Source organism: Tamandua tetradactyla, chromosome 12, assembly GCF_023851605.1.
Source record: "Tamandua tetradactyla isolate mTamTet1 chromosome 12, mTamTet1.pri, whole genome shotgun sequence".
In the NCBI taxonomy this organism is placed as follows: domain Eukaryota; kingdom Metazoa; phylum Chordata; class Mammalia; order Pilosa; family Myrmecophagidae; genus Tamandua; species Tamandua tetradactyla.
The window spans coordinates 32,745,833-33,291,977 of NC_135338.1; the positions used below are offsets into that span (position 1 = coordinate 32,745,833).

The window sequence follows — 546,145 nt, forward strand, 5'->3', positions numbered from 1 at the left end:
TGGCTTTTCTTAGGGGGCATACTTCCTTTCAAACCAGCACAGTGGGACAGAAATTCTAGAATGAGCTGAGACTCAGCATCAAGGGATTGAAAAAACCTTCTCAACCAAAAGGGGGAAGAGTGAAATGAGACAAAATAAAGTGTCAATGGCCGAGAGATTCCAAACAGAGTCGAGAGGTTATCCTGGGGGTTATTCTTACGTATTAAATAGATATCACCTTGTTAGTCAAGATGTAATGGAGAGGCTGGAGGGAACTGCCTGAAACTGTAGAACTGTGTTCCAGTAGCCATGTTTCTTGATGATGATTGTATAATGTTATAGCTTTCACAATGTGACTGTGTGGTTGTGAAAAGCTTGTGTCTGATGCTCCTTATATCTACCTTATCAACAGACGAGTAAAACATATGGAATAAAAATAAATAATAGGGGGAACAAACGTTAAAATTAAAAAAAAAATTTTTAATTCATTAAAGTGTGTGATATCTAGTGTTAACTCATTAACTTGGCTAGGCTATGGTATTCATTTTGTTTTTGTTTTCTTTTACAGTCAATGGAAACCCTTTAATAGTCTTAGCATTGAACAGTTTGGGGTAAGAACTGATCTCTCTGATAGTTCAAGAAGTCAGTCTTTTTGCAACAGTGTCTTGGAGAAGGTTTACCTTCTCCAATTCATCTTCATGTGGCTGGAACACACAGCCGATCTGAACTATATTTACTATATTTACCTTTCCTTTCTTTACGTATCTTCATGCTGAAAACTTGCTGGAATTTTTTCAGAGCAGGTAATTTAATTTGAACTGAAGCTCTCTCAGCCTCTTATGGAGAGTTTCAAGAGTACCATCTTCTCTTCTCCTGGATAACCCTGGTTCTAGCCATTGACAGACTGTCTAGCCATTGACAGACTATTAAGGCATGATAATAACACCGGCAGCATCCTAACCAAACATTTTTCTAAGCTGATGTTATTACTGTAAGCACTTGCTTGCAAAATGTCATCAGCTGATCAGGTGTCATGCACCGAGAAATGTTCTTGGAGGCCGTTGTTTGCAAAAGCACCTTCAAGCACTTCTTAAGGCTCCTAGAAAGTCAGCATGTTTAGCAAATTCTGGCTGAGAAAAAAGAAGTTATGACAGATGCTGTGTAAATGTCCTGAAGGGCTGGAGCACCTCCCAGATGGTACACATCCAGGGCAGAAACACGATTCTGGAAACACAAGGGCTCTATGATGAATAGTGTTCATCTTTCTAATCAAAGGTTTCCATGCGGGGTTCTTAGAATATATGTCCAATGCAGTGCTGTTTGGAAAGGCAGTTTATTAAAAGCCTTCTTTGGGATGAAACAGTTGGTGAGAGCAATGCGAACCTTATGGGAGAGGATAGAGGTGACAGCAGCTGTCCACAGCAATCATTGAAGGAATTCTCCATAAATCCATCACTTTCATCACTGCTAGAAACTCTTCCCATTCATCATCAGAGGGATCTTCCCAGCAGCAAATGTTGACAATAATTTCTAGAGCAGCCTGTTGAACTATCAGCAATGCAATGATCTATCTCAGGTCCTTGTCAATGGGTGAAGGTAAACCTGAAACAAAGTTTTCCTTCTGGAGGAATTTCTTCCATTTCATCATCTTCAACCAAAGCATGACCATTTTCATTCTCTAATATTTCCTCAGTCTCTGCAGCAGTTTTTAACCTTTGTGTTTTGGCCTCCTTCCTGTGAATAACCATTTATTTCATCAGCATTCTTCAGTACAGCATTTTTTAATTTCCACCTGATTTTAGATGGAATAATGCTTTTTCAGACTTCAAATTGGTGCCTGCCACCAATGTCTTTAATGAAATGTGTTCCATAGACTACGCAGAAGAGCACATTGCTAACTACAGAACTGAAACCATTCAGTAGCTTTGGATTTTCTTCAGACACTATCTGCAAGCAATGTGCATATATTCCACAGCACGTCCACAACCTCTATGTTTTCAATAGAATTTGTCTGATCTTTTTTTTTCCACCAGTGGAAACATCTCATTTGACTCCAGTCCCAGCATTACACTCTTAGCAGTGCAACCAAGGGAGTCATGATGCCCTTAGTCACTATGTCATGACAAACGTCAAAACTTTCACAAGCACCGAGATGTCTGAGCGTGACTGCCACTGTCTCCCTCATCATCCGGCTGGGGTGGAGAAGCAGCCGCCCAGCTGGTGTCCTCGTGCGCCAGGCCAGGGAGTACCAGCTGCTGCTGCACAAGCCAGGCCCAGCCCCACACAGGTTCACTATGCACTTGATGCTCAAGTGCTTGGTACCCAGGTTTTTGTGTACGTGTGTGCTGTATGGCAGGGTCACTTTTTATTATTTTTTTCATGTGAGTATCCATTATCGCAGCACCATTGGTTGAATTTTTATTTGTTTTGTTTGGTTTGCTTTTTTTGTTTGTATTTTTGGAAAGTGCATGGACCAAGAATCGAACCCGGGTCTCCCACATAGCAGGCAAAATTCTACCACTGAACTACCGTTGCCCCCCAGTGCCCAGTTTTTAAATCAGTAATCTAGGTGTTACCGTGAAGGTATTTTGTAGATGCAGTTAACATCCACAATTGGTTGACTTGAAGTAAAGAAGATTATTCAGGGTAATGGAGGAGGGCTTCAGCCAATCAGTTAAAGGCCTTAAGAGCAAAAATTGTGCCGGCCTGCCCTTCAAATTCTGGACTTGCTAGCCCCCACATTCCTGTGATCCAATTCCTTAAAATGAATCTCTTACTATATATTAATATAACATATCACACACACACACACATCCTATTGGTTCTATTTCTCTGGAGAAACCTGACTGATGCAGAGGGCTCAACAACAGATTTGAGGTGGTAAAAGAAAGAATCAGTGAACTTGAAGGTAGATTAATAGAAATGATATATCTGAACAAAAGAGAAAAAAGACTGAGAAAAATTAACAGAGTTTCAGAGACCTGTGTACAACCATAAACAAACCAAAACACATGTAATGGGAGAACCAGAAGGAGAAGAAAGAAAGGAGCAGAAAAAATATTTGAGGGAATAAGGGCCCCAAACTTCCTAAGTATGATTACAAAAACATTAATCTGCACATCCCAGAAGCTCCTTCTGGCACAATTCTCCTTACTTTTTTTCATTTGGTGAGAAGATCCTGCTGCATTTTTTATGTATAGTATGGGACAGGAAGCACTTAGGTTTCAAAACTGATTTATCCTTGTTGACTCCATAGACATGGAGAATTTCGAAATTTGAGTTTCTTTCCAACAATTGCTTCTTGCTCATTCAAATGATGCTTTGACTTAAATGGGGACTGAATCTCATTTATGGTCAGAGGAAAGCCTAGACGAAAAGACTAAAAGCACCTTTATGTGATTATTTAACAAATTTTGAAAGAAAAAAATATAAAGAAGGAGAAATCACTCATTATCCCACTACCCAAAACAATTTTTATTCTTAACATTATGGCATTTTTCTAGACTAGGTTCTTAAGCTGTCTGCAGAAAATATTTTAAAACTACATGTTAGTAAAAATGTATAAGAATGGAAATGTTTAATCTGGAGTTTACATTGGTGATAATTGTTTCTTGAATGCTATGATGAGATCCATGCTCAAATCATATATTGAACTAGAATGCTCTGCTCAAAGTTTATATTTAAAATTATGTAAAATGTACAATTGAGAAATTATCCTTAAGTGATATCTATGTCCAGATGAAAAGTTTTAAAATGGCACTTAATTCTAACAATGATTTAGCAAATTAGAGATTGTATTTTATTTCACCACGCGTTTTAGTTTGTTAAACTTCTGAAATGTGATAAACCAGAAATGGAACAGCTTTTAAAAAGAGGATTTATTAAGTTGCAAGTTAACTAAGGCATCCAGAGAAAGATACCCTGACTCGAGAAAGGGTTGATTATGTTTGGGGTTTCTCTGTCAGCTGGGAAGGCACATGGTGATGTCTGCTACCTTTCTCTCCCGGTTTCTCATTTCAAAAGGTTTCCTCGGGGGCATTTTCTTTCTGCATCTCCAAAGGTTTCTAGTCTGTGTCTGCTCTGAAGCTTTTTGCTTGTTTGTTTGTTTTTCTATGCTGTATGGTGGGGGTCACATTTCATTATTTTTCCATGTGAGTATTATTGCAGCACCATTTGCTGAATTTTTGTTTATTTGGTTTTTCATTTGCTTGTTTGCTTGTTTGTTTGGGAATTGCATGGGTCAGGAATCCAACCTGGGTCTTCCACATGTCGAGCGAGTATTTTACCGCTGAACTACCCTTGCACCCCATGAAGCTTTTTTTAACATGTGTGTTTCCCTCTTAAAAGACTCCAATGAGTGACCTACCTTGAATGGATGGAGACATCTCCATGGAAACCACCTAATCAAAAGGTCCCAACCACAATTGAGTGGGTCACATCTCCATGGAAATACTTAATCAATAAGATCCCAGTAAGCAATATTGAATCAGGATTAAAGAACATGGCTTTACTGGGTACATAACAGTTTCAAACTGGCACAGTATTCTTATTGCTACTAGGGTAACTTTGTTTCTTGTCACTTTCAATGGACAGAATTAGAAAATATATGATCATTTACATATGTATATGTATATACACATACACATACATACATACACATATATACACATATTCTAGAAATCTCAAGTTTTCCCTGATATCTACAATTCTAATTCTTCTGGCACAGTTCTCCTTGCTTTTTTTCATAGCCTATTCGTATATATGATCCTTCTTCCACAGTGAGAACCATGGTTTCAAATTCACTCACACTAAGAGAAGTGAAAATTAAACCACACTGAGATACCATTTCTTACTGGTTAAAATGAAAAAGCTTGACAATACACTTTTGTGGCAAGGCTGTAGGGGAACAAGCAATCAGATACACTGTTGCCAGGAATGAAAAATGGAACATCCTCTAAGAGGGGAATTTGGCAGTTACTAACAAAACTACATATGCACTTATACTTCAACCCAGAAACACTTCTGAAAATTAAAAAAATAGTGCAAATGCTCAAAATCATTCATTGCAACATTGTTTATAATTGCAAAATATTGGAACTACAAAATGTTCTTTTCTTTTCTTTTTTTGGTTAGCTCCTGACATTCAAAGAAAGCTGTCATAACACTAGCTGGATATAAGCCTAAGGAATTCACATTTCAGAGTCTAAATTATAGTGACAAGACATTAAAATATCAAAACGTTCAGGTTTCTACAAAAGATTATGAAACATACAAAGAAACAGGAAGTGAAGGTCTGGACAAAGGATTGAAGCATTAAAGACCATCAATGAGGGGAACGAGTCCAGGGGCATACCAGACAAAGACTTTTAAGAAATGGTCCTAAATATGCTACAAGAGCTAAAGAAAGACATGAACAAAGAACTAAAGGAAATCAGGGAAATTATAGATGAGCGCAAAGAGAATATCAATATACAGATGGAAATCATGAAAAGGAACCAAATAGAGTTGAAGATTACAGTTATAGAAATTACATATTCCCTAACAGAGAGGAACTGCAGAAGAAAGAATCAGAGAACTTGAAGATAAGACAATTAATGAAGAGGAAAGGATGAAGAAATGTGAGATGAGACTGAAGAACCTTTGGGACACCACCAAGTGTACCAACATATGCATTGTGAAAGTCCCAGAAGAATAAGAAAGAAAGGGACGGAAAGAATATACAAAGACATAATGGTTGCATGTGCCCCAAATTTAATGAGACGTGAATATACACACCCAATATGCACAACAAACTCTAACCAGGGTAAAGCCAAATAAACCATATCACAGGCATATTATAATCAAACTGTCAAACACCAAAGATAAAGAGAGAATTCTGAAAGCTGAAAGAGAGAAGCTGTGTTTCACCAAGGGAGCCTTGTTAGATGATGAAGTGCTGATTTCTCATCAGAAACCATGGAGACAAAAAGCAAATGTAGCACGCTAAATGCAAGGTGTTAATAACAGGTTGGTATGCGGTAATTCTATATTTTATGCATGCTTTTTCTGTAAACTTACAACTTTTGTAATTTAAAAAAAAAGCAGTGGGAGGATATACCGGAGTGCTGAAAGCAAAAACAAACAAACAAAAAATTGCCAATTTACAATTCTGTATTTGACAAACTGTCTTTCAAAAATGCGAGAGAGATTAGTGTAATGGCTAGATATATCCTAGAGTATATTAAGCAGATAATCAAAAAGTATTGGCAAAGTCCCTTGGGGGATGGGAAAAAAAAATAAAACTATTAGACCTTACCATCAGGGAATCCCCTGATACTGTGTCAAACTTTAGGGACACCCAAATCAATAGGCCATGCCCTCATCATGAGGCTTACTCTTGTGAAGTTATGGAGGTAATGGAGAAGCTTAGACTACCTATAGGCATGCCTAAGAGTTACTTCTGGAGGACCTTTTTTGTTGTTCAGATGTGGTTTCAGTCTCTCTAAGCCCAACTCTGCAAGTGAAATCATTGCCTTCCCTCCTACATGGGACATGACATCCAGGAGTGAAAGTCTACCTGGAGATGTGAGAGATGTCCCCCAGTGAATCCAGACCTGGCACCATGGAATCAACAATTCCATCCTGACCAAAAGGGGAAAAAGAAGTGTAATTAATAAAGTATCAGTGGCAGAGAGAGTTCAAATAGAGTCCAGAGGCTGTTCTGGAGGTTGCTCTTATGCAAGCTTCAGTTGGACCTTGCTACCTATCATAGCCTGCCAACCCCCAACCAGGACTATTCCAGCCAATCCTGAAGAACACCTAGGGCAATTTATAAGATTCCACAAGGGTTCCATGTATTAGAGTAACTTTCCAGAAGCCAACCTCCAGATGGGTCCCTGGTCCAGATAAGTCCTGAAACCTAGGCCAGCCTCTCCAGAACATCAGATAGTTCCATCTCCCTACCCCATATTAGTGACAGACCCTTCCAATATGAAAAACTTAGAATTACCACAGCCCAAATAACCCTAAAGAGTGGGATGGAAAGACCAAAGTGATGGTGGAGTTATACAGAGAAGATAGGATTCAACAAATGAATATGGATGTTGAATCATTAAGTTGATATCTCTTTTAGTCTCCAATATTTTAGAGCAGCTAGAAGTAAAAACCTAATTGTGAAATTGTAACCCAATTCAGAGTCAAACTCTGAAACGTGTCCTACAGCTAATTGTGGTGCTGTGCTTTAATATTTATAGCTTTTTTTGTGTATATGTTATTTTTCACAAAAAAGAAGGAAAAAAAGTCAATTGTGATGATAAAAATAAGTATTTAAGCCCTCTAGCCTCCTATATTCTGGAGCAGCTAGAAGGAAAAATATGAGAGGATCGTATGGTAGCCAATGACAAACTCTGGGATCTGTCCTGTAACTACTTGTTGAAGAGTGCTTTAAAAACTATTGCTTTTTTATTTCTTTGCTTTGTATATATGTTATAATATACAATTAAAAACGTTTAAAAAATGCAGGAGAAATCGAAACATTCTCAGAAAAACAAAAGCTGAGGAAGTTTGTTAGCACTAGACTGACCCTATGTGAGATGATAAAGAGAGTTCTGTGGGTTAAAAGTACAGGATAATAGACAATTGTTTGAAGCCACATGAAGAAAATAAGGATATCTGGTGAGGGTAATGAAAGGGGTAAATATAAATGCCAGTGCTTTTGTATTTTTGTAACTCCACCTTTTACTTCCGACAGGATCTAAAAGGCAAATGCATAAAAGGCAACAATAAATCAGTGGTTTTGGAATCATAATGTGTAAACATGTAATTTGTGACAAGAACTACATAAAGGTGGGCAGTTGGAGGGGTACAGGAATATAGTGTATACTATTGAAATTAAGTTGGTATCAGAGTAAACAAGATTCTTATAGATTTAGGATGTTTCATTTAGGCCCCATATAACTACAAAGAAAATAATGGAGAATATGCAAGCTCATGGAGATAGAAATTAGAGAACAAGTTGCCAGTGACTGGGGGCAGGGGGAATAGGGCCCTAATGCAAAATGGGTGTAGGGTTTCTGTTTGGGGTGATGGGGAAGTTTTAGTAATGGAAGGTGGTGAGAGCACCACAATACTGTGAATGTGATTTATCCTGTTGGATTGTTTGCTTGGCAGTGGTTGAGATGGAAAGATTATATTGTACATATAGTCCCACAATTAAAAAAAAATAAGAAAGTGCAACTAAAGAGATGATGACTATTTAAGAAAATATGTGATCCTGGACAGGTTCTAACATGGGAATAGAGAAGACGCATAAGGACATTATTGGGACATTGGAAAATATATAAGCTTTATACTAATGTTGAATTTCTTGAACTCAATAACTGCACTTAAGGTGGATATGTAAGTTAATATCCTCATTTTTAGGAAACGTACATGATAGTTATAAGGGTTCAATGATCATGATATATATAACCTACACGCAAGTGTTCAGAAAATGGGTTGATAAATAGAACAGATATAGATGAATTGATTGATTGATGGATCAATAGCCAGAATGATGTGTCTAATGTGGTAAAAATATTAAAATTGATGGATCTGGATATCTGGGGGGTAGGGTGTATTGGAGAGTAGGGTGTATACACTCCATACTCTCTGTATGGAGTGCATATTAGTTTGGTAACCACCCTGTAAGTCTGAAAGTATTTCAAAATTGAAAGAGTTTAAAATTGGAAACTAAAAAAACTGGCTGCGCCATTTTCCCCCCAGCATGCATGAGAGTTCCTGTTTCTTCCCAACCTCTCCAAAATTTGGTATTATAGTCGTTTTAGTTATCGCAATTCTGGTTATGGATAGCGGTACCTCATTGTGGTTTTAATTTGCATTTCCTTAATGACTGATAATGTTGGCATTGTTTCATATGCTAATTAGCTATTCCTTTATGTTCTTTGTTGAAATATATCTTTGCACCTTTAAACCTTTTTAAAATTAGGTTGATTGTTTTCATTTTATTGAGTTATAAATATTCTTTATAAGTTTTGAATACAATAAGCTTTTTACAGTTGTATGATTTGAAAATATTTTCTTCAAGTCTGTAGCTTATCTTTGTATTTTCTTGTAGTTTATTTTGTTCCTTTTGAGGAGCAAATGTTTTACATTTTGATAAATTCCAAATTATCATTTTTTTCTTTTATGGATTCTGCTTTTGTGTCATAGGTATGAAATATTTGCTTAACTCAACGTAAAAAATGTAAAAATATTTCTTTGATGCTTTTAGAAATTTTGTTTTATCTCTCAACTTTATGATCCATTTTGAGTTAATTTTTGTATTTGGTGTGACATGAGGGTGTAAGGTCTTTTCTTTTCTTTCTGTCTTTCTTTTTTGGTATACAGATAGCTGATTGCCCAAGTATATTTTGAGAAGATTATCCTTTCTCCCACTGATTTGCTTTGGCACCTTAGTCAAAAATCAGTCTGGGTTGATTTCAGAACTCTTCTGTTACATTCATATCTGTTTTTAAGCTAATATCATACTTCTTGATTACTGTAGCTTTATTGTTAGTACAGTATTTATATTATTTAAGAATACAGAGAATTCAATCTATCTATGCAGCAAATTATCCAGTAAGCTACTGTGGTAGGCAACCTCTAAACTGGTCTTCTGTGATTCCCTCCTCCTGGTTTATGCCTTTGAGGTAGGTTGTGTTAGTGACTTGCTTCTAACAAATAGAATATGGCAGAAATAATAGGATGTCACTTCCAAGACTAGGTTATAAAAAAGCTACAGCTTCTGTCTTGGTGCCCCTTCTCTTTCTTAATTGCTTGGGCAGGGGGACACCACAGCCATCTAGCACATACACTATCGCTTATCTGCTAGATCACATTGGTGTGAAGCAGCCCTGTGGAGAGGGCATGTGGTCAGGAACTGAGAGAAGCTTCCAGCCGACAACCCATAAGGAAGTGAGGCTCTCTGTTAGGCCAATGGTTCATGAGGAACAGAGGCCCATGTGAGAAAGATCGGGAGTAGATCCTTCGCCAGTTGAGTCTTCACAGGCGACTGCAGCCCTTGCTGACAGATCCACGGCAACTTCGTGAGAGACTTCAAACCAGAGGCACCCAGATAAACTGCTCCCAGATTCCTGGTCTCAGAGTTTGTTGGTTTAAGCCCGTAAGTGGATAATATGTATGCAGCAATATATAACACAACAGCTACTATTCAAAGGTTTCTTTTTTAAGGTTAACTTCACATGGCATGGCAAGAATTTTTAAACTGTTAAGAGCTTCTCAAGCTCCTTTTATTCCTATTGTACTTCCAAGGGCAGATTAATGTTAATAGGGAGCAGAAAATGTTGATTACATTTATAAATATCCACACAAGTTAATAATCTCATGAATGTTCTTTTAAAAAAATATATTTTGCGAGGGGTAAGGGGTATGGTATGTATAATCTTTTTTTTTCCTGTTATCGTTTTATTTCTTTTTCTGTTGTCTTTTTATTTCTTTTTCTAAATTGATGCAAATGTTCTAAGAAATGATGAATATGCAATTATGTGATGATATTAAGAATTACTGATTATATATGTAGAATGGAATGATATGTTAATATTTTTGTTTGTTTGTTGTTAATTTTTTAAATTAATAAATAAAAAAAGAAAAAATATTTTTATTGACAAATCTTCATACCCATACAGTCCATACATGGTGTACAATCAATGGCTCACAATATCATCACATAGCTGTGTATTCATCACCATGATCATTTTTAGAACATCTCATCATTCCAGAAAAAGAAATAAAAAGAAAAAATGCACACATACCATACCCTTTACCCACTGTCTCATTGACCACTAGTATTTCCATCTATCCAATTTATTTTTAAATTTATTTTTTATCCATTTTTTTTACTCATCTGTCCATACCCTGCATAAAAGGAGCCTCAGACACAAGGTTTTCACAATCACATAGTCATATGGCAAAAGGTATATCTTTATACAATCATCTTCAAGAATCAAGGCTACTGGAACACAGCTCTACAGTTTCAGGTACTTCCCTCCAGCCACTCTGATATACCATAAAATAAAAAGGGATATCTATATAATGTGTAAGAATAACTTCCAGGATAACCTCTCGACTCTGAGATCTTTCAGCCAATGAAACCTTATTTTGTATCATTTCTCTTTTCTCCTTTTTGGTCAAGAATTCTTTCTCAATCCCATGATGTCTGATCCCAGCTCATCACAGGAGTTCTGTCCCATGTTGCCAGGGAGATTTACACCCTGGGAGTCATGTCCCTTGTAGAGGGTGGGCAGTGAATTCACCTGCTGAATTGGCTTAGAGAAAGAGGCCACATCTGAGCAAAACAGAGGTTCTCTGGGGGTGACTCTTAGGCATAATATTAAGTAGGCTTAGCCTGTTCTTTGCAGGAATAAATTTCATAGGGCAAACTCCAAGATCAGTGGCTCAGCCTATTGATTTTGTTTTCCCCACTGCTTCTGAGAATATTAGAAATTCTCCAAGTAGGGGAGTTAAATATTGCCGCCTTTCTCCCCAGTCCCCCAAGGGAACTTTGCAGATGCTTGTTTATTTACTGCCAAATTACTCTGGGATATAACAGGGCATCATACTAACCTAGACAAACCAACAAAATCTCACACCCTATTAAAGATTCCATGTACTTATGGTGTTCAACTAAATTGACTTTACAAAATAAATTAGGTAATGTGCTACCCCAAATATAAATTTTGCACCAACGAAACATCTCTCCGTTTGGTCTCAGATAAAAGTTGAAGTTTTAAAATATGATATCATCCTTTACCCTGTATCCTGGTTTACCTTAGACCTTTACAGATTAGCTTCATTCATATTTCTACTTGAAGTCTGATCACTTTTTCAACTTTTTAAACAGTTCCTGTTTGGGGTACTGCTGACTTTCATAGTTTCAAAGCTCTAATTCTGTCTTCAGTGTCACATAAATATCCTAAGTTTCTGGGAATAATCAGGTTATAAACAAACAGCTCAGTATCTCAGAATTTAGAAATAACAGTTACAACTCCTGAATATGTGACTGCTGTAAGAGCTTACAATCTAGGACCCTTTCCAATAGGCCCAACCTGATAACCTGTGCTCTCAACTTCAGGTTACTGAGTTTTTATATTATAGTTAGTCCACATGAGTGAGGCACGATGGTATTTGTCTTTTCGTTTTTGACATTTCATTCAACATACAGTCCTTAAGGTTCATTCATGTAGTTGCATGCCTTACAACTTCATTCTTTCCTGCCAGCCTTTCAGTAGTCCGTTGTATGTATACACCACAGTTCCCCCTTCCATTCTTCAGTCATTGTTCCCTTAGTCCACCTGTATCCCTTGTGAATCCTGAACACTGCTGCCATAAACACCAGTGTGCAAATGTCCATTGGTGTCCCCACACTCAGTTCCTCCAGTATACACTGAGCAATGAGATTACAGGATCATATGGCAACCCCACCTTAGCCTTCACCGCACTGCGGTCCAAGGGGTTACACCTCTCAGTTTCCCTATAGACACTGAATAGGCACATCTTCTCCACATTTTCTCTAGCACTTGTTTCTCCCTGTTCTTTTTTTTTTTTTTGGGTGCATGGTCCGGGAATTGAACCCAGATCTCCCGCATGAAAGGCGGGCATTCTAACCACTGAACTACCTGTGCACCCTCTCTCTCTTCATTTTTAAACAGTTTTGTTCATACAATTCAACCTAAGTAAATAGACATACCTTCACCACCATAATCTATATGAAGCTATTTTCTTTTCTTCCACAAGGAATCTATATCCCTCCCCCATATCCCCTGCCTGAAGACATTTTGTTTTGGCATAATGCCCTTGTTACATTCAGTGGAAGCATATTACAGGTTACTGTAGACTATGGACCCTAGCTTGCATTGGTTGTACTTTTTCCTGGACACCATCCATTTTCAACACTTTGCAACATTGACATTCATTTGTCCTCCCTCATGGAAAAACATTTCTTTATTTGTACATTTAATCACCATCATTGTCCATTCTAGGCATTCCTAAATTATACTATTTCAATCCTTATCCTCTACTTTCCTTCTGGTCACATATGTGCCCACAGTCCTTCTCTTTCAATCATACTGACATTCAGCTTCATTCAGTGTACTTATATTACTGTGCAACAATCAAGTGGTATTGCAGTACCATTTCTGAACATTTATAATCAGTTCTGTTGCACAATCTGTATTCCTTCAGCAACAATTGCCCAATCTCTACCCTTTTTCTATCGCCTGATAACCTGTGTTCTTAACTTCAACTCTCAAAGTTCACGCATTAATTTTAGTTCATATCAGTGAGACCATACAGTATTTGTCCTTCTGTTTCTGGTTAATTGCATGCAGCATAATGTCCTCAAGGTTCACCCACGTTGTTACATGCTTCATGACTTCATTCTGTCTTAACAGCTGCATAATATTCCATTGTATGTATATACTGCAGCTTGTTTAGCCACTCTTCCATTGATGAACATTTGGGCTATTTCCATCTCTTAGCAATTGTAAACAATGCTGCTATAAACACTGGTGTGCAAATGTCCATTTGTGTCCTTGCCTTCAGTTCCTCTGAATATATAACTAGTAATGGGATTGCTCGATCATATGGCAATTCTATACTTAGCTTCCTGAGGAACAGCCAAACTTTCTTCCAGAGTTGTTGCACTATTTCACATTCCCACCAATAGTAGTTAAATGTGCCTTTTTCTCCACATTTTCTCCAGCACTTGTCATTTTCTGTTTTTTGGTAATGGCCACTCTAGTGAGTGTCAGAGGATATCTGATTGTGGTTTCGATTTACATTTCCCTAATAACCAGGGAAGTTGAGCATCTTTTCATGTGCCTTTTAACCATTTGTATTCCCTCTTCTGAGAAGTGTCTATTCAAGTCTTTTGCCCATTTTAAAAATTGAGTTGTTTGTCTTTTTATTATTGAGTTAAAGAACCTCTTTATATATTCTGGATACTAAACCCTTATCTGATATGTGGTTTCCAAACATTGTCTCCATTGTGTAGGCTGCCTTTTTACTTTCCTGACAAAGTGCTTTGATGCACAAAAATGTTTAATTTTGAGGAGATCCCATTTATCTATTTATTTTTTCAATGCTTATGCTTGGGTGTAAGGTCTAGGAAACTGCCTCCTATCACAAGATTTATAAGATATTTTCCTACATTCTCTTCTAAAAGATTTGTTGTCTCAGTTCTAACGTCTAGGTCTTTGATCCATTTTGAGTTAATTTTGTATAGGGTGTGAGATATGGATCCTCTCTCATTTTTTTGCACATGGGTATCCAGTTCTCCAAACACTATTTATTGAAGACGGTGGGTGCTCTGTCCTGAGTGGGTTGGCTTGCTTGACCGCCTGATTAGAGATCAATTGTCCATAGATGAGAGGGTCTATTTCTGAATAATCGATTTGATTCCATTGGTTAGTATATCTATCTTTATGCTGGTACCATGCTGTCTTGACCACTGTAGCTTCATAACATGCTTTAAAGTTAGGTCATGTGAGACTTCCCACTTCATTTTTCTTTCTCAAAATATTTTTAGCCATTCAGGACACCCTGGCTTTCCAAATAAATTTGGTTATTGGTTTTTCTATTTCTGCAAAATAAGTTCATGAATGTTCTTAATTTAATATTTCATCCAGTGGGATTCTTTGAAATGGTTTTATAACTCAGAAAGTTCTCTGTCAATAGCTGCAGGAGAGAGAGAAGATCTCATTAATCTCCTTTTGCTAATTTTGAAGAATTGCATTTTTTTTTTTATTAATTAAAAAAATTAACTAACACAACAATAGAAATCAATCCATTCTACATATGCAATCAGTAATTCTTAATATCATCACATAGGTGTATGGTCATCATTTCTCAGTACATATGCATCGATTTAGAGAAAGAAATAGCACGACAACAGAAAAAGAAATAAAGTGATAACACAGAGAGAAAACACAAATAAAAATAAAAAGTACAAAAATATATAAGAGAAAAAAAACAAAACAAACAAAAAAAAAACTATAGGTCAGATGCAGCTTCATTCAGCGTTCCAAGATAATTACATTACAATTAGGCAGTATTGTGCTGACCATTTTCTTTTTTTTAGACATCATACCATTCTACATATGTAATCAGTAATTCTTAACATCATCACATAGATGCATGATCATCGTTTCTTAGTACATTTGCATCGGTTTAGAAGAACTAGCAGTATAACAGAAAAAGATATAGAATGTTAATATAGAGAAAAAAAATAAAAGTAATAATAATAAGAACAAAACAAACAAAACAAAACAAAACAAAAACCTATAGCTCGGATGCAGCTTCGTTCAGTATTTTAACATGATTACTTTACAATTAGGTATTATTGTACTGTCCATTTTTGAGTTTTTGTATCTAGTCCTGTTGCACAGTCTGTATTCCATCAGCTCCGATTACCCATTATCTAACCCTGTTTCTAACTCCTGCTGAACTCTGTTACCAATGACATATTCCAAGTTTATTCTCGAGTGTCGATTCACATCATTGGGACCATACAGTATTTGTCTTTTAGCTTTTGGCTAGACTCACTCAGCATAATGTTTTCTAGGTCCATCCATGTTATTACATGCTTCATAAGTTTATCCTGTCTTAACGCTGCATAATATTCCATCGTATGTATATACCACAGTTTGTTTAGCCACTCGTCTGTTGATGGACATTTTGGCTGTTTCCATCTCTTTGCAATTGTAAATAACGCTGCTATAAACATTGGTGTGCAAATGTCCGTTTGTGTCTTTGCCCTTAATTCCTTTGAGTAGATTCCCAGCAATGGTATTGCTGGATCGTATGGCAATTCTATATTCAGCTTTTTGAGGAACCGCCAAACTGCTTTCCACAGTGGTTGCACCATTTGACATTCCCACCAACAGTGGATAAGTGTGCCTCTTTCTCCGCATCCTCTCCAGCACTTGTCATTTTCTGTTTTGTTGATAATGGCCATTCTGGTGGGTGTGAGATGATATCTCATTGTGGTTTTGATTTGCATTTCTCTAATGGCCAGGGACATTGAGCATCTCTTCATGTGTCTTTTGGCCATTTGTATTTCCTCCTCTGAGAGGTGTCTATTCAAGTCTTTTTCCCATTTTGTAATTGGGTTGGCTATCTTTTTGTTGTTGAGTTGAACAATCTCATTATAAATTCTGGATACTAGGCCTTTATCTGATATGTCGTTTCCAAATATTGATTCCCATTGTGTAGGCTGTCTTTCTACTTTCTTGATGAAGTTCTTTGATGCACAAAAGTGTTTAATTTTGAGGAGTTCCCATTTGTTTATTTCCTTCTTCAGTGCTCTTGCTTTAGGTGTAAGGTCCATAAAACCGCCTCCAATTGTAAGATTCATAAGATATCTCCCTACATTTTCCTCTAACTGTTCTATGGTCTTAGACCTAATGTTTAGATCTTTGATCCATTTTGAGTTAACTTTTGTGTAGGGTGTGAGATATGGGTCTTCTTTCATTCCTTTGCATATGGATATCCAGTTCTCTAGGCACCATTTATTGAAGAGACTGTTCTGTCCCAGGTGAGTTGGCTTGACTCCCTTATCAAAGATCAAATGACCATAGATGAGAGGGTCTATATCTGAGCACTCTATTCGATTCCATTGGTCGATATATCTATCTTTATGCCAATACCATGCTGTTTTGACCACTGTGGCTTCATAATATGCCTTAAAGTCTGGCAGCGCAAGACCTCCAGCTTCGTTTTTTTTCCTCAAGATGTTTTTAGCAATTCGGGGCACCCTGCCCTTCCAGATAAATTTGCTTATTGGTTTTTCTATTTCTGAAAAATAAGTTGTTGGGATTTTGATTGGTATTGCATTGAATCTGTAAATCAATTTAGGTAGGATTGACATCTTAACTATATTTAGTCTTCCAATCCATGAACACGGTATGCCCTTCCATCTGTTTAGGTCTTCTGTGATTTCTTTTAGCAGTTTTTTGTAGTTTTCTTTGTATAGGTCTTTTGTCTCTTTAGTTAAATTTATTCCTAGGTATTTTATTCTTTTAGTTGCAATTGTAAATGGGATTCGTTTCTTGATTTCCCCCTCCGCTTGTTCATTGCTAGTGTATAGAAATGCTACAGATTTTTGAATGTTGATCTTGTAACCTGCTACTTTGCTGTACTCATTTATTAGCTCTAGTAGTTTTGTTGTGGATTTTTCCGGGTTTTCGACGTATAGTATCATATCATCTGCAAACAGTGATAGTTTTACTTCTTCCTTTCCAATTTTGATGCCTTGTATTTCTTTTTCTTGTCTAATTGCTCTGGCTAGAACCTCCAACACAATGTTGAATAATAGTGGTGATAGTGGACATCCTTGTCTTGTTCCTGATCTTAGGGGGAACGTTTTCAATTTTTCCCCATTAAGGATGATATTAGCTGTGGGTTTTTCATATATTCCCTCTATCATTTTAAGGAAGTTCCCTTGTATTCCTATCCTTTGAAGTGTTTTCAACAGGAAAGGATGTTGAATCTTGTCAAATGCCTTCTCTGCATCAATTGAGATGATCATGTGATTTTTCTGCTTTAATTTGTTGATATGGTGTATTACATTAATTGATTTTCTTATGTTGAACCATCCTTGCATACCTGGGATGAATCCTACTTGGTCATGATGAATAATTCTTTTAATGTGTTGTTGGATACGATTTGCTAGAATTTTATTGAGGATTTTTGCATCAATATTCATTAGAGAGATCGGCCTGTAGTTTTCTTTTCTTGTAATATCTTTGCCTGGTTTTGGTATGAGGGTAATGTTGGCTTCATAGAATGAGTTAGGTAGTTTTCCCTCCACTTTGATTTTTTTGAAGAGTTTGAGGAGAGTTGGTACTAATTCTTTCTGGAATGTTTGATAGAATTCACATGTGAAGCCGTCTGGTCCTGGACTTTTCTTTTTAGGAAGCTTTTGAATGACTGCTTCGATTTCTTTACTTGTGATTGGTTTGTTGAGATCATCTATCTCTTCTTGAGTCAAAGTTGGTTGTTCATGTCTTTCCAGGAACCCGTCCATTTCCTCTAAATTGTTGTATTTATTAGCGTAAAGTTGTTCATAGTATCCTGTTATTACCTCCTTTATTTCTGTGAGGTCAGTAGTTATGTCTCCTCTTCCATTTCTGATCTTATTTATTTGCATCCTCTCTCTTCTTCTTTTTGTCAATCTTGCTAAGGGCCCATCAATCTTATTGATTTTCTCATAGAACCAACTTCTGGCCTTATTGATTTTCTCTATTGTTTTCATGTTTTCAATTTCATTTATTTGTGCTCTAATCTTTGTTATTTCTTTCCTTTTGCTTGCTTTGGGGTTAGCTTGCTGTTCTTTCTCCAGTTCTTCCAAATGGATAGTTAATTCCTGAATTTTTGCCTTTTCTTCTTTTCTGATATAGGCATTTAGAGCAATAAATTTCCCTCTTAGCACTGCCTTTGCTGCGTCCCATAAGTTTTGATATGTTGTGTTTTCATTTTCATTCGCCTCGAGGTATTTGCTAATTTCTCTAGCAATTTCTTCTTTGACCCACTCGTTGTTTAGGAGTGTGTTGTTGAGCCTCCACGTATTTGTGAATTTTCTGGCACTCTGCCTATTATTGATTTCCAACATCATTCCTTTATGGTCCGAGAAAGTGTTGTGTAAGATTTCAATCTTTTTAAATTTGTTAAGACTTGCTTTGTGACCCAGCATATGGTCTATTTTTGAGAATGATCCATGAGCACTTGAGAAAAAGGTGTATCCTGCTGTTGTGGAATGTAATGTCCTATAAATGTCTATTAAGTCTAGTTCATTTATAGTAATATTCAGATTCTCTATTTCTTTGTTGATCTTCTGTCTAGATGTTCTGTCCTTTGATGAGAGTGGTGAGTTGAAGTCTCCAACTATTATAGTATATGAGTCTATTTCCCTTTTCAGTGTTTGCAGTGTATTCCTCATGTATTTTGGGGCATTCTGGTTCGGTGCATAAATATTTATGATTGTTATGTCTTCTTGTTTAATTGTTCCTTTTATTAGTATATAGTGTCCTTCTTTGTCTCTTTTAACTGCTTTACATTTGAAGTCTACTTTGTTGGATATTAGTATAGCCACTCCTGCTCTTTTCTGGTTGTTATTTGCATGAAATATCTTTTCCCAACCTTTCACTTTCAACCTATGTTTATCTTTGGGTCTAAGATGTGTTTCCTGTAGACAGCATATAGAAGGATCCTGTTCTTTAATCCATTCTGCCAATCTATGTCTTTTGATTGGGGAATTCAGTCCATTGACATTTAGTGTTATTACTGTTTGGATAATATTTTCCTCTAACATTTTGCCTTTTGTATTATATATATCATATCTGATTTTCCTTCTTTCTACACTCTTTTCCATATCGCTCTCTTCTGTCTTTTTGTATCTGACTCTAATGCTCCCTTTAGTATTTCTTGCAGAGCTGGTCTCTTGGTCACGAATTCTTTCAGTGACTTTTTGTCTGAGAATGTTTTAATTTCTCCCTCATTTTTGAAGGATAATTTTGCTGGATATAGGAGTCTTGGTTGGCAGTTTTTCTCTTTTAGTATTTTAAATATATCATCCCACTGTCTTCTAGCTTCCATGGTTTCTGCTGAGAAATCTACACATAGTCTTATTGGGTTTCCCTTGTATGTGATGGATTGTTTTTCTCTTGCTGCTTTCAAGATCCTCTCTTTCTCCTTGACCTCTGACATTCTAACTAGTAAGTGTCTTGGAGAACGCCTATTTGGGTCTAATCTCTTTGGGGTGCGCTGCACTTCTTGGATCTGTAATTTTAGGTCTTTCATAAGAGTTGGGAAATTTTCAGTGAAAATTTCTTCCATTAGTTTTTCTCCTCCTTTTCCCTTCTCTTCTCCTTCTGGGACACCCACAACACGTATATTTGTGCGGTTCATATTGTCCTTGAGTTCCCTGATACCCTGTTCAAATTTCTCCATTCTTTTCCCTATAGTTTCTGTTTCTTTTTGGAATTCAGATGTTCCATCCTCCAAATCACTAATTCTATCTTCTGTCTCTTTAAATCTATCATTGTAACTATCCATTATTTTTTCTATGTTTGCTACTTTATCCTTCACTTCCATGAGTTCTGCGATTTGTTTTTTCAGTTTTTCTATTTCTTCTTTATGTTCAGCCCATGTCCTCTTCATGTCCTCCCTCAATTTATCGATTTCATTTTTGAAGAGGTTTTCCATTTCTGTTCGTATATTCAGGATTAGTTGTCTCAGCTCTTGTGTCTCATTTGAGCTATTGGTTTGTTCCTTTGACTGGGCCATATTCTCAATCTTTTGAGCGTGGACAGTTATCTTCTGCTGCTGGCGTCTGGGCATTTATTCAGATTTCTCTGGGTGTTGGACCCAACAAGGTTGTAAGATTTTTCTGTGAAATCTCTGGGATCTGTTTTTCTTATCTTGCCCAGTACGTGGCGCACGTGGCACACGTTTGTCTCAAGTGTTTGGAATGGGTCTCCCCCAGTCACCGATCTCCGTGGCCTGGGGATTTCGGATCCAAAACTCTCCGTTGGTTCAGGGGCCGCGCGTGGTGGGGGCGTCAGCTGCCGCGGCTTGAGGGGACCCTGTGGCTGGTTGCGGGCCGCAGCGGGCCTGGGGGATTCTCCACCGGACCAGGAAGCCTCCCGTGGGGGGGGGGGCTTCCGCGGCTTGGATAGCCCTCCTATCTGAGACTCGTATCCGCGGACTCGAAGCAGAGACTCGAAGCCGCCCGCAAAAGAGGGGTGCCACCTGCCTCGGCTTGGGAAACTTGCTTCTCCAATACTCTCAGCCGGCCCGGAAAGGGGGGAGGGAGTAGCTCGGACCACCGCAGCTGCCGCTGATCGGGAAATCGCACGACGCTCGGGGGTCTCACTGCAGCCGAGTCTCGCAGTCAGTCTAGCCAGCCCAGACTTTGGATAGCCCTCTGATCCGGGACTCGTAGCCGCGGACTTAAAGCCGAGACTCGAAGCCGCCCGCAGAAAAAGGGCGCCGCCTGCCTCGGCTTGGGGAACTTACTTCTCCGATACTCTCAGCCGGCCCGGGAAGGAGGGAGGGATTAGCTCGGACCGCTGCAGCTGCGGCCGCTCGGGGGTCTCGCTGCAGCCAAGTCTCGGAATCAGACTTGCCAGCCCAGACTTTGGATAGCCCTCTGATCCGAGACTTGTAGTCGCGGACTGGAAGCCGCCCGCAAAAGTGTGGCGCCGGCCGCCTTGGCTGGGAAGCTTGTCTCTCCGAGTCTCTCAGCCAGCCCCGGAAGGAGGGAGGGATTAGCTCGGACCGCTGCAACTGCGGCCGCTCGGGGGTCTCGCCGCAGCCAAGTCTCGCAATCAGACTTGCCAGCCCAGACTTTGGATAGCCCTCTGATCCGAGACTTGTAGTCGTGGACTGGAAGCCGCCCGCAAAAGTGTGGCGCCGGCCGCCTTGGCTGGGAAGCTTGTCTCTCCGAGTCTCTCAGCCAGCCCTGGAAGGAGGGAGGGATTAGCTCGGACCGCCGCAGCTGCGGCTGCTCGGGAAATCGCCCGCCGCTCGGGGATCTCACTCACCGCAGCTGAGTTTCGCAGTCAGACTAGCCAGCCCAGACTTGGTTACGCTGTGTGTCCATTCCCTGCTGTAGCCCCGGGAGCTGTTTTGTACTGTTTCTGTTCACCTATTAGTTGATTTGGAGTCGGAGGAACTAAGACGCATGTACCTTACTAAGACGCCATCTTGGATCTCCTCATTTTTAAGGCTAGGTTCTGGATTTCACTGGTTAGTATTATAAGGAAAAAGTAGGATTGCAGAGTTAAATTGTGTTGACAGAAATAAGAGGGTATGAATAGGCTGTTATTTAATCACAGTGAAATAAGAAGCCTGTACCATTAAAATTCCTGAACAGATCAGCCATGCCAACAGGAGATACAGGAGAGACAATTAAGCTACGCAGTTATGAGATTTATTATCTACAGTGACTTTAAATAAAAGCAATGGGTAAAACCTCACATATAACAGAGAACTAATTCTGGCTAATCCAATTCCAGAATTCCCTGTGGAGGTGGCTCCCCGTGGAGCTCCAAATCTCAAATGCTTCTTCCCCCTCCCTTCCATATGTGTTGATCCCAAGGACATTCACTAATAAATATCCTGCACACTAAACTCCTCTATAGGGTTTGCTTTCCAGAAAACCAACCCTGAAAGAAGCAGAAATATTATCTTTCCTAAATGCTGAATTTTCCCAGGAAAGCTTCTACTTGGGTGCTCTCTCTGAATATTCAGGATTCAGCTACAGTGTGTTTCAGCTGAGGAACTAACTTCATATAATAAAAAAAGCATTGGCTCTAACATACTGTATGATTCTATTTATCTGAAATGTGTAGTGTAGGCAAAACCATAGAGACAGAAAGTGGATTAGTGGTTGCCAGTGGCTGTGGGGAGAGAGGACTGGGGAGTGACTATTAATGGGTATGGAATTTGTTTGGGGGATGATGAAAATGTTCTGAAATTAGGTAGTGGTAATGGTTGAATGACCTAGTACATATACTAAAAACCAATGAATTGTATACTTTTAAAGGGTGAATTGCATCATATGTGGATTACATCTTGATTAAAAAAATGGTTCTACATATTTTTTTTTGTCATTTCATCTCAGCAATTTTACTTACATAGCAACAACATACAAGTTTCTCGTTATAAATGTCAGAGATGATCTCTACATTCAGAAGTTCCCTATTTTAAGGACCAACAAAGGAAGGTTAGCACTTTCTGTAAGTTTCTTGTCCTTCTTTGCACTAGCAAGTGCATTACCACAGCATGGCTTTAAAGCTGACATTTTTTAAGTTGGAATCTGTTGATATGATGGAGAAAAGTGCATTAGAAGATGTTTTCTCCCTTACAAATTCAAAAGGCCATGGCATTCCAGAATGGTAGCTTGATCTACTATCTGAAATAAGTAAATTATGGCTATAATTTCAAAACTGATGTTTAATGATGACAGAGTGATTTGTAAGTATGCTAACAGATAATTCTGATTGCATGTATTTTGTCGAGATGCTAAGTAACAGATTTAAAGTAGTTCCATTTTCATATCAGACCAATTCTAGTTTTTTTAATGTTTGAGATCAACACGGAGTCTGTTTCTTAGTAAATGGGTACCATAAAGTTAAGTAAAAGAACATATTCATATTTTACCTGTCAGTAGTCCTTTCATCAGTTCTGGTCATAACTTAAAATTTTAATATCTATAATATATGAAGTATTAAGGTGTTATCTGTTCAAAAGAGATGGATCTAGATGTTTTAAGATTTCTACCAGTATCTTAAAATCTATTGTTGATATCAAGACTCACCTGGGGAATTTTATATTCTAAACCTCCACCCCAACTCCTGAATGCAATTCATTAGTTGATAAGTCTTTAGTTTTTATGTGTGTCTTTATGTTTTTGTTTAAATTTTTTTAATGTGATTCATGTTTTTTAATGTAATTCATGCTTCCAGGTTTAAGTAAGAATCAGAGTATTTTAATATTGAATGCACTAGGGCAATGAGGAACCAGAAGTGGAAGGGCAATGATAGTTGTGCATTTTGCACACCCATCATTGTTAATGTCATAGACCTTCTGCATTCAGCTTTCTTACCAACACATCAGAGGTTGCAGAGAAGCTCAAAAGAGCTGTAAATAACAGAGACTATGTGAGTAACTTGCCAACCTACGTCTTTCAAAGCCTGATCAGTATATACAGTGCATGCATTATAGTCGTAAGAAATGTTGGTTTGGTGCTTTCTTCTCGAAGAACTATGGCAGAGACTTTAATATACTAACAAAGATTATACAAGTCATCTTATTCACAGGTAAACTGCTTGTAGTACTAAAACACTAACAGGTCTTTTCAAATTTCAAGTGAAACTGTCACAAGACAGACTTAGTGTATATTTGATATATACTGGAAAACTTTACAAACAGCTATTTATTATTTCGATTAAATGTGATTTATTCTGCAATACAGCATACACTTTTCAGTTTATTGCCTGAATAAACTGCTCTTTACATGAGCAGATTCATACCATTGCAATACACAGGAGTTCATAAATAAAATCTACCTAAGTAGGTAGTAACTAGCAAGTTGTGTGTCAACAGAGTCTCTCGTATTATGTAATTCTCTTTACGAAAGATGAGTCTCTCAGATTTCAGCAATAATTAAACTGGCTCTTTGTAATGCCTTTAGCATATCAGCTGCTTCTTTCCTACGCTGTGCCATATGCTTAGATTCAGTTGGAAGATCATCCAACATGGATGATTTATACAGTTGTCCTACCAACTCATTCTGAAGAGTATCTTTCACACGATTAACCAAAAAATGCATTACTGCCTTTGGCACACTGTCTTGAATATTCTTTCTGACAATCAGAAAATACAATTTGATGAATCGTTCACTAACTTCACGATTTTGCTGTTCACGGGCAGATAGTTTTCATGCAAAAGAAACTGGCACATCCAGGAGATTCACAGCATGGCCTTTTTGTGGACTGGCTGGCATAATTGAAATTGGTTTTGATTTTTCTTCAGCTAATAACTCTTCAGCTTTTGAAGTTTTCAACATTCCTCTCCAGTTGCCTGTTGTTGGTTCTTGGTTGGCATCTCCTACTCCACCACCTTCAGATGCAATATTTTTAGTTTCTCTTCTGGGGTCCTGAATTAACTTGTCTTGTGATACAGCTGAAGGTAATTCTCTTGCTAGCCTGTTTCTCCTTTGTTTCTATATTGTTGTTCATTAACCCACAAGCATCAGCGAAGTCGGGATGTTTTGTGTTGATATAAGCCAATTCAATTGCCACTAAGTTATGAACGCTTTCTTTTGTGACAGGCAACCTTTTATGAAGAAGACAAGTCAGTACTTCAACTATAGCATCATGAATTTTAGGAAACCACAACAATTACTGTGCACTGTAATTGCCACAGTGCTGAATAATCGTTTGCATTTCCTCATGAACTAATTCCACACAACAGAGGCTAGGCTTTTCCAGACGTCTGATTTGTTGCTTGACCAGTAATTCAAATGAAAGTTCAGGCACAAACAAAGCAGGACGGGGAACAATAGCATTTCTAATGGCAGTCAGAATGTCAATAGTGTTAAGGCCACCTAGTGGGTCAATAGATTCTAAAGTTCATCCAAAAGTCTCATGGAAAATATACCATATTTTAGCACCACTGCATAGCTCTGAAATTTCAATATATTTTGCAGTTACTTCAATAGCGGTATGGTATTCTGTGGCAAATTTGGTAATAACTGGAGTACAGTAGCACTTCCATCATCCACAGTTTCACCGTAGCTATTTAGAAGAGACTGATATTGAGCAGCTAGAACATTTATTCTTGTTTTCAACTCTGGTAAGCAATCTCTAATGCGATGCACCAGTAACCTGTTTAGAGTCCTAGCAAGATACTTCATTCCACTTCTATTGGCCAGAGATGGATATTTCTTTCACAAAAAAGCATATTCATCACAGATTGAATCTGTTACACTCTTTTTATTGTTAATACCTAACTGGCTCCTGTTAACTACTCCAATTATTCCAAGTTTGACTGGTGTAATTCTTCCCATAATACATCTGTGGCATCTGTTCCCGCATCCATGAGATCAAGCTTAGTATTACAAATAGAGTTCTGCGACCATCTGGATCTACCTCTCTTGAAATTGTAAGAGCCTCTGATGTTGCCATATCTGTATCAGCAGCACTGACGGGGAGGACAATGGAATTTGGATTACTGATGAGCTGAAGTATGAGCTCTCTGATTTGAAACTCAATATCCTTAGGTTGTTCCTCTACAGACACCTTGGTCATTCCTGTATACCCACAAGTGTCAGATCAACAACACTGGGTGAAAAAAATCTTAAAATGAATTGGTTCAGGACTTACTCCCTTATTGTTTCCTGAAATCCTGTCTGTTTTGTTTTCAATTTCTTGGCGAATTTCATCAAAATCTGTGTAAAGTTTATTTTTGGTGTGAAGAAATTTACCCCATGCTTCTGCTGGAACCCCATTTTCTTCTCCAGTTGTTTTTCATTTATCTTCTGGTGAAATATGAACCAGCTGCAGAATGAGAGGTCTCCGGGTGACAGTACCAGTACCTCTGGGAAGAGTCCCTCCCCACTAGGCTCTCCAGCACTGAGCTCTTTGCATTGCTCTGCGTTCCCACCAGTCACCTGAGGCAGGTGGATGCTGTCGGCAGGCGCCCACGGTGTTGAAGGCATCCTGGAGCTTGCTGATGACAGGAATTAGCGCCTCCATGACTTCGGAGAACACGGACCCCTTGCCCGTCTGGCCGCAGCGATGAATGAGGCCGGGGCCTAGAGTCTCTGCGCATGTTTTTGACAGTCTTAACAAATTGATCAATATGAAAGGTCTATCCATTCACTTATCTATGCAACCTTCTTCTGGGCCTGCTGTGATGGAAGATGCTAAGAGATTGAGAAATACAAAGTCAATGATACATGAACTTCATACAATGATACATGATCTTGAGTGTCTTACAGGCTAACAGGGTAGACGTAGGTATGGTTTTATATCTTGCGTTATTTCGTTTAGGATGTATGTTTAGGTTTGTATTTGTGTTATTATGAAGAATTGTCACTTCCATGGAAAGATGCTTGCTTGGTATCCAATTATCTATGATGTTGCACTAAGGGCTATAGGCAGATTTAATAGATTTGAATTCTTTCTCCTGAGTAATTTGCAATCTGACAAAGACCACCTCACAGGTAATCATGTGAGGTCATTTTAGTTACAAAAAAATGTGGTGGATAAATACACAAATAGATCAGATTAAATATTTGTATTTATTGTGTGGGGATAAAAAAATATGTACCATATTTTTGGATGAGGTAGAGATGAGAGAAATGGACACCTTTCTCTAATTAAGTCTGGGAAGGCTTCATGGAAAATGATTGTCTTAGAAATTGCTTGAATGATGAAAGGGAGGCAGTACACATGTCTGCAAAGGGCAAGAAAAGAGAATTCCAGATTTGTGGCAAATAGAGCAAAGGGTTAGGTCCTTGGACCTGTAAATCAGGTAGGAGAACTTGTCCCTTTACTTAATACTTAATCTGCCTATGTCTCAGTTTCCTCATATAAAATGGGAATGATGATAGGGTTGTTCTGGAAATTAAATCATATAAGGTATTATCTGACTCAAAATAAAATTACATAAATAATATTTATCCTTCTGATAAGAGAAAACTTAGAGACAGAGGTGAAACAAGATGAAAATGTACATATAAACACTCCACTCATTTGATAAAATTTGGGGAATGGCAACTCATTCTGGAAAGAGAAATCACACTTGTTATTAGGAATTCATAGGCCCTAGAATCAAGACAACCAAAACAAATTTAATATTGCAGTTATTAATATTATTTCATTTTAATATATTATTTAATATTTATATAATATTTATATATTTAATATATTATTTTATTATAATATAAAGTTATTGCATAGTAGTTGTTTTCTACTGTGAAAGACTATTTCTGTTAAAATCAATTTCCAGAGGGCCTTTAGTTTATGCTATTTTAGTCTAAGTATTTTCTTTTTCATCAGTGGGTTCAAGTTTTTATAACAAAAGGTTATTGAAGGTCTACTTCTACAAGACAGATAAAAGTCCTGCCTAGGGGGTTTGCGAATTAGTATAATCCTTCTAGTCCTTTCCTGAAGTTTTCCCAAAGAAGTAAAAATGTTCACAGGTAAAGCTCCAGGATGATTTCCACTCCCTGGCTCATCACCCCAGTAATAGTCTTTTTAGCACTATGATTTGTGCTGAACTGGAATTCTCTGATGTGAATATAATGGAAATAATAATTCTTAGACCTATCCAATTCAGAATGTTCTCTTTTAGGATTTCAAATTCTTTGGTATTCAAAACTGTCCTAAGAAGGAACCTTCTCAGCATAAAAGGAGGCTATTAATAGTTAATGAAATTGAGAAATGTGCCCACATTGGGTAAACCCTATTTGAGGAATTTGGAATTCTTTGAGAAAGAAAAGGCTCAGTCCCGTCGTAAAGACCCAGAAAAGGGCCCTGGGCAAACAGTCTGAAGAGAGACGATTTTAATCCCGGCACTGCCGTTAACCTGCTGGAAGAAGGGTAGTCTGCTCACTCAAACTCTCTGAATCTTAGTCCCTCCCTGTGATTTTTCTTAAGGCGGACCTCAGGGAGAAGTTCAGAGAAGAATAAAATTATCTCAGGGACTGCTGGAAGTAAACCCCACTGGGCAGGGGAGAATAATCCAAGCAGCTGGGCGGCCAAAGGGCCACAGTCCTGGTTAATATATGTACTTGACCCAGTTAAGAAACTATCTTTGATAGGCACACTGCCCGCCTTTCACGGAAACGTCCCAGGAAACACTTCTAAACCTGAACATCCCGCCTCCGGGGAGGGGTGGGAGAGAGGAGCAGAGGGCTACTCGTGCGCATGCGTACTGCGGTCAGCCAGCCTAGACCGTGGGGTGAGCCTGGGTAGTGAAAGGGTCCCCTCCAGGCCGGCAAACCACGCGAGATTTTCCTTCCTCCAGCCCCGCCGCGGTGAGTGACGCGCTAGGGGCCGCCGGCTGCGGGAGCTGAACTTGTGGGTTGCTGAGCAGGTACCGGCCGTCGGCGGGGCAAGGGAGGAACGTAGGAACTCGGGGAGCTACCCGGGACGTTGCCCTTGTAGCTTAGGACACTAGGGCAGGGAGTGCTCGACAATAGGCGGGTCTTTTAAACAAATAGACTTACTGCGAGTAAACAATCTAGATTTGGGTATATGCGTTTAAAGTGCCCTTGAAACATTTATTTTACACGTTTATGAAGTATCTACTATGTGCCAAGCATAAGGGGTGGACATAAATTTTTGAACAAAGCAGACACCAGTCCCTATTTTCCTTGGCGGTTATAATCTGAGAGCACTAATCTAAAACTGCTGTAGAGGCAGATTTTTCGTGATTTCCATAAATGCTTGATTGTGAGAGCTATAGAGAACAGTGAGGCCGCTGAGGAAGGAAAGAGCCCTGTAGGAATCCTTGCATATTAAGGCTTGGGCAGAGGAAGGAGGAAATCCAAAAGAGTCAGAGGACACATTTTATAACAAGGATATGATCAACAGAGTCATTTGTGGCAGAATAATTGAATTAGATAAAGATAGAAAAGTGCTTTATTAAGATGTGTCAGGCAGATCCTGTTATGGATGTGGTATGTGTTGTGCTTAGGGCATGGGTTCTGGTGTCATTCCTAGCTGTTGTGCGACTTTGGGTAAGTAATTCAGTCTCATTGGGCCTCCTTGTCTATAAAATGGGAGTGATGACCGTACCATCTTCATAGGATTGGTGGGGGGAGGGGTTAAATGAGGTAGTGAGTCTAAAGCAGCCCAGTTCCTGGAGTTTAGGAACATTCAAGAAACAGGCTGAGAGAAGGGACTTAGAGTCTAAGCTCTTATATCGTTCATTGGAACCAGCTCTTCCTAGTTTGGTGAACCTACTGTAAAAAGACATCTTGGAGACAGTGAGGGAATTTGAATATACATAGGCATTAGATATTAAGAAAATACCTGTGCTAGTAATTCTTTTAGGCATAGTGTTTATGTTTAAAATCATCAGAGATGCATAACTGGAGAATTCTGGGGTGAAATGGGTTGATGCTTGGGATTTGCTTTAAAGGGAAGCTTGGAGGAACAGTCTTTCAGCTGGACAGAACTGTGTCCAGAAAGAAAAGGAACCGCTTAGGGGGGCAATTAGCCATTTCTGTCAAAACCAGTAAGATTATAAATATATACATTCCCAAAAATAAGGAAGCGCATCGGATATATTTCCAAGTTCTTCATTCTACTTGACTGAATGTCACTAACATAAGACTTTTAGTTCCTAATTAGGTACACAGTAGAATGGGACATTGCTGTATGGATACACACACACACACACACACACACACACACACAGAGTTTGGGGTCATTCCCCAAAATCACTCTCACTTTTATTACAGTGAGAGGATACAGATTAAAAATCAGCCAAGGCTCGAGATACATGGGAAATCCAGTTGTTTCCTCTCAGTGGAGTAGTGGACAATGCTAACTCCTCTCAGCAACTATGTGTGACAATATGCAAAGAGTGTTGCTGATCAGAGAAGTTTAGTCCAGAATTTTTATTGGTGCTTGGCCCTGTGGTGCCTTTAGTTCCCAGTTCCTCTGGAGGTCAGGCTGATAGTGTGTGGCTGAAAGCCCCCACCAGGAAGCACATTGTCAGTTTAGACTATCGGGCCTGGCCCAAGACTCCCAGGTAAAGAAGACACTCTTAGCTGGTGTTTAGCCGTTACCTCCCAGGAGCTGAGGGCAAAGACCAGAACTCTCCTGGGTAAGGTTAATCCTTTACTATATGATGTAAAAACCCTGTTTGGGGGAGATTATGAGGAAATCATGGCATAAGTGAGAAGATGTGAGATCCGGAATGAGGAGATTTGTGTTTCAGTTGCAATTCTCCTTAACCTGCTCTGTGATTTTGTGCACAAACTATATTTCTGCCTCCTCTGTAAAATGAGGATAGTAATATATTTATGTATATAAATTTATTATAAGGAATAAATAATGGAGTCTGTGTGGAAGTGCTTTGTAGTATAAATACTACGTTAAGCAAGATTTGAAAAAAATAGCCCATGATTATTTAACATTTTGGGGGGCTAAACATAAATCTTATATCCATATAGGATGCTCAGGTGCTTTGTAAGATGCAGAGAAACATGAAGAGATTTAAGGGTGTTGGTAATTTGAAAAACAGTTGAAAAGTGGAGTTGTGCGTAAATTATATTAGGTAGTAATATAAGGTAAGGGATAATTAATATCAAATGGGTTTACAGACCGTTATCAAATGTATATTTTAACTGTGCTTCTGTATAAAATCTTTACATTTAGAAATGATGCTAGAAACTAAGTACCTTGCAATGTTGTAAAGAATAGGTAATTGATACAGTTGTTTTTCTTTGGGATTTTAAATGTTATTTGTTATACAGGACTGAAAACCATGAAGTATATAATCTGAGAAGAAAGAAGCGCTAAAGAAATATGTTCATAAAAAAGCTAATATTATTTATCTTAAAAATCAAACAAATTAATTAAACATATAGGATAGAAATTTTGTATAGTAGTTTAGAGATTGACTGTTTGGTTGGGTTTGAATCTTAGCCCAACTACATCAAGTAAATATGTAAGACCTCAGTTTTCTCATCTATAAAATAGTGTTTTTAATAATACATAATAGGTTTATTGGGAGAGTACATGAGAGAATATATATAAAGCACTCACAGCAGTGCTTGGCATAGTAACACTGTTTGTTGTTCTCATTTTTACTGATGGATAAAGTAAGCAAAGAAAGGTTAAGCAGTTTTCCCCAATTTAGATAGTGCCAGCACTGGAACTTCATTTTGCTTCTTTCATTAGGTCAAATTGTAAACCCAGAATAAACTGATGCTTTACTTATTTATTTGACCATTCTATATTATAGAATTTTCCATAAAGTAAGGATGTAAAAGATGCCTTTGATGTATTACTTTTGTAATCAGAAAAATTATTAAGAAATTACCATTTTGATAAATGAAAAAATTTTTTGAAAATCTGATTACATCACAGTTAACATGCTAGCATTTTCATTTTGCTGCTAGATGAATTGACCAGTTCAGGAGGAGTAAATAATTTCTTCTTTTAATTAAGCCGCATTATCACGATGATGTGAAGGTGGATGTGTTTGAATGTGCCAAGGAATATTTTATCCCACATAATCTTCAATGAACTTGTTTTTATTAGCCAAGAATTCTAAAAAGATTTAGTCTTCAGATATTTGTTTCAGGAGGCAAATTCTGAGAGGAGACCATCTTTTTGGGTCCTAAATGTGATTTTTCCTCTCCTCATTCAGAAACACAAATGTGCTTTTTATTTTTAAATTATTGACTGTTTCGGAAGTTTCTTGTGATACTGAAAAAATCAAAAGCTTCTTGTGATTTTTAAAAATTTTTTCCATGTCTAGAAACCTTGTGAGACCTCTGCTCTGAATGATGATTGTACAAAGAGTCGTATTGAATTCCCGACCTGGTATGTATTTGTTGTGATGAATGAACAGTTGTGGGCCTTTGGTAATTATTAATGCCAATGGAAGAATAAAAAGTAATATATAAAAAAAGAAATATGTCAATGAGGTGAATTAAGGTAGTAAGATATTAACACTAATAGGTTAGAAGAATCTCTTTAAACAATGTATTGTTCAGTTTTTCAAACTGATAACTTCTCAGTTTATTTGATGAAGTTTAATAGGTATTCTAGAATCATAACATTTAAAAGATTATACTACAAATATATGCGGCTTTTTCTTTGTATTAGATATTATTGATTCTTAAATTTTGATTTTCTGTTTCATAGAAATATTTATATCTGATAAATTTATGATTTCTGTTTGTGCTGGCACCTAACCTGAATCATAGAAACTTGGGTGTGGAAATCACTTGAGAGATTTGGACCCACTGCTGTACTCTAACCTTGGTTTTGCTGCTCACCTAGAACATGACCTGGGAAAGACTTAGGATTTCTGAATCTCAGTTTTAGTAAACGGGAGAGTCGGGTTGAGGTCTTTACACTCCATTCCCATTTTAGAAATGTGATGATTCTATGATTAGAAAGTTTGCTTATGTTAAACATAACTGAAGATGATTACACTTGTAGTGATGATGTTTTCTGCATTACAAATTTTTCTTTTCATACCTCAAATTTTCTAAGTTCCTAATTTTTAAGACTGTACTGTTTTGGGGGGTAGGGGGGAGGATTTCATTTAGTTTCTGTTTGTTTCTTAAAATGAGGAAGATAAGATTACCTAACTGTTGACTTTGGCTGATGTGTCTCTGTTACTTTGTAAAATTTAAATTTTCATAATAAGAAAAAAGGTGGTTATGATTTATGAGTCATTTCTACAGCTACAATAGAGTATAGATTTGTTCATGTCTACATTAAAAGGAAGTACGCTGAATCCTTGAGTGAACTTTTAAAGAATGATCAAGAATTTTACCAAAAGTGACTTGGTTTCAATTTTGCCTAATATTTTAGGAAAAAATGGTAATCCAGTGGCAGAAAATTTCCGCATGGAAGAGGTCGGTTTACCAGATAATGTTGCAGAAGGACAAGTAAGAGTTAGAACTCTTTATCTTTCTGTGGATCCTTACATGGTAAGAATCAGGTGACTTGGTGAAAATATAATTTCTATATTTCTCATGTTGTTGCATCTGAATTTGTGCATTCCTCATGATTAATAAATATTTGAGCAATTAAATCCTGATACCTGTAAATTACAGATTATTTTTGTTTTTATGCACTGGTGTTATTAAGGAATGTTGCAAATGGAATGTTTTCATAATTCCACGTGGTTAGTCAGGTTTTTCCAAATTCCTGATCACTTCCTAGTAGTAAGTAAGGTTTGAAGATGGTAAATTAAGATTAGGCATTTTCTCAGATCAATCCAGTTTGTAAGGCAGCTCTGTACAAGACCTCTAGTCTAATTGGACTCTTCTTTGAGAGCAATAGATTTGCTTATGCTACCTCTAGATAAAGGAGATTTATTGAAAGAGTTTTGCCTAGGTCTGTCAGGCACAGTGATGTAGGCTCTATGGGCAGGTTTTCCCTTTACTTTTCTCAGGGGTCATGTAGTCTGTTTTCTTTTCCTGTCTCTTTCTTCTATGCCATAGCCCTGTGAAGTGGGTGGCAGATTCTCTACTTTAGCTCCTGGTATCAATCCTTAGAATCAGATAGGGGATCTGGCCGAGTTCATCTGTTTTGTCAGACTATTTTGTAGATTATTGGCCAAGTGTATTAGTTTTCTATTGCTGCTATAACAAATTACCATAAATTTAGTGACTTAAATTTGGAAGTCAAAGACCAGAAATGTATCTCATAGAACTAAAATCAAGGTGTTGTCAGGGCTGCATTCCTTGTGGAGGCTCTAGATAAGAATCTGTTACTTTGCCTTTTCTAGCTTCTAGAGACGGCCAGCAAGCTTTGGCTCATTGCTCCTTCCTCATATCACTCCAACTTCTGCTTCCATTCCCGTGTCTCCTTCTCTGATCTTCCTGCCTCCCTCTTATAAGGAACTTTGTGATTACATTGGACCCTGTTATTCAGGATAATTTTCCCATCTCAACTTTGGTAACTTAATTACATCTCTAAAGTTCCATTTGCCGTGTAAGGTAACATATTCACAGGCTCCAGGGATTAAGAACCTTTGGGGAAATAGGGGTCAGGTGCCCCCATGGAGTCCAGTCCAGGTATGTATGTTGGATGAGGATTGGCCTTCAGACAGTAGGATGGGAGTTACAACCAGAGCCAGTCATCAAGTTATGAGGCATGTGACTGAACTGCCCATCTCTGAACAGTAAAAAGGGCCCCATTTTCCACAAAACTTAGGTTCTCGAGTAGACATGTGAGGCAAAAATCACAGGTGGTCAGCACGCTCTTGGAAGATTCCTTAAATTGTTCTTTAGTCACCAGGATCTGGCCTCTTGGAGGTTTGAAATCTCTGAATCATCTCCTATGTTTGTATAATATGATTTGCTAAAGCTTACTTTGCCCGGGTTTCTCTTACCTCTCATAATGGACTGCTCCTTACCTTTTAGCATTGCACTCCCAAATAAAGAAAGAACCATGTTGTAATTCTTATTCTTATTTTCCATTTGCTCTTTGGCTCCTCTACAGCCACATCTTGTATTTTACTTTATCATCTCTTGAAACCTTCCCTTCCTTTGAAGCTGATTCTCTTTTTCATTATTGAAGGCTTTTTTTTTTTTTCAAAATAGGAACAGTTTTATTATTTTTATTGCCATTATTTCATTGGAACACAAGTGAATAAAGTAAGGAATAGAAAAGTTTCCTTACAAAGGATGGCTTATTAGTCCTGGTTTTGATATTGTATTATAGCTATTTAAGATGCCATTATTGACATCTTTTAAAAATTATATATATGTATACAAAACAGTTTTATTGAGATCTAATACAATTTGCCATTCAGTAGTTTTTAGTGTATTCAGAGTTGTGCAACCATTACCACAATCAATTTAGAATGTTTTCATCACCCTCAAAAGAAACACCATCCCCCTAAATGGTCATTCCATGTTTCTCCCCAGATCACATCACCCTCAGCCCCATAAAACCACTCATCTACTTTCTATCTCCATGAATTTCTCTCTATTGGACATGTCATATAAATGGACTCATATAATATATGGCCTTTTTTTTTTTCTTTTTTGCAACAAATATTTACTGAATAACTATTACTCTTATGGCAGTGGAAGATGGGGTTACATCAGCCTGTTCTTTTTGAGAAGAATGAGTGGGAAGACAGGCTTTGCGGCCTTTTAAGCTATATCCTCCAGCACCTAACAACAATAAAAACAACCAAATCTATAATGGTTCTACCTCTGTAATTTATGCCCCTTGGCTTTTCTGGTCTAGTTATGAGGGCTGGAAGATTTGATAGCCTTCTAGGAGCAGGGACCTTAGATCTTTGCTCCACATACAACTATTGGAATAAACTTCTCAATGAGTGTAAGCAGTCTGTGCTTTAAAACTGTTAAAACAAAGGTATAACTAGGAATTGTATCTCATGTAGTCATTGTGGGCCCATTCATTCTGGTTTGCCTGGGTTAGTCTTAGTTTTTTATCCCAATTTGATTATTAATAGTGCCCCTGTTCACTTTTTTCCCATTCAAATCTATTTTTTATTTGTTGGAGAGGGATTGATATCAGTAGGCATGTGTTCTAGTTTGCTAGCTGCCGGAATGCAATATACCAGAAATGGAATGACTTTTAAAAAGGGAAGTTTAATAAGTTGCTAGTTTATAGTTCTAAGGCCGAGAAAATGCCCCCATTAAAGCAAGTCTATAGAAATGTCCAATCTAAGGAATCCAGAGAAAGATACCTTGGTTCAAGAAGGCCGATGAAGTTCAGGGTTTCTTTCTCAAGTGAGAAGGCACAAAGCGAACACAATCAGAGTTTCTCTCTCATCCGGAAAGGCATATGGTGAACACAGTCAGGGTTCCTCTCTCATCTGGAAGGGCACATGGCGAACATAGCATCATCTGCTAGCTGCTTCTCCTGACTTCCTGTTTAATGAAGCTCCCTGGGAGGCAATTTCCTTCTTCATCTCCAAAGGTGTCTGGCTGAGGACTCTGCTTCTCGTGGCTTGTTGTTCTGCTTTCTCAGAATCTCTCATTCTCCAAAATGTATCATCTTTTATAGGACTTCAGAAACTAATCAAGACCCACCCAAATAGGTGGAGGCACGCCTCTAGCTAATCCAGCTCAACAATCACTCTTGATTAAACCACATCTCCAGGGGATTACAGTTTCAAACATACAGTATTGAATAGGGATTATTCTACCTTTATGAAATGGGATTTTGATTAAAACATGGCTTTTCTAGGGGACATACATCCTTTCAAACCAGCACAGCATGCAAACCTGATTTGCTTTTTACAAATAAATGCAATTTTATTGATATATATTACATGTAATCATCCAAATTGTACAATTAGTGGTTCACAGTATCATCATAGAGCTGTGTGCATTCACTATATGTCCTTCTGTGTCTGGCTATTTTCACTTAGCCATAAAATTTTCAAGGTTCATCCATATTGTAGCATGTATCAATACTTCATTCCTTTATTTTAAATTTATTTTTATTTTTTTAATTAAAAAATTTAACTTAAAATTTGAATTTTTTTTTTTTTTTGGCATGGGCAGGCACTGGGTCTCCAGCATGGCAGGCGAGAATTGAGCCACTTCTCACTGCCCTATTTACTTAAATTTTAAATTCTTATGCTAACATATATATAAAACACAAAATTTCCCATTTTAACCACTTTCTTGTTTTTAACGAAAGTGATACTAATTACGTTCGCAATACTTTGCTACCATCACCACATTCTATTACCAAAACTTTTTCATCATCCCAACAGAAACTCTGTACCCATTAAGCAATAACTCTCCATTCTTTCCCACTACCTCAGCCCTTGATAACTTATCTACTTTCTGTCTCTGAGTGTTTGCTTATTCTAAGTATTTCATGTAAATGAAATCATACAATATTTGTTGTTTTGTGTCTAATTTATTTCAGTTAACAAATGTTTTCAAGTTTCATCTATGCTGTAGCACATATCAACATTCCTTTTATGGTTGAATAACTTTCCATTGCATGAATATACTGCATTTTACTTATCCATTCCTTAATTGGTAGACATTTGGGTTTCCATGTTTTGTCTATTATGAATAAAATTGTTTTGAATATTTGTGTACAAGTTTTTGGGTACACATATTTCATCTTTCTTGGGTATATATCCAAGAGTGGAATTACTGGTCATATGGTAACTCTGTTTAGCCTTTTGAAGAACTGCCAGATTGTTTTCCAAAGCACCTGCACCATTTAACATTTCTGCTAGCAGTTCATGAGGGTTCTGATTACTGTGAAGAAGATATCCTTTTTGGTTTTTTAAAACTTTTTTGTGTGTATGTCTGCTCTGTTTGACTTTTTAACACACTTTTAACCTTGAACCTTGGCTTTAATTTTGTTCACCCCTTGTTATTCTTCTATCTTTTGGATATAGCCATTGTAGTGAGTGTGAAGTGGTATTTCATTGTGGTTTTGATTTGCATTTCCCTCATGGTTAATAATGTTGAACATTTTTTCATGTTCTTATTGGCCATTTGTATATATTTTTTGGAGAAATGTTTATTCAGATCCTTTGTCCCCTTTTAAAATTGGATTATTTGTCTTTTTTATTATTGAGTTGCGAAAGTACTTTATATATTCTAGATGTAAGTCCTATATCAGATATATGATTCATAAAAATATTTTCCCATTTTGTGGGTTGTATTTTCACATTCTTTTTTTTTTTTTAATTTTTTTTATTAATTACAAAAAATTAACTAACACAACATTAGAAATCAATCCATTCTACATATGCAATCAGTAATTCTTAATATCATCACATAGGTGTATGGTCATCATTTCTCAGTACATATGCATCGATTTAGAGAAAGAAATAGCACGACAACAGAAAAAGAAATAAAGTGATAACACAGAGAGAAAACACAAATAAAAATAAAAAGTACAAAAATATATAAGAGAAAAAAAAAACTATAGCTCAGATGCAACTTCATTCAGCGTTCCAACATAATTACATTACAATTAGGCAGTATTGTGCTGACTATTTTTTTTTTTAGAAATCATACCATTCTACATATGCAATCAGTAATTCTTAACATCATCACATAGATGCATGATCATCGTTTCTTAGTACATTTGCATTGGTTTAGAAGAACTAGCAGTATAACAGAAAAAGATATAGAATGTTAATATAGAGAAAAAAAATAAAAGTAATAATAATAAGAACAAAACAAACAAAACAAAACAAAACAAAAACCTATAGCTTGGATGCAGCTTCATTCAGTATTTTAACATGATTACTTTACAATTAGGTATTATTGTGCTGTCCATTTTTGAGTTTTTGTATCTAGTCCTATTGCACAGTCTATATTCCATCAGCTCCAATTACCCATTATCTTACCCTGTTTCTAGCTCTTGCTGAACTCTGTTACCAATGACATATTCCAAGTTTATTCTCGAGTGTCGATTCACATCATTGGGACCATACAGTATTTGTCTTTTAGTTTTTGGCTAGACTCACTCAGCATAATGTTCTCTAGGTCCATCCATGTTATTACATGCTTCATAAGTTTATCCTGCCTTAAAGCTGCATAATATTCCATCGTATGTATATACCACAGTTTGTTTAGCCACTCGTCTGTTGATGGACACCTTGGCTGTTTCCATCTCTTTGCAATTGCAAATAACGCTGCTATAAACATTGGTGTGCAAATGTCTGTTTGAGTTTTTGCCCTTAATTCCTTTGAGTAGATTCCCAGCAATGGTATTGCTGGGTCGTATGGCAGTTCTATATTCAGCTTTTTGAGGAACCGCCAAACTGCATTCCACAGTGGTTGCACCATTTGACATTCCCACCAACAGTGGATAAGTGTGCCTCTTTCACCGCATCCTCTCCAGCACTTGTCATTTTCTGTTTTGTTGATAATGGCCATTCTGGTGGGTGTGAGATGATATCTCATTGTGGTTTTGATTTGCATTTCTCTAATGGCCAGGGACATTGAGCATCTCTTCATGTGCCTTTTGGCCATTTGTATTTCCTCTTCTGATAGGTGTCTGTTCAAGTCTTTTTCCCATTTTGTAATTGGGTTGGCTGTCTTTTTGTTGTTGAGATGAACAATCTCATTATAAATTCTGGATACTAGACCTTTATCTGATATGTCGTTTCCAAATATTGATTCCCATTGTGTAGGCTGTCTTTCTACTTTCTTGATGAAGTTCTTTGATGCACAAAAGTGTTTAATTTTGAGGAGCTCCCATTTATTTATTTCCTTCTTCAGTGCTCTTGCTTTAGGTGTAAGGTCCATAAAACTGCCTCCAATTGTAAGATTCATAAGGTATCTCCCTACATTTTCCTCTAACTGTTCTATGGTCTTAGACCTAATGTTTAGATCTTTGATCCATTTTGAGTTAACTTTTGTGTAGGGTGTGAGATATGGGTCTTCTTTCATTCTTTTGCATATGGATATCCAGTTCTCTAGGCACCATTTATTGAAGAGACTGTTCTGTCCCAGGTGAGTTGGCTTGACTGCCTTATCAAAGATCAAATGTCCATAGATGAGAGGGTCTATATCTGAGCACTCTATTCGATTCCATTGGTTGATATATCTATCTTTATGCCAATACCATGCTGTTTTGACCACTATTTTCACATTCTTGATAGTGTTCTTTGAAGCACAAAAGTGTTTAATTTTTTTTTTTTTTTTTTTTTTTTTAAAGGAAAGACAGAGAGAAGGAAGGAAGGATAGAAGGAAGGAAGGAAGGAAGAAAGGGAAACATTTTCTTGTTTTATTGTATTCTGTTTCTCCGTATTTGTTACATGGGCTGGGGCCGGGAATCGAACCGAGGTCCTCCGGCATAGCAGGCAAGCACTTTGCCCGCTGAGCCACCGCGGCCCGCCCAAAAGTGTTTAATTTTGATGACGTTCAATTATCTAGTTTTTCTTCTGTTGTTTGTACTTTTAGTATCATTCTAAGAAGGCTTTCCCTAATCCAAGGTCATGAAGATTTTTTCCTATATTTTTGCTAAAAGTTTTAGATCTTACATTTGGTTTATGACTCATTTTGAATTAATTTTTGTGTATGGTGTGAGGAGAGGGCTCAACTTCTTTCTTTTGCATGTGACTGTGCTGATCAAACACAGTTTACCCTTAGGTTCTTTTAACTTTTTATTTTGAAGTAAATATAGACTCATGGGAAGTTATAAAGCTAGTTTTCTCAGTCTTTCAGTGACATCTGTCACATCTGATTATGCTTATAGTAGAAAGCAATAACGACTTCATTCAAAATTTGTCCTGGGGGTAGCAAGAAATGAGGTAGCGGTTGGTCTAAACATTCTAAATGTGTCAGACAAATTTTCAAGTTGAAACAGACGGGTAAAATAGGACTGATTTCCCATAGACCTAGAGCTACTCTTCCTTTCAGTGGCAGCAAAGCAGTAACATGCAAGCCCAGGCAAGGCCACACCTTAACTAAAAATAACGTCCTCAAAATATCATGAGTTTGACCTACAGGAACGCAGATTAAAATTAAGAATATGTCTTTTTGGGGGTTACATAATTCAGCCTGCCACACCTAATATTTTGTATTCTTTTTGCTACAATAATGTGTATATTATTATTTATATTTCTTTAAATTCTTTACATTTTAAATACTTAATTGAAGTATGATCCACATATCATGCAAATCAGTCACTTAAAATGTACAATTCATTTGTTTTTAGTAATCAAAAAAATTGGGTAACCTTCCCACAATCTAATTTTAGAACAGAGTTAAAATTCCTTTTTAATTGTACTTCTTTACTTGTTAAAAAGGAGGTGGTTTTTTTTTTCAGTTTAAAAAAAACTTAAGATAAATTTAAAATTAAGATAAATTTTATTTGTTGGACTATTACTATTTAATATTACTTGTATTTTTTCTATTTATCACTAGATAAATTGGTAAGTTGTTTCAGTGTTATCAGACCAAATTATCCTAATCAGGGTTTTCTTTTTTTTAGCGTTGTAGAATGAATGAAGATACTGGCTCTGATTATTTAACACCGTGGCAGCTATCTAAAGTGGTTGATGGTGGGGGTATTGGAATAATAGAAGAAAGCAAACACACAAATTTGACTAAAGGAGATCTTGTGACTTCTTTCTATTGGCCCTGGCAAACCAAGGCTATTCTGGATGGAAATATCTTTGAAAAGGTGATGTATAAAATAGAGTATCTGGCTTCCCCCCTATATTCTTATTCTGCGCTTTTGGCATTCAGCTCTGTTCATTGTCAGGGAAAAAAATAAACACATAATGTTTTCTTTAAGATTCTGCAGACCTTTGTTTCTCTTCTACTGTTGACTATAATTGTATATGACAATTCTTAGATTACCAGTGAATGATATGATTTTCCATATTTTATTTGCTTTTGAAATTATATTGTGTAATATAAAGCCCAAGTTATAATAAACAAAAAAAAAAGTTTATGTTAAGAACCAAAAGGTCCCCTGCAGTTATATGCTTTAAAGTTTCCTGAGAATCGTTCCTGACTTAAGAAACCCATTTGTTTTGTGTGTCAAATTCCATCTCATGTCAGAAATCCTGAGTTAAGTTTCTACCATTAGGTTGACCCATGTGAAATTGCCAATATTTTGCTTTTTTTAACCTTTAAGAAATGGCAGCTTTATATAATTCAACTTAATAGATATGTCATCAAGAAAGTTATTTTATGTCTCTGAACCTCAGTTTCCTCATGTGCAAAATGAAAATAATAGCTATCTCAAAAATAGATGTGGAAATTGAATGACACAATAAATGTGAAAAAAGCTTTGTGAATTGCTAAAAGCTATATAAAATTTTAATATTTTTTTACTGCTAGTTCCTATAATCAGTTAAAAGTGATTATAAAGATACAATATTAAATGTGGGAGATGTTATATAACCATTTGTCAACTTAATGAATCTAGATATTTCTTAGCAGGAAGTGAAGAAGGAGCATTCTACCATTTCTAGTTTTTTTTTTTGTTGTTGTTATGAAACATGACCACATACAAACACAACATTCTTACCATGTGATCATTCCATTCTTGTTATATAATCAGTAACTCACAATATCATCACATAGTTGTATATTCGTCATCATGATCATTTCTTAGAACATTTGTATCAATTCAGAAAAAGAAATAAAAAAGAAAACAGAAAAAAATTCATACATACCATACTCCTTACCCCTCCCTTTCATTGATCACTAGCATTTCAATCTACTAAATTTATTTTAACAGTTGTTCCCCCTATTATTTATTTATTTTTAATCCATATGTTTTACTCGTCTGTCCATTTCTAATGTTGACTGTTCTTGTGCTGTACTGGGACAGAGTGAAAATGCTTTAGGAACAGGTAGTAGAAATAAAGAACAGGAATTCAGAAGGGATGGAGGAATGTTTGTTGAACACTAACTTATCTCACAATGTCTTATATACTGGCTTTACTAATTAACTTTTACATGTGTACCATATTTCTGTGTACTGTAGACCTTTCTGTGTATTGTAGAACTCTATTACCTTTATCCACTCAAGATGTAACATGATGTCTATTTAGCTTTTCAATCCATGAACACAGAAGACCTTCTATTTATTTAGTTTTTTTTATTTCATTTAGCAATGTTTTGCAGTCCTTTACATCCTTGGTTAAATTTATTCTGAGATATTTGATTCTTTTGGTAGCTATTATAAATGGATTTTTTTTCTCAATTTCCTCTTCAGATTATTCATTACTAGTATATAGAAACACTACTGATTTATGTGTGTTGATCTTGTACATTGCCACTTAACTGAATTCATTTAGTAGTTCTAGTAGCTTTATTATAGAAACCTTTCAGTCTTTCACCATTGAGTATGATGTTATTAGTGGATTTTTCTTATATGCACCTCATCATGTTGAGGAAGTTTCCTTGTATTCCTAGTTTTCCGAGAGTTTTAGCAAGCTGGGCTGCTGGATTTTGTCAGATGCTTTTTGTGTGTCACTTGTGATGATCCTGTGGTTTTTTTCTTTAACCCCATTAATTTGGTGTTGTCATTGCTCAAAGAGGGCTTGTTGCCCGATGAGCATGGACGTCAATGCCGTGACACCAGGATTTCAAGAAAAGAGTTTATTGCGAGCAGCTCAGCAAGGAGAGAGGAGATAAACCTCAGATCTCTTTCCCTGAGCAGGAGGGGCCTGGAAGTTTTATACTTAAACAGGAGGTGGGCTTAAGAGAGTAGCTAAGGGTAAGATGATATGGGTTAAGGGGTAGGCTAAAGTAGAACATGCATAGTTCCAGATTATGCAACTTCATGCATCATGTGTTCAAAAATGGTCACTTAGCATGATCAGTGGGTGTTATTTTTACTATTGTAATTAGGCAAAGGTGACTTTGGGTCAGGGCTTCTCCTGACTGCACATGCCCTAGTGGCTAGGACTGGCTAAAACTCGGTTTAGCAGGTGCTCCAAAGGAGGAGGAAACTAACTTTTTGTGCAGCGAAGCAAGCTTCTTCTCAGTAAACATGAAGAGGTGGGACCTCAAATAAAGGAAATGGAAATTTGTGCAAGCCAGTAAGCGAGGGGCTATTTCATTTCAGTGGAAAAGTGGGTTATTAGGTGGAGGTTTCAGTATATTACATTAATTGATTTCCTTATGTTGAACCACTTTTGCATATCTGGATAAATCTCACTTGATCTTGGTGTATATTTCTTGTATTGTGCTGCTGGATTCACTTTGCTAGTATTTTGTTGAGAATATTTCATCTATATTTGTAAGGTATATTAGTCTGTAATTTTCTTTTCTTCTGGTATATTTTCTCTGGATTTGGCATTAGTGTGATGTTGTCCTTATAGAACGCAATATTGAGTGTTCCCTCCTCTTCAATTTTTTTGGAAAAGTTTGAGCAGGATTGGTGTTAATTCTTGTTGGAATGTTTGGTAAAATTCCCCTATGAAGCCTTCTGATCCTGGGCTTTACTTTGTTCAGAGGTTTTTGATAAGTAATTCAATCTTTACTTGTTATTGGTCTATTGGGATTCTGTTTCTTCTTGAGTTAGGGGAGGTAATTGATGTTTGTGCCAGTTTGAAACTTATGTACCCCAGAAAAGCCTAATTCTTTAATCTTATTTAGTATTATTGGGTGGAATCTTTTTTATTAAGTTGTTTCCCTGGAGATATGACCAAACCAGTTGTGGGTGGGACATTTTGATTAGGTGGTTTCCATGGAGATGTATTTCCACCCATTCAAGGTGGGGTTGCTTACTGGAGTTCTTTAAGAGGGAACCATTTTGGAAAAAGCATTAAAGTCCATACAGCTAGAGACCTTTGGAGATGCAGAAAGAAGACACCCCCAGGAAAGTCTTATGAAGCAAGAAGCTGGTAGAGAAAGCTAGCAGACGTCACCATGTGCCTTCCCAGCTGATAGAGGTGTTCTGGACCTTTCGGCCTTTTTTGAGTCAAGGAATCTTCTTTCTGGATGCCTTAGTTTGGATATTTTTATAGCCATAGAACTGTAAACTTGCAACTTAATAAATTCCCTTTTTAAAAGCCATTCCATTTCTGGCATGTTGCATTCTGACAGCTTTAGCAAACCAATACAGTGTGTTTCTAGGAATTTGTCAGTTTTATCTTGGTTATCTAATTTGTTGCCATATAGTTGTTTATAGTATCTTCTTATAATGTTTTTTATTTATTTGGGGTCAATGGTAATATCCCCCCTTTTATTTCTACTTTCGGTTTTTTGTGTCCTCTTTCTTTCCTTTATCAGTCTAGCTAAAGGTTTGTTGATTTTGTTGGTCTTTTTGAAGAAAAAACTTTTGATTTTGTTGATTCTGTTGTGTTTAATTCTGTTTCATTTGTCTCTGCTGTAATCCTTGCTATTTTTTTCCTTTTGCTTGCTTTGGGTTTCGTTTATTCTTCTGTTTCTGCATCTGCCAGTGTGAGATTAGACCTAATTTGAGATCTTTCTTCTTTTTAATGTAGGCATTTAGAGCTATAAATTTCCCTCTCAGCACTGCCTTGGTTGCATCCCATAAGTTTTGGCATGTTGTATGTTTATTTTCAATTGCCTTAAGGTATTTCCTAATTTCACTTATATTTTCTTCTTTGACCCATTAATTGTTTTAGAATATATTGTTTTATTTCCACATATTTGTGAATTTTCCAATTCTGTATTGATTTATAGCTTCATTTCATTGTGGTCTGAGAAGATATATTGTATGGTTTCAGTGTTTTTTAAATTTATTGAGATTTGTTTTGTGACTTAACGTAATCTTTATTCTGGCGAATGAGCCATGTGTACTCTAGAAGAATATGTATTCTGCCACCATTGAGTGAAGTGTTCTATTTCCTTATTGAACTTCTGTTTACTTGTTTTATTCTTTATTGAGAATGGTGTATTGAAATCTTTTACTATTAACGTAGAACTGTCTATTCTTCCCATCAAATATGTCAATTTTGCTTCGTATATTTTGGTGTTCTCTTGTTGGATGCATATATATTTATATTTATAATTGTTATGTCTTCTTGTTTAATTGACCCCTTTATTGATATATAGTGACCTACTTTCTCCCTCATAGCAATTTTTACTTAACATCTTTTTTATCTGATATTAATTAATATAGCCACCTCAGCTCTCTTTTGCTTATTATTTGCATGGTATATTTTCCCCCATCCTTTTGCTTTCACCCTACATGTGTCTTTGAACTTAAAGTGACTCACTTGTAAACAGTATATAGTTGGGTCCTTTTTTATCCATTCTGACAATTTCTCCTTTTTGACTGGAGAATTTGATCCATTTATATTTAAAATAGCTACTTATAATGCAGGACTTCTCTCTGCCAGTACTGGCATTTATAATTATGCATATAGTTACCTTTACTGGAAGTTTTTATTTCTTTATGCCTCCTTGATAAACTGTCTAATATCCTTTCCTTTCAGTCAGAAGAACTCCCTTTGGCATTATTTATAGTGCAGGTATAGCAGTGACAAACTCCCTCAGCTTTTGTTTTTCTGGAAATACCTTAATCTTGTCCTCATTTTTCAAATACGTTCTTGCCAGATAAAAAATTTTGGTTAACAGTTGTTTTCCTTCAGCACTTTAAATATGATTTTCCCTTGCCTTCTTGTCTTTATGGTTTATGGTAAGAAAACAGCACTAATCTTATTGGGGCTCCTTTATAATAATTCATTGCTTTTCTTTTGCAGCTCTCAGAATTCTCTCCTTGTCCTTGGCATTTGACAGTTAGATTAGTCTGTCTGGGTGTTGTTCTTTTTTAGTTTACACTGTTTTGTGTTTTTTTTTGACATCTTGACTGTTTATATTCATGTCTTTCATTGCATTTGGGATGTTTTCTGCCATTATTTCTTTGAATATTCCTTCTGCTGCCTTCTTTCTGGGACTCAAATAATGTATATACTAGTATGCTTGATGGTGTCTCACAGGTTTCTTAAGCTTTGTTCAGTTTTTTTTTTCCCATTCTTTTTTCTTTCTGCTTATCAGACTGGATAATTTTAATGGTCTTTTCTCCTATCTGCTATTGAAACTCTCTAGAGAATTTTTCATTTTTCTGTCATCATGGTGTTCAAGCCCAATAATTCTGTTTGATTTCTTTAAAATTTTCTATCTTTTTATTGCAATTCCTATATCACAGTGACGAAAGTCTTATGTTCTTCATCAATGGTTTCTGGATTTTAATGTTGTTCCTTTGGATAGACCCTCATTTCTTGTTTGTTCGTCTTGTAATCTCATGATCCACACTGTACATTTTTAAAATGTTAACTCTGGGATTTAGTCTCTGGGCTGCCTGTTCCTTAAGCTGGTATCTAGCTAGTGGTATTGCAGAGATATCCTTGAATGTCAGGAGATAACAAAAACAAGGAAACCAATGTTAAAAATACCTTTCACAATCTTTGCGAATTGGCTCTGTGTTGGCTGGTGTTCTCCTTCAGAGTTTAGTCCCCCTGTCAAGATCAGCCCAGGGTACACAGAGTGGCTCAGTGGTAGAATGCTCACCTGCCATGCAGGAGACCGGGGTTTGATTCCTGGCCTGGGTACCCAAAAAGAAAGAAAAAAATATATGTATATATCAGCCAAAGGCAAAAGTACAGTGAAGTGCTGAGTCCTCTCTGTCTTTTCTGAATTTGTGTCTTAAACTGGTGTTGTCCTGGACGTGTGCTTGCTGGTGGTCTTAGGAATTCCTCTTTTTACAAGGAAATTCTATAACTCCTTGTGTAATAGACTTTCTCCCACTTCTGTGTGTCCTACTTTATGTCTTAAAGGCTTTATTCTTTTTTATTTTTTTTTAACTTTTTATTTTGAAATACTTTCAGACTTACAGGACAGTTACAAAAACAATACACATCCCTTCAAAGAATTCCAACACACCCTTGAGCCCCTCAGGTACTCAGATACCCCAGTTTTAACTTTTTGCCACATTTACCACATTGTTCTATCATCTGTTTATTTATCTGTCTATCTGTCTAGCTATTTATCAATCCATTTTCTGAACACTTACATGGAAGTTGTATACATCTTGCTCCTTAAACACTTAATACTGCCATGTACATTTCTTCAGAACAAGGATATTCATTGATGTAACTTAAATGCAGTTAAGTTAAAAAAAATTAACATTGATATAAAGCTTAACAGTCTATATTCTTGTTTTTCATATTTCCTAAAAATGTCCCTTTGGACATTTTCCCTTGTTAGACTCCATCCAGGATCATGTATTACATTTAATTGTCATTTTCTCTTTAGTTGCTTTTTTTTTTTTTTTAAACTGCTAACATATATACAACGCAAACTTTCACATCTTAACCACTCCAAAGCATACCTTTCAGTTGCGGTACCCTTACTACCATCCATTACTAAAACTTTCCCATATCCCCAAACAGAAACCCTTCACCCATTAGGCATTAACTCCCCCTGCTCCCTGCCTCTCACCCCTAGCAACATGTACTCTAATTTCCTAAACCTTAAAGTCTATTTTCTTTTGCTCCAGGCTCCTTTGTCTTAATTGTCTGCAAGCTGCTCAGCATGCAGGGCACATAGTGGGAGGTCCAACCAAAGTCTTTCAGGTTGCCACCGATAGATTGGCACTGACATGCAGACACCCCAGTAAGCGCATAGAGAATTACTCTGCACCCTCTGTTTCAGGGCCAGGGTCCCACAGTGGGAGGGGTTTGGGAGCGGCCAGTAAGGATGCCTTGAGCTAGCTGCATTTTCTTGATTAGGCACTCATCTAATTACTGCAAACCTTTGACTGTTTTCTGGAGTTCTGAGGAAAATGGTTCTCCCAGCTTTTGGTAGTTGTTGAAAGATTCTGTGGGGGAATATCCACCCTGAAGCATCTATGCTGCCACCTTGGTTGACCCCCTAGTATTATATTTAAAAGGTGTATATTTTATTTTAGGTAGACCCACAACTTGTGGATGGACATCTTTCATACTTTCTTGGAGCTATAGGTATGCCTGGTTTGACTTCCTTGATTGGAATACAGGAAAAAGGTCATATAACTGCTGGATCCAATCAGACAATGGTTGTCAGTGGGGCTGCTGGTGCTTGTGGATCCTTGGCTGGGCAGGTAAGGTTTCTGAGAATTATTTTATTTTCTAAAAAAATGTAGCCCTAATTCAATCTCTGGATACGTGCATGTAATTTAAAATAGAAAATTGAGGAAATGGAATATAGTATGATTATTTTACACTTTTCTGGTAGAAATGGTGTTGTCACCTACTTAGACTCTTTTAGTAACAATATGAAAAATGTAGGTTTTTGTTCGTCATTCTCTTTATTTTTTAAAAAAAATTTAATATTTAATAATGATTTTAATCAGTCCCACCAAATAAACATTTCTTGTGTTGCTTTGCAAATGAGGTTTCCCTATCATAGGTGCTTGCAGATGGTAATTTTCTTTTCCCCATTGAAAATCTTGGGAGGATGGTTTGATTGGTATATGATTTTAGAATCATTAATGAATTTTAATGACTGACAACATAAAGTAAGCAAAAATCGTATCGGAATGTGGTTTCTTGGTGAAGTTGCTCTCAAAATGTACATTACATATTATCCTAAAGATCACTTATAATAGGCAAATATATTTACGTTTTTTTTAAAATTTTTTTTATTAATCAAAAAAAAGAAAAGAAATTAACACAACATTTAGAAATCATTCCATTCTACACATGCACTCAGTAATTCTTAGTATCATCACATAGATGTATGATCATCATTTCTTAGTACATTTGCATCGATTTAGGAAAAGAACTAGCAAAACAGCAGAAAAAGATACAGAATGTTAATATAGAGAAGAGAATTAAAATAATAATACTAATAAAAAATATATATATATAAAAAAAGGAAAAAGAAAAAAACAAAAACAAAAGATACAAACAAACAAACAAACAAAAAACTATATTTCAGGTGCAGCTTCATTCAGTGTTCCAACATAGTTACATTACACTTAGGTATTATTGTGCTGTTCATTTTTGAGTTTTTGTGTCTAGTCCTGTTGCACAGTCTGTATCCCTTCAGCTCCAATTACCCATTATCTTACCCTGTTTCTAACTCCTGCTGGTCTCTGTTACCAATGATATATTCCAAGCTGATTCTCGAATGTCGGTTCACATCAGTGGGACCATACAGTATTTGTCCTTTAGTTTTGGGCTAGACTCACTCAGCATAATGTTCTCTAGGTCCATCCATGTTATTACATGCTTCATAAGTTTAGTCTGTCTTAAAGCTGCATAATATTCCATCGTAGGTATACGCCACAGTTTGTTTAGCCACTCGTCTGTTGATGGACATTTTGGCTGTTTCCATATTTACGTTTTGATGTCTATTTATGTGATTCCTTGTATATCCCAACCACTTTAATTGACATATTCAGAAGTTGTAGAAACCAGTAGCAGTAAAGAGAAATCCAAATTATGGCTCACAAGCCATGAAGATCCTTTCAGGTCATGATTAGCTTGGGAATGTCAATCAGTTCACTGTGGACCAGAGAGGCCAAGATTTTCTGAGAGCAAGCCCACCCTCGTGGTACCTCTTTCAGTAAGTATAAACACAAAAGAGCCAGGTATGCCACAGCTGGGAAGGGAAATAAAAAAAGAGAATATGATGTAAATTGTTGTTGAAAAGAAAGATTTTAGGGTAAGTTAAGAGTTGGTGCATATTCAGCACAAACTAGCCATAGTCCTTAATCTTATCAGTTCTCCTCAGGCTCACTGTAATATACCTCCAGTGGGGATATCCCAGTTGGATCTTTTTTTTTTTTAATTTTTTAAAAATGTTTTTATTGACATATCTTCACACACATACAGTCCATCCAAGGTATACAATCAGTGGGTCACAGTATCTTACATAGTTGTTCCTCATTCTGTTTTAACCAAAAATACACATGGTAAATATAGGATCATTGCTTTCATCAATATAAGGGAGAGAATCATAGATTAGCTGTCCAGAATTCCATAAATTAAAAAAAAAAAACTCATATTTTAAAGAAATAGCCTGAAATAATAAAGCAGTCAGTAGGTTATAGAAATGAAATAAGTATTTTGATAGAATTTTTAAAAGTGCATCGTTGAACAAATAATAGCCTTTATAATGTGAAACCAATGAAACAAAATATTTTGTCTTAGTTTTGTTTTAATTCCTGATAGGCCTTAAAAAATTGAATTGTGGGATACTGATGTTTTGAATCTAAATATTCCTTTTATGAAGTCAGGTTTAACTTGTGAAATTTTAACATTGAAACTAAGTCTAATTTTATTCAATTAAAATTTTTTTTCAAGCTGACATTGAATCTGCTCTCAGTTCTTTTGATTTCATATTACTTTGAACTAAAAGCAGTATAATCTAATAGAAATTATAATGAACACTCTCATGTACTTATATGTCTTATATGCTTTTACATTTTTACATTTAAATGTGATAGTATAAAGCTGTTTTATTTTTGAAAATTTGCCCCTTAGATTGGCCATTTGCTGGGCTGTTCCAGCGTGGTGGGAATTTGTGGAACCCAAGAGAAGTGTCTCCTTTTGACCTCAGAACTGGGCTTTGATGCAGCGATTAATTATAAAAAAGGGAATATAGCAGAACAACTGTGCAAGTTATGCCCAGCTGGAGTGGATGTTTACTTTGACAATGTTGGCGGTGACATCAGTGATACTGTGATAAGTCAGGTTGTTGATTTGCTTCTGTTATAAATTTGAATAGTATGTTTTATTTGTTGTTTTTACCTGATACTGAAAGGTACTTTCATCACCTTTTTTTTTTTAATTTTATTTTTTTAAATACAAAAAAAACCAAATAAATGCAAACATTCCTATTTTGATCATTCCATTCTACATATATAATCCGTAATTCACAATATCATCACATAGTTGCATATTCATCATCCTGATAATTTCTTAGAACATTTGCATCAATTCAGAAAAAGAAAATGAAAACAGAAAAAAAAATTATACATACCATACTCCTTACCCCTCCCTTTCATTGATCACTAGCATTTCAAACTAAATTTATTTTAACATTTGTTCCCCCTATTATTTATTTTTATTCTATATATTCTACTCATCTATTGACAAGGTAGATAAAAGGAGCATCAGACACAAGGTTTTCACAATTACACAGTCACATTGTGAAAGCTATATCATTATACAATCATCATCAAGAAACATGGCTACTGGAACACAACTCTACATTTTCAGGCAGTTCCCTCCAGCCTCTCCATTACATCTTGAATAACAAGGTGATATCTATTTAATGCGTGAGAATAACCTCCAGGATAACGTCTGGACTCTGTTTGGAATCTCTCAGCTATTGACACTTTGTCTCATTTCACTCTTCCCTCTTTTGGTCGAGAAGGTTTTCTCAATCCCCTGATGCTGAGTTTCATCTTATTCTTGGGTTTCTGTCCCACGTTGCCAGAAGGTCCACACCCCTGGGAGTCATGTCCCATGTAGACAGGGGGAGAGTGGTGAGTTTGCTTGTTGGGTTGGCTGGAAGAGAGGCCACATCTGAGCAACAAAAGAGGTTCTCTTGGGGCTGACGTTCAGGCCTAATTTTAAGTAGGCTTGACCTATCCTTTGTGGGGTTAAGTTTCATATGAACAAATCCAAAGACTGGGGGCTCAGCCTATAGCTTTGATTGTCCATTTCATTACCTTTCTACCTGTTACTGAAAGAAAAGAAAAAACTTCAGAAAATTGTAGTGTTAATTGTGACGCATAACATGATAATCAGTGATTAGGTGTTATCACTTCCATTTGCTTGCAGAATTGCACTGTGAGCATCAATTTCATTTCTTTACTAGCCATATTATCTTATACTTTTCATCTTAGTATATTTTTGTGAAAATTACTATTACATTATTCAAATAGTGAGGTTTTGTGTCCTAACTTGCCATCAGCCAACATACCTACATGGCCCCAAATTTTGGGTAAAGAATGAGTTTTCATAGATTGCAAGTATTTAAGTATTTTTATTGGCAGGGCTATGAAATATCAACATTAACTATTATCACTGTATAGTCCTTTATTATATGCATGATTATTTGAAGTTGAGTTTAAATTATTTAAATCCAGAGAAATGCTACTATTAAAAGTAGGAATAACAGAGGAAAAATCTGAGATGATGATATGGTAGCCCATGACAAACTCTGGGGTCTGTCCTGTAACTGCTTGTTGAAGAGTACTTTGAAAACTATTGCTTTTTTCTTTCTTTGCTTTGTGTGTGTGTGTGTGTGTGTATATATATATATAATACAATTAAAAAAGTTAACTAGCATTAAAAAAAAGTCAATGTAAAAAGCTTTTGATGATTAAAATGAGTGATCTTTCATCACAAGTGGCTATAATGCCAGTAGGAATTTGTTATGGGATGGTCTCTTAAGAAGGGTAACAATAAAAGAAGGAATTTGAATGCTTAAAAAAAAAAGCCAAACAGTAGGAATAACAGCAGTGACACCTGATGTAACTCTTTGCTCATTACCAGTCTCTCATTTACTTCTGTGTTCCTTGGGAGTGGTCTTTCTTATAATTAAAACTCTGAAATATTTATATTAAATCTTCAAATTTAATTGCCACTAAACAATTAAATACAGTAGTCAAGGAGACATTCATTGAGGCAGCCTTAAAATCACTAAACATGGGAAGGCATATGTCTTAGGGGATAATTACCATTTTTCTCTGAACAGATGAATCAGAACAGCCACATCATCCTGTGTGGTCAGATTTCTCAGTATAACAAGGATGTGCCTTATCCTCCTCCCCTGCCTCCTGCTGTGGAGGCAGTCCGGAAAGAAAGAAACATCACAAGGTGTGTTTTTCCTTTTGCCAGCATTATCACTTTCAAGTGGGTTTAAATATCATAAATGTATATAGAGATGTTATAGTGTATATATATATATAATATATATATATAGAAGTATATATAGGATTATATATAGTATTGCTCTTCATAGGCAATCATTCACTTTTATATAAAGCTTGAAAGTATACTCTTTTGTTTTTTTAAAAAACAGCTTTATTGAGGTATAATTTACATACCTAAAAAAGTATACATTTTAAAATGTTGTTTTATCATATATACTTTACAGATCCTTTAAATAATAAGAAAAGATTTTGGAGTCAGAAATCTAAAATCCATTTTGGAGTCAGAAATCTAAAATCTATTCCAGAGTTCCTGAAAAGTTATAATTCAACTTTATGAAATTTTCAAGCCAACATTACAAACAAGAGTATTAGCTAAGATCAGTAATGTAGGCAGTTAAATTATATTACAAGAAACAATTAAGTTACTGATGTTGCAATACACTGAAAGGGAAACCCTTTCAATGTTTCCTCCTAAAGCAACAAACTGCTTGGCTGTTGAAATTGCCTTCTTGTTTACAGATGTTTATATTACTGATAGGATTGTTAGATTTGCCAAGAAAGTTTTAATTACAATGTTTACTTGCGGATAAATCGTGAAAAAAAAAAAAGCATAATAATAATAATGTAGGCGAGACTGGTGGAGAAAAGGCACATTTTAAACCCAATTCAATATTCAGGTTTCAGTTAACTGGCATACTATTAGATAATGTAAACATTCTGTTAAAAATTCATTTGCTCTATCGTTCAGAACTCTTAGGGTTGCAATGATAGAAATTCAACTCACATTGTCTTTAGTACAAAAGAAATTTACTGACTCATGTATGAGAAGCCCAAGAGTAGTACCAGCTTAGATTTGACTAGGTCTGGGGTTCACCTTGTGTCTGGGTCTGGGGTTCAGGGCTGTTTACCCCACTTCTGGTCTCTGCTTTCCCCTGGGCTGGTTCGGCTCTCTAGCAGGCTGTCTTATTGTGGCAGCAAGAAGATGACTACTAGCTCTAGTTCTACATTTAAGCAGCAGTCCAGGCAAAAGGAGAGTGTTTCTCTCCTGGTGGTTTCTTTAAGTCTCAAAGCTTATTGGCTATTTATTGGCACTGACTAGCCTGGCTTAGGTCACTTGAGGGTGGGGAAAGGGTGTCCCTGCAAAAGAAAATCAGGATAGTTTTACCAAAAGGGTTGTAGATGCTGGACAGACAAAAACAATAGAAGTTCACTACATTTACTAGTGTACTTATATCTAAAACTACATCTGACCAGCAGTGTAATTAAGTCCTAATATTAAAGAATGAATAGGTATCAGAGTTCTGGAATAATTTGATCTTGCACTCTTTCACTCTCCCCCTATTTTCTGATCATTAACCTTTTTTTCTCCCACTACAGGGAAAGATTTATGGTTTTAAATTATAAGGATAAATTTGAACCTGGCATTCGACAGCTGAGTCAGTGGTTTAAAGAAGGAAAACTGAAGGTAGAACCTGCTTCTATTCTTTATCAATATCATTCTTCCTGCTACTTGATATATATATATTTTGTATTACTTGAATTTGTTATAGTAAACATATTAGTTTAATAAAACTTCCTTCAAAAGCAAAGCGTACTGAAAATTATAATACTTTGCTTCCCAGAAGTGTAACCTCTTGATTGAGACACCCTCTCTTATTTTTCCCTTTATTTAAAATGTTACTGAGCTTTACTTTACATAAATTATATTACAAAATCAAAGTTTTTCTCCCCCCAAATTGTATAATTTTAATAGTTATTCATTTGAAAAATATCAATGGAATGCTACTGTGTGTTAAAAGCTGTGCTTTCTTAAATTATATAAGCACATCCCAGTAATTCTACCTCTCAACCTCTACACTTCTTTTTCTGCCTTCCCTGGACATTTTGACATATCTTTTGATTATTGGTTGAAAACCATGAATTATTATTCTGGGATTCACAGACCCTGAGCTAGGATGTTATCTAAACTTGCAAATGATTGTATATAAAGTTGTATGTATATGTGCTTATGCATATTATTTTGTTGGAAAAGGGTATACAGCTTGTGATCTGCCAACTGAATAGTAGTATTTTATTTTTAAAAAATCAATTGGGGGTGGTGCGATGGTGACTCAGTGGCAGAATTCTCACCTGCCATGCCGGAGACCCAGGTTCAATTCCTAGTGCCTGCCCATGTAAAAAAAGAAAAAAAACAAAACTATATAATCAATTGGATAGGAAACTTTTCTGTACTGTCTCCATGAAATGAAGAATGTTTTTAGACAGGAAGTACTAACGAGTATTGCTACCTTTTGCCAAAATGGAAACTATTAAATAAAAATATTGAGATCTAAAGAAGAATAACAGGGTGGTATATGGGAACCCTGTTTTTATGCATGATTTTTCTGTAAACCCTTAATTTCTAAAAGAATAAAAAATAAATGATTACTGGATACTAAATTTAGCTATTTTGATTTACAGATTAAGGAGACTGTGATAAATGGCTTGGAAAACATGGGCGGTAAGATCAATGTAGATTTATTTATTATGTACATGTCACGTGCGCAGCATGAATATTCTATTTTTTTCTTTTACTGCTACCACTCTGGTGTCTTTTCTTTATGTAATCACTTATTTCTTTCCTGTCAAACTGTACTATAATTTCCTTAAATTTTTAAATAAAACTTCATGAAATTTCAATGTAATTGTAAAGAGGTATTGTTTTATATTTTAAGTTGTCAAAATTGGGTTTGTAAACAGCTTTTGAAAAAATGAATGCAAGAGTAGTGAGTCATTTAGCCTGTAGGTAACTTTTCAAAATAAATGGTTTTGAAGCATAAGCATATATTAAGCAAATGTTTTTAACAGTTTTTGTTGTGAAATATACATATAAACAATTTAAAAAAGAAAAAGCAATAATTTTCCAAGTACACTCCAACAAGCAGCTGCAGAACAGATTTCAGAGTTTGATATGGGTTACCATTTCACATTTTTTCTACTAGCTGCTCCAAAGCACTGGCGGCTAAAAGGAATATCAGTATAGTGATTCAGCAGCCATACTCATTTGTTAAAGCCTATCTTCTCTGTAATAACTTCTCCTTCTCCTTTGATCTTTGGGCTATGCCCTTTCTAACTTTTTCATGTTGAAAAGGGATGTCAATAATATAGGGTAGGGGGATAGAATTAGTTGATATTCTTGGAGAGGCTGGCCTTCCGGGTTTCAGGGCTTATCTAGCCTAGGAACCTTCTGGAGGTAACGGGTTTCAGGAAAGCAATCTTAGTGTGTGAAACTTTTATAGTCTCAGTTAGAGCCCTAGGTGTTCTTTAGGATTAATGGGCATGCTGTTGGTTGGGGGTTGGCAAACTGGCAATAGCAGTATCAAGCTGAAGCTTGCATAAAAATAGCCTCCAGAATAGCTTCTCAACTCTATTTGAACTTTCTTAGCCACTGATATCTTGTTCTGTTACTTTTCTCACTTTTGTTCCGAAAGGTATTATTGATCCCATGGTGTCAGGTACAGGCTCATCCCTGGGAGTCATGTCCCATGTTGTCAGGGAGACTTTCACCCCTGAATATCATGTCCCCTTGTAGGGGGCAGGGTAATGATTTTCCTTGTGGAGTTCGGCTAAGAGAGAGAGACCACATCTGAGCAACTAAAGAGGTTTCCTGGAAGCACCTCTTAGGTATAATTATTGATAGTCTTAGCTTCTCCACTACAGAAATAAGTTTCATAAGGGCAAACCTCAAAATCAAGGGCTTGACCTATTTTCTTGGCAGTCCCTAATGTTTGAGAGAGCACCAGGGATTTCCCAGATGGGAAGGTTTAATAGTTCATATTTTTTCTCCAGTCCTTCAAGGGATTCTACCAGTATTTTTTATGCTGTGTGGTGGGGGTTACATTTCATTCTTTTCCATGTGAATATCCCGTTATCACAGCACATTTGTTGATTTTTTTTTTTTTTTTATGGATTACATGGGCTGGGAATCAAACCTGGGTCTCCCACATGGCAGGGGTTCATGCTACCACTGAACTACTAATTCACCCTCTCTACCAATACCCACCATAATCTGGGATGTTTCCATTTTGGTCTCCATGTGTTTGGTTGCTTAAAGGAGCTATTCAGATAGGTAATTTATATTGTGTATGACAGAAAATGTAGGTTCTAGATGCAATAAAACTCTCTGCATTTGGTCTCATACAGTAGATGAAGTGCTAGAGTACATAAACTATCATCTTTTGCCCTGTATTCTGATTTATCTTAGTTCCAAACAGATTTGCTGTTTTATTTTTTTGTATGCTGTATGGCGGGGGTCACATTTCATTCTTTTTCCATGTGAGTATCTCCTTATTGCAGCATTTTAAAATTTTTGTTCAGTTTTTCGTTTGTTTGGGAAGTGTATGGGCCAGGAATTGAACCCAGGTCTCCTGTGTGGCAAGTGAGAATTCTACCACTGAACTACACTTGCACCCTGCCAGGTTTTTTTTTTTTTTTTTTTACATGGTCAGGCACTGGAATTGAACCCAGGTCTCCAGCATGGCACACAAGAACTCTTCCACTGAGTTACCATTGCCCCCCGGCTTTCTTTTTATCTGAACTGAAGCTTGGTCTCTTTTTTTGGTTACTTTAACTGTTATTATATGTAGCAGTACTGACTTTCAGAGCTGGAGAGCTCCAGCTCTGAATCATAGGTGTCACAGGGGTACTCAATATGGTAATATTACTTACAGACCCATTAGTGAACCTCCTTCACTTCTATCTATTCCTTTACATTGGAGTTCAACCACCTTAGCTAACCGTTCACCCATCTCAAGCTTCTGTGTATCTCTAGGTCCCCTATATTCTGTATTAAAGCCGCTCTGATTTTGCCTTAACCATTGTCATTAAAGTGGAACCACGTAATATCTAATCCTTTTGTGTCTGGCTTGTTTCACTCAGCATCATGTCCTAATGCTCATCTATCTTATCATGTGCTTCAGGATGTCATTTCATGTTACTGCTGCATAATATTCCATTGCGTGTATATACCACAATTTGTTAATCCACTTGTCTCTTGATGGACACTTGGATTGTTTCCATCTTCTGGCGATTGTGACTAATGCTGCTATGAACATTGGTTTGCAAATGTCTGTTTGTGTCATTGCTTTCCGCTCTTCTGGGTATATACCAAGTAGTGGTATTGCTGGGTCATAGGATAACATGATATTTAATTCCCTAAGGAACTGCCAAACTGTCTTCTGTAGCTGCTGTATCATTATATATTCCCACCAGCGTGCATAAATGTCCCAATTTCTCCACATCCCCTCCAGCATTTGTAGTTTCCTCTCTGTTTTGTAGCAACCATTCTTATACATGTGAGGTGGTATCTCATTGTAGTCTTGACCTGCATTTTCCTTATAGCTAATGAATATGAGCATCTCTTCATGTTCTTTTTAGCCATCTGTATTTGCTCTTCTGAAAAATTTCTATTCATATCTGTATTAGCTAGAATTCTTTTGAGAAACAGAATGAGCAGGAGATATCTGTAAATATAAAATTTATAAAAATGTCTCATGAAACCATGGGGATATAGAGTCCAAGATCTGTAGGGCAGGCCACAAGCTGGCAGCTCCAATGAAGGTCCTCAATGGACTCTCAGGAGAGGCTGGTTGGCTGAGGCAGAAAGAGTGATTGTCTCTTCTGAATCCTCCTTAAATGCCTTCTGTGATTAGACTGTCAGTCATTGCAGAGGACGCTCCCCTTAGCTGATTGTAATCAGCTGTGGATACAGCCAATATGGTCATGATTTAAGTCCATGAAATGTCCTCACAGCAACAGACAGGCCAGTGCTTGCCTGACCGGACAACCAGGTACCACCACCTGGTCAAGTTGACACATGAACCTGACCATGACAGTCCACGCCTTGTCAACTTGGCAGCAATACACATCACCTTAAACAATACTTAATCTCTAAATAGAAAACAATAATGGACACATTTTTTCCTCACCTAACAATACTCAACTGTACGGCATAAAACTGGAAACACGTTAAATCTCTCCAGAATAGGGTGCAAGTCCTTGGGTAATATTCACTCTTAAACTTGATATCTTACAACTTAAATATTGAAAATGAACAAAAAAAAAGCTTATGTCATATGATAAAGGGTTAAAATAAAGAGGAAAACAAAGATATTTGAATTATATATAAATATATAGATACTAGTTACAAAGCAAGGAAGAAATATTCATACCATTACGGTCCTTGTTTCTGTAACTGACCACATGGTCGTAGTTCATATTTATCACTATCTTCTTCCACTTCGCATTCCATGTTCCCTTTATCCTCAGCAAGCACCTCAGCTCGCTGTGGTTCTTTGCCTGGTGGGATGACTCAAACCTTCATTCCTGAAGTTTCAAAGCCACTGGTAGTCCTGCCTAGATTGGGTTGTTGCAGTTTCCATTGATTTTAATTACAGGGCATGGTAGTACTAAGAGAAGCCCTAGGGGATCTCTTATATTCCAGGAAAACTCTTTTTTACCTTCATTGTATAGCTGCAGTCCTATTTCCCCCTGATAGTCAGGGTCAATCACCCTAGCCAGTAAAGTAACCCACTAGGGGTATAAGTAGCCCAAAGTGACCAGGTGGTAGTCTTAGAGTCCAGTTTAATGGAATCATTATTGTTTCTCCTGGTGGAAGCACTCCCCTTTCTGGAACCTGTATACCAGCAGAGCTAAAAGTTGCAGGGACAGGAAACAAAAATTTTCCTAGTGGATCATTAGCAATAATAGTGATCAGTGCCTCTCCCATTTCCACCCCATTAATTCCTGAACCCATGAATCTTGGCTATGGGAGAAACAGGACCATACAGTGGATGCTAATTCAGAGCATACACAGCCTCCTGGAGAATATTGCCCCAGCCCTGCAAGATATTGCCACCTTGAGTTTTCAAAAGGCCATTCCACCATTCTATAACCCAGCTGCCTCTGAGTAGTAGGGAACATGGTAAGACCAGAGAATTCCATGAGCATGTGTCTATTCCTGCATTTCATTTCCTGTGATGTAGGTTCCTTGATCAGAAGCAATGCTGTGGAATACCATGACAATGGATAAGGCATTCTATAAGTCCATGGATGGTAGTTTTTGGCAGAAACATTACGTGCAGGGAAAGCAAACTCGTATCCAGAATGTGTCTGTTTCAGTTAGAACAAATCGCTGCCTCTTTCATGATGGAAGTGGTCGAATGTAATCAGTCTGCCACCATGTAGCCAGCAGATCACCTTGGGGAATGGTGCCACATCGGGGACTGAGTGTGGGTCTCTGCTGCTGGCAGATTGGGCACTTAGCATTAGCTGTAACCAGATCACCGTTGGTGAGTGGAAGTCCATATTGTTGGGTCCTTGCATAACCTCCATCTCTACCACTATGACCACTTTGTTCATGAGCCCATTGGGCAATGACAGGAGTTGTTGGGGAAACAGGCTGACTGGTATCCACAGAATGGGTCCTTATTCATTTGATTATTAAAAACCCTCCTCTGCTGAAGTCACCCTCTGGTGCGCATTCACATGGGACACAAATATCTTCATGTTTTTAGCCCACTCAGAAAGGTCTCTCCACATACGTTTTCCCCAGACCTCTTTGTCACCAATCTTCCAATCCTGCTCTTTCCAAGTCCCTGACCATCTAGTCAAACCATTAGCAACAGCCCGTGAGTCAGTATACAGACGCATTTCTGGCCGGTTGTCTTCCAGGCAAAATAAACAACCAGGTGTACTGCTTGAAGTTCCACCCACTGGGAAGATTTCCCCTCACCACTGTCCTTCAGGGACATCCCGGAAAGGGGCTGCAGGGCTGCAGTGCTGAACACTGACCACTTTTGGACAGCTGCAGCTGTCCACTTTTTACATACCATGCAGAACCATCTGTAAACCAGACCCGACTTTTCTCTTCCTCAGTCACCTCACTGTAAGGAACTCCCCAAGAGGTCATAACTCTGGTTTGGGAAAGAGAAGGTAATGTGGCAGAAGTGTAGACCATGGGCATTTGGGCCACTTCCTCATGTAACTTACTTGTGCCTTCAGGACCTGCTCTGGCCCTATCTTGTATACACTATTTCCATTTTATAATGGAGTAATGCTGTGCATGCCCAGCTTATGGTTTGGTGGGTCAGACAACAACCAGCTTATGATAGGCAACTCAGCTCTCATGGTAACTTGGTAGCCCATGGTCAAGTGTTCAGCCTCTACTAAGGCCCAGTAGCAGGCTACAAGCTATTTCTCAAAAGAAAAGTAGTTATCTGCAGCAGATTGTACGGTTTTCTCCAAAATCCTAAGGGTCTGTATTGTGATTCTCCTATAAGGACTTGCCAAAGGCTCCAGACAACATCTCTATTTGCCACTGACACTTCCTGCACCATTGGATCTGCTGGATCATATGGTCCAAGTGGCAGAGCAGCTTGTAGAGCAGGCTTCACCTGTCACAGGGCCTCCTGTTGTTTAGGTCCCTATTCTAAATTAGCTTCTTTTCTGGTCACTTGATAAATGGGTCAGAGTAGCACACCCAAATGAGGAATGTGTTGTTGCCAAAATCCAAAGAGGTCAACTAGGTATTGTGGCTTTTTTGGTCACAGGAGGGACCAGATGCAGCAACTTATCCTTCACCTTAGAAGGGATATCTCGACAGGCCCCACACCACTGGACACCTAGAAATTTCACTGAGGTGGAAGGCCCCTATATTTTTGTTAGATTTATCTCCCATCATCTAACATGCAAATGCCTTACTAATAAGTCTAGAGTAGTTGCTACTTCTTGCTCACTAGGTCCAATCAATACAGTATCATCAATACAATGGACCAGTGTGATGTCTTGTGGGAGGGAGAAATGATCAAGGTCTCTGCGGACAAGATTATGACATAGGGCTGGAGACTTGATATACCCCTGAGGTAGGACAGTGAAAGTACATTGCTGAACTTACCAGCTGAAAGCAAACTTCTGGTGGCCCTTACTAATAGCTATGGAGAAAAGAAGCATTTGCCAGATCAATAGCTGTATACCAGGTACCAGGGGATGTGTTGATTTGCTCAGACAGTAATACCATGTCTGGAACAGCAGCTGCAATTGAAGTCGCCACTTGGCTGAGTTTACAATAATCCACTGTCATCCTTTAAGACCCATCTGTTTTCTGCACAGGCCAAATAGGAAAGTTGAATAGGAATGTGGTGGGAATCATCACCCCTGATCCTTCAACTCCTTAGGAGTGGCACTAATCTCTGCAGTCCGTTCAGGAATCCAGTATTGCTTCTGATTTACTATTTTGCTAGGTAGGGGCAGTTCTAATAGCTTCCACTTGACCCTTCCAACCATAATAGCTCTCACTCCACTAGTCAGAGAGCCAATGTAAGGATTCTGCCAGTTGTTTAGTATGTCTATTCTGGAACTTGGGAAATAACTATAGAATGGGTCCAGGGGCCCTCTGTGAGATGGATCTGAGCTAAAACACCCATCTATCACCTGACCTCCATAAGCCCCTGGTCTGACTGGTGGACCACAGTGACCTTTTGGGTCCCCTGGAATTAATGTCACTTCTGAACCAGTGCCTAACAATCCCTGAAATATTTGATCATTTCCTTTTCCCAAATGCACTGTTACCCTAGTAAAAGGCCGTCGGTCTCCTTGGGGAAGGCTTGGAGGAAGATTAACAGTATAAATTTGTGGCAGTGTAACAGGGTCCTTCCCCAAAGGGACTTGGCCTTCCCCTCATTCAAGTGGCTCTGGGTCTGTAAACTGTCTCATGTCTGGAAATTGATTAAGGGGCCATGGCTCTCTGTTTTTGTAATTCAAGTTAGACTTCTGTTCACTTGACCTAGAACTCTTTTGCTTATACAGCTCAAACAAGAATTTAGTAGACTGCCCATCTGTTGTACTTCTAGGTACCCCATGATCTACTAGCCAACACCACAAGTCTCTGGGAGTCAGATTATTTTGACTCCTGCTTTGAGTCTGCTGTCCATTATGATAGCCACTTCCACCTTGTCTTTGGTGATTAAGTGCCGCCATCTGGCTTCTGCCAACTTGGGATCCAATCATCCCCATTGTGTTTAAGGATTACAGCTCAGCGACAGCAGTTCCCACAGTAGTATCTGACCTACAGAGAAGGGGTCTACAGACCTCTTCAGGGATAATGGCGCTAGTCTCACAAATTTATTTCTCACAGTTCTGGTAAAAGGTGCATCCTCTGGACATTCCTGGGGTGTATGAGTAAGCTTTCCATGATAATCCACTCTAACATCGCAGTCTCTCTAAGCTGTTGCATCCCCTCATCTACATTATACCAGGGCAGTATCTGGGATTTCAACCTAAGGTAATGTTGCCCACCTTTTGATCCATGTTTCAGCCAGACATACAAACTGTTAATTCCTTTTCTAACCCCTCGAGCTATAACATAGCATGCAGAATCTCTGCTTAGTGGGCCCATGTCAATAAATTCAGCCTGATCCAGCTTTATATAATTCTTTTAATTATCCAGCTTTATATTCTTTCCACCATTATCCCACACCCTTAAAATCCGTTCCCACACATATTCCCCTGATTTCTGTCTATATAAATTGAAAAAACTCATGTAGTTCTTTTGGAGTAGAGTGTACCTCTTCATGGGTGACACTTTTGGGGCCTGTTGGGACTTCAGTCTAGCTGTATGTCTGGAAGAAAAGAGGGGTGGTGGGGGTGGGTCATGAAAAGAATTACAAGTGTCTTCCAAGCCAATTACTTCAGGGCATTCCTTTGCAATTTCATCTGGTGAAACAGGATTAGTCACTCCAGGAAGAGGAGCAAGGGCTGTTTTCAACCATGGGGGGTAGTTTCCCTGAGGGTGAGACCCAGCAGGTTGACAGACTTTCCTAGGAAGCCTCTAAACTCTGTTTTTCCTATCCTGCCCAGTATGTGGCGCTTGTCTGCCTACGGGTCCCACCAGCATAAAGCAGACTCTCCCTGCAGGGGGTGTGGTCGAGACAGAGGAGAGGTTGTAGCCAGGCTGTAATTGCTTCAATTTTCCAGTCCTTGGTTTCTGAATTCCTTGAAGGACAGATTCCACCTGAGCTGGGCCCCACCCCTCTCCTGAGGGGAGGCACAGCCTCCAGGGAATTAACTCCTTTCACCTGACCAGCCTCTTTGTCTCTCGGATAAACTTAATTCCGCCCTTGCCTGGGGGCATTTAGAGCCTGAGAAACCTTGCAGTTGTATCTAATGAGCAGTTAAGCAGTAGAAACAGAAAAAAAAAAGTCCTTTTCAGAGCAGGACCCCCGTTCCTCAGGTGTGTTAATGAAGAGCTTAAGTTGGTACTTTGCTGTATGTATCTCCAGGTCCTATGTGCCCCCTTCTTCCTGTTTTTTTAGGGTCCAGACCTTTTCAAGTATTTTGTGCTGTCCAATCCAAAAAAAATCTGTTTTGTTTTGTTTTTTTCCGTCAGCCCTGCCCCCTCTGCGCCAGGGCAAAAACTAGTATCTTTAACTCTTATTTGAGGTTTATCTGAACTGTGGGCCTATTTTCAGCAGATTTTCATATTTATGTCTTTAATAAGGTTTGGAAAGTTTTTCTCAACTAAACTTCCCAGCCCTTTTCTCTTCTCTTTCTGGGACTTTATTTGCAAGCCTTTTTTGTTGTCCATCTTTTCTCTGAGATCCAGTTCCATTTTTTTCATCTTTATTGACGTGTTCTTTTGTGTGCTCTAGTTCAATTTTCTGTCTTTTACTTATTTTTCTTCTGCTTCCTCAATTCTGCTGTTGTTTGTCTTTAGTATATTTCTAATTTGGTCTACAGTATCTTTCATCTACGTTTTTCTATTTAATCTTTCAAATTCTTCTTTATGTTCCTCTAGTGTCTTAATATCCTTTATTTCTTTATAACTATCCTTGAGTAGTTCCATATTCTGTGTCCCTTCTGGTGTTTTTGTTTGGTCATTTAGCTGGCCCATTTCTGCCTGGGTCTTCATGTGCTTTGTGATTTTCTGTTGTGTTTGGGGCATTTTATTATCTTGTTAAAGTTGTTTTGCAAATTGGTTTTCTTCAGTTATCTGAAGTTTTGAATTTACTTGGGTTTGTGTTGAAGGTCCCCTTTTGCACTTGGCTTGTCAGTAATTCCCCATCACGCTAAGGCCTGGATCTCATGTAGGGGGTGCGGTTCTATGAGGTCTATTAAAAGCTAGGCAGGGGTGCATGGAGAGTTCAATGGCAGATGGCTTGACTCCTTGCCCATCACCTCAAAAAACAAAACAAAACAAAACAAAAACTCCTCAGTAATATTAAGCCCAGAAGCCAGGAGACACCCCAAGATGTATTGGGAATGAACACAGACTGGTGGCCACAGAAGAAAAGGAAAAAAAAAATATATATATATAATTAAAAAATACAAATAAAAAATTTTTAAATAAAATTATAAAATAAAAAACTAGGCGGAGAGGGAGTTTGCCAGACCACACTTACTGCTTCCTGCCAGAAGATGGTGATCTTGAGCCACCTCCTCCCCTCAGACATGCCTCTGCCCGTTTGTGGTGACCAGCTGGGTGAGATGGCATGTGTGGTGGAGGTCCGCTTCGAGCACGCTGCAATGGGATGGCTAGTCCCTTTGTGTTGACAGGGTAGCTGATGATTGCAGCACCTAGTGCCCAGGAGCCCCACTGCTCACAAGTGCCTGATGGGATGGCTATTCATGGCCTGGCTGAGCATCCAGTCCCGTGCCCACTGGGCACTGCTTTTCATGGTAGGCAGCTAGGTGTGCCTTTGGGCTTCCCACGGGTGCTCCCGGATGCACAGCCACATACGGAGTCCTTCCCAACTAGCTTCTGGGGCAATCTGGAGTGGAGGGACCGCCCACTCCCTTGGATTCGTGCTTCCCCTGCACACCGCTGCTGGCCCCCAGCAGCGTCGCAGCTGATCAGACTTACCCTATTTCCCTGTCCTGATCTCTCCATCTCTCTCGTCTAGGACCTCCCTATGAAATACTGATGACACTCTTTGATCACACACACTTCAGGATTGTAGTCCCCATCGTTTTTTTCTGTCCTCTCTCTTCTTGCCCAGCAGACCAGCGGTGAAACTCTGTTCCACAGTCTTCCAGGAAGTGTCTATATTAGGGAAATTAAATTTTTTTTCCCTAACCTACACAGACTTTGACATTCCCTTTCACTTGCTTCAAGTGAAAAGGATTAAATCAAACTGATTTTTCTTCCTTTTTTTCAGAAAAAAATTTAAATATATTTGGTTAAGATGTTTGCTAAACAAAGATTTTCACTCCTTTGTCTGGCATAACAGATGTGTGATATTACCTCTTAGTAAAACTTTATGATTGAATTTCTCATTTTTTTGTAGTTATTTAAAATTTTTCACTAACAATTTGTTTCCATACCTATTTGTGTCTAGTTGTCAGACTCTGTAAACATTTGTACTGATGCAGAAATCAGTTCAGCATTTCCAGTTTGGGTAAAAACAATTTTTTAAGCTATTAGCAGGGTTAGTTTGTGCTGTAATTTTGCTATTTTACTTGAGATTTTTCTTCTCTACATTTACCTTCTATACTTAATTTTAAAATCATTGATATCAAATGAATCATATTTATTTTGTTAGTCTGGCCTCCTGATAAATATGTAAGATACTGACATTGTTCATTTTAGGTAACTTGGTTTCTTTTCTTTCCAGCTGCATTCCAGTCCATGATGACAGGAGGCAATATTGGAAAGCAGATAGTTTGCATTTCAGAAGGAATCACTTTGTAATCTCTGTAAGAGTTGTCGTCTAGGCTAGAGGGAAGTGCCTGAAAATGTAGAGCTGTGTTCCAGTAGTCATGTTTCTTTAAGATGACTGTATAATGACACAGCTTTTGCAGTGTGACTGTGTGATTGTGAAAATTTTGTGTCTGATGCTCCTGTAATCTACAGTATGGACAGATCAGTAAAAACTATGGATTAAAAATAAATAATAGGGGGAACAAATGTTAAAATAAATTGGGTAGAGGGAAATACTAGTGGTCAACGAGAGGGAGGGGTGAGAGGTAGGGTGTGTATGAGTTTCTTCTTTTTTCTTTTTATTTCTTTTTCTGGAGTGATGCAGATGTTCTAAGAAATGATCATGGTGATGAATATACAACTATGTAATGATATTGTGAGCCATTTATTGAGCACTGAGTATGGAATGTTCATATGTTGGGAATGTTCCTGTTTGTAGGTTGTTTTATCAGTAAAAATTTAAAAAAATTAAAAAAGAATTATCATCAAGGAAATCACGCAGATTTCTTTCAATTTTGTACAGAGATTTTTCAGGATACCTTAAAAAATTTTAGCTTATGGATAGCTTTTTATTTAAATGATCATAGGTGATATTTCCACAGATACTTAACATTATAATTCTCTCTTAGATCTTAAGTATCATATATATATATTATACTTCCAACATATGGTTATTTATAGTAATAGGCTGAAGTCAACATTATTTTTCTTCTTTTTTGCTAAAACTAATATTGCATATATTTGTATCAAATATTTTGAAGATACTGGAGATTTGATACAAATGTTAATGGATCATATAAAATAGAACAAAAGCAATTAATTTTTATTAATTTAAAATAGTATGCTGCAGATATATCTTTATAGTTCAGGTCCTTTTTTTCATAATGCTAATATTAAAATTTAACATTTTTCTGCCAGTAAGTTCTAGAATTCATGTGAATAGCTGATTTTGTGGGAAAATGAACCTTGACAGTATTTGGTTTTCAAATAGTTTTGCTAGAAAAGATAATCCTTTGTGAGATTTTTATATATCTACCAGCAGTTGAATCATGTAATCTGTACTCAGTTAGGAAGTGGACAAAATGTGATTTATCCTCTGATTAATAAGTACATTTGGTCATGGACAGTTTCCTTTAAAATAAAAAAGATACAAACACAAAACCTTTATTGTTTCTCATTATTAAGTACATTGGAGATAGAGGTTCTGTCCATTGGGGGATTGGGGTCTTCTGACTGTCCCATGTACCTGGCACAGAGTGAGAGATCAGATCAGTCTGCCTGAAAAAAAAAACTGCATTAATGGAGAAAGGCCAAAGTTCCTATGGGTGAGATAAGAACTTTGATATAGGAGAAGGGTGAGAGAAGTTCTTGGACAAATCTACAGACTTGGAGTTTGAAACATTAAAACAATTTTCTATGGGTGTTCCATAGTCAAGTAAATGCTTCTTTGAGGTGTATATATATTTCCCCCTTTAAGTTTTCAAACAGGTCTGCTTACATGACCCCAGCTCTGTCACTTAATATAGCTGTATGATTTTGGGAAAGTGACTTAACTTCTCCAAACCTGTTTTTTCACCTCTTAAAAAAGAATGATCCCTGCTCTATTTATTTTATAGGAACTGTTATGTGAAACAAATGAGGCAATAGCTGTGGAAACAGTTTGTAAGACACAAAATATTTCACGCCTTCCCACCCAGTTTGGAACAATGTATTGCCTGCTAAGAATATCCTTGTGTTCCTTTTCTTTCTTAATTCCCTCATTGCTCTTTTACTCATTGGAACTGTACCATCCTCCAAGACTTGACCCAACTTTTGAAAAACTTCCCAGTTTGCTAGTCTTGCAAGCTCTCCTTTCACTGAATTAATTTTTTTGCAAGTGTTTCACAAATCTTTTCCCCCTTTGTGAAATGTCTTGTATAGTTTTTCATATATCTTTGCTTTCCTTCTGCAACTTGAATTAAGATCTCTGTGGCTCATTTATTCAGGAGGTATAACTGTTAATTCTAAATTCTGAGATACTGAGTTGTTTGTATATAACCTGGTCTTTCCCAGAAACTTCGGGTATTTATGTGACTGAGACTCAGAGTTAGAGCTCAGAAGTTATGAAAGTCAGCAGTACCCCATGCAGGAACTGTTGAAAAAGTTGAAACAGTGATCAGACATCGAGTAGAGATATGAATAAAGCTGATCTGGACAGGACTAATGTATATCTGAAAACTGGGTAAAGGATGATATCCATATTTTAAAGCTTCAACTTCTGTGTGAGACTAAAGGGAGGGATGTTTATCTGGTGCAAAATTTGTATTTTGGGTGGTGCATTTCCTAATTGTATTTTCAGTGTAGTTAATGCCATAAGCACATAGAATCTTGATTAGGGCGTGAGCTTTTGTTGATTTATCCAGGTTAGTATGATGCTCCAATAAATCCCAGAGTGATTTGGACAGTGAATAAAGAAGAATTTGCAAAGTCCCCTTGGGGGAATGGGGAGAAAAGGGGAAATATTCTACTCCAGTTGGAGACTATATGATATTCTAGAAAGCAGTGGGGATGACTAAATCAAAAGGGAGCCCTCGATCTTGGAGTGTGCCCCTATGAAACTTATTCCTGCAAAGGACAGGCTAAGCCTACATAAAATTAGTCCTAAGAGTCACTCCCAGGGAACCTCTTTCATTTTTCAGATGTGTCCCCTCTAAACTAACACTGCAAGTGAAATCACTGCCCTCCCCCTCTACACGCGACATGACTCCCACTGGTGTAAATCTCCCTGGCAGCATGGGACAGAAACACGGGATGAGATGGGACCAGCATCAGCAGATTGAGAAAGGCTTCTTGACCAAAAGGGGGAAGAGAGAAATGAGACAAAATAAAGTTTCAGTGGCTGAGAGATTTCAAACAGGGTTGAGAGATTATCCTGGAGGTTATTCTTATGCATTATATAGATATCCCCTTTTTAGTGTATGGTATATTGGAGTGGCTAGAGGGAAGTGCCTGAAACTGTAGAGCTGTGTTCCAGTAGTCTTTTTTCTTGAAGATGATTGTATAATGGCATACCTTTTACAGTGTGACTATGACTGTGAAAACCTTGTGACTGATGCTCCTTTTATCTACAGTATGGACAGATGAGTAAAAAATATGGATAGGAAATAAATAATAGGAAGAACAAAGGTTAAAATAAATTGGGTAGATGGAAATACTAGTGGTAATGAGGGAGGGTAAAGAGTTTTTTTTTCTTTTTCTGGAATGATGCAAATGTTCAAAAAAATGATCATGGTGATGAACACAACTATGTGATGATATTGTGAGCCACTGTTTGTACACCATGTATGGAATGTTTGTATGTTAAGAATGTATGTTGTTTTATCAATAAAAATATATTTTTTAATGTTAAAATAAAAAGATCTGTGTGGCTATGTCTGTCTTGTCTCACATGGCTACCTGGTTAAGTGCTTAGGTAATTAAAAAGAAGTCAACAACTGAGACAGCTTTAGAAAATGACAGGACTGACTAGACAAATGATTTTAAACATGAATGTTCAAGACCTACCGATGTACCTGTAAATATGAGTATTTGTTTTATTAGCTGTAATCAACCCATTAGAACAGTAAAATTGAGGCGGTTTTTCTGAGTGTTGTGCTAGTTAATGATCACCTGTTTACACACTGCGTGCAACATTTATAATTGAATATGCAGATTCAAATTGCACTGGTAATCTGTCACTCCGGTTAACTCCAGTGGTCTCTTTGCTTATTTGTTTTATTTTCTTTTCCTGGACCATTTCATATCCTGAGATGGCTTCATCTCTTGTCCATACCATATATTGATAACTCCTAATTCTACATCTCTATTTCTGACCTTTTACTTGAGCTCTGGACGTTTCCTTCTAAGTAAGTATCCCGTTGGCACCTTAATCTCTGTTTATCTAAAGTGGAATTATCTTCTTCTGAAACCTGCTTCTCTGTGCTTTTTAAATCGCCATAATTTATTTGTCTGCCACCAAGAAAATGCCTTTCTTAAAGAACTTTTCATTCCCACTGCCACTATCTTAATTGAATCCCTATTGATTTGGCACACAGCAAGCATCCAATAATTATTTCAAGAAGTCAATCAAACTTACAAAGCTCTAACAAGTGGTGGCATCCAGTCTGGTACTCAAGTGTTCACCCCCTAGAGAAGGCACCTGAGATCTCTTAACATCCTTTCTACAAATGGGTTTCAATTCATGCCCCGTCCCGTATGCAGTGCTGACCTTGATTCTGCAAGTTCCCTTCTCGGGCGGCGAAATTTTTAGGTTGAACTGGTGAACTGTTTTAGATTCACCAAGAGCTTTGATAAATGTTTAAGTAGTGATTTTTTTTTTCTCTCGTTTGCCTCGGATGTCACTGTAGTACCAACCTCTTAAATTGAGAGGAAATACTATCTCATCCCGCTACTGCGGGGATGGAGTGACGTCACGGCTAGTGCTAACTGACCTGTTTTTCCTTTTTCGGGGATCAAGGAGCCCCGAAGACTGTGAAATATGTGGGGCGCGGGCTGGGGTGGTCGCAACTGCTTCTATCCCGGAGTCGAATCCTGCGCGGGTTGCCCAAGCATAACCGAGCAAAAAGCCTTTCCTTGGCCGCAGGCGAGCAAGTGGGTGTGTGCGTGGGGGGGAGGGGGAAGGCGGTGGTTAAACTTCCTGTCCCGCGCTTGAGCTGCTTCCGGCGGGAGCCGGAAGACGCTGTGTGGACGGAATCTGGGACCGACTGAAGGCCGGCCGGCTGCTCTGGACTGGAAGGTAAGCTCCGGAGCGGACCTGACTGTACCCGCTCGATCAAGTGGTCCCCGAGACGGATTGAGCCAGTACCGGCTCCTGGGGAGTTCAGGCCGAGTTCGCCCCTGAGAGGACAGGGAAACCGCCCCCTTTGGGCACCCCTCCGAGATGAGGCCGGCTCGGAAGCGGCGGGTCTGAAGACCTAGGCTTCGGCCCTTCCGCTTTAGGGATTTTGAGAGCGATGTTTCAGCTCTTTTACATAGTTATGGGGGCAGAGTCACGGAAATAAGACCGTCCTGCGAAAGCCGGGGTCAGAGAGATCCCTGGGTGGGGCCTCCGGGACTGTACCGGCAGCTGGGGCCTGCCCACGGATCTCTGGGCCTTGTTTTAGGGTCGTTGCAACGTGGGTCGGAAAGGGACGCCAAGGGGATCCTGCCTTGAATGATTCAGCCCAGGGCTACCCTTTCCTTTCACACGTTCACTTACTTTCTGGGTCTTTAAGAGGGAAAAGGGGCTGTCTCGGAGGAGTTGGGCGTCCGATACTCCTTCGCCTGTCAGTTGAGGCGCGGGTTGTGGGCGGTGAGTTTATAGTGTGTGTTAGTTTCGCAGGTTGAATCTGTTCTCTGAAGTTTTTATGGAGAAGAGAAGGCAACTAATTTTGTAAAGACTCTTCCACTTGTTCATGAGACTCTGAAATGCAATTAGCACCATTTGGGGGTTAAATATTGTTAACTTGGGACTTAAACATTTGTACTTATTCACTTTGGCACAAAGATCAGCTCAGCATATTTGCAAAAATAAGAAACGTTTTGAAATAAAGTCAGGACATTTTGTTAGAAAATGAGAAATTCCACTTTATCATAGTGTGTGATAAACACAAACTCGAAGTCAGGAGACCTAGGTTCTAGTTTAAATTTTGCATCAACCGTCTACCTTTGGCAATTTACTTAATCTCTAGCTTTTGCCTCCCCCTCTCCCCACCGAATTGTTAATGAAGCTGTTTACCTACCCCTTCAGGTATACTTCCTGACTGCTTATTTTGTGCAAAGCACAGTGTTAGGTAATAGGAGAAGAATGAATATGTTCAATGAACCTATCCAGTGAGAAAAACATTCGTGTAGACAACTAACATCTAAGGCAGGATGAAATAATCATTGAAGAGGTTAAATGGTGAGTTGTGAGAACACCAGGAGAAGAACTAATTTATTTTGACTGGGAGGAGGAGATCAGAGAATCTTTATGTAGGAAGTGGCATTTGAGTTGGAATTTAAAAGCTGGAAAGGATTTCAGTGGATCAAAACCGGGTTGGGGGTGTTTATTACTGGTAGAAGAACTATCCAGAACGAAGACCTTGAACACTGAGACAGGTTGTTGGGTTCATTCATTAGCCAGATCGGTATGGGCTGGAGGGTTCATTGAGAAATATAGTGAAAGCTTTAGCTGGAAAGTTTGAGGACTTACTGTGGAATATTTGGAGTGCCAAATTTAAGATTAGTCTATTATTCTGAGTCCTTTGAGTAGGGGATTGATTAAGGGTTTTGAAGAGATAATTGGAGTGGCTGGATTGGAAAGGGAAAATTTAAAGGCAGGGTGACCGATTAGAAGCAGTATACTGCATAGAAAACCAACAAGAGTGTTGTGGGATCTGTATGGATCCACTGCCAATTTGGACTAAAAGGAACAGATGGAAAGAAAAATTACTTCAGAGGCACAACCATGGAAGCTAAGATTTGGAGCCAAGACACCTTGGGTCAGGGGAGCAGACCCCAACCATTCACTTGGATAGGGGAGTTTGTCCAAAGCAGAGAGTGGGCCTTCTGCCTCCATGTTCTGGAAACATTGTGCAGCCTCAGGCCTTGGAGAAGGTGGAGCACATTTCTTGGGGATTGGGGAGATGCTTGTTGCCGCCCCATTGTTCTGAGGGGGTTGAGTGGGTACCCTGGAAATGGTAGAGAGCCCACATAGCCAGAGACCTTTGAAAATGAAGAAAGAAAATGTCCCCAGGGAACCTGTTTGAAACGAGAAGCCATAGACCCCAGCAAATGCGTGTCATGTGCCTTCCCAGCTGACAGAGGTGTTCTGGACCCATGGCCTTTCTTGAATCAAGATATGCTTCCATGGATGCCTTAGTTTGGACATTTTTACAGACTTAGAACTGTAAACTTTCAGTTTAATAAATTCCCTTTTTGAAAGCCTATCCATTTCTGTGTATTTTGCATTCCAGCAGCTTTAACAAAGTAAAACAATAAGAGAGGTTTTGGTGAAGTGATAGGGGTTGAGTAGTGATTAGAGATGAGAACCTGGGGCTGGTAAATTTGGCTTTGAAAGATTACAGAGAAATGAGGAGGTAATTGGAGGAAAAATCAGAGTTCTGAGAATGGAATGCCCCAGAAAGTTCAGGAGAGAGAAGAGGGAAGGTCCAAGACAAATCCTACCTAGAATGAATTTTACCTTCATAATTCAATATTTCAAATTTGTTTCAGCTGTTACCACTTTATCATTAGAATTTATTGAACTCCCAAAATATGCTGGATATGGTGAAAAAATTGCATGTTTCATACCAAAATTTAAATTGCTCTTTTTTTAATTAAAAAAAATTTTTTTGAACATAATAACATACAAACATGAACATTATTACCGTATGATCATTCCATTCTTGGTATATAATCGGTAACTCAAAATATCATCACATAGTTGTATATTCATCACCACGATCACCTCTCAGAACATTTGCATCAATCCAGAAAAAGAATAAAAAGAAAAGAGAAAAAAAATTTGTACATATGCATACCCCCTACTCCTCACCAATCACCAACATTTCAATCTACTAAATTTTATTTTGTTCCCTCTATTATTTATTTTTAATCCATGTGCTTTACCCATCTATGGATAAGGTAGATAAAAGGAGCATCAGACACAAGGCTTTCACAATCACAGTTATATTGCAAAAGCTGTGTCATTATACAGTCATCTTCAAGAAACATGGCTAATAGAACACAACTCTACATTTTCTAAACTGCTCTCTTTTTAACTTTTTTTTAGTCTGTGTAATTTGCTACCATCAGTAGAATTTTTGTTTAGATTTTTTTTTTTAATATTACTGACTAGTTTTGTTCTATACCTGTGGTCAGTCAAAGGTAATGTTAGTAGGAGGGAGCTGAGAAGTGGATTAGCCCATGGCCAGGAGACTTGGTCCTCTTGGTAGAAGTCATGAGCTTTATTTTTTTTTTATTCATTAAAAAAATTTTTTTTAAATACCAAAAAAACACCAAACAAATGGAAACATTTGTAATTTTTAATCATTTCATTCTACATATATAATCAGTAGTTCACAATATCATCACATAGTTGCATAGTCATCATCATGATCATTTCTTAGAACATTTGCATCTATTCAGAAAAAGAAAGAAAAAGAAAACAGAAAAAAATCCATATCTACCGTACCCCCCACCCCTTCACCAGCATTTCACTCTAAATTTATTTTAACATTTGTTCCCCCTGTTATTCATCTTTATTCCATATGTTTTACTCGTCTGTTGATAAGGTAGATAAAAGAAGCGTCAGACACAAGGTTTTCACAATCACATAGTCACATTGTGAAAGCTATATCATTATACAATCATCTTCAAGAAACATGGCTACTGGAACACAGTTCCACATTTTCAGGCAGTTCCCTCCAGCCTCTCCACTACATCTTGACTAACAAGGTGATATCTGTTTAATGCTTAAGAATAACCTCCAGGATAACCTCTTGACTCTGTTTGGAATCTCTCAGCCATTGACACTTACTTTGTCTCATTTCACTCTTCCCCCTTCTTGGTTGAGAAGGTTTTCTCAATCCCCTGATGCTGAGTCTCAGCTCATTCTGGGAGTTTTCTCAATCTCTTGATGCTAAGTCTCAGCTCATTCTAGGATTTCTGTCCCACGTTGCCAGGAAGGTCCACACTCCTGGGGTCATGTCCCATGTAGACAGGGGGAGGGTGGTGAGTTTGCTTGCTGTGTTGGCTAGAGAGAGAGGCCACATCTGAGCAACATAAGAGGTTCTCTTGGGGGTGACTCTTAGGCCTAATTGTAAGTAGGCTTGACCTATCCTTTGTGGGGTTAAGCTTCATATGAACAAACCTCAAGATTGGGGGCTCAGCCTATAGCTTTGATTGTCCGCACTGCTTGTGAGAATATCAAGAATTCAACTTGGGGAAGTTGAATTTTCCGCCTTTCCATGAGCTTTATTTTAACCTTCAATAATGGTGACCAGTTTGGGGAGTGGGTACACAGCTTCTCAATTTCTCCTCTCTTTTTTCTCTATTCCCATCCAACCCCATCTCTTTCCAAAATGATTAAGGTTTAGGGCTGGCATTTTACAGGCTGGCATGGTGAGGTTCTGTTTCTTTTATGAGGCAAAGTAGTAACAGCTCTGGTTTCCCTTTGGGATACCTTCCCTTCTACATGCAGTCAGGACTGACCTGTACGAGCTCTGTTCTCCTTTGCTTGTTTGATTTCCTTGGGGTTGGTTTTCTTCTGAGTGTTTCAACTTGTAGACTGTGTTGGTGTAGGCCATTTCTCTTCTAGAAAAATGGTGTTGCCACTTATCTCTGTCTACTATGCGAGACTTCTACATGGGTTTTGGGGCCGAAGACTGTTTATAAGGATTACTTGGCTTTTCTTTGCTGGTCATTGTTGAGGGTGTAGTATTTCCCTCTGCAAATCTCACAGGGAGGTTTTGATTTGCAAAAACCCATGTAGATGGTTTAAGATGCAAGTAACCTTGCTTTCAGCAAGACTCTTATTAATGATGATTGCTGATTTTGTTTAAGGTATATTTATGACAGGTTTATAGCTACGGCTTTACTTTTTATGTTTGAGTCTGTAATTTAACATATGTATTTTAAACATTTTAAGTGCTAATTTGATAGTGTTTTTCAATTCTGTAGGACATAACCCATTAGTGAGTTCATGTCTCACTAAACTGAGACCTATTAAGGTCTTACAATTAAAATTTTTTTTTAGTTTTTAATTTTGAAATACTTTTCAAACTTATGGGATGGTTACAAAATTAGTACACATCCCATACAGAGAACTCCAACATATTCCTAGTCCTCCAGATACCCAATTCCCCAATTTTAGCATTTTGCTACATTTCCTGTACGATTCTGTCTATCCATCCATCTATCTACCTGCCTGTATCACTGTGTGTCCATCTGTCCATCCATCCACCCATCCATCAGTCTTATCTAGCAATCCATTTTCTGAACACTTGAGTGTAGGTTGTAGATATTGCATTCCTTGAAAACTTAATCCTTATGTACATTTACTAGGAACAAGGATATCCACTTGTAATCACCTTAAGTGCAGTTATCAAGTTCAGAAATTTAACTTTGTTATAAAGCTTATAGTCCATATTACAGTTTTTTCATGTCCCAGTAATATCCCTTTGAACTTTTTCTCCTCCCTTGCTAGATCCTGTCCAGTATCACATATTGCATTTAATTGTCAGTTGCTCTTTTTTCTTTATTAAAGAAGTTGTGGTTTATAGAGCTTTCATGCATAAAATACTCTTTCTTTTTAATTATAGGAATGTATTTACAACATAAACTTTACCATCTCAGCCTCTCCCAAGAATACCATTCCATGGGATTAATCACATTCACAGTATTGCAGTGTCTTCACAGTTTTCTATTACTAAAACTTAGCCCCCCAAACAAAACTTTATACCTTTTATGCTTTAATTCCCTATTCCCCTTGCTCCCTGACCATGGCAACCGGTACTCTAATTTCTGTCTCTAAGAGCTTGCATATTCTCTGATATTTTCTTTGTAGTTACCATAGAACTTCAAATTTAACATCCTCAGTCTATAATATTCTCATTTGCTTTGATACCAACTTAATTTCAATAGCATACACAAATTATTTTCCTATATACCACCATGTCCCTACCTTTAGGTAGCTTTTGTTACGTAGTTTTTGTTACAAATTGCTGCATAATAACCTTCAGATTGCCCTCTTGAAGTTTCTTAGGCACTGAAACTTTATTTTGTTTCATTTCTCTTTCCCCTTTTGGTCAAGAAGTCTTTCTCAATCCCATAGTGCCAGGGCCAGGCTCATCCTCGTGAGTCCTGTCCCATGTTGCCAGGGAGATTTATACCCCTGGGAGTAGTCCCATATAGGGGGCAGGGCAGTGACTTCACCTGAGGAATTGACTTAGAAAGCAATATCTGAGCAACAAAAGGCGTTCTCTGGGGATGACGCTTAGGCATAATTGTAAAGTAGGCTTAGCTTCTCCTTTTCGGTAATAAATTTCATAAGGGCAAGCCCCAAAATTGAGGGCCTGGGACATCAAATTGACAGTTCCTAAGTGATTGTGACAATAGCAGTTCTCCAGGTGGGAAAGTTTAATATTTCTACCTTTTCCGCCAGTCCCTCAAGGGGACTTTTGCAAATACATTTTTTTTTTTTACATGGGTAAGCACTGGGAATTGAACCCAGGTCTCTGGTTCGGCAGGCAGAAACTCTGCCTGCTGAGCCACCGTGGCCCGCTCTGCAAATACTTTTTAATCTGCCCAGATTACTATGGGATTTATCGGTCACCCTCATTTTTAAAAGACAATTTTGCCAGATATAAAACTCTTGATTGGCAGTTTTTTGCTTTCATTAGTTTCAATGTGTCCTCCCACTGCCTTCTTGCCTCTGGTTTCTGATAAGAAATCAGAATTTAATCTTATTGAGGCTTCCTTGTGTGTGACATGTTGCTTCTCTTTTGAGCTTTCAGAATTTTCACTGTATGTTTATCATTTGTCAATTTGATTATCTGTTTGGAGTTTGTTGAGCATCTTGGATGTGTTTATTTGTGTATTTCATTCCATTTGGGACATTTTCAGCCATAATTTCTTTAAAAAATTTTTTTTAATTTTTATGGAAATAAAAATGTGGCTTTACAGAATGATCATGTGTGAAATATAGGATACCCATATACCAACCCCCCACGAATATCTTGCATTGGTGTGGAACATTTGTTACAATTGATGATAGCACCTTTTTATAATTGTACTTTTTCTGAAAACAGTAGTAGCCAGCATTTCTTGAGAGATTCTGTATTTTAAGCACTGTGTGAAGCAATTTTCATGGATTACCTCATTTAAAACACCCAATACACAGGTCTGTGAAATATATCCCCTTATTATTTTTTTTTACTTAGTATAAGTTATAGGTTTACAGAAAAATCATATAAAAAGTACATCATTCTCATATATTCCCCCTGTTGTGGACACTTTGTATTAGCGTGATACTCTTGTTACCATTGATGGAAGAACTAAAATAGTACTATTAACTATAGTTCGTATATTCATTAGGTGTATTTTTTCCCCATATGCCGCCCTATTGTTAACACCCTGTGTTAGTGTAGTAACTTTGTTATAATTCATGAAAGAACATTGTTATCTTTGTACTAACAACTGTAGTCCTTTGTCTGCGATTGGGTTCACTGTGTTATACAGTCCTTTGTTTTTTATCTTTTAATTTTTATTCTAGTAACATATATGACCTAAAATTTCCTCCTTTCAACCACATTCACATATATAATTCAGTGATGTTAAGTACACTAACAATAATCTGCTACTATCATCTCTGTCCATTTCCAAAGCTTTACAATCAACTTAAATAGAAATTCTGTGCAAATAAAGCATCAACTCCATTTTCTCTGCCCCAGTCTATCCCCTGGTAAACTATATTCTGGATTCTAATTCTATGAGTTTGCTTATTATAATTAATCCATATCAGTAAGATCATATAATAAATGTCCTTTTACATATTCCTTATTTCACTCAGCATGATATCCTTCGTCTTTGTTATTGTATGCATCAGGACTTCATTCCCTTTTTAATGGCTGAATAATATTCCATTGTATGTATATATCATATTTTCTTTATTCATTTAATTGGTTGATGGATACTTGGGTTATTTCCATCATTTGTCAATTGTGAATAATGCCGCTATGAACAATCTTTTTTAGATTTATTGTGACCAGTTTTGTGACCCAACTGTGGCCTACCCTGGAGAGTTATCTGTGTATTTGAAAGGAATGAATATCCTGCTATTTTGGGGTACAATGTTCTGTATATACTTGTTAGGTGTAGTTTATTTATCATATTATTCAAGTTCTCTCTTTCCTTATTTATCTTCTGTCTAGATTCTGTCTACTGATGAGAGTGGTGTATTGAGGTCTCCAACAATTATTTCAATTATATATAAAAGACAAAAAGTAAATAATGGGGGGAATGGTTTGGGTGTTCTCTTTTACTTTTTTTTTTTGAGTATTCAAAAATAGACTGATGAATGCACAGCTATACGATGATACTTTGAACCACTGATTTTACACTTTGGATGAGTATGTGAATATGTATTTCAATAAAATTGCACCTCCCCTCAAAAAAGTGCGGGCGCTGTTAAGCCATTCTTATATAAACAAAAGCTGAAGGAGTGTGTCACCACCAGACCGGCCTTATAAGAAATGCTAGAGAGTTCTACAGGTTGAAAGGAAAAAAGACTGGACAATAGATCAAAGCTGCATGACAATATAAAGACCTCTGATGACTATTGCATTTTTGGTTTGTCATTTTACTCTTTACTTCCTATAGAATCTAAATGCAAATGCATAAAATCAATGATTTTAAACTCATAATGTATAAACATGCAATAATTGTTAATGTATGCAATTATTTCTCTCTTTAAGTTTTGCTAGTATTTACAGCATGTACTTTGGGGCACCATGGTTAGATGCATATGTATTTATGATTATTGTTTCTTCTTGGTAGATTGCCCCTTTTATTAATATTTTTTAATATTAATATTAAATTATTAATTAAAATATTAATATTTTCTTCTTTGTCTCTTCTAACAGCTTTTGACCTAAAGTCTGTTTTGTCTGATACTAGTATAGGTACCCCAGCTCTATTTTGGTTACTATTTGCATGAACTATCTTTTTCCATCCTTTCTCTTTCAACCTATTTGTGTCTTTGGGTATAAGGTGAGTCTGTTGTAAGCAATGTACTTTCTTACCTGTTCTGCCAATCTGTGTCTTTGACTGGGGAGTTTATTTCATTAGTATTCAGTGTTATCACTATAAAGGAAGTACTTACTTAAACCAGTTTTTCCTTTGATTTTTATGTCATATATATTTTTTGTCTTTTCCATTATTATAATGTTCTTTTTTGTATAGTTGATTTTGTGATGTATCTGGAAAAAGCTTTAGAGCTACCACGTTTTCTGCTCCTATGTCCCTCTGTTTTCACTTTTTATGCTGCCTTTGTCTCACTACCACTATATATTTTGCATGTCCATTATCAGGAAATTTGCCTTTTCTTTTTCAGTTATATTATGATTCTTACAGGAATTAAAGAGTAGAGTTGTATATTGAAGATACAGTACTATTTGGGTTTTGCATTTACTCTTTTAGTTACCCTTACTGATTGTGCCAGTTTGAATCAGTTTTGTACTCCCAGAAAAGCCAAGTTATTTAATCCTCAGTCAGTATTGCTGGGTGGGAGCTTTTTGATTGTTTGCATGGGAATGTGACCCACCCAGTTGTGGGTGTAACTTTTGATAAGATGATTTCCATGGAGGTGTGTCTTCATCCATTCAAGGTGGGGTTGCTTACTGGAGTCCTTTGAGAGGAAACCAATTTGGAAAAAGCTTTAGAGCTACTAAAACTGATAGAACCAACAGAAAAAATAGAGCCTCGGGGAAGCCATTGAAGAAACCTGCAGAGAAAACTAGCAGATGTTGCTAGGTGCCTTTCCAGTTGATAGAGAAACCCCGAATATCATTGACCTTCTTGGACCAAGATATCTGTTCTAGTTTGAAAGTTGCCAGAATGCACTATACAAGAAATGGAATGGCTTTTTAAAAAGAGAATTTGTTAAGTTGCAAGTTTATAGTTCTAAGACAATGAAAATGTCAAGGGAAACATACCTTAACTCCAAGGAAAGGGCTGATGAAATTCAGGGTTTCTCTCTTAGCTGGGACTGCACATGGTGCTGTCTGCTAGCTTCCTCTCCTCATTTCATAAGGCGTCTTCATTGGCTTCTCTGGGGCTCTGTCTGTTCTTTTGGTGCTTTCGGTTCTGGTGGCTCTCATGGGTCTAAGCTTTTTCCAAAATGGTTCCCTCTTAAAGGGTTCCACTAGCAACCCCACCTTGAATGGGTGGAGACACATCTCTATGAAAACCATCTAATCTTTACCACCGACAATTGGATGGGTCATATTTCCATGGAAACAATCAGAAATGTCCCACCCAGCAATATTGAATGAGAATTAAAGGACATGAGTTTTCTGGGGTACATAATAGCTTCGTACTAGCACAGAAGCTTTCCCTGGATGCCTGAATTTGGACATTTTCACAGCCTAAGAGCTGTAAACTTGCAACTTAAAAAAATCCCCCCCCTTTTAACTTTTTTTATATGTGAAATATAACGTATATAAAAAATATAAAAAATACGTTTCCAAATACTTTCTTTTTGTTTTTTTTTTTTTTGCATAGGCAGGCACCAGGAATTGAACCTGGGTCTCCGGCATGGCAGGTGAGAATTCTGCCACTGAGTCATGTTGCACCACCCTCCAAGTACATTTTAACAAGTAGTTATAGAATGGATTTTCAAGTTTGGTATGTGTTCCAGGTTTTTGCTTTTCCACAATTTTTTTTCTTCCAGCTGCTCTGAGACACTGGGGTCAACAGAAATATCAATATAATGATTCCACAGTCATACTCATTTGTAAATCCTATCTTCTCTGTTATACTACTCCTTCTCTTTAAATAATATATATACATAAAAACGATAAATTTCAAAGTACATCGCAACGATTAGCTGTAGAACAGATTTCAGACTTTGGTATGGATTACAATTATAATAAATTCCCTTTTGTAAATGCCATTCCAGTTCTGGTATATTGCATTCTGGCAGCCAGCAAACTAACACACTGATCGTCATTTCTTCACAGTACTTCAGGCTGCGCTCTCTCGTCTTTTCCTTTCAACCTGCAGAACTCCTTTTGGTAATTCTTGTAGGACATATCTTCTGTTTACAAACTCTCTCAGTTTCTGTTTGTCTTTTTTTTTTAAATATGGAATGCTTTGTGAATTTGCGTGTCATCCTTGCACAGTCTATTTATCTTTGAATACTTTAACCTCTTCCTTATTTTTGAAGGACAGTTTTGCCAGTTAAAGAATTTTTGACTTGCAGTTTTTCTCTTTCAGTGCCTTAAAATATATCATACCACTGCCTTCTAGCCTCCATGGTTTTTGATGAGAAATTGGTATTTAGTGTTAATTGAAAATCCTGTGTGTAATAGTTAGATTCAGTTATCAACTTGGCCAGGTGAGCATACCTAGTCTTGTTGCTGTGGACATAAGCCAATGGTACGTGAACCTCATCTGTTGCTAATTACATCTGCAGTTGGCTAGGAGGCGTGTCTGCTAGTCAAATGAGTGTCATTTGACTTAATTGGCTGGTGCTTAAATGAGAGAACGCAATGTAGTACAGCCTAAGCAGCTCAGCATTCCTCATCTCAGCACTTGCAGCTCAGCCCAGGCCTTTGGAGATGCAGAAAAAAGTCACCCCGGGGAAGGTTGTTGGAACCCAGGGGCCTGGAGAGAAGACCAGCAGAGACCATCTTGTGCCTTCCACGTAAGAAAGAACCTCAGTGGAAAATTAGCTGCCTTTCCTCTGAAGAACCAACAAAATAAATCCCCTTTTATTAAAAGCCAATCCATCTCTGGTGTGTTGCATTCTGGCAGCTAGCAAACTAGAACACTGTGTATGTGATGAACCACTTTTCTCTTGCTGCTTTCAGAATTTTCTTTGGTATTTGACATTCTGATTAATATGTAACTCAGGTCTGTTGGAATTTATTCTTTTTGGAGTTTGTTGTACTTTTTGGATGTTAATCTGGAGATTGCGTGCACTTCTTTTACCTAGGGTTTTCTTGGTGGATGAATTTGTTGACATTCAGTTCAGCTTTGTATGACCTCTAGCTTAAGTTTTGTTTAACAGAGGAAAATTTTTCAGTTCTTGTTTCCTTGTTTCTTGCCCTGCTTGTATGGTGCCCTCCCCCCCCCCCAACCCTTAGGAGGATCTACTTAGATATTATAGACCCCAGCCGGATTTTCCCAGACCAAACTGGCCTCTTATCAGGAGGAAAGAGTCACCTGCATCAGTTTTCCCTGAGGGTGAGACCCAGCAGGTTGAAATACTTCCCTGTGAAGTCTCTGGGTTCTGCTTTTCTTATCCTGCCCAGTATGTGGTGCTTGTCTCCCTGCAGGTCCCATCAGTGTAAGATATTGCAGTACCTTTAACTTTGGTGGACTCTCCCTGCTGGGGGTGTGGTGGAAACAGAGGAGAGGTTGTAGGCTGGTTTTAATGACTTCAAATTACCAAGCCCTGGTATCTGAATTCCTTGAGGGAGGGATTCCACCTGAGTTGGGCTTCACCCCTCCCCTGGGGAAGGCACAGGCTCCAGACAAGACTCCAAAAGAGCTCACTTCTGCCTATGCTTGGGGTAGTTGCAGCCTGAGAAGTTCTACCGCTATATCCAAAGGCAGTCAAGCCTTTGTAGAAACACAGCCACAAAAACCTCCATTTCCTTCTCTTTTTTTCACCTTTTTCCGTCAGCCCTGCCCCCTTGGCGCTGGGGCAAAAATGCGCACCCTCTGCTTTGACCAGGTTCACCTAAGCTGGGGGCCTATTTTTAGTAGTCAGAATTTGTTAATTAATTCCACAATTGGCGTTTGATTGTACTCAGTCCCTTCTGCTGGTAAAGTTCCTTTCCTTTCCCCTCTGGGAAGCAGCCTGTAAGGGAGGGGCGCTGGCCACCACAGCTTTGTGAACTCACGGTTCTCTTGGGGCTCGCAACTGGTCCAGACTGGGGTACTGTGTGTTTCTGGTCACTGACGTGGCCGCAGGAGCTGTTCTGTACTATTTCTGGATATTTAGTAGTTGTTCTGGAGGATGAACTAAAATGCGCACATTGTTAAGCCGCTATCTTGACCCGGAAGCCCCTATGAGACTTTTTTTTTAATCATCACTGTTGGCTTTTTTCTTTCTTTTTTTGTGAAAAATAGCATAAATACAAAAAAGCAATAAATTTCAAAGTACAGCACCACAATTAGTTGTCGAACATGTTTCAGAATTTGACATGGCCTGCCACTTTTAAATAGACCTTTTCTTGTCTTGTGCTCGCTCTGTTACTGTAATCCTTTGGCTGTGTTCTGAAATTTGAGAAAGGCGTTTCTGCCAGTTGTTGCTGGTGGTTCAAGGCTTCTGTAGGAAGTTGGACAGCTGGATGGTGCCCTAAAATATCTCAGTCTGCCATCTTGATTGAGGTGGTACCCTATCATTTAAAAAAAATAAAAGAAAAGGAAAAATCAGAGCACTTGCAATTAGTAAAGTTTAGTACTGCTTCATGAAAATGTGTTTCATTTATTTATGTGTGTGTGTATGCATGTGTGTGTTTGGGTTCATGTATTTTCTAGGCTATGAAATGAAATGTTTTTTACTGTAGGTTGTAGTTAAATAGTTTTGAAAATTTTTTTTTCTCTTTAGGAAACTTAAACTCAGTAGTGAACGATAGAATTCTTAACCTCTTGTAGTATGTTTAGTATTTGGCAGATTTACTTCTTCTTTGGCATTTATACAAAACTTTATTTCTGAAGAGTTCTATAATTATTTCTATTGACTAGCATAGAATAATAGCTAGGATAGAACCAATTCGTTTCTGTATCCCCTGCATTTCCAAGGACCAGGAAGCTGAGTAACTTGCCCAGTTGTCACCCGACAAGTCAGAGGCCGATTCCAGTTGTAGAGGGCTTGGGTTTTGTTTCTTTTCTTTCTTTTTTTTTTCCTTTTTTATATCTCAGCCTCTGTATTTAACTTGTTCAGCTACTTAGTGTTAATGCAGAATTTACAGAATGTTGTTTAGTGTACTACTGAAAATAATGCAGCTTATCACACTTCCATTTACAGGATTTCTTTCTTTGGGCAAAACCAGAGGGGAGTTATTTTCATGATGGCCCTGATCATAGAGATCACTGTTGTTCCAAATCTTTTTGCTATTATTATGAGAACTTCATTCCTTTTTACAATTGTATGAATGCCAGTTTTAATGAGGTGTTGTTTAATAACATTGTAGAGTTGCCTTGTTCATGTGAAGATAAGATTTGCATTGCAAAGTGAAAAGACAATCTATATTACATTATCATATAGCTAATAAGGAACTTGGATCTAGAATGTATAAAAAACTATTACAATTAAATAATAAAGAGACCAATAAATCAGTTAAAAAATGGGTAAAGTATCTGAATAGACATTTCTTCAAAGAAGATATACACATGACCAATAAGCACATGAAAAGTTGCTTAGTATCATTAGCCAAAGGAAAATACAAATTAAAGCAACAAATAGCTATCACTTCTTACCCACTAGAATGACTGTAATAAAAATGATGGACATAACAAGTGTTGGCAAGGATGTGGAGAAACTGGAACTCTCATGCACTAGTGAAAATATAAAATGGTGTAGCCACTTTGGAAAATAGTCTGACAGTTCCTCAAAAGGTTAGTTAGAAAGTTATCATATGACCCAGGAACTACAAACTCTTAGGTATATATGCAACAGAAATGTAAATGTATATCCACACAAAAACTTGAACATGAGTGTTTATAACGGCATATTTTATAATAGCCAAAACACAGAGTCAACCCAAGCCGTCTTATCACCTGATGAATGGATAATGAAATATGGTATAGCCATACAATGGGATATTATTCAGCCATAAAAAGGAATGAAGTTCTAACACATGCTATGGCATGAATGGACCTTGGAAACATTTGGCTATGTTAAAGAATCCAGACAAAAGCCAGGTATTGTATGAGTGTATTTATATGAAATACACAGAATAGACAGATTCATAGAGACAGAAAGTAGACTGGTGAGTATCTAGGGCTGGGGGTTTTGAAGAGAAATGGGGAGTAATATTTAATGGTATGTATAGTATTTCTTTCTGAGATGATGAAATTGTTGTAAAACTGATTGTGATGATGACTACCCAAGTTTGCAAATACACTAAAAGCCACTGAACTGTATGTACTCTTTAAATGACTGAGTTCAGCCTGCCTATTCTACTCCATCCTATTATTCTCTAGTTTGTTCATACAGCACACATACAAACCACAAGCTTGGACACTGACATCAAATGGTAGTACTCAGTTATAATATGGATACCTAGTTTTAGAAAACACGTAATTTTTTAAAGATTGTTGTTGAAATGAAAGCACTAAAATTAAAAGTTTGTTATAGATAGCCATAGACCCATACATAGATAACCATGGATAATCGTGAAAATAGTGATCTAGAGGTGGCTCTTAAACTACAGAGAGGTGGTAGCTCTCTTCCCTTCTATTGAATATTACAGCTTTGCAAAGAGATGTTTTGTCTTTTGCTCACTGCACATATTCATATACTTGATTTTTCCATTTTTCATTAGGTAAAAAGATAACAGAAACTTATCCCTGGAGCCAGCACCATTACTTTCCAAGAAGCCTAACAAAGATAAAGGACAGTGATAATTGTCTGGTTTCTTGGAGATTTTACAATCCTGTAATCTCAAAGTTGGAGGAACCTTAGGGATGACCTAAACAAATATTTGGTAATTTCTTGGCTTTTTAAATGAGCTGGAATTGGGGAAGAGAGATTCCTAAACCTTGAAGATTTAATACCAACCCAGAGAGATGTAATTACTATTCAAACCAGCTAGAAATTGGATTTGCTCTCTGGGTAGTATGGCCCAGAAGTCTCAGCCAGTTTTATTTCATTTATGGCTAGTGAATTAGGAATCAGATTTAGCAGAGTCAACCCAGAGTTGTATTTAGGGTTGGGAGAAAGGACTGTATTGCCAAAATGAATCTAATTTATCTTATTAAAAGAAAAAAAATTGGAGTGAAAGAATAACACAGTACAGAAAAGTATACAAATAAGTGTATAGCTTAATGAATTATCCTAAAATGTATGTAGCTTTGTACCCACTTTCCAGGTTCAGAAATAGGTGGATCTTATTTTACCTTTCTCTACATTTGAAATAAATTTATGTTTACAAATCATTTATTGGAAGTACTAGAAATAATATTGGTTCTGAACTTTGGAGACTTGTTGGGAATCCTGACTCTGCAGCTCAACAACTTGGGCCAGTCATATAACTGAGCTTAGGTTTCTTGCTCTGTAAAAAAGAGGAATATCAGCCACATAGAGCTGTTGTAGTTCTTGAATTTTAAAAAATGCATGTGAGAGGAAAATTTGGGGATTTATGGTTACTTAAAGTAAAAGAACACTTGCATATACATATTAAAAAATGTTTTATTGTCAGTTTTTTTAATTGTGAGAAAATAACATGCATACAAAAACAATACATTTCAATGTCATATGCAGCTTATAAATTTTTATTTCTTTATGATGAAAAGTGAGCTAAGCTAGCAAGAATGGAATAGAGAATCCAACAAGACAGTAAATATTTATTCAGATACTTCTAAATCCCCTTTATGTAGAATAGGTCTGTTTTATTCTAGCTTTCCACTCTAACTAGATAATAATTAAAAGCTCCTATCCTGGGTCCATTTACCTTGTATATAATAGTGCTCTGAATGTTCAAAATAAACTAGACTTAATGTACCAAAATCCTGAAAAAAACTATAAGAAAGTAAGAATTTAAACCATGGAAGGGAAATAGCTGCATCAGGGTCCTGGGACTACTACTTTTGAGAAACATTGTTCATAATTTGACTGCCTATTTTTATTTTACTGTGTGTGTGTGTGTGTGTATATATATTATATATATGTGTATATATTATATAATATATATATTATAAAAGCAATATGACCACCTTTTAGAGAATTTGGGAAAGAGAAGAGAAAATAAGTCACCCCAGACTATTACTTAGTACCATCACATGCACTGCTATCGTAAATTTTATTTTAAATTATTCCCATACATGTCTTAACTAGTTTTTTAATAGCCAGTATATAATTTTTATTTTACTTTTATAATTTAATATGTCATAAGTGTTTTTCTCTGTTGCATTGTTTTCTTAACCGTTTTTTTAAATTTATTTTATTTTAATTTTTTAAATACCAAAAAACACATAACAAATGCACGCATTCCAATTTTGATCATTCTGTTCTACATATACTATCAGTAATTCACAATATCATCACATAGTTGCATATTCAGCATCATGATCATTTCTTGGAACATCTACATCTATGCAGAAAAAGAAATAAAATGAAAACAGAAAAAAAATTTATACATACCATATCCCTTACCCCTCCCTTTCACTGACCACCAGCAGTTCAAACTAAATTTATTTTAATATTTGTTCATAACCGTTTTTTAAGTGAAGGTATTATAATTTAGTCAACCATTCACTACTCGTGGATATATATGTGTATTTATATTTTGCTTCCAGAATTATTTTTAATAGATGATAATATGAACATCTTTGGGCATGTAGCTTTGTTTTAGTTTGTAAAAGCTGCCAGAATGCAATATACCAGAAACAAATGGCTTTTAAAAAGGGGTATTAAATTGCAAGTTTATGGTTTTAAGACCATGAAAATGTCTAGACTAAGGCATCCAGGGAAAGATACCTTGATTGAAGAAAGACCAGTGTGTCCTGAAGGCACACTGCGTTTAGCTGGTAAGGCACATGGCGACATCTCTACCTTTCTTTCCTGGCTTCTTGTTTCATGAAGCTCCTTCTTCATCTTCAAAGGTCTCTGGCAGTGTGGAATCTGTTAGTTCTATTGGCTCTGTAGCTTTTTTTGGTTCACCTTTTTTTTTTTTTTGGGTGCATGGTCTGGGATTTGAACCCGGGTCTCCTGCATGGAGACCATTCTACCACTGAACCACCCGTGCACCCCTCAGTATGGTTCCCTTTTAAAGGGCTCTAGTAAGCCACCCTACGTTCAATGGGTGGAGACACGTCTCCATGGAAACCATCTAATCAGAAGTTACCATCTACAGTTGGGTGGGTCACATCTCCATGGAAACAAAAAAGATCCTATCCAGCAACATTAAATAAGGATTAAAGCATATAGCTTTTCTGGGGTACAAAACAGATTTAAATTGGCATGAACTTTTTCTGTACTTATGACCTTTTCTTAAAATAAATGATAAGTAAAAATTCTGCATCAAAAAGTAACATTTTAATTAAATTTTTTTAAATTAATTTTTTAAATTTTATTGATTAAAAAATAAGAAACAAAATAAAACATACATAATCAGTAATTTACAATATCATCACCTAGTTGCATATTCATCATTTCTTAGAACATTTGCATTAATTCAGAAAAAGAAACAAAAAGACAATAGAAAAAGAAATAAAACGAACACAGGAAAGAAAAAAAAAAAGATTATACCTATCATACCCCTTACCCCTTGCCTTCATTGATCACTAGCATTTCAAACTAAATTTATTTTAACATTTCTTCCCCCTATTATTTATTTTTATTCTATATGTTTTACTCATCTGTTGACAAGGTAGATAAAAGGAGCATCAGACACAAGGTTTTCACAATCACACAGTCACATTGTGAAAGCTATATCATTATATAATCATCTTCAAGAAACATGACTACTGGAATACAGTTCTACATTTTCAGGCAGTTCCCTCCAGCCTCTCCATTACATCTTGACTAACAAGGTGCTATCTATTTAATGCATAAGAATAACCTCCAGGATAACCTCTTGACTCTGTTTGGAATCTCTCAGGCATTGACACTTATTTTGTCTCATTTCACTCTTCCCCCTTTTGGTTGAGAAGGTTTTCTCAATACCTTGATGCTAGGTCTCAGCTCATTCTAAGGTTTTTCTCAATCCCTTGCTGCTAAGTCTCAGCTCATTCTAGGATTTCTGTCCCACCTTGCCAGGAAGGTCCATATCCCTGGGAGTCATGTCCCAGACATGACAGGGGGAGGGTGGTGAGTTTGCTTGTGTTGGCTGGAGAGAGAGGCCACATCTGAGCAACAGAAGAAGTTCTCTTGGGGGTGACTCTTAGACCTAATTTTAAGTCCGCTGGATCTATCCTTCGTAGGATTAAGTTTCATGTGAACAAACCCCAAGATTGGGAGCTCAGCCTATAGCTTTGGTTGTCCACACTGCTTGTGAGAATATCAAGAATTCAACTTGGGGAAGTTTTTAATGATTTTTTGATACCTGTTGGACTTGTTATATTTTAAAACAAATGTTTTGGGCTGAGTTCTTTATTTGTTTGCTTGCTTTGATTTTGGACATATAAAAAGTGCCTTTTTTATTTAGTTACATTTTCCAGTGCTCTTAATTCGTTCTCTTTCTCTCTTGTTTTTTTCTCTTCCTATTTTAGGCTAAATTGATTGTCCACCCAGCACAGTGTCTTAAAGGAACAGCATAGCATTTTCTAGAGAAATATGAGTATAACAGAAACGTGCCTATTACTCTGAATTAAATTTGAGCCTGTCCCCTGAACAGCTACAGAATTTGGAAACGGAATCAATGTTATCAGATGAGTTAGACTCCAAACCAGAGGTGAGCCTAGTCAGCTTGTTTCCTCTTCTTTTGGTCATTTTTATCCCAAACTTTATCCTTAGTTCAGTAATCAGCAAATTTTTTCTGTAATGGGTCATCGACAAAATATTTCAGGCTTTGCAAGTCATACAGTCTTTGTGGCAGCTACTCAGCTCTGCCCCAGTAGTATGAAAACAGCCATAGAATGCTGACTATGGCTGCGTTCCAATTTGCGAAAAAGATGGTGGGGTGGATTTGGCCCTCAAGCTGTAGTTTGTCAACTCCTGCCTTAATTTATTATTTTTCCATTACTAAGTACTTTCTCAAAGATTTGAAATTCCATTTTTATTTTATTTTTTTTATATATTTGGTGTTTTTTTCCCATATTTTAACATTTTATTGTGAAATATAAAATATACAAAAAAAGAGATACGTAAGTTTAAAATTATGTAAGATTTCACATAGGGAATTATAATGGCAAAATTTAATTTTATATGTAAATGATGGATGTATATATGTATGTCTATACATATAAATATTTATTAACACATATTATACTTTAAAAATTTTTATGTATACCTGAAATATTTCCTTTCTAAATGTGTTTGGGAGCTCTTTGGAGAACAGTCACACAGATATAAACATTATTTTTAGTGAAAAGTTCGTTAAGTTTGGAATCAGATTACTTAAATTTGAAGACTAACACTGTTGCCTACCAGTCATTAGACTTTAGACTGATAAATCACTTAAAATCTTCAACTTGATTCCTTCTCTGTGAAATAAATGTTCAGTCTTACTGGATTACTTGTGTGGATTAAATGAGCCAGTTCAGAGAAAAATGCTCCATAAAATATAATCAGTACAAACAGTTGAAAATTTTTTTAGTAACCACTGTTTAAAAATATAATTCTTTCTTCATTTCTCTGTGTGATGGTGACAGGGGTTAATTTAATTATGTAATTCAGCCTTTCTCTACAACAGAGGACTTGATAAAATAAATTTAAATATTGTGTTATAGTTAATTTAGTGTTTCTGTGTATATGGCTAAGGCTAGTGAAAAATCAAGACTTCAGTACATCACCTTTTTGGAAAATTTCAGAAGTTTAAATCCTTCCCAACAACCTGTACTTCTCAGTGTTGTCTTCTTTTTCCCCCAGCTCCTGGTACAGTTTGTTCAGAATACGTCAATCCCGTTGGGACAGGGGCTTGTGGAATCAGAAGCTAAAGATATTACTTGCTTGTCCCTCCTTCCAGTAACTGAGGCCTCAGAATGCAGCCGGCTAATGTTACCAGGTAAAAATTAAAATCACCAGAGATAGGATAAAGGAATCCTAAGAATTTAGCCTATTCTGTGGTTCTGGCCTAGTGGAACAATTGAGGTACAAGGTGAGTCAGGAGAGCTTGTAAAGGAGGTAAAAAAGAAAGACAAGGATAGTAGGAGGAATATCAGTACAGAGTAGAGGTATGGAATCCAAGGGAATAATTAACATGCCAAATGTTTCCAATGAGATAGGGACAAAAAGGAGACTATTGTTAACCTTTGTAGAAGCCCTTCAGTGGAGTGAAGGGGATAGTAAGGCAGGCTGCAGTGGAATGAGGTTAAATGCAAGGTGAATACAATTGAGGTAGTAACTGTACCTTCTAAAGACTCTCCTATGATGTGAAGGCAAAAAGGGTCATAAGCTAAAGGGAAGAATTTTTTTTTTTTTAAGATGAGAGATATTTGATGGTTGTTTTATGGTAAGAGGAAAGAGCCTCTTTAGAGATGCTACAGACAGAGATAGTGAGTAATTGGTGAGGAGGTTCCCAGAGAGGTAGGGGGAAACAGAATGCTGAGCACAGCTAGAAATGAGCTTTGCATGGCAAGAGGGAGATTCCTACCATGAGAAGCACCATTTATGAGAAACTACAACTCAAGGTTTTGTGGCAAGTTGTAAAGACAATAGATGTAAACTATCCCCTTAAGGGTCTTAATAAATAATGGAGAATTTTTCTTCTTTCTTAAAAGACTTCTTGAGAAGGACCTATTAATTTTTAATTAACATTCTAATGAACTGTTCATGAGAAGTTGTTTCTTTTTAGCTGAAACTCCTGTTAATAGTTCTGTTCTTAGTGAAAACAGAATAGCCAGTGATACAGTTGATTGTCTAGTCCACTGAGACATATCGTACCTTAAGGATTAGCAAGGAGAATATTATTTTTGGGTGCTAAAAATTCCTTATTTTCTGATCCTTGTTTTAAAATTTGGAATATTTATGTTAACTCGGGGGGGGTCAGTATTAACCTATTTGACAACTTATTTGTTACAAAGTCTTCTGGTTGCCATCCTTGAGTGATACTCTTTTTTCTTTAATTTTCCAAGTGACTTTAAAACCTTTTTCAGTTTTTAAAGATTTAAATATGATGGGTATATTCAATCAGTGTTAAAAAAGTTTCCCTATCTAGCTTTTAGTTTTCCCACATATTCCATCTCTCAGCTCTGATTTTACTACTGTTATGTTGGGAGTTGTGTTTTACAAACCTCTGTGTATTTTCAATGTGTGAAAAGTTCCAAATGCTGGTAAATTTTGATCTTCATTAAACTTTGAAATGCCAGTAATGTCCCTAGGCTTCCTCTTTTATTTCTATGATCTTATCCATTATCTCCTCAATATAGGAAAAAATATTACCTGCCTTTTATAAAGATGAATGAAATCCCTGAGAACATTGGATGCTTTAGTGCTACAGTGCAGTTGTCTATTATCTTGCAACAAAAACTTTTGGAAGTTTATCCCCTCCCTTAAAACAAGGTTCTTAAAAGAAAATCTTCTGAATTATTTCTTTACACACAGCCTAAACCCAGAACTATAATGAAATATATTGATGATTCTCTTAATATTTCAATTTTTTTTTTGTCTGAGAACACAACTGTCATATATCTTGTAAAAATTAAGGGGCAGGATCTTTCCACGAGGAAAATAATTTAAAGTTTAAATCCCATTCTTAGCTTAATATTCATTGTGTAGATAGACATTTTTCAAGGAGTGAGCATTGGTTAATGGCCTCAAAATGACAGAGTTCTAAAATGTCCAAATATGGATTGATTGGTTATTAATTATGGCTAAGTGTTCAGAGGAGTCTGCGAAATTACCTCACATTATGGCTGACTCTTTAGAACTTAAAGCCATCTCCCTGTACTTCTGTGAGGTAATTTTTATATTTGTAAAATGGAAATACTGTTTGTTCATATGAGGGTTTAGATACTAAGGAATGCTATAAAGATAATAGGTCCAATGCATCGAAAGTGATGGGCTCCTTGGAGATAGATGCTACATAAAGCTGTGGTATTTTCCCTTTACTAGATGATACTCCAAGTCATACTAATTCCTCCAAGGAGGTCCCTTCCTCGGCTGTGTTGAGAAGCCTTCAGGTGAATGTGGGTCCAGACGGAGAGGAGACGAGGGCTCAGACAGTACAGAAGTCCCCGGAGTTTTTGTCATCTTCAGAGTCGCCTAGCTTGTTGCAAGATCTACAACAAAGTGATAGCACTTCTTTTATTCTTCTTAATCTAACAAGAGCAGGTATACTTTATCCTTTCCTGAACTCTCCTCATGCTTAAAATAAAGTGAGGGTGGGCGGTGCTGGTATACTTTGCTTCATGTTAAAACAAGGGAGGGTCAATATTAGCCTATTTGTGACAACTTGTTTGTTATGAAGTCTTCTGGTTATTTTGGAGAATTAGTGTAGTCTGTTGACCAGTGTGTGGAGTAAGAAGCTCTAGGATGACTCAGAAATGTCATGTTTGGTGGGAGATTAGGTCAGTGGTGGTGCTTTTCACCTAGATATTGAGCATAGGGAGAACAGGGCCTGGGGAAGGATGAATAGTTGTATCTTGTGCTTGTTGATTTTGAGATTTCTGAGGGACATACATGAGGAGGTGTTCTTTAGAGAATTGGAAACAGGGATGCAGAGTTCTTAAGAGAGATCTGTTATGAAATAACTGGTTTTGGTGTTATCAGCATAGAGGAAGTATGTGAAACAATAAGCTGGGTTCTTTCACTCAGAAGTCTGGAGCATAAATGAAGGCAAGGGTGGGAACTTGAGAAAAAGCGTTTAAGAGGGAAGAAGAATGGGAAGAAACAGCTGGAGAGGGAGAAAGAGAATTGGGAGAGAATGGTGTGGAGAAAGCCAAGGGAAAAAAAGGTTGTAAGGAAGAAAAGGTACTAAGTGATGCAGGATGGCTAGTGAGACAAGGACTGGGAAGTGTTTGTTTGGTGACCTTAGGAAGAAGTTGTTATTGGGGAAGTAGAGGTGAAAGCCAGGGTTAAAGAGATGGGCAGTAGATGGGAGGCGAGAAATTGGATACAAAAATTAGAAGGTACTCTTGTTCAAGGAACTTGGCTTTGAAGAAAATAGGTAAGAAGGTGATAGCTAGAAAAGTACTTGGGAAAAGTCCTTTTTTTTTTTTTTTTTTTTTTTTTAAAGTAAAGATGGGAGAGACTTAAGCTAGGACAGATTTGAAGGCTGCATGAAAAGCTGGCCCATAGGAAGAAATAAGTTGCAAATGGGAAATAGGAGTTAACTGAAGGATACAGGAGGGAATAAGTGAAGGATAGAGTGGGGCTATGAGAGGTGGGGGTTGGCCTGGTTGCCAGGAAGAAAGTTTTATCTCTGAAACAGGAAGATATGAGGTAAAGACAAGCCTGGAAAGATGTTCTCATCCATGAAAACGGAAGCTTGAGAGGCAAAGATCTGGAACACCTGATTTAGAACATGAAGTGTTTCTAATCAGGGCAAATAAAAGGATTGCTTGATGGCTAACTTTCTGATATCTTCGTGTTTCTTCCAGGTCTGGGCTCTTCAGCTGAGCACTTAGTATTTGTACAGGATGAGGCAGAGGATTCAGGGAATGATTTTCTCTCCAGTGAGAGCACGGATAGTAGCATTCCATGGTTCCTTCGGGTTCAGGAGTTGGCTCATGACAGTTTAATTGCTGCTACTCGCGCACAGTTGGCAAAGAATGCAAAAACCAGCAGCAATGGTGAGATTCCTGTATTATTTTTCTTTCCAATATTCTCTGCAAAGAGATTTTTGAAAATTCTTTGGATTTAATTTTGAATTCTATATAAAACTATGTTATATTGGTGAGAACAGAGACTCTGTATTGTTTTTTAAATCTTCTTTTCTATAAAATAATTTGACCTTGCCAACTTTGTGTGCAGTTACCTAAACTAGCATCCTCAATTCTCAAATTTAAATAATGTAGAATCTCTTATAGGAAGAAAAACAACAAGCCGTTACAGATCCTTGGTGTTATCTTGAATTGTTTTTATTGTAATTGCTTAAACATGTAAAAACCTACAATTATGTATAGATTTCTTATACTTAGAACTCATACCATTATAAAATCAAAATGGTTTTATTGATTACAAAAACCAATGAAAATAAAATTAACATGGCAGATTATGTTTTGTTGAAACTAAATTACTGCTCATAGCAATTTAGCAATTGATTGTGATGGCTCAAGTGCTGCTGCATTTCAGTTCAGCATGCTGTACTACTTACTTTCTGTCACTTTTTTCTATCCATTAATTATCAAAGTGTGGTTCCTGGTTCATCAGTATGACCTGGGAACCTTTTAGAAAAGCAGATTTCTCAGCTCTTGCCTGAGATATACTGAATCAGAAATTCTGGAAGTGGAGCCTAGCAATCTTTTTGCAAGCCCCCACTGGTGGTTCTGATGCATGCTAAACCTTAAGAACCTCTTCTGTATTGAAATCACTTCTAAATCACTACAAAAAGTTTACTGATCCTTGTTATATGTGATGCCCTCACTGGAAATTGTATCCTAAGTGCAGAGTACCTGTTGGCATAACAGTAGGATCTTTAAAGTATTTAGTATTAACCAACATTTGCAATTGAAGTGTTGAATTTCTTTGTTTCTCTTTTTTTGAGGAGTGGGGGTGGTGGGGTGGAACCAGTTCCATCAGGTAATGTCCACATATTAAAACTATAATTGGTTGAAGTCATTTAAGCTAATGTCTTCCCCAAACAGGCTTTGTTTCAGAAACAAAGAAATCGAGGAAGCAGTTTTTTGAGTGATTTTATAAGGACTCAAACTCAAGGTCCCTCACTCTTTTCTGACATGTATGTTTCAAGGGAAAAATATATCTTATCTTTGATCATATATGGTTATCTGGAGTGGTAATGAGAGATTCCAAAAATTTTTTAGTCTTGCTCATTCCATATTTGCATCCCCACCTTTTTTTATTGTATCAGTCTTTTCATTTCATCTATGAAATTGAATACACAAAACCTCAACTGTCACTCATGTAAATCTCTGGATTGGCATGGGGATTCTATCAACCTTGCATTAGAAATTAATTAGCTGGGGTTCTGGGGTTGATGGGAAATTTCTTTTCATTGTCCCAAACAGAAACTGTATCCATTAAGTAATAACTCCCCATTGCTCTGACCCAACCTCTCATCACCTCTTATCTTTTTTTCTGTCTCTTTTAATTTGCCTATTCTAGGTTTTTTCTTATAAGTATACTCATAGAATGTTTACTCTTTTGTGTCCGGTTTATTTTATTTACCGTGATGTCTTCAAAATTCATTCATAATATTGCATGAATGACTACTTCATTTTTTTCTATATGGCTGTATAATATTCCATTATATGAATATGCCACGTTTATTTATCCATTCATCTGTTGATGGACACTAGGGTTGTTTCCACTATTGTAAATAACTTCTTTTTTTTTAATGTGATTAGAAATAATTTTTTAAAATCAGCTAAGTGTTTGCTTACTTAAATGTTTTAAAACTAAAGAGGGGTGGTACAAGAAATCAGAAGGTGATTCTTATCCTCCAGAATGATGGGAGGAAGCCCGATTGATTTTAGAAGATGGCTGTCTTGTTTAAAATACAAGAATGGCAGTCTGCTAAAGAAATCAACTATAAGCACACTACTAAGCCAGGAAGGTCACTCCACAAAATTGCATTCCTGTAGCACCCCACCCACCAATCTGTGCAATACAAAATTGGTTTAAGTCAACTTTTTGATATTTCTTATGTAAAGCCAAATTGTACATTTCTTACATTTGTCAGAGAAGCCTACTCTTATGGGGAAAAAAAAAGCATGATGGTTTTTGGTAGTTCTCTGGAGTAAGGGTGTGGGAATGTACAACACTCGTTTCGGTTGTTAAATGAAAAGATGGAAGTAGATATCTGATTAGTGATCATTAGGAATAAAACTATAGGGGCTTTATTGATTGAACCAGATAAAGAACATCTGAGTGGGTTTCTTTCTTGGTTTACAAACATGTGACTCTGTTACAGGGGAAAATGTCCACCTTGGTTCTGGTGATGGGCAGCCCAAAGACTCTGGATCCCTTCCTCAAGTAGAGAAGAAACTCAAGTGTACAGTTGAAGGCTGTGACCGAACATTTGTGTGGCCAGCTCACTTCAAGTACCACCTCAAAACTCATCGGTGAGCACACCAGAGATCCATACATGCAGCTTTAGAATTTTGATGCTTCCACAGGAATTTGTCCCCTGAGTTGACAAATGAAAGGAAAGCAAAAGCTCTAGCTCACTTCTGGCTAAGGTGTCTTTTGTTCTTTAATGGAAAGATTTGCATTGTCTCATTACCTCATTTTTGACAAATGTTTAATATTTGGCACCTAAATATCTTTGCGCAAGTGTTCTTAAATCTCACTATAAAACATACAGTCTCTTGGAGATGTTAAACATAATGCTAAACCTGGGCCCCACCTTAATCCTGTGAAATTAATATTTCAAGTAGTTGAACCTGATCATTTGTATTTTTAACACTCTTCAGATGATTCTGATATATCTAGGTTTGGGATATAATGTCTGCCTTGAGAATCAATAGGAGCTTTGACTTGTTCTCTCTAATAAAAAGTCTTTTCTCTTTTGTTGCTTATGTGATTATTTTTGCAGAAATGACCGCTCCTTCATCTGCCCTGCAGAAGGTTGTGGGAAAAGCTTCTATGTTCTGCAGAGACTGAAGGTGCACATGAGAACTCACAATGGAGAGAAGCCGTTTATGTGCCCTGAGTCTAGCTGTGGTAAGCAGTTCACTACAGCTGGAAACCTGAAGAACCACCTGCGCATTCATACAGGTGTGTATAATCTCAACATTTGGCCGAGAATCTGCTTGGCCCAGTGCTTGCTTGCCTATCCTTAGGAAGGGCTCTGAGGTTGGGTTGGAGATGAAGGTCTGGGTTTCTTGTTAGAACTCTGAAGATGGTATTTCTTTTTTCCAGTGCCTCATAGCATTTTTTGATTCATTCAGTATCATTTATTGAACTTTTTGCCAATTGGCAAGAAATAGATGATGTTGATTCCTGCTCCCAGGAGCCTAAAGTATACTAAGGGTTATAAGACTTTTTCACAGAACAGTGATATGATGTGATATGGGCAAAATCAGTCTGTTTTCAAATATGTATGAACATTATGCAGATGTTATTTTGACAGTAACGTTGTGTCACACAAACCTTACAGAGCCTATTATAATCACTAAAATAGGATAAGGTGGGGGATATAATGAGGGTGAGATATAATCTCTCATTTGAGATATAATCTCTCATTTGAGGAGTTTTCTTTCTTGCTAGAGTCTCACTCATGGAAAACAGAATGGGAGGTGATTTTATGGGATCAAACATAATATTAATATCAAAAGAGCAAAATATAGATTCCCTGACTCTTAGTCTTAAGAGTCTGAGACTGACCTTCCAAGCCACCTGGTCAGGCATGTGCTAGTCCCTTGCCAGAGCTTGATCGGGATATGTAACTACTCTTCACTTTATTGCCACTTTGTCTCATCTATGTTCATTCTTCCATTGCTAAAATAACAGCAGATATAAAGGGCATTTAAAAAGTAAAGCCCAAGCTGAAGCCACGTTTGTTTGAGGCATGTCCCTCTGATTCTTTCTAGATTGACAGAAGTCTCCAAAACCACTGGAAATGTTTTAGGGTCAAATAGTTCTGTTCTCAGCTTTTCCTGAGAGAATTAATTATACTTGCTCCAAGAAAGCAATTTGAATAAAGGAGCAAGAAAGCCATCTAGCAAAATAGATAATTAAGAAGTAGAGTTCACCAGGACTTACTGTTGAATTCAGTGGTCTAAAAACCTTGTGCTGCTCATCATCTTTTTAGCATTTGTTAACACTAACCATCCTAAAATGCTTTCTTTCATTAAAAGTATGACCTGGTTTTCTTCTTTCTCCCCCTCCTTTCTGATTCTTACCGGCTGTCTCCTCTCTTAGTCTCTTAATCGTTCACCAATTTCAGAATTTCAGCTTTCTCCCATTTCACTCAGTGTGCTTGCTTTCAGCAATCACAGGCCTCAATTTTATCACTTCTACCTGAATGCCTAACAGATCTGAGTCTTAATAATAATTAATATAATAATGAAAGTTAGCATTAAATGAGGTATTTTAATCAGGTATTGTCTCAAGCATGTATGCATTATCTTATTTAATTTTCAAGTCTACTTTATGTGTTAGATACTCTATTTGTTGATGAAGAAACAGATGAGAGAAGAAAGTGACTTACCCAACATTGCATTGCTAGGAAATGGCAGAGCTTGGATTAGAATTCTGATCTGACTCTTAAACTCCTCTAAGGATTTTATTTTCAAGTATAGATAATTCAGTTTATCTCAGATGTCAGAATTGACCTAAACTCTCTATTAGTTGCAGTGATAATAATTAAAGTTGCCTTTATGGCGCTGTTGCTGTGTGCCAAGCACTGTGCTGAATATTTAATTTGACTTATCTCATTTAATCCTTAAAATAATCATTTGAGATTGGTATTAGGTGAGAAACTGATTCTCAGAGAGGTTAAATAATTTGCTCATACTACTAAGTGGTGGTGGTGCCAGGATTTGAAATCAGGACTGACTTCAAAACCCATGCTTTTACCCATTATGATGCTGCATTGCCCCTTTTTTTTAGAAGAATCACTTTATTGAAGTATTGTTTGCAAATCATCAGATATAACCATTTCATAGGTATAATTTTAATAATTTTTTTCTTGAGTGATTTTTTAATTGAGATATTATCATCTAAAGTTTACGGTCAGTGGTTCACAGTATTATCATAAAGCTATGCTTTCATCATAACAATAGATTTTTGAACATTTTCATTACTCCAAAAGCAATAAAAATAAAAGTAAAAAAGAATACCCAAAACGTCCCATAACCCCCATATCCCCCATTGTGGGTTTTTTTTTGTCCCTTTTTTTCTTACTCATCTGTCTATACGCTGGATAAAGGGAGTGCCATTCATAGGGTTTTCACATTCACATGTTCATACCTTAAAAGCTCTATGGTTATTTAATCACCTTTAAGAATTAGGACTATTGGATTACAGTTCAACAGTTTGAGAAGTTTCCCTCTAGCTACTATAATACACCAAAAACTGAAAAGGGATATCTATATACGGCATAAGAATAACCTCCAGAAAAACCCCTTGTCTTTATTTGAAATCTCTCAGCCACTGAAACTTTATTTTGTTTGACTTATTTGGTCAAAAAGTCTTTCTCTTTCCCATAATGCCAAATTCATCCCCAGGACTCAGGTGCCATGATGCCAGGGAGATTTATACCCCTGGGAGTCATGTCCCACATAGGGGGAAGACAATGAATTCAGCTGTGGAGTGGGCTTAAAGAGGCCCCATCTGAGCAACAAAAGATGTTCTCTGTGGGTGACTCTTAGGTATAATTATAAGTAGGTTTAACTTCTCCATTGCAGGAGTAAGTTTCATAAGGGCAATCCTCAAGATTGAGGGCTGTCCTATCAAATTGGCAGTCTCTAGTGCTTGTGAGAATATCAGGTCTTCCCCATGTGGGGAAGTTTAATATTTCCACCTTTTTTGCATTGCCTTTTATATGTATGTATATATATATATATTTTTTTTTTGAGAAATCTTCTTATACATAGTCCATACATGGTATACAATCAGCAGCTCACAAAATCATCACAGTTTTGTATTCATCACCTTGACCATTTTAGAACATTTACGTCACTCCAGAAAAAGGAATAAAAAGAAAAAATTCATACATCCCATATCCCTTATCTCTCCTTCTCATTGACCCGTAGTATTTCAATCTACCCAGTTTTTAATGCTTTATCCCCCCCATTATTTATTTATTTATTATCCTTATTTTTTTACTCATCTGTCCATACCCTGGATAAAAGGAGCATCAGCTACAAGGTTTTTGCAATCATACGATCACATTGTAAAATCTTTTTCAAGAATCTAGGCTACTGGAACACAGTTCAGCAGTTTGAGGTACATTCCTCTAGTAACTTCAATACACTGAAAACTAAAAGGGATATCTATATGATAATGCATAAGAATAACCTCCAGGATAACCTCTCAACTCTGAGATTTCTCAGCCACTGACACTTAATTTTGTCTCTTTTGTGTCTTCCTCCTTTTGGTCAAGAAGGCTTTCTCAGTCCCATGATGTTGGGTCCCAGCTCATCCTGGGAGTTCTGCCCCACATTGCCAGAGAAATGTGTACCCCTGTGAGTCATGTCCTATGTAGCAAGGAGAACAGTGAGTTCACCTACTGAGTTGGCTTAGAGAGAGAGGCCACATCTGAGCAACAAAATAGGTTCTCTGGGGGTCAATCTCAGGCATAATTATAAGTAGGTTTAGCTTTTCCCTTGCAGGAGTAAGTTTCATAAGGGCAATCCCCAAGATTGAGGGCTGGTCCATCAAATTGGAAGTCTCCAGTGCTTGTGAGAATATCAGGTCCTCACCAGGTGGGGAAGTTTAATATTTCCAGCTCTTTTGCATTGCCTCTTGAACTTCCTCTTCTTTCTCTTGTGTCCCTTGCCTCAGGAAAGACACTATCATCTCAGCTTCCAAATGGTGAGACCATGTTGCCTAGGCCAGTTTGATGCAAAGGTTTATGCTATTAAACAGATGTGGAATCTTATTCTAAATACTCTTTTTCTGGGGTAATTTAGTCTATCTTGTTAAATGTTTGACTTCGTTTGTTAATAAGTAGGATTTTCTGTTTTCCTGAAATCTTTTCTCCCCTCTGTGTTAGTGTATTGTTCTGTCATTCAGCAACTTTTTGAGTATCTAGCATTCTGGAATAAGTGTAAAGTATACAGTATGCTTTAAAAAAACTTACAAACATTAAACTGCGTGGTACAGTCTGAAAGAGCAGTAAAATCTAGAGCATGGCTGTTCAGTGTATGGTCTGTGTACTGTGCTGGTCTGAAAACTTATAGATTTGCAGTGAGATAAGGAACTTGCATGCGAATTTTAGTCATCACATTGTTTCCTTCCTCAAGTCTTTTTTTTTTTTTAAGCCCCATATAAGTGGTGAAAGTACAGAAAATCTTGCTTTGAGAAAAATGTCAGCTGTGTACTTAGGAACATACTAGGTGATTTGTATTTTGGTGTAAGTTCCTTATTTCATTGTGATCTGATAATAGTTTGTGGATCAGCACTTTGAGTACCACTGAACTAAATAAAGTATCATCATGAAGTCTATATAAGGTACAGTTCCACTAGCCTGAATGATTAGTCTCTTTATTAATACTCTGTTTTGTTATTTTTATTCGCATGGAAATAGGAGTTTTCTTAGGAGACATGGCTACATTTTATGGAATGTAACTGCTTAGATAATGAGTAATGCCCTGCAACTAACTGGTATGGTTTCTGGTAATTAAGCTTTTTTGATAAATATATTTGTTTTAGAGTTACCAGTTCTGCCATTTTTTTTTTTCTTTTCTTTTTTTATTTTTTTATTAATGGAAAGAAAAAAAAAAGAAATTAACACAACATTTAGAAATCATACCATTCTACATATGCACTCAGTAATTCTTAACATCATCACATAGATGCATGATCATTGTTTCTTAGTACATTTGCATTGGTTTAGAGGAACTAGCAACACAACAGAAAAAGATATAAAATGTTAATATAAAGAAAAGAAATAAAAGTAGTAGTAATAGTAAAAAAACAACAACAACAAACAAACCAACAAGCAAACAAAAACAAAAAAAACCCTATAGCTCAGATGCAGCTTCATTCAGTATTTTAACATGATTACTTTACAATTAGGTATTATTGTGCTGTCCATTTTTGAGTTTTTGTATCTAGTCCTGTTGCACAGTCTGTATCCCTTCAGCTTCAATTACCCATTGTCTTACCCTGTTTCTAACTCCTGCTGAACTCTGTTACCAATGACATATTCCAAGTTTATTCTTGAATGTCCGTTCACATCAGTGGGACCATACAGTATTTGTCCTTTAGTTTTTGGCTGGATTCACTCAGCATAATATTCTCTAGGTCCATCCATGTTATTACATGGTTCATAAGTTTATCTTGTCTTAAAGCTGCATAATATTCCATCGTATGTATATACCACAGTTTGTTTAGCCACTCTTCTGTTGATGGAGATTTTGGCTGTTTCCATCTCTTTGCAATTGTAAATAACGCTGCTATAAACATTGGTGTGCAAATGTCCGTTTGTGTCTTTGCCCTTAAGTCCTTTGAGTAGGTACCTAGCAATGGTATTGCTGGGTCGTATGGCAATTCTATATTCAGCTTTTTGAGGAACCGCCAAACTGCCTTCCACAGTGGTTGCACCCTTTGACATTCCCACCAACAGTGAATAAGTGTGCCTCTTTCTCCGCATCCTCTCCAGCACTTGTCATTTTCTGTTTTGTTGATAATGGCCATTCTGGTGGGTGTGAGATGATATCTCATTGTGGTTTTGATTTGCATTTCTCTAATGGCCAGGGACATTGAGCATCTCTTCATGTGCCTCTTGGCCATCCGTATTTCTTCTTCTGGTAGGTGTCTGTTTAAGTCTTTTTCCCATTTTGTAATTGGGTTGGCTGTCTTTTTGTTGTTGAGTTGAATAATCTCTTTATAAATTCTGGATACTAGACCTTTATCTGATATGTCATTTCCAAATATTGTCTCCCATTGTGTAGGCTGTCTTTCTACTTTCTTGATGAAGTTCTCTGATGCACAAAAGTGTTTAATTTTGAGGAGCTCCCATTTATTTATTTCCTTCTTCAGTGTTCTTGCTTTAGGTTTAAGGTCCATAAAACCACCTCCAGTTGTAAGATCCATAAGATATCTCCCAACATTTTCCTCTAACTGTTTTATGGTCTTCGACCTAATGTTTAGATCTTTGATCCATTTTGAGTTAACTTTTGTATAGGGTGTGAGAGATGGGTCTTCTTTCATTCTTTTGCATATGGATATCCAGTTCTCTAGGCACCATTTATTGAAGAGACTGCTCTGTCCCAGGTGAGTTGGCTTGACTGCCTTATCAAAGATCAAATGACCATAGATGAGAGGGTCTATATCTGAGCACTCTATTCGATTCCATTGGTCGATATATCTATCTTTATGCCAATACCATGCTGTTTTGACCACTGTGGCTTCATAATATGCCTTAAAGTCAGGCAGCGCGAGACCTCCAGCTTCGTTTTTTTTCCTCAAGATGTTTTTAGCAATTCGGGGTACCCTGCCCTTCCAGATAAATTTGCTTATTGGTTTTTCTATTTCTGAAAAATAAGTTGTTGGGATTTTGATTGGTATTGCATTGAATCTGTAAATCAATTTAGGTAGGATTGACATCTTAACTATATTTAGTCTTCCAATCCATGAACACGGTATGCCCTTCCATCTGTTTAGGTCTTCTGTGATTTCTTTTAACAGTTTTTTGTAGTTTTCTTTATATAGGTTTTTTGTCTCTTTGGTTAAATTTATTCCTAGGTATTTTATTCTTTTAGTTGCGATTGTAAATGGGATTCGTTTCTTGATTTCCGCCTCAGCTTGTTCATTACTAGTGTATAGAAAAGCTACAGATTTTTGAATGTTGATCTTGTAGCCTGCTACTTTGCTGTACTCATTTATTAGCTCTAGTAGTTTTGTTGTGGATTTTTCTGGGTTTTCTACATATAGTATCATATCGTCTGCAAACAGTGATAGTTTTACTTCTTCCTTTCCAATTTTGATGCCTTGTATTTCTTTTTCTTGCCTAATTGCTCTGGCTAGAACTTCCAACACAATGTTGAATAATAGTGGTGATAGTGGACATCCTTGTCTTGTTCCTGATCTTAGGGGGAAAGTTTTCAATTTTTCCCCATTGAGGATGATATTAGCTGTGGGTTTTTCATATATTCCCTCTATCATTTTAAGGAAGTTCCCTTGTATTCCTATCTTTTGAAGTGTTTTCAGCAGGAAAGGATGTTGAATCTTGTCAAATGCCTTCTCTGCATCAATTGAGATGATCATGTGATTTTTCTGCTTTGATTTGTTGATATGGTGTATTACATTAATTGATTTTCTTATGTTGAACCATCCTTGCATACCTGGGATGAATCCTACTTGGTCATGATGTATAATTCTTTTAATGTGTTGTTGGATACGATTTGCTAGAATTTTATTGAGGATTTTTGCATCTGTATTCATTAGAGAGATTGGTCTGTAGTTTTCTTTTTTTGTAATATCTTTGCCTGGTTTTGGTATGAGGGTGATGTTGGCTTCATAGAATGAATTAGGTAGTTTTCCCTCCACTTCGATTATGTTGAAGAGTTTGAGGAGAGTAGGTACTAATTCTTTCTGGAATGTTTGATAGAATTCACATGTGAAGCCGTCTGGTCCTGGACTTTTCTTTTTAGGGAGCTTTTGAATAACTAATTCAATCTCTTTACTTGTGATTGGTTTGTTGAGGTCGTCTATTTCTTCTTGAGTCAAAGTTGGTTGTTCATGTCTTTCCAGGAACCTGTCCATTTCCTCTAAATTGTTGTATTTATTAGCGTAAAGTTGTTCATAGTATCCTGTTATTACCTCCTTTATTTCTGTGAGGTCAGTAGTTATGTCTCCTCTTTCATTTCTAATCTTATTTATTTGCATCCTCTCTCTTCTTCTTTTTGTCAATCTTGCTAAGGGCCCATCAATCTGTTGATTTTCTCATAGAACCAACTTCTGGTCTTATTGATTTTCTCTATTGTTTTCATGTTTTCAATTTCATTTATTTCTGCTCTAATCTTTCTTATTTCTTTCCTTTTGCTTGCTTTGGGATTAGTTTGCTGTTCTTTCTCCAGTTCTTCCAAGTGGACAGTTAATTCCTGCATTTTTGCCTTTTCTTCTTTTCTGATAAAGGCATTTAGGGCAATAAATTTCCCTCTTAGCACTGCCTTTGCTGCGTCCCATAAGTTTTGATATGTTGTGTCTTCATTTTCATTTGCCTCTAGGTATTTACTAATTTCTCTTGCAATTTCTTCTTTGACCCACTTGTTGTTTAAGAGTGTGTTGTTGAGCCTCCACGTATTTGTGAATTTTCTGGCACTCCGCCTATTATTGATTTCCAACTTCATTCCTTTATGATCTGAGAAAGTGTTGTGTATGATTTCAATATTTTTAAATTTGTTAAGACTTGCTTTGTGACCCAGCATATGGTCTATCTTTGAGAATGATCCATGAGCACTTGAAAAAAAGGTGTATCCTGCTGTTGTGGGATGTAATGTCCTATAAATGTCTGTTAAGTCAAGTTCATTTATAGTAATATTCAGGTTCTCTATTTCTTTATTGATCCTCTGTGTAGATGTTCTGTCCATTGATGAGAGTGGTGAATTGAAGTCTCCAACTATTATGGTATATGTGTCTATTTCCCTTTTCAGTGTTTGCAGTGTATTCCTCACGTATTTTGGGGCATTCTGGTTCGGTGCGTAAATATTTATGATTGTTATGTCTTCTTGTTTAATTGTTCCTTTTATTAGTATATAGTGTCCTTCTTTGTCTCTTTTAACTGTTTTACATTTGAAGTCTAATTTGTTGGATATTAGTATAGCCACTCCTGCTCTTTTCTGGTTGTTGTTTGCATGAAATATCTTTTCCCAACCTTTCACTTTCAACCTATATTTATCTTTGGGTCTAAGATGTGTTTCCTGTAGACAGCATATAGAAGGATCCTGTTTTTTAATCCATTCTGCCAGTCTATGTCTTTTAATTGGGGAATTCAGTCCATTGACATTTAGAGTTATTACTGTTTGGATAATATTTTCCTCTACCATTTTGCCTTTTGTATTATATATATCATATCTGACTTTCCTTCTTTCTACACTTTTCTCCATGTCTCTCTCTTCTGTCTTTTTGTATCTGACTCTAGTGCTTCCTTTAGTATTTCTTGCAGAGCTGGTCTCTTGGTCACAAATTCTCTTAGTGACTTTTTGTCTGAGAATGTTTTAATTTCTCCCTCATTTTGAAGGACAATTTTGCTGGATATAGGAGTCTTGGCTGGCAGTTTTTCTCTTTTAGTAACTTAAATATATCATCCCACTGTCTTCTAGCTTCCATGGTTTCTGCTGAGAAATCTACACATAGTCTTATTGGGTTTCCCTTGTATGTGACGGATTGTTTTTCTCTCGCTGCCTTCAAGATCCTCTCTTTCTCTTTGACCTCTGACATTCTAACTAGTAAGTGTCTTGGGGAACGCCTATTTGTGTCTAATCTCTTTGGGGTGCGCTGCACTTCTTGGATCTGTAATTTTAGGTCTTTCATAAGAGTTGGGAAATTTTCAGTGATAATTTCTTCCATTAGTTTTTCTCCTCCTTTTCCCTTCTCTTCTCCTTCTGGGATACCCACTACACGTATATTTGTACGTTTCACATTGTCCTTGAGTTCCCTGATACCTTGTTCAAATTTTTCCATTCTTTTCCGGATAGTTTCTGTTTCTTTTTCGAATTCAGATGTTTCATCCTCCAAATCACTAATTCTATCTTCTGTTTCTTTAAATCTGTCATTGTAGGTATCCATTGTTTTTTCCATCTTTTCTACTTTATCTTTCACTTCCATAAGTTCTGTGATTTGTTTTTTCAGTTTTTCTATTTCTTCTTTATGTTCAGCCCATGTCTTCTTCATGTCCTCCCTCAATTTATCGATTTCGTTTTTGAAGAGGTTTTCCATTTCTGTTCGTATATTCAGCATTAGTTGTTTCAGCTCCTGTATCTCATTTGAACTATTGGTTTCTTCGTTTGACTGGGCCATATGTTCAATTTTCTGAGCATGATCCGTTATCTTCTGCTGGCGTCTGGGCATTTAGTCAGATTTCCCCGGGTGTTCGACCCCACAGGTTGAAAGATTTTTCTGTGCAATCTCTTGGTTCTGTTTTTCTTATCCTGCCCAGTAGGTGGCGCTCGTGGCACACGTTTGTCTGTGGGTTCCACCAGTGAAAGTTGCTGTAGGTCCTTTAACTCTGGAAAATTCTCGCCGTAGGGGAGGTTCGGCAGCCGAAGCGTCTTGGAAGAATGCCAGCCGGCCTGGGGTTCTGAATGTGGGGAGGGTCGCCGGCCGTCGCAGCACAGGAGAGCGTCCGGCCAAATTAGCCAGTCGGCCCGGGGCACCAAGCGTGGCGGGAGGGCGCCAGCTGTCGCAGCCCGGGAGAGTGCACTGTTCCCAGCCGACGGGGGAGTCACGTGTTTGGAAGGGATCCCCCGGTCACTGTTCTCCGCAGTCTGGGGATTTCTGACCCAACTATCTCAGTTGTTCCGGGGGGCCTCGTGTGGTGGGGGCACCAGCCGCCGCGGCCTAAGGGGACCGCCTGTCCAGTTCTACCAGCTGGCCTGGGAAGGTGGAAGGGAGGGACTCTGGTCGCTTGCCGTCCCACCCAGGAAAGCCCGTGCCCCTTGGTGATCTCACCGGAGCTGGTTCTCCCAGATAGTCAGCCGTTCCAGGATGGGGTACGCTGTCCCTTTGATCTCCCTCGTGGCTCCGGGAGCTGCTCTGTATTATCTCCACTCCCCCAGTAGCTGTTCTGGAGGAGGAAAGGTGAGGGCGGCAAGGCTGTCGAGGCTGGTGGCGGAGGAGCACGGTGAAGGCGGGGGAAGAGGGCACCGTGGTGGTTGGAGAGCAGCCGGAGCAGGAGGGGGAGGAGGGGGGGGAAGGAGGTCGGGCGGCTCGGCTGCTGCGGGGCGTGGGCGCCGTGCGGCGGGCCGGCGGAGAAAGAGAGGGGGGAAGGAGGTCGGGCAGCTCGGCTGCTGCGGGGCGTGGGCGCCGCGCGGCGGGCCGGCGGAGAAAGAGAGGGGGGAAGGAGGTCGGGCAGCTCGGCTGCTGCGGGGCGTCTCTGCCATTTTTAAAGCAAAGATTGATACTGTTATCTCCATTTTACAAATAAAATGCTGATTTTCAGAGAATGACAAAGTTGTAAATTCCTTCTAACTGTAATTTGCATAGGAAGTCTTTTGTAACACTTTTGAAGTCAACTTTTAACTCATTACTGCAGTTATTTTCTAGTGTTTCTTACTAATAGTATCTCGAAATGTCTCTTTTAGCTCCTTCCTTCTGGGCCCAGCTCCTTGCTGTTACCATGCTAGCCTCACTTGCCATTTCTTGAACTTGATGTGGGTATTCTCAGCTCAAGGCTCTATTCATACTATTTCTTTGTGCCTAAAATTTCCTTGTCCCTCACTTTCATCCTCATCATCTTTTAAAACCAGTTCAAATTCAGCTGCTTAAAAAAAATTACCACATTTAGACTTCTTTCCTCTTTTTAATGCTTGACACTTTGTAGAGGTATTGATGTTAAAGTTATTTATGAATACATTTGTCTCCCCCACTGTGCTGTGTGACCCTTGGAGGATAGAGACTGTATCTTTGGATTTTTTTTCACTTTTTATTTTGTAGTAATTATAGGCTCATGGAAAGTTGCAAAATAGTACAGAGAGGACTATGTACCCTGCACCCAATTTAACCCAACAGCGTCCTCTTACCTAGCCATTGTACAATATCAAAACCAGAAATTTAATATTACTGTCATCTACACCACAGACTTTATTCAGTTTTAACCATGCAGCTTTGATTTAAAATATGTATATATTTATTTTTAGTTGTGGTATAGCATACGTGATATAAAAATCATTTTAAGTGGACAGTACTTTGACATTAAGTACATTGACTATACTGTAGGTATTGTATAACTTTTATGACTGTCTATTTCCAGACTGTTTTCATAATTCCAAATCAAAACTCATACTCATTTAAAAAACAAAACTCATATTAATTTTTAAAACTCCCCATTCTCCCTTACTCCCCCCCCCCCCCCCCCCGGTAACCACTATTCTGCTTTCTATCTGAATTCTATTTCATATAAGAGAAATCTTATAGTATTTGTCCTTTTGCATCTGGCTTATTTCATTCAGTGTAATGTCTTCATAGTTAATTCATGATGTAATAGGTACCAGCACAACATTTCTTTTTACATTGTATGATTTTATAACATTTTCTTTCTCCATTCATGGTTGATGAACAGTTGGGTTGCTTACATCTTTTGACTATTGTGAATAATGCTGTCATGAATAGTGGTATACAAATAACTGTCTGAGTCCCTGCTTTCAGTTCTTACACATATATACCTGAGAATGGAATTTGCTGGGTCATATGAAAATTCTGTGTTTAATTTTCTGAGGAACTACCAAACTGTTTTCCACAGTGGCTGTACCATTTTACATTTACACTAACAGTGTATGAGGGTTGCTATTTCTCTGCATCCTTGCCAACAGTTATTTTCCTTTTTTAAAAATAATAGCCATAAAGGGGTCCAAGATGGCAGCATAGTGAGATGTGGGATTTAATTCGCCCTCCAGAGCAGCTAATAAATGGCTAGAAACAGTACAGAACAACTGCTGGGACCACATCAGTGACCGGACACACAGCGTACACCTGTCTGGACGAGCTGCACCAGCTGTGATCCCACTCAGAACAGGGAGTCCCCCAAGTTGTAGAGGCTGGCACCTCTCCCACGCAGGCTGGTTTCCAGAGGGGAAAGGAAAGAGACTTTACTAACAGCAAGGGGCTGTTAAACAGCAAGCTCAACCAAATTCCAATTGTGGAATTAATTAACAAATTCTGACTACACTAAAAATAGGCCCCCATCTCAGCTGAACTTTGAGTAAAAGCTGGGGTTGCTGGGTTTTGCCCCAGTGCAGAGGGGGCAGGGCTGAGGGGAAAAAGGGAAAAAAAGAACAAAACAGAGGATCCTTTGGATCAGACTGCACAAAATACTTGAAAGAGTCTGGGCCCTGAAGGAAAGGAGGGGCACATAGGATCTAGAGATGCACAGAGCAACGTACCAACTTAAGCTCTTGATTGGCAAACCCAGGAAATGGGGGTCCTGCTCTGAAAAGTATTTTATTTTCTCTTTTGTGGCTGTTTCTACAGCTTAACTGCTCTTTAGATACAACTGCAAGGTTTTCTAGGCTCCAACTGCCCCAGGCAAGGGCGGAATTAAGCTTGTCTGAGAGCTTGTCTAGAGGCTGAGCCTTCCCCAGGAGAGAGGTGGGACCCAGCTCAGGTGTAATCTTTCCCTCAAGGAATTCAGACCCCAGGGTCTGGAAAACTGAAGTAATTAAAGCCAGCCTAGAAACTCTTCTCTGTCTCAACCGTGCCCCCATCAGGGAGAGTCTGCTGAAGTTAGAGGTACTGCATCACTTTATGCTGGTGGGGCCCGCAGGCAAACAAGCACCACATACTGGGCAGGATAGGAAAAACACAGAATTTAGAGGCTTCATAGAGAAGTCTTTCAACCTACTGGGTCTCACCTTCAGGGGAAACTGATGCAGGTGACTCTTTCCTCCTGAGAGGAGGTCAGTTTGATTTGGGAAAATATGACTGGGGTCTCTAATACCTAAGTAGACCCACATAAGGGGAAAAAAAAGAGGCATTATACAGGCAGGGCAAGAAACAAGAAAACAACTTAAAAATACTGATCTGTTAAACAAAACCTAAGCTAGAGGGCTAGAATAAGCTGTAATGAATGTCAAAGAACAGATAGACAACAAAGTCATCTAGCAAGAAAATCCTAAGTAAAAAAAAGTAAAAATCTCCAGAATAAATTAATTAAGGAAATTAAATGTCTAGATGCCAACAAAAAATAGTGAATCATACTAGAAAAATTGAAGATATGGCCCAGTCAAAGGAACAAACCAACAATTCAAATGACATACAGGAGTTGAAACATTTAATTCAAGATGTTCAAACAGACATGGAAAACCTTATCAAAGATCACCAAAGAATTGAGGAGGATATAAAGAAGACAAGAGGCAAACAAAAAGAAGAAATTGAAAGTCTGAAAAAACAAATCACAAAACTTATGGGAATGAAAGATACAGTAGAGGAGATGGAAAAAAAAACAATGGAAACTTACAATGTTAGATTTCAAGAGGCAGAAGATAGGATTAGTGAACTGGAGGATGAACCATCTGAAATCCAACAAGCAAAAGAAAATATAGGGAAAAAAATGGAAAAATATCAGCAGGGACTCAGGGAATTGAATGACAACATGAAGTGCATGAGTAGGTGTTGTGGGCGTCCCAGAAGAAGAGAAAGGAAAAGGAGGAGAAAAACTAATGGGGGAAATTATCACTGAAAATTTCCCAACGCTTATGAAAACTTAAAATTACAGATCCAAGAAGTGCAGCGTACCCCAAGCAGAATAGATCCAAATAGACGTACTTCAAGATACTTACCAATCAGAATGTCAGATGTCAAAAGGAAGAGAGAATCTTGAAAGCAGCAAGAGAAAAGCAATCTATTACATACAAAGGAAGCCCAGTAAGACTATGCGTAGATCTCTCAGCAGAAACCATGGAGGTGAGAAGACAGTGGTATGATGTATTTAAGATCCTAAACGAGAAAAACTGCCAACCAAGAATTCTATATCCAGCAAAATTGTCCATCAAAAATGAGGGGGAAATTAAAACGTATTCAGGTGAAAAGTCACTGAAAGAATTTGTGACCAAAAGACTGGTTCTGCAAGAAATCCTAAAGAGGGGACTAGGGACAGACAGGAAAAGACAGGAGAGAGAGGTATGAAGAAGAGTATAGAAACGAAGACCATGAATAAAAGTAAAAAGAGGAAAAATTAGATGTTACATTTAAATCCAAAAGGTGAAATGGTACAAGAGAGTACTGCCCTCACAGTAATAACACTAAATATTAATGGATGAAACTCCCCAATCAAAAAACAAGACCCATCTATATGCTGTCTACAGGAGACAGGTTTTAGACCCAAGGATAAATATAGGTTGAAAGTGAAACATTGGAAAAAGATATTTCATGCAAACAACAATCAAAGAACAGGAGTAGCTATACTAATATCCAATAAATTGAACTTCAACTGTAAAAAAATTGAAAGAGACAAAGAAAGATACTATATATTAATAAAAGGAACAATTTAACAAGAAGACACAACAATCATAAATATTTATGCACTGAGCAAGAGTGCCCCAAAATACATGAGGCAAACGCTGAAAAGAGAAATAGATGTATCTACTATAATAGTTGGAAACTTCAATTCCCCTCTCATCAATGGACAGAACATCTCGACAGAGGATCAGTAAAGAAACAGAATTTGAATAATACAGTGAATGAATTAGACTTAACAGACATTTATAGAACATTACACCTCACAACAGGAGATTGAGATCATACAAAATACTTTCTCAGATCGTAAAGGAATGAAGTTAGAAATCAGTAATAGGCATAGGGCCAGAAAATTCACAAATATATGGAGGCTGAACAACATATGCTTAAACAACCAATGGGTCAAGGAAGAAATTACAAGAGAAATCAGTAAATATCTCGAGGCAAATGAAAATGAAAACACAACATATCAAAATTTATGGAATGCAGCAAAGGTAGTGCTAAGAGGGAAATTCATTACCCTGAATGCCTATATCAAAAAGAAAGTAAAAAATGAGGAACTAACTGTGCGCTTGGAAGAACTAGAGAAAGAACAGCAAACCCAAAGCAAGCAAAAGGAAAGAAATAACAAAGATTACAGCAGAAATAAATGAAATTGATAGCGTGAAAACAATTGAGAAAAACAACAAAACCATAAAGTTGGTTCTATGAGAAAATCAATAAAATTGATGAACCCTTAGCAAGGTTGACAAAAGGAATTAGAGGATGCAAAAAAAAAATCAGAAATGGAAGAGGAGACATAACATTGACCCTGCAGAAATAAAGGAGGTAATGAGAAAATACTATGAACAACTTTATGCTAATAAACTAGACAATGTAGATGAAATGGACAACTTCTTAGAAAGGCATGAACAACCAACTTTGACTCAAGAAGAAATAGATGACTTCAACAAACCAATCACAAGTAAAGAAATTGAAGTAGTCATTAAGAAGCTCCCAAAAGAGAAAAGTCCAGGACCAGATGACTTCGCATGTGAATTCTACCAAACATTCGAGAAAGAATTAGTACCAATCCTGCTCCAACTCTTCAAAAAATTTGAAAGGGGAAGGCTACCTAACTCATTCAGTAAAGCCAGCATCATCCTCATACCAGAGCCAAAGATACTACAAGAAAAGAAAATTACAGACCAATCTCTGTAATGAATATAGATACAAAACCCCTCAACAGAATTCTTGCAAATTGAATTCAGCAGCACACTAAAAGAGATATACACCATGACCAAGTAGGATTCATCCCAGGTATGCAAGGATGGTTCAGCATAAGAAAATCAATTAATGTAATGCACTATATCAACAAATCAAAGCAGAAAAACCACATGATCATCTCGATTGATGCAGAAAAGGCATTTGACAAAATTCAACATCCTTTCTTGTTGAAAACACTTCAAAGGATAGGAATAGAAGGGAACTTCCTCAACATGATAAAGGGAATATATGGAAAAACCCACAGCTAGCATCATCCTCAATGGAGAAAAGCTGAAAACTTTCCCCCTAGGAATCGGAACAAGACAAGGATGTCCATTATCACAATTGTTATTCAAGATTGTGTTGAAAGTTCTAGCCAGAGCACTTAGACAAGAAAAAGAAATACAGGCATTAAAATTGGAAAGGAAGAAGTAAAACTCTCACTGTTTACAGAGGATATGATACTACATGTTGAAAACCTTGAAAACTCCACAGCAAAACTACTAGAGCTAATAAATGAGTACAGGAAAGGGCCAGGTTACAAAATCACCACTCAAAAATCTGTAGTGTTTCTATACACTAGTAATGAATGGTCTTAGGGGCAAACCAAGATAAAAAAATTCCATTTACAATTGCAACCAAAAGAATAAAATATTTAGGAATAAATTTAACTAAGGAGGAAGTAGTCAGGAAGCAAAAACACAGACAACTTCCGGAGAGGATGGCGGCTTGGTAGGGTGCGCGGGTCTTAGTTCCTCCTCCAGAACGGCTACTGGAGAACTGGAGGCAGTGCAGGGCAGCTCCCGGAGCCATGACGGAGGCCAGACGCACGGCGTGCCCCATTTTGGACCGGCTGGACCGACTGGGAGGCTCCGCTGCAGTGAGGTCCCCGGGGGGCGCGTGCTTCCCCGGGCCGGGGCGGCTGGTGGCCGGAGCCCCTCCCTCCCTCCTTCCCGGGCCGGCTGGGAGCTTTGGAGTGGGTTCCCCAGGCCGCGGCGGCCGGCGACCTTCCCCCACACGCCGCTTCCCAGGCCGGCTGGTAGCCTAGGACCAGCGGTCCCCCAAGCTGCGGTTTCCGGCGACCGCAGCCCCTTCCACACACGCGGCTTCCTGGGCTGGCTGGGAGCATCGGAACAGCGGTTCCCCAAGCCGCGACGGCTGGCGACCCTCCCCCACGCGTGGCTTCCCGGGCCAGGTGATAGCCTCGGAACAGCAGTCTCCCAAGCCGCGGTTTTCGGCGACCATAGCCCCTTCCACACACGTGGCATCCTGGGCCGGCTGGGAGCATCGGAACAGCGGTTCCCCAAGCCGCGGCGGCCGGCGACCCTCCCCCGCGCGCGGCTTCCCGGGCCGGCTGGTAGCCTCGGGGCAGCGGTCCCCCAGGCCGCAGTGGCCGGCGAGTGCAGCCCCTTCCACACGCGCGGCTTCCCCGGCCGGCTGGGAGCATCGGAACAGTGGTCCCCCAGGCCGTGGCGGCTGGCGACCCTACCCCACAGGCGACTTCCCGGAGGGAAATGAAGGAGTCTCCGACAGTGGTGGAGACTGAGCCCAACCTAACACCAATGGTGGGATTAAGGAACAACTTCTGACTACTAAGAATGGGCCCTCGGCTCAGGCGAAACTGATCAGGGCAGAAGTTGCCGATTGGGCTGGCTGAAGAGGAGGAAAGGGGGCGAAACAGAGCCTTCTGCGGCTGTTTCTGTGGGGGCTTCGTTGCTTCTGGGCTCAGCGCTGGGATTACATGGGTTGCAACTGCCCCGGATGCAGAAACAGACTGCTTTTAGGGCTCTCTACCACCTGAACCTTCCCCGCGGGAGGGGTGAAGCGCAGCTCGGGTGGAATCCCTCTCTCAAGGAATTCAGATCCCAGGACTTCACAGTTTGAAGCCATTAAAGCCAACCTGCAGCCTTTCCTTTGTCTCCACCTCACACCCAGCAGCGAGAGTCTTCCAAAGTTAAAGGGGCCGCAGCGTCTTTTGCTGGTGGGACCCGCGGATGGACGGGCACTGCGTACTGGGCAGGATAAGAAGGGCAGAGCCCAGGGACTTCACGGGAAGGTCTTTCAGCCTGCTGGGTACCACACTCAGGGAAATCTGATTGAATGCCCAGGCGCCAGCAAAAAATAACAAATCACACCAGGAAGGTTGAGGGTGTTGCCCAGTCGAAGGAACAAACCAATTGCTCAGGTGAGATGCAGGAGCAGAGACAACTAATTCTGAATATACAAACAGAAATGGAAAACCTCTTCAAAAACCAAATCGATAAATTGAGGGAGGACATGAAGAGGGCATGGGATCAACAAGGAGAAGAAATGGAAAGTCTGAAAAAACAAATCACAGAACTCGTGGGATTGAGGGACACAGTGGAGGAGATGAGAAGGGCAATGGAAACCTACAATGGTAGGGTTGGAGAGACGGAGGATAGAGTTGGTGAGCTGGAGGATGGAGCGTCTGAGGTCCGGGGAGAGGCAGAGGCTATAGGGAAAGGAGTGGAGGGGTTTGGGCGGGGGCTCAGGGAGTTGGATGCTGATGTGGGGCGCACGGGTGTGCATAATATGGGTGTCCCGGAGGGAGAGGGGAGGGGAGGGGAGGGGGAGGAGAGAGGCTGATGGAGGAAATTGTTGCTGAAGGTTTCCCAGCTCTTGTGAGGGACCTAGATCCGGGATGTGCAGCACACCCCAAAGAGAATAGACCCAAGTAGGCGTTCTCCAGGACACTTACTAGTTGGAATGTCAGGGGTCGATAGCGGCCAGAGAAGAGCAGGAGTAGCTATACTAGTATCCAGCAGGTTGGACTTAAAACAGTGAAAAGAGACAAAGAAGGATACTATCTACTAATAAAAGAAACAATTAAACAAGAAGACATAACAATCATAAATATCTATGCACCGAATCAAAATGCCCCAAAATACGTGAGGAATACACTGCAATCACTGAAAAGGGAAATAGACACATCTACCATAATAGTTGGAGACTTCAATTCGCCACTCTCATCAATGGACAGAACATCTAGACAGAGGATCAATAAAGAAACAGAGAACTTGAATATTACAATAAATGAGCTAGATTTAACAGACATTCATAGGACATTACACCCCACCACAGCAGGATACACCTTTTTCTCAAGTGCTCATGGATCATTCTCAAAGATAGACCATATGCTGGGTCACAAAGCAAGTCTCAACAAATTTAAAAAGATTGAAATCATACACAACACTTTCTTGGATCACAAAGGAATGAAGTTGGAAATCAATAATAGGCAGAGTCCCAGAAAATCCACAAATACATGGAGGCTCAACAACACAGTCTTAAACAACGAGTGGGTCAAGGAAGAAATTACAAGAGAAATTAGTAAATATCTCGAGGCAAATGAAAACGAAAACACAGCATATCAAAACCTATGGGACGCAGCAAAGGCAGTGCTAAGAGGGAAATTTATTGCCCTAAATGCCTATATCAGAAAAGAAGAAAAGGCAAAAATTCAGGAATTAACTGTCCACTTGGAAGAACTGGAGAAAGAACAGCAAACTGACCCCAAAGCAAGCAAAAGGAAAGAAATAACAAAGATTAGAGCAGAAATAAATGAAATTGAGAACATGAAAACAATAGAGAAAATCAGTAAGACCAGAAGTTGGTTCTTTGAGAAAATCAATAAGATTGATGGGCCCTTAGCAAGATTGACAAAAAGAAGAAGAGAGAGGATGCAAATAAATAAGATCAGAAATGGAAGAGGAGACATAACCACTGACCTCACAGAAATAAAGGAGGTAATAACAGGATACTATGAACAACTTTATGCTAATAAATACAACAATGTAGATGAAATGGACAACTTCCTAGAAAGGCATGAACAACCTACTTTGACTCAAGAAGACATAGATGACCTCAACAAACCAATCACAAGTAAAGAAATTGGATCAGTCATTCAAAAGCTTCCCAAAAAGAAAAGTCCAGGACCAGATGGCTTCACATGTGAATTCTACCAAACATTTCCGAAAGAATTAGTACCAATCCTGCTCAAACTCTTCAAAAAAATCGAAGTGAAGGGAAAGCTACCTAATTCATTCTATGAAGCCAACATCACCCTCATACCAAAACCAGGCAAAGATATTACAAAAAAAGAAAACTACAGACCAATCTCTCTAATGAATATAGATGCAAAAATCCTCAATAAAATTCTAGCAAATCGAATCCAGCAACACATTAAAAGAATTATACATCATGACCAAGTAGGATTCATCCCAGATATGCAAGGATGGTTCAACATAAGAAAATCAATTAATGTAATACACCATATCAACAAATCAAAGCAGAAAAATCACATGATCATCTCAATTGATGCAGAGAAGGCATTTGCCAAGATTCAGCATCCCTTCCTGTTGAAAACACTGCAAAGGATAGGAATACAAGGGAACTTCCTTAAAATGATAGAGGGAATATATGAAAAACCCACAGCTAATATCATCCTCAATGGGGAAAAATTGAAAACCTTCCCCCTAAGATCAGGAACAAGACAAGGATGTCCATTATCACCACTATTATTCAACAGCGTGTTGGAGGTTCTAGCCAGAGCAATTAGACAAGAAAAAGAAATACAAGGCATCAAAATTGGAAAGGAAGAAGTAAAACAATCACTGTTTGCAGACGATATGATAGTATACGTCGAAAACCCGGAAAAATCCACAACAAAACTACTAGAGCTAATAAATGAGTACAGCAAAGTAGCAGGTTACAAGATCAACATTCAAAAATCTGTAGTGTTTCTGTACACTAGCAATGAACAAGTTGAGGGGGAAATCAAGAAACGAATCCCATTTACAATTGCAACTAAAAGAATAAAGTACCTAGGAATAAATTTAAGTAAACAAAAGACCTATACAAAGAAAACTACAAAAAACTGTTAAAAGGAATCACAGAAGACCTAAATAGATGGAAGGACATACTGTGTTCATGGATTGGAAGACTAAATATAGTTAAGATGTCAATCCTACCTAAATTGATTTACAGATTCAATGCAATACCAATCAAAATCCCAACAACTTATTTTTTGGAAATACAAAAACCAATAAGCAAATTTATCTGGAAGGGCAGGGTGTCCCGAATTGCTAAAAGTATCTTGAGGAAAAAAAACGACGCTGGAGGTCTCACGCTGCCGGACTTTAAGGCATATTATGAAGCCACAGTGGTCAAAACAGCATGGTATTGACATAAAGATAGATATATCGACCAATGGAATCGAATAGAGTGCTCAGATATAGGCCCTCTCATCTATGGACATTTGATCTTTGATAAGGCAGTCAAGCAATTCACTGGGACAGAACAGTCTCTTCAATAAATGGTGCCTAGAGAACTGGATATCCATATGCAAAAGAATGAAAGAGGACCCGTATCTCACACCCTATACAAAAGTTAACTCAAAATGGATCAAAGATCTAAACATTAGGCCTAAGACTATAAAACAGTTAGAGGAAAATGTAGGGAGATATCTTATGAAACTTACAATTGGAGGCGGTTTTATGGACCTTAAATCTAAAGCAAGAGCACTGAAGAAAGAAATAAATGAATGGGAGCTCCTCAAAATTAAACACTTCTGTGCATCAAAGAACTTCATCAAGAAAGTAGAAAGACAGCATACACAATGGGAGACAATATTTGGAAACGACACATCAGATAAAGGTCTAGTATCCAGAATTTATAAAGAGATTGTTCAACTCAACAACAAAAAGACAGCCAACCCAATTACAAAATGGGAAAAAGACTTGAACAGACACCTCTCAGAAGAGGATATACAAATGGCCAAAAGGCACATGAAGAGATGCTCAATGTCCCTGGACATTAGAGAAATACAAATAAAAACCACAATGAGATATCATCTCACACCCACCAGAATGGCCATTATCAACAAAACAGAAAATGACAAGTGCTTGAGAGGATGTGGAGAAAGAGGCACACTTATCCACTGTTGGTGGGAATGTCAAATGGTGCAACCACTGTGGAAGGCAGTTTGGCGGTTTCTCAAAAAACTGAATATAGACTTGCAATACGACCCAGCAATACCATTGCTAGGTATCTACTCAAAGGACTTAAGGGCAAAGACACAAACGGACATTTGCACACCAATGTTTATAGCAGCATTATATACAATTACAAAGAGATGGAAACAGCCAAAATGTCCATCAACAGACGAGTGGCTAAACAAACTGTGGTATATACATACGATGGAATATTATGCAGCTTTAAGACAGAATAAACTTACGAAACATGTAATAACATGGATGGACCTAGAGAACATTATGCTGAGTGAGACTAGCCGAAAACTAAAGGACCAATACTGTATGGTCCCACTGATGTGAACTGACATTAGAGAATAAACTTGGAATGTGTCATTTGTAACAGAGACCATCAGGAGTTAGAAACAGGGTAAGATAATGGGTAATTGGAGCTGAAGGGATACAGACTGTGCAACAGTACTAGATACAAAAACTCAAAAATGGACAGCACAATACTACCTAATTGTAATGTAATCATGTTAAAACACTGAATGAAGCTGCATCTGAACTATAGTTTCTTTTTTGTTTGTTTGTTTTTATATATATTTTTAGTATTTTTATATATTTTTTTCTCTATTATCATTTTATTTCTTTTTCTGTTGTCTTACTATTTCTTTTTCAAAATCGATGCAAATGTACTAAGAAATGATGATCATACATCTATGTGATGATATTAAGAATTACTGATTGCATATGTAGAATGGAATGATTTCTAAATGTTGTGTTAGTTAATTTTTTTTTAATTAAAAAAAATTTAAAAATTTTTCTATAGGATGCAGAAGACCTATAGAAAGAAAACTACAAGAAATTGTTAAAAGAAATCACAGAAGACCTAAATAAATGAAAGGGCATACTGTGTTCATGGATTGGAAGACAAAATATAGTTAAGATGTCAGTTCTACCAAATTGATTTATAGATTCAATGTAATACTAATTAAAATACCTAAAGCTTACTTTTCAGAAATAGAAAAACCAATAACCAAATTTATCTGGAAGAGCAAGATGCCCTGAATAGCTAAAGATATCCTGAGAGCGAAAAATGAAGCTGGAGGTCTCACCCTCCCTGATTTTAAGGCGTGTTGTGTTCAGTGGTCAAAACAACATTGTACTGGCATAAAGATAGATATACTGACCAATGGAATTGAATAGAGTGTTGACATGTAGACCCTCTTATCTGTGGACAGTTGATCTTTGATAAGGCAGACAAGCCAACTCACCTGGGACAGAACAGTGTATTCAGTAAAAGGTGCTTGGAGAATTGGACATCCACGTGCAAAAGAATGAAAGAGGGTCCATAGCTCATACCCTATACAAAAATTAACTTAAAATGGATCAAAGACCTAAACATTAAATCTAAGACCATAAAACTTTTAGAAGAAAATGTAGGGAAATATCTTATAGATCTTATACTAGGAGGCGGTTTCCTAGATCTTACACCCAAAGCATGAGCATTGAAGAAAGAAATGGATAAATAGGAACTTCTCAAAATTAAACACTTTTGTGCATCAAAGAACTTCATCAAGAAAGTAAAAAGACAGCCTACACAATGGGAGACAATATTTGGAAACAATATATCAGATCAGGGTCTAGTATCCAGAATATATAAAGAAATTGCTCAACTCAAGAACAAAAAGACAAGCAACAATTACAAAATGGGCAAAAGACTTGAACAGACACTTCTCAGAAGAGGAAATAAATACAAATGGCTAAAAGGCACATGAAAAGATGCTCGACTTCCCTGGCTATTAGAGAAATGCAAATCAAAACCACAATGAGATATCATCTCATGCCCACGAGAATGGCCATTAGCAATAAAACAAAACAACAAGTGCTGGAGAGGATGTGGAGAAAGAGGCTCACTTATCCACTGTTGGTTGGAATGTGAAATGTTACAACCGCTGTGGAAGGCATTTTAGTCGTTCCTGAAGAAGCTAAGTATAGATTTACTATATGATCCGGCAATACCATTGCTAGGTATCTTTTCAGAAGACATGAGGGCAAGGACATAAATGGACATTTGCACACCAGTGTTTATAGCAGCATTATTTACAGTTGCCAAGAGATGGAAACACCCCAAATGTCCATCAGACGAGTGGCTAAACAAGCTGTGGTATATACATATGATGGAATATTATGCAGTTGTAACACAGAATAAAGTCATGAAGCATGTAACAACATGGATGGATCTTGAGGATATTATGCTGACTGAGATTAACCAGAAACAAAAGGAGAAGTGCTGTATGGTCTCACTGATATGAATTAACGTTAACGAATGAACATGGAGAATTTCATTTAAGAACAGAGGCCATCAGGAGATAGAAATAGGTTAGATTTGGGGTAATTGGAGCTGAAGGGATACATACTGTGTAACAGGACTGATTGTAAAAATTTATAAATGGATAGCAGAATACTATGTAATTGTAGCACAATAATGTTAGTACACTGAATGAAGCTGAAAGTGAGAATGATAGAGGGAGGAGGGCTGAGGGCACAAATGAAACCAGATGGAAAGATAAAACGATTGATTTGAACAGTGAATAGAAAAGTATTTGCAAAGTCCCCTTGGGGGATAGGCGAGCAAGAGGGAAAATTCAACTTCCCCATTTGGAGAATTCCTGATATTCCTGCAAGCAGTCGCAACAAGCAAATCAGTAGGCCGAACCCTTAACCTTGTGGTTTGTTTGTATGAAAGTTATCCCTGCAAAGGATAAAGCCTACTTGTGAAGCCTACTTAAAATTAGGCCTAAGAGTCATCCCCAGAGAACCTCTTTTAATGCTCAGATGTGGCCTGTGTCTTTCTCAGCCAATGTGGCAAGCAAACTCACCGCCCTCCCCCTCTTTACGTGAGACATGACTCCCAGGGCTGTAATCCTCCCTGGCAACGTGGGACAGAAGTCCTAGAATGAACTGGGACTCAGCAGCAAGGGACTGAGAAAACCTTCTCCACCAAAAGGGGGAAGAGAGAAATGAGACAAAATAAAGCATTGGTGGCTGAGAGTTTTCAAACAGAGTCGAGAGGTTATCCTGGAAGTTACTCTTATGCATATTAAATTGCGTAATTTAAAGATATCCCCTTTTTATTTTAAGGTGTATTAAAGAGGCTAGAGGGAAGTGTGTGAAACTGTAGAGTTGTGTTCCATTAGCCATGTATCTTTAAGATGATTGTATAATGATACAACTTTCACAGTGTGACTATGTGAGTGTAAAAACCTTGTGTCTGATGTTCCTTTTATCTACGATATTGACAGATGAGTAAAAAATAATGGATTAAAAATAAGTGAATAATACGGGGAATAAGTTTTAAAATAGAGTAGATTGAAATACTAGTGAGCAATGAAAGGGAGTGTAAGGAGTATAGAAAAAAATACGGGAAACAAAGGTTAAAATATATTGAGTAGATGGAAATACTAGTGGTCAGTGAGAGGGAGGGGTATGGGGTATGGTATGTATAAGTTTTTTCTTTTTATCTTTTTCTGGAGTGATGCAAATGAAAAAAAGAAAAAACTAACAATGCAAAAAAAATAACCATTATTTTGGGTGTGTGATGATACCTCTTTTTTTAGTTTTCATTTCTCTAATGGCTAATAATATTGAGCATATTTTCATATACTTCTTGGCCACTTGAATATATTCTTTGGAGGAATGTCTCTTTAAATCTTTGGCCCATTTTTGTTATTACGTTGTAAGGGTTCTTTATGTATTCTGGATATTAACCCTTATAAGTTACATGATTTCCAAATATTTTCTCCCATTCTTTAGGTTGTGCTTTCACTGTCTTGATAATATGTTTTGATGCACGTTTTTAATTTTGATGAAGTCCATTTTATCTATTTGTTCTTTTGTCACTTAGGCTTTTGGTGTAAAATCTAAAAACCCTTTGCCTACTACGAAGTCCTGAAGATATTTCCCTATGGATGGGGGTGGTAGCCACTGCATGGAATTTCACATACGTGAAATTCGTGTATATTTACCAGAGTTTATCAGCTTCTTCCCCTAGCTCTTCCCAGGATGGTGTACAGTGTTCCACTAGACTCCAGTGTTTGAAAATAATTGTTTCAGACAGTTCCTGCCAGTTGTGGAGGGACTGATTCCTTGAGCTTCCTACTATACCATGTTTTCCCAACTTTGATTTTTAAAATAACAAAAGTAATATATACCTACTGTAGTGCATGAAAAATAGATGAAAATAAATCATCCATAATATCACCACTTGGATATAACCACTTTTAACATATCACAGTAGACTTTTCTTTGTACCTTTGTGACTAAAAATCTGTTTTTATTTGTTTACTGTTGTTTATAAAATGGAATTCGATAATACATTGTTTTGTAACCTTTAAAAATATGTATTTTTATGTGGAGCTATGATCTGAATCTCAATAAGAACTGATGTAAAATAAGAATTCTTAGAGCATATACGCTGTTAATCTCAGAGGGATGACTGAGGAAAGTAGGTCACAGCAGCTGAAGAGGTCAACCCTTGAGCAAGGAGGGAGAGAAGAGGTATGAAGCTCTAAGGCTGGGCTGTCTACTAGGACGTCATTCAGGGTTGCAACTTGCTAGTCAGCCCCGTTGAAATTACATCGCATGAATTCAAGAAATCAGACTAAGTCATTGGACATAGTATAAAGTTGATAGATAAAGAAAGTACTGGTTAATTTAGCAGAGGCCTGAGTCTTTCTGTTTTTATTTCTTGTCTTTAGGAGAGAAGCCTTTCCTTTGTGAAGCTCAAGGGTGTGGCCGTTCCTTTGCTGAGTATTCTAGTCTACGAAAACATCTGGTGGTTCACTCAGGTACTAGAATGGGTGTCCTTTGCAGATTGCAAGAAAGGTGAAGAACCAAAAGGTTGTTGTGATGGTGGGGTTAATAAGGAAATCTTAAACAAAACTCTTCACATAAAGATAAAGCTTCCTCCTCATCATGACAGAATCAGAAATCAAGGGCTTTGATAATTACTTTCACAAGGTCTTAAAATCAGGAGAAAGACATCTAATTGTCCTTTTTATTTCAGCTATGCCATTGAACTGCTTTTTTATCCCAAACTTTTTCTGAGGAGATAGGAAATTTGCTTGGCATTGTGCTGGGTGCTTTATAAGTGACATCAAATATGGATCCTGTTCTTTAGGAATTGACATTTCCATTCCTCTGGGGGGATTTCAGGTCAGAAGAAAGGATTTATGTCAGTGACAGCAGCCCCTGTAAAATTACTACCCTCTGATAATGAGCCTTTTTCAGTCATCATTATCCATTTTGGCAGAAAATAAGCCTTTACAGCTTTAATGACAAATCTTCTCATTCCCTAACATGTAGTAGAGGAGAGAGGAATAAGATTTGGTGACTCATTTTCTGTTTTGGAGCCTTAGATTAATTCTCTGTAATTCTGTCAGCTTGCACACTTTATGCAAATGAGCTGGTCTTTCAAAATATCTGAGCATATTCCACTGCAGCCAGACCTTGTAAGCTCAATAGAAAAGCTGAAGTGATATCCTCCCTTCCCAGCGCCTTTCCCAAACAGAAGTCACATACAGACCAGGGAGAATCTGTGTCTTGTTAGAGAGAATGTTTATCATGGGACATAGTAAGTTATAGTGAAAGGAAGACTAGAAAGGTAGCTTAAGAAAGACCTAATGAAGGGGGCGGGCCGCGGTGGCTCAGCGGGCAAAGTGCTTGCCTGCTATGCCAGAGGACCTCGGTTCGATTCCCGGCCCCAGCCCATGTAACAAAAACGGAGAAACAGAATACAAGAAAATGTTTAAAGATGTTTCCCTTTCTTCCTTCCTTCCTTCCTTCTATCCTTCCTTCCTTCTCTCTGTCTTTCCTTTAAAAAAAAAAAAAAAAAAAAGACCTAATGAGGAGTTTTGTGTTATGTTTATATATTATGTTATCATAATAATTTTTTTTTTTAAAGATAGGAAAAAGGTCTAAAATGTCAGGATGGAGATCTTGTAGAGCTTACTGAAGGTACTGTCTATGAGAACTGGTTAAACTGGCAGTGATGCATAAGCTGGGTTTAAGTAGAAGGGGGAGGAGGAAGAGAAAGGGAGAGAGAGAAGAGGTTAGGGAAGTGTTGAGAGAGATGATGAGGGTTTGCAGGAGCCTGCAGAGTAGCTCATAAGCTTCTGAGGGTTAGAAAATTCTTGACAAGTGGTAGGTTTTCAGAATTAGTTAACTGACTGAAAGAACCAGTTTGAAGGATTGAGAAGCAGCAGTGTGTGAGGACCCACCTGAAAGTATGAGAGTAGATGTTATAACTTTTGGGTAGACTGTGCAGATTTCATGACTCCCCTCCAGTATTGCTGAAGAATCTAAAAACTGGATTGGAGAACATAGGCCGTGGAGGTTACTCAGAGTTAGGATTTACCAAAGCAGAAATGAATTCATTGTTCTAGAATGAACGCAGGTAATTGTCAAAATGGCTGTTTGTGGGTAGCGAAAGGAAGTCAGAGAAGGAGGAATGGAGAGAAGAGACCAGGTTATTTTGATGAGAATAGCAGTGTTATTCAGTGGGCCTGAGGGACTTGGAAAGGTATAATCAAAGATGTGAATTTCAGAGTTGAAGTCTTAGGGAAATGAAGTAGTTTTTTATGTGATGATAAGCTCTAAGCAGAGGTGGTAAAGCCTAAGGGCTAAATGTGAACTTCAGATGTGTTTAGCTTGGCCTGTGTAGTGTTTTTATTTTATTTTATTATGTAACATTTCAAAATTATACAAAAACGTTTTCTTACATAAAAAGACTGTTATCATACCTGTCAAAATTAGTGATAATTCCTTGGTTTCAGCTCATACCCAGTCCAGCCAACTTTGTCTTTTTCCAGTTGTTTCAAAATGTCTTTGGTTTGTTTAAAGCATGATCCAAGAAGGTTTAATATTGTACTTGGTTAACAAGTCTTCTTAAATCTAGCTCTATCTTACACTTTTTTTTCATGCCATAGGCTTGTTGCAGAACAGCCAGTTGGGTCATATAGAATGTCGCATATTGTTGCTTTCTTGATTTGCTTCCTGTATTTCCTATAAATGGAAGTAATCTCTAAAGTCTTACTTAAATTCAAGTTCAGAATTTTTGGCAAATTTGGATCACATCAGGAGGCAACACAGTGCTTGGTGTTCAAAATTGAACAGTGAGTTCAGGTGGTATATTAATTTGTTAAAGCTGCCAGAATACAAAAGGGAATGTATTAAGTTGCAAGTTTACGGTTCTAAGGCCATAAAATGCACAGACTAAGGCATCCTGAGAAAGGTGCCTTAACTCCACAGAAAGGGCTAGTGATGTTCGGGGTTTCTCTCTCATCTGAGAAGGCACATAGCAATGTCTGCTAGCTTTCTCTACCCATTTCTTCAAATGGGGTCTTGTGAAGATGTTTTCTTTCTGCGTCTCCAAGTGTCTTTAACTGTATGGGCTCTGAAGCTTTCTCCAAAATGGTTCCCTCTTAAAAAACTCTAGTAAGTGACCCACCTTGAATGGGTGGAGACACATCTCCATGGAAACCACTTAATCAGAAGGTCCCACCCACAATTGGATGAGTCCTATCTCCATGGAAACAACTTAATCAAAAGATCCCGCTCAGCAATATTGAATAAAGATTAAAGAAAATGACTTCTCTGGAGTACACAACAGCTTCAGACCAGCGCGAGTAATGATAACCTAATCCCTCTACTGTAAAGTGCTCTCTTGTTCACAGGGGCTATCTAATGATTTATATGGGAAAGGCAGGATAAATATATAATTCTTTTAATTCAAAGTTTCAGAATAAGGAACTGGTGCCCTTTTCATTTCCATATAATTTTAGAATTAGCTTGTCAGTTTTCTACCAAAAACATTATAGGGATTGCATTGATTGAATCTATAGGAGAAATTGCCATTGTAACACTTGAGTGTTACAATCTATGAACATGGAATATCTCTCCATTAATTTAGATCTCTAATTTCTTCTCTGAACAAAATTTTGTAGTTTTCAGTGTACAAGTCTTACACATCTTTTGTTAAATTTGTTGCTAAGTATTTTCTTTTTGATGCTATTGTGAATGAAATTGTTTTCTTAATCTCAGTTTTGTATTGTTCATTGTTGTTATATAAAAAATGCAGTTAAATTCTGTATATTGATCTTATCGCCTTGGTAAACTCATGACTTTGAATTGATTGAGGGCTCAGCCTACTAAATTGGTTGTCCCCGCTGCTGGTAAAATATCAAGTCTTGTCCAGGTGGGAAAGTTGAATATTTTCTCCTTTCTCCCCAGTTCCCCAAGGTGACTTTGCAAATACTGTTTTATTCTCTGCCTAAATTACTCTGGGATATATTGGGGCATTACACTAACCTGTACAAACCAAGAAGATCTCATGCCCTATTCAGTATCTGATCTCTGTGCTTTTGACATGAGTCATTAGTCTTCTATAGCTTCTTTGTTTTCTGGTATAAGAAGACATCCCAAGTTCATCTTACATATTTCCTACCCCATACTTGAAATCAGCCATTCCTCCAAGGAACCCTGGTTTCTTTTAGTGGATACCACAGTGTGTGTGCTATGTGTCCTCATTGCTGTTAGGTTGTTATTACTTCTAATCCTTTTAAATGACCATGGCTAGAGAAAGTATGGTGTATTTTTTTGTTTGTTTTTTTAGTTTTCCTCTGATACCAGAGGCTTGGTTTTATTGTGCAGCTTTCTTTTTCCTCAGTGACATGCCATAGGCTGTGGTGGCTGCACATGGTCACATAACAGGACAGGGCCACTGGGCAAGGAGCTAGAAAAAGTGTTTTTAAAAAGAAAACAGTCAGTTCATGCTGATATTTCCAATTAAACTTTTTTTAAAAACTTTTTTATTGTATAGTATAACATACATTCAAAGTAAAGAGATAAAAAAGGAATAGTTTTCAAAGCACGCTTCAACAAGTAGATAGAGGACAGATCCCAGAGTTTGTCATGGGCTACCATACGATCCTCTCAGATTTTTCCTTCTAGTTTCTCCAGAATATAGGAGGCTAGAAGGCATAAATATTTTTTTATCACCACAATAGACTATTTTTCTTTCTTTTTTGTGAAAAATAACATACAAAAAAAGCAATAAATTGCAAAGCTTAGCACCACAGTTAATTGTAGAACGTATTTCAGAGTTTGATATGGGTTACAGTTCCACACTTTTAAGTTTTTACTTCTGGGTGCTCTAAGATACTAGAGACTAAAAGAGATATCAGTTTAATGATTCAGCAATCATATTCATTTGTTAAATCCTATCTTCTCTGTATAACTCCACCATCACCTTTGATCTTTCTATCCCTCTCTTTAGGGGTGTTTGGGCTATGGCCATTCTAACTTTTTCTTGTTGGAAGCGGCTGTCAGTAATATGGGGTTGAGAGATGGAATTATCTGATGTTCTGGAGAGGCTGGGCCCTCTAGGTTTCAGGACTTATCTGGTCCAGGGACCCATCTGGAGGTTGTAGGTTTCTGGAAAGTTACTCTAGTGCATGGAACCCTTGTGGAATCTTATATATACCCTAGATATTCTTTAGGATTGGCAGGAATGGTCCTGGTTGGGGATTGGCAGGTTATGATAGGTAGCAAGGTCTAACTGAAGCTTGTGTAAGAGCAGCCTCAAGAGTAGCCTCTCAAATCTATTTGAGCTCTCTCTGCCATGGATACTTTATGAGTTACATTCTTTCCCCCCTTTTGGTGAGGATAGAATTGTTGATCCCATGGTGCCAGGGCCAGACTCATCCCTGGCAGTCATCTCCCATGTTGCCAGGGAGACTTTCACCCCTGGATGTCATGTCCCACGTATGGGGGAGGGCAGTGATTTCACTTGCAGAATTGGGCTTAGAGAGCATGAGGCCACATCCAAGCAACAAAAGAGGTCCTCAGAAGTAACTTTTAGACATACCTGTAGGTAGACTAAGCTTCTCCACTACCTATGTAAGCTTCACAAGAGTAAGCCTGAAGATCAAGAGCATGGCCTATTAATTTAGGTGCCCCTATAGTTTAACTTTAATGTTAGACAATTTTTAGTTTTTTTGTTTTTATACCTTAGACCTTTTCTCTTTACACTGAAAATCTGGGCTCCTAGCATTAATATAATTACTATTGTTTCAAAATAATAATGCCAATATTATTTACCAATAAGTAGTCTGCAGAATTAAGTTTAGGATTTTTTTTTGCACCTGTATTTATTCTGAGAATATATCTATTAAAGATATATAGTCAAAATACTATGTTTAAATACCCTTTAAATAATTGTGGGGTTTTTTTTTTTTGTATGATTATGTCACTATCCTGATACAGTGATAGGTTCCTTTGTTTCAGTTTCTTTTTCAAATGTTAACAAAATTTTTCTTTTTTTGATTTAATTTTATTCTTTTTAATATATAAAGTCAAAACTAGGTATATTCAAAGAAGCTGTGTTTCTGTTTCTGTCCCTTTGTACTTTTCTCTTCCCTGCCCTTGCAAGCAACTGGCTTAATTTCTTTTTAGTTTATTTTCCTTTGCTTCTTTTTGCAAATACAAACATGCAGATTAATTTTTCACTTTTCTTTTCTCTTTTTCCTATACATTGTCTTATTCAGATGTAATGCACATGCCATAATTTGCCCTTTTAAGAGTATACAATTCAGTGATTCGTAGTGTAGTCACAGAGTTGTGCACCTATTACCACTAATTCCAGAACATTTTCTTCACCTTAAGAAGAAAACCCATACCCATTAGCAGTCACTGTCCATTCCTCTCTGAGCCCAGCCCCTGGCAACCACTGATCTGCTTTCTGTCTCTATGGATTTGCTTATTCTATACACTACATATGACTAGGATCACGTAATATGTGACCTTTTGTGATTGCTTCTTTCAGTTAGCACAGGTTTTTCAAGGTTTATCCACATTGTAGCTGCATCCCTACTTCATTTATTTATTTATTTATTTATTTTGCATAGGCAGGCACCTGGAATCAAACCTGGTCTCTGCTATGGCAGGCGAGAACTCTGCCACTGCACCATTGCCTGCCCCTTCATTTATTTTTATGGCTGAAAAATAACTCCACTTTATGGACATACTAGTTTGCTTATCTGTTCATAAATTGATGAATATATAGGGTTGTTTCCACTTTTTCACTGTTATGAATAATGTTATGAACATTCATGTATATGCTTTTGGATGAATATGTTTTCATTTCTCTTGGGCATATACTGAGGAGTAGAATTACTGGGTCATCTGGAAGCTATGTTTCATTTTTTGGGGAACTGCCAAATGGTTTTCTGAAGTAGCTGTATCATTTTACATTCCTGCCAGCAATGTGTTTACACTTTTCCACTTCCTCACCAATGCTTGTTATTATTTGTCTTTTTTGTTATAGTCATCCTGGTAGGTGTGACTCCATTGCTTTCCTACATAAAAGTAACGAAATTCTATGCTTTTTTTTTCTTTTAACCTAACAATATATCTTGGAGTCATTCCATATCAGCATATAGAAATTTTCCTCATTCCTCTTTACGCTGCATGGTAGTCCACCATGTTTATATTGCAATTTTATTCAGTTAGTCTTCTGTGATGAATATTTGGGTTATTTTCTGTCTTTATTTTAAATAGTGCTGTAGTGAATAATCCTGTGGATAGATTATTTCAAATTTTGCCGCTGAACTTTACAAAAGATTCCTGGAAGTAGAATTCCCAGATCAAAGAGCAAATGGTGATTTTACTCAATACTATCAGATTGAGCTGTGATATTTTGTATTCCTTTCAGCAATGCTGATTGCGACACAGTGTTTCTGTTTACTGTGACTTGGGAACCAACATTTACAAATCAGGTTTTATACTTAAATATCCTCATTGCCATCTTTTTTGGTTTGCTGAAGCAGCTGGAATGCAATATCCCAGAAATGGACTGGTTTTTCAAATGAGGATTTGTTAGGTTACAGTTCTAAGACCATGCAAATTTCTAAATTAAGGCATCAAGAGGAAGATACCTTGTTTGGGGAAAGGGTACTGGCATCTGGGGTTCCTCTGTCACGTGGGAAGGCACATGGCATTGTCTCCTGAGCCTTCTCACCCAAAATGTTCCTGGGCTACAGTGGGACCTTGATTTTTTTCTCCTGAAGAATTTCTGTCTAAATTCTTTCTCTCCATGAGCTCTCTTAAAGGACTCCAGTAAAGAATTAAGACCCATCTTGAATTGAGTGCATCTCACCTCCATGGAAACAAACTGTCAAAAGGCGTGCCCGACATTTGGTGAAGCAAAATAAGCCAGAAACAAAACAGCAATTATTGTATGGTCTCATTTAGAAAATACTTCTAAGAAAACAGGGGACTAGAGTATAAGCTCTTAGAGCAGTCATATTTAGTCCTGAATGGTAATTGTTATTTCTGGATTTTGAGAGGTTGTTTTATATATCGATAACCTGGTATTTAGTGATAAGAATGTAGCCAATCAGGTTGGGATTAAGGTAATTCAGAACACAGGGGTAAGGAAGACATTGTCTATATTTTATAACCTCTTAGTAAGAAGCTATAAAAGGTTTTTTTTTTTTTTAGCATTTTTTTTTTTTTATTTTATTAGTTTTTGTTTGTTTGTTTGTTTTTTTTTACATGGGCTGGGGCCGGGAATCGAACCGGGGTCCTCCGGCATGGCAGGCAAGCACTCTTGCCCGCTGAGCCACCGCGGCCCGCCCTATAAAAGGTTTTTAACCATCTGAGTAATATGCCTAGATGACAAAGATTTTATGTCTTATCAGACCAGTGTACTTACTGATATGTATGTTGAACATCCTTCTTCCTTATTGTTTTAGACAGTGCCTCCTCACTTAACAAAAAATTGTCTTTCTAAAATCATGTTAACTCCTGTTTATTTACTGTCAAACTTTTATGTCACCTTGAGATTCCACCCACAATAGATCTGCCCCCACAAGAGTGGGTTAAAATAACAGTCTTTTCTAGAGTGCATAACAGAGTCAAACCAGCACACATCTCTAAAAAAAAAAAAAGGGCAACAACAAAAAACAGGATCTGGCATTGCTAGGCCTAAGTTTACATATGCAGCAGTTAGCAAGAACTGAGTAAAGCTTCCTCTTTATGGAGAAGGTACTTTAGGTTACTACATGGTCCATCTGGCCATTTCATTCCTTATGCTACCTATCAGGCATGCATTTTGACCTCTGCTCTAAGTGGTTGTCTGTATGGGTAGAATGGAGATTGAGAGTTTGGTGCTTGAGGACATAGAAGACACTTGAGATCATTGTGTTAGAAAAGCTACCAATATGAATGGTGAAGATCCTAAGAATGGTGATAGGTATTTTCTATACCTGTAAGAGGATATTGTGAACCCAGGGTTAGTTGGAATCCATGAGGAAGGTACTTGTCTTAGAGGTTCATGGAATTCTGTATCTGAAAAGGAAAGTACATTAATACTCTCTGTGCCTGGTATGATCCCATACCAAAGAGGTTGTTTTGTGAATGCAGCAGTGCAGTGGGTCTGGAAAGGACTGGAGACTGACAGCATTGAATTTGCTAAGCCCTCCCGGCATACTCTTCCTGCCTTCCCCCATGTGCTAAAGATTGAGATACCAGTCTTGTGTTAGTTTAACATTGTCTGGGCCTCTCCATCTAGGTCTAGAGTATGTTCTTTTGCTGTCAGGAATATACCTCGTCTTTTTGACTGCCCTGTCTTAACATGATCCCTGTTTCAGGAGAGAAGCCTCATCAGTGCCAAGTCTGTGGGAAGACCTTCTCTCAGAGTGGGAGCAGGAATGTGCACATGAGAAAGCATCACTTGCAGATAGGAGCAGCTGGGAGTCAAGAGCAGGAGCAGACTGGTGAGAAGAGTGGGCACAGTGAAGGGCTGTGTCTTCTAGGTTCAGAAAGCCAGTTAACTGGCCTGTGTGGTTTTTTGGAAATTTTCTGATTCTGTTTAGGATAGAGAGACTTGGCCTCATTTGGTGGTTCTCAAAAAAGGAGAATTACCTACAAGCTTTTAAACGTATATATTCCTGTGGTTTATTCCCCTCCCCCCAAACAAAACAAAATAGTCTGATAAGTGAGATTATTTGGAAGATCTCAGAATCTAGTTTTAAAAGTTCCCCCTAGTGAGTAGTTGATGTTAATTAATTGAGTGCTAATCTAGTAATCAGCATGTGTGTATCACTGTGATAAAGATTTCTATAAAACAAGGGTTTAAGCATCTTTTACTTCTCAATCATGATTTTCCCTAACCTAAATTTGATAGCTTTTTAATTTTTTCTTTTTCCATGTCCTGCCTTAATCAGTTATTTCATTCCAAATACTCCTTTGTGAGAATCCACCTATCCTGTTTCATATGCTAATTCTTCAGTTGCTGATCACAGGTAAAAATATTTGTTCCTAAGGCTCACTCCTTTCTCTCTAGTTTTATTCTTTTTTTCTCCAAAGTAGGTGGCACTCAAGATATAGAAGGTTGACTTCTAGTTCTATAGAGGGCCAGCTTCCTTGTGAAGGAAAATGAGGACCAGGCACAGCCTTAAAAGAGGTTGACTGCTGTATGTCTCTCACATCCTGTTCTTTGTGCAGCTGAGCCACTAATGGGCAGTAGTTTGCTTGAAGAGGCTTCAGTACCCAGTAAAAACCTGGTGTCTATGAATTCCCAGCCCAGCCTTGGTGGAGAAACCTTGAATCTACCAAATACCAATTCTGTCCTGGGAGTTGATGGTAAGACGTTCGACTCTCCTTTATTTGGGAATAGTAGACTGCAACTAGAGCCAAAGAGTGGGGTAGTTTCCAAAACAGTAGATTTAATTAATTTCATTTCTTCTGAGAGGCTTTGTTTGGTATGGTTGTGTGGCATTTGTGTTCTTTATTTTTGGGATGGATAAGGTGGATTGTTAAAAAAAATTGTCATTGAAATGATGTAATAAAAGAAAAAGGAATAAATGTAAAAAGATATCTATAATTTAGCATCCTTGACAAATTATTTTTTATCTTTCCTATTGCAGTTATGGAAGAACTTAACTCTTAAAAAAAACATTTTAACAGGATATGACCATGTTTTACAGAGGAGATATAAAGCATTTTCTTAAAACCTTTAAAAAGAAGCCATATCTGCTAGAAAAAAGAAAGGGCTCCCTAGGAAAGTTATTCCTCACTAATATAGAAATTTCACCAAAGTTACTAATCCAGGCTCTCTTTTCTGAAAAACTTAACAGGTGAGGTCAGCGTCTATTATTCAGTGCCTACTATGTGCTTGGCACCATGGGAAAGTCAAAAGTAGAGACAGGAACTTTAAAATCTGGTAGAGAAGACAAAAATTACATATGGGAAGCAACATTGAGTAAATAGTTACGAGCAAACATTAAATTAAATGATAAATTATATGGTATAGTATGGAAGATCAGTATGAACAAGAAAGGCCCTAGAAGAAACTTTGAATTTCTTCAAGAGATAAGGGCTACACCTGTGTACTGTTCACAGACTGTTTTCTTTGTTTTGTTTCCTACTAAGAACATATGTTAAGTCTGAGATCCTGGTTTTGTTACCTATCCTACTAAGTGACCATGTTTGTATAACTTCACCATGGAGCCTCTAAGGCCCAGAGTGTGCTGCCACAATGAACCTCCTCTCTTTCATTAGTGATAATTAGTGGATAACTAAAGCATGAACCGTGGAAATTGTCTGGAGCTAGTTTACTAGCCCTGAAGAAGAAAGTCTAAAGGGAGGAAGGGCCACAGAGTAGGAACTTTGGAGCCAGGCTTAACTTAGCTTTTTGTTCTGCTTATATTAAAATATTTATATCCTTAGTGAACACTTCAAGGGTTGGATCTGGTTCCCTGATCTGCCTGCCTGAGCAGCTTTTACCATGTTTCATGTGCAATTTTAATCTCAGTAACAATGCTCAAGCCATATTACTTAAAGTTGATATGTAAAAAACTGGTTAACTCTTCTGTCAAGATTTCTTGCATTTTCTACATCCCCTCCCCCCTTGCCACTTTTGCAATACTCTCCACACCACCAATAATGATTATCAGACAGGAATTAATTTGGAAGAAATAGAGGAATGTAGAATTCAGTTTTTGAGGAAGTAATTTTCAGAGTCCTTAATGAGAGGCTTGATAAAGTAGATAGATAAATCTTTGGATTTATTTTTCAATGAAACACTGTTCTGTTGTTTCACAGAGGTGCTTGCTGAAGGATCCCCTCGTCCCCTGTCTTCAGTGCCTGATGTGACACATCACTTGGTGACTATGCAGTCAGGGAGGCAGTCATACGAGGTTTCTGTCTTAACTGCAGTAAATCCACAGGAGGTAAAACTGTCTCTTGTTCTTACTTAAATTCTGTGGTTATCAATGTGGAAAGTAGTTGAAAATCTACTTTAGAGGCTCTGAAAAGAAAAAAATATATATACAACTGTCATTTCCTGGAAACTTTTATTAGAATATCTCACTTTAAGCTAAGCCTGAGTCCAGCTCTGAAAGGCTCTTGAGTGTTAAGGGTTTCCGCACTAGGAGATTTGGTCAGTCACAGCTGGGATTTTCATCCTTAAAGAGCTTATTTACACATTCCTTAATGAATGATATTTACTCCCATTGTTGTTGTTTGCTTCACTATGAGAAGAGGATGCTGCTTTTATTTTATAAGGAAAGTAACATCTAGGGACAAAGTGGTCCCTGGGCAAAAAAGGTAGTGACAAAATCATTTAAAATAATCATTGTTCAGTCTGCCAGATTCATATGTCTGGATGATAGTAGGCTGAACTAACTGGGCATATAGGAATTTGTTCACTTATTTGTTGATTGAGTAACCATCATCTAAACCAAAGAGAGGCTTTAGATTTATTCTAAACATCCGTAACAATTATGGTCTTGGCTCTGATCTAGAAAACAAACTGTAAAACAGTCAGATTTCTAGACTCTGAGGATATTGTAATGACCTTGTGACACACAGTGGTGTCATGCAAGTGGAATGAGTTCATCACAAGCTCATTTCATGTGCACAAGCTTTTGTCAAAATCTGTGGTAGCCCAGATCCCTTCAGCATTACAATAACTTTCAGTCTTCTCCCATCTTTGTCCCCTTTCCTTTCGTTATAAGCTTTATATTACAATAAGCTGTTACAGCATTCAAATAGCTCTGCATTCTATATTGAATATTCTCAGTTAATCTGTAATATTTCTGGGGTTATCCAGGACCACAGGGACAGACATGTTAATGCTTCTGCCAAGACCTTTCCCTGTATCTAGCACAGTGACCCATGGTCTAAGCCTTGCTTGTATTATATTGAAAGTTTTTACTATAGGTATCATTGGTTTTTCCCTAGGTTATCTTCTCATGGTTACAGTTTTGCACCTAATTATGTCTCATCTGTGGAGCCTTCCTCTTTCTCCTCTGCTTTTACCCTCTTTATTAACATTTTTGTTATGGAAGGTTTCAAAGAGAAGAGAGAGAGAATAGTATAATGAACCCAATGAATCACTCAACTTCAACAATTAACTTTCTACTGCTTGTTTCATCTCTTCACTCTGACTTTTTGTTGTTGTTGTTGCAGTTCTGTTGGTGCTGGAGTGTTTTAAAGCAAATCTCAGACATATTATTTTATCCGGAAGTATTTTACTCTCTGGTCTAACTGGGAAGGATTTTTTTCATAACTATACGCTCAAAAAATTAGTTTTTTTTTTTTTGCTTGGGCAGGCACTGGGAATCGACCTGGGTCTCTGGCATGGCAGGCGAGAACTCTGCCTGCTGAGCCACTGTGACCCACCCAAAATTAATTTTTTGATATCCTCTAACACTAGTTTTTCTTTCCTTGAAAATTTCTTTTTGTGATTGGTTTGAATCAGGGTTCAAACAAGGCTTATTCCTTGCAGTCATTTATATTTCTCTTAAATCTATCTTAATCTATAACAGTACTCTTCCTCTTTTTTTCAGGACAGTTGTCTATTTAAGGAATTGGGTTATTTGACCCATAATCTAGAATTTCCCATAATCTGGTTTTGATTGATTGACTCCTTTCTTGTTTAATATATATTTCTATCCACCAATTTCCTAAGAACAGAGTTTTTAGAGATTTGATTAGATTCATGTTTATTTATTTTTTCCCCCTTGCCAAGAATACTTTATAGAGGATATTCTTGTTTCCTATTATGTATCACCTGGAGGCCATGATATTTGGTTCTTCTCTGATTGATCTTAATATTGATCAACTTTATTTAAAAATTTTAGCAGCCTTTACTGATCATGGCCTATGTCTGTGTTTTTCATTTAGGGCTTTCAAAATGGTGATATCTTAATTGTCTCATTCCTTCTACTTTTATTAATTGTGATTCTTCTACAAAAGAAGCACTTGCTCCCGTCACCTATTGAGTTGTCCTGAAATACTGCACAGGAAAAGCACCTCCTTCTCTTTTCACCTAGCACAAATTATTCTGACAAGTCAATCCACAGCACTCAACCTTTTATTTTTTATATTTGAAACCTTGGAGTTTTTATTTCCTATACTGTTAAATAACTTTTTTACTGAAGTACTCCTAATTATCCTAAATATTAGATAATATCATTTAACAGATATTTATTATGTATCTTCTGTGTGTGAGGCACTCTGCTGGGTGCTTGTTTTACAGTAATAAGCAAAACACAATCTCTGCTACATGGAGCTTACAGTCAGATGATAGGATATCCACCTTTTATAACTCCTTAAGTATGTGAATGGTGCCCCTAGAGTTGTGCTCTATAGAGAGGTTAGAGTAACAGATCAATAAATGGCAATTTTCACACAGTAAAGTAAGTGCTTATCTTGGGGGAGGTCAGGGAATATGTTTTAGAGTTTATGTTGAGACCTGAGTAGCAATCATTTTTTTTATGAATTATTTTTTTATTGATTAAAAAAATTAACAAATGAAACATTAAGATATCATTCCATTCTACATATACAATCAGTAATTCTTAATATCATCACATAGTTGCATATTCATCATTTCTTAGGACATTTGTATTGATTTAGAAAAAGAAATAAAAAGACAACAGAAAAAGAAATAAAACGATAATAGAGAAAAAAAAGATTTACCATACCCCTTACCCCTCGCTTTCATTTACCACTAGCATTTCAAACTAAATTTATTTTAACATTTGTTCCCCCTATTATTTATTTTTTTTCCATATGTTCTACTCTTCTGTTGATATAGTAGCTAAAAGGAGCATCAGACACAAGGTTTTCACATTCACAGAGTCTCATTGTGAAAGCTACATCATTGTTCTATCATCATCAAGAAACATGGCTACTGGAACACAGCTCTACATTTTCAGGCAGTTCCCTCCAGCCTCTCCACTACAACAAGGTGATATCTACTTAATGCATAAGAATAACCTCCAGGATAACCTCTCGACTCTATTTGGAATCTCTCAGCCATTGACATTTAGTCCCATTTCACTCTTTCCCCTTTGGTCGAGAAGGTTCTCTCAGTCCCTTGATGCTGATTCTCAGCTCATTCCAGGATCTCTGTCCCACGTTGTCAGGAAGGTCCACACCCCTGGGAGTCATGTCCCACGCAGAGAAAGGGAGGGTGATGAGACTGCTTGTCATGTTGACTGGGGAGAGAGGCCACATCTGAGCAACAAAAGAGGCTCTCTTGGGGGTGACTCTTAGGCCTAAATTTTAAGTAGACTTGACCTATCCTTTATGGGGTTAAGTTTCATATGAACAAACTCCAAGACTGGGGGCTCTGCCTATAGCTTTGGTTGTCCACACTTCTTGTGAGAATATCAAGAAATTCAACTTGGGGAAGTTGAATTTCTCCCTGCTCTCACGATTCCCCAAAGGGGGCTTGCAAATACTTTTCCAGTCACTGATCAAATCACTCTGGGATTCATCAGGGCATTACTCTGGACAAACCAACAAAATCTCATGTCCTACCTGAGATTCCAAGAACTTATGACATTCAGTCAAACTGTCTACATTACATGAGTTATATTAGGAAATGCTCTAGTCAAAATATAAATTTTGTAACAAACATTTTTTGCTTTAGTCTCACACATAAGATGACATTTTAAAGTATTAATTATCATCTATTTTCAGCACACTGCAATAATGACATTTCTTTGTTCTTCCTCATGCCAAAATATTTTTAAAATTTGTACATTATACATTTCTCTATGATTATACACTCTAGGCATTCCTAGATTATACCATCTCGATCTTTAACATCTATCTTTCTTTCTGATTTCATTTATGTCCCCAACCCTCCTCCCTCTATCATTCTCACACGTAGCTTCATTCAGTGTTTTAACATAATTACATTACACTTAGGTAGTATTGTGCTGTCCATTTTTGAGTTTTTGTATCCAGTCCTGTTGCACAGTCTGTATCCCTTCAGCGCCAATTACCCATTATCTTACCCTATTTCTAACTCCTGATGGTCTCTGTTACCAATGACATATTCCAAGATTATTCTCTAATGTCGGTTCACATCAGTGGGACCATACAGTATTTGTCCTTTAGTTTTTGGCTAGTCTCACTCAGCATAATGTTCTCTAGGTCCATCCATGTTATTACATGCTTCATAAGTTTATTCTGTCTTAAAGCTGCATAATATTCCATCGTATGTATATACCACAGTTTGTTTAGCCACTCGTCTGTTGATGGACATTTTGGCTGTTTCCATCTCTTTGCAATTGTAAAAAATGCTACTGTAAATATTGGTGTGCAAATGTCTGTTTGTATCTTTGCCCTTAAGTCCTCTGAGTAGATACCTAGCAATGGTATTGCTGGGTCATATGGCAATTCTATATTCAGCTTTTTGAGGAACCGCCAAACTACCTTCCACAGTGGTTGCACCATTTGACATTCTCACCAACAGTGAATAAGTGTGCCTCTTTCTCCACATCCTCTCCAGCACTTGTCATTTTCTGTTTTGTTGATAATGGCCATTCTGGTGGGTGTGAGATGATATCTCATTGTGGTTTTGATTTGCATTTCTCTAATGGCCAGGGACGTTGAGCATCTCTTCATGTGCCTTTTGGCCATTTTTATTTCCTCTTCTGAGAAGTGTCTGTCCAAGTCTTTTTCCCATTTTGTTATTGGATTGGCTGTCTTTTTGTTGTTGAGTTGAACAATCTCTATATAAATTCTGGATACTAGACCTTTATCTGATATGTCATTTCCAAATATCGTCTCCCATTGTATAGGCTGTCTTTTTACTTTCTTGATGAAGTTCTTTGATGCACAAAAGTGTTTAATTTTGAGGAGTTCCCATTTATTTATTTCCTTCTTCAGTGCTCTTGCTTTAGGTGTAAGGTCCATAAAACCACCTCCAATTACAAGATTTATAAGATATCTCCCTACATTTTCCTCTTATTGTTTTATGGTCTTAGACCTAATGTTTAGATCTTTGATCCATTTTGAGTTAACTTTTGTATAGGGTGTGAGATATGGGTCTTCTTTCATTCTTTTGCATATGGATATCCAGTTCTCTAGGCACCATTTATTGAAGAGACTGTTCTGTCCCAGGTGAGTTGGCTTGACTGCCTTATCAAAGATCAAATGTCCATAGATGAGAGGGTCTATATCTGAGCACTCTATTCGATTCCGTTGGTCAATATATCTATCTTTATGCCAGTACCATACTGTTTTGACCACTGTGGCTTCATAATATGCCTTAAAATCAGGCAGCGTGAGACCTCCAGCTTCGTTTCGTATCCTCAAGATATTTTTAGCAATTTGGGGCACCCTGCCCTTCCAGATAAATTTGCTTATTGGTTTTTGTATTTCTGAGAAGTAAGTTGTTGGGATATTGATTGGTATTGCATTGAATCTGTACATCAATTTAGGTAGAATTGGCATCTTAACTATATTTAGTCTTCCAATCCATGAACATGGTATGTCCTTCCATCTATTTAGGTCTTCTGTGATTTTTTTTTTTTTAACAGTTTCTTGTAGTTTTCTTTCTATAGGTCTTTTGTCTCCATAGTTAAATTTATTCCTAAGTATTTTATTCTTTTAGTTGTGATTGTAAATGGAATTCATTTCTTGATTTCCCCCTCAGATTATTCATTACTAGTGTATAGAAACACTACAGATTTTTCAATGTTGATCTTGTAACCTGGCACTTTGTTGTACTCATTTATTATCTCTAGTAGTTTTGCTGTGGATTTTTTAGGGTTTTCGACATATGGTATCATATCATCTGCAAACAGTGATAGTTTTACTTCTTTGTTTCCAATTTTGATGCCTTGTATTTCTTTTTCTTGTCTAATTGCTCTGGCTAGAACCTATAACACGATGTTGAGTAACAGTGGTGATAGCGGACATCCTTGTCTTGTTCCTGATCTTAGGGGGAAAGTTTTCAATTGTTCCCATTGAGGATGGTATTAGCTGTGGGTTTTTCATATATCCCCTTTATCATTTTAAGGAAATTCCCTTGTATTCCTATCCTTTGAAGTGTTTTCAACAGGAAAGAATGTTGAATCTTGTCAAATGCCTTCTCTGCATCAATTTTGGCTAGTCTCACTCAGCACAATGTTCTCAAGGTCCATCCATGTTGTTACATACTTCAAAAGTTTATTCTGTCTTAAAGCTGCATAATATTCCATCGTATGTATATACCACAGTTTGTTTAGCCACTCGTCTGTTGATGGACATTTTGGCTGTTTCCATCTCCTTGCAATTGTAAATAATGCTGCTTTAAATATTCGTGTGCAAGTGTCTGTTTGTGTCTTTGCCCTTAAGTGCTCTGATCATGTGATTTTTCTGCTTTGATCTGTTGATATGGTGTATTACATTAATTGATTTTCTTATGTTGAACCATCCTTGCATACCTGGGATGAATCCTACTTGGTCATGATGTATAATTCTTTTAATGTGTTGCTGGATTCGATTTGCTAGAATTTTATTGAGGATTTTTGCATCTATATTCATTAGAGAGATTGGTCTGTAGTTTTCTTTTTTTGTAATATCTTTGCCTGGTTTGGTATAAGGGTGATGTTGGCTTTATAGAATGAATTGGGTAGCTTTCCCTCCACTTCAATTTTTTTGAAGAGTTTGAGCAGGGTTCGTACTAATTCTTTCTGGAATGTTTGGTAGAATTCACATGTGAAGCTTTTCTTTTTGAGAAGCTTTTTAATGACTGATCCAATTTCTTTACTTGTGATTGGTTTGTTGAGGTCATCTATTTCTTTTTGAGTCAAAGTTGGTTGCTCATGCCTTTGTAGGAAGTTGTCCACTTCATCTACATTGTTGTATTTATTAGCATAAAATTGTTCATAGTATCCTGTTATTACCTCCTTTATTTCTGTGAGGTCAGTGGTTATGTCTCCTCTTCCATTTCTGATCTTATTTATTTGCATCCTCTCTCTTCTTCTTTTTGTCAATCTTGCTAAGGGCCCATCAATCTTATTGATTTTCTTATAGAACCAACTTCTGGTTTTATTCATTTTTCTCTATTGTTTTCATGTTCTCAATTTCATTTATTTCTGCTCTAATCTTTGTTATTTCTTTCCTTTTGCTTGCTTTGGGGTTAGTTTGCTGTTCTTTCTCCAGTTCTTCCAAGTGGACAGTTAATTCCCGAATTTTTGCCCTTTCCTCTTTTTTGATATAGGCATTTAGGGCAATAAATTTCCCTCTTAGCACTGCCTTTGCTGCATCCCATAAGTTTTGATATGTTGTGTTTTCATTTTCATTTGCCTCGAGATATTTACTGATTTCTCTTGTAGTTTCTTCCTTGACCCACTGGTTGTTTAAGATTGTGTGGTTGAGCCTCCACGTATTTGTGAATTTTCTGGCGTCCTGCCTATTATTGATTTCCAACTTCTTTCCTTTATGAGCTGAGAAAGTGTTGTGTATGATTTCAATCTTTTTAAATTTGTTGAGAGTTGCTTTGTGACCCAGCATATGGTCTATCTTTGAGAATGATCCATGAGCACTTGAGAAAAAGGTGTATCATGCTGTTGGGTGTAATGTCCTATAAATGTCTGTTAAGTCTAGCTCATTTATTGTAATATTCAAATTCTTTGTTTCTTTATTGATCCTCTGTCTAGATGTTCTGTCCATTGATGAGAGTGGGGAATTGAAGTCTCCAACTATTATGGTAGATGTGTCTATTTCCCTTTTCAGTGTTTGCAGTGTTTGCCTCACGTATTTTGGGGCATTCTAGTTTGGTGCATAAATATTTATGATTGTTATGTCTTCTTGTTGAATTGTTCCTTTTATTAGTACATAGTATCCTTCTTTGTCTCTTTTAACTGTTTTACATTCAAAGTCTGATTTGTTGGATATTAGTATAGCTACTCCTGCTCTTTTCTGGTTGTTATTTGCATGAAATATCTTTTCCCAATCTTTCACTTTCAACCTATGTTTATCTTTGGGTCTAAGATGTGTTTCCTGTAGACAGCATATAGAAGGATCCTGTTTTTTAATTAATTCTGCCAGTCTATGTCTTTTGATTGCAGAGTTCAATCCATTAACATTTAGTGTTATTATTGTTTGGGTAGTACTTTCCTCTACCATTTTGCCTTTTGTATTTTATATGTCATATCTAATTTTCCTTCTTTCTACATTCTTCTCCATACCTCTCTCTTCTGTCTTTTTGTATTTGTCCCTAGTGCTCCCTTTAGTATCTCTTGCAGAGCTGGTCTCTTGGTCACAAATTCTTTCAATGATTTTTTGTCTGAAAATGTTTTAATTTCTCCCTCATTTTTGAAGGACAATTTTGCTGGGTATAGAATTCTTGGTTGGCAGTTTTTCTCTTTTAGTAATTTAAATATATCATCCCACTGTCTTCGCACCTCCATGGTTTCTGCTGAGAAATCTACACATAGTCTTACTGGGTTTCCCTTGTATGTAATGGATTGCTTTTCTCTTGCTGCTTTCAAGATCCTCTCTTTCTCTTTGACCTCTGACATTCTAACTAGTAAGTGTCTTCGAGAACATGTATTTGGATCTATTCTCTTTGGGGTGCGCTGCACTTCTTGGATCTGTAATTTTAGGACTTTCATAAGAGTTGGGAAATTTTCAGTGATAATTTCTTCCATTAGTTCTTTTCCTCTTTTTCCCTTCTCTTCTTCCAGGACACCCACAACACGTATATTTGTGCCCTTCATATTATCATTCAATTCCCTGAGTCCCTGCTCATATTTTTCCATTCTTTTCCCTATAATTTCTGTTTCTTTTTGTATTTCAGTTGTTCCATCCTCCAGTTCACTAATCCTAACCTGTCTCTTGAAATCTACCATTGTAGGTTTCCATTGTTTTTTTCATCTCTTCTACTGTATCTTTCATTCCCATAAGTTCTGTGATTTGTGTTTTCAGACTTTCCATTTCTGCTTTTTGTTCATTCCTTGCCTTCTTCATGTCCTCCCTCAATTCACTGATTTGGTTTTTTGATGAGGTGTTCCACTTCTGTTCTTATATTCTGAATTAATTGTTTCAGCTCCTGAATCTCATTTAAACTATTGGTTTGTTCCTTTGACTGGGCCATATCTTCAATTTTCCTGGTGTGATTTGTTATTTTTTGCTGGCATCTAGACATTTAATTACCTTAATTAGTTTATTCTGGATATTGCTTTCACTTATCTCACCTAGGGTTTTCTTGCTAGATGAGTTTGTTGTCTGTTCTTTGACCTTCAGTTCAGCTTTTTCTGGGCCTCTAGCTTCAGTTTTGTTTAACAGAGGGTAATTTTTCAGTTCTTGTTTTCTTGTTTCTTGTCCTGCTTTTAAGGTGCCTCTTCCTTCCCCACCCTTAGGAGAGTCTACATAAGTATTACAGACTCCAGTGGGGTTTTCCAGGACCAAACTGGCCTCCTATCAGTGGGAAGGAGTCACCTGCATCAGTTTTCCCTGAGGGTGAGACCCAGCAGGTTGAAAGACTTTCCTGTGAAGTCTCTGGGCTCTGTTTTTCTTACCTTGCCCAGTATGTGGTGCTTGTCTGCCTGCGGGTCCCACTAGCAAAAGATGTTGTGGCTCCTTTAACTTTGGAAGGCTCTCCCTGCTCTGGGTGTGGTGAAGACAGAGGAGAGATTGTACGCTGGTTTTAATGGCTTCAAATTGCCAAGCCCTGTATTCAGAATTCCTTGAGAGAGGGATTCCACCTGAATTGGGTTTCACCCCTCCCCTGGGGAAGGCTCAGGCAAGAGACAGCCCTGAAAGCAGTCTGTTTCTGCCTATGCCTGGGGCAGTTGCAGCTGGAGTAGTCCTGCTCCTGAATCCAGAGGCAGCCAAGCCTCCGTAGAAGCAGCCACAAAAGCCTGTGTTTCGTCCCCTTTCCTCTTTTTCAGTTAGCCGAATAAGCGACCTCTGCCTTGACCAGTTTCGCCTGAGCTTGGGTCCTATTTTTAGTAGTCAGAATTTGTTTATTAATGCCACAATTGGTGTTTGGTTGGACTCAGTCCCTGCCACTGTTAGAGTGTCTTTCCTTTCCCTTCGGAAAGCCGCCTGTGGGGGAGGGTCGCTGGGCACCGGCCACTAAGGCTTGGGGAACTCCTTGTTCTGGAGACTCGCGGCCAGTCCAGCTGGTCCAGACTAGGGTACGCTGTGTGTCCGGTCACTGTCGTGGCTCCGGGAGCTGTTCTGTACTGTTTCTGGTTATTTAGTAGTTGTTCTGGAGGACGAACTAAAATGCGCACATTGCTATTCCACCATCTTGGCCCCCCTCCCAGTTGAAGTAGCAATCATTTTGATGGAGAAGTGGAAGAGATTGAAAGAGAATAATAGACACAAGGGCAGCAATATGTACAAATGCAAATGGTGAGAGAGAGCAGGGCACATCTGTGGAAACACAAAGGGTTGAGTATTATGGGACATGGAATGGACACATGGGTATGGAATAGAGAAATGAGAGTCCCTTTCTTAAAGGGACTTTTATGATATGGTTTTCCTGTGGGCACTGGAGAGCCACTACATAATTTTAAATGGGTATGACATGGTCAGATTTGTGTATAGGGAAAGTCTAGTAATATGAATTTGTTCTTCTTGAACCTAGATACAAGGTTCTAGGAATTGACTCCGAGTGTCCATGTGTAGGTGATACCCACTCAACCTCAGGGAGATATAATAAATCAGGCTGCATGAAATATAAAAGAATATCAGCCTTGGGCAGGCCATGGTGGCTCAATGGCTGACTTCACCTGTTTGATTTCTGGTACCTGCCCATGTTAAAAAAAAAAAAAAAAAAATCAGCCTTTACTCCAGGACGCTAAGAGCCAAAGGCCCTAAGAACAAAGTTCTATAATGGAAGCCCAAAATATTTAATGGAAAAATATTAACAACACATAGGGGAAAGTGCTGCCTTTAGATGTTGTAGAAAATTCTCCACTTTCACTTTTTCCTCAGGGGTAAGGTACAAATATACTTTGTCTGAACCTCAATTCTTTTTTTTTTTTTCTTCACTATTGCCATTATTATCTTTCTCTTATCAGGCATTTCCAATGTTCATTCCTTCCTTTTCCTTCTCAAGACAGGTTCATCATATCTTCTGTTATCTTCTTTTTTTTAAGCTGTTGGGCCCTTGAGGTTTTAGCCTTAGTCCTCATCCTCAGCCAAGGTCTAGGCCCTAACTGGCTATTCTTCCAGTGAGTGAAAATATTGATTCCTTAGGGATTCTCAGATGCCAGAAAAAAAAAGAAGGCTATTCACAACCCTTAAGATAATTTTGCTCCATTATTGTTAGAATAACAGTGCTGAACAGTGTGTGAATATGGTGGAAAGGAGAAGTTTCAACTCATGTTTATCACCAGAAGGAAAGTTGGAAGTTATTAAAACATGGGAATGTATAACACAGTGAATCTTGTGGACAATGTCTATGATTAACTGTTCAAATATAAAGAAAGTTCTTTCATGAACTAGAATAAGTGTATGACACTATTACAAGGAGTTAATAAACAGGTATATCGGGAAAAATGTACCTATTGAAAACTATGGACTATACTTAACAGTAATTGTTTTGGTTTGCTAAAGCTTTTGGAATGCAGTGTACCAGAAATGGATTGGCTTTTACAATAGGGATTTATTAACGTATTAAACTTAGATTTATTAACAGTTCTTAGGCCATGAACTTGTCCCAATTAAGGCATCAACAAAATGATACTTGGACTCTGAAGACAGGCTCTTGGCATCTGGAACACCATTGTCACATGGGAAGGCACGTGGCAGGCGTCTGTTGGTCCTTGGCTCTCAGGTTTCATTGCTTTCTCTCTGAGCTTCTGTGAGTCCTCTCTTAGCATCTCCAGAGGCTTTTTTGTAAGCTCTCTCCAAACTTTGGCTGTTTCTGTTTGAGCTCTCTAGGCTTTTTCTTTTATCCTCTAAGGACTCCAGTAAAGGATTAAGACTTACCTTATATTGGGTCACATCTCAGTTGAAACAACTCGGTCAGAAGGTCCTACCCACAACAGGTCCACACCCACAAGAATGAATTTAAAGAACATGGCCTTTTCTGGAGTACATACAGTAAAACTTTAATACTCCTTCATCAACAGTAACAAATGTACTACTAGAAGTCAGTAATAGGAAGAGATAAGGGGTATGGGAGGATTGGGGTTTTCTTTTTTAATTTCTTTTCTGGAGTAATGGAAAAAATGTTCTAAAAATTGCTCATGGAGTTGTATGCTCAACTATGTGATGATACTGTGAGGCAGTGATTGTATATTTCATATGGTTTGTGGTAGTGCTTTTCTTTTCTTTTCTTTTTTTGGATACATAGGCCAGGAATCAAACCAGGGTCTCCTACATGGCAAGTGAGCACTCTACCATTGAATCACTTGTATACCCTACGTCAGATGGCTTGTGTGGTATGTGAATATATCTCAATAAAACTGCATTAAAAAAACACACACTAAAAAACCACGTGCTCTTTTCCAACTTCTGTTTTTGAGATCACCATGCATTGTAGATCACTATAAAATGCTCTAAAAATTAAAATAACTTACTGAATATTGATAAAACAGAAAATAACCAATTATCAGAAATTATCATGGAGAAAGATGTCACAGAGATGGAAGAAATGTACCAGGGTCCTGTCCCCCACAGAATTTTTCCACAATAAGCAAAACTAGCAGGACAGTCTTTTTCACAGCGTTGGAAAAAAGTTAAAGGGTTGTAGTAACTGAGTGCTGAATGAAAAAAGACAACTTAGAAAGGGTAGAAAAGCCTCTTGGCACCTTTGCTGGCATGGGGCCAGCCCTGGTCCCTGTTTCCTGGTCCCATCCTTGAGGGAGCAGAGTACCTTCATGTACATATTATGGTGAATTTATGTGTGGTGGCTGCCTGCAGGAATGAACCAGGACCTTCATCTCTGTCTTATGGAGGTCCAGAACTTTGTCTGAAATAGAAAACAATTAAAATGCAGTTGCCTGGGGCAAAAGATTATAAGCTTTAAGACATACAATAGAGCGTTCGGAAACTGGGAAAAAAGATAGTAAATTTACTGAGGTAAGAAGGCAGGGCATTCAAAATGTATCTGTAAATGGGGGAATTTCATAAGGCCAAATATTTATGCTTAGGAAAAGACACATGTTAAGAAAAGACCAGAGAGACCTTATGCTTTACCTTTGGGTGTTCTTTAGGCTCACTGTAAGAATGGATAAACTCTGAAGGAGAGAGTTCTTCAACAAAGCCAATCTGCAAAGACTGGAAAAGGGATTTTCTTTTGTTTTTGCTTGGTTGTTTATTTGGGGGTTTTGTTTATTTTTATTAGTTCCTGGCATTCAAGGAAATCTTTGTTATAACTATCTAGATACAAGCTTATGGAGCCCAAGCTTTGGTGACCAAACTACAGAGTTAACACATTAAAATGTGCAGTGAAAAATAAACAAATAATAGGGAGATAATAGGGTAACATATATTGGGTAGATGGAAATACTAGTGGTGAGTGAGAGGGACGGGTAAAGGGTATGATATGTTTGAGTTTTTTCTTTTTTCGTTTCTGTTTCTGGAGTGATGCAAATGTTCGAAAAAATGATCATGGTGATGAATATATGACTGTGATGTTAGTGTGAGCCACTGATTGTACACCATGTATGGAATGTTTGTGTGTTGTTTTATCAATAAAAATATTTATTAAGAATGTGCAGTGAGGAGAATTTAGGAGGAGGGGGCCAAGATGGCAGTTTAGCGAGGTGTGGGATTTAGTTCTTCCTCCAGAGCAGCTAATAAATAGCCAGGAACAGTACAGAACAACTGCTGGGGCCATGTCAGTGACTGGACACACAGTATACACCAGTCTGGACCAGCTGGACTGGCTGCAATCCCACCCAGAACCATGAGTTCCCCAAGCCGCAGCAGCTGGTTCGCCCATAGGCTGCCTCCCAGAGGGGAAAGGAAAGAGACTACCAGCAGCAGGGGCTGAGGGCAACCAAACTCCAATTGTGGAATTAACAAATTGTGACTACTAAAAATAGGCCCCTAGCTCAGCTGAACCTTGAGTAAAAGTGGATGCCACTGGCTTTTGCCCCATATGAGGGGGATGGGGGGAGGGGGGAGGGCAGGGCTGACAGTAAAAAAAAAACAAAAACCAGTTTTTTTTGGATTTGAAAAGGTCTGGGACCTGAAGGAAAGGAGGGGGCACATAGGACCTGGAGATACACAGAGCACATACCAATTTAAGCTCTTGATTGGCAAACCCAAGGAACAGGGTTCCTGCTCTGAAAAGGATTTTTCTTTTTTGTGGCTGTGTTTTTATGGCTGGACTGCTCTTTGGATACAGCTGCAAGGCTTCTCGGGCTCCATTTCCCTAGGCATAGGCAGAATTAAGCTTGTTTGAGTGTTTGTCTGGAACCTCTGCCTTCCCAAGGATAGGGGTGCAGCCCAGCTCAGGTGAAATCCCTCCCTCAAGGAGTTCAGACCCCAGGGTCTAGAAAAGTGAAGTGATTGAAACCAGACTACAACCTCTTCTCTGTCTCCACTATACCCCCAACAGGGCGAGTCTGCTGAAATTAAACATACCGCATCACCTTATGCTGGTGGGACATGCAGGCAGACAAGCGCCACATACTGGGAAGGACAGTAAAAACAGAGAGCCCAGAGGCTTCATGGGAAAGCCTTTCAATCTGCTGGGTCTCACCCTCAGGGAAAACTGACGCAGGTGACTTTTTCCTCCTGACAGGAGGCCAGTTTGGTCTGGGAAAATCTGGCTGGGGTCTATAATACTTAAGTAGACCCTCCTAAGGGTGGGGGGAGAAAGGCACCATACAGGCAGGGCAAGAAACAAGAAAACAAGAACTGAAAAATTCTGATCTGTTAAACAAAATCTAAGCTAGAGGTCCAGAATAAGCTGAACTGAATGTCAAAGAACAGATAGACAACAAAGTCATCTAGCAAGAAAATCCTAGGTTAAAAAAGGAAAACAATCTCCAGAATAAACTAATTAAGGAAATTAAATGCCTAGACACCAGCAAAAAATAATGAATCATACTAGGAAAATTGAAAATATGGTCCAGTCAAAGGAACAAACTAACAATTCAAATGAGATACAGGAGTTGAAACAATTAAGAATGTTCGAACAGACATGGAAAACCTCATCAAAAATCAAATCAGTGAATTGAGGGAGGATATAAAGAAGGCAAGAAATGAACAAGAAGAAGAAATCAAAAGTCTGAAAAAACAAAAAATAAAAAGTCTGAAAAACAAATCACAGAACTTAGGGGAATGAAAGGACAGTAGAACAGATGAAAAAAAACAACGGAAACGTACAATGTCAGATTTCAAGAGGCAGAAGATAGGATTAGTGAACTGGAAGATGGGACATCTGAAATCTGACAAGCAAAAGAAAATATAGGGAAAAGAATGAAAAAATATGATCAGGGACTTGGAATTAAATGACAACATGAAGTGCATGAATATACATGTTGTGGGTGTCCCAGAAGAAGAAGAGAAGGGATAAGGAGGAGAAAAACTAATGGAGGAAATTATCACTGAAAATTTCCTAACTCTTATGAAAGGCTTAAAATTACAGATCCAAGTGTAGCATACCCCAAACAGAATAGATCCAAATAGACATGCTCCAAGACACTTACTAGTCAGGATGTCAGATGTCAAGGAGAAAGACAGAATCTTGAGGCCTCAAGAGAAAAGCAATCCATTACATACAAGGGAAGCCCAATAAGACTATGCATAGATTTCTCAGCAGAAACCATGCAGATGAGAAGACAGTGGGATGATATACTTAAATTACTAAAAGAGAAAAACTGCCAACCAAGAATTCTATATCCCACAAAACTGTCCTTCAAAAATGAGGGAGAAATTAAAACATTTTCAGTCAAAAAATCACTGAGAGAATTTGTGACCAAGAGACCACCTTTGCAAGAACTACTAAAGGGAGCACTAGAGACAGATACAAAAGGACAGGAGAGAAAGAAGTGGAGAAGAGTGTAGAAAAGAAGACTATCAGTAAGGGTGAAAAGAAGGAAAATGAGAAAAGACATATAAAATCCAAACCGCAAAATGGTAGAAGAAAGTACTGCCTGTACAGTAATAACACTAAATGTTAATGGATTAAACTCCTGAATCAAAAGACATAGACTGGCAGAATGGATTAAAAAACAGGACCCTTCTATATGCTGTCTACAGGAAATGCATCTTAGACCTAAGGATAAACATAGGTTGAAAGTGAAAGGTTGGGAAAAGACATTTCATGCAAATAACAATCAGAAAAGAGCAGGAGTAGCTATACTAATATCTAACAAATTAGACTTCAAAAATGTGCAGTGAACAACAAAAAAAACTGCAAGATATACAAAGAAGCCGGAAACAATGGCCAAGTCAAAAGAACAAAATAAGGTGCACAAAATCATCAGTGAGGAAGCCCAGATTTTCGAAATACCAAAGAATTAAAAGAATTTTCTTAAATATGTTCAAAGTGCTAAAGTAAAACATGGAAAAAAAAATAAAGGATATAAAGAAAATGACACATGACCAAAATGAGAATTTCAATAAGAGAAATCATTAAAAAAAAAAAAAACCAACAGATACATTGGAGCTGAAGACCACAATAGCTGAAATTAAAGTTTCCCTTGAAGGGTTCAGCAGCAGACTGGAACTGGCAGAAAAAATAGTCAGTGAATTGAAGTTAGGACAACTGAAATTACCCTAAGGAGCAGAAAGAAAAAGGAATGAAAAAAGAGTGAACAGGGTGTATGATGTTGGGCTGGGACACTATCAAGTGCACCAATACACATATTAGGGGAGTCCCTAAAGCAGAAGAAAAAGAGAAAGGGGTAGAAAGGATATTCAAAGAAATAATGGCTGAAAACTTCCCAAATGTAACAAAAAAAACATCAAAGAATACTCATAGCTCAAAAAACTGAAAAACAGAGAGACCCACATATACTCAAAATGTCAAATGCCAGGGACAGAGAATCCTGAAGCTGCAAGAGGGAAGTAATATGTCATGTACAAGAGAGCCTCGTTAAGATTAAGTTCCAGCTTTTCATCAGTAATCATAAAAACAAGAAGACAGTGGGATGACCTGTTTAAAGTGGGGAAAGAAAATAATTGCCAGGCAAGAATTCTATATATAGTGACACTGTTTTAAAAATGAGGGAGAGATTAAGAGATTTCTAGATAAAAGCTGAGAAAGTTCTTCACTACTAGATCAGCCCTAGAAGACAAATAGAAACAAAGAAAAAAATAAAAAAGACACTACTAAAATCAGAAGGGAAAGGAGGAACATTACTCCAGATCTTACAGAAATAAAAGCTATATTATAAGAGGATACCATGAACAATTAATTGTACACCAACAAATTAGATAACTTAGATGAAATGAACAAATTCCTAGAAACAGACAAAAGACCTGCACTGACTCAAGAAGAAATAAAAAACCTCAGCAGACCAGTAACAAGTAAAGAGATTGAATCAGTAATCAAAAGCTTCCACAACAAAGAAAAATCTAGGATCAAATGGCTTCCTTGGTGAATTTTACCAAAGATTCCAAGAAGAATTAACACATTCCTGCTCAGAATCTTCCAAAATTGAGGAAGGGGAAACACTTCCTCATTCTATGAGGCCAGCATAACCCTAATGCCAAGCTTGATAAAAATATCACGAGAAGAAAATTAAAGGCTGCTATCCCTTATGAATATAAATGCAAAAATTCTCTTAGTACTAACAAACTGAATCCAACAGCACACTGAAAAGATTATATAGCATGAACAAATGGGATATATCCCAGGAATGCAAGGGTGACTCATCATAAGATCAGAAACGGTAGTTTACAGTTTCCCAGGGCCAGGAGTAGGGTATGGGGAATGAGGAGTTAATGCTTTTGAAGGGTTCAGAGTTTCTCTTTGCTTTAACTGAACAGTTTTGGTAATGGATGATGGTGATAGTACCACAACATTGTGAATATAATTAATTCTACTGAATTTTATACATAAAAGTGATTGCAATTGGGAACATTTTGCTGTATGTATGTTAACACTATAAAAATGAAAGAAACTACAAGTCAGCTCTGGTTCACATGGTTCACTTTGGATGGTTTCTTTTTCCCTCAGTATTGCTTGGTTTCCCAAGAATCAGAAGACTCATTGTGCAGGTCTAATTCAACCCCAGGGGTTTTGTATTCTCCTGCCAACAAATGTCATCCCTTTGAGTTCACATTCTTGGACTCAAGAACCAGTATAAGTGATTACCAACTAGCTTTGGCTACATCTTAGGATGTTTCCAAGTAAAACCAAAGCAGAAAATAGAAATCATGTATTCTTTAACATTTCTCATAAGGTACTACCGCTGAGTTTGAGTGCAAACATCTGTATCATTGCACAGATTAAAAACAGTATTTCTGCATCCTCATCATACAGTATCAAATGAAAAGCTTTGAAATTCAGTATCATTAAATTCTGCCATATAAATTACCTTAATCCAAATTAAGATCACTAAGAAATCACTCAAAAATTTTAACTGATTAGTTTTTATAATTCCAGTTTTATTTTTATATTTCACTGGATTTCTTTTTCTTTTCATAATAAAATGGAAATCAATTCCATCAGTTAATATACACAATTGCATTTCAACAGAAGCTTTGGGTGTAGAGTAGAATGTCATTGTTACCTGCCATCCTGCTTGAGTCCCTCAGCCTTATCTCCCTTCATCACAGGATGTTCTTTTAAGCTCTGGGAATCACTGGATTTCTTATGAATGGGTTCCTGCTCTCATGTAGTACTCATATTGGGAATAGTTTACCTTTCCTGTTTCCTTCTCTTACTTGTGCCTTCAACCTATGCCTTGGCTGAGAATGACTTAAACTTATCGTCCCACCATTTTTTATTTCACCTGAAATTTATAGATTCCTTTATCACTGGCTTGTAAGTAAGTGACTATTGTTTCTCCTCTTCCTCTTTTCCTCAGTCTGAGGAACCACTTCTTACTCTCTGGCCCTTGAGACTTACGTCAACAGTGCCTTCTACCAAAAAAAATTCAAGATTCTGTTATCTTGAAGATCTTTACAGTGACTGGAGTTGCTTTCACAAGACCATTCCCCATGTAGAAGGTGTACTTAGGGTTAACTGCATGGGTGTTATACTGCTTTCTCAGGCCACCTTATACTGGTCTGTGTCTCCCTGAAATATGGTTGATTTTAACCATTTGCCAGTGATTATACCAAAATGTTGCTGGGGTAATTCATTATTCAGGATTTTTAAGTTGTATGAATTATTTTCCCTATAATTCAATCATAACATGTTTTTTAAAAATCTTTCAGTTACTAAACCAAGGAGATTTAACTGAAGGACGGACATGATCGTGGTTGTTGACTCCTGGAAAAGCAGCTCTCTCTGACAGCAGAGCGCATATAGTGGAAACAGATTACATAAGGCTCAACATCTGCCAGATCCAAAATGAGACCCTGCTTTTGCCTCTGGTCATCATCCCTGGCATACAAGATGAATGTAGGAATGCTTTTCTTCAAACTACCATCTGATCCAGAGAAGGAACGAAACAGTGAATGTGGTAGGCTAGGTAACTACCTACCTGTCCTCCCACTGCAGAATTTGAGAATGAACTGTCCCAAAAGTGAATTTGGATTATATGTTGGCTGAAGATTTTCATTATGACTGTTGAAGGGAGGTTTTCCTTTGAAGAGTTTTCATCCCTGACTCAGCTGTTTTTTCACATGGATAAACCTAAGTCCTTCCACCAACCACAAAACTGTACCAGAAAGCTGAGTTTTCAAGATGCCTTGTTGCTTTGGAGAAGGGAGTGATGTCTGTTCTGTCATGACATTCTCCCTTTAGCAACCTGAACAATAAGAGACTCTTTGCCACTGGGCTGCAAAAATAAATTACTTGAATCCCCCTTGGCTCAGGCTGAGGTACTATCTTCTTCTATACATCTCTACTTGGTCACTTTGCTTTCTTTGTTTATAGAACATTTAGTAGCATGTTAAGAAGGTTTTCTTTTTCTAATTTAAAAATCACATGATTAATAGCTACATTTGCTTTCCCTTTAAATAAACAAAACAGCCCAGGTTTTGGCTCCTTGTATTGGACAAAATTGGTTTTCTTAGAAAGGAGAATATGAAAATAGCTCGTTCTTTCCCTTGTAGATAGGACACTGATTTACCCTCAGGAGTCCAGGAAAACACAACATGAATGTCTTCATCTCTAACTAGCAAACCCAGATGGTTAAAGTTGGAATATTACTCTGTCATCACCAGAAAAGAGACTCCTCCTGAGTCTAGAAAAATAGCAATGACATAGATACTTTTTATTTATTTATTTATTTATTTTTACATAGGCAGGCACCAGGAATTGAACCCGGATCCTCTGGCATGGCAGGCAAGCATTCTTGCCTGCTGAGCCACCGTGGCCCGCCCCATAGATACTTTTTAATTTTTCCAGAAAGGCTTTATAAAAATAAGAAAGTTGCTTCTGTTAGCCAGTCTTGCTATCATCCTGTCTTGTAGCTACTGGGAGAGACTGAATACCTATTATTGGTGAGAATAAAAGCATTCTTAAGATCACTTACTATTCAGAAATCATGACTGTTGGGAGAAATTTTAAATTCATTTAAAATGAACTTCATCTTGACACCCACACACCCCACCCATAAAGTGACACATTCTAAACTGATAAAAGAAAAAATGAACTGTTTTAAATAGAATTCTTGATTCATTAATGACATGCATAATCCTCCTATATTATATAGATGGCATTCATAGCAATTACATGTACTTTTAACAGGCAGCCTTTTATAGAGAGCAGTGTATAAAACTGTCTTTTATAGAGACAATTTTGCCCCTCCCCACCCCCATACCCCCCCTGCAGGGGACCTTTGGCAATGTTGGAAGACATTTTCAGTTGTCAGAACTAGGAAGTGCTACTGGCATCTCATGGGTGAAATTTAGGGAGGCGCTAAACATCCATCCAAATTATCCCATCCAAAATATCAGTAGTGCTGAGGTTGAGAAACCTTGTACTAAAGGTTGCAAATTTGTCCCCCATGGTCTAAATCTGATCTACAAATATATTCTCTTTTGTCCATACAATATTTCTAAAGGATTTTTTAATTAGTTGCCAGTATGTAAATTTCTGGCTTCTGTTGAAAGCATGATTGATCTGGCAATATGGGCCTGTATTACAGAAGGTTTATACTCTTCAATCTCCACTATCTCTGATCTTATAACCAACCTGCTTGACCCATTTATGTTTCCTGCCTAGCCCCTGTAGGCATCTGGGTTTGTGCCCCCTTTTCTGCACCAAGTGTGAGGCATAAAGCAAGAGTGCTTAATTCTGCACTTTATAATCTCTTTACCCTAAGGTTCTCCACTTTGACTTCCTAGAACCATTCCCTGTTATCTGCTGCTCTTTTCCCATTTTCCAAGGGTAAGCCTGACTCAAAAACCCAAGTTTTGTCTGCCTTGACTCAACCCCAAGTTAACTTGGGGTTAAGTTAAGGAGTAATTTAAAGTATACTTATTAAGTAAGTCATTTGAAAGTATCCGGTGATTCATAAAACAGCTCTTCTAGTTCTTTCTTGGGGCTTGTAGGCTGTCCTAGAGAGTCTTCTAAATCCTGTGGTGGCTCTCTAATGTTGAGTTTTGTAGTTTCATAGATGCTGTAGAATAAATTAAAAGCAGTATGAAATTTAAAATTTTAATTTAAAGAAAGCTTACGTCACTTAAGAATGGTTTCAAATAGCATTTTCATTATTTTATATGGGGTGCCAAGGGAACTTTCGGGGGAGGGGCGGAATTGGGATAGGAATTAGGAGGGGCTGTCAGGACTTAAAACAAGCTTGAGAGATTTGGAGATACTGTGCTTTTTGCCTTTTGAATTATATCAAAATGGTTATGGAGGAGGTGGAACTAATAAGTTACTTTGGAAGAGTGCTAGAAAAGCAGTTTTATCATTTTATAGGAATTCAGAATATATATGGATTTTCTTCGTAGGTGAAGTGGAAATACTTTTGACTCATGGCATTGGAACCGGAAAACGAAAATTTTTATGAAAAGATCTAAACCTCTAGTACATAATGGTTATATTTTATTTAGAACTGAAATGCTCTCCATATTCAAATGTATTACTTGGAGGTCTCTGGATTGGTATTATGGAAATTCAGGATTTTCGCCTCAGATAGGAATGGCTTTTCTAATGGTTTCTCCTAGTGGCATTATTAGGCATGGCAATTTAGAGAGAGGCAGAATAAGAGCATCCCAGGTTACCTGGGAGAATCATCAATTCCTGACTCCTTCCATTGGATGGCATAGATGCCTTGACACTTGTTCTTCACAAAGTCTTCATCCAGCCCAGCCTGCTTCAGGGTGTCTCTATACCGACGTTCTGCTTCTTTCCTGGCAAGGTCCTATGGAATGGGAATTAATTTGCTTTAGCTATCTTGTGAATTACTAGACAATTCTAAATTACTTGCTTAATTAGTATCCTTATAATATTGTACTTCCAACTGTGCAACCATTTGCTGGGCACAAATTTGAATGAAGATTACTTAGAGCCTGTTTTCAAACCTTAATGTACATACGAATCACCTGAAGATCTTAAATGCAGCCTGCAATTTTGCATTTCTAACAGTCTCCCAGGTTTTGCCAACTGTTGTCTGGGAATCACGCTCTTGAGAAACAGAGACTTAAAGCTGGGGGACACCAAGTGAGACCCTGATGAAAAAGATGAACTAAAAATGTTTTACAATTTAAAAGCAACCAAACCATCATCAGAAATACTAAAATATAACAGAAAATAAGCTGCACTAGTAACACTGTTAGGACAGAATAGATGGTCTGTGTGTGGACCAGAAAAAGAGTTTTTGTTTCATTGTGTTCTTGAAATTTAAGTGTTCAGAGCAAAATCATAGAGAGAGCACTTCGTATTTTTCCTGCAGAGGTGAAAGATCTGGTGAGATCTGCCAGTGATCTTGCTTTGTTTGAAACAAATTAATATAAAGAGGAAAGGTCAATGTGAGAGATTTTGAACAGTGTGAGTTGCTAAGTAAACACAAGACATCCAATTGTGTGAGGGGAGAGGGTTGGAGTAAACCCAGGAAATGCCTAGATAATGTACTCAGTAGCTATAAGATGGAATCTATGGCTAGCTAATAGGAATATGGTCACTAGAGAACCCCAACTTTTGTCTGAAGTTTTGGGGAGAAGGATCTGAAGCACCTGATGTAGCCCAAAGCTGCCTGGATGGTGGTCTTTCTAGGTTCAAGCAGCTCCAGAGCTCCTTAGGAAGATCTCAACTGAGTCCAACTTCTAGAGAACATCTTAAAATAATTTTAATCACCTGAAAGCCACTTAATCTGGAAAGGTTCTTCTGAGTGTCTGTGAGCATCCTAATCCTTAGAGACCTATAAATATGGCAGAGCTCTATAGGCTGGGGAAGCCTGAGGGCACCAACACTGCCAGAGGAAAGATGCCTTCTCAGTACTCAGCAACAAGACAGCAGAATCAGACAATTTCAGTCATGTTATTAAGTTAAAGATGTTCTTACTAACAGCCAAACTGTTGCTGGATCTCTGGGACCTAAACCCCACTCTGATTCACACCGAGAGCTAGACTATAGTGAAAACTCTGGGAAATGAAGTGTCCTTTTATCAATGCCTTTGGGCTCCAATCTTTAATGAAATCAATCTACACAATGCTTCCCACTGCACACTACATATTTTGGGGAAAGACAATAGTACTAAAAAGGGTCCAATGTAGAATCTCTCTGAGCCTGAATGAAATGTTGACAACCAGATTTAAAATCAATAATTTTTAAGATCCCTTTCATCTAAGGCAGAAGAAAATGAATGATGGTTAATTTTACCTTAGTGACTTGTTCAAAGAGATAGGGCCTTGTTTGTACTCTCTTCTTCATTTCCTCCAATTCTTTCTTATATTCTTTTGCTCTCTTACGGTCATTATTCCTGGGATTAACAAGATAGAAGGGATTCTGTTCTTTTCCAGTCCAAACTACCCTTCATTCCAGTTACGCACAGTATACTCCCACATATACTGTAAATGTGCCTGGCAAAATCCTTGATTCCATGCAATAATAGGAGCCTACCCTAATAACTTTTGCCATTTTCAAGGCCACTGATCTATTGGATTCCAAGACAGGCACCCCATTTTGACACATGGAGGACACTGACCGGTTCTCTTTCAGCTTTGCTTTAAACACCTCCTCCAGGCTTTTATGGGGATCCATGGCTTTTGCACGCAGGGTCACAGATTTAGACATGGCTTGACGCTTCTTTTTATGCATCTCCAACCACTGAGTACTCTCATCTGCTTTGCCTTTTTTTTCAAGTGAACTTCTAAACGGAAGGATGTGAAAAAGGAATAAAGATAGCCAGTTTGAACATATGTAAAGGAAGTTGGTGGTTTCTATAAATTGGGTGGGTAATTTACCATAGCTGACATTTCAGAAAGAATGAGATTCTGGGATTGAATGTAGTGGCAGATAAAGCCTTAGCACTGTAGACAGTGATTCATTTAATTAAACTAAAAACCATGTGAATTAAAATATTCTTACTTAAATAGCCACTCAGTAAGCCCTTTGCCAGGCTTCTTCCCTATCTAGAAACAAAATATTAATAGCTACCATGTACTGAGCTACCTACCCTGAACCAAGTGCATATAAGCACCTGTAAGTACTTATCTACTATCATCCATAACTGCCCTGATGAGGCAAGGACTGTACGCCCTTTTTTGATAGACGAGGAGAATGAGGATCAGAGAACAGTCACTTGCTCAAAGCTGACCAGTATGCCAGTGGAGATATCAGAATTAGAAACAAGATTTCTTGACTCCCAAGCCTCTGCCCTTGATCACTGTAGCATAAACAGTGGGCTGGAAGATGACTGGGTTAATGGTCCTCTGGGGAATACAAATCTGCTTTCAAAATAGAATTGGAAATGGGGCCTCCAACACAGACATTTAGGATCAACTTGTCACAGTTTGTCTAAATATCTTTTTACAAGGTACTATGGAGAGTTCTACCAAAACGAAAAAGCAAAATCAAGACTCTTCCATTGGATGTTTACATTCAAATGGATATATTAGGAAGGAAGACATGGAAGTTTAATCTGCAAAGTTCCCTATCCTGGAAAGCAGATGTGGACATCCTCTAAAGGTAGGTTAGCGGGTCCTAAATTTTATTGGGACCTCAGACACTAAGGCTTTTGCCCTGATTTAGTAGCTCTTACTATGAAATGTGAGGAAGGAAGAAGTATTCCTTGGATTCATTTCTAAAGTCCCTGTTGTGGGTCTTTAGAGCCAAGTGGGTCCAATGTACTCCTCTGTGAGCCGCACAGAAAGGCACTGAGACACAGATCCTCCCTGATGGGCCATCACGCTGTGACTTCTGCTCAGCAGCCTAGTGGAGAAACTGTTACTGTGCTGCTGGCTTGATAAAAACAGGATCGTGACAGAGGCTGGTAAGGGTGAAAAATAAGGAGGCTCCTGCTTCCCAACTGACCTTTTATAGCTCTGAGGATGAACTGCAGAGAATCTCAAATCTGTGCAATAGAAGTCTCTTCACCCTCTTTGTGGCAGGTTCAGCCACCTGCCATCATGCTTCTCTGAATTATTTCTCATTGCTACCTCCCTCTTTCATTTATGGGCCTTTACCTATGTTGTTTTCTCTGGCTGGGACTCTCTTCAGCCTTTGTCTGGCTAACTCCTCATTCTTCAGGTTTCACCTTAAATATCTATCATTCCAAGAGAATTCTCTGTTAGGTTGCCTGGTAACCCTCCCTCCCCCCGTCTCCTATATCCCCATCACAAAAAATATTGTGATTGCCTGTTTGCTTTTCTGTATTTCAGACTAGATGTGAAATTATAGGTTCCAAAAGGTTCTTCTGGCTTTAACATTGTGCCTGGCAAACAATTAGTGCTATATAAATATTTTCTGGATAATGGCTAGATGTTCTCTAGCACCAAGCATGGAGAGCCACATTATATTTCTGTCCTGAACAGGGAATTCCTTCCTTGAGGTCCCTGATGACAGGAGAGCAAGCCCAGCAGCAGGGTAGTTTCCAGCATTCAGGCCAAGGTCAGAGCATTATGAGTCTCTCATGTGACCTGGCCACTCACCTGATTACAGATTCCCTCTTCCTGGTGGCGTCTGTGATGTGCACAGGGAGGGTGTTGGCAGACAGAGAAGCAAGGCCACTCAGAGAACGACTCCTTGGCATGGGTGTGGCAGGTGGCTGTGGGGAATCCTAGAAAATATGATGGCTGGTATTGGTGAGACAGTATGTGTGACAGTTTCTATCTTACCTAGGATTCAGTTTCAGTGAAAGCCTAGTCACATTGAGAATCTTCATATTCTCCTGGGACTAAGGCAAGGGTAATGAGAACTCAAATTTAGAAACCAGGTCAAGGTTTGGATGTCAATCCTAAAGTTTTTAATCAAATAAGAAGAGGTTCCTTAGAATTGGCACAAGGGCCCAAGCAATTGATCCCAATTCCCTGCCTTCCAGAGCTGCTTGTACTTATTTCTGCAAAATCTCCTAAAGAGAGAGGAGATGAAGGGAAGTATTCTTGTGGTCTTACGTTTATAGGAATTGGGGCTCTGCTAACAACTGAATTAGTGTTTAAAAAAAAAAATTAAGATTAGAAAATGTCATGAGAAATGTGCCTTCCATTGTGAACTGCATAGGCCTATCCCCTGAATTTCAGGCCCTAAGCCCCATCTTCCCCGGCTATAACGATTCTCACCCTCCTCCCTCCAGGGGCACCATCATCACCCTGGTGCTGAGTATGGCGCAGGCTGGCAGTTCTCAGCTGGAAGGGCTTGTTACGAGTCGCCTCTCGGGTTTCCCTTCTCTTCGCAGCTTTTCTCTGGAAGGCCTTATAAAGGCCTTCATAGTCAGGGACAGCAGGATTCACCCGAGGCTGGAATCCAAAGTCAGTCTGCAGAAACCCAAGCTTTTCTTCCCGGGTTCGGGTGGCTGTTCGAGTCTGTGGGTCAGCCCGGCTCTGAACAGAGGCGATAGGGGAGGAGGCCATCTGGAGCATTTCCAGGGCCCTCATCTGGATGCGAATCTTCCTGAGGAGCTCAGCTTCTGTGGCGGAAAATTGAGTGGTGATAGGTGAGACGGGACCAAGTCAGAAACCTTATACCACAAGGTTTGGAGATCCTCCCCTCTTTTAAACACTGGTAATAATGGGTTGTAAGTCTATTGTCAACTTTAGGAATTTTGTGAGGCAGCTGACATCATGTAAGAAGCTTGAAATCAGCCACGATGGGAGTATTTATGGTACAGAAAATGGCAAACACTACAAATCAGGATTTTTTTGGCCTAGACAGCCAGTGGATAAACACAGACCAACGAACCCTGCTGGTAATAGCCCCAGAAGCAACTACCATTTACTCATACACTTGCTATGACTCCTTCTTCAGAGACTGGAACCAGAAGGAGGTGGGCCAGTCACATGCTCCTGTCATCTCAGAGCAAGGGCCCACCATCTACCCAACTGCCAAGCCTATACCCAAATTATCCCTGACTTCTCCCTCTCTCAGCTAATCAGTCACAAGTTCTGCAGTCTCTTTCACCTCTCTTTAGTCCATGTTCTTTTCATCTTCCCACTACTAATTTCATAATTTAACTGAACTATTAAAGTAGCCCAATAAATCAACATTCCTATAACTTTGCCCCCTCTGCCCCCTTTAATTATCCACACAGCAACCAACGTGACTGTTCTAAACTGCATATCTGATCATGAGCCACCTGCTTAAACCCCCAGGGGCTCCCTAATGTTCCTGGGATGAAGTCCAACCTCCCTAATATGACCGAAAAGGCCCCCTGGTCTGGCCTGTGCCTTTCCTCCCTCCCTCTTCTTCTCCCCACGGTCTCGTCTTTCTACCTCTTACCTTTCCATACCTTGAATATGCTCAGCTTTCTCTTATCTCCATGTTATGTCTCTGCCTGGTACACTCCACTCCTTCCTCTTCATTGAATTAATCATGCTTCATCCATCAGAGTTCATCTTAGTGCTAATTTTCTCTAGGGGACTTCTCTAATTGGCCTTACCCACTCACTACACCCTAAGTTAGGGCCCCATGTTATATGCTCTATAGGACCCCCATGCTTCTCTTTTGTCTAACAAATGACTCCTCACATTTGTAATTATTTGTTTACCATTTATCTTCCTCACATACCTATAGACTCTATGCCTAGTTATTCATCAAAGAACAGCATAGCACATATTAGTGAATAAGTAAATAAAGTCTTAGTCTCTTATTTCAGAGCTATATTTCTTGAAATGTGTAACTAAATAATCCCATGAATAATCTGAATGATTGACCCTTGACCCAACCTCACCAGAATGAGGAAGGGGCTGAGGAACTTTTCTCAGGGACAGTTGGCTGGTGGTGGCACTGGCCTTATGTTGTCCTTGGTTGCCTCATTGGTTCTCTCCTCTGGTACCTGGATTGGCTCAGAAGATTTCACATTCACTCACTAAGAGAGAAGTCAACAGGATGAATCTTGGGGGTGCTGTAGACTTCCTACTCCTCATTTCTTACCTAACCCTACCTGCATAGCCTGCACTGAGTCTCCGTCCAACACAGCCTCTAGTGAGTCCACCCAAACAACACGTCTCAAGCCAGGCTTACCCCTGTGCCCTGACTGAATCCCCACAGCACCTCTTGGTACTTTCAGGTCATGAGAGTGACTGGAAAGTCTGCCCTTACCCTGGAGTTTGTCCCCAAAGGCTGGCTCCAGAATGGACTTGGGGATATTCCTGGTGGCCTTCTGCCTGGGGACCTTGGCCTGAGCAGTAGAAGCCAAATCCCTCTGCTGAACAGCTTCCTTTCGCTGCTCTTCCTTCTCCATGAAGCTGAAGAGCTTCAGGGAAGACAGGAGCAGTTCCTTCCTCTTCTCGATCCCTGTCCGCCTACGGGCCTCATTGCGCTCCATGATCTCCTGGTAGAGGGGCAGGTAGACATGTGCAGGCACAGGCTGTGCTCGGAACTGCCGGTGGCACTCAGCCTCCTCCTGGCCCTGCCTCTGTGCCTGCTGCCTCTCACGCTCGAAGGAGGCAGGAGAGGTGAGCCACTGGGCCTTCTTCCGGGCTTCACGCAGCATCATATGGAATGGTTGAGGGACAGTGATGGATGATGCCCAGGAGCTGATGCTTCTGTGCTGGGAGTGTGGTCTGGAGATCAAAGGTGGGCTGGGCTGGGCCCTGGGACTGTCTGAGGTAAGGTTTCTCAGGGAGCTGCAGCGCCTTCTGGAACCAAATCTGGAAGGAGAAAACAGATCTGTGGGTAGAGAACAAGGCAGCCAGGAGACCTGTCTCCTCTGTGAGCCTCTTCCCTGTTCCTCCCCAGTCCTCCATTCCTGCTAGGTTGAGACCTGTTAGGTCACAGCCATACATCAAGCCCCACAGGCCTTTATGCCTGCAGCTTTCCCAACCAGCCTTGCTGTTTCCCATAGACTATCCTAACAATCCTAGTGGGAAGGCCTTTTTCAGAATTGGCCCAGGAATTGTGCCTTTGCACTCCACTATTTTCATATGAGAGAGAGAACAGTGCAGTGGTGCTGAGCAGGGCTTTAGAGTCAGACAGACCCAGGTTCAATTCTTGTTTCCAACAATTACCAGTTGTGTGACCTTCAGCAAGTCACATAATCTCTTGGAACCTCAATTTCCTTATCTGTAGAATGAGAAAAATAATATCTACTTATAGGGTTATATAGGAGAAAATAAATATTAAATGAGATAAGGTACACAGGCATATAGCAGTGCTTGGCCAAGGTAAATGTCCTGTAAATGGCAGCTAGTACTGTTTTCATTCTCAGGGAGGTGGTATGTTTAGAAAAGGCTTTCCTTTAAACAATTCCAATGCTTCAGGTGACTAAGAGTTACCCAAAGTGATTTACTATTGTTGGATAATAATTGCTTGGAAGCTGATCCTGAACTGGAACCTGGCTAAATAGCAACTTGCAAATGTGGCCTTTGCTTTATAGAGGAAGATGAGACCATGAGACATGATATGACTTGTCCAGAATTGTGGAATGGGGCAGCTGATAAACTGTAATGACTTACCTTGAAGACTGAGAGTTCTGGACCTTTGGTTTCTCCCTGCCCTTGTCTTGAAAGAAACTCTCCAGGTCCTCCTCATCTTCAGAGAGATTCTCATCAGTGACTGGGTCTGACTGATAAAGGGATTCCAGCAGACACCAGCTGCCTTTCTGTTTCAAAGTCTGCAGGGTCTGGCAAAAGCTCACAATTGAGTCGGAAGAACCAGAACGTATCTCCTCTTCTGGGCTGAGGAATTCATCAAGTTTGGCCGCCCTGGGCAAGAGCAGCCCATCCCCAGGCAGTTCCTCTTCTGCCTCTGTGTCTGAGGAGGATTGGAGAGGAAATACCTAAAATGAAATACAAACAGATTGTGGGTCAAACTAAAATTTCAAATCCATTCCAAATATAACTCTTAATCTCACTTTGAATAAGCCTTTATATATTAGGAACTAGGCAGGAACAAAGAAAAGTAGCATGTTCCTTGCTCTGAAGAAACTTCACAACCTGGTACATGGGGTGTGCTTTGTTGGAGGGCAAGAATGGGATATGAAGAGCTAAAGTTGGTTCCCTACTCCATGCAATACAGTAAGCATTTATAGAGTGCCTATATTGCACCAGGCATTCTGTTCCTGCACCTCAGAAATCCTACTCGTAACCTCAGTCACACTCTGGGCCCTGCCAGCTTGGGTTTTACCTACTTGTTGGCCATCTTCCTTCTCTAGTCTGCACTTCTCCTTTTCTCATATTCTAGCTAAGTTCTACTCCATTACTATGAATGGGTGATTAATAGGAGAGACAATGTCGTCTAGCTGAAAATGCAGTGTCCTAGAAAGTGGGACACCCACCTGGCTTTCAACTGTCTTTTAAATACTCCATTCATTCATTCATTTATTAAAAACAAAACAAAACACATCTATTGAATGCCTGATGTACACTGGGCATTTTGCCTAGAACAAGAAGAACAAGATCCCTACTCTTATGAAGTATGATGGAGACTATTTTAATCCCACGCCCCTCTGTGCTCACTAGCAAAGAAAAACAGAAAATAAACAAGATGATGATAAATTGAATGAAAACCAGAGAACACTGTGAGGTTCTAGAGAGTGATGGAGTGGCTCTGAAAACCTTTTTGGTTAAGAAAATTCATCAGGTAAAGACCATTAAGAATGTACTTATAATGAAAGATGTATCAATTTGTTGCAGCATTCCATGGGAAAAAAACATGGGAAATGGGGGTAGGGTGAAGTATTGTAGGGTTGACTTACATTGAATGATTCTGATGAGGGTTAGATGAAGCAGAGATCAATTCTGAATTGGGTGCTGTCATGAAGCGGGGACAGTTTAGTGAGTGATTGAGCAACTTTTATGCAAATGTAGGAAGAACAAAGCAGGGCTGGATAAGTAATTGATAAGTAAGCATAACTATTTAGAAGCAAGGTTATGTTAGTAACTTTACGGTTACCCTGTGGTCCTGAACACTTGTTTTCTGCTGATTCTGCTGTGAGCCTTATCTGTATCTGTTACAGTCTGAGTTTCACAGTCTTAGTCCTCAGCTAATTTTTACTTTTTCACTATGGAGGAATTTTGGATTGACACCTGATTGATGAGGAGTCAACCTTGCTAAAATCTGGGTAAAATGATTCTGGGCTCAAGGTACAGCAAGAGCAGGGTCCTGAAACAAGTACAAACTTGGCACTCACAGAGACAGAAAAGAGAACCAGTGTGGTGGAGAACCATGGCATGAGATGAAGTCTTTGGCAAGTGCAGGGCTAGGATGGGACTGTAGAGGATGAGTGGTTGCAGCAGGAAGACCAGTTGGGGGGCAGGCCACTACAGTCCTCCAGGTGACACTTGGTGATGATTTCACTAGATTTTCTAAGGTCCAGCTCTAATCCTGGAAAGAACACTAGATTCCAGTCAAAGATGATGTGTCAGTTGTTCTAGCCCTAGCTCTGCTCGTATGATCTTGGGCAAATTTCTCTCTTTTTCTTATAACTACTCTTATTTATAGTCATTTACCATGAAGTTCATACATTTCACTAATTTTAAGTGTACAGTTCAGTAGTTTTTAGTATAGTCACAGTTGTGCAGCCATCATAATCACCCCCAAAATAAACCCTGTACCTTTTAGCAGTCACCCCTCATTCCCACCAACTCCACTCCCAGCCCTAGGCATCCAACAATCTATGTCCGGTCTGTATGGATGTGGGGGCAAATTTCTAAATATTTGTGCCTCAGTTTTCTCATTCATAAAATGGAGTCAACGTCTCACAGGGTAGTTGGGAGGGATAAGCGAAAACTAAGTGCCATTGCTATGGTTTTGTGAACAGCCTGGTATGAAGCTCAAGGGGTTCAGGTTTGCGGGTCAGATCCTGCCTCCCGACCCGTAAACGCAGACCATTTTGACCCCGCGCCCCTGCTGTCCCAAGAAAACGTCTACCGTTTTCTCCCTTAGGAATTCCTTTCCGGGTCGTATTCCTGCTTCCTCTCCTTTTCGTTCCGACTCACCTGACGGCTCCACTCTGCGCCGCCGGGGTCTTCCTCAGGCCTCCCCACGGTCATCTTCTCAGCCTGACAGAGAAGGCAGTGGCTATGGCGTTGACAGCAGCCGCGCCAGCGGTCCGGCGGTAGCTAAGCGACCTCAGGCTCCGCCTCCTTCTATCTTTGGCTCCCTAGCTGATACCATAAGCCAGTTCCCTTTTCAAGCAACCACTAAATCCAGCCCCTACAGTCATGCGCTCAGAGCCGGGGGTGAAAGGCCAGTTGTTAAATAATACCACACTGGGAGAGAAGGATTGTTTCCTCTTTGGCCTGGTTCCACCGCGCGTTTTATTTCCGGTAGAGGCCAGTGCCGAAGCGTCATGTGATTGGAGAACTCTACTCCGGAAGCGCTACCTGAGGCGGGTCTGACCCGGCGCTTAGCACCGCCTAAGGAGGCACTATGGCCGCCCGGCTCGCTATGGGCCGGTTGGTGACTGCGGCCACAGCTACCCGCATAAGCCCACTGGTCTTATGCCGGAGGTGGTCCAGCGCTTCGGCAGACACCGTGTACGATGTGGTGGTATCGGGCGGGGGCCTGGTGGGCGCCGCCATGGCTTGTGCCTTGGGTAAGCGCGCGTCAAGCCGGTAGTGGGGAGTTGCTCGAGCGCCAAGGAGCGGTGATGACGGTAGGACTCACGGCACTCTTTCCAAAAGATTAGGAACCCCGGATCCCGTGGCCCGACCCCTTCCTAGAGGCTCCCCTGGATCCGGGGAGTGCGGTCGGTCCTTCCGGGTCAAAAGTGGGAAGGGTCTTAGGAGTCTTTGTACTCGTTGCGTCACAGGTTCGCCCAGTATTGCTTTGTTATGGGTACGGATGAAGGCTTTCAGACACTGTCGCATTTCGCTACTTTTTTTTTTTATTAGTTTTATTGAGATATAATTTGCATACGATAAAGTTCGTCCGATTAAGTGTTCAATAATGGTTATATACAAAGTTCTGCAGCCATCATCACCACAATACGTTTTAGAACATTGTCAAGACACCCCCCCAAAGAAGAAAAAACAACTCATCAACAGTCACTCTCTGTTTCCCCCCAGTTCTTCCCAGCCCTAGGCGACCACTCATTTACTTTCTGTAGCTACCTTTTCTGGACATTTCATATAGATAGACTCTACTATATGTGGTCTTTTGTGTTTGTCTTCTTTCAGTTGGCTAAAAGCTTTTAATGTTCATCCATGTAGTAGCTTGTATTTTATGTATTTTATGGCTGAATAACATTACATTGAAAGAATATACACGTAGTTTATCCATTCTGCAGTTGGTGGACATTTATGTTGTTTCCACTTTTGGCTATTAACAATGTTACTGTGAACATTCCTGTCTAATCTTTTGCCAGAGTATGTTTTTAGGACGCTTGGGTATTAATTAGCTTGAGTGGAATTGCTGGGTCACATGGTATTTTAGTTTGCTAATGTTGCCAGAATGCAATACACCAGAAATGGACTGGCTTTTATAAAGGAAATTTGTTTAGTTGCAATTTTATAGTTCCTAGCTATCTTTCATCTGGCTTCCTGTGTCATGTGGGAAGGCACATAGTGAAGTCTGTTAGCCTTCCCCTCCTGGCTTCTGGGTGCAAACAGCTTTCTCCCAGTGATTCCTTTTTGTATCTCTAAACACCTAGGTTTGCAGTGGCTCTGAGCTGAGTTGTGCTGGGCTATGCTAACCAGCGCAGAGCTCTCCTCTGACCTCCCCCTTTTAAGCCTCCAGCTCAGTAAGCATCACTCATTGTGGTAGGCACAACCCTTAGCCCACCACAGATGTAATCAGCCATAGATGAATTTCACATGCTGATGATTTAAGTCCCCAGCAACAGAACAACTAGGTACCATCACTTGGCCAAGTTGACACCTGAACCTAACGTGGTACCTGAATGCTTAATGTTTTGAAAAACTGCCAGACTTTTCCAAAGTGGCTGCACCATTTTACATTCCCTTTAGCGATACACTAGGATTCCTGTTTCTCCCATGCTGAACAGCACTTGTTTTCCACCTTTCTATTTATAGCCATCCTAGTGGGTGTGAAGTGGGATCTCCTTGTGTTTTATTTTTTAACTTTATTTTGAAATAATTTCAAACTTTCAGGACAATTGCAAAAATAATACAAACCCTATGGTGAGAACTCCAATATACCCCCATCAATTTTTACATTTTGCCAAGTCTACCACATCATTCTTTTTCTCTGTCTTCTAACATTTGAGAACAGGTTGCACTCATCATGCTCTTTGACCACATAATACATTCATTTCCTTTCAACAAGGATGTTCAGTTATGTAATCACCTTAGTGCACTTAACAAGCTCAAGAAATTTAACATTGATATAAAGCTTACAATCTATAGTCCAACTTTTTCTGTCCCAGTAATGTCCTTTTGAGCCTTTTCTCCTCTGTTCTTAGATCCCATCCATTATGTTATATTGCATTTTTGTTGTCATGATCTCTTTAGTGTCTTCCTTTTTTTTATAAATTGTGCAAACATACACGCAACATAAATCTTCCCAACCCAACCATACCATTCAGGGAAATGAATCTCATTTCACAGTTTTGCACTACCCACACCACCTTCCCCTTGACCACAAACCCTGCACTCGTTTTGCACTAACTCTCCATTGCCCCTGCCCCTGCCCCCTACCTCTGATAACCTGTATTCTAATTTCTGTCTTTATGAGTTTGCGTATTCTCTGATGTTTTCTTTGTGGTTACCATTAGACTTAAATTTAATATTCCAAGTCTATAAATGTCTCATTTGCTTTGATAACAACTTAACTTCAATAGCGTACATAAACCATGTTCCTATACTCCCCCACCCCCTTTATGAAGATCTTGTCCCAAATTGGTTATTTATATAAAAACCATTGATTTATTATTATATTTTATGTGTTTGCCTTTTAGATCCTATAGGAGATTACAAATCAGATATGCAATAGTAGTGGTATTTCTGTTAACCCCATGTCATTATCTTTACCAGAGATCTTTATTTATTTGTGCGGCTTTAGTTAGTTGTTAGTACTCTTTCCTTTTGACCAGCAGAACTTCTTTTAGTATTTCTTGTAAGATCGGCCTAATAGTGACACAGTCATTCATCTTCTGTTCATCTGGGGATGTCTTAATCCCTCTTTTTTTTTATTAGTAAAGTTGTAGGTTTATAAAAAAAAAATCATGCAGAAAATACAGAGTTCCCATACACCTTTCCCTCCCCCACTATTAACACCTAGCGTTAATATGGTACGTTTATTAAAACTGATGAAAGAATATTGAACTTGTACAATTAACTATAGTCCATGTTTTATAATAGGGTTCCTTGTTTGTGTTGTACAGTCCTATATTTTTGGTTTTTTAATTTTTATTTTAGTAACATATATACGACCTAAAATTTCTCTTTTTAACCAAATTCAAATAGATAATTCAGGGCTGTTAATTATATTTACAGTGTTGTGCTGCCATTACTACCATCTATTACCAAAACTTTTCCATTGCTCCAAATGGAAATGCTTTCTGGATTCAACACTTACAAAAATCCTGTAATTGTTTTCTAGAGTTTTGAGGAAGATGGCTCTGCCAATTTTTGCTAATTGTTCAAAGATTCTGTGGGGTAGTGATATACTGGAGCATCATAGGACCCCATCTTGTTTGGTAGTAAGCTAAATCTGAGTATACTTTATTGTGTGTTTGAAAATCTCATTCTTTTCACATTACTCTCCTGGCTTCTTTCATCTAGCAGACACAGAATAGTCTGTGGATTGAGAGATATGTAATTTGCTTCTTGGGATATTAGCTATTAAGAAAAGAAATGGTTCCTGCCCCCTAGGAATTTAGAATCTGGCAAAGTAGAAAGATCTGTAAATAACTAATAGAAAGGCAGAATGAAATGAAAGCTCCCAAAGAAGAGCAAGGAGCTGATTTATCTTGTTGTCTGTGCTATAAAATCAGTCATTTAATAACAGAGTCCCCAAATCCCATTTTCCCTTTATAGATGTTTTAAGACCAGATTTATTTGCACAATTAATGTGTATATTTTTTGGTTCTCTTTTCTTTTACAAACTATCCTATCTTTAAATTTTTTTTTTCTTTCTAAATGTCAGAGTTCTCGGTCAGACTTGAAAACACTTTCAAATAAGTCCTTGGCAACCTCCAAATTATTCTTGGTGACTTTAATATCCCTGTGGTCTATCTTTAATTTTGAGACCACAATGAGTTTTGCTTATTTACTTCATTTTTCTGTTGAACAGGATTTGTAATTTTCAGTGACTTAATACTCTGAAAATTAAAAGTATCTGTTGCCTGAGTACTACATCTTCCTTCTTTACTTTCTTATTCTTTTCTAGGGCATTGCATTTACTAGTTAAGGGTTTTGCCGTTATTTGCTTCTTTGCACATAGCATGTGGAAAACTTTTTTGGTCTGGAGAAGGCTTACGATTGTGGATAGGGTTATTTGCATAGCTGCGTATGCTTGGGATTCTGTGTAATTACTGCTATGTGACCTGTTAGAAATTTGTAGCATAAAAACTAAGGAATTAGTTAAATCTGTTGTTTCTCTTGGAAATTTTCCTAAAATGATATCATTTCTTTTTAAAGGATATGATACTCACTTTCAAGACAAGAAAATCCTCTTGCTAGAAGCAGGTCCAAAGAAAGTACTGGAGAAATTGCCGGAAACTTACAGCAACAGGGTCAGCTCCATTTCCCCTGGCTCTGCAACCCTTCTTAGTAGTGAGTAGAAGATCCTCTCTCATTCACACAGTCTCCTTTCTACCTTAGCTTTTCACCCGGTCCCAAGATACAGGACTCAAAATCGTTAGAGCATCAGGCAAGGAAAGAGCTCACTGAGGTGGGTGGGGAGTAGGGTGTGGGTTGGTAGTTTAGTATAATTGAAGATCAGGACCCCTGAAATTGATAATGTGCCAATTCCTAGTCTGGGGATGACATCCTTGGAACATGTGAATCTGTCACATTGACATCATTTGTGATGTTGGGTCAATATGGATTAGTGGAACTAAAACTATATGAACTAATTATGACCATTCACTTCTGGTAGCAGCACCTCTTTATTCCCAGAGTTAGCAAGCCTCTAGAGATCTCGAGAGCCTACATACCAAATGCTATCAGGTATAGATGGATGTGTGTACACGAAACCAGTTAACAAATTGTCTTCAATTCTCAGCCCAAATGTTAGCCCCTCAGACATCCTATCTATCAACATCTTATCTAAAATCAAACTTTGCCACTCTCGAGCCTCTTATCCTGGCTTTATTTTCTTTATAACATTCAATTCTGCATGACATTATATTATATGTGTTTTTTATTATCCATCCCTACATTTGGAAGGTGAGCTGCAGAAGAGCAGAGATTTTGTTTGGTTTACACATTTTATGCCCGGTACCTCGATTTGTATATAGCATGTAGTAGGTACCCAGTAAGTATTTCCTCAGTGAATGAATCTGTTCAGTGCAATGAAGAGTTAAAGGACAAAAAATAGTCTTATCCAGAGGGTTTGTAACTTAAGTAGGATGATGAAGAAAAAGATTAATAATATGGGTTTGGTTTTTCCATTTACATTTCCTGTAATGTAATTTTCATCATGTAGGCTAGATCTTTTTTTTTTTCATGCTTTTCAATCTGGGAAACAGAATATCTTCTAGCTTGAAACAGGATAGAGGCAGAGAGTATTTTTCTATTGTTGGAGAATACTGAAAACAACCTCTTACTTAATTTGATGGAGGGACAAGGGGGAGACCAGAAGGGACCTAGGTTCAGGAGAGACTACTGTGGTCTACAGGTTTGTTTTTTTGTTTTTTTTTTTTGCAGGTTTTGGTGCCTGGGACCACATCTGTAACATGAGGTTCAGAGCCTTTCGGCGAATGCAGGTGCCTCTTTTTATCTGTTGCTTTTTGGTATCTTTTGTTTGGTCTGTCTTGTGTTAACATATTGACATTCACATTCACCAGGTTTGCTGTGAAAGTTGGAGGAATCCAAGTTCACAGACTAAGGAAGGAAGAGAAGCATTCCCAGGAAGATTTTCCTCTTACCTTGTATTTCCTCCCAGAGGCGCTAACAAATTGTGATTCTGTTCTGTCACTTGGGAAAGCAATACCCAGTTTTTTATTGCAGTAACATTTCTTTTCTGTTTGTCATAATAGAAACTTTCCCTTTCTGTTTCCAGGTGTGGGACGCCTGCTCAGAGGCCCTGATAATGTTTGATAAAGATAATTTAGACGACATGGGCTATATAGTGGAGAATGATGTCATCATGCACGCACTCACTAAGCAGCTGGAGGCTGTGTCTGGTGAGGCACCCATCTCTGCCATTTTCCTTTCACTTTCTGGGAGGTGAAGTGCCTTAGAATTCTAGGACTTACTGGAAGAGAGGACTGAATGTCCACTATAGAGAAATCTTCAGAAGGTTATTCAGAGTTTTTCTTTTTTCTCTTACTTTTTTACAGCTTTATCAAGGTATAGTTTTTATACTGTAAATCACCCATTTTAACTGTGTAATTCAGTGATTTTTAGAATATTTACAGAGTTTTGCAGCCATTACCACAATTTTATTTTATTTTTCACAACATAATTTTAGAACATTTCCATCGTATCTCAAAGAAAGCTTGTACCCATTTACAGTCATTTCCCATTCCTGCCTCTTGTGCCTGGCAACCACTAATCACCTTTCTGTCTTTAGATTTGCCCCTTTTCTAGACCTTTCATGTAGTAGTGTCTGATTTCTAACTGAGCCAAGTATTTTTGAGATTCATTCATGTCACAGCATGCATTAGACTTCATTTTTATTGCTGAACAGTGTTCCATTGTGTGGATATACCACATTTTGTTTATCCATTCATCACTTGATGGATTTTTGGGTTGTTTGCACTTTTTATCTATTGTAAATGATAGTTATGAACATTGAAGTACAAGTTTTTATGTGAACATGTTTTCATTTCTCTTGGGTAGATACTTAGGAGTGGAATTACTGAGTCACATAATAATTCTCTGACTGTTCTGTAAAGAGGCTGTATCATTTCACTTTTCCACCAGCAGTGCACAAGGATTCCAATTTTTCCACATCCTTGTCATCCTTGTCAGTACTTATTAACTGACTTTTTGATTGTGGCCATCTAGTGAATATGAAGTGGCATCTCATTCTGGTTTTAATTTGCATTTCCCAGATGACTGATGATATTGAGCATCTTTTCATGTGCTTATTGGCCATTTGTATAGCTTCTTTGGAGAAATGTCCATTCATTTTTCCCATTTTAAAATTGGATTACTTGTCTTTTTATTTATGAGTTATAAATTATTGTAGTAGTTAGGTTTAGGTGTCAGTTTAGCCAGTTATTGGTGCCCAGATGTTCTATTGCTGTGGACTTAAATGATAAGCATGTGAATTTCATCAATGGATGATTATGTCTGAGGTTGGCTAAAGGGAGTGCCTACCACATTGAGTGAGGCTTAAAAGAAGTCAGAAGAGAGAGAAACAGCTCAGCACTGATACACGGAGCTCAGCCCAGCCCAACCCAGTGCACCTCAGAGCCAGCTCAGACCCAAACGTTTGGAGATGCAGAAGGGAATTGCCCCAGGGAAAGCCATTTGAATCCAGAAATTGGGAGAGAAGCGCAGCAGATGTTACCATGTGCCTTCCCATGTGACAGAGGAACTCAAATGAAAGTTCCTGCCTGTCCTCTGAAGAACTGTAAGTTTGCAACTAAATAAATCCCCTTTATAAAAGGCAGTCCATTTCTGGTATATTGCATTCAGGCAGCCTTAGCAAACTAAAACAGATTTTGGTGCCAGAAGAGGGGGGTGCTGCTGTACATTTGCATCCAAACATGTTGAAATGGCTTTTTAAATGGATAACAGGAAGATTCTGGAAAAATTGTGAGGAACTTGATCGAGAAAGCCTAGATTACTTTGAAAAGACTGTTGGTAAAAATATGGATTCTAAGGATACTTCTGTTGAAGTCATTGAGGAATGTGTTGTAGCAGATTGGAAAGAGGGTGACTTTTGTTTTGAAATTGCAGAAAGTTTGGCAAAATCGATTCCTGGTGTTGTATGGAATGGAGAATTTGAATCTTGGATACTTGGTTGGGGAAATTTCCAAGCCCAGTGTGGAGGATGCAGCCTGGTTTCTCCTTACAGGTGATAGTAAAATGTGACAAGAAAGGGATAAATTGAGGACAGAACTTCTGGGTGCAAAGAAACCAAAAATTGATGGAATGGAAAATTCTGGGCCTCCAGAAAGTCAGACCCCATAGAATAGTGCCCCAAGTGAGGATTTAACCAAACATGGAGCCAGTCAGCCATTATAGATCAAGCAAAGATTAAAATGGAGTTATCCAGAAAGGATCTGTGGAAGGTCCTATTGTCTGATGGCTTCAGTCCCTATTATGCTATCTGCCAATTTTTTGCAAGACCTGTATAAACAGAACTACTGCCAGTCTGAATGAAAAGGGACAGATTGAAGGAAGAACAGCCTCAGAGGCAGAATCATGGAAGCTAAGGTCTGACGCCAAGAAACTTATAACCAGGAGAATAGATCCACCTGTGTGTATAGAGGGATAAGTTTGCCCCAGAGGCAGAGGGTAGGCCTTCCACCTGGATGTTCATGAAGAGTTCTGGTGCCCCAGGCCTCAGAGTGGCTGGAGCATATTCACCAAAGGATTGGGGGGAATCTGGCTGCCATCCCATTGTTCTGAAAGGGTTGAGCATGTGCCCTGCAGATGGCAGAAAATCCGGTGCCATCCAGATGTTTGAGGAGGGTGGAGCTGAGAAAAAGGTGGTCTCCCAAATGTTCCCCAATGTTGCAGCCCTCATCCCTGTGTTTGGAGAAAACAGGGACAGTGCATAGGCCCTCAGAAAGGGCGGAACTGCCACTTTCTAAAGCCCCAAGGATGAATGGCTCAGACTTTGAAATCTAATGGTGTTTGCCCTGCAGGCTTTTGTGATTGTTTAGGTCCAGTGACCCCTGTTTTCCTTCCAGTTTCTCCCTGTGGCAATGGGATTGTTTATCCTATGACTGTTCCTTCTTTGTATATTGGAAGCAGATAACTTACTCTAAGTTCGCAGGTCCAAAGTCAGAGGACAGTTTTGTGGAGATAGACCATGCCTGGAGCTGATTTTGGATAAACTTTGTGCTATTTTTGAGTTGGTATTGTATTTGTATTATTACTGAAATGAGTTAAGGCTTTTTGAGGAAATGAATGTATTTTGTATATGGAAGGATTTAGTGCATTGTATGTAGGACAGATGAGCATTGTTCGGTGAAAAAAATGTCTGTTTAGAGATTAAGTATGGTTTAAGCTGATGGGTATGGTTGTTAAATTGACAAGGGGTGGACCTGTGATAATTAAGTCCAGGTGTCAACTTGGCCAGGTGATGGTGCCCAGTTCTGTTGCTCTGTACTTAAATCATTAGCATGTGAATTTCATCTGTGGTTAATTACATCTGCAGTTGGCTATAGGGGAGTGCCTTCTACAATGAGTGAGGCTTAAAAGAAGTCAGAAGAGAGAGAAACATCTCAGCGCGGCTCCACAGAGCTCAGCACAGCCCAACACAATGCAGCTCAGAGCTCAGAGGTGGCTCAGACCCAGAAGTTTGTAGATGCAGAAAGAAACTGCCCCGGGAAAAGCTGTTTGAACCCAGAAACTGGGGAGAAACCCAGAAACTGGGGAGAAACCTAGCACATGTCACTGTGTGCCTTCCCATGTGAACTCGGATAAAGAGAAACCTGCCTTTCCTCTGAAGAACTGTAAATTTGTAACTAAATCAGTCCCCTTTATAAAAGTCAGTCCATTTCTGGTGTATTGCATTCTGGCAGCCTTAGCAAATTAAAACAACAATCGTTATATGTTCTGGATATAAGTTCCTTATCAGATGTGATTTGCATATATCTAAGTTCTAGAGAGGGAAAGATTGGAAGCATATAAAAAATTGCTTTTTGATATGGGATAGTAGTTCATCCATGTAGCAAATTATGCAGCTATTAAATTAGGTCTAATATTTAGTCACCAGAAAGATGTCCAGTAATATATTGGCAAAAAAACAGTCGTAAGTTTCAACTTATGAGTTTGTGTGTAGGGTTGTACACACACCTTTACCTGTGGCTGTCTGAGTGGTAGGATAAAGGGTGATTTTTGTTTTCCCATTTAAACCTTTCTTTATTGGCCTAACTTTTACAATATTATTTTTATGATCCGAAAAATAAAATGATTTCCAGTGGGAAGAAAAATCTTTTAAAATCAAGAACTTGTGCGAACCCATGGCACTTCCACCCTATGTACTGTGAAAGCCTATCTGGGCTCATTTAGGCCTAACTTAAAACTAGAGGAGCAGGAGTATGAAGTCAGGAAGAAAGAGTGCCTGGTGTGAGCTGATAATTCAATGAGGGCTTAAATTCTTGTTGTTTTTTTTTTTCCTTGCCATTGATTCAACCGTATGGCTTCTGTCCTTTTATCAGTTCTCAGCCCGTACCATTCTACTTTTCTGATTTGGGAGTAAATGACAAGAGCCAGCTGCTTGGGCCCTTACTTCAGGTTTAGTTATGGGTCTTCCCTCAGCCTGCATGGGCTTCCTTTCTAATGTGTTGTTTTTCTCTTTTCTGACCTCTCCAGACCGAGTGACAGTTCTCTACAGGAGCAAAGCAGTTGACTATGCCTGGCCTTATCCATTTCCCATGGCAGATTCCAGCCCTTGGGTTCAGATTACCCTAGGTGATGGCAGTACCCTCCAGACAAAATTGTTGGTAGTTGAAGATTCTTATTTTTTATTAGAGATCTTACATGTCCACATCTTATCCTAGATTGTAGGGCCAGTAATTTTAGGTTTAAGCAATAGTATAAATTAATTTTAAGCAAGGCTTTTGCTTATAACTGCCAGTACCCACTCAAGACAACTCAATTTAAGGTGCTCTTATAAACCCTATATAGGAAACATTTTCATGGGCCATTTTAGGTCGGGAGGTAAATGTTAGCCAGGCCTCACAGGAATAGGAGCCAAGTGATGTTCTTTCCCTCTCTCAGGAATCCCTTGGTTACTTATCCGCGTGCATTTACTATTCTCTCTGCTCACTAGCCTCCCCTTTTACATGGCAGCCATTCCTTACCTTAAATCAGGACTATTTAGCTCCATTGCTGTCCTGGTACTGAAACGATGCTTATTGTTTTCTAGTTCAAATATCAAGAGAATCTGGCTGAGTTTAATGTATTTGGCTGGCACTTACTGTGCCAGCTGTCCAGCTTTGGCTCCGTTAGCTGAGGCTGAGGTCACAGATGTAGCACTATCCCTTTAGGGGTTGTGAGTGAAGCAGGCGTGATAAAAAGTTACCTGCAGCAGATGGGCTTGCTAATATTTGGCAGTAAAGAAAATTTTAGGAGGAAAGACAAACTTCTGGGGCAGTTTAATTTATGAAGATATTATAAGACTTAGCAGCCTCTTATCTCCTTGCAGATTGGTGCAGATGGTCACAACTCAGGAGTACGGCAGGCTGCTGGCATCCAGAATATTAGCTGGACCTATGATCAGTCTGCTGTTGTGGCTACTCTGCATTTATCAGAGGTGAGATCCTGGGTCTGCCACCCTATTCATGTTTAATAAGCACTAGGCACTTCTCACAGGAACCTTTCTCCTCTCTGTTATAGGCCACAGAGAACAATGTAGCTTGGCAGAGATTTCTCCCCTCTGGGCCCATTGCTTTGCTTCCGGTAAGAGGTCCTGACCTAGTATGCTTTCTGATCCAGCCTTCCTCTTTTAGGACTTCACTTCCTTAGCCTTTTTCTGATTTCAGGGGCATATTCCCAGGCTAGCTTTGTTTCCTCTCTTGTCTTCCTTTATGCTTGAGAGCCCCCAAGTGCAGAAGAATTTCAGCCCTTGGTATTAATGTTCTTCTTTTGACACAGCTGTCAGATACCTTGAGTTCCTTGGTTTGGTCCACATCCCATGAGCATGCATCAGAGCTGGTCAGCATGGATGAGGAAAATTTTGTGGATGCCATTAACTCTGCCTTTGTGAGTATCAATGCTTCTAGCTGATGATGTGTGCAAGGGTAGATACAGAAAAATGGTTTTAAATAAGGAGAAAGGAGTAACCAAATAGCTGCCCCTTTGAAACTAACAATCTGGATTATGTGGTGGCAGGCATTCAGGGAAATACAAAGCAATAGCAATTAATAGCATGCCTCCTTTTTTTGAGGGTTGTGAACTATTGTTATGCTACCCCGGGTCGTGGTTAGCATTAGCCTTTTTGTATTTGAAGCTGTAATACTCTAATAATTTTGAACAGATCTACGAGCTCCCAACTCCCTGAGCCTTTGAAGTCTGATGTGTTGGAAGTGTTGCCAGGGAGGTGCTGAGCACATTTCATCAGGGAGCTTAAGAGTAAGCTTTGTAAACAGACATATGTTCTAGGATTGGTTCTACTTGCTAATCTCTTGAAAAATAGTAATAATATTACCTACACTAAGAATTTGATAAAGACATTGAAATTGAGGGAATTCATGTAAAATGCACTGAACATATCTAATACATAGTGGGTATTCAATAAATGGTAATTATTCTGGAGTGGAATTAGAAAAGTTAATGCAGTAGCAATTACATAATATGGGAGCCAGTTTTTTTTTTTTGAGCTTAAATGCTGCATTTATCTAAATTCACTAATAGTAATAATTGTAACATTTATTGAGTATTTAATGTATGCCAGGTATATCAAAGTTTTACATGGATTGATTTATTTAACTCAGTCAACCTTTATGGCAGGTGCTATCAGTATCCTCATTTAGAGAGAATAGGTAACTTCTGAAGCAGCTGGTGGCAAAGCTTTGTTTTGAAATCAAGCTGGCACTAGAGCCTGTGCTTTTAACTACCTCACTGATGATTTCACACCAATTTACAGTGAAGAACTTAAGCTCCAGGTAGCAACAAGAATAAAAGTAACTGAAAAAAAAAAAGTAACTGAACACACTGAAGTGGATTCCAAGGTAAATGGTGAATGCTACCTCTGTGTGGGCCATTCAGCATGTTTTCCTGGCACAGGCTTAGGACCTTTGCAGTATATTCATTCAACAATTAGAAGTGCCTTTTCGTGGCAGGCTCTCGAGATAACAGACAAATGAGACGAAAGCCTGCTTTCAGGAAGCTTATGGTTGAGTGAAGAAGAAAGACAATTTTAGTGTGGTGGCAGAAATATACATAGGATGTTGTGGGACCACAGAGGAGGAAAACTTTCACACACACACACACCAGGGTTTGGGGAGTGGTTTCCAAAAAGAGAACATGTGAATCTCAGGTGTCATCCTGGTTGTATAGGATGAGGAGGACATTCAAAACAGATGGACTTCCCAGAAGCAGAAGAATGTTCTGTAAGGAGCTAAGTTGTTGCCAGCGCTTATTGTGGGCAGTGAAAGGTAAAGCTCAGGGGTATGCAGGGGCCAGTTCACAAGCAGTTTGGCTTGATCCGAAAACTGGAGAGTGATAAGCAGTAGTGTGTTGCATTTGAGGGCTTGTCATTTGTGGGTCAGATCAGTTTAAGCATGTTAGGTAGCACTGCCTTTGGTTTCTGTTATTAAGAGTTTTCTTGTTGTATTTTTAATTCCCTGCTAATCACTGATCAAATTTCACCTTGTTTTGTGGTGGATGTTTTTCAGTGGAGTGATGCTAACCATTCAGACTTCATTGACTCAGCCAGCACAATGTTGCAGTATACTGTTGCACTTCTGAAGCCCACTAAAGTTTCAGCTCGCCAGCTACCCCCAAGTGTAGCCAGGGTGGACACCAAGAGTCGGGTACTGTTTCCTCTTGGGTTGGGACATGCTGCCGAGTACGTCCGGCCTCGGATGGCACTCATTGGGTAAGATACTAATAGCAGGGCTGCTCCCTTCTCTCTGTGCTGCCGGAGGACACATCTGACTCTGCTTTATTATTAGGGATGCAGCCCACAGAGTCCATCCCCTTGCAGGACAAGGTGTCAACATGGGCTTTGGGGATATCTCAAGCTTGCTCCATCACCTCAGTACTGCAGCCTTCAATGGGAAAGATTTAGGTAAGAATTCTGGCACCTCAGAGAAGTATCCAGAGGTCAGATAGGAAAGATCTGGAGTCCAAAGTGGCTCTCCTAGTAGCAAGACAGAATAGACATAAAATGTATCTGGTTTACTAGGAGAGGGAAGAAATTTTATCATTAGATTAGGGATTTAACCTTTTATCTTTCTTCCAGGCTCCATGAGCCACCTCACAGGTTATGAAACAGATAGACAACGTCACAACACTGTTCTTCTGGCTGCTACAGACTTACTAAAAAGACTCTATTCCACCAGCGCTGCTCCACTTGTGCTACTAAGGACATGGGGCTTGCAGGCTACAAATGCGGTGTCGCCACTAAAAGTAAGAAGTCTCTGCTTTCAGGTTTTTGGGGTATATACCTATATATCTAGAAGTGATATTGCTGGGTCATATGGTAGTACTGTTAAATTTTGTTTTTTATAGCAATTGCACCATTTTCCAGTCCCACTAAAATTTACTGAGATTCTTCTTTCTTCACATCCTTGCCAACACTTACTATATTCATTTTTTTAAATAATAGCCATTCTAGTGAGTATGAGGGGTAGTACCTCGTGGTTTTGATTTACATTTCCCTAAAGGCTAACGATGTTGAGCATCTTTTCATGTGCTTACTGGCCATTTATATATCTTCACTGGAGAAATGTCTATTCAAATCCTTTCTCCATTTTTAAATTGGGTTATCTTTTTGCTCTTGATTTGCAGGATTTCTTTATATATTCTGGATATTAAACCCTTATCAGATAAATGATCTCCAAATATTTCCTCCCATTCTGTTCGTTGTCTTGGATATTTTATTTTAAGAGATTTTTTTTTTAACCTACCGTTTTTGGATCTCGCAGTTAATGTGGAGGTATCAGATGTTACAGTGCAAGAGTATCATCACTTCTGTCATTTTTCTCCAGGAACAGATTATGGCCTTTGCAAGCAAATGAATGTTCCTCTTCTGGAAGTTCTATTGATGAGAAAAGAACATCCTGTCCCAAGACTAACACATATATTATCAAGATTTAATTTAATAAGTTTGCTTTAAATTAGGATCCTTTGGTCTTTTTCTCCTCCTTTGCTGAACGACCCTGAGTGATAATTTGCTGTGAGGAAGTTGTATCAAACAAGCTAAGAAAAAAAACTCCAAAGGAAGACAACTATGATTTGGTTCAAAGAGCTTTTTATTATTAAAACAAAAAATCAGTTGAAGTTATGTCTCACTCATTTACACTTTAATAGTCCTTTCTAAAGAGAGGATTCATAATGTTCTTTTTTGAAAGAGGTAAGAATTAGAAATACTCAGTGTCTTTTTGTTATAATAGCAATTTAAACATTAGAATGCAAATTAAATATAAATTGTTTTTACCTTTGAACTTTTTTTTTTTTACACTGAACTTTTTAATGGTATGTATTACTTCCTTATCACAGGACCAGATTTCAGTTTTATTTATGGTTCCTCATTCCTCTTTGGGACACCATTGTCTGTTCACTATTAAAGCAATAAATAATTTCATTGCACACATTTGAAGACCTCAGAAACCAGGTCAAAAGGGTAAAGCTGATTAGCAGCAGAACTAATGTTTGGTAGCAGATGTTTTGCTGTGGGTTTTTGGAAGAGCTTACTTCACAGTACCAGATTTCCCTTGAAGAGATTTTTGGGTTTTGCATACTATGAAAGACATCTTGTCCAAAAGTGTGATTTGACGATGAAATGAGAAGAAAACAGTCAGTTTTTGAACCAAGCTAAACTATTTTGGGGAATATATTTAGAGAGCATAAGAAATCTATTACCCTGGGGGAGCTTTTTAGGCAAATGTGGAAAGTTTATAAAATACTAGATAGACTTTAAGAAAAAAGTACCAACATCACAAACCTTTCTGGAATCTCAGGAAAAATGTGCCTAAAGTAAAAGATGGCAGTTGCTGTGAAAAGCTATGTGACTACAAGCACAGCGCAGAACGGTCACTGTAGGGAAAAGGTCATCTTTCACACAAACACACATACACACATACTAAAAACAGAAAAATAAACGATGTGAGGAGAATGTGGACTCGCCAAAAGTATGCCAAAAAAAAAAAAATCAGGTAAGAGGAATAATTTTAAGGCACACCTTGTAAGGACTTCCATGACCCCCAGAGGATGTTTCTCATGATGCTGATGATAAGACACAAATTCACTATGTACCAGGCCCTGTCCTAAGTATTTTCTTTTTTTTTTTTTTCTTTTTTACATGGGCAGGCACCGGGAATCAAACCCAGGTCCTCTGACATGGCAGGCAAGCATTCTTGCCTGCTGAGCCACTGTGGCCCGCCCTGTCCTAAGTATTTTAAATACATAAACAACTTTACAGGGAAGAAACTAACCAGCAATACCAGAATCTATAGTACCCCTTAATAAGAGGCCCAAAGGGTATGCTGGATGGCAGAAAGAACATTATAGACAAATTGTTTTTTCTAAGAAAAATTCTAAATTGCTCTTAAAATGGATAAATTGCTTAATTCTCTGGATGTTCTAATCAAGATTAAAACATACATACATAGATTTCTGGAGTTAGAATACATCTACCCAAGAGATCTGGAAGGTAACAGGATGACCAAAGGAGCTTGTTGAACATGTATACTTGGAAAGATGACTTCAGATTTTAAGAAAAGCTTTTGGAAAGCTGACCTGTAGTGATCAAGACCAGGGGATCTCACCTGTCTGGACCTGTCAAGCTGGAGGAGTCTTTTGTGAATACAGTTTATCTCTTCGAGGAAACAAGTTTGTTTCTACTAAAGGAAACAATCTCCCTTTAATCATCTGGAACAATATTTAGAGTATATGGCTGCTTCTAGCAACCAACTTTTTTGACAAAGACGTTAAGGAGTCTAGAAGCATGTTGTATATTAAAGAAGAGACCTTAAAGCCCTTGGGAGGAGTTTTTCTTCAAAAAAGTGGAAGGCTGTTACGTGGAAGGAGAGATTAAAGTAGAATGAAGGTTGGTCCGAGGGTTGTGGGTTATTGTTAAACTATTTAAAGTAGAATGAAGACCAATGAGAAGATGGATTTCAGCTCAATATAAGGAGGAATTTTTAACATCAGTGCAGTCCCAAAATGAAATGAGCCATCTGAAAACAACATGCCTAAATAAGGTGGTTGATAGATAACCTGTTAGAAACGTTAAGGGCATTCTGAATTGGGTGGAAGATTAGGTTAGATCCTTGGGCTGTTTCCAACTCTAAAGATACTATTATTTCATTATGTATTACCATTCTGAAGATGGCAATAGGTTTAAAGGTGATACTGATAATAAAACATCAGTTTGAAAAGTTAAGGTCCTAAAGACCGGTATGAAAGCTAGAAGTTTGGGGAGACAAAAACTCTTCTGGATGGGAGCTAGAAGAGCCAAGGCAAAGGAGTCAGAGTATAAGAAGATAAAAGTCCAAAAGCATTACAGTAGGTAGAGAAGAAACATATGATGTTTATGGGGGGAAAGTATGAGATAATGACTTGGGGGAAATAATCCACAAAATCAGTATCTCTGAGCATTCAAACTCAATAAGAGATCATGTGAATCATTAAAAATCGTTTCCTGAAAATGCTGGTCCACTGTACTCATGTGGCTCTGAATTGAATGGCCAGACAAATCAAATGTTGGGTACCACTGAGAAGGGTATCAGAAACCCTGAAACTAGACAGATAATTCAGGACTGGGGTAGGAAGCAGTACTGTTGCATACAAGAGAACGAAAGCGGCTACAGCCGAACTCTGTAGACCCTGAGTAGCACAACCTCTGACCACAGACCAAAATGCTAGTGTATAATTGTGTTTCTTAGAAATACAAACATGACCAGTTTAGGAACAAAGAAAATACTATAAACATACTAGCCCAGGAGGTGGTACTGGCACCAAAAACACACATTCCGATAAGGTTGATGGATATGCTCATAAAACATAGGGTTGACTGATAGAAGGTTGAGTAAAAGGTAGGCTATACAAGGTAGCCACAGCATCCCAAAATATATCACTAGAGAACACATGACCTTACTTAAGATTGTGGTTCTGTGCAGTTATGAGTTGCTTAGAACTTGTGTCATGTCAGAAAGACTCTCTATCCTGCTAAGATTTAGGATGGTTCTCATCTGGCTGACTGGAGCTAGCTCAGAGCAGGATCATGCAAGAATTTTAGATAGGGTACTTCCCCCCCCCCTTCAATTACACACGGAAAGCAAAATCAGGTACTTTTTCTTTTTATTTTAGGAGGGATGTGTAGAGTAAGGGTGAGGAATGGCAGTGTATGGAGAGGAGAAAAATACTGGTTCTGATAGGTCATGGGACTGCAATCAGCTTAATTTAGCACATTAGAGAGGAAAATTAAAATCTTCACAGAATGAGGCACTGAAAAGTTTAAAATGAGATTTTTCTTTGGTTCCCAAGGATCTGTCCCTGGGCTCTGACTCTGAGGTCAAGTTCCAAAGCCATTCTTTTTGGCTCACAGGGCAATCTGTGACACAGAGAATCAGATTTAGACTGGTGCCAGCTGTGCACTCAGAATGGTTAGCTGGTAACAATCACATTAGATGTGTAAAATTAATAAAACCCAAATCTCTAGGCTCAAGGATGAAACCAATCTACAAAAGCCCTTTTGTCCTGCTGGAGCCAGCTGCTAGTCTTCAAGTCCAGGCTCCCCCCACCCTAGTTCAGAACCTGACTGAAGTCTTCTCTCCTTCTCCCTTTAAAAAGATCGTTGGTGACTGCAGGCCTCAGAGGAAATGCTTGGCCTCAGTGAGCGATGCCCAGAGACTGCAACAGGTGAAAGGTGGCCCCTAAGGCCCAGCCGGTCTCTATGTTGTTCACTTTCTTTGTGAGCTGTTGGGGACAGAGAAAAAAAGTCTTCAGATTTTCACCTAACTTTAAACTCTTTGTGAGCACAACTCTTAGCACAGCACTTAGACAGATTATGTCCCCAAAGAGCATCAACATGCCCAAACCAAGGTAGAATTGAAAGTTGCCGGTGTTTGAAGGCTTCCCATTACCCCTTATCTGTAACAATTTCCCTCCTACTATGGCCTCCCCTACACCTGCCATTCTGATCCCTGGATGCTTTTGCCCAGGAAGTAGCCCCACCTAGGCCTTCTAGATAGACCTCAGGCTTCAGAACTTTTTCTCTAAACTTGAACAAAATATAGCATTTCCTGCTTTATTTTCTGTATCACCAATTTTGATAGGCAATTTAGAATGAGATGGGCTGTGGTAGAAAGGGCATAATCAGGAATTGGGAAAAGATTAAGGGGCAGGAAAGAACATCCTAAATTTTTCAATTCATACTATGGAATGAATCATTATCTTAAGCACTAATGATGACAAGAAAATGTGTTTAAGGCATTCTTGGTCAGGTTATACCTCAATTAGCTCAATGGCCTTGGATAATACTTTTAGTCACAATTTCTTCAACTGTATAACAAGGGGATTAATGATATGTGTTTATCGAATTGTTTTCTTTAGAATCCTAGGGGATTCTTGGAAGTGCTTCAGAGGAGAAAGAGAGGTCAAATGGTGAAGGAGTTCCATAATCCCACCCAAGAATAGCTCCACTTGATCAATTTTACATTACTAGCATTCTGCATAAGCTTTTGTTGAATAAAGGTGCCACCACCACCAACAAAAAAAAAAGTGTGAAAATCAGTAGATTGGTTTGTCTTTTCTTCCAGTGCTAACTTCCTATGATACAATAGTTCTGTGTTGGCCTGATATAGCTAGTCTAACTGCTATGTTGAAAACTGGGGAGAACAGCATTTGAATTTTAACTGGCTCTAATATTGGGTTGCCCTGGGGTTACTGAATGTCAAGTATAGAGTACAGGCAACTTGAGGTTCAGTCTGAGTTCAGCTTGAGTCAAACTGTAAGTGCCCTTACACCAAAATGCTCTTCCTTTGTCCCCAGGATGGGGCCAGCAGCCTAGGGCTATAGATGCCAAGGTAAAGTGATGTCTGGGCTAGGGTACTGTCCACCCTTGAGGCTCCATTTCAATTCTGGCCCCAATGAAATTAGAGGCACTAAAAGGATGCCACACTGGAGACAGCAGAAAAACTGTCCTTAAATTATTTGGTTATTGCTGATGCATAATTAAAGGCAATTGTTAACTTAAGTATGTATTCAGAGGCTTGGGATGATCTCTTGTCCACGGATTTGTCCCCGACTGATCGGTAATGATTCCACAAATAGTAACACCAACATCAACAACTGTGCCAAGCACTGTGATTTTCATGCATCATCTCAATAGTCCTAACAGCCCTATCAAATAGGTACTACAAGTGTCCCTGTGTTTTGAATGAGGAACCTAAAAGTTAGACAGGTGTCAGAGCTAGGAGATTTGCATAGTCACAACTTGAACCCAGAGCTGATAGACAACAGTGGCCATGTTTTAAATACTATACTATCCAGACTTTGCTAGCAAATGATGCTTCTGTGTTAAGAAATGCTGATATTTTTTTGGCAGATATAACACATTAAATTCAAATACTTTCAGAGTTTTGAAATCTGTATAACACAAGAAATGGGTCAATACAAACTCTTCTAGACCTGGGGAAACAAGGAAGGGTAGTGGCATAAGGGAAAGTGGAGGCTTGAGAAACAAACTAAATATAGCTATTTGATACCCAAGCTCACAAAGTTGCCTTGTATCATAACTATATTTTTGTTGCATCTCCTTTAATAGACTGTAAGCTTTTTGAGGACAAAGATTATACCTTTGTAACTGTAATGTGCAATTATTCAATTATGATATATGACAAGAAAACAAATGGGATAAACTCAAAAGGTGTGTTTCATATGGATAAATAAGTTAATATAAAGTAGAGCCTACATGTGCTGAAATAGATGGGGAGAGACAGGATAGAGAGGCACCTAAGAAAAAAGAGGCACTAAATATATAAGGCACAGGTACATATTTATGATACACTAAGTATGCATGAGATATTTAATATTCATGAAGCCATTAATCAGCCACTTACAGGTGACATCCTTTGGTCCCTCATGTCCTGTACCAGATAAAATCCATGTAATGGATTAATGGGCAAGTTGCAACTACAGGCCAGATGTACCTGCCCTTCTGCCTCTCCAACAGAAAAGGTTTGGGTGATGACACCCCCAAGGGGATTCTGATGAAACTTGTTTTAGTACTAGTAACCACACTTTCAGTTGGCAGAACCTTGAATGTGTGGGACTGTCAACTTATTTGCACCCTAAGTGTGTTCATCTGCCCCATCTCTTTCTCCTGACTCTCATCTGAGTTTTAAATTGACTTAATAAACTATGTGATCTGGGCAATTTAATTTGAGCCTTTCTGTTCTGTGACCCCTAGGGCGGCTTGCCCAGTAATGTACTTAGAGGTTACACTTGCATCAAAGTAATTTCTCACATTCATGATGCCTAGCACAGTGCCCTATTCACAGTACCTCATAATTCCACCTATAGCCATTCTGATTACTACACAAGTATCCTGATGCCTTTGTCCCCATCCCCACAAAAGAAGACTTAGGGACTCCTGTGCCCTCTCTCTCTTACCTGTAAGATGGTACTGTCTGCAAAGCCAAAGCCATCCTTTAACAAAGCTGTGATGTAACTGAGATCCATGCATAGGAAAGGGCTCCCTGAGGTGAAGTTTTCTAAGTTATCACACACTGAAAGAAGAGAGAATGGTGGAATTCAAGTTTGCAACTGAGAAGTGTATAATTCTCTCTAGATTTTAACTTAGAATAGTAAATCAGAATTCTCTTTGGTTGATGCTTCGGCTTCTTGGATGCTAGAACCTCACACTGATTCTGTAAGACCACAGTTTCTTAAGAACTTGCACATTTCTGATGTTAAATCTTGTCTACTATATATATATATAGACATGTGTGTGTGTGTGTATCAATAAAATTGTACTGACAAAGTTTACATGGATCCCAATTTATTTGTTAGATTTCTATAAACTACTGTGGGTATTTCATTACAAGTCCCGTATCTATTATCAATGCTGAGCCCCAGAAGACAGGAAATACCTGTTGGCACTACTTTGAGGCCATAGGACCATTTGTATTTCAGACTGACTCTCAAGGAAGCCTCTGTGGCTAATCCCCGTGTGTTCTGGTATTCAGTGTTAATACTGATAATGCTGTTTAAAAAGAAAAGAAGGAAGAAATGTAGAAAAAAAGATTTTCACTATTTTCCCAAAGCGTTTGTGTTCCCCATATTCTTGACCAGAGTTCTACTACTTTTAAACCCTGGCAAAGACCGGGAGACTCAGGATGACAACCAGCTTTCTGAGAGGCTTCTAGAGCTGACCAAGCCACTTTAGGTTGCTTAGAAACTGGAGTTGGCAGGCACAGCCTTACAGACTCGCCTTCAAGGGCTTCTGTGGATGCTTACCTTCCCTGGCTTTTCTTTCAAAATCTTCAACTTTTAAAACACCACCCTTTTCATAGTCTGAAATGAAACAGAATAGTGGCTGATGTCAAAAAGTCTTAAATTCATCAAATATAGTGATATTTATAATAATGAAAACTGGAAATGAACAGTTTTCAACTTTAGAGAATGGAATAAGCAAACATGGTATCTTTAGAAGCAGTTGGCTGTTTCTAGAAGGTGAGATTACTGGGAAGGGGAGTTTCATTTCACTTGTCAGTACTTTCTAAATTCAACAAACATCACTGGATTTTCAGTTTTATTGTGGCAGAGAAAAGATATTGCCACATCTCTCTGAAATTACCTCAAAATAATATGGAAAATGAGAAACTGAAACACATACTCTTATCTTTAATGAAACCAGAAGACAACTGTAATCTTGAATTGCAATATCTGAGGAGGGGCTAGCAAATACAGTGAAGACGGGACAAGGGTGTGGGAGGAAGTTGGGTGAGGCTGCTGCTGCAGCTCTCGAAAACAAAGCCAGCAGATGGAAGACATGAATGGATGTAGAGGTCCTGAAGGTTAGTGCCAAGCATAACTCACTGGAGCAATGGGGCTGGTGTACAGGATCTGTGGGTGTGAAGCAGGACCTGTTTGTCATCTGGAGTGACAAAGGCAGTGGGGCAGACCAGGAAGCAGCAAAGTGGTGGTCAGACTGAACTATGAACAACCCTGCTGCTTCCATGGCTGTCATCAGGAAAAGTAAAGGCCTAATAGTGTATGCGCACTAGCACACGGCCCCAGCGGGTGGAGCATGGCTGTGAACCAGGACCAGCCTGCTGGCCCAGAACACTGTTCAACCCTATCCCCACATGACATTCCTGTGCGCAGCTGGTTCCCAAAAGAACTCACATCACTGCATAATGAGCAATGATAAAAATAATAAATGTAGCCAGGATATACACAAAGATTACAAAAGTAAAAATGTAGTCAAGGAACTAGGGGGGAAATCCTCACAAAAAACATATTAGAAAAGTATTTTCAAGGCACAGATATTCCCAAGATCTTAATGAAAGAATTGCCTCTTTTGAAAGAGATAAAACACAGAGAGAAATGTTAACCACTGGTAAACCTAGGAGAAGGGATATATGTGTCTACTGTTCTATTCTTTAATTTTCATGCAAACAAAAAGTTGATGAAAAATTCAATTACAAAACTTTTAATTGTTTCTTTAAAACAACAGTTTCTGGAGCCTCTTGAAGGCACTGGCAGATTCTAAGAAATGGCAAGTAAAATAAAGCCACCACAGCAATAAAAGCCACAAAAACAGCAAAAAGAAAATAATAAAACAACCAAAAGGACAAAAGACCTGGGGCAGGGACATAGATGCCAGAATTAATCAAAGTGAGCCAAATTATAAGGAAACAAATTTAAAAATGATTAAAAGAGAATCTAAAATAGAAAGGAAATATACTCAAAGATATAATTCATAAAAACTTTCTAGAAATAAAAGACTAAAACCACCTTCAGACTGAACGTGAACATTGCGATGAGCCAGAGCAAAAACACTGATACAAAGACGGCGGCTTAACAACATGTGCATTTTAGAACAACTACTAAATAACCAGAAACAGTACAGAACAGCTCCCGGAGCTACAATAGTGACCAGACACACAGCATACCCCAGTCTGGACCAGCTGCGAGCACCCCCCAGAACCGTGAGTTCCCAAAGCTGCAGTGGCCAGCGCCCCTCCCCTACAGGCCGCTCCCCAGAGGGGAAAAGAAAGGACTTTACCAGCAGCAGGGACTGGGCACAATTAAATGCCAATTGTGGAACTAATTAACAAATTCTGACTACTAAAATTAGGCCCCCAGCTTAGGTGAACCTGATCAAAGCGGAGGTGCTCATTTTTGCCCTGGGGCCAAGGGGGCAGGACTGACAGAAAAAGCGGGGGGGGGGGGGGGGGGGGGGGGAGAAGGAGACAGAGGTTTTTGTGGCTGTGTATCTACAAAGGCTTGACTGCCTCTGGATACAGCGGCAGGACTTTTCAGGCTGCATCTGCCCCAGGCATAGGCAGAAGTGAGCTCTTTTGGGGCTTATTTGGAGTCTGTTCCTTCTCCAGGAGAGGGGTGAAGCCCCACCCAGGTGGAATCCCTCCATCAAGGAATTCAGACATCAGGGCTTGGTAATTTGAAGCCATTAAAACCAGCCTACAACCTCTCCTCTGTCTCCACCACGCCCCCAGCAGGGAGAGTCTGCCAAAGTTAAAGGTACTGCATCATCTTATGCTGGTAGGACCTGCAGTCAGACAAGCGCCACATACTGGGCAGGATAAGAAAAACAGAGCCCAGAGACTTCACAGGAAAGTCTTTCAACCTGCTGGGTCTCACCCTCAGGAAAAACTGACACAGGTGACTCTTTCCTCCTAAAAGGAGGCCAATTTGGTCTGGGAAAATCTGGCTGGGGTCTATAATATCTAAGTAGACCCTCCTAAGTGTGTGTGGGGGGAAAGGCACCACACAAGCAGGGGAAGAAACAAGAAAACAAGAACTGAAATATTCTCCTCTGTTAAACAAAACTTAAGCTAAAGGCCCAGATAAAGCTGAACGGAATGTCAAAGAACAGATAGACAACAAATTCATCCAGCAAGAAAACCCTAGGTAAAAGAAGTGAAAGCAATCACCAGGATAAACTAATTAAGGTAATTAAATGCCTAGACACCAGCAAAAAATAACAAATCACACCAGGAAAATTGAAGATATGGCCCAGTCAAAGGAACAAACCAACAATTCAAATGACATACAGGAGCTGAAACAATTAATTCAGAATGTACGAACAGACATGGAAAACCTCATCAAAAACCAAATCAATGAATTGAGGGAGGATATAAAGAAGGCAAGGAAAGAACAAAAAGAAAAAACTGAAAGTCTGAAAAAACAAATCACAGAACTTATGGGAATAAAAGACACAGTAGAAGAGATGAAAAAAACAATGGAAACCTATAATGGTAAATTTCGAGAGACAGAACATAGGATTTCTGAACTGGAGGACAGAACATCTGAAATCCGACAAGAAACAGAAACTATAGGAAAAAAATGGAAAAATATGAGCAGGGACTCAGGGAATTGAAAGACAATATGAAGTGCATGAATATACATGTTGTGGGTGTCCCAGAAGGAGAAGAGAAGGGAAAAGGAGGAGAAAAACTAATGGAGGAAATTATCACTGAAAATTTCCCAACTCTTATGAAAGACTTAAAATTACAGATCCAAGAAGTGCAGCGTACCCCAAAGAGAATAGATCCAAATAGACATACTCCAAGACACTTACTAGTCAGAATGTCAGAGGTCAAAGAGAAAGAGAGGATCTTGAAAGCAGCAAGAGAAAAGCAAGCCATCACATACAAGGGAAGCCCAATAAGACTATGCGTACATTTCTCAGCAGAAACCATGGAGGCGAGAAGACAGTGGAATAATATATTTAAATTATTAAAAGAGAAAAACTGCCAAACAAGAATTCTATATCCAGCAAAATTGTCCTTCAAAAATGAGGGAGAAATTAAAACATTTTCAGACAAAAAATCACTGAGAGAATTTGTGACCAAGAGACCAGCTCTGCAAGAAATACTAAAGGGAACACTAGAGACAGATACGAAGACAGAAGAGAGAGGTGTGGAGAAGAGTGTAGAAAGGAAGACTATGAGTAAAGGTAAAAAGAAGGAAAATTAGATATGACATATAAAATCCAGAAGGCAAAATAGTAGAATAAAGTACTACCCATGCCGTAATAACACTGAATGTTAATGGATTAAACTCTCCAATCAAAAGACATAGTCTGGCAGAATGGATTAAAAAACAGGACCCATCTATATGCTGTCTCGACTCAAAGGACACGAGGCCAAGGACACAAATGGACATTTACACACCAATGTTTATAGCAGCATTATTAACAATTACCAAGAGATGGAACCAGCCAAAATGTCCATCAACAGACAGTTGGCTAAACAAACTGTGACATTTACATAAGATGGAATATTATGCAGCTGTAAGACAGAATAAAGTTATGAAGTATGTAACAACATGAATGGACCTTAAGGACATTATGCTGAGTGTGATTAGCCAGAAACAAAAGGACAAATACTGTATGGTCTCACTGATATGAACTGACATTAGTGAATAAACTTGGAATATTTCGTGGGTAACAGAGACCATCAGGAGATAGAAATAGGGTAAGATGTTGGGTAATTGGAGCTGAAGGGATACAGATTGTGCAACAGGACTGAATATAAAAACTCAGAAATTGACAGCACAATATTACCTACCTGTAATACAATTATGTTAAAACACTAAATGAAGCTGCATGTGAGAATGATAGAGGGAGGAGGGCTGGGGCATAAATGAAATCACAAAGAAAGATAGACGATAAAGACTGAGATGGTGTAATCTAGGAATGCCTAGAGTGTATAATGATAGTGACTAAATGTACAAATTTAAAAAATGTTTTTGCATGAGGAAGAACAAAAGAATGTCATTACTGCAGTGTGCTGAAAATAGATGGTACTTAATATTTTAAAATTAAAAAAAAACAACAACACTGATATAAAATGTTTGACAGAGCCTAAATAAAGCTATTGAGAGTCAATGATAAAGAAAAAGACCAAGTCACCCATAAAGGAAAATAAATCAGAGCACAGTCAAGGTGGCCTCAGTCCTCTCCTCAGCAATACTCAATAGAAGACAGTGAACAATGGTGACAAAGTCCTCAGGAAAAGAGTTTTTACACTGAGTGAAATGTTCGTCAAGTAATATGGCCACAAACATTTTCAAACAAACTTTGTAAAAACAATTCCCAGGAACTTTCTTGAGAAAGTCCTAGAGGACATGACTCCCACGGATGAGCCTGGCTCTGGCACCATGGGATTGAGAACGCCTTCCTGACCAAAAGGGGGAAAAGAAATGTAACAGAATAAGGTATCAATGACTAAGAGAGCTCAAATAGAGTTGAGAGGCAATTCCTGAGGCTATTCTTAGAAAAGTCTTAGCTAGATATTGTTATTTTCCATGGTTTGCCAACCCCCAAACAAAATCATTCCTGTTAACCCTAAAAACATCTAGGGTTCCAACTGAGATTCTACTAAAGTTTCACATGCTAAGATTACTTTCCAGATACCTACAACATCCAGATGGCTCCTAGGCCAGATAAGTCTGAAACCCAGAGGGGCCAGCTTCTCCAGAACATCAATTAGTTCCATCCCTCTATCCCATATTACCAACACCCCTTTCCAACACGAAAATATTAGAAAGGGCACAGCCCAAATACCCCTAAAGACTGGGAAAAGTATCAAAGGAGAAGGAGGAGTTATAATAGAGAAGACAGAATTTAACAAATGAGTATGGCTGCTGAATCATTATATTGATACTTCTTTTAGTTTCTAGTGTCTTGGAGAAACTGGAAGGAAAAACCTAAAATTGTGGAACAGTAACCCATACCAAACTCTGAAATCTGTTCTGTAACTACTTGTTACAATGTACGTTGAAATGTATTGCTTTTTTTGTATACATGATATATTTCATAATAAAAACTGTTTAGAAAAAAAGAAGAAATAAATTCCTAGAGCCAACCAAGAAATGAATGAGAAAGTATGGCATCTGAACTGGCAGTAAGCATTTAAATGCAGTACTAAGACTAAAATAACTATGGGAATTGCGGCTTAGATCAGAATATAAGTATTATAAATTATTACACTGCAAAACCAATAAATCTAACTGATACAAAGATTAAAATAAGAGAAAAGTGGGCAGCATCTTTAGTAGGACCAAAAGATCTCATTTAAATATGATAATTTAAGTAGCAGAGGTGTAAGACTATTTAAATGCATAAAGGCAAATAATAAAAAAAAAACTAATAATAATAATATAACCAAGCAAAACTTTGGAATTTGGAGAGGTGAGAAGTGAACATATATTACTTTCATTACTGCTTTTACTGGGGACTATAGCTAAAAAAAAAAGAAAATTATAGTTGTAAAAATATCCATTAGAAAAACTAAAAGCAGAATTCAAGGCTTCTCTATCAGAAAGAATATATGCAAATGCAAAAAAATGCAACATGGATCATTAAAAGTATTTTAAAATCATGGAAGATTTTTTAAAAGGCATTTAAAACAGAAACAATAAAGAAATCAGAATTTCAAACATCTATCATCAATAAAGGATAAATAGTGTATATTTACCTATTAAAAGAAATGGATGGAAGAGGTAAAATGACAGAGTAGGAAGCTCCAGGAATCAGTCCCTCTACCAAAACAATTATTAAACTGGCAGGAACTATCTGAATCAACTATTTTGAGACTCTGGATCCTAGTGGAACACTATGCAGCATCTTAGGAAGAGCCAGAGGAGGAGGCTGGTAAATTGTGGGAAATACCAATGAATTTCACCCTCCATGCAGTGGCTACCATCCCCCATCCATAAGAAATATCTTCAGGACCTTGTAGACCATAGATTTTTCTGTTTGTTTGTTTGCTTGTTTTTTGTTTTTTGCATAGGCAGGCACCAGGAATTGATCCTGGATCTCTGGCATGGCAGGCAAGAATTCTGCCACTGAACCACCATTGCACTGCCCTTTTTTTTTTTAAAAAATACCAAAAACATGCATGAAAAAAGAAATAAATAAAAAGGACTTTGTTAAAATTTAAAATGTACATCAAAGGATATCATCAAGACAGTGAAAGGACAATCTATGGAACTGGAGAAAATATTTGGAAACCATATAGCTGATAAGGATTTACTATCCAGAATATGTAAAGAACTTCTACAACTCAATAGCAAGAAAGCAAACAACCCAATTTTAAAAAATGGGCCTAGATGGGAGAAAAAAATATAGAACCATTAAATTTTACTACTGAGGAAACCCCAGATACTGTGTCAGACATTAGGGATACCCAAATCAATAGGCCAAGCCTTTGATTTTGAGGCTTGCCCTAGTGAAGATTATGTATGTAGCAAAGAAGCTTGGCCTACCTACAGGTATGCCTAAGAGTTAATTCTGGAGGACCTCTTTTGTTGCTTGGATGTGGTCTCTCTCTCTCTAAGCCCAACTCTGCAAGTGAAAACATTACCTCTCCCGTATGTGGGAACTGACTCCCAGGATGAGTCTGGCCTTGGCACCATGGGATCAACAATGCCATCCTGACTCAAAGTAGGGAAAGCAGTGTAACAAATAAGGTATCAGTGGCTGAGAGAGTTCAAATAAAGTCGAGAGGCTAGTCTGGAGATCACTCTTTCACAAGCTTCAGGATATTGCTACCTACCATAATTTGCCAAACTCCAACCAAAACCATTCCTGCCAATCCTAAAGAATACCTAGGGCATTATATAAGGTTCTACAAATGTTCAATCTACTAGGATAACTTTCCAGAAACCTACAACCTCCAGAAAGATCCCTGGACCAGATCCTGAAATGCAGAGGGGCCTGCCCTTCTAGAACACCAACTAGTTCCACCCCCCTATTCCCTATTATACATAGCCTCTTCCAACGTGAAAAAGTTAGAATAGCCCAAATACCCCTAAAGAGTGGGGAAAAGATCAAAGGTGATGGTGGAGTTATACAGAGAAGACATTTAACAAATGAGTATGTGTGTTAAATCATTATATTGATATTTCTTTTAGTCTCCAGTACCTTAGAGCAGCTAGAAGTAAAAACCTAAAATTGTGGAACTGTAACCCATACCAAATTCTGAAATCTGTTCATAAACTCTGAAGTCTGTTCTACAACTAATTGTTGTGATGTACTTTGAAATTTATTTATTTTTTGTATATGTTATTTTTCACAAAAAAAAGAGGAGATAACAGAGAAGATAGGTTTTAACAAATGAGCATGACTGCTGAATGATTATATATTTCTTCTGGTCTCCTGTGTCTTGGAGCAGCTAGAAAAGAAAATGAAAACTAATGGAACTGTAACCCATACCAAACTTTAAAATCTGTTCTATAACTACTTTTTAAAATGTACTTGGAAATTTATTGCTTTTTTGTATATATTTTATATTTCATAATAAAAAAATTCTTTTTAATGGGCACAGGATTCGAATAGACATTTCTCCAAAAATAGATATTCAGATACAATAAGTATATGATAACATACTCAATATCATTAGCCATTAGAAAAATGAAAACTAAAACAATGAGATACTGTTTCACACCCACTACAATGGCTATTATTAAAAATAAAACTGAAAATAAAAAGCTTTGGCAAGGATGCAGATAAATAGGAACCTCCAAATACTGTTGGTGGGAATGTAAAATGATTCAGCTACTGTGAAAAAGTTTGTCTGCTCTTCAGAAAGTTAAGCCCAGAAGTACCATATGTTCTATTTTGCTAGCTGCTGGAATGCAATATACCAGAAATGGAATGGCTTTTTAAAAAGCAGAATTTAATAAGTTATGAGTTTACAGTTCTAAGGCCATGAAAATGTTCCAATTAAAGCAAGTCGATAGAAATGTCCAATCTAAGGCATCCAGGGAAAGATACTTTGATTCAAGAAGGCTGATGAAGTTCAGGGTAGCTCTATGAAGTGGAAAGGCACATGGAGAACACAGTCAGGGTTTCTCTCTCATTTGGAAAGGCACATGGTGAATACAGCATCCTCTGCTAGCTTCCTCTCCAGGCCTCTTGCTTCATGAAGCCCCCGCCCCAGGGGCATTCTCCTTCATCTCCAAAGGTCCCTGGCTGGTGGACTCTGCTTCATGGCTCTGTCATTCTATGGTTGTTCTCTGCTCTCTCAGAATCTCCAAGGCCGCTGGCTGGTGGCTCTGCTAGGCTCTGCTGTGGCTTTCTCATCATTCTTAAAAGGCTTTTTCTCCAAAAAATGTCTCCTCTCTTATAGGATCCCAGTAAACTAATCAAGACTCACACAGAATGGGTGGAGACACATCTCCATCTAATCAAGTTTAATACTCACAACTGATTGAGCAACATCTCCATGAAGATAACCCAATCAAGTTTCCAACCTATAGTACTGAATAGGGATTAGAAGAAACTGTTGCTCCAACAAGAATGATTAGGATTAAAACGTGGCTTTTCAAGGATACATAAATCCTTTCAAACCGCACACCATATGACCCAGCAATTCCACTCTGAGGTATATACCTATGAAAACTGGAAGCAGAGACTTGGACAGATATTTGTACACCAGTGTTCTTTATGGCATAATTTATAACAGCTAAAGATGGATCCAGCTCAAATGTTCATCAGCAGATAGATGGAGAAACAAAATGTGGTATATCCATACAATGGAATATTATTCAACGGTTAAAAAGAAGTGAAGTGCTGGTACATGCTGCAACATGGATGAACCTTGAAGACATCATGTTGAATAACATAGCCAGACACAAAAGGACAAATATTGTATGATTTCTGATAGACCATATGCTGGGTCACAAAGCAAGTCTCAACAAATTTAAAAAGATTGAAATCATACACAACACTTTCTCGGATCATAAAGGAATGAAGTTGGAAATCAATAATAGGCGGAATGCCAGAAAATTCACAAATACGTGGAGGCTCAACAACACACTCTTAAACAACCAGTGGGTCAAAGAAGAAATTGCAAGAGAAATTAGTAAATACCTAGAGGCAAATGAAAATGAAAACACAGCATATCAAAACTTATGGGATGCAGCAAAGGCAGTGCTAAGAGGGAAATTTATTGCCCTAAATGCCCATATCAGAAAAGAAGAAAAGGCAAAAATGCAGGAATTAACTGTTCACTTGGAAGAACTGGAGAAAGAACAGCAAACTAATCCCAAAGCAAGCAAAAGGAAAGAAATAACAAAGATCAGAGCAGAAATAAATGAAATTGAAAACATGAAAACAATAGAGAAAATCAATAAGACCAGAGGTTGGTTCTATGAGAAAATCAATAAGATTGATGGGCCCTTATCAAGATTGACAAAAAGAAGAAGAGAGAGGATGCAAATAAATAAGATCAGAAATGGAAGAAGAGACATAACTACTGACCTCACAGAAATAAAGGAGGTAATAACAGGATACTATGAACAACTTTACGCTAATAAATACAACAATTTAGATGAAATGGACGGGTTCCTGGAAAGACATGAACAACCAACTTTGACTCAAGAAGACATAGATGACCTCAACAAACCAATCACAAGTAAAGAAATTGAATTAGTCATTCAAAAGCTTCCTAAAAAGAAAAGTCCAGGACCAGATGGCTTCACATGTGAATTCTAACAAACGTTCCAGAAAGAATTAGTACCAATTCTCTTCAAACTCTTCAAAAAAATCGAAGTGGAGGGAAAACTACCTAATTCATTCTATGAAGCCAACATCACCCTCATACCAAAACCAGGCAAAGATATTACAAAAAAAGAAAACTACAGACCAATCTCTCTAATGAATATAGATGCAAAAATCCACAATAAAATTCTAGCAAATCGTATCCAACAACACATTAAAAGAATTATACATCATGACCAAGTAGGATTCATCCCAGGTATGCAAGGATGGTTCAACATAAGAAAATCAATTAATGTAATACACCATATCAACAAATCAAAGCAGAAAAATCACATGATCATCTCAATTGATGCAGAGAAGGCATTTGACAAGATTCAACATCCTTTCCTGTTGAAAACACTTCAAAAGATAGGAATACAAGGGAACTTCCTTAAAATGATAGAGGGAATATATGAAAAACCCACAGCTAATATCATCCTCAATGGGGAAAAAATGAAAACTTTCCCCCTAAGATCAGGAACAAGACAAGGATGTCCACTATCACCACTATTATTCAACATTGTGTTGGAGGTTCTAGCCAGAGCAATTAGACAAGAAAAAGAAATACAAGGCATCAAAATTGGAAAGGAAGAAGTAAAACTATCACTGTTTGCAGACGATATGATACTATACGTCGAAAACCCGGAAGAATCCACAACAAAACTACTAGAGCTAATAAATGAGTACAGCAAAGTAGCAGGTTACAAGATAAACATTCAAAAATCTGTAGCATTTCTATACACTAGTAATGAACAAGCTGAGGGGGAAATCAAGAAACGAATCCCATTTACAATTGCAACTAAAAGAATAAAATACCTAGGAATAAATTTAACTAAAGAGACAAAAAACCTATATAAAGAAAACTACGAAAAACTGTTAAAAGAAATCACAGAAGACCTAAATAGATGGAAGGGCATACCATGTTCATGGATTGGAAGACTAAATATAGTTAAGATGTCAATCCTACCTAAATTGATTTACAGATTCAATGCAATACCAATCAAAATCCCTACAACTTATTTTTCAGAAATAGAAAAACCAATAAGCAAATTTATCTGGAAGGGCAGGGTGCCCCGAATTGCTAAAAACATCTTGAGGAAAAAAAATGAAGCTGGAGGTCTAGCGATGCCGGACTTTAAGGCATATTATGAAGCCACAGTGGTCAAAACAGCATGGTATTGGCATAAAGATAGATATATCGACCAATGGAATCGAATAGAGTGCTCAGATATAGACTCTCTCATCTATGGACATTTGATCTTTGATAAGGCAGTCAAGCCAACTCACCTGGGACAGAACAGTCTCTTCAATAAATGGTGCCTAGAGAACTGGATATCCATATGCAAAAGAATGAAAGAAGACCCATCTCTCACACCCTATACAAAAGTTAACTCAAAATGGATCAAAGATCTAAACATTAGGTCTAAGACCATAAAACAGTTAGAGGAAAATGTTGGGAGATATCTTATGGATCTTACAACTGGAGGCGGTTTTATGGACCTTAAACCTAAAGCAAGAACACTGAAGAAGGAAATAAATAAATGGGAGCTCCTCAAAATTAAACACTTTTGTGCATCAAAGAACTTCATCAAGAAAGTAGAAAGACAGCCTACACAATGGGAGACAATATTTGGAAATGATATATCAGATAAAGGTCTAGTATCCAGAATTTATAAAGAGATTGTTCATCTCAACAACAAAAAGACAGCCAACCCAATTACAAAATGGGAAAAAGACTTGAACAGACACTTCTCAGAAGAGGAAATACAAATGGCCAAAAGGCACATGAAGAGATGCTCAATGTCCCTGGCCATTAGAGAAATGCAAATCAAAACCACAATGAGATATCATCTCACACCCACCAGAATGGCCATTATCAACAAAACAGAAAATGACAAGTGCTGGAGAGGATGCGGAGAAAGAGGCACACTTATCCACTGTTGGTGGGAATGTCAAATGGTGCAACCACTGTGGAAGGCAGTTTGGCGGTTCCTCAAAAAGCTGAATATAGAATTGCCATACGACCCAGCAATACCATTGCTGGGAATATACTCAAAGAACTTAAGGGCAAAGACACAAACGGACATTTGCACACCAATGTTTATAGCAGCGTTATTTACAATTGCAAAGAGATGGAAACAGCCGAAATCTCCATCAACAGAAGAGTGGCTAAACAAACTGTGGTATATACATATGATGGAATACTATGCAGCTTTAAGACAGGATAAACTTATGAAGCATGTAATAACATGGATGGACCTAGAGAACATTATGCTGAGTGAGTCTAGCCAAAAACTAAAGGACAAATACTGTATGGTCCCACTGATGTGAACAGACATTCGAGAATAAATTTGGAATATGCCATTGGTAACAGAGTCCAGCAGGAGGTAGAAACAGGGTAAGATAATGGGCAATTGGAGTTGAAGGGATACAGACTGTGCAACAGGACTAGATACAAAAACTCAAAAATGGACAGCACAATAATACCTAATTGTAAAGTAATCATGTTAAAACACTGAATGAAGCTGCATCTGAGCTATAGGTTTTTGTTTTGTTTTGTTTTGTTTTGTTTTGACTTTACTATTATTACTTTTATTTTTGTCTCTATATTAACATTCTATATCTTTTTCGGTTATGTTGCTAGTTCTTCTAAACCGATGCAAATGTACTAAGAAATGATGATCATGCATCTATGTGATGATGTTAAGAATTACTGATTGCATATGTAGAATGGTATGATTTCTAAATGTTGGGTTAATTTCTTTTTTTCCGTTAATTAAAAAAAAAAAAAAAGAGAAGGGGTAATTGGAGCTGAAGGGATACAGACTGTACAACGGGACTGGATATAAAAACTCAGAAATGGACAGCACAATACTACCCAATTGTAATGCAATTATGTTAAAACACTGAATGAAGCTGCATGTGAGGTATAGGTTTTTTTTTTTTTCTTTCTATTAATGTTTTAATTCTTATTCTGTTGTCTTTTTATTTCTTTTTCTAAATCGATGCAAATGTACTAAGAAATGATGAATATGCAACTATGTGATGTTATTAAGAATTACTGATTGTACATGTAGAATGGAATGATTTCTAATTGTTTTGTTAATTCTTTTTTTAATTAATAAAAAAAGAAAAAAAATATTGTATGGTTTCTCTTATATGAAATACTAAGAATAAGCAATTCATAGAGACAGAAAACAGAATAGTATTTTCCACAGGGACAGAGGCAGGGGGTGGGTGAGATGATGAAAATAGTCCTGTAATGGTGGTGAAAGTTACACAGTATTGCCAACATACTCAATGTCGAGAACTGTCCACTTAAAATGATTAAAGTGATTTTATATTCTGTATATTTTACCACAATTAAAAATAAATGAACTAATTTTAAAAAGGATTTTTTGATTGGCACACAAAGCAATCCTAAACTAAGGTATACACAAGAAAAATATATAAACAAAATAACTGAGAGAAGCTGAAAATAAAAGGCAAGGCGAGGCAAATGAAAACAAAAAGAAAGATTGAGCCACAATCTTGATATGGATGCAGTTACTTTCAGGGCAGTAAGAATTACACAAAACAAAGAGATGTTTTTCAATGAAGAGCAATACAATCCACGATAGAGATCTAATAGCCTTTCCACTAGACCAAACACTAAATGATATCGCATAAAACCTAAAAAGCAAATTCTACAGGAAATAAAGAAGAAACAAAACATATTAGTAATGGGATCAACAATTCCATCCCGACCAAAAGGGGGAAAAGAAGTGTAACTAATAAACTATCAGTGGCAGAGAGAGTGCACATAGAGTTGAGAGGCTACTCTGGAGGTGGCTCTTACACAAGCTTCAGTTAGACCTTGCTACCTGTCATAACCTGCCAACCCCCAACCAGGACCATTCTAGCCAATCCTAAAGAACACCTACGACGATATATAAGATTCCACAAGGGTTCCAGGCACTAGGGTAACTTTCCAGAAACCTACAACCTCCAGATGGGTCCCTGGACCAGATAAGTCCTGAAACCTAGAGGGCCCAGCCTCTCCAGAACATCAGATAATTCCATCTCCCTACCCTTTATTAGTGATATATCCTTCCAATGTGAAAAAGTTAGAATGGCCATAGCCCAAACACCCCTAAAGAGAGGGATAGAAAGATCAAAGTTGATGGTGGAATTATACAGAGAAGACAGGATTTAACAAATGAATATGATTGCTGAATCATTAAATTTATAATCTCTTTTAGTCGCCAGTATCTTAGAGCAGATAGAAGTAAAAACCTAAAATTGTGGAACTGTAACCCATGTCAAATTCTGAAATATATTCCTCAACTAATTGTGTGCTCTGCTTTGAAATTTATTGCGTTTTTTGTATATATGTTATTTTTCACAAAAAAAGAAAGAAAGAAAGTCGATTGTGGTGATAAATATTTAAGCCTTCTAGCCTCCTATATTCTGGAGCAGCTAGAAGGAAAATTCTGAGAGGATCATATGGTAGCCCATAACAAACTCTGGGATCTATCCTGTAACCACTTGTTGAAGAGTGCTTTGAAAACTATTGCTTTTTTTTGTATATATGTCATTTTTCACAAAAAAAGAAAGAAAAAAGTCGATTGTGGTGATAAAAAATATTTAAGCCTTCTAGCCTCCTATATTCTGGAGCAACTAGAAGGAAAAATCTGGGAGGATTGTATGGTAGCCCATGACAAACTCTGGGATCTATCCAGTACTTGTTGAAGAGTACTTTGAAAACTATTGCTTTTTTATTTCTTTGTTTTGTATATATGTAATACTGTACAATAAGAAAGTTAAAAAAAACATATTATTAAACAGGAAATTAATTATCTCTCAGACCATGAGAGATAGTGTATATACCTCTTATATCTAAACACAAGAATTATTTTTGTGATAAGATAAAAAATTATTATAAAGGGCAGTAGGAAACTTTTTAGGGTGATGAATATGTTCAGTATCTTGATGGCTTCAAGGTGTGTACATACGTAAAAACTCAGCATATTGTACATTTGAAATATGTGCACTTTACTGAATGTCAATTGTACCTTAATAAAGATGTAAAAGGAAGGCTACACGTATGGTAGTTTAGGTGATCTTCTAGCTCGGAAAGATCCTAAAAATCATATTCATTTGAGTGACTAGCACTGAACAAGAGTAGGGCAATCAGTCCCAACAAAGCATTCCAAATATTTCTTCTCCCTTTACCTTCCTCATCCCAGCCCTGCCTGGATTCCTCTTTGGACTGAAATCTGGAGTGAACTTACCAATCATGTTTGTGTCAACAGCTCGGTCATAATAGTAAGAGAAAGCATAGAAGGAGCTTCTCCGGACCTCATCTGGCTGGTGAAGTTTTCCTTGTACCACCCTCAGCACTTCAGCATAGCAGGGCTCAAAGCCCATCTCCCCTGCCAAGACAAAGATGCACAACGGTTAGTGAGAAAAATGATATAGGAAGGGACCACTCTCTGAGGCAGACTGGAGACAATGAATAAATAGCAGGAGGATCAAGGAAAGCAGAAGGGGACTGAGGCTTAGGACAAATGACAGAAACAAAGATGACCAAAATTCTACAGCCTCACTGCTCTGGGGGAAAGGTACCTGTTTCTTCGTGGCAGCTCCCCTCCCTAACCTGTATTCATCAAAAATACCCATAGTCAAGCTTAAACTGCTGCTAATCTAGCATTATGTTTCATGGTACTTATGAGAAAGTATACAGAGGGCTCACCTGGTTACTTCACTGGGAAGTCAAGTTTCTTCCTTGATTTCAAGGACAATGCCTTTTATAATGTAATTTATTATAATAATGTAACTTATAATTTAAATAAGTAAACAATAATTGAACCTAAAGTAGGATTTCACCATCCTTAGGGCAGAGACCCTTGATATATTAGGCCCAGGGTAAGGACAGGTTTCTAATGGAGCCACAATACTTGGCCAGAGACAAACAACTGCTTTGTTTGCTGTCACGTCACATTATTCCTTGGAGACATATCAAAATCTATTTAGGGCTTCTGGTCTAGTGGATTTATACCTTCTCTCAGAAGTGTATGATAGAACTAAAGAAGACAACCAAGGGTCATCTGAAATTGTGATTGGCTCTCTAGTAATCCTGGGACAAAGTGAGAGATCACAACTCAAGCATAAGTTTTCCTAAGACCACTACAAAGATGTTTGATGTCAAGGCTTGGGCTGAGTATGATATGGAATGGGCTGCAAAAGACCCACATCACCTTCCTATGACAGTGATTTGGGCCCTGACTCCGCTGTTCCTAGCAAGTGCTATACTGTCTTGGAAACTGGCCAAGATGATTGAGGCCAGGGAAAAGGAGCAGAAGAAGCAAAACTTCAAAAAATATTCTAAAAGCCAAATGACTGAAAGGACTGAAGAAAAAGAACACACTCTGAAACCAGAGGAAAATCATTTGGAAAATTATGCAGCTTTGGAAGGACTCACTAAGGTTTCTTCTGTGGATTTAATGACAGTATTATACAGTAAATAGAGTCTAACCATATGGAAGAATGATGCTCATTATGACCTCAGTACTGACTTTTAGGCTTGGATATAGAAGTATCTGTGACAGTTATTGGGTAAATTAGCACTTATTATGCTACAAAATCGACTTAGTCACTTACCATTTTGTAGCCTATCTACAAAATGAAATAAAAATATCCTATGGAGAAAAAAATGACTTTAGATTATGAACTCTATTCAAATAATTGCTTAAATTTAGGTCCTGTTCTGGACAAAGAAGGTAAAAGTCAGAATTGTCTTCTCTGTGATGAAAAATATGTTTGGGCTTAAAAATAGATATAATCGGAGGAGCCAAGATGGCAGCTTAGCAAGGTGTGGGATCTAGTTCGTCCTCCAGAACAGCTACTAAATAACCAGGAACGGTACAGAACAGCTCCTGGGCCAAGTCAGTGACCAGACACACAGCATATTCCAGTCTGGACCAGCTGGACCTGCTGTGAGCCGCCCTAGAACAGTGAGTTCCCCAAGCCGCAGCCGGCACCCCTCCCACACAGGCTGCTTCCCAGAGGGGAAAGGAAAGGGACTTTACCAGCAGCAGGGGCTGAATGCAACTAAGCTTCAAGTGTGGAATTAATTCACAAATTCTGACTACTAAAAATAGGCCCCCAGCTCAGGTGAACCTGGTCAAAGCAGAGGTCGCTGATTTTTGCCCCTGTACCAAGGGGGCAGGGCTGACAGAAAAAGAAAAAAAGAAGAAACAGAGGTTTTTGTGGCTGTGTTTCTACGGAGACTTGCTGCCTTTGGATACAGCAGCAGGACTTCTCAGGCTGCAACTGCCCCAGCCATAGGCAGAAACAATTTGTTTGAGGGTTTATCTGGAGCCTGTGCCTTCCCCAGGGGGAGGGGTGAGGCCCAACTCAGGGGGAATCCCTCCCTCAAGGAATTGAGACTCCAGGGCTTGGTAATTTGAAGCCATTAAAACCACCCTACAACCTCTCCTCTGTCTCCACCATGCCCCCAGCAGGGAGAGTCTGCCAAAGTTAAAGGTGCCGCATCATCTTATGCTGGTGAGAACTGCAGGCAGACAAGCACCGCATACTGGGCAGGATAAGAAAAACAGAGTGCAGAGACTTCATAGGAAAGTCTTTCAACCTGCTGCATCTCACCCTCAAGCAGGTGACTTTTTCCTCCTGACAGGTGACCAGTTTGGTCTGGGAAAATCTGGCTGGGGTCTATAATACCTACATAGACCCTCCTAAGGGTCGGGGGTGGGGGGAGGGCACCATACAGGCAGGGTAAGAAACAAGAAAACAAAAACTGAAAAAATTCTCCTCTGTTAAACAAAACCTAAGCTAGTGGTCCAGAATAAGCTGAACTGAATGTCAAAGAACAGACAGAAACAAATTCATCCAGCAAGAAAACCCTAGGTAAAAGAAGTGAAAACAATCTCCAGAATAAACTAATTAAGGTAATTAAATACCTAGACGCAAGCAAAAAAATAACATCACACTAGGAAAACTGAAGATATGGCCCTCTCAAAGGAATAAACCAACAATTCAAATGAGATACAGGAGTTGAATTCAATTAAATCCATGTCTGTTCGTAAATGTACGAACAGACATGGAAAACCTCATCAAAAATCAAATCAATGGCTCTTTCTCCGCCGGCCCGCCGCGCGGCGCACGCGCCCCGCAGCAGCCGAGCCGCCCGACCTCCCTACCCCCTCTCTTTCTCCGCCGGCCCGCCGCGCGGCGCACGCGCCCCGCAGCAGCCGAGCCGCCCGACCTCCCTACCCCCTCTCTTTCTCCGCCGGCCCGCCGCGCGGCGCACGCGCCCCGCAGCAGCCGAGCCGCCCGACCTCCCTACCCCCTCTCTTTCTCCGCCGGCCCGCCGCGCGGCGCACGCGCCCCGCAGCAGCCGAGCCGCCCGACCTCCCTACCCCCTCTCTTTCCCGCCGGCCCGCCGCGCGGCGCACGCGCCCCGCAGCAGCCGAGCCGCCCGACCTCCCTCCCCCCTCTCTTTCTCCGCCGGCCCGCCGCGCGGCGCACGCGCCCCGCAGCAGCCGAGCCGCCCGACCTCCCTACCCCCTCTCTTTCTCCGCCGGCCCGCCGCGCGGCGCACGCGCCCCGCAGCAGCCGAGCCGCCCGACCTCCCTACCCCCTCTCTTTCTCCGCCGGCCCGCCGCGCGGCGCACGCGCCCCGCAGCAGCCGAGCCGCCCGACCTCCCTACCCCCCTCCTCCCCCTCCTGCTCCGGCTGCTCTCCAACCAACACGGTGCCCTCTTCCCCCGCCTTCACCGTGCTCCTCCGCCACCAGCCTCGACAGCCTTGCCGCCCTCACCTTTCCTCCTCCAGAACAACTACTGGGGGAGTGGAGATAATACAGAGCAGCTCCCGGAGCCACGAGGGAGATTAAAGGGACAGCGTACCCCATCCTGGAACAGCTGACTATCTGGGAGAACCAGCTCCGGTGAGATCACCAAGGGGCACGGGCTTTCCTGGGTGGGACAGCAAGCGACCGGAGTCCCTCCCTTCCACCTTCCCAGGCCAGCTGGTAGAATTGGACAGGCGGTCCCCTTAGGCCGCGGCGGCTGGTGCCCCCACTACACGAGGCCCCCCGGAACAACTGAGATAGTTGGGTCGGAAATCCCCAGACTGCGGAGAACAGTGACCGGGGGATCCCTTCCAAACACGTGACTCCCCCGTCGGCTGGGAACAGTGCACTCTCCCGGGCTGCGACAGCTGGCGCCCTCCCGCCACGCTTGGTGCCCCGGGCCGACTAGCTAATTTGGCCGGACGCTCTCCTGTGCTGCGACAGCCGGCGACCCTCCCCGCGTTTGGAACCCCGGGCCGGCTGGCATTCTTCCAAGACGCTTCGGTTGCCGAACCTCCCCTACGGCGAGAGTTTTCCAGAGTTGAGGGACCCACAGCAACTTTCGCTGGTGGAACCCACAGACAGGCGTGTGCCACGTGCGCCACCTACTGGGCAGGATAGAAAGAACAGAACCGAGAGACTGCGCAGAAAAATCTTTCAACCTGTGGGGTCGAACACCCGGGGAAATCTGACTAAATGCCCAGACGCCAGCAGAAGATAACGGATCACGCTCAGAAAATTGAACAAATGGCCCAGTCAAACGAAGAAACCAATAGTTCAAATGAGATACAGGAGCTGAAACAACTAATGCTGAATATACGAACAGAAATGGAAAACCTCTTCAAAAACGAAATCGATAAATTGAGGGAGGACATGAAGAAGACATGGGCTGAACATAAAGAAGAAATAGAAAAACTGAAAAAACAAATCACAGAACTTATGGAAGTGAAAGATAAAGTAGAAAAGATGGAAAAAACAATGGATACCTACAATGACAGATTTAAAGAAACAGAAGATAGAATTAGTGATTTGGAGGATGAAACATCTGAACTCCAAAAAGAAACAGAAACTATCCGGAAAAGAATGGAAAAATTTGAACAAGGTATCAGGGAACTCAAGGACAATGTGAAACGTACAAATATACGTGTAGTGGGTATCCCAGAAGGAGAAGAGAAGGGAAAAGGAGGAGAAAAACTAATGGAAGAAATTATCACTGAAAATTTCCCAACTCTTATGAAAGACCTAAAATTACAGATCCAAGAAGTGCAGCGCACCCCAAAGAGATTAGACACAAATAGGCGTTCCCCAAGACACTTACTAGTTAGAATGTCAGAGGTCAAAGAGAAAGAGAGGATCTTGAAGGCAGCGAGAGAAAAACAATCCGTCACATACAAGGGAAACCCAATAAGACTATGTGTAGATTTCTCAGCAGAAACCATGGAAGCTAGAAGACAGTGGGATGATATATTTAAGTTACTAAAAGAGAAAAACTGCCAGCCAAGACTCCTATATCCAGCAAAATTGTCCTTCAAAAATGAGGGAGAAATTAAAACATTCTCAGACAAAAAGTCACTAAGAGAATTTGTGACCAAGAGACCAGCTTTGCAAGAAATACTAAAGGAAGCACTAGAGTCAGATACAAAAAGACAGAAGAGAGAGACATGGAGAAAAGTGTAGAAAGAAGGAAAGACAGATATGATATATATATAATACAAAAGGCAAAATGGTAGAGGAAAATATTATCCAAACAGTAATAACTCTAAATGTCAATGGACTGAATTCCCCAATTAAAAGACATAGACTGGCAGAATGGATTAAAAAACAGGATCCTTCTATATGCTGTCTACAGGAAACACATCTTAGACCCAAAGATAAATATAGGTTGAAAGTGAAAGGTTGGGAAAAGATATTTCATGCAAACAACAACCAGAAAAGAGCAGGAGTGGCTATACTAATATCCAACAAATTAGACTTCAAATGTAAAACAGTTAAAAGAGACAAAGAAGGACACTATATACTAATAAAAGGAACAATTAAACAAGAAGACATAACAATCATAAATATTTACGCACCGAACCAGAATGCCCCAAAATACGTGAGGAATACACTGCAAACACTGAAAAGGGAAATAGACACATATACCATAATAGTTGGAGACTTCAATTCACCACTCTCATCAATGGACAGAACATCTACACAGAGGATCAATAAAGAAATAGAGAACCTGAATACTACTATAAATGAACTTGACTTAACAGACATTTATAGGACATTACATCCCACAACAGCAGGATACACCTTTTTTTCAAGTGCTCATGGATCATTCTCAAAGATAGACCATATGCTGGGTCACAAAGCAAGTCTTAACAAATTTAAAAAGATTGAAATCATACACAACACTTTCTCGGATCATAAAGGAATGAAGTTGGAAATCAATAATAGGCGGAGTGCCAGAAAATTCATAAATACATGGAGGCTCAACAACACACTCTTAAACAACAAGTGGGTCAAAGAAGAAATTGCAAGAGAAATTAGTAAATACCTAGAGGCAAATGAAAATGAAGACACAACATATCAAAACTTATGGGACGCAGCAAAGGCAGTGCTAAGAGGGAAATTTATTGCCCTAAATGCCTTTATCAGAAAAGAAGAAAAGGCAAAAATGCAGGAATTAACTGTCCACTTGGAAGAACTGGAGAAAGAACAGCAAACTAATCCCAAAGCAAGCAAAAGGAAAGAAATAACAAAGATTAGAGCAGAAATAAATGAAATTGAAAACATGAAAACAACAGAGAAAATCAATAAGACCAGAAGTTGGTTCTATGAGAAAATCAACAAGATTGATGGGCCCTTAGCAAGATTGACAAAAAGAAGAAGAGAGAGGATGCAAATAAATAAGATTAGAAATGAAAGAGGAGACATAACTACTGACCTCACAGAAATAAACGAGGTAATAACAGGATACTATGAACAACTTTACGCTAATAAATACAACAATTTAGAAGAAATGGACAGGTTCCTGGAAAGACAGGAACAACCAACTTTGACTCAAGAAGAAATAGACGACCTCAACAAACCAATCACAAGTAAAGAGATTGAATTAGTTATTCAAAACCTCCCTAAAAAGAAAAGTCCAGGACCAGACGGCTTCACATGTGAATTCTATCAAACATTCCAGAAAGAATTAGTACCTACGCTCCTCAAACTCTTCAACATAATCGAAGTGGAGGGAAAACTACCTAATTCATTCTATGAAGCCAACATCACCCTCATACCAAAACCAGGCAAAGATATTACAAAAAAAGAAAACTAGGGCGGGCCGCGGTGGCTTAGCGGGCAAAGTGCTTGCCTGCCATGCCGGAGGACCTCGGTTCGATTCCGGGCCCCAGCCCATGTAAAAAACAAACAAACAAACAAAATACAATAAAACAAGAAAATGTTTAAAGATGTTTCCCTTTCTTCCTCCCTTCCTTCCTTCCATCCTTCCTTCCTTCTCTCTGTCTTTCCTTCCCTTCCTCCCTCTCTCTTTAAAAAAAAAAAAAAAAAAAAAAAAAAAAAGAAAACTACAGACCAATCTCTCTAATGAATACAGATGCAAAAATCCTCAATAAAATTCTAGCAAATCGTATCCAACAACACATTAAAAGAATTATACATCATGACCAAGTAGGATTCATCCCAGGTATGCAAGGATGGTTCAACATAAGAAAATCAATTAATGTAATACACCATATCAACAAATCAAAGCAGAAAAATCACATGATCATCTCAATTGATGCAGAGAAGGCATTTGACAAGATTCAACATCCTTTCCTGCTGAAAACACTTCAAAAGATAGGAATACAAGGGAACTTCCTTAAAATGATAGAGGGAATATATGAAAAACCCACAGCTAATATCATCCTCAATGGGGAAAAATTGAAAACTTTCCCCCTAAGATCAGGAACAAGACAAGGATGTCCACTATCACCACTATTATTCAACATTGTGTTGGAAGTTCTAGCCAGAGCAATTAGGCAAGAAAAAGAAATACAAGGCATCAAAATTGGAAAGGAAGAAGTAAAACTATCACTGTTTGCAGACGATATGATACTATATGTAGAAAACCCAGAAAAATCCACAACAAAATTACTAGAGCTAATAAATGAGTACAGCAAAGTAGCAGGCTACAAGATCAACATTCAAAAATCTGTAGCTTTTCTATACACTAGTAATGAACAAGCTGAGGTAGAAATCAAGAAACGAATCCCATTTACAATCGCAACTAAAAGAATAAAATACCTAGGAATAAATTTAACCAAAGAGACAAAAAACCTATATAAAGAAAACTACAAAAAACTGTTAAAAGAAATCACAGAAGACCTAAATAGATGGAAGGGCGTACCGTGTTCATGGATTGGAAGACTAAATATAGTTAAGATGTCAATCCTACCTAAATTGATTTACAGATTCAATGCAATACCAATCAAAATCCCAACAACATATTTTTCAGAAATAGAAAAACCAATAAGCAAATTTATCTGGAAGGGCAGGGTACCCCGAATTGCTAAAAACATCTTGAGGAAAAAAAAAGAAGCTGGAGGTCTCGCGCTGCCTGACTTTAAGGCATATTATGAAGCCACAGTGGTCAAAACAGCATGGTATTGGCATAAAGATAGATATATCGACCAATGGAATCGAATAGAGTGCTCAGATATAGACCCTCTCATCTATGGACATTTGATCTTTGATAAGGCAGTCAAGCCAACTCACCTGGGACAGAACAGTCTCTTCAATAAATGGTGCCTAGAGAACTGGATATCCATATGCAAAAGAATGAAAGAAGACCCATCTCTCACACCCTATACAAAAGTTAACTCAAAATGGATCAAAGATCTAAACATTAGGTCTAAGACCATAAAACAGTTAGAGGAAAATGTTGGGAGATATCTTATGGATCTTACAACTGGAGGTGGTTTTATGGACCTTAAACCTAAAGCAAGAACACTGAAGAAGGAAATAAATAAATGGGAGCTTCTCAAAATTAAACACTTTTGTGCATCAGAGAACTTCATCAAGAAAGTAGAAAGACAGCCTACACAATGGGAGACAATATTTGGAAATGACATATCAGATAAGGGTCTAGTATCCAGAATTTATAAAGAGATTATTCAACTCAACAACAAAAAGACAGCCAACCCAATTACAAAATGGGAAAAAGACTTAAACAGACACCTACCAGAAGAAGAAATACGGATGGCCAAGAGGCACATGAAGAGATGCTCAATGTCCCTGGCCATTAGAGAAATGCAAATCAAAACCACAATGAGATATCATCTCACACCCACCAGAATGGCCATTATCAACAAAACAGAAAACGACAAGTGCTGGAGAGGATGCGGAGAAAGAGGCACACTTATTCACTGTTGGTGGGAATGTCAAAGGGTGCAACCACTGTGGAAGGCAGTTTGGCGGTTCCTCAAAAAGCTGAATATAGAATTGCCATACGACCCAGCAATACCATTGCTAGGTATCTACTCAAAGGACTTAAGGGCAAAGACACAAACGGACATTTGCACACCAATGTTTATAGCAGCGTTATTTACAATTGCAAAGAGATGGAAACAGCCAAAATCTCCATCAACAGAAGAGTGGCTAAACAAACTGTGGTATATACATACGATGGAATATTATGCAGCTTTAAGACAAGATAAACTTGTGAACCATGTAATAACATGGATGGACCTAGAGAATATTATGCTGAGTGAATCCAGCCAAAAACTAAAGGACAAATACTGTATGGTCCCACTGTTGTGAACGGACATTCGAGAATAAACTTGAAATATGTCATTGGTAACAGAGTTCAGCAGGAGTTAGAAACAGGGTAAGACAATGGGTAATTGAAGCTGAAGGGATACAGATTGTGCAACAGGACTAGATACAAAAACTCAAAAATGGACAGCACAATAATACCTAATTGTAAAGTAATCATGTTAAAATACTGAATGAAGCTGCATCTGAGCTATAGGGTTTTTTTTTTGTTTTTGTTTGCTTGTTGGTTTGTTTGTTGTTGTTGTTTTTTACTATTACTACTACTTTTATTTCTTTTCTTTATATTAACATTTTATATCTTTTTCTGTTGTGTTGCTAGTTCCTCTAAACTGATGCAAATGTACTAAGAAACAATGATCATGCATCTATGTGATGATGTTAAGAATTACTGAGTACATATGTAGAATGGTATGATTTCTAAATGTTGTGTTAATTTCTTTTTTTTCTTTCCGTTAATAAAAAAAAAAAAAAAAAAAAAAAAAAGTTAACTAAAAAAAAAAAAAATCAAATCAATGAATTGAGGGAGAATACAAAGAAGGCAAGGAATGAACAAAAAGAAGAAATCAAAAGTCTGAAAAAACAAATCACAGAACTTATGGGAATGAAGGCACAGTAAAGAGATGAAAAAAACCAATGGAAACCTACAATGTTAGATTTCGAGAGGCAGAAGATAGGAATAGTGAACTGGAAGATGGAACATCTGAAATCCGACAAGCAAAAGAAAATATATGGAAAAATATGAGCACGGACCCAGGAAACTGAATGACAATATGAAGTGCACAAATATATATCTTGTGGGTGTCCCAGAAGGAGAAGAGAAAGGAAAAGGAGGAGTAAAACTAATGGAGGAAATTACCACTAAAAATTTCCCAACTCTTATGAAAGACTTAAAATTACGGATCCAAAGGGAGGGGTAAGGGGTATGGTATGTAAATTTTTCTTCTTTTTCTGTTGTCTTTTTATTTCTTTTTCTGAATTGATGCAAATGTTTTAAGAAATGATCATGATGATGAATATGCAACTATGTGATGATATTGTGAATTACTGATTATATATGTAGAACGGAATGAGAATATATTACGGATGTTTGCGTTTGTTTCTTGTAATTTCTTTTTAATTAATAAAATATTATATTAAAAAATTTACAGATTCAAGAAGTGCAGCGTACCCCAAAGAGAATAGATCCAAATAGACATACTCCAAGACACTTACTAATCAGAATGTAAGAGGTCAAAGAGAAAGAAAGAATATTGAAAGCAGCAAGAGAAAAGCAATCCATTACATACAAAGGAAGCCCAATAAGACTATACGTAGATTTCTCAGCAGAAACCATGGAGGCGGGAAGACAGTGGGATGGTATACTTAAATTACTAAAAGAGAAAAACTGCCAACCAAGAATTCTATATCCCGCAAAACTGTCCTTCAAAAATGAGGGAGAAATTAAAACATTTTCAGACAAAAAATCACTGAGAGAATTTGTGAGCAAGAGACCGGCTCTGTGAGAAATACTAAAGGGAGCACTAGAAGCAGATAAGAAAAGACAGAAGAGAGAGGTGTGGAGAAGAGTGTAGAAAGGAAGACTATCAGTAAAGGTAAAAAACGGAAAATGAGATATGACATATAAAATCCCAAAGGCAAAATGGTAGAAGAAAGTACTACCCATATGTAATAACACTAAATGTTAATGGATTAAACTCCCCAATCAAAAGACATAGACTGGCAGAATGGATTAAAAAACAGGACCCATCTATATGCTGTACACAGGAAACACATCTTAGACCCAAGGATGAACACAGGTTGAAAGTGCAATGTTGGGAAAAGATATTCCATGCAAATAACAATCAGAAAAGAGCAGGAGTAGCTATACTAATATCCAGCAAATTAGATTTTAAATGTAAAACAGTTAAAAGAGACAAAGAAGGACACTATGGTTTAATAAAAGGAACAATTCAACAAGAATACATAGCAATCATACATATTTATTCACCAAGCCAGAATGCTCCAAAATAATGAGGCAAACACTGAAAACACTGAAAAGAGAAATAGCCACATCTACCATAATAGTTGGAGACTTCAATTCCCCACTTTCATCAATGGACAGAACATCTAGACAGAGGATCAATAAAGAAACGGAGAATTTGAATAATTCAATAAATGAGCTAGACTTAACAGACATTTATAGAACATTACACCCCATAACAGCAGGATACACCTTTTTCTCAAGTGATCATGGATCATTTTCAAGGATAGACCATGCTTCGTCTAAAAAAATATTTAGGAATAAATTTAACTAAAGAGACAAAAGACCTATTCAAAGAAAACTACAAGAAATTGTTAAAAGAAATCACAGAAGAGAGAGGGCCAAGATGGCGGCTTAGTAAGGTATGCGCGTCTTAGTTCCTCCTCCAGAGCAACTACTAGGTGACCAGAAACAGTGCAGAACAGCTCCTGGGGCCACGGCAGGGACCGGACACACAACGTACCCCAGTCTGGACTGGCTGAACCGGCTGCGAGACATCGCTGCGGTGAGCTCCCCGAATGGCGTGCACTTCCCCGGGCCGCGGCGGCTGGTGGCCGGCACCCCTCCCTCCCTCCCTCCCGGACCGGCTGAGAGTCTCGGAGAGGCAAGTCCCCCAAGCTGCGGCAGCCGGCACCCCTCTCTCGCGGGCGGCTTCCCAGACTGGCTACAAGTCTTGGATCAGCGAGTTCCCCAAGCCGCGGCAGCCGGCGGCCAGTGCCCCTCCCCCACAAGCGGGTGCCCGGAGGGAGAGGAGGGAGTCTCCGACAGTGGCAGGGACTGGGTCCAACCAAACACCAATAGTGGCATTAATAAAGGAGCCACAACATATTTTGCTGGTGGGAACCACAGACGGACAAGCGCCACATACTGGGCAGGATAAAAAAAACAGAGCCCAGAGATTTCACAGGAAAGTCTTTCAACCTGCTGGTCTCACACTCAGGGAAATCTGATTAAATGTCCAGACGCCAGCAAAAAGTAACAAATCACACCAGGAAAACTGAAGATATGGCCCAGTCAAAGGAACAAACCAATAGTTCAAATGAGATACAGGAGCTGAGACAACTAATCCTGAATATACGAACAGAAATGGAAAACCTCTTCAAAAACCAAATAAATAAATTGAGGGAGGACATGAAGAAGGCAAGGGATGAACGAAAAGAAGAAATGGAAAGTCTGAAAAAACAAATCACAGAACTAATGGGAATGAAAGATACAGTAGAAGAGATGAAAAAACAATGGAAACCTACAATGGTAGATTTCAAGAGACAGAGGTTAGAATTAGTGAACTGGAGGATGGAACATCTGAAATCCAAAAAGAAACAGAAACTATAGGGAAAAGAATGGAAAATTTTGAGCAGGGGCTCAGGGAATTGAATGATAATATGAAGCGCACAAATATACGTGTTGTGGGTGTCCCAGAAGGAGAAGAGAAGGGAAAAGGAGGAGAAAAACTAATGGAAGAAATTATCACTGAAAATTTCCCAACTCTTATGAAAGACCTAAAATTACAGATCCAAGAAGTGCAGCGCACCCCAAAGAGAATAGATCCAAATAGGCGTTCTCCAAGACACTTACTAGTTAGAATGTCAGAGGTCAAAGAGAAAGAGAGGATCTTGAAAGCAGCAAGAGAAAAACAATCCATCACATACAAGGGAAACCCAATGAGACTAAGCACAGATTTCTCAGCAGAAATCTTGGAGGCAAGAAGACAGTGGGATGATATATTTAAATTACTAAAAGAGAAAAACTGCCAACCAAGAAATCTATATCCAGCAAAATTGTCCTTCAAAAATGAGGGAGAAATTAAAACATTTTCAGACAAAAAGTCACTGAGAGAATTTGTGACCAAGAGACCAGCTCTGCAAGAAATACTAAAGGGAGCACTAGAGTCAGATACGAAAAGACAGAAGAGAGATGTGTGGAGAAGAGTGTAGAAAGAAGGAAAATTAGATATGATATATATAACACAAAAGGCAAAATGGTAGAGGAAAGTATTACCCAAACAGTAATAACACTGAATGTTAATGGACTGCATTTCCCAATCAAAAGACACAGACTGGCAGAATGGATTAAAAAACAGGATCCTTCTATATGCTGTCTACAGGAAACACATCTTAGACCCAAAGATAAACATAGGTTGAAAGTGAAAGGTTGGAAAAAGATATTTCATGCAAATAACAACCAGAAAAGAGCAGGAGTAGCTATACTAATATCCAACAAATTAGACTTCAAATATAAAACAGTTAAAAAGAGACAAAGAAGGATACTATCTACTATTAAAAGGAACAATTAAACAAGAAGACATAACAATCATAAATATTTATGCACCGAATCAGAATGCCCCAAAATACATGAGGAATACACTACAAATACTGAAAAGGGAAATACATACATCTACCATAATAGTTGGAGACTTCAATTCCCCACTCTCATCAATGGACAGAACATCTAGACAGAGGATCAATAAAGAAACAGAGAATTTGAATATTACAATAAATGAGCTAGACTTAACAGACATTTATAGGACATTACACCCCACAACAGCAGGATACACCTTTTTCTCAAGTGCTCATGGATCATTCTCAAAGATAGACCATATGATGGGTCACAAAGCAAGTCTCAACAAATTTAAAAAGATTGAAATCATACACAACACTTTCTCAGATCATAAAGGAATGAAGTTGGAAATTAATAATAGGCAGAGTGCCAGAAAATCCACAAATACGTGGAGGCTCAACAACACACTCTTAAACAACCAGTGGGTCAAGGAAGAAATTACAAGAGAAATTAGTAAATATCTCAAGGCAAATGAAAACGAAAACACAACATATCAAAATCTATGGGACGCAGCAAAGGCAGTGCTAAGAGGGAAATTTATTGCCCTAAAATGCCTATATCAAAAAAGAAGAAAGGGCAAAAATCGAGGAATTAACTGTCCACTTGGAAGAACTGGAGAAAGAACAGCAAACTAACCCCAAAGCAAGCAAAAGGAAAGAAATAACAAAGATTAGAGCAGAAATAAATGAAATTGAGAACATGAAAACAATAGAGAAAATCAATAAGACCAGAAGTTGGTTCTATGAGAAAATCAACAAGATTGATGGGCCCTTAGCAAGATTGACAAAAAGAAGAAGAGAGAGGATGCAAATAAATAAGATCAGAAAGGGAAGAGGAGACATAACCACTGACCTCACAGAAATAAAGGAGGTAATAACAGGATACTATGAACAACTTTATGCTAATAAATACAACAATGTAGATGAAATGGACAGGTTCCTAGAAAGGCATGAACAACCAACTTTGACTCAAAAAGAAATAGATGACCTCAACAAACCAATCACAAGTAAAGAAATTGAATCAGTCATTCAAAAGCTTCCCAAAAAGAAAAGTCCAGGACCAGATGGCTTCACATGTGAATTCTACCAAACATTCCAGAAAGAATTAGTACAAACTCTGCTCAAACTCTTCAAAAAAATTGAAGTGGAGGGAAAGCTACCTAATTCATTCTATGAAGCTAACATCACCCTCATACCAAAACCAGGCAAAGATATTACAAAAAAAGAAAACTACAGACCAATCTCTCTAATAAATATAGATGCAAAAATCCTCAACAAAATTCTAGCAAATCGAATCCAGCAACACATTAAAAGAATTATACATCATGACCAAGTAGGATTCATCCCAGGTATGCAAGGATGGTTCAACATAAGAAAATCAATTAATGTAATACACCATATCAACAAATCAAAGCAGAAAATCACATGATCATCTCAATTGATGCAGAGAAGGCATTTGACAAGATTCAACATCCTTTCCTGTTGAAAACACTTCAAAGGATAAGAATACAAGGGAACCCCCTTAAAATGATAGAGGGAATATATGAAAAACCCACAGCTAATATCATCCTCAATGGGGAAAAATTGAAAACTTTCCCCCTAAGATCAGGAACAAGACAAGGATGTCCATTATCACCACTGTTATTCAATATCATGTTGGAGGTTCTAGCCAGAGCAATTAGACAAGAAAAAGAAATACAAGGCATCAAAATTGGAAAGGAAGAAGTAAAACTATCACTGTTTGCAGACGATATGATACTATACGTCGAAAACCCTGAAAAATCCACAGCAAAACTACTAGAGCTAATAAATGAGTACAGCAAAGTAGCAGGTTACAAGATAAACATTCAAAAATCTGTAGTGTTTCTATACACTAGCAATGAACAAGCTGAGGGGGAAATCAAGAAACGAATTCCATTTACAATTGCACCTAAAAGAATAAAATACTTAGGAATAAATTTAACTAAAGAGACAAAAGACCTATATAAAGAAAACTACAAGAAACTGTTAAAAGAAATCACAGAAGACCTAAATAGATAGAAGGGCACACCTTGTTCATGGATTGGAAGACTAAATATAGTTAAGATGTCAATTCTACCTAAATTGATTTACAGATTCAACGCAATACCAATCAAAATCCCAACAACTTATTTTTCAGAAATAGAAAAACCAATAAGCAAATTTATCTGGAAGGGCAGGGTGCCCCGAATTGCTAAAAGTATCTTGAGGAAAAAAAACGAAGCTGGAGGTCTCACGTTGCCGGACTTTAAGGCATATTATGAAGCCACAGTGGTCAAAACAGTATGGTATTGGCATAAAGATAGATATATCGACCAATGGAATTGAATAGAGTGCTCAGATATAGACCCTCTCATCTATGGACATTTGATCTTTGAAAAGGCCCTCAAGCCAACTCACCTGGGACAGAACAGTCTCTTCAATAAATGGTGCCTAGAGAACTGGATATCCATATGCAAAAGAATGAAAGAGGACCCGTATCTCACACCCTATACAAAAGTTAACTCAAAATGGATCAAAGATCTAAACATTAGGTCTACGATCATAAAACAGTTAGAGGAAAATGTAGAGAAATATCTTATAAATCTTATACTAGGCGGCAGTTTCCTAGACCTTACACCCAAAGCAAGAACACTGAAGAAAGAAAGAAAGAAATGGGAACTCCTCAAAATTAAACAGTCTTGCACATCAAAGAACTTCATCAAGAAAGTAAAAAGACAGTCTACACAATGGGAAACAATATTTGGAAACAATAAATCAGATAAAGGTCTAGTATCCAGAACTTATAAAGAGATTGTTCAATTCAACAACAAAAAGACAGCCAACCCAATTACAAAATGGGCAAAACACTTGAACAGACACTTCTCAGAAGAGGAAATACAAATGGCCAAAAGGCACATGAAGAGATGCTCAACTTCCCTGGCTATTAGGGAAATGCAAATCAAAACCACAATGAGATATCATCTCACACCCACCAGAATGGCCATTATCAATAAAACAGAAAATGGGAAATGCTGGCGAGAATGTGGAGAAAGAGGGACACTTATTCACTGCTGGTGGGAATGTCAAATGGTACAACCGCTGTGGAAGGCAGTTTGGCGGTTCCTCAAAAAGCTAAATATAGAATTGCCATATGACCCAGTAATACCATTGCTAGGTATCTACTCAGAGGACATGAGGGCAAGGACACAAACAGACATTTGCACGCCAATGTTTGTAGCAGCATTATTTAGAATTGTGAAGAGATGGAAACAGTCGAAATGTCCATCAACAGACGAGTGACTAAACAAACTGTGGTATATACATACGATGGAATATTATGCAGCCATAAGACAGAATAAAGTTATGAAGTATGTAACAACATGAATGGACCTTAAGGACATTATGCTGAGTGAGATTAGCCAGAAACAAAAAGACAAATAATGTATGGTCTCCCTGATATAAACTGACATTAGTGAATAAACTTGGAGAATTTCATTGGTAACAGAGAGCATCAGGAGATAGAAATAGGGTAAGATATTGGGTAATTGGAGCTGAAGGAAATCAGATTGTGCAACAGGACTGAATGTAAAAACTCAGAAATGGATAGCACAATACTACCTAACTGTAATACAATTATGTTAAAACACTGAATGAAGCTGAATGTGAGAATGATAGAGGGAAGAGGGCTGGGGGCACAAATGAAATCAGAAAGAAAGATAGACGATAAAGACTGAGATGGTATAATCTAGGAATGCCTAGAGTGTATAATGATAGTGATGAAATGTACAAATTAAAAAAATATTTTTGCATGAGGAAGAATAAAGGAATGTCATTACTGCAGAGTGTTGAAAATAGATGGTAATTAATATTTTTAAATTTTACCTTATGTGTGAGACTAAAGCAAAAAATGTTTGGTACAAAATTTATATTTTGACTAGTGCATTTCCTAATATAACTTATGTGGACAGCTTAATTGAACACAATAAGTACACAGAACCTTGAGTAGACATGAGATTTTGTTGGTCTGTCCAGAGTGATGCCCCAGTAAATCCCAGAGTGATTTAAACAGTGAATAAAAAAGTATTTGCAAAGTCCCCTTCAGGGAATGGTGAGAAAGGGAGAAAAATTGACTTCCCCAAGTTGAATTCTTGATATTCTCACAAGCAGTGTGGACAATCAAAGCTATAGGCTGAGCCCCTAATCTTGGGGTTTGTTCATATGAAGCTTAATCCCATAAAGTAGGTCAAGCCTACTGAAAATTAGGCCTAAGAGTCGCCCCCAAGAGAACCTCTTTTGTTGCTCAGATGTGGCCTCTCTCCAGCCGACACAACAAGCAAACTCACCACCCTCCCCATCAACGTGGGACATGACTCCCAGGGGTGTGGACCTTCCTGGCAACGAGGGACAGAAATCCTGGAATGAGCTGAGACTCAGCATCAAGGTGTGAGATAACCCCTAGAATAAGCTGAGACTCAGCATCAGGGGATTGAGAAAACCTTCTCAACCAAAAGGGGGAAGAGTGAAATGAGACAAAATCAAGTGTCAATGCATTATGCTGAGTGAGTCTAGCCAAAAACCAAAGGACAAATATTGTATGGTCCCACTGATGTGAACAGACATTCGAGAATAAATTTGGAATATGTCCTTGATAACAGAGTCCAGCAGGAGGTAGAAACAGGGTAAGATAATGGCCAATTGGAGTTGAAGGGATACAGACGGTGTAACAGGACTAGATACAAAAACTCAAAAATGGACAGCACAATAATACCTAATTGTAAAGTAATCATGTTAAAACACTGAATGAAGCTGCATCTGAGCTATAGGTTTTTGTTGTGTTTTGTTTTGTTTTGTTTTGATTTTACTATTATTACTTTTATTTTTTTCTCTATATTAACATTCTATATCTTTTTCGGTTATGTTGCTAGTTCTTCTAAACCAATGCATATGTACTAAGAAGTGATGATCATGCATCTATGTGATGATGTTAAGAATTAATGATTGCATATGTAGAATGGTATGATCTCTAAATGTTGGGTTAATTTCTTTTTTTCCGTTAATTAAAAAAAAAAAAAGAGAAGGGATAATTGAAGCTGAAGGGATACAGACTGTACAACGGGACTGGATATAAAAACTCAGAAATGGACAGCACAATACTACCCAATTATAATGCAATTATGTTAAAACACTGAATGAAGCTGCATGTGAGGTATAGGTTTTTTGTTTTTGTTTTTTTTTTTTTTTTCTTTCTATTATTGTTTTAATTCTTATTCTGTTGTCTTTTTATTTCTTTTTCTAAATCGATGCAAATGTACTAAGAAATGATGAATATGCAACTATGTGATGTTATTAAGAATTACTGATTGTACATGTAGATTGGAATGATTTCTAATTGTTTTGTTAATTCTTTTTTTAATTAATTAAAAAAAAAAAAAAGAATAACCTCCAGGAAAAAAAAAAAAAAAAAAATCAAGTGTCAATGGCTGAGAAATTCCAAACAGAGCTGAGAGGTTATCCTGGAGGTTATTTTTATGCATTAAATAGATATCACCTTGTTAGTCAAGATATAGTGGAGAGGCTGGAGGGAACTGCCTGAAAATGTAGAGCTGTGTTCCAGTAGCCATGTTTCTTGAAGATGATTGTATAATGATATAGCTTTCACAATGTGACTATGTGATTGTAAAAACCTTGTGTCTGATGCTCCTTTTATCTACCTTATCAACAGAGGAGTAAAACATATGGAATAAAGATGAAAAAAAATAGATACCATCTATTAATCATATCTTTTGTCATTATCGCTTATTTCTTGGAATATCATCATCTCTAGTTTTCTCAAAGCAAACTATTAATCCTTTAATTCTTTATCTTCTGTATAGTGTACCTGATTTTTAGCCTATATACTGGTAATATAATTACCAGACATTCTGCATTTTTAAACTAATTTCATAAAGCATTCTCATCTTGACACGTAGAATACCACTTGCTGGATATAACAGTTTTTGTATTTACAAGTGTAGCCATTTTCTTAGAGATGACTTGTTGAACAGAATAAAATAATAATTTAAAGCTTTCAGTACTAATGACAAACACTGTAGTACCTTGGAACCTCTTTATTTTTGCTTGTGCTAAATATGTGAAATAGTTAAAATTCTTATGAGGCATTCTGCTTATTATATAGATACCACCTTTTTTTTTTACTCCATTTTTTTGTTTAACTCATGTGGAAGGGATGTCCTATACTTTTTGACCCATTTTAAGGTGGAAATTAAAATTTCAAGTTTCTTTAAAGGAACTCTTAATATGAATAGTTAAGTCATACTTCATAAGTGGTAAGAAAAGGTTGGAAAAATTTTGTTGGACATAGCAATTGGGCTGAAAATAGATAAATTATGTCAAAATATGAATGTTACCTTTAGAAGTGAAGAGCTACAAAATATTTCTCAGTAAGTGGTATAACAGTAACTTTTACTATTAAACATGGCTTTTGTAAATGCACGGTACAAGGTTTTTTTTCATGGTCAGTCTTTATTAGCTTATTAATGTTTTTCCCACTCTTTATATGAATTTTTTAAGTTACAAAAGAATTGTTCAACAGCTTTAATTTAAAAACAAAACTAGATATTGAAATAAATTTGATATTTTTATAAAGGGTTTCTAGTTTTTGCTTTCGTGGGTTTTTGTTTGTTTTTTTTCTTGGGGGGTGTAATTGAAGTTAGATATGCTATGGAAGTTAAGTTTTTCAGAGGGTTACAAATTTCAAATATAGCTAAAAGTCTTGTAAAAGTTTAGAACAGTGTTTCTCAAATTTAAGAACTTTAAGAACCCTTGAGAATGTTTAGGAACCACTTTGAGCAACACTTACTGCTATTATTTTAGGCTACTAGTTACTGCTTGGTGCCATTATAAGTCAACACATTGCCACTCCAGGAACTGATATAATCCAGTGTTATTCAGTGAGGCGATTATTAAGGTGATCCAGAATCAGCCTTTTTTCTTACATTTTAATTAAAACAAAACTTTAAAAATGTTTTTAAACTGGCCATCATATGTCTGCAGATTCCAATTAAAGAAAAACTACCTAAAGATATGTCTAAAATGTTTTGGGTTTCATCAATCAAGTTTTTCATAGAAAGAATTTATCTTGCTTATGGCCACATTTTAAAGTAAAAGTACTGAAGAAAAGGATGTATTGAAAAGGATATATATATTCACTGTGTAATTCTCACTTATCTACTAAAGCTGTGACTTTATTGGCTATGTTGTGTCAATTTTAGGTATTTATCTAACAAAAAGTAAGTTTTTCTCTAATTTTTGATAAAGTCAACAAGTCAATTTTTTTATTTCTTTGACATATGCCATTTCTTATTTCTTCAGCTGTCCTAGCATTTATGGCACTCTTTTATATATATAAGAGCAAAAAGGGTGTATGGGGGCAGGGTTTAAAATAGACTATTAAGAGGTTTAGGATTGTTCAGAAAAACCCATCTTCTCACCCTATAACAAGTAGTACTATTATTAAAAGAATTCCATTTACTGTTATCTAGAATATTTCTGTAAAAACTACCTACCCCAGTGCCTCCCCATGGAAAACAACAACAACAACAAAAAAAAAACTGCCTACCTGTGGGGTATAAGGGTAGTTCAGTGGTAGAATTCTCACCTGTGATGGGGGAGACCCAGGATCGATTCCCAGGCCGTGCACTTACCAAAAAATAAAAGAAAACCTGCCTACCTGATTAAGTATGCTGTATCTCAACTTCTGAGAACTAGATACAATCAGTTGCTTTTGTAAGGCTGGTTTTGGGGAAAAATGAAACAAACTGCCCCCAGGCTGCCTGTACCACATATATTATATTAAAAAAAAAAAAAAGATCCCTGTGTCCCTATAACATGACAATCTTCTCTTGGACTCTAGAGAAAGTTTCTTATGGGACTTTTCCAGAACTTCTATTGTAAAGGTAATTTAAACCAGTGAAAAAAACATCCTTGCCTTCTTTGTTGCCACCATACTGATATTTCACACCACCAAAGACCCACTCTGCTTCCAGCCATCTTGGTAGGCAGGCACTTCGGAATGTTTGTCCATCAATCACTAAAAGAAACCAGAGCACATGGTGTATGAAGGAAGATGTAAGAGATAGGGAGAAAAACAAGCAAGAAGCCAGTAAGGTTGAAATGAATCACAAAGGTGGATGGACTTTAAACTCTTACGAGTTGGGTTCTGTGGAGATATGTCCTAGAACAGCAGTTCTTAACTCAAGGCTTAGAGATAGGCTTTGTGGGGCTGGTGAACCTGCTGAAACTATAGGCAGATTTTCATGCACAGATGCATTTGGCAGAAGGACCCATACCTGTCATCTCATTCTCTAAGAAATCTAAAACCCACAAGAGATTAAGTTTTCTTCTTTCTAAAAATATCCTGTTTTACCTTCCCTGTTGGTTGCGAGACTTAAATGAAATACCTTGAAGATGCTTTGTATACTGAAATGGTATACAATCATTATCATAAAGCTTACTGTAAGCCAGGCACCACACTAAGTGTATTTAATGCAAACCTCATTTAAGATAAGGGAAAGATGAGGAAAAGGTTAAGTAACTTGCCCTGAATTACAAAACTCAGACTTAACTCAGTTCTGCCTGACTCCAAAAGTTGAGTTCCTAACCTTTCTACCAACTGTGAATAGAAGGATGGAATTGCTCAGTGTTTCTTCCTTGCAAGTGGAATAGACCCTGCTTCCTGCACCTCCCATGTAAAGCTAAGGGCTTAAGTAAGCTCCTGTCAAATTCATTTTTTGAGCCCTGAATTTCTGCAGATACCCAGCCTCCTTACCACAGGTTCTTTTCTCTAGACAAGTAGATCTCTTTCTAAAAAATGGCTAATAATGTCTATCAAAACATCTGAACTTACAAAGTAAAAAAGGGATTTACTAGTATGATGTACACGACACATGCTTCCCAATTCAGTATACACCCCTTCTTCCATAAGGATCACTGCCAAGGAATGGAAAAACTGTTGGCAGACAAGCTGAGTGTTAGTGTCATTCTCACCATTCCCAACCCAGCACAGGCGCCCAGACGAACCTTTTGTCTCCAGGGCTCCCAGGGTTGCTAGTCTTGCAGCTTTCAATCCAAATCCCAAGTAACTGTAAAATACAGGATTTAACTAACTTCATGCTGGTGCTTAAGTTCCCCAAATTCAGGTTACCTTCTTTCAAAAGAAATATGGCATTCATAGCAATAGACTGTTTCCCTGACTCCCACTGGAGAGAGGAAACCCTTGTTCTGTCTCTTTGACCCGTTCATTTCATGAGGTCAAGAGGCAATTTCTACACAATTTGGGATAAGGTTATGCAATAAGAATTTCCCACAGCCATGAATTAAAGGCCAAAAGACTGCCACAATTCCTAGGGTCTACCCTGGGATCCATTCCTAGGAAAGTTCTCATTATCTTAGCTGGATTTGAACATCTAAAGGCCAGCTCAAAGAAGGTGGCATGGAGCTTTGGCTGAGCTTTTTCAGGGTGTCCTTCCTCTAAAGAAAACTTTTGGCTTTTAAGTTACAAATTTTTTAGGCCAAAACCAGACAAACCTCTTGGGTTGCTCTGACTTTTTTAAATGGCTTGGGTTTGATTGGCCTTAGGGGATTTACAAAGACTTTTTTTTTTTTTTATTAATTAAAAAAAAGAAAAGAAATTAACACAACATTTAGAAATCATTCCATTCTACATATGCACTCAGTAATTCTTAGTATCATCACATAGATGTATGATCATCATTTCTTAGTACATTTGCATCGATTTAGGAAAAGAACTAGCAAAACAGCAGAAAAAGATATAGGATGTTAATACAGAGAAGAAAATTAAAATAATAATAATAAAAATATATATATATATAAAAGGAAAAAGAAAAAACAAAAACAAAAGATACAAACAAACAAACAAACAAAAAAACTATAGTTCAGGTGCAGCTTCATTCAGTGTTTTAACATAGTTACATTACAATTAGGTATTATTGTGCTGTCCATTTTTGAGTTTTTGTATCTAGTCCTGTTGCACAGTCTGTATCCCTTCAGCTCCAATTACCCATTATCTTACCCTGTTTCTAACTCCTGCTGGTCTCTGTTACCAATGATACATTCCAAGTTGATTCTCTAATGTCGGTTCACATCAGTGGGACCATACAGTATTTGTCCTTTAGTTTTTGGCTAGACTCACTCAGCATAATGTTCTCCAGGTTCATCCATGTTATTACATGCTTCATAAGTTTAGTCTGTCTTAAAGCTGCATAATATTCCATCGTAGGTATACACCACAATCTGCCTAGCCACTCGTTTGTTGATGGACATTTTGGCCGTTTCCATCTCTTTGCAATTGTAAATAACGCCGCCATAAACATCGGTGTGCAAATGTCCGTTTGTGTCCTTGCCCTTAAGTCCTTTGAGTAGATACCTAGCAGTGGTATTGCTGGGTCATAATCCATTCTGCCAGTCTATGTCTTTTGAATGGGGAATTCAGTCCATTAACTTTTAGTGTTATTACTGTTTGGATAATATTTTCCTCTACCATTTTGGCTTTTGTATTATATATATCATATCTGATTTTCCTTCTTTCTACACTTTACTCCATACCTCTCTCTTCTGTCTTTTCGTATCTGACTCTAGTGCTCCCTTTAGTATTTCTTGCAGATACAAAGACTTTTTAAGGCTGCTCAGCTGCAATAAAAGATGTAAAAATGCTTTGAAAGGTTAGGAGACTCACACGACATGAAATATTATTATACCTCCCCCGTCCCCTCCTCACCTATATGTATAGAGTTTATAAGTGCTGTTAAACATCTCAAAGGAAGTGAAGTAGCCCCTAGGGGTGTGTTCCAGCGTTTTCTGCAAATCAGAAAAGTGAAAAACTATTCAGGATCTGCAATTACCTGAAGATGTTATCCCTCCTATCTCTGTCCCATCCTCCAAAAATCAGAGATGAAGGAGACAGATTAAACCACTAATCCCACAAGTGCTGTGGAATCAATGGGACTCTGAACGGTGACAAGGCCCAGACTATGAAAGGGGAAGTTCACCCAGTCATTAACTGACTCTATACAGCCTATTCATGGCAGAGTTACTGTCTGAGAATGGGACATACATACCTTCTTGGGCACCATGGTATGTTTACAAGAGCACTGCTCATCACACCTTCATGTAAATGACTCACCTCAAACTGGGGCAGGAACGTGATTTGGGTGGAGGCCCCCCCTAAGTCCAGGGTCCCTACAGTCTCCCGGCCATGGCCATGCAACTGACCTGTGAATGAGAGTCAGCTCTGAACATCCTCTGCATCCTCCTGCCTGCCCTTGCAGTAAATTCCATTACTCCATGACCCCAGACGGAGGCAGGCAAATACAGCCCTAAAAGGACCTTGTTGCAGCTTAGGCCTTGAAGGCAGTTGTGAACATTAGTTTCCTTTCATTTCTCCCCAACCTCACCCCTTTTTTGTAAGAAAGAAAGATCAATACAGGAAGAAAAGGAATGTTTGCTCTCCTGACCATATATGAAACTCAGTTATGACCATAAGATAAATTTGAGAATATATTACCTGTCAGAAAATTCACAGTTACCCAAGCTAATATGCCTGAAAAAGAGAAAAAGACAATGATTACATCCCAGAGCATTTTTCCCTACTCACTGGCCTCATCTTTACTCTTTTTCTCTTTAAACTTCCTGTATAGACCTTTTCCCTTCTCCCTTGTCCTTCCATTTTCTGCTATCTCTTTCCTCCCCACAGGTTGTTTCTCCTTACTTAGTTCCTTTTTCTTCAGCACCTCCATCCTGTTCCAATCCCTTTAATCAAGAGTCTTCACTGACCCTGCCCTTTTCCCCCTAGAACATCAACACTTTTCCCACCTTCATAGGATCCATCCATGATGCTAACACTGTCATCTGGTACCAAGAAAGGTGACTTCTTGAAGATCTGGCTTACCTAGAAAAAGAGAGGGAAAATGTGGATTCCATAGGGCAATAAAGCAGATTTCTATGTTTTGACCATGTCTTATAGGGCTTAGAAAATTACTCTGTTTCCCTAGATAAATAAACTTTCAGCAGAACTCATTTCTTCTCCCCTGGAAACTAGAGAAGGAAGCAGGGAAGACATTACCAGTTTCTTCCAAAAACAAAAACACAGGGATTCCTTTGACTTTAATCTAAACCAAACCATCTGGGTTTATAGGTGACCTGGACCTAGGAAAGGTCATACATTTGACACTGCCAGCTCAAATAAGGATCCTGCAATTTTTTTAAACACCTGGTTCATTTTACTGGGACATACACTGGAAGCTGGGAGGACCCTACCCCATTTCATTCCTTAGGTGAGTAGATGAACTCAAATGGTAGAGAAGAGGTGGGGCTGGGTGGCTTCCCTCCTATTCAAATTCTACAGGTCTGTTCCCTTCCTGATGAAGTACTCATGTCCAAGGGATGAGATACTCTGCCACTAGTCCTGTCAGATTCTGGCACATGGCTAAGGTCTCAAGAGTCCACAGACCCCTAGACCCAGACCTCTGGAATCCTATTGTAGGAGATAGGAATGCAGATCTCACACAAATGCTCTTGATTCTCCATAAATACAGGCCAATAACATGAATGTCATTTCTAATATAAGATTATCATGGGTAGGGGGAAGGATTCTCCAAATAGGAATGGGGGAAATCTAATAAGTTGGCTGTTCTTGTTCTGAGGAGGCAGAAACACACCATGCTGTGACCTCTGGACCCTGTTCCAACCAGGAAAAGACAGTTAAGTAACCTATAAATAAGCATTTAAGGAGAAAATAGATAAGCAAACAGGAACAAGCATAGAAAGAAAGCTTCTGTTCTTACCCCTGCCACCTCTCTTCCTTGCCCTACAGTGTCTTTTCAACACAGTAGCAAGTGATGCTGTTAAAACAGATGTTAGATCATGTCTCTGCTTAGCTGAAAACCGTCCTGTGATTTCCTTCTTACTGTAAAAGCCAAAGTTCTTTTACTGACCTTTGAGACCCTATGTGATAAATTATCCCCCATACACATTTGTCGGACCACTTCTCCTACTTCCTTCCCATCATTCATTTCACTCTAGTTGTACTGACCTCCTAGATGCTATACCTTGAATATACTAAGTACATTCCTGCCTTAGGGCTTTGCACAAGCAGTTTCTTCAGCCTGGGATCTCTTCCCACAAATGTTTTGTATAACCTGCTACCTCATTTTTCTCAGACCCCTTGAAGTGCATTCTCATATTAATGAGCCTTCCTTGATAGCCCATTTAAAAATATCATCTCTTCCACAACACCACCAGCATTCCTTATCCACTTTACCCTTTTTTCCATATCTTTTACCAATACCTGACATACTTGATATTTACTTCTTCAGTTGTTTTATTTTCTGATTCTCCTCAACTAGAACGTATGTTCCATGGGGGCAGGGACTGTTTATCTCTATACATATCTCCACTAACTACACCAGTGCCCAACACATAATAAACACTCATGTTGAATGAATGAATGAATGAGGATTCAGGATTCTGATTCCCATGCAGACACACTAGGCAGCTTGTCCTTGTGCTGATAGCCAAAGAAAATGATTTAGAGGTATAAATCAGAACCCCTGTAACACAAATTCTTTTTGACTATGATCTCTTATTATAATGGGATTCTGTCTATATTTCTCAGAATATGTAATTTAAATCTTATTAATTTACATGTTTATTGCATAGTAAATATGTGCAATAAAAATAAAATATTGAGTTAAAAATAAACTCTCTGTACTTACACATTTACTACCTGAAAAAGAAGGGAATTGAAATAAATGACCTTTAAAAAATATTTTACACTTTCAAATTTCATGATTCTTCTCAAAAACACTCTGAGACAAAAAAGCTAGACCCAAGAAAAAGAATACAAATTGTATGATTCTACTTACATAAAATGTAAGGACAAGTAAAACTAATCTACACTGAGAGAAAGCAGATCAGTGAGTCCCGTGTTTGAATGGCAAGAGAAATGACTGCAAAGGGAATAAGGAAACTTCTATAGTTGCACACCTAAAATGGATACATTTTATTGTATACTGATTAACCCTCAATAAAGTCACTTAAAAACATTTCTATGACACTGCTTTAGCAAGTTAGGAAAATTAAGGATATCATGGACAGGGAGTACTTTACACTTTTTAGAAAAAGCTCCATAAATTTGAGAGTAATTTTTAAAAATGTGAAGTAAGTAGCTACAGCAAGAGCCCAGAGCCATGATCATGCTTGAGCAATGGTGGAACACTAAGTAAGGGTAGCAGTTCCTTTCTGCAGGACTAAAATCCTATAAAGAAAACATTCATCTAAGGAAAAAGAATCTAAGACACAGGAGATTTCAAAAATTACCTCAAACAGCAGAGCCTGGGCTTTGTGTTCTGGCAGTAAGCGCAGTCCTGCTGTTGCCTTCAGGACTACTGGGGTCCTTTCCCAGTGGCTTCGGGGAATTGAGTCTTTGGCCACCTCTAAGAGTTCTTGAACAGTCTCAGCACCCTTCAAAAGAGAAGGCCCACTCATCCAACAAACAGTCCTCTTAGTGACACTGGTCTATTCTCTCAATGTGTTTTGGGGATCGAAGGGAGAGAGGTAGGGCAGGGCTTCAACTCCTCTCTGCTCTGCAGGAGCAAAAATCCAGAGAAGTGGGTTTCTTTGAAAAAGGAGAATTCAATTCCTTTTGATGACATCTAAATACAAACTATTATTTTACAGTATATTCATTTTGTATCCCTCATAAATTAGCTTTAGGCTATGGGTAGTAAAGAAAACAGGATGTGGAGTTGGAAGACTCGCTTGCCTGTGGCCTTCCACTGGTCACTTGGCCTTCCTGGGCTTGGTTTCCTCAACTATGAGAAGGGAGAAAACCCTCATATCACCACAGAACTGCTGTGGGCATTAGATGAGGCAGGAAGTGTGCAGGGTGCCACACAGAAGTTCACCAGAGCTGTTACTTTGCTATATTTTTTATGACCTCCTTAAGGACAAAACATGTCAGATTCATTTTTGTATCACCAAGCACCTTCATGCATGGTATATAACAGAACTCAGTTTATGATAAATGAAAAAAAATTATTTTAAAGCCACTGTTTTTCTAAGTGAATATCTATTCTGACAACATGCAGTCCCTTAATCATTACTGTTAGCAACCACAACAGAATCCTCGTTGCTAAATGTCAAAATCCTAATTTTCTAGCAAATTTGTCATTTTATACCATTCTCTAACAGTGAATTTAGAAAATAAACTACTGCTCAAACCATTTTTAGCATTTATATTGATTACAGATTATGCTTTTAGTTAATGATTATGCTTCTCTAGTTAGTGATTATGCTTCTATCACTGACTAATACCTTTATATTGGCTACCAAAGTTTAACATTCTACTTTATTCTAATTTATTATCATGGGAACTTTGACATCCTTGGTGCAGCATGTTTGAGCATGCATTCTTAAATGTGAAATATAACCATCACAAAACTCTCTATTCATGTTCTACTACTGAGTATTTTTGCCACCGTGCATTCTTACCTAGTTTCCAGAGTACTGGCATGGTTCTGTATCTGCATCAGGGCACCCTGAAATTTTGTCTACATCTCCACTGTTTATACATCACTCCCTAGAGAAGTTCATGTCCATCTTCTTCATCTATATTGCTTAATGCAGGTGATGGCTTCAACTCAAAATCTTAAACAGTAAATACACAGAATATAATCCCATAAAACACGGTGATACCCCTGCATGGTAATTTATCTTCTAGCTTCTTTCCACCTAAGCCCTAGTGAGCTTGGAGTATAGAATTACTGTTACTCAGGAGATTAGCTGAGGATAGAAAACTGATCTCACACACGATCTCAATGTCATTAATGAACATGAGTTATTTAACAGCAGTGTGATGGTAAACTCAGCAACACATTTAAATCTAAATTTATAATTGTAAGAAACTTACCTGCTCAGGTTGATCTACAAAAGCAGAAAGTCCTGGCTTCACAGAATCAAAAATTTCACCTTCCAGAGTTGGAAGCTGTCCTTTAGAAACAGAATAGAAGAGAGATGGCTGATTACCAAAAGTTAGGTTGCTTCAGACATCGGGCTCTCCGAGCCTTCACACGACCTACTAGGTTAACCTGCTACTACCCTAAATTATCCCCAGCTACCCATCTGTGAGGAATGTCTACAGGAGTTCTGGGCAAGGGGGACAGAGAGCAATTAGTAATCATTACGGGCCCTACTTTTCTACCCTCATTTCTCTGGTGGACATCTAGCTCCTACCCCTTCCCCCAGGTTCTATATATAATCTGAGAAAAGAACAATGAAAATTCAGAAAAAGTTAATCTACCTGAAAGGTTCCCTCAGCTCCTTTTCCAAGGATGGTAGTGAAACATATGACCCATCACTGAAGACAAGTCCTAACTTTGAGCCTGGGGCTCAATATTCTGGACTTTTAGAGTATTCACCACCTTTAGAGAAGAGGAAGGGCAGATTATAGCCATAATCCTCATACATATGAGTTTAGACTCAGCCCAGATCTCTCTCAATTTCATATTAAACTAAGCCAAATGTATTTGATTATAGTCCAAAGTATTGACTGAAGAAAAATTCTGTGATTCATATTATACCCCTCAGCATGTTTGTTTTTAGAAGGAGATATTCTAGAAACATGCTATAAGATTCTGTGATTCACTAGCGGTAAGATTCTGTGATTTATGTAATATCCTCTCAGCATGTTTATTTCTAGAAGGAGATATTAAAGTGTGGATTTACAGAAACTCTGGGAAGTTACCAGTTATACTCACCTGGTATTTTCTGCACAAAAGTGTAAACATGAATTCGAGTTCCAGTGCTCCCTGCATCAAACATAATTCCATACAAGGTGCTGGCACTGACATTGATGGGGCACATGGAAGACAGGAAGACACCCTCAAACCAAGTCGGCTGGTCTCTGTGGAAGACAGTCCTACACGTGCAGGATGCCACCAGCATGAAAAAGGCTGCACCCCAGGAAGTGGCCATTCTCTCCCCAAGATGCAGTGGGTCTAGGCTCTTGTTGCAGAAGCAGTGCTGCTCACAGACCTGCAGTGGCTTATAGGGCAAAGACACACAATTATTAGACCAGCTGGTCTTTTTGTTTACACCTGCAAGTGAATTAACATGTGGTATAGAAATCCCAATCCTGTCCAAGGTGCTCCTTCTCTATTTCTAATAAGTGACACAAGGTAAACCATGTTGGCAAAGGCTCTCAGCACCTTTTCTGAAGGGTATCTGGTTCCAAAAGGAAACTGGGTTTTAAAATACATTTTCCCACGGTTTGCTTTTTTGGGGGGCGGGGGAGGGGGGCATGGGCGGGCTCTGGGACAGGCGAGAATTCTAATACTGAGCTACCCTTGCACCGCCATGAAGCTTTGCTTTGAATTGTAGGGTGGCTCTCATGTACTCAAAGGCTCTCTGTCATCCTGCTCTTATGGTTGGGTCTAACAGATTTCTTCTTTCCATTTTGGCAATTTTTGTCTTTTGATGACTAACTTTACTCCTTTCTTTCTACCTTCTTTTTGGTTGTAGATAAGAAGCTTCAATTTCTGAATTACAGTTAAAAAATTATTAAGAAATTATAAGTTCCTCTCATTTGAGTCTCTAGTCTTAAAAAATCAGGTCACTGGCCTGACAGCCTCTGATCAGCAATATTGCCAGTGGCATGCACATACAACTATATTTTAAGGAAATAAATTAACTTAATTTAAAAACACTTAAATAGACCATTACAGTTTTTTAAACATTCTTCACAGGTTTCAGGCCTTGTAATCTCCATAAGAATTTAGGGCGGATGGAAAAATTGAGACAGAGAGGTTCAATGACTTGCAAAAGTGATAAAGTACGTCACTGGTGAAATGAGGATCAGAAAAAAGTCTTGACTCTTACCAAGCTTTCTTTTCCCTTGACTCCAAAGTGCCTCCCTTATGGCCAGTTACTATCCATGTTTCGTATTGCATCCTTAACATAGACAAAAAACTTGTGCTCAGCATTATTTATATTATATTTGTGTATTATGGTCGGTTGGATACAAAGGCAATTTAAAATCTAGAATAAGGATGCATGGAACACAGCTAGGAGAGCACAAAGTCAGGAGTCAGAAGCCCAGAGTTTCAGTTCTAGCATATCTACCCATTAGAGATCTTGGGCAAGTCATTTAGCCTCTCTGAGATGCCACTTTCTCATCTGTAAAATGAAAATAAGAGCCTGCTGTACCTACCTTTCATAGTTATTAGGAAAACAAATGAGATTTTAAGTAAAAATGCACCCCCACCCACGCATACAAGGTATTTTTTTTGGCGAGGGGGTGGGGGTTAAATACAATGTACTGTTCAAATATCATATAACATTCTGTTAATGTTCTTCCAAGACTGAGATTATGAAAAGTGGAAATAAAGAACAGATTTGTTATTAAAATACTAGATATATTATTTGAAACAGAGCCAATAGGATATATATATATCTCCTGTTGAGAAAGAGAGAAAGAGAATCCATCTATTATTGAGAAAGTTATTATAAGAGATTGGCTCACATAACTACGGGCCTAGCAAGCCTGATCTCCACAGAGGAGGAACAAGCTGGAAACATCAATAAAGGTGATGTTTAAGTACTTACACTAAAATCCTCCAGGATGGAGATGAAGGGATACAGACTGTACAACGGGACTGGATATAAAAACTCAGAAATGGACAGCACAATACTACCCAATTGTAATGCAATTATGTTAAAACACTGAATGAAGCTGCATGTGAGGTATAGGTTTTTTGTTTTTGTTTTTTTGTTTTTTTTTCTTTCTATTATTGTTTTAATTCTTATTCTGTTGTCTTTTTATTTCTTTTTCTAAATTGATGCAAATGTACTAAGAAATGATGAATATGCAACTATGTGATGTTATTAAGAATTACTGATTGTACATGTAGATTGGAATGATTTCTAATTGTTTTGTTAATTCTTTTTTTAATTAATAAAAAAAAAAAAATCCTCCAGGAAAAGCTATATGGTTGGAAAGCCTGGCAAGAGCCAATGCTAAAGTTGAGGCAGAAATTCTTCTGACTTCTAAAACCTTCACTGGGTTCTAGCTCTCAAGAACTCCAACTGAATGGGGAGGATAATTCATATTGCTCAGGGTGATCTCTTTTGTTGACTGTAGATGCAATCAGCTGATTATAGATGCAAGTCCCATCTATGAAATATTCTCTCAGTAACAAGAAGGCTGGCACTTGGACCAAACAACTAGACACCATAACCTAGCCAAGTTGACACATGAAATTAACTATCACACTGAGAAATCATTTTTTTTAATACAGTATTTTGTGGGGTTTTTTTTTTTTTTGGCTTCTTCTTCTTTTTTTTGGGGGGGGGGAACATCATTCTGCAATGAAGCCATTATAGTGAATTTGGATGTTCTCGATGCCTATGATAGAAACTCTTGCTAGCATTCAATGGAATAATGAACACCTCTCCTTTTTACTCTTGGAGGGACATTAAATAAGTGCTGCATATTCTGGTGATAGTAATAGGCCCACTATAAAGCTGAGACTGTTTCCTGTGATCTTGTCAGCAAAGGAGAACTGAAGTTGTCAAGATCAGGGTTTTTCAACCTTGGTACTGTTGACATTTGGAGCTGACTAATTCTCTGTTGTGGGGATTGACCTCTGCATGAAAAGATGTTTAGTATCAGATCTCTTCCCACTAGATGCTAGGAGTAGCCTTCCCAAGTATGATAACCAAAAACTTCTCCAGACGTGCCAAATGTCTCCCAGTTGAGAAAATGCCCCCAGTTGAGAACCAGGCTGCATCTTCCCCTGGTATAAATTAACAATGCCAAATCTAGTTCCTTTAATTGCCCCTTATGATATTTGCTCAAAACAATTTTGAGTCTTCTAATTCAGCTTGTCATTTATATACTTAAATGACAAGGTCTAATTCCATAATTCCCATTTCCCAGTTCCTTTATCTCTAGCAGAATACTTGGTATACTTGGAGTACAGATAAAAGATTCTCAACGTTTCTCAAGTTTGTTGACCTCCAAGGGTCTACTTGATAAACCCACAGGTGAGAAATTATACAAAATAAAGCAAATTAAAGTTCACTATATATGAACTTGAAAATATTTAAATTAGTTAGAATTATTCAGAGGTACTACAAAGCCAGAATTAGAAACATCGGTTTGCCAACTATTCAGGGCAAAACTTTTCTATCCTGTAGTTAAAATGAGAGCTACTGGCTAGGAAAGGAACAAACAGCACTATTCAATTTTTAGAATCTCAAAGGAAACTGCATCCCAGGAAAGCAACTACTTCAACAGGCCAGCTGCCTGGCCAGATACATATTCGCATCTTAAATAACTCCCTTTGGTTGATTCTTTTTTTACAGTAAATGGGTTGGTCATGAAGATCAATCTAAATAACTGGAATCAGAAAGAACCTTTTTGGATTCTCTGAGTATTAACGGACACTTGCTTTGTCCACAATCAGCACCTGGTCACTTTCCGCCCCTAGGAAGCACTCCATTTAGAGGCCCTCAAGTCACCAGCTTTCTTCCTTCTCTGTGCCTAGTTTCACAGCAGCTCCTTTTTCATTTTATTGTGGTTTCTGAAAAATCTCTCTAGCTTCTATTTCCATTAAACAAATACCTGCTTTTCTTCCAGAAGAGATTTCAAGGAAAAAATGCATAATGGGTATATCTGTTTTCATGGAGTGAAAATTGCAGAGTCATTTACCAGGAGTTCATTTTGAAACCAAACAGTACATTTTCAAGAAAGCAAAAGCTGGACATGTAAAAAGCCTCTTCTGCTCTCAACTCCTATCTCCTAACACAACCTCAGTTTTCTTTACAACTGGCAATTTTTAAAATGGCATTAGAATGGCTTACAATTTAAAGTATACAGAATTGGCACACTATTTTACTTGATCCCAGCCTGCACGGCTTGCTCACTTCTGTTAAAGTCTTTGCTCAAATGTCATCTTCTCAATGAAACCTTCCTTGTTCACCCTATATAAAATTGTAACCCATGAGGCCACAAGCACATTTTTACCTTTCTTTCCTGTTTACTTTTCTCCATAGCACTTTTCACTTCCTAGCGCATTATAAAATTTACTACCTTTATTTTGCTTATTTCCTGCTCCTCTCCTACCCACCATGTGAGCAGGATTTGTCCATTTTGTTTACTGATGTATTCCCAGCACCTTGAACAGTGCTAGCACATAGCAGGTGTTAAATAAATAACTCTGAAGTGGTGAACAGTGATCTAATAACTCGGACACTAGATCTCCTCCCATTTACCAAGAACTTCTCCCAAAAAGAGATTAATTACCCACCCATTGGACGATCATGAGTATAAACTTCCAAGGAAAACCTGTTTCTTCAAATGTCAATTAAATAAAAAGATTTGTATGCTACTCAAAATAATGCAAAAATAATTAAGTTTATTTCATAAACCTTGGAGTATACATCACTTTTAAATCCATTCTTTTCAGAATTAACGTTCTTCTATCTTTTGCTATCTCCATTCAGCACAACAAAGCCCTCTTCTCGTTCCTTTTCTTCAGGACTTTGTGCTGGTCAGTGTTTGTCACTGTGCCTACATATCCTTCTAAAGTCTTTTCAGGGTATCTTTATACCTTGTAGTACCACTTCAGCCTCCCCACTCCAACTACAGAGCATCACAGTCCCAGCGGACCCAGGCCCCATGGGTGCTCACCTGCTAGTGTCTGCCTTGTTGCCTGAGAATCTTTGCTTTCACTACTGGTTGCGTTTTGCTCTTTGCTCCTATTTCAGCTCTTCCGAATCAAGTCAGTTTCACTAGCCACATTCACCTTTGTGCTAGTTTACAATTAACTGTGCAACATTTTGCTAACTCACTCCCTTATCCACTTTTCCCCTGTGTACATCTGATTGTCTGATTCATATGCTTTTATGATGGTTAAGTTTCAACTAGTAAGAACTGTTGCACATAGGGCAAAGAAGTTGCTCAGAAACTAAATAATATGTTTTTTTCGCAACTTCTAGTAGTAGAAAAATTAATAGCACTTCTGATAGCTTCCATCCCCGAGTTGAATTTAGGAAGCTGGGTATTAATTTACTGAGTGTCTAATATATACCAAACACTGCTAGTTTCTGGAAATGCAAAGAGGAACCAAATATAGGCCTAGCTCTTGAGGAAACTTCAGGTTACTAGAAGGGACAGACAGATAATCCAATAGCCACAATGTACTATAATAAGTTCTTGATAGAAATACACACAAGATGCTGCAGGAACAGATGTGAAAGGAAAGTAACTTTGTTAGAAGGGAGACGATGGCAGTGAGGAGGCAGTGCAAGACTTTTGAAGCCTAAGAGAGGCCTGAGTTGGGTCCTGAAACGGGGGTAGAAATTACCCTGGTGAAGTAATAAAAGAAGCATTCTGAGAATTTCAAGTATTAAGAGTCAGTATGCCGAAATATAAAGGTGTACCTTAATAAAAAGGGCACGTATGCAAAAGGATATGGAGGCATGAATCAGATTTCAAAAGGAGTTTCCTCCTACAGTCCATGGTGACATCTGACTGTTGTTTATGATGCCCTCCCTAAGCAAATATCAGTAGTGACTGACTTGGATAAAATGACATAGCATTTCCCAACAGTGGAAAACGGAATGGGATAGATGACTAGAAAGCTCCACCCAAAGGTCTGAAAACTGAAATGCAAAAGCTCCTACTGCCAATGCTGAGTGCCAAAGCAAGCACCACAGCAAAGACGGCTATGACAAAGTTAAAAATTAAACATGAGTCAAGCTTAAAATGTGACTAGGATATTTTTAAACAATAAGCTGAACTATGGGAATGGATATAGACAAACTGCCCAGCATATGAATTAGCCAAGCAAAGCAAAACCAAGGTGGGTCTGATAAAGTAAATTTAGTGCAGATTTCAGCACAATGAGCAATGGCCTCATTTAGGGATACAGCAAAGGCCCAGAACCCTGAAAACCTTATCTGAAGGGTGTCTAAGGTGGGGCCATATGATAGCCTCTGTTTTCTGGATGCCAAGCACCGAGTTGGCACGTACCAGTAAATGTGTCCTGAATGGACTTGATGCAAATGAGCTAATGGGGCGTATGACAGGAGCACTGGAGCAGTATCCCCTTTCCCAGTACCTTCCTATGGCCTATGCATCACACTCCCAATTCCCCATGGCTAGGGGTGCCATTTCAAAAAGCCTATTCATTCATGTATTCATTCATTTAGCTATTCCAGAAATCATCAATTTTTTAATGCTAATTAAAAGTACACATCCAAAGATAAATTATGCTGGACCTGCCCTTTAAAAACTACAATATGATGATGATTGCAGAGCTAGGTGTTGATACTATAAGACACTGATTGTATACTTTGGATGGGTTATATGGTGTGTGGAAATATCTCAATAAAATCTGGAGTTTAAAAAAATTTAACCACTTTCACCGTTAAGCAAAGGAATAAAAAAAAAAAGACTACAGTAAGTAGGAAGAAAATACATGTTTGTAAATTACCCAAATAAAGTTCAACCGTGACAAATCCTACCTCCCGTTACCATGCTTTCAGATTTCAAAGCAGGGAGAGATTACTTCCAGCTGGGAAGGTCAAGAAGACTTTGTGAAAGAGTTGGTATTTGAGGAGGGTCCTGAGAAGGTAAAAGAATTAGGACCAGAGAAAGGAGTGCTTTTTAGTAAAAAGAAACAGTATGAATCAAGACATGAAAATGGAAAAGGGATAGGAGCTCCTGGGTAATGGTGACTAGATCAGTTTGACTAAATGCAGTAGGAAATAAAGTTGGAAAGAGACTGAGGTCAGATAGCAGAAGGCACCAAATACTGAGTTGAGGAATTCAGACTCTGCAGGGGACAGGGAACTATTGAAGATTTTGAGCAAGGAAATGTTACAAACATGAACCTGGAAGTTATATGTAAAAAGGACTGAAGTGAGGCTCCACTCACCTGTGCAACTCTACAAATGATTCTGACCAAGTGTTAGTTGCCAGAGAAATAAACAACCTTTGTATTCAAGATATTCTGGCCGAGGTGACAGACATGCATACAAATAACCACAACTTTCTAAATTAACCATAAAGTGCTAAAGAAGCCCAAAGCACAGAAAGACTAACTCGACCTACAGGATTAGGAAAGGCATCACAGAGATGACTTTTGAACTGATCATGAAAAATGAGTAGGGGTAACTACATAAATAGTAGAGACATGCAGAAAAAGGGCCTATAAGAATATGAAAACTGAAGGAAGGGAAATTATGGATAGTTTTAGCTCATGTTTAAATTTTCTCAAGAATTTCTGTCATTTGGATTTGAGCAAAAAAATAAAAGCAACAAGTAGAAGAGTATAGTAGAGAAGGGCATCATAGTAAGAGGGTTAGCAGCATTTAAGGCAAAGGCTGTGGCCAAAGGAACACAAATAGGAAATAATGATAAAAATAAAAGAAGCTCATATTTATTGAGACTTTAGTACATGCCAAGCATTATATTAAGCATTTTACATGGATTATCTCATTTAATCTCACAACGCTATTCTGTGAGGTAAAGACTATTATTAACATCCCCGTTCTATAAATGGGAAACTGAGGTTAGAGCATCTAAGTGATTTAAGACTATACAGTAGCAAGTGAAAAGATCCAGAAGGTCTCATTTCAGAGCCCACAGTGTCACTTACTCCCCCAGGCACCCTGACCACCGCACTTAAATGTTCATGCACACTCCTGCCTTAGAGCCATTGCATTGGCTGTTGCCTCAACCCAGAACAAACTTTTCCCACATACCCACTTGATAATTTCCTACAACTCCTTCAAATTATCGTTCAAATGCCATTTTTTCCTTGAAGCTTATCTTTAACATTGTAACTTCCCCGTCATGTGCTCCCTCCTTCCCTCCCCCACCAGCTTTCTCAACCCTGCTTATTCTGCTGTACCTTTTCTTTTTTCCATATAGCACTTATCGTATATACTAAAAAACTTAAGATTATTATTATTAATGTCTGTGCTACCCTGATAGAATGTAAACTTGACAGCAGGAATCCTTTTTTGGTTACTGATGTAGCTCAAGGACTTAGAAGACTGCCTGGCATATTTGTTTGTTTGTTTGTTTTTAATTTTTTTATCAGAGAAGTTGTAAGTTTACAGAAATATCACGCGTAGAATACAGAGTTCCCATGTACTACCCTATTATCAACACCTTGCATTAGTGTGGTACATTTGTTACAATTCATAAAAGAACATTTTTAAAACTGTTCTGTTAACTATAATCCATCATTTACAATAGGGTTCACAGTTTGTGTTATACAATCCTATGCTGTAGTTTTAAAAAATTTTATTATAATAACATATATACCACCTAGAATTTCTCCATAACCACATTCAAATATACAATTAAGTGCTGTTAATTACCTTCACAATGTTCTGCTACCATCACCATCATCCATCACTGAAACTCTACAATCAACCCAAACAGAAATTCTGTATGATTTAAGCATTAACTCCCCATTCCCTATTCCCAATCCCCTGGCACATATTAGGTACTTAATAGAAACTGACAATAGGAATAAACTGTAAAGTGACCTATAAAGGGAGAAATAACACTTACATAAATACAGATTTTTAAGAGAGAATATAGGTAATTAACGAATACCTAACCTAGTCATATTAATTTGTTTTAGGAGAAACCATAATTTTAGTTTTCTGAATCTATTAATTCTTATTTATTTATTTATTTATTCATTTTAATTTTTTTGAATCTATTAATTCTATAGCAAAGATGAGTTTCTTTAAACAAATGCTTTCACACTGTTAAAACTGTGATTAACTTCCCAAAGAAAAAGAAAATCTATAAGAAATTAAAGTTTATGTTGTCCAAATTCTTTTATTTATCAAACCATAAATATTTTAGTGTGCTGTGTATTTATTAGTTATCTGTTGCTGCATTACAAATCCAAAATTTAGTAGCTTAAATCAACAATAAACATTTACTATCTCACAGTTTCTTTGGGTCAGGAATCTGGGAGTGGCTTAACTGGATAGTTTGGCTCAGGGTCTCTCATATAATGGTAGTCAAGCTACAGGCAGAAGCTACAGTCATTTGACTGTGGATGGTTCACTCAGTGGTTGGCAAGTTGTTATGCCTGTTGGAAGGAAGCCCCAGATCCTCTCTATGTGGACTCTCCATGGGCTGCTTGGAATGCCTTCCCAACGTGGTGGCTAGCTTCTTCCAGAGCAGTTAATACAAGAGAGAACAAGGCAAAAGCAGGAATATATTTTATGACTTAGCTTATAGGTCACATACTATCACTTCCATCACATTCTACTGGCCAAACAGACTAACCCTGATGAAATGTGGGAGACTACACAAGGCATGAATATTAGGAGGTAAGGATCACTGGGGGTCTTCTTGGAGGCTGGTTACTACAAGTTACAACCACTATTAGCAAACTACTTTATCCTGCTTTTTTACTTCAAATATGTATGTATATATCATATGTCTATTAACAATTTATACATTTCTTGTTTCTAGAAATTACATGTTATTTCAATAATATTAACTCTCAAAAATGAAAAATATGGACTTTTTAACTTCTGAAAAAGTCCAATATTTTTCTTAAGAAAATTAAAGTCAGAAAAACTACAACTTGTATGATGTTCAGCTTATTTTCAGGGTCGAAGAAAATTTAATTCTTTAAATGAAAGTCAGATATATTTAGGAAAGAGTAGTATGAAGACAAACAAGTCATTATATTTATTTTGAAGATTATAGGCATCAGTTAATAATTAAATAATAAGCCTAAAAATGAAATTAAGTATTAAATCAAAGAAGATGTAGAGGGAAAATATTTTTATTAATAGAACAGAAAATTTTCTCATGCCACATAAGGAAAAAAAATAATTTCTACTCATACAATGGTAGCATTAATACTTAGTGAAATATTTGGTAGAAAGGGACAGGAATGACAACTGGCGCACATTTAGAAACCACTGAAAAATTCTACAACAGGCATTTGTCAAATGTTAAAAACTAATAAAAAGGGTTTATTAAAAAGTCAACTTTTCAGATAGACAGATGGATGTATATGCACAGAGGGCCAGAGAGGATGATATAAATATGGCAGAATGTTAAAAGTTGGTAGCTCTGGATATCTGGATAGGAGGTATGGGAGTTCTCTGTATAGGTTTTGTACTATTTTTGCAACTGTCCTGTAAGTTTGAAATTATTTCAAAATAAAACATTTTTTTTAAGTCAACTTTTGTTAGATTGTTCCCAAGGAATTGTAGTTAAGATCTATGAACATAAAACTACAGAGGGAGAAACTGAAGAAGAAAAATTTCCCAACAACATAGTGAATTGTCTCATTAAGGGGTGGAGGGGGGCTCCTTGCCTCAAGGATTCAGCCCAAGATCCGACCACACTCTCCAAAGTGAATTCACAGATCAGAAGGAGGGCTGAATGAGCTGCCTCTAACTCTAAATTCGAATTCTCTAACTCCTAATAATGGAACAAGAATTGATGCATTGGAGTTACCAATAACTACAAAATTCTTTCCTATAAACAGATCACTTCTTTCCATACAGTATTCCATTTTAATCAGAACGTTATTAGAGAAAAGGACAACTTCCGGAAAGATGGTGGAATAGGGAGCTCTGCGACTAATTCCTCCAAAACAGCTAGCGGACATGCAGAACCGTCTGAAACAACTGTTCTGGAGCTCTGGAGGCCAGGGGAGCACTACACAGTATCCAGGGAAGAGTGGCAGGAAGAAGCTGAGTAACTTCTGTAAAGAACTGTGAACAGTTTGCTCTGTGGTGGCTACTGGCACCCATTCCCTACTCTTGAAGTTCCATTTTCTGGTCGGCTGCTGTGGATGAAGAGGAACATGGGCGTCCTCTTCCCCAAGAATGGGGGAGGTGGGGATGGGAGATGGCATGGCTACACATTGATCATGGCTTGTGAATGGCAAATTCAGATCCCTAGGTCTGGCTCTGAGCTGCTGTTTCAGCATCCCACTGACAGTGATGGCCATGGTCATTGTTTCAAACCTGTCCCTAAAAGAGGCAGAGAGAGTGGAGGTTTAAAGACACAGTACCTCCTTAGGGCTGTGGGGAAGATCTGCTGAAAAGTATCATCACTGGGCAGGCCGGGAAAGTGCAACTTTGGAGAAATGCCAAAAAAGGCTTCTGGCGTCTTTCCTGACCATATTACCAGGGCTCTTTGTACCGGTCTGCAGTTCCTGGCCCTGTTTTGACTGGGAAATACTAACCTGGAAAAGTTCTCTCCAGGGTGACCCTCCTCCCAGAATTTGCTCTCCAGGCAAAAGCAACTAGAAGAATTGAAAGGAGTGTTTAGGGCGGGCCACGGTGGCTCAGCGGCAAGAACGCCTGCCATGCCAAAGGACCCGGGTACGCTTTCTGGTGCCCGCCCATGTAAAAAAAAAAAAAAAGATTTAAAAAAAAAGAAGAACTATATAGGCAAAGGAAGAAAAGCAGCTTTCCTCTGGGGTGAAATAACTGTACAAACAGTGCAATATTAAAAACTATACCACATATCCAGGGCTAGAATCAGATGAATAAGAGCTGGAAAAATCTGTTAAACATGGCCAATTCTAAAGGTTTATAGTAAGTTGAACCAACTATCAAAGAAGAGCCTTAACACAAAGCTAGTCAACAATAAAACCCTAAGCCAGAGAGAGTAACTGACCTTCAGAGTTAACTCACCAAAATAATCAGATGCCTAAACATCAAAAAAAAATTACAAGCCATACTAAGAAACAGGAAGATATGGCCCAGTCAAAAGAACAAAGTACAATTTCAGAGGAGATAAAGAATTTGAAACAACTAATCAATGTTCAACCATACCTACTAAATCAATTCAAGGAAATGAAGGAAAATATGGCTAAAGAGATAAAGTATGTTAAGAAGACACTAGGTGAGCATAAAGATGAATTTTAAAATATAAAAAGAACTTTCTAGAACTTATAGAAATGAAAGGAACAATAGAAGAAATTAAAAATATACTAGCAGGCAGGCCATGGTGGCTTAGCAAACAAAGTTCTTGCCAGCCATGCCAGAGACCCAGGTTTGATTCCTGGTGTCTGCCCATGCAAAAACAACAACAACAACAACAAAAAACAACACTACAGGCAGCTAGAAGAAAAACAGAAAATCATGGAACTGTAACCTATACCAAACTTTAAAAGTTGTTCTATAACTACATATTAAAATGTACCTGAAAATTCACTGGGTTTTTTTTTTTTTCACAATACAAAAACAAAATGGAAAAAAAAACAGCCAGAAGGAAATACCTGAAATTGTTGAACTGTAATCCTGTAGCCCTGATCTTTGATAATAATTATATGATTAGATAGCTTTTATCTTGTGGGCTCCAGGCATCTCCAAACAACTGTGTCTCTGTCAGCTCTGCTCTGAAGTTTCTGTTGGGTCTGAGGCTTCCGTTGTTCCTGGCTCTCTCCTAAATGTTTTCTTTTTTAAACGATTCCAGTAAGCTAATCAAGACCCACCTGGAATGGGTGGAATCATATCTCCATCTAATCAAAATGCCACACCTACAACTGGTGTGTCACATCTCCATGGAGACAATCCAATCAAGAGCTTCTGTCTTACCATATTGAATAAGGATTAGAAGAAATGGCGGCCTCCACAAGATTGAATCAGGATGAAAATACGGCTTTTCTGGGGTACATGATATTTTCAAACCGGCACAAACCAGCAATATGGGGGAAAATACCCCTATGTAAACTATGGACAATAGTTAATAGTCCACTTTAATAATCTTTCATCAATTGTAACACATGTAACTACCATTAAAAAACAAAACTACAAAAAAGTACTATCATCAACTGTAATAAATTTTCCTCACCAATGCATTTTTTCTTTCAGCAATTGTAACAAAGGTACCACACTAATGCAAAATGTCAATAATGGGGTGTGCTGGTTTGAAAGGAAGTATGGCCCCTAAGAAAAGCCATGTTTTAATGTAAATACCATTTCATAAAGGTAGAATAATCTCTATCCAATACTATATGTTTGAAACTGTAATGAGATCATCTCCCTGGGTGATATGATTTAGTCAAGAGTGGTTGTTAAATTGGATTAGATGACGATATGTCTCCACCCGTTTGGGTGGGTCTTGATTGGTTTATTGGAGTCCTATAAAAGAGGAAATATTTTGGAGAATGAGAGATTCAGAGAGAGCAACACTACGAAGCAGAGAGTCCACCAGCCAGCGACCTTTGGAGATAAAGAAGGAAACGCCTCCCAGGGAGCTTCATGAAACCGGAAGCCAGGAGGGAAAACTAGCAGATGACGCTGTATTCGCCATGTGCCCTTCCAGCTGAGAGAGAAGCCCTGACTGTGTTCGCCATGTGCCTTCTCACTTGAGAGAGAGAGAAACCCTGAACTTCATCGGCCTTCTTGAACCAAGGTATCTTTCCCTGGAAGCCTTTGATTGGACATTTTTAATTGGGACATTTTCTTGGCCTTAGAACTGTAAACTAGTAACTCATTAAATTCCCCTTGTTAAAAGCCATTCCGTTTCTGGTATATTACATTCTGGCAGCTAGCAAACTAGAACATGGGGGGTTGGTTATTGGTTAATGGTAATGTTTTATTTTTCATATGACATTTCTGTAAATCTACAACCCCTCTAATTAAAATAACAATAATTATTTTTAAAATTATGCTAAATGAAAGAAACCAGATACAAAGCACTACATATTATGATTACATTTATATAAAATATAAATAAATTTATTGAAAAAGAATTAGATTAGTGGTTACATAAGGCTGGGGAAAGACAGAAATATCGAGAGGTGATAGTAAAGGGGTATGGGGTCTTTCTTTTTGGATGAATGAAAATATTCTAAATTGACTGTACTGATAAGTGCATAGCTCTGTGATTATAATAAAAGCCACTGATTATATGTACACATTGGATGGATAGTATGGTATGTTTGTATATTTCAATAAAACTGCTTTAAAAAAGTAACTTAAATACCAGCTACGTGCTCCACATAGTGATCAATGTGTGGCCATTTATTATATATATGTAGTCTATGTATGTGATTGTCATTAAAAATGGATTAGCATTTCAAACATAAGATCTTAAAATGAACTTTGGCTACTATTTCAACAGAGCAACACTATTATGATGACACTTCACACCTGGGCTCTCTAATAAGCACACAGTGAATCTTGATTTAAATTCTGAAGGGTGGTACTGATACTCAGAAAATTTCTTTAAATATTTCAGTTTATAACATCTGCCAATTCCCCAGAATGAGAAAGTTAAACTTACCTATGCAACATAAAGCTGAAGATTACACATTCAAGATGGATTGACAATATGGATTGACTCATGTAGCAATGTCATAAACTCTAACAACAGGATTTCCACAGCAAACATTTCCAAGAAAAATCTTCTTATACTTTGTTCATGAAAATTTAAACAGTTCTCTTTGAAATCCTAGAATGGAATGGGTTGATGTCTACCCCTAAGCATGCAATCTGAACATTTTTTATTTTCATTTAAAAAAAAAATTTTTTTAAACATAACAACACAGAAATACGAACATTCTTACCATATGATCATTCCATACTTGGTATATAAACAATAACTCACAATATGATCACATAGTTGTATATTCATCACCACGATCACCTCTCAGAAGATTTGCATCAATCCAGAAAAAGAAATAAAAAGAAAAAAAAATTCATACATACCATATCCCCTCCCCTTCCCCTCACCAATCACCAGCATTTCAATCTACTAAATTTATTTTAACATTTGTTCCTCCTATTATTTATCTTTAATGCATACGTTTTACTCATCTGTCGATTAGGTAGATAAAAGGAGCATCGGACACAAGGTTTTCACAATCACAGTCACACTGCAAAAGCTATATCATTATACAATCATCTTCAAGAAACATGGCTACTGGAACACATTTTCAGGCAGTTCCCTCCAGCCTCTCCATTACACCTTAACTAAAAAGGTGATTATCTATTTAATGCGTAAGAATAACCTCCAGGATAGCCTCTCGACTCTGGAATCTCTCAGCCATTGACACTTAATTTTATCTCATTTTACTCTTCCCCCTTTTGGTCGAGAAGGTTTTCTCAATCCCTTGATGCTGAGTCCCAGATCATTCTAGGTTTCTGTCCCATGTTGATTAAGTTTTCATTTAAAAAACACTTAAATTACCTGAATCCCAATATAATGAACTTGAATTAAGAGGTACTTCAAACAAGCATCAATAAACCTCTTCCCTTTCTCCACTCAATGGAAGGCTAACTGGATTACCTTCCTATTTTCCTGTTTCTGTTAGTGATATTGCAAACTTCTGAATACCCAATTCAAAATCTTCATCTTTGAACGCTCCTCTCTCCTGCCTTCTATATTCCAATCTGTTACAAGGTCTGGTGATTCCTCCTTTGCAATGTCTTTCCCAATTCCTCCTCTTTTTTAATCCTATTCCCATCGATGCTTCTAAATTCAGGTCCTTACAACTTCAGATTTGGACTATTACAGCCTCTTAACTGGTCTACCGTATATCACTGTCTTCCTAAAATGTTATTTTCATCATTTTCTCACTAGACTGTAAACTGCATCACGGGAGGGACTATATCTCATTCATCTCTTAACACTAATTGCTTAACACAGTACAACCTGGCATATGTTTAATATTTGTTGAATTAATTAATGAATGTGTAAATCACATCACTCCCCTTCTTAAAACTTTTGCCAGTTCCCCATGATCCACAACAGAGGTTACAAATGCAAAAATCTGCAGGGGCCAGGCAGGAAATATAAGTAAGTAAAGGTATGTGTAAAACAATAGGGGTGGTGAGGACTGTGACAAACTGGAGAACATATATCCCATCTAAAGAGGCAGTTGCTTGCTGCTCCAACCAACTGCTGCCATGATGGAATGAAGGCCCAATGTTGTCAGGTCTTCTAATTTTTTCAAGATAAGCTGAAAGCACAGATTTTTATGTAAAATGTGCTAGTTTTTAAACACTGACAACTGATTCTATGTAAATAACAAAAACAAATTTAAAAAACCACAGGGTAGGGCAGACAGGCCAAATCCAGCACTCAAGCTACAAATTGGGGACTCTGGTCTGTAGCATAAAAGACAAACTTCTTGTCTGACATTCTAGGTCCTCCACTGTGAGTCCCCAACCTATCTTTCCAGAATTTTTTGCCCATTATTTCCATACAAGAAACCTTTGCTCTAGTCCAGTGGTTCTTGATCACTGGCATGCATCAGGACCACCTGGAGGACTTGTGAAACCATGGACTGCTGGGCCTCACCGTCAGTTTCTAATTCTAGGTCTCAGGTGGGGCCTAATTCTCATTAGAATGAGAATTTGCATTCTAACAAGTTCCCATGTGAGGCTGATGCGACTGGTCCCTGTACCACACTTTGGGAACTACAGCTTTAGTTAAACCACTGTCTCTTTTAAGACAGTTTTAAAAACACTGTCTCTTTTAACTGTAAATTTTGCTCACGTTCTTCTACCTTCCCAGATAGACGTCCCTCTTTCTTTCAGTCCATCCATCATCTTCCGTAAATTTTCCCTGACTATGCCAGTCTCTTGTGCCTCCAAATTCCTGTAGTACAGAGGGTCTATACCAACTCTCCCTTATCAATCACTGTTTGATATTCTTTATTTGTAACTGTTTGTTTGTATGCTAATGAGGTTGCATATTGCCAGTGATCAATATCCAAGTCAAAGCCTTATAAACCAGACTGTAAGCAACTTAAGGGCAGAGGCTCTGTTTTGCTTCCCACTGTACCCCTCCAGTTTTCAGAGAACCTGGTATACAGTTGGTGCTCACTAAAAATTTCTTAAATGGCAGATCCGTGATATGAAAATGCAGGCAACTAGACCTGAAATTTGGGCACATAATTTTTCTTAGAAAACTGATATTTAGTACAGTGCTCATGGCTTTGTCAGGATGGACAAATAAAAAAAGAGTATATTTTGCAAACAAAGCGTAACAGGTAATAATTATCTGTGGCAACATATCCAGCACATAAATAAAACACTGAATGTTAAAAATAGATAAGATTAAATCCTTGCCCTCCAGGATTTAATGCCTGACAATGCCTCTATAGGGATATGAACTAGTTATAAAAATACAACATAATGCCCATTTGAATACAATTCTACATTTATGGCACATTCAGTAAAAAAGAAGGATGAAAGTAAGGATATTCAGAAGCACTGATCAATTCCTTTGAATACAGTCTGGATGATAGCAATAAATTCAGCCAGGATTATGAAGGTTGCATGAAAACAAAATCAAAAGTTGTTCACCTAATCTCTTCCACTTATAGTTTAGTATCTGTATTCTGGCTACTCTAAGGTAATTTCAAGGTTGATTTAACAGGAGAAATTTGGCCTCTGAGGTAAACCAGAGTAAAGTTACAGATGATTCTACAGAGTAAACCTAATTTTTTACCAAAAGGAAAAAAATAGTAATACTATATATTTTTATATATGATAGTCATAAGTTCTATACATGGTTGCTTGAACAATTCCACTCTTAATGGTACTACAATAGGACACAAGAAAAATCTAGTTGCCTTACTTCCAGATCCTTGCCCTACTTACCAGGATCATAATCATCTTGTCTGCATGTGGTTTCAAGAGGTACTTTCATCCACATTTCTCTTTTGACCAGGAACTATGCAAAGCGGGCAGAAAAAGAATAACACAGCCAAGTCAGAGCATTAAGCGGCTTATTCCAGGTCTTAAAATCATTAGCATTCTAACCATGAAGCAAAACAAATCTATTCATCAGAATAATCCCTAAAATTTCATAGTAATGCTACCTACTATAAATTTTGGAAGGACATGCTACCAGATGAATGCTAAAAAGCAACTTCCTACTCTACTATCTGCACAATCAGTTGTTCCTCATCAACAGTTAACTGAAAAATTACATCCAGTTCTTTGGTTGAGAATGTGGAGATTCAGAAAATCGCAGGGTCTAGAACTACCTGTACCACAGTATAATGCTGGGCATTTCTCTTAGCCATATTCATGCCACAATAGTTGTATCTAAAAAATCAAACTTAGTCAATACAGACATATTGCACAATACAATAAAATAACTACAAGGTACACATAACTAAGTATACATGCACATACTAAGAAACAATCTTGTTACAGTCAAATTATCATGTTTATAAATAAGTCTGTAGGCCTATGTTCAAACGATGAACGTTTTGGAGTGACTTTCTTATTGTAAAATACAATAACCACTTTACAATGAATTCCAAATGTATAGCCAAGTTATCAATAGGAAGCATTTTCAGAACCTTGGAAATGCAAAATTAATCCTAATTTTATAAATGCCTATCAGAGGCAATTCTCTGTATAATGATTCCACCCACAGACCCACAGAAGTAGGATTTATCAACACAGGAGGAAATGCACTAGAAATAGAGACAGAATAAGCTACAACCATGGTAGCAGACAGTATGTCTAAAAGGATTTTCAGGGCTCATTAATCACAGAATTCAGAAACAGAAACTCTATATGAAAAACATAAAGGGGGGGGAACATCAGAGGTCAGAGACCTCTGGTAACGATGTAGGGATTAAATTCTCCCTAGGAAAATGGAGTAAGATCTACAATGAAGTTTTAAAAAAAAAACAATATTTAATTTGACATGGAGGTTAAGGCAGAGTGGAGCTTTAACTACAGGTATCATAACTTCGAACTTGACACCCAGATTTCGGTATCCTCTTTCATAACTCACTAACTCTCACTTAATGAAGACATAATCACAGGGTTCCACCTCTGAAAAATGAGAACAATACTTCTGAGTACGCTCCTTTTCATAGATGTGCGTGGAAACACGCAAGAGCTGCCGGCGCATAAGGATGCAAGCAAATGGCAATCCAGGCGCCGGCTCTGGGCAGGCAGCGTAGGCTACACAGGACAGAAAGGCCTGACCCCACGCCTCTGAGACCCCCCAGTTGTCCCAGAGCCTCTTCCACCCCAGAAAACTGCCCTTCTCTCTTCGCCCAGCTCCCAGGATGAAGGCGCCCCGGGTCCTCAACCCCGTGCACGCTGCCCTGCGGAGGCTAACCCGAAGCTGGAGACAGCCTCGCCACCATTCACAGCCCTCGGGGTAAAGGTCCTCGATTGCTCTATCAAAGGAAAAATAAAACTGGCCTGCGAAGAGTGCTCGCAGTAAGCACTCTTACAGAAAGCCGGGCAAGACAAGAAACCAAAATACTCTGGGCAGCGCGGTGCGCGGCTTAGTCAGAGCAGCGTGACAGCAAGGCAGCCTTGGCTTGGCAGGCTGCGGGTGGGGGGAATGGGAGGACGCCCGGATGAGAGACTGCAAATGCTGTCAGCGGTCGGTGGCGGCGGGTCCCGCGACCCCGTCGGGGCGGACCGACCAACCGGGAACCAAGCCTCCCTGAGACGCGGAACCCCGCCCGTGGCGCCACCCGGCCTGCAGGTCGCCGCCCACAGCTAGCCCGCTCCCGCTGTTCGGCCCGGCCACCCGCCAAGTTCCAGCCTGGGACAGACTCAGGCATCTCGGCTGCTCGCACACTCACCGCGCACACGCGCCGCCTCGGCGCCCCAGGCGAGAACTCCGCCCCGCCCTAAAGCCGGGCTCTGGAGAGTCCGGCCCGGCTCGGCGGCGTCGGAGTCACGTCACGGACGCATGCGCTCTTCGCGCGCCAGCAAGGGGTGGGTCGGACGGTTTTCCGCTTGGCGTTCTGGTTTCCTTAGAGACGGAGCTGCCCTCGGTGGCTGTGGCAGACCTGTCCTTGGAGAAGTCAAGATGTCGTCTAAGGGAAAAGACAAAAGGAAAGGCAAGAGCAAAGGCAAAGACAAGAAGAAGTAAGGAGGAGACGCGCAGGGATCCCCTCCCCTAGGTCTTCCCTCCTGGAACTCGGGACTAGGTGCCGGCGGGGACGCAGGGCGCGGAGCGGTGGAGGCTGGCTACCTGGCGCCCTCTTGTTGGTCCATGAGACCCTCTTCTGGCTCTTCCATCCTCTGAGAACAACACCTCCATTGTTTAGAAGTTCCCCAAATATATGCCAAACTGTATTGTCTCAACTGGAACAATCGAATGATTTATTTGGGGTCCTGAGGTAGTTTAGACCCGCTCCTGCCAATTTGTAATGCACCAACCGCGAGGCAGTAAATTCCCAAAGAATTGAAGTAACACCGAGCAGAATGAAGTTCTATGGGAGGAGAAAAGAACTGGGAATGAGGAAGAAGGGTTAATTTCTTCTTCCTTTTTTTAATTTAAGAGGAGCTATAACTTTACAGAAAAAAAATGCGTAAAATACGAAAGGTATCAGCTTAGACCTGATACCTTCAGGAAGCGACTGTATGATTGTAGCAAGACAGTCTGTCACTAGTGCCTAAGTCCTGCTGGAAAGGGGCGGTCAAAGCAATAACAGGCTGGAGGGGTGGGATGAGACTGAACTTAATTTGAAGAAACCAGAAAGTGAGAATGGGACTGGAAAGGGATTGAGAAAGAACTAGGAACTGGGGGTGACCGTATAGAAAGGTATTTGCATATGTATGTACGAGTTCAAATACAGATGATTTCTTATTTGCTACCTATATATTTATGTCTACTGCCTGTTGTGTATAAGAAATAATGTTTTGTTTATGCTTATACAATAAATCATTATTTTGAAAAATCTCTTTTTACCATTTTAATCTTTGAATCCATCCTTTTCTTTTTGAAATTTCCCCCCCACCCACTCCAACTTCTGTATAACTGATTATGCTTTGTTTCTCAGCCTTCCTTGAAACCTAGTACATTGTGGTACCAGCTGACAAAGTATTTAACACACTTGTGTGGGGACTTGATCTTTTGTCCAAGGCCTAACCAAAAACAAAACAACCCCAAAACAAAAATTTTAAACTGGCATGGTGGGGTGGCTGGGCCATTAGAGACCGATGAACTTAAGTTACAATTACACTATGAATGCATCCTGATGCAGAAAGTAATGGATTTTCAGTAGAGAAAACTAAGTTCTGGGACTGAGCAAGTAGAAATAGCAAAGAATGGGAGAATCAGAGAAGCAAAGGAAAAGATGTGAAACCTTTATGAAATGAATTTGACTTATTCCTCCCCTATGTGCCCATTAAGCATTAACTCCCCATTTCCTACCCTACCCCTTACCCCTGGTAATTCAGTTTCTGTCTCTAAGAATTTGCATATTCTAGTTTTTTCATATGTCAAATCATATATTTGTCCTTTTAAAAAGTTTTTATTATTCAAAACTCCTTTTTCCCTCCAATGTTTTTTTAATAATAGAGCAATTGTAGTTTTACAGAAAAGTTACACAGAGCGTATAGAGTTCCCAGCCCCACTACCACCAACATATTACTGTTTTCCCTATTATTAACATTTTGATTAACATGATACATTTGTTACAATTGATGAAACAGTATTATTAGAATTACTAACTAAAGTCCATGGTTTACATTGGGGTTCACTCTTTGTGTTCTACAGTTATATGGGTTTTTTAAGTTGTGCTATCATATGTACAACATAAATTTTTCATTTTAGCTACTTTCAAATATACAATTCAGTATATTAATTTCATTCACAATGTTGTGATACCATCACCACCATCCATTACCAATGCTTTCCCATCATCCGAACAGAAATTCTGTACCCATTAAGCAGTAATTCCCCAATTCTCCTCCCCTACCCTGATAACCAGTAATCTACTTTCATCTCTATGATAAATTTGTGTACTCTAGTTATAAGTCAAATCGCACAATATTTGTGCTTTTGTGTCTGGGTTATTTCTCTCAACATGATGTCTTGAGTTCATCCATATGGCATGTATCAGGACTTTGTTCCTTTTGCAGCTAAATATATTCAGTTGTATTTATCAAGTCACATTTTGTTGACCCATGTTTTTCTTATTCATTCAATAATATGTGCTATTATTTGCCTAGTAATGCCAATTAAAATAAATTTGTTTTTAAAAGAGAGATGTAATACTAATGTTTAGAGACATAATTATGTACTGTGAATGTTCTCTTCTTATGTAGGAAAGTAATAAAACCAGATGAATCTGTGGTGGACAGAGCCAAGGCCAATGCCTCCCTTTGGGAGACCAGGTTGGAAGTCACAGAACTCTCCAGGATTGAGTATCGAGATACCTCCCGGAGACTGGCAAAAAGTAATGAGGACTTAAAGAAACAGCAGTATAAAATGGAAAAAGACACAATGTCTGTATTAAGCTACCTGAAGAAGCAGGATCAGGAGAAAGATAATATGGTATGTAGGTAGAAAAGCTGAGCCTCAATAAATACCTCTGTAGTTATACTGGTGAGGTTATATATTTCAAGAATTCTTGTTGCATCATTAAGAAATTAATTTCAGTTGACCGTAACTCTCTCTGAAGCAGGACCCTTTTTTGGAATGGTTGTACTGTCATTGGCTCTTATTTTCAGTTCTTGTGCTATGTTTTCTTGTCTGAAACAAATAAGAGATTGATGACATAAGGAAATATTATGAACCACTTTATTTTAAGAACAAGAGCATGGTACTTAAATTTTTGATATTGATAAATAATTAGCGTTAATGTTTTGAAAAGCAATCCACTGAAAATCCATTATAACATTATGAACCAAACAAGTTGAATCTTTCTTGGCCAGGTGAGTCTCAAATTCATGTCACTGTACCTTATTTAAGTGTTGAGAGTAAAACTATCATTTTAGATTTGGAAGAAAAAGAAAAAAGGGAACTAACATTTGTGTGGATTTTGTTTATTTTATTAAATTTTAATTTTTTGTGCATTCATGTTATTTAGTTTTTACTCTTTCCCAGAGGTGTGTCCTCTAGAAAGCATTACTCAAAAATAAGATACAAATACTTTTCAGAATTCATTAGACACAAGTTTTGTGGCCTGAAAATGTTTTTTCTTTAATCTCCATTAGCTAATTGGTATTGATTTACATTTCTCAGTATCACTTGTATTTCCTGATAATCATCTGCCTCCCTGTATCAAAGACCAGCAACTGGCTGCCACAAATGCATAGGTATCTCACAATCGTGGGATTTCTTTGGTCTATTAAAACCAAAGAAAGTATATTAGGTAGAAGAAGCAAATTAACTTAAATATATCTTGTTTAGCCTTTCCAGTTAAGTCATATAATTTCTACTATATCCTAGAAATGTGTTATTTTCTTAAACTTTAAACTATAGTTTTATTATAAAGGCAGTTCATTTCAGTTGTGGAAATTTCAAAAGCAAAATGTGTTTTAAAAACTATTTTATCTTGAACAAAATTAGGAAAGTTTCCTTAAAAGTGGGTTTTTGTATTTGAGGCTTTGTTCAGTCCATCACAGAATAAGTTTTATTATATGTCATATCTGTCCTATATGATTTAGGATTGCCCCAGTTTATTTTTAGAATTAGATTTTCCTTAAACTGACCTAAGATATTATTTACAACAGTATCCCATTCCTCTTTCTCCTGATTCCAAAACCATGCCTTTAGTTTAAAAAGTTACTCAAGTTCCCTACTAAAGCGAACCAGCACTTCTTGGGGAAATGATTTATTCTAGGACTGGGCAGAAAAAATAAACGATGAGCCTAGAATACTTGTTGTGGAACAAAGTAAGGAAGCACTCAAAAAATGTTAAAGGACATGGGATACGTTAAAGGGGCTCGCACTGGTCAAGTCTGGGATAATCAAAATAAATAAAGACGATAATGAATTTTAATCCACTAAATAAGAATCCATGAGTCCATACTACTAATACATACATACATACTTAGTTACTTACATACTTGTATTAAATAAGGGAGAAAGGAAAGCTTCTGAGATTACAATGCCAATTAATAAATTTGCAAGGAATAACAGTGTTATAAGAATCACCATTTAACATCATATATTAATTGAGTAAGGCAAGAATCATCAATGGATGCTAAAACTAGTGGGTAAGAGCTTGATTAGAAGAATATTTGTATAGTCAAAAAGTATCTCCCCACAAATTACTTAATTACTAAAGGAAAAATAATAACTGCTAAGTGGAGGAAACTGGCAGACAGAATTTTAACCATTTGTTTAAAGTTAACATCCCAGTAATGAGAAGCACTGAAAAGGAGATGTTATCATTTGGGTAGTATATGCCCACCAAAAATGCATCATCTGAATCTAAGATGAGGGGATATCAGTCAACCCTAACCCTGGCCAATATTCTTCAAAAATGTCATTTTCATGAAAGACAAAAAGAGACTGAGAACCTGCTCCAGATTAAAGGAGATTATAGAAAACTCAGAAGATATGCGGCTTCTGGAGTGATGCAAATGTTAAAAAAAATGATCATGGTGATGAATACACAACTATGTGATGATATTGTGAGCTATTGATTGTACACCATGTATAGAATGTTTGTAAAGAATGTTTGTATGTTTGTGTGTTAAAATTTATTAATAAAAATATATTTAAAAAAAAAAACAAAAAGAAGATATGTGCCAACTAAATTCAATGTGTGATAAAAGATTGTATCCTGGACTTAAAAAGCAAAGTTGCAATAAAGGACATCTGAAAAGTTGGTAGTAAAACTTGATTATGGAATATAGATTCAATAATAGAATTACAACAATGTTAGGTTTCTGATTTTGAACTTGTGTTGTTTTTAAAAGATAAATCCTTTTTCTTGGGAAATAAATACTGAAGTATAGGTATAGGGGTATGATGTTTGAAACTTATTCTCACATAGTCCAGAAAAAATGTATGTATAAATATGTATATATGTATACTCACACACACACACACACACACACACACACACACACAGAGGGAGAGAGAATGAATAATAAAGTGTATGTGATGTGCCCAAATTGGTGTATATGTGTGAAAATATATAGAACTCTTTGTAGTATTCTTGAAAGTTTTCTCAAAAAAGAGTTCCCCAAGTAATTCTGATGATAGCCAGGATTTGGAAACTGGCAACTGCAGGTTAAAGTTATGGGAAAGTTTCTATCCCCTCTTCTCCTCTTCACACGTAAGACTACCTCTGCAACACCCCTGGTTTTAATATCTGAAAACTAGACTACTTAATAAAGGTAGAACACAAAACAATTTCTTTGCTGACTTTTATTTCCATCTTTCTATAGATTGAAAAACTGAAACAGCAGTTGATTGACACAAAGGAAAAAGCCCAAGAGGAGAAGGAAAAATTGGTCAGTTATCTATGCATTCTAATATTTCACTTATTGGGTAGTAGATTTCTGGTGAGCTCAGATATTTAAGACACAATGAGAATAAATGAATAAATCCTCTGAGCAGCTCAGTGACCTTAAATCCCACATTCTTGACTGTATAGAAGCTCAAAAATAACTTATTGCAAGAATATGTTATAGAAAATTTGAAAGAACATCTGTTGTTAGGGTGTTTACAGATCCTGAGTTTGTCATTGTTTCTAGGGCTTTTCAGTGCACAGAGCTAAGAAATATGTATTTTTTAAAGATAAGCTATATTATGAGTTCTAACACTTTCTATTCAAATTCAGTAATACAAGGTTTTTACTTTGCCGTATTGATCTTACACGTGAATATCTTTTCTTCTATGCCAAAAACCTGGCTTTTAATGAGACTAGTACAATTCCCTAGTTGCTTTACCTCAATACATCAACAGTCTCAGAACACTGATCCTTATCACCACCAGCAATAGATTACAGGGAATAGTTTGAATTTTTCTTTTTGGCATTTTTTTTCCCTTTAGGATATGTAATCAATTTTAAGCCACTTAGCAAGGCCTCCCCATGTCCCTGTATGTCTTGAGGACTATTATATAATGATGAATGTTTAGAATGATGGTTTTCAGTTATCAAGAAAAGATTAATTAGGGGAGCATGGGGAAGAGGTATGGATTCTTTGTGGAAAAAAAGGAAATGTCTTCAGATACATTATGGTGGCAAAGATATGTCTGTACACTTAGGTTGGATTGTATGATGTGTGAATAAAACTGTTTAAAAATGAACAGAGAAATAAGTGCTAGAGAAAATGTGTAGAAAGAGATGTACCTATTTATTGTCCATAGGGAAACTGAGGGCAGTGTGGTGGGGTTACCATATGATGCTGAAACTCTCTTGTTCAGTGTGTATCTGGAGGAACTGAATGTGGGGACACGTGTGGACATTTACACACTGGGATTTCTAGCAGCAGTGTTTACGATCCACAATCGATGGAGGTGGCCTAAGGGTGCAACGTCTGAGGAATGGAAGGGGAAACTATGGTATATACATACAATAGACTACTGTGCAGCCATAAGAAGGACTGAAGTTGTAAGGCATGCAACTCGGTGTATGAACCTTAAGGACTATATGTTGAATGAAATGTCAGGAACAAAAAGACAAATATTGTCATGCCTCAATCATATGGACTAACTATAATATAAAAACTTGGTGAACTGAAGTCAAGAACACGGGTTATCAGGTTGGGGCCTATTGTAAAGGATCCTAGATTGTAAGCTCTTACAGCAGTCATATATATTCAGGAGTTGTAACTGTTATTTCTAAATTCTGAGATACTAAGATGTTTGTTAATAACCTGGTCATTCTCAGAAACTATTTATGTGACACCTGAGAGTCAGAATTAGAGCTCTCAAGCTATGACAGTCAGCAGTACCCCAAACAGGAACTGTTTAAAAAGTTGAAAAAGGGATCAGTCTTTGACTAGAGATATGAATGAAGCTGATCTGGATAGGACTAAGGTAAATCAAAATACAGGGTAAAGGATGACATCATTCACATTTTTAAACTTCAACTTCTGTATGAGATCAAAGGGAGAGATGTTTATTTGGTGCAAAATTTATATGGGTAGTGCATTTCCTAGTTTAACTTGTATGGTCAGTTTAGTTGAACACCATAAGTATGTGGAATCTTGAATAGGGTGTGAGACTTTCTTGGTTTGTCCAGGTTAGTATGATGCCTTGATATATCCCAGAGTAATTTGGGCAGTGAATAAAAAAGAATTTGCAAGGTCCCCCTTGGGGCACTGGGGAGAAAGGAGGAAATATTCAACTTCCCCATTTGGAGAATTTCTGATATTCTCACAAGCAGTAGGGACAACCAAATCAATAGGCTGAGCCCTTGATCTTGGGGTTCACCCCTATGAAACTTATTCCTGCAAAGCTAAGCCTACTTATAATTATGCCTGAAAATCACCCCCTAGACAACCTCTTTTGTTGCTCAAATGTGGCCTCTCTCTATCTCTAAGCTAACTCAGTAGGTGAACTCACTGCCCTTCACCCACTACGTGACTCATGACTCCCAGGGATATAAATATCCCTGGCAACATGAGTCAAAACTCCTGGGATTTGCCGGGACCCAGCATCGTGGGATTGAGAAAGCCTTCTTGACCAAAAGAGGGAAGAGAGAAATGAGAAAAATAAAGTTTCAGTGGCTGAGAGATTTCAAACAGAGTAGAGAGGTTATCCTGGAGGTTATTCTTATGCATTATATAGATATCCCTTTTTAGTTTATGGTATATTGGAGTGGCTAGAGGGAAGTTCCTGGAACTTCAGCACTCAAAATATCTTAGCATACTGTAAAAAGAGGGTAAGTTCCTTATATGATAAAATGCATTTACAAAAACCTTACATATAGCACATATTATGCTTGATGATTAAAAGTTAGAAATGCCCTTTGAAATCAGAAACAGGCACAACAATGCTCAATATCTCTATTCTTGATAGTCCTAGCCAGGGTGGTAAGAGAAGAAAAAAAAAGTTAGAAATAAATGCTTATAATTAATTAGAGTTTACCAAACTAGGTATCAGATCAATATACAAAAAGTATTTAAATTTTTATTTATCATTTACAGTTAGAAAAGCATAATTTTTAAAGATACCATTTGCTGTAATAGCAATAGAAAATATAAAGATCTTAGAATAAATCTAATAAGAGATGTGAAGATTTTTATGGGGAAATTTATAAAACTTTATTGAAAAGTTTTAATGAAAGCATTAAAGAAAAGACCTCAATTAATGGTGAGTTATACTCTGTTCATAGGAAAACTTAAAATCTTAGAAATGTTGTCACTTCATCTGATCTATAGATTGAGTACAATTTTAATCATATCTCAATAGGGTTGCTTTTTTTTATTTTTTTATTTTTATTTTTTGCATGAACAGGCACTGGGAATTGAACCTGGGTCTCTAGCATGGTGGGCGAGAGCTCTGCCTGCTGAGCCACCATGGCCTACCCTTAATACTGTTGCTTTTATTTTGTGGAACTTTACAAGCAGATTGTAAAATTTATTTGGGAAAACAATAGGCTAAGAAGAGCTAAGCTATTCCTAAAGAAGAAAAATAAAGTGGTATATAAAATTCGCTCAACCAGATACCAAGAATTAAATAAAATCAGAGTACATGGGTAGTTCAGTGGTAGAATTCTCTCCAGCCATGTGGGAGACCTGGGTTGTATTCCTGGCCCATGCACCACCACCACCACCACCCCCCCCAAAAAGTTGTGAACAAAGTTCCTTATGATGTACATATCACATATCTGCCTCTGTATGTGTGTATGTATAGATACAGAAATACATATATGTAGGGAGTCACATTCAAAAAGGAGAATGAAATAAAGCTATAATAATTAAGATAACGTTGGTATTGGTATGAAGATAGACAATGTAAGGAATAGAACAGAGTATATTAATTCCCAGCATATAGGAAAACTTGATTCAGAGATGATGTTGCAGGTCAATAGGGGAGGATTGTCTGAGTAATACTGGGACAATTGGTTTTTCATATTAGAAAAAAAGTAAAATGGTATGTTAATTTGCCCTATATGCAGTAATCAATATCAGATAGGTTAAAGATTTATACGGTAGAACTGTTAACTTTACCATCAGGGAATCCCCTCATACTGTGTCATACATTAGGGATACCCAAATCAATAGGCCAAGCCCTTGATCTTCTAATCCCTATTCAGTACTGAATGTTTGAATCAGTAATTAGATCATCCCCCAGGAGATGTGACTCAATCAAGAGTGGTTGTTAAGCTGGATTAACACATCTCCACCCATTCAGGTGGGTCTAGATTAATTTATTGGAATCCTATAGAACAGGAAACATTTTGGAGATTCAGAGAGAGTAAAACAACACAGCTACAAAAAGCAGAGAGTCCATCAGCCAGCGACCTTTGGAAATGAAAAGGGAAACGCCTCCCGGGGAGCTTCGTGAAGGGAAGCTAGGAGAGAAAGCTAGTAGATGATGCCGTGTTCACCATCATCATCAACTTTCCAGATGAGAGAGAAACCCTGACCCTGTTCACCATGTGCCTTCTCACTTGAGAGAGAAACCCTGAACTTCATCGACCTTCTTGAACCAAGGTACCTCTCCCTGGATGCCTTATATTGGACATTTCTATAGACTTGTTTTAATTGGGACATTTTCTCAGCCTTAAACTGTAAACTAGAAATTTATTAAATTCCCCTTTTTAAAAGCCATTCCATTTCTGGTGTATTGCATTCTGGCAACTAGCAAGCTAGAACAAAATATAACTAATAAAATATCAGTGGCTGAGAGAGTTCAAATAGAGTTGAGAGGCTACTCTGGAGGTTGCTTTTATGCAACCTTCAGTTAGACATTGCTACCTTTCATAACTTGCCAAACCCCAACCCCAATATTCCAGCCAATCCTGAAGAACAACTAGGGCAATATATAAGATTCTAGAAAGGTTCTATGCACTAGGGTAACTTTCCAGAAACCTACAAACTCTAGATGGGTCCCTGGACCAAATAAGTCCTGAAACCTGGAGGGCCCACCTCTCCAGAACATCAGTCAGTTCCATCTCCCTGCCCCACATTATTGACAGCCCCTTCCAACATGAAAAAGTTAGAATGGGCATCGTCCAAATACCCCTAAAGAGTGGGATAGAAAGGTCAAGGGTGTTGGAGTTATACAGAGAAGGTAGAGCTTAACAAACAGGTATGAATGCTGAGTCATTATATTGATATTACTTTTAGTCTCTGTTATCTTAGAGCAGCTAGAAGTAAAAACCTAAAATTGTGGAACCGAAACCCATACCAAACTCTATAATCTGTTCTACAACTAATTGTTGTGCTGTGCCTTGAAATTTATTGCTTTTTTTGGTATATATGTTATTTTCCACAAAAAAAGAAAAAAAATCAATTGTGAAGATAAAATATATTTCAATAAAAAAGATTTATATGGAAAACTAAAATTTAAAGAAAATATAGGGGATGTCTTTTTGACCTTGGAATATTTCTTAAACAAGTAACAAAGCACAAACCATAAATGAAAAAAATGATAAATTTGACAATATTTAATTAAGAACTTCTATTCATCAGAAAATATAAAATTAAAAGAGAAACCTACAACTGGAAGAAGATTCAAACTATGCATAAAACCAAAAAGAGATCAAAATTTAAAAAGTAAACAAAACTATTACAAATTTGTTTTCTAAAAAATATGTAAAATGAATAAAAGACTTGAACCTAAAATTGTGGAACTGTAACCCATACCAAACTCTGAAATCTATTCTACAGTTAATTATTGTGCTGTGCTTTGAAATTTATTGCTTTTTTGAATAGAAGTTATTTTTCACAAAAAGGGGAAAAAAAGTGATGATAAAAAGTACGTATTCCTTCTATCCTTCAATGTTCTGGAGCAGCTAGAAGGAAAAATCTGGGATGATGATATGTTGGCCCATGACAAACCCTGGGATCTGTCCTGTAACTACTTGTTGAAGAGTGCTCTGAAAACTATTGCTTTTTTCTTTTTTTGCTTTGTACATATATTATACAATTTAAAAAGTTTTTAAAAAGTACCTTTGCAAGATTGTATTGTAACTACCATTAAAAAGACTGACAATACTAAGTGTTGGTAAAAATATGGAACAAGAGCGCTTAAACACTGTTGATGGGAATGTATATTGGCATAACTACTTCAGAAAACAATTTGGCATTGTGACAGACACCAGTTTCCTACTCAATACTGTCCTTCTTCCTTAATACCAATATCCTTTTGTAGTACCTGGCTACTACATTTACCAGCTTATTTTACAGTTAGGGGTGCTCATGTGACACAGTTCAGCATTTGAGGACAATGGTATGTAAGAAGAAGTCACTGGATAGGGCTTCTAGGAAAACACCTTAAGATATTTCTAGCTAACCAGAAAGAACTCAACTAACTAGTCCTCTCATCTGTAATTCTGAAGGGGTTATCTTTTACTTTATTCTAAAAAAGCCTGATAGCAAAACAAATTGATACTATCAATTTTAGAAATCTAAAAGCAAGCAAAAAAACCCCACAAAAAGCCTTCCAGGGCCAGACCCTTGACTTGTTATAGAGTCCATCTTGAATACATTAACTTTATTTATGATATGGGACAGTGAAAACTGACCTTGAGAATAATATCCTGCAGTACTGTTAAATATTGTTCAAGGGATACATTTGCTTTATATTAAAATATGATACTAAAAAAATATGATACTAACAATTGCAGGAAGGTGGATAAGTACATTTTCTTTCCTTTTCATTTATTTTTTTAATTTTTATAAAAAAATTACAAGAAAGATAAACATTGTTAACATATGCTCATTCCATTCTACATATATAATCAGTAATTCACAATATCACATAGTTGCATATTCATCATCATAATCATTTCTTCGAACATTTGCATCTATGCATAAAAAGAAATAAAATGAAAACAGAAAAAACAAAAACAGAAAAAAATTATACATACCATACCCCTTACTCCTCCCTTTCATTGATCACTAGCATTACAAGCTAGATTTATTTTAATATTTGTTTCCCCCTATTATTCATCTTTATTCTGTATGTTTTACTCGTTTGTTGACAAGGTAGATAAAAGGAGCATCAGACACAAGGTTTTCATAATCACACAGTCACATTGTGAAAGCTATATCATTATTCAATCATCATCAAGAAACATGGCTACTGGAACACAACTCTACATTTTCAGGCAGTTCCCTCCAGCCTCTCCATTACATCTTGGATAACAAGGTAATATCTACTTAATGCATAAGAATAACCTCCAGGATAACCTCTCGACTCTTTTTGGAATCTCTCAGCCATTGACACTTTGTCTCATTTCACTCTTCCCCCTTTTGGTCGAGAAGGTTTTTTCAGTCCCTTGATGCTGAGTCTCAGCTCATTCTAGGATTTCTGTCCCATGTTGCCAGGAAGGTCCACACCCCTGGGAGTCGTGTCTCACATAGACAGGGAGAGGGTAGTGAGTTTGCTTGTTGTGTTGGCTGGAGAGAGAGGCCACATCTGAGCAACAAAGAGGTTCTCTTGGGGGTGACTGTTAAGCCTAATTTTAAGTAAGCTTGACCTATCCTTTGTGGGGTTAAGCTTCATATGAACAAACCCCAAGACTGGGGGCTCAGCCTATAGCTTTGGTTGTCCACACTGCTTGTGAGAATATCAAGAATTCAACTTGGGGAGGTTGGATTTTCCCCTGTTCTCACCATTCCCCAAAGGGGACTTGGCAAATACTTTTCCCCTCACTGACCAAATCACTCTGGGATTCATTGGGGCATCACTCGGTACAAACCAACAAAATATCATGTCCTACCCAAAGTTCCATGTACTTATGTTGTTCAACCAAGTATCTGCATAAGTTATATTAGGAGATGCACTAGTCAAAATATAAATTTTGTAACAAATAAACATTTTTTTGCTTTAGTCTCACACATAAGTTGAAATTTTAAAATATTAATTAACATCTATTTTCAGCACCCTGCAGTAATGACATTCCTTTGTTCTTCCTCATGCAAAAACATTTTTTTTAATTTGTACATTTAGTCACTATCATTATATACTCTAGGCATTCCTAGATTATACCATTTCAATCTTTATTGTCTATCTTTCTTTGTGATTTCATTTATGCCCCCAGCCCTCCTCCCTCTATCATTCTCACATTCAACTTCATTCAGGGTTTTAACATAATTGTATTGCAGTTAGGTAGTATTGGACTCTCCATTTCTGAGTTTTTAATTCAGTCCTGTTGCACAATCTGTATCCCTTCAGCTCCAGTTACCCAATATCTTGCCCTATTTCTATTTCCTGATCGTCTCTGGAACCATCAGGAAATACCAATGAAATATTCCAAGTTTATTCACTAATGTCGGTTCATAACAGTGAGACCATACAGTATTTATCCTTTTGTTTTTGGCTAATCTCACTCAGCATAATGTCCTTAAGGTCCATCCATATTGTTACATACTTCATAACTTTATTCTGTCTTTCAGCTGCATAATATTCCATCGTATGTATATGCCACAGTTTGTTTAGCCACCTGTCTGTTGATGGACATTTTAGCTGCTTCCATCTCTTGGTAATTGTAAATAATGCTGCTGTAAACATTGGTGTGCAAATGTCCGTTTGTGTCCTTGCCCTCATGTCCTTTGAGTAGAGACAGCATATGGATGGATCCTGTTTTTTAATCCATTCTGCCAGTCTATGTCTTTTGATTGGGGAGTTTAATCCATTAACATTTAGTGTTATTACTGCACGGGTAGTACTTTCTTCTACCATTTTGCCTTTTGGATTTTATACGTCATCTCATTTTCCTTCTTTTTATCTTTACTCATAGTATTCCTTTCTATGCTCTTCTCCACACCTCTCTCATCTGTCTTTTCATATCTGTCTCTAGTGCTCCCTTTAGTATTTCTTGCAGAGCTGGTTGTCTCTTGGTCACAAACTCTCAGTGATTTTCTTGTCTGAAAATGTTTTAATTTCTCCCTCATTTTTGAAGGACAATTTTGCTATATATAGAATTCTTGGTTGGCAGTTTTTCTGTTTTAGTAATTTAAATTATCACCCCAATGTCTTCTCGCCTCCATGGATTCTGCTGAAAAATGTACGCATAGTCTTATTGGGCTTCCCTTGTATGTGATGGATTGCTTTTCTCTTGCTGCTTTCAAGATTCTCTCTTTATCTTTGACCTCTGACATACTGATTAGTAAATGTCTTGGAGTACGTGTATTTGGATCTTGTATTAGTTAGGGTTCTCTAGAGAAACAGAATCAAGAGGGAACACTTGCAGATATAAAATTTATAAAAGTGTCTCACGTGACCGTAGGAACGCAGAGTCCAAAATCCACAGGGCAGGCTGTGAAGCCGATGACTCCGATGGATGGCCTGGATGAACTCCACAGGAGAGGCTCACCAGCCAAAGCAAGAATGGAATCTGTCTCCTCTGAGTCCTCCTTAAAAGGCATCCCATGATTAGATTTAGCATCACTAATTGCAGAAGACACTCCCCTTTGGCTGATTACAAATGGAATCAGCTGTGGATGCAGCTGACGTGATCATGACCTAATCCTATGAAATGTCCTCATTGCAACAGACAGGCCAGTGCTTGCCCAATCAGATAAACAGGTACCACAACTTAGCCAAGTTGACACCTGTCCCTAACCATGACAGATCTATTCTTTTTGGGGTACACTGCACTTCTTGGATTTGTAATTTTAAGTCTTTCATAAGATTTGGGAAATTTTCCATGATAATTTCCTCCATTAGTTTTTCTCCTCCTTTTCCCTTCTCTTCTCCTTCTGGGAACCACAACACGTGTATTCGTGGGCTTCATATTGTCATTCAATTCCCTGAATTCCTGCTCATATTTTTCCATTTTTTTCCCTGTATTTTCTTTTTCTTGTTGGATTTCAGATGTTCCGTCCTCCAGTTCACTAATTCTGTCTTCTGCCTCTCGAAATCTAACATTGTAGGTTTCCATTGTTTTTTTCATCTCTTCTACTGTGTCTTTCATTCCCATAAGTTCTGTGATTTGTTTTTTCAGACTTCCCATTTCTTCTTTTTGTTCCTTCTTGCCTTCTTTATATCCTCCCTTAATTCATTGATTTGGTTTTTGATGAGGTTTTCCATGTCTGTTTGTATATTCTGAATTAGTTGTTTCAGCTCCTGTATCTCATTTGAATTGTTGGTTTGTTCCTTTGACTGGACCATATCTTCAATTTTCCTAGTGTGATTTGTTATTTTTTGCTGGTGTCTAGGCATTTAATTACCTTAATTAGTTTATTCTGGAGATTGCTTTCACTTCTTTTACCTAGGGTTTTCTTGCTGGATGAATTTGCTGTCTGTCTGTTCTTTGACATTCAGTTCTGCTTTATCTGGACCTCTAGCTTAGGTTTTGTTTAACAGAGGAGAGTTTTTCAGTTCTTGTTTTCTTGTTTCTTGCCCTGCTTGTGTGGTGCCTTCCCCGCCCCCCCTTAATTAGGAGAGTCTACTTAGGTATTATAGACCCCAGCCAGATTTTCCCAGACCAAACTGGCCTCCTTTTAGGAGGAAATAGTCACCTGTGTCAGTTTTTCCTGAGGGTGAGATCCAGCAGGTTGAAAGACTTTCCTGTGAAGTCTCTGGACTCTGTTTTTCTTATCCTGCCCAGTGTGTGGTGCTTGTCTGCCTGCAGGTCCCACCAGCATAAGATGATGCGGTACCTTTAACTTTGGCAGACTCTCCCTGCTGGGGGCATGGTAGAGACAGAGGAGAGGTTGTAGGCTGGTTTTAATGGCTTCAAATTACCAAGCCCTGGTGTCTGAATTCCTTGAGAGAGGGATTCCACCTGAGTTGGGCCTCACCCCTCCCCTGGGTGTCTCCAGACAAGCCCTCAAATGAGCTTGTTTCTGCCTATGCCTGGGGCAGTTGCAGCCTGAGAAGCCCTGCTACTGTATCCAAAGCAGTCAAGCCTTTCTAGAAACACAGCCACAAAAACCTCTGTTTACTTTTTTTTTTTTTCTTTTTCCATCAGCCCTTGGCTCCCGGGTAAAAATGAGCGACCTCCAATTTGACCAGGTTCACCTGAGCTGGGGGCCTATTTTTAGTAGTCAGAATTTGTTAATTAATTCCACAATTGGTGTTTGGTTGCACTCAGCCCCTGCTGCTGATAAAGTTTCTTTCCATTCCCCTCTGGGAAGCAGCCTGTGGGGGAGAGGCGCTGGCCGCCATGGCTTGGGGAACTCACGGTTCTGGGGGTGGGGCTTGCAGCCGGTCCAGCTGGTCCAGATTGGGGTACGCTGTGTGTCTGGTCACTGACATGGCCCCAGGAGCTGTTCTGTACTGTTTCCGGTTATTTAGTAGTTGTTCTGGAGGATGAACTAAAATGCACACATTGCTAAGTCGCCATCTTGGCCCTCCTTTTCATTTTTATTTTTAAAGTATACAACTCTGATTTTTATTATATTCACAGAATTGTGTAGCCATCATCACAATCAATTTTGAACATTTTTATCACTACCAAAAGAGAAACCCTGTAGCCATAATCAGTCACTCCCTACCCTGCCCTTACCCTCAGTTTTAGGCAACTGCTAATCTAGTTTCCATATTTATAGATTTACCTATTCTGGATATTTCATATAAATGGAACTCATACAATATGTGACCCTTTGTGACTAGCTTCTTTCGCTTAGCCTAATGTTTTCAGGGTTCATCCATGTTGTAGCATGTATTTCATTTCTTTTTATAGCCAAATAATATTTTATTGTATAGTTGTACCACATTTTATTTATCTCTTCATCAGTTGATAGATATCTTTTTTTAAACTCCATTTTTTATTCTGAGACATACAAATAAATAAAAATACATTTTTGAGAAAATAATGTCATTAATGTTGAAATAGGATGTTTCTCTGTCAGCCTCAGTTTGGACAAAAATGAAATTAATCAGAAGCCTTCATTTAAATGCTTTGATGTTTTGCTTTATTCATGATATGATTAGGCCTACCCTTAGGCAAAATTGTGAAGCCATTTCTTAGTGTGTTTTTTTTTTTAACTTCTTTTAACTTCTAGAACTTGCTACCAACCTTCTCTACCATTGGGTAAATAATTCTATTAAACTGATTCTCTTTAGAGAGGTTAGTGATCTTATGAGTTAATAATATTAGTTAGGATAGAGTAGTTTGTTTGCAAGTATCCTAAATAGCAAAATCAGCTAAGATAAGCTATTGGAAATGTATTGAAAGGAAATCAAGAGCTTACAGACTCAATGGGAAGCCTGGAAAGCCAGGCTTAGAAATAAGCAGAAATTAAGATAAGTCTGGAGGTCCAGGAAACAGAAACTGCTGAAACTATTTCTCTCCACAAGAATAGTATACTTAGGCAGGTGCTGCTGAAAATGAATTCCGTAATTAGTGTTTATCATTTTGTTCATGATCAAAAATTTCCCTCTAAAGTCAGGAACAAGATAAGGATGCTCACTTTCACCACTGTTATTCAACATTGTACTGAATGTTCTAGCCTGAGCAATTAGACAAGAAAAAGAAATAAAAAGCATCCAAATTGGAAAGAAAAAAGTAAAACTATCTCTATTTTCAGCTAACATGATCCTACATTTTGAAAATCCAAAGAATCTATAAGAAAGTTACAAGAGCTAATAAACTAATTTGCTAACATAGCAGGGTACAAGATCAACACATGAAAAATAAACTATGTTGAAATGCTAGTGATCAATGAAAGCGAGGGGTAAAGGGTATGATATGTATAATCTTTTTTTTTCCCTCTCTGTTTTTGTTTTATTTCTTTTTCTGTTGTCTTTTTATTTCTTTTTCTGAATTGATGCAAATGTTGTAAGAAATGATGAATATGCAACTAAGTGATGATATTGTGAATTACTGATTATATATGTAGAACAGAATGATCACATGTTAATGTTTTAGTTCATTTGTTGTTAAATTTTTTTAATTAATAAATAATTTTTTAAAAAATCAACTATGTTTCAATAAAAAAAAATTTAGTGAGGGAGTATCCATCTAGCCTAGCTTGAATCCAGTGCCCACCCATTGTGTAGGGCATTGTGGGAGTTACGTTCAGGTGTCAACTTGGCCAGGTGAAGGTACCTAGTTCTTTTGCTGTGGACATGAGCCAATGGCATGTGATGCTCATCTGTTGCTGATTGCACCTGCAGTCAACTAGGAGGCGTGCCTGCTGCAATGAATGATGTTTGATTTAACTGGCTGGAAGTTGAAATGAGAGAGCGCAACGTAGTACAGTCCGAGCAGCTCAGCATACCTCAGCTCAGCACTCACAGCTCAGCCTAGGCTTTTCTCAACCCCAGAGAAAGTTGTTGGAACCTAGGGGCCTGGAGAGAAGGCCAGCAGAAATCACCCTGTGCCTTCCTGCATAAGAAAGAAACTCAGTTGAAAGTTAGCTGCCTTTCCACTGAAGAACTACATGTTTTTAATGAAATAAATCCACTTTTATTAAAAGCCAATCCATCTTTGGTGCGTTGCATTCCGGCAGCTAGCAAACTAGAACAGGCAGGGTACCTCAAACTACCTCACTGACAGTAACCAATGTAGAAGAGGCCATTCCTGAAAAGGAAATAGGGGCACTGTCAGAAAAGGGGAATAGATGCTGGAAGGCTACAAATCTATATGTCTCTACCTCAAGTTATATTCCCAGGGTCATTTCTTTCATTCCCTTAGTGCTGACTTCCTCAGGTGCTCAAAAACCTCCCTTCTAGCAGCCTCTAGTCACTTAGGATTGCCCCACCCCCCCTAAATTACCATTCCCATACAATATTCATACCTTTGATTTCAATAATGCTATTCGGTATCCTAAGGAATAATTAGAAATATTATTTCTAATTATATTATTATAATGGATGGAGTTTTTATATTCCATATGTCTACTGCAAGGTCCTATATTAGAGCAATGAGTAGTAAATAATTGTGGAATATCAAATCACTAAGGTTTTTTGAAGAAATCACATTTGGGTTTTTTTGTTTGTTTGTTTGTTTTATTTGTATGGGCAGGCACTGGGAATCGAACCTGGGTCTCTAGCATGGCAGGTGAGAACTCTGCCTGCTGAGCCATCATGGCCCCATCACAATATCGTAAATAAATTTTAATGACATAAGGAAATGTTTACTATATAAAATGTAGATAAAAAGCAAGAAATATGTTTTTATTATGATTTCAACTGTGGTTTTTAAACAATATAATATATGCCAAGAGGTCAACAGTGGTTGTCTTTGGGTGATAAAGTTATGGGTGGTTTTAGACTTCTTTGTATTTTTCTGTGGTTCCAAAGTTTTATCTAGCAGGTTTGTATTACTTTTATAAAGATAAAAAATGGATTATTTGAAAAAATACCTGACCTGCCTTCTTTAGAGGTCTTGTGTCTCCAGGCTTTAAATGGAATATGATTCTGTGGGACTTGTGTTCTCTTTCCAAACTCATTTACCTGTTTTTGGGGTTTTTTTTTTTTTTTTTTTGCCATGTAGGAACAAAAGTATACCGTACAAATAAATGAGCTGGAGGGTCAGTTCCATCAAAAAGCCAAAGAAATTGGCATAATTCAAACAGAACTGAAAACAATAAAACAATTCCAGAAGAGAAAAATCCAAGTGGAGAAAGAATTAGATGAGGTAAGTTTCTTTCTATTTTTTTCTTAAAAAAAAAAAGTAAATTAGAATTAACTACTCAATGTCTGCGAAAACCTTCACAAGCATTTATGGCAAAGAACTCCTTTTTGACATTTTAGAGATTATTTCATAGAAAAAGAAGATGACATATCAGCTTAGGACTGGATGCAAAAAGTCTTGACTATCCCCAAGTGCCAACAACTCAGGCTGTTCATTGTGACAGACTTTTCCTGATGTGACCAAGAATAACTATAGCTGACATCCATTGACCATAGGAAACTCTTCCAGCCCATCCCTCCTTAGACCTGGCCTAGCATGGCATTCCATGTCTCCCTCTTCCCATCCTTTTCTTTTTCTCAGTTCCTGGGACAAGTCTCAGCCCAAGTCCCAGCCCTCCTACCTCTTCTCCATCTTGGGATGCCAGACTAAAACCAAGAATTTGCATTACTTAGGTAAGTGAAAGAGACTAATTTTCTTAGTCTTTTTCACCTACCTCCTTTCTAGACCATCCTAAGTTTGTCTTTCATGACCAAAAAGAACCTTGGAGACATTTTCATAAACAAAAAGACTCCTCTGCCCTGGAGCCTATCCTTAATAACACAAAACTCTCAAAAGACAATTTTTTATTGCCCTGCTGTATTAGCTAGATTTCTCTACAGAAACAGAATCAGCAGGAGATACCTGCAATATGAAATTTATAAAAGTTTCTCACATAACTATGGGGAGGTAGAGTCCAAGGTCTGTAGGGCAGGCCACAAGCTGGTAGCTCCAGTGAAGGTCCTCAATGAACTCTCAGGAGAGGCTGGCTGGCTGAAGCAGGAAGGGTGATTGTCTCTTCCAAATCCTCCTTAAAAGCCTTCTAGTGATTAGATTAAGCATCACTCATTGCAGAAGACACTCCCCTTAGCTGATTGCAAATGCAGTCAGCTGTGGATGCAGCCAACGTGATCATGATTTAAGTCCAGGAAATGTCCTTATAGTAACAGACAGGCCAGTGCTTGCCTGACCAGACCACCAGGCACCACCACCTGGCCAAGTTGATACATGAACCTGACCATAACACCTGCCGCAGATCAGATTTGTAGGCAAAGTTTCTTCTATCACCAGCTGCCTCCAAAAAACAGATGGTCCAGAGGAAACTCAAGGGCTCTTAAGTTTTGTTTGTTTACTGCCATCATTGTTGTTGTTTCTCTAAATGCTACCCTTTGCCAGAGGGAGCACACATTCCTGTTCAAGTTCAAAAAATGTATGGAGATTAAAAAAGTTCAAAGTCTCCATAAAACATTTGTCTTATGAGAATCACATGCACTGAAAGTTCCTTGATGGAGAAAGCTAATAATTTGTTGCATAATTTCTATAAAACATTGCAATGCAAACAAAATCCAAATTTTGCCAAACAGTCAACATGGTGTATTAGAATGAGGATGGGGCAAGAAATGAGAAGTCAGGGGTTCTAATGCAGACTCCAACTTTCTATAAGGAACAACTCCCCGGAAGTTCATCAGGAAAAAAAAATGAAGGGACTGGTGTGTAACCAATCTCAGCTAATTAAAAATAATAATCCCATGATTTTGCACTGATATCATGATTAAAGCCAAAACACAAAGATTAAAAACAAAAAGGTCTTGACTGTTAGATTTTTCTTTCTCTAAGCACTTACTTACTCCTCTGTGAATTCATCAAATCTTAACCAGCACACCCTCCCATGTTTATCAGCCCTGGGTTGACTTAAATAAGAAACAAACTAGTTCTTGGAAAACTTCAGGGGCAAAGTACTAAAGGAAAATATGTCTAGACTGATGAATGATAATTTTAGAAGGCTCTGTGGTAGAGTTTGGTGGGGTGGGGAACACTGAGTAGTTTCAGAAAGTTTCCCTAACTTTACTATGCCTTTTCCCTTACTTGCCATTCCCTCAGTTCAAGTTAAAGCTTTATTGCCATACATGGCATAAGTACCAGGCTCAAGTAGCCAGCATCAGTTTTGGACAAGTTACTTAAATTTATTATACCTTCGTTTCCTCATCTGTAAAATGAGGATAATAAGAGTTTACACTTTATAAGATTGTTGTGATGATTAAATGAGTTAAATATGTAAAGTGCTTAAAATAGTGCATGTCACACCAAGGGAATTACAGTAACAGTAGTGTGGAACTCTCTACCAAAAAAGTCCTGATTTGTTGCATCTGCTGATTTCTGTGGTATAAATAATACCTTCTTCGTGTCCAATTTCAAGTTACCAATGCTTTAGCTACAAAATTCCTAGCATGAGCTGATTCCAGCACACCATTGAATATATATAAAAACTGCTGTGATTATCATTATTAGTCATAATAGTAGTAGTATTGCCGCTAAAAATTGCAAGTCTCAAGTCAGACTGCGAGAATGTAAATACTGTCTTCACAACCTGAGTACCTCGTCGTTTCCTCATCTGTAAACTGGTAATGAGAATAGTAGTACTTATTTCAAAGGGTCATTGTGAAGAATATATAAATAATTTGTTTAAAATGCTTAGCACTGTGCCCATTAATATTACTGCTATCACTGATCCTGCTATTACTCATACTAAAATTATTGTTATTACAGTTAGTATTAAGGCCCTTCACTTTCCTTTTTAGTGCCTCTCATTTTCAATCATGGTGTGTCCTCTCCAAGTAAGAAGTGTATATCAAGCCGCCCTCTGGCTACCCAAGGTTCTACTTAGCAAGAACAAACTTTAATGAGAAACCAAGTTCCTTCCATCCTGTTTCTGTTTATCCTTTAGCTGACTGTAAGAAGTGAATAAGGTAAAGAGGATAATGTAGTCATTGAGATTATGGACTTCTTGTCCTGCCTCTGCAGCTGGTAGCTGTGTAGTTTTAGAAGTCTTTTTTTTTTTTTTTTTAAGGAAAGACAGAGAGAAGGAAGGAAGGATAGAAGGAAGGAAGGAAGGAAGAAAGGGAAACATCTTTTAAACATTTTCTTGTTTTATTGTATTCTGTTTCTCCGTTTTTGTTACATGGGCTGGGGCCGGGAATCCAACCGAGGTCCTCCGGCATAGCAGGCAAGCACTTTGCCCGCTGAGCCACCGCGGCCCGCCCAGAAGTCTTTTAACCTCTCTGATTCTCAAGTTCCTTATTTGTAAAATGTAGCTGATGTAGTCCCACAGTTGGTTGCCTTTTAGGTAGTGGTATTTGAGTATTGTGACTGGGCCATTAACTTTGAAAACACCCAAGCAAAAGTCATCTGTTCTAATTTCCTTTTGGAAGTATAATAAAAAACCTGATTACCTTCTGTCCTGGTTTGAAAGGATTATGTGCTCTAGAAAAGCCATGTTTTAATCTTGATCCATCTTGTGGAGGCAGCCATTTATTTTAATCTCATTCAGCACTGCAGGTTGGAAACTTGATTACATTATCTCCGAGGAGATGTAACACACCCTTTGATTAGGGGGAGATGTGACTCCACCCATTCCAGGTGGGCCTTGATTAGTTTACTGGACTCCTTTAAAAAAAAGGAAACATTTTGGAGAGAGCTACAGAAGCCACACCAGGCCTTTGGAGATGCAAAAGGAAAACACCCCCAGGGGAGCTTCCTGAAACAAGAAGCCTAGTAAGAAAGCTAGTGGACATCCGCATGTTCACCATGTGCCTTTCCAGTTGAGAGAGAAACCCTGAACTTCATCAGCCTTCTTGAATCAAGCTATTGTTCCCTGGATGTCCTAGATAGGATATTTCTATAGTCTTGCTTTAATTTGGACATTTTCACATGTAAATTCACAATTTAATAATTTACTGCTATTTAAAAGCCATTCTGTTTCTGGTATATTGCATTCCTTCAGCTAGCAAACTACAACACCTCCCATACTATGACAATTAAATATTCCAACTTTTTTTTTTCTTTTCTAGTTATGTATTGTAGTGTTCTAGTTTGCTAGCTGCCAGAACGCAACACACCAGAGACAGATTGGCTTTTAATAAAAGGGGATTTATTTTGTTAGTTCTTCAAAGGAAAGGCAGCTAACTTTCATCTGAGGTTCTTTCTTACGTGGGAAGGCTCAGGGTAATCTCTGCTGGCCTTCTCTCCAGGCCTCTGGGTTCCAACAACTTTCCCCAGGGTGATTCCTTTCTGCATCTCCAAAGGCCTGGGCTGAGCTGCGAGTGCTGAGACGAGTTTTGCCAAGCTGCTTGGCTGTGCTACGTTGTGCTCTCTCATTTAAGCACCAGCCAATTAAGTCAACCTAACCACAGGTAGTTAGGTTCAGGTGTCAACTTAGCCACGTGATGGTCCCCAGTTCTATTGCGCATTTCAGGCAAGGTGGGGCATGGGAAGATACTTTCTTAGATTGGGATGAATTTCCTCTCATAATTGGGCAGTTATCACAAAATGTTCTCATAGAGATGAATTTGTTTATGACCTTGCTTGCTTGTTGCTTTACAACTCTTTTTACAATTTTGCTTTAAAATTGCTTTTAATTTCTCTAGCTCACTATTACACAAAAGTTTTTACAGTATACTCTGGGGAACTCTATCCTTTTGTGAGTTTTAAGCCCTCTAAAGTCCCATATAATTTTTTTCTCTAATTACTTTATGTTTGTATTGGTTGCTTTTTTTTTTTTTGCAAGCTAAGGAAAAAGAGGTGCCAAATCTTCTGCTTGTGCATTTACTTGTCACTTCTTATCAGTTCCTAGACAAAAAGAGGTGCCAAATCTTCTGCTTGTGCATTTACTTGTCACTCCTTATCAGTTCCTAGACTAGTATTTAATAATTGTTATTAAATGAGTTATACAAAGCAACCATCTAAAATTTTATATAGAATTCATATAATCTTAGAACTGGGAGAAACTTTAGGATCTATTTAAGCCATTCTACAGATGAGATAAACTGAGACACAAAAATGTAAGTGACTTACAGAGTAAGTTTTAGAGATGGCAGCAGAATCCTGGTGTCCGGAATCTCTGTCCAGTACCTTTAGTCTTGCTCCAATTCTTCACCTGCATTAGTTACCTAATTACTCCAAAAGCTTGTGCCTTAAAACAACAATAAACACTTGTAAAATGCAGTTTCTGAGGGGCAGGAATTTGGAGGTGGCTTAATTGGGAAGTTCTGGTTTAGGGTCTCTCATTAGGTTGTAGCCAAGATGTCTACGAGGGCTACTATCATCTGAAGGCTTGATTGGAGCTGGAGGATCCATTTTTAAGATGGTGTACTCACACAGCTGTAATTAGTGGGAGGCATCAGCTCTCCCACTAATCAGCCTCTCCATAAATTGCTTGAGTATCCTCATGGCTTGGTGGATGACTTCACCCAGACTGAGTAATCCAGCAGAGTACCAAATAGAAGCTATCCTTTCCATGACCTAGACTCAGACGTCACATAACATTACTTCTGCCATATTCTGTAAATTAAAAGTCAGTTTCTAAGTCTGGCCAACATTCAGGGATGAGACATTAGATTCCATAAATTGAAGGGAGGAAGTGTGAAATAATTTGTGGACATATTTTAAGACCACCAAATTGCTACAGCTAAAGTACACACTGCTGTGGGTATAATCTTATGGTTCTGATGTTATATTGATCATCTCCCTAAAGATTCTTTAGTGACTTTCCACTGTAAACAATATTGCCCAGGCAACTTAGTGTGAAAGTCAAGATATCCTACACCTATCTTGGAACATTATCTCCTTTTACCTACCCCATCTCCCCGAAACACATACCTTCAATCCACCCAAACTGGAAACTGACTTATCCCTGAAGTCTTTTCTGTCTTTCTTACTTTGTTTACACTGTTTCTTCTCTTTGGAATATTTTGCTGATAGATCTCTGTATATTAAAATTTTACATATCCTTCAAAATCTCAGCTCAAATGTATGTTCTAAGGAGGCCTTTATTCAGACTCCTGTTTAAAAGTAACAATTGTCTTTTCTATGTGTTTTCATAGCATTTTGTATCTTTTTATACCACTCAGCCCATTCTATCTTAATATAATATTTATTTAGCATTTGTCTTATCTCCCCTACTAGACTGTAAGATCATTACCCTTTGAGGCAATGAACAGTGTTGTCCTTTGAATTCATTGAAACCCAAGATACATAGTAATGCTGAATAAATTGTTGTTAAATACTGAGTGGATCTTATTATTGCAAACAGAATTGGGCGGGCCGTGGTGGCTCAGTGACTGAGTTCTAGCCTGCTATGCCAGAGACCTGGGTTCGGTTCCTGGTGCCTGCCCATGTTAAATGAAAAAAAAGAAACATAATTGAAGACACCTCAGTATTATAGAAGGAATATCAGATTTTCTTTTATATGGAAATGCTGCAGATTGAGTCAATGTAGTTAACTTTTCAGAAACTCTAAAGATAGCCATCTTAGGTTTAGATATATATTCTGAATCAAAGTGAATTAAGATTTATTTTGTATATTCTAGTGTGATGTATATATTTTTAAAGAACAGTGTTTCCAGCTAATGGAAAAATAGATTTCAGAGATTTCTAAGAGTACTGTTGGAGACCAAGACTTAAAATTAAAAAGCAAAAGATACTGAATTGGGAAAAAAATAAGGTTTTCTATGGAACCCTAAATGTGGAAGAATTGACACATGTGTAGGGCCATAAATTTTAAATTGGAGGTAAACATAAGGTAATAAAATTAATTATATTGTGTAAAAAATTCATTGCACAAATTAATAATTAAAGTGTTAGCAAGGTGATGCTTTCTCCCCAAAGACCATGGTGTTCTGGTGCTTGCTGCCAGCATTCCTTTGGCTTTCGTATCACATGGCAGTGTTGATGATTATGACAACTTATCTGATGAATGCTTATGTGAAAGGCTTTTAAAAACTTGAATTGATACTGGTCTTGTAAATCTATAGAAAATTATGGAAAGTACTCAGAGATAGGGACACATCTTTTTCTGTGTGTTCAGGATTAAGAAGTAATATAAAAAATATTTCTTAATTGAAAATTTTCTGAGAATTGTACCCATATCAATCCCATTTCTATTAATGATCTTTTGTTTGTTATTTTAATTTCAGCTGAAGGAGAATTTAAGAAACACAGAGCGGAAACATCAGGAGACTCTTAGAAGATTGGAAGGCAGGTTTTTTGAAGAAAAGGTACAGACTATTAGGATTAATTAAGAAATCTTGTGTTTAATAGGACAATGTGTATCTATTTGCATTCTGAGATATATTTACCTTCCATTTTGGTATTTTATTATAAAATAGTTAACAAATCATAACAGAATATAAAACAGGAAAAACAACATCTTTTATTCTGGAGATCTCAATGTCTCATCTTTTTCCCTCCCATTCAGAGATTTTTGAAATCCTGAAGAGGGATTTTCGTCTTACGAAGTTTTCAGGACACATCTCCTTCAGTTTGGTGTTTCCTGGTGGAAATAAAGTCGTTTGCACCAATTTTATAGGGAAGATGAGATTGAAAAGGTCTCTCTGGTACATGTGGAGGTGTTTCCTTGATCAAAATGAGCTAAGGTTGTGTTAAGGATGTTAATAAAAGTGAGCCTCACAATGTTCCTTATCACATTAGAAACTTTCAGGTTTCTCTTGTGCCTTTGAAGTTAATTCTCCAAGTTGTAAGAAGTATTTTGAAATTCTTCTCTTCTGCAGAATCTCTTCAGAGGCCCATGAATTTTTGTAATTTTTAATTTTTTCTTTAACTTTTTCATTCTCAGGGAAGAATTGATCCGGTTCTTTCAGAAATTGGTAGGGATGTTACAGTTGGTGCACTTTATGTACTTAGGTTTAGATAAAAGGAATTATTTTTAAAAGTGACTCTAGGGAAGTGGCCTGGGCTCTATCTGGAGACATGGCAGGCGTTAAAGCTCTTGTGGTGTTATCCTTCAGTGAGGCTATTGGACTGACTTTTCTTATGCTGGGATATACCTTAGAGGATTATGGTGTTTATTGCCCCTTATTTGTCCTGATATTTCATGCCATGTCACCCGTTCCCCATTTCATTGCCAAAAGGGCCACATATAACTCTGATGGGACAAGTAATGCTTATTGGGAACTGGTATATTTCTTGACTACTGGAATTGTTGTTTCTGCCTTTGGATTTCCTGTTATTCTTGCTGCATGGCTGTGATCAAATGGGAGCCTGTGGCCTTGTGCTGGCTGGCAATGCAGTCACTTTCCTTACCAATTCAAGGTTTTTTCCTTGTGTTTGGAAGAGGTGATGATTTTAGCTGGGAGCAGTGGTAGCACTTTATTCTGAAACAATACATTGAATGCCTTAGAATACGTACTATGTATTATATATATATATATATATATGCATTTCTGTGAAATTTAATATGCTGTTTTTTAATACATTTATATCATGTTCACTTTAAGGAGAACTAAATGTGTAAAAAAAAAGTAGTTTTATTCCTAGCAAATAGACCCCACCATTTTCTTAAGTTGAATTATGTTACTTATTTGGTTGGTCATGTAATCATGCTCCTTCTTGTAGCTGCTCACTTAAGCACTGCATCTAAGCTTTTTCCCAGGGGATGTGCTTGGGTAGGCAGATAACATGAGAGGTCTCAGTTCTCCTTATGACTTCAGAGATTTGTTTATGGCCCAGAAAGACCGCAGTGGCTCCCTCTGTGTGTTGTAGACCCTTGCTTCTCAAAGGGTAGTCCATGGACTAAGAGCATCATATTTCTCTGAGAAGCTTTTTGCAAATGCATATCTGAAGCTCCACCCCAGACTCACTGCATTTTGATGAGATCCCAGGTGAATTGTATGCACATCAAAGTTTGAGAAGCTCTGCAGTAGAAGGGTAAGCAGCACACTTAGCCTCCTTATTTTTCCCTGGGCTGAGCCACTTAGCCTCTCAGGGTATCAGTTGCTCATTTGTAAAAGTTGTCTTACTTGCTGCCCTCATGGTGAGGCCTAGTCCAGACATTCTTTGGGATTTGCCAAATGTTAAAACTTATGGGTATATAGGCTGTTCCTCACATTTATGGGAACAGTTCTTGGTAGGGAACAGATATGGCCTCTCATCTTCTGAAAGAAGTAGCTGTTTCACAATTCAGGGGGTCAGAGTAGCTGGAAAGCCCCAGTAGGATTCAGGGAGGGGCAGGGCTGGAACCCGTCCCTGCTTCTCTCAGGATGGGGAAGAGTAGAGATGTAATACTTTTTTATTTCCCTTTATAATCTGGCACTTCTTCCCAACTTCTTTCCTAAATCACTCCCCCACCCCAAGCAGTTCTGATTTGTCCTTGCTTCTTAAGGGCTCTTGCTTCTCCTTCCTATAATAGACACATGGAGCCAAGTAAGCAAGCAGAGGATGGACTGCTTAATTTTATTTATGTTTTGATGGACTCATTATCTTTCATGTCCTGTAGGACTTTTATTTTTTTATAACTTCATTCCCAAAGAATCATTGGGAATATAGTCCATGCTGGACCCTGTAATCAGTTTTTCTGGTATAACTAATTTTTTATGTCCAAGACCTATTGAGAAACAGAAATATGGGAAATAGAACCACTTGACTAGAATATAACCAATAATTTTTAAACACTGTTAATATATGATGAGACATACATTCAAAACACTTAAACCTTGAGGTTTAAATCTTGGTAATTGGCAGCCCCCTTCATATTCTGTTACAGTGCTGGAATCAGGAAAAGAAAAACATGATACTTAAAAGATAATGTGCAAAGTTTTCTTTGGCCTTGTGCATGGCTTTGTGTTTTCAGTGTTCTATGTATGTACAAAAGTTATTTCCAATATTTATATTATAAAAATTAATAGAAACTTTATAAATTTACTATAATTTTAAATAACACTTGTCCTTATTGTATTGTAATAAATTTCACTTTTGACACTAGTGAAAAAAAGTGTTTCTAGGTTTTCATATTGTATATCAAATAGCCTCTAGAGAGTGGGGCTGAAACAATATCCTGGTGGTTTCTTTCTTCATACTGTTAGAATTAGAATCCCCCAGAAGTGGATTGCTCTCAATTGCCTCTTCATTGCATCTTATCCTGAGCTTGATCTCTTTTCTTGGTGTAGCTTTCCACAAACAAAGGATAGAAGTGCTTGGTCAGCTCACAAATGCCTGCTTATATAAATAGGATCTTTATATCTGGAGGTCAGTGGGTGCTGGCCTTTCCCTCATGGTTGCAGGATGGTAGTATGGCTCCAAGATTCATTAGTATTTTAAGGAAGGAGGAAGGGAGGCTCCGGCTGTATCTGTCCCTTTTTTCTGGAAGCCTTAAAAACTCTCCCAGAAGCTCTTAGTGGATTCACTGGCCAGAACCATGTTATAAGGTATACTGGGCAAGCAAATGTTTTGTTTTTCCAGCCACTAGTGGAAGGAAAAAGGAGGGTGAGAATGAGTAATGGGTTGGCCAGTCACTGTTGTGGCTGCCTCACTATATTAAATACAAACGTCATGCCTATTTCTCCTCGAGTGGTTTGAGCTCCAGGGCTGGTTCATGGCCGACTTTCCAGTAGTCCCTATTCATTCATCTCATACCTCAGCATGCTCCACCTGGTCATATAAAGGAGTTCCCATAGAGCATCATTTTTTGTTGTTTTGTTTTTCCATCAGATTTATTTACTTAGGCTGCTCCAGAAAATAGCATGAAATGGTTGACTTAAACAATGGGAATTTATTAGCTTACAGTTTTGAGGTGGAGAAAATGTCCAAATCAGGGCATCATCTAGGTGGTGCTTTCTTCCCTGAAAGCCAGTGCAGGCAATCCTTGGCTCCTCTGCCATGTATCAAGGCACATGGTGACATCTGCTGGTCTCTTTCTTCTGTTCCGCGTTTCACTGACTTCAGTTTCTTGCTTCTGTGGCTTTCCCTCTCTTTCTTCATTCCTTTTATAAAGGACTCCAGTAAGAGAGTTAAGACTCATACTGAATGAGATGGGTCACACATTAACTGAAGTATCGTCATCAAAAGGTCCTACTTATGATGGGTTTACACCCACAGGAATGGATTAGATTTAAGAACATGTTTTTTTTTCCAGGGGCACGTACAACTTCAAACCACCACACCTCTAATTCTCTTTCTTAAACCATCACAGCTTTTCCTACCTCCATATTTTTGTACTCGCTACTCCCTTTTCCTGGAATACTCTTTTTCCAGCTCTGGCTTATTCTCATTCTTCAGTGCTAGAATGCCTTTCCTCAGAGATAGTCCCTAAATCTCAATCTAAAACGACCTCCCCCAGGAACTCTATCTCATCACCCCATTCATTTCATTTATAGCGTTTACCTCATCTACTAATTCTCTTATTTACTTGTTAGGGAGGTGGTATAGCATCAGTTTGCCTGCATATGAATCCCTACTCTTGTTATTTACTCTTATGCAACTTTGGGGAAATCACTAACCTCTCTGTCATTCAGTTTCCTCAGTCCTTTTTGGGAATAGTAATAGTAATAGTATCTGTTTCATAGGATTGTTGTGAGGATTAAATAATAAATGTAAAGCCCTTAGAACAGTGCCTGACACATACTAAATGCTTACTACATTTTAAGTATTAATATTGCTTATTGTTTGAATCCCACCCTCAATACAAGCTCCAAGATGGCAGGGACTTTGTCTATCTTGCTCATCACGGAACCTCCAGTATCTAATACAGAACCTGGCACACTACTAGTGCTCAATAGCTTTTTGCTGAATGAATAAATGACTTTCATCACATTAGCATTGTATTTAGCAGAGATTCCTCCCAACTCTGTGTTCCAATACTGATATGAATTTTTTTCCTTCTCATTCATATGTCATGTTGCTTCTTTAAAAGGAAAATTAGGAGGTGCCCTAAGGTACCTGTGTTTACACTATCCTCTTTGCTGGCATCCTATTGTATTTTATTTGAAATTCTAAAATAAATGTTTTTTTTAAGTTTTAATTTTGAAATAATTTCAAAGTTACAGGACAGTTGCAGAAATAATACCAACACCATACAGAGAATTTCAAACCCAATCCCACCACCCAGTTATCCAGATCTACCAATTTTAGCATTTTGCCACCTTTGCCACTTTCTCTTCCTTGCTTCTTTCCATCTATCTATCTATCTATCTATCTATCTATCTATCTATCTATCTATCTATCTATCTATCTATCTATCTATTTCCTGAACATTTGAGAACAGGTTGCACCCATCCTGCTACTTAAACACATAATACTTCCATGTATCTTTCCTACGACAAAGATGTTCACTTATGTAATCCCTTGAAGTACATTTATCAAGTTCAAGAAATTTAATGTTAATATAAAGCCTACACTCTAAATTCCAGTTTTTTATGTCTCAATAATACGCGTTTTGAGCCATTTCGCCTCCATTCTTAGATCCTATCCAGTATCATATATTACATTTAACTGTCATTGTCTCTTTAGTTTCTGTTTCTTTCTTTTTTTCTAATTGTATTTTTTTAAGTTTTTTTCTTTTTAAGAATATTTTTATTGATAAAACTTAACATACAAACATCCTTAGCATGAAACATTCCATACATGGTGTATAATCAATGGCTCGCAATATCATCACATAGTTGAGTATTCATCACCATGATCATTTTTAAAAAGTTTTTGATGTGTAAAATTTGTTGTTAGAATATAGCATTCTATTTAAACAGCCTGTTGTATTTTTTAGCACAGACTAGAACAAGAGGCTGAAAAGAAGATAATAATGCTGGCTGAGAGAGCCCACCACGAAGCTATTGTGTAAGAGACTGCTGATTCCCTTTTCTTTCTGATAGCCTCTCTTCTCTGCTGGTCTGTTTTGTTCATCTTATATTGTGTATATCATATTGTCTTCCCCATATCTCTCCTGGATTGTTTTCTTTAAATTTTCTGGGCTACTCTCCCTCACTGTTTCTTTCTCTTTGGGTCCCTCTTCCCATTTTTCTTTTCTCCTACCTTTTCTGTAGTGGCATGATGTGGAAAGAAGTCTGAGCTTTGCAGTCAGACTTTGGTTCTCAACTTGTATGCTAAATGACCTTAATTCTTAACTTTTTGGAAATTTAATGTCTTCATCTAAAACTGGGTTAATAATACCACCTTGCAGGGTTCTCATGAAATATATTAGTCAAAGTTACACTAACCTGCATTATGTTAAATAATAAACTCCCAGAAAGGGGGGAAATTCAACTTCCCCATTTGGAGAATTCCTGGTGTTCTTACAAGTGGTAGGGACAACCAAATCAATAGGCTGAGCCCTCAATCTTGGGGTTTGCCCCTATGAAACTTATTCCTACAAAGGACAGACTAAGCCTACTAAAAATTAGGCCTAAGAGTCACCTCCAGAGAACCTCTGTTGTTGCTCAGATGTGGCCTCTCTCTCTTAGCCAACTCAGCATGTGAACTCACTGCCTTACGCCTACGTGGGACATGACTCCCAGGGGTGTAAATCTCCCTGGCAACGTGGGATGAAAAGTCTGGGATAAGCCAGGACCTGGCATCAAGAAATTGAGGAAGCCTTCTTGACCAAAAGGGGGAAGAGAGAAATGAGACAAAATAAAGTGTCAGTGGCTAAGAGATTTCAAACAGGGTCAAGAGGTTAGCCTGGAGGTTATTCTTATGCACTATATGGATATCCCTTTTTGGTCTGTGGTGTATTGGAATGGCTAGAGGGAAGTACCTGAAACTGTTAAGCTGTGTTCCAGTAGCCTAGATTTTTTAAGACAATTGTATAAAAATATGTTTACAATGTGACTGTGTGATTGTGAGACCCTTGTGTCTGATGCTCCTTATATCTAAGGTATGGGCAGATGAGTAAAATATATGGATAAAAATAGATAAATAAATAATAGGGGGGACAAAGGGTAAAATAAATTGAGCAGATGGAAACATTAGTGGTCAGTGAGAGGGAGGGGTGAGGGGTATGGTATGTATGAGTTTTTTCATTTTTATTTTTTTATTTTTTTGCTGGAGTGATGCAAATGCTAAAAAAATTATCATAGTGATGAATATACAACTATGTGATGATATTGTGAGCCATTGATTATATATCATGTATGGAATGTTTTTGTGTCAAGAATATGTTTTTTTTGTTTGTTTTTACAATAAAAATATTAAAAACAAAACAAAACACAAACAAACAAAATAAACTCCCAATCTCAGTGGTTTATTTCTTGCTCACATTACCCAATAAGTGTCTGGCAGCTCTTTTTCAATGATGATTCAGGAACATGGGCTGCTTCCATCTTGTACTTCTGCCATCTTGGGATTCCTCACTTCATGTGAACAGAAGAGAGTATGGAAAACTCATGCCTGCTCTTAACAGCATTGCACTGGAAGTAACATATCACTCCTCATTTCCCACTGGCAGGAACTTTAGTTCACCACCTAACTTTTCAGTACCCATCATACACTAAATAAGTGGTGACCATTATTATGTAATGCTGAGGGGTAAAACAATCATTATTCTGGTCTGGTAATATCTAAAATTTAGGCCTGTGTTTTGGTATCTTATATCTATTTATCTATTTCAGACAATTGAACAATGCTGGAAGAAATGTTTTTAAAGAGAATGTTTATCTCCAGAAAGCTCTTGCATACCATCTGAAGGAAGCTGATAATTTACAAAAAAACTCCCAGAAGTTGCAAGAGACACAAACTTTCCTTTTACATCAAAAGGTTCCCACTCTCGTTTAAACTCTGTTTCCTATCTTTTTTCCCCCTTAGGATTGGATTGACAAATACTAAGAGTTGAGTATAATAGTCGTATATGAGGATATTGGGACCATCTTCTATTTGGATAGCTTTCCTTATCTGAAAGGATTAATTACGGAATGACTTACAAGAAGTACTTGACTAGGCTTTATAATGAATAGATCAGAAAAATAAGCATAAAACTTCTATTCTCTAGTACTTTAGAATACTCATTTTGCTTTCTATATAGTGTTGGTCCCTAAATCAATAAGGAGTAGGTTCAGCTGTGAGTAACAGACCTGACAATAGCTTCCACCTAAGGGTTTATTTTCTCATTTAAAGGAATCCTGGAGTTAAGGAGTCCTGAGCTAGAATTGTAGTTGCACAAATTCAATACAAACTTAGTTTCCTTAACTGTGCTCTATATTGTGTGGCTTATGTTCTCAAAGTCAACTCATGGCCCAAGGAGACTGTGGGAGCTCTAATCATTACAAACAGTAGAAAGGAAGAAGGACTAGAAGAAAAACGTGTGACTCTTCCCTTGAGAAGTCTTCCTGGAAGTCACACGCACATTTCTACTTAAATCTCATTTAGTCAGGACTTAGATAACATGGCTATGCTGAAATGCAAGGGAGGCTGGGAAATACAGGCTTTCAATTGCACTTACTGCCTTCATGAATAAAAGTGGAGTTTAATTACTAGAAGGAAAGGGAAAATAAAATAGATATTGGGATAGGCAACTGGCTGACTGCCACAAGTTTCTACTGTATAAGTTGCTAATATTTTACTGTACAGTAGTGTTGATTTTAGAATTACCCTTTTGTTAATACAAAATATTTAGTTTTTCAGAATTTTGGAGGAAAGAAAGTTTCTTAATCACCAAAACCAGTGGATTGCCTTCACTAGTCCAGACTAGGAGCCTACATACAAAATACCAAAATGTCACATTCTCAACCTGGCATCAAACTCAAATCCCAGGAATAAATGGAAATTAGTGAGGGACTTTTGAGTTCTGGAATGATTAATGAAAGAAAGTAGTCTCTTATTTCTCTCATCATTTTGTTTTTAGGAGATCAATGATCTGCTGGTTAAGGAAAAAATTATACAACTTACTCAGCAGAAATCACAAATCCAAACTCTTCAAAAGAAGGTAATAAGTTTGGAGACTGCCCTGAGTTGTATGACCCGAGAGTTTGAAGCTGAAATTTTAAAATTGCAGCAACAGGCAATAGTAGAGAATCAAGCAGGTCAGGTTGAAATTGGCAAACTGCAGCAACTTCTTCAGATGAAGGACAAAGAAATGAATCGAGTGAAGAAGCTAGCCAAGAACATACTGGATGAGAGAACAGAAGTGGAAGGATTCTTTTTAGATGCTCTACACCAAGTGAAGCAACAGATCCTGTTTAGCAGGAAGCATTATAAGCAGATAGCACAAGCAGCTTTCAATTTTAAGATGAGAGCAGCATGTGCAGGAAGAACAGAATATCCCAAAATCCGCACATTTGATGGCAGAGAACACAGCACCAATAGTGTGAATCAGGATCTTTTGGAGGCTGAGAAATGGTACTAATAATGCTTTAATATCTTGTCTTTTATGCTGTTTTTATCCTTTAGGAAAATAATATCCAAGTATTGAATAGATTATTCAGTAGTTACTTAACAACTGTGACTTCCTTATCTTTGTAACCCCAATGATTAGCATAGTTGTTCTTGTTTGCTAGCTGCTGGAATGCAATATACCAGAAACAGAATGGCTTTTAAAAGGGGGAATTTAATAAGTTGCTAGTTTACAGTTCCAAGGCTGAGAAAATGTCTCAGTTAAAACAAGGCTATAGAAATGTCCAGTCTAAGGCATCCAGGGAAAGATACCTTGGTTTAAGAAGGCCAGTGAAATTCAGGGTTTCTCTCTTAAGTGAGAAGGCACATGGCGAACACACTCAGGGTTCCTCTCTCATCTGGAAAGGCACATGGTGAACACGGCATCATCTGCTAGCTTCTTCTCCTGGCTTCCTGTTTCATGAAGCTCCCCGGGAGACATTTTCCTTCTTCATTTCCGAAGGTCCTGGCTGGTGGACTCTGCTTCTCGTGGCTATGTCATTCTGCTCTGCTCTCTCTGAATCTCTTTCATTCTCCAAAATGTTTCCTCTTTTATAGGACTCCAGAAATTTATTAAGACCCACCCAAATGGGTGGAGACATGTCGTCACCTAATCCAGTTTAACAACCACTCTTGATTAAATCACATATCCAGGGAGATGATCTGATTACAGTTTCAAACATACAGTATTGGATAGGGATTATTCTGTCTTTACGAAATGGGATTTTGATTAAAACATGGCTTTTCAAGGGTACATACATCCTTTCAAACCAGCACAATAGTATATGGTACTTGGTAGGTATTTTTAGTAGGAAGACATTCCCCCCCCCCCCCATTCATGGCAGAGCCTTGTTAAAGAGACTAAACTATTTGTCCCATAGAATGCCCATGTAATATCTTCTAATTTTGTTCTTTTGTCATGTTTTCTATAAATTGAGAATGAGTTGCAAAGGTTGAGTTAGATTCAGGTTAAACATTTTTGATAAGTACACTTTAAAATATTTTGTAATGTTCCCCTTACCATCCTGAGATGAAATTCTTAGGTAATAATATCTAAGTAAATGCATAATTAAAAAAAAATCAATATAATGCCCTATTTTAACAATTCTTTGTTGTGCAGAACTGTCCCACGTTCAGATGTGTTTTAGTTTGCCAGAGCAGCTATGACAAACACCACACAGTGGGCTGGCTTAAAAAACAAGCATTTATTGTCTCACAGTTGTGAGATTTTCTTTTTTGCATGGGCAGGCACTGGGAATTGAACCCGGGCATGGCAGTGAGAACCCTGCCTGCTGAGCCACTGCGGCCTGCCCTGTTGCACAGTTTTGAAGGCTAGAATTCCAACATAAAGGTGTTGGCAGGCCATGATTTCTCCTCCAAGTCTGTAGTGTTCTGGTTCTGTGTTGCAGAAATCCTTGGGGCTCTTAGGCTTGTATCTCTGCTTCTATCACATGGTCTCCTTCTGTGGCTTCCTCTGATTTCTGGCTCTATGTCTTCTTCAGGTTTCAGTTTTGTACTGACTATGTACAATTATCCTCTTTATAAGGCCTCCAGTAATATGGATTAAAACCTACCCTGATTCAATTTGGCTACATGTTAACTAATAATAGTATCTTCAAACAGTCCTATTTACAAATGGGTTGACATTCACAGGGAATCAGATTAAGAAAATGTCTTTTGTGGGATACATGATGGTTCAACCCCCAACAGGAAGGTTGGACATGCTCAGCAGCCTCTGAAAATCTCTGAAAGATAAGACTCTTCTTCAAAAATGCCCCATACTATAATTTTTTACCTTCTTGCCATATTCAGAAGTTTATAATAGCTCTCATATTATCAAGAGATTTGTAATAACTTGCTCTTTTCATTTAACAAGTCAAGCAAGTTGAGTCCCTTCCAGACATGAAACAGTTTCTTGTACATGTTTTGTCTACTATATATTAAGTGGTATAAGTTTTCAAAGAAGTTATATAAAATGATTCCCCACATTTTATTTCCGGAACTTGGACTTTTCCTAATCTGCCTTCTGTGTGACATTTTTGTTACTGAGCAAATTATCACCTTAACCTCAGAGTTGTATTGCCTTTACCAGCACCTGGCTTTTCTCTCTTCTTACAGCAGGGCAGGAAAGGTGGTTAAAATGTTAACAGTGTCTGCTTATAAGGCAGATTGGGGGAGGAGAATTGAAGTATATGGTGAACAAAACACAAAACCTAAACTTTTAAACAAAAATAACCCAATTGACCTCTATGCCAAAATATTTCTTATGTTATACAATCAACTTATGTAAATAGCGGGTAGAATATGAATCCTCTGGAAAAGTTATAGTATAGATAAAGACCTGACTTTAAAAGCTTGACTGCAGTTTTATTTGGAGGTAAGAAAATATGTTCTTTTTTAAATAAAGTTTTGTTATTTCATCTTCATAGTGAAATGTTATACAAAAAAAATGTTAAAAACAAAAAAATTTATCAATAATTTCACCAAACGACTGTTTTTATTCCCCATGTTTTATTTGTCTCCCATATATATCTAGATAATGTTTTATTATAATTTTGTATTTTATTTGCCTATGTGTGAGCACAAGTATTTTTCCATATTGTTATAGTTTTTTATTTCCATCCTAGTGACTATGTAAAATTTCAGATTGCCTAACATATTGACATACTTTTCAACTTTATGATTTTGTAAAGATGCAGTTTATTTTGTAGTTATCACATCCCACAATATTAGTTATGGTATAGGATTTTTTTCCTAATGTTTATAATTTTTAATTTTTAAAAGGCTTACTTTGATCGTATTTTTCCCTTTCATTTTTTTTCTTTGCAATTCTTCAGGACAAATATTCAAGGAGATGTGGATATTGGAGATTTGACCTGGGAGCAGAAGGAGAAAGTCTTGAGATTGCTCTTCGCAAAAATGAATGGTTTTGTTCCTAGGTAACTCTCTATTTCTGTGGTAAAATACCAAGTTTTTATCAAACCTACAAACCACATAGGAATAATGGGCTTATTCTTATTTAGAATTAAAAGAATGAGAAGGTGCCAGAAAATTTATCAAAGAGTTCCACTGCTTAACTACTGCAACTCCCAGAGATAAAGAATGGGAGATAAATGAATGATTGAGTAGGAAAATACAAAGATGACTTGAAATTAAAAGGTGAAGTAAAGAGAAAATTAACCTTAGATGTTTAAGGTAATGCTTGTGAAAAAGTTTAAAATGTTGCTCAGCTGAATGAGTGGCAACTTAAGAGAAACACAGCAATTTATCAAGATTTATTAGATACATAAATTATTTTTGAGCTGATTATTAATTAAGGAAATCTATAATAACTAGAAAGGAAAATGAAAATCCGAATAATTCCTTTTAATGCTTAGCGTCACTCTCTTTCTCCACTATACTTTTTATCAGTGACTATAACCCTGGTTTTAATAAGTAAAATGGCTAAAATAAATCAAGCACTATTGACTGCTTGTTATATGCTTGGCACTGTATTAGATACTACCAGGGATCCAAAAGAATTAAGAGATATTGCCCTTGACCTCAGAGACCTTAAAATCTAGTTAACTGAACAAAATCAAACATGACGAGGAAAAATTAGGTGACCCAATAAACTATAGTTGGAGTTTAGACAATATGTCAGTGGATCACAGTGGTCAGGAAATTTTCCTGAAGGTGTGGAACTTTGTGAGGTGCCCTGAAGGATAGTGGGATAGCAGAAATATAGGGAAGGCACACCAGGCAAAGGGCTTAGTAAAAGCATGAGCCCAGAGGAGGTAGGAATGGGCTTTGGGTCTTTAGTAACATTGAGGAAAAATTGCCTGGATTGAAGAAATTTGATGTATGCTAGAGAGTAATTAGAAATAAGATTTAATTCATAGATTAAATTATGATGAATCTTTAAAACCATGCAGAAAAGTCTGAATTTATATCATTGTAGTATATTCTAGAGTAGTGTGTAACCTACATATCTTCCGTGCTTTGGAGGAATATAAACCAGAATAAGTTATACTCCTTGCACTAGAAGGGTTCACTAGTCATTGTTCTCAGAGCTGACCACAACCAAACACAAATGTAAAAGTGCAATTGTGACATAAGCTCAGAGTAGTGGTATATAGTGATATGAAAGTGACTTAATCAGGGAGGTCAGGAAAGTTTTTGAAGAAGTAGAAGGTTGAACTGACATCTGAAAGATGAATAAGAATGAACAGAGCCAAAAGGGGGTCAGATCTCGTGGCTGACACTCACCTTATCCAGTGTATGGACAGATGAGTAAAAAAATAAGGACAAAAATTAAATAAAAATGGGGGGGATAAGGGGTATGGAATTTTTGGGTGTTTTCATCTTTATTTTAATTCTTACATGTATTTTTTTGAGGTAATGAAATGTTCAAAAATTGATCATGGTGATGAATGCACAACTATATGATACTGTGAACCATTGATTGTACACTTTGGATGACTATATGGTTTGTGACTATATCTCGATAAAATTGCTTTTAAAAAAACACCAAAAAAGGGGGAGATTAAAAATAGAAGAAATAGAATATATTGAAGTGAAAAATATCTTTAAGGCATTTGAAAGGAGTGATTAACAGATAAGAGTTTAGGGAGGAAGATTTGAGCATGTTTAGTGAAAATTGGTAGTTGAGTCTAGAATAGTGAATTAAAGTTGAATAGTAGCACTGAGGCTAGAACCTTTAGGAAAACCACAATCTGGAACAGAGGCCATGGAAGAGTACAACCAAAAGGGAAAAGTTTAAAGAATTGTAGGCTAAATGAAAGGTGGAGGATTTTGAAATGGCTTTTTTTTTTTTTTAAATCACTGGTAACGTTCCAAAGAGTTTTAATTAAAGAGGTGGAGGTAAAAGCCAGACAATAGATATTGAATGCTTTGTTATGAGTTGACTTTTCCTTACCCCAGGAAATGAAGCCAGAGTTTGAGGCCTCTAGTTTCATACTATGTTGTTTTCAACATCGGTGAAACAGAGGAATTTGGGTGAGATGTTTTACACCAAAGCACTGAACTTGATCTTGACCATAGTGGAACCATGTTTAAGCCTTTTAAAATCTCATGTGTGTCCTGATTGGGTGAAGGAAAAATAAGCAAGTAATAGGATAGTGAAATATTGAAATGAAGATGAAATTAAGAAAGCTTAAACTAGATTGGGAAAGAGATAGAAGGTCTCCCAAGAGGGGTGGGCTAACTGAGAAATTGGTAGAAGTTTATAGTTAATTATGTATGAACTTTTTTCTTTATGATTAAACCAAGTTAAGCTGGACTCTTCAGTGCATCACCAACCACTCTTGCTATAACTCAGATACTGTTAGTATCTATCTAAAGCACATTTTTCTCATGTTCCACCATTAAATTAAAAAATTTTTTAAATATAGCCAGATTTTGAAAGTTTATGTTGCTTTCATATGCACCTAATTTAGGACAAGTTTTAGGACTAGGGTATGTGTTGGCAGATCAACTTATGATACTTTTTCTGTTAAGCTCATTTTCAAATTAGAATATTGAATTAGTGATGTGGTTATTTCCTGTTCTTAACACTAGACTTTCCAACGTATAAAGGGAATATTCATTCTGGGCCTATTTCCATTGGGTAATTTTCCATGTTCTGAGGCTCTTTTTGTAAGAAGGGAACCTTTTCAGCCATATTTTTTATCAGTACTCTGGTTTAGCCTTGCATTAATCATTTATGATTGTATCATCATCATAAGTGTATCTGCTTCCTTTTCTTGGGTTCAGCATCTCTCAACTACAAGAAGACTTAAGTTAATACAAATATTAACTTGCTTAACATTATACTGTCTTATGTATTAAAGCTCAATTGTGAAAATAAGGTTAAATAACTGAAACATTTAATGCTTTTTAAGTATAGTTGAAATAGTAGGGAGGAGACCCTGAATGCTTCACTGTGTTTGTTGACTGTCTCCCACCACAGGAAATACAGTCAGAGTTCTAGGCCTCCAGTTCCAGACTACATTGCTTCCAATGATGGGGAAACAAAAGAATTTGGGTAAGATCTCTCTTGCCAAAGCAATGAATGTGAACCTGATTATAATGCTTCTTAAGGAAACTGCCTTAAGTTGGGAAGTTTAATGCTAGGTGAATCTATTTTTCTGACCCAAGTTCCATGTGTGTATGGTTGAAAGGTCTGTTACTTTATCACTATTGCAGGGATGAAAGTAAGCTTCAAGATCACACCTTCATAACCCAGCAAGTTCCAATCTCAAACTCATCTGATGAATTGCTAACCAGTATTCAAAAAGGATCACAAGAATCTGACACAGTAAGGAGTCTATAATATAATCAAATGATACACACAACTCTTGTGTGTATCACTTCCCATGTAGCCTCTTGCTAACTCACAGTTCTTTTCGCTACTGGCCAGGGATCTCAGGGATCAGTGAAATGAGTAATGACGCTAATAGGAGATCACAGAAAAATTTTTAATAATGTCCACACTAACAAAAGCATACTTTACTTAATGCAAATACCTTTTAATGTAGAAATACCTTTGAAATAAGCAGCCTAACCAAATATACTATCTATTATGTAAGAATAAACTTTTCTGCCTTCAGTCATATTCAAGGTTGTATATTTTTATATGCTTCAGTGAGTAAAGGCCTTTGCTGTATTATTTTAGAAGCAGAAAAGGCTGAAGGGACATTGGATAATTATCAACTTTAACATTATAGGTTTGCTTTGGAAAAACATTTTCAGGAGAGAGATGAATGCAACAAAGACACATGGGTAGGTCATTTATAAAATTACTATGTAACTCTTAGCTTTGGAGTGAAGTGGGAAGTCACTACAACCTAGAGGACACAAAAACATGGTAAGGAAGTATGACACCGTTTTTTTAAAAAGCCAACTTTTTTCTTCAGGAGTTTTTTTATTCATAATTTGTTATTCACAATCAACCAGTACAATGCAGAATTTGACAAATTTCAAATGAGGCCAAATAAGAACAAAAGTAAAATAATAGTGAATGTTTAGCTGCTACTTGCATAACCATAACTGTACAGACTTTTTTCCTTCAAAGAAACAACTCTTCAGAGCAGTAAGTAGCTGGCCAAATGAGTAAACAAGTTGATTGTATTTAGAGCAACACTATTCTGATTAATCTATATTTTTAAAAAAGTGATTTTCCTTACATGTAAGGAAAACTTAGGCATCTCTGTGATTATATTTAATTCCATTTGGAATTTAGACAATACCACCTTTTATTCAACCCAACCTATAATCATTGGATTGAATTAAATATCACTACTAGTTGCCAGCTGTGATAGAAATAAAACAAGGAGCATTCTATTCTCCAAATATAAATTTCTATTACTGGGCAGGCCATGGTGGCTCAGCAGGCAGAGTGCTCACCTGCCATGCCGGAGACCCGGGTTTGATTCCCAGTGCCTCCCCATGCAAAGAAAAAAAAAATTCTATTACCTCACCTAAAGGAAGGCAAATCCAAAGTTCCAGTCAACTTTAAGTGACTGAAGAGGCTGACATTCTTTCTATTCAGCCAGCAGGCGGTAGTATTAAGCCTGAAGTCCAGATTATATACATATATTTTTTTCACCATTCTTAATTCAATGAATAATTCCTATGCAGAAAATTAGCACTAAGTGAATAATCAGAAAGCAAATATAAATGACCTATGCCATCTGACTGAGGAACAGAGATTATTCTATCAGAGCTATCAGCCTTCACCTAGTTCACTGGGTATGAACCAAATCAGAAAAACAGAACCTACTCTGTCTAGAACATCAACTTCTGTTCTGACCTAGAGTTTAAATGTATCCAAGAAACAGAAAACATACAGACACTCGAACTAATGGTAGCAGTAGAATCTGTCAAGACTGTTTTTTATTACTTTATGTCACAAAAAGCACTGAAATTTCTTAGGCCTCTATCAGTTACTCTAAATTAAAGATTGTTTTCATTAAAAAGTATCACTAATAAGAAACACAAGCAAGAGGAAGGAATATATAAAATTCTAGTAAGGCAAGTAATATCAGGTTAGATTTGCTTAAGGCAAGAGTCTTGCCCACTTAACATGATTGGAACATCCCTTGATTTCTGGGCTAAAATTTGCATGTTCAAGGTCTTAATTAATGACTGAAGCATTAATTAGGATTGCTAAAGCAAATCCTGAAACTTAACACTTGGCACACATAATAAAAGACTTGATTTACCCAACACATATTGAGGAATCTTTGAGAAGCGGTGATTTAAGAAACTGGAACACTGACCACGATAAAATTAAATAATGGTCATAAATCCTTAGGACCATGACAAAGTGGCAGTCAGCAGAAAAGAAAGATGCAGTTGTCACAACTTAGGGATAGATAGAAGTGGATTATTTTTTGTACAGTGTGGGATAAATTAGAGACTCAGGAAAATTTGGTAGTGGGCTCTCCCACATCAGCATTATGTAGAGCTGTGTTTGAGGACCAACGAAAGGGTGAATTATTTCTATCCTACTTCCCCATCCAAGAATTCTTCCAATTATTGGAAGACGTTCTTTATATATACTAACTTTCCCCTCCTTTCCAGTCTTCAGAAAAGGAGAGAATTCTTAAAAAAACAAATCTAAGCTCTCATTCCAGGTAAGAATTTCACAGTTACAATAGTTACCTCAAAAATAGAAGTATGAAGAACAAGTCAAAAATCTGGTTTCAAAGTTATACTAAGAATCTCCCTATGGCAACTTTGAAGGGGCAAATGGTCCTGAAAAAGACCTTAGTTACAAAGGTATTCCAATCCCAGGGAATTGTTAGTTATCTGAGCAAAGTTGGCAAATGAAGTTGGTCAGTAATAAAAGGAGATTACTCGTGATTGGGTCTGGAATAAACTTGTTTCTAACGACCCATTGTAGGCATGATTACAGCAGGTGAAGAAAGAGTAGCGTCTTCTTCCTTCCACTGAGAAGTGATAGTCTTTAACTGAGTGTAGAACTGGATGCCCTAAAAGAACGAAGGGGGAAAAAAAAAGAATTATCATATATTTCTGGGGGAAAACTTATTAACATGTGAGCCAAAAAAAAGATATTCAGTACATTTATGGCATTATGGATACATAGTTTATAAGACGAGGCTCAAGCAAGAGAGAGTGCATTGTGCAAATCTAACACTTATAAAATTACTAAGAAATTACTAGCAAGCTAGAAAGATGTTATTAGGAAAAAAACACCGTTTGATTTAAATACCCTTCTAAAATTACCTGACAAAATCTGGTTACTTTAGTATATTGAAAACAACTTTAGAAATTATTATAATAACTTTCAACATAGAATACAGTTAACTTTTACTATATTTTATTATGTAAGAACCATATCTTCATGTGTTCTTTCCAGAATGTAAAGCAACAATTTCATTACTAAGGTTTAAGACTTCAAATTGTGTATGAGGTCTTTCCTTTTCTCCCAAAAAACTTTACTTACCTGGATAGCTTACAGAAATTAAACTAACAGGGGGGGAGGGGGAAGGAAAAAAAACTGCAAAAGTGACCAATATGCAAATTGGATAACACTCTTCAAATAATGAAAGTGATGACTTCCTAACCAGTTGGCCATACTGTCTTATCTGAATTTGAATCCCATCAATTTTTTTTAAACTGATTAAAAGGGAAACCTGTATAAAAAACATGTACTTTATTAATGAAGCTTCCAAAATGGCCATACTTCTCTGGTACTACAAAAAATTTCCACTAACTCATTTGTTCAACAAATATTTGGGTGTCTGCTTTGTGCCAGATACTGCAGATAAGTAAATAATTATTAGAACAGTTGCTAAAATAAAATGTATATATAGAGAAATTAAACCTACCTCCATCCCACTCCAAGATCTACCAGTTTGAACATTTTGTCATCTTTGCCATATCATTTTATCACCTACTTATCGATCTACTATCTATTTTCTCAACATTTGAGAATACATGCATACATCATAATCCTTGAACACATAATACATACATATACATTTCCTATGAACAAGGATATTCAATTATGTCATCATCTAAAATGCAGTTATCAAATACAAGAAATTCAATGTTGATATAAAGCTTATATCCTATATACCAGTTTTTCTTATATCCCAATATTGATATAAAGCTTACATCCTATATTCCAGTTTTTTTCTTATATTCCAAAAATATCCTTTTGAGCCTTTTTTCTCCTCCATTCTTATATCCTATCCAACAGCATGTATTTGTGTTGTCACTATCTCTATAGTTTTTTTTTCTTATTAATTGTGGAAATATCCATACAACATAAATGTTCCCATCCCAACCACTCCCAAGCACACCATTCAGTGGTGTTAATCACATTTACTATGTTGCAGTACCCTAACCACCATTCATTACTAGGACTTCCCCGTTATCCCAAATAGAAACCTTACAACTCATTTTGCATTAACTCTCCATTGCTCCTGCCCCTCACCCTTGGTAACCTGTACTTGACTTTCTATCTCTGGTCTTTGCATATCCTGATATTTTCTTTGCGGGTACCATGGGGCTTAAATTAAACATCCTAACTCTGTAACAGTCTTGTTTGCTTTGACACCAACTTAACTTCAATAACATACATAAACTATGTTCCTATACCACATTTCCTCCAGTCCCTACTTTTATGTAGTGCTTGTCACAAAGTACATATTTATACATAATGAGTCCTAAACCATTGGTTTATCATTACATTTTATACATTTGCCTTATAGATCCTGTTGGAAGTAAAAAGTAGAGTTACAAATAAAAAATACAATAGTACCCTTATATTTATCCTCGTTACTATCTTTACCAGAGATCTTTATTTCTTCATGTGGCTTCAGTCAGTTATCTATTATCCTTTCCCTTCAACCTGCATAACTCCACTTAGCATTTCTTGGAGGGCCAGTCTGGTGGTGATGAAGTCCATTAGCTTTTGTTCATGTGGGCATGCCTTAATCCCTCTCTCATTTTTTTCTCATGTGCAGGCTCTGGGAATTGAACTCAGGTCTCCCACATGGCAGGCATGAATTATAACACTGAACTCTCCTTGCACTGCCCATCCCTCCCTCATTTTTGAAAGACACTTGTACCAGATATAGAATTCTTGGGTGATACTTTGCTTTCAGCACTTTAAATATGTCTTTCCACTGCCTTCTTGCTCTCATGGTTTCTGATGAGAAATTGACAGTCTTATGGAGGCTCCCTTATATATGATACATTTCTTCTCTCCATGGCTTTTAGAATTCTCTACCTTAAGCTTTGATTATAACATGGTGCAATGTGGTCCATTTGGGTTTATCTTGTTTGGAGTTTATTGAACATCATGGATGTGTATATTCATGACTTTTGTTAAATTTGAGAAGTTTTGGCCATTTTTTTTAACTTTCTTTATTGTATAATATAACATATATACAAAGCAAAGAAAGAAAAAAGCAATAGTTTTCAAACCACTCCTCAACAAGCAGTTACTGGACAGATCCCAGAGTTTGTCATGGGCCACCACACCATCATTTCAGATTTTTCCTTCTAGCTGCTCCAGAACATTGGAGGCTAGAAGGAATAAATATTTTTTTTATCATCACAATCAACTTTTTTCTTTTTTTGTGAAAAATAACATGTTCTAGTTTGCTAGCTGCTGGAATGCAATATATCAGAAATAGAGTGGCTTTTAAAAAAGGGAATTTAATAAATTGCTAGTTTATAGTTCTAAGGCCAAGAAAATGTCCCAATTAAAACAAGTCTACAGAAATGTCCAATTTAAGGCATCCAGGGAAAGATACCTTGGTTCAAGAAGGCCGATGATGTTCAATGTTTCTCTCTCAGCTGGAAGGGCACATGTTGAACATGGCGGCGTCTGCTGGCTTTCTTGTGGCTCTACCAAAAGGGACTCTCTCCCAAATGTTTCCTCTTTTAAAGGATTTCAGCAAGCAACTCCACCGTCAATGGGTGGAGACACACCTCCATGGAAATCATCTAATCAAAAGTTACCACCCACAATTGGGTGGGTCATATCTCCACGGAAACAATCAAAATGCTCCCACCTAGCAGTATTGAATGAGGATTAAAGGACATGGCTTTTCTGGGATCCACCACAGATTCAAACCAGCATATAACACATATACATAAAAGCAATGATTTCAAAGCACACCACCACAATTAGTTGTAAGGCAGATTTCAGAGTTTGACATGGGTTACAATTCCTCAATTTTAGATTTTTAATTCTAGCTGCTCTAAGATACTGGAGACTAAAAGAAACATCAATATAACATTTCAGCAATCATAACTTGTTTGATAAACGCTACCTTCTCTGTATAACTCCACCATCACCTTTGATCTTTCTGTTCCACTCTTTAGGGGTATTTGGGCTATGGCCACTCTAACTTTTTCATGTTGGAAGGACTGTCAATAATATGGAGTAGGGAGTTGGAACTAGCTAATGTTGTGGAGAGGCTGGGCCCTCTAGATTTCAGGACTTATCTGGTCCAGGGACCTATCTGGAGGTTGTAGTTTTCTGGAAAGTTACCCTAGTACATGGAACCTTTGTAGAATATTATATATTGTTCTAGGTATTCTTTAGGATTGGCTGGAATGGTTTTAGTTGGGGTTTGACAAGTTATGATAGGTAGCAGTGTCTAACTGAAGCTTGTGTCAGACTGACCTCCAGAGCAGCCTCTTAACTCAATTCTCATAGTCACTGATACCTTATTTATTACACTTCTTTCCCCCCTTTGGTCAGGATGGCATTGTTGATCCCACAGTGCCAGGACCAGACTCATCCCTGAGAGTCATCTCTCATGCCACAATCTCCCATTTCACACCCAGATATCATGTCCCATGTAGGGGGGTGTTGGCCATTATTTTTTGAATATTTTATCTGCTCCATTCTCTGTTTCTTCTCCTTCTGGTACTCCTACAGTGTGTATAGTGGTATTTTTGAAGGTGTGCTACAGGTTTCTCAGGATCTATTCACACTTTTCTTCATTCTTTCTTCCTTCTACTTCTCAAACTGTTTGACTTCAATTGTCTTATCTTTAGGTTCACTGATTCTTTCTTCTGCCAGCTCCAATCTGCCAAAGAACCACTCTAGGGAACTTTTAATTTGTGTTACTGTGGTCTTCAGCTCCATTTGGCTCCTTCTCATAATTTCTGTCCCTCTATTGGCATTCTCTTTGCATTCATCTGTTTTTCCCCTATTTCCTTTGGTTCTTTGTCCATGTTTTCCTTTAGCTCTTAGAGAATATTAGGACCATTTTTAAAAAGTATGGTATGTTCCAGGTTTGATTCTACTTATTGATGGTTTCTAATTTTCTCCTTTGCCTGGGCCATTGCTTCCATTTTCTTTGTCTGCTTTGCTGAAATCTGGACATTTTGATATTTTCATGTATCATTGCTGGAATTTGGACCCTATAGTGTCTGTTCCTAAGGCTTGTATACAGCTAATTTTAAAAAAAAGCAAAAAGAAAAAAACCCCACCTTTCCCAAGTCTTTGCAGATTTGCCTGTACAAATGCTTTCCTACAGGGCTTATCCATACAATGAGGTTAGAAAATAGCTCCCAGCTGATAAGTAGGGACTTCCTGGACCTTTCTTGGCCTCTGTCTTGTCTTGGGCATGCGCATGTGTAGTCCTAGGAATTCCCCTGTTCACATGAATATGAATGTCTCCTCTTCCCCTGGAGACTGTTTTCTCATAGTTCAGGACATTGCCATGTACATACCATAGCCAGCAACTCTTTGCCCCAGGTGGTATGACTTGACTGTTCTCCTGTAATGTTATGTAGGAAGAGTTCAATGAACTGCCTACTATATGACCTGGGATGGCAAGTTCCTCAGGCCACCACCAGCAGAATGGGCCAAACATACATGCTCTCCTTACATGAAGTTACTTTGCTTCCTCCGGAGCCGGGACTAGTTACCTACACTGGGAGTATGGGTCAGCTCTATGCTGAGCGAGTGATGGGTGAGGGCAGGTCCAGCCATAGTGTCATGAGCTTAATTAAGTAGACTTTTTCTTTTTTTTTTTTATTAATTAAAGAAAAAAAAAGAAATTAACCCAATATTTAGAAATCATTCCATTCTACATATGCAATCAGTAATTCTTAACATCATCACATAGATGCATGATCATCATTTCTTAGTACATTTGCATCGATTTAGGAAAAGAACTAGCAAAACAACAGAAAAAAATATAGAATGTTAATATAGAGAAAAAAATATAAGTAATAATAATAGTAAAGGAAAAAGAAAAAAAAAGATAAACAGACAGACAAAAAAAAAAAAACCTATAGCTCAGATGCAGCTTCATTCAGTGTTTTAACATGATTACTTTACAATTAGGTATTATTGTGCTGTCCATTTTTGAGTTTTTGTATCTAGTCCTGTTGCACAGTCTGTATCCCTTCAGCTCCAATTACCCATTATCTTACCCTGTTTCTAACTCCTGCTGGACTCTGTTACCAATGACATATTCCAAGTTTATTCTTGAATGTCGGTTCACTTCAGTGGGACCATATAGTATTTGTCCTTTAGTTTTTGGCTAGACTCACTCAGCATAATGTTCTCTAGGTCCATCCATGTTATTACATGCTTCATAAGTTTATTCTGTCTTAAAGCTGCATAATATTCCATCGTATGTATATACCACAGTTTGTTTAGCCACTCGTCTGTTGATGGACATTTTGGCTGTTTCCATCTCTTTGCAATTGTAAATAATGCTGCTATAAACATTGGTGTGCAAATGTCCGTTTGTGTCTTTGCCCTTAAGTCCTTTGAGTAGATACCTAGCAATGGTATTGCTGGGTCATATGGCAATTCTATATTCAGCTTTTTGAGGAACCGCCAAACTGCCTTCCACAGTGGTTGCACCATTTGACATTCCCACCAACACTGGATAAATGTGCCTCTTTCTCCGCATCCTCTCCAGCACTTGTCATTTTCTGTTTTGTTGATAATGGCCATTCTGGTGGGTGTGAGATGATATTTCATTGTGGTTTTGATTTGCATTTCTCTAATGGCCAGGGACATTGAGCATCTCTTCATGTGCCTTTTGGCCATTTGTATTTCCTCTTCTGATAGGTGTCTGTTCAAGTCTTTTTCCCATTTTGTAATTGGGTTGGCTGTCTTTTTGTTGTTGAGTTGGACAATCTCTTTATAAATTCTGGATACTAGACCTTTATCTGATATGTCATTTCCAAATATTGTCTCCCATTGTGTAGGCTGTCCTTCTACTTTCTTGATGAAGTTCTTTGATGCACAGAAGTGTTTAATTTTGAGGAGCTCCCATTTATTTATTTCCTTCTTCAGTGTTCTTGCTTTAGGTTTAAGGTCCATAAAACCGCCTCCAATTGTAAGTTTCATAAGATATCTCCCTACATTTTCCTCTAACTGTTTTATGGTCTTAGACCTAATGTTTAGATCTTTGATCCATTTTGAGTTAACTTTTGTATAGGGTGTGAGATACGGGTCTTCTTTCATTCTTTTGCATATGGATATCCAGTTCTCTAGGCACCATTTATTGAGGAGACTGTTCTGTCCCAGGTGAGTTGGCTTGACTGCAGTAGACTTTTTCTTGATACAGCACTCGCCCTATTACTGCAGTCCTTTACCTGTTTTCTGGAGCTTTGAGAAAGATGTTTCTGCTAGTTCTTGCTGGTTGTTTAAAAGCTTCTGTAGGGGGATAGAGCCCTGAAGTGTCTTACTCTCCCATCTTGATTGGGGTGAAGACTGTTATTCTCATTTTCAGAAAGAAACTTGAGATACAAAGAGGGCGCTTAATCTCTACAAGGTCCCAGGTAATAATTGGTCAACCTGGAATTTGAAATCAGCTTGGCTCTAGATCTGCCTTGTTTTTCTTGCTGTATTCATAGTGCCTAAAATGGTGTTTGGTACAAAGAAGGTGCGCAATAAATTTTTAACTATTATTGGAGAAATACATACATTGGGAGCACATGGAAGTATATCCAGTTCAGTACTGAGGAAAAGAGGGAGGTGGTTAGAAGTGATTTTCTGGAGGAACCATTCTTTAAACTGAGAAATGACAGATGATTAGGAAGGGGGTCACAGGGAGAGGAAATGCCATATAAAAGAGGTGGACTACCCCATACTCTTTCTCCATAACTATGGTGCCTTGAGTTATTCAGAAGCAGCAGCTTTGGAAAAATACTGTTAACTTTTAAATCTTTTCTAGGGGACCTACTAACAAGCACTGCAAAACTACGTATGACCTCACAGAAGCTGCTGGCAGGCTCTTCCTGGCAGGATCCTTCCAAATGAATATGTTCAAGAAAGTTTCTTAGAGAGAAAAAAATTAAACTTAGTTACCTGTTTGCCATAAAAATTGGTGTCTCCCCTGAAGGAAGATCGAGAGCCAGTGAATGAGAACATTGGCAAAGGCACTGGAATAGGGACATTCACACCCACCTAAAGCAGAGCAAATCCACATTAAATAGTGAGAAAAGAATTGAAACAAAGGAAATCTCCATTTAGAAGCAGAAACCATTTTTAAATTCTACATTTTGCCCCATCTGCCACCCCATGAACTTTTATTCCTGAAGAAGAAAAAGAGTATTTTGGGAGGTCAGAGGGGCCATCTTTAAGCAGTGACTGATCACTGTTACTGTCTCCCCTCAGATAAGAAACAGTAAATGGCTATAAAAGTCTTCTAAAATTCTGTTCACAAACCTGTCCGACATCCACCAGGTGGGAATATTTCCGAGCTGTGGCTCCATTGGTGGTGAATATGGCAGTGCCATTTCCATATGGATTGTCATTTACGATCTTGATGGCTTCGTCTAATGTTTCAGTCTCCAGAACCACAAGAACTGGACCAAAAATCTCTTCTTTGTAACAGGTCATATTTGGCTGCCAAGAATGATGAATCCAGAAAAGAGGTCAGCTTTTTGAATTTTGAGTACTTTGTACTTATTTAGTACTTTCACTTACTACTCACCATTTACATGGATGGCATTCATGTTAGCAATCTCTTTTTATCTTAAATCACCTATAAAAGAAGTCTTCTCTTATTCTGTGTTTCATCTTCCAAGCTACCAATCATATAACAACTTGAAATTCCTATTAACCAAAACTATGCTCCTTTTCTTCAAACACTGTAGTCTTAGGTTCCATGGCCCTTCACTAGCTCACTCTTTCATACCTGTACAACTTATTTTATACAATATGTTATTGAAAACTTACCTGGAAATTCATTTTTTATAAATCAAATCAAATACACATTACAAACATCAGAAAAAATTTCCCTTTAAAGAATTTTTTATGCTAAATTTTCTATAACATCATCTACTCTCATTTACCCCTTTGTCCCCCAAGAGTCTGTATATTTATATTTTGATATCAGTTCATATTTAAGCATTCAAAACATCCTTTACCACTATAATTTGTTGCTGATAAATGAATTTTTCCTCTATAGTACTGTGGCAAGAGATTTCATAATTTCTAGTACACTTATATAGTCTTGATTATTCAGGATTATAGAATTAGTAGGCATATATGAATTTCTAAAAAGCTTCCTAACCTCCATTTAGTCATTAATTTCAGCCTCTCAGAAATTTCAGAGTTTTGATAAAATATGACCGACCAGTTTTTGTTTTTTTTCTTGTCACTTTCTGGTGAAGATGCAGCTGTTTTGGGCACAAAGTAGACATTCAGTAAATAAATTATGTGGTAGACTTATTGATTGAAACACTGAAATTGCGGTAAGCTAGACAGCAAGAGAAAAAGGGAAGAGAGACTTAATTGTATACAAAGCAACTAACCAGGATAGTATAGAGCAGGGGTTGGCAAGCTATGACCTGTGGGCCCAACATAGCTTGCTACCTATTTCTGTTAGGCTCAAAAATTTAGAATGGTTTTTACATTTTTAAGTGTTTAGAAAAATATACATTTTATGACATGTAAAGAGTATATGAATTACAAATCTGAATGTCCATAAATAAAGTTGGAACACAGCCACATTCATTGTCTATGGCATTGTCTATGGCTGTGTCAGAGTTGAGTAGTTAAGCAGTTGCAGCAAAGACTCTATGATCCTGCAAAACCAAAAACACTATCGAGCTCTTTGCAGAAAGTTTGCCAACCCCTAGAATAGTAAAAATAGTAGCTCTGGTTGAAAGTTGGGACGGAAGACTCATTCAGACCCCAGAAGAGGTCTCCAAATGTTAATGTCTTCATTTATTAAATTGAGGGAATGAGATTACATTGCCCTTAAGGTTCCTTCAGATCTCATATTTGAAAAATAAATAATCAAGAGTTGGCTATAAGATGATTATCTCTGTTTGCTCACCTTGACATCTGAGATGATGGTTGGACCAACAAAGTTGCCATTTTCATAGCCTTTGACTTTAATTTTTCGTCCATCAAGGAGGATGGACGCTCCCTCCTTTGTTCCACTATCAATCAGATTACAGACTCGCTCTTTAGCCTGGGGAGTTATAAGAGGGCCAAGATCAGCTCCAGGCTGGTCTCCTACAAAATAACATGGAAGTATTAACATAAATTATGACTGTTAATAAAAGATCATGACAAATCTTTTCTTAACAGAATTGTGACAAATACAGTATAAAAAGAGACAATGGTAAGAATAGACATGACTGCTCCCTAGGTTAACACCAATGTTAAAACCAGGAGCATAGTACCACAGATGCAAAATCTAAAGGAGCTAGGCAGATGATTGATTACCTGCATTGACTCTTAGGTTTTTGGCCCGCTCCACCAGCTCTGGCAGCCATTTCTTGGCATCTCCCACAAGAATCGCTGTTGAAAGGGCCATGCAGCGCTGACCAGCTGCTCCAAATGCTGCCCCAACCAGCTGGTTCAGGGTATTTTCCTTATTGGCATCTGGCATGACCACTCCATGGTTCTTGGCTCCCTGAGGAAGTACAAAAAGTAGATGAGTTTTCCATGGCCAAGTACAATTAAGCTAAGAAACTAAGCAAAGAATCTGAGATTTCAAATGAGAATTAAAGGAAAGAACTAGAGAATTCATCCTCTGTTGCTTTGAGAACAAAGATATTATCATTTTTGATATTGCTCAAGTCTGGGCAGCACTGAGGGAATTCTCCAAATTACTTTCACTTTCCCAGCTGATATGTATTTGTTTTCACTCAAATTACAGGCTAGATACTCCATCTAGAAGTCAAGAACTCCTATTCTTTCCTGTGAATTAGGAAAGAATTTGCTGCCTGATAGATTTCCCACTTATAAGGAGAGCAATGTAAACAAAGAGTTGCCAATAATAATAATGCCAGTAGCCACCCAAAAGATAATATAGAAAGTAGACCTCCTGATACATAATCTCTGGAAAGAGGTTCCTCAAACGGGCTTGCAAATACATAGCTTCATAAATTTCTTTTTTATATGGGATGGCATATGTCTTTTCTACACACACTTGCATTTCCATATACAACTTTATAGTGCATGCACGGACAGATACTGTGTCTTCTACTTAATTTTATCCCATTACACATAGTATAATGTTGAACACAGAATACACTCAACAAATGTGTAGTGAACTGAGAGGTTTAAGTCAAATTGGCCAAAACACATTCAGCCATAAGTGGAAGTAAGTGGGCAGGTCATGAACAGTTTCCAAGCCCTGGCATAAGTGGCCCTATTCTTTCTGCAACATTAGTTGAAGAGTGAGAAAGCAACCACTGGACTTTATACTTAGTATCAAAGAATTTTGCCCAAGAATAGCCAGCTATGTATTTGGCAAAGAACTAGAAGAGAACAACACAACTATGCAACCAGGTGAACCACACTCACATAACATATGGAGATATTTGGCTCTTTCCAGTGCTTTAAATAGCCTGAAGACTTAGGCATGACCATAGCTTTGACATTAGTAGTTAGGATATGCCTTAAAAGAAGGAAGGATAAGGGACTAGAAACATGGTAGGGAGGAAAGAACAGGGCAGGAAGGAAGAAAAAGGCCCAAAACCAGAAGATGCTAGTTCTGTTTTGACTTTTTTGGGAGGAATGTATGCTTTGTCATCAAGATTGTTCATGATAATAGGTGACTAAAATGACTTTGAATATAACTCATCACAAGGTTAATAGTTAAAGGGAAGACATTTAGAATGATATGGTAATTAAGAAATAGTGGCATTAGGTTAGGGTGAATATGCTGAAGGGCTGTTTCTAAGTAATTTTAACTCATATAATAAATGTATATAACATAATTGTTTGGGGAGGAATGGAATAAGAATCACCATGTTGGCTTGAACTCTTTTGCCATGTCTTGACCCTCTCTCGAAGATGTACTCTCCTGCCTGGTTGGAGCCCACAAAGCTGATTGCTTTGATGTCTGGATGGTCGCAAATAAAATTTACAGCTTTAAAAAGAAAATAAAATCAATTTAGCTTCCAATCCTTCATTATCTTTCTCATTTGCTGTTCCAGAGTTTCCACTTCTAATCTAACTCTGAAGGCTCTAACTCCTTTTTCCTCCAAAATAATAGCCTTTCAATACTCAACCCTTCCCTTTTGTCCTTTAAGATTGTGATTATTTACTTAACTGTCCTTATATACTGGGACTCTGAGATGCCCTCATGTGAGAAGCAAAATAACATAGCTTTTAAAAGCAAAAACTGGAGTCAACTTTCCTGGGTATACATATTCTGACTTTGACAGTCTCTAGCATTATGACTTTGGGCAAATTAACTTAATTGTGCCATGCCTCAATTTTTTCATCTGTAAAATGGAAAAATAATAGAACCTGCCTCAAAAAGTTATTATAAAAAATTAAATAGTATTTGAAAAACATAAATAATGCCTAAAACAAAAAAGCGCTATTTAAGTATTAGTTATTATTACATGAATTAGAATGTATTCAGTCTCTCTGAGATCTGCAAATTCTCTGAGTTAAATACTCTTGTGAATTCTCTCAATAGTGAAGTGAAAACTTTATCTTATTGTATCTAGCTCTAACCCACACTTCTTGTTTCCCAATATATACTGTAGGAAAAGAAACACTGCTAGTCCTCAGTTACTTTAGCACACAGAGATGGCAAACAGTCAATATTACCTTTAAACATGGAGGATACTTTTAGTAAATCTCTTCCTCCTTAGGTTTCTCATTTTCAAATGCCCCTATTATGACTTAACACCTTGATTTTTTGATAGGCAGATTAAAAGCCAAATGCAAAAGGGCAGTTACCTTCATGCTGTCCATGGATGATGTTCAGTGTTCCATCTGGAGCACCAGAGTCCTGGAGCAACTTAGCAAGAAGCATAGTTGCTCCAGGGACTCGCTCTGATGGTTTCATTAGGAAGGTATTTCCACATACCATGGCCATGGGAAACATCCAAAGGGGGATCATGGCTGGAAAATTGAATGGTGCAATGCCTGCACACACACCCAGGGGTAGACGGTAGGAATAAAGGTCCATGTCTTTGGTGATGGATGGCATGGTCTCTCCCAGTATGAGGGACGTCACACTGCAGGCATGCTCAACCACCTCTGGAACAAAGAAGAAGTCAGGCTACCAGTTTTCCACACTACATGCTACTTAGCTTTGCCAAAGTCTACTCAGCAGACAGGAAGAAGCTCAGGGCAATGACAGAGGGAAGAAATACATGTCTTTCCATGTGAAGCGGCTGTACAAAATGGGATCCTCTGAATGGGAAAAATATAGTGAATTACATATACCTACTGGATGATCATTTGTGTAAAGAATAAAGTAGATCAATTTCATAGATACCTCAGAAGTATTGTCATTTTCCACAAGTATTAAAAGATATATCAAGGAGGGGGATAGCAATAATCTACATAAATGAAGAAGCAGCCTTCCATCTTCCTTTGTTCCTTCCCAAAGTTCCCTGAAATCCCCAAGAGGGACTCCCAGCTTACGAAGGCCTCGAAATACATCTCCTTCAGCATCAGCTAGGGTCTTCCCTTGTTCCAACGTGATTAACCTGGCGATTTCTTTCTAGAGAGAAAACACACAAATATAAACTAATGTGCCTCCTTTTAGTTCTCATGCAGCCAAGGAAGGTCAACACTGTTAGACGAGCAGTACTGGGGAGAGCAGTGTTCAGTGTCTCTCTGTATTGTAGAATATTTGACTTTGTATGATTAGAGAAAGGCAGTTAAAGTATATTCTCCAGGCACTAGTTCAGAACCATTTAGACTTCTTACCAAGTTTTCTTTAATAAGTTGCTGATAGCGGAGCAGGACTTGCTGACGGCTTAATATTGAAGTGTCTGCCCAAGGAGGAAAAGCACGTTTGCAGGAAGCAACAGCTGCATCCATTTCAGCCTTGGTGGCCTGAGGGACCCTACCAATTACCTCATTGGTGGCCTGATAAGAAAAAGAAGCACATGATACATTGTCTCTTTCCATCTTCTCCATTTTTCATTCAACTACAGAAGCAGCATGATATGCTTCATGATAGGCCCCCACTTTCCCACCAAGTTCTGAGAATTCTAGGTTAGTTTAAGCCCAAAAGCTGTTTTGCTTACTGGGTTGTGGATGTCATTCCATTTGTCACTTTTGGATTCAACAAATTTCCCATCAATGAAAAGTTTAACAGTTGGCTGGAAAATAAAAACACACAAAACTTTGCATTAGTTAATTGCTTTGTTTTTCTCTTTCCCTTCCATAAAGAGGAAGGAGTTTGAGTTGACAACTGAACCGTCCATTTTCTAGAAATGTTACCACTGGTATACTTGTCTACCATGTATATTAAGATGTGGCAGAGTCAACATTGTGATTTCTCTGAGAATGGAAAATTCCCTACAAATCACACAGTCGAATTTATAAGTTGCGAAATTATTAGTTTGTTCAGGCTCTATCTACTTGATGCAGCCATTCAAAATTGTAACTATAAAGTCTATACTGCAGTAGTGAATATGTTTATGTAATAACAGACATATTAGATAAGAAAGCCAAGATAGAAAATTTCACATACACTGATCACAATGCAAGGGAGAAAAATGGGAATACCCCAAAATTATACTGGATTCCTTCTCAGAAGTCAATCTTTAGAACAAACTCACCACTGAAGAGGAAGAGAAGGATGATGCTGGATACCAAGTAGAATTTATCTTGGAAGAAACCTGGGAGGTAAAGGAATGATTATTTTGATAAACACATAAAATCATGCTCAGAAGGACCATATAATCTTAAAGAGAAAAAATATAAGACGTGAAACTATGAGAATAATAAACCATAGTGGTCATACCCTCAATTTTCAGGACAGTCCTGATTAAAAAAATTTTTTTGTTATACCATTATTTTCCTTTTCTTTTTGGTCCAGAAAATGTCACCATAAATTTAATGATATGAAAACACCATGGAATCTAACATAATAGGAGTTGAATATAAGATAGTATATAATCAAGTGTCAAATGTAAGGTTTAATATGCCCATACAAACACTTGAACTCAAATGCTCCTAACAGCTTAACTTGTAATAGCCCAAAGCCTGGAAACAACCTAAATGTCCACCACTGAGTGGGCAAATGGGAAAGTGGTATATCCATGCAGTGGAATACTACTCAGAAATTAAGAGGAATCAAGTAATGATACATGCAATAACATGGATGAATCTTAAAGTAATTAGGCTGAGTGAAAATCAGACTTAAAAAATTTACACACTGTGGTTTCATTTATATAGAACTAGAAAATGTAAACTAATCTATAGTGTCAGAAAGCAGATCAGTGTTTTCCTGGGATGATGGCAGAGATGCTGAAGACGGGTGGGAGGGAAACTTTTGGGATAATGGATATGCTCACTACCTTGATTGTGATGTTTTCACAGGTGTGTAACAAATGGTAAACTTAACAGATTGCACATTTTAAATATTTACTGTTTATGTCAATATATTTCAATAAATCTGTTTTTAAAAAGCCATATATACCATATAGGAAATAAATATAATATGTTACATTTGATAGGGTATCATTAGTAAATGGGAAGAAGGGTTCAGTTACATTAAGGAAACCCTCAAACTGTAACACTGTAAGACTAGGATGTAAAAGAAAGTTGCAATCTATTATTTTGTCTGAAGAGAGACTATGTCAACCAATGGGTTTAAGGTTGAATGAAGTGCAAGAATTTGTGTGCCTACAGCACGGTCCAGAGAAAGGGTGCTGGGTCCTTTAGGCAAGGAGACAATCTTTCCAAATTTCTCCCATTTCTCACAAAACCTATTTCATACCATCAACCCTTTCTGGGAACCTATCATGTCTTATTTATAGCCATGTTCTTTGTACATAGTAGGAATTCACCAAATGCCTAAAGAAGGTGTGCTAGGCAGCTATATGGCCTAACTGCCCCCAGCCCCAGCCTAGGTTAGGCATTCCTTTTTTATATTCCTGTAACAGCCCATATTTCCCTTATGAGGTATATTTCTCTACTCTAATTGCCTGATTACTTATCCTGTTACTCAACAAGACTATTAGTTCCATGAGGGCAGGTACTGCATCTGTTTTGTTCAACTATCTCACAGAGTTACTGTGATCAAAACTGCCCATGTAAGGAAAGCAGCTAGCACCGAGTTGTAATAGAGAAGTTAGGATTTAGGGGATGATAAATTTCTGAACTGTAATCCAGCTGCCTTGATCTCCGATAATGATTAGATATGTCCTTGTGATTGTTAAAATGTTGTGACTGACTTCCATTTGTACTCATTTTATCTAGTTTTAAACTTTAGAGTCTTATGATCACTAAAGGCAGCCCCTAATGTTTATTAGTGAAGGACCTTGAGTCAGCCCAGAACTAACCTACCCAAGTTCCAAAGCTATAAATGAAGCTGGATATATAACCAAAATGGGCCTACCTGACATGTGCAGTAGCTCAAACTTTAAGTGAAAAATTACACCCATCATATTAAGGTAGCCATTTTCTTACATATGTTCTGTGACTAAGCATGTAATCAATCTGCACATGGTCAATAATTAGATCAGCCCTAATTACATCATCAGAGCTAGTATGTTTATTATCTTAAAACCTGCCCATCTTTTGATACTAAAAACTATCAGAATTACTGCAGTTTGGGGAGACAAATTTTTAGGCAAATAGGCTATCTGATCTTATGTTTGGTGCCTAGCAATAAACTCTTTCTTTGAAACCCTGATGTCTCAGGAATTGGTCATGTGAGCATATCAGGCAAAGGACCCACCAAATACAATCAAACTATGATTGGTATCATCGTTGGTGATCATTAAATGCTAATATTCACTATTATTGTATTATAAATACTACTTGCTCTCATTCTTTGCTCTTTCAGAACTTATTAATTCTCCTAAAAAGTTCCAACTCCACTAATTCCCCTTTCACTTTCAGGAGCTGACCTTGTTTTTCCCACTTCAGAGAAAACAAACTATCAGATGGGAGCTCCCTAAACTAACAAACCTACAAAGCTGACATGAACCTTTACCCATTCTTTTTTCCTTCCCTCTTCTTAAGTATGGAAGGTAGCTAAGAAGCCTCACGAAGGTAAAATGACTGGAACACAGTCATTTAATATCCATATCTATGGACCAAAGAGATCTCTGACCTTCAGTCTAAGGCTAATATGTACACCAGTGCTCTGAAGCCATTCATTCCTACTGTCTCAGACACTTCCATCAATTATGTTCTCCTTCCTGTACCCGAAACCTCTCCTCATCCAAAAGCTCCTTTATTACCACATATACACTAAAAAAACCTCCTTCCTCTTCCTTAAATCCATGTTCTCTTCCACTTAATCAATGTCCTTAACAACCAAACTTCTTGAAAGCGTTTTCTATAATAGTTATTTTTATTTCCTTACTTCCCACTCACTCTTCAATCTACTCCAACCTTCATGACAGAATAGCAGTGACTTCCTAAATCCTATGGACCCTTCCCAGTCCCTCTTGTACTTGACCTCTCAGCAGAGATGTCATGGTTATTGATGTCCTTCTTCCTGAACCCTCTCTTATCACTTGTTTTTCACAAGTATCTCTGCTACCTTTTTGATCACCTCTTTTCAGCCTCCTTTGCTCACCTTCCTCTACCTGTCTCTTAGCTGTTTGACCTCTGTAAGGCTTGATCCTAAGCGTTCTTCTCACTCTGCATATTCTCCTTGGATGATTTTACCTACTCCCATGGCTTAATTATCTAGATTCTGATGATATCCACACCATATAGTCCTTAGCTGGAATCTTTCTATTCAGGTAATATTCATATAACTGCCTTTGCCACATCTCTACTTGGATGTTTCTTAGGTGTGTGTTCAAAAAACTGAATTCCTCATCTTCCCACCAACATGCTTGCTTCCTGCATCTCACCTCTCAGTGAATGGGGCCTCTATTCATCTAGAGGCCTAAGCAGAAACTTGAATGTCATCCCAACTCCCCTCTCTTTCTCCACAGCAAATCAAACAGCAAGTCCTGGCAATCTGTCCTGACAATCACCTTTAGAATGCACCCCTTTTTCTCTAGCCCCAATGCCATTACCCCAGTACATACCATCATTGTCTCTCCCTTGGACTATGATTATGGCTTCCTAACAGGTCTCCCAGCCTCCAATCTTAAACCTTCTGAATCTAGCTTCTACCATATAGCCTATGGGTCTTTCTAAAATACAAACCTGAACAGATCATGCTGTTGTTTAAAGCCCCCCAATGGCTTCCCACTCTCCTTGGATAAAGACTAATCTCCTAATGTCGCTTACAATGCCCAGCATAGTATCTTTACATCTCTAGTTTTACTGCTTGACACTTTCCTATTTGTTCTATAGACTCCAGCCATTCTGAATAGGCTTTGGCCTCTCTTTGCCTTAGCACATGCTATTGTTCCCTCTTCCTAAAATTATTTCATCCTATTTGCTTGACTCATTCCTATATCTTTAGGTCCCCACTTAGCCATTGCTTTCTCCAGAAAATCTCAATCTGGGGTCTGGGCTAAGTACCTTAATATGGAGTTCATAAAACACCCTGAATTTCTCTATTTCTCCTATCACATTAGGTGATAACAGCTTGTTTAATTATGTTTCTCTTCCTTTAGACCACTAGACCATTGTGTCCCTCAGCTTCTGGTGCAGTTCCTGGAATAAAGTAAGCACTCATTAATATTTTCCAGAATGAAAGAATGAGTATTTACCAAGCAACCTTGATAATAATTTTGCTCTATGTGCACTCTCTTAAAGGGCAGAAAATGCACGGATCAGACAACATGAGCATTCTAGGCCTTAGTTTTATTTTTTCACTTGCACACAGATTCCCTGCTGTCAAAAGGCTATAATTATCTATAAAATACATCAAGATCCTAGTTTTTGACAGTTTGGATCTATCTTTCCTTCATTTCCCAAGAAACACCTTCATTAGCACTGTTATTGAAGAAATCAACGTCAAACCAAAGTTCTTGCTCTTTAGATGCTTATTTGCTACTTACTATTTCCTTTATCAGGAACTCCCTTCTTCCCCTGGCGAATGGCCTGCTAGTCTTGTTAGAAACAGCCCCAGCCCCAAAGGCAACCACTTTTGGAATATTTTCCAGAATTGGCCATATGAAGTTGTGGCTCTGTTCCCACAGCACCCAGTGTTCTCCTATTGTTTATTATTATTATTACACATTTCTTGTTGTATTACAACAGGGGAGATTTCAGTGAAACCAAAGCCTGGGGCAATGCCTAATGCAGAAGAGATGTTTAAGTTCTGAATTCTCAGCTTCATCATTTACTACCACTTGAGACCTTGGGGAAACATAAGGGTCAGGTAATTTACATAATTATATTCACTAATTCTAATTCCCACAAATATTATCAAAACTAGAAAAGTGGTGGAGAAGGGTTAGACTTCAAGTATGACTTCGAAGTAATCTATACTCTTTCTACCACAACACTGAGGCAAGTCACAATCTCCTTAAAACTGGTTTTCTTATCTCTGAATGGGAAGGATATCTCAAAGAGCAGAGATTCTAGGTAAGTTTCACAAGGCACCATAAAAAAGAAAAGCTGAAAACTTAAAATAACTGAAAACAGGGAACTTTCTCCTTTACAGATTGTCTAATATTTATGCTGCTGCGCGCATATAGACTACTCTTTTGTCAAGGGCTCATGTTATAGCAACTCCTAATTGGCTAAGAGTTACTGTTTATGTTCAGAAGTTTCTTCAAATGAATCAGAAAATAGTGGCTGTTTCCAAAATAAAGTGCATGAGAGGAGAGATTTTTCTTGTTGATGCAAATGAACAAATTACCTTCTTTAAAGCTCTCAATGACTTATTATAATGGGCAAGGGTAAAAGGTAAAAGCCTATTTCTGAGGGTGTACTGATGGCTCAGTGGTAGAATGCTCGCCTTCCATGTGGCAGAACTGGGTTTGATTCCCAGCCCATGCACCTGCCCCCTCAGAAAAGCCTATTTCTGTGAAAGATGTCAAGGAGGGAGTTGGCAACTTTGTTTCTTTTTTACTAATACTAGAAAAACAGAACTAGAATCACAGCAAGAGATATATAAGGCCAGATCATTTGACAAAAACCCTCCAATCCATCTTCCACAATGTCCCATCAAAGACCATATTTAAACATGAATCTTCAATGACTCTGTCAAGAATCTTAACAATGCACAAGTTTCTGAGATAGAACTCACTGAAACCTGGTAAATACTATTATTATTTAAAAGTCCAGCAATATGGAGGAAGTTCCCAGGCTGGGTGAATGAACAAGAGAGGTAATGCTGTTTCTTGCAGATTTGAGAATTTTGCCTACAGTAAATCTTGTCTTATATTCTAAGTCCTTAATATGCATGCTCACTAGGCTTTGAAAAACAGGGGAAAGGCTTCGGATAGAGCTGGCCACCATAAGACTCGGGCTTGCAGCACTTGTAGCTTCACTACTTCTCCTTAGGCTTATCTTCAGAGGATCCACTTTCCCATGGGTGAAGTTGAGGGTATGTTGGTACTCCAAGAGCTGACTTTGGGACAGGAACTCACAATTCTTGTCTTCCCTGGCTCCCTCTATCACATTGCTTTAGAGATGTTTAGACCCTTGAGTGAACATGCAACATACTGATAGCATAACTACGGGCCCTTATTTACCTCCAACGTGAAAAGTGTAACTTCCCTGAGAGAAAGTTTCAGTGAAAGCCTTGGCAAGAAAAGGCCTGTGGAATACACAAAGAGCCACAGCTGGGACGCTTAGCAAGGCTGGTTTTGGTGAAAACCTAGTGGACACTTCTAGAAGGATATCCAAAGTTCATTCAGTAAAAAGTGTTATCATCAATTGTAACGAACTTTTCACACCAATGCAACTGTTGATGGTGAGGTGGTGTATAGAAATCCTGTACTTTATGCATTATTATTCTGTAAACCCACAACTTCTCTAATAAAAAAAAATTTAATTTAAAAAACGTTCATTCAGTGACCATCGCCCCTCGCGTGTCAGCTCCCCTCTTACCTCGGATAGGTACGATGAAGGAAAGGGAGCAGGAGAAAGAGCTCTAAAGGTTCTTGGGAGAGGTGGCAGGCGCGAAGGTGGAAGGGAAAGACGGTGAGGAGAACTAGAGAAGTAAGGGCAAGAAGGTGAAGGTAAGGAAGGGGTAGAGGTGGAAGAGCAGAGTGGGCCGAAGCCAGAAAACGGGAGGATCAGGAGTAGAAGGGCGGGGAACTAGGGGTGATGGCCCAGGACTGGAGCTGGGACGAGGCGTGGGGGTGGGGGAACACGGCCGCACAGGTCAGGTGAGAACACGAGACTCGGCCAAGAAGCTGGGCCAATAAGTCTGCCCGTCCGAGGTCGGTTGAGAGAGTGGACGGAAAAGATCCAATTCCTGGACTCGCGATCTTTCGTCCCTCACTCACCTGCAGGATACGGGCCCGGAATGCCGCCGCAGCAGCCACCACCGCCATGGCTCTAGGCCTCTTCTTCGTCTCCTTGCTCCTCTGCTGCTGGTGCAGATCCTCAGAAGTGCCACCGGGGCCAAACCCCGCCCCTCCATCTGCAGGACCTCTTCATTGGCAGAGAGGGCCATTTCTCCTAGCCAATCACGCACCCTGAACTCTGACTCCACCCCTAAATACCAGGCCTGGGGATACACGATTGGTCAATAGTGGAAGAACTCGCCCCCAGCCCGCCTCAGCAACTTCAATTGGCAGGGATAAGGAAGACGCCCCTGACAGGAGTAGTCTATAGCGAGAACACGGGGAAGACGCCCCCCTAACCCGGAACTCTGATTGGTCATACGCACAGCTGCGGCCCCGCCCCATCACTGAGGAAAGTAAATAAGATCCGCCAAGAATTTTGCATGAGGGACGTGGCTAGCAAGTGGTGGGCGGGGCTAATCAAAGATTGCCCTAGGAGGCGGGGAAACGAGTCCGGGCTGCGAGTTGGGGATAGGGTTTCCCTTTGGGGGCGTGGCTCATGATCCTCGCTTTCCCGCCGACGGTTGGCCACGTCACGTGACATGGGTTGGAAGATGGCGTCTCCCACTGACGGTAAGAGCCGGCTTAGATCTTTCGCCTGCAACCCCCTTTACTAGGAAGCTTCCGTTTTCCGTCTGACCCTCAAGCTTACACTTCTTTCTTGGAACTCTCTCCTTTCCCTTTCACTCCTTTCCTTGGGATGCGTCTCCTTTTTCAGCTCGCGGGTTCTCCACAGCGGCTCCAGAGGTGCCAGTTTCCCCGCTGTACACCAAACGGTGGAGTAGGGCATCTGCGAGGGACCTATTTCGGGCAAAAGGACGGGTATCGCTTCATCCTTTACCCCTGTTTGAGAAAGGCTGAGGGCCTAGGAGGAGATGCTGCTGGAGGAAAGGAAAGGAGGTGCCTTACTGTAGTTGTCTTTCTCAGGCGCTCTTTTGAAGGGTCAGTTCTCTTCTCATTGAACATCCTGAAAGATTCTGTCAAGCCCTTGCTGGGATTAGTGGTTGATCTCATCCTGGGATTGAGCCACAAGAGAAACGTGATTGTCTCCCATCGTCTCTGTTTGGGACGGTTGCCCTGCCTGCAAAGTAAAGCGAGGGACCTCGGGCCCTAACCATGAGAGTCCTGAGGAAAATGAGAATTGAGCTTTTTAGTATAATCTTGCACGCGTCTCATCATCTCTTGCTTTTGTTTTGTTGTTTCCTCAGGCTGAGTAACTTAATAAATTTCTGCTTATATGTTGCCTAAGTTGCCTAAGCAATTGGGTGGTTTTGGTATACCCATATGCTTTTTATTTTATTTTATTTTATTTTATTTTATTTTACATGGGCAGGCACCGGGAACTGAACCCGGGTCCTCTGGCATGGGAGGTGAGCATTCTTGCCTGCTGAGCCACCGTGGCCCGCCCCCCATATGCTTTTGTACTTTGTTTTCTTTTAGAGAGTTGGGGTCTTGCATCAATTTATTTTTTAAATCCCTCTATTCCTGTTCAGTCCTTTTGTCTGAATTTTATTCAGGTAATGATTGCCTTCTTTTATTCTCCTCTTTTGTGAAATATATTATTATCCAGTCACCCAAGACAAACTTTCTCCCTCACCAGCACACCCTAACTTCTAGTCAACAAGTGCTGATTTATCTTTCCTTTATTAGAGTTCCCTTTTGCAAGTCCATTTCTTCACAAGTCTGGTATATGAGATTTTAATTACTCTGCCACACTTTCCTGTTCTTCAGTCAGTGATAACAGCTCCAGGTTTGTTTGCTTTTGTATTTCCTGTCATAGTCTTTATTCATAAGGTCTTAGTCTTATTCAAAGTAGCAAAAATGCAGCTCTTCATCTCTTTCTGCTTATCAGCAGCTGGTTTAAAGCGTGCATGTAAAGTCCGAAATCAAAACTTTATTGCTGACAATTCCTTTAAGAGAATAATTGGATTTTTCTCACCTAGTGAATCAGGATGATTGGTCTTGATTTCATATTCCAGCCTGTATTGATTGTAATCAAGATCAGAGTCAGCTTTCTGTAATTCTGAAAAGCTGGCAGTTGTTGAAACATAGATGTTCTTAACATGTGGTCATCTGCAAATCCTGGGTTATACCTAGCAATTTTTTTTTGTATCTATATACAGTTTTCTGATGAGAAGGATTTCCTTTAAGGATCCATGGTCATCAGTTCCAGCTTATTGACCTCTGCCTCCATGCTGAATAGTGGGCATTCCTCCTGCATTCATTTTTAAAAACATTTTTATTGTGAAATATACATGCAAAAAATTGATACATTTCAAAGTACATTTTAACAAGTAGTTTTGGAACAAATTTAAAAGTCTGGTATGGATTATGGTTCCACCATTTCAGATATTTCCTTCTAGCTGCCCTAAGACACTGGAGACTAAAAAGAATATCAGTATAATGGTTCAGTAGTTATACTCATTTGTTAAATCCTCTCTTCTTTGATACAATTCTTCCTTCTCCTTTGATCCTTCACCCACTCTTTGGGGGATATTTAGGCAATGGCCATTCTAACTTCTTCATGTTGAAGAGGAGTGTTGACATTATGGGGTAGGGAGATACAATGGTTGATGCTCTTGGAAGACTGGTAATTCTGGGTTTCAGGGCTTATCTGGTGTAGGAACCATCTGGAGGTTATAAATTTCTGAAAAGTAAACTTAGTGAGTTCAGCTTTTATAGAGTCTCATATAGAGCCCTGGGTATTCTTTAGGGTTTAGAAGAATACTGTTGGTTGGGGCTTGGTATACTGAGGCAATTAGCAATATCTAACTGAAGCTTGCTATATAAAACCTCTAGAATAGCCTCTCAACTCTGTTTGAAATCTCTTAGCCACTGATAGCTTATTTTGTGACATTCTTTCTCCTTTTTTGTCAGGAAGGCATTGTTAATCCCATGGGCCAGGCTCATCCTTGGGAGTCATGTCCCACGTTACCAGGGAGATTTCCATCCCTGGATGTCATGTCCAGGGAAGAATAATGATTTTCCTTGCAGAGTTAGGCTTAGAGAGAGGGGGAGAAAGAGAGAGAGAGAGAGGCCACATCTGAGCAACAAAAGAGGTTCTCTGGAAATAACTCCTAGGCATTATTATAGCTAGGCTTAGCTTCTCCGTTACAGATTGAAGTTTCATAAAAGCAAGCCTCAAGTTCAAGGGTGTGCAGAAACTTTGGGCATTTATGTGACACCTGAGATTCAGACGAAGCTGTGACCGTCAGCAGTACAGGAACTGTTTACAAAGTTGAAAAAGGGATGTGACTTCCAGTACATATCTGAATGAAGCTGATCCAGATAGGACTAGGATAAATTAGAATACCTTTATCGTCAGGTCAAGGATGATATTGTCTATATTTTAAATCTTCAACCTCTGTGTAAGACCAAAGGGAGAGATGTTTATTTGGTGCAAAATTTATATTTTGGGTGGTGCATTTCCTAGTTTAACTTGTCTGGGCAGTTTATTGAACACCATAAGTACCTGTAATCTTGAATAGGGCATGAGACTTTGTTGGTTTGTCCAGGTTAGTATGATGCCTTAATATATCCCAGAGTAATTTGGGCAGTCAATAAAGAAGTATTTGCAAGGTCCCTGTGGGGCACTGTGGAGAAAGAAGGAAATATTCAACTTTTCCATTTGGAGAATTTCTTATATTCTTGCAAGCAGTGGGGACAGCCAAATCAACAGGCCGAGCCCTTGATCTTGGGGTTTGCCTCTATGAAACTTATCCCTGCAAAGGACAGGCTAAGCCTACTTAAAATTTGGCCTAAGAGTCACCCCCAGAGAATCTCTATTGTTACTCAGATGTGGCCTCTCCCTCTCTAAGCCTATGCAGCAAGTGAATTCACTGCCTTCTTCCCCAGTGTGAGTCATGACTCCCAGGGGTGTAAATCTCCCTAGCAATGTGGGACAGAAATCCTGGGATGAACCGGGATCTGGCATCAAGGGATTGAGAAGGCCTTTTTTACCAAAAGGGGGAAGAGAGAAATGAGACAAATCTTCAGTGACTGAGAGGTTTCAAACAGAGTTGAGACATTATCCTGAAGATTATTCTTACACATTATATAGATATCTCATTTTAGTTTATGGTGTATTGGAGTGACTAGAGGGAAGTACCTGAAACTGTTAAGCTGTGTTCCAGTAGCCTTAATCCTTGAAGATGATTGTATAATGATATAACTTTTACAATATGACTGTGTGTTTGTGAAGACCTTGTTGCCAATGCTCCCTTTATCTGGAGTACGGACAGATGCGTAAAAAATATGAATAAAAAGTAGATAATAGGGGACAAAGGTTAAAATAAATAGGGTAGATGGAAATACTAGTGGTCAATGAGAGAAAGGGTTGAGGTATGGTAGTGTGAGTTTTTTCTTTTTATTTCTTTTTCTGGAGTGATGCAAATGTTCTAAAAATGACCATGGTGATGAATACACAACTACATGATGATATTGCGAGCCATTGTATGTATATCATGTATGGAATGTTTGCATGTTAAGGTTTATCAATAAAAATATTTTTATAAAATAAAATAAAAAATTTAAAAAAAGAACATTAAAGAAAAAAAGATCAAGGGTGTGGCCTATTAATTTGGGAGTCCCTAATGTTTGAGAGAGTATCGGGGATATCCCAGGTGGGAAAGTTTAATAGTTCGATATTTTTTTCCCAGTCCCTGAAGGAACTTTGCTAATACTTTTTAATTATCTGTCCAACATACTCTGGAATGTATCCAGGTATTATATTAAGCGATGCAGAATTGCAAGGTCTTGTTCCCAATTCTAGGCTCCATGTGTTTAGGTTGTTTAACTGAACTGGCCAGACAGGCTAAGTTAAAAATGTGTACTACACAATACTATCTAACTGTAATACAATTATGTTAGCACACTGAGTGAAGCTGAATGTGAGAATGATAGAGGGAGGAGGCCTGGGGACACAAATGAAATCAGAAGGAAAGATAGACAACAAAGACTGAGATGGTATAATCTAGGAATGCCCAGAGTGTATAATGATAGTGACTGAATGTACAAATTTAAAAATGTTTTTGCATGAGGAAGAACAAAGGAATGTCAATACTGCAGGGTGTTGAAAATAGATAGTAATTCGTATTTTAAAACTTTAATTTGTGTGAGACTAAAGCAAAAAATGTTTATTTGGTACAAAATTTATAATTTGACTAGTGCGTTTCCTAATATAACTTATGTGGAAAGTTTAATTGAACACCAAAAGTACGTGGAACCTTGAGTAGGGCATGAGGTGTTGTAGGTTTGTCCAGAGTGATGCCCCAATAAATCCCAGAGTGATTTGAACAGTGAATAAAAAGGTATTTGCAAAGTCCCCTAGGGGGAATGGTGAGAAGGGGAAAATTCAACTTCCCCAAGTGGAGAATTCTTGATATTCTCACAAGCAGTGAGGACAACCAAAGCAGTAGGCTGAGCTCCCAATCTTGGGGTTTGTTCATATGAAAACCCCGCAAAGCATAGGCTAAGCCTACTTAAAATTAGGCCTAAGAGTCACCCCCAAGAGAACCTCTTTTGTTACTCAGATGTGGCCTCTCTTTCTCAGCTAACATGACAAGCAAACTTACTGCCCTTCCCCTCTCTGCAATGAGACATGACTGCCAGGGGTGTGGACCTTCCTGGCAACAGGAGACAGAAATCCTAGAATGAACTGGGACTCAGCATCAAGGGATTGAGAAAATCTTCTCGACCAAAACAGGGAAGAGCGAAATGAGACAAAATAAAGTGTCCATGGCTGAGAGACTCCAAACAGAGTCAAGAGGTTATCCTGGAGGTTATTCTTATGCATTATATAGATCACCTTTTTAGTTAAGGTATAGTGGAGAGGCTGGAAGGAACTGCCTGAAAATGTAGAGCTGTGTTCCAGTAGCCATGTTTCTTGACGATCATTGTATAATGATAGATAGCTTTCACAGTGTGACTGTGTAATTGTGAAGACCTTGTGTCTGATGCTCCTTTTATCTATCTTATCGACAGACAAGTTAAACATATGGATTAAAAATAAATAAATAATAGGAACAAATGTTAAAATAAATTTAGGAGATTGAATGCTAATGATCAGTGAAAGGGAGGGGTAAGGAGTTTGGTATGTATGAATTTTTTTCTGTTTTTATTTCTTTTTCTGAATTGATGCAAATGTTCTAAGAAGTGATCATGATGATGAATATACAACTATGTGATGATGTGAGTTATTGATTATATATCAAGAATGGAATGATCATCAAGATGGTATAATCTAGGAATGCCTAGAGTGTATAATAATAGTGAAATGTACAATGTACAAATTTTAAAAATGTTTTTGCATGAGGAAGAACAAAGGAATGTCATTATTGCAGGGTGCTGAAAATAGATGATAATTAATACTTTAAAATATCACCTTATGTGTGAGACTAAAGCAAAAAATGCTTATTTGTTACAAAATTTAGATTTTGACTAGAGCATTTCCTAATCTAACTCATGTAGATAGTTTGATTGAATGTCATAAGTACTTGGGATCTCAGGTAGCACATGAGATTTTGTTGGTTTGTCCAGAGTGACCCCCCGATGAATCCCAGAATGATTTGTTCAGTGACTGGAAAAGTATTTGCAAGCCCCCTTTGGGAAATGGTGAGAATGGGGAGAAATTCAACTTCCCCAAGTTGAATTCTTGATATTCTCACAAGCAGTGTGGACAACCAAAGCTATAGGCTGAGCCCCCAGTCTTGGGGTTTGTTCACATGAAACTTAACCCCACAAAGGATAGGTCAAGTCTACTAAAAATTAGGCCTAAGAGTCACCCCCAAGAGAGCCTCTTTTGTTGCTGAGATGTGGCCCCTCTCTCCAGCGAACACGACGAGCAGTCTCACCATCCTCCCCCTCTCTGCGTGGGACATGACTCCCGGGGGTGTGGACCTTCCTGGCAACGTGGGACAGAGATTCTGGAATGAGCTGAGACTCAGCATCAAAGGAATGAGAAAAACCTAGAATGAGCTGAGAATTAACATCAAGGGATTGAGAGAACCTTCTTGACCAAAAGGGGGAAGAGTAAAATGAGACAAAGTGACAATGGCTGAGAGATTCCAAACAGAGTCGAGAGGTTATCCTGGAGGTTATTCTTACGCATTAAGTAGATATCACCTTGTTGTTTAAGTTGTAGTGGAGAGGCTGGAGGGAATTGCCTGAAAATGTAGTGCCATGTTCCAGTAACCATGTTTCTTGACGATGATTGAACAATGATATAACTTTCACAGTGAGACTCTGTGAATGTGAAAACCTTATGTCTGATGCTCCTTTTAGCTACTATATCAACAGAAGAGTAGAACATATGGAATAAAAATAAATAATAGGGGGAACAAATGTTAAAATAAATTCAGTTTGAAATAGTGGTAAATGAAAGCGAGGGGTAAGGGGTATGGTACATATAGTTTTTTTTCTCTATTATCATTTTATTTCTTTTTCTGTTGTCTTTTTATTTCTTTTTCTAAATCGATGCAAATATACTAAGAAATGATGAATATGCAACTATGTGATGATATTAAGAATTACTGATTGTATATGTAGAATGGAATGATTTCTAAACGTTTTGTTTGTTAATTTTTTTAATTAATAAAAAAGTTGAATTGTTTCAGATGCAAAAAAAAGTTAAAAAAAAAGAATGGAATGATCATGTGGTAAGAATGTTTGTGCTTGTATGTGGTTAAGTTTAATAAATAAATAAATAAAATTGAAAAAAAATTGTATGCTACAGAAAATTTAAGTTTTGGACAAAATGAACTTCCTTTGGTCTCATATAGTAGGTGAAGTTCTGAAATACAGACAATATCACATTTTACCCTGTATCTGATTTACCTTAGTCCCAACCAGATTAGCTTCATTCTTATCTCTAATTGAATCCTGATCTCTTTTCCTGGTTCTTTAATAGTTGCTGTATGTGGAAATGCTGACTTTCAGAGCTGTAGAACTCCAGCTCTGTGTTAGGTGTCAAACAGGTACCTGAAGTTCCAGGAAGATACCAGGCTATACACATATAGGAAGCACATCATCTTAGAATTTAGAAATAACACTTCAAGCTCAGGAATAAATGTGACTGCTCTAAGAACTTACAATCTAGGCCCTAATTTTCTTATAAGTATTTTCTAAAAGAGGCCATACAATATTTGTCCTTTTGTTCCTGGCTTATTATTTTTTTTAACTTTTTTTTATTAATTAAAAAAAAAATTAACAAACAAAACATTTAGATATCATTCCATTCTATATATACAATCAGTGATACTTCCTGGAAGATGGCGGCTTAGTAAGATGCGCGGATCTTAGTTTCTTCTCCAGGACAGCTACTAGGGGAGTAGAAACGATACAGAAAGCGCCCAAAGCCACAACAGAGATAAAAAAGACAGCGTACCCCATCCTGGAACGGCTGGCTGGCTGAGAGAAGCAGCTCGGGTGAGATCGCCGAGGCGCGTGGGCTTCACCAGGCGGGGCGGGAAGCGGCCGGAGTTACTCCCTTCCCCCTTCCCGGGCCGGCTGGGAGAATTGGAGAGGCGGTCCCCTGAAACCAAGGCGGCTGGCGCCCACACCACGCACGGCCCCCCAGACCAACTGAGAGAATTGGAGCGGAAACCCCCAGGCCGCGGAGAACGGTGACGGGTGGGGGAGGCCCCTTCCAAACCCGTGACTCCCGGGGAACGTGCACTCTCTCGGGCGGGCCGCGGCCACTGGCGCCCTCCCGCCACGCTTGTCGCCCTGGGCCGACTAGGAAATTCGGACGGGCTCTTTCCCGGGCTGCGGCAACCAGCAACCCTCCCTGCGTTCGGACCCCGGGCCGGCTCAAGCCGCTTCGGCTAGCGAACCCTCCGGACGGCGAGAGTTTTCCAAAGTTTAAGGTCCCATAGCACCTTTTACTGGTGGGACCCGCAGACAAACGTGTGCCACGAGTGCCACCTACTGGGCAGGATAAGAAAAACAGAACCCAGAGATTTCACAGGAAAATCTTCCAAACTTTTGGATCCCGTACCCAGGGAAATCTGTCTAAATGCGCAGACGCCAACAGAAGATAACGGATCACGCTCAAATAATTGAAAATATGGCCCAGTCAAAGGAACAAACCAATAGTTCAAATGAGATACAGGAGCTGAGACAACTAATGCTAAATATACGAACAGAAATGGAAAACCTCTTCAAAAACGAAATCGATAAATTGAGGGAGGACATGAAGAAGACATGGGCTGAACATAAAGAAGAAATAGAAAAACTGAAAAAACAAATCACAGAACTTATGGAAGTGAAGGACAAAGTAGAAAAGATAGAAAAAACAATGGATACCTACAATGATAGATTCAAAGAGACAGAAGATAGAATTAGTGATTTGGAGGATGGAACATCTGAATTCCAAAAACAAACAGAAACTATATACAATCAGTAATTCTTAATATCATCACATAGTTGCATATTCATCATTTCTTAGTACATTTGCATTGATTTAGAAAAAGAAATAAAAAGACAACAGAAAAAGAAATAAAATGATAATAGAGAAAAAAAACTATATGTACCATACCCCTTACCCCTCGCTTTCATTTACCACTATTTCAAACTGAATTTATTTTAACATTTGTTCCCCCTATTATTTATTTTTATTCCATATGTTCTACTCTTCTGTTGATATAGTAGCTAAAAGGAGCATCAGACATAAGGTTTTCACATTCACAGAGTCTCATTGTGAAAGCTATATCATTGTTCAATCATCAAGAAACATGGCTACTGGAACACAGCACTACATTTTCAGGCAATTCCCTCCAGCCTCTCCACTACATCTTGAACAACAAGGTGATATCTACTTAATGTGTAAGAATAACCTCCAGGATAACCTCTCGACTCTGTTTGGAATCTCTCAGCCATTGACACTTTGTCTCATTTTACTCTTCCCCCTTTTGGTCAAGAAGGTTCTCTCAATCCCTTGATGTTAATTCTCAGCTCATTCTAGGTTTTTCTCAGTCCCTTGATGCTGAGTCTCAGCTCGTTCCAGGATCTCTGTCCCACGTTGTCAGGAAGGTCCACCCCCCCGGGAGTCATGTCCCACGGAGAGAGGGGGAGGGTGGTGAGACTGCTCGTCGTGTTGGCTGGAGAAATGGGCCACATCTGAGCAACAAAAGAGGCTCTCTTGGGGGTGACTCTTAGGCCTAAATTTTAAGTAGAATTGACCTATCCTTTGTGGGGTTAAGTTTCATGTGAACAAGCCCCAAGACTGGGGCCTCAGCCTATAGCTTTGGTTGTCCACACTGCTTGTGAGAATATCAAGAATTCAACTTGGGGAAGTTGAATTTCTCCCCACTCTCACCATTCCCCAAAGGGGGCTTGCAAATACTTTTCCAATCACTGATCGAATCATTCTGGGATTCATCGGGGGGTCACTCTGGACAAACCAACAAAATCTCATGTGCTACCTGAGATTCCAAGTACTTATGACATTCAATCAAACTGTCTACATGAGTTATATTAGGAAATGCTCTAGTCAAAATCTAAGTTTTGTAACAAATAAATATTTTTTGCTTTAGTCTCACACATAAGGTGACATTTTAAAGTATTAATTATCATCTATTTTCAGCACCCTGCAATAATGACATTCCTTTGTTCTTCCTCATATGTTTCTGGCTTATTTTGCTCAACTTAATTTCCTCATGGTTCATTCACCTGGTTGTATGCCTCATGATTTTGTTTCTTTTTGTAGTTGCACAATATTCCATCATATGTACATCATATGTACACAGTTTGCCTTTCTGTTTCTCAGTTAGTATACCCTTTGGCCACCTCCGTACATTGGGTATTGTGAATAATGTCTCCATAAACATCAGTGTGCAAATGATGGACTTGAATGTCTATTCGAGTCCCTGCTTTCAGTTCTTTTGAGTATATTCCCAGTAACAGGATTGCCATATGATTATGGCGACCCTATATTTAACCTCCTGTGGATCCTCTGCATTATCCTCTAGAGTGCTGCATTAATTTTTTTTTTGCATGTGCAGGCTCTGGAAAACGAATGCTTTTTTGTTTTTTTGGTGTATGGTCCAGGAATCGGACCAAGGTCTCCTGCATGGAAGGCTCTACCACTGAACCGCCTGTGCACTCACAAATACATTTTTTTTTTTTTTGCATGGGCAGGCACCGGGAACCGTGCATTCATTTTTGAAGTCAGTTTTTGGTTCTGCCACTTCCCCACCCTGGCCAATTTCATTGAAATGTTGTTTTTCTCTTCTCATGCAAACACTTTGCATGCTTGGAAGGGATCTTGAAAGTTCATGATTTCAAGAATGAGGACACTGAAGCCAGGAGAGATATATTGAGTACCTACTATGTGAAAGGCACATAGAGATGAAAAGCTGAATTAGCATGTAGCATTTTCAGTTTCATGTCTCATTTTAGATGATAAAGCTTCCAAGAGAAACTTTCCCAGACCACGCTGTCTGGAGTTGCCCTTCTCCATCATTATTCATTTTCAGTACGCAGTATCCTTCATTGCTGACATGATTATTCTATTAACTCTGCCCCTTTCCTGCTAGATTATAAATTCTAAGTCTATCTTCTTCACAGTTTTACCCCAAGTTTTAGCCCAGTGCCTGGTAAACATTAGATCTTTAATTGATATATATTGAAAGAATGATTAGATATATGCATAAATAATATAGCTCTGATAGAATGTCTTAAGTATTTTGAGCATAGGTACATACTGTAAAACAAATTATGGTGTTCAGAGTCAGAAGGGATTTTCCTGCCGGAGTGCTCTCTTTCTAAAATGTCCTTCTTTTACAAGAGAAAAGGGCATTTAAAAAGTCATTCAAATCATAGAAGTAACTGCTTTTAATTTTTTATTTTAGCATTAAGTTCTTATATTTAAAAGTTTTGGACATTCTAGAGCTGTATTCCTTGTGTATAATTATTCCCTGTCTTCTCTCAATTTTCTTTTCCTTTTTTTCACAAGAAAGGTATTTGTTTTTTCCCTTTTCTCTTCTTTTCTTTTCTCACTTTATTTGCACACTTGATTTTTCAGTTTTGTTCTTTTTGTTGTTGTTGTTCTTGGTTTATTAATTCATTTTTAATTCGTTTGGCACACTTGATTTTTAAAATTTTCATTCTTGTCTTAGGGTTCCACCCTTCTCTACCTAATCTTTTCTTTTTAAAAAAAAAATAATTTCAAACATACAGAACAGATACAAAAGTAATACAACCCCCATAGAGAGAACTCCAGCATACCCCCACACCCTCAGATAACCAAAAACCAATTTTAAACTTTTGCCATTTTTGCTATTTCATTCTATTTATCCATCATCTGTCCATCCATTTTCTGAACATTTGAGAACGGGTTGCACATAATATAATCCTTGAACACATGACACATCCGTGCACATTTCCTGCAAACAAGGATATTCACTTATGTAGTTACCTAAAGTGAAAGTTATCAAGTTCAAGAAATTTGACATAAATATAAAGCTTACGTCCTATCTTCTAATTTTTTTTTGGGGGGGGGGGGCTTTTTTTTTTTTTTTTTTTTTACATGAGCAGGCACCGGGAATCGAACCCGGGTCCTTGGGCATGGCAGGCAAGCATTCTTACCTGCTGAGCCACCGTGGCCCACCCTCTTCTAATTTTTTCTACAGTTATCAAGTTCAAGAAATTTGCCATTGATATAGAGCTTGCATCTTTTCTTCTAATTTTTTCTTATATCCTAATAATGTTCTTTTGAGCCTTTTCTCCTCCATTATAAATCCCATCTAACAGCGTGTATTGAATTTATTGTCATTATCTCTTTCATTTCTTTCTTTCTTATTAATTGTGGAGATGTACATACAACACAAATCTTCCCAACCAGACTCCTCCCAAGCATACCATTCAGTGGGATTATCACATTTACAGTGTTGCAGTAGCCTAACAACCATCTGTTACTAGGACTTCCCCGTTATTACAAACAGAAACCTTACGAATCATTTTGCATTAACTCTCCATTGCTCCTGGTCCCCATCACCACCCCTGGTAACCTGTACTCTACTTTCTGTCTCTGTGTCTTTGCATATCCTCTGATATTTTCTTTGTGGATATGATGGAGCTTAAATTAAACATCCTAGATCTGTAACAATCTTGTTTGTTTTGATACCAATTTAACTTCAATAACATACGTAAGCCCATCAGCTTTTGTTTATGTGGGAGTGTCCTAACATATATACATCTTGCTGAATTTGTTTATTAGTCTGAAACCGCTGGTTTATCATTACATTTTAGATCATGTAGGAAGTAAAAAGTAGAGTTACAAATCAAAAATACAATAGCACTGGCACTTATATTTACCCTTGTCATTATCTTTACCAGAGATCTTTATTTCTTCATGTGGCTTCAGCCAGTTGTCTATTATCCTTTCACTTCAACCTGCAGAACTCCACTTAGCATTTCTTGTAGGGCCAGTCTGGTAGTGATGAAGCCTATCAGTTTTTGTTCACGTGGGAGTGTCCTAACATATATACACCTTGCTGAATTTGTTTATTAACTAAGTAACTTTGTGGTAGATTTCTCAGGATTTTCCAATTATAGTTTCATGTCATCTGCAAATAATGAAAGTTTTACTTCTTCCTTTCCACTTTGGATGCCTTTTATTTCTTTGCCCTGCCTGATTGCTCTAGCTAGAATTTCTAGTACAATGTTGAATAATAGTGGTGACAGAGGGCATCCTTGTTTCATTCCTGATCTTAGGGGGAAAGCTTTCAGTCCCTCTCCATTGAATATGATGCTGGCTATAGGTTTTTCATATATGCCCTTTATCATATTGAGGAAGTTACCGTTGATTACTGTCTTTTAATGTGCTTTTATCAGAAAAGAATGTTGAATTTTGTTGAAAACTTTTTCAACATCAATCAAGATGATCATATTTTTTCCCTTTTGATGTGTTAATGTGCTGTATTACATTCATTGATTTTCTTGTGTTGAACTGAGTTGGTATTCCTGGTATAAACCCCACTTGGTCGTGATGTCTTATTCTTTTAATGTGTTGTTGGATTTGATTTGCTAGTATTTTGTTGAGAATTTTTACATGTATTTTCATTAGGGAGATTGGCCTGTAATTTTCCTTTCCTATAGTATCTTTACCCGTTTTGGGCATTAAAATGATATTAGCTTCATAAAATGAGTTAGGTAGTGTTCCTTTTTCCTCAATTTTTTTGGTAAAATTAGAGCAGAATTGGTGTTAGTTCTTCTTGGAATGTTTGATAAAATTCCCTGTGAAGCCATCTGCCTCTGGGTTTTTCTTATTAGGAAGATTTTTTTTTTTTTTTAAGTAGAAAGATTTTTAATGACTGATTGAATCTCTTTGCTTGTGATTAGTTTGTTTGTGTGTTTCCAGGAGTTTGTCCATTTCTTCTAAGTTGTCTAGTTTATTGGTATAAAGTTGTTCATAATATCTTCTTATGATTTCTTTTATTTCTTCAGGGTCTCTGGTAACATACCCCTTCTCATTTCTGATTTTCTTTATTTGTATCCCCTCTCTTTTTTCTTTGTTAGTCTTGTTAGTGGCCCATCAATTTTATTGACTTTTCTCAAACAATCAACTTTTGGTTTTATTGATTCTTTCTTTTGTTCTCTCATTAATTTAACCCTGCTTTAATCTTTATTATCTCTCTTATATTTGTGAAAGTTCTTGCTCTTTGGTGGTTATCGATACCCAGCTTCTTTCCATTGTGATCAGAGAAAGTGCTTTGAAAAATATCAGTGTTTTTAAATTTATAAAGACTTGTTTTGTGCCCCAGTTTATGATCTGTTCTGGAGACTGTTCCATGAGCACTAGAAAAGAATGTAAATCCTGGTGTTTTGGGGTGTGATGACCTATATATTTCTGTTAAGTCTAATTCATTTATCAAGTTGTTTAACTTCTCTATTTCCTTGTTTATCTTCTGTCTTGTTGTTTTATCTACAGAGGAGAGTGGTGTATTGAAGTTACCTTTGATTTCTATCTTTATTTTTTCTTAAAGAATTTTTTTCTTTTTCATTTTTTTATTTAAAATATATAACAACAAATAAACACATTCTTGAGATATAATTATTCCATTCTACATATGTAATCAATAATTCACAATATCATCACATAGTTACATATTCATCATAATGACCATTTCTTAGAACATTTGCATCTATTCAGAAAAAGAAATAAAAAGACAACAGAAAAAAATTCATACATACCATACCTCTTACCCCTCCCTTTCATTGATCACTAGCATTTCAATCTACTAAATTTATTTTAACATTTGTTCCCCCTATTATTTATTTTTATTCCATGTGTTTTACTTGTCTGTTGATAAGGTAGATAAAAGGAGCATCAGACACAAGGTTTTCACAATCACACAGTCATATTGTGAAAGCTATGTCATTATACAATCATCTTCAAAAAACATAGCAGCAGGAACACAGCTCTACATTTTCAGGCAGTTCCCTCCAGCCTCTCCATTACATCTTGACTAACAAGGTGATATCTATTTAATATGTAAGAATAACGTGCTGGTTTGAAAGGATGTTATGCCCCCTAGAAAAGCCATGTTTTAATCAAAATCCAATTTTATAAAGATAGAATAATCTCTATTCAATACTGTATGTTTGAAAATGTAAGCAGATGATCTCCCTGGATGATGTGATTTAGTTACGAGTGGTTGTTAAGCTGGATTAGGTGATGACATGTTTCTACTCGTTTGGGTGGGTCTTGATTGGTTTATTGGAGTCCTATAAAAGAGGAAACGTTTTGGAGAATGGGAGATTCAGAAAGAGCAGAGAATGCTGCAGCACCACGAAGCAGAGAGTCCACCAGCCAGTGATCTTTGGAGATAAAGAAGGAAAATGCCTCCCGGGGAGCTTCATGAAACCGGAAGCCAGGAGAGAAAGCTAGCAGATGATGGGTTGTTTGCCATGTGCCCTTCCAGCTGAGAGAGAAGCCCTGACTATGTCTGCCATGTGCCTTCTTATTTGAGAGAGAAACCCTGAACTTCATCAGCCTTCTCGAACCAAGGTATCCTTCCCTGGATACATTCCAAACATGTTGGAATGGCTTTTTAAATGGATAAAGGGAAGAGTCTGGAAGAGTTGTGAGAAGCTTGAGAGAGAAGGCCTAGAATGTTTTGAAAAGACTGTTGGTAGAAATGTAGACTCTGAAGATACCTCTGACGAGGCCTTAGACAGAAATGAAGCACGTGTTATTGCAAACTGGAAGGAAGGCGATCCTTGTTTTAAAATGACAGATAATCTGGAAAAATTAACTAGTGGCTTTGGCTGGAAGGCAGATTTTAAAAGCCATGAACTTAGATGCTTAGCAGAAGAGATCTCCAAATTAAATGCCAAAAAAACAGCCTGGTTTCTCCTCACAGCTTATAGTGAAATGCGACAGAAGAGAGATAAACTGAAAACTTAACTCTTGAGTACAAAGAAACCAGAAATTGATGTCTTGGAAAATTCTGGGCCTCCAGAAGGGGAGACTACCGAGAATAGTGCATTTAACCAAATGTGGAACCAGTTATCCATTTCAAAGAAAGCCAGGATCGGATATGGACTTATCCAGGAAGGATTTGTGGAAACTCCTTATGTCTGAAGGGCATGATCCAGGACTACTACATAGAAAGCCAACAAGAGTGCTGTGGGACCTGTATAAACATAGCTGCTGCCTGTCTGGAATAGGGGGTTCAGAGAAGGAACACATTGGAGGAAAAATAACTTCAGAGGCAAAACCATGGAGGCTGAGGTCTGAAGTCAAGAAGCCTTGGGCCAGGAGAGTAGACCCACCCAAGCACGTGGAGAGGGTGAGTTTGCACCAAAGGCAGAGGATGGGCCTTCCACCTTGTTGCAGTGGGAGAGTCATGCTGCCTCAGGTCTTGGAGAAGGTGAAACACATTCCTTCGGGGTTTGGAGAGAGCCTGGCTGCCACCACATGGAGGGGTTGAACATGTGCCCCAGAGATGGCAGAGAGCCCAGGTGTGGCCCCAATGCTTGGAGAGGGTGGAGCTGAAAAAAAGGTGGTCTCCCCATTATCCCCCAAGGTTGTGTTTGGAGAGAGACAGGCCTCTGCGTTGGCCCTTGGAAGGTATAGAACTGCCACTTTCAGAAGCCCTGGAGATAAATGACTCTCAGACTTTGAAATCTAATGGACCTTGCCCTATGGGTTTTTGAAACTGTGTGGGTCAGTCGACCCCTGTGTTCCTTCCTCCCTGTGGATATGGGTATATGTATCCTATGAATGTTCCTCCTTTGTATGTTGACAGCAAATAACTCGTTCTGAGTTTTACAGGTCCAGAGCAAATGGAGAAAAATTTGCCTTAGGACTGTCCTTGCCTTTAACTAATTTTGATGAGACTTTGTGCTGATTTTAATCTTGTATTAATCTTGTATTTGAAATGTTACTGGAATGGTTTAAGGTTCTCTGATATTGTTATGAAATGAATGTATTTTGTATTTGGGAAAAACATGTCTTTTTTAGGGTCCAGAGGGTGGAATGTGCTGGTTTGGAAGGATGTATGTCCCCTAGAAAAGCCATGTTTTGATCTAAACTCCATTTCTTAAAGGCAGAATAATCCCTATTCAATACTTGAATCCCGATTCAGTAATTACAGTATTTCAAAACTTTAATTAGATCATCTCCTTGGAGATGTGCTTTAATCAAGACTGGTTGTTAAGCTAGATTAGGTGACGACATGTCTCCACCCGTTTGGGTGGGACTTGATAAGTTTCTGGAGTCCTATAAAAGAGAAAGCATTTTAGAGAATGAAAGCGATTCAGAGAGAGCAGAGCAGAAAGACATAGCCATGAGAAGCAGAGTCCACCAGCAAGTGACCTTTGGAGATGAAGAAGGAAAATGTCTCCCAGGGAGCTTCATGAAACAGGAAGCCAGAAGAAGAAGCTAGCAGATGACGCCATATTCGCCATGTGCCTTTCCAGATGAGAGAGAAACTGTGACTGTTCGCCATGTGCCCTTCCACTTGAGAGAGAAACCCTGAACTTCATCGGCCTTCTTGAACCAAGGTATTTTTCCATGGATGCCTTAGATTGGACATTTCTATAGACTTGTTTAATTGGGACATTTTCTTGGCCTTAAAACTGTAAACTAGCAACTCATTAAATTCCCCTTTTGAAAAGCCATTCTGTTTCTGGTATATTGCATTCTGGCAGCTCTCAAACTAGAGCAGGGTGTGAAATATGGACCCTCTTTCATTCTTTTGCATGTGGATATCCAGTTTCTAGTCACCATTTATTGAAGAGACTCTTCTGTCCCAGGTAAGTTGGCTTGACTGCCTTATCGAAGATCAATTGTCCATAGATGAGAGGGTCTACATCTGAGCACTGTATTCAATTCCATTGGTCAGTGTATCTATCTTTATGCCAGTACCATGCTGTTTTGACCACTGTAGCTTCATAATATGCCTTAAAGTCAGGTAATGTGAGACCTCTGACTTCATTTCTTTTTCTCAGGATATTTTTAGCTATTCAGGTCACCTTGCCCTTCCAGATAAATTTGGTTATTGATTTTTCTGTTTCTGAAAAGTAAGTGATTGGGATTTTAATTGGTATTGCATTGAATCTGTAAATCAATTTAGGTAGAATTGGCATGTTAACTATGTTTAGTCTTCCAATCCATGAACACAGTATGCCCTTCCATTTATTTAGGTCTTCTGTGATTTCTTTTAGCAATTTCTTGTATTTTTCTTTGTATAGGTCTTTTGTATCCTTAGTTAAATTTATTCCTAAATATTTTGTTCTTTTGGATGTTCTTTTGGTTTTGGTTACAAATCAATTGTAAATGGATTTTTTTCTTGATTTCCCCCTCAAATTGTTGATTACCAGTGTATAGAAACACTACAGATTTTTGAGTGTTGGTCTTGAACCTGCCACTTTGCTATACTCATTTATTAGCTCTAGTAGTTTTGCTGTGAATTTTTCAGGGTTTTCAACATACAGTATCATATCGTCTACAAACAGTGAGACTTTACTTCTTCCTTTCCAATTTTGATGGCTTGTATTTTGTTTTCTTGTCTAATTGCTCTGGCTAGAACTTCCAACTCAGTGTTGAATAACAGTGGTGATAGTGGACATCCTTATCTTCTGATCTTAGGGGGAAGGTTTTCAGTTTTTCCCTATTCAGGATGATGTTAGCTGTGGTTTTTCTTTTTTTTTTTTACATGAGCAGGCACCGGAAATCGAACCCGGGTCCTCGGGCTTGGCAGGCAAGCATTCTTACCTGCTGAGCCACCGTGGCCCACCCAGCTGTGGTTTTTCATATATTCCCTTTATTATGTTGGGAAGTTCCCTTCTAACCCTATCCTTTGAAGTATTTTCAACAGGAAAGGATGTTGAATTTTGTTAAATGCCTTTTCTGTGTCAATAGAGATGATCATGTGGTTTTTCTGCTTTACTTTTTGATATGGTGTATTATATTAATTGATTTTCTTATGTTGAATCATCCTTGGATACCTGGGATGAATCCTTCTTGGTCATAGTGTATAATTCTTTTAATGCAGTGCTGGATTTGATTTGCAAGAATTTTGTTGAGTTTTTTTTGCATCTGTTCATTAGAGAGATTGGTCTGTAGTTTTCTTTTCTTGAAGTATCTTTATCTGGCTTTGGTATGAGGGTGATGTTGGCTTCATAGAATGAGTTAGGTAACCTTTCCTCCTCTTCAATTTTTTTGAAGAGTTTGAGCAGGATTGGTACTAATTATTTCTTGAGTGTTTGTTAGAATTCACATGTGAAGCCATCTGGTCCTGGACTTTTCTTTTTTGGAAACTTCCTAATGACTAATTCAATTTCTTTACTTGTGATTGGTGTGTTGAGGTTGTCTATTTCTTCTCGAGTCAGTGTTGGTTGCTCATGCCTTTCTAGAAAGTTGTCCTTTCCTCTGCATTGTCTAGTTTATTAGCATAAAGTTGTTCATAGTATCTTCTCATTACCTCCTTTATTTCTCTGGGGTTAGTGGTTATGTCCCCTCTTGCATTTATGATTTTATTTATTTATATCCTGTCTTTTTCTTTTTGTCAACCTTCCTAAGGGTCCATCAATCTTATAGATTTTCTCATAGAACCAATTTCTTGTTTTGTTGATTTTCTCAATTGTTTTCATGTTCTCAATGTCATTTATTTCTGCTCTAATCTTCATTATTTCTTTCCTTCTGCTTGCTTTGGGGGTGGTTTGCTGTTCTTTTTGTAGTATTTTCAGGTGAACAGTTAATTCCTCGATTTTTGCCCTTTCTTCTTTTTTGATATAGGCATTTAGGGCAATAAATTTCCCTGTTAGCACTGCCTTTGCTGCATCCCATAAGTTTTGATATGTTGTGTTTTCATTTTCATTTGCCTCGAGATATTTACTGATTTCTCTTATAATTTCTTCCTTGACTCACTGGTTATTTAAGAATGTGTTGTTGAGCCTCCATATATTTGTGAATTTTCTGGCCCTCTACCTATTGTTGATATCCAAGTTCGTTCCTTTATGATCTGAGAAAGTGTTTTGTGTGATTTTAATCTTTTTAAATTTATTGAGACTTGCTTTGTGACCCAGCATATGGTGTATCCTTGAGAATGATCCATGAACACTTCAGAAAAAGGTGTATCCTGCTGTTGTGGTATGTAATGTTCTATAAATGTCTGCTAAGTCTAGCTCATTTATTGTATTATTCAAATTCTCTGTTTCTTTATTGATCCTATGTCTAGATGTTCTGTCCATTGATGAGAATGGGGAATTGAAGTCTCCAACTATTATGGTAGATGTGTCTATTTCTCTTTTCAGTGTTTGCCTCATGTATTTTGGAGCATTCTGGCTTGGTGTATAAATATTTATGATTGTTTTGTCTTGTTGAATTGTTACTTTAATTAATACATAGTGTCCTTCTTTGTCTCTTTTAGTTGTTTTACATTTGGAGTCTAATTTGTTAGATATTAGTATAGCTACTCCTGCTCTTTTCTGACTGTTGTTTGCATGAAATATCTTTTCCCAACCTTTCACTTTCAACCTATGCTTATCCTTGGGTCTAAAATGCGTCTCCTGTAGACAGCATATAGATGGGTCCTGTTTTTAAATTTATTCTGCCAGTCTGTGTCTTTTGATTAGGGAGTTTAATCCATTAACATTTAGTGTTATTACTGTAAGGACAGTACTTTCTTCTACCATTTTACCTTTTGGATTTTATATGTCATATCTAATTTTTCTTCTTTTTACTTTTATTGATAGTTTTCATTTCTGCACTCTTCTCCACACCTCTCTCTTCTGTCTTTTCTTATCTGTCTCTAGTACTCCCTGTAGTATGTCTTGCAGAGCCAGTCTCTTGGTCACAAATTCTCTCAGTGATTTTTTTGTCTGAAAATGTTTTAATTTTACCCTCATTTTTGAAGAACAGTTTTGCTGGATATAGAATTCTTAGTTGGCAGTTTTTCTCTTTTAGTATCTTAAATATATCTTCCACTGTCTTCTTACCTGATTTCTGCTGAGAAATCTACACTAGTCTTATTGGGCTTCCCTTGTATGTGATGGATTGTTTTTTCTCTTGCTGCTTTCAAGAGTCTTTCTTTCTCTTTGACATCTGATATTCTGATTAGTAAGCATCTTGGAGTACATCTACTTGGATCTGTTTTGTTTGGGATACGCTGCACTTCTTGGATCTGTAATTTTAAGTCTTTCATAAGGGTTAGGAAATTTTCAGTGATAATTTCCTCCATTAGTTTTTCTCCTCCTTTTCCCTTCTCTTCTCCTTCTAGGACACCCACAACATGTGTATTCATGCACTTCATGTTGTCATTCAGTTCCCTGAGTTCCTGCTCATATTTTTCCATTCTTTTCCCTATATTTTCTTTTGCTTGTCAGATTTCAGATATTCCATCCTCCAGTTCCCTAATCCTATCTTCTGCCTCTTGAAATCTAACATTGTAGGTTTCCATTGTTTTTTTCATTTCTTCTACTGTGCCTTTCATTCCATAAGTTCTGTGGTTTGTTTTTTCAGACTTTCAATTTCTTCTTTTTGTTCGTTTCTTGCCTTCCTTATACCTTTCCTAAATTCATTGATTTGATTTTTGATGAGGTTTTCCATGTCTGGTCAAACATTCTGAATTAATTGGTTCAACTCCTGAATCTCAACTGAATTGCTGGTTTGTTCCTTTGACTGGGCCATATCTTCAGTTTTCCTAGTATGTTTCATTATTTTTTTGCCGGTATCTAGATATTTAATTTCCTTAATTAGTTTATTCTGGAGATTGTTTTCACTTTTTTACCTAGGATTTTCTTGCTGGATGACTTTGTGGTCTGTCTGCTCTTTGACATCAGTTCAGTTTATTCTAGATCTCTAGCTTAGGTTTTGTTTTACAGATCAGAATTTTTCAGTTCTTGTTTTCTTGTATCTTGCCCTGCTTTTATGGTGCCTTTTTTTTTTTTTTTTTTTTTTTAACGCTTAAGAGGGTCTACTTCAGTATTGTATAGCCGAGTCAGATTTTCCCATACCCAACTGGCCTCCTTTCAGGGGGAAAAAGTCACCCGGGTCTGTTTTCCCTGAGAGTGAGACCCAGCACGGTTAAAGACTTTCCTATGAAGCCTCTGGACTCTGTGTTTTTCCTGTCTTGCCCGGTATATGGAGCTTTTATGCCTGTGGGTCCCATCAGCATAAGGTGATGTGGTACTTTTTACTTCAGCAGACTCTCCCTGCTGGGGACATGGTTGAGACAGAGGAGAGATTGTAGGCTGGCTTTAGTCACTTAAATTTTCCAGACCCTGGGTATGAATTCCTTGAGGAAGGGATTCTACCTGAACTGGCCACCCTTCTCTTAGGGAAGGCACAGCCTCCAGACAAGCTCTCAAACAAGCTTAAATCTGCCCATTTCTGGGGCAGTTGTAGCTTGAGAATCCCTACACCTGTATCCAAAACAGCAGTGAAGTCATAGAAACACAGCCACAAAAGAGAAAAAAAAAATCCTTTTCAGAGCAGGAACCCTGTTCCTTGGATTTGCCTATCAAGAACTTAAGTGGTACATTGTTCTGTGTATCTCCAGGTCCTGTGTGCCCCCTCCTTTCCTTAAGGGCCCAGACCCTTTCAAGTATTTGATGCTGTCGTTTTTTTTGTTTGTTGTTTTTTTGTTTCTTTGTTTGTTTTCTGTCAGCCCTTCGCCCTCTGCACCAGGGCAAAAACCAGCAACCTCGGCTTTTACTGGAGGTTCAGCTGAGGTGGGGGCCTATTTTTAGTAGTCAGAATTTGCTAATTAATTCCACAATTGGAGATTGGTAGCTTTCAGCCCCTGCTGCTAGTAAAGTATCTTTCTTGTCCCCTTGGGAAGCAGCCTGTTGGGGAGGGGTGCTGGCCGCTATTCTTGGGGAACTCACAGTTCTGGGTGGGCTCGCATCCGGTCCAGCTTGTCCAGACTGGGGTACGCTGTGTATCGGGTAACTAATGTCATCCCAGCAGTTGTTATGTACTGTTTCTGGCTATTTACTAGCTGTTCTGGAGGAGAAACTAAATCCTACTCCTCGATAAGCTGCCATCTTGGCTCCTCCCTGACAGTTACTCTTCAACACCGTTGATTCTTATATGTGTGTACTTTGTTTTGTCCATCATTTCCCTGAGATCCAATTCAATTTTCCATCTTTTTCACTCTTTGCTGGTTTTTTTTTTTTTTTTTTCGGCATGGGCAGGCTCCAGAAATTGAACCTGGGTTTCTGGCATGACAGGCAAGAGTTCTGCCACTGAGCCACCATTGTACCACCCACATTTGTTCTTTTGAGTGTTCAGAATCAGTAGTCCTGTCCTCTAGTTGGCTTATTCTTTCTTCTTCCTCTTCAAATCTGCTGTTGTGTGTCTCTAGTGTGTTTTATATTTTATCTATAGCATTCTTAATCTTTGTGATATCTGCTATTTTTCTATTTATTCTTTCAAATTCCTCTTTATGCACTTCTAGTTTCTGCTTGATTTCTTCTATGTCATTAGTCATCCCATTGATTTATTTAATAGAGTTACATGAACATCTTTGATTAACTGTTCCAACATCGGTGTCTCCTCTGGTGTTTTAATTTGGTTGTTAGGCTTGGTATGTCTGTCTACGTTATGATATTCTTAGTGATCTTCTCCTGTCTTCGTGGCATTTAAATACCTTGATTGGTTTACTTTGGAAGTTGATTTCCTTCAGTAGCCTAAAGCCTTATATTTGCAGGGTGAATGTGGAGCAGGATGCAGAGCACGGGTTAGGGCACAACAGTGCAGTGATGTGATGCAATGCAGGTCTAGGCACAGATTTGGGATGCTACACTGGTGCTTGTAAGTGTGGGCACCCGCAGATCTGGGAGGGCCGTAAACCGATGTACATATGTTCAGAACTCAGGGGTGGTGCATTGGGGTTGCATGACTGTATGGGCTGTGGGCGGGTATAGCCTGGGTTTGAAGGTAAGTGTCTGCAACCTTTATGTGCTGGTGACTGCCTGCAGAGGGCAGAGACTGGGAGGTAGGGCTCAGAAGGGACGGGGTGAGATTGCACTTTTGCAGGAGAGCTGGGTTGGGCTGGGACAAGTGTGCTTCTGCTTGGGGTGGGGTTTTGGGGCAGGTACATGTGTGAGGAGTTGGCAGAGCTGGGGCACTTGGAGTTCTAGGAGGCAGGGCAGGTGATGGGGTTCATGTGCCTGGTGTGTGGGGTGATTTTCAGGTTGTGGGGCTATTCTGGTGAGGGTAATACATTGAAGGAATATGGCTTGGCTTACTTCCTAGTCCCTGTCTCCCTGTCCATGCACGCCTGAGGGCCCCAGCCTTCTGTGTTAGGTTATTTGTACCAGCTGAACGGTCTCCAGTTCACTGCTTCTCATTTCCTCAGCTTTTGTAAACAGGGCCGCCCTATGTGGTGCAGAAGACTCTCCCAGGTGACTTACACCCTGGGATTGCTGTCTCAGTTGCCCTCCATCCCTTCGCTAACTGTTCCTTGGAACAGGGTTGAATTCTATCTATCCTGTTCCGACATCTGCCCAGAACCTATCCATTTTTCTATTTATGGACACTTAGGTTATTTCCAAATTTTAGCTTTTGTGAACAATACTTTGAGGAAGTAACTGAGTCCCTGTATTTGATTTTACCATTACTAGGAATGGTAATTCTATATTTCACTTTTTTGAGGAACCACCAAATTCTACCACCAGTAAGTTTAATTTTGTTGCTATGGTTGAGCTTTCTCAGTAACATTGCTTAGGAGTTTGAAAGTTGACATGTTGTGTTACACATAACTTTTCTTTGTTTTCATTGTTAGGTGCTTTAATTAAAGCTGTGTGTTATAGTTCTTTGCCAATTATAATGTCAATAGAAATTCCCTTGGAATATTTAATAAAAAATTCAATTTAGAGAAGAGCATATGTTGAAAAAATTTTTATACATGTCCATTTTTCTGGAGAGTGAGTCCATAGCTTTTTTCAGATTTCCAGAAAAAATCAGAAAAAATCTGTGGACTTACCCACAATATTAAAAACCACTATTTTATAGCATTAAACACTGTTAAGAAATGCTGTTTATAGCATTAAATGAACTAATTTGTGCGTCCGATTCACATACTGAGTTCAAGTAAGTATTCAGCAAATGTTAACTGTTGTTAATATTTAGCACCTACTGTGTGGCAGTGATAGAATAGAGGGGAAATGGTGTTGAACAGGAGTGGAGTGTTTCAAGGAAATGGTCAGGGTGTGGATGCTGCAAAGAGGTCACATAAGATAGAGAAGTGACTCCTGGATTTAGCAACATAGGTCACAGATGAACTTGACAAGAGTATGTAGGGACAGAAGCCTGATTGTCATAGGTTCAGGAGAAAGACTGAGGCATGGAAGTGGAGACAAAGGGAAGGACAACTCAGGAACTTTTGCAGTGAAGGGTGGGTAGAGGTGGTCGTGGAGTCAAGGGAGAGTTTTTTTTTAAAGAAGAGAAATTCTAGAGCAAGCTTGCTTCCTGTTGAGTCATCCAGTAAACCAGATAGAAATTGATGGTTCAGGAGAGAGATTATTTAATGACATCATTGACAAAGCAAGAGAAGATGGCATCAGAGTCCAAGGAGGGTAGTTTATCTTTCATGGGAGCAAGGACACTTAATTGATTATAACTGAAGGAAAGTCCAGGAGTATGAGTGAAAATGCAGATGGGTTTGTTGATAAACATTTTTCTAACACCCCAGGAAAATATCATTCCCCTTTCAGAGATTGGAAAAGTAAGGTTTGATGAGGGAGAATGATTTATTTGTGTTATATCATGGTATAGTAGCATCACTATTTAATAGAATTCAAATCTCTAGACTTCCAAGTGAGTGTTCCAGTTTGTTATGTTCTTTTAGATTGTAATATCATAAAATATAAATAAATGCGTCTTCATCACTCATCTGGGTGTTTTGTTCTAGGGACTGATCTGGAAGCATCTTTGCTAAGTTTTGAAAAACTTGACCGCGCTTCACCAGACCTTTGGCCAGAACAGTGTAAGTTTTGGTTTCTTTACATCCGAATTGCCTTGGAACCAGTATCCAGTGTTCCTTTGAGGGAGATTTTTAAGAGCTATCATTTAACTGTAACAAAGTTTTAATTTTACTTCAAAGGTAAGAGATCTGATTGAATTCCATGGCCCCATAATAAGAATAGTTGTTAGCAGTTTAATTTTTTAGAACACATTGTGACTCAGGAAATGATAGGAAGCCTTTAAAAAAAAACATTTAAAAAAACTACATGTGTAAAAAAATTCCAGATAATATTAACTTGTCTGTGCTTATACAGATAAGCAAATAAATATTTTTAAGTATATGGAGGTATTTTTGTATGATGATGGGATCATATGTACATGGTCTGCAGCTTAACATATTTATTACATTAAATTACATACCACCTAGTAATTTATTAATGGATCTTCCCATGTTGGTATGTATAGACCTATTCATTCTTTTAAACGGGTTGTATAGGATTTCACTATATTGATGTCCTATAGTTTATATATTCATACCCTATTTGGAAATCTAAGTTACATTTTACTTTTGATTTTACAAACAATTTAGTAATGAATATTTTCCACATATACTTTTATGTACATGGAAGAGAGTGACTATATATGAAAATGCCCATTTCCTCACATACTAGCCAATATTGGATATTAGTGATCTTTTCTTGTGTTTAATTACATTTCTTTATTAGTGAAATTGAACCTTTTATTTTAAGTATCTAATTTTTATTTTTCTGCCTTTTAAATTTGCTATTCCTGTGAGACATTTAAATAAATAATTGAATTGACAGAATTGCATACCTAAAAAGGAAATTTGAACTAAACTTTCTGGTAAGGGTTATTGTGTCTACTCATCTTCCACCCATCTAATTCTTGGTCCTTCAAAGTTCAGCCAAGGCATCATTTTCTCTGAGAAACTTTTCTTACCCCCTTTGTCTAATTTACCCTTTTTTTTCTGTCCTTCCGTGGACCTTTTATCTTTCTTGGAGCACTTAAACAATATTATAGTTATTAACAATATTATAGTTATTAACTTACTCTCTCTCCTCTTCCAGCCTGTAAGCTCCTTGAGGGCAAGGCTTTCTTTTTTTTATTTGAATCCTCTATGCCTGAGGCCCTCAAATGTTTACTGAATGAATTTTCTTTTTCTTTTTAGTACCAGGTGTTGCTGAATTTGCAGCTTCCTTCAAAAGTGTAAGTAAGGTCTTGCTTACCTAATGAAGTTTATCCAGAGTTTTACTTCTTTAGAGAGCAAACTGAACTTTAAGAGCTCAATTCTTTTTTAATTCTTTATTTTCAAGAATGATGTCAAAGACTTAAGTCTTTAGTAGGTGCAGCCCTGGAAATCTGTTTATATTAATCATCATGTTAATTGATAATATTGTCTTCCTCTGTCCAAATGCTCTATTTTAACATTTTGATCTTTGTCTATTAACTTCATTTCTCAGCTTGAAAGCTTTTAAGGTAAGGCAGTTGAAATATTTATTGTATCGTCAGTGTTCTTTTTGCCCAAACTATGATTTTGAAGCTTTTCTTTTTCATTAGTGTGATGCATTGACCTAAATTTATACCTCTATAGAGGATGTTGAAATTTCTCAGTGTCCCTTCAGAAACCTGAAGGAAGACATATTAAAACCATAGTTTTTCCTCTTCTAGGGCATCAGGAGAAATTTATGATTATAATATTAGTTAACAATTACATAGTGCTTACCATGTGCCAGGCCCTGTTCTAAGCACTTTACATATATTAATTTATTTAATCTTCATAAAACTGGATGAGGTATGGTTACTGTTATTATCCCTACTTTACAGACAAGGAAACAGACATACAGAGGAGAAATAAACTGCATAAGGTTTTAGGCTATAAGTGGCAGAACCAACCTTTGAATCCATTTCTCTGATTACTGGAGTCTGAGTAGTCTGATTACTTAGAAGCATTTGAACCCAGTGTTAGAAGCACTGACTAACAAAGAAACTTGGAAATTTTTGTTACTTGCCTAAGTCCTAATAAGCGACAGAGTCAGGATTTGAACTCAGCTCTAACTGATTCCAAAATCTATCCCTATTAAAGCATGCTGTTTGGGGATTTATAGTATATGTCTTACAGTACTTTGTTGTATACTTAGTATCTGTACTCATTGTTTAGAGTTCAAAGTGTTGAGTTAAATGGTAAGTAAACGGTAAGGCCCCTCTTGACCTGTAATTTTTGTGTCCCATGAGAGTATTTTTTCAGAAAAAGTTTGACTTTGTAACCTCTTTAATTTTTTTCAAGAGCGAGAGTTGTATGAAAACTGGCCTATGCTCCTTCCTCATGCACTGAGGCTTACACATGAGGAGTGCAAGATTGGATGGGTATCTCATAGGATTTTTAGAAGTATGAAATGTCATAATGAATATGAACATTTATTATAGTGCCAGGGACATATTAAACAATACATGGTAGCTATTATTGTAAGATTTACTTCTTTTGCCTCATAGATTTAGTAGTCAGGGCCTGATTAATTTTCCTCTATTCTTATTCCAACTTAGTTTTCAGTTGAGTTAATTATATTTGATTATAACTAAATATTTTGTTTCAAATATAAATTTTTTTAACTTTTAGAATGTGGTGTCTGGAAAATCTGTTTAAGTATCTAGACCTTTTTCCCCGAAATCCGCACATACATATTATTTTGAGTTTATTTTCTAGGGTTCAAGGCCACCCCAGACCCCCAGATTAAGATTTTCTGGTATAATCTGTTTCCCTACTAGAGGTACAAATGGTGTATTTAATATAGGACCTTCTAAGGGAAGCTATAGACTAGCCGTCTCTGGCCTCAGACTACTTGAGTATTGAATCCTGGTTCCACTAACTGTGACCTGAAGCAAGTGATTTGTATCTCCCTATACTTCAGGTTTTTTTTTTCCACTTGTAAGATGGGGTTAATAGTACCTACTTCTTATGATTGGTTTGGAAATTAAATGACATAAAGTATGTTAAGTGTTTTTCTTGTCACATAGTCCTGAATAAATGTTATTTTTAAAGAAAGAAAAAGAGTTCAAAGCTAAAGTAATGTTTCTCAACTCTAATCTTACCTGTACACCAGAATCATTAGTGTGCAGCTGTGGAGTTTCTAAAACATGTATATGGAATCCCTTGCTTTATTCTATCCAGTGGCCCTTCCCCAGCCTTTATATTCTAATTCAGTTTATCTGCGGTGTGACCAGGGCATTTGTATTGTTGTTTTTTTAATTTACATGGGTGATTCTGAAGTACAACTGGGATTGAAAACTGCTGATCCAGTTATTCTAAGAGTGGACTCTCAGGGGGTGTAAGGGTGGTTCAGTGGTAGAATTCTTGCCTGTCATGCGGGAGATCCAGGTTCGATTCCTGGCCCATGCACTTCAAAACAAACAAACAAGATATAGCAAAAGCAAGCAAACAAAAATTCAACCAGTAGTGCTGCAATAGCGGAATACTCTCATGGAAACAGATTGAAATGTGACCCTGCCCTACAGCATACAAAAAAAGAAAAAATACAGCATTTCTAAGAATGGTCTCTCTTTCATATTTTATAAGTTCACTATGAGAAATAAGAAGATAACTTAAAATTCTAAAATTTTCTAAATTCTTAAAACTATTAAATAACAAGTAATGTAAGCATTCAGACTCTTCTTTGAATCTTCTACTGTGCAAGAGAATATCACTTACTGATCTTTGTTTCAAACAGAGCAGTTTGGGTCTTTTGCCAGAGCTAAATTTCAAGTAATTGCTTTCATTGCCATATAATAGTTATATCAGTATAACAGTTCTTCCAAGATCCTGTCTCTGAGCCCAACTTTAAAGATGAGAAATTTGGGTTTTCGAAATGATAATTTTCCAGTATTTTCAAACAACCTGAAGGCTGTGTGACAAGTTACTTTCTTAAAGAAAGAAGAGTAGGATCTCTTCATACTTTGTATGTATTTGAATGGATGTATTATTATTTTCTGACAGCCTATCACTAGCTCTCCACCCAAATGGATGGCTGAAATAGAACGTGATGACATCGACATGTTGAAAGGTTAGTGTTTCAGTTTGGTAATGCTGCTGGAATGCAAAATGGGTTGGCTTTTATAAAGGGTATTTGTTAAGTCATAAGTTTACAGTTCTAAGGCCATAAAAATGTCCAAACTAAGGCAGTCAGATAAAGATACCTTGACTCAAGAAAAGACTGATGGTGCCCAGAACACATCTGTCAGCTGGGAAGACATGTGGCTGGCATCTGCTGGTCCTTTGGCTTCTGGTTTCAACAGCTTTCCTGGGGACATTTTCTTTCTGTATCTCTGGACATCTTTAGTCTGAGTCGGTTCTCCAGCTTTTTCCAAAATACTTCCCTCTTAAAAGGACTCCAGTAAACAGATTAAGACCCACCTTGAATGGGTGGAAATACATCTCCAATAGAAACCACTTAAGCAAAAGATACCACCCACAACTGGGTGGGTCACATCTCCACTGAAACAATTGAACCAATGCTCCTACCCTAAATAATAGGTCTGCCCCCACAAATGTGGATTAGGATTGAAAGAACATGGCTTTTCCCAGGTACACAGCAGCTTCAAACCAGCACAGTAAGTGGTACTGATGACCTCTAACTTTTAACCTAACATCCATGCTTCTCTACAACTGCCCTTCCAGTTTTTCTGTCACTGCGAATAGGTTTTGGTTTTAGTGAAGCTGCCCATTTAGTCTTTCTCATTCATAGTTCTTCACGTCTGGAATATCTTTCTTTACTTTTACCGTGTGTAGAAATCCTGCAATTAAAGACTTGGTCATAGTGATTTCTTCCATCACAAAATTATTTAATGTGAACTTTGTTTTGTTTGTTGCTTTACAGTTCACAAAAAGTTTTCACATAAGTTTTTTCATTTAATTCTCATAAAGGTCCTGTGAGTTAGAGATGATGATCAAAGTTCAGAGGCTGACTTAATTATTAAGCAAGCTTTGTTAGAAAGAGTTAAGTCTCATCTTTTATTTTAATACTGGTTCTCTTTCCATAACAGTGCAAGTGCCTTATTTAGGATTTACTGCCATAAATTATTGTCAGGACTGTTAAATGACAACCCCTTTAGTGGGTTAAGACCCATTTTTTATTTCTTTCTAGCCCATCAATTTCTTCCATTAAGAATACTGTAAGTAGTGAACATGGTTGTTTGATAAATGATTTGGAAGCCAATCACAAAGTGGAAATTTAAATTAAAAAACATTAATTTCCCTTGATATTTGCTCTGCTTTATTTATTTATCATCTTCCTGGTGATAAGATTCATGATAGTTGTGAAGTAATTGGACTGAAATTAAGGTAAAAGCCTGGGATTCTTGAGCTACTTAAGGAGCTGAACAGATCAAGAAGGTCTACTTATGCCAGATATAGATAATAACTGTAACATGATAAGTGGGAGGAAAAAAACACCTTTATCTGATTTCAGAAGTAATTCATTGTTCTGCATGAAATACATAAATGCCGATGCTTAAATTCCCTTAGTCAACCAGGGAAAAAATTAAGTCTCAAGGACATTTTGGGTTCATTGTTCTAATATTCCAAATAGACATTTGTATCACATCCCATCAGTATACATTTTCTAAAAAACTTTAAATTTTTAGGAAGGGATCATAGTCTGTGTTCCATGTAAATCAATCTGTGCTTTAAACCTAAAAGGAATTCTTCAGTGTTCTTTAAATGAAATCTGGGAAAGTTATGATTTTTTTTTAAGTACACTGTCTTTTTTGACTGGTGAACTTAAAAAATTCAATAGTAATTTGATTTGAAAGGAAAATTAGGATTTCTATTTAGTCCATGTTTTCTGAATTTAGGGAAATAAATATCAGTAAGTGTTTATTTTATTGTTTATTAGAATAATGAGGACTTATAAATGACAATGGAGACAACATCTGCTTTGCAAGATAGATATCTGTTCACAAGGCTTTCTCAAGCTATGTCATATTGCAAAGTTTCATATTTTAATGGCTTATTCATTTAGTAGGAAAGGCAAAAGAAGGATTATGAAAACAAATGTTATTAAAGGATCCTTAAGAAAAAAAACCACTTAGTTTACTATTGTATTTTTGCTAATTTTTCTCATCAAGTGGGTAAACTTTTCTGCGGCATTTCACAATAGTTGAAAAATTCAGATTTGTTTTATGGGGGAAAAATTGGGGAAGAAGAGATATGGATCCATTATCAACTTTTTCATTAGGAATTAAGGAAAATAGCCTGAAAACTTTTATAGCAAGGGTTCTTTTTTTTATTTTTTTATTTTTATTTTTATTTTTACTTATTAATTAAAAAAATTAACAACAAACAAAAACATTAACGTATCATTCCATTCTACATATATAATCAGTAATTCTTAATATCATCACATAGTTGCATATTCATCATTTCTTAGAACATTTGCATCAATTTAGAAAAAGAAATAAAAAGACAACAGAAAAAGAAATAAAATGATAACAGAAAAAAAAAGATTATACATACCATACCCCTTACCCCTCGCTTTCATTTATCACTAGCATTTCAAACTAAATTTATTTTAACATTTGTTCCCCCATTATTTATTTTTATTCCATATGTTCTACTCGTCTGTTGATATGGTAGATAAAAGGAACATCAGACACAAGGTTTTCACAATCACACAGTCACATTGTGAAAGCTATACCATTATATAGTCATCATCAAGAAACATGGCTACTGGAACACAGCTCTACATTTTCAGGCACTTCCCTCCAGCCTCTCCACTACATCTTGAACAACAAGGTGATATCTACTTAATGCGTAAGAATAACCTCCAGGATAACCTCTCCACTCGGTTTGGAATCTCTCAGCTTAGTCTCATTTCACTCTTCCCCCTTTTGGTCGAGAAGGTTCTCTCAATCCCTTGATGTTAATTCTCAGCTCATTCTAGTGTTTTTCTCAATCCCTTGATGCTGAGTCTCAGCTTCTTGCAGGCTCTCTGTCCCACGTTGCCAGGAAGGTCCACATCCCTGGGAGTCATGTCCCATACAGAGAGGGGGAGGGTGGTGAGACTGTATAGCAAGAATTCTTATCCCTAATGAGTTGTTACTAGAGACCAGTGTAAAGAAATGGCATTGAAATAAACTATTCTGTTTCAGAACTGGGCAGCCTCACCACAGCTAATTTGATGGAGAAGGTACGAGGGCTACAGAACCTGGCCTATCAGCTGGGGCTGGATGAGTGTGAGTACCCAGATCGCATTTATTCAGACTTACATGTGTTTTCCATGATGAATTCTAGTTGTAATTTAGAAAATATCTTTGTTAGGGGAAAGATACATGTTCTAAAGATAAGTCAACGTAATCTAAAATGTACCTTTTATGACGGAGTGTGCTGGAATAATTACTGGATTTACTGGATAAATTATATTTCTCTGAACAGTAAAACTCTATGGGAACTCTTTCACTTTTAAGAGACAGAACATTATTTCAAAATAGCATAAGTGAAAAAGGCACTTTATTGTTCGCATAACTCAAAAGTTCAAGGGTAGAAATAGTTTTGAGGATATCTAGTTCCATGACCCTCCATGACATTTTGGGGATGTGCTCTTGCTCTTGGTTTTGTTTTGCGTCTCAAGGCCCTGCCTCACACATGCATTTGTCTTACTCTGCTAAACAGATGGCTTTTTCCAAGTAACTGGGAAGGGTGGACAAAACGGAATCCAGTTTATGTGTCTTTAAACTTTGTGATCCCAAATGAAGAAAGAGCTTCTTTTCCATAAATTCTTAAAAGAAGGTCCTGGAGAGGACTCTGACTTTTCTGTCTTGGTGCACATTCCTATCATTGAACCAGTCCTTTAGCCAGGTAACATGAAGTGCTCTGATGGGCCAGGCCTCAGTTCTGAGTTCACCCCTGGGTGCAAATGCATAGTGGAAGGGTCAGCCTTACCCAAGTTGCATGGAATGAGGAAAGATTGGTTACCAAATGGAAGGGATATAGGAAACACCAATACTTTAAGTACTTTTTGTATTACTTTAGTACTACAATGGCAATACTTTAAATTTTCTCATTTATGTCTTTCTGATCTCCATTCTTAAGTTTAAAATTATTTATTTATAAATTGTATTTCTTCCCATACTGTATTCGTTATAAAACTGGAAAAGAAATTTTAGGAAATTCTCACCCTGTAATTGAAAGAAGAGGTACTCATAATAACTCATTCAACATAAATACAGTGGTTAGTTAGAACCTTGTTAGCAAGAAGTACATCCTGAGAACTTCTTAAATCCTCAATTAAGAGAGTACTGCTGTAGTTTAAAATTTTCTTCAAAAATGTAAATTTTTGCCGAGTGTTGCAATCCCAAAAACAGTTTCATGAACTATTTTGTCTCTTCACTGAGCATTAATGACTTGTTCAGATTGTTAATTTGTTGCCAAATTAACATTTCACTCTAAAGTTTAATCTAAAACTCCTAATTTTTTTTAATTTAATTTTTTTGTATTATCAAACCAAAAACAGCATACAAGCATGAACATTCTTAACATACGAACATTCCGTGTATGGTGTATAATCAGTGGCTCACAATATCATCACATAGTAGTATATTCATCACCATGATCATTTTTTAGAACATTTGCATTACTTCAGAAAAAGAAATAAAAAGAGAAAAGAAAAAACTCACACATACCATACCCTTTAACCATCCCTCTCATTGACCACTAGTATTTCCATCTACTTAATAGATTTTAACCTTTGTCCCCCTATTTTTTTCCTATACCCCTTACCACTTCCTTTCATTTTCACTAGTATTTTAATCTTCTCAATTTATTTTAACATTTGCTCCCCCTATTATTTATTTATTTTTAATCCATATTTTTTGCTCATCTGTCAGTGTTGTAGATAAAAGGAACATCAGACACAAGGTTTTCACAATCACACAGTCACATTGCAAAAGCTGTATCATTATACAATCACCTTCAAGAAACATGACTACTGGAACAGAGCTCTACAGTTTCAGGCGCTTCCCTGTAGCCTCTCTAATACATCTTAAACTAAAAAGGGGATATCTATAAAATACGTAAGAATAAACTCCAGGATAACCTCTCAACTCTATTTGAAATCTCTCAGCCACTGACACTTTATTTTGTCTCATTTCTCTCCCCACTTTCGATTGAGAAGATTTTCCCAATCCCTTGATGCTGAGTCCCAGCTCATTATAGGATATCTGTCCCACATTGCCAGGGAGGTTTACAACCCTGGGAGTCATGTCCCATGCAGAGAAGGGGAGGGCAGTGAGTTTGCTTGCCAGGTTGGCTGAGAAATAGGTCACATCTGAGCAACAAAAGAGATTCTCTGGGGGTGACTCTTAAGCCTAATTTTGAGTAAGCTTAGTGTATCCTTTGTGGGGATAAGTTTCATATGAACAAACTCCAAGACTGAGGGCTCAGCCTATTGATTTTGTTGTCCCCACTGCTTGCGAGAATATCAGGGATTCTCCAAATGAGGACGTTGAATTTTCTCCCTTTCTTGCCATTCCCCTAAGGGGACTTTGCAAATACTTTTTTATTCACTGTTCAAATCACTCTGGGATTTATCGGGGCATCACTCTAGACAACCCTGCAAAATCTCATGCCTTAGTCAAGGTTCCATGTACTTACCATGTTCAATTAAACTGTCCATATAAGTTGTATTAGGAAATGTACTAGTCAAAATATAAATTTTGTCCCAAATAAACATTTTTTGCTTTAGTCTTACACATAAGTTAAAGTTTCAGAATATGAATTGCCATCTATTTTCAACACCTTGCAATATTGACATTCCTTTGTTCTTCCTCATGCAAAAAACATTTTTTAATTTGTACATTTAGTCACCATCATTGTACACTCTAGGCATTCCTAGAAAAACTCCTAATTTTTGACTAGTAGTCATCACTTCCTTAATTCTCTTTATTTTTTCTTTACTTCCATTGCTGTCACCCGCAGTTGGCTTTCTTTTACCAAAAAGACATTTTTAAATTACTTTATTAATAAAAAAGTAGAGAACAACAAGCTGCTTTGAGATATGGATGCTAGGTGGTCAGCTCGGATCATTCACTGTTACCTAACTCTCCTGTGTATAGTGGTCATTTATTTCTGGAGATTAAAGTTTATACCTTGGCAAGTTACTATTACAGTTTATCATGTTACCTCTAGGGTTTATAATGAAAAGGCAAATGTGTAAACACTAAATTCACAAGTGTGAGGATGTATTATAGGCTTATATGTTAAAGAACTCCTTGATTCAGTTTCTAGGTTTGGCTAATAAATACATGTCAATACTTAATCTCTCTAGTCAGTTTTTTAAATAAAATAAATTTTATGCTTATTATGCCAGAAATACCAAATGTATTTATTAACAATATTATCTCTAGTCACCTGTAGCTGAACTTACTGTGTTCCCTCTGTTTTTTTTTCTTTGTGCCTTCCTACTGAGAAAGGTAATAAAGTATTTTTTTTCCATGTTTTATTATGGAAAATTTTAAACATGCCAAACTAGAAAGTATAGAATATGCACCCACAGCCCACCTTCAATAATCAACATATGGCCAACATCTTGCTTCACCGGTGCCAGTTTCCCACAATTATTTTAAAGCAGATCCCAGACATCATATCCTGTCATCTCCAAATACTTTCAGATGTATTTCCAAAAGGCAAGAGTGCTTGCACTCTCTCTCTCAATATAACCACAATTCTATTATTGTACCCTAAACAATTTTAACAAACTGGCTTGATATCTTCAAATATCCAGTCAGGTTTCAAATTTCCCTGATTTACTCAGAATTGTCTTTAAATAAGTGGTTTATTTGAATCAGAATCTAAAGAAGATTTAAACATTGCATTAGATTGATATGTGACTTGTTTCTTTTAATAGAAATAGTAATAGTTCCACCTCCCTTTTATTTTCTCTTGGCATTTATTAAACCTTGTCATTTGTTCTGTAGAGTTTCCAACATTCTGGATTTTGTTGATTATATCCCTATGGTAGAACTTAACCTGTTCCTGTTTTCCTTATTTCTTAGTAGTTAGATCTAGAGGTTTGCTCAGGTACAAGTTTTATTTACTTATTTTTTTTGGCAAGAATATTTCACAAATGGTATTGTATACATCCATCAGAAGATACGTCATGTTGGCTTGTTTCTCGTTTTTTGATGTTAATTAGTTAGTAAAGGTATTGTCAGATTAACCTATTCATTCTAAAGTTCTCTATCAACCTTATATCCAGGTTTTTAAGCCACTATCCAGGTTTTTGATCACTGCCTATATCCATTATTTTATTGGAGTTTATAAAATGGTGATATTTCTAATTTTCTCATTCCTTCTTATTGGCTAGATTTTTCTTTAAATGACTTTATCTCATCAGCTATTTGGTTACCTTGATCATTGTTCCTACTGGAAAAGCAGCTTAAATGATTCTTTATCCATTTTCAGAATAGTAAGTCAGTTCCCTAAGCATCAATAAAATCTGTTTTAATGGGTTTTCACAGACTCAAAAACTTGGTTTTGTGTTTTGTTTTGTTTTAATCCATACTGCTAAATGTTTGTATGTCTGAACACCTAAGGCTTTGGGAGGGGGGATTTGAAGTCACCTAACCCAGCTACCTTATCCATTGAATCAATACTCAGCAAAAGAAATGCAGGCTCACCAGATGAGTCCTGTGAACACAGCTGAGATTTTTCAAAATTATTTTCCAGTTGAAAGTTCAGCCCAAATAACTTCTGAACTAGTGCTTTGTAATTATTATTTTCCCTGATTGTAGAGAATTTAGCTAACCTATAGAGAACAGTTTTTAAATTTAGAATTGAGAAGAATCATATAGAGGTATATTGGGCTTCCTGGATAGAGTCTCTCTTTGTTTTAGTGCTATGGTATATTCGCATAAAAGCAAGATCTTTTTTGTGTATTGTTCTTTACAGATTATTCATCTACTCTAGGGGTTGGCTTTTGCTTGACACCCTAATCTGGTATTTTGATGTCTCAATCCTCTTTCCTGCATTAATTGAGGGGATGACATGGATGAAAAATAAGCAGTAGGAGCTGATGAATCCCCAAGGACCAGTGCTCCTGTTTTCATGCAAATATCTGCACTGATAAGGATGATGGAAAGAAAAAAATGCAAAAAATATTTGTCCTCAAAACATGATTGTTAGTCACTTCCCAAGAGCATTGTTAAATGTTATTATAGAAATAATGTGAATCTTCTAGGGCTGATGGTAACTAGATTGTATCTTTTGGAAGATGAATCCTATCCTTTGGTTTGGTACATGATTATGCTTCAGATAACTCTTTTAGTGTACAGATTTAGGAATGCAATAACTTGATTCTTGTAAGCATTTATAGCCTCTCAGATGATCTCGGTCCCTTGACTTGATTTGGATGGTTAATTTATATGAAATTTCCATAATATATATAGAAATTGAAAAAATTATAAAATTGTTTTACTGTATAAAGAATTCCATTTCTTTTACTTCTCCCTGAGTTCAGTGTCCTTCCTCTTTTATTGGAATTATGTAGTCACTTTCTAATTGACCTTACGGTATATCTGGTTTATCACTGCCATATTAATTTTTCTAAAGTGTTATTTGCTTGCTTTAGCTCTTTGCTCATAAGCTGTTGGTAGATCTTCATAGTCCATATGATAAAATTCAAACTTCTTAGCATGGTCTACTCTCTTGCATTTTTTTTAGTCATTTCACCCCTGCCAAAACACCATCCACTGTCCTTATTTGAAATATTTGCTCTTCCTGGAATATAAGCACACTTCCCCAAGTTCTTAGTTCTGTTTGTGCTATTCCTTTTTCTCACAGTGTCCTCCATGAGGCATTCTAATATTGGAATATTTACCCCTTAATACTCAACACAGAGAATACCTCTTTCATCAGCCTTTCCTTTTTATCCCTGCTACACAAAAGTGAATCTCTATTGGCCTTCCGAATTGCTTCTAAAACAGTTTGTTCGCTCCATTTGTTTGTAAAGTGTGTGGCACGTTACCATTTTTTAGAGATTTTTGGCATGTGTCTTATCCTTCCATTTGATTGTGACTCTTTAAAATAAAAATCATATTTTGGGACTGCTTTTGTAGCCTATAGAGTACCTAGCGTATAGGAAATTTGAGTATATATTTGGTGACTAAGTGAGTGATCAGCTGTTAATGTTTTCAGAAAGCAATGAGAATTTTTCTTAAAAGGTCCATTGACATAAAATTTAAAAAGGTTGAAACATCTGGAAATTGTTCCTTTCTGGGTAATTGGTATTTTAGTAATGAGAAGTAACATTTGAAGGTCTTATAATATCTGAAATTTCTGCTCTTATAACAGTGGATAATAAGTGATTGATAATGGCTTGTTGATAATGACTTGGTTTTATCTTCAACTCTAACTTTACTCCATCACTGTTATAATCTGGACATGATCTTAATTTAATTCTGTAAGTTGCAAATTGTACATTGCTTGCTTTTTCCCTAAGACCCATTGAACTATCATGAATCATATGACTACTGATTCTCAGCAATTTTTACCTTTTTCTCATTTTTTCTTCTTCTCTCTGGAGGCTACAATCCTATTAGTAATCTCACATTAGACCTGCTTATTTGTTGTATTAAAAATATTTTTAAATGGACTGTGAATTTGGGAATCGAGAGGATCAAGTAATTTGAAACTAGTGTTAAAGCTTGGGACTATGATGCATTTGTTCTTTTTCTTTTACTTTTTAAAAATAACTTTATTAAGATATAATTTACATACCCCACAGTTCACCTATTTATAGTGAACAATTCAGTAATTTTTAGTATATTCACAGGGTTATGCATACATCACCACACTCAATTTTAAAACATTTTCATTACTGCAAAAAGAAACCCTGTACTTCATTCCCCTTTTGTGGCTGAATAATATTCCATTGTCTAGATATACCACATTTTACTTATCCATTCACCCAATTTGCATTGTTTCCACTTCTGGGATATTATGAATAATGCTGCTATGAACATTTGTGTACAAGTTGTCACATGGTTGTATGTTTTCAGTTATTTTGGATATATACCTAAGAGTGGAATTGCTGGGTCATATGGTAACTTTTGAAGAACAGACAGACTATTTTCCATAGTGACTCCTTTTTATAATCCCACCAGTGTATGAGAATTTCAATTTCTCTACACCCTTGCCAGTACTTGTCATTATCCCTCTTTTTGATTATAGCCATCCTAGTGAGTGTGAAGTAGTATTTCAATGTGGTTTTGATTTGCATTTCCTTAATGTCTAATGATATTGAATGTCTTTTCATGTGCTTATTGGCCAGTTCTGTATCTTCTTTGGAGAAATGTCTATTTAGATCCTTTGCCCATTTTTATATTAAATTATTTGTGTTTTTATTTTTGAATTGTAAGATTTCTTTATATATTCTAGATACAGATCACTTATCATATATATAATTTATAAAAATTTCCCCCATTCTGTGGCCAGTCTTTTCATTTTTTTATGATGTCCTTGAAACACACACATTTTTAATTTTGATGTCCCATTTATCTATTTTTTTTGTCATATATAAGAAATCATATCCTAATTCAAGACCATGAAGGTTTACATCTGTTTTATTCTAAGAGTTTTACAGCTTTAGCTTTTATATTTAGGTCTTTGATCTATTTTAAGTTTATTTTTCTATATGGTGTGAAATAGTGGTATAACTTTATTCTTTTCCATATGAATAGTCTGTTGTCTCAGTACTGTTTGTTGAACAGACTTTTCCTTCCCCTCACTGAATTGTCTTGGCATCCTTTTTGAAAATCAGGTGAGTGTAGGTGTAGGGGTTTGTTTCTGGACTCTTAATTCTTGTCAGTTGATCTCTCTGCATATCCTTATGCCAGTATTACTCTGTCTTATTACTGTAGCTATATAGTCAGTTTTAAAGTTGGAAATTGTGAGTCCTCTAATTTGTCCTTCTTTTTCAAGATTGTTTTGCCTATTCCAGGTCTCTTGACATTCCATAAGGATTTTTAAAAATTTATTTAAACAGTTTTATTCACACACCACACAATCCATTCTAAGTGTACACCACACAATCCATTCTAAATCAGTGCCTGTTGGTATAACTACAGTCAATATGAGAATATTCTCATTTCTTCTTGAAGAAAAAATAATCCCATATCTCTTATATCCCCCTGTTATTGGCATTATTGATATAGTACCTTCGTTACAATGAATGAAATATTATAATGTTATTGTTAACTTTGGGCCTCAGTTTTCATTAATACATTTTTTCCCCATATACCACCCTATTATCACGTTCTTGTAATAGTGACATATGTTTGTTTTAGTTCATGTAAGAACTTTCTTATATTTGTATAATTAACCACCTTCATGTTTCACTCTAGGTTTCACTAAGTTATACAGTCCCAGTTCATATCCTCTAGCTTTCCTTCTGGTAACGTCCATGACCACAGCCTTCTTCTTTCAACCGTACTCGCACTCAGCTTTGTTATTTACACTTAGAGTATTGTGCCACCATCGCACAGTATTGTGCTATTTCCAAACCTTTATAATCAACTTTATTAAACATTCTGTACTCCTTAAGCATCAATTGCTAATCTGCTCTATCTCCTGATAACCTTCCATAAGGATTTTACCTTGTTAATTGCTTCAAAAGAGTCACCTGGGATTTTGGAGGGGGTTGCATTGAATCTGTAGATAAATTTGGGGAGTATTGCCATCTTGACAGTTTATTGTCTTCTGACCCGTGAAGATGGGATGTCTTTCCATTTGTTTAGATCTCAGCAATTTTTTTGTAGTTTTTAGAATGTTTTATGTTTCCTTTGTTAAATTTATATCTTTTGATGCCATTATAAATGGCATTTTTTAAATACCATTTCCAGTTTGCACTTTACTGTTGTATAGAAATATAATTGCTTGGTTTATTCATCTTGTGTCCTGTGACCTTGCTGAACTCATTTATTAGTTTTATTAGTTTTTTTAGTGGATTCCTTGGGATTTTCTATATAAAAGATCATGCCATCTGTAAATGTAGTATTTTTTTCTTCCTTTCCAATATGGATGTTTTTAATTTCATTTTCTTACCTAATTGCCCTGGCTAGACCCTAGGTACACTGTTGAAGAGAAGTAGTGATGGTAGACACCCTTGTCTTGTTCCTGTTCTTAGGGAGGCAGCATTCCTTCTTTCACCATTAAGAATGGTGTTAGCTATGGGTTTTTTGTAGATGCCCATTATAAGGTTGGAAAAGTTCCCTTTTATTCCTACTTTGTTTCATGAGAGGCATTGAATTTAGTGTATTTACTCTTGAAAATATACTTTACAAACTATTAATTAAATTAATTAAATTAAAAATCTCAGCTTCTTTTATACTCATTTGACTTGGATAGCTTTAAATTACCTTGATACTATAAAGAAAAAATCGGCTAAACAAATTGATAATGTAAAGCAGATCACACTGTATATTTTACCTCCTAAACAAGCTTTAAGAAATTTAGTTTATTTTGATATGAGTGGTTACTTCTGTTAGTTTATAGTCTAGATTTATATATTCACTTTAGCAGTTTCAATGTCAATGTCAATGTTATTTGGCTAAATTTAACCATTTACAGTAATTTTTAAAGCAGCATTTTATTGTAAAAGGATTGAAACTTTCCCGTTCAAACCTGATAGTTTATCCCTTTAATCTATAGTGATAAAGTTGTACCAGAAGCTGTTTGGTACAGACCAGCTTTCTTTGGTGGTGATAACAAAGACACACTTCTGTTTCCAAGCTAGCCTGTGGTGTAGTAGACCTCTCTGCCTTCTAGGCATGTGATTCATAAAAAAGTTCACAATTTATATTAAGAAATCATTTCCCACCTAGATAAAATTCTGTTGAATGGTTGGAACTGTTGATTTTTAAATTTTAACTTGTGAAGAAGAGGGAGGAAGAGAATAAACTGATATCATTACACCCTGAATATTCTTTTTTGTGGCCTGACATCAGGGAATTTGGTTTACTTTAAAAAGTCTCTTCAGGCCTCCATCTTTCTATAATAGTTAAATTAACTGCACTTGACACTCGACTGAGGAGAAAAATAGTCTAGCCTTTAACCTCTAGATGGCAGCATGAGTCTTACTGTACACCTGTCTTTTCCTCTACCAGTAACTCTTGAACTTGATTTCTGACTTAGGTAAAAAACATTCTTGCGCCTTTAGGAGGCTATAAGCCTTAGTTTCTCTATTGTCAGAAAAAACGTTTTGCCTTTGATTAAGCAGATCAGTAGAAAAATTTCAAAAGTGATCATTTTAGTCAGTGGCTTCCACACCTCAAAAAGGGTTCGGCTCTCTCAATCTCAACTGCCTCCTCCCTATTGGCTTATCTTGTACATTTTGACTCAGTTACTGTGTGATATCAGGCAGTGCTGTATTAAATTAAAGCAGGAATATTAGCTAAAATTGATGAAATAATCTTGGACCAGTTAAATTAGTCTTTCTTCAAAAATAATTTAATTGTTTTTAAATAAAGCTTTAAAAGATTTGGTAATTTCAAGTGGTAAGATATTAGCAAAAGAATGAAATGTTCAGTTCAGCCACTGCTTGAGTGCCTGCTTCATGCAGAGTTCTATAGGGGATGTAAAGATGAATAAGACAAATAATTACTATCCTGATACAGATTAAAATGTAGTGGGAAAGGGAGATGTGACAATGAAGTAAATGATTCTCAATAGAAGGTAGAGATAAGCTCTGTAAGAGTACAAAGAACTACATAAGGAGTAAGGGAGGAATAAGACAATTATATTAAGAGTGCTACCAGAATAACAAGTAAATTTCATTGTGTATGCTGCCATGGATTGATTAGTATGGGTTTCTCAGGGCTAATGTATGGAGAAGGAATTTCAGAAGGAGTCTAGATCAAAAAAGAGGTCAGTTAGTGATGTTTGCCATGGACAAGGGAAAGGGGCATGCTGGTATTTACTATTTCTGGATCTTTGAAAATAGACCTTAATGAATACATGGGATCTCGATGTGTAAAAAAGGGAGCATATTTCAAGTGAAGCAGAATTTGAAAGTGAGCATTATACTCAATGAACAACAGTGCAAGAAATTTAGTTTGTGCCTTTAGGAGGCCAGATTATATGTAATAGGGGTCAAAAATATTAAGAGTGGGAGGGAAGTTGGGGCTGATTAAGGAAGTCCTTGAACTCCAGTGTGAACAGTTAGATTCATAGCAGTGGGGATAGTGTAAAATGTTCTTTAAAAACCTATTTCCATGACCATAATTGACTGTGTTCATTATAGATGACTTGTGGACCATCTATGAAGATGACACTTTACTAAAAGAAATTTTACCAAAAATTGTTATAAAAATAAAGAAGAAAGTAAAAAATAACCATAGTTTTATCATCAAAAGATAATCATTGTTAACATTTTGTGTTTCCTCTTCCCCCTTCTTTTCCCTATATGTATGGATATATATGCTGACATTTGTATTTCTGCGCATACATATACAGACATACTTTTCAGCGTAACTGACAGGAAGTATATGTATGTAGTCTTAGCCTGTGCTTTTTTTTCTTTTTTTCATTTACTCTGTCTTAAGCATTTTCCTGTGCCATTAAAGATTTACCACTGAAGATTTTTGAGTATGGGAATCACACACCCTTAGGAGACCTTGGTACATAGAATGAAATGGAAAGGTAGAGAAAGGAGGCAGCCAGGAAGAAGGGTTGAGGGCTTGAAGGATGGTAGGAGTGAGAAAGGAAAGAAGAGCAATGAGAATAGATGTTTTGGATACATAATTTTCAGGACCAGGTGACTTTCTGGATGGATGTTAAGGGGACTGGAATTAGAGCTTACCATGATCTTTTCCTTATTTTAAAATTTATTTGGTTCTTTATTTAATCAAGGTGACACAAAAGTTTGAAAGTAAATAGAGGCTTTAACATGATTTTAAAAACATATAATTTTTTTTTAATGCAAGGAGGCATTATCTAAAACAGTAAGCAGGGAGATGGTCAACATACATATCAATAAGTATACTGGTCTGGTAATACATAGAATCTTTGTCATCCAGGCAGATTACTCAGATGGTTAAAAACCTTTTATAGCTTCTAACTAAGAGCAAACGAATAATCCAAGAAAATATTGTCATTTTAACAGAGTTAAAACCAAATTCTTGTTTTGCATGAAGATACATCTGATAAGAAAACTATTAAAAATTGTATAAAACTATAAATCTTAGCCAACCTTAACCACAACCAATGAAATTCACTTCCAACAAGACTTCTACAACTTTCTATAGTCATCCATTTTGTCCTATATGTTCCTGTTTCTTATTCTGCAACAATCAGTTATTTTACTTTAGGGGAAAAAGTACTCCCTTTTTCTGTAACAAAAACATTTCTTGCATACTTTACATATTTAAATCACCAAAAAAGATCTTGAAATCAGTCTTCAAGCCAACATCCTACAAAACTCAATTCTTCTTTTTTGGAAAACATAGCATATATACAAAAAAGCAATAAATTTCAAAGTAGAGCAGAACAATTAGTTGTAGAACAGATTTCAGAGTTTGGTATGGGTTACAATTCTACATTTTTAGGTGTTACTTCTAGCTGCTCTAAAATACTAGAGAATTGAAGAAATATCAATAAAATGATTCAGCAATTATACTTGTTTGTTAGACTCTACCATCACTGTATAACTCCACCATCACCTTTGATCTTTCTCCCACTCTTCAGGGATATTTGGGCTATGGCCAGTCTAACTTTTTCATGTTGGAAGGCACTGTCAATAATATTGGTTAGAGGGATGGAACTAGTTGAAGTTCTGGAGAAGCTGGCATTGCAGGACTTTTCTGGTCCAGGGACCCATACCATGATGTTTTGAGCATGTTAATGACAAGAAGTGAGGAGAAGAAGTGATATTTGGTTTTAGAAAAATTATATTACTCTTTTACACGTCCCTTATTAGTCAGGCACTTTTTTTTTTTTTAACTAGAAATAAGTAAAAGCCATTTGTGAAGGTTGGTGTTCTTAGGATGAAAGTAATGCTTTTGTCTGATTCGTCATATCACCTAGGCAACAGGTAATGTTTTAGAAAATCATGAAGAGTGAGTTATTTGATCTTCAAGGAAATGAACGTGTGAAGAATATCTGTAACACTTCAGAAATGAATTTACAAAGTCTTTATACTGTTTGGCAGGTCATAAAGCTTCTTAAGTTAAACAACTGTTGCTTTTCTATAATTTTCTTCTATCTTAGTGCTTTTTCATTCAGTTAGCTATCTATAGTTTATTCAGGAAATTATGGCCTTTGTATAGAGTAGTCTAGAAAGTCTTTATTAACTGAAGAAAAGTTTCAGAAGTTTAAATGGAAGTAAAAGCTAATTGGCCCAAAGTAGTTGGTGTGGTTGCATCTGTTATTAACAGCTTTCTGGCTTTGAATTATATTGGCACAAAGTAATATACTTCCTAGTTGTGAAGACTGCATTTTACATGTAGTTGGAGATTTCTGGGATTTTGGATTGAGAGGGGAAATAATAATCCCAAAATGTCTTCCAGAAAGGTTCTTCCTACCCCAGCATCTTGTTAACACCAAGTATTGTAATTTTTTAAGTCATTGCCAACTGACTAGGCAAAATATTAGTGATGCCTTTTTTTCTTTTTTGTATGCTGTATGGTGGGGGTCACATTTCAGTCTTTTTCCATGTGACTATCCCATTATTACAGCACCATTTGTTGATTTGGGGGTGGGGGGGCAGGAAGGAGTGCATGGGCTGGGAATCAAACCCGGGTCTCCTGCACGTCTTTTAATGTTCATTCCTTTGATTCTCCAAGTGAACTTTTTTGTCCATGTCTCTTAAGCATATCGGTTGGCAAGGTCTGAAAATTCAAGAAAGCTTAAACTTAAATTATTTCTACCTGATCTATATTTTGCAAATATCTATTGACACTTATCCTTGTTTCCTTAGTTTTATGTATTATCTTACCCTCTCCTCATAGTCATTAATGTGGCATCCTATTTGTGAGATAATATAGTAAAAATACTATAAATCCCACTTGCAAAGAGATCAAGGTTGTTTTTCAAAATTAGAAATTGTCAATTTACCCTTAAGTATTTTGTTTTAAAAAATGTATTATGATAATGGGAAATAAAACATGCCATTATTTCTCATTTTTCCCTTGGTAACAAATTAGGATTCCTAAAGCCTCAAATTACCTGTAAGGCTTATAAGCATTTGATCTTTTATACATTAATCAAGTTATTTCATAAACCTAACATTACCTCTGAAATGGCTTTATGCACAAATCAGATTTTACCATAAAATGCGTGCAGTATTTTATTTTATTCTAATTTGGGGGGTTGGGAGGAATGAAAGAGCAGGCAAGGCATAAATTAATTTGGATGGAGTTGATTTCAGAGTACCGTTCTGTATAATTCTATAAAATGCATGGTATGTAAGATGTACATAGTGAAATAACTAAATCTCCAGCATTAAGGGAATAAGCAAGTAAATTATAGTACATCCAAACAGAAGAATACAATGTAGTCATTAAAAAGCATGTTTTTAAAGAGCATTTAATAACAGAAAAATGCTCATTATATGTCAAGACAACGTCAGGTTAAAAAAGCAGAACACACACACAAAAAAACATTTTTTTCTTTTCTTTTTTTTTCTTTTGAGGGTATGGGTAGACAAATGATTAGAAGAAAATACTCCAATATGTTTATAACAACTATCGTGATTTTTTTTTATTTCATTAAAATTTTCTGTTTTCCACATTGTCAGCAATGAACTTGTTTTATTCTGATGCGTAAGAAAAACTTTAAAAAACAAAAAAGGAAAATTAAATACCATTCTAGAAACAAAATTATTGTTACTTGAAAGATCTAACTCCTAATTTCCTGGGCAGTTAAATTTTTTTACTCTTCTACAGACTGTTTCTAAATAAAAATGACTAGATCCATTAGCAACAATTGATTAGTTTATGCAAGCATTGACTAGCAAGGGGAAAGCTAATGAAACCTCATTTCCCATCCTTAACATGTCCATATAAAATTTGGGAGCAAAAAGAATGGTGAGCTATTGGCCAAGGGCAAGAGATGGTTTAGCTGGTGAAAGAAGCATCTTTTCATAAGCAAACATTGGCCAAGATTTTTTCAAGCTTTATGTTTTCAGACTTTCTTCAGTGTAGTTAGAGAACTGAGTTCTGAGTTTACTCATTAGAAGGAAAAAAACCATTTAGAATGTGCTGTTAAACTTCAAGTGGAACCCCAGCAGTATAGTTGAGAGGTAAAGGAAAGAATATGCTCTGGCAGTTCAGAAATGGATCTGATATATATATATGTATTTGCTTGGAATATAGTTGCTTTTTTAAAAAAATCAATCTTTTGTTTCAAGATCATTGTAGATTCACATGCAGTTGTGAAAAATAATAGAGATCCCTTGTGCCCTTTACTAGTTTCCCCCACTGGTGAACATCCTGCAAAACTATAGTATAACCAAAATTCTAACAAGAAATAAAATATTTCCATCACCACAAGAATCCCTCATATTGCCCTTTATAGCCCCACCTTCTTTCCTCTTGTTCCTATACCCTCCCTAACCCATGGCAGCCACTCATTTGTTCTCTAGTTTTATAATTTTGTCATTTCAAGAATGGAACCATAAAGTATAGAACCTTTTAAATTTGGCTTTTTTTGTTTTTTTTTTCACTCAACATAGTGCTCTGATAATTCATCCAGGTTGTTGTGTGCATCAATACTTAGTTCCTTTTTGTTGATAGTATTCTGTGGGATATATGTACCACAGTGTGTTTAACCATTTACCTGTTGAAGGACATTTCAGTTGTTTCTAGTTTGGGGCAACTGGAATAAAGATGCTACAAACGTTCTTGTGGAGGTTTTGTAGGAAGATGTCTTCATTTCTTTAGAGTACATTTCCAGGAGTGAGATTGCTAGATTGTATGATAATTGCATATTTAATTTTTTAAGACACTGGCAAGCTGTTTCTGGAGTATAGTTTTAGTATGAAAAAGATGAGGAGTAGAACTGAATAATTGAAATAATGTATGTAGAAGTTAAGCTTTTTACTAGACTTTGGGTTTAAGCATGACTGTTTGGAAATAAACTGGCATTTCTGTTTTTGTGTACTTTATTATTTTAGTTTTTGGTATTCTAAAGATTTCAACAAAAAGAGTGCTTTTGTTTCAAATGTAATGTCAATTCCTTCTCTTTTTTTCTTTTTTTCTTTTAATTTTTCAACACTGGTTTGTATTGGAAATATCTAGGAGGGTGGTGATATTGCATAGGAATATATAAATGATGACAAAGCACTTTATTGTATGAGAACCAATCTAAAGATATAATGACTTTAAGATATATGGAAGAGAAGAATCTCTTCTATTTATCTTAAAATCTAATCCAAAAAGATTAGACCAACTGGTCTAAAAGCTCTAAAAAGCTTGGTAAAAGCCACTAATGTTTGGTATAACTGAAAAAGATCTAAGTGTAATAGCAAAAAGGAACAATATTGTTTTGGAAAACACTGTTATATTTGATTGGCTGTTGTGGGAGGATACAGTTAAGACTGGTTGCATAATACTGAAGAAATTCTTCGAATGAATAGTTGAATATGACAGAGTGACATTTTGGCTTTGGAATGGAAAGAGAAAATAGCTAAAATGAGAATTCTGATTCAAGATATAAAAATATTCTTCTGTCCCTATCACTTTGTTGCTAAAATTTTAAAAAGTTGTAATGCATAAAGGAAAGCACACAAATTATATAGTTAAATAAATTTTCACAAAGTGAACACTCCCGTGTAAACACCATTCAGAACACATCAAGAAATAGAATCTTTTCAATATACAAAACCTCCTGCATATCCCCCCGTCACCACCTGCCCCTTCCCAAAAAGCACGCACTATTCTGACTTCTAATGAAGAAGAGTTTTGCTTGTTTTTGAGCTTTATGTAATTGAAATAACAAATTATATACTCTTTTGCGTCTGGCTTCTTTCGTTCAACATTTTAATTATGTCCTTCTTCCATGTCATTGTCTTTACCATGAGATTAAGTGTCACTCATTGCAGAAGATACAGTCAATGTAGTCATGATTAAATCCATGAAATGTCCTCATAGCAGCAGACAGGCCAGTGCTTGCCTGACCAGACAGCTGGTTTATTTTCCTGGAACATATAATTTCCGGAAGTTTCCTAGGTCAGATGATTCTGAAAACCAGTGGGACCAGCCTTTCCAAGATTATCAATTAATTGCATTCCCCTATCCTTTAGTGTCGGCAACATGAAAAAATCAACACAAGCATTGCCCAAAGATCCCTATAGATTGAGATCTTCTCAAAGAAGAAGGAGTAGTTATAACAGAGCAAATAGGATTTGGCAAATGAGTATGACTGTTGAATTGTTGTATTAATATTCCTTGTAGTGTCAAGTGTTTAGGAGCAGCAGCTAGAAGGAAAAATTTGAGATGGTGGAATATCTAGGAATTCTTCTGTAACTACTTCTTAAAGTGTGCTTTGAAAAAATATTGCTTTTTTTCTTACTTTGCTTTATATATATTTTATATTTTACAATGTAAAAAGTTAAAAAAATTAAAAAGAGAAAGTACTTAGAAAACCACTTTTATGAAAAACCAAAGCATTTTTATCTTTTGACTGACTTGGGCATTATATGATAAAAGAACTTGCAAGATGCGTAACTACTCAGTTGACGCATTTAATTCTTTTAGAACTGAAAAGGAAGGAATAAAGATTATCCTTTATTCTCACATTAGTAATTAAAACTCACATCACTTAATTGTAAAATCAAAGGAAGACAGATCGTTTTGTATATGCATGGAACTTATTATGACTATTAGTCTAAAAAAGCAGATCTAAGCAATGGAGAATTGTTAGAATAGAAGAAAGTTGTTTGCGTCGGAATGGAAATTAGACTGGAACCATTGATTTCACTTGGGTTATTAATGACTTAAATAAGTGCTGTGCTTATAAACCTTATAGTTTGATCCCAGAATGAGAAATTGGCCACGTGCAAGTGGATTGTTTTTAGAAACACTTGAGCCTTTTAGAAAGAGGTTACTTTTGAAGAATAGTTTTAAACATTAAAAAATATATAGTAACTTCATGGGGATAGGAACTACGAAATAAACTTATCTGATTCCCTAGCAAAACAAAAATAAAAAATCATCATGAAGGAGTAAATGCATTGTTGTGAAAATGTGCAAGAAGAGAGAGCTTGTTTGGGCACCTTTATTTTGAAGGTTTGGGAAATCACTGTGGCACTATGCATGATTTTTAGTGGCTTACTGTCCAGCGAAGTTTTTCTTTTTCAGTCCATAGATTCTTTGTAAAAATAAATACATTGTAACTGATGGAAAACATGTCATTAATGACTTTAAATCCTATGTGGAGGATCTAAAACATTTTTATTGGGAGGTTGTTGGTATAACTATGGGCATTTTAGAAGCTTTGTTTTAAGAAAAAGATTCTTGAGAGGTCAGATTCAAGGAATTTTATCTATAATCAAAAAGTAGAAAAGTTGTTCTAGTTAAAGAAAGCTTTGGGAGGATGTACTAGCACACTGTAGCGAAAACATGTAGAAATTGGTTTTTCAGAATATAGCTGAAGAAGTGCCCCTGTTTGAGGAAATAAACTAGGACCAGTGGAAATAAGTGATAACCCAAACGTGATATTAGGGAATAACACTAATCTGGAGATAAGTAGGTAGAAGCCAGGTGAAAAAGAAAAAAGGATAATATATTGGTTAAGAACTTAGGTTCTGGAGTCATACAGCTTTATTATAAACCTCAGTCTACCATGTATTGCTGAGTTAGGCAAGTTACTTAACTTTCTAAACCCTAAGATTTTCATTTGTGCAATAGAGATGATGATCTTAGAACTGTGGTTCCAAACTCTTTACATTCCTAAAAATTATTGATGACCCTAAAGAGCTTTTGTTTATATGAGTTATTGTTATCATATTTACTGTTTTAGAAATTAAAACAGAAAACATTAAAATATCTATTAATTGATTTTTAATATAGGAATAAGTCCATTACATGCTGACATAAATATCATATTTTTATGAGGAATAACTATTTTCCAGACCAAAAAAATTATTGAGAAGAGTGGCATTGTTTAGATTTTTTTCAAATCTCTTTAATGTGTGGCTTTCTAGAAGACATCTGTGTTCTCATATCTGCTTCTGTTTTCAAATATTATGATATATTAGGTGGGCTATGGAGAACTTCACTGTTTACTTGTGAGAGCATGAACGAAAAAGCATCTCAGAATCATAAAAATAGTTTGACCTCATGGGCTCCATAAAAGGAGCTTGGAGAACCCTAGGGTACCAGGGGTTTTCTGACTACAATTTGGTATCTGTTCCCTAGAGTAAAGATTTGATAAACTATAAACTATTGTTATTGTTAATGACAGCATATGAGAAGTTGTAAGCATACTAGGCATGTGATCAGATTTACGTTCTTAGAAAAATCACACTGCCAACATGGTGAAGAATGACAGTGGCAACAGGGAGACAAGTTAAGTTCCTTCAGTAGGCCAGACTAAAATGGTAAGCCCTTGAGCTAAGTATCAGTAGAAAATGGACAATAAAGGATAGATTCTAGAAATCTGGATAATAAATAGAAAGTCTTAGTGACTGATTGGGGTGAGGAAGTCCTGGGCAGAATGAGGAATCAAGAATAACTTAGGCTTCTAGATTGGGTGAATATAGTAAGAAGAGTCTCTTTGAGAAGAAAGATCGGAAAGTTTGGTTATAAATGTATCTATAAGCTATCTAGGAGTCTCTTTGAGAAGAAAGATTGGAAAGTTTGGTTGTAAATATATCTATGAGCTATCTAGGTGGAAATACCTATGAGAGAGTTGAATATGTGAATATAAAGTACAGGAAATAGAGTTTTGAACATTATCAGCATATAGATTGTACTTAAAGTCATAGATGAGGATGATGGGTAGCTTGAAACCAGAACTCTTTGTGGTAGGCAGCTTCTAAGATGGTCCTCATTAATCCCTGCTACTGATATTTGTGTCCTGTGTAATTGCCTCCAGAGTGTGGCCTGGACCTAGTGACAGCAAAAGTGATAGGATGTCACTTCTGAAATTAGGTGACAAAAAGACCATGACTTCTGTCTTTTCTTCTTTCTGTCTCTCTCTGCTTCTTTAGGTCTGTGTCTGTCTGTCTCCTTTTTATTCTGTGTCTCTCTTAGAGCCCTTGTTCTGCTAGAAGCAAGCACTATGTTGTGTGTAAGGAAAGAAAACTGACTTGGGAATTGTAAGATCCTGGTCATTGGGAGCAGACCTGCCCTTCTCCTTACTAACTTGACAAGTTAGCCCTTTTTGAGTCTCATTTTCCTAGACTGTCAAATGCAAGTAATAATAATAGCTATTTTATTGGGTGGTTAAGAGGATTAAATTAGATGATGATAAAATGCCTACTATGAATCTTCATAACCGTAGATTTGACAATGAATTCTTGTATATGACACCAAAAGCATGAACAACAAAAGAAAAAAGTAATAAATTTGATCTCATCAAAATTAAAAAATTTGGGGACATCAAAAGACATTGTCTAGAAAGTGAAAGACAACCCACAGAATGGGAGAAAATATTTGTGAATCATATATCTGATAAAAGTGTAGTACCCAGAATATTATAGAGAACTCTTATAACTCAACCACAAAAGACAAAAAAAAAAAAAGATTAAAAAATGGCAAAGGGCTTGAATAGACATTTCTCCAAAGAAGATATATAAATGGCAAAAAATCACATGAAAAGATACTCAACATCATTAGCCATTAGAGAAATGCAAATCAAAACCACAAGGAGCTATTCATTCCTCCTCACTTAGAATAGCTATAATAAAAAAGGCAAATAATAAGCATTGGTGAAGATGTGGAGAAATTGAAACCCTTCTATGTTATACTGATGGGAATATAAAATGGTACAGCTCTAGTAGAAAAGTTTGGGCATTTCCTCAAAAAGTTAAATATAGAATTACTATGTGACAAAGAAATTCTACTCCTAGATATTTATCCTGAAGAGATGCAAATAGGAACTCAAATACTTGTACCCGAATGTTCATATCAGCACTATTCACAATGGCTAAAAGGTGGAAACAATCTAAATATCCTTCGATGGATGAATGGATAAATGTAATGTAGTGTATGCATATAATAGTGTTTTACTTTTCTAGCTGCTAAAACAAATACCATACACTTAAACATTGGGAATTTTTGGCACCCGGTTGTGAAACTAGAAGTCTAAAATTAAGGTAACAGCAAGGCAGTGCTTTCTCCCAGTACTGAGGCTGCCTGATGGTGAGCCTTAATCCTTGGCATTTCTGTCACATGACAGTGCACATGGCAGCCTTTCCCCTTGCTTTTCCTTTCTTTTTCGGGTTCTGCTGACTTCCGGCTTCTTGCTGCTCCCCGTGACTTCTTTCTGTCTGATTTATAAAGGACTCCATTACTCTGGATTAAGGCCCAACCTAATTCTTTTGGAACACACCTTAACCAAAATAACATCTTGAATAGATATTATTTGTAATGGGCCTATACCCATCAGAATGCAGACCCTGACCTAGAACATGTCCTAACTGAGGTACAAAATTCAGACCACAACAATTGGTATATTATTTCATGAATGGAATATTGATGCATGCTGCAAGGGGGATGAATCTTGAAGACATGCTGCTAAATGAAAGAAACCAAACACGAAAGGTCACATATTATATGATTCTATTTATGTGAATCATCCAGAATAGGCAAATCCATAGAGACAGAAAGCAGGTTGGTGGTTGCTAGGACCTAGGACAGGGGAGAATGGGAAATGACTGCTTAATAGGTATGGGGTTTTCTTTGGGTGCGATGAAATGTTTGAACTTGATTTAGTTGGTGGTTGCACGATATTGTGAATGTGCTAAATGCCACTGAATTGCACACTTTAAAAATTATATTATGTAAATTTCACCTCAATTTAAAAAAATGTTTGATATGGTGTTTAACATCAGTAAGCTATAAATAAGTATTAGATAATATTATTGTCCAGTGTTATTTTTATCAGTACTTTAACTCTGTGACCTTTGGCAAGACAGTTAACTTCTCAGGGCATCAGTTTGCTCTGCTGAAAAATTAGGTTGTTGGATTGGAAGACCTCTAAGGTCTGTATAGCATTAAAATTCTATTTTTAAGACATAATATTTAATTCATATTGCAAGTATTCATGTGCACTTTAAGGGGTTACTGTGCTAGGCACCAAGAACTTAGAAATAAATAACACAGACATAGTTCCTGCTGTCATAGAGCTTAACATTCTAGTAGATAAGGCGTTACACAAACAATTATTTGCTAATAAATTGCTTTAAGTACAGGGCGGGCCGCGGTGGCTCAGCGGGCAAGAGTGCTTGCCTGCCATGCCGGAGGACCCCGGTTCGATTCCCGGCCCCAGCCCATGTAAAAAACAAACAAACAAACAAACAAACAAATAATAATAAAAAAAAAAATTGCTTTAAGTACAATGTGTGGCAAGGGTAAGAGAGCAGGGGTAGTTTTCCTGAGAAAAAGATATTTTGATCTGAAGAATAAGTAGGAGTTAACTGGGTAAAGAGAAGGGAGGTAAGCTTTCAAAAAGGAACAGCAAAGTCTTATAGGGGTAAAGAACATGGTGCCTTTGAAGAACTGAAAGTTCTTCACATCAGAAGGCTAATGTGACTGATGAGATAGACAAAGCTAGATCTCATTCGAGTTCTAGGTTGTATTAAGGATTTTAGACATTATCCTAAGAGCATTGGGAAGTCATTGGAGGACTTTTGAAGCAAGCAAGCAATATTCAGTTTCTGGCCATGTAGAAAATGGTTTGGAGTGGGTCAAGAGAGGAATTAGAGAGACCATTGCTGAGGCCAAGACTATGTCTCTAGAACTAGGGTATTGGCGGTAGACATGGAGAGAGGTACTTGAATTTGAAAATGATTTAAGACAAAGAATAAGTCTTAACCAGTTAGCTGTGGGAAATGAGAGAAAGGGCACTGAGAATCAGGCAACAAAGGAGAGTGATCCCTGAGAGACAAGATATATGTGAGGTAAGCCCTGAGGTTGTCCCGGCTCACTTTGGAGAGAGTTTCCAGGCTGCAGTGTCATGGGGGGAACCCAGGCAGACCCTGCAGGGGTAAAAAATGTAAGTAAAATTATTGAGAGGGCCTGAGGGATTAGGATTCAGCTCTCAGGTGCAGTGGCTTTAGATTGGAATAGAGATAGTTACTCTGGAAAGAGGAAGAAAGACAAAAGATAAAGACCTGGTTTGTGAGTTGGCGGGAAGATGAGGGAGTTATATTGGGATCAATGGCTGTTTCCTTTTCAAATTACATGAGCATATACTGAAAAATTAAGAATTAGATATGCTTTTCATATGGAATGGAGAGCAAAAATTTTAATATGATTTTGTAATTAAGCTTTTAATTCTTAAGAAATCTGATTTCTTCTTTGTTTATCCAGGCTGTCTTGCAACAAATAACCAGCCCAAGCCCCAGCATCTGTTTTTCGTTGTGCTTGGTTAAATAGCACATTTGTGCTTTTCCTGGGTTTTAGGTTTTAGTGATATTTAACAATCCCCTGGTGTCAGCTTAGAATTCCTAAATGCTATGGTGTTTCTAACAGATTTTAAGGAAAACCAGGAATAAAATTCATTTGTATTTAAGTAACTTTTTTAAAAGTAAACTTTCCTGGCCTTAAAGATCTCAATTGGAGGTATATTTTGAAAATAGCACCTAACATGGGGGAAAACAGCTTAAAAAATTACTTACGCATCATTCCTAATCTTCTTTTCAATAATTCAAGACCGTTTTCATTCTAAAGAATAATAACCAAAGCTCTGCTGGATCTTCTTTAGAATAAAAATGGTCTTGAATTATTGTAAAGATTAAGAATGATGTGTGTATAATGATAAAGATTAGAAATGCCTTAGATAGCTCTAAAGTAATTAAGTAAATTGTTGCACTAATGATGCATCTGTATATATGTTTATGCCAAAGACTGTAAAAACAAGGAGGTTATAGAATCTTTTTGTAATGTGTACTTTTTCTGTATCATTGACATTTCCAGTCTGATTATAATATGCTGCAGTGTGGGTCTATTTGAGTTTATCATGTTTGTGTTCATTGAGCATTTTAGATGTGTACCTTCATGTCTTTGTTGAAGTTAATTATTTTTCCTTGACTATTCTCTCTGTTCCTTTCTCTCTCTTTTCTTTTTCTAGGATTCACACATTGTATATATTGGTACACTTGATGGTATCCCATAGGTTTGTAAGGCTCTGTTTACTTTTCTTCATTCTTCCTTCTGCTTCTCATGCTGGATAGTTTCACTTGTTTTGTCTCTTCAAGTTAGCTGATTCTTTCTTCTGCCTTCTCCAATCTGCTGTTGAACACCTCTAGGGAATTTTTAATTTCTGTTACTGTAGTCTTCAGTTCTGTTTTCTTCCTTTCATAATTTCTGTCTCACTATTGTTATTCTCTTTGTGTTTATCATTTTCCTGATTTCCTGTAGTTCTTTGTCCGTGTTTTCCTTTAACTCTTTGAGCATACTTAGAACCATCTTTTTAAAGTCTGTCTTGTATGTCCCAGGTCCAGTCCTCCTAGTTGATAGTTTCTGATGCTTTAATTTTCTCCTTTGCTTTGGCCATCACTTCCTATTTCTTTGTATGTTTTGTTGGGTGTTTTGATATTTTAATGTGTTATCACTTAAATTTAGACTCTGCACTGTCTGTTCCTTAAGCTTGTGTCCAGCTAGTATTATGATAGAGTGTTTCTTGAATGGCAGGAGCTTTGTAAATTTTATGTATCTGAAATATTGCATAATAAATTTTTGAGATATACAATGCATTACATTTCACAATGCATTTGAGGTAAGAAGTAGAGGAGACAAAGATAAAAAAAAAAAGAAGGGAAAAAAGAAAACACCTTTCCTGGTCCTTACAGATTGACTTGTATAAATGCTCTCTTTCAGAGCTTATCTACATAATGGGTTGCAAGAGAATAGGTCTAGGTCAGAGTGTAGGGGCCTCCTTGATCTTCTCTGAGCATACATGTGATCTTGGGAATTCTCCCATTTACAGTTAACAAATACACTCTCTTCCACTGGAAACAGTTTCCTCTAGGCCAGGGCACTGCACTGTATGTCCTATAGACTATAATACCTTGCCCCAGGCAGCACAACTTGAGTATTGTCCTACAGAGTTCTGTAGGAGAGCTCTCTGAGCTGCCTTTTACTCAGGCAAGTTCTGGGATGGTGATTCCCTTATGTTCTAGTTTGCTAGCTGCCGGAATGCAATATACCAGAAACGGAATGGCTTTTAAAAGGGAGAATTTAATGAGTTGCTGGTTTACAGTTCTAAGGCTGAGAAAATGTCCCAGTTAAAACAAGTCTATAGAAATGTCCAATCTAAGGCATCCAGGGAAAAATACCTTGGTTCAAGGAGGCCGATGAAGTTCAGGGTTCCTCTCTCATCTGGAAAGGCACATGGCGAACACAGTCACGGTTTCTCTCTTGACTGGAAGGGCACATGGCAAACAGTGTCATCTGCTACTTTCTCTCCTGGCTTCCTGTTTCATGAAGCTCCTCGGGAGGCATTTTCCTTCTTCATCTCCAAAGGTCGCTGGCTTGTGGACTCTGCTTCGTAGTGCTGCAGCATTCTCTGCTCTCTCTGAATCTCTTTCTCTAAAATATTTCCTCTTTTATAGGACTCCAATAAACCAGTCAAGACCCACCCAAATGGGTGGAGACATGTCATCCCCTAATCCAGTTTAACAACCACTCTTGACTAAATCTCATCACCCAGGGAGATGATCTGATTACAGTTTCAAACATACAGTATTGAATAGGGATTATTCTACCTTTATGAGATGAGATTTATATTAAAACATGGCTTTTCTTAGGGGGCATACTTCCTTTCAAACCAGCACATCTTAGAACACCACCAGACACATTGGGCCAGACATACATGCTCCCTAGCATGTGCATGAAGAGCAGTGTATTCTCTGGAACTAAGACCAGGGATCTGCACTGAGTATGGCACCTCTGGGCTGAGCCAGTGAGGGATAAGGGAAAGACCAGCTAAAGAACTATGAGATCAGTTCTAAGAAGGCTTTTCCTTTTTTTTTTCCTGCAAATATGAGGTTTAATAAAAATGTCTCATGCAACTGTGGGGATGCACAAGACCAAACTACTTGATAGAGCTGGCAATTCTGATGAGCATTTTTGATGAATTCCCCAGGAGAGGCTGGCTGGCTGAAATAGAGATGAAAATTCTGTCTTCTGACTGCTGAAGTCGTCACTCCTTTAAAAGCCTCAAACTGAATGGATTAAATGTTTCTCATTGCTGAGGTCACTCTCCATAGTTGATTGTAGGTGTAATCAGTCATAGATGTGATCAACTTACTGATGATTTCAGTCTATGAAATGCCCTCGCAGTAACAGTTAGGCCAGTTCTTGCTTTACCAAAATTGGGTACCATTTCCCGGCCAGCATAAACCTAGTCATTACAATACCATACTGCCTTGAAAAAGTAGTCTCAAACCAAGAGCCAATATCACAATTGAAAGGTGAAAATTAACTACCATCATACTGGTATAACTCGTACCAACTACCAGTTATAATCATTTCAAGAATACAGGAAACAGAAGGCACAACTGTTGAAGAGAAATTCCTTACCAAACTAAGAGAATCAAAAGTCATCAGAACTTACTGAGTTCAGCAAGAGGCCTGCTGACAAAAAAATCATTCATGTAAAACATTTATTGTCAACAGACGTTGTAATAAAGTCATACCATGGAATACTATACAGCAATAAAAATATCAATTACATATATTGGGTGTATAATCTCAATGATAAAAAATAAAAAATTCAAGAATGTATATATAGTGTGACACTGTTTAGATGCTATAAACCAATACTACATATGAATGTACCAAGAGTATAAAAAGCCACATGCATATGTAGGAAGAGTGCAGAACCATGCATAAAAATGACAAAATATTGCACTGTATTTAGGTTAACAGTTACAGGGGAATGAGAGAGTGAACAGAAGTGGATGTAATTGGGAAGAGGTTCACAGAGGCCTTTAAAAACATTGGTAATGTTATATTAAGCTGGGTGGTACTGAGTACATGGGTGTTCCATATAGTATTCTTTGTAAATTTTATGTATCTGAAATATTGCATAATAAATTTTTGAGATATACAATGCATTACATTTCACAATGCATTTGAGGTAAGGAGTAGAGGAGATAGCAGTCCTAAATTACTGGTAAGGGAATCAAGGACCAAAAGAGTATTTTTAATCACTGTCAAAAATAGAATAAGTGGTAATGTACAGAGTAATTTCATGTCTGCCACTAAGTCAATAACAGGCCTAATTCTACATCAAGGCTAATTAATAGGTACTTACATAATAGCAATAAACATGCCTTTTTTGCCCCCTAATAATTCCAGAAGCCTTTTTCTTGATTTGGCACTTACCCTGTGACTACTACAATCCTTTAGCTATTTTCTAGAGCACTGAGAAAGGTATTTCTGCTAGTTTTTGCTGGTTGCTCAAAACTTCTGTAGAGATATAGAACCCTGAAGTGCCTTATTCCACCATCTTGATTGGAATGGGTCCTGTAATAATGTATTTAATTGATTTATTTTTAAATGTATTTTTTAATTGTGAAATATAACATACATACAAAAAAAAGCAATAAATTTCCAAGTACATTTTAACAAATACTTATAGAACAGATTTTGAAGTTTGGTGTGGGTTTCAGTTCCATGATTTTACGTTTTTTCTTCCAGCTGCTCCAAGACACTGGAGACCAAAAGGAATATCAGTGTCATGATTCAGCAGTCATACTCGTTTGTTAAATCCTATCTTCTCTGTTATATTCCTCCGTCTCTTTTTTATTATTTTTTTTAATAACATATATACAAAAAAAGCAATAAATTTTGAAGTACAGCACAACAGTTAGTTGTAGAACAGATTTCAGAGTTTGGTATGGGTTACAGTTCTATAATTTTAGGCTTTTATTTCTAGCTGCTCTAAGGTACTGGAGACTAAAAGAAATATCAATATAATGATTCAGCACTCATACTCATTTGTTAAGCCTGACCTTCTCTGTTTAACTCCAACATCACCTTTGATCTTTCTCCCACTCTTTAGGGGTATTTGGGCTATACCTATTCTAACTTTTTCATGTTGGAAGGGGCTGCTGATAATATGGGATGGGGGATGGAACAGTTGATGTTCTGGAGAGGCTGGCCCCTCTGTATTTCAGGACTTATCTGGTTCAGGGACCCATCTGGGGGTTGTAGGTTTATGAAAAGTTACCCTAGTACGTGGAACCTTTGTAGAATCTTATATAATGCCCTAGATATTCTTTAGGAATGGCTGGAATGGTTTTGGTTGGAGTTTGGCAGGTTATGATTGGTAGCAGTTTCTAACTGAAGCTTCCATAAGAGTGACCGTTAGAGTAGCTTCCAACTGTATTTGAACTCTCTCAGCCACTGATGCCTTATTTGTTACACTTCTTTTCCCCCTTTTGGTAAGGATGGCATTGTTGATCCCACGATGCCAGACTTATCTCTGGAATCATCTTCCCATGGCGTATTTTATTTTATTTTTTTTAATGTTTAATTATGACAAATTTTAAAATACACAAAAATAGAGAGGTTGGTATAATGATACCCCCCCCCCCACACACACACACATATACTCACATCATGTATTGGTTACCCAGCTTTAACAGTTATCAACATAAGATGTTCACTTGTTTTATATTTTTATTGCATGCTGTACTTTTTCTATTTAACACATTTTAAAAATTACCAGTTTAACATATTACTGGTTTTATAGGTGCTTTGTGCTTCATGACAGCATTGTCCTTATCTATTCTTGTTCAATGTATCTTTCTGCTGTTTTACATATGAACACTCAGAATCCTTAGTTCTTAACCAATAGTTAAATGGAAGTGAAAGCCCTTCCTTAATCACAGGCTCATAGCTAACTATTATTAAGATAGCATAAATATTCTTTGAATTTTTTGTGTGTGCTTCTGTTAAATTCAACATATACTTATTGAGTACCTGTTATGTGCCTTGCTGGAGTAAGTATTCAGTTATTCGTTCTTTTATTCAGCAAATCTTTTGGGGGCACTTTTGGGCCTGGTAATATCCTAGAGTGGCTCCATGATAAAGCCACAGAGGTTTAAGTCCATTCTTTCCTGTCCCATATATTTTAGAGGTGAGACAGATAGAAACAAATAACATACATACTTTTTTGTCATACCACATACTTTTTTGCAACTTGTTTTGTTTGATAATAAACCTTTTTCCATATTAGTGATACAGATCTGCTTTATTCCTTTTAATAGCTATGTCATACTTCATTGTGTAAAGGTAGCTGAATTATAATTTATTTAACCACTTCATTATTGATGGACCCTGGGGTTTCCAGATTTTAATATTATAGACAGTACTGCTGCAAATATCCCTATAAATATATATATCATGGTTGAGTGGATATTTTCACCTAAGTTGTTAAAGGAGAAATTATTGAGGTAAAAGGCATGACCATTTAAAATTTTGATAGATAAAATTTTTATACCCTTTAACACTGCCACCTATAGTGAATGTCCCTATTTCTAACACCTATCTGTATGATCAGTGAAAACTTCTTATTTTCATTTGCCTTTTTTTGCTAGTGGCATTGGACATCTTTTTATTCGCCATTTAAATTTCTCCTGTGAATTGTGTGTTTCTGGGTTACTGATAATTTTCTGATTTTCAAAAGCATATTTTGTTGAATATATTTTGCCCAGATCTTTTGGCTTTGTGTACATGTGTATATATGTATTTGTGCACCAGAACTTTTTTTTTCAGAACTTATTTTTATGTGGTCAAGTTTATCAACTAATTTTTTTTAATAGTTTCTGAAATTCCCAATTCCATGGTTGTAAGAATATATACTCAGGCAGGCCACAGTGGTTCAGCAGGCAGAATTCTCGCCTGCCATGCCAGAGACCCGGGTTTGTTTCCCGGTGCCTGCCCATGTATAAGAAAAGAGAAGAAAAGAAGAATATACACTCATATTTTGTTTTATTACTGTTGGTTTCATTTTATGTTACATTTAAAAAAAATATTTTTATTGAGAAATATACACATACATACAGTCCAACAATACTGTACAATTAATGGCTCACAATATCATCATGTAGTTGTGTATTCTTCACCATGATCACTTTTAGAATATTTGCATCCTCCAAAAACACAATGAAAAGAAGAAAAAACTCATGCATTCCAAATCCTTTAACCCTCCCTTTCATTGACCTACTAATTTCAATTTACCCAATTTTTACCCTTTATCTCCCCTGTTATTATTTTTTTAATCCTTTTATTTTTTTACTCATCTGTCCATACCCTGGATAAAAGAAGCATCAGACACAAGGTATTCACAGTCACATTTGTAAAAGCCAAATAGTTTACACTTCAAAAATCAAGACTACTGGAACAATTCAGCAATTTCAGGTACTTCCCTCTAGCTGTAGCTCGAAAACCAGGAACCTTCTGCGAAGTTAGAACAGGCTGAGACTAAGGATCCGTAGTTTCAGAAAACAGGTTTTATTTACTATGGCCCTAGGGCTCAGTCGAGTTGCCTCTGAAAGTCTGAGCCCCGAGCAAAAGGCAACCTTTGCTTTTATAGACTCTTTGGCATGTTAAAGACAAGGTAAACGATTGGCTTATTTAAGTTGAAAATGGCCCAGAGCTGAACCATTGAGGGGCTCCCACCCCAGGAATGTCTTCTCTTGCCTACATGCATCTTCACCAGTCCCTGAAGGCTAGGGAAGGGGGTTTCTATCCCAGGGAATGTGCCTTATCTCACTTGCCTGCAGGGGGGGGTTGGGGATTTTCCACAGAGAGCACAGCTAAACCAGAAAGAGGGCAAGGCCTGCCTGCTACATAGCCACTCCAAAACACCATAAACTAAAAAGGAATATCTGTATAATGCATAAAAATAACCTCCAGGATAACCTGTCAGCTCTGTTTAAAATCTCTCCACCACTGAAACTTTATTTTGTCTCATTTCTCTCTTCCCCCTTTGGTCAAGAAGGCTTTCTCAATCCCATGATGCTGAGTCCCTTGGAAGTCATGTCCCACATAGTGGGGAGGGCAGTGAGTTTACCTACCAAGCTGGCTGAGAAAGAGAGGCCACATCTCAACAGCAAAAAAAAAAAAAAAAAAAAAGGTTCTCTGGGGGTCACTCTTAGGCATAATTATGAGTAGGCTTAGCTTCTCCTTTGCAAGAATAAGCTTCATAGGGGTAAGCCCCAAGATTGAGGGCTCAGCCTGTTGAATTAATTGTCCTCACTGCTTGCAAGAATATCAGGAATTCACCAACGGGGAAGTTGAATATTTCCTCCTTTCTCCCAAGTCCCCCAAGAGGACTTTGTAAATACTTTTTTATTCTCTGCCCAAATTACTCTGGGATATATCAGAGTAATATATACACTAATCTGTATAGACCAACAGGATCTCACACTCTATGCACGATTCCATGTAATTATGGTGTTCGAATAAAATGACCATACAAGTTAAATTAGATAATGTGTTACCCAAAGTATAAATTTTGCACCAACTAAACATCTTTCCCTTTGGTCTCGCACAGAGGTTGAAGTTTGAAAATATGGGTTATATCATCCAGTATTCTGATTTACCTTAGTTCTATCCAGATCAGCTGCGTATCTCTAGTTGAAGTCTGATCACTTTTTCAGCTTCTTTTAACAGTTGCTGAATGGGGTAATGCTGATTTTCATAGCTACAGTGCTCTAACTCATTCTCAGGTTTTATAAATTCTCGAAGTTTCAGGGAATGACCAGGTTATATACAAATAGCTCAGTATCTCAGAATTTACAAATATCAGTTACAGCTCCCAAATATATGTGACTGCTGTAATAGCTTACGATCTAGGAACTTTTACAATAGGCCCCAACCTGATAACCTATGCTCTTAACTTCAATTCTCTGTTAATCCATATAAGTGGGGCATGATAATATTTGATTTTTTGTTACTGACATTTTATTCAACATACTGTCCTTAAGGTTCTTTCATCTAGTTGCATGCCTTACAACTGCATTCCTTCTTACTCCGTAGTCTGTTGTTTGTAAACACTACAATTTCCCCTTCCATTCCTCCGTCCTTGTACCCTTAGGCCACGTCCATCCATTATAAATTGTGAACTCGATACCATAAACACCAGTGTGCAAATGGCCATTCCTGTCTCCATTGTCAGTTACCCCTGGTAAATACCTAGCAATGGGGTTGCAAAATCATATGGCAACCCCACCTCTAGCCTCCTTTGGATCCTCCATGTTGCACTCTGGAGGGGCTGCCCTCTCAATTTCCTTACCAACAGTGAATAGGTACATCTCTTTCCCACATTTTCTTTAGCTCTTGTTTCTCTCTGTTCATTTTTAAATATCATGCAATCCAACCTAAGTGAATAAACATGCCTTCACCACCGTAATCTATATGAAATCATTTCCTTTTCTTCTGCATAGAATCCACGTCTTCCCCCGTGCCCCCCCAACTTGTTGACATTTAGTTTTGGCATAATGCCTTTGTTACCTTCAGTGGAAACATATTACAGTATTACTGTTGACTATAGACCCTAGCTTGCACTGATTGCACTGATTGTATATATACCATCCATTTTCAACCCCTTGCAGTGTTGACATTCGTTTGCTCTCCCTCATGCAAAAATGTTTTTATATTTGTGCATTTAATCACCATCATTGTCCACTCTAGGCATTCCTAAGTTATACTGTCTGGGTGTTTATCCTCTATCTTTCCTTCTGGTTTCACACATGCCTGTAATAATGTATTTTTTAAAGTTAAATATGTTGTGGGGTTTTTTTGCCATTATTGAAACAATACATATTCATTATAAAATATATTGAAAACAAAACTCACCTAAAAATTCCACCATCCCAAAATAATCACTATTTTGACATTTTTTGTACATACAACCCTCCAAACATTTCTTTCTAGGATATGTATTAAGTTTACATACACAGCATCACATTATTCCTGTTTGTCAACCTTTTTTTTTCACTAGTGTGTTGGGAACATCTTTCAATACCCATGAAGACATAGCAAAATCATCAGTTAATGACTATGTAGATTGTCATTATATAATTAATTAAAACTTATTTCATTAGCATTCTCTTAATGGACATTTAGATTGTTTCCAGTGTTTTGCTAAAGTGAATCATGCTGTGATGAGCATCCTTTGCTAGATCAAAGGGAATGCTTTCAGATTTTATACAGTATTACCAAAGTGACACCAGAAAGGCTGGTCCAAATTATATTTCTTAAATAATCAATGTAAATACTTGTCCTTGCTTCCCAGCCAACCCTAGAAATTGTTAAACTTGTTAATTTTTGCCAGTTTTATAGGTAAAAAGTTAAAGTTAGTTTATTTGTTTGCATATCTTTGATTGCTAATAAAGTTATGTCTACTGGCCACTTGTTTTTCCTCCTTTATGAATTTCCTGTTACAGTCCTTTTCTATTTTTCTATTTGTTCAACTTTCAGTACTTTAAAGGAAGGGAAACTGTGGTCTAAAGAAATGAGATAAAACAAACAAACAAACAAAAAGAAATGAGATCGGTCACCCAATAATTTAGTAACAGAATCAGCAATCATAGCATGTTAAAACTGGAAGGGAACCTTTGTGATCATCGATTCCCAACCATTTAATATAGATGCAGGCACAGAAGCCTAAAGATATTAGGAGACTTGGCCAAGGACAGCTACAAAGCTCATTAATTGCGAATCCAGGAATCTGAATCATGTATCATAAGATCATGAAGAGGAACAGGCAAGTAACGTGAGCCTGCTGTGTTTCTTACATGTGATTTTTCATTTAATTCTCATTACTATTCATCATTGCCTTTTATTTATTTATTTATTTTTTGTCAAGTACAGAGTCTGGGAAACAAACCTGTTCATCATTGCCTTTTAAATAGATGAGGTAACAGATTCAGAGAACTTCAGTAATTTACCCAGAATCACACACCCAGTTACTTGCCAAACTGGGATTAGAATGCAAGTCTGTTGATTCTTATACCACTATATCATTGCCTCTCAGAATAGTAACAATGAATATGTTCCTGGTTTCAGTTTCATTTGGTGAAATATGATTTGCCTCTTGGGAACATGTAAATAAAACTTTGTCTCTATTTAACAGTTCCCATTTGATATGGATACCAATCTGACACTTAGGAGCTTAAGGTAGTTTTCATGTTAAGAAAAAACAAATTAGAGTCTCTGTTTTATTCTTATTGAGTAAATGGAACTGAGTCCATGGCTAGATATGACCTGGACATGTCTGGATTGAAACTCTCAGCATTTCCTTAGGACTATTTTTATTCCTTATGGAATCAAATCTCAATATATAAGATGAAAATGACATTTAGGTTCTCTGAAGTGTAAAATGGACCTCAAATCATCAAGGGGTCAAATAGGAACAAAATCGAAACCATGTCAATTGCATGTGACATATCTCTAAAAAAAAGCCTGTTAACCTTCATTTCTTGACAGGGCTCAGAATTTCAAAATCACATTAGAGCTAATTTGGTTGAAGCTTCATCCTACAGAGATGCCCAAAGATTCGTATGACTTGTGTGTAATGTCATACTCTTGGTTTGGTTCAGTTAAATAGAAGTTAGTTGGTAAAATCTTATGTTCTTCATTTCTGCTTTCTAGGTTGATCTTTTGTTTGAACTGATGTTTTTTAAACCTGCTAATTTCATCTAAATAAATTGAGGAAAATAGAATCATGCAGCATGTAACAGACTCTTCTTTTTATAGAATAGAAGCCCCAACAATTAACTCCCCTATTCTAGTATTCAATATAGTTGGTATGTAGTCATAAGTTTTCATATTATTTAAGGAATAAACATTATTTCTCATTTTTATCTTTTTCTCTAGTTTACCTTTTTGGAACAAGAGTTGCACATGAATTAGCATTTGTAGATTCCAGTAAAGTCTGGGCTTTATTTGTTTTGTTTTGCCTTTTTCTCCCTCCTTCGTGTTCCTCCCCTATCTTTGGTATTTGTGACAAGGAATGTAAAACAAGAATTGGGTAGTTGAGGGCAGTGATATAACTAAAATCATACCACATTTAAGCTCATGCAGAGATGGTTATGTAATAATATAAATCATTAACTCCATCCTCCATTGAAAAATAAGAATCACCGGAAGTAATTCTTATCCTAGGTTCAAACATAACAGTCCTTTAAAATCTCCTTTGGAATACTGAAAAGAGATCAAATGAAACCTTCAGAATGGTTATATATTGGGGAACAAGAAACTTCCAATTTTATTCACCGATTGTAGCTCCACTTTCTCATTTTGATGCCCAGTCATAGTAGCGATGTTAAAAGATGTCCTGCACCTACAGAGATGGCAGTGGGAGAGGGGACATCACCTTTCCATTTATTGCTTGTAGCAATTTGGCCTGTTTACAGAAGGATTGCTCTGTGGGTGCTTCTAGTGGAGAGCAGAAGAAATCAAGGTAGCAGCCAAAAAAATCAGCATTTACACATGACTCGTGAATTGGCTAATTTTTAATATGCAGTTAGTTAAGAAATGATTACAGCCTGAAGAGTCATGACCTCAACTTTTCATCAGCACCATTGGATTGTGCCTCAGTTTGGAAATGAAGAAGGTATACAGGAAGTTTTAATTGTACCTATGTGATTTATCCCTAGTCAGCTCTTTAATTTCTTCTGGCTGTCTGAGGTTTCCGACATGCTGTAAATTTCCCCAACTTTTTCATTATCTGCAATTTCTTTATGACTTGTGAATCGGAGTGGAGAGAGAGTGTGGATTTACAGCAGAGATAAACATGTCCATAAAGTCTGTATCTGTGTCAGTAATTGTACTGCTGTCAGTGACTGTCCTGTTTTACAGGCCTCTCTTGGGAAAGGAACAGGCTTCACTACCAGCAGCAGTGAAGTGCTTGCTTTGATTTGCATTACCTTGCTAGAAGATTAGGTAGAAATTGTGGGATAGGGATTTGATGCTGGGCCTTGGCTTCTCTTGTTTGTCTATTTGTTTGTTTAAGGTCAGATGACCTCCTAGGATAATTGTGTACTGAAAAATGAAACATGAACAGATTATATTCATTTCATAAATAAAAATGCCACTCATATCAAGATAGTTAATGTGAAAAATCTAACTTCATTTTATATAATACCTCTGAAATGACTACTCTTTCTCTCACTGTTAATAATTAACTTTTCTTCTTCTTTTTTTTTTTCATTTTCCTTTTTCCTTTTCTTAGAATTAAAATACAGGGTTTCTCATTCAGAACATTCTGTCCTCCTCCAGAGTGGGGCCAGCTAGAGCTTTGATGAAGACTGCATCTGCCATGTCCTAACACTCAACTGTTACTGGCTCTTTCATGACTGCTTGAAGTAGTGTGTATACAAATAGTAGTATTTGCCATGAGAAAGGAAGTCTTAAAACAAAGAGAAATATTTAATATTCCTGTCTTTAACAGGAACAACCCTTATGGCTTGTTTTCTTGACTTACAACAATTTTGAAAGCAACAGAGAACCTTTTTTAAATATGTGGAGAAGCAAAGACACATGCTTTTCTTCTAGTACATTTAATAGTCACCGAATCAAAACTGTTCTTGCAAACTCTGAACCCCACTCTGAAGGGTAGTGGGTGACATTACAGATTAACAAAGAGAAAGTAAGATATGTGATACATCTCAACTTTTGTCAACCTACAAATCCAAATAATTTGGAAGGTTATCTAGTTGATTTTCTCCATACCTTTAACTTCTTTCTCCTGCATACATTCTTTTTGGCCATAGCTGACTATAGACATCTCTCTATTAGTGGATGGGAGAGGGAAGATTAAAGGAGATGACAGGATCCAAAATTGTTTGGCTTCTTTCCAGAAGCTGGGGTGAAAAGTGTGATTAGAGAAAATTATGACTAAAATGGGATTTGAAATTATCTGTGGTTTTAATTCTTTCTCTCATCTTTTACCATAGGTTTGATTAGGGTTTCTTTTTACTTGACAAGGGTCAACTACTTTCTTTAGGTAAGAGGAATAATCTACTTTATTGCTTTATTTGCCATTCATCCTTGTCCCCTCTAGACCAGAAACCTATTTTCATTCATTTTCCTCTTACCATCATGCCAAGTACAATGTTCTTCATGGAGTAAGTTTGTGAAATTAAACTGCTATTAATTTGAGTTTGGGAAAACTTGTAGCATATGGTTTACTGTGTCCAATTTAATAACAAACAGACACAATAACCAACCAAATGAATATTCGTAATTCTCTTAGTTTGATGCTGTAACTCTTTCTTTTGTTTCTGAACTTAAAAAAAAATTTTCTTTAGTGAATGCCATATTGGAAGTGTTTGGCATCCATTTTTTCTTTTGTCTTTTACCAGTTTTTTGCAATCTGATTATAAGCACAGAAAGTTTGGTCTAAATTAAATAATTTCATCTGTGCTGGTGGGTATGCCCACTCAATAAATCGAAGGATGAGTGTGATGTTAGCTGGGTCTGACTATGTAAATAAGCTTTCTGTTTGTGCAAGTTGAAAGGCTTATTATTATTAAGAATACCTCTTCCTGGCAAGTAGTTTTATAAGTGAGAAAAATATTATTCTAGTTTTGCAGGAGGAGTATTTTTTTCTCCTCATTGGAGGGAAAATAGTTTTTGGTTATCTGTGTTTCTACCGCTGTTTGCTGTTGGGTACAGTAAAATCAAGGATTTAATTAGATAACACTCTCATAGTATTGGAGGCAAGTGGCATTAACATAGAAAAGAGCAACACAACAAAAGAGTATTTGAATACAAATTGTGTACCTGCTATTCTCTGAAATGACTTCACAGTGAGATTAAGAACTTTGTATTAAAGGTTTGATAAACATAGACACTTGAGAATTATTTAGTCACTTGTCTTCAGATTGAAAGAGGAAAGACAGCCTCATCCTTACTCTCCTTAATCAGGCTCAGAATGGAATCCAAGAGTGACCAGTCTTGAAACTAAAGGCCAAGATGGAATATTGATCAGTTAATGACTATCTCTAGAAGGGATAATACTTGGGTGAAAACCCTTGTATGGTATTTTGTTCTTTAGATCCCAGATTTCTTTGGAGCTGTAAATTAAAAACAGTTAATATCAGATTATCAAATAAATGAATATCAATGCCACGATTAGGTCAGGAAAGAAGAGCCTCTTCATTAACTTAAGAAATAACATTGTCTTCTTGTCCTCCAGTCGTTTATTATGAAAAGAATTTAAGCACCCAGTTGAGCCTCTGGCTTGCGCTTTCCTTTATTTTTTGAAGGGGTGGGGCATGGGCAGGCACCGGGAAGTGAACCTGGATCTCCGGCATGGCAGGTGAGAATTCTGCCACTGAGCCACCGTCGCACCTCCCTGGCTCACATTTTCTTGATAATTTTTCCTGAACCATTTAGAAATAAGTTTTTCAGACATCATGACACTTTATCCCTAAATACTTCAGAACACAGCTCCTAAGAATAAAAAACATTTACTACCTAATAACAATACAATTATACATCCAAGAAAAATTAACAAGATATCCTTCCACATCCAGACTTCCTCAGTTTCCCTAAAAATCTTGCATAGCGTTTTTTTTAACCAAGATCCAGTCAAGATTTAGGTATTACATCCCTAATAGAAGAGTATTTAATACTAAGCTCTACATACCAGCTCTTTTAATAAATATTTACTGACTTTTTCCTACTGTGAACACATGCTTTATTAAGCTTTTAAATCTATTTCTGGTGTTCTCCCCTTCTGCCAAACAAATTAGCTGTAGAGTTGATCTTTTCTCCAGCAACTACTACATTCTGCAGAATTTTTTTTGAAATGCACATGGACATGTGACCTTCTTCCCTTCCTCTCAGCACCCACCAGTAGCTTACCATTGCTCTGAGAATAGTCAAAAATTTTTAACTTTGCCTTATGGCTTTGCATGATCAGGCGTTTCTTTGCTTCTCTTGCTATATCACATACCATCTCTCTCTCAGAGCATGGGTTCTGTAAATTTCTTTTCTTTTCTTAACATTTTTATTGTATAATATAACATATATACAAAGCGAAGAAAGAAAACAGCAATAATTTTCAAAACACTCTTCAACAAGTACTTACAGAACAGATCCCAGTGTTTGTCATGGGCTACCATTCCATCATTTCAGATTTTTTCTTCTAGCCCCTCCAGAATATTGTAGGCTAGAAGGGATATATATATATATATGTATAAATGTGTGTGTGTGTATATATATATTTGTTTTATCATCACAATCAACTTTTTTTTCTTTTTTGTGAAAAATGGCATACATACAAAAGGGCAATAAATTTCAAAGCACAGCACCACAATTAGTTGTAGAACAGATTTCAGAGTTTGGTATGGGTTACAATTCCACAATTTTATGTTTTTACTTCTAGCTGCTCTAAGATACTGGAGACTAAAAGAAATATCAACATAATGATTCAACAATCATGCTCATTTCTTAAACCCTACCTTCTCTGTGTAACTCCACCATTACCTTTTTTCTTACTTTCACTCTTTAGGGGTATTTGGGCTATGCCATTCTAACTTTTTCATGTTGGAAGGGGCTGCTGATAATATGGAATAGGGGGATGGAACTAGTTGATGTTCTGGAGAGGCTGTCCCTCTGTATTTCAGGACTTATCTGGTTCAGGGACCCATCTGGAGGATTGTAAGTTTCTGGAAAGTTACCCTAGTGCATGGAACCTTAGTAGAATCTTATATATTGCTCTAGGTGTTCTTTAGGATTGACTAGAATGTTTTTGTTGAGGGTTGGCAAATTATGATAGGTAGCAATGTCTAACTGAAGCTTGCGTAAGAGTGATCTCCAGAGTAGCCTCTCGACTCTATTTGAACTCTCTCAGCTACAAATAACTTATTTGTTATTCTTCTTTTTCCCCTTTTGGTAAGGATAACATTGTTGATCTCACAGTACCAGGCCAGGCGCATCCCTGGGAGTCATCTCCCACCCTGCCAGGGAGACTTTCACCCCTGGATGTCATGTCCCACTTAGGGGGAAAGGCAGTGATTTCACTTGCAGAGTTGGGTTTAGAGAGAGTGAGGCCACATATGAGCAACAAAAGAGGTCCTCTGGAAGTAACTCTTAGGCATACCTATAGGTAGACTTAGCTTTTCAAGAGCAGGTCTCAAGATCAAGAGCTTGGCCTATTGATTTGGGTGTCTGTAATGTTTGACACAGTATCAGGGGTTTCCCCAGTGGTAAAGTTTAACAGTTCCATTATTTTTCTCCCATCCCTTGAGGGACTTTGCCAATACCTTTTGATTATCTGCCTAATATACTCTGGAGTGTATCTAGGCATTACATTAAGCTATACAGGATTAAGAGCCCTCATTCTTAACCTGGACTCCCTGTGTTGGGATTGTTTAAATGATCTATCCAGATAGGTTGAGTTAGATTATGTGCTACAGAAAATTTAGGTTCTGGACAAAATAAATCTTTCTTCCCTTGGTGTCAAAGAGTAGCTGAGGTTCTAAGATATAGTAATTGTCTTCCTTACCCCTGTTTTCTGAATTACCTTAATCCCGTCCTGATCAGCTTCGTTCTTATCTGTGAATATGAGGTTATACATATATAAAACAGCTTCCAGAAATAATAATTACTACTCCAGACTAAATGTGACTGCTATAGGCTAGGCCCCTTTTTTCTTATAAGCATTTTCTAAATGAGACTGTATAATAATTGCTCATTTGTTTCAGGCTTATTTTGCCTCACCAAATGTCCCACAGGTTCATTGACAATGTTGCATACCTCACAACTTCATTCTTTTTGTAGCAGTACAATATTCAATCATATGTATACACTATCATTCGTCAATCTCCTTCTCAAAGTCAGTGCATCCTTCAGCTACCTCTATTCATTAGACATCATGTATAATATCCAAAGTCAACAATCTGTCAACACTCTCAATTTTAAATAACTTCATTGTTTCCAAGAGAAAGATAACCAGTAAACACACCTTCAACAAATAAAAAGTCTAAACCTCCCCTTAACTCTTGTCCATACCCCCATTAGTGATAAGGAATTATAACAGATTGGAGAGATGCAAAATGATTTCAACATTTTAAGCCTCTGTGACTATGAAAATCCAGTTTATGGTAGAAGTAGGGTATGTGTTATAAAACTTTGTTTTAGTTTGGAAGCTGCCGGAATGCAATATACCAGAATTGGAACAGCTTTTATAAAGAGAATTTTCTCTTTCTTTTTTTTTTTTTATTAATTAACGGAAAAAAAGAAATTAACCCAACATTTAGAAATCATACCATTCTACATGTGCATTCAGTAATTCTTAACATCATCACATAGATGCATGATCATCGTTTCTTAGTACATTTGCATCGGTTTAGAAGAACTAGCAACACAACAGAAAAAGATATAGAATGTTAATATAGAGAAAAAAAATAAAAGTAATAATAATAGTAAAAAAAAAAACCTATAGCTCAGATGCAGCTTCATTCAGTGTTTTAACATGATTACTTTACAATTAGGTATTATTGTGCTGTCCATTTTTGAGTTTTTGTATCTAGTCCTGTTGCACAGCCTGTACCCCTTCAGCTCCAATTACCCATTATCTTACCCTGTTTCTAACTCCTGCTGGACTCTGTTACCAATGACATATTCCAAGTTTATTCTCGAATGTCGGTTCACATCAGTGGGACCATACAGTATTTGTCCTTTAGTTTTTGGCTGGACTCACTCAGCATAATGTTCTCTAGGTCCATCCATGTTATTACATGCTTTTACAAGTTTATCCTGTCTTAAAGCTGCATAATATTCCATCGTATGTATATACCACAGTTTGTTTAGCCACTCTTTTGTTGATGGACATTTTGGCTGTTTCCATCTCTTTGCAATTGTAAATAATGCTGCTATAAACATTGGTGTGCAAATGTCTGTTTGTGTCTTTGCCCTTAAGTCCTTTGAGTAGATTCCGAGCAATGGTATTGCTGGGTCGTATGGCAATTCTATATTCAGCTTTTTGAGGAACCGCCAAACTGCCTTCCACAGTGGTTGCACATTTGACATTCCCACCAACAGTGGATAAGTGTGCCTCTTTCTCCGCATCCTCTCCAGCACTTGTCATTTTCTGTTTTGTTAATAATGGCCATTCTGGTGGGTGTGAGATGATATCTCATTGTGGTTTTGATTTGCATTTCTCTAATGGCCAGGGACATTGAGCATCTCTTCATGTGCCTTTTGGCCATTTGTATTTCCTCTTCTGGTAGGTGTCTGTTCAAGTCTTTTTCCCATTTTGTAATTGGGTTGGCTGTCTTTTTGTTGTTGTTGAGTTGAAGAATCTCTTTATAAATTCTGGATACTAGACCTTTATCTGATATGTCATTTCCAAATATTGTCTCCCATTGTGTAGGCTGTCTTTCTACTTTCTTGATGAAGTTCTTTGATGCACAAAAGTGTTTAATTTTGAGGAGCTCCCATTTATTTATTTCCTTCTTCAGTGTTCTTGCTTTAGGTTTAAGGTCCATAAAACTGCCTCCAATTGTAAGTTTCATAAGATATCTCCCTACATTTTCCTCTAACTGTTTTATGGTCTTAGACCTAATGTTTAGATCTTTGATCCATTTTGAGTTAACTTTTGTATAGGGTGTGAGATATGGGTCTTCTTTCATTCTTTTGCATATGGATATCCAGTTCTCTAGGCACCATTTATTGAAGAGACTGTTCTGTCCCAGGTGAGTTGGCTTGACTGCCTTATCAAAGATCAAATGTCCATAGATGAGAGGGTCTATATCTGAGCACTCTACTCGATTCCATTGGTCGATATATCTATCTTTATGCCAATACCATGCTGTTTTGACCACTGTGGCTTCATAATATGCCTTAAAGTCAGGCAGCGCGAGACCTCCAGCTTCATTTGTTTTCCTCAAGATGTTTTTAGCAATTCGGGGCACCCTGCCCTTCCAGATAAATTTGCTTATTGGTTTTTCTATTTCTGAAAAATAAGTTGTAGGGATTTTGATTGGTATTGCATTGAATCTGTAAATCAATTTAGGTAGGATTGACATCTTAACTATATTTAGTCTTCCAATCCATGAACACGGTATGCCCTTCCATCTATTTAGGTCTTCTGTGATTTCTTTTAACAGTTTTTTGTAGTTTTCTTTGTATAGGTTTTTTGTCTCTTTAGTTAAATTTATTCCTAGGTATTTTATTCTTTTAGTTGCAATTGTAAATGGGATTCGTTTCTTGATTTCCCCCTCAGCTTGTTCCTTACTAGTGTATAGAAATGCTACAGATTTTTGAGTGTTGATCTTGTAACCTGCTACTTTGCTGTACTCATTTATTAGCTCTAGTAGTTTTGTTGTGGATTTTTCCGGGTTTTCGACGTATAGTATCATATCGTCTGCAAACAGTGATAGTTTTACTTCTTCCTTTCCAATTTTGATGCCTTGTATTTCTTTTTCTTGTCTAATTGCTCTGGCTAGAACCTCCAACACAATGTTGAATAATAGTGGTGATAGTGGACATCCTTGTCTTGTTCCTGATCTTAGGGGGAAAGTTTTCAATTTTTCCCCATTGAGGATGATATTAGCTGTGGGTTTTTCATATATTCCCTCTATCATTTTAAGGAAGTTCCCTTGTATTCCTATCTTTTGAAGTGTTTTCAACAGAGAGATTTTTCTTTTTTTTTTTATTTTTTATTTTATTTTATTTTATTTTTACATTGGCAGGCACCGGGAAGCGAACCCAGGTCCTCTGACATGGCAGGCAAGCGTTCTTGCCGCTGAGCCACCATGGCCTGCCCTATAAAGAGAATTTAATATGTTACAAATGTACAGTTCTAAGCCTATAAAAATGTCCAAACTAAGGCATCTAGGGAAAGATGCCTTAATTCAAGGCAGGCCACTGGGTCAGAAACACCTCTGTCAACAGGTAGTCATATGACTGGCATCTGCTATTCCCTTGCTCCTGGGGTCCATTTCTTTCAGCCTCTGTTCCTGTGGGGGTTCCTCGCTTTGCTTCTCCAGGGCTGGCTTTTGTCTCTTGGCTTCCCTTGGCTCACTTCAGATTCTGGCTTGCGTAACATCTCAGGGCAGCGTCTACTGGGCTCCATGCACCTCCAAATATCCATGTGTGCTGGTTTGAAAGGATCTGTGTCCCCTAGAAAAGCTATGTTTTAATCAAAATCCCATTTCATAAAGGTAGAATAATCCCTATTCAATACTGTGTGTTTGAAACTAGTCAGATAATCTCCCTGGAGATGTGATTTAATCAAGAGTGGTTGTTAAGCTGGATTAGGTGATGACATGTCTCCACCTATTTGGGTGGGTCTTGATAAGTTTCTGGGGTCCTATAAAAGAGGAAACCTTTTGGAGAATGAGAGAGATTCAGAGAGCAGAGCAGAACGACATAGCCACGAGAAGCAGAGTCCACCAGTCAGTGACCTTTGGAGATGAAGAAGGAAAATGTCTCCCGGGGAGCTTCATGAAACAGGAAGCCAGGACAAGACGCTAGCAGATGATACCACATTCCCCATGTGCCCTTCCAGATGAGAGAGGAACCCTGACTGTGTTCGCCATGTGCCTTCTCACTTGAGAGAGAAACCCTGAATTTCACCATCCTTCTTGAATCAAGGTATTCCCTGGATGCCTTAGATTGGACATTTCTATAAACTTGTTTTAATTGGGGCATTTTGTCAGCCTTGGAATTGTAAAGTAGCAACTGATTAAATTCTCCTTTTTAAAAGCCATTCATTTCTGGTATATTGCATTTCAGCAGCTAGCAAACTAGAGCACCATGTCTCTGTTCTCCAAGTGTCAGCATCTGTGTCAGCTCTGAGTTCTCCCCAAAATGTTTCCTCTTTTAAAGGACTCCAGTTAACTAATCAAGACGTACCTCGTATGGGTGGAGTCACATCTCCATCTAATCAAAACTTCATACCCAGAATTGGGGGCACCACATCTCTGTGGAGATAATCTAATCAAAAGTTTCCATCCTATAATATTGAATCAGCATTAAAAGAAATGGCTTCCCCCCACAAGATTGAATCAGGTTAAAACATGGCTTTTCTGGGTACATAATACTTTCAAACCACACTAACTGCTAAGGTGTTAAGATATCTTTGAAATGAACAGCTTAAAACCTATCAGGGCTATAGGCTAAAAGATTATAGATCTCAGGTCTGTTTGTTAGGATTAGTTTAATTACATGTAGCAGGAAATCCAAAATAGCTGGCTTTACACAAGGTAGATTTTTTTCCCCCCACAAAAAGAAAGTCTGGTAGTAGACAAACCCAGGCTGATGGTTGGGCAACTCCACAGTTTCATCAAGGACTAAGGCTTCTATACACTTTCTTAGTGTATAACTTCAAGCTTCAAAAGAAACTCATGGCCCAAAATGACTGCTAAGCTGTAAGCCATCAAGCCTGAGTTGCAGTCCAGAAGAAGATGGGAAGAGAAAAGAGCAAAAAAAGGGCTCCGCTGAACTGAATCTTCCTTTTAAGCAGCTTTCCTAGATGTCCCATAGAATTTAGTCATCCAGTCTTGTCTAGCTGCAAAAGAATGTAATCTTTTATTCTGGACTGTGGTTTTGTTTGCTAAAAAAATGAGATTCTATTAATAAGAAAGAAGGGGAGAATCAGTCTTGGAACAGGCAACCAACATTCTTTGACACAGCAAGGTGCAAGACAACTTTCATAAGCAAAGTTGTTTTCTTTACCATTTTAAGTATATTACAAAAACCCTTTTGATACTTCCAAGTCTTTTAAGGAATCTGCAGATATTTTTTTGAGGGATGAGTAGGGGAAGGGGTGGCAAGTAAATATTAGAAAATCACAGCTTTTTTTATCTGAAGTGTGCAAATCACTCAAGAAATGAGCAGCTTTTAATATTGCTGAATAGAATCTACTATAGATATTTCTAGTATGGAGAAAAGGAGCATTTGTTTCTCTGATTTCTATATATTTATCAAAACAGATTCTAAGATACAAAGAAAAGGATTGTTTAAATAGACTATCAGTACTGTTGAATGGATAATTGAGTTATTTCTGAAAAGCCCCATATAGTGTGGGCTCTGTTGATGTTTAGAAGTTAAAGGCAGACTTTACTTTTTTAAATAAAAGTGTGCTTTGTAGCTAGTTAAAAGGCTACAGTAGCTTTTATAATATATAAGATGTAAAATAATATAATTAAATATTATATAATCACAATAATATAACATAAACTATTTAAAAAATATTTATTGATAGTTAAAAGAAAACTACCTCTTAAGAACAATTTTCAGCAAAACATGTAAAAATAGATTCATTTAGAAGTGTTTTTTGAAAACTTAGCCCAAAATGCCAAATTTATTAGGTTTATGCTGCTTAAAATGGTAAATATCAGCATTTTACTCTTAATATTTAAAGAAATGCCTTACCTTCCTTGTAGCACTTTGTCTGTTGCAGAATGTGCATAATTTGCCCTATTTATGATAACTGGATTCTCCTTCTCTCAATAGTATCAATATTAAGCCAGCCTATATTAAACCTGTCTTGGAAAGAAGCAGTTTATTGGATAATATAGCTATACCAGGGTTCTATGACAATATCTTTTGCTGCCTCATTTACTCTTGAGCATTAGAACAAGATAAAAATGCCCTAAAGCTTCTTATCTGATGTCTGGTGTAACCTGCTGAAAGCAGGAGCACCATTAGTTTATGTTAGAAATCCAATGGCCCTTTTCGGTACAGGAAGTACTGATTAAACCTGAAGTGTCCCTAGAGGACTGTACAGCTGTCAGAGGGGTGGTAGCTGTCCCTCACCAGAAGGGAAATCTGGGCCAGAGGTCCCAGTGGGGCAGTGCTTTAAGAACGCACACGTGGCTGCCCCAGCTGTTCTACTTGCCTAATGAATTGTTTTACAGGAAGAGGCTGGGTATTGTCATCACACTCTGCCTTCCTTGGGGACTAGAGCAGGCCAAATAATAAGTAATGTTAGTGATGGTAATTGAAATGTGATGGCTCTCCTGGGATCTTTACAGTCCTAGAGCTGGTCAGCACGTGTGGATTGTCCTGTCCTACCAAGGCCCTGTTTGAAGTGTGCCCTTTTTTCCCACCTCATAATACTGTTGTGCTGATTTTTTTCCTCTGTTCACCATTGTGGAAATTCACTGACAAAAGCAGTCTTTAAGAACATTGTAGTGGCTTTAAGTACAAAAGGAACAACTTTGACTTTTTCATTAAAGCTATTGACATTGCATAGTTAAGAAGGGTAACATCTTCTAAATCTTCTGGGGAACCACTGCAGAAAACTCTCCAACTTTTAAAGGAATCCTTATAACCTATACAAGTAATACAAGCTCTTGATTATAAAAAATTTTAAATTGAATGGAAGGGTGTAAAGTGTAAAGTACAAACGTTTTTTAATTTAGCAGAGATCACCACCACAGTTTCTCATGAACTCTTCCAGACATTTTCTATGCATAGTCAAGTTTATATGCGTTACCTTACCACATACAGATGGGATACTAACATACGTACTGTTCTGTGACTTGTTTTTTTTTCACCTCACAGTGTATCTTAGATTTCTTTCCATAGCAGCACATATAGATCTATTTCATTGTTTCCCAACTGCTATATAGAATTTCATTGTATGATTGGAATTTGACTTGGATCTTATGAATATTTATTGTAAAAACTGGCTGCACTCACTGACTTGGGTTCCATGGTTCAGCCTTTGATTTTTCATGAAGTGAATTTCCTTTCTTCCAAGACCTGCTATTGGCCCTCAGTTCTAAAACTGTTAGAAATTGAAAAATACTGCAAAAGAAACTTTTTGGGGCAAATAGTGTGAACCTTGTCTTGCCTCATCTGCTGGATCTATAGACGTTGCTATGTACCCTGCTGTGTTTTTAAATTCTCTCCCTAGTTAAATGAGAAGTGCTCTTTTCCACATGGGTGTGGTAAACAAATAGCCTTTAATGGATATTATCCAGTACGTTTACTGAGGCTTCCTCTAAAGTTGAACAAGTGTTTTCTCCCCCAATTTTCTATGTCAGAAGTTCCAAGAATCAAGTTATAACTGCATTAATGAATTTAGGAAATGATTTGTCAGCACGTGGAAATGAGGACTTAGGTTTCTTGTGTAACAGCTTGGCTAACAAAGCAAGTTTGTGGCTTGTGAACTTTAAGGTCCTTCCTAGGAGTGGCAGTGTGATGAATGAAGCAAAGCAATTTTGCAGGAGCATTTCAGGTCAGTGATGGGAGAAATCAGTTGTCTTCTCAGGCAAACAGAAACCAATTTTGGTTGCATCTGTCTTCAATAGAAGCATCTACACAAATAGAATGGTAGAAATGTTCACTTCCATCAAAAATGGGAGCCTGACTTCCTCTCCTTTTTAACTCAAAGCCTTTAGACCCCATCTTTCAGCTGTTTCAAAGTTCTAATTTGCCCAGACATTTCTGAAGAGATGTTGTATTAATAAGTTGGGAAAATGCCAACAAGTTTTGTTTCAGGTTTCTTATACAACTTTTTCTGTCCTTTAATGTTAATCATTAGGGTTGATGCACAGTCCTTAATTTAATAATTAGAGGCTGTTATTAATGACATTTACTGTTTATACCTAATTCACTTCTCTAAGGCTTCAGTAGATTTGTGGGAGATAAAGATATGCAGAGATATCTGGAGTCATTGTGAGCTATTGAAAGTCCTCTAGACTTTTGCTGTACAATACATAGCCACTATCATATGTGGCTATTTAAATTTTAATTAAAGTTAATTCTTCAGTCACACTAACAAACGTTTATTAGCCACAGGTGACTGGCTAGTGGTTACCATATTGGAAAGCACAGATATAGAATATTTCCACTGAACAGCTCTCATCTAAACCAAGGGTCAGCAAACTACAACCGATAGCCATACTCCTTGTGAACTAAGAGGGTTGTAAAGTCAAAACAAAAATATGAGACAGGGACTGAATGTGGCCAACAAAATTTAACATTTTTAACTGGCCCTTTATAGAAAAAGTTTGCTGACCCTTGGACCTATACCTGTTTCTCTGGGTGATATTTTGGCTTTCTGAGCATTTTGGGGGTTTCCCTCAGCTGTAAGAAGGTTGTGAATTTATTAAGCAAAGGTAGAAGCAAAGTTTCTTGTATATAGATAGACTTTAGAATGAGTCTACAATTAAACAAATCAGTTGTGCTTACCTCAAATTAGCACAAGTAGTATGAGCATTTGAAATAGTTAAAATTTTTGCAGTATAAATCATTCAGTTGCTGCAAAGTTTTATAAATAATACCTGCAGTACAACAGAGCATCATTCTGATTTTGTATACTTTTTCTTATATCCTAAGTGCTATACTCTACCATCTTTCTTTTTCTGCAAGAAAGAGAATGAATGAGTCACAGCAGATTGCATTGACCTTTTTTTCTTTGTGCATTGACCTTTTAACAAAGAATTTACTTTGAAGATTTTTTTAACTGTTTAAATTATTGTTATTTTTTTCCCATGGGCAGGCACTGGGAATCAAACCCAGGTTTCCAGCATGGCAGTTGAGAACTCTGTCTGCTGAGCCACTGTGACCCTCCCTGTTTTAAAATTTTTTTTTTTTTTTTTACATGGGCAGGCACCGGGAATCGAACGCAGGTCCTCTGGCATGGCAGGCAAGCATTCTTGACTGCTGAGCCACCATGGCCCACCCTTTAAATTATTTTTAACTGTCAAATTATTTCAGTCATTCTCTCTGAGGTAGAATTTAGCAAAAAGATTCTTCTGCTGATATTATCCAAGACTATTTACTGAGAAATGATCTCAGCATTTGAGAAGTGATCATTCTTTGCCAAATCTAGCTCTAACAATTTCTCATTAAATGTAAAACTTATGAAATATGTCTATAAAATGAATATCTGGTACTTCTGTGGTAAATTAGTTAATTTGTTGCTTTCAAGATAGCACCTTGAAATTGTGGCAAGAAGAAAAGAGTTCCTTGAAAATGGAATCTTTCTCTTTGTTTTTCATTGGCATAGATTCATTCACACAGATTCATAGCTATTACTGTTAAAATTTTAAAAATGTTATGTACTAGGTTTTCAGCTCCACCCTATGAACATGATGTGCTAAAAGGGTGTGAGGCCAGGACCTGCCCCTGCCACCCCATAGGCTTCCTCCTCATTGGCTGGACACTCCAGGGCTAGGAGTGAGATGAAAACCTCTCTTCCTGCAATTTCAGACCTTTTTGCTGTAGTGGTTGCTTTTGATGAATATCATTTTTTTCTTGTCTTTTCACCCATCTGTATCATTAAGTTTCACTGTATTTGCAAAGACTTGTATTTGAGCAAGGCATATGTATTTTGGTTCTTTCTTTTTTTTTTTTTTTCTCCTATGTTCCTATGTGGACTTAGATGAGAATTTCCCTGGGAAATATGTCTAAGAGTGAGTGAAGTTGTAGTTCAGAGAATATTGTTGTTTTTTTGTTTTACAAACACTCTCCTTTCCTCCCTCTGTCCCTTATGCTTACTTCCTGATTCATCTAGTGGAATAAGATAATCCACATTAATGGCATCTCAGAAATTTCTGATTATCAGTTATATTTTTCCAAAATACATAAATTTTGAAAGTGATAAATCATCTCTCTCATATATATATCACAGTAATATGTATGATTTTAAAAATCACAAAGTTTTTAAAAATCTTGGAACTACAAAACTCTCAAGCTTATTGCTCTAAAATTTGAACTCTTTTACCTGGTTCTAGTTGTATTTCTTTTCAGATTTCTAAATATTATGCTTTTTCTACTCTGTATGATTTTAGACATTATCTTTTTTAACTTTTTAAATTATATAATATAACATATATACAAAGCAAAGAAAGAAAAAAGCAATAGTTTTCAAAGTACTCTTCAACATGTAGTTACTGGACAGATCCCAGAGTTTGTCATGGACTACCATAGCATCATCTCAGATTTTTCCTTCTAGCTGCTCCAGAACATTAGAGGCTAGAAAGAATAAGTATTTTTTCTTTTTTGTGAAAAATAACATATATACAAAAAAAGCAATAAATTTCAAAGCGCAGTGTAAAAAATTAGTTGTAGAGCAGATTTCAGAGTTTGGTTAGACATTATCTTTTGACTTCCTGTTATGATAGAGGTGAAAATTCATCTCTGTTACTCTTCCCCTCCCACATTTTAAAGTCTTCCCTCCTACCAATATAGTATGTCACAATGTTTAACCTTATATAACTATGCTACTATTGTTCATTGTTGAGTCAAGATATGTGATATAATATACATGTCCCTTCTTGTGTTAAAAACAAACACCTTGACATTCATGAGGGACCTTTGTGAATTCCCAAGTTTATGATAACTTATACCATGTAATTTTTCCTCTAAAATGTATAAGATGTTAACTGAAAAATTTTAGTGACCCCTTTGTGCTTTTGATGTAAATTATTCCATAATTAGAAATAACTAAAATAATTATCTCACTAAAATAATCGTTATACACAGAATATATTAAATTATTAGTAGATGCATTAACCTTGAACTTGTCTGAATCTTCAACCCACGACAGTGATGCGTGATTATTATGAACTGTGTGATTGACACCATGAAATGTACTGAATGACAGTTTAAAAGTCACATTTCAACACCAGCCTTGGAAAAAGAAGCAGGCAGTAGAGGGAATAAGGGAGATAATGCTAGACAGTATTTTGAGAGGAAAGGTTAGTAATGTGGCAGCACTGTTTCTAAAAAACACTAGAAATTGTCGCTCTGTTTTGCTTGTATAAGTCTTTGTATTCCCTGGTTTAAAAAAAAAAAAGTTAATGCAAGTTTTATTACTTAAAGCTCAATTTATTGATCATAACTGGTAAAGGTATAAATTAGCAGTTTCCTGTGTTAGAACTTTGACCCAAATTTATGCAAACCCCAGAAAGTTCTTTTAATTCCTCAGTCATTCCCTTTTGCTTTCTTTGCCAGTCAACTCTTATGTCTTCTTCTTGTTCTTTCATTTCTCCCATATCCCATGCCCTCCAAACCTTTGCTACCCTCTTGCCTTGCCAGTATTAATGGTGGACTTTGTTTCATTGTCTGTGAAAATAATCACCTTGAAGTCATACATTTCCTCCTCCCATGAGGCGTGGCTGAAATCATTTACCCTTTTGGGTCACCTGACATTTCAGTAAGAGATGCCATAATATTTTTTATATAATCAGGGATTTATTTCTTCTAAGCTTGGCTGTTATTAAGTTTGAGATCTTTATCCATGGCATTTTATTATGATGCCAGTAAAAATATAGCAGCTGTATGTCTTAAGCTTGTGTTTTACACCCTAGTTGAAAAGTCAGAAGTATTAAGAATAGGAGGGAACATCATCTTGAGACTCAGATGCGCAAACTATAGCCACTAAGTATAGTCAAAAATATTGTTCATAATGGGGAGAATCTGAAATTCAAGGTTTTGAGAAATTAGATATTTTTCCATTAGGGGCACAAAGTATAAAACCAGTCCAAAAAAATTGTCCAGTTTCCAGGGGGGTTTATTGGTCTGCTAGTACTTAGGAAAGTCATATTTTTGTGTGTCTTGGGATTCCCTGGAAAAGTCAGTCTTAAACACTGTAAGCGCTATAAGACCAGGGCTGACCAGGAGAACCCCCCCCCCATACTGTCTCAAATATTAGGGACCCCCAAGTCAACAGACCAAGCCCTTAATCTTGAGGCTTGCTCATTTGAAACTTACTTATGTAACAGAGAAGTTAAGCCTACCTATAGTTATGCCTAAGAGGCATAGTCATACTTACTTGTTAAATCCTGTCTTCTCTATTATATCCCTACCTTCTCCCTTGATCATTCTCCCAATCTTTAGGGACATTTGCGCTATGCCCAGTCTTACTTTTTCCTGTTGGAAAGGACTGTCGATAATATGAAATAGGAGTATGGGACTATTTGATGCTCTTGGAGAGGCTGGCCCCTCTGGATTTCAGGATTCATCTGACTAGGAACCCATATGGAGGTTGTTGGTTTCTGGAAAGTAATCATAGTGTATGGAACCTTTGTACAATCTCCAGTAGAGCTCTTTAAGTGTTCTTAAGGTTGGCAGGAATGGTTGGGGGCAACCATGATAAATAGCAATATCTAGCTGAAGCTTGCATAGAATAGCTTCCAGAATGGCCTCTCAACTCTATTTGAACTCTCCGAGCCACTGATACCTTATTTTATTACAATTCTTGTCCCCATTTTGGTCAGAAAGTCCCATGTTTCTTGTATCATTCTCACTGCCTTTTCAGCTGTAATTGTTTTTTCTTCTCTCTCTTCATGAATGGTTTTCAATAAAGGCTGGCATACTTGCTAAAACTTTCCCACACACTGCTGGAACTATTCATTCACAGATCTGAGCCAACACCAAAAGAAGTATTCTGTCCATCCTTTAAACTAAATTTGTGATTTGTAGAAACTTTTAGTCCTTTTCAATTTCCATAAAACTTTTTTCACTATGTGTGAGAATACTACTAGGGAACATCACAGCCATAGTGGGATGCAGGTGCTGGATGAACAGATGGGTTCACTAAGTAGCTGAGTGACTTGCTCCCTCAGTATTCATTGTTCAGATTTATTCCTCAGTAAAATTACAGATAATTTTCTATGTTCTGTTGACTTACGTGCTTTTGTAGTTGGAATCCCGCAGATGCTGAAAACTTGAGTTTGGATACTAGTAACAATTATAGCTTGTTCAGAATAATGTGTTTTTTCTCTTGAGTATAAAGTATAGAAAAAATTGGGTTGTTACAAATGGGTTCACACTCCAGGACCAGGGGTTGGGACCCGAACATTAGTTTTGTGGGGGACATGATTCAGTCTCCAACATTGTATAGTGAAACTATTCAGCATTATATGTAATGCTGCAATCTAATTTTCTTTGTAAGATTTTGTGACATTGTTGAGAAAGTAATAATGGTTTGTTGGTTGGCTTTTTGCCATAAATGAAATCTAATAATTATTTTCTTTATATTAATAATTTTCTCTTTGGAGAGTGCATTGAATTCTGTTTCTAGTTTACCATGTGTGTGAAATTAATGTTAGCAAAATGAACTATTAGCACCTACAGTGCTTTGGTCTTTGGTGGTACAAGCAGTTGGACTATAGACTTTTCTATATATAGAAGCTACCCTTCTACTTTAGGTCAAGAATGAAGCTGGTTTTGCAAGAAAAGGAAAACAAAGTTGGAGGACTCATACTTCCCAATTTCAAAACTTACTACGAAGTTATAAAGACAGTATAGTACTGGCATAAAGATAGGCAAAATAGGTCTGCGGAATAGAATGAGAATCCAGAAATAAGCCCTCACTTTTATAGTCAATTGATTTTCAGCAAGAATGTCAAGGCAGTTCAATGGGGGAAAGAATGATTTTTCAACGTATAGTGTTGGGATAACTGAATGTTTACATGCAAAAGAATAAATTTGATCCTTACCTCACACCGTAAACAAAAATTAACTCAAAATGGGTTATAGACCTAATTGTAAGAGCTAAAACTATAAGACTCTTGAAAGAAAACATAGGATTAGTTCTTTTTTACCTTACTTTAGCCAGTAGTTTCTTAGACATGATACCAAAAGCACAAGTAGAAAAAGAAAAAAATAGATTAATTGAATTTCATCAAAATTGAAAACTAATGTTCTTGAAAGTACATGTCAAGAAAGTGAAAAAAATACTCATAGAATGGAGAAAATATTTGCAAATCATTTGTGTATCATCTGATAAGAGACTTGTATCCAAAATGTAAAGAACTTGTAATTACAACTCAATAATAAAGACAACCCAATTTTTTTAATGGGCAAAGGATTTGAGTAGACATTTCTTCAAAGATACACAAGTGGCCAACAAAGATGCTCAACATCATCAGTCATTAGGAAAATGCAAACCAAAATGCAATGAGATACCACTTCGTATCCACCAGGATAGCAATAATTTAAAAAAAAAAAAAAAGGAAAATAAGTGTTGGTGACAGTGTAGAAAAATTGAAACCCTCATACATTGCTGGTGGTAATGTAAAATGGTTCAACCTCTTTGAAAAACAATCTGTCAGTTCCACAAAAGGTTAAATATAAAATTATTATATAATGTAGGTGTAGTAGTGGCTCAGAGGCAGAATTCTCACCAGGTTCAATCCTGGGAGCCTGCCCATGCCAAAAAAAAAAAAATTATTATATGCCCTAGCAGTTCCACTCTTAGGGATATATCTGAGAGAACTGAAAACATATGTCCATATAAAAACTTAACACAAATGTTCATAGCTGTTATGTCTATTATTTTTAGTAGACAAAAAGTGGAAATAACCCTAATGTTCATGAGTTGATAAATAATCAAAATGTGCTATATTCATACAATGGAATATTATTCAGCCATAAAAAGAAATGAAATGAAATAGTGATACATGTTACAACATGGATGAACCTTGAAAACATTATTCTAAATGAAAGACTAGGCATAAAAGGCCGTGCATAGCTATGATTAGACAGAAAGTAGATTAGTGATTGCTTAGGGCTCGGGGACAGGGCAGAGGATTGGGAATGGGTGCAGGGTTTCTTTGGGGGTCATGAAAATGTTCTAAAATTAGATAGTATTGATGTTACACAACTCTGTGAATATACTGAAAAATGAGGGTGGGCCACAGTGTCTCAGCACGCACAGTTCTCCCCTGCTGTGCCAAAAACCCAGGTTTGATTCCCCGTGCCTGCCAATGCAAAAAAAGAAAAAAATCACTGATTATATATTTTAAAGGGGGTGAATTTTATGGTATGTGAATTATATCACAATTTTTAAAATAATTACATGGAAAAGAAGGAGAATGGATGAAACTAGTGGTCCAGGAATCCCAAAATGACTTGTGGAAGTTCTTTTTAGGTCTGCTGCTAATTGAAGGCCTTTTTTTGATATGTGTTGATTTCATTTTCCCACTTCCCTCAAATCCCTTTACTTCTCTTCTTCCCTTTTTTCTTTCCCAGAGTATATTTGAAATAATCTCCTTATTCTCCCTGGTATTTATCCAGTTGGAACAAAGTTTCACATCTATTTCTTAGGATTTTTATGTTTTCGTCATAAACATTTATTTATGGCCTACTATATGAAAAGCACTCTGCTAGACCCTAGGTGTCAAAAATACACAAGTTCCTCTCAAGGCACAATCTGTTTAGGAAGACAGGACACATTTGAAAAGAAATTGATCACAGTACAGGAGAGCATGTACTGAGTGCCACTTAAGTACCGTAGGAGTTCACAGAAATGAGAGATCATAGTGGACTAATGGTAGTTGGGGAGAGTCTTTAGAAAAATAAATAAAGTGTGGAATTTAAACTGGAATGAAGGAAACAAATCTTATATATCATCAATGACAAATTGGTTCCCTCCTCACTGTAAGATTCCGAGTAAAATGTAGCGTTCTATATAGCAGTTGCTATTTGATTAACCTGCATAAATCCTGTTTTCTCATATTTTTGTTGGTAGCCCAGCCTGCTAGTGCAGTAAAAAACATTGATTGTTTGTCTGTTCTTCCACATATGGACTAGTAATTAAGCAGTTAGGGAAGCAAGGTAACCTTATACCATAATTTGGTCACAAAGCCATGTAGCAGCCTTTCCAGGTTTACTCTATTATGCCTGTGACAGCAAAAGTATAAGAAAGGAACCACAGTCAAGCATCTCTGCCTACGGTGAGTTTGACCTGCACTTCGACAATGATTTTGATTATTTCTGCTGTGTGGATTTACTATCCATCAGAGTCTCTAAGAGCCTTACTTTTACAAATACTATTGATTTTTTTTTCTTGGTTTACTACTTGGTAAAGTTAACCTACTTATGACATGCAGTGATGATTTCTGAATTTTCATTTGGCACAGCTCATTGTTGAAGCTCTGAATCATTTGGTTACTATTGTAGCCAATTCTTATTTAAACAAACAAACAAACAAGAGTCCTTTAAAAAGATTAGCTAGAGTAGTTTTAAAAATTCACAGCAGTGATGTATATCAGTATAGACTTGGTAGACTTTGACCCAGGGCTGTGTAGTGTTTTATTACCCTCAGCCACATAAGGACGCATGCTTATAGCACTGCTTTTGTAGCAGATATTTTTATAACTCCACAAAATGATTAGACTGATGTAGAGCAATTCTCTAAATTCATAGGTATTAAAATATTCTGGCAGCTGTCTCCTTTTTGCCTTTAAGTTGCAACATCATGATGAGATAAGACTGCACCAGGCCTGATCGGTGCATGAATGAGGTTAGGCATGGTATTCTCATGTTATTAACAAGAGTCTTTGTACTATAAATAGGAGAAATCTTGGGGTGGGGTTGAGGGGAGTGTTTCTTATTATAGTAATTTCAGTTCAATTCCACTAACCAGAAAAGACAGCAGAAATGGTATAAAATTGTCTCTGACTTTTAACTAAAACAACTTAACTTATGCTTGGAAACATACAATATCTTTATCTGGGAGTTTGGTAATGGGTTAGGGTTAAGATGGTATTTAGAAGAATCTGAATGGAAGAAATCGGCTTGTGGATTGGTTTGGGGGTATTGTAACATGGAATACATATTTTGTTCTCAAAGTAGGCTTCTAACTCCTGAAGACTTAGGATGCTGAAAATAAAAAAATAAAAATAAAGTCTTCTGGCAACCCCTGGGTTCTAGTTCATGGTCCTCAAGGAGTGGAAGTTTGAGAAAGGCTCTTGTTATCGAGATCTCAGCAACTCTTTGCCTTTCTTCCCCTAAGTATTCCCTACTTGCTTCCAAGTCTGAGATTCTTTAACTAGGAGCAAAACATTTCATTTATTTTTAGAAAGACTGCCCCCTTGCTGAAAAATATGATGCTTTAAATGGCAAATAATGATTGGTGCTACCATTTTGAAAAACCATTTAGCAGTGTCTACTAAGACCGGTCATAAATAAACTCTATGACCCAGTAATTCCAATGTTAGATATATGCCAAATAGAAATATGTACATTTGTGCACCAGAAAATGAGTTCAAGAATGTTTAGAGCAGCACTATTCATAATAGACCCAAATTAGAAAATATCGGAAAATCTGTTGGCAGTAGAATGGATAAATAATAATATATACTCATACAGTGGAATACTGTATAGTGATGAAAATGAACAAACTATTGCTGCATTCAACAACAGGAATGAGTTTTTAGCAATATAATATGGAATGAATCAAGCCAGGCACAAAAGAGTATTACTGTACAATTTCATTATACAAAATTAAAAAACAAGCAAAAATATAGTGATAGTCAAAAGAGCAGTTGAATTAGGGGTATGGTAATGGCTGTGAGGGGGCATAGAGGAAAGCTTCTGAGGAATCTAACAGTTCTGTAGATGTATATGGTTGTTACACAGATGTGTTCATTTTGTGAAATTCCTCACATGTGTACTTAGGATCTGTGTGTTTTTCTGTATATATGTTACACTTTTAAAAGTTATCTAAAGAAATTTTTTGTTAAGGCAAATAGTAGCTGTGATGATTAATTTTGTGTGTCAACTTGGCTAGGCTGTAGTACCCAGTTATTTAATCAAACACCAATCTAGGTGTTTGCGCTGAAGGTATTTTATAGACGTGGTTAACATCTACAGAGAGTTGACTTGAGAGTGTGGGTGGGCTTCCTCCAATCAGTCGAAGGCCTTAAAGGCAAAAGCTGATGTTTCCTGAAGAAGAAATTCTGCCTCAAGGCTGCATCATTGGTTGTTTGCATCCTACTGGCCTGCCCTACGAATTTTAAACTCAAACTGTAGTATTACTTTCTGCCTTAGTTTCCAGCCTGCCATTCTTCCCTACAGATTTCGGACTTACCAGCCTTCACGATCATGTGAGCCAATTCCTTAAACAAATATATATACATCTCTTATCGGTATTGTTTTTTAAGAGAACCCTAACTGAGACTAATTCTCCTTAAAAGCCTAATAGCCAGTCTGTCGTTAAGTTGGAATTATAGCTTTCAGAGTCTTTCAGGTGTGATATGGGAAGCTCAGGAAAAGGATATGGAGAATCTGTAGTTTTCTAGCCAGTTAGGAAAAAAGGATGAAGATAAAGGAAACTAAGCTCACAAATTTCAAAATGTTGCTTAGAGCAGGCCCTATATACTTGGATAAGAATAATAAAAATTGTTTCCTGAGGTATTTTTACCATAGGTAGCTGTGAAAGTATGCAACTTGTGTACTTTAAAGCTTTGATTTTAACAAACATATCCTTAGTATTAAAAGTTTTGTTCCCAGAGGAGTCACTAAATGAAGTTTCATTGAAATAAAGGATGGTGATAAATGTGATTCAGAGATGGCAGTATTCTTTTTGACGTTTTTAACTAAATGTGAGTACATGGGGTTGGGGGTGGTGGTAACTCTTACTTTTTCAGTGGGAGTGATAAAGGGTCACAGCGTGAGAAAAGTAGACCGGAAAGAACATTTTATATTTTTCCATTTGTTGTTTCATGTATTACTATTTTTAATGAACAAACAAGATTTAGTGTCCACACTTCTGGAGGACATATTTTCCCACATAAAACGCTAGAATGATAACCTGCAAGAGAAAGTTTAACTAGTATTGTTTTAATGTATTAATGGATGGAGTATTCAAGAAGGATTTTGAGTAATGTCTTTTTCTCTCTCTCTTATATCTAAGAATATGTAAAAAGTCAAGATTGAGATATTAGTAACTGCTTTGGACAAAGACATAAGAGAAATTGATTAATGAGGAGATTAGGATGTACTTGAGAAATTAAGAGAAAAATTAAAGTGATTGACAGTCTATTTTTGCTGATTATTTATAATACTATAAATATAAATGCTATTGAAATTTGAAATGCTATTTGAATAGTCTGTCTTTTTAATATTGAAATTTTCTTAAAATGAGAGTTAGAAATTGTTGAAAGCACAGGGGTTTAAGAAATGTATGGAATATCGAAGCTTAATTGTGAGGAATTTGACATGTATTAGAGTAACATACCATAAAAGTCGAGAATTACCAGCTAGTCAAAGGCTGTTCATGCCTATCATGTAGAATGGGAGACCAATTAGAAAATTAGTCATTGGAGTTAGGAGAGCTACCTTCAAGTCCTGACTTGCTCTTTATTAGCTGTAGACCTTGGGCAAATCACTTAACCTGCCCAAGTTTTTTTTTTTTTTTTTTCCCCTTATCTGTGAGTATAGGTTAAAGTGCTGTCCCTAACTCATAGGAAGATTTGGACTCCATATTGTTTTTATGCTGTTTAGTAAACTTCTGATTCATGTTTTCTACCTGTAGACATCAGGTACCTGCTGAGACAGATTGATAATCATAGCTTTAAAAGTCATCATTATATAAATACTAAGTGGTACTGTCTGAAGTGCTTTACAGGTATAAATCTCTAATGCCTCATAACAGCCCTGTTGGACCAATCACCCATTTTACAGTTTGGAAGGTTTGGCTAGCCCAAGAGCTGTGAATCAAATCCAAGGTGTGGGATGCCACTATCATTGCTTTCAGTATATTATGCTGTGCCAGCCATGATGTGCTTGAATTTTGACTTTTGACACTTGCATTTTAGAAGCGAGGCCATACATAGTATTTTTATGTATTTGGCACTTAAAGACATTGGGCCTTGAAAGAAAATTGTATTGTTTCACCTTGAAGTTGTTAACAGAATCCTAATGCAATTAATAATTTGTGGTGGAGATGTGGGAGTTGTTGCCCCAATTTGAATCTGTGTTTAGTTTTTAGCCAGAGCATTATACAAATGTTTTTTTTTTTAATTAGCGTTGGTATAGTTTTACAGAAAAATCATTCAGAAAGTACAGAACTCCCATTTACCCCAATCTTACCTCCACAGTTTTCTCTATTATTAACATTTGGCAATAGTATGGTACCTTTGTTACAGTTCATGAAACAGTATTATAATTATGCTAGTAATTTTAGCCCACTGTTTACCTTAGGGGTCACTCTTTATATTTAAGGTTCTGTGGTTACTTTTCCTGGTAACTTATATTTAACCTAAAATTTCCCACTTTAAGTTACATTCCCCAAGTTGTGCCTCCATCACCACCATGCATTACCAAAACTTTTCCATCACCCCAAATAGAAATCCCATATTAATTAAATATTAACTCCCATTCCCTATACCACCCAGCCCCTGGTAACCTGTGTTGTAGTTCTGACTTTATGAATTTGCATATTCTGCTTATTTTATGTAAGGGAGAGCATCCAATATTTGCCCCTTTGTATCTGGTTTATTTCACTCAACGTGATGTCTTCAAGCTTCTTCCATGTTGTAGTTTGCATCAGAATTCCATTCCTTTTTACAGCAAAATAATATTCTATTGTATGAATAGACCTCATTTTGTTTATCCATTTTTTTACTGTTCAACACTTGGGTTTCTTCCACCTTTTGGCAATTGTGAATAATGCTGCTATGAACATTGGTGTGCAGATGTCTGAGTCCCTGCTTTCAGTTCTTTGGGGTAAATACTCAGAAGTGGGATTGCAACTCAGAAAGAAGTACAGCAGCGTTATACAATCTAAACAGTGTTGATGTTTGGTTGGAGAATATGTTATGATTTTCTTTGCAGACGTCCCTCCCAATTACATGTTTGCTTAATGTAGTTTTAGAACTGGTCTGCCTTTTTCTTTTTTTATATATTTGTGTGTATATGTGTGTGTGTGTGTGTGTGTGTGTGTGTGCCTGTGTGTAAGGGATTTCTTATTTGTTTATCATTAAAGTAGTAATTGATACTTTGCATGGCAATATCATCTTCAGGAGAATATATCTAAAACTGATAACTAAATATAATGATAACTAATCCTATTTTTGCTATACTTAGTTTTCATCTATGAATGTATCTTTATATTTGAAGAATAGTTTTTAATGGAAAATGATTTTTTGAAAGTGTATCTTTAGCTCTGTTTTGTGAACACAAAAAATAAGATTTGACCACCTTTTGAATTAGCTTGTAAATTGTCACAAATTTTTTAAAATAAAGTTTTCATTTTTAAACTGTTAGATTTATAGAACAATCATGAAGTTAGTACAGAGAGTTCCCTTATAACCTACACCCAGTTTTCCCTATTATTGTTAATGTGGTTCATGTGTTACAACTAACAAACCAATATTGATATAGTATTATTAACTAAAATCCATACTTTATTCAGATTTCGTTAATTTTTCCCTGATTTCCTTTTTCTGTTCCAGGATCCTATCCTGGATACCACATCACGTCTTGTAAGTCACGTCTCCTTAGGCTTCTCTTGACTATGATAGTTTCTCAGACTTTTGTTGTTTTTGATTTCTTTGACAGTTTTGAGGAGTATTGGTCAGATATTTTGTAGAATGTTCCTCAATTTGGACTCGTCTGATGTTTTTCTTGTGATCATAGTTTGCCTTTTCACTGCATACTAGATTATATGGGGAGGTTGTTTTTCATCGTAATGAGCTATGAGAGGAAAGTAGATTGGGATTTGAAAATAGTGGCTGTGGATAATCCACACACAGATAAATATTACCAGCATTCTTCATTGACATTGAAACATTAGTAGTTCTGCATAGTATTGGTATGGTATCATTTCTTAGAAGAAGCTAGTCTTAATACTGACTGGAAGAAAGAGTTTGGGTTATATGATCTGCTTATGTCCCTAAAACAGTTTTTACTTATGGTACCTATTGGGGCAGTTAGCCTGAATTTTAATGTTTCTCCTAAGAGCTTTATTTAATCTGTGTTGACCTTTTAATTAGTAATAGGCAATTTTGTGTGAATTGCTAATTGATTAAAATTGTGGAAATTATACACAAAGCTGTTTTATCACACAACCTATAACAGCTTAAGATTAAAACAGGGTCTGGTTTACTTACTTTTCTAAAATGAATGTTTGAAAAGTATTTTAGTGGTTTGGGTTTGCATTCCAGCCTAGTATTGGTTTAATTCTGCTAAGAATTATTGTCTTTTAACTCACTGAGGTCCTCAATTTTACTCCATTAAGGCCCATTTTTCTGCCAATCAAAAGACAGCATCCCTGAGATTGATTTTTGTTACAGTGAATAGTAATGGCTGCCTAGTGACATTTCAAGCCATTTTATGTAAGCAGAAAGCAATCAAATAAGTACTAATCCAAGGATTGTATGATCCCAAATTCTGTGGCCAGGAGAAGGATCTCTACAATTTATATCCCTGGCTCTTTGCCATCAAGTAGCAAGCTGCCCCTCTTCTCCTTCCTGGAAAGCTTGCTTGCTGCTTGTACTGCCTGTTAGACTTCAGTATGCTAAGACCAAAACACTCCTGCAGCTCCTAAATAGAATTCAAAAAGACACTTACATTTCCATAAATAAATTAGGAATTCAGTGCTTTCTTCGGGCTAATCAGGGCAGGCTGATAAACCTTGCTAGCTGTTTAATAAATGAATTGTGACTGATTACCTATTAATATGGACGCCTCAGGAATTCACTCTGGGGGAAGCAGAGCAGTGAAATAGAGAGGGGCCTTGCCCCTTGGGAAATCAGGGCTTCATGTTTGCAGCTTAAATATCTCTGTGAAGTATCAATAAGGAGGTAATTGAATTTTGAACACAAACATGAGCGCCGGATGGATGAAAGGGGGAGGGGGTATCTGATCGTCTCTTCTCTGCCCCTTCATTCTCCCCTCCCCTTCTCCTCAGAGACCACTCTAGTGAAGATAGATGCTAAATCCATTAAATAAAGATTAGACTGTGTCATAGTAGAAAATGGCAGCTTAGCTAGATCCCTGGGTAAATTGGGGACTTTTGCAATACAGAAAATTAAAATATACATTTTTAACAAGTGTGCTATCTTCCTAGTAATAATGCCAAGCCAGCTTGTAGGGTTTGCTCCTCCTTCAGCTCGGCTTTTGTTGGGGAGGTCACTTTCTCTTGTATTAATGCCAATCTTTTCTGTATTCCTGGAGCAGAAGGGACTGGATTTATTTATTTATTTTTAAAGCTTCTGTTGAGGCCTTTCCTTTAGCATCCTGCTTGCCTGTAATCAGAGGAGTGGGAAGGAGATTAGTGTCCCATGAATTGGCGGTAGATAAATGTTCTCTTCCCTTAACTGGTGGTTCCAGAGGAGCCCAATCACTTGTATTTCAAGGATGATTGGAGCCTGTACAGCTGAGCAAGAAAAGAGCTTACAGATTGAAATAAACATTGATGTTTTAAATGCAATTTTACTTGGCCTTATTTCCTCTAGATAAGGTTATTGATTTGCTTCGTCCTCCTATTTTAAACCAGATAAAGTCATATTAATATAGAAAAAGAAGACTTGACATCGTTTATTTATAGATGATAATATTTACCCCCTTGTGAACAGTAACAAAAAACAAACATCAAGCCTGAAATACTTTTGTTTTCTTGTGTGAATACTCAGTATTGGCTTTGTGGATGAACCCTTATTTATATGTCAATCTACCATTGTTCTAATAACTCTTTCCTAAGGCTTCAGTCTATCAAAAAGTATTTGAGCATCTGTTAGTGTATAGCATTGTTGTTGCTATGGTAGAAGGTGAAAAAGTCTCTCTTTTGCTCTCACAGATGCTTCCTAAAAAAACAAAGCTAATCATGCTGCTTATAAAAGTCCTTTGACTCCTTGAGTCCTACAACGTAAAATTTAAATTTCCCAGACCATCACAGAGGGCTCCTAATGTTCACCTGGCCTTTTCCTCCAGTTTCGTCTAGAAAACTCCCACTTAATGATAACTTCAAGGCCATTTCAAATCCTGTCCCCTCAGTGAAGTGTTAACCCCCAAGCAGAGTTAATTTTTATCACTCAGTGTGGGTTCTATACCTGATGCTCTGAGGATTTCCCATGGAAGAGAAAATATACAACTTCTTGGTCTCACTGATTAAGGATTTTGTGCATCATTTGCCAGATGGTTTTGCAAGTGTTCCCAATTTTAAAAAAAAATTCTATTGTGAAATATAACATATATACAAAAAATCAAAAGTTTCAAAGTACGTTATTATAAGTAGTTATAGAACAGATTTCAGAGTTTGGTATGGGTTACAGTTTAAGGTTTTTCCTTCTAGCTCCTCTAAGACACTGGCAACTGAAAAAAAATATCAGTATAATGATTCAGCAGTCATACTCATTTGTTAAATCCAGTCTTCTCTGTTATAACTCTACCTCCTCCTCTAATCCTTCTCCCAATCTTTAGGGGTATTTGGTATATCCCCTTTCTAACTTTTTCATGTTTGAAAGGGGTGTCGATAATATGAGATAAGGGGGTGAAATTAATTGATATCTTGGAGAGGCTGGCCCCTCTGGGTTTCAGAACTTATCTGGCCTGGGAACCATCTGGAGGTTGTAGGTTTCTGAAAAGTATTCTTAGTGCGTGAAACTTTCATAGGATCTCACATAGAGCCCTAGATGTTTTTAGGGATAACAGAAATGGTTTGGGTTGGAATTTGGTAAATTGTGGTTATTAGCAATATCTAGCTGAAGCTTACTTAAGAGTAGCCCCCACAATAGCCTTTCAACTGTATTTGAACTCTGTTAGCCATTGATATCTTATTTTGTTAAATCACCTTTTCCTCTTTTGGTCAGAAAGGTGTTGTCGTTTCCATGGTGCCAGGGCCAGGCTCATCCCTGAGAGTCCTGTCCCATGTTGCCATGGAGACTTTGACCTCTGGATGTCATGTCCCATGTAGGGGTCCCAATTCTTTGTTTCAAGCTCAGGGGTATCTTTAATTGAGTTTTCTATGATTTGTCCCTATAATGTAGCTCTTTTATAATTTAACTTTGTTTTGCAGGGATGGAGGGAATCTTTCTTGTTAAAACAGAAAAGAATATGTCTATATACCATCCCTATCATTACTACCACCTTAAATTGTTACTCTAGAGAGCAGAAGTCAAACTTATTTAACCTGATTGCCACAGCTCACCCTTGGCCTTTAATAAGTTTGATGCATTTCTCAAAGCCAAATAGCACCAAAATCTCAGAATTTTCTAGTATTACTTCTCACATTGCAAACTACAATGATGTGCTCAGTTCCATGACTACAATCAATGTTTGTACTCACATGGGTACTTTTCCCTCCAGGATTCTCTAACCCCTGCTTCCTGCCATTTTGCTGGGCCCCAGAGCTTTTTCCAAATTTACAAACTTAATTTAAGGACTCTGTATTCCCAATGGTTGGATCTCAGCTAATGTAAATTTCATGTTTTTAACCTTATTTAACATTAACAGATTAATGGAAATAAAACATTTTCGTGCTTGTAATTTTCAGTGTAGAATGTATCTTTTGGTCTAGTTATAAAATTTAACTCCTCAGAAATGCTGAGGTTAAAAAAGAAATCTCACCTAAAGTGTTTCTAAAGATTTTACATAACATAAACAATGACACTGATTTTATACCTTTAAGGGAAGACTCTAGTAAAACTCCCTTTCTTAAAGCTTTCTGGTGATTTTAGCATAACCTCCATTCAATAAAATATCTCTTGCCTGCCTTTGTTCATACATAGCACAGTACCTTCAGTTACTTGCAGTATATTGTTGCTACTTATTACCAATTGAAGCTTTTGTATATGAACAAAATGAGTAGGGCCCAAGTGTCTGTATTTTTCAGCAAGATTTTAGAGTCCATGAATCCCCTCAAATTATAAGGAAAGGTTTATGTATGTCTTTACACATGTATATTTCTCTGTAGAGAGTGTCCATGGCCTTCATCAGCTTTTAAAAAAAGTTTCTATCAGTTAACATGCTTTTGTCTGCAAATAACAGAAAACCTAACTAAAATGGCTTACAGCATGAGAACATTCTTTTATAACAAGAAGTCCAGAGGCACTTTATTTTATTTAAATTTTTATTTATTTTTGAGGGGGTGCATGGTCTGAGAATGGAACCCAGGTCTCCCTCATGGAAGGTGAGCATTCTACCACTGAACCACCCGTGCATCCAGAGGCACTGTATTTTAAAAGGTGGTTAATTCAGTGCCTCATCAACATCATCAGATGTCCCTATTAGTTCCATCTTTCTGCTAAACCACCTTAAATATGTTAGATTTCCTCTTGATTTGGCTTCCATTCTACTTGTAAATAGCTGCCATGGTTTTTTACATCAAATGCAGGCAACAGTATCTTGAGACAGAAAAGGGAATTGTTTCCCCCCATGCATCTTTTCCTTTCAGTGAGAAAAACCCCCAAGCTCCACAGCCAGTTTTCCCTCGTGGTCATGGAATAGTCCTATCTGTCTTGATTTGCTGACAAATACCATGTAGTGATTTGGCCCAACAACAGGAATTTTATTGCCTCACGGTTTTGGAAGCTGGACATCCTAATTCAAGGTATTGGCAAAGAAACTCATTCTCTCCAAAATCTATAGCATTCTGATGCTGGTTTGCCACAATCCTGGGGATTCCTTGGCATGTCTCCCATGAGATCCATCAATGGTGATCTCTCCTTTTCCCACCAAATTCCAGCTTCTCCCTGTAGCCTTCTCTGACTCACTGCATCCAAATTTCTTCTGCTTAAAATGGACTCCAGTAATACACATTAAGGCCCACCCTCATTCAGTTGGCAACACCTTACCTAAAGAGGCCCTATTTACACATGAGTTCATGCCCACCGAATGCAATTAATTAAGATTAAGAACGTGTCTTTCCTGGGGGTACATAATTCAATCTACCTTCCTAACCCTAAGTCAATTCCTTGCAAGAGAAACAAGACTACCGTGATAGATTTAGATGGACCACTAATGATTCATCCTCCCGCGCTGGGAAGTACCGTGTACCTGAATGAAGCTGGGGGGTTGTTAATGAAGAGTAAGTGAGGGAATGACCATAGATGAACAACTAATTATGTCTGCAAGTCTGACCCCCAAAAGGTGAAGAATCACTGTTTTTTTTTGGTTTTATCTTTTTAATATTTTTATTGAGATATCTTCACATAACCATGCAGGCCATCCAAAGTATACAATCAGTGATTTACAGTATCATCATATAGTTGTGTATTCATCATGATTATTTTTAGAACATTTGCATCATTCCAAAAAAAAAGAAATAAAAACACAAAAGAAAAACCCTATACCCCTTACTCCTCCCTCTCATTGACCATTAGTATTGCAAACTACCTAATATTTTTTACTCCTTATCCCCCCCATTATTTATTTATTTTTTGTCCTTAAGTTTTTATTCATCTGCCTATACCCTAGATAAAGGGAGCATCAGGTACAACGTTTTCGCAATTACACAGTCACATTGTAAAAGCTATATCAAACAATTCTCTTCAAGAATGTAGACTACTGGAACACAGCTCAACATTTTTTAGGTACTTCCCTCCAGCCACTCCAATATACTATAAACTAAAAAGGGATATCTATATAGTGCATAAGAATAACTTCCAGGGTAATCTCTCAACTCTGTTTGAAATGTCTCAGCCTCTGAAACTTTATTTTGTCTCATTTCTCTCTTCCCCCTTTTGGTCAAGAAGGCTTTCTCAATCCCATGATGCTGGGTCCCAGCTTGTCCCCAGAGTCATGTCCCACATTGCCAGGGAGATTTACACCCCTGGGAGTCATGTTCCACTTAGGGGGGAGGGCAGTGAGTTCACCTGCTGAATTAGCTTAGAGGGAGAGACCACATCTGAGATATTAAAGAGTTTCTCTGGGGTGACTCTTAGGCATAATTATAAGTAGGCTTAGCCTCTCCTTTGCAGGAAGAAGTTCCATAGGGGCTAACCCCATGATCGAGGGCTCAGCCACTGCTTGTGAGAATATCAGGATTCCCCAGGTGGGAAAGTTTAGTATATCCTCCTTTCTCACTTGTCCCCCAAGGGGACATTGCAAATACTTTTTTTTTTTTTTTTTTTTTTTTTTTTTTGCATGGACAGGCACCAGGAATCGAACCTGGGTCTCCTGCATGGCAGGTAAGAACTCTGCCACTGTGCCACCATTACCTGCCCTCCAAATACTTTTTTATTCTCTGCCCAAATAATTTTGGGATATATGGGGGCATTACAGTAACCTGTACAAACCAATAAGGTCTCACTCTGTATTCAAGATTCCGTGTAATTATGGTGTTTGAATAAAATGACCATACAAGTTATATTAGATGGTGTGCTACAGAAAATAAGAATTTTGTAGCAAGTAAACATATCTTCCTTTGATCTCACACAGAAGTTGAAGTTTTAAAACATAGACCATATCATCCTTTACCCTGTATTCTGGTTTACCTTAGCCCTATCCAGATCAGCTTCATTTATACTTCTAGCTGAAATCTGATCATGTTTTCAACTTTTTTAGCAGTTGCTATATGAGGTAATGCTGACTTTCATATCTTAAGTGCTCTAACTCTTAGTCTCAGGGGTCCACAAATACTTGAAGTTCCAGGGAATAACCAGGTTATACCCAAACAGCCCAACATCTCAGAATTTAGAAAAAAAAATTTATAACTCCAGAATGGATATGACTGCTGACAGACCTTACAATCTAGGAACCTTTATAATAGGCTTCAACCTGATAATCCATGCCCTCAACTTCAGTTCTCTGAGTTTCTATATTATAGTTAATCCATATAAGCGAGGCATGATAATATTTGTCTTTTGGTTTCTGACATTTCACTCAACATATTATCTTCAAGGTTCATTCACCCAGGTGCATGCCTTACAACTTCATTCCTTCTTATAGCCACTCAGTAGTTGGTTATATGTATACATCACAGTTCCCCCTTCCATTCCTTAGCTGATGTACCATTAGGCCACCTCCATCCATTGCAAATAGCAAGCATTGCTGCCATAAACACTACCTGGAAATGTCCGTTCGTGTCCCCACTGTCAGTTCCCCCAAAAGTATATAGCTAGCAACAGGGTTGCAGGGTCATGTGGTACCCCCTCCCTCTAGCCTCTTGTGGAACTGCCACACTGCCCTCCAGAGGAGCTGCACCATTCTGCTTTCCAACAATAGGTACATCTCTTTCTCCAGCACTTATATCTCTGTGTTCATTTTTAAATAGTTTTAAGGGATCACTGTTTTTAAGACAGGCAATGTTTTTAAAGCAAGATAGATAATCAGAGCTAAACCCTTTTCAGGTATGAGAGTGGTGACCCATGTTTAAAGATTTCTAGTTAACAGTAGCTGAAAGTGGTTTTTAACTTAATATGAATTGAATGTACCACATGAACAAATTATGCTGAGCACTGAGATTATACAGAAGAATGCTCTTGTCCTTGACGTTACAGTCCATTAGAGAGCACTCAGAAAGTAGGGGTAGAGAAAGTAATACTGAACCATCTTCAAGGATGGGCAGCATGAGGTAGGAGGGCTTGCTGCACAAAGTGGTGGATAAAGAATAGTCTGAACTCAAGCAACAGTAAAAGCAAAGGCTTGAAGCAGTTATGTTTGGGAAATTCCTGAGTGCGCAGTTAGGAGATGAAGGTGGAAAGCTAAGAGGGAGCCTGATTGTGTGTATGAGCCAACATGTAGTCCTAAAGGCTTTGTGCAGCCACTGAAGAAAGATAAACAGGAAGGTGACTTCCTAGAATATCACTCCAACATTTGAGTTCAAGGGCTTTCTGCTTGTTCACCACTATATTTCCATCCCTCTCATTGGGTACCACCAGTACCCATTACCAGTAGACCACTAGAGGCAGTTTTAGAAGAGGCCATGATACAAGAGTTAGGGATGCCTCTTAGTTTCTCACATGGGTAGGGTTTTTTTGTTGGTTTTATTAACCAGAATAAAGAATGTATGAAGAGGTACTGTTTGGGTCTGGAAGATACTTATTTTCAACATGTTATATCTTGGTTGCCCATGGGACATTCTAAAACATCACTTTAATTTAGCTAGATTTGGGTTTATTAAACCCTTAAGGCATATAAACATATATATACTCATTCAATTACTTATACACAGAATCTATCATTTATAGATATACTATTGTTTATTACTAACATCAATAGTTGGCACATCCTAGGTTTGTACAGTGTGCCTGGTGCCCAGCTCCTTATATACCCATGATAACACTCCTGTGGAGTAGCTAATGTTCTTACCCTCATTGTACAGATGAAGTAAGAGGACTTCACTTGCCCCAGATTACATTGATATTAAATACTAGAGTCAAGGCTGGAACTCAGTCCTGAGTGTTTCTAAAGCTCCTGCTCCTAAAGTGCTTGCTGAATTTGGCTGTAGTCCTGTTCTCATGGTGGCTGGGAAGGCTTTTTGACCCTGGGTACTTTTCTGAGACCTCCTTAGCACTGCCATGAATTAGTCACTTTTTATGATCAATACTTGTCTTCCATGTGTATGGGTGAAGGGGGGATTGAAACCAGGCCCTTTCCCACCTACATTGAGACTTGCTAGCATTTTTACAGCACTGAATTTCTCAAGAAACCAGATCCTGGGACCCCTATGGCTGGATGAAGCCAATTTGAGGGCAAGCACTAGACCATCTTCTGTGGCAAGAAATTACCATTGATAACTCATTTCCTTGAGAAGGAGTCCACACAGAGACGAGAGCAAATTCCTGGCTTAGCTTAAATGTCCCTTCCTTTAGAAGACCATGCCTGACCCCTCGTTTATATTATTTCTACCTCCACCCCCTTCCTATGCCTGTGATGTATGCTCCACCACCATCTCCTTCCCCTACCCTAACCCATGTATCTCTGTAATGTCTGTTTTGTTCTCCCCTGGGTCCCAGTGGCTGAGACACAGTGCATCCTAGGAAAGTGCAGGAGAAGAGGCAAAAGCCAGACAGCCTCTGAGTTTATAGAATTTCTTCATTAAGGCATAAGTGCTATCTATCCTTATCTATAAAAGTTTACTTTGTTAAGGCAAAAGTGATATCTATCCTTACCTACAAAAGTTTACTTTTGCCATTTCTGTTTTGTTTCTGCCTCTTTGTATTTATACTTGCACAAATCCACATAATAAGGAAATTCTGTCATTAACTCAATCTGTTGTATGATGTAGCTAGGCAAAGGATTATTTATGGACCCATGAGAGTTTATAATCTCTATAGACTCAGAGAAATTAGGTCTCTTGAGGTGGCTGCTGTTCTTGGTTAACCCACACAAAAAAATCTTTAATTCTTCCCTGTCAACTTTATGTAGTCTATATGCATATGGAGGGTTTGAGATCACTTGATGAAAATTACTCTTTTATATTAATTATTCATAGTAAAGGGGAAGGGTTTACCTTTTGAAAAGATCTTTTGTGCATCTCATTTTTCTAAATCTTTTATACTTTAGGCTATACTGTTTTTCACAAATCCCTTCTTTTATTGTCCACCAAACATTAATTAACTTACTCTTTACTTTCCCAAGCACTAATGGAAATACCGAGTTATAGCCAATCTAATATTCTCTGGACATTCTACTAGACACTTTCCTCAATGTGATTTAAGGCAGTTTATAATCACTCCTTGCAGTCTTGAGGCCAGTTTTCAATTCATGAGACTCATATATCCTAGCTAGTTTTAATTAATTTTGCAAGGAAGATGCCAGGAGAAGCAGTATTAAATACTTTCTTATAATCAGGTTATTTCATCTATTGGGCTCTTGTCAGCCACTAATCTTGTAATTTTATCACAACGAAATTCAGAAGTTTTTCTGACATAGTTTGTTCTTTATTTTGTTCTTCAGTTCGTAGTACTTATAATTTGAGTAGCCTTGTATTTATGTCTTATTCAAAGTTGATGTTAGGGGATTTATCTAGATTTAGAACAGTAATTGCTAGAATTCATTTTTAAGCATTTAAATTTGAGGATTGGCTTTAATTGGTTTCATGTTATGTTCCATTTATTTGGTCTTATTGGGTAACTCTACCAGTCAGTGTCCAGTCAGGAGACAGAAACCATATCAGTAATTTGAAGAGAAAATTTTAAATACAGAATTATTAACTAAGCAAAAAATGTAACATCTAAGGGTGTAAAAGAAAAGGTATACAGACCCTAAGGTTAGCAAAAAGTCACTAACCCCTAGGGCTGAAGAAAAATGAACAAGGAAGGAACTAAGAAACTTAGAGCTGGCCCCACAAAGCTGAGATTCAGATAACTAAGGAGAGAACATGGCTGCCTCAGTAACTTATGCCCACTACCAATAAGTGCTCTTCTGCTGAATTGCAGAAGCAGCCCACCACTATAGAGACAAAGAATATTTACCCAAGGGAGCCCTGCCACTGAGCTGTGAGGGCTGTCACTGCTAACAACGAACATTTCTGGGACCCACACACATGTTCTGCTTGTTGCTATGCAGAAAAACAGCGCACTGGAAGATGAAAGAAAAGTTCCTTTTTCCTCCTCCACCCTTGCAATCTCCCTCTTGTGCCCTCCACTGGTAAAACTTGATATAGAGCTGGCTGGCATAGGAGAAATGTAGCCTATTGGGTCCAGCTCCAGTATCAGAAGCAGGGCAAAGAAGGGTGAGTTAGGAGCTGAGAGGCAATAAATGAATAACTGGCATAGTAATGAAAAGCTTTGAGTAAACTTAGATCTCACAGATTATATAATTTCATTTTGCATCATGAATACATTTTGTTTTTTTATCCTTGAATGGATGATTCTTTCCCTCAAAGCAGGGCATACCTGTAATTTTCATGGTTGGCTGTAGTAGCACACACACCTAGGTAATGTCATGTGAGTCACTGATTGACTTAGGTATAAATGTCCTCCAACATTCACTTGGCTATTTTTCACAAATGGGCTTAATAATTTTTATTTCAAATCAATAGATTTTAACACATTTTCAAAATTGAAAAGAAATCTGATGGTAATTAGATGACAAAACATGAAAGTGAATAGAATCTGGTTCTCCTGACTTTTAGCAACATTGAATTCTCCGACTCCTAACTTCCCTTTTGACTTCTTTTCTCTTCTAACCATTTCATTTTTCTTGACTGTTATTATTCTCTCCCAACTCTTTTAGCCACATTGAGCTCTCCCATTTTTTACTTCTTTTACCAGTGTTCTTACATCCACTTAATTTGCTTAAATTGTTATTTATGTTTGTCTTCCTAAGTAAATTATAAGGCCTTTGCTTTTAGGGACCATGCTTTATATTATTTTGTGTATCATAGCACAGTGTTGAGCAAATGCCTATTAAATAGATGGAATCTTATATTTACAGAACCAGAAAAGGAAATGTAACTTCCAAGGCAATCAGAAATCAGATAGGTACTTACCCATCATTACTTTTTCAGAAGCTAACAACAGTCTGCCAGTCATCTCTTGCATTAGGAATGTAAAAACAGAATTAAGATGGCGTGAGGGAGAGGACAAAACAGTTATGGTAGAAGAAAGCTGAAAGTACCTGAAGTGAAAAATAAATTTGGAGACAGGGTACTTTCAGATTAATGTTGGTTTTAATGCATACATTTGATTCCCTCCTTCCTCAAACCCGACTAAAGCAACAGAAAAAAAATTTTTTTTAAGTGCATAAGCCTCCAAGGAGAAGAGAATATGAAAGAGGTCAAAAGCAACAAACTTTGGAAGCTGGAAAGCATATGAACTTAGCAGACCTAAGAAAAACAATCCCAAAATGAGGAAATCCAAGAACCCAGCCAGTCCACACTACACAGTACTCCAAAAGGCTCAAGATTCATAGTCCCAGGTAAAAGGGAGAGATGATTAAATAAGGAGGATTAGTTGAAGTCTTAGGTTTAAGAAGGCTTCAGATACCTAGATCCCCTCCTTTATTCTACCCCACAGAACATTCCAGAGAATAAAAGCTCTTTGGAGATGGTAAAGCACAGAGTTCCTCAACTGGGGGGTTCTCAGGTTCTCATCCCCAACTGAGGATGGGAATACTGGTCATACTGCTGTGAGACACACAATTGACAAACTCCTATATCCATTTTTCAAGCAGTTTAGTCTCCTCTCCTTACATCTTTAATAAAGATTACCAGTATTTAGTCCTAACATGAAAAATAACCAAAATCAATGTTTTTTAAAAAAAAATGGAGAAAATAGAGTATGTAAAACTAACTTATTTCTATCTACAGAGAGAGATGTTACAAATATGATGAGAACAGGCTCCTATTAAAAAGGACTATTTAGAGAGCAGAAAAGAGCTCATAGAATTGAAAAATATGATAGAAATGAAAAAGTCATTAGAAATTTTGAGAGGTATATTGAGGAAATATCCCAGAAAGTACAGCAAAATGAAACAAAGAAAGAAAGGAAAAGAAGCAATTGAGAGAGCCAAAATCTGAATAATATTAGTCTCAGAAAGAAAGAGGGAAAACGCGCGAGAGGAAATCATTAGTGAAATAATTCCCAAAAATTGAAGGACATAAACTTCTAGCCTGAAAAGTTCTACCAAGTTGCTGGGAAAACATTAAAGTAGACCTACTCCAAGGCACATCTTTGTGAAATTTCAGATCTCTGGGGAAAAAGGAAAGATCCTGTAAGCTTCCAGAGAAGACAAACAAAAAAGCAGATTTCATTCTAAGGTTCAGAAATCTGAATGCCTTCAACATTGAAGACCATGAGAGGTAATGAAGCAAAATTCTGGGGGAAAATTATTTCCAACCTAGAATGCCAAATCAAATGAGAAGATGAAACAAAAGTGTTCTAGTTTGCTAGCTGCCAGAATGCATTACACCAGAAACGGACTGGCTTTTAATAAAAGGGGATTTATTTTGTCAGTTCTTCAGAGGAAAGGCAGCTAACTTTCCACTGAGGTTCTTTCTTACATGGAAGGCACGGGATGGTCTCTGCTGGTCTTCTCTCCAGGCCCCTGGGTTCCAGTAACTTTCCCCGGGGTGACTTCTTTCTGCATCTCCAAAGGCCTGGGCTGAGCTGCAAGTGCTGGGACGAGGAATGCTGAGCTGCTTAGGCTGTGCTACTTTGCACTCTCTCATTTAAACACCAGCCAATTAAGTAAAATGTCACTCATTGTAGCAGACACGCCTCCTAGCCGACTGCAGATGTAATTAGCAACAGATGAGGTTCACCTACCATTGGCTCATGTCCACAGCAACAGAACTAGGTGCCTTCACCTGGCCAAGTTGACAACTGAATCTAACTACCACAAAAGGTATTTTTAGGTATGAAAGATTTTTAAAAATTGACCTCCCATAAACGCTTAGGAACTATTGGAATCATGTTCCACCCAAATGGAGGAATAAACCAAGAAAGAAGATATACAGAACAGGAGCTTCCCAGGGTGATAGAGATGTCCCATCTCTATCCCAGAATGATTGTTGTGTGCCTGGCAGAGAGGACAACCAGATCAGATTGGAGACTTCTTTAGGAAGATGAAATTGACAAATTAACTGATAGATTCTCAGTATCTTGAGATTTAGACATCAGGCAGGCACAGGGTCTGTGATTGAATTAGGACATAAAGGACCAAGCAAACTAAAAAACTCTGGGAAAAGAAGCAAATGTGCAAGAATGGAAAAGTAATATTTATTACATTGCTTAGCGGTGAATAGCATTTATATATATATATAATAATGGAGAAATTGAATATTGATCTAAGTGAAGTTACCCTACAGAACTGAGAGGATAGGAGTCAGGGTGCTTTCATGTTTATGAGGAGGACATATTATGAGGTGGAGAAGAGAGCTAAATGATCATTTTCTGTATTGGGAAAGTCAATAGATAATGCCTCAAATTGAAAAATCAAAAACTAATGTGCCAGTTTGAATCTGTGGTGGACCCCAGAAAAGCGTGTCCTTTAATCCTCATTCAGTATTGCTGGATGGAAGCATTTTGATTGTTTCCATGGATGTGTGTCTCTACCCATTGAAGGGTGGAGTTGCTTACTGGAATCCTTTAGAAGAGGAAACATTTTGGAGAGAATCCCTTTTTTTGAAAAGCCACGAGAAAGCCAGCAGACACCACCATGTTTGCCACGTGTCCTTCCAGCTGAGAGAGAAACCCTGAACTTCATCGGCCTTCTTTAACCAAGGTATTTTTCTCTGGATGCCTTTGATTGGACATTTCTATAGACTTGTTTTAATTGGGACATTTTCTCAGCCTTGGAAGTGTAAATTAGCAACTTATAAAATTTCCCTTTTAAACTATGTGATGATATTAAGAATTAACTGATTATATATGTAGAATGGAATGGTATCTTAATGTTTTTTTTGTTTATTGTTAATTTTTTTTTAATTAATAAAAAAAAGACAAAAAAATTCCCCTTTTAAAGTATTCCATTTCTGGTATTTTCATTCTGGCAGCTAGCAAACTAGAACAAGTAGTAATATGGGCATATTATTTAGTGATTTAGAGACATAGAGGAAACATCAAATATTTAGCTAAACAGGGCAGAAGTGGTTACCAGTGGGAAGTACTGAGTGTGGGAACTGCATTTTTTCTTAAACCATAGGAAATTATTTGATTATTGAAACATGTACAGGTAGATTTTTTATTTTTAAAAAGGAATTTAATTGTTAAATGTAGGTGTAATGGGTTATAGGAATGCCAGATACCACAGTTACAACATTTATAGAGACAAGATTAAATATCATTTAATAGAAAAATAATTAGAAACCAAAACAGGCAATATATATAAATAGGCCACAAATAAGAAATGCCTGCTTCTTTTTGCTTTTGTAAAAGAAAGCAAATTACTTTGTATTAAAATGTAATGGATTGCAAGTGAAACCATTGCCCTCCCCTCTACAGGGGACATGACATCCAGGGATGAAAAGTTTCCCTGGCGGTGTGGGAGATGACTCCCAGGGATGAACCTGGCCCTGGCACCATGGAATCAGCAATGCCATCTTCTTGACCGAAAGGGGGAAGAGAAAAATGAGACAAAATAAAGTGTCAGTGGCTGAGAGATTTCAAACAGAGTCGAGAGGTTATCCTGGAGGTTATTCTTATGCATTGCATAGATATCCCCTTTTTAGTTTAAGGTGTATTAGAGAGGGTAGAGGGAAGTACCTGAAACTGTAGAGCTGTGTTCCAATAGCCATGTTTCTTGAAAATGAATGTATAATGATATAGCTTTTGCAATGTGACTGTGTGATTATGAAAACCTTGTGTCTGATGCTTCGTTTATCTATGGTATGGGCAGATGAGCAAAAAATATGGATTAAAAATAAATAATAAGAGGAACAAATATTAAAATTAATTGAGTAGATTGAAATACTAGCGATCAATGAAAGGGAGTGGTAAGGAGTATAGAAAAAAATAGGGGGAACAAAGGTTAAAATATACTGGGTAGATGAAAATACTAGTGGTCAATGAGAGGGAGGGGTAAAGGGTATGGTATGTATGAGTTTTTTCTTTTTCTGGAGTGATGCAAATGTTCTAAAAAATGATCATGGTGATGAATATACTACTATGTGATGATATTGTAAGCCACTGATTGTACACCATATATGGAATGTTTGTAGATAAAGAATGTTCGTGTTTGTGTGTTGTTTTGGTTTGTCTATAAAAAAAAGAAAGAAATCATGAAGCTATTAAAAAAAAAAAGTTATCCTTACCAAAAGGGGGAAAAGAAGTGTAACAAATAAGCTATGAGTGGCTGAGAGAGTTTAGATAGAGTCGAGAGGCTACGCTAGAGGTCACTCTTACTCATGCTTCAGTTAGACATCGCTACCTATCATAACTTGCCAAACCCCAGCCAAAATCATTCCTATGGGGGAGAGTGCCAAGATGGCGGCATAGCAAGGTGTAGGATTTAGTTTGTCCTCCAGAACAGCTACTAAATAGCCAGGGACAGTACAGAACGACTACTGGGACCATGTCAGTGACTGGACACACAGTGTACCCCAGTCTAGACCAGCTGGACCGGCTGTGAGCTCCCCCAGAACTGTGAGTTCCCTAAGCCGTGGCAGCTAGTACCCCTCCCCCACAGGGTGCTTCCCAGAGGGGAAAGGAAAGAGACTTTACCAGCAGCAGGGGCTGAGCCCAATCAAATGCCAATTGTGGAATTAATTAACAAATTCTGACTACTAAAAATAGGCCCCCAGCTCAACTGAACCTGGTCAAAGTGGAGGTTGCTGATTTTTGCCCCAGCACCGAGGGGGCAGGGCTGATGGAAAAACAAAAAGAAAAAAATAAACAGAGGTTTTTTTGGATCATATAGCACATAATATTTGAAAGGGTCTGGGCCCTGAAGAAAAGGAGGCGGCACATAGGATCTGAAGGTACACAGAGCAGCATACCAACTTATGCTCTTGATTGGCAAACCTGAGGAACAGGGATCCTCCTCTGAGAAGGATTTTTCTCTTCCTTTTTGTGGCTGTGTTTCTACAAAGGCCTGACTACCTTTGAATACAGCAGCAGGGTTTCTTGGCCTGCAACTGCCCCAGGCATAGACATTGAGCGCTTGTCTGGACCCTGTGCCTTTCCCAGGAGAGGAGTGGGGCGCAGCTCTGGTGGATTCCTCCCTCAAGGAATTCAGACCCCAGGGTTTGGAAAATTGAAGCAATTAAAGCCAGCTTACACCCTTTCCTCTGTCTCCACCACACCCTCAGCACCAAGAGTCTGCTGAAGTTAAAGGTACCACATCACCTAAGTAGACCATCCTAAGGGTCGGGGTGGGGCGGGGCAGGAAGGCCCATATAGGTAGGGCCAGAAACAAGAAAATAAGAACTGAAAAATTCTGCTCTTTTAAATAAAACCTAAGCTTGTGGTCCAGAATAAGCTGAACTGAATGTCAAAGAACAGAGAGACAACAAAGTCATCCAGCAAGAAAATCCTAGCTAAAAGAAGTGAAAACAATCTCCAGGATAAACTAAGGTAATTAAATGTCTAGATGCCAGCAAAAAATAATGACTCACATTAGGAAAATTGAAGTTATGGCCCAGCCCAGTCAAAGGAACAAACCAGCAATCCAAATGAGATACAGGAGTTGAAATAATTAATTCAGAAAGTTCAAACAGACATGGAAAACCACATCAAAAATCAAATCAATGAATTGAGGGAGGATACAAAAAAAGAAAAGGAATGAACAAAAAGAAGAAATCAAAAGTCTGAAAAAACAAATCACAGAACTTCTGGAATGAAAGGCACAGTAGTGAGATGAAAAAAACAATGGAAACCTACAATGTCAGATTTTGAGAGGCAGAAAATAGGATTAGTGAACTGGAGGATGGAACATCTGCAATCCGACAAACAAAAGAAAATATAGGGAAAAGAATGGAAAAATATCAGCAGGGACTCAGGAAATTGAACAACAACATGAAGCACATGAATATATGTGTTGTGGGTGTCCCAGAAAGAGAAGAGAAAGGAAAAGAAGGAGAAAAACTAATGGGGGAAATTATCACTGAAAATTTCCCAACTCTTATAAAAGACTTGAATTTACAGATCCAAGAAGTGCAGCATACCCCAAACAGAATAGATCCAAATAGCTGTACTCCAAGACACTTACTAATCAGAATGTCAGATGTCAAAGAGAAAGAGAATCTTGAAAGCAGCAAGAGAAAAGCGATCCATTATGTACAAGAGAAGCCCAATAAGACTATGTGTAGATTTCTCAGCAGAAACCATGGAGGCGAGAAGACAGTGGGATGATATATTTAAATTACTAAAAGAGAAAAACTGCAAACCAAGAATTCTATATCCAGCAAAATTGTCCTTCAAAAATGAGGGTAAAATTAAAACATTTTCAGACAAAAAATCACGGAGAGAATTTGTGACCAAGAAAATAGCTCTGCAAAAAATACTAAAGGAAGCTCTAGAGGGAGATATGAAAGACAGAAGAGAGAGGTGTGGAGAAGAGTGTAGAAATGAAGACTATCAGTAGAGGTAAGAGGAAGAAAAATGAGATATGACATAAAATAAAAAAAAAAAAAAATGGAGAAGAAAGTACTGCCCATACAGTAGTAACACTAAATGTTAATGGATTAAACTCCCCGATCAAAAGACATAGACTGGCAGAATGGATTAAAAACATGACCTATCTATATGCTGTCTACCGGAAATATATCTTAGACCCAAGGATAAACATAGATTGAAAGTGAAAGGTTGGGAAAAGATATTTCATGCAAATAACAATCAGAAAAGAGCAGGAGTAGCTATACTAATATCCAACAAATTAGACTTCAAATGTAAAACAGTTAAAAGAGGCAAAGAAAGAGACTATGTATTGATAAAAGGAACAATTCAACAAGAAGACATAACAATCGTAAATATTTATGCACCAAGCCAGAATGCTCCAAAATACATGAGGCAAACACTGAAAAGAGAAATAGACACATCTACCATAATGGTTGGAGACTTCAATTCCCCACTCCAGACTTCCGGAGAAGGTGGCGGCTTAGTAAGACGCGCGGATCTTAGTTCCTCCTCCAGAACAGCTACTAGGGGAGTAGAAATGATACAGAACAGCTCCCGGAGCCACAACAGAGATAAAAAAGACAGCGTACCCCATCCTGGAACGGCTGACTGGCTGAGAGAACCCGCTCCGGTGAGATCGCCGAGGGGCGCGGGCTTCCCCGGGCGGGGCAGCAAGCGACCGGAGTCCCTCCCTCCCTCCTTCTCGGGCCAGCTGGCAGAATTGGGCAGGCGATCCCCTCAAGCCGTGGCAGCTGGCGCCCCCACCACGCGCGGCCCCCTGGACCAACTGAGAGAATTGGATCGGAAATCCCCAGGCCGCGGAGAACGGTGACCGGGGGGGGGGGGGTCCCTTCCAAACACATGACTTCCCGGTCCTGCTGGGAACGGTGCACTCTCCCGGGTCGCGGCGGCTGGTGCCCTCCCGCCACGCTTGGCACCCCGGGCCGACTAGGAAATTCGGACGGGCACTCTCCCGGGCTGCGGCGGCCGGCGACCCTCCCCGCATTCGGACCCCCGGGCCGGCTGGCACTCTTCCAAGCCGCTTCGGCTGGCGAACCTCCCCCACGGCGAGAGTTTTCCAAAGTTAAAGGACCCACAGCACCTTTTACTGGTGGGACCAGCAGACAAACGTGTGCCACGAGCGCCACCTACTGGGCAGGATAAGAAAAACAGAACCCAGAGATTTCACAGAAAAATCTTTCAACCTGTTGGGTCCAACACCCAGGGAAATCTGACTAAATGCCCAGACGCCAGCAGAAGATAACGGATCACGCTCAGAAAATTGAAAATATGGCCCAGTCAAAGGAACAAACCAATAGTTCAAATGAGATACAGGAGCTGAGACAACTAATGCTGAATATACGAACAAAAATTCCCCACTCCATCAATGGACAGAACATCTAGACAGAGGATCAATAAAGAAACAGAGAATTTGAATAATGCAATAAATGAGCTAGACTTAACAGACATTTATAGAACATTACACCCCACAAGAGCAGGATACACCTTTTTCTCAAGCGCTAATGGATCATTCTCAAGGATAGAGCATATGCTGGGTCACAAAGCAAGTCTCAATAAATTTAAAAAGATTGAAATCATACAAAGCACTTTCTCAGATCATAAAGGAATGAAGTTGGAAATCAGTAATAGGCGGAGTGCCAGAAAATACACAAATATGTGGAGGCTCAACAACACAATCTTAAACAACCAGTTGGTTAAGGAAGAAATTACAAGAGAAATCAGTAAATATCTCAAGGCAAATTAAAATGAAACCACAACGTATCAAAATTTATGGGATGTAGCAAAGGCAGTACTAAGAGGGAAATTTATTACCCTAAATGCCTATAAAGAAGAAAGGGCAAAAGTCGAGGAATTAACTGTCCACTTGGAAGAACTAGAGAAAGAACAGCAAGCTAACCCCAAAGCAAGCAAAAGAAAGAAATAATGAAGATTAGAGCAAAAATAAATGAAATTGAGAGCATGAAAACAATTGAGAAAATCAACAAAACCAGAAGGTTGATGGACCCTTAGCGAGGTTGACAAAAAGAAGAAGAGAGAGGATGCAAATAAAATCAGAAATGGAAGAGGAGACATAATCACTGACCCCACAGAAATAAAAGAAGTAATGAGAGGATACTATGAACAACTTTATGCTAATAAATTTGACAATGTAGATGAAATGGACAAAACCATTCCTGCCAATCCTAAAGACTACCTAGAGCATTATATAAGATTCTACAAAGGTTCCATGTACTAGGGTAACTTTCCAAAACTTACACCCTCCAGATGGGTCCCTGGACCAGTTAAGTCCTGAAATGCAGAGGGGCCAACTCTTCCAGAACATCAACTAGTCCTATCCCCCATCCTGTATTATCAACAGCCCCTTCCAACATGAAAAAGTTTGAATGGGCATAGCTCAAATACCCCTGAAGAATGGGAGAAAGATCAAAGGTAATGGTGGATATACAGAGAACGTGGAGTTTAACAAATTATGAGTGCTGAATCATACTGATATTTCTTTTAGCCTTCGGTCCTTATAGCAGCTAAAAATAGAAACCTAAAACTGTGGAATTATAACCCATAGCAAACTCTGAAATTGGTTCTACAACTAATTGTTGTGATGTACTCTGAAATTTATTGCTGTTATGTATATATGTTATTTAAAGAGAAGGAGGAGTGTAACAGAGAGGATAGGATTTAACAAATGCATATGATGGCTGAATAATTATATTGCTATTTCTGTCTTGGAGCAGTTAGAAGAAGAAAAAAACAAAAACAAAAAATTGTGGAACTGTAACCCATACCAAACTTTAAAATCTGTTCTATAACTACTTGTTAAAATGTACTCAGAAATTTGTAGCTTTTTTATACATATGTTATATTTCACAATTTAAAAAAATGTTTAAAAATGTAATGGATTACATATTTTCAGTTTTGTGCTATAAAATCTGTGTGCCCAAACTCATTACATTCCAAAATAAACAATTCACAGTTTCTCAGTAGGAAGCTACTTTTCACCCCTTGATGGAAAATAGAATCCAAGACTCAAGCCTTTAGTAATATGTTGGTGATACAGTTTGATTACGGAATTTCACTTCTTCCCATCTTTCCACCCTTGATATAAGTGAGACTTCTTTGAGTATTTACTTGTATTGCAATTCAGTTGGAAAAAAATAAAATGCTAATTTTTGTTATTAGAGTCCTCTAAATATTGACCTTTGGTAACTGGAAGATTTTTGTAGATGGAATTTTTTTTTTCCTGAAATTTTTGTTTATCATCACAGTTGACTTTCTTTTTTGTGAAAAATAACATATATACAAAAAAGCAACGCATTTAAAGCACATAGCAGCAATTAGTTGAAGAACAGATTTCAGAGTTTGGTATGGGTTACAATTCCACAATTTTAGGTTTTACTTCTAGCTGTTATAAGATACTGGAGACTCAAAGAAATATCAATGTAATGATTCAGCAATCATACTTGGTTGTTAAGCCCTATCTTCTCTGTATAAGATCCAACAGCTTAGATCTTTCTCCCTCTCTTTAGAGATATTTGGGTTATATCCATTCTGAATTTTCATGTTGGTAGGGGCTGTTGATAATATGGAATAGGGGGATAGAAATAATTGATGTTCTGTAGAGGCTAGCCCCTCTGAATTTCAGGACTTATTTTGTCCAGGGACCCATCTTACACTTTATTTTGACTAGGACAGGTCTGGGTAAGATTTCCTTCTCCTGCTTGCACTGCTCAGGGTTTAAGTAGACTGGCTGCCAGTGAATAGACAAAAACCTTTCTTACGAGCAGAAAATGGGTCATGAGTCTAGAAGCAATCCCTCTATAAGAAAATATGCTAAATGGCCCGCCTGTGCTCCAAAAGTTTGCTAACGTAACTACTGTAATAATTTACCCAAAGTGAGTATATCAGCAAAGACTTTTGAGCCCTGACTTGATTCGGTTGACTTTTGCTAATACCTGTGTTACTTCTTTGGCTTCCTCTGTAGGCAGAGGGGAGGCAATCCAGTCTTTAGGTATCCCAGATTCTACCAGAAACTGAATGTCTCTCAGTAGAAAATTCTTCCTTTCCTATGCAAAGATTCTTATAATGCTTAGGGGTTGCACTTTGGAATCATGTCTTTAAGATGAATCAACCCCCATCATCTACTGTGAGGCTATATCCAGTACGGCCTTTGTCCCTCAAATCTGTACTTAACCTGACTTCTATGTATTTTCTCTATATTTCATTTCTTATGAATTAAGGACTTGAAAGAAACAGTGATAACAAGTGAAGGATTCACACTTGTGAATAGTTAACTCTTACATTGCTATAATGTGATAATAATGAGATTATCTCACTTCAGTAATAATATATATGTCTAAACATAAGACTACACAGGAAACTATGCAAGGATACACACAAAATGAAAGAAGAGCAAAAAGATTCCCATTTCAACTTTCTTGTGGGCAGTTGTTAGACCCAGTTATTAAAGGAAGCAAAAACATGACCTCACTATTAGCCAACACTCCCCAAAGAATTTCAACTTAGGAAAACAGTGTTTTTCTACCAGTTACATGGAATTCTAAGGATTAAATGTATCCAGAGATGACTGTAGAAACCCATATTCACTTCGTGTTCTTGTAGATGGAATTTTACTTTTTGCTTTTTGACATGGCTTTGAATTGTACATTTAGCACTAAGTCTGGGTGATCTCTCCAGGGAGAGTGGAATTGATGGATCCTTTTTCTGTCAGTCCCAGGTGTCAGGAGAGCAAGTATTGCTGGGATGGCACATGCATTCAGGAGTCATGGTGTAAATCTGATCAACGCATATATTCCCAAAACCACTCAGGCTAGTGTCTCCCCTGGGGAAGAGGTCAACATTGGCCACTTATGCTTTAAAAATAAATAAATAAATGAAAAGACAAGAATGAAAGAAAGAAAAACTAATTATCAACCTACAGCAAATGTCATTCATCTCAAATCCCCAAAGGATAAAGGGTAGGTGACAAATGTTCCTGGCGAGAGAAGGTTGAGCTGTCACTTCTTTTTTTAATGGATCATCTGTGTTTGACTATTGAGTCACATGCTATTTCTCCTTATTGTGTGTTTCATCTAAAGAAATACTGAATATCTGCAAGTGCAAAAAGTACAATTTTTATAAACCCTTTGGGTTTGAATAGAGTCCTGTTATCACAAAGGATGATAAGGGGGTTGTTTCATTGCTCTTAAAGTATTCAGGGAACAGCTGTTGGTAGAATTAGTTGTCCCTAATACTTTATTATTTCCCTTACTTTTGATTAAGACTTGTAACATCCCATTTGTCTTGTTTCAGAGGACAGAGCTAGGAACAGTGAGGTGAAGTTAGAGAGAAGTTGATATTTGCTAATACAGTATTAATTTAAAAACTTCCCAAATGCCCAGAAATTTAATGGATTTTCAAAAAATACCAAGTTCCCAATCACTAGGGAAGGTTAAGCTGAGCTCTATGACTAGGTCTAGAATGTTAACAGATGCAGTTTGGGATTAGGTGGATTTGGGGTTGGGTTATCTCAAATCCCTTTTAACCAAAAAATCAAGGACTTTATTCTTTTTGCTTTCAACAGAAGATCTACAAGACAAACAGCTTGTCTTCGTACTAAATTGCTGCATTTTTACAATATTTCTGTTTATTTTTCACCTTATAGTCCTCTCCGTTGGACTAGTTTTTTTTTATTGCAGTGAGTAGCAAATGGTATTAGTACTTGCTTTGAATTAGAAAATGAATTAGAAAATGTTTTGGTAGAAAAACTAACTGGCTTTTCAAACATCATTTAGATGATAATACTTCAAGGAGCCATCAACCTTATTTCCATGTTTATTTTTCTCTCTTTTCAGCACCATGAGACTATCCCTCTTCCAATATCCATGTGAACATTTCCAGTGATAGGAAACTCATTTCCAGTGCTAGAAAACTAGAATTATCCCAATAGAATCCTCCACCTCTAGTGCTTCTCTGTAACTTATAGCCACAGTTGTTACTTATAAAGTCAGCAGCAACACAGAAAGGAAAAAGAAAAATTTTCTCTCACACATAAATATTTCATTGTATTTGAAGAAATCTGTCACAATGCTCTTTTCATTCATTCATGCAACCAATCATGTAATTCTGTTTTTTAGCAGTTATTTAGATTTTATTATGCCCCAAATACTGTTAAGTTCTAGGAGCCCAAAGATAAGAGTAATTCATCATCCAATTAGAGACATTCATGTAATAGATAATTGCACTTCAATGTAAAAGCAGTTTTTGTGTTTTTGTTTCATGGCTGGCATGATGGAGGCAATAACCAATTCTACTAGAGTGAGGGTGTCAGGAAAGGCTTCACAAGAGAAGATACTTGAAGCTGGGTATAGCATAAAAACCACATGGCAATTTGCCAGATGAATATTAAAACAACACAGGGATAGAAAAGAAAGGAGTGATGGGCCAGTCTAAGTAGTTGGAATAATATATACAGGCCTAGAAGTATCATAGCACATTTGGGAAAGTGCTAGATGTTTGTGTGTAGCTGGAGCATGTGGGAGGATAGCAGGAGATGAAGTCATCCACTAGATCTAAGTGCCATAAGTGCCCAGACCTTGTCTGGCTCATTCACCATGATATCCACATTGTCTAGCACATAGAAGATGCTTAGTAAATATCTGGTGAATGAAAATATAAAGAGGTATGTCTAAAAGAGCCTTGTAAACCATGAAAAAGGAATTTGAACATTATTCTAAAAATGATTGGAAGTCATCGAAGATTTCTTTTTGGACCAGGTATAATATTATTTAATCTGGCTATAGAAAAATCACTTTTGCTATACTGTAAAGTATAGTTTTGGAAGAGAGTAGACTTGAGACTGGGAGATCAGTTATCAGTAATAATCCAGCAAAGAGATAGAAAAGGCCTAAACTAAGACAGTAGTGATGCAGAGGATGTGGCTAATGTGAAGTATTTGGGTTTGAGAATCAACAAGATTTAGTGACCAATTGAAGATGAGGGTGAAGGAGAAGGAGCCAACATGATCTCCCCAGTTTCTAACTTTGGTGACTCAGTAGATGTGGGCCTGGAATGAGAATACAAAAGTAGAAGCAGGGTTGAAGAGAAAGGATAAAAGATAAATAAAACCTTCTTTAACTCTTCCTGTTGTACAGAGTTTTGAAATACCACTGTGGTCACCTTCATTTGGATACAGATTCTAGTTTACCAATGTTTTTCTTAAAATATGGCAACAAAATTAAATGCAGTACTCTGGGCTGGGATCCCTGAACGCTGCAATATTGTTTCTTTTGATCTGAAAACTGCTCCTATTAAGGGAAGCTAATTTATTAGTGTCTTTTTTAGCACATGCATCTATCTCACAGAGTTAACCTATACTAAATTGAAAACAGGGTGTTTTAGGTATCAAATCATGTGCTAGACCCCCATCATGCACAATTTTTTATTAATATATCAGAATCTTTTCCCAGCCTCATTACCCTTCACAAATTTCCAATTTCTGGAAACCCTCACTTCCAGACTATATTCTTTCCTTTGTATCCTTATCTATGAGGCTTTATGAGGATTGTACCTCTTTCTCTTCTTTAAAGCACATGTCTTAGACCTTTTCTTTGACTCCCATATAGTATGTCTTGGCCGCCCCCTCTCCACTTGAACACGCTATTCAGGCTCAAGTTCCAGCTCAGGCTTAACGCTTGTCCGTGAACACTTCCTCAAGTCTTCTATTCCCTAATGATATTCTTTCCATCCTTGGGGTTCTGGACCACTCATTCTTTACCTGTATTATAGCCCTTAATCAAACTTTAACTTAATAGTTGTTAAATATTTTAATCACTATAAACGTTCTAGAATACATTCTATATTACCTAAATTTAGTCTTTGAAGGAGAGATCAAATTTTTATGCTATAGGTTGCTTGCCTTAATAAGTGCTTATAAAAGTAGACAAATAGGTTATAGAACCTCCTGAAACCTTCATCAGCTGTATGTTCATAAGGTTTTTACAGATTGTCCCAATAATTATAAAATAGCTTGAAATTTCATCATATCTTTCAAATAGGACTTTTGTTACGCTAGAAAGCTTCTTGCTGCCCTCTTGTGAAAAGTTAAGTAATATTCCCAATTAACATGCTCAGAAAAGTTAAGTGATTTTCATTTAAATTCTATGAAGACTGGCCTTTTTCACATTCTTGGAACTTTATATCTTCTACAGATTCTCAAACATAATTACTAATGGTCATTTCTTTTACTTTTAGTGTATACCTGAGGCAAATATGAAATGCTAATTTATTTGATTACCTGCCAGGATTTATAATGCTGCATCTTGTGAAATTACCCTCTAAAAGCAAAGCAAAATAAAATTTTTGTTAACTTCAAAAAGTTAAGTAATATCCTATTTAACTTTTGTAGAAGATACCTCAAAATTGTGATGTTCCAATTTTTCTCTGATCAGAAACAGAAGAGATTGAAAAGTTATAGAAAGGTTTTTTATTGTGTTTTATGTTTGAGAATATAAGCATTCACACAGGGCTGGGAGAAATTTGTGTTCTGACAACCCAGATTAGAGAGTCCTTATTGAACACCCAAGGCTATCCAATACTTGTTATAGGAAGATGATAAAATCTGGTTCCCAGAAACATAGAATTTACAATTTCCAGCAACCATTAAGGAGCACACATTAAAAAAAAAAAAAAAGCACAAAAGAAATCACAGAAAAAGATTAGTTAATAGAAACAGATGTAGAAATGACAGAGATGATGGAATTAGCAGATAAGGACTTTAAAATAGCTATTATAAATATGGTTAACCATTTAAAGTATAACATAAATATAATGAGGAGAGAAACAGGAAATGTAAAAACAAGTCAAATGGAATTTCTGAATGTGTAAAAATGCAACATATGAAATAAAAAATTCACTGAATGGTTAAAAAAATTAGACACTACTGAAGAAAAGTATCAGTGAACTTGAAAGATATAACAATAGAAACTCCAAAATGAAGCCCCAAGAATAAAATACTGAAAATAAAACTAATAGTATCTAAAACTAATAGTGTAGCGTGAAACCAGGAAAAAGGCTCTGAAAGAGCCTCCAGGAACCTTATGCAGTAACAAGGTGGAGCGTGTGACCAGGAAAGAGGCTGCAAGCCTCCAGGAATGTTACACAGAAACGAAGCGAACCAGGATTGAGGCTCTGAAGTTTCAGGAAGTATGTTTTATTAGCCTCTCAAAGTCTGAGCCCTGATCAAGGGCTGATACAAGATATTTATAGACAGAATGGCTGGTAGCATTTTCCTAATACGGTAACTAGCTATACATCACAGAAGTGATTGGCTGTTCTCTGGTGGCCAGAACCAGGAAGGGTTGCGAAAACTGAGTTTACGGGAGCAGATGAGTGGTTATGGGGGGAGGGGCCTGCTTGCTGCCAGGAGCTTGCTTGCTACAATAGGACTAAAGTATATCAGAATACAGAGTAAAGGGTGAAATGGAACATATTTTAAAACTTCAACTTCTATGTGAGGCCAAGAGAAGAGAGTTTATTTGGTACAAAATTAATATTTTGAATCATGTGTTATGTAATTTAACTTGTATGGTCAGTTTATTCAAATATCATAATCACATGAAATCTTGAATAGGGAATGGGATCTTATTGGTTTGTACAGGTTAGTGTGATGCCCCAATACGTCTCAGAGTAATATGGGCAGAGAATAAAAAAGTATTTGCAACATCCCATTGGGGTACTGGGGAGAAAGGAGGAAATTTTATACTTCCCCATCAGGAGAATTCCTGATATTCTCACAAGCAGTGGGGACAACCATTTCATTAGGCTGAGCCCTCGATCTTGGGTTTTGCCTCTATTACACTTATTCCTGCAAAGGAGAGGTTAAACTTACTTATGATTATGCCTAAGATTCACCCCCAGAGAACCTCTTTTGTTGCTTAGATGTGGCCTCTCTCTCTCTCTTTCTCTCTCTCAGCCAACTTGGCAGGTAAACTCTCTGCCCTCCCCCCTACATGGACATGACTCCAAGGTGGAAATCTCCCCAGTAGCATGGGATAGGACACCTGAGATGAACTGGGACCTGGTATCAAAGGATTGAGAAAGCCTTCTTAACCAAAAAGGGGAAGAGAGAAATAATACAAAATAAAGTTTCAGTGGCTGAGAGATCCCAAAGAGAGCTGAGGGGTTATCCTGGAGGTTATTCTTATGCATTATATAGATATCCCATTTTAGATTATGGTGTGCTGGAATGGCTAGAGGAAAGTACCTGAAACTGTTGAACTGTGTTCCAGTAGCTTTGATTCTTGATGATTGTATATTATATAGCTTTTACAGTGTAACTGTGTGATTGTGAAAACCTTGTGTCTGATGCTCCCTTTATTCAGGGTATGGATAGATGAATAAAAAAATAAGAATAATAAATAAATAATAGGGGGGCCAGGGGTAAAAAAAAATCGGGTAGATTACTAGTAGTCAATGAGAGGGAGGGATAAAGGTTATGTGATATACGTTTTTTCTTTTGTTTTTTATTCTTTTTCTGGAGTTATGCACATGTTCTAAAAATTATCACGATGCTGAATACACAACTATATGGTGATATTGTGAGTCATTGATTGTATACTTTGGATGGACTGTATGTGTGTGAAAATGTCTGAATAAAAATATTTTAAAAATAGTATTTGAGGGTGGGCAGTGGTGGCTCAGTGGCAGAGTTCTCACCTGCCATGCCAGAGACCGGGTTCGCTTCCCGATACCTGCCCATGTTAAAAAAATACATATATATAGTATTTCAGTAGGACAATATCAAGGAAATTAATATACATGTAATTAGAGTCCCATACAGAAAGGTATTTGAGGGACACAAGAAAAAATATTTGAAGAAATAAATGACTAAAAATTTTCCACTTGTTATAAAGAGGATCAGTGAAACCCATACAAAAGAAACATGAAGAAAACTATTCCAACATACATCATAGTTAAATTGTTGAAAACCAGTGATAAAGAGAAAATCTTAGAAACAAGCACAGAGGGAGAGTGCCAAGATGGCAGCTTAGTGAGATGTGGGATTTAGTTCATCCTCCAGAACAGCTATTAAATAGCCAGGAACAATACAGAACAACTGTTGGGGCATGTCAGTGACCAAACACACAGCTTACCCCTGTCTGGACCAGCTGAACCGGCTGCGAGCCCCCCCAGAACTGTGAGTCCCCCAGACTGCGGCGGCCAGCACCCCTCCCCCACAGGCTGCTTCCCAGAGGGGAAAGGAAAGAGACTTTACCAGCAGCAGGGGCTGAGCACAACTAAACTCTAATTGTGGAATTAATTCACAAATTCTAACTACTAAAAATAGGCCCCCAGCTCAGCTGAACCTTCTCAAAGCAGAGGTTACTGATTTTTGCCCTGGTGCTGAGAGGGCAAGGCTGATGGAAAACAAACAACAAAAAAAAGAAACAGAGGTTTCTTGGATTAAATAGCACATAATACTTGAAAGAGTCTACACCCTGAAGGAAAGGAGGGGACACATAGGATCTGAAGGTACACAAAGCAGCATACCAACTTGTGCTCTTGATTGGCAAACGCAAGGAACCGGGCTCCTGCTCTGAGAACGATTTTTCTCTTTCTTTTTTGTGGCTGTGTTTCTACAGCTGACTGCCTTTGGATACAGCAGCAAGGCTTCTCAGGCTGCAACTGCCCCAGGCATAGGCAGAAACAAGCTTGTTTCAAAGCTTGTCTGGAGCCTGTGCCTTCCCCAGGAGAGGGGTGGGGTGCAGCTGTGGTGGATTCCCTCCCTCAAGGAATTCAGACCCCAAGGTTTGGAAAATTGAAGCGATTAAAGCCAGCCTACAACCTATCTTCTGTCTCCACCACACCCCCAGCAGGGAGAGTCTTCTGAAGTTAAAGGTATTACATCACCTTATGCTGGTGGGACCCACAGGTAGAAGAGCACCACATACTGGGCAGGATAGGAAAAACACAAAGTTCAGAGACTTCACAGGAAAGTCTTTCAACCTGCTGGGTCTCACCCTCAGGGAAAACTGATGCAGGTGACTCTTTCCTCCTGACAGGAGGTCAGTTTGCTCTGGAAAAAATCTGGCTGGGGTCTTTAATACCTAAGTAGACCCTCCTAAGGGTGAGGGGAGAAAGACACCATACAGGCAGGGCAAGAAACAAGAAGACCGGAACTGAAAATTTCTGCTCTGTTAAACAAAACCTAAGGTAGTGGTCCAGAATAAGCTGAACTGAATGTCAAAGAACAGATAGACAAAAAAAAAAAGTCATCCAGCAAAAAATCCTAGGAAACAGAAGTGAAAACAATCTCCAGAATAAACTAATTCAGATAATTAAATGCCTAGATGGCAGCAAAACATAACAAATCACACTAGGAAAATTGAAGATATGGCCCAGTCAAAGGAACAAACCGACAATCCAAATGAGATACAGGAGTTGAAATAATTAATTCAGAATATTTGAACAGACATGGAAAACCTCATCAAAAATCAAATCAGTGAATTGAGGGTGGATATAAGGAAGGCAAGGAATGAACAAAAAGAAGAAATCAGAAGTCTGGAAAAACAAATCACAGAGCTTATGGGAATGAAAGGCACAGTAGTGAGATGAAAAAAACAATGGAAACCTACAGTGCCAGATTTTGAGAGGCAGAAAATAGGATTAGTGAACCAGAGGATAGAACATCTGCAATCTGACAAGCAAAAGAAAATATAGGGAAAAGAATGGAAAATTATGAGCAGGGACTCAGGAAATTGAACGACAACATGAAGCGCATGGATATACGTGTTGTGGGTGTCCCAGAAAGAGAAGAGAAGGGAAAAGGGGGAGAAAAACTAATGGAGGAAATTATCACTGAAAATTTCCCAGCTCTTAAAAAAGACTTAAAAGTGTAGATCCAAGGAGTGCAGCATACCCCAAACAGAATAGATCCATATAGCCATACTCTGAGACACATACTAATCAGAATGTCAGATATGAGAGAGAAAGAGAGAATCTTGAAAGCAGCAAGAGAAAAGCAATCCATTACATACAAGGGAAGCCCAATAAGACTATGCGTAGATTTCTCAGCAGAAACCATGGAGACAAGAAGACAGTGGGATGATATATTTAAATTACTAAAAGAGAAAAACTGCCAACCAAGAATTCTATATCCAGCAAAATTGTCCTTCAAAAATGAGGGCGAGGTGCAATGGTGGCTCAGTGGCAGAGTTCTCGCCTGCCAAGCCAAAGACCTGGGTTCGATCCCCAGAGCATGCCCATGTCAAAAAAAAAAAAAAAAAAAAAAAAATGAGGGCGAAATTAAAACATTTTCAGACAAAAAATCACGGGGAGAATTTGTGACCAAGAGACCGGCTCTGCAAGAAATGCTAAAGGGAGCGCGAAAGGCAGGTACAAAAAGACAGGAGAGAGAGAGATATGGAGAAGAGCGTAGAAAGGAAGACTATCAGTAAAGGTAAAAGGAAGAAAAATGAGATATGACATATAAAATACAAAAGGCAAAATGGTAGAAGAAAGTACTGCCCATACAGTAATAACACTAAATGTTAATGGATTAAACTCCCCAGTCAAAAGACATAGACTAGCAGAATGGATTAAAAAACAGAACCCATCTGTGTGCCTTGTACAGGAAACACATCTTAGACCCAAGGATAAACATAGGTTGAAAGTGAAAGGTTGGGAAAAGATATTTCGTGCAAATAACAATCAGAAAAGAGCAGGGATAGCTGTACTAATATCCAACAAATTAGACTTCAAATGTAAAACAGTTAGAAGAGGCAAAGAAAGAGACTACATATTGATAAAAGGAACAATTCAACAAGAAGACATAACAATCGTAAATATTTATCACCAAGCCAGAATGCTCCAAAACACATGAGGCAAACACTGAAAAGAGAAATAGACACATCTACCATAATAGTTGGAGACTTCAATTCCCCGCTCTCATCAATGGACAGACCATCTAGACAGAGGATCAACAAAGAGAAAATTTGAATAATGCAATAAATGAGCTAGACTTAACAGGCATTTATAGAACATTACACACCACGACAGCAGGCTACATCTTTTTTCAACTGCTCATGGATCATTCTCAAGGATAGACCATATGTTGGGTCACAAAGCAAATCTCAATAAATTTTAAAAGATTGAAATCATGCAACACACTTTCTCAGATCATAAAGGAATGAAGTTGGAAATCAACAATAGGCAGAGTGCCAGAAAATTCACAAATATGTGGAGGCTCAACAACAAACTCTTAAACAACCAGTGAGTCAAGGAAAAAATTACAAGAGAAATCAGTAAATATCTCAAGGAAAATGAAAATGAAAACACAACATATCAAAACTTATGGGACACAGTAAAGGCAGTGCTAAGAGGGAAATTTATTGCCCTATATGTCTATAACAAAAAAGAAGAAAGGGCAAAAATCGAGGAATTAACTGTCCACTTGGAAGAACTAGAGAAAGAACAGCAAACTAACCCCAAAGCAAGCAAAAGGAAAGAAAAAATGAAGATTAGAGCAGAAATAAATGAAGTTGAGAGCATGAAAACAATTCAGAAAATCAGTAAAACCAGAAGCTGGTTTTATGAGAAAATCAATAAGATTGATGGACCCTTAGCAAAACTGACAAAAAGAAGAGAGAGATGCAAATAAATAAGATCAGAAATGGAAGAGGAGACATAACCACTGACCCCACAGAAATAAAGGAAGTAATGACAGGATACTATGAACAACTTTATGCTAATAAATACAACAATGTATATGAAATGGACAACTTCCTAGAAATAAATGAGAACAACTAACTTTAACTCGAGAAGAGGTAGACAACCTCAACAAACCAATCATAAATAAAGAAATTGAATCAGTCATTAAGAAGCTCCCCAAAAAGAAAACTTCAGGACCAGATGGCTTCACATGGGAATTCTACCATACATTCCAGAAAGAATTAGCACCAATCCTGCTGAAACTCTTCAAAAAAATTGAAGAGGAGGGAAAGCTACCTAACTCATTCTATGAAGTGAACATCACCCTCATACCAAAGCCAACAAAGATATTACAAAAGAAGAAAACTACAGATCAGTCTCTCTAATGAATATAGATGGAAAAATCCTCAACAAAATTCTAGCAGATTGAATCCAGCAACACATTAAAAGAATTATACATCATGACCAAGTAGGATTCATCCCAGGTGTGCAAGGATGGTTCAACATAAGAAAATCAATTAATGTAATACACCATATCAACAAATCAAAGCAGAGAAACCGCATGATCATCTTGATTCATGCAGAAAAGGCATTTGACAAAATTCAACATCCTTTCCTGTTGAAAACACTTCAAAGGATAGGAGTAAGCGGGAACTTCCTCAGCATGATAAAGGGAATATATGAAAAACCCACAGCTAATATCATCCTCAATGGGGAAAAACTGAAAACTTTCCCCCTAAGATCAGGAACAAGACAAGGATGTCCACTATCACTGCTGTTATTCAACTTTGTGTTGCAAGTTCTAACCAGAGCAATTAGACAAGAAAAAGAAATAAAAGGCATCAAAATTGGAAAGGAAGACGTAAAACTCTCACTATTTGCAGATGATATGATACTATATGTCAAAAACCCCGAAAAATCCGCAGCAAAACCACTAGAGCCAATAAATGAGTACAGCAAAGTGGCAGGTTACAAGATCAACACTCAAAACTCTGTAGTGTTTCTATACACTAGTAAGGAACAATCTGAGGGGGAATCAAGAAAGGAATTCCATTTACAATTGCAACCAAAAGAATAAAATATTTAGAAATAAATTTAACTAAAGAAACAGAAGACCTATACAAAGAAAACTACAAGAAATTGCTTAAAGAAATCACAGAAAACCTAAACAGATGGAAGGGCACACCGTGTTCATGGACTGGAAGACTAAATATAGTTAATATGTCAATTCTACCTAAAATGATTTACAGATTCAATGCAATACCAATCAAAATCCCAACAACTTACTTTTCAGAAATAGCAAAACGAATAACCAAATTTATCTGGAAGGGCAGGGTGTCCCAAACAGCTAAAAGTATCCTGAGGAAAAAAAATTGAAGTCGGAGGTCTCACACTACCTGACTTTAAGGCATATTATGAAGCTACAGTGGTCAAAACAGCATGGTACTGGCATAAAGATAGATATATTGACCAGTGGAATCGAGTAGAGTGCTCAGATATAGACCCTCTCATCTATGGACATTTGATCTTTGATAAGGCAGTCAAGCCATCTCACCTGGGACAGAACAGTCTCTTCAATAAATGGTGCCTAGAGAACTGGATATCCATATACAAAAGAATGAAAGAGGACCCTTATCTCACACCCTATACAAAAGTTAACTCAAAATGGATCAAAGATCTGAACATTAGATCTAAGACCATAAAACTGTTAGAAGAAAATGTAGGGAAATATCTTATAAATCTTATACTTGCAGGCGGTTTTATAGACCTTACACCCAAAGCAAGAGCACTAAAGAAAGAAATAAATAAATGGGAACTCCTCAAAATTAAACACTTTTGCACATCAAAAAACATCATCAAGAAAGTAAAAAGACAGCCTACACAATGGGAGACAATATTTGGGAACGATTTATCAGATAAAGGTCTAGTATCCAGAATTTATAAAGAGGTTGTTCAACTCAACAACAGAAAGACAGCCAATCCAATTACAAAATGGGAAAAAGACTTGAACGGACACTTTTCAGAAGAGGAACTACAAATGGCCAAAAGGCACATGAAGAGATGCTCAACTTCCCTGGCCATTAGAGAAATGCAAATCAAAACCACAATGAGATATCATCTCACACCCACCAGAATGGCCATTATCAATAAAACAGAAAATGACAAGTGCTGGAGAGGATGTGGAGAAAGAGGCACACTTATCCACTGTTGGTGGGAATGTCAAATGGTGCAACCACTGTGGAAGGCAGTTTCACGGCTCCTCAAAAAACTGAATATAGAACTGCCATATGACCCAGCAGTACTGTTGCTAGGTGTCTGCTCAAAGAACATAAGGTCAAGTACCCAAATGGACATTTGCACACCAATGTTTATAGCAGCATTATTTACAGATACTGTATGGTCTCACTGATATGAACTGACATTAGTGAATAAACTTGGAATATTTCGTTGGTAACAGAGACCATCAGGAGATAGAAATAGGGTAAGATATTGGGTAATTGGAGCTGAAGGGATACAAATTGTGCAACAGGACTGAATATGAAAACTCAGAAATGGACAGCACAATACTACCTAACTGTAATACAATTGTTAAAACACTGAAGGAAGCTGAATGTGAGAATGATAGAGGGAGGGGGGCTGGGGGCACAAATGAAATCAGAAAGAAAGATAGACGATAAAAACTGAGATGGTATAGTCTAGGAAAGCCTAGAGTGTATAATGATAGTGACTAAATGTACAAATTCTAAAAATATTTTTACATGAGGAAGAACAAAGGAATGTCATTACTGCAGGGTGCTGAAAATAGATGGTAGTTAATATTTTAAAATTTCAACTTATGTGTGAGACTAAAGCAAAAAATGTTTATTTGGTACAAAATTTATATTTTGACTAGTACATTTCCTAATATAACTTATGTAGATAGCTTGATTGAACACCATAAGTACTTGGAACCTTGGGTAGGACATGAGATTTTGTTGGTTTGTCCAGAGTGATGCCCCGATGAATCCCAGAGTGATTTGATCAGTGAGTGGAAAAGTATTTGCAAAGTCTCCTTCAGGGAATGATGAGAATGGAGTTAAATACAGCTTCCCCAAGTTGAATTCTTGATATTCTCACAGGCAGTGTGAACAACCAAAGCTATAGGCTGAGCCCCCAGTCTTGCGGTTTGTTCATATGAAACTTAACCCCACAAAGGATAGGTCAAGCCTACTTAAAATTAGGCCTAAGAGTCACCCCTAAGACAGCCTCTTTTGTTGCTCAGATGTGGCCTTTCTCTCCGGCCAACACAACAAGCAAACTCACCATCCTCCCCCTGTCTACGTGGGACATGACTCTCAGGGGTGTGGAACTTGCTGGCAACTTGGGACAGAAATCCTAGAATAAGCTGAGACTCAGCATCAAGGGATTGAGAAAAACCCTAGAATGAGCTGACACTCAGCATCAAGGGATTGAGAAAACCTTCTCAACCAAAAGGGGGAAGAGTGAAATGAGACAAACTGTCAATGGCTGAGAGATTCCAAAGAGTCGAGAAGTTATCCTGGAAATTATTCTTAGCATTAAGTAGATATCACCTTGTTATTCAAGATGTAATGGAGAGGCTGGAGGGAACTGCCTGAAAATGTAGAGCTGTGTTCCAGTAGCCATGTTTCTTGATGATTGAATAATGATATAGCTCTCACAATGTGACTGTGTGATTGTGAAAATCTTGTGTCTGATGCTGCTTTTATCTACCTTATCAACAGACGAGTAAAACATATGGAATAAAAATAAATAATAGGGGGAACAGATGTTAAAATAAATTTAGTTTGAGATGTTGGTGATTGGTGAAGGGGAGAGGTAAGGGGTATGGTATGTATAATTTTTTTTTCTGTTTCCGTTTTATTTTTCTGTTGTCTTTTTATTTCTTTTTCTGGGTTGATGTGCAGGTGTTCTGTGAAATGATCATGATGATGAATATGCAACTATTTGATATTGTGAATTACTGACTGTATATGTAGAATGGAATGATGATATATTAAGAATGTTTGTGTTTCTTTCTTGTAACTTTTTAAAATATTTAAAAATTAATAAAAAAATTTTTAAACTGAATAATATAAAGATAAATAATTTTAAAATGGGTGAATATTTGAACTGACACTTCTCCGAAGAAGATATATGAATGGCTGAACATCATTAGTCATAAATGAAATAAATACCAATTAAAATCACAATGAGATTTTACATATCCATTAGACTAGATGATAAAGAATCTTAATAGCAAGTGTTGGAGAAGGTATGGAGAAAAAGACAGTACACAAATGTTCATGAGAGTTTTATTCATAATAACTGTAAATTGGAAACAGTCCAAATCTTTATCAAAAGGTGAGTGAAAAAACAAATTGTACGTTACACAGAGTAATATGGATGAATATTTGACAGAAAGTACATCAATGATTGTCTAAGGCTGGGAATGATATTTGGATTGATTATAAAAAGCACAAGAGAATGATTTTATGATAGAACTATTCTATATCTTGATTATGGTGGTGGTTACATAGTGGTAAACATTTGTGAAGACTCATCAAACTGTATATATAAAAATGGGTGTGCTTAAGCCCCCTTTGGGGAATGGCGAGAACGAGAAGAAATTCAACTTCCCCAAGTTGAATTCTTGATATTCTCACAAGCAGTGTGGACAACCAAAGCTATAGGCTGAGCCCCCAGTCTTGGGGTTTGTTCACATGAAACTTAACCCCACAAAGGATAGGTCAAGTCTACTTACAATTTAGGCCTAAGAGTCACCCCCAAGAGAGCCTCTTTTGTTGCTCAGATGTGGCCTCTCTCTCTAGCCAATATGATGAGCAGTCTCACCACCCTCCCCCTCTCTGCGTGGGACATGACTCCCAGGGGTGTGGACCTTCCTGGCAACGTGGGACAAAGATCCTGGAATGAGCCGAGACTCAGCATCAAAGGACTGAGAAAAACCCTAGAATGAGCTGAGAATTAACATCAAGGGATTGAGAGAAACTTCTCGACCAAAAGGGGGAAGAGTAAAATGAGACAAAGTGTCAATGGCTGAGAGATTCCAAACAGAGTCGAGAGGTTATCCTGGAGGTTATTCTTACACATTAAGTGGATATCACCTTGTTGTTCAAGATGTAGTGGAGAGACTGGAGGAAATTGCCTGAAAATGTAGTGCTGTGTTCCAGTAGCCATGTTTCTTGATGATGATTGAACAATGATATAGCTTTCACAATGAGACTCTGTGAATGTGAAAACCTTATGTCTGATGCTCCTTTTAGCTACTATATCAACAGAAGAGTAGAACATATGGAATAAAAATAAATAATAGGGGGAGCAAATGTTAAAATAAATTCAGTTTGAAATAGTGGTAAATGAAAGCGAGGGGTAAGGGGTATGGTACGTATAGTTTTTTTTTCTCTCTCTATTATCATTTTATTTCTTTTTCTGTTTTTTTATTTCTTTTTCTAAATCGATGCAAATGTACTAAGAAATGATGAATATGCAACTGTGATGATATTAAGAACTACTGATTGTATATGTAGAATGGAATATATTTAAATGTTTTGTTTGTTAATTTTTTTTAATTAATAAAAAAAGTTTTAAAAATGGGTGTACTTTATTGTTTTGTAAAAGATTACTTTTCAAAGAATGAATTAGTTGAGGTACGGTTTGAACTTTTTTTTGCAATACAGCAAGGCAAAATTATATATAGAAAATGAAATACCATACCAGAATACAACTTACACTCGCCTCATTAATCCTCATACACACACACATGTATATATGAGTACAACACCACTTATTTATCATTACATGTTATGCATTTGCTTTTTAGAACTTGTAGAAAGTAAGAAAGCAGAGTTATAAACCAAAACACAATAGTACTGGCATTTATAGTGTTCTTATTACCGTCATCAGAAATCTTTATTTCCTCATGCAGTTTCAATCTGTTGTTTAGAGTCCTTTCTTTTCAACCTGTAGAACTTCCTTTAACATTCCTTGTATTACTGGTCTAGTAGTGATAAACTTCCTAAGTTTTTGCTTATTTGGTAAAGTTTTAGTCTCTCCCATATTTTTGAAAGACAATTTTGCTGGATGTAGAGTCCTTCATTGGCAATTTTCTTCTTTTCTGCACTTTAAAAATTTCATCCCGGGCAGGCCACTGTGGCTCAGCAGGCAGAGTTCTTGCCTGCCATGCCAGAGACCCGGGTTCAATTCTGGTATCTGCCCATGTACAAAAAAAATCATCCCACTCCCTTCTTGCCTCCGTAATTTCCAGTGAGAAGTTGGCATTAAATCTTACTGAGGCTCCTTTGTATGTGACACTTTGCTTAGCTCATGTGGCTTTCAGAATTCTCTCCCTACCTTTGGCATTTGGTAATTTGATTACAAAGTGCTACATTGAAAATAAATTTTTTTAAAAATGCTACATTGTGGGACTATTTGGGTTTATCCTGTTTGAAGTTCGTTGAACATCTTGGATGTGTATATTCATGTCTTCCATTAAATTTGGGAAATTTTCAGCTGCTATTTCTTTGAATATCCTCTCTGCCCCTTTCTCTCTTCTCCTTCTGGGACTCCCACAATGTATATAATGTTACACTTAATTGTGTTCCACAGGTATCTCAGGCTCTGCTCACTTTTCTTCATTTTTTTCCTTTTTCTTCTCCTCAGATAGGATGATTTTAATGATCTTATCTTCAAGTTTTCTGATTCCTTTTTCAGCCAGCTCCAATCTGCTGTTGCATACTTATAGAGAATTTTAAATTTCTGTTACAGTAGTCTTCAACTCTGTTTGGCTTCTTTTCAGAATTTCCATCACTATTGATATTCTCTTTGTGTTCGTTTCTCATTCTCATGATTTTTCAGTTTTTTGTCTATGTTTTCATTTACCTCTTTAAAACGTATTTATAACTGTTTTTAAAAAGTCCTTTTCTTGTAGTCCTATATTTGGTCTTCCCCACTCATGTTTTCCCATGCTTTAATCTTCTCTTTTGCCTTGGCCATTACTTCTCATATTTTTGTATGTTTTGTAACTTTTTCTTGAAACCTTGACATTTTAAAAAAATTTTTTATTAATTAAAAAAAAATTACAAGAAGCACAAACATTCCCAACACATGCACTCAGCAATTCACAATATCATCACATAGTTGCATATTCATCATCATGATCATTTCCCACACATTTGCATCAATCAGAAAAAGACATAAAAAGACAACAGAAAAATAAAACAAAAACAGGAAAAAAAAATTTTACATACCATACCCCTTATCCCTCACTTTCATTGATCACTAGCATTTCAAACTAAATTTATTTTAACATTTGTTCCCCCTATTATTTATTTTTATCCCATATATTCTACTCATCTGTTGACAAGGTAGATAAAAGGAGCATCAGACACAAGGTTTTCACAATCACACAGTCACATTGTGAAAGCTATACCATTATACAGTCATCATCAAGAAACATAGCTACTGGAACAAAGCTCTACATTTTCAGGCAGTTCCCTCCAGCCTCTCCATTACATCTTGGATAACAAAGTGATATCTACTTAATGCATAAGAATAACCTCCAGGATAATCTCTCGACTCTGTTTGGAATCTCTCAGCCATTGACACTTTGTCTCATTTCCCTCTTCCCCCTTTTGGTTGAGAAAGTTTTCTCAATCCCTTGATGCTGAGTCTCTGCTCATTCCAAGATCTCTGTCCCACGTTGCCAGGAAGGTCCACACCCCTGGGAGTCATGTCCCATGCAGAGAGGGGTAGGGTGGTGAGACTGCTCATTGTGTTCGCTGGAGAGAGGGGCCACATCTGAGCAACAAAAGAGACTCTCTTGGGGATGACTCTTAGGCCTAAATTTTAAGTAGACTTGACCTATCCTTTGCGGGGTTAAGTTTCATAACCCCAAGACTGGGGGCTCTGCCTATAGCTTTGGTGGTCCACACTGTTTGTGAGAATATCAAGAATTCAACTTGGAGAAGTTGAATTTCTCCCCGTTCTCACCACTCCCCGAAGGGGGCTTTGCAGATACTTTTCCACTCATTGATCAAATCACCCTGGGATTCATCGGGGCATCACTCTGGACAACGGTTTGAACTTTTGCATTGCTTTTAGGAGGGAGGCACATTTCCTGAAGATTTACATTTCAAAAAAGTAGCACTTTAGTACACCTATTGCTTAATTATTTTTAATGTGTTTCTGAAAAATTCAGCTACTATATGAAAAGCTGTTAATGAAAAAATATGTTTTATTAATTTCAGTGGGAAAAACTATGATGTATTTCATCTCTAACCCAAGATACCCAAACAAATTTCATAGATAAAAAGATATATCAACTGAACTATGAAAACAAGTTTAAATAATAAGAAATTTGAAAGTAAATACAGATTGTATATTAAACATAAAGTAAAGAAGGTTTAGTGTATTTCCAAAGAAGAAGAGATTTGATAATTGGTGGTAGTTGTAGAGAAAGAGTATAATAGTCATTCTTTGGAAAGTGCATTCTTCTTTCTGCACCATCTTCTTCACTAATTTTCAACCTTTTGGAGGGCCCAAATTATCTTATGCACAAAGTGCACTTTAAAATAAAATTATAGCTTAAGATTGAGAGAACTTTAAATCACTTGGAAATAGTACAAGTGCATAGTGATAAAACAATCATAGATGATATCCCTTCATTCCTCTTGCTTGGCATACAAGCATAGAGCAAATGTTGGGGTTCATTCAAACATTGCACACTATAAATTTGGTCCAGGTGATATTCTCTGACTGGAGAAATATTAATGTGATGTAGAATGTATCAGTGTTGAAATAGCACATTTAGAGAGTATTTATTCAGTGTATTTTGGGGTGAAAAACATTATACAAAAATCAAAGTCTGCTATATTTTGTACACCAGAAACAAAATAGTGGGAAGTAAAGTTTTTTTAAAGATAACATTTCCAATAGCAAAAGAATATAAGGTGCTTAAGAATCTGCTAAAATTTTTTGTAAAACTTTTATGGAGAAAATTATAAAACTTTATTGACAGACATTAAAGAAAACCTAAACTAATGTCATGAACCAGAAGGAAAAAAGCCATTATGCTATGTTTTCTTTAAGATGATTGTATAATGATGTAGCTTTTGCAGTGTGACTGTGTGATTGTGAAAACCTTCTGTCTGGTGCTCCTTTTATCTACAGTATGGACAGATGAATTAAAAAGATGGATAAAACATAAACAAATAATAGGAGGAACAAAGGTTAAAATAAATTGAGTAGACTGAAATACAAGTGGTCAGTGAGAGGGAGGGTTAAGGGGTACGGTATGTATGAGTTTTTTCTTTTTTCATTTCTTTGGCTTAGTGATGCAAACGTTCATAAAAATGACCATGGTGATGAATGCACATCTATGTGATGATATTGTGAGCCATTGATTGTACACCATGTATAGAATGTTTGTATGTCAAGAATATAGGTTTGTTTGTTGCTTACAATAAGAATATGTTTTAGAAAGCCATTATGCTAATTTTTTTTTTAATCTAAAAAGTGATGAGCAGTCTTTATGTGAGCAAAGTCTGAATATACATAGACCTGGAAATTGGAAAGTAGATTTAGAACCCGTCTTCTCATATATCTCTCCTCCTTTTAATTCTCAAAGCTAAACTTAACTCACATTTCTGAGGAAAACTTATGCCTGGGAAATTTGAAGTGCTTATAGCAGTTTCTTCTTCTTGGGAAGCTTTATCCAGGGAGAATGCTTCATCTGCACTCTCATGAACTCCTCAGATATTGCCAGTATCATATTATATTATAATGGTGTATAAATCTCTAGTCTGTGAGCTTCTGGAGGTCAGGGACCATGAGAAGATAACCATAGCAAAGTGGGTAAGAGCACAGACTCTGGAAATAAGGCCACCTGGGTCCTGCTTCTACCACTTATTAGCTAAACAATTTTGAGCAAGTTATGTAACCTCTTTGTGCCTCTGATGCTTTATTTATAAAACGAGAATAATAAGTGGTATCTACCTATAGGGCGTTTTGAGGATTTTAAATTATAATAATATATGTTAAGTGCTTTGAATAGTACCTAATGTATAACTACTCAGAATATTAGCAATTGTGGTTCTTAACCATTGAGTTACATAAACTTCTCACGGGGCGTGCTGCTAAATTTTTATCAGTGTGTAGTAAAGACATTTACATTAGAGTGGTGTCAGTCAAGTGGAACTTTAGACTGAGCTAATTATGTTACGTGATAGAGTACAGCTTGTTATGACTAAGAAGTAAGTAGCCAAATGTCAAGCCAATGCCAAGGAAAGATGACACTTACTGGAGCAAGTGAGAATTTCGCCTCACAAATGTATTAAGAATGTGATCAGATTGGAAAATCATTCTGCTCAAATAGTCACACTGTACTGCAGGGCAACCAAGTAACTAGTATGACAATTGTGGAGGCTCTTCTGGACACTTTGAAAAATTATTATACTATAGGAATACCTGTGTCAACTTGTTTATTAATTTTCTGAATCTGTTAGTCTCTTCACACTATGAATGCAGAAAGATTGAGCACCTTGTTGCATCCCGCTGAACCAGCAACAGGACTTCCCCTGAAAGACATAGGGGGATATCCGCCAGAACTGCCCCAAACCATCCCATATTGGCTGGTTGAGATTCTGAAGAAAGAAACTCTGAACACCGTGGTGATCAGTACTTAAGCATTTATTAAGGGAACTTACAGAGAGCCGCAGCTACTTTGCAAGAGACTGCAAGACTGGCAGGAAGTTCACTCAAGTGTGTCCACATCTATGGCAACCACTCTTTAGATTATATATAGCTAGAGGGGAGAAGTGGCTAAATGCCAGGGGTGTGCGTGTGCAAGTTTTTGGAAAATATCTGAGTATGTGCTTTTTTATCAAAATAATACACACTTGGGGCAGACATCCTTTAAGGATATAGCAGCCAAAGCTTGGTGTGCTTCCAGCAAGTTATGGGGAAGATGCCTGGGCGCAAGGGCATGGTCAATCCTCGGTCAAGTAAGAGGTGCTGTATGCATCATACCAACTGCTATTCTGACATATAATTGTGGGCAATAAATACATATTGAATGAGCCAATAATTTTTTTAAAAACTTAGTTATCACTATTATTCCTCTTAATATCTTCAGAGTGTGGCACAATAGCACACACATAGTAATTATTGTCTTTGTGCTGCTCCGTGATTTTAGAGGGAAAAGATTTTTTTTAATTAAGACTTATTGGATTTCTGCTGTATGTTGTGGTTTTTCCAGGTCTGCTAGGAAATTATCTTTAAAGGTCTCGTCCATTGATGAATTTACAGTCTAGTCCAATTGAAAAAAATAACCATACATACATGAAACTACAGTGTGAATAATTCAAAATCAAATCATTAACTAGAACAAGTAATTTGTTTAAAGTTAAATAGATTAGCATCTATGAAGAATGATCGGGGTGAAGTAGGATAAGTATGGTCTTTATGTGCACAGCTGTTGATAATGTGAGAGCAAACTAATGAAAATTTAGTTGGACTAATGACGGTTTAAGTTAAGCTACTCCTTTTTGTAACTTGTTAGCTATCAGACTGGCCTCAACTTTAGTGTTAGTCTTGCTACATACATTTTAAACTTCTGAGAAAATCCAATAAATAGTAACCAAGTACTCATTCTTTCTACCTCTCTGAGAATTTGTAGAAGCAACATGAGCCAGGGAGCGTCCCTCTTAAATGTTTATGGACAAAGTGAAAATGGTTTGCTCCTAGATTGTCAATATGATTTCTTAATTAAGAGGGAGAAAGATTGGGCAATCCAATAATGTGTAACAGCCCCATATTGTTAGACTTAAACTGAGACAGAGCTTTTTTTTTTTTTACTTTTATTTGCAAATTAAATATAATTATATTTTTAATGAAATATAATCTTCTTTTGGTTTTTGGTTGTGTGTAATTTGTTCCTCATCCAAAGAATTTAAAGATGAAGATAAACATTCATGACATGAAAAGTCACCCCTTTTCTAAAGCTTTTCCTGTCCTCCATTTCAAAGCCCTCTGCAGAATTAATTATTCCCATCTCTGTTCCCTCGCTAGTCTAATACTCTTCTCTGAGTAGTCATCTAGCCTCCTTAATTGTATTATGATGAACTATATGTAGTGATAATGAGAAAAAGTTATATTTCAAGAGAAGCATTTGGAGAGGTTTTCTTTTTTATTATGGAAATTTTCAAGCATATACTAACGAGAGAGAATGTTGTAATGAATCCCATGTATCTGTCCTCCAACTTCAATCATTGTCAGCATTCTGCCATTCTCGTTTTATTTCCATCTCCTCATATCAGATTTTTTGTTATTGTTTTGTTATTATTTCTGGAGTATTTTAAAGCGAATCCTAGATGTCCTATCATTTCATCCATAGTACTTTAGTATGTATTTCTAACAAATAAGGCTTTTTTATCAATACATTTTTTAATCACACTCAACAAAATAAATAACAATTCCTTAATTAATAATCCATGTCCAGTTTGGCTCAAAACTGTATTTTTATGGTTGATTTGTTTGAATCAGGATCCAGATAAGGTCCACACATTGGCTTTCATTGACATGAACCTACACTCTCCACTTCCTCCAGATTTCCACCACCACCCCCTCCCCATGCTATTTAATTATTGAAGCAACTGGATTGTTTGTCTAATAGAATTTCCTACATTTTAAATTTGAATGATTTTATCTGGTGGTATCACTCAACATGTTCTTCTTGTCCCCTGATTTCCTGTAGATGGATAGTTAGAGCAGGAGAATGGATTTGGTTCCGATTAAGTCTTTTAGCAAGAATACTTCATAAGTAGTACTGTGGATGTCCTATTGTTTCTCATCAGGAAGTATATGGTATCTGTTTGTTTAGTTTGGATAAAAACAGTGGGTTTGGGTCCTATTAAGTCTGATCCTTTTCATTATAAATTCCCCCATTAGCCTTTCACTTGATGTTTTTAGCAACCTCGGATAAACGTTGCCTAAATTCATTATTTCATTGAGGTTTGCAACATGGTGATTTTCTAACTCTGTCATTCTAAGAATAACTGATAAATCAGCAACTATTTGATTTGCTTGAAACACAATCCAGATAGGAAAGACCAAAAAAATGCTAGATTTTTCCCCTTTTTTTATTAGTTTTTGGAATCATGAGTTGAAGTGACTAAGGGCCTTATTTTTAAATATCATGGACTTTTGTATTTGTTTTTCAATCTATTACAATCATGACACTTTTTGACTCTCAATAGTGTTCCATTTTTTTATCATGATGATGAATATGCAACTATGTGATGATATTGTAAAGTACTGATTATATACGTAGAACGGAATGACCATATGTTAAGAATGTTTGTGTCTGTTTATGTTTTTTTAATTAATTTAAAAAATGCATAATTTGGTTATTTCATACAAGTGAAATCAGGCAATATCTGTCCTTTTGTGTCTGGCTTATTTCACTTAGCGTGATATCTTTGATATCCATGTTGTATGTATTGGGACTTCATTCTTTTTATGGCTGGATGGTGTTCCATTGTATGCATATATCACACATTTTGTTTGTACATTCGTCTGTCGGTGGACACTTGGGTTGTTTCCATCTTTTGGCTATTGTGAATGGTGCTGCTATGAACATTTGTGTGCAAATGTCTGTTTGAGTCCCTGCTTTCAGTTCTTTGGGGTATATATATGCCTAGAGGTGGGGTTCCTGGGTCATATGATAATTCTATGGTTACTTTTCTGGGGAGCTGCCAAACTGTTTTCCACAATGGCTCTACTATTTGAAATTCCCACCAGCAATGTATCAAAGTTCTTATTTCTCCCCATCCTCATCAACAATACTTAATATTTTCCCTTTTTTTTTTTTTTAACAGCCATTCTGGTGGATGTGAGGTGGTATTTCATTGTGGTTTTGATTTGCATTTCCCGTGTGGCTAGTAATGTTGGGCATTTTTTCATGTGCTCATTGGCCATTTATGTGTCGTCTTTGCCCATTTAAAGTTTTTTTGCTGTTGAGTTGTAGGAGTTCTTTATATGTCTGGAATATTGACCTTTGTCAGATATGTGGTTTCTGTATTTCCCCCAATTTGTCAGTTGTCTTTCCACTTTCTTGATAATGTCCTTTGGCGCACAAAAGTTTTAAATTTTGATGAAGTCCAATTTATCTATTGTTTTCTGTTATTCATGCTTTTTGTGCAAAGTCTAAGAATCCATTTCTGATACAAGGTCCTGAAGATACTTCCCTGTATTTTCTTCTAAGAGTTTTAAAGTTTCAGCTCTTATATTTAGATTGTTTATCAATTTTGAATTGTACACCATGCGTGGAATGTTTGTACATTAAGAATGTATGCACTTGTATGTTGTATCAATAAAAAAAAATCAATTGGCTAAAAAAAAACTGTCCCATTTTAGTGAGCTCCTTTAAGTTGGCTTCTGTGGCTTTTGACATTACTTAAAATAATCTTTGATAACTTCCTTACTTTCAGACATATAAAGATATCCCTGGTTTGTTATTCCTGCAAAGGATAAGCTAAACCTACTTAAAATTATGCCTAAGATTCACCCTCAGAGAACTTTTGTTGCTCAGATGTGGCCTCTCTCTCTCTAAGCCAACTCAGCAGGTGAACTTGCTGCCTTCCCCCTACATGGGACGTGACTCCCAGGGATGTAGAATCTCCCTGGCAACATGGGACAGAGCTTCCAGGATGAGCAGGAACTCGGCATCAAGGAATTGAGAAAGGCTTCTTGACTAAAAGGAGGAAGAAAAAAATGAGATAAGATAAAGTTCCAGTGGCTGAGAAATTTCTGAGTTGAGAGGTTATCCTGGAGGTTATTCTTAGGCATTATATAGATATCCCTTTTTAGTTTGTGGTGTATTGGAATGGCTTGAGGGAGATACCTGAAACTGTTGAGCTGTGTTCCAGTAACCTTGATTCTTGAAGACAGTTGTATAAATATTTAACTTTTACAATGAAACAAAAAAGAGATATCCCTGGTTTGACTTTCCTGCTCTAGTCTTGGAATCATCCATTTCTCCAAAGAACCCTGGTTTCTTTTTCGTGGAAATGTGGGTACTAATTGTGTTCATTGCTACTGGATTGTCATTGTTTCTAAGACTTTTCGCATGGTCAGTGTTGGTAAATATGTATTTTTTGGAAAGAGAAAAATAAATCAGGTGTTACTACAAATACATCCAATTCAAATTAAAGATATTAAAAGGTTTTGATTTAATATATTTACTTTTATAATGGTATCTCGTTTCTTTTACAATGAAAATCTTATTTCCTAATAACTCACATAATTATTTATCTCCTTTATCCTATAGTAAAAGTAGCTTCAAAAGACCTAACTGCTTATAACGAGTCTGTCGGATACAATTTAAAGTTTCTCTGTTTCTTTTCATCCTTAGAATATGTGCTTCCAGGGATGTGTCATCAGAATATGTCTTTATAATTACTTAAATTTCTATTTAAGGATTTTTTTTAATTGCATAAAATATTTACATAGTATCCCAAAATAAAACTATAAAATAAAGTACATTCAGAGTGTCTACCTTTCGTCTCTGTCCCTTCCCAATCTCTTTTTTCCCACCCCTAGGTACTATCATTATTAGTTTTTTATTTATCCTTCCACTGTTATTGGTTGTTTGTTTTTAAATACAAGCAAATATACATGTATTTGTCCTTCCTCCCAAATTTTCACATAAGATAATAATACTTTACATATTCTTCTGTGCCTCGCTTTTTTTCATTCAACTGTATGTTCTGGAGATCACTTCATAGCAATACAGAGGTATATTCCTCATTCTTTTTTGCAGCTGAATAGTTATACCATAGTTTCTTCAACAGGTTCCCTCCCTGTTATTGGACATCTGGGTTGTTTCCAGTCTTCAGTATTACAAACAATGCTGAAATGAATAGGCACCCAAATATTTTTATTTAATATTTTTAATATTTTTGCTGGTTTATCTTTGGGATAACTTCCTAAAGTGGAATTGCTAGGTCAAAGGGTAAATACATAATAATTTTGCTAGAAAAATAATTTCTTATGCATGGTATTTAATTAAGAATTGAAAAGGCAGCAGAATTCCTCTTTCCTCATATATAAATAGATAATTTCAGTAAATATATAGCTGACTGCCTACTATATGCCTGGCAGTATAAAAGATTTTCATGCATTAATTAATTTCACAAGAGCCTGCAACGTTTATTTTATAATCCCCATTTTATAGATAAAAAAAAAAAAGACTGATGCTCAGAAAAGTAAATGACTTGCCCTAGGACTTTAAAGCTTAGAAATGGGAACTTGGCCCTTTCCCACATGAAAAAGCTAGAATGGGCATCGCTCAAATACCCTTAAAGGGTGGAGAAAGATCAAAGGTGATGGTGGAATTATACAGAGAAGGTAGGGTTTAACAAATGAGTGTGATTGCTGAATCACTATATTGATATTTCTTTTAGTCTCCAGTATCTTAGAGCAGCTAGAAGTAAAAACCCTTCTGTTCCACAACTAATTGTTGTGACGTACTTTGAAATTTATTGCTTTTTTTGGTATATATGTTATTTTTCACAAAAAAAAAAGTCAATTGTGATGATAAATTTAAAATTATTATAAAAAGTAAAAAAAGAAAAAAGATCAGGGTATTATTGTTTACAACTGCATGTGAATCTGCATTTCTCTCAAAAGGCTTTTTGGTTTTAAAAATAAATAAATAAGTCAAGCCAGAAGACTCAGATCTTTTGCACCACCACCCCCCCAAAAAAAGAAGAAATGGGGGGTAGGATTTGAATCAGATCCAGGCTTGTCCACCTCCACAGGCAGATAAACTCCTTGTCACTATATTATATTGCCTTTCTTAACCAGGGAGAAGGCAAGGAGTAGGGGATTAGTGAAGGAGTAAATGGTTTAGACTCCTGTTTTAATCTGGCAGAAATACAGTACTTTCTTGTTCTCTTTTTATAAAAATGTTGTAAAAAAATAAGCACTTTTGTTTCACCTGGGAATATTTATTGTACAGGACGATATAGAAACATACCTTTTTGTCCAAGCGAAACAAAATAATTTCAGTATGTTTTTATTGCTATTTTATTTAAGATGGTTCTGTCTTTAAAATACCATGGCAAAAATATCCCCCAGATATTTCTAGCCTATTAAAAATGATACACCTTCTAAGTATCTTATTTAGCAAATATTTTAAAAATCTAGAAAAGTTACTTTATAAGTATCTGTTTAAATTAACTTTAGTAAATAAAATAACTAAAACGTTGTTCAGGGTTCTTCTGTAAGTAGCCATAAAGTTAATCTTAGGGGGAGATTATTTTTTTCTTGCATCAGCATTATTGAACATTTTATATGTGTTATCCTTTTTAAATCTCATAACAACCAGTGAGGTAGATACTGTTTTGTCCCCCATTTTACAGATGAAGAATCTGAAGCATAGAGAAGATAAGTAATTTACCTGAGGTTGAAACCTCGTAAGTGATAGATTCAGTCCTCGGGTTCAGATCCTATGTAATCATAGGCTTTCTATCATAAGTATTAAAAAGCTCATATCAAACAACAAAAAATAGTGTATATAAAGGAAAACATTTTTATATTCTTCTACTCTAGTGAGTTAAATTAAATCCATACTATCATCCAGTGAACCGTGTATAAAGATTCATAGACATTTTCTTTAGTGTCTTAAACTAAAACTAGCTGCAGTTAAAACCCAGATTCTAATTTTACAATGTACAATTAATTTTACAATCTGTAAAATATTTAAATAAAATGTTATTATTCTCTGGCTTAAAGAAAAATTCTCCAGTAACTATGGGAATGCTTGAAGATGGCATCTTAAATCTCTCTGCAAGTCATGCACAAAGTGTTATTGCAATGAAAAAATAGTGGCGTGAATAATACCTGCTCACAGCCCAAGACACTTGATGTATCTTGGGCCTCAGTGTTTGTTGGATTTTGCAATTTCATGAGCAAGATTTGTATTTTTTTTTTAAGTTCTATATTTCTGTGCATTCCATTTAATGTCAGATCTGTATTCTTGACTTGTAGAGTTGCTTTAAAAAAAAAATCTCAGTCCCTCCTCCCGCCACTCCCCATCCCCCCACACTCATTTTGTATAATATGGTAATGATATCACCGTAGCAGTAATTACGGGTCATCTTCATTTCTTTCATCTCTGCCTGTTCTGATGGCTTCATTCCTTTGACGGAAAGATTTGGCTCTGGGTGCTATGATTATTTTGTTAAGCGTTATTCGAATAGACAGGAGTGAGAGAAATTAATCAATCCAAATGCAATTAGCATCATGTTTAACCCAGTGATGGACGTCTCAAGGTGAAACAGCCAGGAGAGTTTCAGACATTATTATTCAATCCAGTGGTTCTTATCTAAATTATAATCAAGAGAGGTTTTTATTGGCTTCTCAATGGGAAATCGTAACTCTTTCCCTGTCCTGGGGTTCAAGAAGACTGGGCCTCCATTCTGTCCACATCTTAGCTTCTGCCAGCACCTTGAAATGGGAAGAACCAAGCAGGAAAGTTGTATTAATATCCAAGTCATTTGAAATTCCCTATGCTGTGATATTGATCTGATTTTCCTGAGAGTGAAATCTAGCCTATGGATAAGCTACTCTTACCTAACTTAGGGCAAAATATTTTGTCTGCTGATCAAGTCACTTTGACTAGCTGTATTCTGTCTTAGCCTTATGTGATAGGCTATTATTGCTGTTTTCACTTTATGGATGAGGAAATTAAGACTGTACGAAGCTACTATCCTTTGGTCATAATAACTGTTTCACCAGGATGGATTACCATGTAAAGGCTCTGAAGCATGACTGTTCTGTGCAAATTTATGAGTATTTAATAAAAGTTCTATCCCCAAGAGTATTTGTCCATTGCTTTGATCTTATTGCCTTTCACTCAATTGAGTTTTACCCTTGTAAAGGAACTAAGTGATGCTCTGAAATAGACTAAATAGTTAGTTTTCATTCCTTCAGCACAAATCTTTGGGGGTTTTTGGTTGTTGTTTTGGCTTTTGTTATTTTTAGTAGGGAAAAGGATGATAAGAAAGAATGTATATCTGAAATCTAGTCTTGTTTTGCTTTTACAAGAGGGCAGGGCAAGGAGACTTGATGGAGAAACACAAGCTTTCACCTGAATAGAACATTTTTCAAATGCCTGACAATTAAGATTCTTCTACTTCTGCCTTCAATCTTCAGGCATCATGGCTGACACATTCCATATTTTATGTTCCTGTTTGATGTTTTATATTCTGAGAATAAATCTGTTGGCTAGATATTTCTGTCCTCTTTTCTTTCTGTTGTGAAAAGCCGTTAAAATTATTTTCCATATTGTAACTGTCCAAATTTGTTTACCTTCACATCGAGTCTTGGCCTTTCTTTCCCTTAGTACTTCTTGGATGAGACAGTCTCCTGAAACAGGTCTTACTGTGAATTGAAGAAAAAATGTTTGACATAATATTATCTTTTTCTAAATTCACTTGAGGGAGAACTGCTCTTAGCTACCCCACCATTTTGAAAGAAAAAGTCCTGTTAGAAAGACAAGATACAAAGAAAAAGTCCTGTTAGAAAGACAAGATACCCAATAGAGAATCTGGGAAGTGTGTCCTTCAAAAACCGTTTTTGAGAATTTTGAGGAGAGAGATTTTGATAATGAATGAGAGTTTTATCATAGACATAGCACCCAGGTGGTTCTTTTCTCCAATCTATACTATTTCAGTCTCCTTTTTGAAATGCTTAAGCCCTAAGAACTTGAGGCAAAAGCCCAAGGCTGTTCTACTGCCCTTCAAATGCTACTTTTCCATTTTAGAGAAAAGTTACATTTCCACCAAAGACTCTCACTTATGTGTATTCTAAAAAAAGAGCTGATTGATAATGGCCTGTGGCCCTATTTCAGTTACATTAGCTGCTGAAAGCCAGGGAGCCTCCTAATGGAATGAGGCACCGAGAGACCCTTCCTCTTCAAGTGTCACTGTGCTCATCTCATAGCACCTCCTACTCTTGACAATGGAACCAGCACCAGCTGCTCTAACATCAGAGGCATTAAAAAGTGCCTAGTCCTTGATTTGAATTATTGATTGCATGATGGTACTCTTCATGTGCAGGCCTGACACTGAACTGAATGATGGTGAAGAATCTCAGTCTGGCAGACTGCCCTGGACTGGCCCTGCTATGCCAGCTCTGTGCCGTAGCCACAGGAAAACTTTCCATGGTCCTGAGAAGGAGAGAAATCACTGTTAGAAATCACATTGGTTGCCTTTTATTCTCCTCTAATTCACCAAAATACCTGTGAAGAGCTGGTTCCATCTCAAAGGTCACATTGCCATTGGGAACAGTCCCTTTCTGTTAGAAAGCGTGTCTTCAAATTTATGTGAATCTTAGTCTTCTTTAATGTCTAGTACATAGTAGACCATGGGACTGACATAAGTGTCCACCCACAACCTTCATGCTTCTCTTCTGCACAGCACACACTGACAACTAGTAGGTCCCACTTGTCATGGTTATTACACTGTATTCAAAGGACCAAAAAATAACTTTATGGACTAGCCAAAGCCATAATGATAATAAATGGCATCATTTCTACAAAATATTTTCTATGAATCTAATAAGCAGCCTTTTACTACATTGATATAAACTAAACTAACTAGGATTTTACATGTTCCTTCTTGCTTAATGTAGCTGCTGGTATAGTTGAGGAAATTAGCTACTTCTAACACCCAATATTACTCCAGCAGGATTTAATCCTCCAAACTCTGTGTGCCACACAAGGGCAAGTCATTCGTGTTACCATTTGCTTTGCATTTGAAAATCTTTTTTAAAAATAAATAGTTAGGCTATTTAGGGCGGGCCACGGTGGCTCAGCAGGCACGAATGCTTGCCTGCGATGCCAGAGGACCCAGGTTCGATTCCCGGTGCCTGCCCATGTAAAAAATAATAATAATAATAGTTAGGCTATTTATGTACTGGTTCATTGCAGTCCTGGTACCTCTTTTGTGAACCAGCAGCTAGGGAGACTCCAATACTTGCCAGGGCCAATGAAAAACCTAAGGAAGGAGTTAAGACTGAGAACAACGATCATATTGGCTTTAGGGCAGGAGTGGGTGGACAGGATGGATCTGTGTTGCAGTTTAAGGAGCATATACTATTCCATAAACTAATGAAAGCCTATTGTGAATGACAGGGTTTGTCAGTAAAGCAACTCAGATTCCGATTTGATTGCCAGCCAATTAATGAAACACGCATCTGGACAGTTGGAAATAGCATAAAAGGACACAGTTGTTGTGTTCCAGCAGCAGACAGGTGGTGTGTACTAAACAGGGATACTGCTATTCTAGTCCAGAACTCTATTCCCATAGACCAACGATACATTCTCAATTGGAAAACCACAATTTGGTTCCACCACATCCTGAATACTAACCACATAGTTACTCTGTTCTTTTCCCTTTCTCATTCCTTTGTATGAGTAACTAAAGTAACTGGTATATGTACACAAGCATATTGCCTTTTTTTTTTTAATTAAATAGCTAATGATTGGTGTGTTTTGATTGACATCAGATGGAGGAAATGAAGATGGGAAAGACTACTGGTTTTTTGAAAAATATCCCCTTTTTTTCTATTAGTCCCATGCTCATTCAACTTTTTCTTTATATTCCAGTAGGTTACTTTGCTCTCACTGTTTTAACAAAACAGCTGCATCAATAAAACTCTTGCATATCTTGTTTGACTAGAGAATTTTAATGTTTTTTATTTATCATTGTAAAACCAAGGTTGATTTTATAGCTTTTTTATACATAGCCGTTATATGTAGGGCAGTCTGTCTTTAAGTAGGGATACCTTTTTCTAAAAGAAATTAATCCTAGATAGGTTTCCTTTCAAGACAAGCATCTTGTTTAAATAAAATTCTTGAAGTAAATAAATAATAGTTACTAATAATGAATGCATCACTAGTGTTTACTGACTGCCTGTGTGACCTGTATGTATTATCCCGCCTTGAACAGATGAGGAAACTGAAGCTCAGAGAAACAGCTTGGGTAACTTGCCTGTGGTGGTCCATGGTGAATGTAAGAGCTCCCATTCAAATTCAGGTCTCTTTAATGCTAAACACCTTGTTCTTTTCACAATGTTATGCAGCCTCCTTTGTTTCCTGGTAACTCATATCAAAGTCTCCTAAAGACAGACCTGTTGCTCTTCTGGCTGTGAAAGAACCAGTGAAAAGGCCCTCTTCTCCACCTCTCATGTTTTTAATTGTATTGAGGCACAGAAGTATTTAAATGAAATATTTAGTTTGCATTGGAATTAAAAACCAAATACTATGAGTTTTTTCATTTCACTGAAAAGTCACCTAATCTTTACATTCTTCTGTACATAGAAACTGAGCAAATTTTATCAGGCAATTGCCTCAAAGTTATAATCTGGAAAATCTTTCTGTAATGAAACCCATATGTCATGGGTGAAATGTGCAAAGCCCTGGAAGAGAGGGTTGGCCTCGTGAGATATTCTGCACCCAATCTCGTTAACCAGGGTACCTCTGGTAATCCCTCATCCCCTCACCAGTGAGAAATCAATCTGTACCACTGAATCTTTTTCAACCATCCACCAGAAAATTTACTGCAGCGATAGCAGTTTGGGGATAGTCATTGTGGAAAGGGAGCCAGAGGCAAGGCTAAATGTAGCATGGAAGAATTGGAGAGTCTAAAGAAGAAATTGTGTAACCACATACCACCTTCCAAGCAAGCAGGATAGAGTCCTCCCTTCAGCCCTGACCTCTCTAAGTATACCCAGGTATTTATAGCTGCCATGAACCTGACAGCCTAGAGAACTCTAAAGAGAATAAATAGAAATAACATAAACTTGAAAGTTGGTTGTGGTTTATCTACTTGCTGTCTTTAAAAGTGTATGAGTTGTTCCCTATCTCACAATCTCCACCTCAATTCACATGTTAACCCTCTGGTGACAAGGTCTACTGTGGATTTCTCTGTTTATGATCTCTGCCTTGCGTAGGAGGGCCTATGAATCATGACCTGATGTGAAGGTGATGCTTCTCTTCTGCACAGAATACACCGTGCTGGCTGATGACCAGTAGACCCCTCTTGGCATAGTTATCAGAAGGTGGTGGCAGTGTTTCCTTCCTGTAATCCTAGAAAATAAATCCAAAATCAGAAAATGGTTCCAGAGTGCCCTAAAAATCCAGTCTAGAAATTCTGTCCTCTCTAGGATTGTTTTCTATATAACACACTGTAAAAGGAAAAGAACCAGGAAAGAAAGGAGGAGCTGGAGTTCCTGAGGAGTGTGTAATCTAACCCTGGCCATCATGCTAAGATGATATGAAGCTATACCTATTGGGAAGAAGGCAGAATGGAAGAAATCTCTTCCTCTCCTCTGCCAACAAGCAGTAGCTATCCAAGTGCTTTTCCCCAAAGAGATTTGAAATCCTTGGTAGGAGTCTTAGTAAAATACTTTTACATATAAAACACCACTGGAAGGTGTATGTGTGTTTGTGTGTGTATGTGTATAGAAGAGGAATACAGAATAGTAGCAGAAGGCTCTCTCCCTACTCCTAATGGGATTTTGTAGCAGCATGTGTGAATTTGTTTCAGAAGTCAAAAATGAACAGATGTTGGTATAAATTACCTCTGTGTTTGATGTCTTGCAAATTAAAAGCGCAGTTGGCATCACTAAACAATTTCACTAGGTTTGGGGGGAGTACGGTTAGCGGATTGTGATTACTGTAGCAGCTCGGTAAGAATCTTCACCCTGCCACAGAGCAGGAGAGCAAGGATAAAGAAATGAAGAATAAAATGAAGGGTATGTGAATTAATCAGAAATGCTAACATCTTTGATGACAAGTGAACAGGAAAGCACGTGCTCTGGAGCAGCCCCCAACCCAGAGCAATTTCTCTGTGTGCAAAAGGGGCGGGTGCTTAGGATCTGATTTATAGGGCACAGCCCTCTTTTAGGGAGCGACTATGTCACATATTCGTATATCTCCTATATGGGACTGGCGAGTAGGAAAACTTTCTCCCCTCCCATGTAGAAGATGATGTCTTTGGAATTACTTCTACTTTTACGGTAGTCTCCTGCATCTCTGTGTACTTGAATTAGGTTGGTGGGGGGGGGGGATGATTGAGTGAAAAGGGGTTGTTAAAAGGGATTGCTTAGATTCAAGGAGAGCTTGCACTAAGAGACTTTGGCATATCCATTTATTTTTCCTTTTAAATTCTTTTGATCCTTTATATAGATTAGGTCACTTTTTTATTCTCAGACTTAAAATAGTGGTCATTCTCCCATTTGGGGAAGAAACAGTGGAAAATCATGATCTCTGAGATGCAGTAGGCAGAAATAATTAGTAAGATCAGTGCAGTGCTCCGTGCCCAGCAGTGTTTTTGTATTGTCCCTTGTCTACCTGTCACACTTGCTTCGAGCCATGTTGCAGCTGAAAGTCCTTAATAGGCATCTAGCCTAAGTAAACCACCCAACAGGTAGAAGTAAATGATGAGACCCACTCTCCCTAAAAGTATAAATAAATTCCTATGGAATCAGGCTTAGGGAAGAGGTTCCAAGGAATGAGGCTTAGAGATTGCTAGCCTCCTTTATCACAATTTATTCATCCTGCAGATTCTGACTATAAGAGACAACATAGGCTACTTATCCATTTCTGGAAGGTGCTGTGTTAATGATATATAATAAAACTACTATACCAAGCGTATTTACTACCATTATTCAAGAGAAAAGTCAGGAAGATGACATTAGCATTCTCCCCATTTTACAGATGAAGTAACTGGGGCTCAGAGATCTAATCCTGCCCAATGTGTCAGCTAGCTGCTAAGTACTAGAGCTGGAACTTAAACTGAGTTCAAATCCTGTGTTCTCCGAAATAAGCCTGTGCTGCCTCCCATGTGCAAGAAAGAACTTGCGTGGATTTCTTCTAGGGAAGTTAGTCCTTGACTTCTATCTCCGCTAATCTGGCATTTCTTCCGTCAAGGAAAATGTATTTTCTTGCCAAATTTACAAGGTACATTGAAAAAGAATCCCATGCTATAGAGAATAGAGCACCAACGGCCACTAAATAGTCTTATTATTTGTCTCTAGAAGGGAAGGAAGCTAACATTTCTTGTGTTTCTACTTGGTTCTAGTTCTTTTGTATTTTATTGTTCATCTAACCAACACTTATTCAGCAGTTACTGAGGTCTAGCACTACGCTAGGTCTTGATGGTATTAAGACTAATAAAACACAAGCTTTGCCATGAATTCTTATAGTTTAGTAGAAGAAGACAAGTACATAAACAAGTAATTGCATGCAGGTCTTATAGAACTTCATATGTACAGGATTTGGTGTAAGTCCACCCAGGAGGGTATAATCAGTTTGATTTGGGCAGGGGTTGGGTTGTGGGAACATGAGGCAAGACCCATCACTGGGGCTTTCACTCCTATCAAAGGAATTTCCTTTCCCTTTGTTGAAGCCCAGACACTTGTTAAGGATGTGTGGTGTATAGACTGTAGTTACTAAAAATCTCCTTATAGTTACAGAGTTTGTATTGTTTTATTTCTTAGTTATACACATGAACAAGAAACTGTTAAACTTAGGTGGGTCTGGGATGGGGGTAATGCATTCATCTGGTACCATTTGCTCTACTCCTGGGAAAGGCAGCAAGGACGCTAGAGCAAAGATTCTTGTTCCAGCAATGCCTTTCTAGCCACCTCACTTCCTTGGCCAGAATGGAGACATATTCTTGGGAGGCCTGGGGGCACACCTGCCCTGTACCCACTGCATGGTTCCCAAAGACTTCTGGCTTCCTGGCCAGCCTTCAGAAACTTTGAGCATTACTAAATCCATTTAAGAGATCTGAAAATATAAACTATGGGGGGCGGTGAGGATGAAGGGAGTGTTATGCTACATAACCTTTTCAGGAATTTTCTTGACAGGGCTAAAACGGGGAGCTTCTGGAGTGGCCCTTGTAATAGAGAAATGTTTTATTTTCGTTTTCGAACTTCATATGTAGGAAAGTAGCTGTATAAACCCTCTTGTAACTACAGCATCCAAAGATTGATAGTGCTGAAAGTCAGAGAAAGACACATAAACCCTGCCTGGCTATATTAAATATCTAAGGACTGACAATGCCAAGAGAGAGAAAACCAAAGCTCTATAAACCCTACTTTATTACACCACCCACAGATGAGCTGCATGGAGGGAATATAAACCCTGTTATAATACAGCATCCAGGGACTACTACTGCTGAGAGATGTAGTAAATGATCTCTAATTTTGATTTGAGGTTACAAATGTCCAGAGACCAAAACCTAGAGAAGACTCTAATCTTGGTTGGATTTTAAAAGCCTCAGAGATCAAATCCCCTGAGATAGTGAACATAAGTATTAGGTTACATTCTTAAGAGAGTGATAGGTTTGGGGGGAATTCCCTGTTTTTTTTTTTAAGGCTGCATGATAAAGCCTGCCCTAGTTGCTCGCACCTTATAACAATTGTCAAAAAGCGTTATCAGGTTTTGGTTGGCAGTACTAATTTGTTTTTCTCCTTTTACGAAGTTAGTGGTGACTGAATCTATTGTGTTAACAATTTTATATACAATTTAAATCTATATGCATTTTAAAATAAATTTTCCTGTGATCCGTTTTTCAAATTTTAGGTTTTCATTGATCTTTCATTTGCTTTGTGATTCCAGCCAGAGAGATGACACGGGGGAAATTTCTCAACATTCTAGAGAAGCCCAAGAAGTAGCAGTTGCCTGTGCACAGGATGTCCAGAGGACTCTAACTGTGCTGCCTTCCCAGTGCATCTCTGACCATGCACACACCTCACTGCTTCCTCAGGAGAGGCTGGAGGCTGTACCTCCAGGACTGACCCTCTCTCCTGCTCCTGGCACTCCATGCCCCTGAGGACTTCGGCAGCAAGAGAAGAATCTGCTCTACCCAAGGATCGTTGCAGTTATTTAGTCAGCTTCCAGACTTTGATGTGCTTACCTTGGATGTTGGTAACAGCAAAGGGCATAGCATTCTCAAAGGTCAAAGTCCGCTTCCCTAGTTCCAGAAGTGGTTCAGGAGCCCCAGAATCTTACAGTTGATTTGATTCTGTGATGGCAGAGTCAGTTGTGATATATCAATTGGATGGGTTCTTTTGAGTTGTACTTGAAGTATTTATGATGCAAGGAGACAGAGACTAATCAGATTCTGGACCAATCCACGCAGCCTGACCTGGAAACTCTCCAGTTTATAATAGGTTCCAAGAATCCCCAGCTGGAGAAACCAGAATCATCGCACAATGTATACCTGCTTTTTCAATTCTACAATTTTCATGATGGTCCCATTAACTAATAACCTTCTATTCCCTTACTCCCAGCCCCTGCCATTCAGTTCTGACTCCAGGGAAAGGACTCCCGAGTAGCAAGTCCGTCCTGGGATTTGCTTGTGTAATGAAAGCCTCGTCCATGCAAGGTTGTGTTAAGTTCTGGACTTCAAGATCAATATGAAGGTGACCAAGAGGACTTTTGAGTTCTAGCTAACCTGTTACAGATTCAAGCCAGAAAGTCAGTTTGGCCTGAAAGGTGGGAGAAGGGGATGATTTTAGGGAGTTCCTATTTAACAAGAAACTAGAAACCCTAATTGTGCTATGAGATGTGCTGTGGGATGATGACAATGTTTCGTTCCCTTGTGCCCTTGCACAGCACCTATCAGGGTCTTCACCTGTCTGACAGAATTACACACACATAAAAAAGAGAATTTCCTGATTTAAATGCAACTTTCACAGAACTCTTCGCCACTGCTAAAACCTGAAAACCTGGTCCATGACAAAATTAATACATGTTCTCTGTATTTTGTCTTATATGCTAGTCCCAGCGCCTGAAGTTTGTAGAGGTACATGGGGTTTCCTAAACTTACAAAAAAACAAAACAACAAAAAACACCCATGTGGCAATAGTCTGGTAGCATTTGGACTCAAGGAAGGCTATGTTCAAAAGTTTTTGATCCTGAGCGTTTGTACTAGGGTGCACTACTCTCCAGTTTAACATTTAGTCCATCAGTCATTTTCTGACATGCGTACCTTGTTTCCTATGTTAGAATTAATGCTGGATTGAAAAAATAGGGAAGAAAATCAAATATGAGACACAAAGGATGAGGGTGAGGAGAACATTCTGCTTGGGTGCTACTTAGAAGTTTTGGTTGTAGAGGCTTTGATTTTAAGTTAAGCTTATTATCAACATTCCTTTATCTTACTAAATACGGTTAATGTGTGTGTGTGTGTCTGTTTGTGTGTTTTTGTGTATGTGAGTATGTGGTCAAAAAATAGTGTCATGATGTCAAATTCTTCCTTTGCTCTGTTTTTGAGAGTTGATGGCATCAGGTACTTCTAAGTACTTGGGGAAATTGAAAAATACTGCGCTGTTTCCCCAAACCAACCCTGTAACATGAAGTTACATAGTTGGTTTCCTGGTCTGCTTTGGCCTCTTGCTTTTACTGTCATCTTATTCACCAGCACTTAATGTAAGTAGATGTTTTAGAATTGCGATATTTATTGTTTTTATATTTGTCATCCTTAGAAATGTTAATGATGTATTTTTATATTGATAATATAAATTTATGTACAGTGTGTATGTATTTCAGAATATTAAGAGATTGTACTTTATATATGATGGTTTCTGTGTCTTCAAATAAATGTACCCCTTTTATAGGAGAGTGAGTTTTTCCTCAAAGGGCCAAGTTGCATATTTAAAGCTTAGACCTGATCAGAAAGCACATCTGTAATGACAAAGAACTCACTGCATTTCCCTTAAAATTTTAGTGGATGGTTTGGGACTTTACATAATCTCCCAGTTGACATTCCAGCTTCCAGTCTTATCCTTCTACAAGCCATCCAGCTCACTATGTTCAACTCCCTAAATTAATATTTGGAAACCTTTGCATATTAATAAAGACTGGATCTCTCATGCAAATATTTAAGACTCTCTACATGTAATTCTAATTGAGCCTCCAGTTTAGTTTCCTTCTTCTTCTATATATGAAGTCTCTCTTCCAGTTAATCTGAACTATTCCCAATTCCTCACTTTTGAGTGCTTTTGTTCATACCTTTGAGTTCCCACAAAGTCTTTCATCCCTTTTTGGCCTGTCAAACCTATTCTTATAAACTCCTGAAGATCCCACTGAAAATTATCCCTTCCCCTGTGTTCCTACAACATAAATGAATACCATCCCTGTGATTCTTATCACTTTCTACCTTGAATTTAAGTGATCTGAGTACGTATTCTTATTACCCTACTAAATTACAAGCTGCTTGGTTATGACTGTCTCCTACACATCTATTATTCAGTGTCTTGGTTATACTGAGTTCAAAACCTGAGTGCAGACTTCAGTTAAATATGATAGATTAAACACAAATATTTCTCTGCCACCTAAAACCCTTAACGTAGTTCCTTTTCAACCCTGTTCAAGAACTAGAGAAGCGGAGGTACTAACCAGTACTACTCTATGAAAAGTTTCCTTTTCAAAAAGCTATTCTGCTACAAGAATCACATTGTCCAATTGTGGTCCTGGTGAAGAGAACTGAATCAATAGGCCATCCTGCCCGATGGCTTCCTAGAAAACAAAGAGAAGTTGATGGCATTATCACAAAATAGTTGTCCTGCTCTAGACCAGAGCATGCCTTTTTAGAGAAAGCAAATTGCTTATCATCATTGGTTCATCGTTTATTTCCAAGAAAACAGTGGGGTGGACAGTTGATTTCTATGATGTGGAAAAGCACAGCTGGCTGACTAAATAGGGACAACACTATCAGTGTTCTACCTTAATCTTTAAAGATGACTTTTCCCGCTGGCCCACAGATTTGTTTTCCTTTACCTTTGCCCTTAATACCATCCTTGCAATGTAGCTGTAGGTTGTGGGCGGTGGTGTCCTGAGAAGCATGACTTTGGTGCTTGGGGGCACATTTTCAAATTCTTAAGATCTCTTCTTACCAGCAGCCTCTTTGCTTCTCAGTCACACTGATCTCTCAGATTTTGAGACTCTGCTGATTTGTTTGCTATTCTACCATAATTAGAGCACTAAGAGTTCACAGGATATTGTGTTAAATCAGAATGCCATCATTAGTTTTTCTTTATCTTTTTGTTACCCATTTCTAAAATGAACAATAGCTAACTGCTCCTTATTTTTGGTTCCCTTAGCTGCTGCTTAATTTTCTTTTCCTTTTTTAAAATTTTTATTAATAAAACCAATCAACATACAATATGAACATTCTTTTTTTATCACATAGTTGTATATTCATCATGATCATTTCTTAGAACATTTGCATCAATTCAGAAAAAGAAATAAAAAGAAAACAGAAAAAAAAATCATACCTACCATACCCCTTACCCCTCCCATTCATTGATCACTAGCATTTCAATCTACTAAATTTATTTTGACATTTGTTCCCCCTATTATTTATTTGTTTTTAATCCATACGTTTTACTCATCTGTCCATAAGGTAGATAAAAGAAGCATCAGACGCAAGGTTTTCACAATCACAGAGTCACATTGCAAAAGCTATTTCATTATACAATCATCTTCAAGAAACATGGCTACTGGAACATAGCTCTACATTTTCAGGCACTTCCCTCCAGCCTCTTCATTACATCTTGACTAACAAGGTGCTATCTATTTAATGTGTAAGAATAACCTCCAGGATAACCTCTCGACTCTGAAATTTCTCAGCCAGTGACACTTTATTTTGTCTCATTTCTCCCTTTCCCCTTTCGGTTGAAAAGGTTTTCTCAGTCCCTTGGTGCTGGGCCCCAGCTCATTCTAGGATTTCTGCCCCACATTGCCAGGAAGGTCCACACCCCTGGGAGTCATGTCCCACGTAGACAGGAGGAGGGCAGTGAGTTTGCTTTTTGTGTTGGCTGAGAGAGAGGCCACATGTGAGCAACAAAAAAGTTTTTCGTGGGGGTGACTCTTAGGCCTAATTTTAAGTAGGCTTAGCCTATCCTTTGCAGGGTTAAGTTTTATATGAACAAACCCCAAGATTGGGGGCGCAGCCTATTGCTTTGGTTGTCCCCACTGCTTGTGAGAATATTAAGAATTCCCCACTTCGAGAAGTTGAATTGTCCCCCTTTTTCACCATTCCTCCAAGGGGACTTTGCAAGTACTTTTTTATTCACTGTTCAAATCCTTCTGGGATTTATTAAGGCATCACTCTGGACAAATCTACAAAATCTCATGCCCTACTCAAGGTTCCATGTACTTATGGTGTTCAATTAAGCTGTCCACATAAGTTATAATAGGAAATGACTAGTCAAAATATAAATTTTGTACCAAATAAACATATTTTGCTTCAGTCTCACACATAAGTTAAAGTTTTAAAATATTAATTACCACCTGTTTTCAACACCCTGCAGTAATGACATTCCTTTGTTCTTCCTCATGCATAACATTTTTTAAATTTGTACATTTAGTCACTATCATTATACACTCTGGGCATTCCTAGATTATACCATCTCAGTCTTTATTGTATATCTTTCCTACTGATTTCATTTGTGCCTCCAGGTCTCCTCTCTCTATCATTCTCACATTCGCTGCTGCTTTGTTTTAAAGTGAACACTTGCTAATTGCTCCTTATTTTTGGTTCTCTTAGCTGCTGCTTAATGTAGCCCCCCTCTGTCTTCTGTACTCATGTAAATCAGGACATTGAAAGTAGAACTGGTGAAAGTCATTCCATTGCCTTATGGCTTCAGAAAGGTATTTGAACTTCCATTGGAGCTTTGTAATGAAGCCAAGAAATTTCATTTCCAATAGAATACCTTGATCCCTGCTGTCTCCCCCAGGATTCAGGGATCACAGGAAAGTGAACAGGTAGAGGAGGAAGTGAAGAAATGGACAATTAGGCCAAAGTAGACAGTTCTGGGGGCCAGATAGCACGGTCCCTTGCCAGCCCTCAACTTCTGCACAGACCCCATCTCCACGCATTTATTTGGTTATGTTCTCCAGTTTCAGTTGTCTTCATCCTTTGAGAGTTGTATTACTAGCTGACTCCTGCATGGACTTCATTTCACCAGAGGGCCTTGCAACCCCCAGCCCCAGAAATGGGCAAACAATGGTCCCTCCAAGCTTATAAGTTCTCACTGGCCTCTGACTTTTCCTATCTATTTTAGCTTTTTGACACTTTGGGAATGTGTCCCTGACCATGCCTCAAGAGATACTGGCTTTCCCACTGTTTGCTCAGCACTCTTTCTTCCTGAACAGGGAACACTTGGGGGCTTCAGGTGGCAGTGGTTGGCGACAGTGCTGGCGGAGCCTGTTAATTAGCACAGGAACACCCCAGTGTTCCATTAGCCAGGCCAGGCATTCAGAATCTTCCCCTCCTGGGGGCCCCTTCCTCCTAATGAGAGCTGGAAAAGGGGCCCTCACAAAACACTGCCTCAGAATAATCTTCTGCTTTGTCCCCACCAGTAACCAGGGCTGACAGGATCACTCTGTCCATTTCTCTTCTAATTAGCACAATTCCAGCATGGTCTGAGCCAGCATATGGAAAAAAGCGATCAAAAGAGATCGGACAACCGTACAGAATCACAAACACAAAGAGAGCCATTCCCTGTAATTAGGTGAGACAATTCCTCAGTCTTTTCTCGGCTGGAATTTGCCGCTAAGACTCTTGCTGCCCAGTCCCGGCAACACAAGTTTCATGTCTCCCTGGGACACTAATAAACCCCAAATTGTCTTCCACTTCACACAACTCTAACCAGAGAACAGATGCGGGGGTTGGGGGATTGTTGTCAGTGAGGGGATAGGGTCTCTAAACAAGCAGCTGCTGCAATGTTTCCCCAACTCCAGGAAGCAGGCACTGTGGCTGTGGGCAGAGAGGGAGGCAGTTGGCTTGAGAGAACTGCTCTGGGCACAACCTGATGCCCATCACTTGAGCTGGAATCTGAGACTTTAGAATCCCTTACCTTCGGGGGGTCTTTGCCTCACTCACCCTACTTTTTTTTTTCTGCCACACTCACCCTAATCATTCGCCACCTTTTGCTGATTGTCCCATTTGGTCTCCTCACCTCTTCTCCCACTGTCCAGGCTGGTGGCAACATGGGCATCTGGGATGGTGTAGGACCATTCCTGGAACTACATGGAAGCTCTTGCAAATGGTAAAATCCTCTGTAACTATAATTAATGAAGTCAGTGATAGCAAACACACAGCACACATGTGAATTCTGCCCTGGAAGAGATCGTGACCTGGAAGGGGACCCCTCTTCCACTGACTCACTGTGGCCTCCGCTTCCAACATCCATTGCCTTCATGTCTCTGGCTCTTCCCTAACCCCCCAGGCCTGCTCTCCCCATTCTTTCTCCTGGAAGATCCCTGTTTTTTAAGACATGAGAGTAGCCCATTAGCCAGTCCAGTCAAGAAGACATAACTGCACTCTATGTGGCTCAGAGGTTGGCCACTTAACATACAGAAACAGCTCCCAGGATTGCAGCCCATGGCCAGGGTTATTTAGGGTGATACAGCCATGAACTTGGTCATAGCCAGGGACAAAGGAATGCAGGGGAGAGTAGCTGTTGGGATCTCAACTAAAATCAAGCTTTGAGCTGAGTTGGATTAATATGTATTTTCATCTTTATCCTGCCCTGTGCTTTCTGTTTTGATCTATACCTAGTTGCTCCAATACTTAAAAAAAAAAGCATTCAGATATCTAGGATCCAAGGAGCCAGAAGACTCAAGTAATCAGGGTTGCCTAGTTGTTTTTCCATCGTCCTTATCTGAGACTCAGAGAGATAACTATAAGATTTGACTTTCTAAATATTTCCTGGGACATATCAAAGAATTGGTCAAATTTATTTAATCTCCTACAGTTTCTTTGATTATAAACAGACCTTAGAACAGTGTCTGGCACATAATAGGTGCTTATTAAGAGTTTGTTAAAAGCCTGAACTATGCCATGATATTCAGTGTTCAAAGCCCTGTTGCTAGTGTAAGGTATGATAAAAACCTGGGTTTTGAGAGGCAGGGATGAACTTATAAAAGTCACTTCTCTCTGAGCCTCAGTTTCCTTGGGACCTTTTCCACTTAAGAAGCAGGCTTGTATCATGGAAAGGGCCTAGACCTTGCAGTCAGGTAGCCTGGGTCCATTTCTTGTTTCTGCCACTTTACTACCTGTGTGACTGTAGACAAATTGCTTTAACCACTCTGAACCTTCGTTTCCCAATCTATGAAGTGCGTCCAATAAAATCACCTAACTCCTACGGTAATTATGGAGATTCAGTGAGTACTTTGTAAGGTGTTTCGAACAGTGCCTGGCACCTATTATCCATTATATGACTGCTTGAGAGATAGAGCTATAAAATTGGATTTAATGTAGTTTTTAATTTTTTATTTTAGTCATATTTGTTAAAAATGGGTAGTCCCTACAGGGAACATGTGGTAACTTGTAATTACCTTGAATAATAATCAGTTAATCAAGGTACCCATTTCTCTAACCACTTGGGAGAGTTGACATTTTACTGAATGTCCCTGCTTTAAAGGGAATCATGTCCTTCAACCCTCTGAGGCAACCCATGCTGCCGTGGGCACTCAGTGAATACTATTGTTGACTGTGTGGACAATGACATTGAAGATCATTTGTTGCCAATTAGCAAGGAAGGGAAGGGTATTCTTTTTATGATATTGGCAGGTTTTCAGAGCTGATATTAGGCTTGGGATAATCATTGCGCTTCACTAATCTTTGCCATCTTAGTATTTCCTGAGCATCTAGGCTGTTCCACTCGCTGCACAAGAATGCACTTCCCTGGTTTTCCCTGTCATCCCCCCACCCCTCCATCCTTCCTCCAGTGCTTTTCTGTTTCCATTCTGGGCTGAGCGGGGTCCTCTCAGACCTGGCTCCCTCTTCAGCCTCCCCTCCACTTTTCTTTCTGTGGGAGCCCAGACAGAGCAGCTTGACTTGACCCTGCAGCCTGAGCTCTCAGGGTCAAGGGGTGTTGAAGGTCACATCCCAGGGCCTGCTTGGACGCAGCCAAGCCCCAGGAGCCAAACTGGCCCGAGCCAGCGCCTCCACACAAAGGAGCAGCTGAAAAGAGTCAAGTTGAAAAATCAGTGACTTAAGGCTGAGGGGAAATGAGAAGTATGGCCTGCGCCTGCCAGTGGAGTCACAGGCAGGGCCATGAGGAATGCACAGGGGTCAGAACCAGATCTCTAAGGAAAGGGGCAGCTCATGGAAAAGCTGATTACTGAGACTGCTTCCCCTTGGCCTCCTGCTCCCCACCATCTGTCCCTCTTGCCATTGCCTCTACCCACTTACCTCCTGGACCTTGTCACTTGCTTCCCTCAAGGGACAAGAGAGGTAAGCCCCTTTTACCCAAAACCAAATGACCCAGAGTCCCTTCAAACATGTAACTATTAAGTATATGTTGACACATCCACTTAGCAGACTCTTATGCAGCCATTAAGTATGTTTGCAAAGAGGTCATGATATCATGGAAGAAATGGTCGTAAGGATAAGTGAAAATAGGAAGATAGAAATTTTTAAATATAGCATGATGGCCATTGGGGGCTGGAGGGTAGGAATGGAAAGAAATAGACTACAGTGGTTACAGTCAGTGTTTGCTGACTGGTTGGAGAATTATGGGTAATTCCCTTTTCTTCTCCATTTTCCAAACTTTCTAAAGAATCTTGTATTACTTTTAAAATATAGGGAGGAAAAAATTCTGAAGCTGGGTATGCAAGTATACGGGGCTTGAAATGCTGTGTGACCATCAGCCTGGCCTTTTAATATGCACACACACACACACAGTTCTTTGATGTTGTTTATGGTAATGAAATTTTTACTTGTATATGCAAATGTCTACAATTTGTAAACCTATAAATATTTACTGAGTACCTACTAAGCACCTACTTAACCATGCAGCCTTGTCCAAGGCTCCCTACTCTAGGGTAAAACAACTTGCTCCCCAACCATGCCTAAGCCCACCCCTGCTGGTACTCCACAGGGCCTTTGCCCTGGAATAGAGTGATGCACTCAGTAGATGTTGAGTCAGCGTTATAAAATAGCTGTCTTTTTCTTCAGTCCACCCCCACCCCAAGAAAAACTCATCTCACTTAATTTTGCAATAGAATCTTAAAATTGAATTTCTCCAGCTCTTGGGCATGTAAAACAGCACTCTGGATGCTATGTTTGTAAGAGCTTCCCTCACTGCTTTCTTCCTGCTCACCCTCCTCTTCCCAATTTTAAAGAAGAAAAGATGAGTTAGGGATCAGGCATAGAGATGGGTCCAGGAGAGTCTGGGTTTGTAGTCATCCTTTCATCAGGAACAGCCAGATGGAGGTGCTGCACCATCAGGAAAGGGCATGAAGTGCCCTTCATCCAAGTTGGGATCCGAGGGAAGGAAGGGGTATGTAGAAGGTGGTTCTCACCCTTATTGAGAGACAAGTATGTATATAAAGTCAGTTTCCCTGCAAGATGAGAAGAGTCTTGGATTTGATAAGGAAGAGAGAGAGATAAAAGCATGAGGGCCAGATGAAGTAAGAAAAGAGTAGAGAAGGACAGGCATTGTTCCTGAGAAATACCTGAACCACACCAGCCCCAGGGGCCTGGACTATACCAGCCTAGGTGTATGACTGGGCCTTAGAGGAGCCAAAGAAGCCTGCCTTACTTCTTTTTTTCCTTAAGTAGAACAGATGCCATAATGAGTAAGAAAAATTCTCTGCCTGCCACATCTAGACCCTCCTCCACTTTACCGGGAGGTGCACTTGTCCATCTGGCTTCCAAAAAGATATTACTTTCTGCCCAGCTCAGGACAGCAAAAAAATGAAGGAAAAATGTCAACCATGAGTAACTCTGACTCCTGCCCAACCGTTAGCTCTGGGGTGTCGGCCAGATAAACTGAGGCGACCAGACCTGATCAGCCCTCTAAAGAAGAGAAGAGCCCTCCACAACAGGCAGCCGGGACAGCTTCTCAGGACGTGCAGGTTGCAGGGCAGGTGACACTTCACAACAAGACCAAAGATTGATGCAAATCAGTTTGGTTCTGACCCTGTCACACCAGGAAGGATAATGATTCCAGCAGCACGGGTCCTGGGAGGGAGCATGTGGTGGGGGGCTGTGAGGATTGGTGTCTCACTTTGCATCTTCATTAATGATCTGAAAGACAGGGGTAAACAGCATGCTAATGAAGCCTGCAGATGATTGGTGTTACAAATCCCAGAGAAGTCGGAGAAATAGCACAGTGAGACCCAGAGAGCTTAGAAATATGGGTAGGAGATTGTCAAATGAGATTCATCCTAGGAAAATGAAAGCCAGCATGTCAGGGAGGAATGATGAGGGTGCCCCTGGGTAGAGCCCTGCAAACTTGGAAAGCAGAGATGGGTGGCAGGGTCGGAAGGTTGAGTGAGGGAATGAGGTTTGGGTATGTTGGGGCATTGAGAGGAGCTGGCCTTGAACTCCCCAGGGACGAACACCCTTGTGCATTGTTGTCCATGACTAGCTGCAGCAAGGACACCAGAGCTGGACTGTGGACACAAAGATGTGTGTAATGTGGAGCCAAGCAGGCTGCACTGGCCTGTGCCAGCTCCTGGACCCCTCTGCCAGGCAGGCCTCTGACTTCACAGCCACAAGCTGTGCCTATTTGTACTCAAGCCATTAAAGCTAAAAATGCCATTTTGACCTGAACTACTAAATGACACAAGCCAAAACACATTTTTAAAATTTTTGTCTTAAATTACTGGCGATAGGATATTCAAGAGCAGGAGAAGGAAAACTTTCCCCCTTCTTCAGTGGTTTCTCACCCAATAAACATTTCTTGGAGGTATAAGTCATTTACATTAAGTGCATAAATTTTAATGTACACCTCAATGGCTTTATCCTTGAGCAAATCTCTTGTCCTCTCCGAACCTTAGTTTCCTCATCTAAAATGAGTATACCAGCACTACCTATCTCATGCCTGTGTTATGAAGAATAAATGAGGAAGAATAAGCACCTAGGTAATACTAAGCATTCAGGATGATTATTATAATTATTATCACCCTCTAATTTGTTCCCTAAGCTTTACTCTTAACTCCCCAGATAGATTATAAACTTCTTGAAGTCAGGGACTGTCTTAACTTATTTTCAGCACAAGGATGCTGAATAAATCCTGGTTTGATGGATTGATATGCTAGAATCCCCTTTTAATAATGAATAACATTCTGCTTGCCCAACTCGGGTCTACTTTCAATGAAATCACTTTCTCCAAAATGATACAAAATCAAGTAACATCCTGATGTCACAGAGTTTTTTGGAAGACAGAAACAGTCCCTGTGAGATTGGTCCAACAACACATAAACCATCTGATTAAATCTTAGGCCATGGATGGGATCCCAGCCTGATGATTTCTAAGACAGAGCCGTGCTTGAAATCAGGTGACTAACCATCCGGTTTACCTGGGTCTAAGGGATTTCCCCAGATGCAGAACTTCCAGTGCTAAAACTGGGACAGTCCTGGGCGACCGGAATGGTTGGTTACTCTGATTTGAATCCGAGCTCTGCTGCTTAATAGCTCTGAAACCTTGAATAGGACTGGTAGCCTCACTGAACTTCAGTTTTCTTTTCAGTAAAAGGTAGCGGGTGGAGGAGTGGATACCTACTTCTCTAGATTGTTGGTAGGATCAAATGAAATACCACTTGTATTTAGCAAGATGTTTGGCATATAACAAATGCTCAGTAAACAATGACATCATTTTTAAGATTCCATAGATGTAAACTTCAAACATAGGCACAAACTAAACTATGATGGTAGAAGTCAAAATAATGGACACTCTCACCAGCGGACTGACCGAGAAGGGTACAAGCAAGCCTCCTAGCAGAAATGCAGGAGAAATATCAAAAGAAATGTCTTTTCCATGGGGTTAATGAAAATAAACAAAAATCTGCTGAGACCTTTAGTTGTTCTTCCTTCCTTTTACCTGCCCTCCCTACAAAACCAAGGCTTCCATTCTCCCACGCTCGCTTGTCTTCCCAGCCTCCATCCATGGAGATTCCCTTTTGAGGTCATTGTCATCATGGCCTTGACTTGAGAACCATTTTGTGGTTTTTCACTGGCTCTGTCCCTGCCTCATTCTTTTCTGATATGAGTAACTCTGCCCAGCACAGCCAGTGGGGGCACATAATTCCCCAAGAGGACATTCACAGCAGACCCCATGCCCCTTCCTCGAAGTCTCACTGCTGGGAAGGTGGAGTCACCATGTCTTTGTGACCCTCAGGAATACACACGGCCTTCATTAATTCCACTCCTAGGTATAAACCCCACAGAAATGAGTGCTGACATCCACCAAAAAATACACGTAGGAATATTGATAGCAACTTTATTCATGAGAGTCGAACAGTGGGGGGAGAAAAACAAATGTCTACCAACAGAAGACTAGACAGTTATATATTCATACAATGGAATGCCAGTCATCAATAAAAAGGAACAAACTACTGGACTGCTTCACACAATAACGTGGTTGAATCTTATACACACAGTGAGGAGAGGAGTCAGACACAGAAGACTGTGTACTGTATTCACTTATATGGAATTCTAGAACAGGCATGACTAATCCAGGGTGAGAGAATAGCAGGTACGTTGGTGGGATTGACAGGGAAGGGGCACAAGGAGCCTCCTGGGGTGTTGGAAATATTCTTTCTTGATCTGAGCATTTGCTGGCTAACCAAGAGTATGTGTGTGTTTGTGTGTGTGTGTCCATGTGCATGTGTGTAAGCCTTCATCAAGCTATCCCTTTACTGCATGTATCTGTGCCCTCTACTGTATGTAAGCTATACCTCGATTTTTAAGAAAAGGATCCTCTGAGCCTCTAAAGGGAAACACTGATGGAAGCTGATTGTTTTTGCTTCACATTACAGCCCCATGGAGCCTCTTAGGGCAATAACACTGGGGACCCTAGAGAACCTCAGACCATCCTGGGTTCAGAGTGATGAAGTCACAGGAAAGATGGAGATGGAGAATGGTAAACATGTTGCCTTGGCAGCTTCCCTCCACGCTTCTCCAGCAACGGAACATGAGGGATCGGGGAGCAGGTGCATCAGCCAAACTCTGAGGTCCTAGAAACTTCCATGCTTGGAATCACCCTCTCTCCACTCCTTCACTGTGAATTCAGTCCCTGGGTTTCAGACTCCTCGAGAATGGGACCAAGTCTATTGCTTCTCTGTGTCTCCAGAGCCTGACACATTGTAGATGCTAAATGGATGACTGAACTCCAGTCACCTCCAGTTACCCGAGGCATTACTTAATCTCTTCCCCGCTACAGCTGACCACGATTTCAAAGCCAAAGGTGTGCTTTATGAATCGTGGGCCATTCAGTTGTTCCTTCAAAAAATAATTGGCTTTCCAAGTAGGCCAACTGGCAGCTATGACATGCTTCCATGGAGGGCAAGTTCCGGTTCTGCTTGGAAAGGCCTCTGACTCCTTCTATAACCCAATTCCTCAACGCTTCTAAGGTTCCAGCACCATCTACCCTGAGCAGAGAGGCAGCTCTGGACTTACAGGAGCTTGTTCCCTCAAGAGAAGTCGGGGCAACTGAGATATTGGGACCGGAAAAGAGACATCTGTGCTGTCCTAATCGGTAGCCACTAGCCACATGCGGCTATTAAATTTAATTTTTACTTATTAAAAACAAAATTTAAATTGTGACGCCTTCATCACACTAGCCACATGTCAAATGCTCAGCACACACGTGGCTGACTGGCTCCATATTGGACGGTACAGGTACAGAGTGTTTCCATCATCGCGGAAAGTTCTGCTGACTGCAATAGACCCCGGATGGCCTTCGTACCCCTTGGACCCGCTGGGAGAAGGAAGGGAGGATTCGGTGGGTGGGAAAGGGTCTTTACCCAACCAGAGGCACTCTGCCCATGGATTCAATTAGAATTCATTTGGAAAAAAAAATTCCACCATTTTTTAATTAAAAAAAAAAACTATTTGAAAAGTTCAAAGCGCAAGCCATTTTTTAAAAGAGCGGGTTGTGAAAAATACATCTCTTTCCCATGCCCTGACTCTCAGCTTGCTAGTTAGCGGCAGTTCTATACCTCATTCTTTTCTTCCCCCACTGCATTTATCTTGGAATTTGTTCATATTGGTACATTAGATTTAACAACTACATGTTTTTCCACTCTACGAATACCATAATTTATTTAACCAGTTCCCTTTCGATGGCTTGTTTTCAGTCTTCTGTACTACAAATAGTGTTGGGATGTTTAAAATCTTTACGTGCAAATGTGTCTGTAGAAATACTACTAGCAGTGGAATGGCTGAGTCAAAGGCCGTGTACATTTTAAATTTTAGCATATTTTGATGACTTGCCACCCACACCCCACCTAAAGAAGTTGTAACAGTGAAAAAGTCTTTTCCCCACACCCTTAGGCGTGCAGGACTCGCCTTGGAAGGGGCTTCCATTGCCTCCTTGCCTTCCACCCTGAGGCTCATCCCACCCATTTACCCTCACCTGTCACTCCTTCCCTCCTCACCTGCTGCCAACAAGGGCCAACCTTTACATGAGCACTCACCTGGCTCCAGGTGCTGGTCTGAACCCTTTACTTCAATGTCTCCTGTACTCTTCACAACAACCTCATGAGGTAGGTACTATTATTAGTCCCACTTTACAGGTGAGAACCCTGAGGTTTCTAAGTTGTTCCAGGGCACCCAGTTGGTTAGCAGCAGAGCTGGGATTTGACCTCATGTCTCTCTCACCACCTAGTCTACGCTTCCCCTCGGCGGGCTTCCCCACATGCCTTCCTCTTCAGCCCCCAATGTCCACCCAGCTCTACCTTGGGTGCCTTCCCCCCAAAGCCCGTGGGCCTCCATTCCTGCTCACTCTCTCTTGCCTAAGGTCAGGGCAGACGCCTCCATGCCCTGATCCCTTCTCCCTCTTCCTTGGCCTTGGGACCGCTCCACCCGAACCCTGGGGTCTGCTCCCCTCCGCGATCCCTCAGGTCTCCTCAGGGGAGGGAGAGCACCGGCTTCCGTCACCTGACCCTACTCAGCCAATTCACAAAGACAAGATGTCAAGTTAATGAGCCTGTGGGCCTCTAATTAGCTGTCAATTACCTCAAATTAATCAACTCCTCGCCTAATTAAGCATTATCGGCAGGTGGGCACAAAGCGGACCATTGTGCGGGAACCATGAGAAAAGCTGGGCTGGCAAACTTGGTTAGGCTCAGGCCTGTGCACTGCACCCCCGCCCCTCCCGCAGCACCCAGGGCTGGCCTCTGAGGGGCCACGGGGCCTCTGCCCACCCTTGTCCCCACACGCCCAGGACCCCGGGCACCCTCTTGAGAGGGAGGCAAGAGCCTGGAGGCAAGCAGGACAGCTTTGGGAAGGTCAGGGTTGGGACGTGTGTGACTGAACTGAGACGGCCCTGATAAAGAGGAGCACTTCAGGTCAGGGTGACCAGCTCCCCTCACATGCTGAGAGCTGAGGTGGGAGCTAGGCTTAGAGCTGGGCAGAGAGGATGCTGGGTCTGACTGGGCCTGAACGGGCAGGCAGACTGGTTTCCGATCCCGGCCCTGCCGCTTTTGACCTCTATGACTCCAGGAGGAGGCTTCATTTCTTTGATCCACAGTTTCCATCTCTGAAACAAAATGAAAATAATTTTTATAAAGACCTTATTGGTACATGAAGTCCTGCCACGTGGTAAGTGTTAGTGGATTTGCTGGTGGCAAGAGGGGGTGCTAAGAAGATGGTCAAGGCCCAGGGGTGCATCCCTTAAGACTGCTCAAACTACACTGTGTCCTCAAGTCACTGACCCCCCGGACCTCAGCAGCCTCCAGCCTGCAATACACCCCTGAAAAATGTGAGTAGGGTGGATGCTGAGGTGTCCTAGCCACAGTCTTCTCTCCTCTTCTCCCGACCTCCCAGTGCCTTTGAGGATCCAGGGCCCAAGGGTCCTTCTCCACTCATACAAGGAAGCCTGGGTGCCATAGGGAGCTCACTAGATGAGTTGTCCAAAGAGTGGCCAGAAAGAAGAGGGCAAGTAAGCGCCTCTCCTATCTCCCCACCCAGCGCTTTGTGCCGGGCTCCAGAGCTTGAAGAAAAGGTCTTCAGGCAACCCCTGGGCATTGAGTTCACACCCTGACCTGGTCCTAGGGGCAGAATGGGGCTCACACTCTCCCCACCACAAGGCAGGATGAGGCTGGGGGCCGTTAGGCAGCTCTGTGCCCCCACTGATAGTCACATGCCATCTCTGTCCCCTCATCCCACCCAGAGAAGCACCTATCAAGTTTCTCTTGTGCCCCCTACCTCGAACTTGGCCCAGGACATCCTCCCCCCCCCACCTTCTGGGCCAAGACAGACCCTCAGCCCTACCTCTGTGAAAGCCTGAAAACATCCTCCCAGAAGAGATCACTCAGTCATTTCACAGACACTCGTTGTGCCCACTAAGACTCACAGTGCAAAGGGGAGATGGTTGTGTAAATACTTACAAATCATTAATGCATGCTCTGGAGATGCTGAGGAGCAGAAGGGAACTGGGATTTATTAAGTATCTACTGTGTGCTGGCAAGAGTGGCAAAGCCAGAATGGGGGCGCAGGCCCATCTACCCTCTGTCTGCCACTCAACAGCATGTGAGTGCTTGGGCGGTGGACAGCTGGGTGAGTGATGCCTCCATCCGGGCTGGGTGGGGGAGGCCTCCCAGGGAATAGGATGCTTGAACTGGGCCTTGAAGGAGGCAAATGGCAGAGGTGGAGGGAACGGCATAGGTGGAGGCCCAGAGGCATGAGAAAAATGTGGAGAGTTCCGGAAATGGACATAGAAAATATTTTCTGGGTACACTTATAGGAACCAGAGCAGGAGAGGAGACTGGATGAGAGAGTAGGGACCAGATCTCAGAGAGCTTTCAACATCATTCCAAGAACAGGGACCTTTTCCCCAAATAGGCGTTTGGGGAAACTTTGAGAGACTTATCTAAACTCTGACCCCTCCTAAGGGAGCTGAATTTCCACAGGGATCAAACTCCATAATTTAACCAAACGAAGCTGTGTGGGTGGATTTCAGTAGCCAAGCAGAAGGATTGGGAGATATTTGAGAGTACGGGGCCTTCCTAGAACCCGTGATATTACACATTCTGTGCTCGGCCTCCCAGACAGACAGAGCTGCTTCTCTCTCTTTGAAACCCTAAAGCGCCCTGGCTGGTGCTGAACGATAGCAGGGCTTGTGAAATACTTGCTGAAAAATGATTAATTTCTCTCTCATCCATACTGACTGCACGTGTATGCAGGATTTTGCTTTAAACCCAGACATATCCACCCCTCCTGAAATTTTGGAGTCGAGGCTGAAAATTCCATTTGGCCTTGAGTAGAGGAGACATAATTTGGGGGCTGAGGGGCAGCGTTGGGACCTGGAACCAGGCTGTAGTGACAGGGGAGGCACTCTGGAGAGAGAAGCTGCAGTTCCTGTCCCTCTGGGGCTGGGCCTGTCCTGGATCTCACAAGGCCCCACATCCTTATGGTTTCCTCCCACCCTCTTTCTTACTTTACGCAAGTCCAGGGGTCTGTACCTGCATCCCACCCCTTCCTGGGACCCCCACTCCAAAGCATGCTGACACATTGACCTGGAACAGCTAGAGGAGCTGCAGGGTTGAAAAGGACCTTAGAGACAGCCAGGCCAGTGGTTCCAGTTCAGCCACGGGGGCACCCAACTCAGGAAGCGTCCTCGCGGAATCCTGGGGCTCAGGGACGAGTTGTTACCCAACAACACAAGGACCCTAAGTGACCCGAAGAATATATTACACCTGTGCACCGTGTTTAATGGATCATGTGTTCATCAAGATAGATAAAACACGTACGCAGTTTTTAAAAAGTAAACTAATACAGAAGGATGCAGAGTAAAATGTAGGCTTCCCTCACACCCCTGTTCTCTAGCCCATCTGATTCCTTTTCCCACAAACAGTAACCAGTTTTTCATATATGCCTCCAGAGATTATAAAAACAATTAATATACAATCTTTTATGTTCCACAAGTGGACATAAAATATAATGTCCTGCATTATCCTTTTTTTATTTTTATTAATATTGTTCTTAGAGATTATGCAGGTCAGAATATGTATAATAATAGCCACACAGTATTTGCTTTTATGAGAAAAGTATACTTTACAAAAAAATAGTTTCATTGACAAATCTTCACACAGATACATTCCATACATGGTGTGCAATCAGTGGCTCACAATATCATCACATGGTTGTGTATTCCTCACCATGCTAATTTTTAGAACATTTGCATCGCTCCAGAAAAAATAAATAAAAAGAAAAACCTCATGCGTATCATAGCCCTTATTCCCCCTCATTGACCATTAGTATTTTCATCTACCCTATTTATTTTACCTCTTATCCCCCCTCTCGTTTATTTTTTATCCATATTTTTTTTACTTATCTGTCCATACCGTGGATAAAAGGAGCATCAGACACAAAGTTTTCACAATCACACAGTCACACTGTGAAAGCTATATCATTATACAATGGTCTTCAAGAGTCAAGGCTACTGGAACACAGCTCAACAGTTTCAGAAACTTCCCTCCAGCCACTCCAATACACCATAAACTAAAAAGGGATATCTATATAGTGCATAAGGAAAACTTCCAGGACAACCTCTGGACTCTGGTTGAAATCTCTCAGCCACTGACTATTTTGTCTCATTTCTCGCTTCCCCCTTTTGGTCAAGAAGGCTGAGAAATGTGTACTCTTTATGGCAACTCTCTATACTATCTTCCCAATTTCTTTGTACTTCTAAAATTGATTAAGAAATAAAGTTATTACTGTATGCCTAATAGTTGCGGGTCATTATGTAGCCACCTGGGTTGATAGATAATAGGAAGTAAAAGTGCAACCCTGAGGGACTCTGGATTTTTTTTACACTGAAAAGGGTTCTTCCCAGTGGAAAGGGGGCGCCTCTGATCTCATCCCACGAGGAAACAGACCAGAAAAGAGAGCGACTTGCCCTCAGACGCCCTCCTGGGGCTCTTGCCCTCCCTTGCCGAGTCCCCAGACTGCTGGGCAGGGGCTGTCCGCACTGGGCAGCAGAAGCCGGCGGGACTTCGGTGGTAAACTGGGTCTGCCGAGTGAAATCCTGAAATCCGGCCGTCCCTTCATGTGTCGCCTCTCCTAGGAGCAATTTCCATTTTAACAGATTGCCGCGCAAACTAAGGGAAGACGCTCTGACCATGGGATGCCAGGCACTGGCCAAGAGGAGAAGCCTTCTAGGGCCCTTGAAATCCCTCGACTCTGATACCTTCGAGGAACGAGGGCGGGTGGTCCGGATTCCCGGGACCGAGCGCCCGTAACGCTGCCTGGCTCCTCCAGGCCCAGCTCGGAGGCTCGCGACGCCGCCACCGCTAGAGGGAGCCGGGAGCGGCCCTGCAAGCTCTCGGCGGCGCTTTCCCACAGGTCCTGCCTCCAACCGCCTCGCAAAAGTCCCTGAGGCTCGGGTGACCTGACCCTCCAGTCGCTAGGTCTCAGGCCCGTAGCCTTCCGAGGTCCCGACCTCAGAAAGGTGTTCGGCACTCTGAACTTCCCTCCCCACTTACTCTCCTGTAAATCCACCAAGGCTCAGAGAGGCTGACTGTTCTGCCCCGGGTCACACAGCTGATGCATAGCAGAGCCAGACACTCAGGGAGTCTGGCTTCACAACTCCATGCCTCAGACAGTCCCCGTCAAAGACTCTCAAGAATCCTCACTGTAGCCTTCTCTCCAAGTGGAGAAACTGAGGCACCCACACTGTGTGAGTAGTCAGGTCTACGAAGGGTAGGCAGGAGGCTAAGGCTAAGATGCCTGCCCCGTGCCACGTGACCACAGCAGAGGATCCTGGTGGGGGTGAGGACAGAGGGTGCCAGCCTGCCCCTAGAGGGGAGGAGAGTGGCGGCAGGAAACTTCCGCCTGGGGCTGGCTGACAGCTGCAGCCCCAAGTGGGAGGCCAAAGGCCCCACACGCTAATAACTTTCACTCACTGCCCCAAAGCTAATCCCATAACTCTGCATGGACCCTCTGGGACCACCCTCCCTATCCCTCCCTAATCCCCTGCCTCCTTCTGGGAATGGTCCAAGGCCCTCCCCACCAGCCCCTGCCAGCCTTAGTCACATGCAGACCTCACCCCTCAGGCTCCATCAGACCACCTTTGTCCACCTGTGCCCCATTCCTGGGGCCCCAAAGGAACAACCAGGAGGGCCAAAGACCCAGCCTCCTTCACCCACCGCCCCTGCCTGCCAAGCCCCTAGGTGGGCACCTTTCCAAAGTGTCCTCGAGCCAGGCTCCAGGTTTTTCAGCCTCTTGTCCCATTCTAAGTAGGTTCTGGGGCTTCTGTTTTCGTTTCCACTTAAGGAATTGTTAGGAGAGAGCCTGGGGCCACTGCACCTTCATCTGTAAAATGGAGACAACAGCAACACCCATTGCACAGAGTGGTTCTGATGATGCAAGGAGCACCTGGCACAGAGCAAGCGCTCCATGGCATCGGTTGCTGGTGTAATTGTTATCAGTGGGATGCATCCCTGTCTTCAGATATGCGGGGGACATGGATTTATTCTGCATGCTCTCAGGAGGCTCCTGGGTCTGGGGTCCGGCGTTCGAGGGACATTGGACGTGCATGGTCCCCACGACGGTGACTGGAGTCTCCACCCTCCATGTTGAGCTCTCCCTCTGTTTCAGGAACTCAGGCGTCACAACCCCTTATGACGTAGGAACTATTATTAACCCCATTTTGCAGATGTGGAAACGACGATTAAGAGACAGCTGTACAGTGGTGGAGCCGGTATCCAATACAGTTCTGACTTCGGAATTCTCCAGGGTATTCTATGGACTCCCAGATTGCATTTCTAACTAGAAGAGCTGATGTCTGAGAGCTGCCCCGCCCCGCCCCCCCCAAAAAAGGAATGACTTATGTTTGTAGGAGATGTTTCCAATGAAGCTGAGGGTCCTGTGACAGGTCCCAAGACCCCCAGCATTCCCAGCCCCCTATTTCCAGGCAGGCCAGGTCACAGCCCCTCTCCGGCCTGCGCCCAGGAGGGGCCCTCTTTGGTCCTCGGCCTCCCTCTCTCCCCACCTTCTGCCACTCCTCATTTACATAAATTATCTCTCCCCAATTATCCACCCAGCTGTCCCAACGGTGATCTGTGAATGAATTAAAAATGGAATATAATTTAATAATGGCTGATTAGAAGGAGATTAGTTGTTATATAAAAAGGAAAAGCCAAGAGCCAGCTAGTTGCCCTTAATCTGAGCCAATACCATCATCATTTGGGAAAGGCCACCGTCAGGCAAAGCAGACATGGGGGACAGGGGTGGGGAGCAAGCCCAGGTGGGGCCAAATCACCCCAGAGGGAAGATCAGGGCACAGGGAACCGGGAGTTTGCGTCCCATCCCCACTTGGGGCCTGGGCGGCTCCTGTCACAACCCTGGCCTCACTCCCTTCTTCTAAGTGGGTTGGGATGGCATCCCCTGCTGATCTAAATTCCAGGTGCCTCAAATCCAATCCCTGGGCTTTTCTGATAAGCCCTTGCCTCTGCTAGGAGCTCAGGAGTCCAATGCTCGGGTCCTCCCAGGAACACACAGAAAGCGTTCGCCTGTCTGGAGTAAATAGTCAGAGGAAGGAGCAGTCTCTGCGGTTGGTTGGAAGCCAGGAAGGCTCATTGGAAAAGGGGTGGGGCCCCCTGCAGGGCCTCAGGAACCCCTTGGCTACAGCATAGTAATTGGATCTAGTGGAGGGGACATGACTGAGACTCCCCACCAGTCCTTTCAATCTCAGCTCAAGTACAGCTCTTCCAGGAAGCCCGCCCTGATCTTCGCTACTTTGGGGTTTCTCCAGAGCCCCCATATTGTCCTGAGCTTTTTCCATCAGTGCCCTTAGCACATCTGCTTATGGTTCATTTGTTCCCCCAGTTTGTGAGCTCCCTGGAGGCAGGGGCCATGGCTTTTTCATCTCTGCATCTCCAGTGCTGCCTACACAGTGGCTACACAATCAACATCATTGAACAAATAAAGATACCTCCTCCAAAAAGCCTCTCCTGGTTGCCCTAGGTGCTCTTTACTGAGCTCCCAAAACACACTGTGATTGCACCTTGAAAAGTGAGGCAAGTCACTGTTGGGGGGGGAAGAATATACATAGACGAATAGCTAGAGCTAGAGCAAAACGGTTGGCAGGATGGGCTCCGAGTCAGACTTTGGGGGTACGAAGGCCAGGTTCCCCCCTTACTACTGTGTGGCTCCAGGCACCTTCCTAATCTCTCTTGGCCTCAGTTTCCTCATCTGTAAAGTTGATGTATGCAATAATATTTCTATCTCATAAGGTTTTGTGGGGGTTTTTTGGCATGGGCAGGCATCAGGAATCGAACCTGGGTCTCTGGCATGGCAGGTGAGAACTCTGCCACTGAGCCACCGTTGTACCACCCAACCTCATCAGGTTCTGTGAAAATTAAATGAGGTGATAGAGGACGAACACTTAGCCCTGTGCTTAGCACATGGTGAATGCTTAGGAAGTGCTTGTGGGTGCTGTAGCATTTGTCACACTGATGGCTCCTTGTCTGCAGCCCGGTCTGATTCCTCCACAGCTGTGGGGCTTTCCGAGAACCGGGACTGCACTTCTCATCTCTGTGTCCCCTGTTCCTAGCCCATGGCTGGCACAAAAGAGTCCCCCACTACATGTTGGGTGGATCTACCGACAGGTAGGTGGATGGGTCCATGGGCCTGCACAGGGCTATCCCTTTTATGCTGAAGGAGCATAAAAGGAGCACACCGTGTGCCAGGCCAGCACATTTCCCCAGACAGGGCAGGCCAGGGTCCCAGCCCTCCCTGAAGAGACTCATGGCCTCGTGGGGCAAGTGGCCTGGGAAGGGTCTGACCCCAAGGGCTCAGGTCTGGGCAGCGTGTCCCGTGTGGTCGACGTAAGAGGGAAGCCTGCCAGGCCTGAGCATGTCCAGCAGAAGGCAGGAGGGAATGGGCCTGCTGACCAGAAGGAAAGGCTGAAGCTTTCGGCCCTGACTCGGTCATCTCTGGCCATAGTGGAGCAGGCGGTGAAGGAGACGTGGTTTGCAGAGCTGGAGGCTGGGAGTGCACAGCTGTAGGTGGCTCATCTCAAAATATGAGGAGGCACAAAACTTGTGTACAACGAGTAGATGTTTACCAATTGGCTGGCTGAATTGTTCCAGAATTTTCAAATTCCCCTACTCATGAAAATCTTGATTCCTTTCTTTTGGGGGCAGTGCCTGAGAATCTGTATATTTGCCAAGAGCCCTAGGTAAGTCCCGTGAGAGTGAGGTTTCCAGCCCTGTCTGATCCCTCAGGCCTGGGAGCTGCAGGGCTTGCTAGGAACAGGGTCTGCCTCGTGTCCCCCACCTTCCCCAGCATCCTCGACACCGCCTGCTCCCCCAGGGCCTCAGACACTCCCAGAACAATCTCCCTGGTGAAGCCAAGAGCATTTCCGCCCATACTGATGGGAGGGGGGAGGTCTCCCCGGCCAGCCTGGGCTGTGGGATAATTTGATATTCAAATCCTGGCAAAGACCTACTTCAAATTGCTGCAAATTAAGCTGATTTTGCCCCTCTGAATGAGGGATTTTCTCCTGTGGATCAACCCTTCCCAGGACTTGATGAGGTCAGGATTAGAGAGGGAGGAACTGGGAGAAAAAGCCTGACCCTGGCATCCAGGAGGGTGCTGAAGAGCTGGGGGGTGGGGTGTGTGAGGGTGCCAGACCCTGAGAGCCCCCCACAGAGTCTTGGCCCACACAGACTATGGAATTCAGGGTCTCAAAAAACAGCTATTCCTAGGGGTGGCAGAATCTTTGAGCCCCAAGCAGGCCAGCCCCCTCCCTGCAGCCCCTAGAAAAGCCCAGCCCTGCACCTTTCCCAAAACTGTTTGTAGATCTCACCTCCTAATCTCTCCAAGCACCTGTAGGTATGGGCAGAGCGGATCACCCCCACTTCTGACAAGGGGATGGAGACTCTAAGAGGCAAGATAAGGTCGTCAAAGGCCACCTTGGATTCACCCACTGCCACCAACATGCTGTGTGACCTTGATGAGTAAGTGACCTCTCTGGGCCTCTTCTCAAGGATCACCAACAACACATGCCCGGTGCCGGGCACACAATAACTGCTCCATAAACATCCACCAATGTTACTGCCCAAGGCCCACAGCTGAGAAGTGGCAGAACAGGGATTAGAACCTGGGACTCTGTGGGCCTCGGAGAGAGAGGGGACAGGCAGTCAGTCCCCTGCCTTCTCCCGGAGGTCTGTGCTGCTCCTGATTCTACCCCTGCCTGGCAGGAGCCACCCCCCTCTCCTTGTCAGAACCTCATTTCCATCTGTTTTAACAGGGCCTGTACTGTATATCGCGGTGCTTTCGAATTGCACCATTAAAGATTTTATGCTGGAGACGTTAAAATTAAAAAGATCTATGTGCAAAGGGCCACAACGAATTTAATCAACTTGATTTAATAGAAAACAGCAAATGGAATTTATGATGCTCCAAAAGACAAGGGAATTTTTTCTTAACGAAAAATAATAAAAAGCACTTTGTGGAAAACAGAAAGTGGAGGCGGGGGTGGGGGGGTGGGGAGCCCCCTCTGAAGAGTTTATCAGAGTCTAATCCGGGCGAACAACCCCAGTCGAGGCTGCTTGCCTGCTAATCCCAGCTGCCATTAAAATATTAAAGATAAATCTAATCGTCTCTTTATCCAAAATAAGCGACTTTGGTGTGGGGAGAAAACATCTAACCCTTCGGGAAGAGAATTAGTCCCTAATGCATCAAATGGAATTCGGTCCAGGCTGGGACGAAATAGGGTTTAGAGGCAAATGAGATGGTAATAGAAATAAAGCCCAGAATAACAAATTAAAAACCCTCATTTACACGAATTAAAATGGCTCACAAAGAGGCTGGAGGTCCAGCACCCCCCCCACCCCACCCCCACCGCTGAGCTCTTCACCCACCCTCGAGGCTCCTGGAAAGGAGCCAAGGCCCAAAGCCCACCGGGGGCCTGACCTCATCCGGTCACCTTCTGCCCCCAACTCTCCATAATGCCCCCCAACTTCCCCTGTCCAAGGCTGAACCCCAACTGGATTCCTGCAGGTTCAGACAGGTCTTCAGGCATCTCCCCACGCCCACGGCCTGGGTTTTGGGGTCACAGTGCTGTCCCCTCACTACTAGTGAGGTCTTCGACGAGTTCCTTAAAACCCCCCGAGTTTGCTGCATGGGGGAATGGAGACACTCGCCAGCCCCTCCGTCACCCAGCCCCCCTCCCTGGGCCTGACGCTGCTGCCCTGGATTCCGGGGGCAGCCTGCGGAGAACCCGGCCGCGCTCCTCTGCCCCCTGGGCCTCGGCAGGGCTCCCCGCGGGGCTCCTCCGGCAGCTCGGCCCCCCAGGGACCCTGGGCAAGGTAGGGGTCTGCCCCCGGGGGGGAAGGAAAGCTCGGCAGTGGGGCGGCTGGGGAGGCCGCGGTGGTGGGCAGCAGCCGCTCTGAGTATCCGGGTGGGGTCGCCCCCGTGCCGCCACTTGAGGGCCCGGAGGCTACCCCAGATCTTCAGGCGTCGCACTAAGCAGTCCTCTGACCCCCCCAAGTGTGCCCCGGGTTGGCCCTGTGGCTTCCCTTTCCTGGTGGGGTTGCAGGGGCTCCCCTGGCCCCCTCCCCACACATGGCTCCCCCTTCTGGCCATTAGAATCCGTATGAAGCGTCTCAAAAATATTGAAGAAAAAAAAAAGAGAATCCTACCCCACCCCCCTGCCCCGGCCTCAGTGGTTGGATGCTTATCAGAGGAGACAGTCCCCCACCACGCGCGCGTGCACACACACACACACTCACACACTCACACACACTCTGTGCAGGGTTGGCCGAGCTTGCTGCACGCAAGCATGCCAAGCTCCTGAGAGGGCCTTGCCCCGCCACCCTACTGGGGACCCCACACCAGAAGGGCCTAAGCACCCCTCCTACCCACCCCCAGTGCCTCCTCCTGCCCCGACGCAGCTCCCCCAGCCCAATTTCTTCTAAAATGACACGTGGGATGGGATGGAGGGGTTAAAGCTTTCCCTGCTGGGTTTCTGCCTTTAGTCAGGCTCTCCTCCCTCCCGGGGGTGCTGGGGTGGGCGGCTTTCTCCCCCACTCCAGGGTGTCTGAGGGGAAATGTGGGGAGGTATTGGGTGTGATGGGATTTTTTCCAGAGAGAAGTCCTAAGCCTGAGGTTTGGCGGAGAAACATTGGCAGGAGGTGGTCACAAGTAAAAGAGTTGGGGGTCCGTTGCTGCAGGCCAGCCAGTGGACATTCTAGCATCCACTGCTGCCTCCTCCAGGAAGTACCCCCAGCATGCCCATTTGAAAAAAAGGAAACCAAAGCGCTGGAAGGCTAAGTTCCTTGTCCAGTTCATATAGCTAGCAAGTGGTAGATGGTGGGATTTGAAGCCAGGACTGTGTGACTTAAAAGCCAGTATCCTGTGTTTTGAAAACTATTGCCTTTTTCTTTCTTTGCTTTGTATATGTTATATTATACAATTAAAAAAGTGAAAAAAAGGAAGTGAAGTCTACAAAAAAGAAGCCAGCATCCTTCACCGCCATGCCACTCTGCCTTGTGCTCTTGGCCCGAGTAGCAAAAAAAGGGGCGAGAGGAAGGAAAGGCCCAGGTTCGGAGTCCCCGCTGTGTGCCGGGCCTGTCCGTGCATTGTCCCCTGTATGTTCCTAAGTCCCCTCGGTCTACCTGGTCTCAAAACAGGAACCCAATTTTACAAAAGAGGACACTGAGTCCTGGAGAAGCTGAGGGACTCCTTTTTCCACTTTCACTCACATCGTGGGCCTCCCCTGCAAACCCTCGCTCCCCCTTCCCCCGACACCTCGCTAGGTAGCGCCCACCCACTCTCCTCGATCAGGGACACTCCGGGCAACCTTTCTGGACGCCCCCTTCTCTGTGGCCCCCACCCCCCAGCCCTTCCTGTGTCCTCTCCGCCCTAAATCCTTCTAGAACACTGCTGGCTTGTGCCCGTCTCCCAGTCCTGCCCTGTGCCACGCTCCGGCCTTGTGCTCTCATCTTCCCTATCGGCCGCTGAGCTCTGGGAGGGGAGACCCTGGCTTTTGCCTCTTGGGACTGACCCTGGACCAGGGTGCCACGGGGCTCGCGGGGCCTGGGGGGCAGCGGGTGGTCCTGTGGAGGGGTTGGCCTGCCTTTGGCAGAGGGGCCCAGGCTTGACTCAGGGAGCCTCCATACTGAGGAAAGCAGGGAGCACCAGCCTCGGAAGGCGGCCGTGTACATTACAGCGTGTTCTGAGTGGGGAGAGTTGACTCAACACGGTAGAGTGGGGTCTCATTTTTATAAATACAAGTACATGCTCAGAAAGCAGACAGCACACAAACCAAAATGCTAACGGTGGGTGTGTCTGGATGATTTTTATGTTTTTGTTTAACATATTTGTGTTTTCTTCTGTTTCATTACGAGCATGTATTGCTGTGTACTGGTAATAATATCGATAAAGCCATGCTTGGCATGAGATTTCCTGATTAGGCGCTTTTCAGATTCTTGGTTACTCACCTGTCTTGTTCCCTGCTCAGCCTCTGGCAGGGAGCCTGGTGCATCTGGGGGCACACCCCGTGGCCTCCTCTGAGCCACACCTGAAACTGGGAAGCCATGGAGCCTGCCTGCGGGCAGGGTTGTGGGGTGGAAGCTGTGGTGGCCCCTAGAAGGAGTGGAAGCAGCTCTGGGCGAAGGAGGGGAATGATGAGACGGCTCGGCAGTGGAGCAGCGATGGCACAAGAGGGGACAGGAGAAGACTGGGGACAGACCATGCCCAAGAGGGGCCCTGTAGGAAAAGGCAGGTGCTCAAAGCCAGTGGGTAAGAGGCAGCGGGAATGGCACCCCAGGGGAGGCCTTGGAATAGGGAAGGGAGTGGCCCTTGGGGGGGGGGGTGTCCAGAAACCCGGGGTGTCCAGAACAAATGGGCTCTGAAGACAGTGGTTTGTCGGGCCCACTGAGAGGAGGCGTCAAACCAGAGGCTGGATTGGCTTGACAAGAAGAGATGAGTAAAGATGTGTCTCCCCGAGAGCCACGCGCTGGGGTCAATACCGAGGCTGGTTTTCTTTAACATCTTCATAACCAGCCCAGGAATCCCGTGGATCTGGGGGGCTCGCCAGGGTGGGTGATGGCTCCGAGCTCTTCTGCAGAAGGCCGCAAAGAGCTTTGGAGACCTGGATTCAAAACTCATTTCTGCCACTCACTTCTCCGTGGCCTCAACAAGCCATAACAAGCCACATAACCCAGATGTCCAGGCATTAGAAAGGACAACATACTGAATGCATTCGTTAAGATCTCCTTTAGCTGCAGGCAACAGAACCCCAACTTGAACTGGTAGAGAAGGCTAGGTGTGTTACAGAGCAAATGCAGCGACACTGGTGCCCAGCTTCCTCTTTCTCCCCAACCCTCTGGGCACGGGTCTGCTCCAGAAGCAGAAAGTAAATGGTTACCGACAGCTTCCAGGATGGTCGTGTTATACCGTCAGCCATCAGGAACATTCGGCCACCCTCTCAGTCCCAAATCCAGAAATCCCGGGAGAGGGACTTGTTGGCTCACCTCAGGTCAGGAGCCCATCCCTGAAGCAATCCATTGTGCCTGGGAGAGAATCTCATCTCAGGGCGCAGGAAAGGGCGGGCTCCTGGGCACACCTGGCTCTGAGTTAACAAACAATAGGGCACCATTAAACAAGGTTGTCATAAGGATTAGAAGTAAATATAACATGGGCTGAGTGTCTACCTCGTACCAGGCACCAAATGTTTTATATACATTCTTGAACTTATTCCTCTGGCAACCCTATAATGTGGGTTTTTAAATTATCCTTATTTTACAAAAGAGGAAACCGAGACTCCAAGAAGTCAAGTAATGGCCTGAGATCATTGTGAGTATGAACTGGGATTTGAATCCCAGTCATCTGAGCCCAGTACTGAGCTCTCAACCTCTGCACCACACCCGCCCATACCAGCCCCTGGGACAGCTGCCATGTGTACTGGCCCACAGTGTGGGCGTAGATGCCAGACGGCTGGGGTGGCAGATCATGTATGTGTTTGTCACAATTCTTCTCTCCTTCTCTACCCTGGTCATGGCTTCCCTTGTGAAGGGAGTTGACTGCCCCACCCCATTGACTTTGGGTTTGGACATGTCACTAGCTTCAGCCAAGGGGATGTGAGCAGACATTCCACGACCAGAGGCTTTCCATGGACTTGTGTGGTTGCTCGGCCTCTTGTCCTCCTGCCTCCTGCCATGAGAAGAGCCTGCCTCGACAGCCACCAGTTCCAGGGTGAGACCTGTGATGCAGACCTGGAACCAACCCACAGAGCTAAGCTAATCTGAACCCAACTCACCCAGGGACCCTGAGCAAGAGATAAATCCCAAGATGTGGGAGGTTGTTTGTTCCACAGCATTGGTAGCAGCTCCGGGGTTCACTGCTCGGATCTCCCTTTCATAAAGAGCTCGCTGTCCAGGTGCATGAGTGCAGTAGCAGGAGCCCCGGCTGAGCTTATTCGGGCCCCACCACAATGTCTGAGTGACTGAGTATGGTGGGGTATCAGGGACTGGTCCCCTCAAGGGCAATCTTTGACCCAGAGTGCCCTGTTGGATTGGCTGAGACGTTGTCAGGCCTGCATTGTGGATTCCGCTTCCAAACCCGCTTCTCTACCCCCACCCCTACTTTACCTTTTAATAAATAAGTGCATTAATAAGTGCAATTAAACCACTTGCCCTCCTGATTCCGTTTCAGCATCTGCTTCATGGAGTACCCCAACTGCCAGTCTTCTTGCAGCAAAGCCTAATACACATGGGTCCAGTTGCTGGCTGTACAACTCACTGGCCACCAGACCATAGCCATACTGTGACTCATCTGTAAAAAAGATATAATCAAAGCACCCACGTCTTGGGGAGTGGTCGTTTCTGAGTATTAAGTAAGATAATTCACGTACAGTGCTGAGCAAAATGCTTGGTACATAGTAAGCACTCAATAAATGTTAACTGAGGTTACCAGAGGTAGTTGTAAATCTCAATAAATAAATGCTAGCTAGATGAAATGATATAAAGCAAAATACCAAGTCAATAGGCATAAATCTCAGATGGGTCATAAAAGGCTGAAGGGTGAGAAATGTGGGTAGATGAGTTGAAATTGCGGGCAAATGCAAGGTAGAAAAAAATAACTAAAGCTTGCAAATGGGATGGTTGATATATTCTGAGCCAACATTTGTGACCAAGAAACAAATGACCAGACTTCACCATCTAAGCATCACCATGCTAAGCATTTTCATGCATACTCTTCTATCTGTCCCTCTAAGAGCTCTATGAGAAAGCCAGAACAGGCATAACCATCCCCATTTTACAGATAAGGGAACTGAGGCACAGAGAAGCTAAAAGATTCACCCCGTGGCACACCACAAGTAAGTATTGGAGCCAGGATTAGAACCACTTCCACAGCTCTCATTGGGCAGAGAATGCTGGGCATCCATGGGGAAAGAAATCAAAGCAAAAAAGAAAGCGGTTTTCTCAAGGATGATTGAATAATGATATAGCTGTCACAATGTGCCTGTGTGATTGTGAAAACCTTGTGTCTGATGCTCCTTTTATCTACCTTGTCAAGAAACGAGTAGAACATATGGAATAAAAATAAATAATAGGGGGAACAAATGTTAAAATAAATTTAGTTTGAAATGCTAGTGATAAATGAAAGTGAGGGGTAAGGGGTATGGTATGTATAATCTTTCTTTTTCTGTTATTGTTTTATTTCTTTTTCTGTTGTCTTTTTATTTATTTTTTCTGAATTGATGCAAATGTTCTAAGAACTGATGAATATGCAACTATGTGATGATATTGAGAATTACTGAATATATATGTAGAACAGAATTATATGTTAATGTTTTTGTTTGTTATTAATTTTTTTAATTAATAAATAAATTTTTTTAAAAAAGCAAGCAGCTTCCCTGCAGCAAAGCTAAGGTTTGTGGCACATAGACCACTGCAAAGGCTATTCTAGGGTCCACCATTCCAGATATTGGGAAATGGACAGATATTAGGATGGCAGGGAAGAGAATAGGATCAAGCAAGGATAGAGTTCTGCAAGGTTGGAGAGGAGGGACAAGTCCAAGAGATTTTCAGCTGTCAGGACTTGGGGACAAGTTCTTCAATTTCTGCCCAGGTCAAAACTGTTCAACTTCAAAATTCTTCTCCCTGGGAATCATCTGTGGCCTCTAACAAGAGGGACAGGGGAGTTAAACACTGGAGGAAGATGGAAATTTCTCCATGAAGGAAGCTCAATGGGGAAGTCCAGGGCTGATGTGGTGGCTCACGGGTCTCCAGGCTCCTATCCTTCTCTTCGCTCTCTTAATATTGACTTTCATCTTCAGTGAAGATGGACTTCATGGTCTAAAACAGCTGCTGACATACCAGCCATCATGTCTGTGCTCCAGACAGGAAGTGAAGGAAAGGTGAAAAGAGCAAAAAGGGCATTACCTTAAGATTTTTATGTATCTTAAGATTTTTGCTCATATCTTATTGACAGAATTTCAACAAATGGATCCTCCTAGCTGCAAAGGAGACTGGGAAATGCATTCTTTTTTATGGAACCTTACCACTCTGAATAAAATTAGGGTTCTGGTACTATAGAAGAAAGAGAGAATGAAAATTGGGTGGGCAGCCATCAATCTCAGCCGCACCCACAGACTCACAATTTGCACAGACATCTTTCTCCAAAGTCCTTCTCTTTATAATTCCATTCTAATCATAGCTCAATCTTGCCTGAAATTAGAATCTTAAGGGAAATTTAGGTTTCCAAGTTGAATTGAGGTAGGCGAGGTAACACTAGGTACTATCATTGTATCTTATAATAGTTTGTGTTCTGGGTTATAAACGGTTCTGTTTGATTTGACTAAAAAAAATAATAATTTACTAGAAAATCACTGTGTAGCTCAGGGGTTCTCCAGGAGGTTCGGAGACTAGCACCAATGCCCAAAATCCCACCACAGTACTTGTCTAGTAAGGAGCCACGACAGTTACCACTGTGTCCCCCGGGGTGATGTGTTGAAGCTCCCACTAGTACCATCACTGACACTGCACATGGGATTCTGCTTTAACCTATTTCTCTGCAGCTTAATTTTGCTGCAACCACTGCTACTGCTAGAGAAAATTCTCCAAGGTTCTTGCACTCCCAATTCAACCTCCAGAGTGATTGCCTCTGACCGGCAGAGCCCAGGTCCCATGCCATGTTCTGACTGCAAGGGAAGCTGGGAAAGCATGTATCTGGCATTTCCCATTTCATTGCAGAAGAGGGGCTCTGCCTGCCATTGACACTCATATATTGGAGAACCCTCCCAAGCGGAATCAGGTGTAGATATTGGACAGCCCTCAAAATGATAAACGTCTGTTATAAGCCTTTACAGGTTTTGTTTCATGTAATCCTCACCATAACCCATTTTAAGCATGAGAAAATTGAGGCTCAGAGAAGCGAAATAATTTGCCCACAGTCATGCAACTGGTAAGAGACAAGCTGCCCACTTCAGAGGTCAATAAGGAATCTGGAAATTCCTTCTTTTAGGGATCAGACCCTGGTGGAATCTCTGCAGCCCCCAACCCTTTCCTCTCACTGCCTAAAGGAGGCATTGTCAAGGTTCCCTGCCCCCCACCCCCCCCCACCACACCCCACACCCCACTTCTGTGTAAGGCCACTCCCAAGGGCACCCACCCTTCGCCTTCCTGGGGCGGTGCCCCTGCCTTCCCATCCGTTCACAACAGCCTGATAGTAAGAGCTGCTGCAGGCTGCTCTACTGCGTCTCAGGACCTGCTTGGACCCTAGTCTTGGCCCTGATTTTGATAAGAAGCTGGAGGCTGAGTTGCCAGGGGCAGGGCAGAGGCCGCAGCGGGGCTCCCGAGCCAGGCTTCCTGCAGACTCCGGAAAATGATGCCCCGAATCTGACGCGGAGGATGCCGGGACTCGAGAACACAGAGGCAGCCTCCAGAGAGACTTCTGGACTCCAAGAACTCTGAGCTGCCAATGTTAAGACTAGAACCCTGGCTTGGAAGAATTCTTTCATATTAATCCCAAATCCATCTTCTCTCCCCATCTCCACCCCACCACCAACCGTGGCCGTCTGGTGCCGGGCCCACACAAGAGCCTGCTAACTGGCCTCCTGTGTTGCTCCCACACCCAGCCCATCCATAGATGTCCGTTTGCCAGCCAGAGCGGTTAAAATGCAAAGCTCAGCGCACGCACTCCTCAGGCCGTACCCCCAGCAGCATCCCTTCACACTGCAGATGACAGCCAGAGAGCCTCAAACCTGCTCTCCTGCTCCTCACCTCTCTGATGTGGCCTCGTTTACCTCCTCACTGTTCTGCAGACACATAGGACAGGGGCACCTGCTTTGCCACCCCCCCCACCCCTGCCACCCCGCCCAGGTCCCCAAGTGGCTGGCTTCTTCTCACCTCTCAGGTCTCTTCCCAAATGCTGACTCCCCAGAGTGACTTTCTTTACCACCATCCCAAGCCACTCTACAACCCTTCATCCTGCTTTATTTTTATTTTCTTCATAGCACTTTCAATTTCTTAATTTCTGTCATATTACTTATTTGCCTATCTCTCATAACGTCAATTCCATGAGAACAGGAACTTGGCTTTTAAAATTATTACCCCACAGTACTCCCCACAGCGAGAACAGTACCTCGCACATAGTAGGTGCTCAATAAATAGTTGTCGAAGGCATGAATACCTGACTGGATTGTCTTACTTAGTGCTAAGGGGTAAAGCAGAGCAAACTCTCTCCCCGGGTATCAGGGAGTGGTCATTCCCAGCATCTGAGACTGATGGGGACGCTGAGCCACAGCCCACAGGCACCCAGCCAGCTGGAAATAGGGCACGTCCTCAAGCCTCAGCTCCTTGCTTCTTCCCATTGTCCCTTCCTGCCTGTGAGTAAACACAGGAGAAGAGACAACGATACACATGCTTTTCTCTTCCCACAAGAGGCTGAGGAGTGCTGATGCAGGGGAGGGTGCAGCTGGAGTGTGGTGGGTGAGGTCTTGCTGGAGCGAGACCCTGGGTCAGCAACAGGTGACTGCAGGAGACAGGGCCTCCTGCAAGGCTGGTTTGGAGGCATCACCAAGAACCTGCCCCTTGCAGTGTTTCCCAGCCATGGGGCAATGAGAAAAAATAAAATGTCAGTGGCTGAGAGATTTCAAACAGAGTCAAGGAGTTATCCTGGAGGTTATTCTTACACATTATATAGATATCCCCTATTTAGTTTAAGCTGTATTAGAGAGGCTAGAGGGAAGTACCTGAAACTGTAGAGCTGCGTTCCAGTAGCCATGTTTCTTGAAGATGATTGTATAATGATATAACTTTCTCAGCGTGACTGCGTAATTGTGAAAACCTTGTGTCTGATGCTTGTTTTATCTATGGTATGGACAGATGAGTTAAAAATATGAATTAAAAATAAATAAATGGGGGAAAAATGTTAAAATAAATTGGGGAGAGGGAAATTTAGATAGGAGAGCAGTTAAAAACACACATATTCAGGACCTATCCCATACAAATGAAGTCAGAATCACTGCGCTTGGATCTTTTCTTTTTTAATTTTTATTTATAAAATCAAGCAACATACAAACATGAACATTCTTAACATATAAATTCCATACTTGGTGTGCAATCAATGGCTCACAATATCATCACATAGTTGCATATTTATCACCATGATCATTTCTGAGAAAATTTGCATCACTCCAGAAAAAGAAATAGAAAGATAAAACTCATGCATACCATACCTCTTACCCCTCCTTCTCATTGACCACAAGTATTTCCCTCTACCCAATTTATTTTAACAATTGTTAACATTTGTTCCCCTTATTTATTTATTTTTAATCCATATTTTTAACTTATCTGTCCATACAATAGATAAAACAAGCATCAGACACAAGGTTTTCACAATATCGCAGTCACACTGAGAAAGCTATATCATTATACAGTCATCTTCAAGAAACATGGCTACTGGAACGCAGCTCTACAGTTTCAGGTACTTCCCTCTAGCCTCTCTAATACACCTTAAACTAAATAGGGGATATCTATATAATGCGTAAGAATAACCTCCAGGATAACTCCTTGACTCTGTTTGAGATCTCTCAGCCACTGACATTTTGTTTTTTCTCATTTCTCTCTTCCCCATTTCGGTCAAGAAGTTTTCTCAATGACTTGATGCTGAGTCCCAGCTCATTCTAGGATTTCTTTCCCATGTGGCCAGGAAGGTTTACACTCCTGGGAGTCATGTCCCCCGTAGAGATGGGGAGGGTGGTGAGTTTGCTTGCTGTATTGGCTGAGAGAGAGAGAGGCCACATCTGAGCAACAAAAGAAGTTCTCTTGGGGGTGACTCAGACCTAATTTTAAAGAAGGCTTAGCCTATCCTTTGTAAGGATAAGTTTCATATGAACAAACCCCAAGACTGAGAGCTCGGACTATTGATTTGGTTGTTCCCACTGTTTGTGAGAATACCAGGCCTTCTCCAAATGGGGAAGCTGAATTTTCCCCCTTTCTCGCCATTCCCCCAAGGGGACTTTGCAAATACTTTTTTTATTCACTGTTCAAATCACTCTGGGATTTATCGGGGCATCACTTTGGACAAACCTACAAAATCTCATCTCCTATTCAAGGTTCCATGTACTTATGGCTTTCAATTAAACTGTCCACGCAAGTCATATTAGGAAATGCACTAGTCAAATATAAATTTTGTACCAAATAAACATTTTTTGCTTTAGTCTCACACATAAGTTAAATTTTTAAAATATGAATTACCATCTATTTTCGACATTCCTTTGTTCTTCCTCATGCAAAAATATTTTTAAATTTGTACATTTAGTCATGTACTCAATGTACATGGGTGTATCATTGTACACTCTAAGGCATTCCTAGATTACACCATCTCAGTCTGTATCATCTACCTTTCCTTCTGGTTCCATTTGTGCCCCCAGCCCTCCTCCCTCTATCATTCTCACATTCGGTTTCATTTAATTGCACTTGGATCTTAAAGCATTGTGTTGTTTTTAATCCTCTCTAGGTTGTTCAGAGTGCATCCTGGGTTGAGGACCTCACCTTGAGAGTTTTCAGAGGAATTCTACTATCCTTTGCTCATTCAATCCTTACCGCAGTCTGCACGGCAGGTAGGACAGGAGTGGTTGAATATTATTCATCCCCTTTAACTGGAACTAACTGAGTTTCAGGAAGGTGAAGGAATTTGCTCAAGGTTACACAGTTAGTTGAAGGGGAGTCAGGACTCAGTCCTTGCATTTCCACACCCATCCTCTGCCTCAAATCCTTTGTAGAAAGAGGCAAGCATCCAGCCATTAACCAGAGTGAGGGAAGCCTGTCCTCTCTCTCTACAGCCGCCAACTTTGCTCGGTCCTTGATGTCCTTTCCCAGGGCCTCGTATGGCCACCTCACTGCCCAGAGAGGAGCGCTGATCAGAGTCTTCATCCTGTTTTCATCGCTGATCAAGAAAAGAGAGCCACCTCTCTACCAGAAGGAAAGGGAGTCCACGTTCGAAGGGAAGAGGGGGCCTGGCCACAGAACTCCCCACGGCCAGGGCAGCCTCCAGGTGCGACACACCTGCCCAGAAGGGCACAAGCTGCTAGCGAGAGAAGTCAGCGGGGAAGGGGCTGGAGGTAGCTGCACGGGATGACCCAGGAGACCCTCAGAAGAGGGGCCTTGCCTAGCACTCCTATGGTGAGGTCTGGGTGCTGCTGGTGGGGGCCTGCGTGAGGTGATTTTACGTGAGCCAAAGGAAAAAAATTTAAAGGTTTACTACTTATTATGTGTGCATTTGAATGTGTAAAATATGCAAATGTTATGTATAAATTTGCATATTTAATGTGTAAAAAGTACAAAATGTTAATCATTGGGAAACCTTTGTGTGTGAGCAGGTTATATGGGAACTGTACTTCCTGCGCGATGTTTCTGTGAACCCACAGCTGCTCTAAATAAATAAATAATAGCAAGCCTGCTTCTTGTCTCCCTGGGACCCTTCAAGAAAAGTCCAAAGGGTAGATTAGTCCTTGGGCCCTCCACAACCTAGGAGTGAAAAACAGGCCCAGGAGTCTGATCATCTCAGCCATCCTGGGTTCTGGGAGCTCAGCTGGCCTTCACCTCCACCCTTCCCACCCTTCTCAGCACCCATTCCTTTCTTCTCCCCCATTCTTGGTGGGAAGGGTATAGGTCAAACATTTCTGGGCATCAGTTCCCTCCTTATATCAGTGGTCCCTTTCTCAGTTTGAGCTCTGATTTCACCTCATCCCCATTCTGCCTTCAGGAAACCAAGAATGCAGTGGGATCAGACTGTGACTTGACCCTTGGCAGCTGTGTGTTCTTGGGAAAGTCGCCTGCATTCTCTGAGGACTGCTCCCTCACTTGCAAAATGATGTCCATCTTTCAGGGGAGTTGGGAAGATTCATTAAGACAATGTCCCAAAGCTCAGAACTTCATAAATGTTCAGTGGGGGGAGGGAAATAGGAATCAGAATCGCTCTTGTTTTTTTCCCAACATCAACTTCTTTACTGAACAAGGGAAATGGAGTATCCGGCCCAATGTCTGATGGCAGGAGAGGGGACAGTAGGACCTTTGGGGCTGGGCACATTCTGAGATTCTCTTGAGAAATCCAATGAGCACAACAAAAGATAAGGTTTACCCCCAAGGGGAGAGAGCTCAAAATACACAAGAGCATTTCAAAAAGTGAAACATATTCATGGGTGACAGATTCATAATGGGATTATTGATTCAAACACAGATCCTCTCTCTTCCCTGCATTTTCCATCCTCCACCTTCCCCACCAAAAAAAAAAAAAAAAAAGTTTCTACGGCTGGGTAATAATTCAGGGAGGAAGCCAGCAGGGGAGCCTGATTTTGGCTGCAGCCGATGCTAAAACTGCCCAGCACAAGGCAGAAAGGGAGAACAGCATCCGCTTTCTTCCCTAATCCCTCTCCCTGAGGCTTAGTCCCTTATTTGTACCAAGGAGACTAGAACTCCTGACCTCTCAGAGAACTTGGTCGATTAGACGAGGGGCCTGCACCCATCCATTGCAGTAGTAAAAGCCACAGGCATTGAACTCCAGTGCCAGGCACCGTGCTAAGCTTTAGCTTTCAGAACACCCTCTCCTTCCATCCCTGGACCAGGTTCCAAGAAGTCAGAGTCTAGATTTCTCTTGCTCTTCATCACATTACCAGTCCTGGGTACATTATTCCTAAAACATGACAATAATAATAGTGAACCCTTATATGTGCCTAATTTTGTAGCAGGCACTGTTTTCTGCTATGTATTTATAATCTTCATGGCAACCCTAAGAAGTAGGTACTACTATTATCCCCATTAACAATTTTTTTTATTGTGAAATCACACACAAAAACAGGCCGTACATGGTGTACAATCAGTGGCTCACCATATCATCACATAGTTGTTTATTCATCACCGTGATCATATTTAGAACATTTACATCACTCCAGAAAAAACAAATAAAAAGAAAAAACTCATACATCCCATACCCTTTATGCCTCCTTCTTATTGACTGCTAGTAGTTCAATCTACCCAATTTTTTACCCTTTATTCTCCCTATTGTTTATTTATGTTTTATCCATATTTTTTTGCTTCTCTGTTCATACCCTGGTATTATCCTCATTTTACGGATGAGGAAATTGAGGGCACAGAGAGACTGAGTAACTTTCCAAAGTCACCAAGCAAGTGACAGAGTGGGGGTCTGAGCCCCAGGCATGCCCTTGACCCCTGTACTAACTCATAGGGTCAACGGATGCTCACAGCTCCGGTATCAGGCTGTTTCATAGGGAAAGCAACCGAGGTGAAGGGAAGTTAAATGACTGGCTCAAAACCGCAGAGCTGTAAAGCAGCAGATCCAAAATTTGGATCGAGGTGTGACTACCCTACGCACTGCTGAAAGGGTGCGCTAACGGTTTTCTCTCTTCTCCCCCGCCACCCCTGGCCCAAGCTTTGTGGGGTTCCCCTTCCCCCTGTAAGGCTCCATAAGAGCTGATCCAAGAAAGGCAGCTGTGAAGCAGTAACGATAACCCTCCCACCAAAGGCTCAGAGAGAGCCCCCCAGCCAGGAGTCTGCTGAGGACGCCGGTGCTGGGGTGCGGCTGGCTGTGGGTGATGCTGGGCCCTCCCCAGTCCTCCTTCCCTCCCTCCCCCCTCCCTCCACCTGTAGCCTCTCATGAGGAGCCTCTTAGAAGGCCTGGGGTTGTCCCCACCCCCAACCATCTTGGGCAGGATAGAGACTGTCTCCATGGGACTGGGAATCAGCAGCTTCCGTCATGAGGTTTGGTCAAGTGATTTTTCATCCCCATCTCCTGGCAAGAGCCAAGCTTCCCATCACTCACGGGCCTTGTTTTCCATCATTCACGTCCTCGCCCATCGGCTGGCATCTGGCTCATCGCGAATGCCCCATGATAATAAGTCAAGGACATGACAGAGGCCATTAACATAACATCCCGTCCGTCCTCCCAGGGTAGGCTGGCATGGATAGGAGGCCGAGGACAGATGGAGTCAAAAGAGAACAGCTTTTGATATCAGGCTCATCTGGGGTAGAGGATGGCCTCAAGAGAGGCTTACGAGCTAGGTAGCTTGGGACAAGTTACCAAACTGCTCAGGGAGCCTAAATGTCCCTATCTATAAAATGGGGATAAAAATTCTTCTTTGGAAGGGAAGGCCATACTTTGCACAACTCCAGGGGGCGCCATTCATATTGCTGTCTGAATGGTGCCACTTGGAACCCAACTCCATCAAATACAAGGTGAGGGATGCCCATTCCGGAGGCCGTGCCTTCCAAATTAAGAATTGTTATGCTAACTTTCAGACTTGGAACCGAGGCCTTGCCAGCAGGGTTGCTGTGAGGACCAGAGATGATACAGGATACAGGGCTGGGACAATGTAGGAGGCCAGTGGGCATGGCATTATTATGAGGCAATGTTTGGAATGAACGGCGCACCCCTCCCAGACCCCTCCCACGCTGTGACACGCTCCCAGCCAGCTCTGCTGTGGCCCAGACCAGAGGGGTGGGACCTACCTCACAGCCACCCTGGTAGCCTTCAGTTTCCACAACCACTAGTCTCTCCCTCTCAGCAGGGCTCCACAGCAGCCAAAGAGAGTACAGAGCCCCCCGGCAGTGGGCTGGGGGTAGGGAGAGGGTTTCCCTCTCTTTGGGAGTTTGCAGCTGGCAGGCCAAGTGATCCTGAATGGAATCTGTCCCCAGCCTGATTTTCCAGCCTCTGTCCAAAGCAAGTGACCCTGTCTTTATCCCCTCTCATAGGACACCTTCAAAACAAGAAACAATGATTAAAACCCTACTGTATGCTAGGCACAATGGATAGGGGAGCGTCAACCAAGTCAGATTAGACAATCTCTAGCCCCAAGAAGTCAAAGAAGAGTTAGCTGAGGTGGTGGAACTTGGGGGCCCACGGTGTGTGGGGGCAGAATCACCTTCCTTAAGGTCACTTGGGTTTGGGTGCAAGGGGACCAGGTCCCCACCAAGGCCTCAAGCAGCAGCACTGTCAGCTCAGCTGGGTGGGAAGCCAGCAGCACCTTTGGGAATTTAGGCTTTTCTTATCTCTCCAGGTGAGAGTCCCACCTGGCCTGAAGCAGTTTCCTGTCACCTCTGGTTGCTTTTCAGCTGGCAAAGGATGTTGCAATTCTATAGCTTCCAACACAGGAGTTGGTCAAGGGATTCCCATCAACTGGGGAAGAAAGTTCACCTTTTGTCTCCTACCCCTTTCCTTTTCCACCTCCCTCCCCCCCCCCCACCCCCAACAATCCCATCCTCTTCATTCTGTTTTCTCAGTGAGCTGCAAGGTACAGCAGACGCCTTGCCTGGTCTGTCTGATCTACTGCAGAACTCCTAGCAGTGCTAGTGATCAATACATTATTAGTGGAATAAATGCATGAAGGAATAGATGAAGTCTTCCCAGGGAACTTGGGCATATTTCATGCTTACTTCAGGAAGATGTTCAGATTTCCATGGCTGTTCTCAAAAAGAAGTTACCACTCGGCCCTTTTCCTGACCCCTTTATCATTCATTCATTCATTCATTGGGCCAATATGTATTAAACAGTTCTTTTGAACTGGGCATTGTATTGTGTGCTGGAGAAACAAGCCTCGAGTTTCCTTCTACCCTACATCTCCCCTTCCACAGTGCTGGCCCCTTCCTTTCTACCTTTTTCCCTTCATAAGCACTGCCCAGGGCATCTGTCCCTGACCCCTGTTCGGCCTTTTACACAAGGGTCTGATATTTGGTCCTATTTGGTCCTGCCCACCTCTTAGAAGCTGAAGGAGGGAAGAGGTCTCTAGCCTCTGCCTTCAGCCCATACTCCCACCCCACTCGGGGACCTGGCTGGCCAAGTGAGGGACATGCCCCAGGCAGGCTCTGTCCCAAACCTCAAGCCACCCTGCCTCCTGGAACAGCCCTGAACTTTGTTGCCTCGCCACTGGTCCCCAGAGGTCTTGCCGAGCCCACCTGGTGCTCGGCCCCCAGTGCCGCGGCCTCTTGGTACTGCCTGCAGCTGGAGTTGCCAGCTTTTTGGAATTCCTAATCGCTCCTGGCCCCAGTGATTGGCTGCTCAGTTCTGACCCCACTTGGGCTGCCGCCTGGTTGGATAAAAGGGGAATTTCCTTGGGGCTCCAGAGCATTAGACACAGGAGGGGGCACCTGGGACCAACTTCGCAAAGCGGGGAGCCCGGCAGGGGGGGCTGGGGGCAGCGAAAGACCTGCGGTCTCGGCCCCTCCAAAAAGCCGGGAGATGACGGGGAAAGCCGGGGAAGCGCTGAGCAAACCCAAAGCCGAGACAGGGGCCAAGAGTACCTCGGGGGGCGCCCCTGCCAGGTGCACCGGGTTCGGCATCCAGGAGATCCTGGGCTTGAACAAGGAGCCCCCCAGCTCCCACCCACGGGCTGCCCTCGACGGCCTGGCTCCCGGGCATTTGCTGGCAGCGCGTTCCGTGCTCAGCCCCGCAGGAGTGGGCGCCATGGGGCTGCTGGGGCCCGGGGGGCTCCCCGGCTTCTACGCGCAGCCCACCTTCCTGGAAGTGCTGTCCGACCCGCAGAACGTCCACCTGCAGCCGCTGGGCAGAGCGTCGGGGCCGCTGGACACCAACCAGACGGCCAGTTCGGGTAGGTGAGGGTGAGGCTGTGCGGCCGCCTGATTCGGGGCGAGAACCGGGAGCTCCGCACCGTCGGCTCTCGCCTGCCCGACAAGGCCTTCTCCAGCGCAAAAGTTCATGCCAGACCGCTGGGTCGCGCGGCTAGGGCCCGGTTAGGGCGCGCTCGGGAGCGGGGGCCGGGGCCGGGAGGATGCTCCCCGCGCCCGCCGCTTTTCCGTCCCGGCGTTTCCGGCCGCCGCTCTGTGCTCGGGTCCCCGCGTCCCGCCCGGCCGGGTCGCGGCGCCCTGTTACGGCCCCCCTAGAAACCTGGGGGGGGGGGGGTGTCGGAGCCCGTGCTTTGGAGTCTCTGGACAGGCTGGAAGCCCCCAGGTCCACTTTCCGTGGAAGGCCCGGCCTCCGGGAGGACCCACGCTCCTGGAACCCGATCCAGTTCCTTGTGCCCGGGAAGCGGGTACCCGCTCTTGTCCCTGCCCCGATGTCCAAACTCCCTCCTCCTTTTCTCCATTCCAAAACCCCTTGTTGGTCCATTGGCGTCTGTTTTTCACACCACGACCAGGGATAACCTGGTCACTGCTGCGCCGAAGCGGCCGCGATCCGACGGAAGCGCCAAAATAGATCCAGTCCCGGCGCCTTGCAGGCTTGGAGTCTCGGGGGGCCCCCGGGTGATTCCCGCCGCGCCATCCCCGGGCCGCTTTCCCGGACTTGCTTTCCCGCTGCTCTGCCACTTCGGCTCTTTTTCACCTTCGGCTCTTACCCCGATTTTTCGTTTTCATTTTGCTTTTTAATATTTGGAGAGCAACGAAAAGTGGCGCGCCGCCAGCTTTCCCACCTCGAGCCCGGGCGCACTGCGCCAGCACTGCGAAAGGGGCTGCACCCGGGAGCCCCCAGCCTTTCCCGGTTCCCAGCGCCCCGCCATCACTCCTTACGGCCAACTTTTCGTCCTGGGTGCCCTGGTTGCAAGCGTAGGGCAGGGCGTGAAGCCGGGCACATTTTGCCGGGGGTCTCTACGACCCGCTGAGGCTGCCTGCCTCCCCCGCCGCCCCTGCCCCGAGCGCGCCGGACCGCCTGTCATTGCCTCTCTTACAACGAAAATCTATTCAAAAACCTTCAGATTCGGGCGCCGACCTGCGTGGGGCCAGCCTGGGCTTTAGGGATGGGGACGGCCACCCCCGAGGGCTGCCTAGGGGACAGCGCTGACCCCCGCCGCTCCAAGCCCGGGTGGGGTCCGCGCGGGCTTCGGGGGCCCTGACGCTCAGGGTCGCCTCCGAGCGCACCCACCCCATTCTGCCGCACGTCCCTATCTATGCCCGCTTTCCAGATTCTGAAGATGTTTCCTCCAGCGACCGAAAAATGTCCAAATCAGCTTTAAACCAGACCAAAAAGCGGAAGAAGCGGCGACACAGGTGAGGCGGGCCCGCGAGGCGCTTTCTGTTACCTCTCCTGCCCATCGACTCCACCCCTGCCGCCCCCCGCCCTAGGCTTGGTCGCTCGCACCCTATTTTCGCCGACCCCAGATCGGAGGTCGGAATCAGGGTGGAAAGACCCGGCGTTGTTCCGGGAGGTCTGCCAGGGGCCCTGGCGTCCGGCCGCGCCGGGCGAGCAGCATGAGGACCGAGAGGGGCGGCCAGGAAACCCGCGTCTCTCTGGCTTTGCCGGTCCTTGTGCCGGAGAAACGAAAGGCCGCAGCTCCTGCCCATCCCGCGCCAAGAGAGGGCCAGGCGGCCCCGGAGCTCTCGGCTGCACATGCCGAGAGCCGCGCAGACCCCTGTGTTCTCATCTGCCCTCTGTTCCCCGTCCCCCGTTCCTCTCCCCTGGTCCCTGTCGGCTCGACCATCGCCCTAGCTTTCTGCTGCCCGCCATTCCCCAAAGCTTGAGCGTGATATCTGCATTGATGGGATTTTTTCTCTTGGCTTCTGCTCTTTTTAATCCTGGGTGGGTCGCTTCCTTTCACTGCGCCTCAGTTTCCCCGTCTATAAGATGGGGGTACGGGTGCGTCTGGACTGCGTGATCCCACCAGCCCTGGGAAGGGGGGGCTGCCTGGGGGTTCAGACTAAAGAGAGGGTGGGTTCGTGTGTGTGTGTGTTTTTGTGGGTATGTGTGTTGAAATACAACTTTAAATAGGCAATCCTTGCGCCAAGTTAGAAATTTGATAGGTTCCAAATTCAGGCTATATCCTGAAAAATAATTTCCTTCCCTACCCTCCACCATCATTCCCTTCCTCATGGGCACCGCTGTTACCGGTTGCTTGTGTAAATTTATGAGGAGGTTTTGGAGAAAATAAAGGAGCGAAGAAGAAAAATCTGTGTGTCCTTAGCGGACGCTGCTCCCAGGCACTGCCGGGCGCTGGCCTGCGGAGCGTCTTGGCCTTGCTCTCTCCCCGTCCCGGTCCAGGCACCCAGCCCACAGGATTCTTGCCTTCGGGGACGTGCCCCCGCTGGGGAGCTCTCCAGGTCCCCTCCCCTCCCCTGCTCATCCTCTTCTCTCTTCCCAATTTGTTCTCAGCCACTGTGCACCCTGTCCGTGCTCCCCTGCTCATTAGTCCTCCAGAAACTCCCCGTAGACCCCCGTCTGTTCAAAGGGCCCTTCCTGCCCTCTCAGACCCCGGCAGGCTTGGACGTGAACGAGGAGGAACTTCGACCCGGCTGCTCAGCGGCCTCCGTTCATTTCCTTCAAGCAGCTGTTTGTGTTTTGTTTTGTTTGTTTTGTTTTGAACCGTAACTTTTTTTTTTTTTTAAGTCTGTCCAGATTCATTCCACAAATATTCATTAGAACACCTCCTATGCACCCACCTCCCGCGGGTCCCAGGTTGGGTGACCCCGTCCGCCTCCGCAGTGGGGAGAGAGGGTCTGTTCAGGGAGCGCAGGTCGGTCCGGCTGCGCTACCCCAGTGCTGGTGTGGGATGGAGGGCGGGCGGGTTCCCATAGCATGGAGAGCGCTGGAAAAAGCATCCCTTAAGGTTTTAACCTGGGGTGCAGGGTCAGTGTTTCTGCATCAGGACATCTCATGGTGTGGCACCTGGAACTGAGTGATCTGTAGCCCAAAGTCCATACTTCAGGTTCCTGACCCTCTGCCCGCACCTGACACCCTCTCTTCCAGGGAACCCTGTGGGAGCCAGAGAGGCAGGGTGGCAACTCGCAAACACCGGGGAATTAACTGCCTTGGGTTTCTGACCATTTCTGGTGCATGCAGGGAGCAGGTTATTGGAGAGGGGCGAATGGCTACTGATTCTGGTTGCAGTTTTTAATTAGCAAACAAAATTCGTTTTCCTGAGCCTCTGTCATTTGGGGATTTGGGGTGAGATGATAATCCTGAAGTCTGGTGATGAGGAATGGGCATATATTTATGTCCCCAAAACAATCCAGACTTAGTAGGGGTGGAATGGGGTAGGGGAAAGTGGCGGCGGTGGCTAGGGTCACTCAGATTTTGCCCTTCTCAATACCCAGAAAGCTCAGAACAGGAGCTAAGAAGGTCTGGGGTCCTAAAAACTGGGGGCAGGATTTGGGTCATCGAGGGGGGGCTTGGGGGTGAGAGGGTGGGAAGAGAGGGAGGGGTGCGGTTAGGCTCCCTAGAGAGCAAGACAACAAATGGAGCATCTCTGAGGCAGGAATTAAGGGAAGTTTGGGGGATGTGGGGATTTCTTGACCAGGGCCACTCCCAAGCAGGGGCTAACAGTTGAATGGTCCTAAATGACCTGTAATCTGCTCTCTTCTTTGCTTTGGCCAGGACATGCTACCTGTGTGTTGAGTTTCCCTAATTTTGAAAAGGTCTTGGTTTGGTTTTTTTTTTTTTAATTGTTTATTTTGATGAGTGGCTCAGAACCCTCTGCAAAGTGGCAAAAGAGAAATAGAAAGTAGTATTCAAAATTCTGAAGGATTAACTTTCTGTATACAGAAGCATTCTACCCCCTCTCCAGAGAACAGGAAAAACGATTTAGAATCAAACCAGTCGTTTTCTATAAAAAGCAGAATCTTTCTTCCTCACACACATCCTGCATCATCTCCCAGGATATTAAAGCTGAAACCGGCGTGAGGAGTGTATGGGACTTACATTGTACTTTTTCTTTAGGCTGGATTCCTTATGGGTGGGGGTGCAGCCCTAATGGATTCTAAGCCCCCATGCCAGCCCCAGCGGCTAAATCCCAGGGTATCAAGCAAGGGGGGTACCGTTTTTACGAGTCTAGTTTGTGCAATCTGAACAATAGCTGTTGTTGGCAGGTCTAGGATAAAAGCCACCTGGAACCTGGTGAAATTAAGATCTGAAAAGAGAAGAGTTTGGGTTTGGAAGGGAGTGCTTAGTGGCTTTTACAAGAAAGGGGGTTCTATAAGCCCCCTAATATTAGATGCAAAATTTGATGTCAGAGCATATTCATTTATGCATTTTCCTAGGGTGAGAAAATGTCACTTTTCCCAGATTCTTAAAGCCGTGTGCAGCCCAAAATAGATCAATATGAACAGAGCGGGAGTGCGGGGTGGGGGGGGGGGGGGCGGGGGGGCAGACGGATGGGTGTGCTGTGCAAACAGGCTCTCAGGGTGACTTGAATGGGACCCCAAATGGGACTCCTGCTGGGTGAGTGTGGGACGGCTGGAAGGTGGCCCTCACTTCGGAGCACAGGAGGGAGCAGAAGAAAAGACCCGGTGGGGTGCTCCAGGGACCGGGTGGTGGCAGGCTGGGACACTGGGGTGGGGGGAGGGAGTGGGAGATTTCCGTTCTCAGCTGTACAGACGCTGGGGTGCAGCTGTATTTGACTCTCTGGTGAGTCTTCGTGCTTGGAGTGCAAATTTAAAAAGCAACTCTAGCATCTGTGAGAGGAGCCCAGGAAGCAAATACAGGTGGAGCCAGGGCAGTTATTTGTTTAGAGAGCCCCTCCTCTCTGTGTCTGCGAGGAAGAAGTGGGATATTCTGTGGTTTTCTAAAATGTCTTCCTTAATCTTCTTTCTCCAAAAGCATCTCCAGAAAGTGTCCAAATGTGAAATCTCACTGGGGACGAAAATAATACCCCCCCTCCCTCCCAGTAAACTATGGGCTCAACTATGAGTATGAGTGTGAGTGTGAGTGTATGTGAGGTGGGGCTGTGTCCCATTGTGCCAAGCCAGCGTGGGTTTGGGGTCTGGGCCGGGGACACAGAGGAAGGCCTTCGTGCTCTCCCTGGGATAGGCTCCTTCAGTTTCTGGGGTGCTGAGTGTGCGTTTTTGCTCCCGCAGGACAATCTTTACCTCCTACCAGCTAGAGGAGCTGGAGAAGGCTTTCAACGAGGCCCACTACCCCGACGTCTACGCCCGGGAGATGCTGGCTATGAAGACAGAGCTGCCGGAAGACAGGATACAGGTAACGGAGCCCGTGCCCCTCCCTCCCACACGCTCCCCGCTTCAGGGGGCATCCGCTGCTCCAGAAAACACAGCCCCCACCTCCCACACGCTGCTGTAGGGACACGCCTGCCTGAAACAGACATTTGACAGGCATTTGCTACACACCTACTACGCGAGGTGGGCACTGTGGGGCATAGGAATCTTTGCAGATGTGGCCCGGCTGGCGGGTCCACATGGTCGGCTTCCCCAGGACAGCGAGAACTGAGTGTGTCAGACAGACCCCGAGGGAACCCGGTGGTGAGAGGAGTGCTAGGTGGGTCCTGAGCAGGGTTCCCCTTCTGGTGGATGGCCCCCAGCTCCAGCTAACTGTCTGCTCCAGGCATTGGTGGCCCCAGGCTTCTCTGGGTGGCTGTGGGGGGTGGGGGAGGTGGCTACTAGTCCTGGCCCCAGTCTGTTTCCTTTCCCTCCCCTCTCCTCCCTTCCTACTGCCACCACCTCTGTCCCCCTGAGGCTTGTTGCCCCCTCATGATCCAGCAGCTGCTGGCCGTGCCCTGGGCCCTGCTCCCCCATCTCTCCCCAGGTCTGCTCCAGCACACGGCCTGGGATAGGCGCTCAGGCCCTGGGATTCCTCTCCACGGGAGTTCTGTGGCATAACCAGCCACTGTTCTGGGCTGGGCTGTTCTCAGCTGTGGGGGGCACAGAGACTCCTTTCAGTACCAGCAGCAGGACCTTCCCGAGTCCAGCATCTCCCTAGTCAGGAAGGCGCGAAGCTGCCTAATAATTCCTCTGGGAGAAGAGGGAGTCTGGTGAGTTCCCGGGTAGGGCTTCCAGGAGGCACGAGAAGAGAAGGGAGTGGGGGAACATTTCCAGAAGATTTAGAGTTGCCTAAGCTGGAGGTCCACCTTAAATGAAAGCTGCTCCCACCATCCGAGTGGTCCAGAGAGTAGCTCACTGCTGAGGCTGGGACATGGAGGGTGGGGAAAGGTTCCTGCCCCACCTTCCCAAAGTCCTCTGTGTCCCCAGGTGTGGTAAGGATGTGGTGGTGGGGGTTGCTTGGCAGTTTTTCCCTGGAGGACCAGAGAGTAGGAAATGAGGTCATGAGCTGCTTTTCCAGAAGAGCCTTCTCCCCTGGAAATCTACTTGGAATTTCCACCCATGGCTTTAGACATTGACACTAACAATAAGCTCAATTATTCATAAGCAGATTATCTGTTTGGTGCATTATTCACGGTGGCCTGGATCCATCACTGCCACCCAACAGGGTTCCAGTGGGGTGAGCGCTGGGGGTTGATTCTGAACCTTGTGTGTGTGTGACATGTTTGTGCACATGGCACGTATTGTATATAGGATGTGTGTGTGTGTGTGTGTAATGTATAAGCCAGGCCCCCACCCAGTGTCTGTGTGGTAGTCACCCTGGCGCCTTCATCAGCACACAGTTGGCCATTCCAAGTGTCTGGGGTAAGGGCGAGGGGCTGACAAATTCCTCTTGTTGGCAGGCGCCACGTTTGCACTAGAGTCCAGCAAGAAGGAACAGCTTGTCTCTTGCGGTGGGTTGTCCTAAAGTCTGGCTGTCGTGGTGGTGGTGGTGGGAGGGGACGTTTGGAGCCTGCTGGGCTCAGGATCTGGGGAAGGCTCTCTCCAAGCCGTGACAGTCCCTGATGGCTCCACAAGCCCTGACCGGTGGATGCTGCCAGAGAGCCAGCGTGGAGGAGCTAGGTAGCACCAAAGAGTAGGACATTACTTACCTTGGAACTGTGAGGACTGGCAGTGGCATTCTGTGGACAGGGGAGAGCGGAGACAAGACTCTCTCCAGCCCTGTGAGCACAGCTTGGTTCTTTGGTTAAATGCTGCCCCCAAGGAAGCGTGAGTTGTCTAGTAGTCCTGCCCCAGAGCATTTTACCAAGTGTCCTGGGAAAGGTCCTAGTATGCATCAACAACAATCACAGCTGTGATTGACAGAGTAGGTTCCATGTACAAGTGTTCCCTAAATATGTGACATGCACCAGAGAGGCAGGGTGGTCTGATGGTTAGGGACACCCCCTCTGGAGCTGCTGCCTGGGTTCAAGTCCTGGCTTCACCAGTTACGAGCTGAGTGGCCCGGGCAGGATGCCTATCCTCCCGGAGCCTTCCAATCCTCATCTGCAAAATGGGGAGGAATGTGGCACCTGCCTGCTGTACAGATGCCCTAGGTGTGTGTGTAAAGTGCTCAGAGCAGGGCCTGGGCCTGGCTGGGGCCCAGCTATCACTGGGTTTCAGCTCTGACCTCATTAGACCCCCAGGAACAACCTGGGAGGTAGAGACCCTTAGCCTCCTTTTATAACTGAGGAAACTGAGGCCTGGTACCTTGTCCACAGCCATACAGCTAGTAAGTGAGGAACACAGGACTCAGATCCTGATTTGAATCTAAAGGTCTCACTTTCAACCCATGCCTCTGGGTTTGAAGCCTTGCTCTGCTTTGACTTGAAGCTGGGATACAGAAGTGGTTTGAAGTGGGATGTGTGTGTATATTAAACTTTCTTTATAAAAATAACCAACATTTACTAGGCACAAGGCACTGTTTAAAAACAAAATAAAATCCATTCATTAAAAACGTATTTTTTTAGTGGACAAATTCATGTACATGAATTCAAAAGGGTGAAAAATGAATCTCCCTACCCACCAGCAGCCCCTCCTGTGGTAACCATTTTTTTCTTTTTTCTTCCAGAGATAGTTTGTGCATGTTCAACAAGGAATTCTAGAACACTCTGAGGCACAGAGTAGTTTGCCTAAGGTAGTGAGAGCAGGATTCAGACCTGAGTCTTTCTCTGTTCCTGTGTGCTTCACTCTAGTGCTGTCATTTCTGTGTTGTTTAAGTGGGAGCAATGCTTCTAAACATGGAGAGCTTTCAATCAGAGGCCTTCGTGCGTGTGTTGGCGGTGAAGGTTGAGGAAGAAGGGGCACTTATCAGAGACTCCAAGTCAGAAGTTAGAAATCCTCAAGGTGGAAGGGAAAGGTTATTGGACTGCATGTCAGAGGCCCAGACTCTTGGTCCTGGCTCTGACACCTGCCAGGTGTAACAGAGGCCAGGTCACTCCCCATCTCTGGGTTTCAGCTTCCTCTTCTATCAAAAGGAAGAGGTGGGGGTCCCTCTCAGGCAGGGGCCTCTCAGGATCGCCTCCCCTCACCAGGTCCCTGGGCCACCACTGATGGAATGGGGTGCAGGACAGGTGGTGGCCAATGGTCCCGGGCAGACAGCTGGGACATACCCCCTGGCTGTCCCCATCCAGACAAACACCCTGATAGGTCTGAGGCCTTCATGTCTAGAGTCTGTCTAATGAAAACCTATTTCTAATCCTCGTTTCACAGCCAGCAAGTCAAACTCCGAGCCTCCAATTGCTCAGTTGTAAAATAATCATAGTATTTTTCAGAAATTCTAATTTAATGAAAATCTTATTACTGGCATTTGCTAAGTACTTGCCATCGTCCCAGATGTTGTGAGGTGCCTTCCATGCCTTGTTATGTGTAATCCTGACAGCAACCAAATGAGTCAAAAACTATTTTTACCCCATTCTCTGGAAGAGGAAATTGAGGGGCTGAGAGTGGGTAGTAGACCAGGGTTAGAGACCGGTGCTCTGCTAGACTCAGGCGAGACCTCATGTGATTAAATAGGAACGCTGCTCTGTATCAACCCTAACCAATGGGCAGGACTTTTGACAGTGGTGGTTTCCTGTGATTTGGCCTTGGGCGCTTGTACTTCCTCACTCTGCCCCTCTCTGGGTAGGGATGGAGGAATACGGTGTACTCTTAGGGGAAAAAGCGACCGAGTCTCCCTGTCAGGCTCAGGCACACGGTCTTCTTTATGCCTCCATATATACATGTGTGTGTGTGTGTGTATATATATGCAGGGACATGGCATTCTGGAAGGCCCCACCAGATGTCAGTCCTGGGGAAGGTGAAATGCGTTTCCAGAACTGACTTCTTTCCCCTGTAGGGTGTCTTGCTAGCAGAGTGTTAAGATTCAGGTACACGCACTTAGTTGTTTGCATACTTTTTTTCTGGCAAAAGTCATACTTGTTATGAAAATGCAAACATTACAGAAATATGAAACGTGCAAAATGAATGGAGGCCCCCTGCCCACAGCTTAGTGTATATGGTATATTTAGTATATACGGTAGGTATACAGTAGAGGTTTGGATATCTTAGCCTGGGATATTTGTTAGAATCAAATATCAAATATCACCAGGCAGCTTTTTAAAATACCCATACTGAGTCCCCAGATCCACCAATTCTAATTGGTTGGGGCTGCAGCTTTGGCACTTGTAGGTTTTTTTAAGCTCCCCAGGTGATTCTGTGTGCCTTCAGTGTTAAAACAGTGGTTAGAGGCTCAGGAGGGATGTTGCCATGTTTTAAGTGAGAGGATGGGGTTAGTATGAACGAAAGTGCTAAATAAACTGCCAGGTGCGCCGGGAAGGAGACTGCCTGGAAACATGGGCAGAGCTGCCCCCTAGTGGGCATTGGAGGCTGCAGCAAGGCCCAGCTTGCATAGGGATAGGGAAGAGCTGAAATACGGTGTCAAAGTGCTGAGGTGGTTTGAAGGGTGAAGTTAAATCACAGAGGCGATGAGCCCAAATTAATCAGTGTCCAGCCAGAGGAGGGGAAAGAAGCGGGGTGAACGTGATGGAAGCTGCACATGACCGGCAGAGCCAGGCGATGGCATGTGGCGAGATGGAAGGGCAGGGTTTGGACCAGCACAGGCACCCGCGGGTGAGAAGGCCATCCATTGTGAATGACGTCGCCATTAGGGGTCGATCCTGGAAGGACCGGAGAGGGCCCTCTGGAAGGCCCATGGAGGGAAGAAACCCTGGGCTTGCTGTCCTGTGGGGATACAAAGATGGGAGACAGTGGGACAGGAGCTATGTGATGGTGCAGAGACGAGAGAAGCTGAGGTTCAGCCATGGCTGCTCATGCCTGTTACCCACATAAAGAGCTAATGGAGGAGTCCGGCCAGCTGCAGAGCACCCAAGAAATCCTTCCCTGGATCCAGTCCATCCTTGGAGGCACAGACATCCTCTCTGCTAGCAGTGGAGGCACCTGCCAGAACAGCTGCCATCAGCTGGAGACATCCTACCTGAGCTTTCTGAGCACTGCTGGGACACCACCTCCGAGGGGGAATGCGTCAGGAAACCCAGGCTCTTCCCCAAGCCGGAAGATGTTCCCAAACCTCCCCTGCCTGGGCCTCCGCACCTGGTGTCCCTTGGTGTCATTCATGGGCCCCTGCTCGGGCACCCGGAGCTCTGGGCCATAAGGCAGGGTCCTCGCTGAGGCCTTGCCGCAGGCCCGCCCGAAGAGTTCAGGACCAGACTCCCACGTGTTCTAGAAAGAGGATGAGAGCGCATTAAAGCAACATTACAGGTTTGCCAGACCCAAGAGACCAAGTAGGAAAAGGGAACAAAATGCTAAGGAATCTCAAAGGTAGGAGATGGGAGAAGCTGGTTTTATGTTAAAAGCCTCATAGAGCGTTTACTTGGAAGCAAAGCCTCATCTCGTTGCACATTTGTCACAGAATCCAAGCAGCAGACCAACATTTTTTACCTTTTCCTATGTGCGAGGCATTTCCCACAAACTGTTAACATTTTCCACAAACCTCCGAGGAGGTGGAATCATGAGGCAGACAGAGGAAGTGGAACCGGAAGCTCAGAAATGTTAAAAAAAAAAAAGCAAACAGGGTGGGCCACGGTGGCTCAGCAGGCAAGAATGCTTGCCTGAGATACCAGAGGACCTGGGTTCGATTTCCGGTGCCTGCTCATGTAAAAAAAAAAAAAAAAAAAAAAGCGCCCAAGAGCTCCAAGCCAGCTGGTGCAGAGCAGGGTCCTACAACCCAGGTCTTTTACCCCGGAATTACAGCAGGATGGCAGGGAGTGTGGGGGCTGTGTGGACGTTCTCTCCCATTTGAACCTCCAGCGTCTGGAATGAACTTGAAATGCAGGAGGAGTTTCAAGGGCCTCAGGATGCCAGGAGGGGAAAATAGAGACTATTTTATTAAGATATTATAGCCTAGAGGTTAGTTTTGTCTTTTTCTGCCTCCTCCAGTTGCTACTGTGGTCATTGTTGTTATTTGTTTTTGTTGTTATTTGCTGGCTCAGCACTGCCAAAAAGCAGGTGGAGGAGGCCAGAAGGGCAGGAAACGCCACTGATTAAGAAATGTGCTTTCATAGGAATAATAATAGGTAATATTTATTGAGCACCTTCTGTGCGCTAAGCATTGTTTTAGGAACTTTTGCTTATTCCTTTAATCCTGAAAGCAACTCTGAAAGGTAGGTATTCTTAGTTCATGTTTAAAGAGACTAAGACTGACAGAAGTCAAGCAACTTTCCCACAACCACACAGCAATTGTTATCAGAGCTGGGAATTCCAGTTCAGGGCGGGCTGACCTCAATACTTCTTGCAAATGTTTGAGCTCTGTACATATGCTGGCTGCTTCTGGGAAGAGGAGAGAGAAGTAAATATGAAGAATGGTTAGGATAAATTCTGATCCCTTGTCAATTTCCCCCCAAGGCACCACTGCCATAGCTTCCCTGCCAACTATCCTAAAAAGAAATTGTTTTGCCTGTCCAAGTTCTCCTCTATAAATTGGAGCAGCATCTGGTCTTTCAGGAGAGCCAGGCATTCCAGGAACCCATAACCCACGGTCAGGATGATTCCTAGTTTCAGCAACCAGCTGGCACCAACTCCCCTGGGAGAGTGTCGGCAAAGCAAAGCCATGATCTGCTGACCAGTTATTCATTCACCCAAAGGAGAGGACCCAGAAAAACGGTTCTGTTTGCAGGTCACAGAGATGATCTAAATCCCAATTCTGCACCTGTTCTTTAGTGTTCCATTAAGGATGCCCTTTCCATCTGAAAGCACACACCCCCGCCCCCATTTGAAGCACCAATGCCCGTGGAACTCCTGGGGAAGCTGAGCCATTGCCCCTTTCCAGGCATCCACACCTGGGCAGGTGGAAGCATCTTTATCTTTTATGCTCCCAGATCTCTTCTTCAGGATTTCTAAATCCAAATTGCACTGCAAACGGAAAGTTCTTTCATTTTTGGCATCAAAACTCATTTGTTGGCAAAAATCAGGTCTGATTTTATATTCTTTATTCATTCTTAGTGAATGTGTATACTTATGCTGCAGAAATCAAAAGTGATGGGTTTAATTATGGGCAGCTGAGGCTGCAGAGTGTTATGTAACATGCAGTAATATACATCTCAAATCCAAAATATTCTCGTTTGACTCTGAGGGTTCCACTTAAGGGTTATGACTGTTACATTTTATAATGCCTTTAGTGTATTCAATCAGGACCGGTCATCACCCGACCAGGAAGCAGATGGCTTGCTTATAATCACGAAGAAGCTTTCCAGACCCTCTGCTCACAGGACATGGTACCTGGAATTCCATCAGCAGGTGGCTTCTCTAAGAGGTGGAGGAAACCAGAAGTCATTTAAGTACCTTTAAGTGGACCAGTCCTTTTACATTTTCCTTCAGTGGGAGAAGGCATCTCGAGACCACTGGATACTTGCGGTGAGGGATCAAGTGCTAATGGGATGGGGATCAGAGAGGGCCGAGTCAGGGTCTGAGGAGGGGAGAGATCTAGACCCCGCCCAGAGCCAGGCAGGCTGAGGTCAGCCGGGGCCTGCCCTGCTCGCGGCTCACGCGCTTCAGTGCACCCAGCGCGGTCTGGGCTCTGGCCTGGGGGAAGCCTCAGACCCTGGCCAACGAGCTCCCCAGGAGGGCCCGATCACCGAGCTGCAGGTGCCAGGCGGTGGCAAAGCTGCGACCACCGGAGGTGGGACGAACGACCGTTTTTCTAACGGCGCTGGCCGTTGTGGGGGCGTCTGAGGCCGAATCTCTCCCGTTTCGTGTGGCTACGGGTCATTTTTTTAAAGAAATGCCCAAAGAGTTACAAACTTGAAGATGTGCGTGGACCGTGCGGTCTTTCCACCCGGGCAGGGCGTCTCGGGTGTCCGGGCTTACCCCGGGCGGTGGAGGACGCCAAGCGGGCGGGCAGGACGCGGAGCCCCGCGCCGTGGGCGGTGCTCGGCGCAGACTCCCGGCCTCCGCGGGCTGCTCGCTCCTCCTCCTCCTCGCGGCGGGCACCGCCGGGCGCGCGGACCCCGAGCCCCAGCCCGGCCCTCCCCGCGGCGGAGGCAGCAAAGGGTTAAGCTGTCAGCGGCGCGGTGTTAAACAGGTGTCAAAGGCGCCCCATATATCTGCAGATGGAAATCAAATTCTTTGCCGTATAAAAAGATAAATTACCCAGGCGCTGCCGCGCGTCCCACTCATCACGCCAGCGCCAGACGGCAAGCAATTTTTTTTTTTAATGTGCTAACGACCTAATCAAGCAATCAAGTCGGAGAAGATTGCAGAGTGACCCGGGCAGCCATCTGCCCGCGAGCCCCGCATTCATTTCCCGCGCCCCCGCGCGGGGCGGGGACCGGGGGAGGGGGCTGCTGCGGGGGATGCGGGGGTGAAAATCCTAAACAAATTAACACCCAATTTTCCCCGTCTAATTAGTTAAATGAGAAGTGTTTGGGGTCCCCCGGGGAGGGGGAGCGGCTCGCGGCGAGGCAAACGCTGCCTCCCCAGTATTAATTAGTGCGGGTCAATGCTGGGCTCCCGGGAGAGCAGCCGCTTTAATTTCCCGTGATATTTCAGTGCCTGAGGCCCATCGATTCAAACTGAAATTAACTTATTTTTCAATCAGCCCAGGGCTGCCCCTGGGGGTGACTCTTCTTTTGCCGCCTCCTGAATAGAGCTGGAGCAATTTTTCATCAAAAGCTGCTACCTCCGCAGCCCGGGCCGGGGGAGGGGCGAGGGGGGCGCCCGGAGGGGAGGGCGGGGAAAGGGGCCGAGGCGAGGGAATGGAAAGCGCCGAGGAAACTAATAGATTTTCCCGAGCCCTCCTCTTCCCCATGCGCCCCCCACGCCTCCCCCGCGCCGGGGGTCTCTCCACCCTTGGGGTCAGGGCCCCGAGGGGCAGTGAGGAAGAGAGGGTCCCCCGCTGCGCTTGGGGACCTCGCGGCGCGCAACAGTTTCCCGCGGGGACGACGCAGGGGAAGCTCCCCGCTCATTCGGCAGCTGCAAGTCTCAGGAAAGCTGCTTTGGGAGACCTAGAATCCTACCCTCTCCCCCACCCCTCCTCGCTCCCCCAGGGTGGTGGGGATTCTAGGGTCTCTTCCAAGTGCGGGGCTAGAGTGCAGCCGACACCCCAGGGTTCCCCGATCCCCTTCAGACTGCACCAGTCAGCTTCCTGGCCAGGGGAGCATTCCCTAGCGTGCTTCCCTTCCCTCCATTGGTCCCCACCCCCAATTGCTCCTCATCCCCAGGGAGATTTGTCTTGTTCCTTGAGAAAGAATAACCGCCTGGCAGCCATTAATGTCACCCAGAGTTGGGACCAAACTGTGGAGACTCGAGAACAATGGAAAAGGTGCCGCCTGGTGAGCTGGCAGGGCTTAGCCAGGACAGGCTGGGAAGGGAGGCTGCTCAGGCCTCTGGGGAGTGTCCCTGCCCTGCTTTGGAGCAGGCAGAGCTCCCCAGCCTGCAGAGACCTGGATGAAACCCCCAAGACCATCATCCTTCCTTTGCTCAGAGTCTGCACTCACCTTGCAGCCTTCCATGCCCTCCGTGCAAATCAGGAGAGAGATTCTGTTTCTACATGGGAGGTGTGAGCACTTGGCGGGGAGCTAAGGGAGCTGGGCTTCTCGGTGGCAAGCTGAGGACCGCCCCTGGGTGCTGCCCCCCTGCCGGTTGCTGTCAGGACGCATGTCGGTCCCATCTCCCTAGAACTGCTCTAAGGGGCACTTTGATAGGACCTGCGATCCTTCTTCTGAACTTCCCTGAGCCTGGAGGAACATGGGGTGGGCGGGCTTAGGTAAGGACCCTGTGCGGAGAAACCCACCGTCAGAAGGTGGAGGGACGGGCCCGCTGGTCACCTAAGGACCGGGGACCTTGACTCCAAGTAGACATGTGTCCTAACCTGTCCCTCTGCACTGGCAGGTCTGGTTCCAGAACCGCAGAGCCAAGTGGAGGAAGCGGGAGAAGTGCTGGGGCCGGAGTAGCGTCATGGCGGAGTACGGGCTGTATGGGGCCATGGTGCGGCACTCCATCCCCCTCCCGGAGTCCATCCTCAAGTCTGCCAAGGACGGCATCATGGACTCCTGTGCCCCGTGGCTGCTGGGTAAGAGCCCGCACCCTCCTCGGGGCCCTGCCCCTTTGATGAGGAGAGCGGGCTCCCTAGGGGAGGGGACCGTCCTGGAGCCAGGGTGTCTGGCCCACAGCAGCCTAGAAGGAGACAGGCCTTCCGGCCCAGCTGGAGGACTCAGGGGCTGGTGGCTCTCCTTGGATGGAGGGCCCCTGACTGTGGGTTCTGTTGCCCACGGGTTTCTACACCCCTTCTCTCCTGGACCAGAGGTGGGCTAATGGTGACGGAGATGGTCCCCCTAGGGGGCTGAGGGAACCCCTTGGTCTCTTTGGCCACCATCCTGGCTCTGCCCAAAGGACTTCTTACCCATTCCCCACCCACCCCTGGCCGCATCTCTTCACCTGCCAGCTTTGCCACCACCTGCCGTCGGGGCCCATGTCTGATAACAGCACTAGTTTATCATGAGGTTCTAAGATCTGCAGTCCCAGGAGGGAGGGAATGGGGGAAGGCAAGTGCTGTGCCCGGGAGGGCTGGAACAGGCTGCCTGGGGGCCAGGTGCTCCGGGCCGGGCATGGAGACTCCCTCTGCAGGCCTGGTTCCCTGCTGCCAACCCGTAGCCCCATCACCCCTGGCCGCCCTCCCCTGCTCCCACCCCAGCCCCGGGGACACGCTTGTGACCGCGGTGTGTGACATTAAGGCTTTCTGCTCGTCCTTAATTCTGGCCTCTCTCTATCTTTGCTGTTTTCAGTTCAAGATGGCTTTCCCAGGCGCTTTTCTAAACCCGAATACCAACAATTCTTTCTAGGGATGCACAAAAAGTCACTGGAGGCAGCAGCCGAGTCGGGGAGGAAGCCCGAGGTGGAGCGCCAGGCCCTACCCAAGCGCGACAGGATGGAGCTGGAGGAGCGGGGCCCCGACGCTCAGGCGGCCATCTCCCAGGAGGAACTGAGGGAGAACAGCATTGCAGCGCTCCGAGCCAAAGCTCAGGAGCACAGCACCAAAGTGCTGGGGACTGTGTCGGGGCCGGACAGCCTGGCCCGCAATGTGGAGAAGCCGGAGGAGGAGGAGGCTGTGGACGAAGACAGGCCGCCAGAGAAGCTGAGTCCCCCGCAGCTCGAGGATGTGGCTTAGGTCACTGGAGCTCCAAGACTCTTCTCTTCTTGAAGCTGCGGGCCAGGCGGTGTTCTCCAAGGCAGGGCCCAGACCTGCCCGCTGCCACCCTTTCCCTGCCCCACAGGCCCTCCCGTGGCCCCCTGGGTGACTCTTGGCACAACTTGGTCAAGGCTTTGGACCAGGCTGAGGCATCCCCCTCCTGGCCTTGACCTCTCAGCGTCCTCATCCCAGCATTCTTGCCTCTGAAGCCTTCTTGCTTGCCCCAGTCTTCAAGCCCTTTTCACGCAATACTCTGGCAGCACTCACTGTCCAAATCCACCCCTTACTCTCGGTTCTCTTGCTCTAAAGGGTCATCCTGCCCAGTTCTCCATCCCTTATGGATTCTGCTCTGTCCATGCCTAAAAGTCCATTGCTGCAAATACATGGCCTGCCACAGGTGGGGTACTGATTGAGACCCCGCACTCCAGCTCCGATGTCCCGTGCACCCCAGGCCTCAGCAGAAGTCTGCTTCCACCCTCAGCCTGTCTTTTGGGGAGACCTGGGCCTGGGTGTCAGCTTGCAGGCACAACCTCTGGGACTTCTTTCCCACCCATCAGTGGGGTCTGGATTAAACCTGGGAAGTCTCGTCCTGGGCCCCTTGGCCACCCTCAGTGTCATGCCCTGCCCTGGTCACCCTTGGAAACCCACCGTCTCCATACCCAGCCTACCCCCACCGGTTCCTCCTGTCACAGGTGCCAACACTAGCATGTGACTCACTGCACTGCTGGGGAGTCCAGCCCCCCTACCCAGGACCTCGGGCCTCAGAGCCTGTGTTCTGAAGCATCCAGACTCTCTGATATGCTGCCTGTGACCCTTCCCCTAAAGCTCCTTGCAAATTACTGGTTTGCATGTGCCCTTCCTTGGAGCAACCCAATCTCACTGTTTAATGGACACCTAGGAAGCCACAGACCTGGACTTAGTCTGAGGCAGGCTGTCCCTGAGAAGCCAGACTGGAGTTGGCCGGGGCTATAAATATTCATCAGAAAGGATGTGGTCTGAAGAAGGTTGTGGGAAAAGACTGTAAGGGGAGCAAAGCAAGAGGTCAGGGTTAAACCCAAACTAAGCTGCAGGTGCATCTACCTTCATGCGAGGTGTATGCCCTGAGTGTGTCCATTAGAACAAGACAGACAGGATACACAGGTTGGAATAGGAGGTGGGAGCGCGGATGAGGTTTTGTCCTGTCTGCTGCCCCTGGCACCACTCATGTGATAGTGAGAGCACAAAGCCTTGTTCCCAGGCCAGGCCCAAGGCCTCTGCCCTCCCACCTCCCCCGTGACATTTCCCCCTACCATCCCACCCACTTTTGCAGGGAATACCTCACAAAAGACAGGCCTGCCACAGTGAGTTGCAATTTTAATTCTGTATCAAAAGTTGGTTTCGTTTTCATTCCCTTCATGGAACTCTCTACCCTCCCACCCTCGCCCCCAGTTCTTGTCTTTGTCCCCCGATGGTTTAAAGTGTTAGATGGTAGCCCTTGGTATGTAAATAATGTATATACAGTGAGAAGGAAGAAACTTGATATTTGAGGTGTTTGAAATATGGAACTGTAATAACTTCTAGGTATTCTAAACATGTGATTCCTGTGCCATTTTCTGTAAAGACACAAGTCAGAATAAAATTGCCGTAAAAACAGCAGGCGAGGTACCCAGGAGTTCTCCGTGGGTGAGGAAGCTGCGTGTATCTGTGTGTCTGTTTGCGGCACAAAAAGTTAAACCGCAGAGTGATGTTTAGGCTAAAATTTGAGTTTCTTCTTTCAAAATTACTCCAACTGCAGAGGCACGAGGGCCTGCTTCTGTCCGCTGAGCTGACCGGCTCTCGAGGGGTATGTGTCACTGTGAGATGAGGCCCTGCTCCTTGCAGGCACAGCTCCAGTGTCCAGCTGTGGAGCCCCTAAGTTCTGACCGATGACTCCCACGTGATAGATTGCCTTTCCCTTTCCTAATTAATCCTATACCCTTCATGCCCCAGGCACACGCACGTGGCCCCCCAAGCGTACTGACCCCCTTCCTTTTGTACCCACATGTGCATTTGCACCTCCTGCCTACGATTTAAACCAAAGGAGGAAAAAACAGTGAAAAACTGGAAGTCAGACATACCTATGCTAAATCCTTGTGAAAAAGAAGGGGAGTAGAGATCAAGAGGAATGTTGCAAGGGAGACTGCATGAAATTGCTTGCAGACCGCTGCGACCCACACATTTGATGATGTGTTGGATGGGATTACAGGAGGAGAGAGTGGAGTGGGCAGACCAGATCAGTTACATTTGAGCTTTGGGCTCAAGAAATCCCAGAAGATTGTTTCAAATGGGCTCAGCTACGGAACTCCCTCTCAGTAGAGGTTGCTGGCAGCCTGTCATCAAAGGAGAATGACAGGTGCTGGGCTGGCCTTGTGCCCCACGCTGGATTCAGGTCTGCCTCTCCACCCCCGCCTCTGGGACCTGGAGCCCAGAGCCTGGCTTTAAGTCCCCCCCACACACACCCTTCACAGGGTGGTTGATAGACCCTGTACCTTGGGCCAAGACGTTGAACCTCTTCAACCTTTCTTTTCCTGAGTTCTAAAACAGAATAATAGCATCTGCTTTCTAGTTAAATCCAGGGGACAATAGGGCACTCAATAGGGCCTTGGAAGATGCCAGAAATTCATCCGGACAATCAGCCGCAGGGGATTTGCCCTGGGAAGATGTAAGCAGCTCCCGGGAGAAGGATATGTAAATAGGTTCACGGTAATCAATGAGGGAAGAGGCTGGGAAGCTGCTGCAGAGGAGAAACCAGGCAAAATAAAGGCCCTAAGCAGCCAGAGCCGGATCTAGGTAGAACAAAGAGAAAGCCTGCACCCCGGAAGGGCTGCCTGCACCCCGGAAGGGTCTTCTCCCTGTGGACCCTGAAACCCAGCCCCCGGAAGGGAGATTTCATTCAGGCTCTGCAGGCCGCCGATAGGTGGCTGCACAGCCCCAGAAGAGCAAGAGGATGACCCAGGGCAGGGACCTCTGATTTACAAGGGCTGCTTGGAGCTGCTGGGCAGGCCTGGAGGGGATGGATGAGGAGTCCTCCGGCCAGGCTGATGGGGGGAGGTGGAGCGCCCCAGGATCTGGAGAGAGCTGCCACTGCAAGAATGGGGGGCCGGCCGTGAGCCGATGCCTCCTCGGCCTCCCACGTCTCCCACCCCCCACGTCGCCCCTGGCCTGCTTCTTTCTTCCTCCTGCTCTCCCTACAGCTGCAGCGCCCCCTCTTCTCCACCTGGCCGTCTGGACCCTCCTGTAGCTCGAGGTCCTCACCTACGGCTGTCTGAGAGTCACCTGGGAGCTCACCCCCAGAAATTCTGTCCCAGTAGATCTGGGGTGGGGCTGGGACATGTGTCCTTTTGAAAAGTTCCCTGGGGGGGTTCTGAGGCACAGCCATGATGGAGGTCATGTGGGTAAATGATCTGAAAATAAACAACAATTACCATTACTAAATAAATAAATTATAAAAACATGAAGACAGATAAATTAAATACAGACACATACACAGTTGAGAACAGATTGGGAAAAGACCTGAAAATAATAAAACAAAAAAAAATGTAACTAAAATAGATCCTGATGCGGAATCTTAGGGCACAGTCCTTTGCCTCCCCTCACCGGTTCCCATTCCACATGAACCACCAGAAAAGCCACTGGCTATAAAATCTATGGGCTCCTGCCTGTTATAAGCCACATTCCTTGTTCGCCTCTTATGTCACCTGCTCCTCTTCTCCCTTTCAAGGTTCTTCCTTGTCCTCTGTGGTTCGCCTCGCCAGGGACCTGTGTCACAGTCAGCTGCCCCCAAACTTCAGTCCAAGCCAGAACCTCTTCAGGTGCCCTCCACTTAGCATGGAGCCCAGGCTCCCTGGGCCTGCCAGCCCTGTCTGCAGGGCCCATCCTGCCACACTTGCAATGCCAGGAACTGGCTCTGGCATCTCTCTCTTGTTCTCTCTCTCGTTTTACTTCCTGCTCCCATCATCATGCCCTGCCGAGTGTCCCTCATGCCTGCACCTCCTGCTTTAAACTTCAGAGACTCCCTATTGCCTTCTGAATCAAGTACAAATTCCTCCTTAGTTGGCATTCAAGGCCTCTGTGAAAAGACTCAACCCACCTTCCTGGTTTTCTTCCCAACTGCTTTCTTGCTTGGATATCACCTTCAAGGCAGACTGGTTTACACAGTTTCCTGGGCCCACTCCACCCTTCCATACTTCTGGGCCATTGTTTATGCCCCACCTTTACCCTGGAGAAGCCTCACTTTCATGTCCACCTGTTCTAACTCTATAGGTTAGATCCATTTGAAAGGCCATCATAAAGCCGTCCAACCAAATCAAAACTCTCCTTCCTTTGAACTCTTTAGCAATTACAAGTTTTTCTCATAGCATTTGGTTTGTATGGCATCTTGCTTGGCTTTCGGTCAGCAGTTTCCAGCACATTAGTGGCTCATTGTAGGTGCTTACTAAATGCTTGGGGGTGGAAGGAAGGAGTGGAGTCTTCCTTGATGGAAAAATGTATGCCTTCATTATACTGGCCCTGGGGAGGCTTTCGGTCTCCTCTTCCTTTAATCCTCTGGGCCAAATGTAAACACATGACTGTGATTTCCTGCAGCACTGCTGGGTCCAAACTTGAAGGTGGGAAGGTGTCTCTAAAAGCTCAGGGGCAATAAACACAAAGTACAGAGTAACATAATATACAAAGCACAGAGTTCAACTAATAGATCATCTGACTCAGATACCAGCTTATTCTCTGAGTTCTCAAGCCTCTTCCATTCTGGTGGACACCTGTTAGAGGCCCCCTCAGACCGCTGAGATTCTAGGGTGTGTGTGTGTGTGTGTGTGTGTGTGTGTGTGTGTGTGTGTGTGTGTGTGGCCCCAAAAGGAAGGTGCTCCTTCTCCACTAGTCTGATGAAGCTGCCATCTACTTCCCATTTTAGAATCTGCTCTTTCCCAAGGAATCTTTGTCTTCAACTCTTAGTCCCCGGCTGCTAGTACAGTGCCCAGCGACTCTTAGATGCCCGACACAGAATTATTAGAAAAATGAAGGAATGCATGTGAGTTACAGAAAGAAAAAAGTTCAGCACCAGAAGGTGAAACAGTCCTCAATAAGTAAGATTATTGACTTCCTACTTATGCTCGGAACCTACACTTTCTGTAGGTGATGTCCCAAAGACTAATTTGGCCTAATCATCTTGGAGTGCTCAGACCGAGATCAGAACAGCCACAGAACACACTGAGCTCACCAAGGAAATGCCACCAGCCTAGGGGACACTGTCCAGCCAGTAGTGTGCAGTCTACTCCAAAGTCACTTTTACATCCCACACCTGCCCATGCCTGCCTCAAAAGCTGTCTCTCCAGGGGCCTTTGTGACTTCATCCTCAGCACATCTGCGGGCAGAACATGAAGCTGGGTTCGAATATGACATCTGTCACTCTCTCCTCTTGTTATATAAATGCCCTGAAGTCATTTATCCTGTCTTTTTCCAACCAGAATACAAGCCCTTTGAGAGCAGGGCTGCATTTCATAGCCCCCATCGTAGTTTCCAACCTTGTCCCTTCACCCCACCCACCCCATATTGTCAGTGTGATGTTATCGCAGGGTCGAGGGGGGCATAGGCTTCAGGAGGGGGAGCCCCACTGATGTACACCATACATGGCCTTGCTTTCCCTCGGCACATCTGCCACACCTCCCACTCCCAAAACCACTCTCCCAGGGTCGGTCGGTTACCACCTCTCATGTCTGAGCTCGATGGCACACCCACACATTTTGGTACTTTTCCTTTGCTCTGCTAGTAGGTCCTGCACTGCTCCTAGGACCACTCCCTTTCGTTTCCAACAGCCCTCACCTCCCTCAATGTTCCTACTTTGGCGTATTAGCAAGGGTTCGCTATAGAAACAGAGTCAGCAGGAGATATCTATAAATATAAAATTTATAAAAGTGTCTTATGTAACCGTGGGAATGTGGAGTCCGAGGTCTGTAGGGCAGGCTGCAAGCTGGTAACTCCGATGAAGCTCCTCAGTGAACTCTCAGCAGAGGCTGGCTGGGCAGCCATGGATGGAAGAGTTCAAAATCCATAGGGCAGGACGTGAAGCTGGGGACCCCAATGGAGGGTCTGGACGAACTCCAGAGGAGAGGCTGGCCTGCTGAAAAAGGAAGAGTGACTGTCTCTTCTGAATTCTCCTTAAAAGCCTTCTGGT

At 39.1% G+C, this 546,145-nt stretch overlaps 10 protein-coding genes, 1 long non-coding RNA gene, 1 other non-coding gene and 3 pseudogenes across 32 annotated transcripts; 9 read left to right on the plus strand and 6 right to left on the minus strand.

Annotated features, from left to right (window-relative positions):
- Nucleotides 1-951: 951 nt before the first annotated feature.
- Nucleotides 952-1,727, minus strand: LOC143651396 (HEAT repeat-containing protein 3 pseudogene; annotated as a pseudogene).
- A 22,421-nt stretch (nt 1,728-24,148) lies between these two features.
- Nucleotides 24,149-26,276, minus strand: LOC143651397 (dynamin-1-like protein pseudogene; annotated as a pseudogene).
- A 2,185-nt stretch (nt 26,277-28,461) lies between these two features.
- PTGR2 (prostaglandin reductase 2) lies at nt 28,462-68,457 on the plus strand. Of its 4 annotated transcripts, none has more exons than XM_077123035.1 (10): nt 28,462-28,564; nt 32,026-32,090; nt 33,093-33,211; nt 41,193-41,384; nt 48,603-48,773; nt 51,163-51,372; nt 53,387-53,508; nt 54,942-55,029; nt 56,025-56,064; nt 67,211-68,457. In XM_077123035.1, the coding sequence occupies exons 2-10, from the start codon at nt 32,051-32,053 to the stop codon at nt 67,285-67,287; spliced, it is 1,059 nt and encodes a 352-aa protein (XP_076979150.1). In that variant the 5' UTR covers nt 28,462-28,564; nt 32,026-32,050; the 3' UTR covers nt 67,288-68,457. The 4 variants fall into 4 exon arrangements, with proteins under 4 accessions (XP_076979150.1, XP_076979149.1, XP_076979151.1 ...); XM_077123034.1 differs by having other exon boundaries at nt 28,494-28,623; XM_077123036.1 differs by lacking the exon at nt 28,462-28,564 and adding an exon at nt 28,631-29,269.
- Nucleotides 68,458-71,967: 3,510 nt separating this feature from the next.
- Nucleotides 71,968-158,345, plus strand: ZNF410 (zinc finger protein 410). Of its 2 annotated transcripts, XM_077123028.1 has the most exons (12): nt 71,968-72,070; nt 91,462-91,643; nt 92,780-92,915; nt 94,964-95,182; nt 96,451-96,642; nt 98,943-99,093; nt 99,567-99,748; nt 126,810-126,899; nt 135,762-135,887; nt 136,618-136,755; nt 138,217-138,344; nt 157,711-158,345. In XM_077123028.1, exons 2-12 carry the CDS (start codon nt 91,611-91,613, stop codon nt 157,747-157,749), a joined length of 1,434 nt encoding a protein of 477 aa, XP_076979143.1. In that variant the 5' UTR covers nt 71,968-72,070; nt 91,462-91,610; the 3' UTR covers nt 157,750-158,345. The 2 variants fall into 2 exon arrangements, with proteins under 2 accessions (XP_076979143.1, XP_076979144.1); XM_077123029.1 differs by lacking the exon at nt 136,618-136,755.
- Nucleotides 132,368-135,061, plus strand: LOC143651995 (uncharacterized). The gene is made up of 2 exons (XR_013160354.1): nt 132,368-134,593; nt 134,756-135,061. It is a non-coding gene; the product is annotated as an uncharacterized LOC143651995 (long non-coding RNA).
- Nucleotides 138,328-194,114, plus strand: COQ6 (coenzyme Q6, monooxygenase). Of its 7 annotated transcripts, none has more exons than XM_077123026.1 (12): nt 138,328-138,344; nt 175,588-175,722; nt 176,818-176,876; nt 177,173-177,296; nt 181,612-181,742; nt 182,447-182,554; nt 182,638-182,700; nt 182,896-183,003; nt 184,638-184,840; nt 184,917-185,032; nt 185,207-185,373; nt 190,522-194,112. In XM_077123026.1, exons 3-12 carry the CDS (start codon nt 176,847-176,849, stop codon nt 190,603-190,605), a joined length of 1,134 nt encoding a protein of 377 aa, XP_076979141.1. In that variant the 5' UTR covers nt 138,328-138,344; nt 175,588-175,722; nt 176,818-176,846; the 3' UTR covers nt 190,606-194,112. The 7 variants fall into 7 exon arrangements, with proteins under 7 accessions (XP_076979141.1, XP_076979139.1, XP_076979135.1 ...); XM_077123024.1 differs by lacking the exon at nt 138,328-138,344 and adding an exon at nt 171,136-171,522 and having other exon boundaries at nt 175,588-175,682; nt 190,522-194,114; XM_077123020.1 differs by lacking the exon at nt 138,328-138,344 and adding an exon at nt 171,139-171,581.
- On the minus strand, nt 159,498-171,749 carry FAM161B (FAM161 centrosomal protein B). 3 transcript variants are annotated; one of them, XM_077123011.1, is made up of 9 exons: nt 170,983-171,749; nt 168,499-168,821; nt 167,144-167,694; nt 165,166-165,512; nt 164,539-164,666; nt 162,594-162,758; nt 162,269-162,368; nt 160,672-160,811; nt 159,498-160,064 (listed from the first exon to the last, which is right to left on the minus strand). In XM_077123011.1, exons 1-9 carry the CDS (start codon nt 171,034-171,036, stop codon nt 159,935-159,937), a joined length of 1,938 nt encoding a protein of 645 aa, XP_076979126.1. In that variant the 5' UTR covers nt 171,037-171,749; the 3' UTR covers nt 159,498-159,934. The 3 variants fall into 3 exon arrangements, with proteins under 3 accessions (XP_076979126.1, XP_076979127.1, XP_076979128.1); XM_077123012.1 differs by lacking the exon at nt 162,594-162,758; XM_077123013.1 differs by lacking the exons at nt 162,269-162,368; nt 162,594-162,758 and having other exon boundaries at nt 165,195-165,512.
- ENTPD5 (ectonucleoside triphosphate diphosphohydrolase 5 (inactive)) lies at nt 186,201-259,494 on the minus strand. 4 transcript variants are annotated; one of them, XM_077123030.1, is made up of 15 exons: nt 259,400-259,494; nt 257,436-257,508; nt 239,561-239,846; nt 238,714-238,793; nt 237,123-237,266; nt 234,618-234,693; nt 234,310-234,345; nt 233,929-234,017; nt 233,524-233,603; nt 231,807-231,868; nt 230,716-230,817; nt 208,981-209,121; nt 193,429-193,485; nt 192,583-192,698; nt 186,201-189,885 (listed from the first exon to the last, which is right to left on the minus strand). In XM_077123030.1, the coding sequence occupies exons 2-15, from the start codon at nt 257,448-257,450 to the stop codon at nt 189,799-189,801; spliced, it is 1,371 nt and encodes a 456-aa protein (XP_076979145.1). In that variant the 5' UTR covers nt 257,451-257,508; nt 259,400-259,494; the 3' UTR covers nt 186,201-189,798. The 4 variants fall into 4 exon arrangements, with proteins under 4 accessions (XP_076979145.1, XP_076979146.1, XP_076979148.1 ...); XM_077123031.1 differs by lacking the exon at nt 259,400-259,494 and adding an exon at nt 258,922-259,085; XM_077123033.1 differs by lacking the exons at nt 257,436-257,508; nt 259,400-259,494 and adding an exon at nt 245,247-245,368.
- A 15-nt stretch (nt 259,495-259,509) lies between these two features.
- Nucleotides 259,510-315,899, plus strand: BBOF1 (basal body orientation factor 1). Of its 3 annotated transcripts, XM_077123014.1 has the most exons (13): nt 259,510-259,688; nt 261,876-262,104; nt 264,954-265,019; nt 279,077-279,220; nt 286,225-286,305; nt 291,804-291,874; nt 293,644-293,788; nt 294,873-295,366; nt 298,237-298,338; nt 301,350-301,424; nt 301,586-301,697; nt 302,107-302,161; nt 311,578-315,899. In XM_077123014.1, exons 1-12 carry the CDS (start codon nt 259,510-259,512, stop codon nt 302,140-302,142), a joined length of 1,734 nt encoding a protein of 577 aa, XP_076979129.1. In that variant the 3' UTR covers nt 302,143-302,161; nt 311,578-315,899. The 3 variants fall into 3 exon arrangements, with proteins under 3 accessions (XP_076979129.1, XP_076979131.1, XP_076979130.1); XM_077123016.1 differs by lacking the exon at nt 302,107-302,161 and having other exon boundaries at nt 311,578-315,898; XM_077123015.1 differs by lacking the exons at nt 302,107-302,161; nt 311,578-315,899 and having other exon boundaries at nt 301,586-301,992.
- On the plus strand, nt 286,977-288,513 carry LOC143651293 (leptin receptor gene-related protein pseudogene; annotated as a pseudogene).
- On the minus strand, nt 303,178-325,292 carry ALDH6A1 (aldehyde dehydrogenase 6 family member A1). Of its 2 annotated transcripts, XM_077123018.1 has the most exons (12): nt 325,169-325,292; nt 318,404-318,463; nt 317,867-317,941; nt 317,544-317,705; nt 317,256-317,334; nt 316,563-316,865; nt 315,617-315,738; nt 314,085-314,274; nt 313,690-313,871; nt 312,072-312,251; nt 311,712-311,810; nt 303,178-304,374 (listed from the first exon to the last, which is right to left on the minus strand). In XM_077123018.1, the coding sequence occupies exons 1-12, from the start codon at nt 325,214-325,216 to the stop codon at nt 304,270-304,272; spliced, it is 1,605 nt and encodes a 534-aa protein (XP_076979133.1). In that variant the 5' UTR covers nt 325,217-325,292; the 3' UTR covers nt 303,178-304,269. The 2 variants fall into 2 exon arrangements, with proteins under 2 accessions (XP_076979133.1, XP_076979134.1); XM_077123019.1 differs by lacking the exon at nt 311,712-311,810.
- A 138-nt stretch (nt 325,293-325,430) lies between these two features.
- Nucleotides 325,431-483,267, plus strand: LIN52 (lin-52 DREAM MuvB core complex component). Of its 3 annotated transcripts, XM_077123040.1 has the most exons (7): nt 325,440-325,801; nt 351,595-351,669; nt 352,837-352,874; nt 355,657-355,723; nt 358,809-358,892; nt 420,998-421,027; nt 480,921-483,267. In XM_077123040.1, coding segments are annotated over exons 1-6 (297 nt in total). In that variant the 5' UTR covers nt 325,440-325,770; the 3' UTR covers nt 421,000-421,027; nt 480,921-483,267. The 3 variants fall into 3 exon arrangements, with proteins under 3 accessions (XP_076979153.1, XP_076979155.1, XP_076979154.1); XM_077123038.1 differs by lacking the exons at nt 420,998-421,027; nt 480,921-483,267 and adding an exon at nt 457,473-457,946 and having other exon boundaries at nt 325,431-325,801; XM_077123039.1 differs by lacking the exon at nt 420,998-421,027 and having other exon boundaries at nt 325,442-325,801; nt 480,921-483,265.
- Nucleotides 354,992-355,062, plus strand: TRNAD-GUC (transfer RNA aspartic acid (anticodon GUC)). The gene has a single exon. It is a non-coding gene; the product is annotated as a tRNA-Asp (tRNA).
- A 39,711-nt stretch (nt 483,268-522,978) lies between the features above and the next one.
- VSX2 (visual system homeobox 2) lies at nt 522,979-540,069 on the plus strand. The gene is made up of 5 exons (XM_077122268.1): nt 522,979-523,348; nt 524,657-524,741; nt 528,540-528,663; nt 538,662-538,842; nt 539,612-540,069. Exons 1-5 carry the CDS (start codon nt 522,979-522,981, stop codon nt 539,935-539,937), a joined length of 1,086 nt encoding a protein of 361 aa, XP_076978383.1. The 3' UTR covers nt 539,938-540,069.
- LOC143652653 (uncharacterized) lies at nt 531,120-536,948 on the minus strand. The gene is made up of 5 exons (XM_077124355.1): nt 536,922-536,948; nt 536,640-536,828; nt 536,052-536,078; nt 533,868-533,996; nt 531,120-533,498 (listed from the first exon to the last, which is right to left on the minus strand). The coding sequence occupies exons 1-5, from the start codon at nt 536,946-536,948 to the stop codon at nt 533,232-533,234; spliced, it is 639 nt and encodes a 212-aa protein (XP_076980470.1). The 3' UTR covers nt 531,120-533,231.
- Nucleotides 540,070-546,145: the final 6,076 nt, after the last annotated feature.

What these genes read in the sequence shown, in the direction of transcription:
- LOC143652653 (XM_077124355.1), bottom strand. Translation starts at nt 536,948, where the DNA reads ATGAGTGGGACGCGCGGCAGCGCCTGG. An exon ending in GGACGCGCGGCAGCGCCTGG is followed by an intron (nt 536,829 to 536,921) that starts GTAATTTATCTT and finishes CGCCGCTGACAG; the next exon opens with CTTAACCCTTTGCTGCCTCC. An exon ending in GGCGTCCTCCACCGCCCGGG is followed by an intron (nt 536,079 to 536,639) that starts GTAAGCCCGGAC and finishes TCCACCTCTTAG; the next exon opens with AGAAGCCACCTGCTGATGGA.
- ENTPD5 (XM_077123030.1), bottom strand. An exon ending in TTTTGTGCAGAAAATACCAG is followed by an intron (nt 238,794 to 239,560) that starts GTGAGTATAACT and finishes CTGTTTCTAAAG; the next exon opens with GACAGCTTCCAACTCTGGAA. An exon ending in TTGTAGATCAACCTGAGCAG is followed by an intron (nt 237,267 to 238,713) that starts GTAAGTTTCTTA and finishes TCTCTTTTGAAG; the next exon opens with GGTGCTGAGACTGTTCAAGA.
- PTGR2 (XM_077123035.1), top strand. Translation starts at nt 32,051, where the DNA reads ATGATGATTGTACAAAGAGTCGTATTGAATTCCCGACCTG. An exon ending in GTGGATCCTTGGCTGGGCAG is followed by an intron (nt 48,774 to 51,162) that starts GTAAGGTTTCTG and finishes TTTGCCCCTTAG; the next exon opens with ATTGGCCATTTGCTGGGCTG. An exon ending in GTGATACTGTGATAAGTCAG is followed by an intron (nt 51,373 to 53,386) that starts GTTGTTGATTTG and finishes TTCTCTGAACAG; the next exon opens with ATGAATCAGAACAGCCACAT.
- FAM161B (XM_077123011.1), bottom strand. Translation starts at nt 171,036, where the DNA reads ATGACCGTGGGGAGGCCTGAGGAAGACCCCGGCGGCGCAGAGTGGAGC. An exon ending in GCGCAGAGTGGAGCCGTCAG is followed by an intron (nt 168,822 to 170,982) that starts GTGAGTCGGAAC and finishes ATTTCATTTTAG; the next exon opens with GTATTTCCTCTCCAATCCTC. An exon ending in AAGAGGGAATCTGTAATCAG is followed by an intron (nt 162,759 to 164,538) that starts GTGAGTGGCCAG and finishes CCTTCCGTTTAG; the next exon opens with AAGTTCACTTGAAAAAAAAG.
- LIN52 (XM_077123038.1), top strand. Translation starts at nt 325,771, where the DNA reads ATGGGTTGGAAGATGGCGTCTCCCACTGACG. An exon ending in GATGGCGTCTCCCACTGACG is followed by an intron (nt 325,802 to 351,594) that starts GTAAGAGCCGGC and finishes GTTTTGTTCTAG; the next exon opens with GGACTGATCTGGAAGCATCT. An exon ending in TCAGCTGGGGCTGGATGAGT is followed by an intron (nt 358,893 to 457,472) that starts GTGAGTACCCAG and finishes TTTGTTGCTCAG; the next exon opens with ATGTGGCCTTTCTCTCCGGC.
- ALDH6A1 (XM_077123018.1), bottom strand. Translation starts at nt 325,216, where the DNA reads ATGGCGGTGGTGGCTGCTGCGGCGGCATTCCGGGCCCGTATCCTGCAG. An exon ending in CCTTCTCTTCCTCTTCAGTG is followed by an intron (nt 317,942 to 318,403) that starts GTGAGTTTGTTC and finishes TTTATTTTCCAG; the next exon opens with CCAACTGTTAAACTTTTCAT. An exon ending in AAACCTAAGAGTCAATGCAG is followed by an intron (nt 313,872 to 314,084) that starts GTAATCAATCAT and finishes GTTATTTTGTAG; the next exon opens with GAGACCAGCCTGGAGCTGAT.
- VSX2 (XM_077122268.1), top strand. Translation starts at nt 522,979, where the DNA reads ATGACGGGGAAAGCCGGGGAAGCGCTGAGCAAACCCAAAGCCGAGACA. An exon ending in CGGAAGAAGCGGCGACACAG is followed by an intron (nt 524,742 to 528,539) that starts GTGAGGCGGGCC and finishes TTGCTCCCGCAG; the next exon opens with GACAATCTTTACCTCCTACC. An exon ending in CTGTGCCCCGTGGCTGCTGG is followed by an intron (nt 538,843 to 539,611) that starts GTAAGAGCCCGC and finishes AATTCTTTCTAG; the next exon opens with GGATGCACAAAAAGTCACTG.
- COQ6 (XM_077123020.1), top strand. Translation starts at nt 171,416, where the DNA reads ATGGCCGCCCGGCTCGCTATGGGCCGGTTGGTGACTGCGGCCACAGCT. An exon ending in CCCTCCAGACAAAATTGTTG is followed by an intron (nt 181,743 to 182,446) that starts GTAGTTGAAGAT and finishes ATCTCCTTGCAG; the next exon opens with ATTGGTGCAGATGGTCACAA. An exon ending in CTACTCTGCATTTATCAGAG is followed by an intron (nt 182,555 to 182,637) that starts GTGAGATCCTGG and finishes TCTCTGTTATAG; the next exon opens with GCCACAGAGAACAATGTAGC.
- ZNF410 (XM_077123028.1), top strand. Translation starts at nt 91,611, where the DNA reads ATGTTATCAGATGAGTTAGACTCCAAACCAGAG. An exon ending in AGTTAGACTCCAAACCAGAG is followed by an intron (nt 91,644 to 92,779) that starts GTGAGCCTAGTC and finishes TTTTTCCCCCAG; the next exon opens with CTCCTGGTACAGTTTGTTCA. An exon ending in CTGCAGTAAATCCACAGGAG is followed by an intron (nt 138,345 to 157,710) that starts GTAAAACTGTCT and finishes AAAATCTTTCAG; the next exon opens with TTACTAAACCAAGGAGATTT.
- BBOF1 (XM_077123014.1), top strand. Translation starts at nt 259,510, where the DNA reads ATGCGCTCTTCGCGCGCCAGCAAGGGGTGGGTCGGACGGTTTTCCGCT. An exon ending in AAAGGCAAAGACAAGAAGAA is followed by an intron (nt 259,689 to 261,875) that starts GTAAGGAGGAGA and finishes CTTCTTATGTAG; the next exon opens with GAAAGTAATAAAACCAGATG. An exon ending in ATGAATGGTTTTGTTCCTAG is followed by an intron (nt 298,339 to 301,349) that starts GTAACTCTCTAT and finishes CTCCCACCACAG; the next exon opens with GAAATACAGTCAGAGTTCTA.